The sequence below is a fragment of the Apis mellifera genome, linkage group LG1 (assembly GCF_003254395.2).
Source record: "Apis mellifera strain DH4 linkage group LG1, Amel_HAv3.1, whole genome shotgun sequence".
Lineage (NCBI taxonomy): Eukaryota > Metazoa > Arthropoda > Insecta > Hymenoptera > Apidae > Apis > Apis mellifera.
The window spans coordinates 7,465-584,180 of NC_037638.1; the positions used below are offsets into that span (position 1 = coordinate 7,465).

A 576,716-nucleotide genomic window follows, 5' to 3' on the forward strand; every position below is an offset into this window, starting at 1 on the left:
ATTCGTATAAATTGTGAATGAAATTGAAAAAGATTAAAATTTCGTTTAAAGATTAAAGATAAAAGAACCAAAATGATCTCCATACGTGTATTTTTGATACCGTGAGTGATGCGAAGTTTACATCGTTGAATATCGTCGCTTTGTCTTCGATGACGATAATCTTCTCTACGTAAAAGAATTTTTTATAAAATGGAATATTACGAGTTAAAATTCCCGATAAAATAATCGGCGCTTTAGATGTTAATTTGAGATGTTAAGTTTAATTCGAAATAATATTGAAAAAATATTGAAAAAATATTACTATGTTCGATTAAGCGTCGCGGATTGTGTACGCGTTATTGTAAAGAATTTTTTAATTATTTAACTATTTGCTTGCCCGCTTATTATTTGTTCGTTATTTGTTAAATGCGTTTGCTTTGTTCGTACTCTCTATATTCGTCTTATACGTCTTATCTTTAATATCCGAATGCGATTTGCGAAAGATTATTCGTTTATTGTGATTTGATTAAATTGATTTTGTCTTTTAATATATTAAAACTCGTGGTTGATGAAATTTTATTTAATTAATGTTACGTTAAACGTAAATGAAATATTGGCAAAATTTAACAAGGAGAAAATTTTTTCACATTCGACGAATTTATTATATTAATCTGTTTAAATAATAATTTTTTATCGAATAATTTAATCGAATATTTAATTCTTTTTTTTTTAACGCGATACGCGATTTTTATTAAATCTTCTTTGATAATGTGATAAACTCGAGGACAAGAAGTTATCGGGGAAAAAGGATAAAAAAAAACAAATATCAAAGACTTTTCGTACGTACATTCCTATCCTCGTGTACGAATGACATCTGAATCTGATATCGTCCTGATGCATCATCGACTGAGAAATATTTTCGAAGAAAAAAAAATTTTCGAAAAAACGATCGATATCTTTATAAATGCGTTTCGCGTTGATGAATGATTAAAGATAAAATGCGTCTCTTGACCAAATTTTTTTGCGGGACTCGCGACGGGAATAAAGAAGGAACGTGGAAGGGGAATTATAGTTTCGAGTTCGTTGGTTTTTTTTGTTAAAATCTTTTATTAATTAATTTTTTATAGATATTGATTAAAAAAAACTTTTGATACGCGATATCGAATTCTGTCTATATGTGCACGCTCTTGACAATGTATATGCGTATATGTTGCGGTATAACCGTTTATTTATATTGTTTCTACATCGCGATAAATAGTTTTCGAAATGTACGATCTGGTGAACGATCTGATACTTGCGGATTACGATAGGAATGAATTATGATATATTGTAACTACGTATTGAAGAATGATATCGATATTCGTTGTAATTTCATAATATCTTCGTAACTTTGCTCAAAAATTGTACTTTTTTTTTATTTTTACGAGTTTTGATCCGATGGTTCTTGCAATTCCAAACTTATCTTCCAATTTTTTTGCTTTGCTGCTCTGACCGTTCATTGTCGATCGTATCAAAATTATCACTTTTGAATCGGGTAAACTCGCGCGTTTTAATCGACGGAGAAAATTCTTCGTGAATTTCAATACGATTTGCGATATATTATATATCTGATCCATTTCGTGAAATGTTCTCTCGACGCCGGAATTATCCCTTAATTTTTAGTATCGTAAAGATATACGTATCCACGATTTGCGACTGTATTAGAAGAATATATTCGTGAGTAAAAGATCGATGTATCTGTTTGTATTAAAAACTAATAATTATGTAGATGATAAGGAAGAGGGAAGAGATAATTTAAATAAATGGCATAATATTATCGAATATGCATAATTGTACGAATAAACGTTTTATTTTTTTTTTTTTTTACGCTACGCGCGTATCCACGTATCTCACCATCGTACAAACATTCCGTGAAATTATGTTTTTCTGAAGAATTACGTTTTTCTCGGATTCCACTTATATTATGTTATGCGGTATTATCTTCGATCTTCTTTGCATCGACTTTTATCTTTTCTTTTTCCACTTTTATCTTTCTTATCCTCCGTGTAAAGTGGATATGAATAATATAGTATCGCCTGATTTTATTTTATAATCGCTTTCGCCCTAGAAATTTTTATAAAATAATTATTATCGATGTAATTTGAAAGAACAAAAGAAAAGCAAATAGTTGTATCAAACTGACTAAAATAAAATGACGAATGCATACTGTACGCGCGCACTGTACGCTTATATGCGATATAATGCACGCCGTACATAATATAAAATATATAATATAATACACAGTTACTTGTACAATTATTATTAGATGTTATGATATATATATTTTTATATTTACCAATAATTCCCAATCGATGTCATTTATAAGAACCAAGATTCCTGGACGCCTATAAATATAAAATAGTGAATAAGGTATAATGAACATTTATACATATATTATGTCTATTTAGATATTTATATCGATAATATAAAGAAATAATTTCTATTGATCTGTTGACTTGATCGAATACATTTTTATTATACTTGTACCTTTTAATATACTCTGTACTTTTTATTACATTTATACACGAATTATCTATTTATTTATCACGAATCTAATGAGAAAAAAAAAATCTTACAACATTGGCGCGTAGAATATATATGAAGATTGTTTTAATCATTTTTATTTTTTAAAAGAAACGATATAATTTTTAACGCTGATCCATGCAACTCGTTATTTCTTATGAAAAAATACTAAGTCGTTTGTATCGAAAAATCTTTAAGTTTAAAAGATATTTTAATTGATTGAAATTTGTAAAATTTATCGTACGAGAATGAAAGAACGATGATGTATCGTTTATATCTTTTATATGATATAAATTTAAATATTTTTCGACTTTTTAAATAGTTTGATATTTTTTTATAGGAAGCTACGTAGATCGAATAAAAATTATTATTATTTTGCTTAAAAAAAAATCAAAGTTGATACGATTTCTATGCTTCGTTTTATAGAAAAACTATTAATATTGCATAAATTATTAAATATTGTATTTTTTTTTTAACAAACTATTTTTATAAAAACATTTTTTCCTTACAAGATTTCACTATATTTAGATAAAACGGACATTTATATATGTATATATTATATATTATATATAAATGCATATATTGTTCATACATATATTGCGTTTATGAATGCGTATCAAGTCGTGTACCTTTTCCGTGTGTATGTACTCTTATTACCCGATTTATGCTGCCCTCTTTGAAAGCGCCACGGAATTCAAAAGTCGCCATCTTAATTTTTTACGATAAAATTGGCAAGTGAGAACTAACACATTGTTACGTTATCGTATGTTTATGGTGCGGTATATGTGTCGCTACGAGAAACTACACGTGCCAGGGGAATAATTTGTGTAAAATTTTTTAAATTATCGCTCGGAAAGTTTATAGCGATGATATAAAAAAAAAATTATGATACGATTTAGCAACTTACACGGTATCCCCTTGTATAAAAAGTTCCTGTCGTTCCTTTAACAGATTATCTGTTATCCAGAAAAGTAGCTTTTGTATGGTCCCTGTAAAGTTCGCGTGACAAATTATATTTACATCGATAAAAAAAATTTGTAAAACTTACATTCGTTTACTCCAGGTAAGTTTACTTCGTGCCTTTTTTTTTTATTGAAAAGTAATTCTGCCCCACCTCTGAAATTATTTAATGAATAACTCGATATATTGTAGTTTGAGGAAAAGTTAGGTTAGTTAATTTATTCGATCGTGTTACCCAAATTCAATGGTCACGGAAATTTCGCTATTTTCGATAGACATATTTTTTTAATTTTTCTTAAATTACACCACCGTTAAAATATTATTGGTTACGATTGCGAGAAAAAAATATATTCCTAAGTAAAACCACGTTTTACGAAATGCAACGAATATCGATCGATACGATCGACTCGTTTTGAAACGTGAATATAATTAAAATTTAAAAATATTTTTATAGGAAATTATTAATTATTAATCGAATATTTTATAATCTACTTTAAACATTTTTTTATATTAAAAGTTCGATTTAAATTCATAAGCGAATAGCATGTACGATATTATAATATTTAACGAAATGTATAATTTTTTTTCTTTACAATTTTTATGAATCGATTACCGTTAATCTTTCCGTGATATTAATGTTGGAAATTTTTTTTGATAATGTGTCGTTCTTCGTAATTGAATGTAAACGTATAGGTTAACTCCGCAAAATTTTAATCGTTCGACAAAAATTTAGATTTTCGTTAAATAATTTTTATATTTTCGTTTTTCAAATCGAATCATAATGAATTAACCGATAATATCGTTTGTCGTGATATTTCGTGAAAAGTAGTTTCGTTAGAAATGTACCCAAAAAGCTATCGTTCACTGCACATAGAAACAACGTGGCGATATTACGGTTTAATTCCAGTGTTCCTTCTATTCAACTCGATCAGTGGTGTATGCATACCGGACGATGAAACGTTAATTTCTAAAGTCAAGATTTATTTACAAAAGCATTTTTTTGTTATGTATCGTGATATGATATCTCTCTCTCTCTCTCTCTCTCTCTCTGTCTCCCCTAATTTTTCTAAAAAGTACATATGTCGAACGCTTTGTTATTGATCTTAAATTATCGATAATGTAAAATGAAAATAATTTATTTTGATTAATGAAAAAATCCTTGTTATTGATAAATTAATGATACAAACGTTAATAATAAATATTGATGGAAATAAAATCTACGTTTGATATAACGTGAAAGAACGAAATATAAAATAAACGTTCCTTGAAATAAAATACAGCCCTGTCTTTTTTTTTTTTTTTTTTTTTTTTGAGGGTCATTAGTCTCGCTATTATGAATTTAATTACGATGTGAAGATAGTATTACGTATGATTAATGATAATAGATAAAAAAAAATTAAGTTTGTTAATTACGAATAGTATCGAAAAAATGTAGATATTGTTGAACGAATATGTAATGAAAAGGAAGTAGCGGATAAAAATGTAGGATATACGAATGGACTGAAGTGCAGGTGCCATCGGCGGTAGCTGTAATGGCGGTTGTCGGAAAAGCGATCGTAGGTATTAAGTGTCGTAAAAAATAAATTATCGCGATAAAATAGTATACGTTTGTATTATTTTGAACTTTTTATGCTTGTGTAATTCCTCGTAATCGTAATACGCTTTTTATGTTTAGTATTAACTTCTACGATGTCGGAAGAAAATGAACATACTTCTGAAGAAACTGAGGCAGAAATGAATACGGAAAATCGCAATAAAGAACAATCGAAAAGTGAAACGTGCGTGTTGAACAATGAAACGGAACAACCTATGTTGGAAGACGAAGAAATGCCAACGTATATCAGTGTATCTACTCCATCGAAACGCGAAGATTCGGATATCGATAATGCTAAACAACAAAGCAGAGTTCCGCTAGAAGAAGATAATAGTCAAAGTCCTTATCGTAGTGATGATCAAGGAGGAGGTAGTATCTACGTATTATCTTCCGGTGAAGAGAGTAATCATCCGTATAATGACGAAGATGAAGATGAATATGCGGATAGCGAAGGTAAGAAAATGATGTGTAAATTTTACTTGTTAATGAATATTTGATACCCTAATTTTTGTCGTAATGTATAAATGTATGTGTATTATAATGTGATATAATATACGTTTATGTAGATACGAATGAAATGGAGCTTGAGAATGAACATGAGAATGCGATGTTGGAAGATGAAGAGGAAGAAGATGAGGATGAGGATGACGATGATGATGAGATAAATCCTTTGAGACTACATAACGATGATTACGAAGATATTGAATATGTACCGATGTGTTTTGATAGAGCGTCTGATGATTTTATATTGAATAATAGATTGAAACCACGGCATAAAGAAAAAAGTTTATCCTTGCAAGATTTAAGTATTTCGAAAAAAAATGCTCATTTACGTTATAACAAGAAGAGACATAGTTTAAATGCTTTTAGATATAACTATTTACGTATGCAACAAAATCCGATATTGTATCCTACTGTGCGGAAAAGGCAAATGGTACCGTCTAAGTATCAACACGTGGAAAGTAAAGTGAAACAATACATAAAGAATATGAAAGAACAGAATAGAAGATCGATGGAAAAGCGTATGAAAGAACAAGAATTTACGATGAATAAGAATTATGAAGAGAATGAGAGTAAGAAATATTTTTCTCAAATTATTCTTTTCACACTTGGAAGATATGTCTATTGTTTTATTTATTTATTATTGTTGTTGTAATTGTGAAGAGAAATATTATTTTTTGAATATTTGAATATGTGCGTATTTAATGTAATGAGTGTATATGTGTGTGTGTACACGTACGCATATATAATAAAATATTGTATTAGCGGTAAAAGAAACGATAAGATATTCTTCCATGTGATTGATTGATCGAGTTTTAAAATGATATAAGTGTGTATAAGTGATTAATAAAAATTACAATTTTTACTTTTTATTTGCCAGATTGTGACACCGAACGTTTAAAAAATACGAGAATAACGAATAAAACTATAAAAGATTATGTGGAAAAAGCTATTCAGGATTTGCAACAAGAAGAAATTGAAAGTAATAATTTGATGTACGATACGGCGCAATTATTAGAAAATGGAGAAAATGATAAAACTTCTGATAAAGCGATCGAAAACCGATATAAACATAATCGAAAAGATATCGAATACAATGACGTTCAAAATGAAAAACGTGTGCAAAATTCTGATGATAAATTGGAGAAACGAAACGGTTCTGTGGACGTTAATAAACATCGTGTTGAATATCAAGATACTTTAGAGACTAAAAATATAAAATTCGGTAACGTGAATCAATCTTCTCTGGTTAATAATCATCAGCCGACGCCTACGTTTATAAATTTGCGCACATTGAGCTACGAGGAATACATGCATGATGTTTCTAATACTGGTCGGAGGGAAGAATTGTCCGAGCAAAGACAAGAAAAAACGAACGAAACTCGAGTGTATAACGAAACGGAAATGATTGGTTCGCAAGAAATGGATAACGGTAATATTGATTGTCCTTTGAAAATTGCAAGCGTTAAAAGTATCTGCACGATGCAAGATGAATCGGAAAATTTAAATTTTACAAAGATGAATGCGACTGAAAAAATAAATATCGAGAATACCGAAGTGATTGAATTGAAGGCTCGGCTTAGTCAAAAAGACGCGCAATTTCATAATTTGCGAGATGCTTATCAAAAAGTATTGACTGAAAATATAAAAATGAAACAAGAATTGGATGTTTTAAAAAATTCTTTGGCAAAATATAAAAATGAAAATAGAACGTGTGAAACGAAAATTGCGTCTGTACAAACTGAAACGATTAAAGAATCTGTTTCTAATCGGGATACCGTAAATTCGGAAGAAACGAATAATAAAATATCTCGTAGCAGTGTTGCATCTACGGGAAGTTCTAACGATCAATGGATGGAAAGTGATTATAGTCCGGCTATATCTATTAAACCTCCTGATTTGACTCCCATTCTTAATTCGGATGATAGTATTGTACTCGCTGATGCTGGCGTTCCAAAAAAAATAATGCATCCGTTATCTCGAACGTTTATTACCTCGTCTAGAATTTTACAAACGCTTTCGAATATAACGCAAGGTAAGACAAAAGTTGAAAGTCCTTTGATAAGAAATAACAAGAAACGATTAAACGAAAAATCTTCGAATAAATCGTCAAATTTAGATTGCGATTCTCCGATTCATTCATCCTGTTCCAAGAAAAGAAAAGCAACGGAAATGCCTGGTTCTTCTACTTTTGTTAAACCTTTTAAAATACCTCACACAACCGTGGAATCTTTGGAAGGGAAAAACAATACTGATGGTGCGAATGATGTGGAGTATAAATATTCCATGGAGGAACATGTATCGTCGAAAATGGAAAAAGAAGAGGAAACTACGGAGGTTGATAAAAATATTAATGGTCCTATTTCTGTGGAAACTAAGATGGAAGGAACGGATGATTGTGAGGACAATGTGAAATGTTTCATATATAGAGAGGATGAAAATAGTAAAAACAAAAGTTTTCTGATTCAAGCGGGAGAATCGACGAAGAATGAATTGGATGATGAAAAAAATCGTATTCAAGAATGTGGTCCGTATTTGTTGGGTAATCTTGAGGTACGAATGTCCGAGATAAACGGAACGATAAGCGTATGGGGTAAAGAAATAAATAATGAATATACGAGTGATAATGAGGATGATATGGAGGAATCCGAAAAGAAATTGTCCGAAAAGAAAACGTGCCATTTTTGGCCAAATACATCGCAAACTAGATTTAATGGAAGCCCGCTTATGTGTTCTACTAATAAAAAACAGAAAGTTCCGTTAAAATTTAATAGGTCCAATGTTTCTCAATGTTGCCATTCTTTGTCGTTAAATTCGATAAAAATGCATCCTTTGGTAGATGATGTAGGTGATAAAAGACATACGAATAATACTTTCAGCCCGAATAGTAGTATCTCTTCTTGTAAAAACTGCAATTCTTCGATGTGTCGTAAAGAACGATCGATGTGTAAAGATATTTCCCAAGAAAAATTACATTCCTGTTGTGTGCATCATATTGAAATTATGGATAAGGAATGCAGTTGTGGTTCGTATCATGAGAAACAAAAACATGATGTTAATCTTAAGCATTGTAAAGATAAATTTCACAATAAGGGAATTCGGAGAAATTTATGCAAAAATATATTTACATCGGATTCGAAGAATCATTCGCATGAAAATTGTACCGCGAACATCGATAAAGGAATTTGCAAATACCATACGTGTCGATGTTCGCTTCAAAATATAACGGACAACAACGATTCACGTTCGCAATGTTGCAACGTTGCTAGAGATGTTTCTTGTACATATAAATTTTCGGACAATACGAATAACACGGAAATCCACAGAAATTCTGATAGGTGTAATCATAGTCCCTCAAAAGATGGCGAAGAAGATCCTTTAATTCCGCTTAAACGAACTAATGAAACGCTTGAAGTAAGATAAATTTATCAGTCTATACATATATATATATATATATATATATATTTACTCTACGTTATATCATGTACATTTTTTTTTATGTACAGGCGAGACAACGAAGATTAAGCGGTGGTAAAAGAGTGCGAGGAATTCTTATGGATTTTTTAAAAGGATGTGGAGATTGTCGTAATAATAGTAGTTTAAGTAAAAATAATTATCAGCGAAAAGAAACACCTTATACGGTAAATGATCCTTCGCAAATTAAAATTTCTCCTTCTTCTATACCCGAGCCTACGTGTTCTAGTTCTACGCAATGCAATGACAGGTAATTATGTTTTTTCTATTTTATGTTATCAAAATTAAAAACGTGATACGTAGAAATCATTGTTGCTTCTACTTATAGATGTTGCCATGCGTATGCGCGCAGGATCGAATCTCAACTCGAAGAATTTCGAATAGAAATGGAAAGAATACGATCGCGCTCGGACGCGATCCTAGATATGCTCGGTATACTTCATTCTGTGGACATGAACTAAGGAAACTGATACGATTCTAAATAAGTGCTTTTTCCTTGTACAAATTACTATGTTAATTTCTTTAAGACGATATTTGCACTATCATCAAAAGTTCTTATTTACTCACTTCTACTTCATTACACATTACAAAATACGTGATCAATTTATTAAAATGAAATACATGAATAAAAAATGCTACATTGTATCGGACGCATCATTCGTACTATAATGATTCAATTTTTGCGACATAGAAAAATGAGTATAACGACAAATGAGTTTATATCGTACAAATATTTACTATTTTTTAATAGATTTAATTTATCTATAGTTGGATGAATAAATTTACGTAAAGAAACTAGAAAATTTGTTACATTTTGAGATGACGAATATTTCACGTGTAATTTGAACGAGTTACCGAGAGTTTTTCGGGTAGTTAAAATTTGAATTATATATCGATAAAATATTAATTCTTATTAATAATTGCAGTCGCAGGAATCGAATCCTGTTCCAGCCTCTCCGGGTAAAACACCAGGTGGTATTTCTCCTTGTCCTTTGAAGATATTACTATAAGATGTTTTCAAGTAATTTACATGACCTTGTAATGATCTTATCCGTCCTTGCGCTTGTTCAAATGCCTCGTTTAAGTTATTTATCTGACCTTGCATTTTTTGTCTAATCTATAAGTAATAAAATAACGTATTCGAATAATTTAATTGACATCTAAATGGAATAGCTTATTTATATATATATATATATATATATATATATATATATATATAATGAATTACTTCGTCTCTATCTTTTTGCGCGGCTCTTGCGGTAGCTCTACATTGAGCCAATTGTCTTTCCATTTCTGCAATTTGACCTTGCATGGATCTTCTTATAGTTTCGCATCTCTCTTTCGTTCTTGCTACTTGTCTCGCAGAATCTTCTCGAACCTTTAATTATTCATTTTAATTATCGTATATTTTGGGATAAAACGTATACCTGTAATAACCTGATAATAAACCCGATAACGATATACCTGTTCGAGCATTGCCGTTAATTGTGTAACTTCGTGCATCTTTTCGTCGATTCGTTTTTGCAATTGCGCCTCGTGTTCCTCGAATCTTGCAAGCGTATTTTTCATACGTTCATTTTCGTGTCGTAGTTCTGTGTTTTTCCTTTCTAATTCCTCGAATCGTCCAGAACCGTGACCTCTTTCATCCTGCGTGTCGCGTGTCGGTTTATATTACTTGTGATTTTTTAATAGATTAGGATTCTTGCGCGAAAAAAATATATAAACATTAACCTGCATTGCTTGATGCTCGCTACGTAAAACGTCCAATTGATTTTGCAAAGTTTGAATTTTATCTTTACAGCCTATAACTTCCCGTGAAAGATCTTCGCAATTACGTTCTGCGACTAACCGCATTTGTTGAGCTTCTTGCAACTTTACTTGCGTTTGTTTCAGAATATCCGGCAAAGGTGCAAGTTCTGCGAGCTTCTCTTGAAATTGATTCTATTCGAGAAATGATGAAATATAAATATACGTATTAAAAATCGCATACGCGTTATATACGTACTTTAACTCTTCCTATTTCCAAGGTTACATTTTCGTTCATTCGTGCATTGTCCATCTCCATTAGATCAAGCTGTCGGCGTTGTTCTTCCACTTGTTGTTGCGCCTATTGTTCGCATTTATCAATGTTTTTTTATTAATATTTATTATACGAATCGAAGGATGAATGTTACGAATAAAACCTGTAAATATTTATTTCTGTAATCTTCTAATTGAGCGGCTTGATCTTGAATCAAGGATCGTAATTCTTCAAGTTCATCCTGCGCTTCTCGAAAACGTTGCTTAAAAACGATCAATGTTTGTTCTTGCTCGACCATTTGTTCCTTAAATCCTATTGCAAAAAAAAAATAATTCTAATTATACTTTTATGAAAGAAATTTGTTTGAATTGAAGTACGTTCCAAATAATCACCTTCAAATTTCTCTTTTTCAATCTCCATCGCTTTCAAACGTTCTTGAGCGTCTATCAATTTGATATCTAATTTTTCTTTTTCTTCGATTGCATCACGGGCTTGCTGTTTCAATTTGTCGGCATCTGTTCTTAAACACGAAACCTCGCATAATTTGTTTTTGTAATCATCTTGTAGACGTGCATATTGTTCGCGTAGGTCACGTAACTGTTGCTGAGGACATGTGCTAGCGCCCTTTTTTTAAATAGCTGCTTTAGTTCGTGTTGAATCTTTTTCGGAAATTCAGTCTTACCATAGGAGCACTTATGCAAGGACCAGTACAGGTTGCAGGAGCAGGTGGCATCTGCATACGACGAAAAACGATCTTATATGATATGCGGTATATCACACTTAATAAAAATAAAAAATCTGAAACTTATATAAAAATGTATATTTATTTGATGCAAAATTGTTTATGATATTTCAAGAATTTTACCGATATATATATATATATATATATATATATATATATATATATATATATATATATATATATACATTCGAATGAGTAGAACGATTTTCATATATAATTTAATCGAAATATTAAATAGATACCTTAGGAAGAGGTATAGAAGATGGTTGTATAACGGTAGGTTGTATAGCAGGTACAGGAGGTACGTATGGAGTTGTATTTGAAGGTTGAAGATTCAAAGGTGGAGGAGGACAACAACCACAAGGTGCACAAGGGCCGGTACATTTCAATAACTTGCGTTGTTGTTCCAATTGTTGACGTTCTCGTTGAACATTGGCAAGCTCTATTTGCATATTGCGTACTTCGCATTCCATACTGCCCAATTGTTGCTCCTATAAAAAAATTATAAATAAATAAACACAGAAATTAAATTAAAGCTTAACTATAATTTGAAGCTGTACTAGCTGTTTGGTACTATTCCCATAGGCGGCAAGTTTATTTTCTATTTCCGCTGGACATGTCCCCCTTGAAGGTGGTGGTCCTGTACATGGTGTTTTAACCGTGGCAGGACTTCGGCAACACATATCGGTTTGCGAAGAAGCACCACTTGTAACGCAAGGACCTGATGCGCCTCCCGCGAGTCTACGTGAATCTAAAAATGTTATAATATTAAAATTAATTTTCGAAAAAAAAAAAATTTTATTAAATTATAATGAAAATATAATTTACCTCCACTAGGTAAATATGTCTGACTCTCGGGTTTTACTGAAACGTATAATTTTATTTTTATCTACTTGATTAAAATTATTGAAAAAAAAAAAAAAAAAAAAAATAACTTTTGAAATACATGTGTGCGTGCGTGCGCGCGCGCGCGTGTATGTATATATATATATATATATATATATATGTTTATATACCGCATATGGTAGTTGCAATTGGTGAAGTATCGATAAATTGAGACTGAAGACAACACTTGCACCGACAATAATCGTCGTCTTGCTGTAATGTGGTAGTGTATGAAGTTGAACGTAGAGGAGATGGACTTGATACTTCGGACGAAATTCCACCTGGACAGGTGTAACAACATGGACTAGTGATTCGTTGATTCAAGCAAGCTAACTGACGTGTCAATTCCACATTTTCCTTCACGACTATTCTCATTTCAGCTTGTAGTCCGCATACCTTCCTTTGAAGACTTTCAACAGCGGTATCCTTTTCTAGTAATGCTTCTTCTAATTTATATCTAAGACGTCGATAAATTAATTTTCGTAATAAAAATAAGATCACATGATTTATGTCAACATATTTTCATTAAAGATAATCTATACGATCGTTGTTAAGGAGATTAATTAGTTTTCACATTTTTTTTGATCGATTTTCTATTTTTTTTCTTTTTTTTTTTTTTCTTTTCTTTAATATATATGTATAATATATGTAATGTAATATATACGATATATGATATCGGTAATTATGTAAAATGAAGTTATGTCTTGCAAAACTTACTTGCCACCTTCAAGCTGTGCATTTTCTAATACTAATTTTTCCTGCATTGTTAACGATTCTGTTAACTTTCCGGTCAAACTTTGAAGGCATCTATCTTTCCCTTTTTTTTTACTATCTGCCACAACTATTTTTGGTATTTCATCTTCTGTATGCCCACAAATGATTACTCTTGGAAGTCTAATTGAATAACCATTCGATTCTTAGAAATATATTCTTAAAAATTAAATAATGTTATATAACGTACTTGTCCTCTGGATATTCTATTTGAGGTAAATCGAAACGATGTTTAAGTTTTTCTAATTCCATATCCGTTATTTTATCAATTTTCTCCTTTATTTCGATTTCTTCTTCTTCGGTGATGACCTACGATTTATTTTTTTTTTTTTATATTTTTTTTTTTCTTATTTTTTTATATTCTTTTCATTAATCCCCCTTATTCGTTCTAATGATTGCTAGAAATACCTACTGCACTAGGTTTTAAAAAAGGTTGCATATCGAACATCTTTGCAAAAGTAGAACTCGAGATATCGGTCAATCCCAACAATCGTTGTAATTTTCGAGTTATCTGCTCGAATTCTGCCAATTTCTTCATTACTTCATCTTGTTTTTCATGAATTATTAATGTATCATCATCCGTTAAATCTTTTTTCTATAAATATAAATAAAAATTTAAATTACAAACATTAATTTTAAATAATTAAGTTGTGCTTTTCAAATCTTATTTTAAATTAAAATTATTTTAGTTTGTTAGTCGTAGAATTATTACATTTGAAAGCGCAGCTATTTCTTGTTTTAACTGTTCGATTTCTTTTGAAAGTACAACGCAACGTTCATCCGCTTTCTTCATTTCGACCATTACAGCGCTATCGGTCAAAGGAGATGAGCTTAATACCGATTCCTGTTTACCACCTTGTTTAATTGGCACACCTGAAAAAAATATATATTATGAACATTTACAAAGTAATTTTAAAATTTTTTGTATAATCTTACTTCTCTTTCTTTGATTTATAATATTATACCTTCACCGACACCAGAAGGAAGTGGATATGGTGGAGGTCGTTCTTCCTTCTTTTCCGATTCTTTATCTTCGCTTATCATTTTTGATTTTTTTTCTCTGCTTTCTTCGTCTTCTTTTTCTTCTTCTTCCTCTCCTTCTCCTCCTCCTCCTTCTTCTCCTTCTCCACCTCCTTCTTCTCCCCCTCCTCCTCCTTCTCCTTCTTCTTCTTCTTTTAAATTTTCTTCGATATTTTCATCGGGAACTTCATCTATTATTTCCTCGCCTTCTTCAGCCATGCTTCGTAATTAAATAAATAATTATTATTAAATAATTCGACGATAATAAAATGAGTTTAAAAATTAAGTATCTCGTACTTTGAAATAGATTCTTTCTTTTCTTGGTTCAACGTTTCAATTTCTTGTAATTTTAATGTTTCGAAATTTGATTCTTCTTTAATTTCCTTTAATTTGTCCTTGTAATCATTCACTTCATAAGTCTATTCAAATTATTTTGAATTAGCTTACAAAGATTTATTCATTCTTAAATATAATATATTAAATTTACTACGGAATTATTACGCTTATTAACTGTTGGATAATTTAAATACATATAATACCAAAATCACACCCGTTCAAGAATGTGTGGTTCGAGATCCACTTGTTGCAGAAATATCGATTCGACAAAATTTTTGGAATTCTTCGAATTTCTTGATATAAAAGGTGACAAATGTCCCTCTTGATGATATTCAATCGCTAACGAACATATGTCTGGTAAATTTAAAGGCTTTTTTAAATCGAACAAGGATTCTAACGAGCCAAACGCATCTCTTTTCAATGAAGATTCTCTGTATTCTGCACTTTTTTTTTGTAATTTTGGACTACACCTTTTCAAACGCTTTAAATCGTGAAAACTTTTAGTTTTAACAGGAACACCATCGAGTTCGCGAGCATGAAGAGATGTTGGTGAATTTCTTGGAGAACTAAATGTATTCCATGAACACGGCCTCCGCTTCTAAATTAATTAAATCGATTTTTCTTAAATATCCATTTATCATTTGTAAATAACTAAACCGTTATAAGAAATTTTTTTCAGAAAGTACCTACTTCATATAATGAAATGATTTTTCAAAATTGAAAGAAATATATTAAAAATTTAATCAATATTTTACCTTCATTATTTTACCTTCGATACAATACCGTTGCTTCACTTAATAATACAAGGTTTTTACAACACTTTTGCAAATTCTAGAACAATGATCCTCTTCTCTCGTTTATTCACTGAAGGAACGGTATCGCTATCAAATTGCGTCGAACGATTTCTCTATTTTTGTTTCGAAATTATCTTTTTTTTTTTGGGTTGTAATTTTTATAGGTCTAGAAACTGAAATGCACAATGGATTAAAACGATAATCAATTTATAAATTTTCTGAAATTTAAAAGAAATCGAAAAAAAAAAAACTTTTTTAAATTATGACACTTACTCGGGAGAACCTTCAATTTCTTCAAATATCAATATGAAGCATGCGTCTTTTATTTTTATTTTATACAGTTATATATTTAAACTTATCGATACAACAGTATCCAAGGTATATCCGTATTTATATAAAAGCGATAAAAAAATATAATGATCAAGTTAAAAATGTTTTTCTACTCGTCTATATTATTTAACATTAATAAATAATATAAAAAAGAAAGTATTTAGTTAATTTAGATTTAATATCAAAGTAATGTTAAAATGTTCTAACGAATAATATCAAGAATGTATCAACATCGTGCGTGCAAATTCTTTTACTTATTATACGTTTAATTATTTAATAACAAAGGTAATAAAAAATATGTGTAATAATTAAAATGTACGTAAGTAATTATTTTTTATTGCCATAATTATGATATATTAACGATGATATGCATATGTGAAAATTAAAATTATTTACTTCTGTCATATTTTAATAAATATGTTAGTGAAACGATAATGTCGAGTCGAGAGAAAAAAAAAATTTATTATTTAAAAAACTGTAAGTAATATTTCATTATATCAAATTCGTTCAAAATAAGTATCATCGGTATCATTTTTGTGACGATACTATGTTCCTTTGTGAAAAGGTCACGATATATCCGTTATGTTTATTGTTGTATTTGGTTTGTTATATTTGATTCGCGGAACGGATCTGAAGAACATAGATATAAAACGAAAATTTTTATTTATTTAAAATTCTAGTCGTTTAAAAGTACAACATGTATATTTATATATATATATATATATTCATAAATAACAATTAATAATTTGGATGTCTGTAAAATGGAGGTTATGGATTACGGTAAGTAATTTTTATAAAATAAAACGAATATTAACGGTATAAATATTCTTGCGAATAGGAATATATTATTTTTATATTTTTTATATATTATATTATAAGAAACGCTACAAATTACTTTTTAAATCTTAAATTAAAAGGTAAAAGAAATTATTTGTATATGTCAAATTTTATATAAGTAAGTAAAATGAATTTATAATTATTAATGATAATTAATGATAACTGTAACAATTTATCTCAATTTTGATGATATATTGTAGAAGAAGTGGTACAAATGGATGATGTGGCAAATTATTCGGAAGAATCTGATAATAATGATAATGCTAACAGCAATTTAGAAAGTGAAGTTCAAACGGAAGACATAAGTGAGTTTCAATTTATATAATATTATTATAATAAATATCCTTCGGATTTAAATGAATATAATATTGCGTATAACATTTTAGAAGCTAACGATGAAACTGAATCAAGATTAAAGAGGATAAAAGAAACGACTTTGGATGAATCTGAGGTTGATTCTGACCAATCTTGCCCGATATGCATGGATTTATGGACTAGTTCTGGGGATCATCGTTTATGTTGTTTACGATGTGGACATTTGTTTGGACATAGTTGCATTTTAAGATGGTTACAAAATTCTTGCACTAGTGCGAATCGTCGTTGTCCGCAATGTAATAGAAAAGCTGCTGTAAAAGATATCAGAATGTTGTATGCCAAAAAATTGACATCGATAGATACTACGGAATTAGATAAATTGAAAGAACAATTAAATAATATTACTACCGAGAAAAATCGTATAGAAATGGAACTTTCGAAATATAATCTAAGAGAAAAATTATTTGAACAACAAATTGCTAGTATGAGAAATCGGATTTCCGAGTTAGAAAATCAACAATCGGAAGTGACTGTTCATTCCTGTCAAAATATTTCTAAACATACGATCAAGAAGTTCCATTTAGATCGATCTATAGAGATATGTAAGGAAGGCGGTTGCCGTGTATTAGATTACAATTCATGGTTTGGATTCCTAGTTGTATCTCAGAAGTCGACAAATACATTATTTTCTGGTTATGGTATTAAAAAAATTGATTCTGATAAATTTCAACCACGTCAATTTATTTTTCTACATAATCAAGCTATAAGAGATGTTACGTTTAATGCAACCCAACAATCATTATTGCTCAGCGTTGGTTTTGATAAATGTGCAAAATTAATGGATATTCAGAATCATATTATCGTGCATGCTTATCAAACGGAATCACCACTGTGGAGTTGCTGTTGGTCAGGCGATAATTCAAACATATTTTTTGTGGGTGCACAAAATGGATCTATAACACAATTTGATATTAGACAAACTTCTGGTGCTATTGAAACTTTAGATAATCCAGGTGATAGATCACCGGTAGTTTCTCTAGCGACAGTATCTTCTAATCCTGGTAGCGGTATTAGCCGAGGTGGATTCATAGCGTGTCGTTTGAACACGTGTTATGCTTATGAACAAAAAGATTCAAAATATACACCTAAACAAATATTTCTTGAAGGTCCATTTGTATCTGTATGTTACGATAAAAAAAATAATCATGCTTTGATATCTTCCCGACCAAATGTTAGACAACCTCATGCGAGACATATAGTATGTACCATAGAAAAAGGCAATGATGAATCAACAATTTGTAATGTAATACACACATTTCATGCTGGTAATTCTCAACAATTATTGTCCCGACCATGTTTCATATATATTGAAAATGACACGTTAGTTGCTGCGCATCAAGAATCTACGAGTTGTGTATCGTTATGGAGTATATCTACTGGAAAACAAGTAAATAGTATTCCTGTTTCTGATCCTGTAGTAGATATGTGTACGGTTGATGTTAATAACCATTTATTTTTGACAACGCTTTCTTCGAAAAAAATTAGAATTTATAATCATGGATAATTATCATTAGTAATTCGATAGAAATAGAAAAAAAATGAAAGTAAATAGAAATAATTTTTTTCCATATATCATATATTTATAATGTAATAGATTATTATCAATGACATTATATATATATATATATATATATATATATATATATATATATATATATATATATATATATATGTATATATATATATTTTTTATTATTTTTTATGTTTGAACAATATTTGTTTGCATAAAATTATTCATGATAAAAATAAGTAAAAATATAAAACTTAATCTAGACTATTCTAAATGAAATAAACTTTCTTATTAATGACAATGCAAAAACTTTCCACTGATTTATACGACATGAATTATTTAAAAAAAAAAAAAAAAAATACTAAGAAGAAAATAAATTTTGATATTAACGTTACCCATCTAAAGATATATTTGTTTATTGCTATTGCATACATGCAATAAACGTTTTTTATGTAAATATATTTTTCTATCAATTTAATATTTGTAAGTTGTTTTGAACATTATTTCTGAACAATATTCTAATAGATTTGAATAGCAATATCATAAATACTATCATAAACTATGTTTATATTATATAATTAAATAATATAACAAATGATACAAAAAATTTATTAAACTTAAAATTATCGATATAATAAAATAAAAAATTTGTTTGTACTAGTAATTCCTATTGCTTTTTATTGAAAAATGTTATTTATTGTTAGTCTTAAAAATATTAAATTACATTTAAAGATATATAATGCTTTAATCGTAAATTAAATTAATGTATATTTATTTTCAAAGATTTGTCTTGAAATCAAATATAACAAATAGTATTCTAATCCACTGGTACATCTCTAATATATCCTATACAAAATTATTAGAAAATATAGAAAAGAATGTAAAAAAAAAATTAAAAATCTCTGTTTCAACGTGATGCATTAAGAAAAATATAAAATAATATATAAATTTTAAAGAAGATAACATGCTTCACGAGTAACCTTTTGAACAAGTTTCAAATGTATTCTATAATATGATTAGCTATTTTATCAGTGATTTGAGAATAATTATTTTCTCAAATTTTATAATTTATAAATTTTTTTAAGCAATTTTTCACAAACACAATTATAATCAATTTTATTAAATATTTTTAGTTAGATATAAATTACTTTAAATTTTTTTAAATTTCATAAGCTGGAAGTGTCGATTGAATCAATGCCATTTTTTGTATTGTTGATTTTTAAATGTTATTTAGAAACAAAATTTATTTTGTAACATTATTCTAATATATACGTAATATATGATAAATGTAATTTTTAACGTGGAATGTACATCTCCAGCTTCGAGTACAAAAAACTATGCATACATAAAAAAAAAATATTTATAAACGATATGATAAATATTATGAATCATTGAAAATATACCATATAACCCATCACCAAAAATGTACAGAATTTAAATATCAACGGTATAACATTTATGTTTATGATTCTTTTTACAAATTCCATTTAATATTAACAAGTTGATATCTATAATGTACAATCAGATACAATTAAGATAATATAGAAATAATAAGCCTCTTTATGGCTTAAAGAAATCTACAAAAATCTAATGACAAAAATATAAACTAATCATGGTTTTCATTTTAATATAAAAAACCATATACAAGATAGATATCGTTATATCATCAAAATGAAATAATGCTATTCTTTGCAAAAAATTTTTCAATAAAGAGCACAATATATATATACATACATACATATATATATATATATCATTTAAAGACAATTACATAAAGTGAAAGGAACATCTAAAAAAAAATTTAGAAGTATACAGTTATTTGTACAAAAAGATTTAATAATTGTTTATCATATAAAGCCATTTTTTAATGTTGAAACAAAAAAAAAGGATGATAAATGCTTTATGGCTTAAATAACAATTTTAAAATTTTAATAAACGTAAGATAAAAAATGATATATTTTTCATACAGCTTTTTAAAATTTGACTATTAAGTTGGACTTAACAGATTTTATTAATTACTGTTTTTTCATGCCTATTTTACACGTTAAATAAATGAGTATTATTTAGGGTTATTAAAATGAATTTTCTGTGAATCTTTTTGCCATTGAAATATTGTCGTTACAAGTGCTGAATTTGATTATGAAATTCCTATGGTATCGATAATTGAACATGGTGTTACAGAAGTTTTGTAATGACAAAATGAGCAGTGTTTTTATATGATGGATTAACTATACAGTTATCACTAACTGAAGAGCTGTTCAGTAGCGCGTTCCAAATCCCAATTATATGAAGATAAAGCAACTCTTGCGTTATGTTCTTCGATTCCCATATCTGTTAGTCGTCTTATTTTATCATCTAAATCAGGCATCTTTGCTGGTCCTATAATTATTTTATTTTTGCAATAATTAATAATTAATAATTTCAATATATAATAAGCAAAATCATAATGTTATGATTATAATTAGAAAATATATACTTACCACCTGCATACACATATGTCCAATGTTTGGCAGTTTGACGAAACATTTCTGGGTGCTCTTTATATTGCCTAGCCACTACTGCATCCTGTGGATCATCTGGTTCTGCTGCGGATAATAAAGCTTGTAATGATAGCAATACTGTGCGCAAAGTCATGGCAGCAGCCCTAAAATGCGATATTTAAAATATGAAATGTGACTTAAAATATTAAAATATTTTATTCTTATTAAATACATAATTACATACCATTGGTCTTTCAATATATCTAAACAAATAGCACCTGTTACTGAAGATATATTAGGATGCCATATTTTTGTTATGAATCGTACCTATAAAAGGAGAAAAAAAAATGTATATGATAAAATATAATAATTAAATGACGATAAATAATAAACATATTATATATATAAATATGTATATATTCTTTATATCTATAACTGATTCTTAATCATTTTTATAACATTTCATAACTAAATTTCTTAATTTATAAAATTGATATAATATATTTCTAATATTTTCAATATTTTCAATATTTTGCAATATTTTATATCAATTTAAATTATAATATTATGAAAAAAAAAGTTTCTATAAATATAAATACAAACAAGTTGGAAAGTGCTTTGTCATGCTTTAGGTTATATTGACTTTTCTTAACTTCGAATAAAAGAAAATTGATACTTTAATCATTAACATAATTTAATCGTATTGACTTACAAAGTGCTTACTTTAGGAGGATTGAAGGGATATGTCTCGGGAACTTTAATCTCGAGCACAAAATTACCTCCCTCGTATGGTGTATCTGGTGGACCCGCAATCTCACCTTTTAATTCGGTAAAACTGTCATTTACTAATTCAACTTTAATTGCACATTTTGCAACCTACAACAAAATTTAAATAAATTACAAAAAACAAATATATATATATATACATATATGATTTATAATCATTATATTACATTTATATTATCATTAAAATTTTTTCAAAATATATTTACTTACTTGAATGTGTCTACAATTTGCATGAAACAAAATTAATCTTACATTTTTTTTTTTAAATCTATAAACAAATGAATAATAAAAACACAAAAATCAATAACATGAAAGTATAATTGCAGGTAATTACATTGCAATTGCCTATTATGTATTAATATATAAAGAGTTATATAATTTTTTATATAAATTATAAAATATATAATGATTTTATTGAATAACAGATATAGAAATAGCATATAGAAAATAACATTGTAATGGCATATAAATGACTTTTTGAAAAGTGTATGTAAAATATAACCAATGACCTAATGACATTATCATCTGATATTGAAATGATGTAATATCGTATACTAATAATTTACCATATTGTTGCAATATAAAGATTGAGATATTCTGGTGTATTCTACTTCTCTATAAACATGTGGAAATAATGAAAACAGATATATTTGTGTGCATATAGAATGGATCTTTTAGAACAGAAGAACGAGCGAATATGTCAATGCTCACAGAAATTAATGACAAATGGTATGTATTATATTTCGATAAAATATTAATAAAAAAAATAATTTGTCAATGATTAGCGTCAAATACAAAACGGAAATGTATTATTCTATATAATTAAAATTGTATTTTAGTCCATTGAAATATCTGAAAAGTACAGAGAATTTATTTAGAATTATTTTTTTCTTAAGTAAAAATATTTAATAGAAATATTTTTACTGCGACAAAATATAAATGTTTAATTGGTGAATTTTAACGAGATTAAATGTTGATGACAGTCAAGAATACTATACAACAGGTGCCTATGCTTTGTTCGCGGTGATTTTATCAACCAATGAATTGCGGCATTTTTGTCACGCCACACATGAAATATTTTTGGAATAGTATAACATAACTGTTTGATATTGTTAAGCAATTTTAATATTTATATCTTGAATACAAAACAAATCATATTTTTTTAAAATTATACAAAATTATTATTCGCTTACCTCTTCGCTTCTTATAACCTCTTTAAATTCGCGTTGGATTCTCAGTGCCGCGATGTTCGCCATAGCTTCCGAATCGGTGAGAGTCAGTACACTGTCATCGTCATTCGAATAGTTTAACGAAGTTCGCTGAATGCGTCAACGTGCACAAATCTTTAAGGTAATAGTGATTGAGCTTACTCTCTCTTTCTATTTAAAAAAACGATCGTTCTAAATCGTGTTCTATACTAAAATCTCCGTTCACGGATACATCCAATTTATCATTTAATCACTGCCGGCGCCACATTGATGAGAAAAGTTGACTGTCACCTGCTCGTGTTCACCCTTTTGAATTTTGTCTACGTTCACGTCATTGCCCGTTATGGCGCCAATTTATAAATTGTTGGAAAAAATATGAATATAATGATTATAATTTAATTACTTTATGATTTATATCTGCCAACAAAGCATAATATTTAATATATCTTTGTATTCTCGATAAAACGTATTTAAAATCTAAATAAAAACGAACATCTATTGACAAGATATTTTGATTAAGGTTATAATTTAGAACATGATAAATATTAATTATATTTTAAATTTATTTTGAATGATATAAGAATAAGGAAAAATATAAATAAAAATATAAATCTTAAAATTAATTTTAAAACGTATAGCAATTTGAAATGTTATAAAATTAGCTGATTAAAATTTCTTTTAAATAAAGAATTAGATATAGAGGCGATCATATAATGATATAATATAATCAAAATATCGCCAATGATATTTCTAAATGCTATGTAATTTTTATATGTTTTTTATATTTGACTTTAATTTATTATTTTGTTAATAAAAAAAAAAATGTACGATAAGAAATACATTTACGCGGTTATAGGACTTAACACTGAATGGGCGGAGCATAATATTTACATCATATCCGGTTTTAAAAACGTTCTCTGATTGGATAATCTCTTTGTGGTTTCTGTTTTAGTGATGCCTGTGTCTCAGCCAGTGCGTGCCAAGAGTTTGTTACGCGCAAACTTGGAAAATTCTCGCGGGCGACTTTTGCAGAGCAGAATGCCAAACATTAAAGTCTTTAGTGGCACATCGCATCCAGATTTAGCTCAACGCATTGTTGATAGACTTGGTATTGACATTGGAAAAGTTGTCACGAAGAAATTTAGTAACCTCGAAACATGGTAATAATCGTATTCATCGCTATAACCACGTTATTGTCATTGCGTTAAACTAAAGTTCTGACCACGTGTCATCTAAAATTTCACATAATTCTTTCTATCGGATTTATCTTTCCATAAGGAAAAGAACATTTTTAATACGTTTATCTTAATCATTCCATATTTTCGTTGATTTATCAACCCTGCTAATGTACAAACAACCCTGTCGCGCAAGGCCGGTTCTCTCAAATATCATCAAACCGCGATATTTAAGTTGAAGGTCAACTAGTACAATTATTAATACACATTCTAATGAATTTTGACAATAACGTAACTATAAAAATATTACTATAAAGTAATTATAAAATATTATAACGTATAAGTATATGATAAGTATATGATTTTATTGCCATGTTATTGTTTATTCATATTTAGTGGTGTCATATTGTTGGTTCATACTATACTTTGCATTCATATTTATAAGTATTCTTTTAAATTCATTAATTTTTTATATAATGATATGTTTATGTATAATATATATTAATAAGATTATGATAATTATATTTCTTTCTTTTTTTCTTTTATTTTTTTTTTCCTTTTTTTTTTCTTTCTTTTTTTTTCTTTTTTTTTTTTTTTTTTTTTTTTTTTTTTTTTTATAATTTTATTAGTGTGGAAATAGGAGAATCTGTTCGTGGAGAAGATGTGTACATAGTACAAAGTGGAAGCGGAGAAGTAAATGACAACTTGATGGAACTGTTAATTATGATCAATGCTTGTAAAATTGCTTCTGCATCTCGAGTAACTGCTGTAATTCCGTGTTTCCCATATGCGAGACAAGATAAAAAGGATAAGGTAGGATATATTGATAAAATAATATTTATTTTATTTTTTTTAGCAATTGTAACATTATATACATAGAAATTATCAAATTAAAAAAAATAATGATGATTTTTAAAAAATCAATGAAATCAATTTATTTTATTTATATTATATTATATTAACATAAAAAAATATTTTATCTAGTTTTTCTTATTTTCTAATATTTTATTTCATTAAATAATGTATCTCTTATGATATATGTGTATATATATATATATATATACATACATATATATATATATAATTATCATATCTTATAAGCATATTTGTAAAGTTTATATCAAAATATTCCAATTTTTTAAAATTTTATATGATGATAAATATAATTTATATTGTATTTTGATTTTTGTTTTTATTTTATTTTTATTAATAATTAGATGGCTATTTCTGCTTATAATTATTTATTTATTATATTTATATATTTTCATTGTTTATTATTTTTGAAATTATAAGTTACTCGTATTATTAATATAAATTAATAGAATTAATTAATTAATATATTAATATGTACACATACATGCGCGCGCGCGTACACATATAGGACGCGCGCGCGCACACGCACACAAACAAATGAAGCATACAAAGTGTGGATATAAAATACTTATATAAAAAAAATAATTTAGAAAAACTATGCTTTGAATCTAATCTATTCTAAATATATAATATACATAATAATCATTTTATTGATGTATGCTGTCAATTAATATAATTAAATTGCTTTATATATGTAAATAAAGTAGATACTCCTGTAGGGAAGAAATGCTATATTTATAATTTCTATAAAATAATATAATATTCAAATTCCTAATTTAGCTTTGTATATATTTATCTTTTAATTAAATGTTTATTAAATGTTTATGTGCTTATTTCTCCCTATAAACAAGTTTGATATAATAATTATATTTTAAATAATTTATATAGTAAGTTATAATTTTAATCAAAATTATTTATTTTAAGTATTCTATACAACTAAAGTGCAAAGAAAAATGTGGTTGCCGCAATAAGGAAAGTATGGTTTGTTAAAGAAGAAGTTAAATTTTTTTTGTATCGTATCTTCACAGGGTGGTGATGGAGGTGACAAGACAAATTCTAAGAAACAAATTGTCATGAAGTCAAACGAGTGGAAATTCAGGGTAACTTGTAGCGGTCTTTTTTTTTTTATTCTATTTATTGTTTAATAGCTTTGTAACAGACCAAGGAAATAATATCATATCTGAAATGCAAAATGAATTTTCATCATCATACAAGATATGCTTATAAATTTTTGGCTTACATCATTGGGTTGTATCAAATGATATATTTGTTTTGTTTTTTGGAATTTATTATTTTATAGTTTCTTTAAAATCATAATTAATATAAATTGATATTAATTGTAAATTGATATATGAGACAAGAAAATGATTTAAAACTTTGGATATACGCTATAAATGTTTTAAATATTTAAATATTCACCATATAATAGATATATATAAAATATATATAATAAATATATAAGCAAAAATTTAATATATAAAATATAGAATATATAAAAAAATAATAATGTCTGAAAATTATATATATTTATTATTTAAAAAGTAATTTATATTTATAATAATATATATATATATATATGTATATATATATACATATATATATATATAATATAGCATGCATTTGAAAAATCTAAAATATATATTATATTTTAAAAGATCATTCATTTTATACATTTTATACATTTGGGATAACTTGAAAATACAAAATACATATTTCATGATATATATAGTATATACATTATTTAATAAAAATATTTATATTTCACACATAATTTGCATGAAATCATTTTACAAAAATACTAATTTTTATTTATATATATATATATATATATATATATATATATATATATATATATATGTATGTGTGTGTGTGTGTGTGTGTGTATGTATTTGCACACACACACACACATATATATGTGGTCTCGTTGCAAAATTATATTTCATGTAATATAAACGATATGAAAGTTCATATAATTTTGCAATAAATAATTAACAAAGCTGTAAACAACAAATATAACCGAAGTATTACGTTTAGTAATTATCAGAAGGTTATCAAAAGTTAGATAACCCGTATGAATGTTGCAAAATTAATATCAGAATTCATCGAGGGGGGCCTTTTATACATTCATATAATAATATTTACATCATTGTCTATTGAGAGAATGCAGCTTAATCTATTAAATCTTTTTTTGAAAAATTTATTAATATTTTTTTTAAATTTTTAATAATTGCCTATATCATAACATTTTAAAGAAATAAGCACAATAAAGGAATATTGATTTCATAAAAATTTAATCAATATTATAAGAAATATAATAAAAATTATTATTACGATTTAACTTTTAATAATCTTTATATATAGCATATTGTAGTATTCTATACCAATAATAAATTTAAATTATTGGTAATATAATTCTTGTTAAAAGATTGATATTTTACTCATTAAATTAAATTCTGAATAGTTGGGTATTTTCAGGATTTTGTGCTCGACCTCTCTACAGTGAGTATAAGAACAATAAAATTGTAATGTTTGTCGAGTGTAACGTTTGTATTTATAACTCGATAAACAAAATTCGATTTTTTAATATTATTCTTAATTTCTTAATTTCTTTTAAAATTATTTTTGTAGGACTAACAATACTTATAATTATTGCTATATATAGTACAAATAAATAATAATAATTGAATGAATGGAATTATCTGTGATCATAAAGCACATTGTTATTTGAATAAGAGGGCAAAATATTAATATAATAGTATTTTATATACATTCTTAATAATCTATATATACATAATGGGATATAAACTTATATGTTAAATGGGTACTAATTTAATTACTATTAATTTATAAAACTATTGTTGTTTAAATATACTAATCAAAAAGTGCCAATCTTATTAACGAAATAATGCTTTTGCAAGAAAAAATTGTGATTGTGTTGTTTTATCAATAGAATGTTATATCAAAGAATGACTTACAAAAAAAACAAATTTTTAAAATAATTAATGTTAAATTAGAGTTTTTAAAATTTATTAAGATAATCTAATTATAATTATCTTTTAGACCATAATGCATTTGTGTTTATTTAAAGAATATATTTATTAATAATATTTATACAATATCAAAATGTACATGATCATAATTCTAAAATTATAAAATTTATTTTGTCATTCTTTCAAATTTATTTAATTTATTATTATGCAAAATCAAGAAATCAAAATGCATTGTGTATTATAATTTAGTTTGAATTTTGCTTTACTTACATTTTCTTGTTGAGTCTAACTGGGGTGCATTTGCAACATATTGTTTTTGTTTTTATGTGTATATACACAAATACAATATATTTGTAACGAATATTTTAATATATACATAGCCATTGTATTCATATTTTGTCCCCTCTAAAGAATTAAATTTCTGTTGTGATATATATTTTTTACAAAAAAAATTTTACAAGTTAATATACTCCCCTATTTATTGACCTCGTATAGCTTTCTAAAATGTTTTCAAAATTTTAATGGCAATTTTTTTAAATTGCAGGATATTTCCAGTTGCAAATGGACTTGAGAGACTTGTGTAATTTTATAAAATTGAAATTAGTAATTTCTTTTTTTCAGAGTCGTGCACCTATTTCAGCAAAATTAGTAGCAAATATGCTATCGGTAGCAGGAGCTGATCATATTATTACAATGGATTTGCATGCTAGTCAAATACAGGGATTTTTTGATATTCCAGTTGACAATTTATTTGCTGAACCAGCTGTTTTAAAATGGATTAAAGAAAATATTATAGAATGGCGAAATAGCATTATTGTTTCGCCAGATGCTGGTGGTGCTAAAAGGTAATTCAAAATTAACATTAATATAAAATAAATATATGAATATATAGAATAAAATATGGAGATCATCTTAACAGGGTAACATCAATCGCTGATCGATTAAATGTTGAATTTGCTCTTATACATAAAGAAAGAAAAAAGGCGAATGAGGTTGCTAGTATGGTATTAGTTGGAGATGTAAAAGACAGAGTTGCTATTCTAGTAGATGATATGGCCGACACTTGTGGGACTATTTGTCATGCAGCAGAAAAACTTTTAGAAGCTGGAGCAACAAAAGTATATGCAATTTTAACACATGGCATTTTCAGTGGCCCAGCGATTAGTAGAATTAATAATGCCTGTTTTGAAGCTGTGGTAGTAACAAATACCATTCCTCAAGATGGTCATATGAAGGATTGTCCAAAAATACAGGTATAATAATAATTGTAACATATTATTTTATAATATATATAGTTACAAGATATATATTTATGCAATTAACATAAGCTATAATTTAAAAAAAAATGTTAAGATCATCCAATTAAAATTAAACTATACAATTTTGATACATATAATCTTTTTTTTAATTTATGATTTATTTTTTATTCTTTGTATAAAAAAAAAAAGATATTCAAAGTCAAAACATATTTTATTTATTTGCAAAATTTACCATATGAAAGATAAGAAAATGTAAATGTAAAAGGGAATTATTTTACATCTTTACTTATCTTTTATATATACTAAATTTTATGAAACTAAAATTAAAATATCTTTTACATGTTTTTGGATACAAGTTTTTTTATTATTTTAGAATTATATAGTTTGGTCCAGTCAATTTGAAATATAATATAATTTCAACGACATAACGATGTTTTTCAATATCAAATGGTATAAGTCAAATGTAAATAATAATAAAGATAAAGATGTATCTAAATAAAGAAAATGAGTTGAAAATATAAAGTGATATGTAGAAAGATTTATTTTTGAATGAATCGATATTAGAAAATTCATCGAGTATATGTATATGTATAATCTCATTTATTTTCAACTTGTGCGTGTATTAATTAAATAATATTAATTAGATAAAAAGATATAAACATTGAAATAAAATTAATTACATTTTTTTTATCATAAAATTTTTTTTTATCACTTTTATTTTATTCTATTATAATATATATATATATATATATATATATATATATATATATATATATATATATATAATAATAATAATAATATAATATAATATAATATAATTAAATATATACGTTTTCAACAATGATTTATTTAGGAATGAAACTCTATAAAAAAAAAAATTATATTTTCTTATGTATTTAGATTCTCTTCTGATTTTCATAAAAAATGATATTATTACTAGATTATGAATATGTTTATGCACTTAAATATTTTAAATGCATAATTTTATACATAAAATATTTTAATATAAAATCTATGGAATATAAATATAGATGTTTTGATTAAGATTATTACAAAAATGTGTAATAAAAAATATAAGATTCTATCTAAAAAAAAATTTAAATATAAGTTTTACAAATTTCTTTAAGATTATTTTAAAAATAATTATCATCAAGATATTTCGCTTTCAATATAATTTTATTTTTATTTTATTTCTAATATATCGTATCATTTAATAATCATATAGAAATAATCATATCATATATTTAAAAAAGATATTTATGTGAATATAATATTATATTTTTTTTGTTTTAGTGTATTGATGTATCAATGATGTTTGCTGAGGCTGTAAGGCGGACTCACAACGGTGAATCTGTATCGTACCTGTTTTCAAATGTACCGTATTAAATACAAATCTTCCTGATAATGTACTCGTTTAAATTATGTAAGAAGAATGTAATCTTTTTACATCCATTTACTGTTATTCTTAGTTTAGTTAAACTTATTTGTCTTAGGAGTAAATTTGGGATAAACACCAATATCCCGTTTTTAATTTGAAAACCATATGTATTTTTTTCTTTAATAGACGTGTGTAGGAGACATTAGATGCATACTATACTCTCCATTTTAAAAGAAAAGTAAGTTAATAAGTAATAGATGCAAACAGAAGCTTCGGAGTAAAATTTTTTAAAAATAATTAAATTTTCGTTAAATTGCCACTTCATATGCAGAATATATCCATATAGAATATATGATTATTCTATTCTTTTATAATTTAATTTGATTAATTATTACGGTATGAAATAACATTATATATGTGGCAATTATATGAGACTGGGGATAAAAAGTATTGTAATAAATGCAAACAGACATTCATACCATATGGCGATATAACTACGCCATAGAGGCATATTTCATTTTTTACCGTTATGTATAAAAATTTCCAATATGTAAGTACAATTTTTCAATTTATAATATTATGCGTTAAAGCAAATTAACTTTTTACTTTTTATCTGATATGATGTAGTATATCGTATATAAATTTACTACATTGTATACAACAGAAAAAAAGAAAAATCAAGAAGATATATTTTTTTCGATTATCTTTTACTACTACATTACAATTTTTAAAGAAAGGAAAAAAATATCGTCATTTATATGAACGTAATCCTATTATCGAAAATAATTATGCTCATTTCATAGAGGAAAGTGAATTTACAATTACTAAAGCTTTGGACCAATATTATATAATATTGAAAATATAAGTCAATATATAGATACAGCATTGTTTATATGCAAATTTTTCTCAATTTAAAAAAGTACTACTTGTTATAATAAATTGGATATTATAATAAATATTTTTAAAAAATGTAATTTGAATTTAAATGTTTTATTACTATGATAAAAATTATGTACATTTTACTATTAATATTATTTTATTATCGTACCATTAGTTCAAACGATTAAAGCATTTTTAGAAATATTTTATTTTCTTTAAAAATTATATCATTCGTAAAATGTAACTAAAATCTCAAATTATTCGATTGATTAAATATAAAGTTTTAATATATTGAATTTTCGTTACTAATTAGAACATATTGTTCTATTTCCTATATATTAAATTTTAATACTCAAATATTATTCTATATTGCACGTTATTATTAATGAATATTGTTTATTACATTAAAAATTACAAATAATCTATGAATTATGAATTAATTATTTACGATGTATATGTAATATACGATGTACACTGCGATATCAAATATTTTGCTGACAAAATAAATAATTAAAATTTTGTGTACACTCGACAAAAACATGACAAAGACGTATATAACTTAACTTATTATATTATATACAATAACTTAATAAAAATGAAATTATGTAATTTTCGTATAAAAAAATATACAGTATGCAGGAGTCTTGTAATATTTGAATACTTTGAAGTATTTTTAATTTCTTTAACATATTTGTAAAATAGTTTCTTAAAATAATATAACTAAAATTTCATAAGTACAAAAGTGTTCTATTTACATGTTATTTTATATGAATAAAATTAATGAATAATATTTTAAAAAATGATTATAATATTTTTACATTTGTAAAGATAAGTAAAGATAAACAAACTTGGTAATATTAAAAATTATTTTCAGCGTTTGTTAAGTATTTTAAAAAACTAGGCAATATTAATATCAATATCTGAGAATTATAATTTTTTTATATGTGATCTGCAATTTTCTAGAATAGTATTAAATATAAAAGATAATGTAATATGTAACAAAATTCATAAAAATATATACATAAATAAATTAATGTTTTTTTTATATATACTTGATTAATATGTTTGTATGTAAGAAATGTAATGAAATTTATTACTATATTTAATCTTTTTTATGATTTATAATGACCAGATGGTAATGTTATATCGAAGACTACTGGTGGATTACTTGGTAAATAATTTAAATCGCATGTTGATGCATTTACATATATTATTTTTCCATCGGTTGAGATACCATATCCTATAATATGATATACATATATAATTAATATGAAAGAAAAACGAACTAATTTAATGATATACCTTCGTGTATATGACCAAAAACATGGTACTTTGGTTTAACTCGATTTTGAACCGTAGAAAGTAATTCGACGCATCCAGCTCTTACACCGCTACAACACAAATCTCCATGTCCTACAGGTGGTGTATGTGTTACAAGAATATCTGTATCTGATGGTATCATTTCCCATTTTGAAAGACATGCTTCTCCACGAGGTACATTAAATGCCCATTTACAAAATTCTGGTTGCCTAAAATATAAAAAATTTTTAAAGAAATATGATATATAAAATATTTCTATAATGCAAAATATTCACCATGGAGTGCCATATATCTTTATTCCGTGTATTATAATTTCTGAATCTTCTAAATAAATACAATTTGTCAAATAATCTTTAATATTAGTAGTCTGTATTGCTTCTGCGAGAGTATCTTTGGACATTCCTAATGTAGGTATGTTATCAAGAATGCTGGTCCCTGTATGTTTTTGACGATTACCACTGGTTTGTAAAGAAAAGGGATGAGTAAATGTAGGATCAAAGCTAAGTTCATGATTACCAGCTATAACAATTTTATTTCTGTGTGGTAAATTACCTATAACAAAATAATTATTATTATATGCTAGATATAAATCTATAAAAAAAACATATCAAATTACCAATCCAATCATTAAAGTCTATAACTTCTTGTAAACTACCACATTTTGTAAAATCTCCAGCATGTATAAAGACATCTCCCATAGGTATATCAAATTTTATAAATGGTGTTAATGAATGAGTATCGCTCATACAAACAACACGAAGCTAAAATATTTAAACATTAATAAATTACAATAAATTATTTTTTCGTAAAATATAAATTCAATAAATTATTTATAAATTACAATAAATATCTAATATTGATTCTATAAAACAATTTTAGGTTAAATTCAACAAATATTTTTAATAAAAAAAAGCTAACAAATAATTTAAATGTTTTACCTTATCATTCGGCGCATCAGTTGTTGGAAGTTTAGTATTTATTTTAATAACTTTTTGCTGTTGTGATAATTCATGCCAAGCTGCCGTAGGATTGTTTGTCAATGGATGAATTTCTATCATCATGCTAAAAAGATTATGACAATTTCTTGTCAAATAATTTAAAAAAATAAAAAAAAAGATCTATTTTTTTAACTTCATTGTATCTTTCATAAAACAATATTAACTGGATTCAAAGAAAACTCTATACATCGAAGACTATAGATTTACACATGTATTACATATTTTGCTTGTTCTCGTTTACAAATTAAACATTTACATTTTATTATATACTTATAATGTTAATATTTTGTATAATTTTCTGCTTGTCAATTTGTGGAATTATATTTTAAATATATACAAATATAAATAATTAATTTAAATTCGATCAAATTTAAAATTTTCTTTAAGATATTTAAATAATGTAAATAATAATATGTAAATAATTAAAATTTATTTATACATATATATATATATATTTTATTAAGATTATTAAGATTCTATTATTATTATTATTATTTTTTCAATTATTATTATTTTTTCAATATCGATTACAATATTGATAAATATACGTGATGAAAATTATAATTTGTGCATTTCCGCATAAATAGATATTGGTAAATGATATTGATTTTGTAGATTAAAAAGATTTTGACGCAAACAGCGTATAAAATAAAAAATTGATTGAAAAAAGTTGAAAAAGAACTGTCTTTAATAATCGAATCATATTAAGAATTGTAATTTTATATCTTATATTATACATTGTGACAGAACAAATAAATAATTATAAATAATAATATCGTGCATATTTTATTTATTCGCAAAATTATTTAAAAGAATAATATTTAAATATTTTCATTTTTAAATAATCGAAAAAGCTGAATTTTTATTTGGCACCATATAATATATGATATCGAAGATCTGTTTTTAGTTTTTTTTTATAAATTTGATGTCAAAATTTGGTTTGATATCAAAATAGATTTGATATTAAAATCAATCTACAATGATAATATGGATAAAATTTTCTAGTTAAACTAGAAAATTTGTAGATATTTAGTATTATATTATAATATAATACAAAAAAATATATATAAAATATATTATTTAAATAATATAAATAAAATATACTATTTACTAGATTAATTATAGTGGAAAATAATAATTACATGTATAATTATGAAAACTTTATTGTTTTAAATTAGTTAAATTGAATAATTGAATAAGTGAAAGTGGTAGGGGAATTGAATTTTAGTATAAAGAAATAACGTTTCGTTGTTTTCGTCATTAGTCTAAGGTTCAAAAAGATTAGGAACAGTGATGATAAGTAATATTCTATTTTCGGTGTAATTATTAGCAAATATTTCTTTTCGATATATTTAACGATAACTTTAACGAATAAAATAAATTTTAGTTTTGTTAATAATCCACAAATTTTTATTTTTAATAATACATTTTATATATGAATATTAATATAAAATTTTTGTAAGAATTCTTAATAAAATCAACGTTTCATATATATAAAGTTTATAAATTTCAATATATTAAAAATTAAAAACGAAGTTATAAAAGAACGATTTTAAAATTGTACATATTATAAAGACAAAAAACTATCAAAATGTTTTCACGTTTCAATGTTTCAACGATGGTAAGTACTGTGTATTATGAAATTTTATACAAAAATAAATTATTTAAATAATGCTATATAAAAAAAATATAAAATCTAAATAATAAATTTAAATCTAAAAATATATAATCTGTTTTATTTATTTTATTTAATTAAATTATAAAATGTATAAATTATATTATACAATATAAAATATTAATAAATATATATTATATGTTCTCCAGATATTGAAAAGAATATCATATTCAATAAGGAAATTTACATCAAAATCTGATTATGCTGTAGGATATAACTTTGGTTAGTATAAAAAAAAAAAAATAAAATCATTTATAAAAATGAAAAATATATTTTTATTTGATATTTTATTTGATATTTTTATTTTAGAATTAAATGATATGCAAAGAGAAATACAAGAATTAGCACGTAAATTTACAAAAGAAGAAATTATTCCAGTAGCTGCAGAATATGATAAAAATGGAAAATATCCGTGGGATATTATTAAAAAAGCATGGAGTTTAGGCTTAGTACATAAGCATATTCCTAAATATTGTGGTATAATTATAGATTTATATGTTTAAAAAAAAAGAAAAAAATTTTTAAATTTTAAAATTTAAAGAAAAAATTATAAATGTAATATGTAAATTTATTATTCATAGGAGGTATGGAATTTAATAACTTTGACGGTTGTTTAATCACAGAGGAATTAGCTTATGGTTGTACAGGAATATTAACTGCATTAGATGGAACAGAATTAGGCGTAAGTTTGTTTTTATAATATTTTTATATTTGTATAAAATAATATTATTTAAATATTTCTTTAAAGGAAGCTCCTGTAATTGCATTTGGAAATAAAGAACAACATAAGAAATATCTTGGTAGACTTCTTGAAGAGCCAATTGTTGCTGTAATATAATGAAATTCATATGTATTAAATTTATATTTATAATAATATAATTTTTTTATAATTATTTTGTTATAAAATTTATAGGCATATTGTGTTACCGAACCTGGAGCTGGATCAGATGTAGCAAATATTAAAACAAAAGCTGAAAAAAAAGGAAATGAATGGATCATTAATGGAACAAAAATGTGGATAACAAATGGAGGTGTTGCCAATTGGTATATTGAATTTATTATTAATTTAATTATTATTAAATTAATTTAATATATAGAATATAAAAAATTATTGTTGTATTGCATAGGTATTTTTTATTAGCGAGAACAAATCCTGATCCGAAAGCTCCTACTAATAAAGCTTTCACAGCTTTTATTGTTGAGCGTGAAAGTGAAGGTTTAACACCTGGTCGAAAAGTAAATTTTTATATTACTAAATTAAATTATTATCGAATTTTATATTAAATTATTTTATCCTATAAATTTTTTATTAACTATTATAAATTTTTTTTATATTAAAACAGGAAATAAATATGGGTCAAAGAGCTTCCGATACTCGAATGATAACGTTTGAAGACGTTCGTGTTCCAGAAGAAAATGTTTTGGGCAAAGAAGGAGAGGGATTTAAGATTGCTATGAAAACCTTTGATAAAACCAGACCATCGGTGAAAACACTTTTAAAAAGAGACTAAATTGAAATTGAAAATTGAGATATTATTTTTCATTTTTTTTTTTATAGGTAGCAGCTGGAGCAGTTGGTTTAGCCCAAAGAGCTTTAGATGAAGCTTTGAAATATGCAACGGAACGTAAAACATTTGATACGATAATAGCAGGACATCAAGCCATAGCATTTATGCTTGCAGACATGTCGATTGGTATCGAAACTGCTAGACTTGCATGGATGAAAGCAGCTTGGGCTTCCGATCATCAACTTCCAACAACTACATTTCTTGCCAGTATTGCAAAATGTTATGGTGGTGATATAGCTAATAAATGTGCAACAGATGCTGTCCAAGTACATAATTATTATTTAATATATATTTATTTTTCTTAAAAATATATATTTCCTTGAAATAATTATATATATATGAAATTTTTTACAGATTTTTGGTGGTGCTGGATTTAATACCGAATATCCTGTAGAAAAATTAATGCGGGATGCAAAGATTTATCAAATTTATGAAGGCACTGCGCAAATTCAGAGACTTATAATCTCACGTTATTTAATTAATCAAAAGAAAATATAGTTTTTCCAATGATATTTTAATTTTATTTTTATTTAAATTTCTACAAAAATATTTGAATTATGAATATTATGAATTATTTATATATATACATAATGATAGGAAGAAATTTTTTATACTGTGAATTTCCTTGTTGAAATAACTCTTTTTTATAAAATATATATATTTTATATAATGTTATAATGTTATAATATATTTTATTATTAAAAATTATAAAAAAAATTATTAAGCTTGGTATTTGTATTATTACTTTTGAACATATTTATTATATATATATCTCATCATAGTAAAACAAAGAGGAAAGAAAGAATAATTTTATGTTTCGTATTTCGCGCTAGTCGATTTTAGATAGCGCTGCAAACGCTACTCGAAAGCGTTAGTCAAGTGTATTGTACAATGAAAAGGGATTACATTGCATTATGTCCGTCAGGTCATAGTTTTTACACAGTTATATTTGGTGAAGTCGTGCGTGGCGAGTTATGCAACATTTGGTGTAAAAGCGCCCCATAATAAGACGTTCAGATATTGTGACATCTGACCTACTTAGACGGTATGGTTGTATTTATAAGACAGTGGTAAATTGACAACATTTATAACACGAAAAACGCATTTGACAGCTTTTCAATTTGTAGATTTTAACTACTTGCAAACATCAAAGAACTAGGAAATCTTTCGGAAATTGCGTCTTTCCGTGATACATTATTGGAACACAGTGCCGTGGCTAGTAATTTCTGGTACCCATATAAAACTTGGTTCAATACGTTTCTTCTTTCAAATTACTTTCCCTTTTATTATTATTCAATATGGTACAAATAAAAGTAAATGATCATAAAATTATTTTATTATTATTTAAGATTTGATATTTAACTTTATTAAAAAAATTTGGCCAAACTTTTCTTATATTATACAGTATTTACGAAATCGGAATAGTTAATATTTTCCCTTTCGTTATCCACTGCCGTGCCTATATATTATAAAATTGGGTAGAATGATTGATTCTTATGAAACTATGATATATCATAATATCATAATACGAACGAAATATTTTTTAAATATAATTTTAAAATAAATAATTTTTTTTTAATTTCTGGAATATAATAAATTTATATAAAATTATAAAATATTAAGTGTATTTTTTGAATTTTGTTAAAAATTATAATTATAAATTTTTAAAACATTTAATCGTTAATAATTCGATAAAATATATATAAAGATAAAATAGAATTAAAAAAAAATCAAAAATAATATTTTCGTTGTAATGTAAAGATATACAGTCTGTGTCATCCAAAATTGATCAAGATAGTTTAATATTAATTAATACGTAGAACAAGAAGAAAATATATAAAAAATTTATATTTTACAAGTTTAAATTTTATGCATATATGTATATATTTTATGTGTATGTGTATACATAGATATATATATATATATACACACATATATATATATATGTACATATATATACATACACACACACACACACACACACACACACACACACACACACACACACACACATATATATAAATAAAATTATATCGATAAAGTTATATCGATAACTTGAATTTATTGTTTACTTTGATTCAAATATTTAGAATTCATTTATGTTACATCAAAGTTCAAGAAAAAATTGTAAAAAAACATAATATTAATAAATGTCGTATAGCAATGGCAAAAATTGCAAGATGGATAGCGAAAAATATAATTTCGATGAACGATAATGCGGATAACGCGAACCGGCAACGGGTACCGGCATTGAACACACGGCCCTGGAACTCGTGCTGTCAGAGCGCAACGGTGCGCCGGACGCTCGCTTGACTAAGGGAGTGCCCGTCCCGATGCAAAGTGTAAGTGAAGTGGCCTACAGACCTACATTTGTCTAACGTTCGATTTTTTTCGAGTCGGCAGACAGGAGGTTAATAATCCGCGCGGGGCTTATTTTTCCGCGGGCGTGTGTGATGTCGCTGTTGTGTGATATACTGATGTTTGGTTGAAAGAGACGGTGTAGTTTCGGTACGCTCAGACGGCGCTGGCCGGCGCGGGGAGCGTAGTAGTAAAAAGAGAGGAGGATAGCAAGAGTGTGCGCACACAAAGAGGAAGAGAGAAAGACAGAGAAAGAAGATATCAGGCAAGAATAAAGGAAAGAGAGAGAAAGAAGAAATAAGAGCGAGTGCGCGTTCTCCTGTTGGCTAGATAGAGAGAAAAGAAGTGAGACAGACAGATAGATAGACGGGGGTTAGAAAGAGAGCGAGGGCACGTAAGAGAGTGTAAGTGTTTCGAAAGAAGTGCGTGCGCTCGAGGACGACGTGCAGGAGGAGGGACCCCCGTCTGTCTGTCTGCTGGAATGCACGAGGGCCGAATGGCTACGGGGACAGGGGAAGGTGGGGGCCATACGGCCCTCGAGAACACCACTGCGACGGCCCTTACGGAATCATCGTCATCCTCTTCCTCCTCTTCCTCCTCTTCCTCCTCTTCCTCCTCCTCCTCCTCTTCATCCTCGGTACCAACTATCCTGACAGAAAACAACACGGCGATTAATCTGCCTTTGACTGAATCTGAACAAGAAACCCTTCATCAAGTACAACAGCATCAGGCTCAACAACAGCAGCAACAAACACATTCGCAATCATCGGTCAATTTGGTCACCGATCTGCAAACAAACGATACATCAGGTAATCTCAACGATTCATTTCTATGTTCTTGAGTTCTTTGTTGGCGCACATACCGTTTGCCAAACTCTTTTCCTCTTTCTCTCGCTGCTTTGTCTTCTTTCCCATGCTTCACTCTTACTCTTTACTTTTTTCTCTTTCTTGCTTCCGCTTTCGCTTTCAATCGGCTTCCTCTCACTTTGTGCGTGCTGTCTTTTCTACCTTCTCTTTTCTGTTCATACAACGCAACACGTTTGCACGTTGCTTGGTTCTCTTGCTCTCTTTCATTGTTCGTTTTCTTATTCTTATCCTCTCTCCTATTTTTTTTCTTTCTCTTCCCCCCTCCCCCCCCCTCCACTTCTTAATCGACTGTTTGTACACGCTTTGCTCATTCGCTCGTTCGACTTGATCCATCTCTTAAGAAAGGTACTACAGGTACTACACGTAATATCATTCTTTTTCATTGTGCGATGCTATAATAGTCAAAATATTATATTTTTAAATTATTTCCTTATTTTTATATTTCATTTACATATTTAATAATATTTCTTTTACATATTATAAATATTCATATTATAAATAGCAATTTTATTACAAAAATTAGATTATACATTAATTGCTCGATTTTATTGAGATTTATTAACAATAACAATTAAAAATGAACAAAATTTATGATAATAAAATGAATCTGTTTTATCATTTTGTGTTTTACGAGTATAAGTACAAAGAATATATAGTGTATTTATTGTTAATTCTTATAAGTTATTAGGAAATTATTATTTATACATATGTATTTGAATAATGTCGATTGATCGGAATAATGTAAAATTTAATCGTAATGCAAAATTCAAAGTACCTGTCATATGCATAAAAGATCTTCTAAAAAATATTCCATGGATAAGCTCGACTGAAAAGTTTTTAGAATAGTTTCAACACACAAAAAAAAAAGAATAAAAAATTCTAGAAGAAGGAAATAAAAAGCAGCGAGAATACGAAACCTTGGCGATGATGATTTTATATTGATTCAATAAGATAAGACGATACAACACGAGTCGGAATCAGAGAGTTGTTAGATTCTATGGCGCATGATATTGAATTTAAATTCAACTGGTTATCATGGAATCGAGGGTCGTACAACTCGCATGATTTTCTAAATGACGCTTATGATTATCACGCGCAACAATATATTTTGCTAAATTCTGCAGCAAATGAACCGAATATTTAGTAACTATGTGTATTCTATTATCTTGAATTTAAATAGAGAAATAAATCATTCCGTGTCAAAATTGATTATTTTTTAATTTTGATTTTTTTAACAAATTTCATCAAGATTTTTTTCAAATTGCGATATAATATAGATTATATAAAATTGATGGGAAAATTAATTCATGCTAATTTTGAATTTGTTTGAAATTTATAATTAATTTGCTACTTTTAAAATGAATCGAAATTTATGTTTATATTTTGAAAATATTTTTATTTATTTTAAAATTCATTTATCAAATTAAAATTATCGAAATTATCGCATTTTTTTTTTATTTTGAATGTAAGAGATTTAATTATTTAATTAAATTTATTTATTAAATTAAATATTAGATTTAATTAAATATTCATACAATATTTATCATTATTTTAGATTTTGTAACTAATTTTACAAATTTGAAAATTATAAACAAATTTTTGATTTAAAAAAAATTGATGATGTAAAAATTAAAAAAAAAAATTTAACCATATTTTATGCATTTTTTATTTAATTAAGTTTAGTTAAGTTATATATATATGTATATAATATAATATATTTTATAATATTTTATAATTTTGAAAATTTAAATTTTTATAATTTTCATCTTTTTAAAAATAATGAATATTTATCAATAAATCGGTAAGATTTTTCTGATGAAAATTAATCCAAATATAATATGATATTATAATGAAAATTTGACATATTCATCTAGAATATTTAAATTAATCAGGTATTGAATAAAGACTCGTTTAGATTAATTTTTATGGAAAGAATCTCAGAAATATATTGATATCATTTTTAGAAAATTATTATATTATAAAAATTCAAGTTTAGGAAATTGCATGTTTTACATAACATGCATGGCATTTCTTCGAAAATAGGGTCTCTTATACTTTTTTATGGTTTACTTTCGTTATATCATCCACATTGTTTTATCAATAATAAATTTTAGGTAACGTGAAATTCGAAATATTGAATGATGAGATAATAATAGGTTTGGATTATTTTAATTTGAACGAGACATGGAATTTAAACGAATGTTATTGTACTCATTAAAGTACATGTAAGCCTATGTAAGTATATGTCAGTTTTATTCAAGGGCGAAAAAAAGAAAGTTTTTATTTTCTTTTTTCATCATCTTCTTTTGTTGATCGATTAATTATCATTTTTTCAAATCGATGATTATTACGAATCAAACAATTGAACAAGATTGGAGGTACAAAATTTAATTTTTTTTTTTCATCGTGACACAAATATCACAATTCAAGGATAAAGATGAGCGAGATGAAAAAAGAAGTCCGCGTATAACGATTCTAATTTTCCGCTGTTTGCCGATAAATATGTCAAGTATAAATATTCATGATTCTTGCCAGCATTAATACCGATAATTAGCTGCATTGCGCGATTACGCGGGCTCGTTACAAAGATACAAACTGTTTCTCATCCGCGTCAAGGGCAATTCGTACTCGATTTTCTCCATTTATAATCAACTGTTCTATTTCGTTTGTTTTTCTTTTTTGTTCTTTTTTCTTTCTATTTTTCATTATTTGTTCTTTGTGTATTGTTGTAATAATCACGTTTAAATTAAATAATCATATTTGAATCTTTATCGATATATAAGTACTTAAGCAGTGGATATTAAATCGTTTCGAGCATAACAATTTATTCGTAATACAGATATGAAAACAATGACAAAGGAATGTTTAAATTTGTGCTTTTAAAAAACTATAAATATTGCAATAAAAGAATATAAATTTTAATTTTCGTTTTAATTTATCCTATTTTATCGAATTTTAACGAGATGAATTTTAATATAATCCTATCTTTCTGATTTTCAAAAACGCGATTAATGATAGGAGATATATAGAACATATTGAAGAAATGATTAAAATTGTGTCCAAGAAACCAAAAATATCGAGAAAAGATTAGATCGAAATTTGTTCTTATTCGAAAAAAAAAATTACTTTTTCTAGAATTACTTTCGAAAATAACTCTTAAAAATATCTGAAAATATTTGAAATTCGGGATATAGTTGATTTGAATCGAATCGGCTTCCGAAAATACTTTATAGTTATTTTATATATATATATTTTTTAGAAAAACTTTTCGGGATTCTTTAGAATTTTAAGGAGGTAAATATTTTGGGATCATATTCTACAAAATTAAAAGAGAAATTCTGTCATTATTATTATGGAAAATTTTCAAGAATCCTAAATAATTTCGAAACATAATGATATTTTTGAGAACTCAATTAAATCCTGATCCAATATTTTCGCATATCTTTAAAAATGGTACGAAATTATTAGCCGGAATGTATCGTTTCGAGGATTTTTTTTTTTCATTTTCACATATTTTTTTTTTATCTCTATTTCATAAAATTGATTATTATTTTTAAGAATTTACGATTTAATTTATCACGGTACGTGTGTAATATGTATATATTTTGTATATATTACCAAAATATATACCATACATCATCGATAATTATAATTTATTAATAATCATATAAATGTACAAAATTTCTGATTATGATTGATCGAATTTTGAATTATTTGACATGTTATATTTTCGAATCTGCTTTCTTTATATTATTCTTTTTTGACTGATTAAATTGATTCGATGAATTAAAAAATAATTATTATAGTATTATGATCATAGTCATCATTATAGTTTAATCATTATAGTTTATTTAGAATTATGACGACATATTTTATATATATTTATTATATAAAATTTATTATATATATCTTATAAAAATTATTTATTATATTATTTATTTTATAAAAATACTGCAAACATATTTTTAAATGATTTTGCGTCGACACAAAATGTTATTATTATGTTATTAAAATTCTAAAAATATCGGAATTGAAATATTGATTTTCATTAAAATTTTTAATAAAAAAATAATCTAGAAATTATCTATAATTATCTATAATAATTTATCTATAAATTACAATCACTATGATAAAAAGTATTATATATTTAATCTAGTTCGAAAAATAAACTCATACAATCAAATTAGCGAATTTAAATTATTTTGTATCTTTCAAAAAATCTTTCTTATACAGCTTACATTTGGAAACTTGAATTTTGATAATTGTATAATCGCTACTTCGAATTTATATTACTTATAATAATCGAAATAATAATCTTCGGATTATGATTAAAAATGGATCTGGTATGAAAAGTGAAACTAATAATATATAATTATATAGTTTGAGATGTAGCTATGACAAGTGAAAGTATTTTGCAAATTTCAGAGCTTTAATTTATACGAGAGAAATTTATACAATTTTAAAGGTCGAAAAGATGCGTCTTGAATCAATTGCGTTCTCTTTGCAAACGATGCTCGCGTTTCATGCGGTCAAGTCATATATGAACGTATGTACATACACCGTCGCCACCGTCGTATCGATACTTTTACTTTTACTTTCATTTTTTCGGTACTTCAACGATACGATACTTTGTGAACAAATCAATCTGGAAGAAGGCTAAAAATCTCTTTCTATCTCTCAGGTAGAACGCGCGCGCGTTCCTTTCCTCTCTCCTTTTCTCCTTCTCTTTATAAACAGATTCATCTTGTTCCTCGAATCTTCTATTGAACAAAATTCTAAAATCGAGCAAATAGAATCTTACGATCTCTGAAGTCGATAAAAAAACAATCATTCTACGATTCGCTCTTTCTTCGTCGATTAAATGCGATCTTTATCATTTTCGTAGCGAATAAAGAAGAAAACATTGGTAATCATATTTTATTTTAAAAAGTATTTTTTCTGAGAAATATTACAAATGGCATCGCGTTTCTCCTCCTTTTCTCCTCCCTTTCTCTAGTAAAGATAAAATAGTTCTATGAATAAAAGTGTATCGGCTGCAACTTTTACTTTTATTATACCGTTTTGACTTGAATAACCAAGGAAAATGGATTGTCACAGTTTTCTCGAATTTCCGTAAGCGTAGCGACGCGTGGCCGGTACGAATCGCGATCCCTTGATCAATGGAGACTATTGGTTCTTTCGATACGTCTTTCTCGACAATGGGTCTCGAAAACATCTACCTGCTGCGTCAAAATTCACCTGTTTGTTTGTTGGAAGGTTGGGTCGTCTATTTACACGCACAATAAATCACGATTATCCGTTCGATCAAGGACACATATAAGAGATTCAAGAGGTGCCAACTTTCTTATCTTCTCAATTTCTTCTTATACTCTGATAAAGATCTCTTATCTTCTTTCGTATACATTTCGTATACAAAATGATTTTCGAAAAAAAATGACGCGTGCTCAGAGCAAAGTGCAAAATATATAAGTAAATGTTTGCAAATTGTTTGTAAATATAACGTAAAATGTGACATCTGAAGACTGAGCTGGAATTTAAATGTGATACCATTTCAAAAAATTTTTTCAATATTCAAGGTTGTGTTTTCGATACATCGTTTAATCTGTTTTACATACTCTTTACATACTCTACTATCTTATTTGCTTTTAAACTATTCTCGTACGTACATTTTGAATGATATGGAATCGATGTGTAAAATATCACTTTAGTAATCTCGTTTAATTTTTTCTCCTTTGTTCTTTTGATTGTATATCATTGATTTTAATTTAAAATACATTAAATATATTACACATTATTAAATATGATTATAGTCAAAATGGATAATGAAAAATATCCTCGACATAAAGATTCCAAGCTTTTAAGTGGCAAGATATACAGAGATATTTAATTTTCATTATAATATCGTCTAATTAATTTAATAATTAAGCAATTATTAAATTAATCAACTATATAGAAAACGATTTAGCTATCAGACTATCAGAAAATTAATAAATAATTCAATCCTTATACGTACGAATAACATTTTATTTGTTTTCTTTTTATTATGCGAAAAAAATTTCGTAATCTTAGTTTCATTTCTTAGATTCACTTTCTTTTTTCAATACTATTTTGTAAGTTTGAAGGTATGGTATAATCGTTCGACAATAGAGACACGCGACTCTTTTCACTTTCTTCGTTTTTCTTATTTCTGTTTCACTTCACGAGACGATATTCGGATTCGCTTTTTATTTACTTTCCGCTCACTCGTTTCTCCGTGACGTCTAATATTCTTGATTTATTTATTGCTTGCTCGACCGAGGGTACACACCAATTTCTTTTTATTTCTGTTGTTTGCATTGAAACAACCATTGACATTGTTGTCCCAACTCTCACCGGGAGCGAAGAAAATTCGCTTTCGTTGCTTTTCTACGGAAATTTATGGCCCGTCCATCCATCTTTCTATGTATCAATAATAGAAAACCATATAATTACTTCTTTTCGTAACAAAATGACAATAATTATATATGCATGCTATTATAATTATGTTTGAAAAGATATCGATTAACGTTGCAACATGATCATGACCGAATTTAGTCAGATTAATAATAAGATTACATGCTAATAAGCAAATAATAAAATAAATCTGATATAGCAAAGATATGAATCATTAATAATTTTTTTTGATCGAGAAGAAACTATGTACCGATCCGTGTATGTACCGATTCGATCTTCATATGAACTTTATGTTATTTTTTAATGTGTACCAATTCAGTAGCGTTTACTAATATGTTTCATCGCATGTACATTATTCTACTACTATATACGTATACATATACGTATTCACTCCCACGCCATGTTAAGGCGATGGGTCGTTTCTCCTTCACGGCGGTCGCTATTGAATCGCTTGACCCACTTTGATAAACTCGCATTGGAATAACTCAATAACACCAAGTCGAGCCAACAACAATAATTGTTAGGGGAGAGTGGTGGGGTCGAAAATAACACTTCGATTTTAAAATACGATAACTTAAAAATTATTATATTTACGATACAAATTTTTATTTGCTAATCTTACCTATCTTTTATTATATATCTTATTGATTTGTTAAGTATATTAAAATCATTACTTAAATATTAGATATATTTATCCGTTGGAAAATATCTTCCTTTACATTTCTAATGTATCAATAACATATATTTTTACCGTTTTATTGAGAGTAAATATAATTATGCGTAACGCATTTATATAATTACATAATGTTGTAAATATGATGTGATATGTGTTTGTAAATATGCGGTCATACTACATCTATCTATGCGTATCGACTTTGAAAAGTAGATCATACTTACATAGATGTGTAAGTATATCTCATATCGCCAAATTGTTTCTTCTAACTTGTGGCGCCCTCTCAATGATATCTAAAAGCTTGTCTAAAGGATATAAGTATTGCTAGCCATTCTACCAGACGCATGCGCCCAACGTTTAAAGGGGCCGAGGTATTAAAATGTTTAAAAACGTTCGATTTATTCAGCCATGCGCATTATTACAAACATAATCGTTTTAAAAGAATGAAATAAATTTTATTAATTTTTCGCTTATATATTATAGATATTGTTTCCTTAGATTTATGATCATTTTTCTTCTTTTGGACGCTTTTTTTGGATAATGATAATTTTTTTCCAAGTGACATTATTTTTACATCTTTATAAGAAAAGCATAAATTTAATGATTCTTATAAATAGAATATTTTATTTTATAAATATTATAATTAATCAGTAATTTTATAAGTATCAGGAAATCAAACCATATTTATTCGATTAAATGATTAACAAATTTTTTATTAATTAAATAAATTTGATCCTGATCTAATCAATTCGTTCTTTTGAATTTTCACAAGTATCTTTCTTGGTTTAATTCATTGGATTTTATTTATTTAGAGTGCGATATTTGATCATTTGATTAATTTTCAAATATAATTAAGAATCATTGAATCGAAGCACGCTTTGTAATGCTCGTGTTTGCCGTGTCATGGCGTTAGTCTCGTTTCGATTACTTGCTAAATTTAGCACCCAAGTAATATTTCTCTGGAACTTTTGTGTATGTATGTGTGCGCGCGCGCGCATATAATATAATAATGAAAAAATGTGTATCTATACTTTGTTTTTTTGCCTTTAATTTAAGAATAAAAAATAAAAAAAATAATTCTTATCGTTTCGCCATTGTGTTACACGAATTTTGTGATCGAAGCATCATTGAATTGGAAGTTTTATCGTAAGATCGTAAGATATTAGCTGTTTCTATCGATCATCACACTATAGAGTTAATTGCGTTTGATCGTTTCTTTCTTTTATATCCTAAATAATTTTTTCTTTTCCTTATATTTCTTCCAATTTTTCAATTTGTCTATAATTTTATACTTTTGATTGTTCGGTCAAATATTCGTATGTTTCTCGTACCAGTTATGATGAATTCGATTGAGTAATACTGACGCGCCGTGGCGAGGCATGAGAAGTGACGCCACGGGACATGGTCTGTGGTTTTTAATACGCGTCCTACTTTCTGCTATCTTTCCCGGCGTCCGTGCGAGCAAGCGAATAGGAAATGAACGAGTGAGATAGCACGATCGCGCGTGCATCATTCATTCCCGCGTCTCTTGTCTCGCGTACCACTATCACCGTATATCACTCTCTCTATCGTTCATCATTCCTTTCCATTAAACTATATGATGACATTTGCAATTAAAAAAGTATGTGATTGGCGCGTGTGAAGAAAACTTCCTCTCTCTTTTCGTCTTCCGCGTAATCTTTCCTTTTCTCGCATGGTTCTGCTGTTTATGATTTTGCCATCATATATATTTCCCTTCTGTCTTTCCCTTCTTTCTCTTCTTTTTTTTTTTTTTTTTTTTACTCACTTTATGTTTTCGAAAGAAACCATACGAGAGAAGCATTATATCATGATATTAAATAACGTATGCACGGTACAGAATCAGAAAAATAGAAGGATGCGAACATGGGGAAGGGAAAGAGGAGACAAACTTATCGAGGTCGTGGTGAAAAAAGGAGATGGAGAGCGAAAGCGCGAGATAATATACGACGCACGCGGCACAGCGAGTTGCACACAGTTAGAAGGACTGAAATTGAAAGTGGTCGTCCCACTAGCCCACTGACCTGATTACCCATTGACAATGACACGAATCCTTGTCTCCCACCGGGCTACTATCCCTCCTGTCCTCCTTCCCTACTCCCACCCTCTACGTCCTACTCCCTCGATTGCGTGTAAGTATACGTGGACGCAGCAGCACCTCTTCTGCGCGTACAGCGCAGGCGTCTTCTCACGTAATAGTGCGAATCTAACGAGGATGCGAAGTTTTTTATCTTTGAACTTACTATCTTCATTTCTGATATATTTATCGATGAAATTATATGTATCGATGAAATTATTATGTGGTGCATATAAATATTCAAAATACTGTCGGAAATAAAGATCTGGACGCATCATAGAAATTTTGATTTCATGAAGAGTCAGAATATTATATATAATATAATTAATTTGTTTTTTTTTCGATATTTTTTCTTTTTCTTCTTTTTCGTTTATTTTTTTTTTTTCTTATTTTTATTCATAAGATTATAAATATAACTATGCTCAAATGGCTCTTATTTAGATGTTTTTAGAAAGAGAAATGAAATATAATAAAAATAAAATAGGGAAGAAAAAAAAGAAAATTAAAATAAGATAAATTTTAGAAATATGATTAGGTAACATTCGATTGATATATTGATTAAAAATTATATATTATTTGTAGAAAAAAAGAGGAATATTTTAATGAGTCTATTTTTTTCACAAAAAAAGTTGAACATAATTAGATAAATCTGATAAGGAGATAATTAAAAAGTTGTAAAAATGTAGTCTGGTTTTTTTTTTAATATATCTGCGGATTTCTTAAACTTAATTGGATATATGTTTTGGTTTGTACAATTTTTTTCTTCGCGTTCATTTAGAAAAGAAACGAACAATATGTGTTACAATGATTATCGCTTGAATTTGCTTTCAATGTGTTCCAATAACTTTCTAATGATTTATACAAGCAAATCGCGATGTTTACGTGAAAAGATTTCTAACGGAATATATGGCTGTTCGTTTTGTCGCGAGCAGTTTCTGCATAATCCTTATATATATAAAATGGAGAGCAATTTAAATACAGTCTAGTCTCATTGAAATGCATGCCAGCTGATTCTCGAAGTCACTATCACTTGGTCATGGTCCATGACTAAATTGTATTATACATCCTCTTTAGTTTATGTTAATTTGTTTCTTTTTCTTGTGACCGATTTCAATTCATCTTTTTCTCGATTTTTTTTTTCTTTTTCTTTTCTCCCACGCGATTAGGATAAAAAACATCTTCCCTTAAAAACATCCTACGCTTAGCGAGCTCATATTAAGTCTCGTTCGTTTATGCTTTTTTTCTCGATTCGTTTCTTGCCAGACTTTTATCATTTCTTGCAAAAATATTCGCGTTAATAATAATTAAAAGTTACAAAAATTTTTCTTCAAAGCTGAAATGTTTACTTCAATACTTGTTCTTTACATCTATTGAAAAATCTTTATTCATCTATATTCATTATTCATTAATCTATATAATTACTACGTATTACAATTAATTTAATGCGTTAATCATCATTGAAATGACTAGCAAATGATATCAGATTTATCAAATTAATATCATCATGAAGAATTGGTTGAATCGTTTAAATTTTATAAATTGTTATTCGAATTACTTTTAACTTTTAATGTTGTGTATATATATATTATATATATATTATATATAATTATATATATATATATATATATATATATATATATATATATATATATATATATAACAATACAAGACTTATTTAAAAGTTTTTAATAATTTAAAATTAACTTTTATTTTTTAACAATGTTGAACAGCGATGAGTTAAGTTAACTTTTTGAATAATATAAACTATTCATTTTTTTTAACATTAACGAGAGATGAATTCGTTAATATTAAAAAAAGATAAGTATTTTATATTTTTTTAAAATTAATTATAAAAACATATTTCTAAATATTAATCTATATTTAATATATTGGAAAATATTTTAAAATACTTTATAATATAAATACAAAAATATAAAATATAATATAAAAATAATATAAATATTTAAAAAAAAACAATATAAATCTATATATAGGAAGAAATTTATTCTTGCATTAAAAAAGATCTAAAATGTATATATATTATGGAAAGATGAACAGAAAGAAAAGAAAGAACGAAATAGTAATAGAACAATGTCAAATCGATCGAATAAATGAAAAATTCCCGGACCTGGGAACATGCAACAATTATACGGTTCTGTTCGATTGCGAGCGTTATAAATAACTCACGTAGCCGGAGCACGTGTTAATTAAGGCCTGTTGAGAACAAGTAAGGGGGCCCAGATATGTCTCTGGCGACTTGTTTCGTGACTCGGCCCAGGCCTTCTCCTTTCGGCGCAGAGAAGGCGGTTTCAATAGGCTTTCGCAATCTTTTTCCCAACCAGACCGGCTCGAAAACGTATACACGCGCTCTCACGTATCTTTCGCCTTGGCGCTACGTGTGTAGCTGGCCATCTGACTGGCTGTGTGGCTAGCCTCACAGTTGTTGAACGTTTCTCGCACCCGCCTACTTTCGCTAGTTTACGTAAGAAATGTATACGTATTACTTGGTTAGCTAATGTACTTCGCGACATGGTATCTAAGAATTTTAGATCTTTTTTTTTTTATTCTCTCTCTCTCTCTCTCTCTCTCTCTCTCTCTCTCTCTCTCTCTCTCTCTCTCTCTCTCTCTCTCTCTCTCTCTCTCTCTCTTTCTGATCACGAAAAAATCAATCTTTTTCAAATATCAAAACGATTCGACTAAATAATACGAGATTAATAAAAAAAATGAACAGAGAATATTGCAATATAACTATCTATCTATATATTGCATGTGTACGTATATATCTATTTATCATTGATTTCAAATGTTTTCTTAACTCATTTTTACAATCTATTAAAAAATTTTTTCAATGTTTGAACATATTACCACTTTGAAATATATTATATTATCTTGAGCAATGTAACTTTCATCTTTGTTCGTTTTACTCGGAACTGGGTAAAAGCTTTCAGTATATTTGACAATACGTGACTTTCCAGACGAGATTACGTAAAGCAGTTAAATTCATCGTAGTATCCTCGGGCCTTCAAACAACGAAACTATCGGGACTTTCTCCATTCCAAAGAAGCCAAAACGAGCCGAGTAACTGGGTCTGGTCTAACCAATCAATTTTCGGGTTAAATGGATTTCACGTCAGCCAAAAGTGAAACTTTTTACTTCGCTCCCTCATTCCCAAAAAACTCTGAGAATAAAAGCTGCAATTTTTTCGAAGAGAAGATTCACGAAACGATGCGACGCTTTGAAACATAGACATACGATATAACGATTGCGTTATACGTATCGAAGGATACATGGAACATTTGCGAGAGAACTACGGTGGCGTGCAAGCCGTTTCCTCGAAGGCCCATTGCTGAGATCTGTGGCACACCGCGTCGCTCCGCTCCGCTCCGTGCCGTACAACTCAGCATTAATGGTCTTCCCGTTTGAAAATCGAAGGACATTGGCGCGTGGACGGCCTCGCGTCGGGACGTTTTCCGTGAATGTTGCGTATAACCACGCTTAAAATACATCACGCACTATCACCCCATCCATTCCATTTCGATGGAGGTCACCCGGTAGCTTAAGTGGGTCTCGACCACTTGGTTAGTGTGTCATGGCGTACTCGTTGCTGAATAAACTTAATCTCAATATCGGTGTTAATAAGTTAGCCGTTACAGACTCGCGCGAATCTTTTTCGTTTTTTTTTTCTTTCTTTTTTTTTTTTTCCCCTTTTTTTTCACCAATCTGTGTTACAGTTTGCTAAATTTTTTAATCGATTCATTAATATAATCATTAATTGCATTTTTAATTATTCGGATGGTATTCTTTTAAATAAATTTTTTATTTAGAAATCTTATTCAAAGAAAGAGAATAGATTTTTGAATTTCGACTATTTGACTTTTATAAAATTCCCTAATGTTTCATCTTAATGTATTTTATCATTTAAATCGAACCGATTTGATCATGTGTCTACGACAACTTTGTTCCGTAATCGATTCCACGATTTTTCAAATTCGAGTAAACAAATCGATTGACTATGGAACATATTGAGAATTCTATATTTAAATATGAACGCTCACAAATATTGCCACGTGAATTGATTCCCCAAAATCGAATGATTCGGTTGCATTTTTTATTATTTATAAAAGATTTATGATCTTTGAGTTTGCTCAATGAAACATAGTTTATTTTAAAATATACAATTCTTTATGTCGATATAATTTTATTTTCTCCCTTATTTATGTTTATTTTTGCGATGGCAATTAGCATGTTCAAAAACAGTGATAGATATTTCATTTAAATGAAATGGATCGATATGATCGACTCCAAATCGATCGAATCAAAACTATGACGAAGATTTAGAATTAAAATTATCTTAAAAAATCTATATTAAAAAATCTTAAAATTTCTTCCTGTTTTTAATCTCTAATCATTATCATAAAATCAAATTTTTTAAACTAGTCGAAAAAAAACTTCTGTTCTACCTTTGAGAACTATATACATATATATATATATATATATATATATATACACACATCATATAACCGGTATATATCATATAGATCGGTATATGTGCAACACAACATTTAATACACTAATAGTAATTTTTGCAAGCCACAGAATGGAAGTTATTGCTAATTTTTCATTCTTATCCTGGATTATGATTTGAACGAAATTCAGATTATCGTGATAATTGTTATCGTATAGTAGATGGATCGAAAACGTTATCGGGTTTCTACCGCATTTCGCGGAAAGTAATCTAAAACAGTTAATTATTAGTTTCCGCATTTGCTTTTTCTTTTGCATTTTTTTTCCATTCGTTGTCTGCTCGATAATAACATGACGATAATAACCTTCCGTTGTTAAGAACGGGAAAAAAATATTTATCAATAGTGTACGAATTATATTTATATAATTTTCTTTTTTTTAAAAAGATTTTTTGATTGAAAAGTAATTACGTGTTAATGTCTAATGTTTGTCCAATTTTTTTTATTAAATATACTATAATACTGTTTCGAAATGTATATACGATTCGTTCTTTATCGTTTATCATTTCTACGATAATAATTATAAAAAAAATACAATATTGTATCAATGTATATCTTCTCGATTATAAACTTTTAATCATTCGAGTCACAAAAATAACAAGCATTGCGCTATATAAATACAACGTTTACGGTTGCGTTATCACTTACTATAGTATTCGAATATCATGATGAATAACATTATATTGTCAACTAAATTAGATATTTTTATAATAGTGAAAGAATTAATTTTTACATAAAATATTTGGGATTTATATTTTGTATGAATCGCTCAAAAATACCTAAACCATTCGACTTTATTTTCCGCAATATTCTTGATTTTAACATTAAATAATTGATGTTTAACTTTTCGGAAAGCAAACTTTAGTTTTTATGTGGTTCATATATTCGTCGCGCTGTTAACACAGATTTTAAAATAGGTTTTTCGCAATTGATTATAAACGCTTTATTGCATATTGTATGTCATATGATTTTTCACTCATTTTTTTACTATTTGAAATGATATCAATATTTGTTTGTTTCGAGTTACATATAATTTATATTTATATATTTATTTATGAATCTGTTGTTTGATTATTAATAAGATACATTTATTTCAAATATATATTTCACATAATAATTTGAATCGATCGTATTAAACGATTTATCAATTTGTGATAATTAGAAATAACTTTCTAAGTTAGTTATACCATATGCTTAATAAAACTCGATAGTTTTAGAATGCGAGAAATTTAAAAATCCATTCCATTCTATTATTACAGGCATTCAGAATCGTTAAAATTGATTAATTATTTATTATTTAATTATATTTTATAAATTGATTATTAATAATTATTACGAATGGATTGAAGGAAAAAAAATTTTTAAAAAATATTTTTTTAATTTTCGATCGCACTTATTTTACTTTTATTATTAGAACTTTCAGAATTTTTGGAAACTCGTCTCAAATTATCTATTATTTCGTTGAGATTGGAATTTAATCTCAATGGAAATGAAATCTTGTTACGGCATTGGTTGAAACGACAAGAATCACGACGTAACGATAGACAAGTTGAGTTCGATCTACGAGAATGAAATCGATCGTGCTAGTGATGGTGGTAGTGGTGATGGTAGTGTGAGTCGATAGAGGCGGTTTTGCCATGGGTGGAAACAGCTCTCGACAAGCATATAGGCAAAACGAAGAAGGCTAGAAACGGTCAGGGAGAGACGGATTAGACGGAGAGACGGTGGATAAGAATGTGTGTCTAGTTTAGTGGGCAAGTAGGTCGCCAGGGAAACCAACGCTGCTGGGTTACGCAACGTAGTTCCAGTGTTATACAACTATTGACTCACCGGATTAACAAGTAGGTTGGGTGAAAACGAAAGCCGAGTGTCCGCCGTGCTGCCTTTTCTCTTGCCTCCTCCTCCTCTTCCTCCTTCTCCTTCTCTTCCTCCTCCTCCTCCTCCTCCTCCTCCTCCTCCTCCTCCTCCTCCTCCTCCTCCTCCTCCTCCTCTTTCTCTCCTCCCCCCTCCATCCTTCTCCCATTTCCCTTTTCGTCTCGTTCAAGCCCATACCGTGCAGCGTCTCGCTTTCGCTTCACGGCATGTTTCACGCAAGCGAAAAAATTCTCAACTTGAACAGTATTCTCATCATTTTCTTATATATATATATATTATTTCTCCCGAGAATACGAATGATCGAGTTCTCGTGATCATTTTTTCTTTTTTGGAATATTATCAATTATCAGATAGTAATAGGCGATAATATTATAATTAAAATATTAATCATATTTTATCGCATTTTTAAGATATGTATTATTAAGGCGAATATTGGGCGTTGTGTATTTATCCTTTTTTTTTTCTTTTTTCCGTTTTTTTCTTTTTTCTTCCCCCCCTCCCCCCTTTCTTTGACAGTCGAAAGAAAAGAATCAGGCCAGAAAATCTCGACGAGTGAATTTCTTTTTTGCGCGGAAACACGCTAGCGATGCTATGCAAATCGCGGCACAGAAATCACCGTTGCCGCTCAATTACCCGAACGTCCGACTTGAACGTCTGATCTAAAAATAACATCCACTTAATGCCATGCAGTTTTAACGAGACCACTTCACGAGACAATCGAGGTAGGCATATACAAATACCGTATATACGTATTTGTTTTAGCTATTAGAAAGGCAGAATTTCGTTAATGCTCATCTGACTACGAAAAATTTATTTCATTGAAATATATTTGATCGAACGGCGCGACGAAGACTTCTTTTTCTCAATGATCAAATAAAAAAATCTTAATCATTCTTTTTTCCTATATATGAGACATTATATTGAAAAGTATCGTAATTGTAATAATTCGTTTGAAAAATATTATTCTATTATGTGATAATTATTCTTAAATGTTTTTTCAATTATTCGAGAACAATATTTTTTTAACGAATATTTTCTTTTCTGAAAGAAAAAACAAGTTAAGGAAAATTAAGTCAATTGAGTGTAATGAGGCAATGATAAGTTTGCTATTAACTTCAAAATGATGATACGATAAAAAAAATATGTGCAAGAAATTCCTGGATAGTATTGTCGTTATATAGATTATTTATTTTTAATTGTATTTTTCAAATATAAAATAAATATAAAATAAAATAACTTTATTCAATAAATTAATCAAATACAAATTATTGTAAACATCGATAGTCCAATGATAATGAAAACGCGAAAAAATCATTGTATAATATAATACATTTTATTAGAGAAAATAATTTGGTAATGTAAATTCAATGATAATTGATAATTTTGAAAAATAATTGCAATAATAACGAAATAATGCGCCAATATTTTTTTTTTTATTAAATCTCGTGTTATTTCTTTTTTTTTTTTTCGCTTTGAATTCAGAATAGACAAGTTTCGATTTCTTTTCGATGATGCTAATCTTTTCTTGTTAACAAGCCATCGATTCATTGTCAATTGATCTCAGTTCTCGACTTTCGATTCTTGACGCCGTATATCGCGTGTTCGCGTCGAGATCGAAGGTAATGCAGCAAACTGTTTTCTTCGAGTGGTTGCTAACATTACCGACCTGTCTCAAACGCTTGCCACACGGCAAGGCGAATCTCGAGTTCGTTTGATGATGCGATATTTTAAATTGGAACGCATGGAAAACGGTATTCCTGCGTGGCTGACGCACATTACAAAAAATCACATCTAATATGTTATACTGGTAAGTCGAAAAAAATAAAAAAAACGGGATATTTTATCGATCTAGTTTCTTTAGAAATTGCATAAGTATAATATTATAAAGTGAAAAATTTTATTCTTCGTTTTCGTTATCTTTAGTCGTGTTAACGTTTCTTCGAGAACTCTGATCATTGGAAAAACATTCGCCTTACGTTAGAATGTTTTGTAGAGAAGTAATATTGACTGTAACTGACCGTAATGAATATCTTTGTACCAGTATAAAATCTTTCATTATATAAGTATCGTAAGCATATATACAAATATCATATACCGATTGATGATATATTCGATGAATGATTTTCAATCGAATGATTTTTAATCCGTTTTTCAGAAAAATTGAAAGAATAATGAAAAATTGAAAAATTTGAAAGAACTTTGAAACGAAAAAAGCTCGAGGCTTATACAATTAAGAAACTAAGTAAGAATTACAATTGGTATAGTAGTTGAATAGTCGAGAATGTATTTCAATAGTACAATAATGTTTCACGATGCATGTATTATCTTATTCCAACACTATTTTAAATTGGTTCTCAATTCGAAATCAAATCCCAATATCATTATGAAAATACGAATGAATACGAATATTACCAATAAATGGATGATATGTTACATAGATTCGTAAAAATTATTTCATGATGTTTTATTATCGATCTCATTTTTCGTTCTTTTATTATGAATTTAGTCATTTCCCAACTTAATCGATAAATCTTTCAAATTTTCGATTATTTGAATTATATAAAAATAGAATTCTCTTAATTTTCAAATACGAAATTCTATTTATTTTATAAATAGTAAATTTACAAAATTCTTGATTTGATCATTATCCGTTTTATCTTCGCTCTATTTTTTTTTAATAGTAGAATAAATAGAACAAATAGATTTTTTAACGCTTTAAGAAAATTCTTACAATATGTATAATTAAGAAAAAAGATATCGATTCCTTGATTTTTTTTTCTCATTTTCAAGAAACAAGAATGCGTGAATCATGTTTGTAAAATTCATATGTGTGAAAAAAATGATGCATAATAAAGATATAATAAAATTAAATTTGTCAAATTTGTGATAAAAGGAATAGATGATACATCGCATCGACCGCACGAAATGGACCGACATGAATAGACGATACAGGAAATATGGACAGAAAATGAAAATAAATTATCGCAACAGTTTGCTTTGCGAGAATACGCCACTATAATAAGTTATGTGCGGTGGAAGGTTGTGGATGGATGATAGATCAATAGCGGTGACATAGTTACCGAGTAAACCTGGCCCAGTTTTAATACGACCTCATTCTATCGTTTCTTCCTTGCTTCTTTGATTCGAGATCTCAGATTCTAATAAGGATTGTTACCTTTCGATTTCAATGAATTTTCATACAATTGTTGGATATTATACATGTATGTATATGTATAATAATCGTAATTGTAACTATATTCGTAGATAAAGAAAATATTATATATATAAATAAAATATAAAATGTAAAATTGGTTGTATATACTTATATGGAAAGATTTCGATGAATTTTTCAAGCATGCAATCATGTTTTGCGAGACAGGTTTCATTGTCATTGAGTTCTATTGTGGTTTGTAATTCGTTTTTGTTTTTGTATCGGTGTTAAACGAGCTCTCGAAAAAATAGATTGTTTCCTATTCATTATGTATTTGTATCTTTGTACAATCATATACTCAAGTAAATATGTAAGTATATATTTATATCGTTCAACTTTTCATCCTGTGTCAACTTTTTCCTATAATTTCTTAAAATACATAGTCTTCAATTATATCATATATGTATACGTTTATATATACATGGATATTCGTTATTGTAAAAGTAAGAGTCTTTTCTAAATAAATACCAATCGTAATTTTCTTTCGCAAAATATCTTTCGTCATCATTGGTTAGAGATGACGAACAAAGAATTAAAACATTACAAATAAATGGATTCGATTGCGCGTTAGCTCGCGTAAATAGAATGAAAGATATGATATAAAAATCATTGAACGAATCGTATTCCATTTTTATGCATAAGAAAACGCATAAGAGTTGATAATATTATGAATATTGTGAAACATCGTCAATTTGATCTCTTCTTTCTAATGAGATTCAACTCAAAATCGATGATCGTTCATAATTATCTATTCATTGTATATCGTAATAATCTCATTTTTCGTAACTTTGATCGCTTTATTATTAAATAACGATAGATTATCGATGCTTTTTGATATTTATAACAAAAATTTTTGTCATTACGTAGGTAGTTTATTCAAGATTGATTGAAGATTATTGAAGATTGAAAATTTTTTTCATTTTAAAAATTATATTAAATTACATATATATATATATAGAGAGAGAGTATATTAGAGAGTTCATTATTCTTGATCCTATACTTTGTAATTTTTTTTTGTAATTGAAAGACGACGTACATGATTCGATAAACACCAACCACTTAATTTTGCTTAAACCTGTTTGAATAAATAGATTGATTAGTTAATTAAAAATAAAAAAATAAAAATATTCAATTTTTTTATTAATAATTTCGTAAAATTAATAAAATTTGAATACGAATATTTTTTAAATTTGCAATTGCGATTTTACCGTAAAAAATCTGAGATGTGATGCATCGAAGATATTACTTTATTTTAAGATAAAGAAATAATGTCATATATCTATACAGTAATCGATTAATAACCTATATAAATAATCGATTAATAACCATCAGTATTTTAATAGTTACAGTTCCCTTCTTCCCGTAATCTTATTTTAATCTGCAGCAAATCTAAAAATTATCGAATCGTATAAATCGCAACAACATAGCATCTTGCATTCCTTATCATATATTTGATAAGTTTCGTTGCTTCGATTCTTGATTCTGTATGAAAAGTATCGCGTGTTCCTCGTGTTACGATATTTCTTCGTATGTATCGCGTGTTGATCGATTATTGACTTAAACGGTCAATAAAAAACGACCGTGCTCAGGGAAAGCGTGTAATATTGAAACGCGTATGTTGCACCGCGGTCGACCTTGAATGTACCGATTATCTACCGATGGGAAATACTGGTCACAGCATAACCATTACACGTTATTCTATCTGTCTTGAATAATTTCGCGACTCGTTGTTCCATACATTCCTCCACCATTGATTTCATGGATTTTCATCGTCTGAATTGCATCGCGTAAAGCGATCACCCGCATGAAATCCGATAAGAAAATTTTGAACTCGGAATATGAATCAATAATAAGTATATGAAATCGATTTAGCTGAATTTTAAAATTTATTAAAAATTTAGGAAAATAGGAAATTTTAAGAAATGTTTTATTTTTGAAAAGAAGGAAATCTTGAATATCTATAATATAATATTATAAGATGATATAATATGATTTTAAGTATAAGAGTTAATTTTCATAATGTATCTGTTCTATTTGTTTGAATATCATTGAATTAAGGATAAAATAATAAATGATTGAATCGATATACACATAATTGTATAATCATTTGTGTTTGTATTTGCATATATATATACACACACACACACATATATTCGCGAATCCATTCTTTTTTTTTCCGCTCAAGTATTGTCGCGTAAAGCGTATATATGCATATACACTCTGCTACTGTTATTTTACATACATTTGTTTTTTTCGTAAGAGACCACAAATAATCATTTTTCATTTTTTAATCGTTTTTTATCACGTGTCTATGCGATTCTAATCATTTATGCATCGCATTTTTATATCGATATTTGTTTTATATTTATTTTGGATATTCATTTTATCATAATTGTATTATACGAATATCGATATTCAATTGGATTGTTGTTATTGTTGTGAAATACAAATAAATTTATTTAATATAAAGTTTACGGATGGATCATTTTAATACTTTTATCAAATTTCACAAGAAAAATTAGAGAAAACGTTTATATTTTTCTCCTATCACTGTTGACTTTTATCCAATTAACGAGACAAATATATATCTGAATTCATTTTCTTCTAAGCCTTTTAATCTTGAAAATTTCTGTATCTATCTCTATGACTATGCATCAATTTAATGCTTGTTCGTAGAGATAAATATATAAAAAATACCTGTTTAAATGTGGTATTAAATTTGGATTAATTATATCTTTCTATATATTATTTAATTTATTTTCAATTAAAGAAACGAATCTCTTCGAACTTATTTCCTAATTTTCTTTTTATAGATAATCGATAATAATCAAAGAAGTGAAATTCTGTTTTTAATTCCATGAAATATTGTGCTGAAAAAGATCAGATCAAAGAAAGACAAATGATTTTTATTTGCAAAAAAACAAATATAGAAATACGTACATTATAAAATAAACAATAAAAAAAACATATACGATATATAGACTTAAATCGGATCTCACACATTTATTTATTATTTCTATTGATCAGAGCTATATACAAATTGCATTGCAATTGGAATATATGTATAAATATGTAAATACTTGCTTGAATTTGTCGCACGATCAACTGATTTCTGCATCCTGTCCAAATATTTGCATTTACAGAAATATTTCGTACAATTATTTTTTATTATTTTTTAATCGCGATCTCTTTTTATAATAATGGTCTATAATAGCCTTTTCAAATTTTTCTCCAGAGGAAGGGAGGGAGGAGGATTAGAAAATTAGATTCGAAATAAAAAACCAAATATTATTAAAAAATATTCGAGATATATAAATATAATAATTTGATATATAAAAATATTTAATATCTTTAATCAATATAGTTGATATCTATATGTCAAATTGAAGATTAACGAAAACATTTTTGAAGCGAAAGAATCATCTATCTTATTTCCTTTCTTTCTTTCATTTATAAAAAATCAGTATTATATCATTAATATAATATTGTGTTGCATTTAAAAGAACGTGTCTTTGAATCTGATATCTAAAAATGATATGACAGTTTTGATAGTTTTTAGCTCATTATTAAAATATATTTTTAATCGATCTGTTGATTAAAAAGATGACATGATTTTGTCGGAATGTTATATATACGCGTCGAATACTGAGAGACAGAAGTGCCCTTGGTCCATCGCATAAAGCAAAGTCGAGAGAGTCGTGAGTCGTAACGCGGTAAGAACGCTCCTCTCGCGGGGAGAACTATGTCAAGGGCAGAGAACTAGCAGAGCACCGGTCCGTGTCGAGCCGAAACGAAACGAGAGAGTCGACGAGTTTTACCTGACCGTACCTACCTACCTTCTGCACTTCGTCTTTCGTGACTGAATTTTACATCCAAATTATTTTACGCATTATATTTTCTTATCTTTTCTTTCTCTCTAATCATCTTCTTTCTTCTTTCTATCCTTCTTTCTCATCACTTTTTTTTTCTTCGATTTTTTTTAGTTCCCTCTTCCACCCCTCTTTCTCTTCTCTTTCTTCTCTCTTTCTCCTCCCTCCCCCTCTCTCTTTTTCTCTTTTACTATCATAGATCGCATCAAAATAACTATTGAAAAAAATATAATTAATATTTGTGGAAAAATGAAAAATATTGTAAGAAAATAAGATCATTTCGATCATTTTAAGGTATGATGTGGCAGATGAGAATTCATATCTATTATTTAATACAATTATTTAATAGTTTAAAGGGATACGAAAAGATACGAGATACGAGAACTATTACAAGTTTCATATCGAAACTTGATTCGATCCAAAGCGGTATGACGGCGTAACATTTTCTTCGAAATTTCACGTAACTTCGAGTGAGTACGTGAAATATTTTACCAAATGATTCGTGAGCGATGGTTGCAACATAACCTCTCCCTACTTTCTTTCTTTCGCTTCTTGTCTCCATTCTTATTCACTCTTCTCCCTCCCGCATTTTTCTTAGCAACAGACAATCGCATCTGTAAAAAAATTCGCTTTGTTAATCGATTCATGGAAAAAAAGAAGAAGAAAAAGAAAATAAATGAAAGATCGAAAAGAAGAAAGCGATTCACAGTTCAACGTGTTTAATCGAGTAGCAACAACAATTGGACAGAGTAACAGCATTGTCCAATGTGAACGCGTTAAAGTCAGATCGAATCGCTCAACCTCCAACCCCGGGTTGGAATTTGGATCAAGGAGGGCTCTGCTTACGGAGCGTGACGCCTTTATGAAGCTTACACACGGAACGACGTGACGTACGGCCGCGGTACACCTCGCGAGAAACTTGAGATACACCGCAAAGATTACATACAACGATGAGGAGAGAGTATTTCGTCGTTGTTTTCTATCTGTGTATAACTTTTGCCGATCGGTCACAAGCTAGTTGAACCTTTCGGATAATTCGTCGTGGTATAAATATGATTGAATCATCAATAAGCTATATAAGTTGGTAATATCCAATTTGTATTTTATATTGTATTTTATATCGAATGCGTATTTTATCTCTATTTTCTTATTCATTATTCTTGTAAAATTACATTTATTGTTAATTAAATATCTACTTGTCATTCATTAAAACATTCAGTATTATAGCCAATTATATGCTCAATTTATCCAAATCAATTGGGATACAAAAAAAAGTTTGCACAATTATTAAATATTATGTAATAAATAAAAATTCGATTAATCCATTAAGGACTACATTGCATTAACGGATTTCATATTGCAAATATCTATGTATTTTATTTTTCAAACAATTTATATTTATTGTTTTTTTAATATTAAGATCACAGGATTTTTTTTATATTTTTTCGTCATTACTTATTTATTTCTATCTTTAGCGATATACGTAAATTAGTCGAAGTCTGTATCTTTTTAAATACAATAGTTTAATACAATATTAAAAGAGCAGGAATATAACGGCGTAACGCGTAATTAAACAATCGTATAACGCATTAACGCAAGAATTAAACGGTTATGAGGCAATTGAGATAGGTGAGTAAAAGGCAATCAAGTAGACTAGAAAATTAGCTTATGCTTGAAATTAGAATATGCCTATACTTATATTTATACTTAGATATTGTACATTCGTCTAACACTATATACATATTCGCGCATCAATATATACTGTGTATTAACGCTTCATATAAAATGCAAAAGTATCGGAACGATAGCGACGATAGTATCGTAATAGTTATCGTATGATAAAGTAAAATCAAGTGACACAATACTCGGCCGGAATTGGGACAGAGCCAACGTATATACTATATCGATGGTAGGCTGACTTGCAGCGCTACCAGGGGTTTTATGCTGTCCGCCTTTTTCTCTCTCCCTGGCCTGATAGCGGGGGATCGAGGAAGAGAAAAATGACAAAAGTAGCTAAGTGCACCGAAGCAAAACGCGTTGTCTCACAGCCGCGTTGTGTACCGTGTTGTGCACGTGCAATACTTCGCCTATCATCGTGACAAACCGTCTCTCCCTCTGTCTCTCTCCCTCTGTCTCTCCCCTCTCCTTCCTCCTCCTCTCCCTCCCCCACTCCCTCCTCTTTCCCCCTCTCCCTCCTTTCCTCCCCCTCCCCTTTCCCTCTCTCTCCTTTTTCCTCTTTTCTCTCTCTTCTATCCTCTCTTCAACCTTCGATTCGAGACCATTTTTTTTTCGTTTTTTTTTTTATTTTATTTTTTTATTTTTTTTCATTTTCGTCAGTGTTTATGAAGATTTTTTTCTCGTAATCGTTAATCAAAAATCTCTTGCGTATCTATTTGGAAAAACGTTTTTACATTTAAATCGCAAACAATTTATGATTTTATATATATATATATAGTATAATTGTATGCAATGTTGTGTGACCATGATCGAATACTATTTACGCGCATACCATAATTTTCTCTTCCTTTCTTTTCATTCCTGTTCAAAAGGGAAACTCTTTGAGCACGGTAAAATTAGGACAATGCGGACCATACCAGCGGGAATTTTATGCCGACAGGCTTCTTTTTTCTCTTCTTCTTGCAACGCGTATATGCTACGGATGGATGTGCGCAACGAAGCGAAACATATTGCTCCGGCAAACTCTTTGTATGTGTATTCGTTGTGCGTGCATATAGAACAGAAGGAGGAAAAAAAAAGAAGGAAAAAAATCGAAGTTTGTATTGTATTCTTATTTTCGTATAAATCATGCGACTTGCATTTTTTATGCATTTTTTATTTATTATTATCTTTTACTAGATACATTCCGCTTTTTATTTTTTTATTTTAATTTCTTTAATTTTTATATGGTTATATTGGTTTAAATTGAATTTTAAATTTTCATTGATCGAGATTCAATTTTTTTCAGTATTTTATTTTATTTTTACAGTTTTCGCATGATTTAAAATTTATACATTTGCTCATTATCGTTTTGTAATTTGTAAATTGCATTTTATCGATATGCCACATTAGATAATCTTACTCGAAAGCTATGAAATCTGTGATTTCTTTTTTTTTTTAAATGAAATGAAACGAAGTGTAACATAATTATAGAAATTCAAATCAAAAAATCACGTTAGCACGGAGCAAGAATTGGGTTAATTTTTATCCATATTCCAAAGATATTTGATAATTCGGAAAAATGACCAAAGAGAGGAAGAACGAAGTTCTTGTATAGAGAGAGATTGCTCTTTCTCGAGTGCATCCGTGGTAGTAATGCGGCGTTTAAGGCTACCTGTTATTCCGTGGTGTGTCAGCCTATTTATATCGGCCTAGATTCCGCTTTTACATCGCAAGCCACAGGTACGCGCCCCGAAGAATACCGCGATTCTCACGATGGGAACGTGATAAATTTATAGTCGCGTTTAATTTTTGCGAAATTATTATCTTACCAGCTTATAGAGAAGTTGCTGTCATTACTTCTTTATAAAACGCGTTCATGCATTTTCTAACAGAGGATTCAACATCTTTCAACAAGAGAGGATCTGAGCTATACATTTCACCAAAGATAGATCTCTTGAGACCGAGAAATCCGGGAATAAGCTTTTTCCGATTTCGTTCGGTATTGGATTCGTGAGAATAGTGATTTCACAATCGAACAAAGCAGATTGATAATGCAGATAATTAGCCTAAGTGTATTCCGCGTGATAAGGGATAAGCATTAAGTGATACTATCTTAGGTATATTAACTTAGGTATTCGTTAAAGCTAAAGGAAGACATATGATAATATCTCGCGCATATCTCGCATTGTTGATCATTCATCAAATTTCACGTGTCGATGAAACTTTGTGTCATTAAGCTACATATATATGAAACTATATTGATATTTATGCGAATTATTGATCGATTCATTAGCCTTTTTGGTTTGAAGATTGACGAAAAAATAAATGATAATTATTTATCGACGAAAAAAATTATATTTCCAAGTTGGATCGCGTTAAATTATTTTTGAAATTATTTTTAAATCGTGAATATCTTTGGTAGAAGTAATTGCAAATTCTTTTTATAAGTATACCGTGATTTTCTAATATTGATTCGCACCGGATGGATGTATACGCAAAAACCGATATGCAAGCGATGTATGTATATTCAACGATGTTTGCATGTTCGTAAAATGTTATATTTTTCCACGCCGTCATCATCCTTCGCGCATGGCCTACTTGGCTTCGTGTAAAAAGGGCTCGGCTCTAAATCGGGAGCAAGTTTACATTGCCCATCTCTCACTCTAACTTTATCGACCATCCACCAATAATAATGGCTATACGCCCCCATTCCATGTTTCTTTGCCCAAAAAACGATTGTTCGAAATAAAAAATGCATTTTTCGCGCGAACACGAATAATAAATATAGACTCGTTTCTTTAGAAAATGTTATTGTATCATGCGATCAGAAATCATAATATATATTAATCTCTCGTTTGATTTGTCCAAATTTTCTATAATCTAATTTTATTTCAACAAAGTAAATATTTTTAAAAATATTTGTATATTTTTAGAAATATTCTATAAAATAAATTTTTTTACATTGATCGAAGTTAAGAGAAAAATTTGAAAAAATTGAAAGAAAAATTTGGAAAAAAATTGGAAAAAATATAATTTCTTTTCATTGATAATTGCCATTCTCGATTATTTATGAAATCATTTTATTATCGGACTGTAAATTAAAAATTTATCTTTAGATTTTATATAGCGAACGAGAGAGAGAGAGAGAGAGAGAGAGAGAGAGAGAGAGAGAGAGGGAGGGAGGGAGGGAGAGAGAGAGAGAAGAATAATAAAAAAGTATAATCCACATTAACTTTGTACAAATGAAATAAATAAACTTGGTCATTGATCGTGGTAAATAAAAATGTATGAATCGTGTCAAAATTTGCGGTGATGATCCGAGATGGATGAACCAAAAGCAAATTTACCGACAAACGTGGTGGGTAGACGCGGTTTTTTTCTGTTCAGCTTAGTCAGTCTGAGGTTTAAACGTGAAGTGCAACGTGCAGCCAGGCGTGCGGCGGGGGCTTTCGTGCGTGGAATAGGCTCAAGGCTGCACCAGTGCAACGTTGAGTAGTTAACTACTCGCGGTATATTCTAAGTACTATTGCTCACTGCCGGTTTACAGCTTGCTACCTGCTCTCTCGATCGGTGATCGATCAATCGAATCTGATAGAGGGATAGGAAGAAGTTGGCGTGGAGAGGTGGTGATGGATAAAATGATGAATATCCGTCACGCTGGAGGAAGATGCATCTTTTTGAAATCTTTTCGAGTCGTTTCGTGTCGTTTCGCGTCGTTTCGCGTCGTTTCGCGTCGAATCACTCTGGCATCTGGCAAAGATTTAAGTCGCTTTCTCAACTTATTAACATGTTAACTCATTATTAATCGAGAAAAATAGATTAGAAAAATATATATATGATATTAGTCGAACGATTAATCGACCACCAATGATCGATGATTAATTGAAATGAAATGAAATGTCGATGAGATAAGGGATAGCATCGGTGAAATAATACCAATATAATGATAAGCATAAAAAGTATATATTTTTGATGCTTAAAATTTTTGTTTCAAATTTATTATTTTAGATTTTAAATTATTTATAATTATTTTAAATTACTAAAGTTGATTTTTTTTCTCTAAAATAAAAAGTTTTAAAAATAAAATGCAAAAATTATTTAAAAAAAAAATGCTTTTTTGAAAAATAATTATTTAAATTTATACAATAATCGAATTGTATAAATAAATTCAGCGAAATGATCTTTATTTTTTTGATTTTTTTATTGAAAAAGAATTTTTTACATTTATTCTCATCATTTCTATAAATATTTTGCAGTAATTTCATTTTCCATTTGATTTATAATTTTTATAGATAATGCCATTATTCTTTTAAAATTATGAAATTATACTTAGAACTGATCTAATCGATTGATCGTTATTCATGTGAGAACATTTGACGATTGATATAATCCTTCGAATTATTGACGTTTAAGACACGTTTGAATAATTTTTTAGTTTCCGATAATTGTTAATTTTTGAATTTAATCATTGTTAATTCAATCGTCTAAGGATTGCTTTTATTTAGGATTGTGTTTAAATTACTGGCGGAAGAACTTAGGCATTTTCTCTAACTATAATGCATTAGTAACATTTTAAAAATTATTTACTTTTTTTGAGCAATATGATATAATATTCCTGTTTTTTACCAGAAAATCGAAAAGATTGGTATAAAAGATGAGGATTTTCCATTTAAAGAAATTTACAATTGATCTGTTATTGTATGGCCTTGATTTGATATCGAAATAAAATCGATATTAAATGTGTTCCTTTAAATTTTATAATTCTCGTCTAAAATATTTTTTTTCAATGAATAAAAGAATATAATTAAATTACTTTTGCGTGTTATATGTAATCCAGAAATTTGATTAACAATTTTAAACTTGAATATATACTTGCGCTAAGACGATAGAAATGTGTCGGATTATTATTTATCTTATCAAAACGTAATAGAATTTGCATTTTATTCTATTTCGAATCTTGTTTATTTATAATATAATTGGACATATGAATTATCATTTGTACTCATTTTTTACCATAAAGTTGATACTAAAACGTTATATAAATATAAATGCAAAAAATCGATATATTTTTAATTTGTTGTTTTATTGTCTTATCTTCTTCATTAAATTCCATTCAAATTATAAATTATAAATTCAAACAATTATGAATCAAAAATTGAGAACTTTTCAGTACTCCGAGAAAACAGAAGATTTTTTCTTTTCTTTTCTTTTTTTCTTTCTTTTTTTTTTTTTTTCACTATCGGATTTATATAGTTTTATAGCAGTGCAAGTACATTGAAACGCACTTTTTATCATTCAATATGCATTAATTAGATAGTAAGACCGAACCATGTTCCCCGCGTGAGCGGAATTCCAGTCTAGTAACCATACGTACAGTTGTCTGGTGTGAGCTTTAAAATATTTTCCCAGAGTGTAATACACGATCTACTTTTTAACGAGAATTCAAAATTTGAATCTCTAGAAAATGTGAATATATATATATATATTTCTCTTTTTTCTTTTTGTTTTGAAACTTATTCAAAAAAGTTTTATTCCATTCGAAAGAGATTGATGCTTAGTTGTTCTATTCAAGAATAAAATTCGTTGAATTAATTTGTTATTCCACTATAATTTATATTATATTTTATATTTCATTTTTTATCTCAAAGTCAAATTTGACTCATCGCGTTTAAACGATTATTATAGCAATCTCAAGAAATTTATTTGGAATGCTTGATAATTGACGTTTCATTATTCCAAATAATCGAATTTTCGTTAATGAAGAAATTAAATGAATTTGCCATTTATATGGAAGAATTTATTTTATCCCTATATATATATAAATTATAAAAAAAATTGTATATATATATATATATGTAATACATTTGTATGTTTAATACATTTTAGTATACATTGTTAGAATTGTCGTAAAAACGACACAATGGAAAAAATATATATATGTACATATTTGTATATGTAGGTACAAGAAATAAAGCGAGGGAAGGAAAGTGAAGAAAGAAAAAAGGGAGGTAACGAGTGAATCAGAGAAAGCACACTTGTGGCGCCGAAATGAACTGGCATCGGTACACCGATACGTTGAGCGGGGATAAGGGTGAACAGTGGTGGCATGACGACGACAACGACGACAACGACAACGACGACGACGACGACGACGACGACGACGACGCGCATAATGGTGACGGCGTCAGTGACGGTGTGACGGTGGACGGTAACTAAGCAGAGTGGGGTGGAGAGAGGTTCGGTTGCTGCGCGAGCAGAGACGGTGCGCCACTGCGAAGGGTAGGGAGTAGGGGAAGGGCGGCGGTGTGGAAGTTGGGTTGTAGTGTGGGGCGCAGGAGGGACGCGAAGAGTGCGGTCAAGTGTACTGGGTAACTAGGTCAATGAGAGAACCGAGAGAACGACGTTACTTATTACGGGAGCACAAGCGCGCCACTGCGAAAGTTCTCTTTCTTTTTCTCTTTCTATCTATTTTTTCTAATCTCCTCTCTCTTTCTTCTCCTTTGTACATATTTATTCACTCTCGCCGATATTCGACATTCCATGATGCAACAGAATGCGCTATGTTCGATCGACATATTTCTATGTTTTGTTTCTGTCCGTGTTATTGTTCATTAAATAGTTTGTTATTGTTGATTCGTTTAATTTCTTCCGTGTATATCTTTGTACTTAAACGCTTAAAATTGTCTACGATGGAGTGGTAAACATGCAATTAAGAAATTTCGTTTATCAATTTTCTCTACATGTTTTTTTCTTCTTGCGTTCTATATCGTTAACTGCAGACGACGAATTTAATATTCGCAAATGATTCTATAAATTTCATTCTAAAAATCATTATCGATCAACTGTTTTCTTTAAGGAAACAAGGGTATAAGTTGAAAAATCTTCTAGACGTATCGCTGCTTTTTATATCCTTACGCTTACATACTCGGGGAAGAGCATACTTACTATACGTGCACGATGCACTCGAGATTGCATTACATAACGCGTATAGCGTATTGTTCGCGATGCAGATTTTGATTGCAGTTAAATTAGGATGATTTTTGTTATTATGATAAAAGTATAAAATTAGCGATTATATATATTTATTGAATAATTTGTGTTAATAAAAATGTATAAATTTCACAATAAATATGATAATTTATACTTTTAATTTTAATTATGTTATACGTAACATTAACATTTAAAATATTTAGTTAAATGATAAACATAAACGAGAAAATGTATGCGCACGCGTACTACCTCATGGATACGCTTTTAACATACATCGATACCGGTAGAAGATGGTCCAAGTGCATCGTGTAAATGGGTCAAGCGAATTAATTCTTGTTGACGAGCTGCACTTTGTGTTTCGGTACATAATGAAAGTATCGTTTATATTCCATGCTTAGAAAGGATTGGGAAAAAAACACCGAGGTACGGATATAAATATCATTCATATTCCACAATCATATCTACGAAGATGCTCTGTTTAAAATATTTACATATAAGAATACATCTTCTTTTCCTTTTTTTTTTGAAAATTGATGTTAAATATTAAAAATGTTTAGAATATTATCTTTTAAAAAATATATTTATATTATTTTATTTAAGGATTTATTTTCTTTTTTTTTTTTTTTTGATAACATAAAATAAGAATTTCTAGAAAGAACAAAAAAAATCAGAATACATTATATTCTCTTATTATTGATGATAAATATCGTACTCGTGTAGCAATATTTATATTTCCACACGTACATAAATTCTGAAATTAGTTTCGTAACAATTAATTATCATAATATCGTGGATTCTGTTGAGTTGTGCTTAATTCCTGTAATAAATTTGCAATAGTTCGTCTTAACACTCCGATGTGATATGAATGCATAAATAACTCGAACGAAAAAAATTTTTTAATTTTTAAAAGAAAAAAGAATTGAAAAGATAAAAAAGAAAGAAAAGAAAAAAGTAGTATACTATGTAGTATACTATGTAATATATTATATACATATATTATATATTATATACATACATATATATATATATATATATAATTTCTAATCGATCGAATAATACATAAGATATATAAGACGTGAGATAATATTTAAATTTTGTTTAAAATACTTAATATTATACACGTGGATTTTCATTTCCATATCAATATTTTTAAATGAACCATCAGTCGGAGGGCATATTAACTAATTTATCTATATAGCGCGGTGCGAAACCGTGCATGTTAAATCAAATTGGTCAAATCGATGCTAAAATAACATTAACTACGAGAAATGTTTTATCGTTTAATGAAATTCTTTCGATCCATAAAAAGATTGAATCTCAAGATAAGAAGAAGAGCAAAAATTCGATAATATTATTCGATCGAAACATGAGAATGTCCAATAGAAATATTCGATTAACAGTAACTATTCTCATATTTATATATATATATAGTATACGTGCAATCAGATTCGATTTTTTAACCAAATGTTTTTTGACATACACGCGAGCGTATATGCCAAATTAGAGATGTGTATATGTTAAATTAGAGGTAAGCAAACGAGTAGACCATGCACGTGGATACGATGAAAGTTTAGAATTATACTTTGTAGTATAATTCTAAGTACAAATGTATAAAACTGTATTACGCCGGTAACACGCATGCGGATCTATGAACGTTTGTAACGTGGTGCCAACAAGGAATCAGGTCACTCATATCATACTGACCTACATACTGTTATCGGTTGTACTATCGCTTTTGATAAAGCGTTTATTAAATGTACAATAATGTCGAAGAAAGAATCAAGGCGTTTATTGCTCTTTCTTCTTCTTTTTCTTTTTCCTTTTTTTCATCTCTGTCTATTTATATATGTGATCATCGTTTTTCTTTATCTTTTTTTTCTATTTAGGTCACGTTTTAGGGATTACTTTTCGAAAACTGATCACAATTCAAGTGATTGATGATTTCGATTTGTCGTTATATCAATTTCTGTATCCTTCTCAGTAGCTTAATGATCACGTCGGTAATAATAACGTGGGTAAAAACGCCTCCCCAACATGCTAAAAATAACGAGCAACAACGACTCGGATGACCTCGCGCTGGCCACCGTCCTTCCTCGATCGTTCGAACTCTTCAACTTGACCTGGATAGAAAAAATCATTGCTACCGTTGATTTATCACAATTTTCTTTTCAATCTTAAATCTCGATCTATCGTTTGACAAAGTTTGATTTTATTTCTTTCAAATAAAATAATCCCGTTTGAAAATAATTTGAATTCTTTTTTTTCGTTTTTTTTTTCAATTTTTTTAAAAGTAAGTTTTAAAGTTTTTGATTGTAATGAACATATACTGAAAATCATATATCAATTGATATTTAAGAAAAAAAAATAACATAACAGGTTTTGTTATTTGTATCAATTTTTTCCTTCTCTTTCTTCTTTCAATTTACATTACTATACTCAATAATAAATCGTAATATATTTAAAACGTTACTGATAAATTTATGTTTATCTTTTATTATGAATTTTGATATATATATATCCATTCATATACATTCATTAATTAATTCGGTGCATCGAAGGAACAAAGTATATTCAACATTTGTAAATCTTATTTAATCTGTTTCGAAATTATATATATTAAAAAGGCGTATCTATGTGATTAAAGTTGTATAAGTATCGCGCAAAATAGTTTTTTTCCATCAAGTTTTGTCGCGATTATCTGATGAAAGAGGGAAGATGGTAGAAAAAAATTTATGAATTTTAACGAAAATACAATTTATCAAAGAAATAATATTTCTAATCAAACAATATTTTTTAATCGGAAGAGGAATATATAGACACAAACTTAGCATCATGTAGACAAGTATGTTAATAAAAGTGAGAGCGACGAAAGAGAGAGAGAGAGAGAGAGAGAGAGAGAGAGAGAGAGAGAGAGATAGTAGAAGTAAAAAAATAAGGAAAAAAGTATCGAAAATAGAGATGAATAAAAAAGCATTTAGCATACTTCTACGAATAACCGCGAATTAACCGAATGTGAAACGACTTCCCGCGTCTCTTTCACTCTCGTAATCGTTTAACGTAACAGCCGTAACTAGTACCATTGCCAACGAAAGTTATCGTAGAAAGTAAAAGCAGAGTCACTTTTCACTGAAGATCCGTGACTAGTGTTGGTTGTTGACTACTGTTAAAACTAATCAAACAAAGATAAAGAGTTAGCTATAAGTAGCGTATAATACTATTTATCCAATTTTGGAGAAAAAGAAAAAGAAAAAATATTTATCGATTGTTTATCGTTCATATTTCTTCACGATTCTTGAACTGACAGATTATTATCAATATTTTCGTTTTCTGTACATGATATAAAATGCAGATTAAATGCGAATTTTAGTGCCATCTTATTTATTTAGAGATGCCCATTAGCAGAATTGGTTCATAGGGATATGCATGTTTCACGGTGCACGCGCATTTCACACTCGCCATCATAGTTAAATATCTCTGCATGCTATTCTGTCCGGTATAAATATTTCCGGTGATAATATATTTTATTTATTTAATAAATTTTACAACTCATTTTTTTTCAAATTGGATATTAAATATATTTAAGATCTTCGATTTTATACATATATATATATATATATAGATTATCTTAATTTTTTAATTTAATATGATTACAAGATCCTGTTAAAAATGTAAACTTATCGAAGATTATAATAATATAACATCAAATTTTAAAAATTTAAAAGTCATTGGATTCCATTTGATTCGCACAATTATATTAATTTGAGATATTTAATATATCTTTAATCATGTAAATTTATCATATTGTAAATGATATTCTATATGTAAAAAAATCATGAATATATGATATAAAATGATAAACAATATATAAATATACATACATATCTATGTATATTTGTACAAGTTCTTATATATTTAACTAACTCTTCTAATCCCGTCCAGTTGGATTATTTTCCTCGAGAAATTATCAATTATTACATTTCGCTAATCATTATTATTGATTTTATCTCTCGTAAACCCGATCTTATGCACATATTCGATTCGTTTTTTAATCTTGAGCGTTATCCCTTTCCAATCAATATTCCTATGAGAATATAAGATTTACTCACGTGTACAATCAATTTTTGGATAAGACGAAAGATTACTTTCGTAATACACTCGTTCCACGTGAATCATGAATTTTTAATCGTATCGAACTATTTTTCGGTCAAGGTCGCTGATGTCCTTGGCTTTTCTTAATCGTGATCTCGGTGATAAAAAAAAAAAAAAACGCCGGGTTGCAGCTCAAGGTGCGCAATCAATGCCCGATATGGTGGACAGATACATAATTTGCGTGCATAGTAACTCACGGACCAAACTCGCAATGGACTAAATACATAAATATGATTTGCTTGTTAACGAAGCATAATAAACGGCAATGAATACCTTTATCGATCGCAAAGAACGCGAACTTTCACATTTCGTCGGGACGTTGTTCGAACAATCGTGTCTTTGTAAAGTTGTATATGTGCAAATTTACACGGGAGCAAAGATTTATACTGTTAATGCGATGATAAAATGCAAAAATTTCAAACGCTTAAATCGTTCGAAATGATCAGTGTGATTCGAGATACGATTACGATAAAGTGTTTATAATTTGATAAGATCGTAAAACAAACTATTTAAAACAAAATTCGAAACGGAGAACGAGAAGAAATCTCGTATTTGATTTAAATTTAAACTCTTCGTTAATGCGGATAAAAGTTTAGGATAGTTATTGGAGTGATAAAAATATAGGATAGATTTAAATTTATTAGAGTGATGAAAAAAACTATGAAACGAGCGTACGGAAATTTATTCGAATAATTAGAGAATAGTTATTTATTATTAGTATATTTAGCGTAACGACAATAACAAAGTAATAATAATTTTAATCTATTGTCGTCATTCGCAAACCATTTTCGCGATAACTCGACGGAACCATTTTAAAAGTAACAACCGAAGATAGATATTTACTTATCACCGCATACAATTTGATAAAATATTATAATATACTATATAAAAAAAGAAATAAAATTGAGATGGAAGAATGCGTTGTCAAAAATGTATATATAATGTATATGCAATGAAATAAATCGTTAAAATTATTTTATTATTATATTTTTGAGTTCGAAATCTAAATTTTTAAATATTTCGTCCAAAATATGAACATTGGTATTTATCTTTTGAAATTTTCTTCGACCTCTCAAGTTATTTAAGTTAATAACAAATCAAACGATAACAAATTTCAGGAATAAGCGGAAGTCTTTTTTTTTATGATAAATGTTTTTCATGAACAAGTTTGATTGAATTTTTGGAAACGCCAGAGAATAAAAATTTTAAGGTTGCCATTGTCCATTTTTCTTAAAATTTACAGATTCAAAGGGCAAACCTTTACAGGCGCCACCAAAAGTATACCTACGTGACAATTCTGCCAGTTTCTACCACTAAAAGAGAAACTGCAAACATCTCTTGCGCCGGTCCGATTGTCATCGGAGTACTGGGTCACTGGGAACTTTTGTTGTAAATTGCACGCAATAATTCTCACTAGTATTTCCAAATATTTACATTCTGTTTTAATTTATGATCTGGCGAGAAAGTGAAAGTACAACTCTTCAAGGGATACAAACTAGTTTGAGAAAAGATTTAGGACCAAGTTGTCAAAAAATCTGCAATTTTCTGCCTAGAAAGGCGTAACTGTGCTATCTTCTTTTTCATTAAAATTTTGAAATAAGAACATTAAAAAAAATTAAAAAATTAAAAAAATTAAAATAAAATTAATAAGAAAAAGAAACAGAAAAGAAGAATTAAATATTTCTTAAATATCTTTAAACTTTTCTAATATTTTTTGATTTTTTTTTCTTTCTTTCTATCATCATTTGCTTTTCGAAAAAAAAAAATACAATAAAAATACAATGATCTGGTGGAAAACTCGTTTTGATGTTCTTGCTCGAACGATGTATTTTTCTATGCCACTGATTCGCCAATAATTTACAGCTCGATATTCATTTCGAATTCCATCATATATTCCACAGTTGTAAGGTAATAAAAATGAGAAACGACAAACATCGAGAAGATCGTCTAAACCATATATTTATTATACATGATTATACATACGGATGCTTGCATACCACGTAAGAAGATACATTTTTATATATTACTTGCACACAAAAATTGATTTACATGTAGGTATATATTTACTTTGTTGTAAAACACGATGAATCTACGCGTTCACACGTGCATTCACAATTTCGTATTTTCGTTGTCGTGGTGTACATATGTTCGAATAAATATATTTGTATGTGGCCGTGTAATGCGACACAATACATATACAATATGCTCATACAAAACACAATACATATACAATATGCTAATACAAGAAAGATACTAATACAGAATCTAATACATGCACTTGTGTCATATGTACTCGCGCATGTACATTAATGCATACACAATCACACGTGGCCTCGTGATATTCCATGTGGGTAAATGTGTCAAGGACGTGCGAACTGGCCTGCAAAACACCAGTTCATGTTTCGTAGATGAAGCAATCTCTCTCTCTCTCTCTCCTCTCCTCTCCTCTCCTCTCCTCTCCTCTCCTCTCCTCTCCTCTCCTCTCTTCTCCTCTCTCCTCCTCCACCTCCATCTCCCTCTTCTCTTTCCATTTTTTTAAATCTTTTCTTATTCCCCTTCGTTCTTTTGATTCTTTTTTTATTTCCTGATGAAACAAGAGTATAGAGAAAGAATTACAATTTGTAAATCTTTATCAGCCGAAAGAAAATCTTCGATAAAGTAAAAAAAGACAATGTTTCGATTACGTATTTTCGCGAAATAAAAAATAAATATAATATGGAGAATATCTGATCAAAGGATATCGAAAATATCGCTATCTAATAAAATGATTTAAAATCACTTCGTATGTTTATTATAATATTTGTATCATTTTTGATAGTATCAAATATACATTTATAATATATTACAATTGCCTCTTTCTCTTTCATATATATTATATATATACATATATATATATATATATATATATATGTTATATATATATATAGAAGTAAATATACATACATATGTGTAACATAATACAATGAGTTAGATTTTACTTTTAGTTTCGAAAATGGGATTGCGGAGTGGGACGGTCCTTGGCACACTTCACACACCGAGACACGTTGCTCAGAATAAGAGAGAGCAAAAAGAAAGAGTGAGTGGCAAGCGAATAAGTGAGTGAGTGAATGAAGAGAGAGAGAAAGATTACACCAAGCTATTCTTTGTGACAAATATTACAAGTTATAGATACCATAACCTGCGTAACTAATACTAAAATAGTAATCGTATATCACAAAATAATGTACATACCTTTTCTTTTTTCTTCTCGACAGGGAAATAAGTGCATATTCTTATTAATATGATTTTCTAATCTGATACTATTTGATCTATAATAGAAAGATTAATTCTATCATTAATTAGTAGTAAACATTTGTAATTCAATGGAATTAAATTATATTTTATATATATATATATATATATATTTGTATAAAAATTAATTTATAATTTATAATTTATAAAATAATTTTGGAATAATAGGATACATACATATTACATATATTACAAATAATATGTTAATATTTTATGTATCTATCAATAAAATAAGCATTGCTGTCATGCTTATTTCGATGTTATGATTCATTGATGGAATTATGCTGTCTATTGTAATTAATAAAATGAAAGAGAATAATTGATAAGTCGAAATTATCATATGTCGAAATTAAATAGAATTAAATAGAACCTTTGTATAATGATTTATAATTCTGGAACGTATAGGCGCGCGCCATTTACGTTTCCCGAGTTTCTGGGTCATAGCTTTCACTTTCTTTCGTCGGTTCTTCCGCCCTTTAGACCGTTCGAAGCGCGACTGCGGCCCTTTTCTCTTTCGTTCGATTTTTTCTCTCACTTTCTCTTCTTCTCTGTTTCTCTTTTTTTCTCTTTTTTTCCCTCCCTTCGATTTTTATCATCACAGAATAATGATTATGATTTAACATGACATATAATGAAACACAGAGATGCTCGACCTCTTTATTCTTTCTCAATGCGCGGATAGAAATAAAATCACATATGTCATATGCGATGCCCACGTCACAATCTACAATTATTTCCGATTTAAATTCGAAAAAACAAAGCGAAAAAATCAGTGTTCATCTGCGTTCGATGCCGCGCAACATTTGATACACAATATCATTTCTTTTATAAAAAAAATTCCGTCAAATAGGTTTTTTTATCTTTTTCGTTATTATATCTGTTAATTTATTATTGTTATTATCTTGGTATATATAAATATATAAATATTTTTATTCAAACAGCCATCATTAGATAGATTTGATTTACTTAATTGCATAAAAAATTAAGAATCAAAGAATGGAAAAGAAATTCCAACAGACATCATTTCCGATAATTTTCGTGCCATCACTTTTCCAATGAGTGATTAACAGAACAAATTTTCCTGCAAAGCTTTGTAATTAACATTTAGCTTTAAACATCATTTCTTGCTATCTTTTGCTATATTTTTACTTTCATCTTTCTTATACTATCATTTCTTTACATGCAATATGTACGTAACTCGTTAATTTGATCGCAATTTGAATATACATGCTTCTTATTTGCTTTTAGTGTATCATATAATTAAGCATACGAATGTGAATATGGTTTATTTTTAAGCTGTTACGTAAGGTTCAATGATATATCTAACATTGTGCTCGAATCGAAAATCTACCATATTTCTGTTTCTATCTAAATAAATGTTATATATATATATATATACATATATATATATAAAATATATATATATATATTACATACTACATATTAAATTATATATATGTATATTGATATATATAATTGAAAATTATTATATAATAAATTCGTAAAAAAATTTTTTCGATTATGATTTGATCACAATAAATTATATGGTCATGAATTTTAATTTAAAACAATCAGGCCGAATTTGAAAAAACATTGAAACATTTTATACACAATGCACCTAACCTTTAAACTCGGTGCATTCGATACAACGATGCAACGACAACAACGATGACGACAATACGCTCGCAATAGTTGCGTTATGTGCATCCATCGATGATACGTCGTGTAACTATGCGCGTGCGCATATACATGCGTATGCTACACGATTGCATATGGATTCCGACACTCGTACATAAATGTATTACGTTATTACGGCAGGCGTGCACGGTTACTTGGACGAAAAAGAGCGCGACAATTACGTTTAAAATTGTGTATATAAGCAGACGTATTGAAATAAGGATTCGGATGGAAATAACGTTAGGGAAAGAAATGCGTATGGTTAACATTTGTAAGATAGAGGAAAAATATTTATTAAGCATGATCAAAAAAAAAAACGATAGATCAAGAGTAAAAACGGAAAAGAGTGAGATAGAAGAAGAGAAAGAATAAGAAATCTTAAAAAGAAGGAAGGAAGAACAGAAAAAAAGAAAAAGAAACGCGTACACGCGTTTAGGGTGACGGGCATAAGGACAGGGTCTGTAAGAGAGATAGAAGATAGGGTGGGATATGCGAAGTAAGTTAGTCGGTTCAGGGTGCGAGAAGGCAAGAGAGAAAGAGAGAGACAGATAGAGAGGCAGACAGACAGACAGAGATAGATATAATAAGAGGGAGTGAGTCGCGGCTGCGTCATGTTCTCAGCGAACTGGGTCAGTGGGTCTCCCCACTGCTTCGCGTCGTACATCTACTGCGACGTACACACAGAAAAGCACTGGCACTGTCGGGGAGTGCCAACGGCGTTATTGTTGACCCAGCCACGGCCTGTAGTGGCCTGTGCGCTTGCCCTGTGCCCGCTTACCATAGCTCTATGTGTTGGTCCTTTGGTGCTTTTTGAAAGCAAGAGTTGTTCGCGGGCTCATGGCATCCGTTCAATCTTTACGTAGTATCTAATACGTATATAAAAGCATTATAAAACAAATGATTTCTGCGATATTCTTATTTTCTTATCGATATATGATAAATTATTTGTGATTCCCAATAATTTTTTGACAATCACGCGCATTTAATCATTTCCTTACTTTGATCGTTAAACAAATTTTTCGATCATTGTTTTCGCAAAATATATCGCAATCATTCGTTTTTATTTCGTTTTTGTCTACGAACAAAATCAATAATAACATATCGATTCGTGATAGGAACTCGTGCGGATTTGTAGTACACGTGCGTAGAGTATTTGCCGGTAGCCTTAACGATAAATACGATCGACAAAACGCGGCGGCGGCAATAACGGGCGGCAGACCGGCGCGGGAGTGTACAGGGACAATACTTCTCCTGCCGACATAGACCTGGTTCCGTAAGTAGGTCATCCCCGCCATAGGCTTCACAACCTCCTTCTCCCCTCCCCCGTCAATCCCTTCGACCACGGCAATACCTCCCCCATCCTCCTGTTCCTCTCTCGTTCGTCCCTCTCCTCCCGAGCACCGCGTATTGCCTATCCCCCACCAGCAATCGAACACTCGGAGGCACCTCCACTACTCTCCGTCGGGCACCTGGCCGCGCGCGGTGGCATGCGCTGCTGAATCACTTTCACTTATGCTGTGTACTGTGGTTGGTTATACATACGCCGTACATCTCTCTCACTCTCGTGTTCTCACATTCGACCCGTGGCCGTCGGTAAAGGGACACGCGCGCGCTCTTTCTCTCCTCTCCTCTGTAGCCACCGAAACACCAAGGGAGCCTGACGGCAGTAGTGTGCGCACCTCTCGCCGTTCTCCCAGTTCTGCCAATTTTATTTTATTCCCGACGGTGTCACGGTGAAGCGCGTATCTCTCTATACTGGGGCGAACCCGCGCCGCACCGAACCGCACCGAGCGTCACCATGTATCGTGTTGTACCGTAGTCATTTCAATTGTGTGTGTATCCAGTACTGCCGCCTCGCGCAAAGCGCATGCTGTGTTCGCGATAACGTGTGTGTTATTTTTATCATCAAAAACATCAACAATACAATATATTCTATTTTATCGGACGGGAGGGGAGGTCAGTTGGGAATAAATTAAAAAATAAATTATACATATTTTTTCGAATACAGTACCCGTAATTACCGTTTTTGTTGCTGTGATATATGTGACGTATGTCGTGTCTCACGAAACAGACTTCTGATTCTACCTATTTCTCCATGTGTCGACGGTAGGGCGGTAAAAAAGAGGGGGTTGGGCCCTTCAGAAAAGCACCGAGACGAGAAGACAACTAGTCGTACGCAGATAGCCGAGTTGTCAAGTCGCATGGTCCGAGAAATGAAAGATTCTTTCTCTTTTCTATTCTCACTCTCCGTGTTTCTTTACTAGACTTGATGCATTCTTGTTTTTTTTAACGGATACAGTACGAATACTCTTGGATTACAGTGTGTGCGTGTTTACTCGTATTATTCAGTTATTTTGTGTTAAAACTTCGTGATCAAACTTTGATTCGCGTCCGCGCATGTGTGATCATTCGATAACGCTACCAGTGATTCGCGTACTCGATAGAACAACGATCCTATTGTTTTCTTCGCACTGTGATCCTAGTCAAAACGATTCTATACCTCGTGGCTTCAATACCAGTTCGAACCTCGTGTGTGTTTATCGTTGTTTCGTCTCACATTAAGTTGGATTTATCAGTGATCACAACTAGAAAAAGATAATAAAGAGAAATGTTATAGTGATTTTTTTGTTTCGAAAATAATATAAATGCCTCAGTGACAGTTGACAATTTCCTTTTTTTACGCAACATACGAAATCCACATTTTTACATATTACGATGATTCGGACGTAGTAACACGGTTGAAACAGAATTTATTTTCTGCGGTGGTGCGCGATGGTTTTCTTCATAAACGCGTGTCGTAGAAAAACGTGACTAGTGATCGATATTGTATGTGCCAAGAGAATACAGTGTATATTCTTTTTACGCTTATGCTTTTGATTACATCGTTTTCGTTGTCGTCGTCGTCGTCGTCGTCGTCGTCGTCGTCGCCGCCGCCGCCGCCGCCGCCGCCGTCGCCGCCGCCGCCGTCGTCGTCGTCGTCGTCGCCGTCGTCGTCGTCGTCGTCGTCGTCGTCGTCGTCGTCGTCGCCGTCGTCGCCGTCGTCGTCGTCGTCGTCGTCGTCGTCGTCGTCGTCGTCGTCGTCGTCGTCGTCGTCGTCGTCGTCATCGTTGTCGTCATTGTCGTCGTCGTCGTCGTCGTCGTTGTGGTTGTCGTCACATTCTCATCCTTATCGACAACGTACGCAGCCTGTGATACTATAATATATACAAGTATCACGACATTGCACGTCGTACATCATTACTGTTTCAAAATTAAAAAGAATAATCTATTAACCGTGGTTGTTCCGTCACATGACACGCCACTGGCAAATATAAAAAAGAAAAGAAACGGAAAACATTTATCATTTACCACAGTGGTTAAAATTAGAAGAATTTACAATCAATTCATATATGAGCCAATACGCCACAAGCACGTTCCTCCGTGCAGTATTCGCGCAAGGGTGATATGTTATTGGAGATGGAGCAGCATTCGGGTCTGATATCCCTGAATATGTCGCCGTTCCATTTAAGCCCTCAGGGTAGTCCCCAAGGTGCGGCCAGTGCTGGTCAGCAACAGCAACAAGCGCAACAACAACAACAACCACAATACGGTTCTTCGCCGTATGGGAATTGCGCTCAAAGTCCTCCTACAACAATGTGTCATCAATCACAGTCACAACAACAACCGCAACAACAGCAACAGTTGCCGGTACATAATCAGGCGCATTCGCAGGGTATATCGAATTTCGACGCCGCGTTTTTCGACTCCACCGCCCTTGAAGAACGGTGTCCCATGTGCGGGGACAAAATGTCTGGTTATCAGTATGGTCTGCTTACGTGCGAATCCTGTAAAGGTTTTTTCAAACGGAATAATTCGCCGTGTAGCAGTAAAAAAGTATATACGTGCCTATTCTCGCCAACGGGAGGTGGGGGAGGTGGGGGCAGCGGCGGAGGTGGTGGTGGCGGAGGTGGCGGTGGTGGAAATGGTAACAACGGTAACAACGGTGGAACCGGTAGCTGTGGCGGCGGCGCATCATCGGCACTCGAGATCGGATCTTGCGGCAACAAGAAGGTGTACACGTGTCTGTTCTCGCCAACAGGAGCCGGAAGCGGCACTGGTGGCAGTGGAGGCAGCAATGGCGCGGCAAACGGTGCTGGAGGTGGTGGTTGCGGCACATCGACAGCCCTCGAGAGTAGCGGCAGCAATTATACCGGTGGCGGTGGTGCCGGTACCGGTGGTGGAGGAGGAACGGGTGGCGGCGGTGGTGCGGGTGCCGCTGGCGGTAGTGGGCCCACCGCAGGGAATGCCTCTGCTGGTGGTGGCGGTAGCGGTAGTGGTGCGGCCAGCGGTGCAAGTGGCGGCGGATCCGCTACGGTAAGCGGCAATGTCGCGATACCAACTACCACCTACTCATTACCAACTGGTACCCTCTGTCATCCCGGATTGGGTCAGGTCGGGGTTGGTGTCGTGACCGGCTCGATACCGTGTCCGTCCGAATTCCCCGATACCAAGGACATCATCATAGAAGAACTCTGTCCGGTCTGCGGCGACAAAGTTTCCGGATACCATTACGGGCTACTCACTTGTGAATCCTGCAAAGGTTTCTTCAAACGCACCGTCCAAAACAAAAAGGTCTACACGTGCGTCGCCGAGAGGTCCTGTCACATTGACAAAACGCAAAGAAAGCGGTGTCCCTACTGCCGTTTTCAGAAGTGCCTCGAAGTCGGCATGAAGCTTGAGGGTGAGTTTTTGTTCAATTGTGACGTCATTCTAGCGCGGCTATCTATCTTTTCTTACGCCTTTCCGTTATGCTTTGCAAAAGAACGTATGCGCACATGTAATTTTTCGATAGCTGGCAACGGATCGACAAAATCTTTCTCTTTCTTCTCCTTTTTCTTTTTTCTTTTTTCTACTTTAAACAAAATTTTTTGCAAAAATTGCAAATTGAATAACGTGGAATGATCCGTAAAACAAAAATAACTATACAAAAAATTTCATATTGTAACGCAAATCAGTTTTATTTGACCAACAATATGAGTGCTCATTTTTTTGGATGTGAAAGCGTTGCATGCGGGTATCATCGCGATTTTTATGCACAAGGTAAAACATTGGAAATGTATATGCGACCAAATAGATTTCGATGTTCAATTATGCAACATAATCGTGGGACATGTGTATTATTGCGTTTGCACATGTAATAGGTTTTGGAATCAAAAGTATATTTGAATAGCTATATATATATATATATATATCTACTTGCGTTAATACGAATTGAAATCTTAATAAAAGAAATATTACTTATCTTTTTGATATTTTCAATGCCAAATGTTACATAGTAATTTTTTAGAAATATTTTTAATTTTTAAATATATTTATTATTATAAATCTGAATTATTATTTTCATAATATTTTACATTAATGTATTTGCTTTTATTGCTTCATTGAAAATATTCTTGATGTATATTCTTTCACAGTATTATTGATGCGTGAATATTATCGCATTGTTATCAATCTATATATTATCTCTTATTCAATATCTTTTTATAAATTCTGCGAAATATCAAAAATTTTTTATTATAGACGCAAAAGCGTGAGGTTTGTATTTCGGTATCGTACGGTTTCTTTCGGTAAACCTCGGTAAAATCCGTCTATGTTCGTGCATTTTCGCATTACTCTTAACGTTGAACTTAAACCATATCATACATATGTAAAATGTTCAAATAATATTGTTATCTTTCTTTATAAATTCTTTTTTCGCTTCAATATTTTAATTTTGGCAGGCACTTCTTTTATTTTTTCATTTTTACGTAAATATTATTCATGTAACTCGTTTCATTGCTAAATTTCAATTATACTAATATCATATGATCAAATTCATATTGATTCATATTGATCACAACGGATTAAATAAAATCTAACACTTATATATGCATAATAAAAAGATTTCTATATATAAATATAATAGATTTCTATAAATATAATAATTTTAATAAAATATACTTACCGTCAGTTTTTTAAACTAATGTATCGTCTTCTCAAGCTGCCTCTTTACGATTAGCTTTTGATCATCTATTATCCATACGTGAATTATATATATATATAAATTTTGCAATTACATGTATAGTTGGAAAAACTATAATCGCCGTTTTTGGTATTTCTAATTTTATAAAATCTTTTTCGTACTTTGATAATGGTTAAATTAAGATGATTCAAATGAAGCGTTTAATGCAACACGAATAACTGGGTCTAGGCCCTCAAGGCCCAGCAATTAAGCGAATCTCGAAACAGGCTGTTGCAATTGCCGCCTTTGCACGCTGTTTTCCACGGCGTTCCTACAACGGCAATGAGGATTGCTTAACGCGGAAAGTTTCCAGAGTGCTTGCGAATGTTTACGAAAGGAAACACTTTCTTACTTGCACGCTATTCAGAAATGTAAAAATGCCCGTTCAGAATGTAAATATTATATCAATTAGGCGGAATAGATCGTTTGATTTTTTTTTTGCTGCTCGAATCAATCTTCACTTTATTAAAAGTATATATATATATATATATATATATATATGTAATTTAACACATTATATTTTCTTATTTGGTATCAATATATATATATATCAATATATGTATATCAATTATTAACAGTCAATAGTGTATGTACTTGACCATTTTTTTTGTCGATTTGTAATAGTTGTTTTATATATATATATATGCACATACAATCGATAACAAAAATTTCTCGATTGTAATCACTGTTACATTATCATTATAACATTTCTTATCATCTATTTACATTTTATATTTCTCTTTAGTAAATGAAATATATAACTTATGTATTTATATTCGGACATATTATCTTTCGCTTCATACTTTCGATATTTAAAAAAAAAAAAAGTACGTTATATTGAAAAGCTAGAGCGTTGATATTTGATAAAAACACCGGTTAATATATTTGTGATAATCATATGATAAAACTTATTACAATTCTGGAACAAACTTGCTATTTGCTATTAGTTCATGAATACGAGAACAAGATTCATTCAAACGTAATGTAATTCAAACATTATCCGACTCTAAAAAGTTGAATTGAAAATCATTCCTTTCTAATTAAATTATGAAGTTATTAAAGAATGCATCTATCATATGATAAATCTTTGATGATGATTTTGTTCTATAAAAATTGCAAACACGTTTCAACTTATATATTTTTGAACTCTTCGAATTTTTTTAACATGGTGATTAAGAAAATTAACAAATATTACAACAAGAGGAAAGGTTTATAAACTTTTCGGATAAATAAAAAGTTTTTCGATATCTGATTCTTATTATTCTAGTTTTCAATAATAATTAAATTTATTTTATCTTTCGAAACAAAACTGTACTCACCATATACTATTTTTAAACAGACTATCGACAATCGCTAAAACGTTTGTTGAATTTTTAATTTTACTTTCGAATGTATCGCCATATGTGTTCAGACACAATCAAATATTGACACTACAGTTAGAATTTCACAGCTGCGAATAATTTGACTGCTTCTTTGGTTCGGTTCTTTAAATGTTATCCATTTTTACTCAAAATACTCTGAAACTTTCGTATTTCTGATTTCATCGAAAAAAAAAAAAAACGATGACGAAATTCATTCGTTCTTCGTCTGTTAAAAACACTAAATACGGATAATAAAAGAATAAAATAGAAGAAAATTTTTATTTCTAAACTTATAAGAATTTATAAGAAGAATTATTGAAAATTTATGATTCTTCGAAAATTATGATTCAGTTTTACGATTACATGACTGAATAATCAGTCAAATGACTGATACCGTTTAACGAAATATAACTGTAATGAAAAAAACGTAATAACTTATGCAACTAATTTTCTCTCTTTTTTTATTAAACATGTTTTTAATGAGCTCTAAGAGAATAATAGTGCTCTTTTTTCAAGATTCATATTGCTCGTTCCACGAAATATAATATTTTATTTCTTATTTTATTTTCGATCCAATTTTAAATTTGTAATTAACTATTTCTATGTACGATGTAATAATTATAATTTTTTTTCAATTATTTCTTTTGAATTTTTTAGATTTAATATAATTTTACAATATATAATATTAATTTATCAATTTTTTTATTTATACAAATTTAATAAATAAAAAATTCTTTTCTAGATTATTCTTTTATATAAAATAATCATTTCAAATGTAATTATGTTCTTTGGATGGCCATGTTAAAGAAATGGTAGAATCTTTTATATATATTTTATATATACGCTAATTTTAGGCATCTGGTGTAACTGATATAAAAAAATTCCTCTTCAATATATTTTTTAAAACATTAGCTTTTTCATGCACCTTTCTTTTTCTTATTAATATCATCATTCTTGATAAAAAGTTCCGTATATATCACCGATGCTAATAAGTTTTCTTTTTGAACAAAAATAGACTCGTCATTTGGAAGAACGGCAATGTGCACGCGTGTGACTAAAACCAAATCAGTATTATTTCGCAAGTGGTATCTAGAAATTTAAGATGGACGTTCCGCGTCCACGCGATATAATCAAGTGAAAGCCTTTCAACGTCCAGAACAAATTTCTATTAGATGGTCGAAATATATTTTCACTACCTAAGACAGTGAAATTAGAGTTGAAAAAAATTCATAATCGCTTTCAACGTTGAAAGTTCCAACGATTTCAACTGTTATGACACACGAAGTCTGTATCTGTGTGTATATATATATATTCATTAGCCATGAAAAAAGACTCGCCATTCGTGCCACTTATTAAATATTACTTAATATGGATGTTACTTAATATGAAAAAAAAAAAAAAAAAGAAAAAATGCTGATTCAATTGCCTTTTGGAACCAAGTTTCATTATTGTCGAATTTAATATCAAATTTCCAGTTAATTTACGTAACGTAAATTTCTTAACTATCCGATTGTTCGGAAGAAAGATTCGGCTTGTTACCATTTTAATACTCTTTAAAATCATATGGTTAATCCTATAAAATTCACTTATAATTCTTTTATAATTTTGCAATTGATAAGTAATGATTATTTGCATGAGTTGGAGCGATGCTTTCCTATTTTGACGAAACTTTATTTTCTCGATAAATTTCATTTGTAAAATAAAATTTATAATATTTTGAATTCGTCTCTATTATCATCTTTCTATGCATACGATTTCTTAAAAAAACAATTTTTCGATAGAATAAATATACTTCCATCTATGAAACTTACTTTACAAGTTATTTTTTAGATCTAATATAAGAGATATATATATATAATTATATAAGAGATATTAATCACTTTTCATCCATACAAGGAATAAATAATCATTGGGTATTTAGAACATAAGAAAAAGTAATTTATTAATTGGAAAATAAAAAATGAAAAAAAAAATATAGAAATATAATGAAAACAATTATAATAATATATCGAGAATTTTATATATCGAAGCTGTAGATAGCATTAAAAGTAACGAAAATATTCCTTTTACGACTTCAAATTCAAAAACCGCCGCCGTATCTTTTGCATCTGTCCGCCACGTGGATCAGGTTCGTGTTTAACGGTCCAATAGGGTATTTTAAACTTTTGAGTAGGTCCTGTCAATTCTTCAACAGATTGTGCCCTGCTGTAAAAGTGAGAGCAGTCATTGTTGATACTAAAGTCAAAAATCTACCAAAAATATTGCGAAAAGTATTGATGGAATGGTACGGTCTCTCTTAACATTTTAAAGATCTGGTGAAAGAAAATATACATTGTATGGAAGGTTTGGAAAATCAAGCGGGACAACGGAAATCGTGGCATGCGCCTCTGTTTAGAAACTCACGAATTTCATAATTATTATATTATGTTGCAAGAAGGTATACCTGGTCGGCTGCTTGCTTGCCTGCCTGTCTGCTTGCCTGCTTGCCTGCCTGTCTGCCTTGCCTGTTTGCTTTACCTGCCTTAACTTGCCTTACTCGCGTATTCGACTCCTACCTTCGTTGTTCACGCGCGCGCATAACAGAGGTGGGGAAGAAAGGTTAGGTTGAGGCGGGGATTGTGTAATCTTTGGTTGAGTGGAGCCTCATCTTTTCCCCGAACCTTCTATTTCTTTCTCGTGTTATTTTTCTTTTTTCTTTCTTCAGCACACGCCCGAATTCATATTTTGTACTTCTTACGTTGTGCGTGCGTGCGTGCGTGCGTGTGTGCGTGCGTATGTATGTGTGCACATATATTTACATATATTTATATTACACATATACATATATTTATCGATTACAGCATATGATCTATGTCATCATTGCCGCAATATTAATGATATTCGAATTTTTGAAAAGCTTAAGTTATAAAGCAGGACAATTATTGATAATAGAAGCAATTATTGAATTGTATGAATATTAATTTATTTCTACAAAGAAGATTCAATTAAATATTATCTAATATTAAAAGCTAATTTTTCAAAATCTATGAAAGAATTATTAAATATTATCGTAATTATCATGGTACAAAATATTTTTGAAGTTTAATGTGAAAATGAATTAATATCATCATTTGATAAAATAGAACGCATAGCTATATATATATATATATATATATCATATGTATATATCATAGATAATTATTTCAAGTTATTATTTCTTTATCTTTCCTTTTTCTGATTAGTTGGAAGATCATATTCTTTATTCAACTAGAGCTTTAGTATTATATAAAAATTTTTTAGTTAACGATTTTATTCATTTTCTTAATTTTTTTATTTTGCATTATTTCGCAATGCACGAATGATCGAATTCCCTAATGATCTCGTCTGCTGCGTCACGAGGGAAACTTGTCTTGTGCGATTGGATGACGGTGATCACGTGATCGCCTATTAATTTCTATGGGGAAGGAGGGGGGGGAGTTGACGTCATTGGACCCATAGACCAAATCCACTTCGTGAATTTTCTTTTCTTTTTGGTATAATATAATACGTGTACTATTATCGTCAGAATTTTACAAACCGGATATAGATTACATTCTTTCAATGATTTGTACGCGTCTTATTACACACGTAGATCTCAATTGTACGCATAGACCGTTTAGTATGATTAGTTTGTAATATAGCAGGAGATACGAAACAACCAATGGAAATATCAATTTCAAATATGAGTGTGTGTTTTTATTACAGATCTTCGTTATAAACTAGTGCCACTTGTACTGTACTACTATAATTGCTCGCAATTGTTCCGCTCAAGAGAAAAGGTCAACCCGCTAAGCATAGTTGAAGCTTTTTATCATAGATACGTGTCACTTACTGATATCATATTAGTAAACGGAAAAACATGTAATTACATTTATCTTGTTTAACGTTGACAACAAATATATTTTAGTTTATTTGAAATGATTGATCTAATAAAACCAAAATCTTCCTGTTTTGTTTTATTTTTATACGAAGTATGATTTTCCATTTTGAATATTCAAAATAAAATCCAAATTCGTACATTTTGTACATTTTTTATGTATTCTTCATGATTCGAATTTCGATTCTTTTAGTTATCAATAGACATGTCATGATATTTGACACATGTAAAATACGTCGATAAGTAGTTAATGATTTAACAAAAAAAAAAAAAAAAAAAAAAAAAAAAGGAAAAGAAAAAACGAAAAGTTACTATGTCATGTTGTTATCAAGTTTAATATTTTTCTTTTCTTTATCGATTCGTTTCTCTAAAAGCAGAGCTTTGAAAAAGGTATAACTGTTTCAAATTATTTCAATTATATATGATGATTTTGATTAAAATTATGAAGAATTTTTAAATTTGAATAACTATCATGAGGAATTAAAATTTCAAATGATTCTTTTATCATTATGTTTTAACATATATTTAAAAATTATTGATTTATAATAAATATTTTTTAAAGTAATCGATAAAGAAAATTTTTCCTATATTTAGATTTTAATCTATGTAATATCAAGAACTTTAAATTGATGTAAGATATCAAACAGAATATGATAAAATTACGATTGAAAAGTTTATAAATAAATATGAACAATTTACTTTCTTATAAATACTTACTATAATAAATAGTTATAGATATAAATTACTTATTATTAATTCATTTAAATATATAAAAATTTATCAAAAAGAAAAATAATTGAGAAATTATGACATTTATTTCCTATATTAATTATAATATAGTATAATATAATATAAAAGAATAAATATATAAAATAGAAGATCGATAATTTTATCTTCCAAGTTTTCTTATTTATTATTTATAACTGCATTAAAAAAACTTTAGTTTAGTGCTTTTTTATTGTCAATTTTAACAATTCGATTAAAACCGATAGAATTGGTGTAAGAATTAGAATTGAACGTGTAAAATAATTTCATTCCTCTTAATTCCTTGTTTATTTCAAAAATAAAGAGTTTTCAAGCTCTGTTTAAAAATGTTTTGTTTTTTCCACTTCAGCCAGAAGAAAAGATCAGGTGATTAATTGCACAAAAATGAAACTTTTCCGGTAGACGATGCGTTCGATGATTGCATAATCTATGAATTCACGAGAATTGTGGCGCGTACAGTTTCTCTAACTATTGGAACTATTCGATGGAAAATTGTCAATGTATTTACTTACACATTTATCATCTTGCCAAATTCCTACGCAATCGGAAAGAGAAGAGTTTTATAGAAATTTTCTCTTATAAATCGAATCAACTATATTTATTCGTATCATAAATCGCGATAATCTTTTTGTGAAATTTTAATAGGATAAAATTAGATAAAATTTCGAAAAACCTCAAATTTTGAAAAATTTTCATCATCGTTTAATAAAATTTTGATCCTGTGAAAATCCAATCTCCGATAATAAAATTAAAAATCGACTCGAAGCTTAATTTCATAATAATAGAATTTTCGTGCATTTTTGAATTTTCGATTGTTGTTGTTGTTTGACAGAGGCAATATTTCTTTACTTTAATCATTTTTCGCGATTTTCATTAGAACATGTCTGTCTATGATGGGTATATCGATATTAATGTACTATCCCAAATATGAGATATTGCTATCCGCTCGATTATATATATACACTTCGATTTTTGTATACACGCTTCGATTTAACAAAAATATAAAAAATTCATAATATGTTATTCAAATCGTTTAGAGAACGATACGTTTGCAATTGAAAATATATTAAAGATTTGTTATGCCATTTTAATATAGAAATTAATATTCGCTATATAATATCTATATGAAATTCCATGCTTTTCATTGCCACATTATAGTACGATTAATCATAAGAAATTAAAAAAAGGGATTTTTTTAAGCTGAATCCATTATTCACCAATTATCAATTGAGATACAGATATCATTTCATTAAAGATATTTATATCATTACACATTATTATATATTTATATATTATTATTATATATGTTATATATTATAGATATTTATATATTACGTATATACATGTATACGTATATATATGTAAATATATATATATATATAATTACATATATATGACATGATGATTTGCAAACTCTTGATGTATTTTAAATGAAGATGAATTAAATGAAAAGATATACGTATGATAACGCAAATGATTTATTATGCTTAGTAATATTATGAAAAGAATAATCATGGATGGAATGATTATAAACGTAGTAAGATGCCAATAAGGAAAAAAAAATCCCGCTGAACGAAAAATCAAATTTTGCCCTCTGTGTCTATCTTTGAACGTTTCTTCTTAGATTTGTTGTTTACAAATGGAAAAGAAATTGAACACGATCGTGTAAGATCATAATTCGATCTAAAATGTAGAAATGATTTTCCATATAAAGTATAAATAAAATAAAAAAAAAAAGAAAAGATAATTAAAAGAATAAGATGAAACTAATGTGAAGGATTAAAAAAAAAGATGTCGAAGTAGCTTAACACATGTTAAATAAATCTGCGAGATACCCGATGGCGACATTGCGTAGCATTAAGCGAGCAATCGAGAACAAGTGGCCGAAAGCAATAACCTGAAAGTCAAGTTTAGCAACTTTCGATATTGGCTTACTCTCTCGGCTATTGTCTGAATTATCATCGAATCGATCATTATGTAAATTGCAAAAAAAATAGAAAAGAAAGTGTCACCGGATAAAAAAAATGAAGAGTCATACGCACAAGCGCGAACATGTCGCATAATTCTTGATGGCAATCGCTTTGCATAATACAGATAATATTCAGATAATATTAAAATTAACAATATAAAAGTTCGGAAAACGATGACTCGATTCGGGTATGAAATTTAATATTCGAGTATGAAACGATTCATCGTGCATGACTGACATTTCAGCTCATAGACGTTTGCTATTTTTCTGATAAATATTTTATCGAGAATAATTGGATAATTAATCAAAACGAAATAAACGCATGTAATTAACGCATCAAATGAAAAAAAATGAATAAATCATAAAAAATATGAAACAAAGTGTTTATTGTACGACATGATTGCATTCGTATGCGATCGTAGATGATGCATTAGATAGTCGCATTATGCGGAGTTCACACAAAAGCGACAAGCATGGAGGAAAGATCAGGAACGGGATATAGGAATATATATTCGAAAAAGACAGGAAAAGAGAGAAAGAAAGGCATAAGAGTGCGAAAAGAGAGAAAAAAGAAGCGCAGCAGTGGAGTAGCGAAAAGCAGTTGGAAAAAAGAATCGACGAGTACGAAGAAAAATGAAAAAAAAGAAAGAAAAGAAAAAGAGAAGAGGCGTAAGCGTGTACAGAGAGTAGCGGAGGCGGTAATGTGGATCGACGGATGGCGCAGTGTTAGGAGGAGGCAGGAGCAGGGAGGCAGATTGGAGGGAAGGGAATAAGTATAAGTTAGGAGGTGGCGGGATGTCGGACGACGGTATTCGACATAAGTCGCGTCTATGTGTATGTGTGTCGAAAGGGGGCAGAGGGGAAGCCCTCCTCCCTAGGCAGGCTGGCTCAGAAGCAGAAGTGGACGGGCAAGCGATTCAACCTCCTTTCACTTTCAACGAGCGCGCACCGCGCTTGTTGCTCGCTCGCTCGCTCGCTTGTCGTGAACGCCGCTGTTTCATGCGACGATGGGATAGCAAACATTTCGTACGAAAATAGGCAACGTTGCCGATTTATCCGTGTGTCCGCCCTATAAATCGTTAAAGCTGTTCGAAATCTTTCCTCGATTGCACCCGTGACCCTGAGGATCATGGATATTCGTCATCGGGCACACGACCTCTTCTCGAAGAAACGTTGCCACACCGCGACACGACTAACTCTCCATTGCGATGCACATGGATGAACGAGCGCGGGCTCTCCTTTTATGGCGCGAGATTTTACTTCTTTAGTATTATTCTCATTGTTTCCCATTTTTTCCCTTTATTTCTTTTATCTTTTATGTTTCCTTTTTTAAATTCTTATTTTTTTTGTTTTTAATTTGCTCTATAAAAGTTCAAAGAGAAAAAATTGAATTTTATCCACATCAACTTTATTCCAATGATATTTTATTTCTTGTAATTATTTTAATATTATTTTTTCGTTTTCATTTTTTCTTCTTCTTTTCTTTTTTTCTTTATCTCGCCTATTCGCCATTTCATTAAATTCGTTTATCGGTTCAAACCGATTGATCGATTATGCTATGTCTCTCAATTATGCACATTTTAATTCTTCGCCTGGCAAGGGAGATCTATATCAAGAATTGCTCTGTTAGACAATTTCCGGTATCCTGGAATCACATATCTAGAAATTTATTGTTTACGATATGTAATTTTAATTCCATCTTAACTCGAAGATGCACTAATAATATATAGCTAGTTTCAATTGTAAATATCTAACCGTATCAATCTATATCGAAAGAATCAACTTTGCATTAAAATGTTTCAAAATTTTGATCGCGTATCGATATATTATAATTTTGAAATCATTTTTTATTAAATCAACATATCGACAAAGTAATATCTGAAAGAAGAATATTAACAAATTATCCGTTAAAAATAATTAAGATCAAAGAATAATTTATATTGACAAGTCTTAACATTCGCTTTTAATAATGATGCACGTTCAATATGCCAAATAACACCTGCGAGTTTCGTAGGTGGAGATCCATGTTTTGCAAGTAAAGACTCATTTGCATGAAACAGTAAGTAGACTTGTTTGAAAGACGTAATGCAATGACAGTTACAAGTCGTTCACGCTTTGTCCCATTTGGCTAAGATTAGATCTCATTTCCATTTTGCTTGAATGGCATTACCTTTAAAATTTGAACTCTGACGGTGACTTACTTCGTTTTATCATCAAATTATATCAAGTTTTACAGTTATCATTCTCGGATAATTAAGCATTTTTATAAATACATAATAACATTAAATTGAAATATTAAAATTAAAAATCAATTATTGAAGCGATGAAAAAAGAAAAAAGAAAAAAGAAAGTAAATAAAAATTAAGAAATAATGAATAAATATGAAAAGTGAACGAGCCTCATTCTATTTGGCTAATTAGCTAAAAAATTCGAATAATTAAAAAATTCATCTTTCAGATAAACTTGCGCCTCGAGACGAGGGATGAGATGTTGTTTCAATACGTTTTTGTACGTTTACTTTTGTTATAGCCGTACGAGCGGATCGGATGAGAGGCGGTAGGAATAAATTTGGACCTATGTACAAGAGAGACCGAGCGCGGAAGCTACAAATGATGAGACAACGGCAGCTGGCACTGCAAACGATACGCGGCAGCCTCGGTGACCCATCGAACTATCCCTCCGCCGTAACGCCTTTCCTGCATATTAAACAGGAAATACAAATACCTCAGGTCTCGAGTCTAACCTCTTCTCCAGATTCGAGTCCATCCCCCGCAGCCGTGGCCGCTGGTTTGGTCACGACACAAGCTGGTAGCGGAGCTGGTCAGCATCAACTGATCGCACCGTCTTCCCAGCCAAACATTTCTGCTGGTAATCACCTGCACAATCTCAACCCTGGCCTGGATAGTAAGCTCTGGGCTGCCAATTCCACCACCCCGAGTCCGAAGGCCTTCAACTTCGGCGAACAGTCCACACAATCTCATGGAGCCACTGGCTCCGCACCCTCTACCGCCACGTTGAAAACTAGTCCGATGATAAGAGACTTTGTGCAAACAGTCGACGATCGCGAGTGGCAGGCATCGCTTTTTGGATTATTACAAAATCAAACGTACAATCAGTGTGAAGTGGACTTGTTCGAATTAATGTGCAAAGTGCTCGATCAAAATTTGTTCTCTCAGGTGGACTGGGCAAGGAATTCTGTATTCTTCAAGGATCTCAAGGTTTGTGTCAATATTTTTTTTAAATATATTACATTTATTCCATACATTTATCATACCATATATATATATATATATATATATGGTATTGTATCATATAATATAGATCTTTATTTAATCATAAAAATCATTTTATAATAGAATGAAAATACATATATTATATTTAATCTTGTCATAAATTTTAAACAATATACTTTGTTTTCTTCAAATTTGTTATAGAAAAAATTATAAATGAAAACTATATATAATATAGCAATTGTATGAATCTGGGAATTATTAAAAATAACAAAGAAATTTGTTTATGAAACGTAATATAAAACGTATATTCAATTCTTAGAAGATTAAGTTGAATAATTTGATATATAGAATCATGAAAAATTGAAAAAAATTATATTTTGACGAAAGCAATTATTTAAATCTTTAAAAATCATTTGCGTGTCGTTATGACCATTGATCGGTTTTTTGTAAGTATCGTTTATAAATTTATATCAAAATTAAATTCTTGAATTTTTTTCTTCCATATTATATATTAATAAATTATAAATTAATCAGAGATTATAATGATTTTTATTTTTTGATTATGGAATTGAATTTTATGATACTTGTCAACTATGTATTTGGTTATCGAATTAAGTATCGACTATTTTTTAGATCAACCGATTTTTATGCCATACATAAATATATATTAAACATGTATATTATATAACTTATCAAAATTTTATTGATTTTAACCATCGATGAAAATATTTTTCAAGAGAAGTTAGTTCTTACCGATAAATAACTCCGCGCTGGCTTGTTGGTGGTATGAACGGGGATGTGAGGTAACCAACAGCATTGCACAATCACTGAATGATTTCAAGCATCGCCTCATATCTAGGTCATAGCAAGATACGTTTCTGGGTTATGGCGGTTATCCTAAAGCAGGCCCATGTTAATTATAAATCATTTATTTAACTCATTATATAGTTTTTATTATATTTATATTTATAAATTTTATAAAAGGTATTATCATAATTTCATCGATACTTTTTGCTTTTATAATTTACAAACAATATGGAGCAATATTATATATCGATATTTTATTTTTTATTAAATTGTATCTTATATAAATTAAAATGATTTTTCTTTCGTAATTAATTATGCTTTTTTCATTGTTATTTTTAACATTCAAATTTGTAATTTTTTTTTTTAATTTATTAATTTTATTAATTTGTTTTCAAAATGTTTTCATGCTATAAATGAAAAGCTATTTGATAATAATTGGATTTATTTGAAAAATATAATAAAATTCTTCCATTTTAATTTATTATATATGTTCTATATGTTTTTATAATTTATAATATTTTTTTGGACAGGTTGATGACCAAATGAAGTTGCTACAGCACTCCTGGTCAGATATGTTGGTGCTCGATCATCTTCATCAAAGGTTACACAATAATTTACCTGATGAGACTACGCTTCATAATGGTCAAAAGTTTGATCTCCTTTGTCTCGGCCTACTCGGGGTTCCTTCTTTGGCAGATCTTTTCAATGATTTATCGTCCAAACTTCAGGAACTCAAATTCGATCTTTCGGATTATATATGCATGAAATTCTTGATGCTGCTCAATCATGGTATGCTTTTTTTTTTCAATTTTCCTTACATTCAAATCTCTGTACATCGATTATCTTTATATATTTATGTGTCAAATTTTATTATTATTGATGTATAAAGTTGATTGATTATTTTTTAAATATATAGAAGTTCGTGGATTAGTTAACAAGAAACATGTACAAGAAGGTCACGAACAAGTTCAACAAGCTCTTTTGGATTATACTTTGACGTGTTATCCTTCTATACCGGTATGTTGACCTCATATATTAATTAGTATTCTTTTTTTTTTTAAATTTTTCGTAAAAATTTTGTACATTTTAACACGTATAAATTAAATTTTATACATTTTAACACGTATAAATTAAATTTTATATAATAGGATAAGTTTAACAAGCTGCTAGCAGTATTACCAGGAATCCACGTGGTGGCGAGCAGGGGAGAAGATCATCTTTATCAAAAACATTGTAGCGGTGGAGCACCAACTCAAACTCTTCTCATGGAAATGCTTCATGCTAAAAGAAAATGAAACGATAAATTCATTTGGCACTTTTGCCATGAATTAGTCTATTGTTATATCTCAAAAATCAAGATAGAGCTCCTTATTGTCAATGTGGACCTCAAGTACCTATTAAGAGCTAATATACTACTGCTTAGGTGTTGGACCAAGTTAAGGAGCTCTGGTTCAAAAAATACCTATGCAAACGAATCAAGTATAGACGTACATAATTTACATATATACATAATATATGTATTATAAAATGTATCTAAATATATAAATATAATGACATATATTTTCTATATTTGATGTTGAAGTTTTAGAGATGTATCCATGAAGAATTATTACCCCTGTTGGTGGGTAAAAGCGCAGGGAAACAGTAAGCAAGATGCCTTGAAAACAGTACAAAGGGTGGTTAACAAAATATTGGTTAAAGGGCAGGCAATTTTTGTCTAAATAAGTAAAGCTATTTTTCTAATAATAGATGCGATTATTTTTAAGCACATACCACTGAAGCCTTGCTCTCATTTTAACAAAAAAATAATCCTAATGGTAACGAATGAAAAAAATTGTCGACTCTCCAGTCAATCGTGCTTCTGCAAGGGATTCAATGGGCATACTTGAATGACAGTAAAATTTCATGTGATATACTTATATATAACATATATACATACATATATGTCGCACGGCCACCTGGGCATCCTTAGAACTTCTTATAAAAAAAAAAAAATCTGCATTTTGTCACACTTGCACACGGCAGGGCTACTATATTGTAAATACTAGTTAACACATTCCAATTATGTTGTAAAGTGAATCATGTTAAATATGTAATTATAATATTTTTGTGTATAGTTTAATGAAATAAATATATTTCTGTTGCTTACTGAGAAAAAAAATCATTAGCTACTTAATGTCTTCACTAATTTAGACTTTTATTCATGTATTTCTTTTTATTATTTTTCAAATAGGTGGCGGAAAAAAATAACCACAGATTGCGATATTTTATTATTGTATATTGTATCGTAATAAAGATTCTGTTTAAGAAATAAAAGAATCATTGGAGCAAGGTTTATGTGGTCCTACATTATCTAGCGATTAATATTAAGTACATAAGATCAATATTGTCTTATCGCAGTTGTTAAATAGATAAATATTTACTGAATGTTAAGATAGTGATCGAATGTAGTAATTTTTCACTAATAGATTATTATTGTTTAGTCAATAGTCAGAAACTTTTCAGTGCTGTGAAGGTTGTTTTTTCGATGCCTGTGGTATCTAAGCCATCGGTAATTACACGTGCTAGATTCGAGGCTCAAGTGTGACAACAGGAACAGAAATCTTTGCTCGTACTGGTAGGCTGGTAGTACCACCCTTTGCAACTCCTACTGTTTATATCCTCTATCAAAGAAGTACCTGGGAAAAATGCTATTTTACTACTTTCACTTTTCCACCGACTTCGATATAAGATATTAAGTATAGATTTAAATAATTTGTTGATGTATGTAAAAAAAAAAAACTCGATGCCACATTAGATTAAGAATCGAGTGTTGAATCAAATCAGGAGGAGTAGCTGCGAGTATTACTACCGTGAAATATATATATATATATATTTATATATATATATATATATTTTCGAAAGCTTGCATGTACTTATCGTGTGAGTAAAGATTTATGTCCATGGTAAAATTTTTGAAATCTTCGATATAAATACAAATCATATATTGACATGTTCCCAAATTTTCAAATCGTCTGGTTCTTTTAATTGATTGATCAATTGAAAAGATACTTTACACTATTATTAACTTTTTAATGAATTAATTTTATTTAACTCGCATATAAATGTCTACCTCTTTGTAACTGTATTAAGTCTTACACCTTTACATTTTTAGTAAACCACATACCTCAGAATAGACACCCAGATAGCAAATTAAATGAAATATATGAATGTTACCTATGTAGACTTAAACTCTACAATTTCTATAATATGCGTATGGACATAATATAAAGGTTCCATTCAAGTATTGTACCCATTATATTTCCATGTTAATTATTTTAATTATTATTGTGTTTATTCCAAATTAGATTATATTTCTATATGATATATGCGATCGAAATTTAATAACTCAATGAAGTCTTTAAAATTTCTATTTATATTGTGTTATTGTTGGGTAAAGTCAATTAATATTTTATCTATTACATTTTCATTCAAATCTTTACTCAAGACTTCTTGTAGAACGTGTCGGTCTGATAATTTTGGAACAACTTACAGAAATCATAAATAAAATATTTCAAAAAACGAAAATGAAAATTGTCTCTTCTAAATATATGTCTCTAAACGATGAACTTTGTATGTATCCATCCTATTTAATCGTCCGCTCGATTCTGTTATAAATTGTTTATTAATAATTGTAATTAGGAAATATACATAATAATAATGGTGTTATAAGAATTGTGTTAAATATGTACAGTTACCAATTATAATTGGCGAACAATCTAATTTAATATCGATGTGATTTTTGATCCAACAAATAATTGGAATTAACATTAAATGATGAACTATTATGCGTTGTTAACACTGCCATTAGGAGTTGGCAATTGTAAATTATGTAGAAAAGAAATGATTAATTGTAAATATATCTTTATTATTAACTGATAACTGTTCCTTTTTAGGATTGACAGCGCTATTTTTATATATTATACTAATTGAACTCCTATTAAATGAAAATATTTCCCTTATCGCACTCCTGTTTTTGGTATTATTATATAAAAATATGTGCAATGACCACAAGATGTACAATAGTTTTTGAAAGGAGGGTAAAGGATGGTACTATAAATTATTAAGCAGACAATTTTCAGAAATTTACAAATAGTATTTCAAAACATTCAATTATTTCTTTATACATACAAGTTATTATAATTTAAATGCGTTTATGTACAACACAAAGTTTATTATAATTTGTAACAATGGTGTCATTCGTATACCGAATAACATGTATATTAAAACATTTGTTTGCTTTGTACAAATATGATAACAACATAAGAAAATGCACAGTGGTTAATAAAGACATCAGCTAACTACTGCACACATCTTCATATTTTTAATTCATAATGTTTACATTTTTATATTAAATTTATTAATCATATTGCCTAATCTCATATATAAAATTGTGCCTTATTAAACAAAATTTAAAACAAATTATTTTTTTATATTTGAAGATACAAAATCAAAAGTACAATATATTCAATTCTTATAATAATATAATTTATAAAGGCACTATTTTTTTTTTTTTTTTACTTAGTTAAACAACTGTAAATTGTAATTTCACAATTGACTAATATAACGTTAAACTACTAAAACATCATGCATGATTATTATAAAATTTAAAATAAATAAAAATGTTCATACTTTTTTCATTAATGATAAACAATTGAAAATGATAAAAATTAAATCATTACTAATTATTTTCATGTACATATAGAAAATATATTATATTCATGATGGATCAGATTTTAAATATAGATTATATGCTTCCTCATTCATCAGACTTTTTAGTTCGTCAGGTTTACTTAATTCTACTTTAAATAACCATCCTTTTTCATAACAAGAAGTATTAATTAAACTAGGTGTTTTTTCAACTGCTTCATTCTTTTCTACTACCTTCCCACTTACAGGACTAAATAATTCAGAAGCAGCTTTCACTGATTCTAAAGCTCCACATTCAGCTGTAAATAAATTAATTTTTATTAGGCATTCGAATTTAATTTTCACTTTAAAAAATAGAATTTTAGAATTTTCTGACCTTCTTTTTTTATTTCAGATCCAATATCTGGAAGCTGAGCATAAACAACATCTCCCAATGCTTCTTGTGCATAATTGGATATTCCAATTATACCTACATTACCATTAATTGTTATCCATTCGTGTTTTTCCGTGTATAATCTTTCTACAAATTTTGTTTATAATAATTTAATATAAAATATTAATACTACTTTATTACAAACTAAAAATATTTTAATATGATTTTAAATTAATTATACATAATATTAATAAACATATTATTAAGATTTTGTTTGTAAATATTACAAATATAATATAATATAATAACCAATATTATAAAATATACTTTTTATCAAATATTTGAAAGAAATGTTTTAAACTTACTGATATTTAAACAACGGGTACTAGTGATGGAACGTGAAACATGTAACGATATTTTTATGGCAGAAATATTAAATAAGCTTTTTCTCGAAATATGTGGAAATGTTCTTACAGTGCATTTTGTCATTTGTGCTATTACTTTTGCCATATCGAGTTATATTTTTCAATTTTAAAACAATCGAAGAGCTTAACCTTAATAAATTTTTATCGTGCACTTGTTTCAATCTTGACTAAATAAATACGAAAAGTTTCCTGGTAGAGTTTCATATAAACGAAACGCGTGATTTAAATGAATTAAAATATTTCTATGAAATAACATATATTATTTTATCAATAATTCTTATCGTAGAATATACATTTCATCATCATACAATTCAAACTGTTACGAATTGAATATAGTGATATAAAAATATATAGATATATTTTATAAATATATTTTATAATTGTTAATTTTAATTTGATAATCAATTTAATAAGTAATATATCAATAAATAATATGTATAACAATAAATTTTGTATTTTAAATAATTGTATTATCTATATAAAATGAGATTAAGTAATTTAAATTAATCTAAATTTAGAAAAAATTTTTTAATAAATTTTAAAAATAAGTAAAAGTATAATTTTTAAAATATTGCATAATTTTTATTAAAAAATTTTTTAAAAATTACATAATATATATGAAAATAATTAGTTAATATAAATAATTTTATTTAAATAGAAAAATTCCGATTTATTAATTTTAATAATAAAAATAAGGTATTTTTATTCATATGAAAAAAATATATATAAAAAATGTTAAAGTTATAAATATGATCACGTGAGGTTAAAGATTAATAGAAACATATTCAACAGATAACATAATTTATATTATCAAGTTTGTGCAATAACAGTGACTTTCATGATAGCTATACCTAGACAATAAGACAACAAATTCAATTATAAAATGAATGAAATCACAAATAAAATATAGAATAGATTACAGTACAATATGAACATATTAATATTTTTTTTAAATTTTGCAGAATTGGACTTAACTAAATAAAGTAATTAAAGTTACTAGTTTTGCATTTGAATGTACTTAAAATTTTCTCTTTTAAATTCTAATATTTTATAATTTTTAATAATTTCGTTTTAAATTCTAATATCACGGAATATAATGGAACGCGAAATTATATATTTTAGATTATTAGTTAGAATATATTTTCTTATAAATTTCTTAAAGTTTCGGAATTTTTTTTTTACCATTTTAATATTATTTTCAACGTTATTAATATAATAGAAAATAAGATTACAATTATTAATACAATAAGAATTATTTTAATATGATTCTTTTACAATAAGAATGTTAAATATTGTTTTGAGAATATTTATTGTAATTTTTTTCTATATTTTTTTAAAAAAATTTTTTTTAATATATTTCGTGTTACAATAATATTATATATATTTGATTTCTAAAGAAGTAAATTCTCTAATATAATATTAATTTTTAGAGTTTTTAGAGTTAAAGAGTTTTTAAATAGGATTTACTATAATTATTTAAATTAAAAAAATATTACATTAACTTTTTAGCAAAAACAATATTTATTTAAAAATTTATTATCTGAATCTCTTTTATTAAAAAAAAGTGTAATAAAGAATATTTGTATTACAATTTTATCATGAATTATTAGAAAGATATTAGACTTTTTTTAAATATGTTAACTGTATAAATTAAAATTAAATCATAAACCTATAGTATAAGAACGGCCACCAGGATTATGTATAGGTCCTGGAATAGGTTCAGTAATGCACCATTCATACCAAACATTTTTAGAATTACATAAACGCCAGAAATGAACAATTATTTGGTCCCCGGCTTTTAATTGTATTGGTTCCTATAGCAATAAATTGTATTTTATATTTCTTTTTTAATGATACAATTATATAAATTTATCTTACCCTAATTGGAAAAAAAATAGGAAACCAACTGAACATTCCAGGACTATGTGTACTAGGTTCTATACTCAGAGTGATATTATTGAATAAAACAGTATCAAAATATCCAGAAAAGCCATGTAATACAGAATTTTGCTGTACTTTAAATATTTTTGTATCATATCTTGAATTATCGATAACACTTGCTGAAAATATAAAAATATTTTATTTATTAATTATGATTAATTAATAAAAATAATATTGGTTTACTAACCGTTATTTGGATGATTAAATGTAAATAATGGTTGTGGTTTTGCTATATCATATTTATTTTGAAGATGAACTACATATGAAGTCTCGAAATGAGCCAAAGAATGTTTATCTTTATCTCTGCATTGTCTTACTTCATTATATAATTTAGATGATTGTACTGGTGCAATATATGATGTGTATGAAGTTGGTATACATATTCCATCAACTAATGTAAGAGTAAACATAAAAATAAAAAATAACAATCATTAATAACAATTAATAATAATAACAACAACAACAACAATAATAATAATAATGTACCTTTCAAAAACCGTTGAATTCCATCTAAACATTCTGGAGAAAGTTCATTATCACCAAAAGAACCAAGTAATTCTGATACCATGATATCAGCATTTTCAGGAGGGTTCCATTCTCTCATATCACAAGATACAACTGTTACTTTATTTTCCCAAAGATCTTTTTTTAATGCTTGTAAACTATATATACAATAAATTTCAAATTATATTTTTTTGCATAATGTATAGAAAAATATATAATTATTAAATCTTACGTTAATACTGCATTAGGATTTTTTTCCACAGCATATATTTTAACCGGTTGTTTTGCTCTTTCTCCCGCATTTAAAGATGCACGAACAAGAGGTCCTCTTCCTGCTCCAACTACCATTATTATTCTAAACATTAAAATAGAATTTTATGTTTTTAATAATTCATTTTTATAATTAATTATAATTATAGAAATTTAGTTGTATTATTAACTATAATTAGCTATAATAATATATTTAATACATTTCTCTATGTTTGTCTTCTGTTTTGTCTACAATGGCAGAAATTGCTTGAAAAATAGCAGTTTGATATTTTGTATATTTAACAGGATCTTTTTCAAATACTTCATATGTTTGAGATTCAAGATTATCCATAAGTGGTTGCAAAGGACATTGTAAATAATCTTCATAGCCCCGAGTATATCTTTCAATTAGTCCATTTGACTCACAATCCTATAAAAAATTATTAAATTTAAATAGAAATATTTGTACCATCAGAAAATTAAAATTAAAAATATAAAAAATTTTACCTTCCATAAATATTCTAAATAATTATGATAATAAGTAATACTTTGATACCGATTCTGTCCTGTAAGTATAAATTGTACTTCCAACAAAGAAAATTTCTTGACTAATGCCTGATGTGCCTTACTTAATACAGGATATCCTTTCTTATTTGTAATAAATAATGTTGTTGGAAAAATTAAACACTTAACTGGTTCACCTAACCACCTATCAATCTTGCAATTATATCAACTTTGTTATATTTATATTTTAATTATTAATAACATATATACAAAAAAATAATTTTTACATACTTCTTCTTGATCAGGAAGATCATGACTTACAATTAATGCAACACCTAATTTTCTATTATAATCGCAAACTACTCTAAAGGCATTCCACCATTCCCATGGACTTTCTACCATACTACATTCTTTTTCTCTGTAAGAATAAGCTTGTTTAATTGGATTTTCCATAGGTATTTGTACCCAAACCTATAATAAAATGAATAGATGTTACAAACATATGATGGTTATAAATTATTAAATTAATATACCTGTAAACTACATGTGCTTGAAAGTTTATCACAGATAATTCTACTAAGATTTGCATTTTCTTTTATTCCTTTTGTTAATTTAAAAGTAACTCCTACAAGACCTAAATGACTTGCCAAAGTTAATTCTTGCTTTAAAGTTTCTTCACTGTTTTTTTTTAAGCTAGGATTTTTTGAATCAACTTTAATATATGGTGATAATTTACCAATGATTAAAGTATTCCAATCTATAAAATAAATAAAAATATTAATTTTATTAAAATTTTTTTTATTTTTTAACATGCTTACCAGAACTACATAAGACTATGTCTGGTCTGGTAAATGGACCAGTACGATTTTTTGCATTTCCAGAAACAAATTCTCTCTTAAATAATGGATGAACAAGTGGGACGCATATAAACTCATATCTGAAAATTAATAATAATAATATTAATAATAAATTGAAGAATATAATAATAAATAAAATATAAACTATAATTTATTATTTACTTGGATGAATTTGCCGTGAAAAGACAATTACTTAAATCTGGTGCTGCACAAAAGTCAAGACCACAAGAAACTGGTCTTTGACTTGACATTATGCTTTATCATTAAATGTAAAAGATGAATCCTAAAAATATATTATAAATATAATATTTAATAAAATGTATAGTACTGTTTTACAAACACCGGGTATTACCGGTATTGTTTAACAAAGAAAAATACGACATGACATATAATAATTTATAAATTATGCATTATTATACTAAAATATAAATAATTGAATAAAAGAATAATTGATTAATAATAATTAAAAATTTTAATTTATATTTATTCAGTTACTACACATAATCAGAAAATTAAAAATCGTTTACACACCAATTGCACGTGTAACACTGTTAGCTATAAGTACTAGCAAAAAATATCAGAAGTAGGTATTTTTATTAAATGCAAATAAATTTATATCGATTTTAAATAATAAAAATTTTGTAAAAAAATAGACATAATTGAAACTGAAATATATATTATAAAATTTATTTAAATTGTTTAATTATATTTGAATTTAAAAGAAAAAAAAATACTTGAAATACTTAAAGTTATTAGTTCTTATGTGTATATATTTATATATAATTTATTAATTTAATGTCAATATAATATGTAATGTATTTTTTTCTATTATGAGATTATAATTTCTTTTTTATTTTATATATCATATTACGTAAATGAAAAAAAATAATTTTTTATACAATTTATTAAAATATGACATTAACCAATCAGAAATAGTAGTTACTTTTGACATCGACCATTTTAAACGCCACTTTTAATGCTCTAGTCCATGCTAGACGCTTCATGACTCCATTTCCTTGAGCTTTCCATTTTGCCTCCTTTTCTTGTGCTGTGATCAAAGTTGTTAGTTTTGTGGTATGTAAATGTTTATTTTTCTAATCAATTTGTAATAGAAATTATATATTAAAAATTTTAAATACAATTTAAATTATTCAAGTCTAAAATTAGCAAGAATTTATACAATAATAAATATTTTTTTTAAAAAATTAACAAATAGTCACATTGTGGGAATGCGTCCTTTGATATGTAAAATATCAGTCAAATAAATTTTAAATAATTTTTGTCTTATGTATAATATTTATTTTTGTTTTTAGCTAAAACATTATATATGTAATTATAAATTTTTATTTTTTATATGAAAAATCGAATACTTAATTCATTACAAATTATTTAACTTCTTATTTCTGGAATAGATATCTTTTCAGAAATATTCTGATTTTTTATTTAAAAATAAATAATTCAAAAATACAAAATTTTATAATAAAATAATAAAATATTTTTTAAATATATTATTATATTTATATATTTTTATATTTAAAAAACAATTGTTATAATTTCTATTATGAATAAATAAATAAATAAATAAGTAATATATACATTTTATATATATATATATATATATATATATTATAAAATATATATATATATATATATATATATATATATATTATAAAATATATAAAATATAAAATATATTCTTATATGTAATATATTATTATTTGGTTTTAGATACAATGTCTTTCAACCGAGGAATAAAACGTGATTCTTTTGGGAATCGAAATTTTAATAATCGAGGAGGTGGTGGTGGAGGACGGGTTGGTAACATGGGAAGTGGTGGTGGAGGAGGTATGGGTGGTAATATGGGTGGTGGAATGGGTGGTGGTGGTGGAGGAGGAGGTGGTGGAGGTGGTGGTGGAAGTGGTGGAATGAATCCCTGGGAAGGAGGAATGATGCCTGGGAGAGGAATTTTACCAACACCTAATAATAATTTATCTTTAGCATCACCGCAAGCACAATTAGCAATAGCAAGCAATCTCCTTACAAATTTACTTCGCAGCCAACAAGAAGTACAGCCTCAGGTAATTAGATTTTATTCATCTTATTTTTATGATTTTTATTATGCTAGTGTGTATATGTGTGTGTGTGTGTGTGCGTGTGTGCATGTATATATACACATATTTATTTTATAAAAATTTATAGCAGGTACCATCACTTCTTAGCCTTGGAAATAATTTTTCTGGACCAGGACCTAACTTTCCAAATCAACAGAATTTTTCTTCAGGGCGTTTTAATGATCGTCCTGTTAGACATCCTATGAAGAATCAACGACCACAACCATACAATAAGGTATGAATATATAATCTTTATTTGATATGCTGATCATTTTGAATGAAAAGAAAAATGTAAGGGCAATTTTTAGTCCACACTACTTTTTTTTTTTTTTATAACAACGTCAACAACACCAATCCTTAGTTTGAAAGTTTGAAATTTTCCTTTTTATATTCATTGATCGATTCATTAATGAGGCTTTCAGTTAGTGGATGACATGCTACGTGGCTACCCTGTGCAGTTAATAAGTATAAGCAATTCTTACTACTAGTTATGCCAAAATTAATTTTCATAGGAGAAAATTACCATCTTAATGTTATTCATTAAAAAAAACACAATAACAAGATGTGTGATTTCAAAATAGAATTTCTCATTTTTAGTGGAAGTTAACCGTGATTTTGGGTAACAAATTTCAGTATAGATATATTTCTCCTCTAACTTGGTTCATTTATAATCCACTCAAGTCTTCTATTCGTCATTGTAGCTAAAATTGATGGAAGAACAATATTCGAAAATATTGATTACAAGCTACATTGTTCACTGACTTAACTTCTTCTTCTTGTTGATTATTTTTCATTGAGCTTTATTGAGCTACATTCAAAGGATAAAAATGTGTTTTATAAATATCATATCTTATGATCAATAAGATCATTGCCTGTACAAAAGATGCAACGATTGTATGCATCTTCAACTATTTGCTACTATTTTCCTTTTCCCTTCCACTAGATTGTGGAAATACTGACCTTTGATGTTCATTGGAACACTAAATACGTCCTGCTTCCGAATTGAGTAGTATATTTTTCTCCCTCAAATATCCCAATGGTTGCTAAAACCAAATTTGAGAAGAATCGCTATTATATCAGATACTTCTCATGACGGTTTGGTCATTTGACCTACATGACTAGATGGGCAATCGCCCCCGTGATGGCCCTGGTGGGCGACGTGGTCCATCTGCACAACAATCTCGTGCACCCCAGTCTGGCAATCAGCGTATGAATGGAAACCAAACTCAACATCACAACGATAAATCTTCTAAACCAATTCCTGCCTCTAAACAAAATCAGACTGCCAAAAAGGAACAGCAGGACGTTAAGACCTCTGATAATGAAAAAACAGAAGCACCTGCTGTAACAAGGTAAGCTCCTGGTGATTGTGAATAGTTTCTTCAAACTTCAGTAAGTCTCATTCTGTCACCTATTTCTGTATGTACGATGTTTGTTATGTACATATGGTATAATTGCTAAAGAATTAGCATTGTGTCCTTTCTCTTGTTTTTTAAAGAAATATATACATACGTATATATACATACGTACATATATATATATACATATATATATACATATGTCTACATATTATATGTTCACTCCTCATTGTTGATTAAACTCAACTCACATTTCAACTTTAAATTTAGATTATCTATAATAGTTTCATGATATTAGAATTTCATAATCATGTAAAATATTCCCCATATATTCCTCTTTCAATACACATTATCCAAATATTTGTTCATAATAATAGGTTAATTAAATATTTTTACAGTTGTTAGAAGTGTGAGTTATCTTCTTTTAACTTAATATCATGTCCAATTTCTTTCTAGTTATTGATATTGATAATTTTGTATATGCGTGTTTTTAATAAAGCACAATATATTAAAGAAATATGAAATTAATATCATTAAAAAAAGTATACTAAATTTAATTATCATTTATTATTATAATAAAAATTTTGTTTGTTTATATAATAGTGAAGAGAATGAAGAATCAGAAGACAAGAAGGTTGATTGGAAGGATATAAAAAAGGAAACTGAGGATGTTCAAATTGTTGAAACTGAAGAAGCAAGAGAAAAATCTCAGGATGATGGACAACAAAAATCAGATAAGCCTGCAACAGAAGAAATAGCGGCAAGGGAAACAAATACAATTGATAAGGATTCAAAAATGACAGGAAAGAAATCAGAAGCTAGACATGCTGAAAGTCGTTATGCGGAAGTTCCAATGAGTCACATGTTCTGTCACATATGTAACAAACACATGTGGGATGGATATGTATGTACTTAGTATTTATTATATGTTAAGCTTAAGCTTTATTAATATTTTTTTTTTTTTTAGTCTTTTGAAAATCATTTACGAGGACGAGCACATCAGTTGATGATGGAAAAATTAGATGAATCATATAAATTAAAAGTTGATTTGATGCGACATGAATTAAGAGTAGCAGAAGAACAACGTGAACTGAGTTTGACTAATTCGAAACGTCGTGGTAAAAAGGTAAATATACATATAAGTATAATAAATTGATATTATTGTTTTTATTTTTATTTTTTTTTTGTTTAGGTTTCTGTGGATCTTAATGTACGCGAATATTGTACAATGTGTGATTTAAATTTCTATGGAACATTATCTACTCATAGAAAGAGTGAAAAACATCAACAATTAAAAACATTTTTACATCCAAGATGTTTCCCATGTTTAAAAGAATTCCCATCGCGTATTGAATATGATGAGCATTGTTTAACTCCTGGACACATGAAGAAAGCTGTACAATGTGAAGAACAGCGGAAAAATAAAAAGAAAGGTATATTAAAAAATCATTTAAAAGTATATAGTTTCAAAAAAAAAATTATCTTATCCTTATTTTTTTTATTGTTTTCATTCGTATAGAAAAACTTGCAAAAGGAGAATCTGAAATACGTACTGCTGAAGATGAAGAAAAAGATATTGGTCCTGATAATAAAAATGAAAAAGAAGAAGATATTACAGGAGAACAAGAATATATTACAGATATTGTTGAGAATTTGGCCGAAAAAAAATTGAAAATTCCATCTTATAAATATTGTCGACAAAATCAAATTTCAATTGGTAATTAAAAACATATATCAATTGTCTTGTTTTATTTTTTATTAAATTTTAATTTACAATATTTATTTTTTCTTAGGAAAATCTATGGTGAAAGAAGTTCAAGGATTTTACTGTGAAAAGTGTAGGAGATTTATGCTTTTAGCTGAAGATATGAATGCTCATTTACGTAGTATTACTCATTATCGAAATTTCGTACAAGAAATAAAAACCTTAACTTCGAATATAGAAACTACAGAACAAAAATCAACAGAGAAATCTGAGGTATAATTAAATAAATAAAAAAATTTATAAATATAAATTTAAAAAAAAAATGTAAGAGATAATTTTTTTTTCAGACTATTGAAAATGCTCAAGAAAATGATAAAGAATATGATGGAAACTGGAAACGTCGTAAAATAGCTAATCCTGAAGATGAGAATAATATCGAAATGAAAGAAGTGCAAGAAAACAATACTGAGAATGCAAATCCTCAAAAAAAGGCTGATGGAGATGAAAAATATGATCCGCTTGAAGCTGATGCAGAATCTGAAGAAGAAGAAGTTCATGAAGCTGAAAACAACGAACAGTCTTCAGAAAACGTTATTAATACTCAAGAAAAGAAAACGCCAGTTGATAAAATGTGGGCTGATATAGATAATGATAACGAAGCGGAAATAGGTAATTTGATTGACGACGGAGATGAAAAAGAACATATTGACCATGAAAAATCAGTTCAAAAGTTAGATAGAGAAAGTCCACAAATAAAGTCAACGCGTGGTCGAGGTTTTACACGTGGACGTGGTACTCCACGAGCACGAAGAGCTCGACGATAAAATGATCTCTATTTTAAAATTAAAGTAAGCTTGGGTATATTCTATAATAATTATATTTCTTAGTCCTGTATCTACTCTTAGATTTCATTAGTTTATTTAGTATTTTAAGCGGTCAATGTTTGCATGATTTAAAATATTAAATTTTCTGAAAAAAATTAAAGAAAATTTACCATAATTGAATGATTATGGCTAACTTTTTATATGTACAAATCGGATGTAATAGCATTATTCATACATATATCATTTATGCTATAAACATTTAACGCTATTAAAAAAATATATAACTGATTTACCCAAGCTTGTTCGAAGTTTCTTAATTATACATTATCATATTAAACTTGAGTATACACAGATTGTTAAACAATATGATAGATTTCAGAACTAAAGAAAAGAAATAAAAAGATATGCTTTTTGTACTGACATTGGTTATCTTGTAACTATTCTGTATGGAAAAATATTATTAATATTTAGCGATTAATTTCTTGCGCTGGAATTTAATTCATCAATGAGCATGTCTAAACAATCTGTTATATTTCTATCAAATCTTAAAGATGTGACTATAGTAAATATATTTTCTGACACATTAATGAATTCGTCAGAATAATCAAATAAATAGATTCTTACAAGAATAGATACAATGATGTGTTCTATTTTTTTAGATATTACAAATTTATCCTACAAATATTTCAGATTTATTTGTCAAAAAACACATCAGTTGTAATCTCAATCTATATTTATTTAAAAAAGTTTTGCACAAGATGTTATTTCTATATAAATTTTATAGATTTGTATAACAAGTTATTATAATATTATTTTCATTATCTTTATTGATCATTCATGCCAGGTCTATATTTTTTTTTTTTTCGAAATGGCAAAACAATATTATTATATTCGCTATTTTTTTGCTCAGATTTATCTATAATTTATCACTTTTTATTTCATTATTTTCTATTTTGAAGCAAATAATAGGTGCAAATATTCTTTATTTAAATTCTTTATTTAAAAATTAATAAAATTATTTTATTAATAATAATTTTATAATTAATTAATTATATATATTGAGGTTATAATTAATTATACATATTGAGAAAACTAAATAATTTTTGTGATAAATGCAATATATGCATATATATATACACAGATGTATTGTATCGTTCATTATAGAATAGTAGCTTCAACAGAAATAGTGATATACAATTTCTGCTCTTTTAGAATATATAATTATAAATAATAAATGTGCGGAGCACGTTATCCCAGCGCAAGTAGTTAAAACATCTTTATCATTTTTTAAGTGATCAATCAATAACAATTACGTAATAATCAAATGGAGATTTAAGATTCATTCCTAGTGATATGCTGGCAAATCCCAAAATATCTTATTATAAATAAAATTAAGATAATATAAATTTTATTTAGTTTATGCCTAAATAATAATGTAATAATAATAATAATAAAATATTTGACAATTAAGATTTATAATAATCGATATGAAAAACCAATAATTTTATTTGCTTTACAATTATATAATAAGTAAGAATTTTATTACAGATCTATATCCTTTTTGACATATAATATATAAAATATTAAAAATTTCAATTCCATCATTATAACAAATCATAATCGTTATAAATTAATTTAATTTTGTAATAAAATTTACGTCCATGAAAAATATTAGCTTTATCAGCCATATATGTAATATATTAATAACAAATGATATGTAACGTTTATAATTTCTTTATATTAATTATTCTTATTATTAAGTAAGAATTGTGCAAAATAATAATCTATTAAAGCACCTAAATAATAAAAAGTAATACTACTTTTGTATTATTTAAATAATTTTTCATTCTAACATCGAACTTTATTGTGTGTATAGAAAGTATGAAATAAAACAAAATAAATAAATAATAAATATAAAATAATTTAAAAAAAAATTAGTTTACATTATTTTATATAACATAACATAATAATATTTATATAAAATTATTTTGTTTTATATTGTAGAATCAAAAAAGTCTTAAAATAAGAAAGAATATAATTAATATAAATAAAAAGCTTATTTTTAGAATTATATATAATTATAATTATGATTATTACATTTTATTTAAAATTTATAATAAAATATTTAATATATTATATGATTAAATACATTGATGTTAATCCATAGAGAGATGAGTTGCTAAGAACTCATCAACAGAATCAGTATCCCATTTATGTATATCCAGAATATCTTCAACTTTATTGTCTGCATCAAATAATTTAATTATCGGATCTAAACCTCTAACGTATTTTATTTGTAAATTTTTATATTTATTAGGTCTATTACTCTTTATGAAAGCTATAAAAAAAATAACAAAGAATAAATGTATGTAATAAGTATTTCTTTATTATTAAATAATATGAAATAAATTTACCTTGAATTTGAGGATATGCACCAAATTTGCATGTACATACTTCGAGAACAGCACGTGGATATCGTTTTAATCCAGACGCATCATAATCATCATCTTTTAAACAACATTCTTTGCAATTATTTCTATAATTTTTATTCTTTTTTTATCATTTTTATTCTTTTAATATAAAATATAAAATTAATATAATAAGTATATTTATATATACTTACAGTATTTCTGTTAAACTATGTTTATTAAATTCCTCACAAGTTGAACAAAGTAAATTAGCTTTGTTAAAGCCTAAACTTTTACAATCATCAGCTGAAAATTCCGTTGATACAATATTTACCTAAAAAAAATATTATATGTTATTTCTTAATTTATAATACAATATTAATTTTTTTTTAAATTTCTTATATCATATATATTATATATTACAATTTATAATAATTTGTATTTAATAGGTTAAGTAATGATATTTTTATTTATTACCATTAAAATAAATGAAAATATACGTGTTAATTCTAAGAGCTTCATTATATTATTTTTTATATATGAAATATATAAAATGAATCATATGTAATTGTAAAAAGAGAATATTTAACATTAACAATTATAAATTCTATACATATCGTATGGACACATACCAGAAGCATAGACGAAATATAAAATAGATTGATTTAACATTCCGTAGAATTTTTCCGTAAAATATTGTAGATTTATAATATTTATAAAGTAAGATACATTGTAATTTTGAAAAAAGAAATGATGAAAATTCAAAAAACATCCGATTATCTTCATTATCTTTTTTGCCTAATCTATTTATTAAAAATCTTAAATCAAAAATTTATTCGATCCAATTTTTATTTGCTGTAATATACGTATTTTATATTATATATTTATAATCTTATATATTATATTAGGGAATATAAATATTTTATGTGTACAAACTTATCATTTTCATTATAATGTTTCCCTATCATCCATTGTTGTTTTATATTGAATACCAAGTAATCATCAAGTAACATTATATTTCACTTGTTTTTGGAAATATTAAAAAAATGACAAAAATTGAATAGTTTTTTTGAGTAGAATGTAATGCGTTATAATTATTTTTTTATGGATTGACACATAGAGATTATATGAGAACATCAACTTAATATTTTTATAGAATCATATATGTTTGAATACATAAATAGATGCAACATATTATTTTCAGTTATTTTCATATATATTATAATATTGCGAATAAGATATTTATAATTACAAATTATTAATTTAGAATATGTTTATTTATATTTAGTTATCTTTTAAATTAATAATATTTCGATAAATTATATTTTTCTATTGAGAATATCGAAATACATTTACATTAACTCATGTGTTAAAAACTACATAATTTCATTTAAGAAAATTAATAAATATAGAAAATATAGCAAACTGAACCACCAAATCTTTTTCTATTATTTTTTATTTTATGATTTTATTTTAATTTAAACAATTTAATTATATTTAATTATTATTTAATTATATTTTTCATGGATAAAAATTTTTTTATTATAAAAAAAATAACATTTTCATTTTAGCTTTAAAATTATAAAGTTGTATAAGCACGATTTTTTTTTCTTATATGTTTCATTATACGTTTTGACAGATTTAATTTTCCGTAAATAGTTACATGGTTGTTAGATGGCGCAAGAAACATGTGATCTTTCTCGAGGTCGGTATTTCAGAATATGAGACACGAAATCCCTTAAAATATCTATTCTATATTTTCTCCTTGCTAGGAAATTTAATTTAAAAACTCTTTTTTTGTTTATATTTGTTAATACTGAATCAATTAATGAAATTAACGAAGATATTGTTTTTTATTTTATTGAATGTTAATCGAATTTCAAATGTGTTTAAAATATGCATATAATATAGAGCGTATGATATAAATTATTTAAAAAAAAAAACATGATATTTGAAAAGAAAAGAAAAAACTTAATTTGATATTTATAACGAAACAAATTTCCAAAATATAAATATTCAAAATATTCAATAATAAAATTATATCGTTTAATATTTAAGTCTCGATCCATCGAAATACAATCGATGCTAAATCGCAAATGTAAGAAAATTTGAAGTAACCAAAAACTTGGAGTAACAACTATTTTAACAAGTCTTGATGAACAATAATTTATAAAATAATAAAATAGTAGAAATGGATTCTTAATGAACGGTATAACATAAATAGTTTGAAATAACATATGTAATGCTGAAATTTTCAACTTACACAGGGATTTGGATTCTTACCATCCTTCTTTTAATTGCTCCTATCATCAAAACCGAAAAATATAATATTGTTGATACTGAATTTTCCACATGTCATTACCATAATTATTATTATTCCCAAAATTGCGGATCATTAAAAAATTCTAATTACTTTTTTCTAAGTTTCACGCATGTTGTGCAAGACTTTATAAGCGTTTTATTAAATGGTACGTATATATATGATCCATTATTAATTACGAATCGATTTGATGGTAATAATAATTCGAAAAGTACAATTAACGATATAAAAAAATTGCAAAAATTATTGAAAAATAAATTAAAAAATATTCCAATTTATTCTAAGAGGTTATTAATGCCAAGTGCTTCGAAAGATACGATTAATCATTACACAAATGATACATTATTATCGTTCAATAATGCATTGTCAAAGTCCACGAAAGGGAATAACAAGTATCCGAAGTATCAGATTGGTTACAGATGGAAACGAAGAACATTATGCGCAATTTTTAATAGGGAAAAATATTCTACGGAAAAATTGAAAAATAAAGAAGAAAAGGGTAAAAGGAAGACGTTATTAGATTACGATGAACCGCGTATTTTCACGAATGATATCGACGATTCCGATTCTTTAAAAACACACGTACGAGTGAAAAGAAGCAAATCAGAGTCGGAACCAATTATATATCGACAAGATTATTTGAAAGATTTGGCTAACTCTTTTCCTCATGATCAAGATATTCATGAATCAATTGGAAAAAATTCTTACAACGATGACGCAACATTGCTCGATACGAAACGAGAAATTAATTATATTGGAATTGATGAACATCGAAAAGAGAATGAAGATCGTTCGAAATATCTTAACGCTGTGATTTCTGTGTATGAAGATAAATTCAAGAATAATAATATTATCGATTCGTCATCATTCGACGTAACTAAAGTAAACGCGTTAGAAAAGAGAAATATAAAATTCGTAGATGAGACACCAGATAAAGAAATTAAAACGTTGCAAAAATTATCCTTGAATAATATGCTTAATACGAATCGGCAGTCGGAAGAAAATTCAGAAGTTGAAAATTTATCAGATCCTATGTTAGCGGTTGAATTAGTTAGGAAAAAACGAAACGATTATAAGGCAAACGATGATGAGGATGATAAGGACAATAAAGAGTACTTAAGAGGGAAAAATTCTCTCTCGTTTGATTCTCAAAATATTGAGATTAATGAAAAAGAAAAATCTAAGGAAAAGAAACGATCGATACTCGAAACAAGTATACTCGATAAGAATTTAAATCCATCGGATTTGATTAACGATATGAATACAAATTTACCACGGAAAAAAAAAAGAAAAGAGAAGGACAATTATGATGGAACGAAAACAAAGTTAAAACGGAAAAAGAAAAAACATATGGGAAAGAAACATGATGGATCGAACAATTTTCTACGACCGATAAAAGATGTTCATCCGAAAGATATAAGCCGATCGAAAGTGTCTCGCAAGAAAAAAACGAATAAAGGGAAGAACAAGGATAAATTGAAAAAAGAAAGAAATATTAATGCGATAGATAAGAAAAGTAATGAAAATAATTTTCATCATAGATTCGTAAAATCGAAAAATTTGGTCGATAGGAGGGATATCTTTAAAAATATTGAGTTACTACCAGTGCACGAAAAATTAAAAACATCTGATAAGAATAAAATAAATGACGATATGTTGAGATATGTTTCATCAATTTCTTCTGTTGCGCCAAAAAGACCAATAGAGGAGACAAAAAACAGCGATGACAATTCAAATACCGGAATAGATGAAAATACGAATGCGAAGCGAATGATGCAGAAGCGAAACGAGGAGCGGAAAAGTTTTGTGGAAAATGAAGAAAATTTGCCGCCGCAAGATACAAAATTACGTATAAAAAGAGATAAAAATACCGAATCGAATCATGGTTTTTTAAATAAAGAAGAGGAATTAAAATATTACGAGAACATTCGGGAACCTAGCTCTGAAATAAATCGATGTTCCAATCGAGACAAAAATCAACTTTCAATGGTTAATGAAATGAATAATAATAATAATAATAATAATAATCGAGCTGTACGATCGATTCAAGAAGTTAAAGAACTCGCGAAGAAATTAGTAACGAAAGTAGATATAAATATATATCATATCATATATATCAACGTGTTCTTTTTCTCTTTCTTAATTATTCTTTAATACAAATAAGTTTTATTCTTTTTAGGTAAGTGAGCTTCAAAATTATTTAAACACCGAAGGAAACATAAAAATTGATTCGGAAAAGAGTAAAATTAAAACACGCGCGATAGACGATTTATGTTCCAATGTTAGCACTGCTTGTGACGTTTTTAAAGAATCGCCTAAAATTGTTCAAAAATGTGTGTCGACAAGTCATGAAGTTGGATCTACAAAAACGTCAAAAATTCTCGACGAGAGAAAAGTGAATCCAACTCAAATTACCAATGAGCACGATAAACTCGTTAAGATTCCGGATAAAAATGCTATGGAAAAAAAAAGATCGGTGAGTAGACGTATCGTTAAAAATACGTCTACGAATATTCCAAGGATAAGCCGTGAAAATGAAAATGAATCAAAATCTAATAATAAATGGGGCAAATGGACAGATTGGAGTAGTTGTAGCGTTACTTGTGGTAAAGGCCGTCAAATAAGATGGCGGTACTGTTTACGCGATTGTAGCACAGCAGAGACCGAGATGGAGGAAAAAGCTTGCCAATTGCCCGCTTGTCCACCAGGAAAATTTCTTGGTATATTTTGATGATTGGTTATAATTGTTAACGATAATATTTTCCTACGAACGAAGCGAAATACAGCTTCTCGATTGTCTGCGTTAATCTTAATTGTCGATGTCAATGTCAATGTAAGATTTATGCGATATGTTTTAAAAAAAATAAGTACATATAAAATGTATGTTATAAAAAAAGAAAAAGAAAAACGAGGAGAGGAATATCATGAATAAAGAAAGAATTAGAAGTAGACAAATTAAAATCGTTGATTTTACTTCTGAGTTATTATTTTAGCAATTAACAGTTAAGAAATTATTATTGAAACGAATAACCTCAACACTGTTTTGTAACAAATCGCATGATGTATATTTTTTTTTTCTTTTCTTTCTTTTTTTTTTGTTTTATTAGCAAATACACAATATATATTATATAGAATATCTTAAACACAACTTTTCTTTCTTCATTCGTATTCATATGTAACGAGATTTCGTTGCTTACAGAACAGTCTAATCATTATGTTTCAATTACAATGCTACAGTTTACTTTTTTTTTCTCTTACCTCTCCCTCCCCCTCCCTCTTCCCTCTTCGCCTTTGTTTAATTTAAAATATCGCAAAATATTAGCGATTGTAAAGAATTGGGGTAATTAACAAATATTTTGATGATATTATTTCATAATATTTTGTTTTCACAAATAATGTAATATAATTTTATTTATTTTAACGACCCATGTTTTTTTTTTTTTTTTTACATTAGATCTCTTAAGATCTCATTTACTTAACAACTTGTATTTCTCTCATTTATATTTTGTTGCTTATAAACTAATTTTATCGTATAAATTGTACAAACGTGATCTTCTTTTCGTGCCATTTAATAATATACAAATTTCGTAATATACAAAATCGTCGAAAAATTTCTAAATGGACATATAAGGCTTTCGAAACGACCTCGTGTAAATTGCAATTGTTTAATTTAAAACGGAGAAGAAAGGGTTAAGATAAACCGTGCTTACATCGTATCAAAGTATATATATCTACGATGAAATAGAATTGTTCGCATAAAATCACGTGTAGACAAAGATCACAGTAATTGTCACCCATCCCAGTTGCATCGAATTATGAAGAGAGAAAATCAGAATCGATGGGATCGATGCAACATACGAGACGATAGTAAGCACAATTTCTCCTCACGTTTAATCTAGTACCGTTAGAACGTCAAAAGACGCTATTATATTTTTGCATATTAAAACTCGACTTTAATTATTGTTCATAACAATCTCGTACAATCGTACTTTATCTTTATCCTTAATCGTAATCACGAACCTGCGAATATTCCGATCTTATCTATAAAATAATAATTTGTAAATGGTCTTAATCCTCGATTTCGCTTTGAGAAAATTCAAAGATCACCTTTCACGAGGCAAATCAAATTTTAATCTTTTCGGGAAGATATCTCGAAAAATACGAGATATATGATAATGAAAATATTTTAAAGGAAATCAGATTGTACTGCCATTTATTTGATCTTGCAAAAGATCGATTTTTGATTTTTAAATTAAAACCTATTACTATTTTTTATTACTATATTACTATATTATTACTATATTATTGCTGGTATCAAAACGTTTTCGAAACATTATCTAAAAATTTAATTTTTGTATAAGCAATTCTCAAAATATAACGAGGTATTAATATTATCCGACGGGTACAAAGACAAATTGTTTATGATTTTTTCATTAGCATGTTTTGAGCGTTCATATTTCAGGAATCGATTATGTAAAAATTAGATAAAATTAGGTAGCGCTTCGAAAATATTTTTCGATGGCAACGATAATAATATGCAATAAAAAATATAAGTCCTTAACTTAAAAATTAAACTTGTAAACTTTTAGAAGATTCATGGCGTTCAAAGTTAAATAAATGCAAAAGTAGAAAAAACAAACGCTGACCGCTAAATCCATTCTTTTAATTTTTATTTTAAGAAATTGAAATTGCTCCTTTTTCTCAAGCGTGTATAATTTTTAATCAATAATTAAGTTAAAGGAGAATGCAGATAAAAAGTCAAATTAAAAAATTATTTTAACGAGAAATAATATTCCTAATAAATATTCCCTATCCAAGTTTGTAAAGAGAAATTTAATGATTAAAATTTTGAATCAAAATTCCATGAGATCAAAATAATTTTTATAGCGAAATTCTAAATTCTAAAGAAATTCATCATCATCATTGATAAAATAAAAGTATATTTAATACAAGTGTGAATTAAAGAGAAATAAATCAAAAAATAAATAAGATTTTTACAAATAATTTGTAATAATCACTTAGATTCTTTTGTAAGATTTCATATATCATTTACTGATGTGGGAAAGTTTTTGAAACGTTCCATTATAGCATATTTCATATTGCTTTCGCAACGAACGAGAAACAATTGTAAAGTAATAATGTGAGATCTGTTTCCATACGTATAATAGAATTTTATAATTTTGTTTGATTAAAAAATAAATATTTCACATGCGATGAAAAATGATTTCATCTGATTAAAAAAATTAAAAAAATATATATATATATATTCGGAAACTATGATAAATTATTAATAATAGTTGACGAATATTCCAATAAACAGATATCTAGGGATAAAGAACTAGGGGAAATTTAGAATTTTTTTCTCTAAGGAACGTAATGTTTTCGACGTGTCGTCTCAGAAACATATGCGCCATCTAATGATTAAGAGATAATTCAATACGTTCGTTGCTCGATATTTCAGTTTTTATATAAGGACTATATATATATTGATTTTTATTACTAAAATCTAGAATCTAAATATCGAGGAAAAAATGATTAAAAAATGATTGAACATTTCTCTTTAAATCGTTCGATAATATATATATATATATACTTTATATTTCAATCTCGATACCGATATCGAATCTTTATATTCGCATCCAGCAACAATATTGACTATTACGATAATTACACAATGTAATGCAAGTTTCTTTTGTTCTTTTTTACTTTCATCAACAATAAGATTCGCGCGTTACCTTTGTTAAATATATTAATAACGTATTTATCAACAAAGATTATAAATCATAGTACGGAAAAAAAAAATGAGTCAATAAACATGCAGAACAAAATTAATAAGTAAAATGAATTCTCTTGATTGCGCAAGTTTTGTTTTAAAATAATTTTAATAAGATAAGAAAGATTCAAATTAATGCGTTAAAGAGAAATAAAGATAACATATTATGACACTATAGAAAATATGTTATAATCACGTGATGAAGAATCCAAGATCTCGGTGACGTAATATCTCTAATTAGTAATATCCGACTTATCTTATGGGACTTAAAAAAAAAACAAATACAAATTGATCACAATAGTAAACAGCAACGTAAGTATACGTATATAGTCATGAATATTAAACAACGCATATATTGCCGATCAAGAGTATTAGGACGTTTGCTATTTTTGATAAATTTAAAGCGTATGAAGTATACACTTCAAAAAAAAGAAATTCGAGAGAGAGAAAAAAATTGAATCAAATTGAATTGAATAATTTTAAATTTTTATAAAATCTCAAAATAAATAATTGTAATAATTTATAATATATATTCTAATACACTGAATTATATTGCATACGAATAATTTTTGAATCTGTTTTCAATTTATACAATGAATGTGTTTCACGCATAAAATTATACACATAAATATTTAAGAAAAAGAAAATTTAATAAACACAAGTTTCGAATCAAATTTGTTCTTCTATCGTAATCAATTTTCTTTGAAGTATGATAGTTGGATAAGAAAAGAAGTATCGAGTATCAAAAAATTCATTTCTAATCAAGTTAACATTGTATTAATAAAAATATATTCTACATAAGAGAAATTGTGATAAAAACAAAAAAAATGTGTTCGATAACTGTATAAAAAGATTCATAATAATTTAAATTTTTTTCATTTATAAAAATTAAAGATAAATGTGAAAAATAAAGAAATCTGAATATCCCAGAAAGATAAGTTAGAAAATAAGCTAGAAAATGAGATTAGAACATTGCTTGGTTTCTTAACGCAAGAGATGATATGTTGAAAAGATATAAGAGAAATAAAAGAGACGAATTACTCCTCCGATACAATTACACAAATAAATGAAATCAAGCGAATGAAATAATTTCAATAATAAGAACATATATGAAATACTCGGAATCAATATTGATCAATATTGACAGTTGAAAAATAATCATTGAAAATCATTAAAATAAGAGAGTTAATAAAATCGAATTCGTTTTTTTTCCGATTTTTTCGATATCTCTTTGAGGATATCGATCGGATTGATAAAATGGAGCAAAATCATCGGTTGCTTTGCGTATTGATATTGATATTAACCAATATCGAAATCAGATTATTAATCTCGATAAGTATTCATTATGATACTTAAACATCTTGTGATCATTTCTAAATTTATAAGATCCTCGTTTTTTTTTTTTTTATTTTCAAAATATCTTCAACGCCATGACAAAGAACAAGTATGTTATGTTACTCACACTGAATATTGACAAAATTGGAAAAAATATTATGTATATGATGAATCTAAGCTTAAAACAAAATCGTTCAAATGGACTTGACAAAAATATCCGCTTACGAAGGACATATTGTGACGAGAATAAAATAAACATAAGATATCGGAGGAAGACAAAAACCAAGGAAGGTAGAAGAGAAGAGAAAAAGGGAGAGAAAGATCCTGAATATGATGGGAAGACATTATTTACACGTAATACACAAAAAAGTTTTGATATTAAAATTATGAAATAGCAATCTTATTCGTTTCCTCTTAATTTGAAACAGCGTAAAAAATTATGAACCTATTGAGAAGGATAAATTAAAAAAAAAGTATTGCAAATCGAAGAAAAATCGTAAATTTCTAGAAATAAAATTAATCCCGAGAAGATTAAGAGACGAGAGAGAGAGAAAAAAGAAATCATATTATTATGATTATTTACTAGATTTGTGGACGCAATTATAAGAATACGCAGTTGATATACCGATATATGAGACGATAATATAATTATTTATTATTATTGGCGAGAAATATTTAAGGAATTATCGGTAAAATATATTCTCTCTAATACGGTACAAAATAGAGTACATAAAATTTAGTGAAATTTTCAGTATTCGATGATTTCATAACTTTTTACAAGTATTTATTACAATTGAATGTCCTAATACTTTTGAGTGGCAGTGTATGTTCACTTCTTTTTAAACACGCACACACACTCTTATATAACTGTGCAATGTCTTTTAACCATTGATATTTATAATCTGTCTTATAATCTAAAAGGGCATCGGTCCCTTGGTTGCAACAACAACGCTAAGTTGCACTTTTTCTATCTTAACTGCACTAAATGGTATTATATTTTGTTTGTTCGCTTCTGTAAAACTTGAGCTCATATTTTTTTCCCTTTCTTTTTTTTTTTTTTTTTTTTTTTTTTTTTTTTATACATCACAAATACACCAGCTTATCCTTCGAAGAAACTTTTTCATTCGTTTTCTTGATATAACAAAATTGTTATTTCTTCCATCCAATTAATTTTCCTCTTACAAACTTTACAAAGATAATTCACACGTGGAAGAACTTTCATACGACATCCTTTCTTCTTCATTCTTTCACTTGGCAGAGTTCGATATAAAATTGTTTCACGTGGCAGGAAATAATTAGAACTTGATTCTCGTTCGAGTTCGTTAAAACATTATGTTCTTGTTCGATTGTTCGGTTTTCGTTTGCGACAATATATCTAATACAGAATTCTCCTCGCCACCTGCTAGCATTCGAACGTCTCTATCCGGATCTGATCTCATCTCTCTGAGCCTTTTCTCTACTTCTTCCGCCTGTTCGACTCCCAACCATTCTGCTAAATATCAAAATACAACATACAATTGGTCAATTAAAGTTTAAAGCGTGATTTATATCGCGAATATATCAAAAAATAAATACTTACATCCCATAGGAATAACGTTCTTCGATAATGTTCTCGCTACAACTAATCTCACGTTTGGTACTTTGTCGGTGGATAATTTTAACAAATTGGGTAACATTTCCTGGGAAAATCTATCCCCACTGATGGCGTTGCTGGATATTAATTTGGCGCATACAAAAGCGAACGTTTGCCTTCTGATCCATTTTTTTGCATATACAAGAGAAAATCTAAGCTCTTGAAACAGCGCCGTTACGTGACGTTCGTTGTCAGACAGATGAGCTACTATTTGCGTAACCTGTGTACAAAAGTAAAGTAAATATATCGAGCATAACGCAATTATTGCAAAATGAATCCAAGCGTCTTCGCTGTTTCGTGAAAGCAGTAAAATACAGAAGAGAAATATAGAGATATAAATCGTACCAAAGAAAGCGCAACGTATCTCACAGCAGCAACTTTGTCGCGCAATAATTCAAGAGACAATGATACTATGTGCCGTTCTACGTCCGCGGGATTGAACAGATTCACAACTTCCAACAACTGAGTAGCCAACTCTTCTCGAAATCTCCAATTCCACTCGGTATCGGTGGAAAGGAATTCCTTCAGTCTTGGCAAATATTGGCGACGATCGGTCGGCTTGAGTATTTTCAAAAATGTCGCTAGATGCTTGAGCACACCTATTCTGACCTCGTCCAGATCTTTGATAAACCCGTCGTAGATCGGAACGAGATCAGTGACGGTAAGTTCCTCTCCGAGAATAATAGCGATTTCATGGATACTGGAGGCTAATGTGCGTCTCACTTTCCATTGATTGGCGCTTGCCAAAGATTGGTAAGCCTGCTTCAAATACGGCCAATTTTCTTTCCCCAACGTGAGCACAACCGCGGGAAAGCTAAAAGCGCAGTGATGAGGGATATCCGTGCCCATGTCTGAACATTGTTCCGGCTCTGCCATCGACAAGAACGAATCGATCAAGTGTTGAGGAACGATCTCTTGATCGTTGAAATTGATCACATCGAATTTGTCCGTCGAATATTTGTCTTCTTTTAGCATGTTATCCAATAACGATGCTTTACTAGAAGCTGTAACGCCGATCAACGGCTGTTTCCGATTTACGTTATTTTGCGCAGCAGATTTTTTCGCAGCCTCGACAAGTTCGTCGTCCAGTGGAAGATCCGGTGCTATGTAATAGTACAGGAATGGATTAAAATTTTCCGTGTCGTCCAACGTGTTTTGATCATCTTTGTCATTTTTCAGATGCTTTCTCTGTATCTGAAATAAATTATTTACCAAATAATTGTCGAGTCTCGTGGGAAATAAATTCGTTGATCGAACGAACGAAAGAATCGATCTTCTGCTTCTCAACTCGAGAGAAATGATTATTTTCGAATGGGAGGAAATGGGGGAGGGGAGGAGGACGAACTAATCTCGCGTCGGTTCGTTACTTACGGACACGTCGTACCTTCGATTTATAAGCTCTCATTCTGGAAATATGATCTTCCTGAGACTCGTCCTCGTCATCGTCTTCTTCGAAAATTGGTTTTTGTATTATCACAGATAAATTGAAGTTATCCTTAGAATTATTATCCTCCGCGTCGAGTGTATGACTCCGTATCGCGCACTTAGTGGGGAATATTCCTTCGTACAAATACCTTATACTGTAATAAAATGATATATTTTTTCTTTTCTTTTCGATTAAAAAGAAGAAGAAGAAGAAGAAGAAAACATTAAGAGATCATAACATAACATGGAATGAAAAATGAATCGGATAAGATTGGAAAAAGAAATAAAGCGGAATAATTAAAACAATGCGGGAGCAGAAATAGATGAAACAGAGATTAATAAAAAAAGAAAAACGTTTTTCATACCTGAAACGAGTATCTTGTTGGCTGGTAAATACTAATTCACCGTGTTGATTATAAGTCACTTCGGTAAACTGTTTCGCGAACGTAGATATAAATGGTCCTAAAATTTGAAAGGCAGACATTCGCACCCATTTCGAGTCGTCGTTAAGATGCGTGGCAAGAAGATCTGCCAAGAGTAATCGACGATGTTGAAGGGTCATGCAGCACGAAACCGGCATCATAACGTCCACGCACGCTTTTCGGACGCCCCACACTGTATCGCAACACAGATCGACAAATACCGGGAACTGTGAGAGAGTTAAAAGAGATGTTAGAATCCGTTTGAAAATAATACAATCAATTCGAGATATGAATTTTTACAAAAATGAAAAAAAAAAAGAAAAGAGAGAGAGACGTATACCTACCAATTTTCGGAAAAGCGTCTTCCTCCCAACAGCGGAGCAAAGTTTGCCAAAGTGCGACGCGCAGATTTTTCTCGTATAAAATTCTTTGTCTTTGCAGAGAGCGATGTATCTATCCAGAAAAATCTTTTCCGTCATCTCTTTGCCAATGAGGGGCGCCATTTTGCACATGAGCTGTGAATCGACATAACATATACGATATATCTTTTAGGAAATCGTGGAAACGGATATTTTGTATATACGTATATACATAAATGTATGTATATATATACATATATATTTAAGGAAACGTGATTTAACAAAGAAAAGAAAAATTGGTCAAATGAAGGGAAACGAAAGGAGGGAACAAAGTAGAGATATCGTAAGATAATATGGATAAATTCATACACTCGCACATTTTCTGAAGTCGTATTTTCTCCATACGCGTAATTTTTAATTTAAAAGAGAGAAAACATATCGGCCGTTGCCGTTTGAATCTCGACAGAAGATACAAATCGCACCGTTCCGCTCATCAAAGCTGGCTGTGATACGAGTCCAAGTTACCACATCACAACCACTCTGATGGGAGGAACAGTCGAATTTTCGGTGAAAAAAGAAAAACCTGGAAAAGAAGCGGCAAACGGATAAAAAGATGGATTGAGTCGAACGAGTTACAATTGCGAAAGATCGATCGTTTCGCGACGATTCTCGAATACTTTCCTTCGTATACCCGCATCCGTACGAATCAGAAGGTCATTGTTCGACGACCACACGAATTGGACTCGGAGAGGTGAATCATTCTATCGTTATTCGACAACATGGCGTATTCGTCGTATTTTATTCTACTCATAAATTAGAACGATCGAATATTAACTCCCTTGTTTAAAAATCTTGAAACAACGAGCTTTTAAATACCATATTCTTCACATGTATCGATATCTTCAAATTCTGACGAATTAATTAATTATTTCAAGCGCAACTTCGTTTGACGATTTGAGGAGAAGAAACGAAAAAAAAAAATGAAAGAAGATATAATCTATAGGAAATGACGCATAAGGAAGTGACGTCGAGATCGGTGTTCAATAAACGCGATCACGTCCTTCACGGATCCTGCGAATCCATGAGAGGAAGTGGACTGTGAAAGAGGAGTCTTTCCCGAAATTGGAAACTGTGCGTGAAGACTCGCTCTCCGTATCGGGACGGGACTCGATCCGGGAAATGTTTTTCTTTAAAATGGCTCGCGATGGAACGATGTATTTCGCGGGAAAACGATCTCACGCCGCCTATAGGAGAACGAGCGAAAAAACGATCGGAGAATGGATTTACGAGCGTAAAAAGGGGAGCAACGTTACGATTGGTTTTACCGGAAAACCGAGCCTATAATCTTACAAGTATTTACCCAACGATGACGAAACTGGATGGAAACTGGACGAGAATCGATGACGAGAATCGTTGGTTCGACGCGACGCCACGCTCATCAAAGCTGGCTGTGATATGAACGCTCGTATCAGCATATCACAACCACTTTGTGAGCGGTGCACACGCGCCAATCTTTCCCAGCCACAAGTTTCCTCGCAAAAAACTATCGGGATTTCAGCGATATCCCGATAACGGAATGGACCGAATTGGCCTATTTCCATACAGGGATAGAGGAGACACGGATTCGTTGCAAAAAACGGCGATCCAAATCGTCAAAAATGGCTGTGATATGAAATCTAGAAAAGCAACACGCCACAACCAATTTGACGATTGGATCGCGTTGCGCTCTCGTTTTCTCCATCGTGCCCTCCATCTTCTGCCTCCTTCACCTCTACTACCATCATCTCCTCCTCTTCCGATGATGCGAAAAACACTCGAGCGAACGAAGAAAAATGAAAAAAAAAAGCGCGATTAAGAACAGAAGATTACGCTATTATTATTATCCGGTGTTCATCGAGCATACACGGTTGATTATTAATTAAACGGGCATTAAGCGTATTCGAACGAAGCGATACGCGAACACACACGGTCCTTGACGATCGATTCTGCGGGCCAAGCTCATCAAAATGGCTGTGATATGACTCGAAACATTCCACAACCAATTTGATGTATCGGACCGCAAAAGGTATTTTCATTTCGGTGCTGTATACTCGATACAACGTTCGTCTCTCTCTCTCTCCCTCTCTCTCACTCGCTCTCGCTCCCCCCAATCTGTACAATCTCTCCCTTTTCGCGTGGTTCCTCCGTTTTCCATTCTTCCAAAGATCATCCTTCTCTCTGCTAATTATTTCCACGTCTCTCTTTTCGTTTTCTCTCGCGCCGTAGACGGACACAATTTTGCTCATCAAAGCTGGCTGTGATAGTCGATCTCTATGACAAACCAACTTTGATGGTAAAAGCATGTCCTTGTCCGGGGATATTTTGCCCCCGTTTCTTGTTCTTCGTCCTCTTCTCTCTCTCTTTTTCTATATATATATATACATATTTTTTCCCCCTCTTTTTCTCACGACAAAATTTTACTTCTACTTTTTCGGTACAATAATAACAATAATAATAATTCGATCCAACGAATTTAACCAGAGATTCAAGATGCGCGGTTCTCTCTAATACTCCGTTCACACGTATATGCGTGTATATATATATATATACATACATACATATATATATATACACACATAGTATTTTCTGTTTCCATATCGATGAACGTTGCGGCAGAACGAACGCCGGATGAAAGACAAGATAGTGAGACGCGATAGCGTGAGAACATCTCACTACCCATGTCTTTCAGACGGAATCCGCCCGAAGGAGGACGCGTCTGAAGATTCAACGACCATAAACAGAGGAACAAACCTCTCGATCGGAGATAGATCACCTTACTACTCTCCCGATCGTTGCGTTACATTTCTTTGCATAGTAGCCTCGAAGCCGAGTCCGAATGGATCAAGAATGCTAGGCGCGAGGGACGCGTCTCGCCTTGTTTTCTCCCCACGCTCCTTTCCCCTACTTTCAATACATGCATACACGTTTAACCGTGAGTAATTCTTTACATACGTATTCTTTGATTAAACAACGTCGACGATCGGGTTACGCTTCGTTTGAACGCGTTTAAAATGAGAAAACTCGTTAAACCACGCTAGCCCCTAGGTGGAATTTTAAATAGTAGAAAAAGTGGAGAGGCGAGAAGAAAAGAGAAAAGGATCGATTCCGTAATGTTAAGTTTTTGTTCGATGAACGTATGCCTATTTTTTCTAAAAAAAAAGAAAGAAAGAAAAAAAAACATATGCGACAAATACAAAAATCCGCGAAATGGGAACAAAATTTGAACGATGTTAGAATTCGTTTGAAGTTCCTTCCTTTTTTCTTTCATTCTCTGCTTCTTCTTCTCCTTCTTTTTCCTCTTCCTCTTTCTCTTCCTCTTCTTCTTTTTCTTCTTCTTCTTCCTCTTTTTCTTTGATCCAGAAACGACGTCGATGAATTAAAGTCTATATAGTGGATTATTATGGGCAAAAGAACATAACGATAACGGAAAATAAAAAAAAAAAAAAAAAGAATGAGGCAAATTTATGGTGAAAAAAAAAAGAAAAAGTCGGGAAAAACGAAAGAAACGCAAAATGGAAAAAAAAAAAAATATGGAAACTTACGGAGATGCCAGAGCTAAGGAAATCGACGGACCTACAGAGGGTTTCTATTACGGGACACAGTTTGACCTCGATCGTGATGTTGTCGAGAACTCCCTTCTTCGTTAACGTTAACACCGCTGTCTGGGCTGTCATTCGTACCTAGGCCAACAACCAGAAAGAAAAAAAAAAAGGAATTCTTCAATGGATTTTATAATTCGTGTATAATGCCGCGTTACTTGGCGAAAAAGGAGAGAAAAACACGATTCTCGAAGGAGAGGGGTGGTAATATATCCGAGGAATGTCGAAGGGGATTTTCATAAGAGTGAAAAGATACTTATCGAAAAAAATGCAATTATTCGATAATAAAAGGTGTAAGAGGAACACGGATCATGGAAATATTCACCTGGTTATCTTGATCCTGTAGATATTTGATAATGATACCGAGCAAATGATCGTGAACGACATTGTCGAATAGATGAGGAGATTCTTGGCAGATCGTCGCCACATGAGGTATATGCTCCACCAGGTCCAACCGAACTTGCGTGTCTGAAATTAGAAAGAATGGATTTTTGAATCGTTCAAATTCCTTAAAAAAAAAAAAAAAATAATTTCTTATCTTTTTTTTCTTTCTTTCGTTTTTTCATTCAAATCGTTCCGACAAAGATCCCTTCCTTATTATTAAATGAACAGTTATAGATGATTAAAGATCGTTAATTTCGTTCGCGAAAGAGCAAACTTTTTTTGATCCTTTTCCTTCTTTCATCATCCTAACGAAGAAAAAACATTCAAGAATTCACGAGTTACGGTACCCAGGCTACCGTGAATGTAAATTTATTTTAATCGGCACCGATACGATCGGATAGGCGAGATTACCGCCAAAAATTTCCCTCGAATATAATTAATTAATCGTGGAATATTCACGGATCGCGGAACGGAAGAATTTCTTCCCGCGAATCTAACGTTATTCCTAATTGATAAAAATTGTAAAAAAAAAAAGAAAAAAGAAAAAAGAAAAGAAGAAAAGAAAAAAGAGAAAAAAAAGAAGAAGAAGAAGAATAAGAAGGGCCAGTTTGATCGATTGTTTCCGAGTCAAGAGGGGAAAGAACTTGGGGCATTTTAAGAAGGAATCCGATCGTTTCTTTGCAACTCACGATCGGCCGTTAACCGGCGATCATTCGTGCGTCGAAAGCGAAAAAAACAGTAGGGAAAGGCGAGGGGCCATTGTTGAACGTTTCCTCGACCTTGGACATTTTTATTTCCCCGACGGAGGCGTTTTCGTGGAAATATCTGAACGAGGAAGAAAGGCGACGCCGCGAGAGGGCACTACCCCCGTTGATTAAAAGTTGCACCTTTGCAACTACGAAATGCTCGTAAAGAGAAGGAAGAATCTCTCGACTGGTCATTAGGGGAATGACCACGCGAGTTCTCCTTCCGCTTAACACACTACTGGACAGGTGTAATGTGGTGGGAATTACGTCGCTCCTTAATTTGCTCTTGAGAATCTTGGTCGAGATCGCGTTTCACAATGGAATGAAATTTCGGGAAAACCTTTCCTATATATTTATATGTATTACAATTTTAACGCGTTAAAACCGATAAGATTAAATTCAATAATAAGAATATAGAAGAGAAAATTCACATACCATCGTAGCACTTTTCCCCTAAATATCAATCTTCATCATCGAACGTTTGGAAAAAAACTTTTTTAAACTTTTAATACTCCAACACGAGTCGTAACGTTTCTTCCGATTAGATAAATCACGCAAACGAGATACTTGAATTGAACAGAATTAGATCGAGGAATTTTTGTAAAAGTTCTATGAACACATCAAAAGAGAAATATATATACACGTATATACATATTTATACAAAAAGAAGGAAAAAAGAAAAAATAAACGAATCGAACCTTCACTTTCCGGTTAAAGTGATCGGTTAAAGTACAGCGGTTGATCGAAGTGCACGAAAAAAAACGCGGGAAAAACGTTGCTTTCCGAAGGAGAATACGAACGAAGTCGGAAGAAAAGACGTTACAAAGCGACGAGCGTGGGTGCAACTGAGGGTCGTTCGTCGCGGGAAACGCACCTTCCCGATTTGTCCAACTTTTCCACCTAGAAGTGGGGGGGGACGTGAAGGGTAGCTGTTGCCCCACCAGTCGGCGGCAAGGCCCAACTAGGGAACGAGAAAGAGAGAGGGGTAGGGGGATTCGTTCGTTTTCGGTCGTTTTCGTTCGTGGGGCCCACGATCCGAGCACGTGCTCGTTTTTTCCCTGCTCCCCCCCTCCCCCCCCCCCGTTTCCCGTTTCCCACCGATTTCTACGATCGTTCGTGTCGGCCGACGAAACGCGAACAACACCCTCCATTTCCCCTCCCCTTTCCGCACGCTAAGCAACCAACCCTAGTCCATTAATCACGCGCTGGGTCTTATCTACTGTTCCCCGCCTACTCCATCCTCCAGCCTTCTGTCCGGGACACGAGATCCCGCCAAAAATATCCCGCTGCGTTCCTACAGGATTAGGCGTCCACCGATTATTTACCCTCCGCCATCTCCAACCCGTCGTCTTTCCCTTCTTCGCGCGTCTTCCTTCCATGCTTCCTACTCTCGCCCTCTCCTATACCTGTCTACGTGTCTTCTTCTTTCGCGTGCTCCGTCGTATTTTTTTCTCTTTTTTTTAGTTTAGAAAAAAGGAGAAGGATAATCGATTCGCGATTCGAACAATTATCGATAATGAAATTTTACGGTGCTTCTTTATCCACGCGATTGATGAAAAAAAAGAAAAATAGTCAGTTTCCCTTCCCGTAGTTGCACGAAGATTAATCTAGTTTGTACGATCGATCGGTGATATATATCGGACGAAAAGACATTGATTGAATTCTTTTTATTTTTGAGGAAGAGTTTTTTTCCTCGAAACGGATAAATTATAATTTCCAATTATAAAATTTATCCTCGAATCATGAATGTTTTCGCGTTATACAACTTGTGTTAGAAACGAAGAGAGAAGCGAATCGGAAGGGAAATGAAAGAAAAGGAAAAGAAAAGGAAATATTGGTAAAGCTTGTATTTCCATTCTATATGCGGCGGAGAATTGGGAGAAACTCCGTCTAAGGTTGATCGAAAGAAAAAAAAAAAGAGGGGCGCGCGTGTTCGCGATCCCCTTCGATACTTCCGTGCCGCTCTAGGAAGCGGACTCGTCCAAAAATACGTGAACGCGTGTGTCGCGTGCCCCTGAATCCTGAAATCTTGCTTCCTCGAGGCCAACCCTCATCTACTTTTCCTCTTTCGCCGCGCGTCGCCCCTTCCTCCCTCTTTCCACGCTTCGATCGGTTCACGGAAAAACACCGGCACGTGTTACGGCCAACATGTTCCTCCGCTCCCTAAAAATAGTCCGCTCGGTATGTAACACTCGACGGATCATGCGTCACAATGCATCTTTTTTCGACAGTTGCACCTCTCTTCGGGAATTACGTTCGATCCTCGCGTAAGACAAATGCGCGCGCATCGTATATCCGATCGAATCTTGGTAAAAACTTGGAAAATTTCTTCTCCACGATCTATACTTTCGAATTACGCCGATAATCGATTAAGACGAATGTCACGAAAGAAGGGATTCCGATTCCGAAGTATCGGAAATTTTAGATTCAGTGAGAGAATATAGATAAGTTGAATCGATTCAATAATTAGTATTTGACTTTTCGTAATCCAAATGGTTAATCTGTAATGATTTTAAGAATAAATATTAAGAGGAAGATTTTTATTCATTCTCTAGTTATATATATAACCTATTTTACTTTACTCTAAAGCATCTCATTTTGCATAGCGATTTTGACTTAATAATTAGAGATAAAAAATTGAAGCACAATGTAAGAACTATTAATATTGAATTTAATTATTCGTATATCGAAACTTGTTACTTTTATTTTTCGCGCCTTTCTTGATGTTGAAACTTTGAATCTTTCACAGAACCATGATCACTCTCAAAATATTTCGAACATTGTCTACATTTTTTGTTTAACATTAACGTTCGATTTTATTCTCTACTTTGTTAAGATAAATTGATATATAATAATTTTCCTTTTCGCCATTAAAACTATTATTGTATTTTCTTCAAATTATATAGAACATTGATACGATTGATTCGATTGAATTAGATACAAAGCAATGGGTTAATTTTTGGCAAAAACACTTATTACACGAATATCCACCATTCGTACGCGTTCCGTTCCAATTCTGGATTCGTTAACGATCCAAATAGGATCGATGGATTTCGCAATCGATTCGTATTTTGTAGAAGAGAGCACTGTCACGCGACGAAGATACAAAAGTAGAGGCGTGCGTTTGTTTCGCGCGATGGTGGAGTCCCGCAGAGATCGACGCGGCGGTCTTAAAGTGTTTTCGAAGGATGGAGAAAAGAAAGGAGCCATCACTGGGATGAAAACGCAGTGGCGCGTTATTTTCCACGTTTCCCCGAACCGGTCCAGGTAAAAAGAAAACGCTTTTCGCAGAAGGATCGTTGTCGACCCATACTGGTGGGTAGCTGTTGCTTTTTCAAAGGTGCCTCCTTCCTTTCTCTCTCTCTCTCACTCTCTTCCTCTTCTTTCTATATTTCGGGTTTCGTTAGGGTGACGTTTCACAAGTAGATACTCATCGACGGAATGTCACGGATGACCTTTGAACATGCTTCTTCTTCGGTTCTACGAAACCTCGGCCAAAAATATTTCCGATCGTTTTCCGATCTTCGAAGAAACGGAATAGAAGGGCGCTATTGACGCGTTGCATCGCATTGTTTCTCCAACTACCTGACCAACCGCGTCATTTGTTCCTTTCGTTAAAATAATTTTAACGATATAGATGTAAGTACATCCAAGATAAAATCGCTTTGGAAGCCAAGCGTATCCGATACTTAACGAAATAAAATAATGCGATAAAAAAAAGAAGCGTCGAGGAATAATAAATTTTATACATTTTCATATTTCATCGAAAAGAAAAAAATATATCGTTGTAATATTGAAGCGTGTGTATATATTTTTACATTCACGTTTGCGGAACGTTTATGATAATTCGAAAGAAGAAAAGTTTCGAAAATGAACCGTAGCAAAAAAAAAAAAAAAAGAAAAAAGAAAACTATATCAAACTATACCTCGTACAAATACGTCGCATCGCAGGGAAATCAAAGAAACGAGAAACTTCCGGCAAGGCGCGTGCTACGCCGGAAGCGGAGACAATCTTGTCGTCACCTAATACGGAGCAACAGCCTCGTCGTCTGCAACCCCAACTGGCTTCTTCGTCATCTACCCCACTGGAAACGCGGAACACGTTTCTGTCTTCTCTCAAAAACGGGTCCCGGCCCTTCTATTTTTAAACTTCTCCCAATATCCCACCCACGATTTTCGTTCCATGTTTTTCGTTCGAGGAAACGGAGCCGAGCAACCGGAAAAACAAATGGCGAACCGCCTAAAAAGGAATTTTCTGGAGGGAAAAAAAACGTAGCGCCTATCCCTGCGCACGTATTTCAATTTTTCTTCCACGACGAGGACCCCTCGTTCACGATTCGGTATTTCTGTGAGAAGCGAAGACTCGGAACTCGACGCAGAAGATGCCGTTAAAAATTATTTACTCGTGTAATAGATAAGTATTTCAAGTTGTAATTCGATTCACGAGAATTTAATTTCGATTTTTCCTTTACGCGAAACGAGATTATTATTGCCAGATCAAATTATTATTAATTCGAATGATTTTTGTACAAACGTTTCGAGGATTGAATGAAAATAAAGTGCGATAAACGTGACGATAAACTGTCTCTTAAGCATCATGGCAACGTGCACATCTGTCTTCCCTCGTTGCCTGAATTAGTTAGTTTAGTTAGCGGAGAAAATTTTTTACTCGGCATAACATCTCTGTGACGCAGTGAGATTTTTGCAAAATATTCATCTCATATGATTAAAATTATTATAAAGCAAAGCAAACAGATTGAAACAAACAAAAATTGAAAGCCAAAAATTAAAGAACAGGAAAAAAAAAAAACAGAAAAAAACACAGCATCTCGGCAAGAATGCAAGATTGCATCGACAAATTTCGTCGTGTGCAAGCAATCAAGGATTTGGCTCAGAATTATTTCCAATCCTTTTGTCTGATAAGGTGCAATTCGCAAAACGTGTATATATATATATATGATGCAATAAACGTACAAAAGTGCAAACAAACATTCGATAAATTACCTTCGATATTTTTTTTTAAATTTAATTTCATAAATTATAAAATTTTATCGGTTGGTTGAAAATATTATGTACACTGACTATCAAAGAGAGATTAAAAAGTTTGTGAAAGATCGTCTTTCACGTTTTTCTTTGAAATTTTTTTAATAAAGGATAAAACGTTAAAGCAGTAAAAAGGTTGTTTCGTTCAGTTTTCTCATTTTATACAGATGTATTTCAGTAATTAAAAAAAAAAAAAGAAAAGAAAAGAAAAGAAAAAATAAATTTTAAACTTACCAGGATCTTCGACAATCTGTTGCACCGATTGCATCACTTCATTCACGTTAAGTTTCGTTCCATTGTTTGCAGCAGTGCGAAATACCTCGACCAACATCCTTCCGATTCTTTGTCTGTAAAAAAGAAGGACAAAACCTAGGTTAGTTGGTAATTTTGATCGAAAGAAAGAAAGAAAGAAATTTTCATTCGAATAAATGATCGATGAGAGATGGATGAAGAATCGATAAGAATACGAGAATTATGTTCTAAATGTAAGAATCTATATAAGTCTTGGAGTTTGAATATTTAAATAAATATCCATTTTTAAATTTATCTTACAAATAAAATATTATATTTGTATAATTTATATAAGGAGTAGATATAACAAATTAACTTTGTTTTCTCTTCCATTTTTCTACTTTTTATCGATACAATTTGAAATTTAAAATGTACAATCATCGTTTCAATTAATTATAATCGAATATTTAAACTAAAATTTCTTTCAGTTTTACACAAGGGTAGTTTTTCGTCACAAAAATTAAAAATATAAGTGGTTATTAATATTTAATATTTCTTCAAATTAATTCGTTGTCTTTAAAATTTAATTCTTCTCTTATCTTAAATTTAAATACTTTTATTCGCGTTTTCTATACGTTTCTTAATATTAATATTTTCTATAATAAAAAAAATATTATAACGAATACAAATTTTTTATTAGATTTAGAATGCGTTTCAAAGGTCTGTATAAAATATTATATATATATATTCGATTATCGATATAAAGAATCTTGAAATCTTGAATTTCACAAGATACAATAATAATTAAGATTCGAAGAACGACGCATAGAAAATATGATATTATTTGCTCATCGACACTCGTCTTATTCATCTTATTCATTTTTAAGACATTTTTGAAATTTAATTAACAAGATTCGTCGCATTTTTTGTCAAGTGCAAATTTACCAGCAATATGTCACGTGTATACGTATAAAAAAAAAGACGATCTCGCGGTGAATATAAATTTTGATTCAGTTATTACTAAGGTAAGATTGAAAAGGGAGTGAAAGGGAGGAAAGAAAAAGAGCGAAGAAAAAAAAAGGTCGGGAGAAAAGGAAGGTTTACCCAAGGAAAATTACATTTTCTTCACGGAATTGCGGATGAATGCAAATATCAGCGATGGGGACGATAATTAACGGGGAACAGAGGAAAGAAGTTGCGGGGAGAAAGAGAGGGAGAAGAAAAAAAAAAAGTTTTAACAAGGAAACGGATAGGCCCACGCGGCCATCGAGGTGACGAGACTCGAATCGTTGCCGCGTCTCTGAAATTCCCGAGATCGGCCAACTTTCCAAGCCTTCCTCCCCAACCCCAATTTCGTTCAAACTTGAAAGAAGTTTCAGAGAGCGAGGCGTATACTTTACTTTGTCGAATTTTAACGATCGCGGGTGTGGATATTCGAACGGACGGAAGATCGAAAGGGAACGGACAAATGGTCGGTGATCGTTAGTCGGCCATCGTGACGGCATCGGAAATAGGAGGCAACGTCCTTCTTTAAACGAAAAATTGAACGTAGCTGCCTACTAGCTGGCTACGTGACGAAAGAAAAAAAAAAAGAAGTAGAAGTAGAAGATGAGACTCGAGATGTATCGACGTTGTTCTCTCGCGGAGAGAAGGGAAGAAAAGTGACGAGAGACAGAGAGAGACGGAGAGAGAGGGGAGGAAGAGAGAGAGAGAGAGATGATAAGATGGAAAGAAAAAAGTAGGAAGAAGGCGAGAAGATACGGCAAATTCGATCCTTCAGTTTGGCGTCCTCGCAAGACTTCCCCCCACTGTGCGTTAGGCTCGTCGCGATGGAGAGGAATTCTATCCCCTCTCCTCCGCACAACGTATGAACCGATGGACGCGGGAGAGAAGTGGTGGGGGGAAGTTGGAAGAGAGCGCGGTGCTGACAGCCGCGAGACGAAGAAAGGTGACAGTGGCACGAGACTTTTAGAGCGATAAAGACCGAGCGTGGTAGGTCGACGAAGCGGAGGGGGAGGAGAGGCAGCGGCATGGTGGGGGGTAGAACCGGCACCAACGAAAGATCGTTTGCGGTGCCCCACCAGAAATTTATCAGACGAGCGGAGGTGGGGGTGGCCGTTCTCCAAAGTCGTTGGAGAACGGGTAGAGGGATGGTACCGCCCGTGAACGCCTACCGTGCCGGCGCAAACATGGCCGCCACCAGCGTCGTCGTCGACGACGACACCGACCACGAGGATGCGACGACTACTAACTCCGCTCATGTACCCCTGAACTTCTTCTTCCTCTTCTACTTCCTTTTCTTTTCCTTTTTCTTTCTCATTTTCTTTCTCTTCTCGTCGGTCAACGTGTGGCGAACGTACATAAACGCGAGAGCACGTGGACAGATCGAGCGAAACGAAACCATTTTCTTTTACATTCCGTTCGTTTTACTCGTAATCGTAACGTGACAGTTTCGACCGATTACGAAGGATGTGGCGATATTCGCGGACCCCAGCCTGGCCCAAAATTAAAGTATAAAGTGAGTGACTCTCGGTTGGTGCGCATGTTCGTGTTTCAGGATGGTTCGTAAGATCGATAGGGAAGACGGTGGTTTCGTGACCGACCGGCTTCAGGGGCTGGTTTCGATTTTAGGGTAAAGTCGATTTACCACGGCTATTGTTCCCAACAAATATAACACCATAGTTCCAAGTTTTACGCTTCCTTCTAACACGTATGATTTCCCACTGATTCGATCGATATATTTATCGTAAATTACAGGCCAGGTACTCGTGTTACTGTTTACTCGTCTATTTAGAGTAAATGGAGATCGTTTAAATTATAATTATAGTAAAATATAGGATAAGAATTATTAATTTTCTACTTCGTTACGAACTTTAACGAAAAAGAAAATAATCCGTTCGAAATTTATTTATTTATTGATATTAAATTATAAAGATAATTAGATCGTCTTTGGATAAATATCGGCCATATTGCGAACAATAGAGATTCGATTATCGTTGAATGATCAATAGAATTGAACATTGAACGATCAAATTCCAAAAAACAATTTATATACAATATATAATATATAAACAAAAAGAGCTGCATATTTTGAACATGTTTCGTAATTATTTTCGTATTTATCTAGGATATTAGATATATTTTTTTATAATGTTTTTTTTTATAATTTTCAATCAAATTACACGGATCTTTGATATTTTTCTGATCATCGTGCACGATAGAAACGATAGAATTTGAAATATGAGATACATCTTGCTGAAAAAATGATTATAGCTAAAATCATCGTTCATATATACGTTTAAAGAGTTGCATTAAACGAAGAATTGATGATAATTGAACGCGAAAATTTCTCGATGTCGACGTACGAGTTGTTGGTTCTCATTATCGATCACATTAAAATCGCCATAGCTCTTCTCCCGTTAACGGGGACACATGGCCGTTATTTCGACGATTAAACGTTCTACGCTCCTCTATCGTGACAGTGATTCTATACACGAGTAATTAGCGATTCTTTTGAAACGAGAAGAAAGAGAAGACGAGAGAGAGAAGATTCGGGAGGCTATTTTTCCCGGACGTGGAAAATAATACGATCGCATGTAGCAATTTCTGCTCGACGTGAAAAAGGAAAACGAATTTGTCTCGTCGTTTCGAACACTCGAGGAAATAGATATAACGCCGTGTCAAGAAGACGTAGAAATGATAAAGATAAACATACCTGGGTATCGGTAACTTAAGTATCGTTCATTGATAAGCCTCGAGAACTTATCGTTTCAAAATATTTCTCCTATTTCTATGAATCGGAAATTAAATTTACGATTAACTTTTGAAAAAATAACTTCATTTGGATAAAATGGACATCTATCGAAACAAAATTGACGTACAGTTTAAATCAAATGATGTTAAAAATAGAAATTTATCGATAATAATATCCGTTTATTACGATTTTAGGAATAAAATACTGTTTTAAAATATCGTTTTAATGTAATTTCATTTCTTCTCGATCTTTTTTAAAATTCCTTCAATCGTCGGAAATATTCGAAAAATAATCAATAATACGAATTTTTGCGATATAAGAAGAATTTTCGCATACGTTTCGAGCAGAATTTAAATCGGGGAATGATAGAAAAATGGAAATCTCGGTGTTAATTCGCGGCGATAGATGACTCGAAACAAAGACAATGTCGTTCGGTTCGTTAAACAAACGCATCCGCGAGACACGCCGCTCGACCAACTATGGGACAAGTTGACTGCGCTTTCTAGCTACCGGAAGTCAGCTGTTATCTCAAGAAGTAAGCCGGCACCGAACGACAAAAACTCGTCGTCGTCGTCGTCGTCCTCGTCGTCCTCGTCGTCGTTGTCGTCTCGTCTTTGACGCGAGGCGACCCACATTTGGCTACCGCACCGTTTCATTGTAATACGCGATTCGTAATCGTAATTTTATATTTTGTACGACATATATCGATAAACACCAAAATTCAAACAGTCTCTGATTCGTAGGTTGAAAAATCGAAACGTTTTCGTTCTTAAATTAAAGTGAAAACAAACGACATCGACATTTCAATGAATTTTGATAGACTATTTATACGAAATTTATTTATTTTTTTTTCTTATGAGATATTCAAGAGTTTATACGTATTTTTATTTATAAAAAAAACTAATATACCTAATCATAGTTATACATAAATTTCTCCATGTTTTAATTTCGTTTCATCGTTGTATTCTTATATTTCTGTAAATTGAGAAATCGATCTTTCACACATCCTATATAATTTTACTTTGCAATTTATCCGATATTTGAATAAATTAAACGAATAGAGGACTCTTGCAACCTCTCTTTCGTAATTGAACATAATACCTGAAATACACATTGTACACCGATGAATCTTATATCGATCAAAATATACGAATATTTTGGAATGTAAGTAAATATTTCGATCCTTTTTTTTTTGCATTCCATTGCAGAGTCGTTGAGTCGAATTTATATCTTCCCAGTTTTTTTCTCAAGGCGAGCAAAGGGTAGGAGAACGGAGCGAGACAAGATAAATTCCCATGGGCCCGAAGGCTACCCCTCTCCCTATGACCCTTGATCAGGGTCCATTCGTAGCGAAGGGATCATCGTGGAGCGAGGGTCGAAAAAAAGAAGGTTAGGGTTCCGCGCCACCACTTGAAAACTCGCGTGTCTACGACTCGATATACCGGATTCCATGTACGGGACTTTTCATGTATTCGTCTTCACACGGTTCTTCTCTCTTTCCCTCTCTTTCTCTTCCTCTGTTCGTCAACTTTCGATCGTTGCCACAATTTTTCGCATCTTTTCGTGAATAGTTTCGAAAAGAGAGAAGGAACGAGTCGAATGGAAGGAAGAAAAATTTTGATAGACGCAATAACGAAAGACGACAACGCGAGTAAGCATAGGAGGCGCTCACTTTCTTTCGGGAAAAGTTCTCCCCAGGAAGCCGCAAAAGTAGATCGGCAACAGGCGGAAGCCATCCAACCTTTTAATTCCTCGAACCGTTTACTTAGGTAGTCGAAGGTGAACCGCGAATTTGTAACGAAAATAGGTATTATACGGAGGAGAAAAGCTTGCCGAGTTGTTTGCGAAATAAAATACAATGTTTTTCTTTTTCCCCCTTATATTTGTAAAAATATTTGAAAATTTATCAGAGACAGCGAAAATTGCGATAATTTTTCCAGATGCGCACATTGCCACGGGGGATGCGAAAATCTGGGTCCTCGGCCTGGGTTATAATTTAGGGGAACAACCAGGTGGTGCACGTATATCTCGTCGACTGCGCAAATTCAAAGAATAGAAGGAGAAAAATGAGGATGGAGGAAATAAGAGCGAAATGTTTGCGTAGATGCATCTGTCGTAACGTAACGTTTCGTCCAATTTGTGTCACGGATATAAGTAATTTATCGAATGATTTCGATAATTCGCTGATTCGTCTATCTACCATCGACATATCCAAAAAAAAAAAGGAAAAACAAAGATCGAGCGGCGATTTAAGAGAAAAGATAAACGACGAAGAAAAGAACGAAGAGAGAAGACCGCGATTTCCGCTCGATGGATTCCCGATGCATACGTAAATCGAGGGAGTGATGACATTCGAGAAAGTTTGTGTACGCTTTCGAGGGAGAGGGGGAGGAAGCTTTTATAAAATCCGATTAAGGGTGAAGAAGAAATCGAACAATCGCGATCGGCTCTGAAATTCAGCTAGGGAAAAAAAAGAGAAGGAGGAGGAGGGGTGAATCGAGGGAAAAGAGGGACAGAAAGGGTGATTTCAGCATCGGAGAGGATTAACGAGGCCCGTTCGTTCGTCCAATTGGTTTATGGTTTCACGCTGTTCGGTGACGATAAATAAACGTGGAATCGTAGGAGGAGTTCACGCGCGTTGGAGGACGCGAGAAAGGACAAATCTCTTGTTGGATTGGTCAATGAACGGCAAGGGTAAAAAAAAAGGAAGAGAAATTCTCGGTGGCGCTCGAGCCTCCTTAGCTACCTTTATTGCCAAGGCCGCCTTTTCCATACCCTCTCAATTCCTTTCCCTAGCCTTTCCCCTTCCGAATTCCTCTCCAGGAAGAGAGAAGAAGAAGAAGAAGAAGAAGAACGCATCTGTCCCCGCCGCAAACCGAGGCGAGAAAGGTCGCAGCACAGGTCTTTTAAGTCTCTAATTCTCTCTTTCCTATCTTAACGGACCGTGTTAAGTCGTGAACAGTTGTTTGGAAAAGCGTATTGTGTCCGAGAAGGTACATCGGCGAGGTATTGAAACTGCCTCCGCTTGAAATACGAGTTTCCGCCAATAACTCAAAAATCGTATTATTACCAAAGAAATTTTCCCTCCCATTATCTCGCACGACTCGCACAACCTCACGTCCCGATTGTTTATCCAACGAATTTCTCTATTTTCTTAACAGGTGTGTTTACGTTTATTATTATTTTTACCTGGACCTATACCTGCATAGTCCGATCACGATTATCCTGAATATCTCTGGGTAAAGATTCGTCGAAGAACGTTTAGACACGTACGATCGTCGCACGATGAGGCGTAATCGATGCGATTACCTGCCAACTAACTATCGATCGAGGGTGGCGTCGATATTCCCGATATTCCATATCTTGAGAGTAACGAGACAAAATTGTGGTGTAATTATTCGTCGATAAACGAGCGAATAACTGGAGGGGGGCGGTGATCGTTTTTCGAGCAAAAACTTGGGGGGAAGGGAAAAAGACGCGCGTGTATCGAACGGGACAAGTTGTCTATTCGCGACACCTGGTACCCGCTCCGATCGTTTTATGCGGATACGCCGATCGATCGCGATATTTTTTTTCATTCTCGAAATCTGGAAAACCAGTTTCTCGCCCAGTTGTTCTCGGCTTTTACGTAACGCGTCATCCGCGAATTCAAAATTAATCGGGTAAACGCCATTCACGCGTACGATGGAAATACGCAATAACACGCGTCGATCCCGCGTAATAACTCGACGTTCGATTCTGCCAGCGGTAGAATCGGTGTAATATATCGTATAGGCTAAAAGTGAAAATGGATGTAATTCGCGCCTCATCCTCTTCGCGATCCCTCCCCTCTCCTCGTCGAACAATCTCGCGATAATTTGTAAGAATCGAACGTTTTTGCGCCTCGACGACGCAGATTCCACGAATTGATCGAAAAAGGTAAGGTAAACTTTTCCCTCCCTATGGCTACGACCCGAATATAAAACGCCGAGATCCGCCGCGACAACGTTCGAGAAAAAAGATCCAATGGCGCTCTCTCTCTCCCTCTCCCTCCAGTCTCTTCTTTCCGACGAGCAGTCGATAAATCGATGAGAACACTTGGACGGATACGTACATACGCGTCGTATTCTGGATACACATCGACCGAAAACTTTACACTCACCAACGTTTTTCTCATTCGATTGGTCACGAGGCGCACGCGATTTGCGGACGACCAGTTTTCACCTGGGAAACGTAGTTACGCGAAACGGAAGAGGAGGGGAAGAAAAAAATGAAGTATCGCGATATACGCGTCGTACACGTTCCACCGTCTCTGTTCTACACCACGGTCGAACGTTTCGAGGGACCGGAGACGAGGAAAAAGAGAAAGACAAAGACGAAGAAGAAGTAGAAGAAGAAGAAGAAGAAGAGTCTGGTAGCAGGATCTCCGTGGTATGAAGGGACTCTAGAGAGAAGGAATGTTGTTGTTGTGCCGGGAGGCGGTTGCACGAGGGAAGCGGTGAAGTGCAACGGTGCGGCCGGCGGCTCGGATCAAGCGGTAGAAGCGCGAGAAAGAAAGAAACGGGGAACACGAGGGAGACAGAAAGAGAGAAAGAGAGAGAGAGAAGGAAGGGGGTAGGGAGAGCAAGAGGGGGGTTTGGTAGAGGAGGGGCGGCAAAGTCAATGCACCGCAGGGGAATGCAACGCGCCGCGCCAACCAACACACAGAGTGTGTCTACTACGTCAGAGCGCATTCTACCGCACTTTAAGACTACAGCGTCGTCGTCGAGCTGGTCACAGTTACTATACGCGACTATGTCTTTTTCTGCTGTTGCCTTTTCCACGAATTTCCCCCGCTGTGTATATCTTCGGCTAACGGCCGGGGATGAGGATTTTTACGGAGGGGGAGGAGAGAGTTGTCCGCAATTTATTTGCAATTAGGTAGATATTTCGATAGAATTTTTTTCTTCTTATTCCTGGCATGATCCCCTGGCAACGTTTATTATTGCGCGTAAACGAAACAATGGACAAATAAGAGAGATCGGAATTTTAATTTTTCCAGAGTATGTTTTCCCGTCAAATAATATTTTTTTCGAAGAAAGAAAGAAAGAAGAAAGAACGAAACATCGTGTAATTGGATTCGTTCGTGGATCGATTCGGGATCTCGTTTTCTATAGGCGAATTCGCTTTCCCACGGAGTGACGGGGAGGAGGGAGGGAGCAGAAGGTTGAAAGCGAGCGCGTCGCGGCTCGGCAGAACAGCGTAAAGCTGGAGCCGGTGGTATCGCTTCTCGGAAGCAATGCATCACGGGACGATGCATACCGAGGCGGCGCGTGTTACGAGTCGACTCGAATCGAGTTCTCTTACTAAACAGGACGGTGTAAAAAAAGTCGGAGGTAGAGGAGGAAGGGAAGGTCATCGCGGAGGTGGAAAGGAATGGGTGAGAATAAGGAGTATATACGCATGGTTAAATGCGGGTCCTGGTTGCGTGGCATGTAAACGATAAAGAAAACTCGGGCTACAACAGCGTTCCGTGCTTTTGTCGGGCCAAGCCATGGCTGTAAACAACCGGTAACCGTATCGATCTAACGTGACACACACACACACACATATACATCCACACATATATACGCGCGCGCGCGTTTTACGCTCCGGAAACCGAACGATTTTTGTGCATCGTTGAATTGTTACGCGCTCCTCTTCTTTACCGACTCTTTTTCTCCAAAGACGTTTTCCCCCCAGCACAGGAAATGACACGCGAGTCACGCGGCGGAAACGATCCGAAGCGCAAGAACTGGGAATGCAAGCGGGAGTAGTTTTCGAACGGTACATTCGTCGTTTCGCTCGCGGAAATCGAAGAAATCGCAACGATTTGAAGGGGAAAAAAAAAAAAAAAAAAGAAAAAAAGGAATGTTTCTATTCGCTGCTCTCGAAAGGGAAAAATATTCACGGGGGAGTGACGGATAACAATCGGCCTCGAAAGAAGGCGTTTTACCGCGTCCCACGTCCGAACGCCTGCGCGAAATTCGCAAAATTACACAACAACGGGGGAAAAGAGCAAAAGAAAGGAGATCGCGCGTTACCATGTCTTTTCGATCTATTATACGTATCGATCGATCGTAATTATCGCGTTCCACGACCACGTAAGAAATCCGAACGGAGAGGAAAATTAATGCGGAGAATCTAAGAAAAAAAAAAAAATCGCGTATTCGAAAGCTTGGCGGCGTGTGGTCGGTCGATCGTTTGTGAAGTTCAGTCACTCACGGCAGTTCGCACCATACTCTCCCCCTTTCTGGGTCCCACGTAAGTACTTGCGTGTTCCATTCCCCTCCCTACAGTCGATTCCCCTAGCGCAGATATATACATATATATATATGTGTTTTCTTTCTCTGGCGAACATCGTTGATCGAGATCGGCGCGAACGGTGTGCGTGATCGCACACGGTTGCGTAGAACACAGCGAGTCGTTGTGCCGGATAGCACAGCGCGAGAAAGAGATCGCTTCGAGTACAAAGTCCGTATACGTGGTTGCAATGGTGTGCGCGTGCGTGACGCGTAAGTGCGAGGGAACGGTGGAGTGGAAAGGAAGGCACGGCGTGAGTAACGTGTGTACGCGCGGCCGGCTGCGCATGCGCGCCCAAGTTCCCGAGAGGCGCAGTGAATGAAGACCCCCACCACCATCGGCTACGCACACATGGTACGCGATCATACACCACGTCACCGCCAATGTTACACGATGCAGTTCCCGCGACGTTCAACTTTCGTCAAATTCGACTGGTGCCTGGGATGGCCTCGTTTGATAACGATACAACTACACCGATATTTCTTACGTTACTTTTTACTCGCGGTATCGCCATCTCTTTTTCTTTTTTTTTAAATCGGATACGATCGAAGGACGAAAGATACGAGAAACGACATCGAGGTCATTAACGCGCGAGAAATCGAGTAAATCGCGTATATATATAATTTTTTAAAGGACGATAAATTGTTCGAAGGAGAAATCCTCGTACGATTTCTAATCTCGATCCTTGGGGGATCGAATTCCATTGGCCCGCATCCGCAGAGGCGAATGGCCCTCTCGCTGGACCAGAATCGTCGACGGTGCCTGTATATACACGACGTATACCACTTTTCTCCTTTGCCGCGCTACGAGAGGAAATTAGAAATTTGCTCGGCGGAGATGGTCGTAGAATTGTTATTTGATTCGTTGCTACCGAGAGTAATCCGCGTCTGCAGGAGACAACGTAGCGTAGAAACGAAGACTCGTCGAAAATAAGAAAAGAAATATTTTCGGCCGGAAATATCCGTTCGAACCGCGAGCGATGACGTATCCCTCGAGGATCCACGAACGAAAAGAAGAAGAAGAAGAAGAAGAGGAGCGATACGACGAATTTGGTGTCGGGCATCGGCCGACATATGCCGGTTACCGTGCATGCATGCGTGCGTGCGTGCGTGCGTGCGTGCAGCTGCTATATCATCCTTCGGGTTTGGGTCGGTGGGTGACACGTTTCGCTCGTTGTGCACGGCCGGTATACACGCGGCAACCAATGGGTATTGATTTGTGGAGTGAACGCACCGCACCCCCTTCCCTCCTTTCAACCCCTCTTCTCTCTTTTACCATACCTCTGCAACGCGGCTTCGGCCCGACCGCGTATGTACGCTCCTCCACGGACACGAGATACACGCGCTAATTTCGCATACACGCGGCCAGACGGCCGCATACAATTACGGCTTAGCCTGTACGCCCTTTCACCGAGCCCCGTTGCGCGACCCCATCCGCCCGGTTCAGAGGCCGCTCCCCACCCCTCCGCCTCCCTCCCCCTTAGGGAGGGGGCTTGGACTGCATCCTTTGGGTGGGTCAGGGCCAGAGAGGCGCGGAGAATCATGGCTGGATTCGGGGTAGGTCGAGGGTCGAGGACGAGATCGAAAGTTCGTCGCGTCTCTGGAGAGACATTTTTCGAGTGGATGAAACAAACGTCCCTCGTTCAAATTTTCGGGAAACGAGAAAAGAGATTTTCGATCGAATTCGATTTCGGTCGTAATTCGATTCGATATTTATCGATCCGAATAAAAATGAAAATGAAAAAGTAATTATCATCGAGGAAAGAGAAGAAGAAGAAGAAGAAAAAAAGGAGGAGGCTGGTCATACGGAGAAGAAAGGGATTGACCGGTAAAGAGTGGGGGAGCGAAATTCCGATCACATTACGGCGAAGAGAGAAGAGATACGAGGGTTGTCGAGAGCGCAAGAACACGGTCGGTCGAGACGCAGAGGGGGGGAGCGAAAGAGAGAGAGAGAGCGAAGGGGTGAACGGTCGCACGGGGGTGGAGTAATGAAAGAAACGGGTGGGGAGGAAGGTCAACGACGGCGACGATGGGAACGCAGATGGGAAGAGAAGACGGGGGGATAAAGGATACGAGGAGAGCAGGAGAAGTAGTAGCGAAGCACTACTCTTTCTCCGTTCGAGTCCGAGTGAACCGTGGAGGAAGAAGCGCGCGGCAAGGCAAGGTGGAAGGGGGTGGAGAAGAGGAACGCCAGGGGACGGGAGAGGAACACGCGTGCGCGCGCGACCGGGTCCGAAGTAAACAAGTGGAAGCCGGTGGAACGGGACGGACACCGGTCAGTGCGATGCATTTGGTGCATTCCTGCAGTCTGCGCCGCTGCGCCCCGACGGTGAGAGCAGGAGAGGCAGCAAGCCGGACCACGCTCGAGAGAGAGAGAGAGAGAGCGAGCGAGGCAAAGAAGGAGAAAGAAGAAGCGAGCTCTGCAACGCGGCACACCACTTTGGACCGACGGACGCAAACCGCATTCCCGGCCGTGACCTTCGCTAGGACATCGCCACTGCCCCCACCCCCACCCCTTTTTCTCATCCTCTCTCCCGCTCGCGGATGGCAATCGTCCTTCCTTCCTTCTCTTTCCTCCCTTCTCCGCCTCTCTCTCTCTCTTTTATCATACGTCTCGCTTCCACCGAGATCGCGAAATCGCCAACGGGAGGAACGTGGAATCGCGCAGCATCCCACGAACGCCTCTCTGTCTCTCTTTCCCACCCTGTAGCGCGATGCGATAGTCGACGAACTCTCCATTTGGTCACGAGTTTTCCTCCGAGTAACCGCCACTGGGAGGGGGTTATGCTACTCGGGCTGGCCTTTCGCGGCCGATCCTCGAGGTGCGAGACTTTTTCCCTCTCCTTCCATCTCTCTCCCTCCCTCCCTCCCTCGCCACGATTGCCCTCGCTTTCTCGCTCGCGCGTCGAAAATACGAAAGCCTCGCTATGCTTCGACTCTAAATCCGTTGGTGACGAGAACCGCGCGAATCGTATGATTCACGAGCTATAAATAATCCGAGGAGGAGGACGGGAGATTAAAGGCGAAACCGTTAGAAAACGCGGGAATACGTTATAGGGAGCGTGGGATGGATTCCGAATCCTCGGCGTCGAGAAGAAATTTCGCTTTTCGTTCAATCGCGGCGCGGATTGAGCAACGTGGAACAATTACGAGGTTGCAATTACGCGGTTGGAATTCTTACGATGATTCACTCGCTCGCGAGTCCCGAGAACGGAGCAAAACAAAGGGAATCTCGAGGGGGAGGGATTGGAACGCGTTCCTTCTGGTGGAACCGCGAAGGAACGAGATTAAAGGATCCAGCGGCGGAACGGAGCGACGACGCGTCGAGGATTTGGAGGAAAAGTGGCCGCGGCGGAGGCCACCTCACACAGGGACCCCGTTTTAATTTCCTGCCGTGGCGAGGAGCCAAAGACCCCGGAACAACGCGAAACGCTCTCTGACCGGAGTTTGCCACCGGGGAAAAGAGAACGCGTGGAGAAGCATAGAGAGAAGAGAGGAGCAAAAGCACGGTAGGTACGAGGAAGAGGGAGAGAACGTGGTTCAAAGGGAGGGAGTGGAAGCAGCAAACGCGGCCCTAAAGAATTTCAGAATCCTCTCTCGCGCTCTTTCTCTAATTTACGAGCGGTCGTCCCGAATTCGAGCAAATATTTGTTCATCGCGTTCGACTAACGGGTGTATATGAAGGAAATGGGAGGGAGGAGGGGGAGGAAAGAGAGACGCGCAGTTGAAACGAGAGAGGAAAGTAACGAGAGGGAACAGGAGTAAGAATAGATGGGAGAAAGGAAGGAGAAAGCGAGGCATCGTTCGTAATTTTTTCGAAAACCGCTCCATCGATATTTTCCTCCCCCTTCTCTCCTCGCGTTGTACGCCCCTCTCGTCTTCCTCCCTCCCCTTCTACTTTTGCTTCTGAGACGCGAGATCCATCCATCGACCTTGCATCTCCAACTCCGAAAGACTCTTTGAAGCGGACCGCCCAGAATCTAGCCGGAAGCACTATTGAAGAGTATTCGTTCGAGAGAGAAGAAGAAGGCGAGAAACCCAGTACCTGGAAGTCGTGTTAACACGCGCTGCTGGACGCTACAAGCCGCTCCAATTAGCATCTTCTTTTTCTCCTTCGACTTCTTTCGCCTTCTCCTCGCGCCTGCCTGCCTTCTCCTCCTCCTCCTCCTCCTCCTTCTCGGCTTCCTTTTCACTCGACTCTCACACACGACCGACGACGAGCACCTGTTGAACCAACCCGACACTCTCCCTCTCCCTCTCTATCTCTTCCAAGACATCGTGAATATCTCTTCGTCGAGTGTGCGGATTCTAATCGTGTTCTATTCGTTGTCGGATCGAGGAACGAAACGGATGTATTTCATTGCGATGACCAACGATAAATCTCGAGTTATCGGTGAATCAACATGGTTGTCGCGTGGAAAGATTCTACCGATATCCATCCGTTGCGACAAAATAGCTTCCATTTTGCGATATCTCGTATCTTTCGTGCGCTTTTGAGTCGAAGCTGGCTCAAAAGTAAATTTAGCATGTATTTAAAATTCCATTACCACGGATTAATCCACCCGATTTGCATGTTCCTCACGAGAGAAATTCGAAAAATTCGATTCGATTAAATGCTATCTTTAAATTTCAATACCGAAAGAATTATTCCATTGATTTCTTTTTATTCCTTTGATTATAAATATTTCGACGTTTCAATTATTAAAACTAAAAATAAAACGTAACACGAAAAGAAAAAATCCAAATTTTTTGGAAATCGAAAGCAACGACTAATCGTTCCGTTGAAGTATTTCTTCATAGTTGGATCTAGGAAGAACAAGAAAAAAAAAATTAAAAATAAAAAAAAAAAAAAAGAAAGAGCAACCGACGCGGAGACGGACGGACGATCCCCCCTCGTTGCACGTCCGACTCGCTCCTGTTGGACGAAATACGTCGGCATCCAAATAATTCGGGATACGCTCGTGTGAGATATGAATGAGAGGAGTGGGTACGGCGTGGCGTTGTTTACTGTCTGGCAGGATCGGAGTAGAAGCATCCGCGTGCACCGACGAAAAACGAGGAGACGAGTGGAATCGTAAAGAGGAAGGAAGAGGATGAAAGAGGATGAAAGAAATGGTGAAAGAGAAGAGAGAGGAGGAAGAGTAGTGCGAGAGCAAGGAAAATAGGTAGACGGAGAGAGATTCAGCAGAATGGAGAGAGAGAGAGGGAGAGAGAGAGAGAGAGAGAGAGAGAATGTGAAAGGTAGAGGAAGATGGACGAAGAGAAGAGGGAAACCTGGTGCGAGGACGGGGACCGGGCCCAGGATTCGAAGAAAGAAGAAACGGGGAGTCAACGACCCAACGAGAGATGCCGTCTCTCTGGCGTTAAGGCGCGCTCGAAACCTTCTACCTTCTCCTCTTCTCCTGCCCCCCTCCCCTCCCTCACCATGTCTTGAATCCGCGCAAACCTCCGCTATTGCGAATTGATACGGGATCAAGGCCGTTTGCCTTGCGGAATTCCAACCTGAACGGCTTATACAGGTGGTAGAGAAGAACCTGATAAACGCGAACGACGTCTACGAAGAAGAGATTCTTCTTCGGTAAATCGATTCTTTCCACGTTTCTAAAGAAAAGAAACGACTTTTGTTGTCGACAAAAGTCGCGTTATTTCGAGATATATTATTTCCCCGGTTAAGAGATAAGTGACGACGATTGTGATCGAAAAAAAAAAAAATCGATACGTCGGAATTATAATGAATCACCATAGATTTCCACCGATGTAACAAGGCCGAAGAGTTACGTCAGTGTCGCCGTTAGAAAGGAAATTATCGCGACTGTACACGGAGACTTGCGGAGAGCCATCGAACACTTTTGAACACTTTCCTGTGAATGAATTCGACGAGGAATTCTACTATTTATATAATTTTTTATTCGACGAATAATATAAACGGATATACACGAATCGTGTTGTAATAAAACGTTGAATCGATCACGAATTCCATTTTGAAAATAATCAATATTCATATATTCTAATGTCGAATAGAAATAATGTTTCGGAATTCAATCGATTTCGATTCTCGATCACGGAATAATTTCGGCATTTTACCACGGGTAAAGAATTTCCTTTTTATTATTCGACTCTGTGTACGACCGTATACTTAGAACGGCGTAACGCTCGATCGAATACGTGGAAAACTTCCTTGACGACGTTTTCGATCGAAGCGCGCATGCGCGAGTAAACCTACGCTTCCTTCGAACAGTAGGTATGAATGATTGTCGTTGTCGCGGTGTGGTCGTCAATCTCTTGACGTCATGGAGACGGTGACGGTCGTATTACGACCGTGCGACCGTTATGTGACCGATTGGCACACGACTGCCACACCACCACCTGTCTCTACGTGCTTCTCCTGCTTTCCCATGCTGCCCGAATTCGTTAAAAGTGACCAATGTCTCGCGCGCTCGTTACGTGAACGCCATTTCAAAATTAATATTCGAGGTTAGATTCGGCCCGAATCACAACATTCCTTCGATCGATCTTTCTCAATCGTTTCGATTTTCAATTTTTTCAACAATTTCGACTAAAAAATTCGATTTGATTTTCGATCATTGACATCGGGGCAAGGATTCCACGATGCTCGATCGAGCGAGGTACGGCGGCGTCACGGCATCGGCGAAAAAATTCCAAATCGGCGCGCTTAAAGACACGCCAGTTTCGGCGAGTGGGATTGATATGGAGATTAAAGGGAGGAGTGGAGTCTGTGAGCGAGAGATCGGGTCGGGGAACGAACAAGCGAGATAGAACGGGACGAATGTGCGAGCGAGAGAAGCGTTTCGAAAGAGGAACGGAGACATCGTGAGAGAAGGGAGAGAAGGAAAGAACCAACACACGCGTACGGGTGGAGGGGAGGGGGAGCGAGGAGAGAGCGGGGGGAGGGGGAGCGAGGAGGACAAGAGGGTCAGTAGCTCTGCGTTCTCATGCATTCCGCTCTGTCATGGCGGCCAGCGACTCAGACACGCTTCGTCTGTCCTCGTTGTGCATTCACTCCGGGGGCAACGTGCAGTTCGTCTTCGTTACACCCGGCTAGAGGAAAGAGACTGAGGAAGAAGGGGTGCAGAGGAAGAGATGGCAAAAGGCGGTAGGCACGGGGGTGGGGTAGGGAAAGACAGAGGGGAGCGCCCACTGCGTTAAATGCTCCACAGCGAAGGCGCGCGCATTCTCTCGCCATGCTTCGGGCCCTCTTCTCTCTCTCTCTCTCTCTCTCTCTCGCTCTCGAGCCCTTTTGCGTTGCGACGTAAACAAGCCAGGGCCACACTTCGACCGATACACAACATTCGCGTTACAAGATATAGGAAGAGGTTAAGGAATTCGTCATTGTAATCATACTTACCAGGTCACCGAGAAATCGACACAAATACAATATATTGAAATTTGAAAATTTAAATCGTACGTTAATTTCAAGCAAAGTTAATCTCTAACGTCGTTTATATAAATATTTATACACGAATTTAATATAATTTTGCCATTTACGAGAAAATTCGGATTAAATTTTATACATCTTTACGCAAATATTTCAATTACACACGTTGTACTTGTACGACAAGAATCATAAATAACACGTTGAAAAAATAGTATAATAACGAATATTATAGGATGCGAATGTACGCATCGGCATCGCGTTAAAGACACGAAGAAGCTCGTCGTATCTTTCGCGTATGACGACAGATGCATGGAACGTGATTGTTCCGCTAAAGTCCGTGCTCGAGAGCCTCGAGGATCGAACGAAACGGGGCATCTCGTTCCGACGACGATTATAATTAATACGCGACCTTATATCGTACTTTATATCGTATAAAATATGAAATTGCGATTTTCGAAGAGCATCGAGAGTACGAAAGACAAAGACGGAAATTAGAGCGGTAAGAAAGGGGGTTGGAAGGAGGAGCGCGAAATAATTTAGCGATCAAACGCAGCCGCGAAACCATTACGCGAGGAGCGAGAGTTGGATTTGTCCGGGACGGGTAGCAGCCGTAAACACGACGTGGCGAGACGCTTTTATTGCCGACACGCTAACCACGATCGCGTATTTAATCAGCCCGGGCTTTGTTAAATCGAAATAACTGTGCGGAATCATTTTTGAGCGACGTTTTTCTTGGAAACGGTGCCACGAGAAAATCTTCGTAAATCGCGACCAATGTCTCGTTAAAATTGTTTCGTATAAAAGATAAACTTTTTCAAAGGGATCTTTTATTTTTCCATTCGAAAAAATGGTCGAATTTTTTTTTCCACAGAAAGATTCTTGCATTCGATATACGTTCCAATTATCGATCTATTGATTTTCTAAATGTTTTAACCAAATGACGATTTATCGACAGGTTCATAAAATTTTTAAAACATTCGTAAGCGTAACAAAAGTAACGAACATGATTATTACATTCTTCACGAATATGTAAAATTACTATCTTTCTTATGCGTTAATATGTGATCAACGCGTTATATTTTGTCCCCAAATTTACGTGATGTTTTGTATCCAAGAATTTAAAAAATATCCTAATCGATATTTCATAAATATATTAATTATAAATTATATGTAATCATGATTTTACAGGATTTATTATTGTATATATATATAATCCTCTTTATATTCGTAATTATTATTATTTTCTTTCCTTGTTTTTCTCTGATACAAAAAAGAGATATCGTAAAATGGAATTAAACGGGGAAACTATATCGAATATATCGAAACGAGTAGAAAAGACGAAGAAATATATATATATATCTCAACGAAAAATGTTGCTACAAAGCGAGAAGAAATCGAAAGGAAAGAGAACGAGCGGGGAAGCCGAATGGATATTCTCGCTCGGTAACGTGGGTACTATCGTATATCTTCCCACAGGAGGGCGGGAACGTCGTCTCGTAAGGGGAGACGGCAGAAGGGCGAGAAGGGTCCTACTAACGCGCGACCGCCGACAATAATGCGGAGAAAGGGCACATGAATGCTTGGTGTTTGCACATGCGCGGGAGCGATGAACTTGAGAACAAGAAGGTTTTGCCTTTGCTTCGTCTCCCCGCTGCCTTTCCAGGACACACGATTCCACTCTCTTGTTTTCGATGTCATCGTGTTCTTCCCATTAGATCAAATGAAGAGAGAGAGAGAAAAATGGAGGAGAGGGAAAAAAAAAAAAATCGGAAAGTTCATTCTCCGATTTTATCACTCGTGCGAACCAAGCCACAAAAGTGCTTTCATCGCTCTCGTTCCGAGAGAGCATGGAACGGCACACGGAGGTCGAGACTGAAACGGTCAATTTCGAAGGCGACATTCCACCGGTACCTGTCCTTAACTCAACCTCCTACATTTCGCATTCGTGGCGATCGACCCACCTAACCAACGATACAACAAGTTCGCGAGTACATGCTTGCCAAACACGGAGATCGAGATCGGATGAGAAACGGAAAGCAACGTATTTCGATCCATTTCCATTCTTTTCCTCTTCTTTTTTTCCCTCTCTCTCTTTTTCGATTTCATTTCATAATTTAACAACTTGGAGGGGATATATATATATGTATATATACGTGTGTACTTTTACGGTAAATGGAAACAAACACGAGGTTCATACGATGATGAAATAAGAAAAAGCAGGTATCAGGTATTCAGGAATGCGATAAACACGATGATGCAGAGACTGCACTCGGATGTGCGCGCGCGCGCTTGCGCGCAGTTACCATTGAAAGCAACCGTCCGAGACGCGATTATTCATATGTTACGCAAGCAGTTATATTTGTCGCGTTGGAATGACGGTTTCTCGTTTCGTTCGATTATAACTTGACGAGCGATCGATCTCGGAACAGTGTGTTCTTCTTTATCGGTAAAGACGGTAAGAGGATGAGGAGAGAGAGAGAGAGAGAGAGAGAGAGAGAGAGAGAGAGAGAGAGAGAGAGAGAAAGAGAGAGAGAGAAAAATGGAATAGAAAAATGGCGAGGCGCCACTATATCGGTGAAATGAGAACCTCTGCGCGTGCCGCCGTGCCGCCGCCTCCGTCGCCGCCTATGCGGGCGTACGCTGGCACAGGAAATATGAATGTAACGCCGAAAATTCATTCATAATAAGATCTGGCTACTCGAACACACCGGGGGCGTGTTGTTTGAATTTCGGATTACGGATCCGGTCGTTAGTTGGTCACGGAGAGGGGCCAAAGGGCCAGGGGAGGGGGAAAGGTTAATAAGATCTTTCGATAAATAACACGTTCGATAACGCGTTTCACGATTCCTAAATCGTGAAACTAGGTAGGTATCGGTTAGAAGAGGGTGGGACGTGTTCGTTACACGCACGATTCGAAATATATCGAGGAAAGCGAATAAAAGAAAAAGCGTTGGTTCTTTGTTCGAGAATTTATAGATTACAATATCGTCGTATTTCGAAAAAGATCAAATAAGTAAATAGACGAATAAATGAGAATATGTGGCAAAGAGATAAAAAGGAAACGGAGTTGAAATATATATATATATATGTATATATGTGAAAAATAGATATAAACGTTAATTTGTTCGCGTTTACGTCGTTGATAAGGATAAGGTAAATATTTATTTATAAATATATATATATATAAAAATATATGCGTGTGAATACGTACATTTCGACGTTACTCTTTCGATATCAAAAAGTATCGTGATACGTAATATCGTTCGACGTCGTTGTGACGTTTTTTTGTTCACTTTTTTTCATTCCCTCGATGGTTCACGTTTCCTCGAACGAACGGTAGTATATCCGTGGCGTGCTGCTTGCTTCCCGTATGGGCCATCGAACTTGGAACGCACTGTAGAGGAGGAGCCGGGGCCCGTATTATGGGAACACACACGCCTGAACACGTGTGTCTCACTTCCTGCGGCGGACCGGAAGTCTCTATAGTACTATGGCGCACCGTAGTGTAGCGTGACCACGCTACAAGGGCCATTACTACTTCAATGGCAAAAAGAATGGTCCAATTACCGGTTAAAGCCACCGTTGCTCGTCGTTACTCCTTTAATGCGTTTTTCGAAGGCGTACACACACCTCCTCCACTTTCTTTCCGATTCTCTTCTCTTTTTCCTTTTTTTTTCTTTTCTTTTTTCTTTTCTCTTTTGGCCCCCCTCTCTTTGGCTCCTCCTCCTCGTCGGATCGCGTTTATTCTTCATCGATCTTTTCTTTTTTTTATTTATCAAAATACTCGTCGTACGTTATATTTCGTTCAACGTTTTCGTTTCGCGTTCAGAGATACGGACGCGTCGATATTCCCCGCATTCTTGTTTCAACACATATATTTTACGACGATATTCCGTAAACGGGACACACCAATTGTTAACTGTTCTACGTCGTAAGTGTGAAAAAAGTGTTCGTTCCCTTTTAGTAGTTCTTCGAGGGAATGCGACGAGTTCTAAATAAGAAGCGAAAAAGAAAGCGGTAGAGCAATTTCCGGTCAAAGATTCCGCCATTGCCCGTAATTCATTTTCGATACTCGAAATGAATCGCTCGATAACTTTTCCGATCTCACTCTATTCGAAGAAACTGTTTCGTTCCAGCCACGTGGTGACGCACGCGTCTCTTCTTCAACGCGTTCGATCGAAACACTATTAACGCACTGATATAATATAACCGTATATCCTTTTCCTTGCTCTTGTACAAAAGACTCACGGGCCAAGCCTTTTTTTCTTTTTTTTTTTTTGTATACAAACAACACGCGAATCGTATATTATATACATGTGGCCCGAATTTACTCGTCGAGTCCGCCCTTGACACGAACGGCACGGGATGTTTATAACCGAGTGGTCCGCGCAGCAGACACTCGCGCACACGCGTAACATAGCGTTCCATCACGGCCGTGGTGCGAAAGAAAGATAGACGAGAAAGTGGATCGGCGAGAGCGACACGATCGCACGAGGGACAACCGTACCACGGCACGGTTCGTACTAAACTGAGAGTGATCGGTGGCGCGTCACGCTCACGGTGATGCGCAGACGCGAGCTGCGCACAAGCGGTTGCGCACGACGCGGCGGCAACAAGCCGCGATGCGCGATCACACTCGCCAACACGCACTCACGCAGGCGCATTGCACGCACCCACACGAGGTTGATTCCCTGTATAACTACACTCTACGTATACGCGATGCGTTGCCGCGGGTGGTAAAGGGCCGCATGTGACCAAGAACGGAGAGAGGAAAAAGGAGAGAAGAAATATGAAGGGAGGGGACGAAACAGACCCGTTAGTTCTCAGAAGTGGACCGCCACCGCTCGCCGCCAAACAGACCTGTACCGACCGTGGTGGTTCTCTCTCGCCTGCCACCACCAACTTGGTACTTGCTTCGGACGGAGTACTACTACTACTACTATCGCTACTATTATTACTACTACCACTATTATTTTGTTACAATTATTACTACTACTACTATTACCACTACTTTTCCACCTACTTTTACGTGTCTCGATACGACACGCGAGTAACGCGGATGGAATTTCGTTTCGATCGTTGGTCACTTTCGAAATCGATCTTTTTAATTCCCCCTAGATTTTTTCGTCTTGTTCTTTCTATCTCTTCTTTCTATCATCGTTTTCCATGAACGGGAAATAAATGCGTTCGATATATTCATGCGTAGAGCGATAAACGAATGGGTGCGCGCGTTCTGTCGCAAGTTGGTCGACAGACCGATTGGCCATTGATTAGATACAAGTGTTTACTCGAGTGACGAATACATACCGATGTCATGTGTTTTTCATAGAAGCTCGATGGAACGACGGAGAGAAACGAGATCCGTAAATATTTCTATGTCGGCGAAATTGAGAGAAAAACCGGTTATCGACTGTTTACAAAAAAAAAAAAGAAGGAAAAAGGAAAAAAAAGGAAAAAAAAGGAAAAAAAAAAGATTACACAGAAAATAGAGAAAAGTGTGGGAAAGTAAAGATCGTAGGGGCAGAGATGTTTCGCCGAAACGCGACCTCGGCTTTCGTCTAGTTTTTCTTACCGAGTAAAAGCGACAAGTGGCGACCGGTCGAAGGCCCATCGGGGATCAACATTTCCTTTCTTTCACGGAACGGGGGCAACGTCGTGGGTGGTAGGTACGCCACGTATAGGCGTGCGGCACCAGCGAAATGAGAAAGTCGATTCGTACGATCTACGATTACGACGACGTTTCGACTCTCGTTACAACCGACCAATATTCCCCGATATATACACGTAGAGAGAACAAAAATCTCTCTCGTTTTTGAAATACAAATTTCCAGAGAATCCATTCGAAGATACCGAAGAACAAGAGGACGACGACAGATACGTCGAAGGAAAACGACGTTCCAAGCGTCGAATTTCTTTCGTCCGAATTCCGAATCGAGGGGGGAGAGAGAGAGAGAGAGGAAAAAAAAAAAGGAGAAATACGATTCTCGTACACGTCTGATACTGTTTTTCCGTTGGTTCTCTCTCACGGTGAGACGCGCACGGGCGGTCTAAGAACTGCAAGATTCATTAACGGTTCCTCGGCACGGAGGCGGGCACGCGTGTGTGTATACCGATGTGCATTCCATCGGTCGCGCTCGTGTGAACGACCGTAAGGTGTACTTGTACACACAGAGACACGGAGGAAGGGGAGGGGGGGACAGAGATCCCGGAGATAGATGTCGAGTATGTGAAGAGGAATGAGACACGAGAGATAGAGAGAAGTATTATATACGAAGAATGGAAGAGAGAGGAAAGAAGATGGGAGAAGAAGAAAAACCGAATATATATATATATATATGTATGTACATTTGATGGGCTCGATTCATCTGCTAGACGGTTGTCTATCGTCATCATCGAAGTACGCAAGGAACGTACGAGGAAAGTTATTAAGGTCAGTGGTGTAGCGACGATGTACAACCCGGAGATACATCGGTTATTTCGTTGTATTTCGTACAACGAGATACATTGGATCTGATTAAAATCTGGTTAAAATCGTTTCGCGCGATCGAACGCAGCAGTAATTCGAATTTATGGGAATAATAATGATTACAAATAAATTCTTTGTTCGTGCACACTGCTTCATAGCGGAAGAATAGAACGCCGAGCGCAAAATAACGATCGAGAAAAAACGATTTCGATCCTTAATCGCGATGATTAATTTGTTTCTACGAGATCTCGTCGTTTTCGTTGTAATTCCAGACTTCCTCTCGATTATTTTCCAATCAATCGCGATTCTAACTACTTTGCCACTTATTTTTCTCGCCACGTTCGTTTCGGATAAACTGGATAAACCGAGGCGGAACTAAAATTTGCGATCGAGTCTAATATCGAAAGGATAATATATTGACGATCGAACGATCGACGCTTTAATGATCGTTTATATTCCGCGTTTAAATCGCGCAATATGCATCTTGGTCAAGAATGATTGCGTCGTGAAGGCGACCAACGCAATCCTGCCACTGGCTCGCGCGATCGTTCGAGTTGCGACGCCAATGCGAGGAGATCGCGGAGGCGCACCTAACCTATAAAGAGACACGGAAACGTGATGGAATGCGCGCGAAACGAACGCCTGCGTCACTCCGCAACACCGTTCCATCATCACCTGGATATACCTCCACTTTCCATCCTTCTATTTTTAATCGATTTTAAGAAGAGAAATTGACGAGATCGAGAATATCGATATCTACTTGAATTTGTCTCGATTCAATTTCTCGAGAGAGGCTATTCGATATAAGTTATCTATTGTATCAAAATTTCGTTTGTAATAAAACATTTTTTTGGTTTCGACCTATTTCGATCCTCCTTGAAATTATAATCTAATAATCCAAGGATTATTGTAAGAAGAAAGAGAGAGAAAGAATTTCGGTCTCTTCTTGTTCGATCAAAAAAGAAAGTAGAAATTTACGAAAGAAAAGAACGCGACGACAGATTCAGAATCCTTTTTCTTCTCTTTTTCCTTTCCAGGATACCAGAATGCTTCCACCTGATGCATCGAGGCACTTGAGGCAACGACACTTATTCAAAAGGAAAGACACGAATGGCCGCTATTTCGTAACGAACGACACGCTACGCGATACCTATTTTTCGAGCGTTTGTCGCTTGGCTCGCTCGCCGCTATGCACACAGGTGACACCGTCGCCATCTCTGGGCCGCGTAAATTGCGAGAACGGCACCACTGTTTTTGGCTCGACGCACGGATATCTTTATTTACGGAAAAGGACAAAGTACTTAACTTCGTAGGCGGAGATCCAAATTGAATTGGACATCGAGGACGTCGAATTTCACGTTTATGTGTACTCGAGAGAAGATTGCTGCGTACGTTTCGAAACGTTACACGCACTCCGTTCGAAATTCCTTTTTTTGTTCGAGAAAGGATTCGAATCATCGTCGCGAATACGCATTGAGCGTAATCCTCCACTGTGTGGATAAAACTATTTCATCTATCGCGATAATATAATTGGTTTGTTTTATATTCATTGGTAGTTGTGCACGGGGGATAACACGTCTGGAATAGTTTATCCGATACGGTAAAATGGAAGTGATGCGGGGCAGATTTGCGGGGTCACGATCGGCGTTGGGGAGGAGATAGCCGAAGGACGGGGGATAGAGGAAAACGGAGAAAGAAAGGGATGCGAGGGGGCCAATCACGACGACTCGTGGCGCCTTAATTGGTGCTGGCGCGCGTGGCTCGGACTTGAGAAGCGAAGAGCGCAGCAACAGATGCATCCCAACGCTCGTTCGCAACAGGAAATTCCTCCTCTCTCGCCGCTCCTCTTCCGACATTCCAGCTTCTACACGCATATTTATGCGAAACGTCCTTCCTCCCATCTTCCTCGTTTTTCCCATCCGTTGCATATATCCTTCGCCGTAACATCGGCACGCACGGTGGACGAGGGCGGGGATTCGATGAATGGACATTGACGGCCGAGGTGTTGGCGCGTTGGAGGAGAGGAGCGTCGATGAATCGAGCGCGATTATCGTTCGCGGCACGAGCGATCGATGCCGAATCAGGTGGAAAAAGATTGCGCGTATACATCGTCACGCGATCGAACGAAACTGAGTAAAAAGACCTCGAAGATGGAAAAATGGAAATACAATACGCGCATAGGCTGCTGAAAATTCACGTCGTATCTCTGCGGTTATTGTTACGTCGATATTCGTGGGCGTGGATATGGTGGAAATCTTGGATGCTCGAGTTTCGGAGAAATTATCGATATTTTTTCGTTAATGTTTAATAATTGGAACGGAAGTAGGGAATCACGCGTGTCACTCGAAATGGAAAGGGCAAAAATTTGCGAAGCAAAAAAGTAAAAGAGAGAGGAGAATCGGTAGGACCGTTCTCACGGCGAAACGTCGATAAACGGAAGCGGCATTGGGTCGGCGAGTGGCCGGCGTCGTTTTAACGATTCGCGCGTCACAACGACGCTCCACAAGTAAATCTCCGTGGGGGCTGGGAGGACGGAGAGGCGCGCGAAGGCAAGAGACGTCGGTCGCGAGTGTGGTCGAGCGCTTACTACGCGGCGACTACGCGCTCACGGCCCGTATGAATGTACGGTCGCCGCGCGTACGTACGTACGTACGTGGGACGGTGGTGTGGTGGCGTTCGCGGCCGTGCATTCATAAAGTGGCGGACACGTAGCGTGCGCGTGCGCAGTGCCCGTCGCCTTCTTCGTCGCCACTCCTTCCTCCTTTCTTCCTCTTCGCTCGCCACCCTTCCTGCGACTAATACGCATCCCCCTCGCGGCCACTCGTATCCTGTACACACTTTTTACATCCGCTAACTAACAGAGCCGCCTCCGTTGCGGCTTGCATCCACGATTCATTCAATCCTTCTCCTCTCCCTCCCTCCATTCTTATCCTCGCTTTTCATTTTCGCCTCGCGTACCCATGTAACTTTTTTTCTCCTTTCCTTTCTTTTTCCCCCTTTTCCTTCTTTCCTCTCTCGCTCCCGTGAAATGTGGGATAAGGGAAGGGAGGAGGAGAAGAAGCGTGCGTTTCGTTTCTCTTCTCGTCGTTTCGGAAAAGGGAAAAGCGTTCGTTCGTTCGTTCGTTCGTTCATTCGAAAGAGACGGAGAAGGTTGGGTGCGCGTGAATAGTCGTTCGTTTGTTCGAGCGTTGGTAGCGAGCGACTCGGTACGGGGTCAACGGAACCACCGGAAGCCGTCGGTGGCCAGGGTCGTCGCCGATTCTCAAATTGGTGGCCGTTTGCTCTCTCCTGCCCCTCTCGCGTCCCCCTTCTGCTCTCCTTCCATCCTCTTTCCTCGCGCTCCCTCTTTCCTTCTCCTCTCTCTCTCTTCGCTCGCCCAGCCCCTCTTTTCCGCGTGACGCGAGCCGTTCCTACTTCGCCACGGCTCTTTGTAAACAGGCCACGTAATCCCCTACACCCACTTTTTCCTCCCGTCTAAATCTGTCTCATCGAAATGCGTCCGACGACGAACGGAAACCTTCTTCTCTCCCCCCTCCGCCCTTAATTTGTCTCCTAGACTCCTCTCCTCCTCCCCCTCCATTTTCCTCCTTTTCCCTTTTTTTCGCTCCTTCTCGCGACAGGAAGCGAGCATCCGAACGACTTTTCGAACGACGCGTCACGTATTCTCGTCCGTTCGCCTCGTAATAAATCGAAATAAACGGATGGAAAGATGGTCGGAATGAATGACTGGGCGCGTGCGTGCGATGCGTAGGCCTATATCGGTGACGTCACGAGCAGAGAGAGAGAGAGAGAGAAGGTACGTCGCGAGCACGCTCGATACTACACGTGTGCGTAGGGAAACGCGGACGGGATAAGTCGCGCGTAACGATCTCGCTTTGTGTAACAGAGCGCGCGGCGAGAAGGAAAGGGGAGCACGTTGGTGTCGTATCGTTGCATCGTACGTCGGTGTCGCGTCTAGAAAGAAGAAAGGAGAGGCGAGAAAAACGAGAAGAAGAGGATCGAGGAGGATGCGATAGAGCGAGAGAAGGCCAGGCGTACGCTTCGCCATGTGTAAGGGACCGGAAGTACGAGTATCCGGCCAGACTCGTGTGGGCTTCTCTACGAGCGTCGTTATTCCCTCTCTCTCTCTCTCTCTGGGTCTCGTGACAGGAAAACGTTACTCGGGTTGTTCGCGTGCGGGCGCCGTTCCTACACTTGGCCGAGTGTACGTACGCGGCGCACCGTCAATGACGGTGGAGGTGGAGCGGGATCGAGACGAGTGAACTAGAAATCGTACGTGTATCGCGGCGTTCGTACAGGATGAATCGATCGACGGAGGGCCGCGTGCGTAGGCGACGCCAGCTTTTCTTCCAGGAACAACGACTGGCGATCGGTGCGGTGGAAACGTAGCCGAGAATTCGCTGGGGCGCAACGACCGGTTAATCGGCGCTCGAACGCGATCTTTAGATCGAGGGAAAAAATCGATGACGCGACTCGATCGAAATTCCACGGGGGGATAGAAAAAGATCATGGAGGAAGAGTTATCGGCATTCGTGACGATAAGCGGATAAATATTTCGATCGTAACGCGGTCGTTCGTCCAGATCCGTGCGTAGCCTCGGATCTTAGAGGATCCCCCGTTCAAGGGTCTAATTTATATCGAGGAATTCCGAACAAGGTACGCAGAGGCGTCGATCTTTGAGGCGCCGCCGTTTAAGATGCATTATGCCAGAAGGCAGCCTATGGAAGAGGCGGCGAACGAAGCGAGAGAGGATAAATACATGGCGTGTATGAGGTTTCGAAAGCGAGGAGAGGGATAGGGAAGGAGGGAGAGAGAGAGACGCGGAGAAGGAACGGAGGAAAGAGAGGAGGAGGACACACAGGAAGAAGGGATGTTCTAGACGGTGAAGGAACGCAGCGTAGAAAATTGAACGGAGAAGAGAGAGAGAGAGAGAGCGTGGATGAACGAAATGGATAGGAGGAGTTGGCAGACGGAACTGGTCCCAGACCCAATATGATAATTGAGTATGGAGAACGATGTGAACATAGCACCTTGTAGGATTTCACGTGGCCATTGTGGCCTCCCACTCGAGGGGACCACCTCGAGAACGTATCGACTTTGTATGTACGTGAAAACATCAAAGACCCTGCCTTTTACCCTTCTCCTTTCGCTGCCGCTCCTCTTCTCCCTCCTCCTTGGCCCCCCTCGTTTGCTCTCGTTTCGTTACGCCTCGACCGTGGCACCGCGTCCACGGTCATCCACCACCACCACCGACCCACCTATATATCTCTCCTACGTGCGTGTATCTATACTTGACACACGTAACGCGTACGTGTTTCCCGTGCGAGAATCCCGCGTGCCCGCCCTTTATTTTTCCGCGCTTTCCTCTCTCTCCCTGCCCCTCCTATTCCCCACGGGGGAATCAATTCCCATTCGCGACACAGCCGATTTCCTCCCCGATCATCGTAACCACCTATCTCCACGCGGATATTTCTTCTTATGCTCGATTCGTGAGTCGGATTCGAGAGACGTCTCGCACGATCGATTCCACTCGATCGAACCGTGCTTCCGTTCCGCGTCCACTTCTCGCTATGGGAATCCGTTCCAATATTTATCGAAACTCGTTGGAAAGAGGGCTGCGTTGAGCAATCGCCATTATTTTACTCGCTGCTGCTACGCGAACCATCGATAATCGCGCTTGGTATTCCTCCTATTTCTATCCGTTACGTCCTCCTTTGTCTATTCTTGGTCGGTCCAACGATACCCTCCCTGTGCTACCTCGTTCTCCCAGTTATTTTCGAAAACTTAACCATCGATTCCGTCCACAATTTCCGTATTTAAAACGCTCCCTCGTCGTTAAACGCATCCGAATCGAGCTGACTCGAAATGGAAATCGATCGGTTCGTTCTTCTAATTTTCTATTCCGCGTATTCCCGCTCGGAGGACGACGCAAGGATCAAAGTTCGCGCGACTAATCTTCACCCCGAATCACCCAGGTCCGTATACGCTCGAAATACTCGTCGACGCGGCCAATCCCCTCTTCGTATCAACGACTCGCGCATCAATGGTCACCGCTGCGCCATCGACGCGGAATTTCGAATCTGTTGTGCATTCGGCATGTGCCGAATCTGATCTATTAACGACACGTCTTTGCCTCGAATAAAAATAGAAATGGAAAGATGCAACGGTTTCGAGCTTTCGTACTTTCTTCTTTTTTCTCCTCGTCGGTTGGACGAGAAAGAGAGAGGGAACGTTTCCGGCAACAAATCCCCTCCGAAAAATAATTATTCTTATCGCTGCGTTAACAAACGATTGCCTATCTACGGTAGATGTAAACACCCCTCTCCTTTTTTATTTCGTCAACGCGTAATTCGTTTATCGGTGAATCGACCGCGCGGTCGAGAATAAGGACGAGCGTGGAAAGTAACGTCGGACGACACACGGACCCTGGTAGAACCGATAGCGGCGTGTTTGCTCGAGAGGTTAGCGCCACCGCTTTATCATATCGTCTCGACACCATTCCTCTACCTGTGCCGGTGCTCTCTCGCCCCCCAACTCGGGCCCCGTCCCTTCTTCGGCGATCCATCACGATCGTCGTCGCTTAAAATCGTTCCAGCCTGCGATTCTCTATATCCACTTTTCCATATCTCGAATGAATCTTTGCTCGAGAGAAGAGGCAGAGATCCTTCCCTTTCACGGATACGAAAAAGAGGAAATGATTCGCGATCGGGGAAAAAAAAGAAATAAAGAAGAAAAGAAATTTGGAAGAGCGAACGCAACGAAAGTACGATCGAGTTTACGGATCCCGCGAGGTTAGGAGATGCAGAACAAGAATAAGAGAAAGAAGAGGAGGAAGAAAAAGAAGAAGAAATCCAAGTGGGGGAATGGAATGCGCGTTCGAGAATCCGTCTACGGTCTTTCTACCTACTCTTACGTATGCACCGGTGCGGACAAGGATCGGTGAGAAGCGAAGCGGGGCCGGAGGGGAAACGCGCCTCGCTCTCCTTGTCTCTCAGGACTACGCTCTCTCTCTCTCTCTCTCTCTCTCTCTCTCTCACTGTTTTCGACGCGTTCTCGGAGCACAACAAACAGACGCCGCCTCGTAATTTGTTTTCATACGTTCGCGGGCATTTGCCAGTCTACGCCTCTTTCTCCACCTTCAGCCTCGCGCGTTCCTTTTTCTTTTCTTTCTTTCCTTCTTTTTTTTCCTCCTCTCCTTTTCGGATTCCTTCACTTTCTCACCTTCGACAGTGGCCGGTTTACGAACCCGGCCGCGTCCGTTCGTTATCGTTGCGTCCCGATCGAACGGGAAACGTGCATCTTTCCTCGAGTTATATTCGAGGAACAGAAACCAACGGAGGGAAAAACTTTGGAAATTTCTTCCATCGACACGTTTTCGTCCAAGAATTAACGAACCACCTGTTGACGAATCCTCGACAAGGATGCGATCGCGCTTTTCAAAAAGAACGGAACTGGACCAACGTGTCGAGTGGAATCGTATAATGGGAGAATTCGAAGGCTTCGCTCCATCCCTCGACGGCGACCACCATTTAAGGGCCGTGCCATTTAAGGCGCGTTACGCATGCGTAATCGGCGAGAGGAGGGGAGGGCGTGCGTTTGGGGTTGCGTTCGAAGATCGCGGCTGCCCGACCTTGCCCCCCGCTCGTTCTTACGTCGAGACGCCCTTTGCCGCGCAATTTCGTTTCGTCGCTCCCCCTCTTCCCTCGGCAAATCGAATTAAGCGGGCCAGACTCGGCCCATTGGCAGCGACCACGATGGAAAATCAACGATGGAAGCGACGATCCTCGTACGTACGTCGAGGATAATTAGATAGAATCACCGATTTTTCCAAACGTATCGAGTCTTAGGAGGCGAGATCTCTCAGATCTTCATCAAGAACGAGGTCGGTCCTTTTTTCGTTTCGTTGGATTTCGTGGCGCGAAATCGCGTAACGAGAGAAACGGAAACGATAAGTGGCGATAGGAGACGATAAGAGAGAGAAAGAGAGAGAGAGGAAAAAAGACGTAAAGTTGGGAGGGACGGAAAGATCTTTGGTTAGAGAGAAGCGCTACAGCGGCGCCCCGGGGCCATCCATCATCCCAATAATTGCTTCCCTTCCCCCATCCTATAATTCCTATAGAACCCTCCTCTCTCCCCCCTCGCCCTCCGTGCCAACACCCGCCAATCCTATCTTCCCCCTCCCCTCCCTCGTTCCGTTCCTCTTTTCTCGCCCCTTCTTCTTCTCCAACTTCCACGAATTCACGCATCTCCCGAATTTCCCGCCCCGATCGGGAGAGGAGCTGCTCTCGAAAACGTAACGAAAGAAGAGGAGGAAAGAAGGAAGGTAGGAGGGGCGTAATCGTAATATCACGGAAATAGCAGCATGCCGTGGAAACTGTTCTTTCCGCGTAACCGCGCGTCGAGCTACGAAAGAAAATCACACGTTTTACGGGCGAACGAGCGTGTCGCGTGGGTGGAACAACGTAATTTCGCGGTATTTACGCGTTACCCTCTACGCGAATCCCGACCCCACCCATCACCGTCCATAAATTTCCGCTCTCCTTCACGAGGCAGAGATGGATTTCCCTCTCCTCCTTCCTTTCAAACATCCGAAATCGCGCTATTTTCTTCCGTTTCTTCATCGATGCGCGGGAACGTTTCTCTCTCTCTCTCTCTCTTCATCAGCGTTCCGCAACCACCGTTAATCATGTCGCTCTATGTCGAGGCAACGAAATATATTGGAGAAGAGATATCGAATCGCGCGAACCGCGTGAAATCTGGAATTGGAGTATGGAAGGAAAGAAGAGTGGGAAAAAATCCCGTCTCGAGGAAAGGAACGTTTCGAAATTCCGGTTCCCTCCTCCTCCTCCTCTACGTCTATGTCCACGTAGATATCGCGGTGCGTGTTAAATGGGACGACGACTCGAGGAGTTTCTCGAGTCGCAACCGCCGAAACTTCGAAAACGAGTTCTTCTTCTCCCCCCTCCCCCTCTCGGTACCCGACGCACACGAAGGCCTATCGGGAGGCAGGAGGGGAGGAAACGACAACGACGACGATTCGTGTCGAATTTCGTCACGGGAGTAGTAGGTTGGAATGCGCGCGAAGGTGGTCTCTCAGTCGGTCGGTCGTCATCGGTATATTCGTACGTACGTACGTACGTAGAGCAACGGAAGACGGCGTTACTCGGTCGTGAAGCGAGGAGAGAGCGCACGCGCTTGTTCCGCTTGTCGCGATGCGTGCGATCCGTGTGTTCGTGCATGCGCGCGCGCGCGCGCGAGTCGGTGAAACGGGGCTCGAAAGAATCCCATTCATAGACGTAGGAACGAGAAGAACGAGAAAGAGAAAAGGACGACGGTGTGGAACGGTGAAAGAGAGAGAGGAGGGGGAGGGGGAGGGGGGGAGGCGGCGAGACAAATGGGTAGGTAGAAGGAGGTAGGGAAAGGAGGTAGGGGAAGAGGCGAAGGTATTCGGATTAGGCGCAGGCGCCAGGTAAAGGAGAGAAAGGCTGTTAATGAAAAATTTTCCACGAGGGGGCCTGCGGCGGCGTCCAGGCGTTTTCTAGGTCGTGTCGGAGGGGGTCTGGAATTCATAGACGTGGAAGCGATCGATTCGAGAAACGTATCGCGCGCCCGAATGGACGACGACGACGACGACGACGACTACAAATTCGAAAATTCGATCGATCGGAGTAATATCGTCGCAACGACGATACGTCCTCGTAGCGAAGAGGGGGGGAGAGACGCAAAGAGGCGAAAAGAATCGTTAACGCAACACGAGCGGAACGCGTGCGAGTCGCTTCTAGCTTCTCTGGAACGTGAAAAACGCGTTGGCGCGTCTCTTTATCGGGCCTGGAAAATTATCTGGCGCGATAACGACCATTGATCACTCGGTTTGAATCGAGAAGAGGCGAGAATCGTCGTGTCGGTTTCAACGAGAGGGAGGAGGGGAGGGGGGCAGGGACGAAGAATGGCTCGTTTCCGTTGTGGCGTGCTCATGAATGAAAGCCGAGTATATTTCGAAACGAGCGTCGAGCGAGAAAGCAGAATGCGCGTCGCTTCTCCTCGTTCCCTCCGTTTCCTTTCTCGCTCTCTCTCTCTCTCTCTCTTTCTCGCGCGCTTATCGCCGGAGGAAAAGAAGCTTGCGTAGATAGAAGGAACGAACGAAGGGGAAAAGAGAAAGAGAGAGAGAGAGATCGAGCAAAGAAAGCGCATAGCACGCTCGCTCTACGCGAGCGAGAGAGAAAGAGAGAGCGAAACAGAAAGAGAGAGAGAAAGAGAAAAATCGAAATAACGAATCTCTGTGTACGTGTATATAGCTCGACTTATATGTCATCGGTTATCGGAAAGGCTCGGCGTGTCGATATTACATAGGCGTGGAAAAACGTGCGCGGAGATGAGAGGAGCTCGCGAGGAGACACGAAACCACGGTCGACACACGTGTCACAGATTATTCACCCTGACGATACCGAGCGAACTCTGCCTTCCCGCGACGCGTCGTTACATCACGGCCGACCGATCGATCGCCGTGTTACGTAACACGCGTCTCATCGTCCCTTCCTCCCCTCGCCTTTTCCCTCTTTTTTTCTCTTTCCTTTCTTCTTTTCTTCTTCTTCTTCTTCTTTCACACCCTAAACGTAACTACGACCGAAATCCACGACTCGATACCACGCCCGATACCACAATTCCTCCTCTATTATTTCTCCCTCCTTCGCCGCGAGTTAACGACCGTGCGATTATCAGTCGGTGACCCAGTGTCACCGATACCTTCTTCTCTTCTTCTCCTCCTCGCTCCCTCCTATCTATATACGATTTTTCGTTTCGTCGTATCTCGTAAAAACGGGTCTACGCCGTCGTTCGATCTCTCGCACTTACGAACATTTGTCGACGGGGCAACGGGCTATGTTGTTGTCGGCCCCCGTTCGAACGGAACGCGTAAAAGCAAAAGGGACGAAGAGGGAGAAGAACGGGTTAACCAGATCCGTGGAATTTGGGCGCGTAGTGTGCCACGCGCGTTTCGAGCCATACCCGTGGAAAAGGGGGGCGAAAAAACTCGTCCCGGTGCATTCTTCTTCTTCTTCTTCTTCGTCTTCGTCTTCTTCTTCTCCTCGGCGAGCCTCGAACCAGGAGGCTACCGCGGAAGAATCTGCTTGATTAAAGGAAGGAAACTCTCGTATACTCGCGCCTTTTATTCAAATCCCCTCCCCTCTCCTTCCCTCCTCTCTCCTCCCCCCCCCTTCTCTCTCTCTCTCGTCACGAGGATCGTCTCGTGGGATAGGGTTGGAATATAGCCGTTAATTATCGCGGTAACGTGGAATGCGCCTCGGCCCCCTCTCCCCTCCCCTCCCTCTCCCTTTCGCCTCTTCTCTTCACCATTCCACTCGGTGATCCGTTCGATACCCCTCCACCCCGGCCTCTCCCTCCTCGTCTCCTTTTCTTCTCTATCTCGCGGCATCCTCTCCCTGGTTCCTGGACCCCCCCGACGAACGAGAAGGAGAGGAGGGAGGAGAAAAGAGGTCGAAGGAGAGGGGAGGAGTGTGCATCGGTCGGCTACAGCGGTGGCACGGACCACCTCATTCATCCTATCTGCATTCCTTCGATGCTACCTGGGCTCCGTGGAATGTCCACCGACCCCGCGGCCTACGCGAACAACTTGCACGAACGCGATCCTCCTTTCGCCAAATTACCGTATTTCCGTATATCTCTTTCTTTTCTTTCTTTTCCTTCTTCTTTTTTTTTTTTTCTTTTCGGCGTATATCGGTGATTGGCTGCTCGAAATTATGTTAATACGCGTCGAGTCGAGGTTAGACTCGAGGCAGACTAGGTGTCGCCTGTCTTCTCTCTCTCTTTTTCTTCGTACGTTTATTAAGAACGACGCGGAATCGTCGATTATCACGGACGATCGAGGAAAAAGAAGAACTCGTTTACCTTGTACTCGGGTCGAATCTACGACGCAATTTGGCGAAAAGAGAGAGAGAGAAAGAGAGAGCGGATAATCGCGAAGATGGAATGGATATGAAAATTTTTCGCGATTATATATATATATATATATATATATATATATATATATATATATATATATATATAGATAGGAATGCGATGTTCGGATGATCGTCGATGTCGTGACAGGATGATCGCGTTGTTTTAGAGAGAGGAAGAGAGAGCATAAAACCGCCTCTCATGATCGGCATCTCACGGTCGTTAGAAGCGTATCATAACACGGTGTATAACTAGGGGTAGATTCGACGGAACGAAGCCTCGTGTTTCACCTTCGGGGCTCCCGAGGCGATACAACACAATAAGGCCCCGAAGCTCGCCGATTCCGACCGAGATACCAACAGGGCCAGACCGCTTAGTTCCATCCCTCTCGCTCCCTCCTTCGCGTTTCTGCCTGCATCCAGATCTCCTCCTCCTCCTTCTTCCCTTCATATTCCCTTCTTCTTCCTTTTTCATTTTATTTTTCCGTGTGCACGAGGTGCGCGCCTCTCCTTTCTCCCTCTCCCCCCCCCCTCTCTCTCCTCTTCTCTTCGTCGAAGAAGCAGCGGAGAACCTCTTACGGCTTCTACTCTTTAGTCGTGCCGCCGCCTCGTACCCCTTTATCTTCACCTTCCAATCGGCCTCGTCCTCTCTCTCTCTCCCTCTCTCGCTCTCTCCTCGTCTCAAGCCTCGGACCAACAACGCTCGTTTAGCCGTCGAAATGGTAACCCTTGTTCTCGTGCGTTGCCGCTTCGCTCGAACCGACGAGGAGAGGCGCGCACTCGCTGCCAAATTGCACGCGCGTGATATCTCGTTTTCTTCGTTCGAGAACGAGAACGGGACACGACGAGGATGTAATACATTTCGGTTGCACGGCCCTGGCTGGAATTTCAAAGGAGTTCCCTCCATGGCGGCCCGACACACGCGGTGAAAGCGAGAAAGTTCTTTCTCTCGTCCTCCATCGTTCGACGTCGGTGCGAGAGAGGGGCCTCTTAATCGATACTGTTTTCTTCGAAGGAGATTGCGCGTTCGCCGAAGGTTAGACGCCGGCCGGCGTAGGAGCGCCGCGACAACCGATGTCTTCTTCTCCTTCCCTCTCCCTCTCCCTCTCCCCTTCGATCCTCCTCTCCTCTAGCTGCCGTAGAGCTGCCGCGGCTCCTCCCTTGACGAAGGTCAAGACGCACGAAATCTCCATTTGCCCGAGGTCGTAACGCGCCACCTTCGAATTTCGTGGCGGACCTTCCGAGAATCGACGAGAGCGACGACGAGCTCCATCGTGGGAGTCCTCCCTCCGCCGATCGAACCGACCAGAGCCCCCGCCAACCTCTCCCATCCCGCTTTCTCACTTTTTTATGACCGACCTTCGCGTATATCGTTAACGAGGTGGTCCAGTGACAACTGTACGCGTAGGTGTAGGTGGTCGCGTCGCGCTCTTAGCGTCTATACCGCGATAACGGATCTCTTCCAACCGGATTCTTTCTTCTCAACGTTCTTCCATCGCGATTTTCCACCGATTTCGGGTAAAAAAGTCGAACGCGTTATCTCGTTCCAAGACGGAACGAAAAGGAGAAGATGCTATTTTTACTCTTCAGTTCGATCGATTCGGAATTCCCTCGCACACCGCGTATATACTTCCGTATATATTCCGCGTCGTGTGTATCGCGATTCGTATCGCGGATCGCGATAACGCGAGAACACGACGAGGAGCTCGCGGCTCGGTGTTTCGTGAGAAATCGTTGCATCTCACGACGAAAGTCCACTACTCTCACGTGGGTGAATAAATTGTTGGTATTCGAGTTTTTCTCACGTAGCGGGAGAAGCCACGTTTTACGTTATACGTATTGCTCGAAAACCCATGGCCGCCATGGAACCAGACGAATCGTCCGCATACATATGAGGAATCGACAATGAGTTTCCGAGAAACGAGACACTTTGACATAAATTTCCGAGAGACCCGTTCCATTTCGACGACTTTCTCCGTTCCCTTCTCTACGCGCCGTCCTTCTCTTCCCTCTCGCCCATTCATTCCTTCCCTCTCCTCTCCTCTCGGGGGTCTCGGTCGGTTATCGCGGGGCACAAAGTTGCGCGCATCGTTGGAAAAATGTCCCACCACACCACATCGTTTTCTTTTCCTTCTTTTCCCAGGACTCGCCGCCTCCTTTATACACGCATTTTTTCCCCTTCCCCCTCCCCCCAAAGGACCTACCCCAAGCTTCCTGGAATCGATGGGCCCCACGAGTATCCCCTCCTCTCCCTTTTCCTCTCCCTTCCTTCTATCTCTCGCCGTTCCATCGGCGAGAAAAGAACGCCAGACGCCCGACCGTTTGTATCTTTTTTCCACGTATCGTGGAAAAGTTGAAGTGGATGGGGAGAGGAAGAAAAAAAAAAAAAAAGAGAGAAAGAGAAAAAATATCCGCTCGATCGAGCACCGTGTTTCTACTTTCTTGGAAAAAAAGAAAGAAAGAAAGAAAGAAAGAAAGGAAAAAACCGAGTTTGGAAGAGGACCGTCCGAATTCGACGAATTCGAAAACCATCTTTCTTCGAAATCAATTTCGAACATCGCGATGGGATGGGACGCGATAAATATTTTTCTTCGCGATACGGCGTGGATTCGTTTCGACTCGTTTGACGTCGCGAGAGAAGGCGGAGATCCATTTTGAAGGGAAAGAGAGAAAAAGAAAGAAAGAGAGAAAAGAGTCGTCGGTTCGTGGGTACCCGATTAAATTTTCCCACGCGTCGTTCCGGTTGTGTGCCGTGGCAGGATAAGAGGGTAGTCGTAATATTTAAGATAATCCTAGACAGGAAGGTAAAGCCGTCTCCGAGTTTCTCAACGGTTGCCCCTCCCTCCCTCTCACTCCCCCCCCCCTCTCTCTCGAAGGAGAGAAACGGGGGAATTTATGGTTGGGGAATTAATGGCATCGCGCGAGAGAGCGCCGCCACGGACCGAGAAAAATTTCGTTGGGACGCGGTTCATCGGCTCGGTTAAATCGTCGGCGACGCAAATTGCGGCGTGGATTCGAACGAACCACGGTTTTACTATAAACTCGCCTCCGATTTCGAATCTGCTTTCCGCCCCCTCTCCTCCTCTCCTCCTCTTTTCCTCGTTGGACGTTCTCCACCGGGGAGAGTTTCGTCTCCTCGTTAAACTCGGTCTCCTCGAGACAAATAAAGGAGACGGGCAGAGATCTTTTTCTCCTCCCTTTTCGTCCGTCGAGCATACTTATACAAATGCACACGGACAAACATGGTCGGCGCCTGCATTTACATTTTCGAAAGGAGCATCCGCCTTTCCGAGAACCGGCACAGGTCACGCGCCGCTCCTATTCCATGCGCCTTCGATGTATCTTCTCTCCAAAAAAATCCTTCCTCCTCCTCCCCTTCCGATCTCTGGTTTAACCGGAGTCGACCAAAACTCGGAGTTCTCGCACCCTTTTCCCAAAAGAAAAAAAACTGTTTCTCGTTCCGTGCATCTCGACGATATTTTCGACGGAAAATAGAAAGGAAACGGATCGAAATGTCTCGTCCAGCGAAAGAGAGGAGAAGAGAATTACGTACGTTTCTTACGGAAGGAATCGAAAGCCCGGTTTTTGGGCCCGCAAAGCCGAAGAAAGAGAGCGCGCGCGCGCGCACTAACGCCCCCACGTTTCGAGCAACGCTCTACCCTCCTCTCTCTCCCTTTCCCTCCTGCTTCCCTCTTCCTCGTTGTCGCGCCTCCGCGCCTAAGACTTGTCTCTATCGGGCAGGCTGCGATTGGTCCGTGGGCCCAGTCATTCACAGAAAACGTAGAATGCAGACGGTCACGTGACTCGGCCACAGGGGCTCGAGAGAGAGAGAGAGAGAGAGAGAGAGAGAGAGAGAGAGAGAGAGAGAGGGCGAGGGGTACGAGCTCGCTATGGCGCCAAGCGGTGAACCGCCTCTACCATTCCTCTACCACTACAGAGGGATGCAAGTTTCCCCATCGATGTCGACGAACCTCGAGAACGAGAACACGATCGTTGAACGACGATAATTTCAATATAATTTTCCATCTTGTTTCGTGGAGAAACGAATAAAAAACATTTTCTTCCGTTCCTCGAGAAGAGGAATTTTTGGCAGAATCTCAAAATTGTAAACGAGAAAGAGAGAGAAGAAAGAAAAAAGAGACGAAAGACAATCGCGTAACGAGAAATGGAAGGGAGGGCGAAAGGGAAGGGAGAAACGGAAGCGAGAAAAAAATGTTGGTCGAGGAGAGAATAGACAAAGGAGAGAAGAAAAGAGGGGGAGGGGGATAAAGGGGCAAGGATGGTTCGTAGGCATCGCGTAACGGAGGACCAACCGGGGTGGTTCTCACCCCCTCGTGCGTTTCGGGCACTGTGTCGGTGGCCCGATTCTCGGAAGGACCTCATTTGTTGCTCGGTGCTATATATCTCATTCGGGATCCTCTCTTCCCCCTTCCTCTTCTTTTCTTTCCATCCTTCGCCGTTGAACCGCTGTTTCGGCCCAACGAGAGAGAAATCCTCTCGAGATGTTGGGAATAAGAGTGCATGCTTTTACGAAAACGGACTCGGCGTTTGCCACCGCCGATCTACGTATGTATACGTGTATATATATATTATATTATACACGTGTACGTGTGTGCGCGCGTGTGTGTGTGTGGGCTCCACGCCAATCGTCCCCCTCGTCCTTTCCTTCGATACTCGCGCCCGCCTTTTTTCCTTTTTACTCCTCTCAGAAAAATCTGACCGTGAGAACCGAGATAAAACACGGCGGATGAAGCGTTGTCGCTTCTTTTTTTTCCCTTTTTCACGTTTAAAAACTCGACGCAAATTCCGAACGATCGATGTTAAGATCTCTTCGCTTCGCTTTTTCGGGAACAAAAATCGGGAATTGCGAGTTTTCCCGGTTCGATTCATTTCGATTCGAGATACGATTGGATACGAAGAAAGAAAGAAGAATCGAATCGCGAAGACGGAGAAGATGGAAGATGGAAAACGGAGAAGAACGCGGCGCGGAATTCAAAGGATTAGGAGCGAGGTAAACAAAATATTGGCGCGAGTCGGTGTACGAGGCGCAAAATTGTGTGTGGCAAGGGTCTGGAAGCGCGCGTGTGCGTGCTTGTGCAGAGAGGAAAAAAGAAGGAGACGAAGGGGGAAGGGTGGGGCGAAGAAGCGTAAAAGAGGAGGAGGAGGAGGAGGAGGAAAGGTGTAGAGAGAAACGAGGGCCTTGGATAAGGGCGAGGAGTCGGGCGAGAAGAGAAGCAACTACGAAGGTATTCGGTGGCGCCGCGCGCGCGACCGTGCGAGCGAGCGAGGAAGCTGGCGGCGCGGAGGGCGAGGAGGAAGGCGCGCGCGTCTGTGTGCGTGCGCGCGAGAGAGCGAGAGAGAGATAAAGGGCCCCAAAGATGGGCCCTGGTGGCGCGATAGCGAGCAGGAGGAGGAGGAGGAGGAGGTTCGTAGTAGTGGTGACGGACGGCGCGCACAAGGGTAGAGGGAGGGCGGAGGCAGAGGTGAGAGGGAAAGGGCGGGGGTCGTGGAATGCGGCCGTGGTCCCGGTATATACGCGCCAGTCGACCCATGCCGGGGTATTTGTGTATTTATGTGGAACACCGGAGAACCTCGGGCATGGGAAAGACGGAGACGCGGCTACGTTGCTCGAGCGAAGGAGAGAAGAGGACGGAGGGGAGCCAATGGCCAGCCAAGGTGTGCTGCCCTTTCGGTACGAGGGAGTGAGCGTAGGTAGGTTCGCTCGAGCACCCGGCTATGCAGTAAGAACACTAGGAACCGAACGACGACGACGACGACGACGACGACGACGACGACGACGATAGCTACCATCTACTTCCATCCTTCTCTGCTCGTTCCTCTTTCTCTCGTTCCGAGGTTCCTCGAAATTCCATGGCGGAGTTGCACGTCCCGCGAGGAACGTCCGAGGAAAGGTGTTTCGGTTCCTGGAACAGCCGGTGGAGGGATCACCGCGCGCGATTCGATCGATCGTTAACCGCGTTTTCAACGTTTCGAAACGTGGTTGTTTCGCCCTCGAGGATCGTAGCTGGTGGCGGTACTCGAAATTTTCGAAACCTGTCATTCCAGTTTCGCCGGTTACGGTTACGGTTACGGTTTTACGGTGTTACGTTTAGACGGGCGAGGAGGAGAGCGATTTTCGTTCCACTCTAGCTGGAAACTGGTAGAAAGAGCGCACGCCGTGGAATTTTCCCGCCTTCCTCCCTGATCTTCCTCCTCCGTGTCTCGTTACCAGGAACGACGGACGCGACACGAGTGGCCGGCACGTGAGAGAATGTCGTCAATGCGATGTGGCGGCGTGGTTTCGGGGAGGGAGCGCGGAGGCCAAGGGCCGAGCGAGGAGGAGGTGGAACGAAGCGACGAACGCAGGGAGGGAAATGCCTTGGCTTGGAATCATCGTGGCCACATTGTACGCGCTCGAGTACGAATCTCGAATACCGACTGACCGGCCGCCCGCCCGATCACGAAGACTGCCAACACCCCGGTATTCGAACCACGTGGCCATCCAAGGGTCGATCACCAAGTTATCCGGAACGACTCGTCCTCGTCGTCGTCGTCGTCGTCCTCGTCGCGCTTTTTCTCCCGGGCCGACAAACGGATCGCGACGGGCCATCGAACGGCCCCCCCCCCTCTCCATTTGCATTCCGCACCGGTACGCGAAAAAGGAGTGTCTTCGTCATCCTCGTCATCCTCGTACAGAAGCCATTTCCTTATCTCGAAACGAAGCGTTTTCGTCGACGAGCGTATTCCTTCGAAATCGAACCCCGTCGCGAGAGGGGAAAGGGACACCATCTCGTGGCGAATGGCCGTATCAACGTTTCCTCGTATCGCGGCCCGGGAAGAGGAATTGGATCGACGGACGCACAGGTGTCGGAGCGATCTGCGTCGAGATTTTAGAATCTCCCAATTCTCGCGAATTCCAACATCTTTACCCGGTAAAAACGGGAACGGAAGAGAAGGGAGGAGAAGGAAGAGGAGAAAAGATCGGTGGTCGCGACGCGTGGATACGCACACGCACGCATCGCGGTACTCGAACGTCCTAAACGCGACGCGACGCGACGCACACCGCCCCCTCCTTGGCGGGTACGGGCGGGCAAGAGATCGCGGCATCACGGCCGGTCCAGTGGCGTCGCTGCCCTCCCCACCGTCCCCTCCCGCGAGAGCTACAGTTTTTCGGTGGTGGGACACCTCTCGCTTACTCGCTCGCCACACACGCTCGCCAACGATCGCCTCTCTCTCGCCATCCAGCTCCTATACGTGCGCGTTGCGTGTTAGGCGTAGGACGCGCGCGCGCACGAGTGGCTGTGCGCCCGACAGAGGGCAACGGAGCGAGAGAGAGGCGAGGGGCAGGGGGAGAGGCGTCGCGCCGTGGGAACCGAGGAAAACGTTTCCCGCATACCACCCCTCCGCCGCACCTCTCCCGCCCCCTCCACCTCGGGAGGAGAACACATCGACGCACGGTTTACGTACGCGGCCGAACACGCGCGAAAGCGTTCGAAGCGGGACCGCGGCTAAGGAGGTATGGTCGCGAGACGGACCACGTGACCGGCCCGTAACTTCGCAGCGTACCATCCTCTCTCTGCCTCCTTTCTTCTCCTTCTCCGTCCTTCCGCGCTATCTTTCTCTCCGCGCAACGCACCTTCCATCTCGCTCCATCCCCCCCTCTCTTTCTTCCTACCATCCTTATTCGAACGACGCAGTTGCGCGTATATACCTACCGCGGGAGCAACTGCGTCGTAGGCTTCTTCGCTTCCTTGTCCGGGCCGAACGCGCGCGACTACGAGAACCGCAACCGTCCCGAAATCTCCGTCCACGAATGTCGTCTCTTTTACGTATCCTCCTCTCTTCTCTCTCTCTCTCTCTTCATTTTTCTTCTTTCTCGTTCGTGGAAAAAACGCGTTCGGATCGAACGAGGCGAATGATGATCGGTAAGGGAAACACACTTACCGGAAACGATCGCTCGCAACAGTGGATGGATAGTAGCTCGATTCGACTTACCTGAAATCAAAGAGAATAGATTAACTCGCGTATGAGAATACGTGCGCGGAGCAATTTTTAATTCGAAATAACATTTGTGAAACGAGAGATGTCATTATACTACGATTTTGGATTACAAGAAAAAATTTGAAAGAGGAAACGAAATACCTTGTTTACATAAATATCTATAATTTCGTGTTTACACGCGTTGAAATTTTAATACCTCATAGACATTATACTATCGATATCGACGTTCGGTCTCGATCGTTTTATTAACGAGGACAACGAAGGAAACGATATATATACAAATTGGTGGTTTCATCCAACCAATCGTTAAAACTAAATCGCTAAAGTTGAATCGATGGCATCGATCGAACGCGCAAGATGAATAAGAAATCGGGAAAAGGGAGGAGGAGGCATCCATTTGGTACGGTTTAACGGGCATCGTCGAAGACGGATAGAGTGGAAAAGAAGAGGAGGAGGAGAACAGGCAGGTACGGAACAACGGCACGATCCAGGGGATGAGATAGGCACGAAAGTAGCAGGTATGCGTCGAACGTGGAAATTTGAGACTGACACGAGCAAATGAAACGCGGACCCGAAGGTCGGAAACCCGGGAGAGTACTCTCTTTCTTCCTCCCCTCCTCTCGTGAAACTCGATTATTTCGTACGAGGCAAAGACGAGGGAGTTCGCACTTCTTTCTTACAGATTTCTCGATTCATTCATATTCGCTTCGAAAGAGCAAACGAATTCGTTCGAATTCGTCTCGTTTGGAATCGTTTTCGATGCTTGCGCTTCTCTGAGCGAAGGTGTACGAGATTTCGAGAAAAGAAAGGAGAGAATAGCGGTCCAGATGAAAAGAGAGGTCGCCAACCTTCGTAAACTCGAACAGTCGACGATGATTCGCAGTTGGAAAACAACAACACCGAGCAACGCTCACGCTTGCGCCGTTGTCGTTTTCGTAGATCGTTAGATTTTTTCCACGATAAGTCCAAGTTTGGTCTCCGCGGGTGCGTGGGAAGCTACCCTGGGGCACATTCGCACATGCGTGGCAAACGAGCGAAGAAAATTTCGCGCTTTACCTTGGCCCATCGCGCGATTACACCGTTACGCTTCGAGAACGCCGGGAGAAAGGAACAACTCTTTTCGAGCTTACTCTTTTCGCTTCTTCCTCGAACCCTGCGTGCGATACTCGATCGGATGTCGAAGAAAACTCGCGTTTTAAAGCAATGCGAATACGAAACATCGCATATCTTTTCTTCCTCGTTCAACGAATCGTGCGTGCGATACTCGATCAGATGTCGAAGAAAATTCGCGTTTTAAAGCAATACGAACACGAATCGCATATTAATTAGCATCCAATCTTTTCTTCCTCATCCAAAGAATCGTGCGTGCCATATTCGATCGGATGTTGAAGAAAACTCACGTTTTAATTAGAATCCAATCTCTTCTTCCTCATCCAAAGAATCGTGCGTGCAATACTCGATTGGATGTTGAAGAAAATTTATGTTTTAAAACAATATGAATACCAAACATCGCGTATTAATTAGGATCCAATTTCTTCTTCTTCATCCAAAGAATCGTGCGTGCAATACTCGATCGGATGTTGAAGAAAACTCGCGTTTTAAAGTAATACGAATACGAAACATCGCGTATTAATACCCGCAGGATCCAATCTCTTCTTCCTCATCCAACGAATTGTGCGTGCGATACTCGATTGGATGTTGAAGAAAACTCGCGTTTTAATTAGAATCTTTTCTTCTTTATCCAAAGAATCGTACGTGCGATACTCGATCGGATGTTGAAGAAAACTCGCGTTTTAAAGTAATACGGATACGAAACATCGTGTATTAATTAGGATCCACAGATGAATCGAATCTCTTCTTTCTCGCCCAATGAATAGCGCATGCGATACTCGATCGGATGTTGAAGAAAACTCGCGCAACCGTTTTAAAATAATACAGAGCATCGCATATTAATTAATTAAGATAAATGAAGAGAGAGAGAGGAAGAAAGGAAAAAGGAAAAGACAAGGCGAGAGTCCCGCGAAAGAGAATTTAAATTACATCGCGTGACGATGACTCGGAGAAAAACTCGGAAACCGAAGGAAGGAATTACGAAGGACAGAAACGGTGGTGGAGAGAGAGGAGTGGAGATAACGAATTTTCGCGGAAGGATTCGAAATTAGGAGAGGCAAAAGTTGGCGGGAGAGCCGCGAGAGAAGACGCGTCTGGTGACGTTCCCTCCCCCCGCTGCGGCGTCGCTCGCCGCCCGGTTAAAGGCAACGAGGAGTAAAGTAATCACGGAGAAAATTGGTTGACGAGATAGTCAGATTGGCCGCTGGCCACTTGACTGCTCGATTGTCCAGACACGCCCTCGGCGAAATGAAATTTGATTTTGTCGGGCAATTTCGCGCCCAAATCAACCACCACCCCTCCGCCGAGACAGAGGAAAGAGCCGTGGCGTCTCTCGCGCGCGCGGACAGCACCGCTGCGATCGGAGGAGAGTCGCATTGGTGCAAAAGCGACTGGAGTTAGACGGGGAATGGAGTGGAGGGAGAAATTGGAAGGAGAGAGAGAGAGAGTAACCTCGTTAAGAGCCGCACCCTCGTGGTATTGGCCTCATTGAACGTTTAGAGTCATCTTTCCAAGCGTCGAGTGGTCTCTTAAAAGTTCAAAGGGTAGAAAAGATGGGGGTGTTCCGCGTTTCACGTCCGGGGAGGAAACGTTACGCGCGATCGTGTTTCGGTCTCGTCGTTTCGTCGAATTCACGGGGTTGAGAGAGAGAGAGCAGCAGCGCGAGGTGGTAGATCGGGAGGTAACCGCCTCCGTTTCTCTCCTCCTCGCTTCCGGCGAGAGAAAGAGCGAAAGGGTCGATAACCGCGTCGCCGATCGAAATGAAAAGTTCAGGAAGGAGAAGAGGAAGGAGGAAAAAATTTGCACGAGGACACGAATAGATATAAAAGTTGGGCGGCACGACCCGAACAATCTTGATTACGCGAAAATGTCGTACGATTCGATTACGAAAGCGAGCGTGAACGTACTTAAGCGAGCAGACGCGCGCTACCATAGTCCCTGTAATTCAATTTCTTTAAAGTAATTACTTGTTGCTTCTACTCTGTGCAAGTTAGTTTCCGGTTGAAAATCAATGGCGCATCCACGACGCCAGCTTTCTCATTATGCGCTGAAAGCGTCCTCCCCTGAACGCGATCGATTAAGGAGGGGGTAGGGAGAGGGAGGGAGGCAGCAGGAGGACGAGGACATCCGATTACGAATCGGAGACAAGGACGCATACGACGCGTGTATTTGTATCGCCGCGTTTCTTTCGATCGATCCTTAAAAATCTTCCTAATTTCTCCACGTCCTTCTTGTAGAATACTTTTATCCGTTCTGTTCCGTTTCGTGTCGATTCGGGGAAGAGAGAAGCTGATTCCTAGCTAAAGTCGAAAGAATCGTTAAAGAGAAGGAGGAGGAGGAGAGGAAGGAGAAACGGTCGGTAAGGTAAACGGTAAAATCAGAGCCGCCATTGATACGGAGACCTTACGCCGCAGCCTCGAAACCTCGAGTTTACGACCTCTTTGCCGAGTTTCTTTCGTAAATACGACATGGTTGTTTCGAGCGTGGAACGAAGAAGCGGAAACCGAGTGCGAATCGGTAGATAACCGTGCCAAGGACGAGCGATTTGTGTCGATTATTTGTGGAATATGACGAGAATTACGCGTTCTTTCTCGCCGCCATTTTGCCGCTTCGATCCCCTATTTTAATCCATCTTCCAAAATCTACGATCGGTATTTAAACTACGCGTTTATGCGTTATGAAAATCGATAAATAACGCGGTAAATAAAAGATTAATTTTTTCGAATTTGAAAATTTAATCTGTCCAGATAATTTGGAAGCAAAATTTCCGGCCAATTTTCCACGCGATCGAAACGTAAAAAAGAAAAAAAGAAAAAAGAAGAAGAAAGAAATCGCCAATTAGTCGGAGAGGAGGGACGAAGGCGCGAGATTTCGCGGTATCGTTTGGGATATTTTGGACCGGACTTCGGAGAAACGTCCAGTTTCTCGGCGAATTTACAGCGCCATCGTTCGTTCCATGGTTACTCGAGCGAGACTATTACCGAGTCGGTCGGTCGATCCGCTCGTGTTATTATTCGGCAAAGGGAAATGATCGGCCGGCCGAGAACCTCCGATTCTTCTTCCCTCGAACGAGACGACGATCGATCGACCGCGTGCATCCGCGTAATCTTCTTAAACAACTCCACGAGCGTTACCCGTGTTTTCCTTTCCCTTGTTTGTCTTTATCCGTGGACGCGGCTGGCGCGGTCACGTGAGCGTGCAAAATTCTGCGCTCTTAAAATAACTTGGCAGGTAAAAGGAGTCGTGGTAGACAGAACCCGGGAAAACGCATCGCCTCGTATTCGAAATCGAAGAAACGTATTCGCTTTCGTCTTCTCGATCGTCGAATCCATCCGACTCGACCGTGATTCATCCACGCTGCCACCATTTAAAAGCGCAGCTTTTTCGTCATCGACTCGAGTAAAAAAAAAAGTATCGATTTGGAATCTCCACACCAGCCCCGTTTTCCCTCCAGATCCGTCCAACATTTTCGCGAGCAAGGATCACGAACGAGTTCAACGAACCCTTGTTTCTGAATCGCGGCGCCATAGCGACCCCTAAATCACTGTCACGGCGAATCGTCGCTATCTAATACTCTATCTTCCGCGCAGCTTATAAAGGCGAGCTGCGTGCACGCACCGCATTTCGCATCGTGCCGTGTGTGCGCGCGGTTGCGTGCCTGGCACGGCAGCGGGCCACGCACCTCTTTTTCGCAGTCACGCACCAAAACAAACCCCCCTCCCCGCCTCGTCTTACGACCGAACCTTTGACTTTTCTTCGCTCGTCGACTCTCCATCCATTTTCTCCCATCGTCGCGGGACGACGTGGAAAATTCATCGAACGAAATCTTTTCGGAATCGCGAACGAATTGAACGGCTACCTTTCCGATATTCCCTCTTCCTCTTCCTCTTCTTCTTGTTCTTCCTCCTTTTAGAAGGCAACGCAGCTGTAAAGACGGTGGTTTTGCGACGCGGCGCACGCGAAATTTACGACACGCCGTTCAATATTACACGGAAGGTGAATATTTCACGGCGGGGCAAGTTCAAAGAAAACGTCGTCACCGGCGCTACGGAACACGCCGGCGTATCTTAAATCGGTCGTGAAGGGCCCGGGCCCCCACCGCTTCTGTATCTGCATTAAAATTTGCCCCTCGGGGCTCGAGCGTACCTGTGTATTTTACGACTCTTTGTAGATCGTTTCGTCGACGTCGAACGAAAACGACGAGGCGCGTCTACGACGACGACGACGACGACGGCTCTCGCCTAGACGGCGACAAACACGACAACGAGGACGGCTCGAGACCCGATAGACGACGTTAACCGAACAAGAGGGTTGAGAATCAATTAGACGGCGAGTCACCGGAAGTAAGACATGTACGCTTCCTGACGCGCGCGTCATACCCCATTGTTCCAACACGAGAGAGACTTCATCTTCTCGACGTACGAGCCACCTGCACCCTCGCTGCCTTTCCTTCCAACTTGTCGCTGCCTTTCTCTCCCGACATCGATCGCGGACGCGATCGCGATACTTATTATCCTCCCCACCAAAGAAAGAAAGAAAGAAAGAAACGATGATGAGGGGAACTCGTTATCGAGATACCATCGTTCGCTTTATTATAATTCCTTAAACGGTTCGATGATCGACCGATCGTATCGCTGTTTCCGACAAATTATATAAATCGTAGAGAACACGAGTGGGACGCGTTACACCGCGGAGAAACGCAAAGCCTCGTTAAGATCGAGACACGTGAGCCCATAAACGAGTGCGTTCCGTTTTACCTATGTAGGCGTTCTTTCTGCCGGTCACCGTTTCCAACCACCATTTTTCCGACCAGAGAACAGAGGGACGAATAATCTCTCGAATCCCAAAATTTTCCCTTCTTTCCCTCTTCTCTCTCTTTCTTTCTCTTTCGTTTTCGATTCGTCGCGAGACTCGACGAAATCGATCCGCCTTTGCAGTCGACGCGATCGACGATAATTCGTGGAAAAAATTCGATGGGAAGAAGGTGCCCACGCGGATGTGCAATACAATGGGACAATGTCAAAGTACAATTATGGTAGCAGCCGATTCGCCCACCTCGCCGCGTTCCGCACACCTCGTTCACTTTTCGCCTCTTTGTCGCTTTCCGTCTTATTACCATAGATATACCTATTAACGAGACGTTATCACCGACATTTATTCCCCATCTATTCAAACGCGAATCACTTTAATATCTTTGCCGCGTGACAAATGTACTCGAAGAAAGATCTTACGTTTTCTATTATTGCTTCCAATTGCTTTAAGAAAAGTTGGAACACCGAATCATCGAAATTTTCTAAACAATTGTAAACAATTTGATCACGAGTGTATACGCGTCTACTTACAAGAAACGAAAATTTGAACAAGTTTTTAATCGGTTAAACGCTTCTTCTTTTCGACCAATTATATCTCTCGATCGTTATTTCGTACAAACCATTCCTATTCGAATTGGAGCAGAGAGAGGAAAGAATAATAAGCCGACCGACGCGATTTCGAATATTTTCGGCTCGATCTAATTCTCACTAATTTACAATTCGCGAGAACCTTTCCACGGGGGGCAGCAGCCATCAATCTCCATTACAGCTTCCGACAAGCATCGCTTTCGGGCGCACCTTCTGCCTCGAAGCGCGTTAAATATCGTCCTACCTATTTCCCGTATCGATACGCCGCGCGTCTTTTCCTCGCGAGAAATTACCGAAATCTTCGAGGGGGGAAAAAACTGAGATAGAGAGAGAGAGAGAGAAACGAAGGAGGGTACGACCCTCCTCCTCTCCCCTCGTTGGAAAGTTGGCAGACTCGATCGCACGACCGGCTGTGTATCTTTAACTTTCCGTCGACGCGCTCTCTCTCTCTTCAATGTCTCCGACGACGAACAGCCCCGCGACGCATTGAAATGAAAATCAGCGCGAGCAGTTGCGCCGATCTTCCTCGGTCGATAAAGTAGTTGTACCAGTTTACTCGAAACCCTGGACTGGTCGCGACAGGTCGAAACGTGAATACCGGACGACACGTAACGAACGTTCGTAATTTCGTCTCGGATCGTTCGCCATGTGGAGAGAGCAGGGAGGGGGGTAAATGAAGGAATAAAAGAATTTGTAACGATCGAAGGATGGACGAAAGAAATAAAACGCGAAATATTTTACGAGGCAGGAAACACGCCTCTCTTATAGGAAGGAAACGCGGTGAACCGACATTCCTCTTCTAACCGATGAGAAATAATACGATATGGGAATGAGAAATTCTAATTACCGGAAAATGCAAATACTTGGAACGAAAGCGTAAAATGGTAATTAGCGCTGGTAACAGTTTCTTGGACGTATCTTGCGTATGGTAACGCGTTATTGCTTCGCAAATCACCGATATTCCTTTCCCTCCCTCCAAACAAATCGTCGTTCTAGGCAATTCGTGCAAAAATTTTTTCGTCAGAGTGAATTATCTTCTTTTTTTTTTAAGTGATCTATTTAAAAATATTCGTCTCGCACGTACATACAAATTTGAAACAAATTTGACCATCGAGATCATCCTGTTCCTTATATACGTATAAAACGTTTCTCGATTGTTTCATTAGGAAGAAAAGGGAAAAATTTTTAAACGGAGCGCGTTGACGAGATTATCGCGGATATCGCGAAATATAAAAAGATTGTGAGACGTGTGGATCGAGAGTTTCAAAGCGTCCGATTTTCGAGAGATTAGGAAAATGATTTCTCGCCGACGAGTCGGTGAATGGGTGTTTATTCGTTTAACGAGAAAGAAGCGAGGATACGAGTTGGGAAATCGATAAGATCGATCGAGCTTCGTGAGAGGCGGTCAGATCCGATTAATCGAGGATGATCGAGACGGATATACGTGGCGCGGATCGTTTCGGGAGGGAAAGAAATTTCTTCGATCGATTGGCTTACCTCGTGAGACGAAAGTAGGACGGGTTCGTTCCAAATCCTGAACAACGCACGGCAGACGCATCATTGGACGGTGCGAGAGTGTCGGTGTGAGGAAACGATTGGAGAAAACGCGGACGGTGCATCTTCGGTTGAAAACGGTCGGGCTGTATTCTCAGGTTGGTGATCGATCGCGGGGAATGCGAGACGTCGAGGTCGATAGATTGGCTGTCGGTCGAAAGGAAATTATCCATATCAATATCGATACAACACACGTGATAACATTTAAGAGGATTTTTTTTCGGGCATCGATGACGCGACAACGCGATTCTCACGTGTCCCTAACCCGGGCCGCCATCTTGCTCGTCCACCATGCGAAGTCAGATCTCCCCACCACCGATCGTCGCCCCTCTTCCAATCTTCGTAAAGCAAAGTTTTTGATACGCCAATTCCCGTCTCCTAACACCTACTTCTGCTTCTCACCGTTCCCGCGAGAAACAATTTTCAACCGATCCATTTCATCGATTTCATCGATCCATCCGAATCGTAATAACACGTAATATCGTACCATAACAGCGCATTTCTCTCTCTCTCTCTCTCTCTCTCTCTCTCTCTCGCCGAATTTTTTCCCCTCTTCTTCGACACGCGCACAACGTACGTAGTAACGCGAGGAAGAATACACGAGCGTACACACACACATTGGGAGGAGGAGGAGGAGGAGGAGAGTGGCGCGAATCTCCAATTCGGATAAAGAAACGATACGTTCGGGGACAAGATGGTGATCTCGAGATACATTTCGCCGAGAATCCGATGAAATTTCGACGATGGAAGATGATTTCCGTGAATCGAAACGCGTGAGAAGCGTGTCCCGAGGTAGAGAAGCAGGAATCGCAAACGTTGCCACGATTTTAATGTGGTGCGTTGCAGGGTGATTCAGTTTCGCACGAGCGTCGATTGGCGATGAGTCATGCGCCTCTTCTTCTCTCCGTTCGTTATCACGTTGCGAAGCTTTCGGCATCGTCATCTCGTGATTCGTGGCGGTTGCCAATTTGATCGTTCTTAACACGACCTTGACGAATATCGCGATACGTCGCATCCTTGGTATATAGAAACTGGTCGGAAGAGAGGAAAAGAACAACTGTCACTCGGCTCGAGTTTTACTTCGAAGTGAAGCATCGACGATCGATCGGACGGATGGAGGGACGAACGGACGGACGGACGGACGGTCCTCGGTAGGCGGTGCCACGCGCGTTTCTCAGACGCGTGAAAAGAATTTCGAACGTCGCACAAGTCTGGCCTTTCTTTCGTCGTCGCAAGCGCGAGCATCCATTCACAGCCTCGCGGTCGAATTCCTATTCGAGACGACGTGGCTTCGACCGAGCTAACCGAGTTTTATTCCCGGAGAAAAAACGAAACGCAGATTCGTAAATATATCCGCGACGTGTTTACGATGGGCCGCCGTTGCGTTGTAAACAAGGTCGACGCGCCGTTTCGAGTTCTTTCTTCGAATCGATCGAAAAGTAAATACGGAGAATGGAGAGATTTTCGAAAAGGACGCGCAACGTGGAAGAACGACGAGCAACCAGTGGACTCGCAGCGGCGTTCGAAAATAGAGGCGCCGCTTAGATGGCACGCTCGAAGCCGCCGCGGCGTTATCCGTCTTATCGCTCGGCCCATTACGTAAGCCGCACACCATGTCGCCCACGTCTTTCGCAAAAGGGGCTTCGTGCGCGGTCGAAAGTATAAAAGACGAGCGCGGAATAAGCCAATACCGGGAGCGAGAAGCGAGGGGAGGGGGGGACGAAAGCAACGAGAACGGAACAAACGGGATAAACAAAACGAAGGAACAAACAGCCGGTTATATTCGTGATACACGATCGAGTTTCAAAGCTTTCCACCTCCTCGTGACGAATGGCTGGTTGTTGGGCGCCACGGAATTTCGCGGCGCCTTCGGGCCGCGTTCACGTGAACGCGATTTACTGCGCAGATTCCGAGTCACGCGGTTCTTCATTCGTACCTACGTAGCCGCACACGATAACTTTTCTTTCTCTATGCGTCCCGCTGCTGCCCCTCGGACGTCGAACTTTCCTCATCCCCACTTTTTGCGCGTCTTTAACCTCTTTTCACACTACGTATGACTTACGTTTTCGCTTCTTTCCCTCTATCCTATCGTCCACCGTGCTTCGTCGTCGTTTAATCCTCCCATCCTTGTCTTTTCCTCGCTCCTCGTCTCACCACAGAATTTATTTACGACGATTCTTCGTCTCGTCGACACGGTACATATATATATATACGGTATATGTATATGTGTGTCGTGTATGTATATACATATATATATATACATATATATATACACACACAAAAACACATACACACATCTTCGTATTTCGTTTCTCGATACTGTTCGCGCACTTTTAATTATCCCATCGTTCGTTTCCAATTTCTTCTTCCGCACGGTTTATCATAGGATAACTCCGGTCGCTGTCAAGTTCGTTGTTACCGGCTGAACAAATTTCCTCGCTCTTCTATTTCGATTGATCGTTCGTTCCTTCCTTCCTTCGTTATCGTCCTCGTGCTCGTCGAATTTCACGAGGGGGGCGACGATTTCCTCGATCACGACCGTATACATTTTTCGCACTTCGCGTACAATTTGCCCGCCGTTATACGAGAGAACCAGCGGCGGTTATTCCTCGTTCTCGCCAGTTTGCCGATTGCCGCGTTTCGCGTCACGAAACGAGCAAACATACCGGTCGAGCGCACACGTTCCGTTGACCGTTCGTTCGTTCGTTGGTTCGTTCGCGTGTCGCTTCTCCCCGTTTTGTCACTGTATCGACGGTTCCGTACCGTACGCTCCTTTCCTCCCTCCCCTCCCTCTCTCTGCCCCGTCACTGTCAATTTTCTCCGACTCGGGTTCGAATCGTGACGAAACACGGTCCCGAACGCGAACAAACAACTCTGTCGAAAACGTGAAAGTGTGCGTGAAACGCACGAGCGTGATGAACGGTCGGTTGTGTGCGTGAGAAAACACGTAGCGACTCGCGTGCGCAGAAGCAAAGCGCACACGCGAGAGACGCAGTTTAAGCCTAAGGAGAGAGAGAGAGCGGCGGCGACGTTACGGAGGTTCTCCGACTCTCGTACTACACACTGGGTGGCCCGGGTTAGCGTACGACGCAGTTAAAATGGCCGCGAATGTGTTGTTTCCTCTCTCTCCTCTCTCGGCCATCCTCCTTTCTCCCGCCGTCCTTTTTTCGTTCCCTTTTCCGTTTCGTCGGCGCACACGCGACATTCGTCGTCGTCGTCGGGATTCACACGGCGTGGCCCGGCGAAATCGAGAACGAACGTTTTCGTTCGAGACGCGACACAACGCGAAACCCCGCGTGTCGTGCGTTTCCTCGTGCTCGTCGACGAACGAGGAAAGAAACGAGAGAAACGTCGCGAAATCGGACGAGAACGCGACAACACCGAACGACTCGCGATGACACTTTGAGCAGCGGACACGCGCGAACCTCCGCGTGGGACTGTGCGCGCTAACGTGAGTCTGACGCCGCCGTGCACGTCGACACGATACACACCGAACGAGATGCGACGCAAGAGCGCAGCGCCGCGCTCGGTCGTCGCCGAAACTGCCAGGGTAAATAGCGCCCTGTCGAGGAGGGGAGAGCCACGGGAGGGGTAGGGGTACTAGGGGAGAGCAGAGGGAGAGACTACTCGCGTACCGAGCAGTGTACGCCGCGGCGGGAGCGGGGAGGTGGGAGGGGAGGGAAGGAGGAGAAGCAGCGGGAGAAGGAGGGAGGAGAGGAGAGGTGGAGGGTGGGGGAAGGAGGAGGGGGGCGATGGGTAAGGGAGGAAGAAACCGAGGGAAAGAAATGTACGGAGGAAGAGAGAAATAGAGCAAGAGAAGAAGGGCGGCGGGGAGGGGGCATCTCAAGAGTGCGTCGGGCCAAGTGCGCGAGTGTCGTCACATCCGGTATTCGGGGTGGCGCTGTACAGCGATACGTTTGCGTGTGTGCGTGCGCGATAATAGGCGGACGTGTGCGTGCGCGTATGCGCGCATGTTCGTGAATACGGCGGACGCGTACAGGGTGAAGCGAGAGCGGCGTAAGCGTGACACAACGTTCCCGTCCATCGTGCATCGTGTGTACGCGGAAAATTATGTGGCACAGGTCGCCGGGATTCTACAGATATGGGCTGTCACGTGAGACGAGCATATGGCCGGTTTGGCCTGTTGAAAAATTCATAGCGCCTCGCTTCTGCCGCGCTATCGCGTCCCGGACTTTACGCGCTCTCTCGGTGTATCGAAAAGTATACACGGATTCCGATTGTCGCGCGTTCGCGGTGGTGAATCGGTCGAACCGGTAAACGAGCGCGCGCGCGCCACGGAACGAACACGGAGTGCAACGAATTCCAAGCTATGCGGAAAATCATATTTTCTATGCCGCCGGTACTGTTACGTTGTTATGCGTGGATCTCTCGTTTCCGCTACGAATTCTCGGCATACTTAACGTCGCGTACCACCGCGTTATCGTCGTTACAATCAACTTTGAAACGCGCTCTATATACCAAATTGTTATTACGAATATGTTGATCGACTCTCGATCGATAATAGGGAGATATAGAAATTTGCTAAATGTACGAGACGTAATGCGAAGAAATGAAAATAAAAAAAATCTTCTTTCGAACGTACGCGAGATATAAATTTTACGCGTTAGAAAGTAGCCTGGATATTGGCTCGATTAGAGACGATAATCGTAGTACGAAAGAAGAATAGCGCACAATCGTTCTAAAAGTAGCTCGCGAACATCGAGCAACGTCAAACGATATGCTCCCGATTAAATTGGGATTAAGCGCGAGAGATCTGCATGGTGAAGCGAGGATCGTTGCGAGACGGAGAAACGCCTTCGCTCGCTACGTCCCTGATTGTTACGGAATAGAGACGCGGCAGAAATAGCACCGTTCGTCGACATTCCTTATAATCCACCGTCTGAAAGCGGGGACACGCAAGGAGGAGATTGTGTGAAACAACGTTGCGCGGCGACTACGAACTACGACGACGACGACGACGACGACGACGACGACGACGACGACGACGACGACTACCAACGATATTCGGTTCCGCGTCACTACTACTTTCCCGTATCGTTGTACATCGTCACACACGCATCGCATCATGGTATATTCCGTTTTCCAGAATGTGCCGCACTAACACGCTCGTGCCAGCCAATTAGATTTGTTCGTAGCCTCTGGACTGGCAGTTGTGAGAACGCGCGACTCGTTGAAAGTTTTCTTCTTCCTCCTCGTGCACGAACGACAAAGAGCTCGCGCTCCCGCTCACGTTCCCGCATACCATCGATCGTATCGTTTTCGGCTGGTCTCTTTGTCTCCTCGTTGACACCGAATTGTCGACAGAGCGGAGAGGAGAGCCATCGATAATTTCGATCGCCATCGTCACGCTCGAATCCGTACATTCTCAACCAATTATTCTTCCACTCGTATCATTTTTCATATTTCTCGAATCTCGACGATCACGAATCCGCGTATTCGATCTTTTTTTTCTTTTCTTTTTTCTTTTTTTTTTTTTCCCCGTAATCGCAATCACGGCTCGTGGAAGAAACGAGGCGCCTTCGCATTCGAGACGAACGAGTTTCGCGGAATACTAATGACGCGTACTCCGAGTATTACCGAGTGACTGACGTAGAAAAACGAAAACTCGGGGAACGTTTTGTTGCGTTATCGTTCGACGCTGTCGAGGAACGACCTCGAACGGGCCGACATCCATCCGTGCACACGTACGCGTGTGCACGTACGTACGAGGTTTCGCGCGCGGACGGCCGTGCACGAGCACACGTTTAAAAGTCACGTGGCGCTTGACGTCGCGACGATGCAGCATTTCATTCACGACGATCGATTTCATTAGCGAAACGTCGACGTTCCGCCTCGACGAAACCTTTGAATCGACCGGCTACGCTCGCGTATCGCGAAATAATTTTTCACCGACATATCGATTTATCTGGCCGTCCGTGCACGCCCGTTCCTCCGACCGATCATCGGCTACCGATGACGTGTGCCGATAACGCGCCACTCACGTTTCGTTCACAAACGAAAATACGCGTATCGCCGCGGCCTATGCTTCTCTCTTCCTTTATTCTCTTCGTTCGTTCGTTCTCATCGTCGTCGTCGTCGTCGTCGCCTCTGCTTCTTGCTCGCTTCTACTGTAGATCACGTGATACGCGTGACGTCTACGTTTGCATTTTCCTCACGTGTTGGGCAAACGTCACGCGTGATCGATACCGATTGTCGGCCCGCCTATCTTTCCAACGCGAGTATCGTACGATGCGATATTTACGGGAGGGACGCAAGGATCGAAGTAGGGCAACCCGGAGAAGAAAACCGAGATTCGTATGAACACACGTGTGTGTGTGTATCAATGCTCCACGACGACAATGGGAAGGAATAATGAAACGTTCGAGCATCGTGTTAATTAATTCCACCGCGTTATCGCCCGTAGTATCGTAATTGTCGACTTTCGAGCGCGGAATACGACCGATTTTTACGAGCAATCGGAATCACGCTCTAGCTTCTTCCATCTTCTCACCGATTCGAACGTGCTCCGCTGCGCAAATATTTGCTTTATACGCTGCACACACTCGAGTTATATCCTCGTTATATCGCAGCTAGATCGCACCGTTGCATAAAGTGTTACGTTCCTTCCTTCCTTCCTTTTTTTCCTTTCCTCTCCTATTTTCGAATCATCTCTACGAAAATTCTCGCCTCGTTACGCGATTCAATCGCGTTCGAATCGGGATCGAGTCGGGAAGACGATCGAGTCCAGATACATACGTACGGACGCGTTATCGACGCGCCGATCGAAAACACGGTTTCTCTTCATACGGGTACTTTTAATTTTTCGACGCGTAACGACAAAAGAAAAGGAAAAAAAAGAAGGAAAAGAAAAAAAAAATGAGATCCAAAGAAACGTGCGCGTAACAAATACTTCGAAGCTGATTTTCCTGCGCGACCGATCGTCGAAAAAGATCGATTCGAAGGATCGACGAGACCAAGATCCGACGATCGCTCGTCCAAAGTTTCGCGTAAACATACTTGGAGATTACTTACTTCCCTCCAACACTATCGAGGGAATTATCAATTAGAATTAATTAGCAATTAAGGGAAGCGGCGGACCAAGTTTCCACGAGTTACCAGGACGACGACGCTCGCAAAGAGAAAGCGAAAGGAGGAGAGGGGAGGGAGTTTCGAGGAGTCGTCTTTTGTCGGCGCGAATCGATCCGGCAGCATCTCTCGTTCAACAGGATTTCACCCTTATCGAGATTCGTTTAACAACTCCTCGCGATAATCGGTGAGAAATATCGTTTGCCGATACACCTCTTCCTCCCTCTCTCTCGAATCGTTCTCGCGGAATCGATCGATAACGCGGCACATTTGAAATACGAAACGGAAACGTAAGATGATCGGTGAGAAATGGCGCGAGAGAACGGAAGGGAAACGAGGAGAGCGCAATCTTGCGCGACCTTTGACTACGCGATTTAATACACGTTCGATCGGTTCATCGCCGTTACTCGAGTTATTCTTTCGTTCCCGGATTATTATTCGGGACGGAGAGGGGAAACAAATTCGTACAAACGTTAATCGTTGTGCTCTCTCGGTTTGAAGAAGAAGAAGAAAAAAACGTGTAATCTACTATATAACAGTTTCAACCGAGATATCGATGTAACGCGAATAGCGATGACGAAAGCGTAGACTTTGCATCGAAATATATTTACAATGTAATTACAATATTCCGTTCGAACCGATAAAGCGTAGCCTCGTGGAAAAATTCACTTTGTTACGAGCCCTTCTTCGCTCCGCGTCACGGAGGGCGAAGAAAAGGGGAGGAAAAGAGGGAAGAAGGTTGTCCCCGCCGATCGATCGAATTCCCGTTTCGAGAGGCGATCAACGGCGGTCAGCCTCAAAGACGGTCGGGTATTCGTCGCACGAGTATTCGAGTCATAATTTCTCATAGCGCGAAGAACCGGTTTCTCCGTACCTAGTTCAGCTGACTCACGAATTTTCTCGACATTCCGCTCGCCCGACACGTTCCTAATAACAATATCTCGGATTCCGCGGAATCGTGATTCGGAAAATCGAAACTTGACGCGATTTCCGTATTTGCTGTCACGACGATGAAGGAACATCGATCGAAATCGTAAAAAACGATCGGACGTAGATCGATCTCCCTTCGCGAATCACTCGGTCAAAGGCGTTGTCGAACGATGGAAAATTGAAACTTGATGCGATCGCCGTATTTGCTGTCGCGACGAGGCGACGAACGAACATCGATCGAAATCGTAAAAAACGGGCGTGGACCGATCTCCCTTCGCGAATCACTCGGTCAAAGGCGTTGTCGAACGATGACGAAGGTACGACGAGGCGCCTGTGGAGCGCTACTTGCGCGCGAGTAGGCGGCTCGGAATTTTCATCCGCCAACTTTCGTATCGTAACGGCGAGAAAACGGTACGAGCGGCCGAGATAGCATTCGTCTCTTATCTCCTCCGTATAACTCTTTCCTATTGTCGCGCAAACATCGCGACGAGCGAAGGTGAGCGCGTGTGTACGTAAGTTCGGTTCGGGGAACGACATAATCGAGAGCTCGTCGTTGACCGTGTCGCGAGAGCGTAAGCGGTGGGTAAAGAACGCGGTAGAGTTTTCGATGAAAACGATAATACGAAGAAAACGTAAGCGGAATAAATAAAACGTTTCCGACGAATAGGGTCCGCGAGCGAGCGAGCGAGCGAACGAACGAACGAGCGAGCGAGCGAGAGAGAGAGAGAGAGAGAGGTCTTGAACTTGCCGCTAAGACTCGGGAGGAAACTATTACCGCGGGGCGGCAGTTATTCAAAGTGGCGTAGCGATGGTGGCAATGGACTCGAGTTCTCGGTGACACGAAGAGAAGAAACAAGGCGGGCGAAGAAAACTCATGAACGGGCAGAGTAGGATGGAGGACGGACACCCGGGAATCGGAGAGACGGAGAGAGAGAGAGAGAGAGAGAGGGAGAGAGAAAAAAGAGGAAAGAGAGAGGAGTATTTTTAGCGGTTACACATTGTTGTTGACTGCTTCTGACGACATTGAACCGCGGTCCCGCGCGCCGGAGAGAGGGAGAGAGAGAGAGAGAAAGAAAGAGGGAGCACCAGTCTCTAAAGTAAACCAGCGGTGGCCTGCGCGCACGCTCCGCACGCATATGCGTGCTGTTCGCGAAAACATCTCGTGAAATCGCGAAACGTATGTACCGAATTTCGTACACGCGATACATCGACCGTAATATCGTTTTTTCTTTCTTTTTTACCTACGAAGAATCACTTTTCACTCTCGTTGCAGCTGCAGAGAGAAAAGGATCGATTGTAAAAGGCGAGCGCGTATCGATTACCCTTATCAATTTCCAGGCGATTTTCGGCCCGATTCGGGCGCTCCTCCACCAGGCTGACCTTACGATACGTACGATACGATACGACTCGCGCGGCATGGCGAGTCGCGACCATTTCCTCAGATAACGAATTCATTCACAACGACGATTCATCCGGTTAACGAATCCGGCATACGCTCCGAGATTCGATCGAGAACTACGCTGTACGGTCGTAAGAACCAACGTTTTTAATCCTTAACCGTTTCTAGATATTTTTCTCATCTTTTTCTTCGACGACTTTAACAATTGACGAATTAAATTATCGAACGAAAATCGATGGATTTTTCGTTTTCGATAAAAATACGCGTACAATTATTTCGTTAAGGAAGATCGATCGCGAGAAAACGATTGATTCTTGTCACCACTCTCGCGATTAATAATAATCGAAATATTTGGAAAGAACGATTTATAAATTAAGGTTCCGTAGACGAAATGGAAAGAAAGATCGAAGATCTCGGGCGGCGTTATTGGAATTTTTCCAAACGATCGAGCAAACGTGGGATATTTCCCATCTGGATTCTTTCCTCGCGAATTAACGCGCGCGGCTCGTTCTTTCCGATTGGGAAAGTTTGCCGCGCCGCGGCGAGAATCTCCTTTGTCGAGCGCAAAGCTCGAATCGATCGCTAATCGAAAACTTACGATAAAGAAATCGAATCCGCGAATATCTCTTTAATCCGCGATGTTGGCGAACGCGTGTATACGGATAGGCGAAATACGTGTCCGTGCACGATTAAGGAGATAAGTATTTCGTGGAAAGAGAAGAGAGAAGGTAAGACGGGATGACATGGATCTACGTGAAATAAAATGACGCAAGCACGCCTACGCAGCGCAACGATTGCACACACGTTTATCGAGGACGATCGATCGAAAAAGGATTCGTTCTCAAATTTTAATCCCGAAGAAAAAAAAGCGTTACCTTGATCGAACGAATCGGTGGCTCGAGAAAGATGATGAAAAAGAGATAGATGGAAAAAAATGGAGGAACGGATTACATATAAAAGTTACATAGAAGAAACGCGTCATTCGTTCTACTAATAAAGTATTCCAAGAATGAAGGATACGTTGCTATAGCAATAGCACGTGTGAATGATTACTCACGTCACACGCACCGCTTCGATGTACGCACGATCCTCGTTCCTTGGATAAACTTACCTGCAACAGAACGAATAAAGTGATTTACTGGCGGTCGAAAAATACGCGAAGGAAAGAGACACACGATCGACACGGCGATAACGCCTACGGAGAATCGAATTTAACCGATGTTGGAGATGGGCGGATCACGTTTGTGACCAGAAATTCTCGCAACTTTGCTCCAATCATCCGATTATTCGACGAATCGTAACGGAATCGACCACGATCCGCATTCTTAAATCGGTCAATGATCTCGATAACGATCGGATCACGTATAAATATGGAAGCTTCCTTATCTCCTTTTCTTCTTCTTCTTCTTCTTTGAGAGAGAAGAAGAGAATTTAGAGAATCTGTTCAAAGAAAAGTTTGATTAACGAATCGGTCTACAATCGGTCGATTTGGCAAAGGGTTGGAACGCGCCAGATCGGGACAACGATCTCCGAATCTAACGCTCCAACATCTTTCCGACGATTCTACAAAAGCGTCACGAAACGCGCACGGTGGCACACACCACCTGGACCTCCAACTCATCTTGCCTCTCTCTTTCGCTTTCTTCTCTCGTTTCTTTCGCGTGCCCCGCCCGAAGGGTCCCCGCATCTGCCACCTTGTGCCAGCGCCGCGTGTTTCCTCGCCCGATAATCGCGCTCGCCCATCGTCGCGATCCTCTCTGCTCTTTTTCCTTCCCTTCCGTCCAACGAAGCCGCGATCCAAGTCCTCGTCGACCATTGTCGATACTCGCGCAATCGAGATCGTTCTCTCCAAGGACGAAGACGCGAGAATCTATTCGAAAACGAGTCTATCCTCTCGACGCGATTTGACGAGATCGAGGAGAAGGAAAGAAGGATATTTGGCGGGAAATCGGCGGGAATTAATTTAAAGGGTAAGGAGAAGGAAGAAAGGAGCGGCTTAGCTTAGTGGAGTGGCTCCTAGGTGGTTGAAGGTGGTGAAGCGAGCGAGCGAGCGAGCGTGGAAGGACGAGGGGTGGAGGAGGAGAAGAGAAAGATAAAGGGGAGAGGAGGATAGGATAAGACAGGATAAAAGGGAAAAAGAGAGGCGAAGGCAGGGAGGCTTAAGCAGGGGGCAGCAGGTGATGCACCAGGTGGAGGACGACGGCGCGTGCGCCGTTTTGCCCCCCGCCTTCCGGTCACGTGCCACAGCCTCAACCCCTCGCCCCCACTCATTCGCTCTTCCAACAACTCTCTTTCGTATCCTTCATCGCGCGGATACAATCTTTCACTCTTCGTCGTCCTTTCTTTTCTATATGTGTATGTGTATACATATTTCTTTCTTTCAAAAAATTTTCCAAAAATTACATCAATTGCACTCGGTTTATCGGTGTGGTTTCGTTTAGATCCGAGAACGCTTGTTTTGATGAGAAACGATCCCCTCTTTCTCTCTCTCTTTTTCGGGGAAGACGACAGATGTCGGATGGAAAGGAGAGAAAGGTGCAACATCGACGGTGTAGCATCGTTTTTTCCTTTACGATTCTACGACGATTATCTCTTGTACTTATTTCACCCAACTTTTATCGTTTCTTTTTATCCTCCTCCTCCTCCTCCTCCTGCATCACCCTGCTTTCTCGTTTGATCGCCAAGGCACGAAGAGCGAGCGAGCGAGCGAACGGACAGGAAGTCAGATAACCATCGACCCTAGTCGCCTGACGTTCTCTTCGAGAACCGAATGCTCCGCCGCTTCGGAGATCCCTTGGCCTTTAGGCCGATTCTCGCACACCACGCGTGTACTTGCCGATCCGCGAGAGGAGTAATATTTTAAAAAGCGAACGAATTGCGCGCATCGAGAACGCAAGGAGGAACGCGCAGAATCACGCGATCTTTTAAAAGATAGACAATATATAGAGGAAACGGGATCCTATCGCGTTCTATCCTTCTATATATGGACGTAACGCGGCCGAAAATTCGTGGAACGCTTAGACATCGCGCGACTCTGTATCTTTTTGCGCTTACCTCGTGTCTAGTCGAGAAAGAATATACCGTTTCGAGATTAGAGATGGATGGATCTCGTGTCTCCAGTCGTTTCGATTTTCGTAATCTTTAATTTTACCTTTTCTCTTCTTTCCCTCGAAACGATCGAAAATTGGCGAAGAGAATCGAGGATTTCTTCTTCTTCCCTCGTTCGAGGGTGTTCTTCTCGCAACGCATCTGTCCCGTTTCGTCAGAGAGACAGAGAGGAGGGGAAGGGTGTCCAGTGGCCACAGTCCAGTAGGTGGAAAGCAGTCCGAAAGAAGCCAACTCACCTTTTCGTGGCTTCTCGGTAAATATACTCCGCGAGCGGTTGTAGTATCCGTGTGCATCCGTGTGACCGGTGCACGGCCACGTGCCACGTGCGTGTCAGCTGCGATACGACCGGCAGAGTTTCGCTTCTAAAGGAAGCTCTCCTTTCCCGATTTTATCGACGGACCGAGACACCGGTGCATAGGCCGCGACCAATCCGAAAGAGAGAGAGAGAGAGAAGGGAAACCGCGATGAGCGAAGCAGACCAACGACCACGAACGAAAGATCGAAAGCAAAATTGGACGCTTCCTTCAAGCTCGATTTTTCCACCGAAGGGAAAAGAAGAGCAGATTTTCGTGGCGCGAAATCGAGAAAGCTCGGCACAGCAGATGCCGGCACGCGAGATGCGTGCAGAGAAAGGGAGCGGGTTCCCTATCTCTGCCTCCTTTTTTCCCTCCTTCTTTTTGCCTTGGCATAAACGCTTGCGGCTGGGAACCGAGGAGAGGGAGAAAAAAGAAATGCATTAATTTCCCCGCGCCGATAGAGGCAACAGATGCCCACCGGCGGAGAGAAACAACGATTCACCTTCCACGCGCGTTCCACTTTTCGTCCATACTTTGGATCTATTGTGTAGTTAGCACGGTCGTCGTCCTTGCGAAACGAATAGTTGAGAACGATCCATCGAACGCCGTTTTCGGAGCAAAGACGAGGTGATTGGCGGATCGTGACTACGCGGCAATAGTCCGATTGAAGTAGGAATGCGCGGAGCACGTGGCGATTCGCGTGACAAGGACGCATCGATGACCGAAATCGTCGTCCGCGATACGTGATTCGCGATTCGATGCCTCCCGTTTAAGAGCGCAGGAAACAATCGACCATTACTAACCCGCTCGATTATCATTTTATTCTCGTTTAACTAACGATTTCGGGCCAACAAATATCGGCTATAACGAACGATTAAACGGGAGGATTTTATTTGTTCACGAGTGTTTGAAAGAAAGACCGCGTTCGAAGATTCTTCGATAGCAATTCTGAAAGAAATTGCGAGTAATAATACGCAACGCGACGAGGAAAAGGATATCTTCCTCGCGTTTGCTGGTGATTCCGGTACAATTCCATATTTACAGCGAACGATCGAGGAAAGCCGATCCGCAGGTTGAACAAAGCCGACCCCTTCTCGTATACCGTCGTCCGTGCCAAATAATATCCCCCTCGCTGTGGAGAAAGAGTTTTGGGACCGCGACGTCTGTTCCGCTCGAATTATATATATATATACATATCTACATGTGCGTATCGAAGACCAAGACGAAGAAGAAGAAGAAGAAGAAGAGAAGGAGAACGCGCGAGAGAGAGGGTCGGAGCGGATTGCGGAGCAAGAGTGCAGGGTGGAAGGGCGTGGAAGGGGGGGCGAAGGGAGAGGCCTAAAGGAAACACATGCCAGGAAGGCTCGTGCCACGACGATCTAAGCCGCGTATCTCGTGAGGTTGCAGCTGCCCTGCACCATCGCCGCAAATTGCCTCTCCCTTCCCCAACCCCTCCCCTCCCCAAACCCCTGTATACACTCGGCCACCCTTGTCGCTGCTTCCACGCGAAAACCCGAATAAGCTCGGCTTCCTTAAAGCGAGCCGGGCCAAGACCTCGGAGGAGCATCTCGACGCCGCCGCCACCACCATCGTGGTGGAGGAAGGTGGAAGGAGGGAGGGAGGGGGACCCACGGGGTCCCGACGGCGTGCTTCGCACCTGGAGAGGAAGAAGACACGCGGCTCGGCAACCGTGAAATTTACAACCGGAGCGGCGGCGGGGTGGAGGAATATGGATTTTTTTCGGGGGCCTCCGTCCTCTTTCTCGAGACGTGACGTAAAGTTGAGGACGGAGAGGAGGGAGAGGATCTCGATCGAAGGATGGACGATAAGGACGAGATACAGGGACGGGGAAACGAAGAAACGGATCGATGGAATAATCGGTGCGCCCGAGTGGAAAATCGATCGAATCGGGGGGAAGGAGGGGGTAAGGAGGACTACTGCGGCCCTCGGTTGGGGAGGATGAGGAGAAAGAGATGGCCTCGCGGGAGGAAGGGCACGGGTGGATGGACAAATTCGATCGTTGTCGGCCGTTTGACGGCTATTGGCCAAGAGAGATATATGTATTCAGTTACCGGGTTTAACACGAGACGCGCGTCGTAACACGATAACGCGGTCGGTCGGTTTTTCGTTCGCTCCCCCTAAGAGGAGGCCGAACCACTCTTTCGTACGATCAAATTTTCGACTATCGAATATTCACGGTCGGAGGGGAGGAGAGGTGGACGGTTCCTTTTTGTACGAGGCAAGTCGAGCGACACAGCCAGGATGCACGCGACGACGAATCACGGACCGGACGTGGATCTAATATTTAACCCGCGCGTGTTAATTCCATTTTCAATAATTCTTCCACGAAAGAAGAACAAGAATCCTCGATGGACAAGTGGCGATGGTGAATTCAAGACTTCTTCTTCTTTTCATCGTATCCACTTTGAGCGTTCTCTCTTTATTCACGTGATGTTCTTCTTTCCTCTTCTGAGGGATCGGTGAGAATCGCGAACGGAAGGAGAGGAGGACCCGTTCCGTAGCGGGCCGACCAACTCCTCTTTCTCTCCTATCCCTCGCGTGGAAAGCGGCGTGGAAGCCGAGTAGTCGAGGGGGGGCCGGCCGATGTCATTTTCTCCGGTCGGTCAAAGAGTGGAGGAGAAAGAGGGAGAAGGGAGGTGGCAGGAAGAGGCGGTGAAGAGGACGAAGAAACGCTTAGTCGGTGGTGACGCGTTTAATGCGCGTCAAAGGGCTGTCGTTGTCGCGATCGGGCTTGCTTCTTCCAGCTACTCGCTCGCTATTTAACGTTGTCTCTGCCGCTCAAGATGCCCTGGACCAGATAACCGATGAAAAACGTCCACCTTGACACGAACTCTTCCACGACCTTACTTCTTCTTCTTCTTCTTCTTCGTTTTCTTCGAACACGGAAAAGTGTGGTGCGATTATCGAAAGGATCGGGGCAACTTTGAACGTTCCATCGACGAGGAGGAAAAAGAATATCCGTTGAAATTTATTCCGGATATTTCCGCGTACGGGAAGATATCTCGGCGGAAAATAAGGTCGGCCGCCATTTCGAACGGATCTGTCTAGTAGCCGGAATTTTGTCCGGATATTTCCGCCTTGACTATTTTACTTGCCGGATTACTCCAATTCCGGGAATACGTAGTTTCGTGCAACTTTATGCGCATTGCTCGGTTATATTTACGTCGTGATTCGCGCTTTGAATGTTCGCGGAGGCGGATGGAAATGGCGTACTCGCTCTCTTATATTAAACCGCTAACAAAGAAGGGCTTTATTAAGAACGCGAGCACGTTTCTTTCTTTCTTTCTTTCTTCCTTTCTTTTTAAAATCGCTTTCCCCTCCCTCCCATTTTCATCGTTAACGATTTTCATTCCCGCTTGAAACGATACCACGCGATATTTTCTCCTCCTTGTTCGAAAAATAAAAGAAAAAGATGATCCGTCGATGATTCTCGCGACGAACGGATAATTCTCGCTTTGTTCCTCGCGAGAAGGAGAGATCCACGGGAGGATAAGGGCGAGAGAAGGGAGAGGTTTCGCCCCGGAGGTGAGCAGAGAAAATCGGAAGCGTCGCCGCGAAATGGTCGTTACCGGGCCCTGCTGATTATCTAAGGGCGGACGTCATTTCCGCGTGGGCGTATGCCTCCGGGGATCGAAGGGAGAGGCGAACGACGCGGCCCCCCTTTCTGCTATTTCGGGATTAGACTCGTCGATTGCCAGACTCGACAGCTGGGGTAGATTTTTCAAATTCCAGCTGCTGCCTATTTCCTACCGTCTTCCGGTGGAATTTCATCGATCTGTTTCTCCACATTGTTGCGCCCGAGACGACGTTCGTCCACCGCGATCGATTCCTTCGACTTCGATTCGCTTCCTCCATCTTTCCTCTCCGTTTCTCGATCATCGACCGCCAAAACTCGGAACGATTGTCGAAAGACAAGAACGAAAACGTCTTTCTTTCTTCCGATTCGAAATTGTTCTCGTCTCGAAGAAATTTGTAAAATATAAGATACGACAGAAGAGAGAGAGGAAGAAGGTGGAGAGGCGATCGGTGGTCGTATATTTTTTCCCGCAGTCGGTAGATGGGCACCCCTGAAGCGGGACCCAGAGGGTGCATCGGAATCGTAGAGGTCCGAGGGTAACAAACGCGAGTAAAATGGATAAAGGCTACACCTGGCCTCCGGATGGTCGACGGCGGCACGCGCTGCCCTCTCCCTCTCTCTCTCTCTCTTCCACTCCGCGCAGATAGGTCTCGTTTTCCCCCCCGAATGTACACACCTGCCCCTCACCGACACACGCGTGCACACGTCGCTACACGACTGTGCGCGCAGCGAGGGTCGTAAATGCACACACGGATTACTCCCGGCGATGGCTGTGCCACAAAGGATAGAAACGGAAAGTGGACGAGGAACAGAGAGAGAGAGAGAGAGAGAGAGGGAGCGCGACTCTAGACGTAGTTAGCAGCCCGTTGCAATTCCGTCGCATTATTTCCTAGGACGGTGGACAGTGGAGCCTCCTCGACAAACTTTGCGCCAAGAAAAGGGCTCCGCGACGAGCCCTTACTTACGCATTAATGCGGACCAACCACCGCTTCGACTCGGGTGCCGCGAGATGCAACCGTAAATCTTTATCGATCCTTTCTCGTCTACTATTTCCTTCTTTCTAATCGATATAAGCGAATACGAAGAAGCAGAGTGGAAAATTCTTAAATTCTCGTTAAATCGAATCGAGGCTATTCGCGCGGCAATTCGAAGAAACCCTCTTTTGGACAACTTGTTAGAACAGTGTTTCGCGAAACACTCTCCCAAATTGTTCCCAAGAAAGTGGAGAGGAAGTGCACACGCGTGACGCGACTAGATTCGTGAAATGGAAGGAAAGCTTTGGACAGCGACGAAACGCGCGGCGACTAATTGGGCGCGTTATTAAAAGTTTCCACCGCGCGATGATCGCCTCTCTCTCGCGCCCCGAGTTAGTTTTCGACGTTAGGGGCGGCCGTTTATCGCGAGACCAGCTTCCTAATGAGGCGAGGGACGACTCTAACGATCATTTTCCGCGCCAGATGCCGCGATATCGCCGCGTAAATCGATCGCCGCGCATCGCTAACGAAAAATATCGGAGGACGCGCGGAAAAGCGAGCACGAGAGACGAGGTGGGCAGCAGGCAGATGGCGGCGAAGGGCGAAGGCCGCGTGTCCTAGACACCGGCTTTGCCCAAACGATTTCTTTCTCCTCTCTCTCTCTCTTTCTCTCTCTCTTCCGACCGTCGACCGAGATAATTAGAGATCCTCGTAGCCGATAAAGCGTCTCGCACACGCGTACGCCTCTCTTTTTTTCCCTCCGCCCCTCCTCCCCGTCCTCGCCAACGTTTATCACGATACACCGGTATCGATCTGACCCTACTGCGAGACCAACGTACGCACACGTATCGTCGCGCGATTCCCAATTTCCTTCTTCTTCTTCTTATTCTTCGATTCCATCGATTATTCGTGTTTTTTCCTCCGATAAGGATTCTAACGCCGAGTCCATTAAGAGTTTAACGATCGCCGCGTCTCTTTTCTTTTCATTGTGTCGTTATCGCGAATTTGTATATCGAAAATACGGGAGAAAGTTTGGTTCTCCGCTTCGAGTATTTTTCGAAATCCATCGATATTCTTCGATGATTTAAAGGAAGATGAGAGTTTTGATAAATTATAGGAGAAGAAGGATTACGCAGCGCAGTTTAAGAAATTAAACTGTTCGTTCGTTCGTTCTCTTCGAACGAGGTTTAAATACGCATCTCGAGTTTTGGAAAAACACACTATCGAGGACGAGGACGCGTACGAGGCGATATAGGGGTTTATCATCGAGCAACAATACAACGATTATTCCATAGGCAAGCGCCGTTCGTGCACGACTACGAATCGTGACCTAAGACAATAGATTCGTTTGCCATGCGTTGCTCTCGTATCGTACGTTTCGTGAAAACAAATTAATCTTCGATCTCAAGTTCGACGTATCGCCTTTTGGCAATCGACATATTTATTTCCACCGTTCGTATCGTCATCGATGAACCCGATGATATCGTGAATTCTATCCGCTATTTCCCGATCGAAGGTTTTCAACGATCGACGAGTACGAAGAAAAAAAACTAGATCAAAGTGCATACCTAGACGGACGTAATGTCGCGCAAGATGACGCAACCGTTTCGCAGCGATGGCGTTAAGCGTATATATTGCGAGTAAATTTTTCCTTCCTCGAACGAAAGAGGGAAAGAAAATTCTCGCAAATATTCTCCAAACTTTGATCGAATCGAGCAAATATAGTAGCTGAATCGAGAGTTATTCCTTATCGCGAACAACAATCCCTCGATAACATCGAGATCCGAAAACGAATTAATTCTCCGATCGATCTCGATCGATCCAGTTCTATAAATCGAATCTTTCGTATGAATCTTCGCCGATTCCTCGAGAGTGGATTCACTTACGCTTCGAAGAACGGTTTTCGGGGATGGTGGGCGTGTGGTGGTACGTGTCCCACTGACCGTAATACCCGATATACGGTCATTTTTCAAACGATCGAAACCGAATCACCAAATTATCCGAACGTAAATCGAAATCGCAAATACTCGTGGTAACACCCTAATCCCGCTATATTGCCCACTCTCTCCCTCTCCCTCTCCCTCTCTCTCTCTTCATTCTTCTATACCGTATGTATGTTTCCGTTTGTATACGTGTGTTGGCGCGTGTATGCACGTATTGAAAGCCGGAGCGAGCAGCGACGACGACGATGAAAAAGCGGAGGAGAACGACAATCGGAAAATTGTGCCATCTGGTCGAAGGCTGCGTTCACACCGAACAATGTCCGCATTATCTGTCCTCCGCAGCGGTGGAACACAGAGGCATGACGTGGCAAATGCTTGGACGAATCGACCGGTCATTCGATTATTACCGCTTCGATCCCCGCTTTTAACCAATCCGATATAAATGTCCCGAGAAAACGGCCATTCCTTTTTTCCCGTATATACGCGTGATAAACTCGATGGTAATCGATCCGATCGAAAGGAAGGAGAGAGAGAGAGAGAGAGAGAGAAAAGGAGAAGAGTCACGGTTTATCGCGCGATATTTCGACCGGTTTCGAGCCGCGTCGCGAACCAGCCGATCGTCTAGACTCGTTGCAGACGTGACCCAAGATCCGGATTAATTTTAGCGGTATTTTGTTTCGACCGCGTCTCGCGTTGTGCGGCACACGCCATACCCGATGAACCCGATTGGCCGGTCCGTCGCGTCTCTCTGTATTTCTGAATATTTCGCACGTGCACCGCTCGCGCCAGGAAATCGCATCATGGCGCCAGAAACATCTCCCCTGTTTTTCCTTTCCATCTTCTATCCCGGTGTAGCGAAACAACGGAGCAGGAGGAGGAAGGAAATAAAAGATTTTCCAACTTCAAACTTCTTTCAAAGTTCGAGCGTCGTAATTGTACGTAATTGTGCTATCATGAGCGGGATGTTAACGTTTCAACCCGGCCGTGCTATCTTTCCTCGCCGATCTTATTATAGAATAACAACGTGTTAAATTATGCTTACCGGCAAACTAGTTGCAAATTCCTCGAGTCGTTCGATATTCGAATATCGTGAAATAATTCCAAGACTATCCAGAGAAAATTCGTACTACTTGTGATCTTCTCTCGATCCCTGTTTCGACACGAACGTTACGATGCAACATTAGTTACGTATCGCATTTCTATAGAATTGCGCAAATTTCCTGTCCGATCGACGATAAACTCGCAAAGCGAATCGGAAGATACCATCTTTCCCCAGAAAAGAAGAAGAAGAAGAAGAGGAAGAAAACTTTCTAATCCCGCGAGCACGTTGTAATCGCAAAGCATGGAAAAGCGTTCGCGGTTACGAAACGCGTTTTTGACATCCGCTTGGCACCCGAAAACGGTCCACCAGGGAAATCTTTTCTCTCCTCTCCGTCTTTTTCGCTCGATTCGACCAGCTGCGAAGAGATCAAGATCGGGTTGAATCGGAGCGAGAAATACCGATACCCTCTCCGTTCCTTTGTTCCGTTCCGGCTCGTATCGCGCTCGCACGCGCCGCAACGCGTCCATAAATCACTCGTGTCAATTAAGCAGACTCGAAATCGCGGCAAAATCGCGACATTATACAATGTGTATGCGTGTGTATATATATATCAACGATTTTGACGATAATTAGAAATCGAAGATTTCCGATTTTTCTCTAATCCAAGGTTGAGGAATTATTATATAATGGGGGAGGGAAAGAAAGATCGACGTGAGATTTTACCGTACGATCTATTTCACTCATAGGTGAACCGAGCGCACGTTCCAAAGTTCACTCATCCGAAACGTTGGCGGGGGAAGGAGAGAGAGGGAGAGAGGGAGGGAGAGAGAAGAGAAACGCATGACGTTGACCTCAAACGAGGCGCCCGGCAGTTGGTCGGTGCAGGAAGGGAGGACGCGACGCCGCGCGCCGCGACGCTGACGCACCGTGTATATTTGGCTAGGGTCCGTCACGTCCGATCGTAGTAGTTCTTTCCACGCTAGGTAATCTCGAGTGACTGCTATCCTCCGTATCCTCTAGGTCGTCGTTACGCTCCGATTTTAAACCTTCGTTTTTAGCCACCGATCACCGCAATACACACAAATTTTCGCAATCTCCTATATCAAATTCCCGAAATTCATCGAGCGAAATTAGATATAGTACAAGGTATGAAACGACACGTACGACAGTTTTAAGGTATTCTTCCGCGGAGATGCGAATTCATTTAATCGATCGTAAACGAATTTAATTGAGAGACGAATTCGATCGTTTCTTTCGTTGCCCAAAGAAAACCTAGACTCTAAGGTGGAGGAGGTGGAAAAACGACGAGCGACCGTTTTCGAGTCGAAAGTTGAGAGGAAGCGGAGGAGAGGTTGGGAAGCGGCGCGAGATTCGTCGTACGAAGAAGAAACAGCGACCGTCGACTACCGGCGCTTCGAGAATTTATGGACGCGCCCTTCTCTCTTTCCCTCTCTTCCCCATTGGGTACGACGCATCCGGCCCAATGCTCGGAAAAAGCGAAACCTACACGAGAGGACTTGGGCGTTACATTGTATAGCGGTAGTCACCGATGCTTCGAAAGAGATTTCCTTTTTCTCTCTCTCTCTTCGCATGGAAACGAGCAGGCATTTCTTTCATCACGGTCTTATTCAATGTCTGCTTACGCGTACATCGCATTTTCCCCTTATACGCCGATATTTCGCGTGTACTCCAGCGTATAATTTTCCTTCGAATCTCTCTCTCCTTCCTTTAAACGTCGAGTGTTCTTCGAACGATCCGGCGCGTCGATGGAGATGCGTCTCGTTTCGCATTTCAATTTTCGCATTATATTCGGTGGTGGGTATAGAAAGGTCGAAGAAATTTTCGAAAAGCGTAAGTAGTACTTTTATATCTTATATACGTGTGTGTGTATATATATATATATATATATATATGTGTGCGCGAGTTGATGCGAGTCGGGGGTAAAAAAAATGTTAACAAACGTGCTCGTTCACCGTGCCAATCAATTTTCGCTCTTTCATGCAAACAAGACAAGGGGAGCAAGCTTCGTTTCGTATATACGCTCGTTTCGCTCTTGTCATACGGTCACACTCTTCAACTTGTCCGTATTGCACGCGTAGAAAAACACGGATAATATACGGATAAGCGGATGAATCGAATAAGATTTCGAGATGGATAATCGAGAGAAAAATATATTGGCATAAGCTAACTCGATTAACGATTTTACAACGCTGCATCGTTGTAATAAGAAAGAAAAAAAGAAAAAAAAAAGAAGATGAACAAAGGGTACACTCACCGTGTGAAGTTTGCGTCCGAGGTTACGTACTGTTGCAATTTCAGTAGCAGTTCGTCCTTTCCACCTTCGTCGCCACTTGCTCCAATATTGCAAATATCGTTTCCGGAAGCGTCGGGACTCAGATTATAATCAACATCATCGTCGTCGACTTCATCAATCTCCATTGCTGAGCAAACGAAAACGTCATTGTATTTAAATGGGAAAGGGATAAAATGCGAAATCTTGCCTCGTCGAGGGGGGAAAGAACGAAGAAAAAAAATGCGCTGTTGGACGAGTAAAAAGAGGAAAAAATATTCGCGCCAACATCTTCGAACGCTTCTCGACGATCGTTGTTTTCGTACGCGGACCGTTCGAAACGAGACCGAGATAAACGGATGGAGGGGATATTATTATCGTTGGATCGCCGATTCGCATCGATCGCAAATATTCGTCTCTGTTCCATCGCGCGCGCGCGCGCTTTCGGAGAGAAAGGTTGAACGAGTGTGACTAGCGTAATGACTTCGTGACAAGAGCGTGAGAGGGGGTCCTGATTTCAACTTTCCCTTCCTCCGTTCCTTCTTTTTTTCCAGTTTGTCAACCGTGTTATTTCGATCGTGGCGAATTCTTGAGACGATTAAATTTTCGAGAAGATTCCTTTTCTTTTTTTTTTTTTTCTCTCTTAAAATTTCCAATAGTTGCACGCATACACACACACACGATCAACGAAATTGTACGTCGCTCGATATCTTTCTCGTCGCGGTCCGATGCCTCCTCAAAGTCGTAAAGAATGGTTTTAATCCTCCGCCGGGTTCGATTCAATTTCGTTTCAACGAAGGAAAAAATTCATTTCGCCCCGACTTTTACGTTTTCGTTGGCCAATGGCATGAAAATTACCTCCGTTTCGACGGCGGTAAACGATAATTTATAGGAGATTCGCGGTACGACTCGCCATCTCCCCCTCCGGATATTTTTCTCGTCGGCTTCTCTTCTTTCGAGGGGAACGAAGAGTAAAGGATAGAGAAAAAACAGATAAGAAGCGAGAGGAATGGGGAGGAGGAGAAATAAAAGAAACGGGAAGAAGAAGATTCTCTTGGTGGCGCGCACGAGCCACGGAAGCGCGAGAAGATGCGAAAGGATACGCGTAAGAAAGACGAAGGAGAAAGCGTGGAAAGAGAGCGACTTCCGTCCGTCCGATTCTAACCTCCTCCTCCTCCTCCTCCTCCTCCTCCATCTCCCTTTTATCGTGACGCTCGATCGGATCGACCGGTCCGTCCACGAGCCCTTCTATCCGAAACAACCGCGCACAACCCTCTCTCTCTCTCTCTCTCGGTTCTCGAGACCACCCTTTCTCATCGTCTGGCCTACGGTACAGCCCCCTCTATCGGTCTTCTGGCATCACCGTGTGGGAGGAGGTAGGGGCTGGGCTCGAGAAACTCATTTGAATCACGTGCAACGACGAGTCAAGTGTAACCGTACTACGCGTTTACGTATATATACGCGCGCTACTACCTCAGTTACCAACCATCTCCTTTTTTCCACTTTCCTCTCCCCTCTTTTCTCCCCCCATCGATTTCGACGTCCCGTAATCGTGTCGCCGTTTCACGTCCATCTCTCGATCCCCTCTCTCTCTCTCTATTTTTCTCTCTACTTTTTCCCCAACGTACCTTAACCCCTTGCTGCTTCTCTTTCTTAACGGAATTAAGGCGTCGGTAGCTTTATGGGGACGAAGATGGTGGGACAAAAGGAGAGGAGGGTTAGAAATGGAAAGGAAACGGGAGAGGAAAGGTAGATAGATAAATAGAAAGAGAGAGAGAGAGAAAGAATGGGGAAAGAGAAGAAGGAAGATAGAGAGAGAGTGTGTGGAGAGAGCAGAGGGGCGTGGCAAGATGAATGATCGCAAGACGCGGGAGTATTGATCCCGGGGACTGTACTCTGACTGTTTCTCTCTTTCTCTCTCTCCACATCTCCCTCTCCCTCCCTCTTCTCTCTCTTCGACATATATACGCGCGTCCTCCCCTTTCCTGTCCTCTTCTCCATCGTGTTCCTCCGCGCTCGTTCCATCTCTCTTTCCTTCTCTTACTCTCGTTGTCGGAGTTTCGCACCCCTGTACCGGGTGGCGCGTCGGTTAGGTTCAGGGTCATGCGTGCACCCCTTTCGCTTCTGTGTCGGTTCCTTCCTTCCTTCCTTCCTTCCTTCCTTCCCTCCTTCCTTCCTTCCTTCCTTCCTTCCTTTCGTCCCTCACAAAGGGAGAGAACCTGTTCCTGGATCGAAGTCGAAGAATTCGAAGAGGAGAGGATCGTTTCCATTCTCTCAGCCCGATAGACACGGTCGGGAAACGGTCACAGTTCTACCATTGTGACGGAGATCAACGACGTTTTCGGCCCTCCCCCCTCCGAGTTACAATTCTTACACAATTAATAATACACGATTCGCGTTTCACGAGTATATCACGCATATATCGTTTATCTCGCTGTGTCGAAGCTAGAGAAACGAAAGGACTTGATCTCGGTATATAATGAAGAATTAAACGTACATTCGAGGAGGCAAATGTCGTAGAAATAAATGTTTAAAAGATTCGTATATACGTTATAAATTAATCGCATTAATTTGATCTGGGATATCTGGGCGGCCGCTCCGACTGTGGCCACGCGTACAGGATTTACAGGGATAGATGGCGAAATCGGCATCATCCGTCGCGAGTTATCTCGTTTACGAGAGGAATCGAAAGGGATAATCGGTAAATCGTCGATTAATCGGGGCAGCCCAAGATATTAATAACCGAGCGATGCACCGGAATCGAGAACCTCGACGGACGTGACAGCCCTGCGAAAAGTAATTACCGCTCTTTTGTTCCGCGCGCTTAACACGACGGAACGATCGGATATCGTTTGAAATAACGTTTCGCATGCCGGTCGACACTTTTTTTTTTTTTCCCCCTCCTCTCTTTTCTCTCCTTCCTTTTCCCCTCCGGAGCGGGATCGAAACGTTCTCTCGCGCCCAATCTTTGCACAATACTTTGTACAAACTTCTAATTATCCCGATGCGTCAAATCAACGGAGGGGAGGAAAAAACGCGCGTTCGCCTTTTCCCTTAATATTCGAGCCGATCGTCGAGCAGATCGGGAATTAATCGCGGTTGCGTAGAGGTAATATTCGGGTTACGTGCACGCGAGACACGGATGGAAAGGGCGCGCGTTGAGAAGGTCGAACGGCGTTTTACGTAATTAGCGGCAATTCCTGTGCGCGGCTGGCCACGAGGAGGCGTGGGTAATCGGCGAGTGTTCACCTTCCGTTATAAGCGGCGCGTGAAACGCGATGGAAGAGCGGTCGCGATGTATCGTAATAACAGGTGGCACCGCGATTCGCGTAATGATAGATCGCGAGCAGGGGGCGCGCATCGATCGATCGAAAAGCGAAAGTTTTTCCCCATCCTTTGAAATTTTCCGCGCCGATCTCTTCAACTTTTCTTCACGGATCATCGACGAACGTTGTTGTCGTTACGCCACTTACCTACCTACCTACCTACCTACCTTACCTATCTACCTACCTACCTACCCACCAGATCGATTCTCGACCAAGAAACGACGCGGTAATGGCCAACTTTTGCCGCTCGTGATTTATCATTTATGCAGAAGCGAACTTTGACGCTCAGACCCGCGTTAACGAGGACCGCGCGTGCTGTTACGCGCTTAGGGATGGAAGACTCGCGTAAGTAGGTCGGGCGGAGATAAGGAAATTATCGATATCGGCCGCGAGATGCCGGATGCATCTCGATCGAACACGCTCCTTATCCCAAATTACTCGAATTATAAAATTTATTGCATCGGGATGAGAGAGAGGGAGGGAGGGAAAGAAGCAAATAAGAAGATTCCTGTTAATCGAGACGAATCGATCTGTCGCTGCGCTCGATATCGAAACACGTTTGCGCGGTATCGTTTGGATGACGTCAAGCACGTCGGTGTCGGTAATCCACGACCACGCGCGATCAACCAAGGATATTCTATTCTCCTCGGATTCGATCGAAAACGCGGAATTTCCGTAGGAAAGGAAAGACGGCGATCAGATCGCTTTTCCACGGATGGTGGATAAAGGGGAAGGAGGAAGGGTTTCGTCGATGGGCACGCACGAATTTCGACGGATAATTTATACGGATCGGTTTTGGAGCGTGAGACGAGGACGGATTTAAAATAAGTCGGTCACAGATGCGATAACGATACAGCGTCACATCGATGCAATTGTATAACGCTCATTTTCCGACACTCGTTAAAATAACGTGACCATTAACGGTCACGTGGTATGGTGGAACAATAAGCTCGGATCAACGCCGTTCTCCAAGAACGAAAAGATTTATTGGAACGAAAATACATCGAATGACAATAGGAGAACTGTTACGCGTTACGCGATGCGTACATATACACGGTATCCTCCGCGAAATTTCTTAATTACTTTAACGAACAACGATGGTATTCTTATGCGAATGCGGAAGAAAGCCATTCGAAGGGTGCACGTTTCGACTAGCAGCATGTAACTATAACGTGCTATGTACAAGCGATACGCGAATAAACGCGTTCCCGTTTACGTCACCATTTTAATCCACGAAATTGCCGATTAGCTTGGACTTGTTTGGCGAAGCAATTCTTTTTTTTTTTTTTTTCTTTTTTTTCCCCTCATCATCGAGCCTTGTGACCACCAAAGATTTCACAGCGGCTCCTACTTTTACTTTTCTCTTTCTCAAATCTCTTTCTCAAATCGATTTCCCGAAAGTGGAAATCGGCAAAAAAAAAAAAAAAAAAAACAACTCGGCGTATTTCGTTTCGTTAATTTTTTTTTTGGATCAAAGAGGGGGCAGTGCATTTATCCCCTCTTTTTCTTCGAGATCTCGCCGCGAAAACGGGAAAACTCGGCACAAACGACTTCGAAAGAGATAGATCAATATAAGCGAAGCATTGACGGGCGTTATCCTTCCTCCAAAGTGCAGCCAAGTTGAATCGATCTTTTGCCAATTACCGTTGTCTCGCCACGAAGGAGGAAAAGAAGGAAGGAAGAACGGAAAGGAACGGTGGGACGAACAGGTGAGGCGAACGGATCGATGAGTCGAGGGTGAAAGAGTGCATCTTCTTCTCGGCGGGGCATCATATCCGGTTCAGAATCATCGCAAAAAAAGAATCGACAGGTTTTTCCCTTTCGCCACACCTAAAACACCGGCCACCGCGAAATAACCCATTTCGTACGGCCGGTGACCGATTGTTTAACCCCCTTTCCGTTACGTTTTACATCGATTTTTCTCCGTTTCGCCCTCCCGACCCTTTTTTCGCTCTCTTCTCTCGCGCCCCCTCCCACCGCCCTCCATCCCCACCCCCTCCTCCCCCGGGGCGTTTCATTAGCCGCCACGAGAACATTTGCTTTTGTCCATGTTTCGCAGCAGCTTGTCTCGCTTTTTTACTCTCCTCTTCCTTCTATCCGCCCTCCTTCCTTCTCCAACACGTATCCGTTCCAACTGACCGAGGGAAGAAAAAAAAAAAAAAAAAAAATACCGAATTTCGGCAATTCGATCGTTCGATCGCGAAAAGGACGAATGGACGAATTTTTGTTTCTTTTTTTTCTTCGACCATTTCCCTTCTCTTATCCCTAGTGTGAAATTCGCAAGGTTAGCTTAGAGTATTTTTCGCTTGCACGAGAGTGGGCAATGATTACGAAAAAAGAAAAAGAAAAAAAAAAAGGAAAAATTGGACGATCGATCCGGATGGAAGATGATGCATTTTTCGATGCGTACGCGTACGCGTTTCGATTCTCCACGCTACAAGGTTATATAATCTCATGGACAATCGTTTCGTCGTATAATACATCGTCGTGACGTTGCACGTTCGTTTACATCGAGGTGGGGAAGCTTTACTCGTTTAATATGCTCACCTTTTTAATCGCACAAAGTAACCCCAAGATTTCTTCGCGTATCCACGTGTCGTTCCAGCCGTTGTCACTACAAACATCATTCAACGTCAGTTTGAAGAGAGAGAGAGAGAGAGAGAGAGAGAGAGAGAGAGAGAGAGAGAAGGAAAGAGAGAGAAAGAAAGAAAAAGAAGGAAAGAGAGAGAGAGAAAGAAAAAGAGATATCACGCACTCGCGTCGAATCACACGTCCGTTCCTCGTAAACCGTAACACAATCGAATTATCACAAGAATGAATCGAACAACGGCACCGATGCCGTTGACGTTCTCGTTGTCGTTGTCGTTGTAGTCGTCGCACCAATACCGCGATCCCTCTCGCAAGGAAATTTCTTTCTTTATCACGGTCGTTTCCCCAACTTTTCCCTCACGACGTTCTATCGCGTCCACGACCGATGGAAAATGGTTACTGGCCGGCGAGATGGATCCTTACGCCGGCATTTTACGACATCCTTCGGGCGAAACGGCCATGCGTGGCCGGCGAGATCCTCGCCACCTTTTCCGCGTTTAAGGCTGCATTACAATCCCATTTTCCACCACGTCGAAGAAAGAATAAAACGAACGATACTTTTACACTCCTCCATCGTCTCCTCCTCCTCTTCCTCCTCCTCCTCTTCTCGACGCCCGTCATTTTTCATCGGATTACGCGTAGGATTATCCAAATTGCGTAATACTCCCGTCACCATTCTTCCAAACATTTTCTCTCCTCTCCTCTCCCCCTCCACCCCATTTTTTCCACCGAAAGAAAACTACAGGATTCCCATCACGATCGTGGACCGAATTTCCTTCTCCTCGACAAACATTCGCGCACGGAATGGCAACGAAATTGCCTCGGGAAAATCCACGCGAGTCTCAACATGGTCGATCATCACACCACCGATCGCAACGCAAGTCCAGGCATGCGTCCACTTTTTTTCTTTCACTTTTTATCCATCCCTGATCGTTCGAGCAGCACCGGTCGGTACATCGGTATTCCTGGTTCCTGCCATCTGTTCGCGTGGAATAACACTCGGTCCAATAATCTCGGCGACACGCCATCGTCCCGTCCGAGCCAGCATCCATCTCCAACGTCGAGCGGAACACCCGTTTCCCGAAGGATGCGGCATCCTCCTCGCACGCGTTCTCCAACGCCCCCCGCGGGATGAGAAAAAAGGGGCGCCGCACCGAAAACACCTTGGAATCGTTCCGTGATGGATCCTCTCTCCGGGATCGGGGGAGGGGGGCGCGACACCCGGTCGATCGCGATCGCGGAAAAAACGAAGAGAAGTGTTCGGGGCGGGGGTGGGCGAGGAGGAGGGGTGACGGAGAGAGGAACGAGATGAAAAGTTTTACGGGAAGAACGCGACTCGACGACTGATAAATCCGCATTTAGCGTAGCGGGTTCACGTACACGCCGGGCTCTTGCCGGCTCCACCAAAGGCATGATTGGTCTGCGTGTCGGTGCCCCCACCGCCCCCTCCACCGCCCCCCAGGGGCGGACAACCGAAGCAGAGCGCCGTCGCCGTCCTTCTCCGACGATGGGAGCGCCATCGAGCGGCACCGACGCCGACGCCCGCCACCGATCGATAGTCACCCACCGTCCACGACGACGACGACGACGACGACGACGACGAGGACCACGACGACGACCACGATCGCGACGACGACGACGATCACCACGCCATCGTCGACCACACCACTTTGCCATTATTCCATTCCTGTTAGTCGTACACCACGTACTACGCGCGCACTTTCGCGTACACTCCGTTCTCGAGGATTCGAGGTCCTCCTTCGATCCGATTGCTCTCGTCACGCGTCATTGTCGAGTTTCTCGTTACGTATCACGAGTTTCGAAAACAAGTTGCATCAAAGATCACGCGTGTATCTCTCCCGTTACATCGATTCGTTTCCCATTTTCGCCAATTTATTCGCCGATGTAAGAGGAGTACGCTTTACGAATCGTCGACGATCGAAATACATCCTCCGTAGGAAATCGATATTCCTAGACCTGCTTTATGCGAAATCATGACTTTGTTCGATTCGAGGAACAAGAACGAGAAGAAGAAGAAGAAGGAGAAAGAGAAGGAGACAGTATCCTTTAGCTACAGATATAAACAAACCGCGTAATTTTTTATTCGATCATCTCGATGACCACGCCTTCCCTACTCTCCCCTCCTCCCCCCGATCAATCGACCGCGTTTCGGCCCCGATTCAGGGGCGAAAAATTCAGGGAATTCACCAAGTCCAACAACACCGTCGTTAGGAGGAACGTTTTTAGACGCGCCTCGAGCGTGCATCGATAAGGGTGGAGGCGCTCGCTTCCTTCTTCTCGTACGCACGGTGCGTAATGCGAACCGGATGAAGGGGTCAGGAAGAGAGTGGACGAGAGCGGAAAAAAAAAAAAAAGAAAAGAAGGGAATCGGAGTAAGAAAGAGGGGAGTTGGAAGCGAGCTGGAAACGATTGGGAAAGGAGAGAGAGAGAGGAGAAACGCACGTAGAGAGCGTACGAAGGAGGTTCGAAGGGAGAGAGCGATAGATAAGAAAAGTCATCACGGTCAGTGCGCGCGCCGCGCCACACCGTCATTCATTGATTGCATCGTGGCGTGCGGTCTGCCGTGGCGAACCTACGTTTCACGTCGCTAATGTGCACCGGATGAAACGAGAAGGAGAGAAGAAACGGACGAATATAGAAGCGAGAAGAAGAACCCGTGCTTTCTCTCTCTCTCTCTCTCGCTCGTTTTCTCGACCGTTCGCGGTGAAACCAGACTCGGTTAAACGATTCGCGCAAAGAATTCGTGGCACGAGAATTTGTTTCCCCGCGGAAATTGGCCCCCTTTTTCGAACAAATAAATATCCCTCCCCTTCCCTTTTCTTCTTTTTGCAAGATACTTTTCACACTTTCTCGCAACCATTTCCGTTTTTCCTCGATTCGATCGGGATCGATCCGACTCGATGGACGACGAGTAATTTCTCGTAAAAGTAAAAATGTTTCAAGTCGGTCGGAGCGACACGCGCGCGTGTACGAGAAGCAAAAGGGAAAGAGCTCGAGATAAGTCATCACGGTCACCAGCGCAGCCACGTCACGTCACGGCACGCAGTCAGTCATTCATTGATTGTATCATAGAACAGTGAGCGTACGCTGCGCAGTGCCGTAATACGACGTACACGTAAACTCGCGTTGCGTTGCGAGCGGAACGGTGAAAGAGACGGACGGACGAAGGGAGAGGAGAGAGGAAAAAAGCGAGGAGAAAACAAAATGCGTATAAATATCGGGAATGATTTTTCACAGCGCTCGAACCAGCGTGTCCACGATTATTTTAAGTTTGAAAACGAGAAATTATCATTCGTTCGTTCCGTTATGAACCTCTCTTTCTCTCTCTAAATATATATTACACGTATATTATTTATATTGGGAAGGGAAAATTGTAGGAAGTAGAACAATCCGAAGGACGTACGTTTCGTATCGTATTATACGACGGTTAAAACGGTTACGGCGTATCGATCAATTTTTCTCGGTGTAGTGAAGTAAAAGCCTAATCTAATCTCGCTCGTCTATCTACCGGTATCTTTGAAATATAAAAATCGTCGATCTCTCGCGCACAAGGATAAAGATAAAATTCGTAAGAGCGAGAGAATCGTGTAAAAGAAAATGGAGATACGATCGATGGAGTCGAAGACTTTTCGAGCGCGAAAGAGAGGCACGATCGAACAGGCTCGATGGTCAACCATTCTCAACGGTCGGACGTAGACGCGAAGAACGAGAAGGAGAGAAAGAAAGAGAAAGAGAGAGAGAGAGAGAGAAAGGATGATAGAGGAGGAGAGAAGTAGGTCTAATTAAGAGACGTAAGTTTATTAAACTCCGGGCTTAAAATAGCGGGCGACACACTGCCCAGGAATGTAAGGACAGTCCGGTTTTATTGTCGGTCGAGCTCCAAGATTAATTCGTACGGACTTTTCTAGCGCGCTCGCCACGGAAAACGAACGTGCCCGATCCAAAAATCGATTCGACTCGCCAAGAAAAAATTCATCGGGGTTCGAGTTTCTTCGAGGAGAGGAAACCCGTCCCCTCCGCGGAAGGATCGAAAAATCGAAATATACCGAGACGAGAACGAAATTTTCTCTCTTCTCGACGCGGCGTGGAGAAACTCGCGTGACTAACTGCGCGAACGAACGAACGCGAGAAAGAAAGGGAAAAGGAAGAAAAGGAGGAGGAGGAAAAAAAGAGGGAGAGAAACGATCGTAACACCGATCGATCGGCAGTCGCGTCTGAATTTAGGTTAACCGAAGAACAGCGAGAAACGGAGTGGAGAAAAGGCGAAGAGAGAGAGAGGCGAGGATAGAGGGTAACGACGATAAAAACAGGTCTCGAGCGAAACGTCGGATGGATGGATATTCGCGCGAACCTTTTCCATTATTCAGAAACGCGTTCTAGTTCGAACGGATGATATTTCGGGGGAGGAGCGAATCGGGTCAGAAATCGGGTGGAAAGGTCACGGGTGGAGAGAGACGGTCGCCCGTATCCCGATTTTGCGCCTTCGACCGAATAAAATGGTGGAAATTAGCTACTTGGGTGATTTTCCGAAATCGGGGAACGCGTGGCTCCGAATAGGAGAGGCGGCAAAGAGACGTATCAACGTGGAAACGACGACCACGAGGGTCAGGATTAAATATAACCGTGGCTCGAGCTATTTATAAAGATTAACTTGTTGGCGAGATAACGAAGGAGGAGATGGAGACAACGGCGTTAAATTGTCGCAACAATTGCGCGGGAACCGGCGCATTCCAGGGACCAAATTTCTCGTACCGCTTCGAGCTTTGACCTCGATCCCATGGTCCGTCCGGCCTCTCTTTCGTCACTCGCCACCCGCCGTTTCGATCGTGCGGGGGGGGGGGGGGGGCAAAGCTTTAAAAATACACGAAATGACGTTCGGTCCCGATCGATTTTCCCTCTTTCTCTCGCTCCCTCTCCCAACATCGACGCGCGAGACGAGCGCGATGACGTAATTACTTCGTACCGTTCGTGACGAAACACCATCCAACGGACCGTGCTATTTTGTTTCGCGACTTCGCGAATCGATCCTCCGCCTCGCCTCGTTTCCGAATAACTTCGTCCCAACGGGTCGTATCCTGTATTAATTCCGTCATATACCACGGATGGAAAAACGGATGGAGCGCGACGAATTTTCGTGGAAGGGTAGAGTGGTAATAATAGTAATAATAATAGTAATAGTAGTAGTAGTGGTAGTAGTGGCAGAGGCTTCGATACATCATCATCGTCCGCCGGCTGGAATTTTATTTACGGTTTACGCGCATCCCACACGTGGAATGCATATACGCGCGACACACTAACGACACGTGGCTGAAAAAGAGGCGAAGAATGCCAGGCTCGTCCATTGAGAAGCTAGTTTCCACGTTTACACGCGCTGCCTAATCGGCCGACCGGCTCCACTCCGAAACAAGAAAAAGAGAACGAAGACAAAAGGCGTGTTTGTCTCTGTATACGGGAGACGAGGCTGAACACGCTGCCTATTTTCGTATTTGAGGAACAGAGAGGAGGAATCGAGGGTGACGAGGAGGAGGAGAAGATGTTACGACATCCTTGCTCGTTATCTGCTCTTCCCCCTCTCCTCCCCGCTCTCTCTTTTTCTCTCTCTCTCTTCCTGTCAACGTACCTGATAACGCAGCAACCAGTTATATACGTTTCTATACACCGTTTCTTTTCTTATGCCTCGTATCCCGGTCACCCGATCGTCGTTCTTACTCCTTTAGGATTCAATTAACGGGACATCTCTTTCTTCGAAACAGGCTCGTACGATATATTTATCGATACGCGCGTTTATCGTGGCTATTATTCGAGCTCTCGAGCTTTCGTCCCTTCGAGCCGATTTTATTTCTTCGGCACGCTCGTTCGATAGCGAAATCGGATGTACGAGCGTGAGCTACGTGAGCGCAACGTTCACCTCCAGTCCTCGAAAGTCACGTATACGGTAATAATTACGCGATCACGTATCGGTAACTAGATATTCCACCGGCGTAAAATGTAACCAAGATGGATAAAAGTGGAATGCGGAGGATGCGAGCGTACGGGATATTGCCTAACCCTCTCGTTACAGGGAGAGGGAGAGAGAGAGAAGCCCCCTCGTATTTTCGTAGGGAGACTAACGAGACTTATCTTGCCCCGAACGTAATCGAACGAAATGGATGAATCGCGAAGAAGGGAAGGAAATGATCCTTGGTGGAGGAAACGTTTTGTTTGTAAACGTAGATAGAGCGGGAAGAAGATTGGAGGAAGATCGAAGCAACGGGAACGAGGCAAGTTTGGCCAACGATTTCAGAGAGATAATGGTTGGACGCGTACGCTACCTTTGATCCCTTTAAAAGGCGAGTGAATGGGCGAAAGGTGGGGTGGCGCTTTAGCACTGGTTGTGTCCCACTGCCCTTGTACGCGGTAGAAAAAATTAGCTAGATCGTTCTTTTTTTTTTTTTTTCTCCCCTCTCTCGCCCTCTGTTTTTCCCTTTCCTCGCCCCTTACCGCCCCTCCGCCCCTCCCCCTCCCGCGCGATGGCCGAAAGCGAAGGGCTGTTGGTTTTGATCGAACGTTGGGCCAAGGCCGAACGCAGGCGAAGGGGGTGGGAGGCGAGTTTACATGGAGCTTTTCCGCTTCCGAGGTATCCATCGATCCCTTCGCGAACGAGTTTTCTCAACCCAATCAAAACTTTCCCCGTCGGTGTCGGTAATAAAGTTCCTCTCCAACGGTTATCTCGATATTTCCCGGTCCAGATAACCAGCGCAGCGCACGTTTTCGCGCCCTCCGTTTCAAGGGTTAACAATTTCGGTTAAATTCGAGAACGAAAGTGAATTATTACGAAAAAGAAAGAAAAAAGAAAGGAATGGAAAATGGAAGGAAATATCGAGGAAGGGAAAAGACGCTTTTACCATCTGCGTTTTAGACCGCGACAAGATTCTGCGCTCCGCTTTTCGAGAGGAGAACTGTTTCCGATCCGTTACCGATAGGGTTGGGGAACAATGGCATCGACGAGCAGTGGCAAGAGTGGTCCTCCTTCGAGAATCGGGGAACGAAAGACGGGGGAAAAAAAAAGAGAGCAACGGCGATCGTGATCGTGATCGATGATGAAACGTCGCGTCCTTCCCGGAGGTCGATCCACGTGATGGAACGCGGAAGCGGATCCGTAGATGCTGGAAACACATCTCTGATGTTGTTCCTGTTGCGTGCCTGCGTCTTCACGGTTTCTTGCGGAATCACCTCGCAAAAAGCGCGGCCGAACGGGAGGAGGAGGGGAAGGGAAATCAAATTGGAATCGAATAATCTATTCCGATCGATGAATCGAACGAGAGAGGGGTTTATTTTTTTTTTTACTCCCAGCGATCGATTCGCCGTATCCGTGGCTCGTTTATCAATTTCGTCGCGGGAAAGCGTTTTTAATTAACCATCGGCGTGAAATCACGCGGAGGCGCGAGAGGGGTCAAGTACTCTCTCCCTCCTTCGCCCTCACCCCCACTCCACCCCTGTTTCGTTTCGCAGCGCGAGAGCGAGGAGGAAAAATAAAGGAAAAATTTGACTCGTTACCGAGTGCGATAACACCAGGAGGAAAGAACCCGATGGAGAAAGGAAATCGATACGAGAGAGAGAGAGGGGAAGATGAAAGTAAAGAAGAGGGGATAAAGAGAGAGAGAGAGAGAGAAAGAAAGAGAGCGAGAGAGGCAAACTCGCGCTCGTTTCTCCTTACTCGTTAGTCACGGCCCCGTCTTTATGAATGGGTTCGCTCGTGGCTTACGAGAAATCGTACTATCTCTACTACCGCTGCTTTCTCGCTCTCTCTCTCTCTCTCTCCCTCCCTCTCTCCCGCTGTCTTTTCCCTTTCTCCTAGGGGGATGTCAGCCACCGTCCTTCTCCGGGAGGGTTACTGCAAACCCTTACACACAGAGGCAGCGACAATAGAAGGCGGCCACGAATCGATCGCATAGCTCGCAACCACCGCCACGTCCCCCGACGTCGTCCTCTTGTCTATTTGCGCTAACGTGCCTTTCGTTTTCTACGACCGATCTATACGAGAGTCCCGACGATTCGTCTGAATTTTTCCCCGATTTTAACGAACAACGTCTATTTTACTTTTTTCCCTTTTCTTCCTTCGAGATAAATCCTTTCGAAAATCGGGTTCGCGATGAATAGAAAGTTTTTTTTCGAGAAAATTAAAGAAAGAAAGGAGAAACAAAATTTATTCGTGATAAATAAAAGACAGAGAGAGAATAAGAAACCAAGTAACTAACTAACCCTATGATGGAAAAATTGGTGAGGAGCAAACTCGATTATTACGATTTTAATCCTGGTGGCGAAAATATGGGACGGATATCACGGTTCGGGCTCTCGTGTGTTTCTCTCTCGACAGGGCGCGGCTGATTCTCGATCGTGCTTCCTCCGCGACGGCAGGATGCAAAGGAAGCGAAGACGACTCGAAGGGAGAGAGAGAGAGAGAAGGAGAGGGAGGGGAGGATCGAGGGGAAGAAGCGGCGTGGGTGGAGGCAATGGCCTGTGGAGGAAGGCAGAAGGGGATGCTTTTATCATTCGTATCGCGGGCCTATTTTGGAGCCCCGAGCCTTTTCGCCTCTTCGAGATCTGTTCCGTAGAGGGCGAGAAAGAGAGGGGAGGGATCGGATCGTACGAGGACGTGAAAGACGGAGAAAGAAATTCGGAGGGGAAACGGAGGAGAAGGAGCTTACGCTTGGCGAAGGAGACGAGGGAGGTCTGGATGGTATTCGAGGAATGTCATGTAATAATCGGGCCGCCATTCGAGCGTCCGTTCCAACGAGAGGCGGCGCCACCGCTCGGCTCGGCTCGGCTCGGCTCGGCTCGGCTCGGCTCGGCTCGCTTCCGCCGTTCCGTTCCTCTGGGTCGTCGCGTTTCCCTCAACTAGGGTTCAATTTGCGCAACCTTACGATCAATGGACGATCAATTTTCTCTCTCTCGTTAGAACGTTGTTTCTCAAAAATTGCGACTTTCATCGCTCCTCTTCATATCTCTATTTCAAGTCGTTCAAATTTTTTAACTAATCTTCGACGATAACCGATTCACATCGAGGTTACATCGAGAATCGTTACGATACGTTAAGTATCTCGAGGTAAAAAAGGACGAAAATTTATATCCGTGACCTTTGACTACCCTTCTCGGTGAAGAGGAGGGAAGCCTGTTCCGTATACGATCCGAGCACAGACAAGTCGCCGCCACCGAAAGAGACAGCGACATCGTTGGCCTGTATCCGGTCTCGAGATTCGATTCACGCGAGCCGAGAATGCGCTCTCGTAGCCTCGAATGCGAATTTAATAAAGAGAATAAATCATTTTAATGTAACGCGGCGGCACGTCGCTACGAAACGAAGGGGTGACGAGGCCAAGGGGGTAGAGAGAGAGAGATTCAACGTTGGCGAAATAGGGAGAGAAGGAGTAGAGCGGAGAAAGAGAGAGAAACGTAACGGGAGAAAAAAAACCGGTATTTTTGCGTCGAGCACGGAGGGGTGCATTTCGTTGCGATTATAAAAGCCGGGCAACCCCCGGTGTGTCTAGACGACGTGGCCTCCTATCAAAAACAGACCACCGAACTGAAAAGGCTGAAAGGGCAAGGAACTCCTCACAATGCCAAGAAATTAAAGTTTCTCTATATTCGTCCTATGGCTCTTCCTCTCCCGTTTTATTCTTTTTTCTTTACTCGTCTCTTATCCTCTTCGCCCGTTGTCGACATCGTACCATGGTAAAGGGAAGAAAGAAGAAAAGAAAAGAAAAGAAAAGAAAGGAAAGAGAGAAAGAGATCACTTTGCCGATAAACGCAAACACAGAACAGGGAGCAACGTACGCACCAGTTAAATAGACTGCTCTTTTTCTTTTCTCGCGGCAAATGTTTCGCAAGGATTCGCTCAACTTTCGTACCTGTTGGAGTTCGATCGATCCCGTCGAGTCCGCGTTTGTAATCGGCCCCCCATCATCCTTTTTACATCTACGCCTCCTAACGTGTATCCGATCTATAAATCCTACCTTTGCGAATCGAGAACCAAGTTGACATCGATTTATCGCGTACCAGATAAATTTCAGAGTTTGTTATATATATGTGTATCGCTTCGATTTCAATTTCGCATCTAAACTAAAACATGTAACGATTCTCGCGTATAGTTGCAATAAAAATTTTATCGTATTTCAAATACTCGATAAAAAAAAAAGATAGATAAAAAAAAGATAGATATTTTATTAGCTTCTATATCTATGTTAGTCCATCGTGAGTATATTCATGAATCGGATCGCAAATTTGAAAATATTTCGTAACTAGATAAAAATCACGAAGCAAGCCGTAAACGATGACAATGTATAGTAGCACGAATGAAAAAAAGGATTCATTGATACCCAAGAAACGTCGGGCCCGCTAGCTGTCACAGCCAGTCACCGAATCATTTGCATAATCGCGACTGATTACTATCGCTGGTCGTGTGGCCCCCGTGTAGTCATCGCCATATGTCAGAGTTCGAAAAATTCAGCAAACGTGTCCGATCGTGTGTCGTAACATGGATGGACGTGAAACGATGAGGACCATTGTTATCGATGTTTGGAAATACAAGTCGGAGCTAATCCGTCGAGTTACTCGTCGTTCGTGGAAAACGATTTTCGAGGAAACGTGACTTTGACGAGATCCGAAACGAAATTGGCCACGCACGAAAGTCGTAAAAAAAAATTCCATGTGCGCCTAGTCGATGATCGAGGGAATGGTAGAGTCGGAAGTATGAATCAGGAAGCAGTGCGTCATGTGCTACTGTTGCACGTCACCAAACAGAATATACGAGTCATGAATCGCAAATGATTATTCGCGTAAAAAGGAGAAAAAAAAAAAAAAAAAAAAACCTGTACGAGTGTAATTCGATTTAACGATTTCTAAGAATCTAGATGAATCGTTACGTGATTACGAATCATTATAAATCGTGTATTATTCGATGTATTACTAAGATTATTCGATAAAAAGATGAAAGGAATTTTATGAATCGTTTCAATTATCATCGATAAGAATTCGTGTGATTATCTTGTGATCGATGCGATCTAGATCGGGTTATTGCCTCGAGGATCGAAGGGCACCACAGACTTAAATATTTTTCTATCTAGTCGCGTTTGGAAATATAAGTAAGCCAAGCTGATAAACGACCTCTGGAATGTTTGATAAAGTCGATTAGAACCAACTATGGGTTAGTTAAAAGCAACAGTTGGTGAGATTGCTAGTACATGTATATAAGAACGTATATATAAGAAAAGAAAGAAAAAGAAATAAAGAAAGATAATTATCCTATATAGGTAGAACACAATCTTCATCGAAAGTCCGAATATCAATTAGCATTTATTTGTCTTACACTTTGCGAAATAAATTTAAAATTCATGTATGAATGAAATAACGAGAAAAAGTGTTCGTATCAAATAATAATCATTAAACGAGGAAAAAAAGTTTTGATAAACACGAATCGAAAAATTAATATTTTCAAAATTAAGAACATTCTCATATTCAATGATTTAAAGCAAACGATTTTCTCGTTTTGGAAATTAACTTTATTGTTAATAAAGACAATAGATTATCTTATCGTTTCTTCTTTTCCTGGTTACAGAAGAAGTTTTCTACATATCCTTCTTTCATTTCCATACACGCTTGATATCTTACCTGCAGTAGATAGCTCTTTAAGCGAGAAAGAAAACGTTCGATTTAACGAAAACAAAAAATTATTTGAAAATATTCATTTTCCGTAACTAATGTTTGATAGAATTTCTTTTTTTATTTAATAAAAATAAATTATTCTATCCTAATAATTAAAAAATATCTTTTTTTTATCACTCTGCATAAACATATGATAAATCATCAAATACCGATCGAGTATACGAAGAACTATAAATATTTTGATATCTCGTTACATGTTTCGATTATGTGCCAAGAAACTTTAAAATTATACGTAAAAAATTGTATTGAAAGTTAATAATATAGTTTAGTTTTATATACGACAGATGGCACTAGTAAATACATGAAAGTCGAAAGATCAGTAACCCCGATAGGCGAATAACCGCGCATTAACTAATCTGTTTACTTCAGTCCTTCAGGATACTTTTCTTTTGTTTGATTTAATCCGTTTTAAAAAATTACGTGCATTGATATTACAAGTATAAAGCTGATCTTATAAAAAATTATATTTTAATTGTAATATCTATATGAATAAAACATTTTTATTGTAATATATTACGTGTATTACGTAAATTAGTGATATAAATAATTAAAATATTTCATTTATTTTTATAATATAAATGGAAGAAGAAACTCGATAAAAAAAATCCTACCAGGAAAGACATTGTGTGTATCTATTAAATGTCGCATCATATCGTCAATTATAAATCAAGAATAATGATCGAAATATATACGAAAAATATATCGTGTTTCGTATGCGAAAAAGAGGTGGAAAGAGATAGGAACAATACATGAGGATGCAAAGCGACCGCGTGCCCTTTTTTCTGTTTTCTTCTTTTTTCAGCCTGCGGTCGAGGTAAACACAGCGCGGCACGTTTTGTGGCGCCCCCTAACCGATAAAACGCCATCGAGACACTCTCGTGTCCTGGTCGCGCATGTGAGAATCACGGCGTGACATACGGTTTATAGCCAAACTGTAATGTGACACCCGTTCAAAAGTGTCTCAATTGCATTGTAATGGATGACAATAAAATTACTAAGCCCGTCCAACATGAAAATTATACGAGATAAAATGTATTTAGACGGGCATGAGTTTACGACCACGCCACCGCCATGCACGCTAGACACTGGCATGCTTCGATGGTGGGGCCACCGTGCCGAATACTCAACCCCTTCTTTCACGCACGTTTACAATCATGAAAGATGTATTTCCGTGTCAGTACTCACCTTCGTCAGAATCGTCCAGTTCTTCTTTCTGGATGTAGGATATATCTGAAACCCACAAACACCACGGGTTAGCTGAAAATCCCTCGTGTTTTTGGGCAGCTTCGTTCGATCCACAGGCACTCACTCACCCGCCATGTTGTAACAAACTGCAACGCACTCTCGTGGTCACGCGATTAACTTTTCAAATCGAGAGATCGTTTCTCATTATTTGCAGATATATCGATATATTGCCAATTTTAATTCTCGTTTCAACGGTTCTTATTTTTTTTTTAGTTCAAAAGTAATTGTAATACTCGTTGTTTCCTAATTTCTAATATGATAAAAAAATTTAATCAAAGATATTAGTTTAATCAAAAAAATCAGATCAAGAATTAAACCATCGAAAGACTCAGCAGAATTATCAAGTAAGTTAATTTTATGCCTATTACGATTTACTTATAATTGCTAAATAAAATACAGAGTATGCAAGTTATATATACAATATATAAATTTTTATTCACCAAATTTTTAATTTTTTATTACGTTTATTGAAAATATAGAAATCAAATTTTATATTATAAATGGATCGTATATGATTAATAATTAAATTATTGTAAAGCGATACCTGTTTAATATAAATAAATTAAAAAATATATATAGAAGATGGAACAATTTGTATAAACTTTAACATATAATTAACAATAATCTAATAACGTAAATAATAGGAAAGGTGAATATGAATGAAAATCAGCAGAATTTATAGAAAAATTTTGCAAAGTTATACATATGATAACATTTTATATCTTCATAAGAATATAATATGATTATATATATATACTTATATATATATACATACACATATATATATATATATATTTATATATATATTTTTTTTCATATACTACAAGATATTAATATTTTACAGTTTTCTAAAATCAATCTTACATTACAGCACAAATTCAGTTATTTGTTTGTCGATATTGACATGTGATACAGATTTTCATAATTTAACAGAAAAGAATTTCACGTTCATAGACAAAATAGTGTCCACTACATATGTATTTGTGAACCAGTCACAAATACTAAATTGGAAATGTATATTCGTAGCAATTCAGATGTAAATTGCAAATTCTTTGTTTCTAATCTGTATAGCGTAAAAAAAATATTTAAATTTTATCTCACTATTTTACTTTAAATATTTAATTAGATGTAAGGCATACTTAGGTAAAACCTAGGGAAAATAATTTGCACAGCCGATAAATAGTAGAAGGTGATATTCTTCTGTAATTTGAATTTGCAATGTGATAATTTATATATAATTATATCTACGTATATGAATGCAACATTCAAAATGATATATCTCAGAGATGTGATATTTAAATGCAACTTTGCTTTCTGTGATTTGTAGTCCTTCTCTTGATTTAAAATACTGTATTGTAAGAAAAGAAATGTATAAAATATTATAACTATATTTAATATGTGATACACGCGATGTGTTGCAATAGTGATTACCTCGCGACAATTCCTGAGAATTATATAATATGAGAAAGGTAATGGAAGAGTATTAAATATTGATACGCTTATGTGATGTCATGTGTTATCGGTTGCTACTTCTTCGATTGTAGCTCTACACATTGGACACTCTATCAATTGATTCGAACACGTTTGGCAAAATCCTCTGAAATAAAATTTATTCTTATTTTAACAAGATAATTGATATAATGTGTAAAAAAAAAAAAAAAAAAATAATGTATATATAATACCTATGATTGCAAGGTAGCAATCTTACTGAAGCTCTTTGGTCAAAACACAATGTACATGAATCTTCTCTAACGCTAAGTTTCCTCAATTGATCTAGATATATGTGTCTAGGAAGCACAACTTTATCTTCAGGCTTCAAACTAGCATAATCGTTAAATTTTTTATATTCGCGATCGGTAGGAGGATACTTAAATGGTACATTTCCAAAATTAAAAAGACATTGTTGGAATGACATAAAACTAGCTGCTGCAAAAAATCCAGACCTAAAATATTTAAAACATTCATTATATATTTGAAAAGATTTCACAATTTTTTTTTTTTTTTTTTTAATTTATACATACCGTACTGTTTTGAAAACTTGAACACATGGTTTCAATGGTACACCATTTATGGAAAATATTATTTCCAATTTGTTCAAATCTAATAAACAACCCAAAATATCACCAGCTTTCCAACAAGGTCTATCATGATTTCTTTCACTCTTTGCATTATACCAAATTAATCGACGACAACCATCATAGGCCAAAGAATATTCATCATCCCCTATGCCATATCCTTCCTATAATAATAAAATATAATATATAATAATTTATATAATATAACCATTTGCATTATATTAAGGACGCAAATGCTTACGTGATTTAAAAATGTGCTATTTTTAGTAGCCCATCCAATTTGCATTACACCTGTAGTTATAACAAGTGTTTCATAATACCAAATTCCCGAATCTACTTGAAATGTACATCTTACACTTTCAAATGAATATGCATCACACCGAGCCTAAAAATATGACGAAAAATATGAATAATAGAAATATTCTATAATATAATATATATTTTACGAAACTTACTTCTAAGCCATTAGGTGATATTTTCAGGTACTCGCTTACATCTTTTGTATTTAACATTACATTAATACCAGACATATCAACTGAATCATGAGAATATTTTCTACCTTCCATTATAACTATAATAATAAAAATAATATTTATTAATTTAACAATTTTCCATTATAAAACATTTTTATTTTATATATCATACAATATACATATCTACTTACGCAAATTATCTAAACACCATCGCGCACAAAAACCTACTTGACGACGTACATAATGAGTTTCTGTTGCCCATTTTTCCAATTCTAATAATGGATTTGGTTTTTCTGCCATTAAACGTTTTTTTATAGTTATTTTATTCTCACCTAAAATAAATACAATTTATTTTCTTAAAATATAAATTATTAAAATTATTATTATTTGTATAAAATATTGCACGGTATAATATTCAATATTTATTTTGTTTAATATTTTATATTAATTTATATTTATATGTTATATTTATATTTATTATTTATTTTTAATACTTACTTGTTTGTGCAAATTTTTCCAAAGCTATTAATGAATACAGTACCACATAAGGATCAATATTTTCCTTCTAAAATAACATATGAATTATAAATGAAATTGTCTTAATAGATTTTATACTTTATAAATGATATTCATTCACTTACAAGATTTGAAATAAGATAGTCCAAAGTTTCATCGGATAATATAGCAATACTACTGGGGCCAGTTAATTTTTCTGCTATACAACCCAATACAACACAGATGTTACGTTGCTGAGTTGCACTGGTTTGTATATTTCCAAGTTTTTGAGATAATTGAAACATGTGTGACAATCGTAAAACTAATTCCTAAAAAGTTAAAATATTTATGACAAAAGTTTTAAATATAATTAGTAATATAATAAGTAATAATAAAAAGAAATAATAATTATACCTTTGATGGTAATGGACAATCATCTAATAAAAGAGTGATAACCGAAGGACCTAGTGGATTATGCATAGGAATAATATTAACCATTGAACTCACAACTTGTATCCATCCATCTTCTTTATCAGCAATAGCATGTAATTTTAACAGTGCAGGTGGTGGTTCTTGCTCACTGAATATAATATCAATATAATCAATTAATATATTCAATAAATGATATATAATTTATTTTAATTTATATTTATATTAACATAGTAATAATAAATATATAATTATTATATATAAAATAATTTATAATTATTATAAAACTCACTTATCAACAAGAGAACCAATTACTCCAAGAGTTTCAAGTACTAATTTGTCAATGTTAGCTGAAGTTGGAAATTTAAAAGTTGTAATGTTCATATCATTAGAGGCAACTGTGCCTACATTTGATTCTGGTAATATAGTATTTTCAGTATTTGCATGATTATGTCCATGATGTACTTCAAGTTCTTCAGGAATATCTTTGCACAAGCAATTGCCCATTCCCACACGTTTATAAAGATACTTTTAAAGATATTCTATCACATATATTCATTAAGTAATATTTACACAATCATGTAACATGTGTATTATTAATTGATGTATCCAATGTAACTGAAAACAATGTGTTTTTTTTTAAAATAATAATATTTATTAAATATAAATTTACACATATAAATAGAAGATTAAACCTTGAAGATTAAACTTCCTTATAATTACAAGTTTTGTTACAATACATACTAAAAATATAGAATCATAAGAATAATATTCCATTACAAAAATTTAAAATTTTTATTCATATTCTTGTTTCTTTTTTTTAAATATATAGATAAATGCAATTTTGATCGAAATATTTACCGAATAAAAATCAGCTTACAATTATAATTTTAAATAAGTCAAGATAGCCTATCTGAAAATGAAACAAATTTAATAATAATCGTTTAAATAATTTATAATATAATATATTATAATATATGTTTAAATATTACATACGTGTTTGAAAGCTGTCATTTGGTTATGTTTTTATCAAATTAGAAACAAAATTACTTAATTTCTAAGCAACTTTTCTTGATTATCTATTTCACATAATAATTTCAAAAATCATATCCATCTTGTACTTTTTGCAATAAAATAAAAATTTAAACTTATATTATATTTTAAATCATATTCCTTAGGTTATGTTCTCGATAATCTTCAAAATAGTAATCTTAACATAAGAGAATACACGAACTATACTATATTTTACGTGAGGTGATCAATTCTAAATCATATATGAGATAAGCCTTCTACGTCAATATGTCTTTTTAATGTTTTATTTAATTAATATTTTATAAACTGATAATAAAATATTTATCAATATATCACTTAGATAATGGCGTTGAAAATATTTTGACAGATTTCTCATATAATTTTGTATACGAATTTTAATTGTGTAACTTGTAATTAATTCTTCAATTGAACAATATATGCATATATATATACATAATACATAAATACATAATATTTAATAATATGCCAATAAGAATAGTTTATATATAATTTTATACGCATATAAGAAATCTTATTTTATCATAAAAACAAATTGAGAAATTAATATATATATGCAAAATTAAGAATTACATTATTTCATGAAATATTAGTAAGTAAGAAAGAAGTTTTTTTTAAACAACTGTTATTACTTCATTTTTATTTCATATCAATATTAATAATAATCATAAATGTATAAAAAGATATATTTTAGAATCTTTACGAATAAAATTTATCTCAAATATTACTTTATGTTTGTACATAATGAAGTTGTAAAAGTTTAGTTTTATTATTCCTACGTATAATATTCGAAAGATAAAATTAATTGATAGAGATATAAAAATGAAAGAAAATTTATTTAAAAAATAGCCGCCATATCGAATGATAATCTGCTTTAAAACGATAATGTATATCGAAGAATCGAAATCGCAAAGTAGTCGCGGTACGTCTGGTACTTTCAAGACGAATTTCTTAACATACATCAAAAACGAATTTTTGATCATTTTCAAATATTATATAAAAAAAAAAACCGTTATTATTTGATATATATGAATTTAGAATTATTGATCGAATAAATAATTATTTTGATAGAAATTGTCGAATAACACTTTTTAATAAACCGTGCGATGCAATCACATGGGGAAGGCGAAAGAATGTCAACGATCAATAGTATTACGAAAATGAATTGGTGATTCGTATGTTGAAAATTTTGTGCACAACATGGTGTCTGGAGATCACGAAAGATTGCTGCCGGAACCGGAAAATTATGTGAAATGTTTTTATGACCTTTTCAAAAGTATCGCAGAAGCACAGAGGTGCGAAATGTGTATAACCTCCTTCCAGCTTTGTTTACTTGACGCTTTTGGCGGTGACTTCATCTATCGTTTATTAAACTTAATAATTGCGATACAAATTTTGATAATTTTATCATTATTTTTGTTGAATATATCATTTAATATCACCGATTTTTTAAATTATACTATAATTTTTTTAGATGTTTAAAGTAACCTAAAATTGTTTGTTTATTAAAGTTGGTGTATACTGAATTGTCATTTTGACAATTCTCATATGAAATATATAAAAAATATTTATGATTTATGAATTAATTTATGATTTATATTTTATATAATTTATTTAATGTCAATTATTTATCTAATATAATCTAATGAAAATCTCTGTGAAAAGATATGATTATAGGTATTTATCAAAAACAATAAAGATTTAATATTTTTTCTTAAAATGTTTATTTTTACAACACTTTCCTTTTTATAATTGCTAAATATATAGATTATTATAGAAAATTATTAGTATAAATATTAAAATTAAAATATATTCGCTATGTTATATATTTTATATTCTAGAAATAAAGAAGAATGGAGAAAATGTAAGAAAAATAAATCTATTCGAAAGAGGGATAAGAGAAAGGTATTGTTAATTTTTATTTATGTTTTATATAATTTTTTTTATGCTTGTTTAATTACTTTATAAATTACAATTATATTTATAACTTATAGATTGATTTGAGTGGAGATTTAAATTATAATAATCCACCAGAGATAGAATTATCTTGCAATGCTTCTGCATTTGCTGTATTTGCTAGTGTTAGGAGTGCTATTTTGGAGAGGCATACTAGAACATCAAATGAAGTTTATAGAGTATCAAATTGTAATTCTCCACCATCACCGGAACATAGTGAAACTATCGATACTGAAAGTGATGATGAAGATAGAATATCAACTATACAGAGCTTACCAAAGGTAATTAAATGAATTATAAATTATATATATTAAAAGAATTATATATTAGTTTGAATATTTTTAGATTGTAGGTATTGGTTTACGAAGCGTTTTCACATTGATGAGAGAAAGTAGAACAATTGAACCTGCTTTGTGTACAAAAGCGTTATCAGCTTTATTGGATGTATTACAAGGACAACTTCCTGAAGGCCTGAAATCTGAACCAGATGATGTTATTGGTAATATATATAAATTAATATATACATATAAATTTATTGCTTTATAATAGATATTTTTAATTTTTCTTTCTTTTTTTTTTTATAGATCCACTTTTTGATCTATTATTGGATCTTGCAACTTCACATGGGCCAGAATCAGCAGCTGCTAATGATGGAAGTCATTTAACTGCAGTTGCTTGTGCATGTTTATTAAGTCTTGTGGTTGTTAGAGGTGATACTGGTCGTTTGTTAGCAGCAATAGCAGCTTTACTTATGTGTCCAAGAGTATTAGCAATTCAAAATATTCAGGTAAATTTTTTCATCCAAATTCATTATAGCATATAACACATATTTCTAAAAATTTATTTATTTTAAATTATATGTAACATACATACATATTTTATAGATGCCATGTGTATTGACATCTTTGCAAAGAAGTGTACAAGCTGTTTTACTTGGAAAACTTGCACGGCCAGACTGGATTACATATGGAGTTCCTAAATGTGCTAAGATTTATACGCTTAAGTTACCAAATGAGATAAATAATATAATACTAAATGGGCGAAGTTTTGTGAGTGATGGAAAGTACCTGTATCTACATACAAGTAGAGGATTATTGAAAATTGGCAGTGGTCATGGTGGAACTATTTGGGGTCATATGTATATTCAGAAGGCGGACTTTTATCCAACGGAAACGGGTTGGCTTGGTTATGCAAATGTTAGTATAATTAATTATTAGTATAATTATTTTCTATGCAATTATATAAGGATTTTTCTAACATTATTTTCTTTTTTTTTTTTTTTTTTTTTTTTACAGAACACGCTGTATTTTAAATATACACCTAGAAAACAGAGCGAGTTATTAATTATAGATGCGGAAACTCTTACAGTTACGGAAATTGCTGTTTTAGAAGGTCGTGATTGGTCATCCTCCGTTATGTTTTCTGATGGTGAATGTTTAGGAATGATAACTGCAGGAAAAGATGTTAGTTTTTTTTTTATTTTTGAATCATCGATAAAATTTATGAATATCGATAAAATTTATGTTGGTTGAAAAAAATATACACAAATTTCATTAATTTCAATAGGATGGTTTTGTAGTCAGAACAATAAATACGTTAAGTAATCCAGTAACAGTTGCATCAGAATTACCATTAAAATTAGCAAGAAAATGTGTAGATGTTTTCGGGTATGCTACTTTCGATGAAGAACAAAGCACTCATACATTAAATCCAGGCTGTGATGATGAAATTGCTACAGTTATTGCAGGAAAAGAATTTGCGTTGTTAAAAACCGTATCGGGAAAAGTAAGCAGCACAATTTTTTAATATATTAAAGTAGAAATGAAATATATACGATTGTATCGTTTTTTAAAGGTTCTATATAGCGGAAAAGGAACTTCTCTTGGTATGAAAAATAACACAAGGCCTAATAGATGGATGGAATTAACGCTTGGAAAAGGTCCAAGACTTATAAATTTTGCAGCTGGTCATGATGGTCAACATGTTGTAATGGTAATGGATGATGGTTCGGTTTTATTTGCTGGTACTGCTAGACGTGGAGAAGATGGTGATAATAGTAAGTATATTATTATAATTTTTATGACAATGAAATTCACAACATGCTTTGATGTTTTCATCTATTTTTTTTATTTTTAGATAAAGTTAGGCGACAACCTAAACCAGTCAAACCAAAAAAAATAGCAAAAGTAGAAGGGCAATATATTGTGGATGCTGCTTGTAATAATGGATCAACAGCATTAGTTACAAAAGAAGGTTCTTTGCTGATGTTCGGCAAAGATACGTTGCATAGCGATCCGGTTTCGGGGATAATTAACGATCTTAGAGATGTTTGCGTTGTTCATGTTTCATTAGGTAAAGCTCACGCTGCAGCATTAACTAATAAAGGACATTTGTACACATTTGGAATTAATAATAAAGGACAATGTGGAAGAGATTTTACTACAGTTCATAGCACTATAAATAAAGATACCTCCTCTGTTGCTGTAGAAATGGGTACAGCAGAAGATGAACTTTTAGTAACTGAAGAAGGTAATTGTACATACATATATATATACAATTTTAATATTTTTTCATATTATTAAAAAAAAAAAAATAATACTTTCATATATACTTAGATGGTATGGAATCCACCGAAGATTGGGAAGAAACAAAAGGTATGTGTCCGCCTGGATTACATCAATGGAGGCATCGTGTTTGTATGGTTTGCACAGTATGCCGAGAATGTACTGGATATAGCATATCATGTTTAAGTAGTATACGCCCAGATCGAAATCCAGGCCAGTATGTATATTAATTATATATGTATATATGTAAAATAAGAAATTAAAAGACGTATTTTCAGGGAATGTGGATGTGGTGAAGGTGATAGTGGATGCGCAGAATGTGGATGTTGTCGTACTTGTGCAAGAAAAAGTTGCACTAATGGTAAAAATTCATTCTGAAATTAAAATGATTCAGCATTTTTGTAGGTTTTTTTTATGTTATATCATATGTATTATATTTTAGGTAGATCAAGTTCAAATTTTCGAGAATATTTACAAAGATGCTTGGGAGAAATAAAACAAAAGCAGAGAACGAAGGCAGGTCCGAGTACTGCAAAATATGGAATGAAGTTGAAAGGTCCGAATAATCAAAGATTGGGTAGTTATCTTACATAAAATAGATGTATTGTATAGATATATATTATAAAATTAAATTAAATTATAATAATTAATATAACGATAAATTTTACGCAAAATAGCTGGTCCAAGTGTGATCCAAAAAATTGCTGGAAAAATGGCATTAGGATTAGGTACTAATTTAATGAACGAGGAAGGTATTGGCGGGAGTGATATTGAACGAGGTGATGCTGCAAGAATTGCTAGTATACCACCAGCTAGAGTTCCTATACCTAATGAAAGTCCCGTGGTTCAAGTATCATGTGGTTTACATCATACAGGTAATTAATAAAAATTTACTTTTATATATTTTTATAATAAATTTAAAATGAAAATTGTATAATGTATATGTTATATTTAGTGGTACTCTTACAAAATGGAGAAGTTTATACATTTGGAAGCAATATATATGGTCAGTTAGGTGTAGGAGATTTGATAGCACATGTTGGACCAGTACATGTTAAATTACCAGGAATTGCAACGCAAGTTGCTGCTGGAAGTAATCATACGGTTGTACTTACATCAAAGGGGGAAGTGGTTACATTTGGAGCTTATCAAGTTTGTACTAGTATTAAAAAAAAATCCATTATCTCATAATGATGATGATAATTAAATAAAATAGTTAATATTTTTTATATTTTTTTCATCCTCGTTAGAAAGGGCAATTGGGGATAAATTGGTGGAATGGACAAAATGAACTTTCAAATTCTTCCTCTCAAATTAATCGTCGTTCCGATAGAACACAGCCACGCCATTGTTTCCCAACTGTAGTTCCAAATATTGGTCCACAATGGGGCAGACGAGCAACATGGGTTGGTGCAAGCGGAGATCAAACTTATGTCAAAATTGATGAAATAAATTCTATTAGTTTAACACGGAGTACTGTTATGGCAAATAAAAATTGCATAAGTATGTCTTTTTTTTTTTTTTAAATCATAGTTTCACCATTATATATTATCAAGTGCATCTAATTATAAAAATAAAACTTGTTTCAGTTTTAATTCCGCATCAAACTGATCATGCAAATTCCTTCAAATGTTTAGTTATAAGCAAAAGAGATGGTACATGTAATAGTTATAGCGGAACTGATCAAGTTGATTTCAATAATTGCGCTACATGTTTAGATCCTTTATATAACGTGATTTGGACTTTTAATCCTATAAATAGCGAAATAAGTTTATACAATATTATATCAACGGAAGTTAGAACAATTCCTGGACTGGAAGTTTCCATTTTGAGTCCAGGTTTAGCTTTACCTGTAGTATCGAATTGTTTCGTAACACGTTCTCAGGCTGCAATGCATTTATTGGGTTGTTTAGACACCCTTACACAAGCACAAGATGAAAATTTCTCTATAATAGAAGAAAATGAATGTAACCAATCAACACACGGAAAAGTTTATAGTCGTGAAGATTTTGTTACCGTCAATAGATTTGAAAGTGCGTATAAAAAAAAAATCAAAAAAAGTAAAATTGTTTCTTATGTTTTTTTTTCTTTTTTTTTAGAAGTTTGAAAAAAAATTAATTTGTATTTTTAGGCCATGGTGGTGGTTGGGGATATTCTGCACATTCAATCGAAGCTATTAGATTTATGCCTGATACTGATATTTTACTGGGTGGATATGGATTGTTTGGAGGTCGAGGAGAATATACGGCAAAAATAAAAGTGAATAATAATATATAATTATATATTATATATTTTTAATAAGTTATGCAAAATTATGATGAGATTTATATCAAATATTATTCCAGCTCTTTGATATTGGAATGGATGGAGGGGATCAAGAAAATGATGGCGAGCTTTTGGCAGAATCTGAAGAAATACCGTACGAGTGTGGACCGCGGCAAAAATATTCAATTTTATTTTACGAACCAATTCCTTTGCAAGCAAACAGATGGTACGTTGCATGGGCTAAAGTCAGTGGTCCATCTAGTGATTGTGGATCTGGCGGTCAAGGAATGGTCACAGCGGAAGATCAGTTAGTAAATCGTAACTTTTCTATTTGAAGTAATGTAAATTCTTTTCTTATGATGCGTTTGTAATTTTCATTTGTTGCTTGTTTTATCAGAGTTATGTTTTATTTTAAATCTTCGAAAAGATCTAATAATGGAACCGATGTAAATGCTGGACAAATTCCACAATTATTGTATCGTATCGTAACACCCGAAAATCAAACTCCTAATAGGCAAAGGGATCGCATCGAGCCAGTTTATGTGTTAAAAAGAGATTTCAGCAGAACGGTTACTAAAGTACGTATAGTTGAGATATCACATAAAAAAGAATAAGATGAATAAAAATAATACGAATAATATTTTTTTTTTTTTTTTTTTTTTTTTAGGAATGTTTTCAATCATTAATATCTCTCCTTCAATGGAGTTGGAATACATTAAAAGCAGCGTTAAGTGATATCATGGTTCATAGCACTTCTTCTCACGCGCTTGAAGTGGAGCGTTTAGTTTACATTAGTAAAGCTAGTTTACGATTACTTAGAATCTACACCAATGAAATTTATCCAAATCAAGGTGCATAATAATTTTTGCGTACGTACATTTGGTTCTATTTTTATTAATTCGATATCGGTAATTTGCAGCGGGGAAGAAAACTCCAGCTGAATCGGTTCGATTAGCAGAGTGCATAGGGGAGGTACGCGCATTATTACATCAAATTTTGTCCGATACTGTACCATTAAATGCGAAAAGCAAAGGAAAAACGCGATTAAACAAAAGTAAGTTTTTATGATATAATATACAATTTTTCATTTTATATATTTCTTTTTTATCATAAAATGTGAATAATAATAATCGTATTGTATTTTAGCTCCTAGTGCCATAAATAATAATAAAATGACAAATAGCATATTAGAGGAATGCCACAGAACATTTGTAGCTTGTTATCATGTATTTTATCCAACAGCGTATTTGAAATGGGTGTGTTTATGCGAGCTGCTATCAGAAATCGACAGAGTATGCGTTTTGATTGAATTTACGAGTCAAAAATTTTCTAATTAAATCATGTAGAATTCATGTAGAATTAACGGATACATTTTTTTTTTACAGGAACAAGGACGATCTACGAAGGATCGATTGTTATCTGCCATTTTAGCCGCTCTATGCAATCCTATTATTCGTCTTCGATGTATATTTCCAATTTTAAATAATGTGATGGATAGTAGCGATAGTATAAAACGGCAACTCAGTCCATCCGACAATACCGGCTTGTTAATGATAAATTCAACGGAAAGTCATCAATATCCAATCTTAGTCGAGCAAATTAGTTATAAATCTCAAATAGAAAGTTCCGGGAAAGAGACTTTAAACTGGTCATTTCGCGATGTCCTCGATAGACTGTTAGATTTGATTCTAGTCCCTGTAAAGAAAAGTCTTTGTAGAAAGAAGACTCAATCACTGCCAGAGTTGGTACTTCATTGTTGTTATTTATTAGCGCGAGTGATCGCCGAATTGGCGGCACAGTCTAGCGGGAACGAGGACGAACTTCAAGCCGCGTGCGGCAGAATTATGTACACCACACCTTCGAGATTTACTCGTGTAAATCAAACAAGGTCGTGGAATACCGGTAACGGGTCTCCAGATGCGATTTGTTTTTCGGTCGACAGACCTGGTATCGCCATCGCGGGTGTGGGTATTTACGGAGGTGTTGGAATGTATGACTACGAGTTGGAATTACTCGACGATGTGAGTATTGTTACGAATTACTTTGAAACGACAAAAATAATTGTTTTTTAACATTATACAATTTCTAGCAAAATAATACGGGTAATGATCCATCCCATACTCAACGTTGGAGTAGTTTGGATTTTACGCGTGGCACTTTCGGGCCGGATGATTGCGTTAACGATATAGTAGAATTAAAATTTGATAAACCTGTGCCTATTAAGGAAAATATGAAGTACGCTATTAGACTGAGAAATCGAGGAGGACGTACAAGTAACGGCGATGTTGGTTTGAGTGTCGTTAAAGGACCCGATGGAACCACGTTCACCTTTACAGCTTGCTCTTTAAGCTTTAACGGTATTGTTCCTCGTGAACAGAATATCATTTCATTTAACCGAGAATGTGTAATACGAGTGATGGATTTTTGTAGGTACAACACAGACCAGAGGACAAATACCTCATATCCTTTATTACTCGAATCCTCAAGACTCGGACGGTCAACAAACGAGCAAAGCAATGGCTGAAGTACAGGCAAGAAAATGTGCCCTTGCCATGACAGCTACGATTATTCAAAGATCGAACGAAATTTTCGCATTGGCGAGGGAAAGAGCGGAAGAGGTAGTAGCGACGGAAGTTCTTGGCAACGCGACATTCGTGACAACACTTTTACCATTGGTTATGGCACACATTAGCCCTTTGGCTACGTCGGATCCGAGAGTAAGAAATCATTGCTTTTCCATCATATTTTTTTTTTTTTATACGCATTATTGATAAATTATCTTCATCTTTTCCCAGAGCGGTGTTCAAATTCTTACTTTGATACAAGAAATGTTACCTCACGTCGCGGCACTTAATTTATTATCCACAATGGGATCGTCTGAAATATCTCAGGACAACGAGGTCCAGCCCCACATACCTACGCCAATAACCACCAGTCACCACTACACTTGGTTGGAAAGCGATCATCCTTATAAACCTGCTACAGTGTCTCATTACAGAGTCACGTTTCCAGAAACCGTAAAATGGTTAACCATAGAATTTACGCCAGAATGTGGCACGGCTCAACCAGAAGATTATTTACAATTGTACATACCAAATATAATTTCTCTTACCGGGTAAATATAATTAATTCAATTCACGTTGAAAAGTTTCAAAGTAATATCGTAATATCTATATCTACATCTTTGTTTTATAGTGCAATAACAGAAGATATACCCTTACATTGGCCCGTGTTGCATAAATTGAGCAATATACCGAATCAATGGCCTCAAAATGCGATCGTATTACCAGGTAGATCGTTATTTTATATAGAAATAATTTCTTTTCGTTACTTAAATTTATATATCGACCGATCACTTTAGGAAACGAAGTCATGTTTTCCTTGGAAACTGCTTCCGATTATATGAGAAACGATAGAGCGATTACGTATGGGTTTAAATGTCTAGTTATCGGATACGATTGGATAACATCTGGAAACGGCTTAAAAAACCTAGAAATTGAATTATCGTTTCTCGGAGGTGCCTGCGCTGCAAGCCTCATGAAGAGAAATCTTGCGCTACCACCTGTGTCTAGTACGTATCTTTTAATTTGTTTAATTCTAATAGTAAGTTTTTTATATCACAATTATTCCTTCGATTATTTGATAGTTGGAATCGTGTTTCAATTTCGACTGTATCATTTCAGACGAGGAAGTGGAAGAGGATTTGGAGCTGATGCAAGAAACTGCAAAGAGGATTTTTTCCGTACATTCGACCTTACTTGGACGAGGATTCGCTCTAGCTTCACCCCCTACAGTTTCCCAGGCCCTCGATGGCGTTCTTCCGTTCAGGTGAGTGCAAAGTGTTTCCTTTTTTTCACACGCACACTTGAGAGCTCGAGCTCGTCGCGAGAACTGAAGGTTGAAATGGAGTGGTCGATCTTCATCGACGATACGAATATTATCCGCGATTAAATAGAATACTTGGTCAATCAGCCAAGTATTGGTTAATACGACGGATAAAAATTTTTCCGTTATTTCCTCTCCAACGTTTCAATTCCGTCGAAACGTTCGATTAGATCCGATTAAACGGCAAATCGACGAACAGATTCATTAAAAATGAATCATACCCGGTTATAATCGCGTTATTGAAACCGTTTATGAATCGGTACATTATGCTCCGCAAGAATTAATAGACCCGGTAGCTTTCACGTTTCCACGTTTCTACGCGCGAGCGACTGCGAATAACCGCAATGATCGATCGCGCGACGATATATCGCAAATTTTTTTTTCCTTTTTCACGCGTGTATTCATATTCATTAAGTAAAGGAAAGGGGGGGAGAAAAAAGAGGCGGTTTATTCAAGGAGGTTGAAAAGGTATGAAAGGTGGTATTTTGGGAATATCGATCGGGAATATCTAGTGGTCGTCAGTTGTGTACTGTATGCATCAATTTGCTTCTTTATTATCTTTTTTTTTTTTATTATCTCGACGGTACGAAGTCTCTTTCGATGTAAAATAAATTATACAATCGGCTGTCGTTATATCACAGTCTGACGATAATTACAACTAAAACGTCCTTAGAAATGCTTAATTTTCCGACGCACGATAATCGTAGACGCGTCTCGCGCGAACACGCGAGATTCCGTTAGACGAAATATCGCAGCCACTTCCCACTTCCGCCACTTTTTTTCACGCTCGATCTCTAATCGGGCGTGCCTCGGATGAAATGTTCGGAGGGAAGATCGTTGAACAATCTCGAACGAACTCGGGAGGATCGATCTCCGCTGTTCGCCGCTCTTGGGGGGATAAAACGAAACGATGCCGCGCGGGACTCGTTGCGTGGAGAGGAAATGGCGGGTGTATCAATAATGCATGGGTAACACGTGCGCGAGATAGGTCGACACGCGAGAGTACGAGGCGGTCGGTATTTCTCTTCGTTGTACTTTAAAAAATAAAAAAAGAAACAGCTTCGAATCTATCGTCATACTCGTTGTTGCTCAACGTTTCCTCGTTTCTCGAATTCCTTTCAGCTTCCCTTTCACTGGGATCGTCGTCGGTTCGTTCGACGGGTAAAATATCTCGATGGCTTACCTTGATGAAACGGAGAGGAGGACGAATTATATCGGGTCTATTAATCACCGTAAGCAGCTCGAAAGCGCGGAACGATACTCGAGTGGCGGCAGTCGGTTGCGGTTTTACGCTAAACGCTATTGCGCGTATTACTCCCCGAAAGATAGACAGAGAAAGAGAGAGAGAGAGAGAGAAGCCTCTCCCCGTCCCCCGTTTTCGAGATTACCGGCCGAATTCGTAAACGCGAACGAGGTTTCCCCCGTGGCGAATCGATTACCCTCGTCGAGGGGAAAATCCCCCGTTTGCGCATTTGTCAAAATTAGATACCGATCGGAATGATAACAGTAACAACAATTTATTATAGGCAATAGTCCAGAGCTCATAAATAAACATGAAATAATCGTGGTGAAATAATACAATAAATTAAAGGAGAAAAGAGTTTTGTGAACACTCGAGAAGGGTGTCGCGAGTTGTTGTCACGCTCACGAACGGGTTCGGGAACGGAATACAAATTTTGCGTGTAACGTGGATACGTTTCATTTCGTATGGATTCGTGTACAAGAAGTCTTCTCTACGTTATCGTTCATCATCCTTCTCCACTCGCTCGGTAATAATAATTTCGCAGATATATTCTTCGTTATTCCTCTTATCTCGTATTGTCAAGGGGTGTCAGGTAATATGTCTGTTTTTTTTTTTATTGTGTTTACAAGCACGATTAGAAACGCGATCAGAAGGAGGGATATATAATACAGGGATTCTCGGTGTAGGGAGTGAACAATTTTCGCTTCGAACAATTTTCTTCGACGAGTAATTCGGCGCTTCGTCTTTCGCTCGCCCCCATTTTTCCAAACGGAAGCGAATGGCTACACTGAGGAAGAATGGCACGCTGGTTTCCGATCGAACGTGCGATCATCGCATTTTCCCGACGCTTGTTCGACGGATCATCGCCGATAAGAAAATCTCGAACGCGACGTCAACCGAGTCCGTTATCAGTTTCGATCACTCCCCTTTGTACTCGCCTCTTCTTTCGTCGCCTCTCTCGTATCGCTTCGATCTCCGATCTTCGCGAAACGACACTGGCCCTCTTTCCTCTTCTTTTTTTTTCCCCTCTTGGAAGCTACTTAACTAACGCTTAACTTAAACTTAACTAACAACGCGCATCGATTATCCATCCACGCGACCTGCTCGAAGAGAAACGAAAAGGAAACTCTTCGATTACATACAAGTGTACGTGACCACGCGGAGAGAAGACGAAAAGAAAAGAGGAGGAAAGGGGGATTGGATGGATAATCGATGCTCGTTCTTGATATGTAAATGGAAGCTTACGAACTGCCTTGTACTAGGAGAATTAAATTGAAAACAAGAGAGAGAGAGAGAGATCTCGAGATGCTCCGAGATCTCCTCCCGTTCCGTTTCTTCGTCAACGCGAGTTGATAATCGTTGGGTGAGAAATTTTCTCGAGTTCTTTCGAGAGAGAGAGTAGTCCGCTCTTAGTCGAATGTTACATCGATTCGTTCACAGCTCGTAGACGCGAAAACGGCTCGAAGCGTTGCACCGCTCGTATCGTTGCTCGCCGACTCGAGGCATCGGCGAGCGGGCAGCCTGCCTGCTGGTCGAGCCGTTCCACGCTTCTCGTTACAATTCCGTGGTCAACGGTTCGGCCTTCTCCACGATCACGTGAAACTCCGTCTCCCTGTACAGTCTCCCGTCCGGCACGACCATCGTTATCCGGCTGTCGACCGGCGTGGCCGAGGCGGCCGCCTCCCTGCCGATCACCCCGTTCTTTTTCGACACGACGTCGGGCGCGTTCATCGGCACGCTGATCCACTTTTTCCTGCTGTTTCTGCGTCGCCTCCTGCAGCACCACACGATCAGGCAGGCGATCAGGATCGATAGGAGGAGGAGGACCGCGATGACGAGGACGAACACCAGCACGGAACCGCCGAGGGAGCAATGTCGCGTCTCGTACTCGACGAAACTGATCGCCACGCCGTTCGACGTCTCGCCGTCGTAGCAGAGGAACGTCTCCGGGGTTTCGTTGATCGGGGTGTCTTGGCTCGATACGAGGACTGGTAGCAAAAGGGAGGAGGAGGAAGAAAAAGAGGAGGAGGAGGAGGAGGCGGTGTTTTGTTTGTAAAACCTGGCGTAGAGATTGGTGTAGTTGAGGATATTGTTCTTCCATACGGGTAACATTCGACAGTCGCACGATCGGCCGACCAACAGGTTGTCGAGCTCGAGGCGAAAGCTATTTCGGTCGAACATGATCGAGCCCTCCTCGAAGTTGACCACGCTGTTATTCTTAAAGATAAGGTCGTGGAGAGAGGGCTGCGTCCTCGCTTCGGCGTCCGCCCGTACGCCGAGGAAGGCGCCTACGGAGAGGCTGCCGAAAGTGTTGTTCTTCACGATCACCGGCCCCCTCGCGGTCACGTCGAACGCCTCGCTCTCCAAACTCTCCACCACGCAATTCTGTATCGCCACTGTCCGCGGGCTTCTCACGATGAACGCCTCGCTCCTCACCGTGCCCATCCTCACACCGTCCAACATGAACGTGTGGTAAACCTCGACGTCGTTCATCGTCCTGCTCGGCACCTGATCCCCGAACCTAGTACCGATCACTCGCAAGTGGCCCACGTCGAACTTCTTGAACGCTTGCGCCTCGATGCTCTCGATGCGGCAATTCTCCAGCCTAAGTTTCTCCGTGTGCACGAGATTGGCGAACGAGAACGCGCTCAACTGGCCGATCCTCACGTTCTCCAGGATGATCGCCTCCACGTCCCCCCGGAACACGAAACTTGGCATGGTGTCGATGCTGCAGTTCCTCACCGATATCCACGTGCGCGTGCTTTGGGGGGAGAGCTCGAAACTCTGCCTGACCAGGGTCAGGTTGGCCACGTTGATCAGGTCGATCGCGCGGAGCCCGACCATCGAGGCGAGGCTCGAGTTGGCCAGGATCACGGACGAGCAATTGCTCACCACTATCCGGCTCGTGTGCGGGCTCAACCTTTTGTCCCCGTCCGTGGTTAACACCAGCTCCTGAAATCAGACGAGAATCAGCCGGTTCCCTCGGAGATGGGACGCGTCGTTGAAAAGGACGGAGGGGGATAGAGAGGGAGGGAAGCGCGCAGCTCGGCGCGATTCGATCCACCAGACGCGGCTCGTTAACGAAAGGTCGAATAACCGTAATTGCGCGTCTAATCGCCTTATTCGCGTTGAAAACACGCGCGTCCTCTTACCAGCTATTAACCGGCCCGATTATCGCCATTTTTCTTTCTTCCTCTTCTTCTTTTTCTTTCGAAAGTTTTCGAAAGGGCCTTTCTCGTCCAAGGTGAAAGGGTCGTCTCTTTCTCCGACGTTTCGATAAACCGAGAAGAAATTGTTTGTCGCAACAGCTCGTTAATCGAAAAGAGAAAAGGGAGGAAAAGTTGGGGAAGGCTCGCTCCGTTTTTTATTAATAGACTCGAGCGAAGAAGGAAGAGCGAAAGGAGAGGAGGAGGAGGGACGCGCGCGATGCCACTCGGCGGCTCCTTGTTTGTTAAACAATCGATGGCGAAATGCCAACCGCATACCTGCCTCCTACCAACCATAGACACGATCGAGATATCGTCCGCGCAAATACGAGGTTTCGCGAGGTTATCGCGTTTTCTTTCTCTCTCCCTCTCTCTCTCTTAACGAACACCCGATAACGAGAGTGATACGTGGAAAATGCGACGTTGCTCCGCGCCTTATTCCATGCGTCGAGTCGTTCTCGATACAGATCTACGCGTAGAATAAACGAACGAACGAACGAGTGCACGCGTTGAAATAATTTCGAGCAGAAATTTTTTTTTCTCGACGTTATATAAAGAATAGAGAGGCGGGATGAGAATCGTGAAGGAGTTTGGACGCGAGATTAGCCGTGAAGGAAGGGCGTGCGTGGTGAATGCGGGGGGAGGAATAAAGAAGGGACCGTGTGGCCCACGTGTAGTGCGTGGCCGATAAAAGCGAAACCTTTGTGCCCCTTTTTCTTCTCGGGTACCAGCTCGCGCGTTTCACCGTCGTCTCGCCCCCGAACCGATCTCTCCTCCTCGCGTCCCTTCCTGTCTGTCCCGACCTTTGTTCCCGTCTCATTGTTCTTGGTCAATTCCCGACGCACAATCTCTCTCTCTCTCTCTCTCCCCGCCCATAGAAAAGATTACCACACCCGAAATGCTTGTCTCCTCGCGTCTACGCGCCTCGTTCCGCCAATGATTATCGAGCCAACGTTTTCGTTTCCTTCCGATGCTCTCTCTATCTCCTTTCCTCTTCATTCTCTCTCTCGTTTTTGCTCTCGTCGAACGTGTTTTTAGTCCGAGTCACTCGACTCGGATCGCGTAATCGTGAATATTCCTCTTCCGAAAATCATCGAGCAAAGAGGAGGGAATCCGAGTTTTATTTCTTCGAACTTTATATATTCTCTCTCTCGAGATAGGACGCCGTTTTCAAGTACGGAAAAAAACGAGAGGCGAGCGTGCTACGTCACTTGGGACTTTGAATCGTGATTCTCGAACGGAGGTGATGAAAGTTTTCTTCCAATTGATTCGTAGTATGGAACGACGGATGGATTCGCGTTGATACGACGCGTTATACTCTTTTAATATTCCTCGATATAGCGTAATTTTAATCAGAATGCGCATCGATCAGAGACGAGTATTGGTGAACGTAAGAAGAGGAATTTTATCCGTCGTTTACTCTCCCAATCCCTCTTTTTAACGCGTGGAAATACACGTCGATGGAAAAGAGACTCGTTCCACGTGCATTTTTCCATATATAAAGAAAAGTACTCGAGCGTGGAAAGCGATCGGTGAAACGAACGAAATAAGATGCGAACGAGTCGATTAACGTATTTATCCGTAACTAATTTTCTAGGCGTGGCGATATCGCCGTTGCACTTTGGCAGGGTCCAAACCGCGTTCCCTATTCCGTATTTTTTTCTTCCCCTTTTGCCTTCCTTCCTGCGTCTCTCGTTACGGGAAACTGAGCCGGGTTTAAGGCTGTATCCGCTAAAAGGTTTGCTCAATTATTCAAGGGTGACGTCAATTATTCAAGGGATGCCGGCGCGCTTGACAACTTTGCTCTCTGCGTTGACTGTTCGGCATCGAAACGTTTGCCTCGGAGAATAGGGTGGTGGAAAACGCAGCTGTTTCGAAACGGGGAGGAGAAATAAATATTCGCGCGTATCGGGATAAGAGGGAAGAAGAAAAAGTAGATAGAAATTTTCTTTCCTTTCTTTCTCTCCCTTTTTTTTATTTTTCTCTTCCGTAAATAAGCGCGCAGACGTAATGATTTTTACGTATTGCCAAGCGGCGTCGTCTCGTTGCCACGAAGCGGATAATAGATCGGAATAAGAAACTTGGATGAAATCCTCGTCGAGAATGGAAAAGAGGGATAAGGGGGGGGAAGGGAGAGCGTAGGGTTCGAACTTTGCTGGGGAACGGAGAAGGAGGGAAAGACGTCCAGTCTCTCTCGATATATTCGTAGTCACGAGTTGACGGCGCGACAAATTGGCTGAGCGTGTTCGTGAAATGCCGGCTGTATTATGCGAAATCCACGGCAGAACTCGCTATACGTTATAGAACTTTCAGCCTCTTTTTCTCCTCGTTTTTTTTCCCCTTTCTTCTTCTTCGCCTCCTTTGCCACCTTCCTCTCCTCCTTCTCCTCCCCCTTTGTCCTCGTTGTTAGCTAAGGTTTTCCCTCGAGAACGAGTTCTCCTCAAAATATACGTCCGCGAATATCTTTTCCACCTGTTTGACAGACGGCGCGCGAAAAAGCAACGGTTACGATTCGAATTCTGTCGGAATTCGGCCGTGGTAATTGGTCTCTGGTAACCATATATATATATATGTATACGTATATCGTGCGACGAGACGATGGAAAATGGATCGCGATCCGGTAGCGATCCTCCTCCTCCTCCTCCTCCTCCTCCGTCCAGACCACGCGATCTTCGATCACGTCGATGATATTCGATCCGTAATTTATCCGACCGACGATCGACCACTTCCTTTATCCGCGCACGCGACACGAGGCGCCTACGCGAGTCGCGGTCGACGCGATATCGCCGCATCGAAGGATTTTCCATCTTTCGACGTCGCTTTAAATATAGTTGGCTCCAAGTTGGATCAATTTCGATCGAAATTCCAATTTTCGCGACGAAAATTCGAATAACGAGCCCCGCGTTTTACCAAGTAACTCTGCTCGGAGAAACGGCGGCGGCCCGTCCTCGGGGACAAAGAACGCTTTATCTCGACACCGACGATGCCTCGAACGGCTCGCGATAAACGAAACGAATTCGTAGGTGTAATAATAGGTGGATGGGGCCTCGAGACGGCTCTCGATCCGAACTCTCCTTTATTCTCTCTTCCTCTTCATTTTTTCCCATTTATCCGGATCGAAGAGAATGGAGAAGGAGGAAGGGTTGAAAGGGAGGGTGAATAAAGATTCATCCGCAAGTAAAGATCCGTCGAAAGTGGCTGCGTATTTTTCTCCTAGCGTGGCGGTTTTTAACCTCGACTTTTACGTGATCTGGGATAAGAAATATCGGAGAGAAAGGAAGATCAGCCTCTCTTTCTTGCCCGTTTTTGTTTTTCGACGAGCCTCGCTTCTTCTCGCGGTGAGTCGTCGATGATACGACGATCGGATAACGCGTTATCGTTAAGAAGCGAGATAGGAGCGCACGCAAACGCGAAGATATCGTTGGCAATTTTTCGTCGGATGGGTGTAACGCTCGGCCGCCGCCATTCGCTCCCGTCGATTCGTGGGAAAGAAAAGGGGAGCGAAACAAGAGATTCGGGGGGGAGAGAAGCAGGAGGAGGAAGAGGAGGAGGAGGGCGGGTCTCCTGAGGAGCCGAGGGGAGCGAGAAACGAAACGAAAGAATTTCGACAAGTTAAAGGCTATTCGTCTGGGCTATTTCGCGCCGGGAGGATCGAAACGGGAGGAGGAGAAGGGTTTCGAAAGGGGTTTTGGGAAGCGAGTATTCGAGAATGGGCAAACTTTTCTCGCCCCTTTCCTTTATTTATTTTCTCTCCTCGATCTCTACGTTTCTCTCGCGAGATAATAATAATAATAATAATCGATTGAATCCGATTGAACGCAAAGTTTGACGGCTACGTCTACATAGGAACATACCTCTCCTTCCTCTTTACAGTCGCAGGTCAGCCTGCCGTGAGAATCGCAGGAGCAGGGAGGATAGTCGCATCTGTTCATCGAATTGGTCAGGGCACCCTTGAACAATCCGCTCCAAAAAAGTCCGAGGATAGCGCTTCCCAACACGAATCTCCTTGCTTCCATCTTTCTCGATCTATCCCCCCCTCCCTCTCTCTCTCTCCCTCTCTTCTCGTCTTCTCTTCTTCTCGAACACGTCGGCTCGCCTCACGCCGAGTCGATGTCAGCTGATTCCACGTCGAGTCGACGACCCGAATTCCCGCGTCTCGACATGCCTGCGATATATGTCCCGCGACCGATAATGCTATCTCCTCGATATATCCAGCTTCCGAAAGCAACGAAATCGAAGAGGACGCACTTGGAAGTCCCGTGTCAGTTGGTCTGACACGCCACGCGCCACTACGTAATCCTGTCGGTCATATTTGCACCGGGGATCAACCACTTATCTCCGACCGAGCCGTTTTTTCACCGCTCGTCATTCGACGATCATTCGCGATTTCCCCCGATATTCGACTACGTCCAAGTCGTCCTCGTCGTTATTTTCCTTCGTTCGACCGGAAACGTCCAATTACATCCATGACGACGTGCGGCATCGTTGACCATCACGACCCGTTTCCACGGATTTTCCCACCTTGCTCCAATCCCCTGCCGCTGCAAAACGATACAAAAATCGGTCAAACACTTTCCTCGCGCTCTTTTCCCTCCTTCCACTTCCACGATATTTCTTTCTTTCGCGAGGACAAATTAGATCGCGCGAGCGTTTTTTTCTCTCGTTTCACTTCTCTTTTTCCGGCGATAGAACGACGCTAACGTTCACGACGAATGAATCACGGATAGAGGCGTACCGCGCGATAAAAGACACTCGTGATCCCCCCCCCTCTCTCTCTCTCTTTTCTTTCTTTTTTTATCGCTGCGTATTCTCGCATGATTAATTACGAGCAACATTATCGTAGACTTTGTCGCCAGCCGCGAATCGTCGAATTTTCGAGAAACGAGGAAGAAGAATGCGAAATTCTTTTTGGAAAAAGGAAAAAGAATCTTCGATCTGGTTTCGGTGGTTTACGGAGGAAACAAAAGAGGGGGAGAGAGGGAGAAAACGTCTGAGAGAATTTAGCGACCTTTTCGAAATTTAAATCCGTACCGTTGAAAAGGAACTTTTATCAAATTCACCGGGGGTGATTTACATATGAAAACGGTTTATACTTCGAGGCTATTCTTCCTCTTACGTGCGCTCGAAACGCGCAGCTGCGACGCAAGTTGGCCGCTGGCGGGTTTTCTTGTTGTAAAAGCACGCGACACGCGTACACCGAGCTGACACACGCTCGATACACATGCCGTTCCAAGTTAAACACTTTGCCCCTCGGGAACGGGGAACGCGATTACACAGTCACCGTGTACTTCTCTCTCTCTCTCTCTCTCTCTCCCTTTCGATCGCTCGAGCGAGCGCACCTCGACGCGGAGACTAAATCTCGATTCGAGAACCTTTCGTCCCGAGATATTTCGTTTAACGATAAAACGCGCGATCGAACGTCGCATCGCGTAATTGCTATCGTTCGAACGTTGCGCAATCGAGGATGGATGAGAGACAGGGAATATCTAGGAATATCGGCTTGTTTATCAACCTACGTATCACGCGGAATCCACTTTCGAGAGGGGGAGGGAGGTGGGGGGAGTCGTTTAAGTATTCTCACTCGTTATCGCGGTGAAACTTTTTTTCTTCGCTCGATGTAACCTGAATTCCATTTACTCGACCGAGAAACGGAGAGAGAGAGAGAGAGAGAGGAGATGGTGATACATTACGGCTTTTTAGTTTCGTTCGAAAGAAATTACGTTATTATCCGAAACGAAAGTTTTTAAGATAATAACGCGTAATTTTACGGAGGGAATATTGGAGGGAATTGGATACTCTCCCGTGAAACGTAATCCCACCCGATGATAATCGGATATTTGTTTAACGTTTTAACACGAATTATTCGTCGATTTAAGAAAAATCTTAATCGAACGTATGAACGCGTCGCTCTTCAAAGAAACGTTTATTAATAATTTCGATAACGTCGTTTAATCGCTGTTCCTCTTAAATTTACTTTCAATCGTAAACCTTGGAAGCGATAGGAATCGGTATTTAAACGATTTTCCGCTGGTGAAACGAGATTATAGTGTTGGCTCGTGTTTCCTTCCCGTCACCACTCCGTTAAAAAACCGTGTAATCTCGCGCCACGTGTCTTCTCCACGCGTTTCGACGAAAAGAGAAATCGTTTGCGGAGGGTGGCGTTGATTTGCCGCGAAAGAAAATCGGTTCTACGGCGGAGACGTAACCGGCGATTTTAATGAATTAACTTTCCATTGGGCTGGCTGGAGTACAAAGCGGAGCACGAGAGGGGGGAAAAAAGAGCGCATCAATGGCCGTGAAAAGAGTGGCGCGAATGAAAAGGCGAGGTGGGTGGTGGTCCGATTCGAAAGGAAGGAGAATTTTTCCGCGAGCTCTCTTAATCTCTTCCGCTCTCCTCTCTGCCTTCCATACCGATACGAGAAAAAAGAAAAACGACCGGTCGACTTGTTGATTAATTTAACGAGCACGGCTCGCGAATCAAAAGGGTTTTAACGCGTCATTACGCGATCTTTGTTAATCTCGCCCTGCGATACCGCTGCAATAAACGCAATTATGTTTACGGGAAGGGATAAGGGCGTTCAAAGGCCCCTTTGGAGGAAACGATTCTTTTTTACCGATTCACGAATTTTCCGAACGAGATTGTCTCAAAAAAGGAGCTAATTATCGCAGATTCGGAGAAGAGGAGGAATTGGATAATCCACGCTTCGCACGCACCGATCGGCTACTTCCCGGCCGTTCCAAGGTTTACCGCTCGGGTAAAAACGCGGAACGATCGCGTACAACCGGTAACGAGCGGCGGCGCAACCGGTTTTCCCTTCGAATCGATACGCTTCTTTGTGCATCGTATTTCCGCTCGGAATTCCGATTTTTCCCGAGTAGGCGAACGCGATCGAGCGTGAGCGATTAATTGTCCACCGGCACACGCGCGCACACACAACATTGGACACAATCGGAATAACGAGTGTACGAACGACATGGAGAGAGAGAGAGCGACGCGGAAAATGTAGCGAGAGGAGGAGGGGATGTTCGTAACGAGAAAAGCGAGAGGAAGGAAGGAGAGGAAATGGACGGACGAATCGATGCGACGATGGCCCAGCGTGGAGAAGAGAAAATTGGCACGCGGAAGAAGATGTTGACCGATTTTAACGATCGTAACGATTAAACGCAACGCTCGCGTTACTTCTATGTTCTTCTCGTTTCCAGGTTATTTCAAACTAGTATCCTAGATCTCCACGCGACAGACGCACGAGTAAATATCGCTTCCTGTTACGTGACTGACTTTCCGTTCGAGCCGCGCGACGACCGCCCACGCGACCCTTCCTTCCTTCGTCTGCCCGGAAAATTTGGAATACGCCACGGCGAGGTGGTGGCGATCTCGTTATCCGTCTCTTGTTGGGGGGCGTCGATAACCGGGAGAAAAAGAAGAAACGAGAAGCTCGTTGGTTGGCGGAGGGTTCGAGGTCTTCCTTAAAGGGATTAAGATCGGATATCTGGAAGGTCAAACTGTGCCCGTTACCCGAGCGAGACAACGGGTAATCCCGCAATCACGGCCGAGCTTCTCTCGTTCCTTCGAGATACACGATCGATTCGATTAATCGTTCGCGTCGCCCTTACTCGGGGATAACGGAGGGGTTGCGATTTCGTCGTTTCCATCGGACGGAGGAAATTGTCCACCGATTGATTCGTATTCGTTATCCCGATTTCGATATCATCCGTGATTCGTTGCTCTTCTTCTATATATCCGACAAGTAGCGTAGATTGTTATCCTCTCCTCTCCTATCGTTTATTTTCGATCATATTTTTCGCGAACGCGTTGCCTCGCGAAGAACATTTACCAAGAGAGAGATAAAGGAGGAATAAAAGGGAGGAGGGGGAACGATCGTTATTTTTATCCACGCGTTGCGACCGAACCCGAAGAGAAATTATGCGCTTACGCGAATCGTTACGCGCGATAAAGCGCGTTGCATCGGGCTAAGTCAATTTGCCGCGCGAATACGCCCCGCTCGGTCAACCGAGATGCGCGCCACCAGTTTTTTCGAAAAGTGGGAAAAGAAAAAGAGAAGAGAGAAAAATTTCCTTTTTCGGTAAACATCTCGTGGAAAAATCGATACGTACGCGTGTAAAGTCGTATGCGTTCGATAAACGTAAACCGAGTGCATCGCGCACGGTATGCACGGTCGCAGCTGCGAGGAGGAAAAAAGAATATCTCCGAATCGACAGCTGTGCGCCGCTCCGCGCGAACAATTACGATACGTCGTAATTATCTCTATTTGGAGCTGCCAATGTCATCGAGTCGTTCCTCGTTCCGAGCGTGTAGATTTGAAACGACGATCGAAGATCGCGAAAAATCGCGACGAGAAGATGATCCGAGCGAAATCGAATCGAGTCGAATTTCCCCCTTACGAAGCGGACGGACGCTTCGTCGAAGACGACACGCGTACAACTGACACGCGCGCGCCCACACACGCAAGTACGTGCCACGTGGGAAACGATGCGTTACCATTCGATCCGCGCGATCGGAATATATTTTCGCCGCCTCTCGTCTTTGCACGAGATAACGCGACGACTCGCTTTGACCGAGTTCGCTTCTATACCGGACAGTCACACCCACTGTTTGCATCAGCCGCGGAAAAATCCATCGACGCGATGGATTTCGCGACGCGATCTTTTCCAACATCGTCATCGTCGTTTGCACGATCGCTGTCAGTCACGGGGCATAGTTATGCAATCATCTTTCGAGGATGTTCCGCGCCGCGGCCTGTGTGCACGCTTTGTCGCCGATGGAACGTCGTTCCACTCCTCGAGGATCGAGAGAAGAGGAGGAAACGAGTTGCGCGCGATCCACGCCTCCGTAACCTTTTACATCGCGCGATCTTCGCTCCAGTGAACTTTTCACTGGAACCACCGACCGAGTGTATTCTCGCGTTAGAGTATCGCACTTTCTCGAAGATTTTTTCCTTCCTCCTTTATTTTTCTCTCTTCGCGTTTCTCCTTTCTTTTTTTTTTTTATCCTCGATCGAAGAAACACGAAGGAAGTAACACACTTTGTTCTCTCGCGATTAATCGCGTAGAACGATTGAAGAGTGGGGGGGGAAGAGCGGGAGATGGGAAGAAAGAGCGAGACGTCGAGATACTACGTAATAAAGATGATGCGCGTACGCGTCTTTACCTCGGTATCTCGAGACACGATACACCCGTGACGCGACGCATACGACGCGCGAACAGCAACTGGCCGCCTTTCGAATTCGCGGCTGGTTTGCACCTCGACGACGGTTATCGCGCGACACGAGTCCTCCCCTCCCTCTTCCCTCGCATCTCCCCACCACCGCTCGTGCTTCAACCTTCCCCTTCCCCTTCCCTCTCCCCTCCATTCCTCCTCACCCTGTGCACGCTTCTTCTCTCCGGCTTGTCTTGCGGTGCCGCATGGGAAATGCCGTATCCCCACCAAAACGAGCAAGCTGCCCTCCCTCGCGTGCTTCTCAGTCGGTCTTTTGCCACCTTGAGGTGTGCGTTGTTACTCGTTCCCGTCTTCGCTCTCTGTGTTTCCCCTTCGGGAGTAAAACGGGAGGAAAGAGAAAAAGAGAAGAAGAGAGGATAAAAAGTTTGGTCGAGCAACAAACTTATATTTGTCCGGTACACCGTTATCCGGTAACCCGTTCTTGCTCCGTTCTTTCTTCCCCCTTCCCCCCGTTCGACTTCATTTTTCGCGTGTATCGAATCGATTCGCCCTTGCACCTTTGAGTTATTGAAGAGAACCACTCGAGGCGTTCGGTCCGTTCCTCCCTTCCCTTCCCTTCCCTCCCTTCTCTTCCCTCTCTTTTCCATCGTGTCGCGTGTTCGCACGAAATATTTGCACGTGAACGTAGGTCACGTATCACGAGCCATACCGACCATGTTTCGCGGCAACCTGGACGGATACGTCGCGCGAACGTATACAGAGATCCGTGATTGAAAACGGTACACGCGAAACCGAGCCAGGTCCCGCGTTGTTACGTTTCGTTCGTTCGTTCGTACGTTCGAGTCGATCGAATTTACGAGCCGGACCGCGTCTTAACGGTCGAGTCGAATTCGCGTGCGAAACGAATCGGTATTTTATTCAAACGGCCTGCTCGCTCCCCGTTATCTTATCCCCGTATCGATCGAATCTTCGTCGTTTACTTCCTTTCTCCGTGTCTCCCCTTTTTCCGTGTCGCGCACCGAATTCCTTATCGGTTGCGCGCGATAAACCGCCACGGACAACACCGTGCGAATCATTCGCAGTCACGAGCGTTATTTCCACCGATTATTTCAATCTCGAGTCTCGGTTTTTTTTTCTTCTTCTCCCATTTCGTTTCCATTTAAGAATATCGAACGTCGGACAAATTGGTTAAACTCATCGGGCTTGTAAAAGGTTGTATCGGGCTTGGCTCGACACACGTGTCCTTGAATAATAATAAAACGCGTATATCGGAATTTACGATTTTCGATGTGGTATTACGATACGTTTAGAAATCTCGCGTTTAATAAGTTTTATATCTGAGAAAGAAAGAAACTGTGCAGCTGTGGAGAAATATCTCTCAAGAGGTTACAATCGTCGTAATCTCTGTATACGTTTTAAATATACATCCCGATTCGAACGAGTTTCTTGCGAGTTGCGAGAGACAGAGACACGTTGTTTCGTTTTAATTAGTAAGAAACGAAGCGATTGAATTAGAATCTTCATCACGAGGGATCTAAATAGTCGGAGCGATCATCTGTCGAGGCTAATCGAATTGACACTCGGTCCACGATTATTCCGTAATTTATTTTCCGCGTATGGAATCTTTTAAGGATAATCTTCCTCTTAAAAAAGTTACGTCAACATTTTTCTCCACGCGTTATAATTTTATTCGCAGAGAAATCTCGGCAAAACGTTGAAAAATCGTTCTCTCCGTATTCGAATCCGCTTTTCCATCAAGTCAAGATCGCTGTTGTTTGTCGTTTCGGAATTGCTTCTGATCTTTCGTTTTAAATCGGTCTTGTGCGACATTCTCTCGAGAAGAGAGAAAAAAAAAATCGAAAAATCTAGTGAAAAAAATAATCCCCTCGAAGGATTTTTTTCTTCGAATTTGCTATTACGCGTTCGTTTCGTTCGATTACTCGACAGATTTCGATCTTCTCCTCGTTAATTAGCCGGTGATTAATCGCGATGAGTGGCCAGGATAAAAAAAAAAAAAAAAAAAAAGAAAAGAAAAAACTTCTCCACCGTGTGAAATCGCCAAAGATGATCGTTCATCCTTCCTTCCGTTTTTCAATCTTTTCAATTCGAGCGATCATTTTTTCCTCTCCGCTCGTTTCTCCACTCGCCGCGATGATTTATCGTCCCATTATTGCAGCCAGCGTGTTACTACGCGTCTTTATTTTCATAGAGGAGTTTCGAAACTACGATTAATCTCTCTCGGGGAATATGGGGAGGAAAGGGAAGGGTGTTTTTGCGCGGCGAGGATCATCCGAGAATTCGATTCTAATTAAACCGCATTTCGGCGCGCACAGCTGCCCGATTCGAGTTTCGTCCCGTCTCCTCGAACGTGGAGAGTGGATGGGGAAGGGAGGAGGGAGGGAGGAGGGAACACATCCGTCGCGAATTGGGCGCGTGCACGTCGCGCGTCACTCTTGCTCGAAAAATCTCGCCAACAATTTCCACGATATTTCCCGTCCCGAGCTTTCCATCCGTTTGATCTGCCGCCGCCTCCGCCCTCTAACGCGTATAAACTCGCGCCTTTTATCATCACTGTCGGGACGTCAGGGATGATATGCGGCCCTTACGCAACTCCAACGCCGGAATCCAGACAGCCGTACAATTCTTCTTCGCCGCGGAATCATTTATGCGACGATTTATAAACGTTATACGATCCCCTGCCTTACGACCAACGGAATCACGAGTCGCGAAAATGCAAATTTAACATCGATTCCCGGCCGATTTCCACGATAGAGATATATATGTGTGTCTTCGTCACTTTCAATCTCCTCCTTCTTTCCTCTATCGCGCTCTCTCCTTTACCTCCATTATCCCCCATCATCATCGTCGTCCTTTTCTCGCACGTTCTTCTTCTTCTCGAAAACGCGTCGCATACCAGCGGGGTCCTGGTCAACGATCGCGGCTCAAATCTCACGCGAATGATCGCGCCGTAATTTTTCACCTCCGACGACGACTCTCGGTTCCGCCGATAAGACCGCTGCCTTTCGATGATCGATTCGTCGAGACGCGATTCTCCTCCGTTTGTCCGACACGACACGTTCCCTTTCCTTCCTCCACGATCCCCCCTCGGGTTTCCTCGGCTAAAATATCGGAAGGGGGCGAAAATTAATCGCGTGTCCATGGCCATTTTCGATTTCCGAGCCCAACGATCGATCCACGCCCGTGAGAAATTGAACTGATTCCATCGGTAATTATTTCCATCCTCCCCTCCCCGTCGGGAGCCCCTTGAATCCTGCTGCCGGACTCGGCCACCGTCCACGCGAAATTGTTAATTACGGTGATTAATTAGACGGTGGCGGATAAAAGTAGCCGGCGTATCGATCGATCCATTTCCATCGTAATTCGAACGACGAATTATCCGTGCATCTATATATATATTGTTGTTCCTTGTCGTTGGAACAATGTATGGACGGTAAAGAACGAAACGTGTTTGCAACGTTTTCCAGTTTCACGTTATTCTACGTTATTCGCGTCTCGATCTCGAGTAAATTATCTCGTACGCGTACGCGTTACGCAATGTCCGCGTCGTTTCCTCGCGATCGAACCAACTACTCGGCCTAGTTCCGCCACTTTGAGAACGAGCTCTCGCGTTTTCCACGATAACTCGGTGATTAATTCCGCGTCACGTTCGCTCGTTAAATCATAGTCCGCGGCGGTCCGATCAACAAGTGTTACTTCTCGGCGGGGAAAAAACCCGCTCTCTCTCTCTCCCTCGCGCTTGCCAGACATTCGACGAATGCCGCGAGATCGCCAACGCTCCTAGGAACGCGAATCGTCCCATCTATCGCTATTTTTTTCCACCATATATATATATATATATGAGGAGAATGGAACTTTGATTTCTTCTCCTTCTTTTTCCTCTTTTTTCAACGCGATATCGGCGAGTTTGGCGGAACGACGGTGGTCCGCGTCGATCCGAAAGGGCGCCAGCCGACTGGCGGCGTCTCGGCTACTTCCCACCACTTCGCTCCGCCCGAGTACGATAACCCCATCGGCAGATGTTCCTCGAGATATCGCTCCTGTCGTCCTCCGCGGCTCTCTTATTTTTCCCACCTTTTCTCCGATCATCCATTTCTTTCATTTCTCCCGTTTCTCTTCTCCCTTCGAGTGAAAGAGAAACGCGAAACTGCTATCCTCGATAATAATTGCGTTTGGTTTCCAAACGTCGATCGTTCCCTACGTGTTGTTATTGTTATTAATATCGGGAGAAAATCGTTACGCGTCTCGAAAAATTTTTAATCGCGCTTTTCTGGGTCACGATCCACTTGTTCAGCGTTATTCCCGCGATTTTTAATGATTCGCTCTGACTTCAAAGCGACTTGTTGGAAAAGGGGAAAAAAAAGAAACGGGAGGGGAAAAATTGTAGCGCTCCCTTTGTTTTGGGGAAAGGGAACAGAGCAGAGGGCGAGGGAAGGGTGAAAATATGATGGGTTCGATAAACGTTGGAGGTGTTGGTGGCGCGATTTCAAAAGATATACTCGGCGCGCGCACGTGGAAGGGAACAGCTCGGATCCTTTCCTCCGTTAAACACTCTGTTCGTGAACGGAATACCCGACCCACTGCCCGGGGACGTATTTCGCCGCTTGTTTCCTCCGCCATAAATTTGCCCGCTAAATAGGAAAACACGGCCATCCTACGAAACCTTCGAAACCAGTCGAAACGAAAACACCAGCTTCGATACGTCTCCTTCCACATATCTCTCGAAATCGATTCGAAAATGTCTGAAAAAATCCTTCATCTCGATTATGCATCTTGGACACGTTGAAACATGCTACAAGGGCGGCCTTGAACGAGCGGCTTTGGACAGACAACTAAGGTTATGTACCAACTATCCTCCGTGGTATCCGCAAATACATCTTGCACCGCTCCTACCAGAGTTTCGCATCGGTGTCGTCGCTTCATCCTAGTTACGAATTCATCGCGAGTCGACGTGCCTCCTCCTCCACTATTTCACGTTGCAACACGCTATTATCGCGCCGAGTATTTCTCTCCCGACAAATCTCGTTCGATCGAGTTTTTCCTTTTCCTTTCCTCTCCCTTCTTTTTTTGTCCCGTGCGCGAGCGTAGGATCATTTAATCGGAAACGAAGGTCGGTAAAATAAATAAACGGGTCGGTGGATCCATCCTGGACAAAGATAAATTAGACGAGATTGCGGGAGATGAAGATTCCGAGGTATAGACGCGGGGAGAAAGGGGGGTGAAGGGATCGGAAGCGGACAACCGCAACGGCGAAACCTGAAATTCCGAAAACAGAAATTCATGGGTCGGGCAATGGCAACGGGGCCATAAACGTAACGTTTCGAAACGATGCGCGCCACCAGCTCCACCGTATTATATACTCCATGTTTCTCTCGCCAGAAGTTATAATTGTTTCCGAGTTTCCCCGCGATTCCCTCGAGGAGAGGCAGCCTCCCGCCAACACCTTGTTTTCCACCTACTTCGATACCGCCGACGTTTTTTCCTTGTCTCGCATTTTTCGTTGTCGCACCCACACGATTTTAGAATCGTCGTCGAAACCACGAGAAATTCTGTGTTTGTGCAATGTTTAATTCGTGGCGAATTAAAATTTGAATCGAATTATTTTTTCCATTGCGCGATCAAATATTCTAAAATTCGAAGATTACGTTTTTACGATCGAGTCGAGTGCGCCAAGTTTTTCAGTTTCGTCCGAAAAAGAGAAACGCAGCTGACCGAAATTTGCGTACGAAAGCTCAGCTGTACGAAATTCCACGGTTCTCGAGCGTGGCCTGGTTTTGCTCTCCGCCCTCCCACCATATCTCGCGATTCTTGCGCAAGTTTCGCCACTTCGGAGTCTACGAAGTTCTTCGAAGCTGTCCGATGTCGCCGCTACGAGATCTCAGTAAACAATCTCTCTCTCCTCTCGCTCGATGCAACGTCTTGCCAAAACGGTCCTACTTTTCGCTATTATTAAACTACGTTCCAAAACTGTGCTTTGGCTTTGAGACACTCGCCGGTTCATTGGGTTGGAATCACGTACAAAGCTCGGAACGAACCTTGTTTCTTTTCGACGAAGTAAAAGTTTTCGCACGGAGGCGTTACATCTGCTCGAATTCATCGGGGATCACGCGTATTATAGCGTATCGATCGATCGTTTCAACTCGCGAGTATACAAGCGTCGGACGAGGAAATTGGCGAATCGAACGATAGCTATTCCACGTTTTTCCACCGATATAATTGTCTCTCTCTTTCCCACGCATTTAAACTTTTCTCCGCGCTAATTAAATCACGTTTTCGCTCGAGTATTTCTATAATTCGCGTTTAAACGCAACCGACGGCTCCCTCTGTCCGATCATTATTTTCAACTTTGATGTTCCCCGATGCACGGGGAGAGGATGAAACGCGCTCCAACTTTGCTCGGGATCGGGCGCAACGCTTTTCAAAGTGTGGATCAATTTAACGTTGCCTGTTAATCGACCGTTAAAAATGGCCATTCGCTTAAAAGCGAAAAAAGAAGAGAAGCGAGAGAGAGAGAGAGAGAGAGAAAGAACAAAGAACGCGGAGAAACGTTCTCGTATTCGGATATAAATGTTTTTCATCGATATCGGAACATGTGACGTGCGTTCATAACCGTGCGTTCATTGCAACGTTGCCGTTTACATTTTTTCTTTTTTTCTACCTCGCGCCCCGAAAGCGTTATTTTTTTTTTCTCCCCCCTCCCGTTTCCTTTCGAATTTATCGCCACGATCCCGCGAGGTATGCGGCGGTGTTACGCGAGCACGGCACGTTCGCGCTGCGAGGATACGCTGTAAGTGCCTCCACGACCCCTCTCTTCCTTTTCTAATGGGCCATGTTACCGGGGAAATAACGGAAGGTGGTGGGGGAGAACGTGACCCGTAAAAAATGTGTGCCGCGTATTAGTTGTTTAACGAGCCGCGCGCATGTCGGGTTTTGCACGCGGTCGAAGAATAGCGAGCGAAACGAGGAATAGGAAGGCGACGAACAATGGAAACGTGAAGCGTCCCCGACGAAACGGAAACGCGGGCTGGGAAATTCGGACTCGCGTCGAATCCCCTCTCTCTCGATCTCCGTTTCGAGATCGCGGTCGACCGAACGAAAACTGCGCCGGTTGGTAAAAGTGGCGTGGCGGGCGGTTGAACGGATGGGTAGAAGGACGTCGAGCCTTTCGGACTGTTGCCGCTGGGTCGAAACGGTCGGACGGTGGCGAGGGTGGGGTGGAGGCGGCTCTCGCACGGAGTAATTAAAACTCGGAAAGTCGCCTCAGACCAGCCGCTCCTTTCGCCTTTCGCGGAAAATGGACGAAGCGACGGGGATTCTCTCTAATGATCTACGGGATATACTCTCCTTCCTTCTATTCCCTTCCAAAGTTTCAAACGCGTTCAAACTCGTGCAGAAAGTTGTTGTTCCCGTCTCTTTCGCTTCGATTTTTCTCGCTTCGAGCACGAATCTTTGTGGACCCCGTGGACCGGACCAACGTTTGATGTTTCCACGCGATGTCCGCGGACGCGAAAGCGGCCGATAGACCGTGCGATGCGATATATAGCGCGCATCCCGCTCGATTTATGCCGGTGCTGGGAGGGGGAGAAAGAGGAAAAAGGAAGAGGGAGGGGAAAAAACGGAAAAGATGAAATAAAAGAGGAGAAAGAGGGGAAAAATGGGCGAGGGAAAGAGAGAGAGGTGGTAAGGCAGAGAGGAGAAAGTATGGGGATGGGGTGCGAGAGCGAGTGTCGGGCCGGAGCTTTTAAAAAAACCGAACACGCCGGCAGTGTCGAGCGCTGAAAGGATGGATACGGCTCTTTGAAGCTCGATATCCGCGCTCACACCCGCGCGACATTTCCAACGCCCCCCTCCTACCTACTCGAAAACTATCCGACAAACTGGCGGATCGTCGATGAAGTTGCAACTCGCGAGTCGCGATTCCACGGGTTACGCGCTCTCCCGTCCAATTTTCCCAAGTTGCACGTTCGAAAAAGGGAAGGGGGATTTAGAGTTGATCGCCGATTGCGTCTCTTTCTTTTTTTCTTTTCTTTTTTTCAATTAAAAAAGCCTCGTTAGCACAGGAGAACGAAAATTCGTTTGAATTCGAGAAAATCTCTCTCCGTTTCTTAGATAGATACTTTATAATTTTTCGATTCTCCGCGATCAATCGTAGCGCTTTCGACCCGTCCCTGGTGAATCTGGCATTCGGGCCCCGCGAAAATACATCCGGCGGAAATATTCCGCTTCGACGCGACTTACCGCGAAATGGCGGGGAATAGGGGTTGAGAATGGGGGGGTGGAAGAGGTGTAAAAATCGAGTGGCTCGGCGCCACTCCCCTAGGGAGCGAGAACTCGCGTAAAAAGGAGAGGATTTCCAATATCGCGTCGCTCAGCCATCTTTTGGATCGGCGTTAATGGTCTCTTCCGTTCCCTTCCCGTCATCCTTCCGCCATCCCTCAACCATCCCGTTGGATGGTTCCCAGATTTTTCCCCCCCCCCTTTTTTTTTTTATTACTTTTTTTTCTCTTTTTCATTACATCCCCTCCGCTGCTTTCTCTTTTATCCTTGCGGAACGCGATTCGTTTCCCGTCAATCCGAGCAACGAAAGCAAGTCGGGACAAAATTATAATAGCGTCGTCTCTACGACGTCGATAACGACATCGAAGCGGGGGGAGGAGGAGGGGTATCGGCCGAGAATATAGAAATTCCGTTGACGAGTAACGCGGGACGATTGTGCCGCGACCGTTACCCTCTCGCCTCCCACGAGTTTCATCGAAGCCGCTACTTTCAGCCCTCGGCGAGAAGAAAAAAAAGAACGTTTTTTTTTACGATCCACCGAGAGAGAATCCTTTTCTCTTTTCTCCTACCTTTTCTCTTTCTACCCTTATCCTTTCCCCTTAATTTCGTATTTCGCCATCCACCTTCCGCTTATCTCCCTCGTCTTATTTTCGGCGAGAAAACATCGGGTTTCCCCGCGACACGATTATATCTCGTCCTTCTCTTTTCGTTTCTTTTTTTTTCTATCCTTTTCTTTTTCGAGAAACATATTCACGGATTTATCCGTGTAAATAATGCGTTTAAATAACGCGAGGCAAACAAAACACGGCCGCGATAATTAAATGCCGGCGCCCGTTCGCGCGTTACGAGACAACGTTTTAATCGGCTTTAAAATTGTCGATGAATCTCGCTTCTTTTCTTCTACGTTCTGCGCACACGAATTTCAGTAGCTGCGGCGCGTAGCTGTCCAATTTACGAGCGACACGGGGGAGTTTGGATTTCGATTCGGATAAAAACTTAATCATGCGCGCGCGACGAGTATCGATCGAAACTCGGGGGTTAATAAATCGAGGCGCCGATTATTCCGCGCGTTACAACTCGCCATCGTAATTCAACCGCGGCCGAGACTTTGGCCACGAATTTTTCCCTTTCTTTTTTTTTTTTCTCCCCCCCATCCCCTGTTTTCTCTTCCCTGATACCCGACACGCGAATGCGAATGCGAATAATTATTTTACGACCGTTGCTCGCTTTATCCGGGAAACGAGACCGGGTGTCGTTTAAATTCCGCCGTAAGACGTTGGGAACGAAGAATTATATCCGTCCACCGTTCGCTCCTCTAAACGGAATTTATTCGCGTAACGACGCTGAAACGTGTCCGTGTCGCGCGTTAATACGACGTATCTTTAACGTATCTCTACCCACGCTTTTCATTTCTCCCTTTTCTACCTTCGTATTTACACCGCCGAAATCCGGGAATTTAACGGAATGGACGATGCGATTCCTCGATACTTCGTTCTCTCGAGACGGGAATGTACGCAAACGGACGATAACGCGGCTTCCGTTTTACAATTAAGCTCGGCCAATTTCGGCGCAGTATACTTTGTCCAAGTATGCGAGTAGATCGGTATCTAGGATATATCGTACGTTGGATAGCGATAATTTTGACAAGGGCTATCATTTCGCGATCGTTCGCGCAGAGTCGGACTGGTTTCCTCAGCGGCGATGGGGGGTTTCGAGGTAACAATTGAAGCGGCGTTCGCGTAGTTTATAGCCGTGCGTGATACTCGGACGACGTTCCGTGAAGGATGAATCGAAGACCGGATGAAAGGGGGTGAAATATTCGAAAGTCGTTTAAACAACTTGCTTCCTAAAAATTTGTAGAACGATCAACGTTGAAACATTTATATTTACTATGCTATGTAGAATATCAACGAATTAACGATTCATTTTGGTAGCGAAAACACATCGAAGATTCTTTCGCCTCTCTTTCCAATAGAGATTTTGAAATACGTAGCTCGTCGAACGAGCTCGGTTTCATTTGCGACTGTCGCTACTTTTTCTTTTTCTTGCTATTAGCGAGACTAACGTCCACTGCTCGACCCCGTCTTTTTATCTGGAGATCGGCGCACGGAAAAATCCTGGTAACCGTTTCCATCCGAGATCGGCGTACGCGAGACGATAAATATTAGCGGAACATCTATTATTCTCTCGGTGGTGAAAAGAAAGGATTTATCGATGGCTTCGTTCCGGCCACCCCCATCTTTCGTCGCCGCCAGACACGCACTCACTCGTTTCCTCAATCCTTCCATCTTTCGAATCTTTGATTTTTCGCCGCGTTTCGAAATCTGAATCTTTGGCTCGCGTCGATTTTAAGCGTATTCTCATGATCCAGGATATGACAATAAACAGTGTACATTATTGTGCATCAGCATTAATGGAAGATTTGATTTTTCGCCGCGGCCAGCGTTTCAAAATATCGAAATTAAGCGGAATCGTATTCTCACGATCCAGGATACGACAATAAACGATATACATCGTTAATGAAAGATGCTATTATAATTCTTGCACCCTTGAAAAGGTTAGCGAAAAAATTCTATAAAAATTGCAAAAAAATTCCCTCGATGATTCGCTCGAAACATTATCGATTACGAAGAGAGAAGGTGGACATCGATCGAGTCGCATGGAAAACAGGGAATTATGCACCGCGGATGCCCTCCACCCGTTCCAATACACGGGATCGCATTCTCCTTGATCCTTGTTCGTACACGCATCAAAGTGGCTAGCGGAAAGTGGCGACGAGTTAACGTCCCGCGAGACGACGACGACGACGAGGAGCCACTCCCCTTTTTGTCTCTATTATTCAAACGACGCTCGTCGCAACGAGATCGGACCAAGAACATTCTCTTCTCGCAAACGAAATTCATCCACGCACACGTCTTTTCCCCTGCTTTCCTCGAATCCCTTAAACGCGATGCTCGTCTCCTTTTCTCCCGAATTCTCCGTTTCTCCTCCTCCTCCGCGTCAAGATTTCGTTGGAAATTCGTTGGCGGGCCGATAACGTATCGCTTGGGCGGAGGATCGAGATGGCTGGCGGACGATAAATCGCGGAGGGAAGAATTTGTAAACGCAACGCGAGTTTAGTCGTTTCGTTTCGTAAACGCGGACGGAAGAGAAGGGTTTGGCCGAGCTGTGGAAATTACGGCCAGAATTACGTATCCCCTCCTTACGTACGAGATTAATCGGTGATCATCTCCTATCCGCGTTGCCGTGTTTTCGTCCGAGCAGCTCGGTTGATTACACGCGAGCCTCGATAATAGATCACCTGCTGCCTGCGTTCACGCTAACGCTCGGATAATATCCTCCTCGATGCCGCCACCGTCGACAAACACCCCCCGTTTCCCCCATGTGTGCCCCGATTCCTTCTCCTAATTCATCCACTCTCAATTTTCCTCTTTCCTTACGGAATTAATCTTATTTCGCTCTTCCTTCTTTCTTTTCCTCTACGTAAGGAGAGAGTAAGGAGAAAAATTGGAAAAAGTTGCGAGGAATAAGGACAAAGGGATCGTGAAACGCTCGATAAGCGAAGAAATTATATTTTTCTTGGTAGAGAAAAAAGTGAAACGTCTCGTCTCGAGCGTTGATAGATCGGTGGAGAGATACGAACCGGTATCGTTGCAGGTACAAGAGTATAGCCTCGAGTAGCGGGAGGTAGAAGATACGAGGCGATTCGGTCGAGTTGACTCTCTCCGTGAACACGCGATGCGATCCGCACGATGCGTATCGTAATTATACGGGGACAGCTTTGTCCTTGCCCTGTTCGATCCTACACATCCTTCTCCCTTCGACGGGTGAATCCTTTCAGCGGGCGTGTAGTCATCGAGGCGGCGCTCGGCAACGTTTGCACAGGCGAAATCGTTGGACGATCGATGGTCGTGCTCTACCCAGTGGACTAACTAGTTGAACGAGAGGTTGATCCGTTGCGCGATCGAACGTCGTTTTCGAAGGTCGTCGAAATTAACCGCTTGAACTCGAAAAGGTACTTTTCTTTCTTTTTTTAAATTCTTTTAGAAAACGCACGAACATTAAAATTCGACGTTTCTCTCGTTATGAATCGGAGCAAAGGGAAGCGGTTTCGAAAGAGTCTGATTGGCAAACGTATAGAAAAATAAAATGCGATAACAAGCGTTCTTCTTGCATACGAAAAGAGACGTCGAGCGGTAATTAATGAAACGATTGGTTGAAAACGATGGCGATCATTGCCCGATTCGAAGCGAATGATTCGAATAACGCGTTTGTCGCCTATTACTGCTTTACTATTATATATATCGACAGAGAACGTGAAACGTATAAAATTTACAGGCGAAAAGTGAATGGAAACGGTCGAAAAGCGAATTGGAATTGGAAGAATTTGGGGAAACGGTCGAAACGGAATGGAATTTCGGGTTGGACGGATCGGAGGCGCGTTAAATTATGGGAGCAGAGATCGAGGGAACCGCAACTCGTCCACGCTCGTTTCTTCCCCCTTTAACTCTACTTCCGTTTCGTAACCTTGTTGAAACCGCGCGCCGCCCACGCCGATTCATCCGCCCGTCCCCCTTGTCGTTCGCCGACGTAACTAGTTCATTATCCGACGCGAGGTTGGATTCGCGAGCAGGAAAACGAGGGGGCGTTTTGTATCCGCGCATTTATTCGGCCGAGGTTGGAAAATGTTTCTCGAGTATCGAACGAAAGGAAGAGATGGAAGACGAGAAATCCCTTTTCGTTATTCTTTCGTAAACTTTGTCCGTTAAACTGAGCCTAATAAAATTCCCTATTCTCGTTTCAAAGCGGTTTTCGAAAAGGTTCCCTTCGGTTTCTTTCGAAACGAAGCGATATCAACGCTGCGAAACGCGACCAGATTCCAGAGTGGCGCGACGAGTCCTCTGGAATTAAAAGTAATAAACCCGTGCGTTCAATTTCGTTTCATCGTCTTCCCTCCCTCCTTCTCCTCCCCGCCCGGATATTAACGTTAACGAGAAAATTATTGTTAACGGTATTACGCTACGTTAACGCCACGATAGTTTTGTCCCTTTTTTTTTTTTACGTTCAAACTTCATCCGGCCTGCGGATAAATTTCATTATAATAATTAAATGCTCTTTTTAAAGGTAACGATGAGATAAAATTAGTAAGAAAAGAAAAAAAAAGTTGTTCGAAAGGAATTCGAAACTATAACGCTCGATAATAATGATTTTTCGAAACGACGTGTCTACTCGAGAACGCGAATTACGAATTTCGAATAAAAAAAAAGTACGCATAGAATTTCTGCTCGAACGAAGGAAGGGAGAAACCTTTCCACAGATTTTTCAAAACCGCGTGATTCGGGAAAGCCGAAACTCTCCTCTTTTTATCTTTTTTCCTCCTCCCCCCTCTTTACCCTCGCGCCACGCGCGACGCGCCTGTAGAATTAGTTAGGAAGCTAATTGCACCACCACCTCGTTTTAATTCCATTATACAAGCTGCGTCGTGTAGATGCAAATTTCACCCTCCTCCTCCCCTCTCACCTTCTTCACCCCGACCCCGAAACGTTCACCTGACCTCCTCCCTCTCCCTCCCCCTCTCCCCTTCCTGGCACCGGTCGCACTTAACCCGTCCTGAACGCATCCGGCACGGCCCGTCTTCCGTCCCCGCCGCCACAACAACTTTCCGAATTATCTTGTAACGAGAGACGACACCAACGTTCCCAATTACGGGACGGGCACGAGACGGGTAAGACGGGCCTCTGTAACGCGCTATCGGTGTATTAACGGATACATCCCCCCCCCTTCCCTTCCCGTATTTCCGCAAGTTTAAGCGCTCGCTCGACGCTTAAGCGACGACGCCCCCGAAATCGAGAGTTTCCTCCAGCTTTGCGAAACGCTCTCTCCGCGTTCGGCTCGGATATCCCGGTTGTCGCGATACACCGACGTTGTAATTAACTTGCATCTCTCTCTTCCTTCCTCTCTCTCTGGAGAGAGAGAGAGATTTTTCTCGAAACGTAAAGTAGATAACGATCGAGACTAAGTACAATTTCATGAATATATATATATATTTAATAATAAATTGTTGGAATACGACGGGAGAATTGTAAAAATTTTTTAATCGATCCGAGAATCCGGGATACGATCGTCTGCTGTGGTTAATCAGCGACAGGAAACGAAGGCGTAGCCGCAGCCGAGGTTATTAATTATAAATGTCCAAGTTTGGCGAGAAGTTTGGCCGAAGCGTTCCGGGCTGGAATCAATTTGTTATCGAGGCGTGGCCACGTTCGAAATTCTCGAAAAGAAGTGGCCAAGAAGGGGTTGTGTATATCTATATATGTATATATAAAGAGAGAGAGAGGGAGAGAGAAAAACGTGGTCTGGGGGGATCGATCGAGCTTTCTCCTGGTATAATCGCGAGGCCGCGAAAACTTGTCGAAACTTGGTGTTGACACGGAATCGACGATTCGTCAGGGACGTTTGCCTAATTGTTTGCCGATGCGAGCACGGCCAGAACCCTCCTCCCCCGATGTTTGACTTGACCGAACCCGGAAATCGTAAGTTAATTATCGGCTGTCGCTCGTTTCGTCCCGGCGTATCTCGTTTCCGATGCGGCAACCGAGCAAATAAAACACGTGCAACGTCGCTTCCCTGAAAATTCATCGTCAACCGGATCGACAACCTTTCTTCCGAAGCTTTTAAAATATATATATACCTTTGCGATTATCTTTTAATTCGAATAAACGTAAAGCGTGGGAGGAGCTCGATCGCAATTTCTTCTTTCTCGTCCGTGGAATCGAATAATCGTTCTTTCCTAAAATCGATTTTATAGATCTCGCGAGAGAGCGGAAAGAAGGAAGAGAGAGAAGAGAGATCGGAGTTAACGTCATAATCCTTTCCGACCGGTTAATTGCGCTTTGACTGGCGATAATCCTATCTGGAAGACCGTAGGAATTCGAGTATCACGCGAGCGGGCCATTAGTCGATTAATATCGCCGGTGAATTTTGTTATCCGGAGCGTGCATTATCGCGACTGGTTCCGGAGCGACGGCCGTCAGCGTAGTTTACTTTTACTCCTCTCCCTTTAAAACTCGCGCCTCGCTGTCTAGCTTTTGCTTAATTGCACGGAATTCCCTCTCTCTCTCTCTCTCCCTCTGGAAGCCCCTTTGTCGGTCCCGGAGCAACGCGACGGGAAAGCAAGGAAAATGGGCGGAGTACGGCTCGCTCGCCGTGGAAATCTAACGACTACGCTATCTATGTGCATATTTCTTACATAATTACCCCGGGCAAAGTACACTCCTCGAAACTCCCCCGGCCGTGCTCCAACAGCTTGCGTTTATACCTTGCGTCGGAGTGAGATATTTATGCGCATTAATCTTGCCTTTTCATCGGATTTCATTAACGCGGTTGGTGATAACGCGCCACCGATACCCGATTAACCTGCGCCCCTACGAGGGAAACGCCGATTTTCCGCGCCGCGATAATTATCCAGGTCGGATGGAAAAATGCGTAGGCAACGATTTCTCGTTAAAATTGGAACACGGAATAATTGATTAGGTACGAAAAACGTTCCTTCTAATTATCCGCCCAAGGCGTCCACTTGATGACGCGCTGTCCGCGCGAAATTTCGATCGAAATTCGTGGACGCGATCTCCTCCGCGATGGACGAGGAGAAACTCGTCCCCCAGTTTGGCGCAATTATTAAGAGAATACGAGGAGAAAAATGGAACGGATGAGAGTAATTTGAATTCGTGCGCAGATATTCGATTTGACGCGAAACGCGTATTAACGAGTCTGCCAACTATTCTCGCACTTATTTCTTAGTCGAACTTTGGTTAACGGAGTGATTCATCGAATAATTAGCGCTCGCTCGAAGGGCAATGCTCGGATCCCTTTCTTCTCTTCGCTTCGCACCTCTTCCATCCGCTTTCGATTCTCGAGATCGATACGAGTCTCTGATGAACGGGATCGCACCTCGCCGCGCCACTCTTTGACGAGAAGAGTTGGGTGATTTAACGACACGTGGGAGGGCAACGCATTCCCCTCCCCCTCGGTCGGGAGGAATCTAATTTATTTCCTCCTTTGTGGTAACGTCTGTGGGACAGAGGAGGGAAGGAGAGAGAGAGAGAGAGAGAGAGAGTCGCGGTTTTCAAAGCGAAAAAGCTTTCCAATCTCTGGAGGCAAAGGAGGTCGGGCAAACAAGGGATTTGCCGCGATGGACGTGGATGGAAACGCGGATGGAATCGGGCGGGGGACAGGGATGACCGTCCATACCTATATACTTGTTTTCCACTCGTACCCTACCCGTCTGGGGAATCTCTTTGACCGGGGATCGCCGTGTTTCGTTCGATACGCTCCGTTTGATACGCGCGCGGCCGCCTGAATCGCGGCGCTACGCCCGCAGGCGCTACCACCGACACACGCCGACTAAATAATGGTGCCCACATCCGCCGCGCGATCCCCCTCCCCCTTCGACGACCAGAGACGAGACTGCGACCATCCGAGGAAGGAAAGAAGGAAAGGGGAGGAAAAAAAAAGAATGGGTCTCTCTCGTTCTTTCTCCCTCCTTGGCGCTTCTAAATTGGGAAAAGGGCCTTCCTTTCCCTCCTTATCTTCTTCCTTTCCTCTCTCGTCGAGACCGAGTTAGTTCCACCGGTTCCAAGTTGGGTTACTCGGTTCCTCGCCGACCAACCGGTTCCTTCAACTCCACTTATCGCAGGAATTATTATTATGCCTGCGAAAAAGTTGATATCGAGTTGGCATGCTCGCTACTTAATTTTCTTCGGATTAGCGGTTATCGTTATCGCCGTGTTTTTCATCCTGCTCGCGCCCTATTCCCAACTTCACGCGTCTATTAATTCGATAAATTTCAAGTATCGTTTTACGTTGTATATGTATATATTGCGCGTTGTACTCGGTCACGTTTCTTCCCCTCGAATTACTCAATTTTCCTTTTACTTTTAACCACGATCGTTATCTATCCACGGAAATCTTTGATCGAGCAACACCTCGTTGACGACCATTTTTATCTATCCTCGAAAACTTTCTAAACGTTCTATCGCGCACGCAGATACGTATCCCAGATATGTATCAATTATCCTTTCCATCTCGAAGAAATCAAAGATGGAGGAGACGATTGGATATGCTCGACGGGAGAAGAAACACGGAGGAAGGAGTAAAAATTGTGATCGGTGGCCAAATTTTTCCCCGTCGAGCTCGTCAACTCCCTCCAATTCTCCGTTCCTCCCTCACGAATTTCACGAGGGTTGTCCCGCGTGTCCATTACGAGATCCCAGCCGGATATTATGCACTTCGATCGCAACCCCTTGGACGCGATATCAGGCGTCTAATTTGCAATTCGTGCTACCTCGAAGCCACTTTTGATCCTCTCCCACCTCAAAGTGGTGTCCCGCGTGGGGCCACCGTTTCCAAGTCCCGGGGGGATGGATATTCGTCGAGGCGAAAGGCGAAAGGGGTGCGTTGGATGGTTTAACTTTGACCGCGAACCGTGGTGGAAGGAAGGATGCGGAGGGATGCGACACGCAGACAGAGAGAGAGAGAGGAGATTTATGGTGATCAGAAATTATAGGCTGGCTCCGCGGTTGGTCGCTTCGCTACGTAACCTCTTCGCGCCGCATTAACCCCCTTTCCCTCGGCTCGAAAAGCGCTCCCCCATTCTCGTCTCGACTTTATTCGAACCGAGATCCCACCCGGTTAATGTTCCGAAAACCCATATTTTCGCGATTATAATTTACGACGCGACGCGAAACCCTTGTGTCCCGGCCACCACGTGGCACGGACGTGGCGGATATCGGGGCTCGAGGACAAGAAGAGGAGGAGGGGGAGGAGGAGTCGTTATCCCTCCTCGGTGAGCGAAGATGGTTCGCGAACCGGTTTCGGATGTTCCGCGATATCGATATCGCGTTGACACGCGGTTATACGAGATTAACGAGCTGTTTCTTCCACAACGGTTCGTTCCAAAAGGCTCTCTCGCGATCTTGCCTCTAGGAAGCTGTATTCGCGAATACCTCTTCTCTCGCTCGTTCTCTCACCCAACCACCTATCTACTCTCCACGTACATCGTATCCATCGAGATATAATTCGGAAAGGGAGAGAAAGAGAGAGAGAGAGAGCGTGATTTATCATCGCACGATTGTCGGAGCGAATCGTGGAAGCGGTTGAAATTCCTCGCGGCACGCCGACTCGATGAACGTCGTCGATCGATAACCGCGTCGTTTATTAGTTTTACGGCGTCGTTCCTTTTTCTGCGGGACGCCGCCTCTGAAAAGTCGGTCGATCGTCATTCAGATTTATTCCCCCCCGCTCGATAAGAGTCATCGAAGATGACGAACCACTTATGCTCGTGAGAGAAAGAAAGAGAGAGAGAGGAAAAGAAGAAAGAAAAGAAAAAAAGCGGGTGGTAAAGCGACGTTGTCGTAAGCGTTGTCTAAACCATCGAATCGGATCGGTTTAACGCGTTTCTCGTTTCATACGGTAAAGTGGATTTGACTATTGAAAAGAGAGAAAAAGAGAGAAGAGAGGAATAGTCGCGCCTGTGCTGTTTGCACAACTGTCCGCGAGCACGCTTTACCGAGAGACGACGTATCGAGTATTTATTTTTGCCTCTGGCCAGCTTTTTCATTCGAATACCTCTCGATGTTTCGCTTTCTTCGAAGGACCTTGAAATAGGCGTTAACGAAATATCGAGTTACACAACCTTGGATCCGTTCCAACGATTGCGCAACGATTATTTTAACCAAAGATTTTTCCAAAGATTTCTAGAAATAAAAATCTCTATATTTCCATTCGGTCCCCTTCTGGATCTCGATCGTTTCGATCGTTCGAATAAAATTCGATTCGAGAAAGTGGCCACGTTCGATCAATGGTACAACGGTCCCCGACAACTGCTTTACGACCCGTTCCCCAAGAATGACGACGCGTTCCGAAAATAGAAGATCGCGATACAGCTGGTCCGACGTCCGCTGTTCATTGAGAAAACAGAGCGGCGCGACAGGGAGGGGAGAGGGGAGGGGAGAGAGAGCGCGTTCGTTGGGAAAAGAGGGGAGTAGGGGGGAGGGGGAGAACGGAATACGGCGCGAGCTATCGTCGTAAGCTCGTTCGGGACCAGTTCCCCTCCCCTCTATTCCCCCCGTTCGTTGGCGCGAGACGAGATTCCTCGATGACTCCACGCTTCGATCCCGTCGCGGGAGGGGAATTGAGCGCGCGTAATAATCGTTGCACGATGCGTCCCTTCGAAGAAGTACACTATCCATTCTTCGAAATTTATCATTGACTCTCTCTTTTTTTGCAATTGATTCTCCTTTAATTCGAGAGATTTTTTCGGAGAGAAAGTTTCAAGTTTGCATAGAAAGGTATCTTCTTTCCCTTTTTCTTTCCTTTCTTCTTTGGATAACGAGATAACGCGAAGGACGCGAGAGTCTCGTTCCGCTTATTTATCTTGTTTCGAAAACTTGGCCTAGCGACGAGTAATCATTGACTTTGGTTCCACGCGATACTCCCATCTCGGAAGGTGAAGTCGAAACGAGTAGGCCTAGCCTAGATCTCCGTTTAAACACGACATCGGCACAGAATATCTCAGTGGTTCGAGTTCCAATCGTTTCCCTCTCGTTTCTACTCGCGACTTGCCCACCCGTTGTTTCGTTCCCTGTACGCGCGCCATAGCGTTGCGCGGCAGATGGCAAAATGCTGCTTCTTGCCCGCGTATAATTTCGCATTTTGCTCCCGCGCGCGTATAGCGGAATGCTCGCCGCGAGGATCGTCGATAAATAGCAGCGGAAGAGGGGAGAGATAGGGAGAGAGAGAGAGAGAGATAGAGTCGCGCCATATGCGGATCCGGTTCGTGGAAGCTGGCTCGAGCGTCTCACCTCCGCGACTCCACAACTGTGGCTCGAAATCGACTTCCGACCCGGCTCTCATCGTCACTTTTACACTTTACACTTATCGCCTCGTGTGCGGTGGGAAAATCGTACGGTTGGGTAACACTTTACGACGCGAGGAGCACGCTGGATTCCTCCCGGCATCGCCGTTCCCCCCCCTCGATATTTTTCTTCGATTTCTCTCTCTCTCTTTTCCTAGATCGTATCGTTCCGACCGCTTAGAGAACGCTCGCTTAGTTTATCTTTGATTTATACTCCGAAAGTATAAGCGTAGCCTTTTTTTTTCCATCGTGTTCGAAGAGGAATCTCCGATTATTCCCCGTTGAAATTTTCTCCGTAGGAATATTTGTGGGCGCAGCGGTGAACCGTTAACGGTTTACGAAATGTTTAACAATGAGTATCGCGTTGCACGTATTTGTATTCCCCGTTTCTCTTCGAATAGATCGTGTCCCATTTCTATCGAAGATTTAAAAATTCGTTTCTTGAAACCGATTTCAACGATTCCATTGAATCGAAATATCCATATTTGAGGCAAAAGTTGGATGCATGTCTCTCTGTTTAAAATAATTTTCTCTGGTTGGAGGGAAAAGTTGGATGCGTGTCTCTATTTAAAATAATTTCCTCTGGTTGGATCGGCGATCGGCCGCTACGACTCGCATCTGTGCGAGCTGGTTCTGGAAGATATCCAGATTGCGACGGTTCTCGCGGTTTAATTCGTGGGAATTATCATTTGGCGCGTCGCGGAAAATGGGATGCTCGTATTTTAGAGGGAAAGGAAGAGAGAGAGGGCTGTCACCCTGGCCGCAACGGGACCATTACCGCGCGATGTGTGCTACGGCCCTGAGCTCTTTCCCTTGGCGGCGTAGCTACCTGTTACCCTATTACGTCGTATATGCTCTACCGTTTTATCTTCTTTTCCTCCCTCGACGTCGGTGGATTCGCAGCCAAATTCGCCAGGGTTATTAAATCGGTTGAAAAAGAAACGCGGGTAAAATTTGGCCGGGAACGTTCGAATTTCTCTCTTCCTTTGACGAAAGAACGTTACGATTATTTCTTCGATCCAACTTCCAATCCCTTCGTAAACGCCTTTTTTTTCACGAAATGTCCTCCTTCAACTCGACATCGTTTCGAATCGAACCTCTTTCGAACAATTCTTTGTCGCATTCGAAACGTTAAAAGAAAAGGAAAGGAAGGAAGGAGAAAAATACGCGAGCGTGGCATTCGTCTCATTTCCGGGCGCATCGATCGAAGATTCGAAAATCCGCGTTTTGGGCGTCCTCTTAATCTACGCTCCTCGGGGAAATTTCTCGAGATCATTGTCGCCGTTGCTTCGGAAAAATTCGGAGGATAGGCTTATCGGGGCGTGTATCAGCGGCACGAAGCTCGCCTCGAGGATGTTTCGGGTCCCTTGTAATTTCGTGGGATCGCGTCGACTGTCTCCTGTGGGATCGGATATAAAAATTCCCCGGCTGGGAAGGAAGGGTGGATTTTCGACCACCGCGCTCTCTCTTCTCGCGTCGTCCCTCTCTTTCTTATAGAATTTATATTTATACGAAGGTGCACGCACCCTCGCGCACAATGGACCCGGAGGATGGCGATAAACTCTATCCGAGATCAGGATGACGAGATAAACGACATCCGAGGTTGCTTCTCTCACCCCGTGAAAGGATTCCAATTCGCCGTTCTTTTCTCTTCTCCTCTCAGTTTCAAATCTTGCCAGAGATCGTAACAAGAATCCGAGAAAGTTGGATTATCGTTGGAAAAATCGTTGCACGATATTGGGCGGCGAGTCGATAGATACGCGAAAGAACCTCGGTGCCTCGTTACGAGGTTACCACATCGGATGTCAACGTCAGTCGCGTTCGATGTTGGACGAAACGGCGCCGGCCGATCGTCGCTTAATTGTAAACCATGTTAATACGTATATCGCCCCCTCCCCGATACGACTGTCGTCCGCCCGTGATCGATGAGCTTCGTGGACGAGATATCGGTGGACTCGTATATTTCAACTTTGTCGTTTCGTCGAAGCGATCGACGAGTCTCGTCGCGTTTCGTTTTCGAAATTTCGCACGAAGGGTGTTTCGTTTACCGAAATCATTTTTTAATCGCGCTTCCGTCCGTTAATATCGATGCAACGTGGACGGCGGGGTGAATTTGGGATTCGAAAATTCGAGTCTTAATCACGTCGATGTAAAAAGAGAGAAAAAATTCTACGGTGAATAACGGTGTTTTTTCTTTCTCCTCGTCGCGCGTTTAAAATTCATAATTCGATTCATTTCGACCTCACGCTGCTTCTCTTTCCTTCTTATTTTATTTCCCCCATAAATCATCCTCCGGTTCACCCGGTTCCCATTCTCTTTACACTTACGTGGGCGAGAAAGTTTCCCTGAATTACGAGATATTTCATCGGTTTCCCGTTCAACCGATCGAGAGAGAGAGAGAGAGAGAAAGAGAGAGAGAAAGGGAGAACGATTCAGGGATACCTTGGCGAGCAAGCCCGCTGGCATTAATTACGTCGGGAACGATTGGACCGATCGAAGTCACGATCTTCGCTCGAGCTACCCTCATATTGGCCCGAGTTTAATTTAACCCTGTTATCGAATTTACGAAAAACACAAGTAAATTCCGTTTTTTCCACGGGAATTTAATCTCGTTCTTTTCGAATATCGCAAAAGAAAAGACTGATTTTTCTTCGTAACGATGGATGGACGTATCCATCATTCGAACTTACTGACCATACCAATCTTCCAAATTTTCCGTTTATACCGATCTATTCCAATTCCGTTCTTATTTCTTTTCTTTTTCTTTGCGACGATGAGCGGATAAGAGGAGAGATTACTAAATATTCGACGATCTTTGTAACAATAGGGGAAGCCAAGGATATTGCTTTCTAGCTTCCTACTCGAACGTGTTCCTAATTCACGCAAAATTATAAGAGATTGCTATTATTACACTTGCTATTAATCGTAATCCAAAATCAATCGTAAAACGCGTATTCGTCTTTCTTCTTTCCCCTCCAAGGCGTTCCATTCCGTCGCAGTTCCTCCCTTTAAGCAACGTCTATCCTCGTCAGGCTGGCTCGGATGCGCGAAATTGGCCCACGCGGGATGATCCGTTTCATCCAACCAGCCAGCGGAACATCCGAGATTCTCTTGGGGCTGTGCAGACGACTCGTTGCGCTTAGAGTCGCGGCACAGGCTTCCGTTATAGGGTAGAGTGCCGCTTACCAGGGAACCAGGAATGCAATATTAAGGCATCCCAAGTCCGTCGATATTCCGAATATTCGAGGCGACGCCTACCTCCTCGCGCAAAATTAACGAGTCGTGGCTGTCTTAAGCATACGTAAACACGTGGGTAGGTGACGGTGATTGGAACGATCTTGGCTTCTTCTCGCGTAAAAACTCGAACCGCCTCGTCTCTTTCGCGGGGGATGAAATTTTCCGATAATCCAAGATTTCCTCGAAGAAGAAGATTATCTCGTTTCTCTCTTTTGTTCCTCTTGTTACTAAAAAACGCGAATAAGATAGGATGTATATACAGTTTCGAGGAGAAGGTTATGCTAAATTTCGTCACGGAATACTATTCGAAACGAAAGCTGTTTCATATTTTCCTTCCCATCGAGCGCGCCATCTTCGAGTGTGCCGGCAAACACCTCGAAACAGTATTTGCGTTTGTTACCCAACGTCTGCATCCGATCTTTTCCTTCGTTTTCTCTCTCTCCGGTTCAAGTTCGAGCGAGCATTATAGTCGAAACGAAAGATCTTTCGAGATTCCTTCGATTCGTGTTTTTCTCGCGTTCGATCAAAGAATTTCAATATTATCGTGATCGTTTAATTATTACAGATTTCGAACTTACGCTTGGACTTGTTTACATTCGATATGCGAGGACACCGATCATACGCAGAATAACGTAGAGGCTTCGTGTGTACGGCGAGCTGTTTGAGCGGAACATTTGATCCTGTAGCGAGGATCGAATGGCAAATGCGTACACGCAACTTTCCCTTCGGCCGAGCGGAATTTCGCGGAATTTCGTTCAATCCTCTCGACATCCTCTCGATACCCGACAGATACGTTTGTTCTTCTCCGTTGGACGCGATACGATTCGCCGGAGGTTAGAATTGCCGGAATCGGGGAAACACGAGCAGATGCGCGCGACACGAGTCGATATTGTTGCAGCGTGGCCGGTGAATACGCGTTTAATTTCGCGATTGTTCGTGTACACAATAACGGCGATAACAAGAAGCGCGCGTTCTATCGGCGACCCGGAACACCCAGGAAACACGGCGGGAAATTGGGTCGATCTTTGATCGCCCCGAGTAAGGCCAAGCCTCGTTTCCAAATTTCGGATCAGCGATCGATCGATGAAATAATCCTTTCCCCTTCTTTCTCGATAGAATTCGTTTCGATTCTCGATCGGAGGAAAGCTCGTTTCGCACCGATTTCATTTACTTTTTATATATATATATATCATCTGGATGTACGAGCCAGCTTACAAATCGATTCTACATAGGAGAGGGAGATTTCGTGAGAGCGGTTCCTCGTTTAAGATACGAAGAAGAAGAAGAAGAAGGAGAAGGATGGAAGAGAGAGAGAAGGAAGGAAAACGTTTTAATCGTTAGAACCACCAGCGCCATCAGCATCGCCACTGGGATCGGCCGCGAGAGGATAAAAAAAGTGGAAAGAATCGACTGGTTGCGCGAGGATTACCACCGGGGATTATTTAAACTAATTGTCCGAGTTTTTCGAGCGGACAAGTTTCCCTCTGTATACATAATTGTGGCGGTGGAGGGGTCGCAAAAGGAGACCCCTTCCGCATGGAGGAGAGGGGAAGCCTGTAGGAAGTCCGGGAAATCAGGCAATTTAAATTCACCGTAAAAAGGCTCTTTAATTAAAAGACTTTAATTCCTCACGGTCGCAAGGGGACGCTTACTTATTCATACTAATGACTAGGAGGCAGCCTCGAGTAATTAGAACGCTTTGACCGGTCTAGGCGTGTGTTCGATTTACAAGAATGTCGCGCAAGAACGTTTGGGATTTTGATTGAAAAACCCTCCTCTCGTCTTCACCTTTCTTTTCCAAGTTTGAGTTTTTTTTTAATCACTTTCCATTCTTCGGTTCGATGTCGTTCATCGATCGTCGTCGATGGTATCAGTGACGACTTTTAAAAGAACGCTCGTTGCTCGTCTCGTTCCGCGAATAAATACGAATGATACTCGTTTCGAAGATGAAATAGGATAATCCCAGGCAGGGAAGGGGGACGGAAAAAAAGGGGCGCGTTCCGAGCCGGGCGGATTCCCGATACGAACGGTATGCGCTCGGGGGCGCAAAGAATTTGTAATTCGGTTAACTACGGCCAAGTCTCTGGAGAACACCTTGCTTCGACGCAACCTCGCTAATTGGATCAGAGCACCGCGATAATTAGTTTAAATCCTCCAATTAATATTCCGTGTTTTACTTTCGCGTTACGAACACCCGTTTGGGATATTCAGCGCGCTAGTTTTCTCGCTTCGAAGATCACGTTTTCGCGAGTAACGCTTCCAATTTCTCTCCTTTCTCTTCCTCTCCCCCTCCTCTTTCTCCTCCTCCTCGGAACACAGAGACCCGGTTAAAATTCTCTCCAATTATCGAGCCGAATTATCGAATCAGATTTCGCTGATAATTTCCGAAATATCGCGGAATCGATTGATTCTCGGAATCTTTCTTCCTTTCTTTCTTTCGTTCAACCGAACCCTCGTATCGAATATCCCCGTCGATCGTTTTTTCAATTTTTTTCACGTTTCCAACATTTTTCGAATTCCATCTCCCTCTCTTTATTCCACCTATCTTTCACGAACCCTGCTCGCGACCGTTATATACCTGTGCGTCTCACGTTCCATTCGTTCGGCCGGCTCCGACGTTCGAAAAATATTTTATTCAATCGAGAACGGAATTTTGATACATGCTCGTCCAACGCTCCTCCCTCCGATTGTTTCCATCCTCCGAGTTGGAAGGAGGAAGCTTCGTATTTCAACGCGACGTCCTTCGCGTTACTCGACTTTACTTCGCGAGCAAGTTGGACGAAGAAAACGAGCAGCTGCGTACGGTTGGATCGATGGTTCGGAAGAGGGTTGCACGCGCATAAATACCGAAACGTGGTCGTTAGAACTGATTCCGGAACCGAGCAAAGTCCATTTAGAAACACCTGCCGCCTCGCTTCCCCCCCATCCCTCTTTCTTCTAAATCAAATATCTCCTACATGCTTTTTCGCGCGTCGTTTTTCAACCGATCGTCATAAATCTCTCCCCTCCCTTGTTCTTTCACTTCGATTCGAATCGATCTTCCAGATTATTCCAGTTATACCGTGGAAATTTTCCAATTAAATTGTGCATACCTCCTTTCTTCTTCCCACTAATTTCAGCGGGAACTAAATTTTCGAAAAATCTTCGTTCCATCCATTCTCCTCCTTCGTTTCCTTTTTTCTTTCTTTTCCCTCCCCGTTCACTCGTCGTTCAAAGCGTCGTCGTTCTTGCTTCTTATTTTTGCCCGATCATCTTCCCATCGTAATTGTATTTTGGATTTAATCTCTGGAGACGGTTCTTGCGAACGACGAACAGCGGGAAAGAACGGCCCCGCTCGCCGGATCTCGCCACCGATTCATCCATCAATCTTGGCTGGCCGCGTCCTTCCACTCGCCGTTTCGCTTTTTACCCACCGGATCGCAAGAATGGTCGGGTAAAATCTTTTCCCCGTCCGAGGAAACGCGGTGTTGGACGACGAGTGGGAAAAATTCAAAGGATTCGAACCGCTTCCCAACACGGGCTGATCGAATTTCCGATCACCGATATCCTCCTTTATACCATTATTCCAAATCTTTGGAATTACTCTTCCCTCCTCTCTCCCTTTTCCACGTGTGTGTGTTCTTTCTTCTCTTCTCTTTTTCTCTCTTCTCGTCCGTTCCTTCTTTCTCTTCCGCTCGGGAAGAGAAGAAATCGGTATCGAAATGGTTGGAAATCGGTGGAAATCACGGCACGTCGCTGCTCGCCAACGGACTGGAGGGTGGAGTTTTCGGCACGATTTTCCCATCCAGCCAAGGAAGGAGGAACGAGAGGAAGAAAGATACGGTCCATCGAAAAACGGTAAAAAGGCCGCGCCACGGTGTCATAAAAGTTAAATGGATCCTGCCGTTCCTTCTTCTCCTTCTTCTTTCTCTTCCTCTTCTTCTTCTTCCTTCTCCTCCTCTTCTTCTTCTTTCTCCTTTGAGACGATAGTATCCAGCCGTTTTACTTTTCAAATAGTTTTAAAACTCTCGCACAGACCGAGAAATCTTCCCACCGAGGGAAGATTTAGCAATTCCACCGCACCACTTTTATTACGACTCTTCTCGAGACGAGAAGAAAAACGGCGCGAACGTGGAGCGTTCGCCATTGTCATCCTCGTCTCCGATTATTCCCGCGAAACCGGGTCGCGTCTCTCCTCGATCCGCCTAATTTTTCACCCTCGTTCCGACCTTATCTCGAACCCCTTTACGTAACCATCCGATATCTATATCGGTAATTGGTGGAGAGTTGCAATGCACGGGTTGGAAAGGTTAGAGTTGATCGATCGCGCGATAACGTGGTCGGACTAATTTCCAAACTATTCGCCATAGGGATTACTCGAATGGATATTGTTTAGCCGCGCCAACTTGCTGCTCCCCCGAGTGCGGCCCGCTTCCTTTAACCTCTTGGCACCGACAACTTCCTCCTCCTATTTTGGCGCTTCTTCCCGTTTTCGCTCACCTTCATCGTCTTACGAAAATTCCAGCGTACGGATTTATTTTGGAAAATTTCGAACGTGCGTATATATTGGATTGGCAACTAAGTAATTGCGGATTTCAGTTGAAGTTGATGACGATTTAATCAAAGCAATAATCGATTCGGATCGTCACAGTACAACTCGTGAAATTGCAGAGAAGCTGCATACATGCGTTGAAAACCACTTAAAACAACTTGGCTATGTTCAAAAACTCGATACATGGGTTCCTCGCGAACTGAAAGAAAAGCATTTAACGCGACGCGTTAACAGCTGCGATTTGCTAAAGAAACGTAATGAAAATGATCCATTTTTAAAACGACCGATAACTGGCGATGAAAAATGGGTTGTTTACAACAATATCGAGCGGAAAAGATGGTGGAGCAGGCCACGTGAACCAGCTCGAACAACATCAAAAGCTGGTATTCGTCGAAAGAAGGTTTTGTTATCAGTTTGGTGGGATTACAAAGGAATTGTCTATTTTGAACTCTTACCACCCAACCGAACGAGCAATTCTGTCGTCTACATCGAACAACTAACGAAATTAAACGATGCGGTTGAAGAAAAGCGGCCCGAATTGACAAATCGAAAAGGTGTTGTATTCCATCGTGACGATACAAGGCCACACGCATCTTTGGTCACTCGGCAAATTGGAGCTTGGTTGGGATGCTTGCACCATCTGATTACTTTTTGTTTCGATCTTTACAAAACTCCTTGAATGATAAAAATTTCAATAATGATGATGATATCAAATCGTACCTGATTCAGTTTTTCGCTAATAAAAACCACAAGTTTTATGAACGTGGGATTATGATGCTGTCTGAAAGATGGCAAAAGATCATTGATCAAAATAGGCAACACATTACAGAATAAATTGTCTTTGATTTTCTAAAAAAAATCCGCAATTACTTAGTTGCCAACCCAATAATTTCGAAGTTGATCACTCGAATCTCAATCGGATTATCCGAACGAAAGAATTTACAACACGGATTCGTTCGTTTATTTTCTTATATCTCGATATGAAATGAAAGGAAAGAACAAAGGAACAAATCTTATTTACATTCGCGTCAGGAATATCTTGGTTCATCCCGGCGAAAAATCTCTCGAAACTGGGATTTTTCCACGACTCGGCGGCGGAATCGAGTCGCGAGAACGTAAGAACTCCAGCGCTAACACCGAAGAAGATTCGCACCCAATAAAGCAACTCTGTTTGCCAAGTTTACGAACACGAGGAGGGGGAGAAGTTGAAGTTGCAAGCGGGTTTACGACGCGCGGGTAAACGCGCAGTATCCGGATTTAATCCGACGAAGAGGCGAGTGGATCGCTTGGTGGGATTCTTCCCTTCCCCGCCGTTTAGGGAATATTCTTGATCTCATCGGTGTCTCCGCTGAAAATTAAACGTCGAGAAATCCTCTTTTCATCCCCCCTCCCTGCTCCAGGACCCGGTAGAATCGCGCGGCAAAGTTTCGCGACAGATGAAATTACGTATGTAAATAAGCGTGTCGTATCTAATTAGAGATGGCGCGCGGTTCAATGACGCGAATTACGCGGCTCGTCGGGCAAACTATCTTTTCACAGCTTTTCTCGATCATTAAAATATACACGCGTTACGTACATGCGTTTCAATTAGCCGCAATAATTTGTGGCTCGAAATAAACGTTCATATATAATAAATATGTATATATATTTATCGTTGAAACTTTTGAACGCGAGACGTCTTAACGATTCGTAATACGAGGTACTTTACATGGGTACGAATGCTTTACGCTAATTAAACGATTCGTATTAATATGCTTTGCGAATGAATCTATGATTCGTGACAGCATTTCCCCAAAATACCCAAATATTCGAATAATATCGAAAGAGGATTGCATTTAAAAATAAAACGAGAGAATCGTTCACTTCATTCTCGTGATGTTGTTGTTTTTTAAGGGATTGGATTCTTGAAAGTATTCTTAAAAACGCGCGAGAGCAGCAACGCTTCCGGTATTAAGTTGTTACACCTGTTTTAATGCTCTGCGAGCATTCGCGGAGAGAGAGAGAGAGAGAGAGGTAATATCTTTAATACCTGGAAAGGAAGGCTGTAAACAAAGAAAGGGGAAGAGGGATAAAGGAAGAATGCGAAAGTTTGGCATCCGCCTTTAACCAAAATTGAGTTTTCCGCGGAGAGCATCGGTTGTAACGAGCTTTGACGTCCTATTAGAGCGCATCGCGTAGAAATATCGAGCGAGCGCGTCCGAACGTAAAAACGGAATTTCGTGAAGGAAATGGAATTTGACCGTGCGTTCCAGAATTCCAACCCTGTTTTCACACCCTTCTTGTTTATTATCCTTTTTTTCCCATTTACAAACTTTACATTTCGGCAATATTGTTATTAATTATCGTCATTTCCTCTTTCTTATCCCCGTCCAGAAAACGAATACAGCTTTGGATTCGAAAAAATCGAATATTTTTAATCTCTCGAGTAAACGGAATATATACTTTTATAAACCGTGGCTCGCGTGTTTCGAGAACATCCGGTGGATTAATGGCGTTGGTGGAACGTAAACCTTCTCGACCTTCCCTCCTGGGTTTGATGAAAAGAGGAAAAAGTTGGTACTCTTTGCCACGATAGTTCTCGAAAAAGGAGATTCAAATTCTCAGCGTGTAGAACGGTTGAACATTGCGGTTGTGAAACATTGAAAACCGGATATCCAAAGGGATTACCACTCCTCCTCGGTTCAAAGGGATCCTCCTAATTCGCAAAACGAAAAAAAGGAAAAAAAAAGGAAAAAGAAAGAAAGAAAGAAAAACCTAATCTTTACGTATATATATACACATATACATACATGTGTGTGTGGCGGATCGGAAAGAGGAAATTATCGCGCATGAAGGGACGCTTGGTTTTCTTCGAGGCGACGGTTAAAATCCCCGGTTGTTTGGAAAAATAGTGCGGGAACAAGGAGCGCAGTGTCGTTTGTTCCGGCGACGTTCGAGCCTCGTTTCTCTCCCTTTGACGCGATACGACTCCATTCCCTCTGCCTCGTAAAAGTTCGCGCGGCTACATTCAACCCCGTGGCAACCGCTTTCGTAAGGCGATCCTTTGCTTTGACTACTCGCGGAACCACGCGTCTCACGCTGTGTCGCGCTTTAATATTTACGTCGCGTTACGTTACGCCGCATTAACCGGTGTCGCGGCTTTAACCCGAAAGAACACCGGACCCCGACGTTCCGCGCTCTTTCCAGACTTCTTTTTAATCAGGCATCCTTGGACGGATCTCGAAAAGGCCCTTTCTCTCTTTCTTTCTTTTTTTTTATATACTATTAACTGCGTTCAATCGAGTTCCGTATATCTTATCGTTTCGAGTAACTTTGCTTCCCTTCCAAACTTGTTCAGAAAGAAAGGGAAACGTTTCAGCATCGATCCACCGACAAATCTCGAATATATATATAGATAGACAGATTTCGATTATTCAGAAAAATTGGAGAAGCTGAGAGAGTAATGAATAAACGATAGAGATTCGAATCGTGCGAGTTTTTTTTTCAAACCGACCGTGAAAAATGGCGCTAATTTGTTTATACCTTCTCCATTTTGGGAAGTTTAGGAAGTGACGGCACAGCGATAAGGGTTAGAGAGCGGCGGTACAAATGATTGCGAGGAAACGGCGGGCGCATCTGCTCGGGCGTAAAATTGGTATGATATAGAGGGTGCTCCCAGAGACAGACTTCTCTGGCGGCCCGTCCAATAGCCGTAGCGGAAATCTCTAAGAACCACGCTTTCCCACCAACTTTCGATCGAGCCTCGCGAAGATTGAATTATTCTTGGAGAAGTTGCAGTGGGGGAGGAGGGATGAGGCGTGTGCCGTTGGCAGGCCGCGATAAATTATTCGTTTTGTCACGGGCCCGTGATACGGAAATTCATCGGGAATCGGGCACAATGAGTCCGTCGGCCGCTCGCCGAATTTATATCCCGCGGCGAATTTCGCGTCTCTCGATGCCTTTTATTTTTCAACCGAAAATCAACGAGCGCGAGCTTTTATTATTTCGCAAGGAAATTATAGGAAAGATAATAATCGAAATAGAAAAAGCGAAAAGAAAAAGGACGTGTACGTGTTTTCCAGCATCCGATCGAGATATTTCGAAATATAAACGAATTAATCGTTCGATATATGAACGACGTTCGAGCCGTGATGAAACGAGCAAAAAAAAAAAGAAAAAACGCGTTCATCGACGCGTTTCAAAACGAGGAGGAAAAGGCAGGGGAAACGTTCGACAGTTATACCGATCTGAAAAATTTCCAACAATTCTCCCGTCTCTAAATGTTCCGCCTCTATGCTCGTCCAAGTCAACAAGTAAGTTAACTCGTTTCTCCTTTGAACGAGCGTCTCTGTCTGCCAATAGCGTAGCCGGCGTTTACGCAACCACCGACACCGATTCTCGCTTCGTTAGGGACTTCGTAGTGCGCGCTCGTATAATTGGTTACCTCTTTTAGCCTTCGAATAGATTTTTCCACCCTATTCTCTTTGCGCTTTCTCTCTTCCGTTTTCTCTATTGTAAAGGGTAAAAGAAAGAAAAAAAACTGGACGTTAAGATTTTCCAGCGAAACAACGTCTTCCTCCTCCTATTTCGTTATCGTTGAAACGAAGCTAGGTAACTCGCTTTCCGTATGGATAAAATTCTAAATGTCTCTGAGAAAAAAGACGGATATACTCCTTAATGACGTTAATAAACGATCCATAGAAAATCGATGCGAATTCTTCTACCCCCAAAAATTAACTGAATGAAGACTTATTCTTCGTTTCTTTCGAACGGAGACAATAACGAAAAAAGAAACTGGAAACGAACAGGGAGTTTACATATCCTCGGGAGGAAATTGCATGCTCGAAACACGGGTGTAAATTCGCGTGGAAAGTTGATGGGACACGGAAACACGGAAGAACGAGTCCGATGGTCTCTCCCTTATTCTCGAATATGAGACTCTTCTAGCTATGGTCAACGAAAGAAGATACTCTCGAATACAGATGTAGGCGCGTATGTACGCTGGGCCGTAATTTCTCGTTCGTTCTGGAGGAGGGGGGAAATCGGTAGGAAAAAAGGGAATGGGGGGGAGGAGCGGGCGAGGCAGCGTGTTCTCGAGGCAGGGCGGGCTGGATTGGTGTAGGTCAGTCGAGCGGAAGCGGTCGATTTACGAGCGACCGACTCATAACGAACTTGTGCGGTGGTAGAATTGGGCGGTACCTCTGCCACTGTAATTTCTGCCACTGTCGGTTACGACGCGCTCCAAATTAGCTGTAAGGATTTAACCATCTTCTCGTCGGGATACGATATCCCTCGTCTTCCTCGTCCCTCCCTCCATGCAAATTTCCTCCAATCTCCTCCTCCGCCGTGACCATCCTACCGATCGTTATCCCGGAACGAGCACGATTGTCCGCTTCCAATTTCATTTTCGAGTATCGGATTATTCCATAAATATATATTTCGTCGAGTAAATATCAAGTTTATCAAAAGTTTTGATAAACGATACAAACGGCTTATCTCGAACGACGTTCCAATTATCTCGATATATTTCTCTCTCTCTTTCTTTCTCTTTTCCGGATAGAAGAGTTTTTAGTTTCGTCGGATCAACGATGGCGTATAATATTTTTCAGATACGAGCGAAGCTTTCGTCCGTTGCGAAAATTTTCGTGTCGGTCGAATCGGTATCGGCTATTAATTTCGCGATAGAGAGGAGATATGCAAATGGTGGAAACGAGATAAATGGATTTCGATAAAGCTGTTCCTGCTCGCGGTTCGAAGAATAGGTCCGATCGGACGTATACGAAATTTTAACAGGGCGCGGAAGGAAAGTATTCGTATTGCTTACAATTTCGATATTCGCCGATATCCCCGCGTGTTTCGTCCCCGACCTCGACGCTCGAATCAACACAAACAACTTTTGTTTTGCAACTTCAGTGCCGTTTTGCTTACCGTCGAGTTAACACGGTCGTTTCAATCGTGCTTCGAGCCGAGAGTAACGTAAAGTAAGTCCGTAACGATTATATAATTATAACGTTCGTTGTATTTTTTCGATCGAACTCGTTGGAAGATTCGAAAAATCGGTTGTATTTTTTTTATCCGACTTTTTATTTTTTACCTTTCTCCAATTATTCATCGAATCCCGAATATCGTACTACGAAAATACATTGGCCGCATTGTTGCTTCGAATAAATATACATTCGATGCACATTTCTAAATGTACATCGTAAATTTAATTTTACAAATAGCCATTGAATAGCCCGACTTTTCTCTCGAACGAAGAACGCGTAATTTCCAATTGAAATTGGAATTGTCCTCCTCAAGCAAGGCCTATCCTTTTTCGGAAAATAATTTCGAAAGATTTTACACGTTTCCTCCTCGCGTTCCTCGACGCGAATGGTAAAATTTTGGTTGTGCCAGATCCTCATTATCCCCGTACCCGTGTTCCGCGGATTTTCCGAGTTATGGAACGTGGACAGAGCAAAACCGCGAGTCTACAAAACCGTGCCTCCCCTTCCCTCGATGAATCGCGGCCGCGAAGATACAAAAAGAATTTCAACTTCCACTCTTTATTCTCGCTTTGTCCCCGCCACTTCGTATTCCATTCACCGGCGAAATTCGAATTTCTATCACTGAACCTGGTCTCAGACCGCGTCTTTAGAACCGAATTTTACCGCGTTTGTCCCGTAAATGTCTCTCTAACGAATATAAATTAATCTGTGTTTTCGAAAAGATTGCCGATATATGTGAGATTCGTTGCAACGTATTATTTATTATCCTTCTCGCGTGCTGTCTCGAAAAATATTACGAGGCTCTCGTATATTTATCTCCGTTTCTCTCTCTCTCTCGCGAGACAGTTGGCAAGTAACTTAAAAATGTTGCGCGCCTTTCCTCGCGTTGCTTACGATTTTAACGATAAAATATACGGCCGGCCAGCCTCGCATTCACGGATATACCTCGCATTCAGAGAGCGAGCAACGCGTCCATTTTATTTCCGCTTGCCGCTTGCGATTCATTTTTTAATGTACGCGCCGGACGAAAGGGAGGGAGGGAGGGAGGGTGAAGCCGTGGAAAGGGGTTGATGCGACAGAGGGACTGTTTGAAAAAAAGGCGGAGAGTACGTTACTTTTCGGATGTGATTTTTATTTCACCCGTGATTCCTTTTTTTTTTTTCCAACCTACTCGCTACGTGCGCGCACGTCGCGCTTGATACCGTGGCATCCGAATAAACAGTTTACACGGAATTAAAGCGCACTTGTGACGCAGATGTCCGGCCGCCAAGTTACCGTCACCGGCGGGATAAAAATTTCCAGACGGCCGGTTTTCAATTAGACCGCGTTCTCTCGAACGTGTCGCTCGATATCCTCTCCGCAGTTATTTGCCCGTTTAAAAATTCCTTGAGCGTGGAGCGAAAACGGGAAAACGGTTTGTCGTCGATGCCCACCTGCCTCTCCATTTCCTCCCATTTAATCGAACCAGGTAGTTCGAAAACGAAACAAAGCGCGTGCAACGTTCAAAGTTTGCTCCAAAGTTTCGAGATGATCGATCGTTGCCAGATTCGATCGTGAAAACGGAGTCTCTCTCTCTCTCTCTGTCCTTGATCCTGTTCTTTTCTCGCGTTTTCGCCGACTCGTCACGTTTCATCGGAGAATGTAATTTCCGTTTGGTCGAGGAATCCGGCCAACGGAGCGGGAGGCCATCCGATACACAATTTATCCGATAAAATTGGTCGAGTTCCTTCCACGACGATCCTTAACCTTTTCCTTCGCGCTTCCCTTTCCTTCCTTTTCCTCTCGAGTTTCGTTTCACCTCCGTTCTTTCATCGCGTTCGAATAAATCTTACCGATACCATCCCACGAGTTGTTCCAGTTGTTCCAACAGTTGTTCGGGTCGCGTCAACAAAAGTTTTTCGTATCGTTTCGCTCACCGTTTCGCTCGCCTCTTTCGATGTAATTCTTGGAACGTGTATGTACGGAGAGTACGTACAGTAAAATTGTTAAAGTTTGGAAATTCGGTTTGTATCGAATCGTTTGGAACGATATCAATATATATATATTTTATATTCGAACCGGTGGTGAAATTTATCAACGAAACTTGTAAATTTCGTTACACGAAGGAACAATCTCACTCTCGATTCGACGACGATCGCGGGGGATTCTCTTCCCCTTCCCCTCCCATCCTGGAATATCGTATACGTCATTTTACAAACATGGAATCTTGGAGCGAGTTTCTCGATTTGCGGTAAATTGAGATTCATCGATTTTCCTCCGCCTTTTATTTTCCCCTCCCTCCCAGGCCTTCCTTCTTTTCCACCCAGTTCCTTTTCTCGCGTTCACCCGGAGAATTCGACTCTCGACCACGGTTACTCCACGGTTGCCAGTTTTCTTTCCACGGCACACTCCGCTAAATCTCGACTCTCGGTTCTCTTCGGGAGAAGAGTAATGCTCGTGATTTTACGAATTGACCGATTTTCTTCCCATGACCGAGTCGAATTCGCAATAAGGAACGTTCCTTTCTTTCTTCCTCCTCCTCTTCTTCTTCTCTCTCTCTCGCTCTCGTTGTTGGCGAACCGTTGGAAGCGAAATAGATTATGCGGCAAAGAGAAATTACATTACCAGTGATGAATTCGAGGGAGCTCGAAAAAACGCTATTCGCTATTATTTTCGTAAATTTTCGACGAGACGATTTTTGTATTCGTGGTTAGGCGCGATTTAAAAGAAAGATTTTAAAATCCCCGGAATGAGCGACGCGCAATTTCCATGGTTTTATAGGAGGAGGGAATCGCCGCTACTGCCAACTACTCCTCCCGCTTCTATTCTCTCCAAAGGATCTCCCGTAAAAGAATCTCTCTCCTGTACTTGACCAATCGAGATCCCTTGTTTCCTTCCCTCCCTTCCGCGCCCCACCTCCTCCGGTGTACGCGCGTACACTGTAAAATCGACTCGGGAGTTGAATTTCAAAAGCGAGCACGTCGATCCGCTATCGTTGCCTCGCTTCTGCTACTCCTCGACCAACTTCCACGAATCGTGTAACGTTTTAGAGAAATCCGATACGGAAAGCCGGACTGGGATGCATCAACTTGTCAACCCGTAATACCTGACCTTTCCCTCTGCCGATTGTCTTATCCTCCTTTTTTTTTTTGTTCTCTCTTTAGATTTTCAGCCTTTTCGAACGATTGTTTTCGATCGAAGATGAGGAAGAATTTCGAGCGAATTTTTTTTAAGAAAAGAATCGATTTTTTCTCGAAAGAGGAGGGAAGATCGCGCTCCAGTTTCTTTGATTCGGTTTGACTCCTTTGCTCGCGGAATATGAAAAACGGCTTTTCGTCTGGTCGCGGTTTTCTCCGTCCGTTTCCTCAGAAATCTCTCCTTCTCGCGATTCGGCCGCCTTCTCGACCGACCAACCGCAACGCCTCCTCGCTCGATTCGCCTCTTGCGTACGTGCAAACGAAGCGACCGATGCGCCTACGCGTTGCATTCACCTTTTCCACTCGATTTTTCCACCCGTTTTCCTCTTCCCTTTTCCTCTCGAAACGCGCACGCTGCTTGCAAATCTTTCTCTTCAACCATCCGTATCTCCCTCTCGTACTTATTTATCTCTTTAATATTTATTTTCAATCGACATCCTCGATGGTCGCTTTTGCTCGTATCGATCCATCTTCCTCGTACGGATGGAGTGTTCTTGCTGTAGTTCCACTGGTGGGAAGAAGTCTCGCGGGACGGCAGAGAAAAGATCCTTCCGTAGGATCATATCCTATATCCACTTGACACGCTTTGTCGACGATCTTGACACCACATACCAGTAGAAATTGCAACTTGAAAATGGTAATTTATTTTCATTTATTACTTGATGTGACATTAACTACGAAATTACGTTCATAAATGAATCGTTGCAAATCATACGTAGCTTTCGTATATTGTGAGAAATAAAAAATATGTTTGCATCACATCGATACAATTAAAATTCTTTAAATTATTCTATATTTACGCTGATGCAATAAGAAGTTTAGATCGTTTTGGATCGACAAACGTCACGGTAGAAGGAAAAATGAAAACGTGAAAACAGACTTCTTTCCACAGTGAATGGTACGCTCGTATTCCGACTCGTTGCACGATGGATGATATAGATGGGTAACTCGTGCGACAGCGCCACCTATTCTCGCAAGTCCCTCGGCGACGTTTCGAACGAGCGTCTTGGCTCGAGTTTGAATTTCTCTTTGTTCCCCTTTTTCTCCCTTTTTCTTGCCCTCCTCCCTCCACTCGACGACTTTTTCGTTGCAGCATCTCCCCGATACCGATACCGAGAGAGGTTAGAATTACAACCAGCCTCGAGCTTTATCGTAGCTCCCGATAAACCGAGGTATCGGTGGATGAGCCGATATAATGACCGTCTTAGCGCGAATCGATAAGAGATCTTGGAATCGAGTGGCCTCGAAACGAATATCGGTCGCACGAAACGTCGTGGACTCGGTTAACGAAGCCGTGGTATTTCCTCGAGAAACGAGGAAAGAAGGAAAGATGTATTCGTAAAGATCGATATTCTGGAAAGTCTATCGTTAGCGACGCCTCGCAAATTTTGGTAATTACGGTTATTATATATCGGTGTCACTTTCGAGGAGGATATTTTCTATCCTGTTTCTTTGTTCGAATCGCTTTAAACGCGTTTGAGAGTCGAGAGTTGTTAGTCGAAAAGCGGGATTCATTCCCCGGTTGGGTGGTCGGTCCCGCCGCGTAGACTGAAAAACGATCCGTTTAATTACCTAATAAATACATTTAATTGCCAGGTTGTTGGCGACGAAATAAAAGAAGCAGAAGGCGGCGGTTGATAGCGGGGCAGCCGCGCGATAACTCGACGGGGACGATGATAATTTAATTGCAGAACGCTTGTCGCGTCTTCCCATTCCGAAAACCGAGACGCGGCTGGCTGTGACGTGTATTTACCCGGTTACCTGCAACTCTATCCGTTCTGTAGCGGCGTCTCTCTCCCTCCACTTGTCTTCCGTCCTCTGTTTGTTTTTATTGCCGAGTCGAAGTGCGAGTTTCAAGAGACCGCGGCAATTGTTTTGTCACCCGGCTGAAAGAAACTCGGCTGAAAGAAGACGGCGCGCGACGTCTTCCTACGTAAACAAATAACAAGAAACAGTTTCCGCCAATTTCGTTTCGTTGCGCCACGCGTTTTATGTTTTATTTTGTTTCACGATTTCTACGCAAAGGTTGGCGAATCTTCCAATATTGATATTTCTATTTCTTTTCTTCTTCTCTTTGTTTTCTCAATAAAAAAAATAGGAAAAAAGGAAGACACTTTTTTATATACAATTCGGCAAAACGCAAATTAAAAAATAGAATCGTTTCTTTTTTCGATTTATCCGATCTAAAAGGTTTTTCCAGCGCGTGGGAAAATTGTCGGAGCGTGCAACGAGAGCTTGCAGCTGAACTTTTGTCGCGCAGCCGAGAAATTTCGCGCGCGTGGATTCGATCTTTCCAAGTAGCGTTTCCTTCGACGTCATTTTTCACCTACTAGCGGAAAACAAATGCCGGAAACGTGGAACGATCGGAGGATTGGATTCGACGTGGATTTAAAATGTTGGGAGTGAAAAGCGCGCGAAAACATGGGATCGTTAACAAGCCATCAATTTCTGCCGGGACAAAATTTTTCCAGACTCTCTCTCGTCGAAAAGGGTGAATAAACGGTGGCCGTAAATCGTGGATCGATCTGTTCCCGCGAGAGCAACCGAGCAAGTAACGCGATTCGTCGTGCGCGATATCTCGATCGGAGAATTATTCGATTTCGCCAAGTTGCCGTCTGAAAAACTATAGCGCAATTATAATTTATAACGGGGGAGACGAATGGCACGTATTACGTTGTTCGTTTGGAAAAATCCTCGGCTGGGGAGGGGGACGGAAAATCGATGCCGGCTTGATTTGTCGTTGCCGATTCTCTTCCGCTTCGTTTAATTCGTCGTAATCGCGATCAAAACGAGTCGCGAAAAGAAACATCGTTCCTAATGGCGGGATCGAGATGAAAATCGTTATCGAAGGAAAATTAATCGTATTGCTCTACGTTTAAAAATTAAAGAAACGATCAAAGTTTTCAATTATTTTTCAGAGAGAGAGAAAGAGAGAGAGATTTTTATTAAAACTTCTTATATTATCTTCATCTTTAACGGGCGATTCTTGGTAACGTTTGTATGCGCGGACATCGTCACCCGGTTTATTTTCAAACATGATTCAGAGCGAAACATTCGTTGCAAGACTATCTTTCCGCAGAACACGATACACGACAAAGAAATTTTTCTACATCTATTTTTGCGAACCCGTGTATTTTTCTTTTTAGAAAGAAGAAAAACTAATATTTTTTTTTTATATAAAATTTTTCCGCAAAAATAACAGTGGCGAAAAACTCTTGCAAAAATATTCAAACTCGAAAGAAACCGGAGCCAGAAGCATCGAATTATCTTTTCCATCGGAACGATCCCGTAGAGAGATAAACAGATTCCTGGTTGGGAAAAACACTGGTGGAGAGAAAGAATCGCGTTGAAGTATCTTTGCGACGCGATAGTTTTTGTCGCATCGAGACACCGAGTCCACCGAGTTTCGCGTCAACTTTCAGCCGGTTCTTCGCTTCTTTTCGCTTTATTCCCCTGGCGGGGCTCGGTCGATTGACCGGTAGTCGGAAAACGTATATCCGTGGCCAGTGGAGCGAACAATCGCAGGGAAACGGGTGGCTAATATTTGATCTAGTTTGCTCGATTGTTTAAGGGAGAAGAGTGGATGTAGGTTTACGCAGCCAAAAGAACAGGAGCACGCGGCCGGGTCGAGTCGAAGGAGCGACGCGAGATTAAAGGGGACTTTTCTGGATTACGACTGGGAATACCGGTTGAAATATTTGTCCGGTGCAAACAGAAAATTCTCGCGCGATGCCCCGTTCTTTTCGTTCCGTCCTCTCTGCGACTCGTTCTCGCGATCATTCCCAACGAACATCTCGACCAATCTCGCCATTTCTCTTCGAGCCTTCTTAACTTTATCGTTACCGTTGTGCCCCGCCATCTTTCTCACGTTCGTTTGATCTCGCGCAATAACGAGATACGTTTGGAAATCGTCGTAACGATTTTTTGATTCGCGATGCACAAGGATCGAGAAACATCGTTTTACACGCAAGAAATCCTTTATCCCGAGCCTGGATTTCCTATTAGGTTTTATTACGATCGCTCGTCGATCGAACACGCGCTGAAATATAACCTCGTCGGACTCGAATGCGAACGACAGCTATGGCAACACAATCGATGATCTCGCTTCCGACCTATTCATAGATCGAGAATTCTCACACTCGAGGTTTTGCTCGCTTCTTCTTACCGTACCAGTTTCTCGTCTTTTTCGCGTTGCACCGGTTCTTCCGTAAAAGTCACGGTCGCACTGGATGGAACGAACGGATGGCGCCAGTGTCGCGTATTCGCGTCGGTGCGATGCTGTCGCGGCGAGCGGCGAAACTCGAAGCTCGCGTCGAAAACTCGAGGCCGGGGCCCTCGTGAGGGGAGCTGGAAGAAAAACACGACGAACACGAGGCGAAGAATACTGCATACTGCTGGGTGGATTGTGTTTCCGTGGGGAGAGAAAGAGCGCGTACGAGTAAACGGAGCAAGATATTTGCGGGCCGGGATCGATTCTCTCCGTGAGTCGTTTCGCTGGTGCACCGTGACTGCCAGTTAATGTTTCGTTCTGGCTACTTGAACGCGTTGTTTGGCGAAACGAAGCTTGAATTTCGAACGATATTACTCGATGGAGTGTCGCATTGCCCTAGGCTATGCGTTGCTGCAAGTTTATCCTTATTAATTTTGGTTTGTTACCAACAATGGTTTTACGACTCGTACGTGGGAAATACACGTGGGATACACGTATATAGTAGGTACGTATTAGTCGGATCGATGGATGCGTAACTCGAAACTGGCATTGTTCGTCGATCGAGCGGTCGAGGTATCCGGGTCGACAGATCCCTTATCTTTTCGCTATCCTTGAATCTAATATTCGAAAGTAACTGTTATTACGGGGGCTCCGAACTGTTATTACATGGCTCGAACGTATACGACGAGATAGCCTCGCGTAAGTCTCCGCGTGGAGGCTTACGTACGAATCATAAATCGGAGGTACGGAATCGTCGAATCGAATTCTATCGATAGTGTCAAGTTGGACTGATTGTATTTGGTCTGGTTCGCGTTGGCCATTGTTTTTTTTCTCGCGCTAGAGAAATGAATCATTCGTTTCATGCGATATACCCTCTTCGAACGATACGCTTGTAGCGACGCTAGTAGCGAAAGAGTCTCTCGAATTTCACGAACTAATCGCGCGTATATCAGTTTCGCGTTTACGGTAACCAATCGTTAATATCGTAATCTATCTATATCGTAATCATTTTTTTTCCCCCTTTTGCGTAATAAAAACCGTGATTTTTCGCTTTTAAAATGTTTCCAATTCTAATTAATTCTATTATTTCGACGTGATAAAATTTATACGATTTCCCGCGATTACATGCGATTACGCACGAATAAACGCTAGTACGCGATATTCGTACGCAATGCGCATGAATCAATCATTGGCCATGTTCGTACGGATACGTTTCGCATTTCTACCTTCCTGAGACTGACAGATAGGAAGGGGGTGGGGGAAAAAAAAAGAAAAATAAATAAATAAAATTTATTTTCGCTCTCGAAAAAAAAATAATAACAATAAACGAGAGTACGATAATAAATAATCGTTCGTGTTGCGCTTTAAAGAGTCGGCAGATAGATTCGACGATTATAGTCTTTATTTCGATCGTCTGTCTAGACGTCTATCGCGCGAAGGAAGAAAAAAAAAAAAAAGAAAGAAATCCCTGTAAAAATGAAGCAACGTCCAGTTTGCGAAATCGGAAACGAGGGAAGGGCGAAAGGAAGAAAAAAAGTGAAAAAAAAAAAAAGAAAAAAAAGGGGAAAAAAAATCGGAACCAGATGACAATCGGCTGGTAAAAGCTGGATGAAATGTCTATCAATCTGTCGATCTATCCATGCGCGTTGTACCACAGAAAAATATGGAGATCTATTTTCCTCCCGCTTTTCGATATATACGCGAAAATGGGAAACGACACGGGGTTTGCCGAACATTCGTCACTCGGCTATTTTTTTATCTTTGTTTTTTCGATGCATGAATCTATCGGGGGAGGGGAGGGGGGGGGAGGAGTCCTTTACCGGAGCCGGTTATTTGAGATGCATCCGCCGGGCCTCCACCTTTGTCGATATGATTTTTCTTCCTATCCTCCGCGCGGATGCGGATCCGTTTATAAAAATATATTTTATTTTTACTCATGATGCTGGATCGTGCAATAAGATTCGGATTTTGCAAATGAATAATTGATATTACGGGATCGGGCAAATCAACGATGCAAATGAAATTGGCGATGGAAATTAATAATTTTTAATTTATGCACGCGTGTTTCATTTAATTTATTTATTTTTCTTTTCTCAGTAGCGTGACATTGACATTTTTGACGGAAAAAGAGGCGCGAAAGAAAAATATTTGAGGGAGAGAGAAATTTTCTCAACGAAACGTTAAAGAACGATCGATAAATCGCAGGACAAAAAAGTGGACGCCGATAGGAAGAATTTTAAGGGGAGGAGGGGGGAGGATTTTAATCGGTGGAAGCGAAATGAATTTCCACACTTTCCGCACACCGCGTATTTATTCTCGGCCCAAGGCTGGAGTGGAGCTATTGGGGCGCAATTACATTTCGGGCATGATGTTCTTCCGCGAGATGGAAAGGGAGAAGGCGGGCGTGGGCGCAATTTCCTCGCATAAGCGTTTCAACGTTAAACGCGACGCGTGCATTATAGGAAATGTAATCATGTTTTTAGCGGGCGCGAAAGGTGGTGCGGGGAACGGCCTCTCGCCTCCACTGGAACGCAATTAAACTAATTTGATCGGCGAATCGATCGACCGATTCGTACGATCCCTTTCTCCGAAACCGATGATCGCGAATTTTCACGCCCACGATCAAACGCGTTTTTTCCCGTATTCCACGCGCTCCCGTATTTCCACGGTCAAAAGGAAAGCTATTTTAACGCGGCGTATTTGGAACGCGGGGAGACGCTTGACCGAATCTTTCCAAGATAAATCCAGCGGCAGGTTTTTCAATATATCGATCGATATTTCTTTTCATCGAAAAGAAGAAAAAAAATGATACGTATACAGGATCCTTGGAAATTAAATGAAAAGTATCTCTGGTCGATGGACGTATCGGATTTTAAAACGATTCCCCTATATATAAAACACGGGGGAAACGCGAGTTATCGCGTTTTATCCCGTGCTCTTGGCCCTATTACGATATACTTTTCGTTTCGATCCGTTCCTCGACCGAGAGGAGATATTTAAACGAATGAAAATTGATATCGGTTACTCGAGAAGCGATAAAAGAGAATCGTTCACCGGTAAAAATTCATAATTCGTCCGATATGTGTGTATATATATATATATAAAACGATCAGATGGAATCGACGTTAAACGATGACAGATCGCCGCTCGACGACAGCTCTTTGAACTCTAACACAATCGCACGATTTATGAAATTCTAACGTGGGATCGGCGAATAGCTCGCGGCTCGCCGAAATTTAATCGCGTTCCAACCCCTCCCTCTCCCCATCTCTTTTTCACCCGCTCGAAATCGATACCGACAACCGGCAACCGATTTCAATTTACTTTTAATTTCCTTCGACTGGTTTAGCTCTCGGCCAAGCAGCGACTCGGCAACCGGTTCGCGAATATTTGATCGTTCACGACGATTAGCGTGCCGAGTAAACACCGCGCGCTACCGTGCATCGATTAAAACAGAATAGCCGATTTCTCCTTCCTCCGCTCCATGAAATCTTTGATCGGAGTGGACCGTCCACTAGTCTCTCGATCGAAACTAACGATACTTTATGCGCTTTGTCCGATCGAACATCGTTCGTTTCACTCGTGTCAAAAGGAACTCGATTTCGACCTGTTTTGAATCGAGTAATACCGGTCTTCGCATAGTAAATACTTCGAATAAAAAGGAACGTTCGAGATCATTTTTCGAAATACACGGTCTACCGAATCTTTTCTATCCTGGAAGCCAGAAAATTGCAACTTTGTTCCATATCTGTCAAAGTTAATGCGTCATTAGATACACCGACGTATGCGATACACGTTTTGTTTATCCGTTAATCAATGATAAACCATCGACGCAGACGTGGTTGCCGGCCGCGATCGATACATATATATATATATATATATATATATACACGTGTACGTAACGACTTCCCTTTATCGACGTCTGCCTTTAATTAACGTTAACGAACCGAGATAGCGGACAACCCCTCTCTGTCAAGTAACTCCCGCGTTCTGCTTAGTTTGTATTCGTAGATGCTGCGGAATTTCGCATCGGGGGCCAAACTCCCCTTCCCCCTCCCCCGTTTGTCCACCTCGTTACCGCGTTGAATTTTCTCGCTTCCCGGTTAATCGCACACGCCGTCGTTTATCTCGATCGCCGTCTCGACCAATCACCTTCGAATCCCCCCTCTCTCTCTCTCGAGAACTGTAAACGATCCCGATTCCGATTTCCCGAAGATGGAGATTGATGGGATAATTTGGAGGAAGGGATTTGGGGATTCGGAGGGGCGACGAGGGGCACAATTGGCGCGAGTTCTTTTTGTTCGAGGGGGGAGCCCATCGTTGCACTCGCTAACAAGGAGGATGAGGAGAAAAGGGTGGTCCGGCGGAAGTTTGGAGCGCTCTTTCGACGAGGGCTGTTGGCGGTAAACGTCCCTCGACCCTCTTGATCGTCCCTCGTCGTTGTTTCATCGGTATGCCGGTCGCCGCGCGACGAGTGCCTTTGCCGTTCTGAATAAGGAAATTAAACCATTTATACGAGGCAACCAACCGCCCGCTCGTCGCGTGCCGTGAAACAGATTCTCGCCGTTCTCTCATTCTTTCGATAGGAATTCTTCTCCCTCCTGTTTTACGCCTTCGCGCGGGATTTCACTCCTTTCATCTCTTTCTTCGCTAATTTTCGATTCGTTGTTCCACGGTCAATCCCTCCTTTCGAACAATTTTTCCACGTTTCCCGTGCAACTTTTAGCTCGGCGCCCGATCTGTCGGCACAACGCGACACGGCGAGTTTTACACGTTCGTCGCATCGCGTTTCATCAACGCGTGGCCCGCGGAGTAAAAAAAAAAAAAAAAAGGAAGGGAAAAAATGGGATTTGGTCGCGCGAAATTGACAAACCCGACAACTTCGTCCTATGTTCCGTGTCTCGAATTCCCTCTTTTTTTCTTTCTTTTTTTGTTTTTTTGTTAGCTTCCTTTCTCTTCCTCTTCTTTTCTTCTTTTTCCCCCTCTCCCCTTCGAAACGACTACTACCGAATGAATGGTTCATTTCCATTCTCTCCAGCCAGTGGCAGAGTTGACCCGCTTCTCTTTCGGGTCAAACGATCCTCTCTCGAGCCACCACCACTCCGCGAGGCAAACTCGTTTCCACGCGGGCTACGCCGTCGACCTCGTTGTCGCGCGAATAGTTTTCACACGCGGCCGCGACCAAACTTACCGAAAACGAGCTGTTGTCCCGTTATTCGATCCTTCGGTATAAACGTTTTCCTTTCACCTTCACCTTGCTTTCTTCCGCTATTTTTTCTCTCTCTCTCTCCAACCTCGACCTCTTTCAGGTTCTTTTGCTTTTACGCGGAAGAGAAACGTTTCGATTCATCGTTGACTCGAACGTTGGAGGGTAATAAAATTGAGGATTGAAGATATTTTTCGAGAGTATTTTTTTTTTCTTTTAGATCAATAATATCATATCCGTTCGGAATCCACCATGTCTCCTCGATTGTTTTCCATTAAATTTGAACGTTAACAACTATTCAGCCAATGTAATTTCGCAACAATTATCGCGAAAGTTTAACGCAACCACGAGGCGGAAGTTCGCCTCGCTCATCGTCGTCGTTCGGGAGGGCTTAATTATTCAAAGTTCTTCCCCAGCATTTAATCAGAACGAAAGTACAACGCTCTTTTACTTCTCTCTCCCTCCTTTCTCTCGTCCAAACTTTGATCGATGCCTTTTCTTTCACTCTTTCTCTCTCTCGTTTTTCACTCGATCAAAAATTTCCCTCTCATCTCTCGGATCTTTTCCTCAAAGTTATCGCGACCGCATCTCGTGGAGAGTTCGACTCGTTTCGAAAAACGGGGCCACGAGCAAGAAACGGAGAAACAAAAGGAACGCGCCCGTTTAACTTTAACCCGTTCGATCTTGGACGCGATATGGTAATCGCGAATCCACTCCATGATGTTAAAACCTTGGAAAGATTCGTTTTTCATCTCTTTGGAAACGAACTATCCATGCCCTCCCACGAATTTCCACGGACGAGTTACCGATCTCAATTTTTCGCCATTTTTTTTCTCCAATCGACAAGACGGAATGGAATAAAAATGAAGGAGAAAGAGAAGCGAAGGCGGGACATTTCCTTGTGAAAGTTAGATGTAACGGCGCGTAATGAAACGGAATTGTATTAAATTGCGGTGTTTATCTCTCACGAGATCGCTCGTTCAACTTTTTCGCGCGTGCCGCCTTTCCTTCCTTTCTTACTCCCCTCCCCCTCGATATCGGACCGTGGCAACAGCCGGGCGACGAATTAAAATTCGCCTCCACTCCGGCTGAAAAGAAAATGGAAGAAAAATTGAGGGAAAATTACCTCCTTCTCCCTCTCGTCGAGTCACGCTCGCGCGTTGTCGCCCCGTGAGATTTACACAACTCGCCGATTAATTCTTTCGATCGAAAGTTTCGGGGTCGGAAGTTTCGGCCGTGTTCCGTTTCGATAATTGCCACGCCAGCTACGTGTTAAATCTCCTTCCCCTCGAGTTTTCTTCCCGCAGCTACGAGAGATATATATATATAGGGAAGGAGAGGGAGAATCTCTCGACAAAACGATCCGATGTCCTCCGACGGACGGCCGATGCATTTATGAGATTTGAATCATGGACCCAAGCGGTCCATTTCCTCGGCTATGCATTATTCACCCAAATGTTTTATATCCTCCTTTCTAAACCAACTTTTCGAGCTAGCGCCCACTTGGAGAGGCTTTTCATCCCGTCTATTGTAGCTTCTTCTCTCAGCCAGGTGCGAATAACGTGTCCGATGTTTGCATCCTCTTCGAAAGAAGAAAGAACGAATCGTTCCTCGATTCGTTCCTTTATTCCGTGGAATACTCTGGCCGATTTCGAGAGAAAGTTTCAAGTTTACGAACAGCTCCCTTCTCGTTAGGGGAGGAAGATCCTCCTTGTCTTGTCCTCCAAGGAGAACCTCTTCTTCTCCTTCTTTCCTTAGCTAAACCGAGCTGCGGAGGGTTTCATCGGGTTTCGATTTTTCCGATCGCTGCGCTCTCCAGCAAATGTAAATTCGGTTGGCAAGGCTGGGCGAGCACGTGCGATCGCGTGCCGCGCCTCTCTTTCGCCCGCCGCTTTTTCGTATTCCGTCCGCTTCGATCCGCGCGCATCCGGAATTTTTCCGGATCCGGTGCAAAGACCGGTGTGGCCGGTGTCCAGTTTCCATCCCCTCCTCCTCTTTAATTATCCCTCTTTTCGTCCGTCTATACTTTTCCACGCGACGTGACCCGATTCCGTGGATCTTGGAAAGAGATGAAGAAGGATCGGATCATCATCCGATTTTATCATCGTTGTGCTTCCCTTTCTCCTCCAACCTTGGATCGCATCGAAACATCGTTGGAGAAAATTGGACGCGAGTGATTGGATGGCAGAAATTAAAAATTGAGGTAAACATTGAGAGAGAAAATAATTAGAATTTATTCGCGACATATTATTGGTACTAATTTATACGAGATGGGAAATATTTCGCGCGCGGTAGATTGGATATCGATATCGGTTCCGAATGGACGAGCATCAACTATTCCAATTAATTTTAATTGAGACTTAACGAAATAAAGTTCGGATCGATCGATCTAGGAACTGCGACTAACGACTCACCCCCTCCCTTTTCCTGTTTAGTTTTCTTCCGCGAGAAAGGAAAGGAAAGGGAGGCATTCTTCTCGAGTCGAATTCGTCGAGAATCGAGTCGGAGTCGTCCCCACTTGTCCCAGTTCGAGAAAAAGGTCTCGCGTCGGATTAACGAGCGTATTTCTCGTTACGGCGGATCGTATCCGCGAAATCGAAAACGTTCCCTCTTATCCTCGAGGAAAAGGTGAGACGATCGTGAAAACGGACCTTCGAACACGCACGGTTGGAGATATACATGTATATTATATACGCGTGTAACGTCGACTTTCAATATTTTATCGTCAAACAGATGCAGCGATATTAAACGGACGTCCCCTGGGGCTGGCTACATCCTAGGATAATGTGGCCCTGTTTGACGATAAATTTCCAACGATATCCACCGCCCACTTTCTCTTCTCTTTTTTCACGTCTCCCTTGGACCAGACGCCACCTTGAATTTTTCGATTTATTTCGTCGGATGTTGAGTTAACGTCGCAAACAAAAATGCACGAGAGAATTTCGGATAATGGAGTAGCATAGAGTAATCCTCTATTTATTCGTTTTAATTTTAGCGGCCGAATACGAGATGTACGGTTTAATACACACAGGTGATGGGTGGATCGGTTCGTAACGAGCGATATTAACGAAGCTATATTACGAGGTAATCGGAGTGTACGGTCAATAAAAGCGGGGCCGAGTGCTTGCTCGATCGGGGATATCTATTATTCTTAACTTATTTGCCAAGCTAGCGAGACATTGTGTCTCTCCACTTGCCTCTCCGCGTTTCCGTTCTTTTTCCCTTTTTTCTCTTTCTCTCTCCCGCGAGCGATTCGAAGGAAACGGAACGATAAAACGTCGGAGGAAAACGGCGAAGATATCGAACGATTAGCTCTCTCTCCAGTAAAAATTCAACGATCCCTTCGATTTCACGAGAATGCGTGTTTGATCGTTGCGACGAAGCTCAAGGAATCTTATCTCCAACTGTCGTTACGTTAAATGTATAAATGCGTTCGTTTGCATTATTTTAGAAAACTGGGTAAAAGTTGGATGGAAAAGAGAGGGAATGGCTCGGTTAATTTTTATCCTCCCTGGACGACGAGTACGCCGCTCGTTCGCGGATAACCAATCGTCCGTATCGACTTCTCGGAGATGGAATGCCCGGCCATCGCGATTTTACGGCGCGCGTGATGGGAAGAGCGATAAAAATCGGTCGTGAAAAATAAGAGACGTGTCACCGTTCGCCGTCGTTTACATCCTCACTCCGATTTCCCTTTACGATCGCATCTCGCGCCATCGCGCGTGTATCAAGCGTACGTAACGATGCATCGTAAACCGCGATTTTCGTTATTAATTCGCCCGAATTAGTCTCCGTATTTGGTTCCAATTTTCTGATTTCTGATCGGAAATGGGAAATGATGTTGGAATTCGAATAATAATAATAATACACGAGATAATTATTATATAAAATTATTTCAGAGATCGTGTATATAAATCTACATTTCGAGTATCGAGCGTGATATTTTATTTTTAGGTAAGAAAAAGAAGAAGAAGAAAGGAAAAAAGAAAAGAATTTCAATTTTTCTCCGCGATATCTTTCGATTGTCAGAGGTTTTCAGTTGGCGATCGCGACGGTAGAAATGAAAAAGAGAAGATTCGCGAGCTAGGGGGAAATTTCAGGCACGTTTTCAGCGCGAAGGATGGCGGCTGGTTCGCCGGACGACGTGGATAAACTTGGAAACGACTCGTCCTTAGCGGTCATAAATTCTTCCCCGGTGCTCGGTTATCGGAAATAAACGAATTCGCCCGTGCGAGATCCCTTAATCCGTCTTCGCTCGCTTCGTCGAATGAGAAAAACTGGAAAGAGAGAGAGAAAGAGAGAGAGAGAGAGAGAACGAGGAAGGCGAACCGACGATTAACCAGAGTTTCTCCGTCGTCTAATCGAATTGGCCGCTTTCTTATCTCGTCGAACGATATCGATCGCCATCAACGAGAATTTGCCAATTGTTCTTCACCTTGAGAATATCTATTTCCGCTACATCTCGATTAAGGAGAAGAACTTGCCGTCCATAGGCATCCAAGTTGAGAGAAAAAAATGTTAATTCTTATACACGTGTATATATATATATATGTATCTCAAGGTGCATTGAATAATTCCAGTCACGCGAGTTTGTAGGTGACTCTTCATTCTCGAGAGCCGCATGCAACGACTGTTGATTTTATCAACGTCCTCGAGTTCTCTGTTTTTTTTTTTTTTTTAAATCGAGACCGACGTTTTCCTCCATCTCTTGTTTCGAATGCTTGAATTTATAATAAGTTTAAGTAAGTAATTTGTTCGAGTAACTTTTCCCTCCAACTTCCTAGTCCAGAGTAGTACAAATCCCGCCACGATTCGTGAATCCATTTCGCGTTTTTCCACATCCGACGTTCGATCGAGTTAATAAGCTCGAGGAACAATGGTGCCGTGACTCGTTCTCTCTCTCTTCGAGAGATTCGACGACGAGATTAATTAACGACGATCAACTGGCGAACGAGAGAGAGGAAAAAATAAAAAGCGGGGAGAATTTGCACGGTCTCCTAAGCCTGTTTGGAAAGACTACGACTACGACTACGACTTGGACGATCGAACTTTGTTCGAGCGTGAAACAAAGGTGTCGGTGGAACGATCTCCGATCCACGAATCGAACACGAGCTCCACGATCGCGAACACCGCATCGCGTTCGAATCGAACCGCAATTTCAACGTATAATTGGAACGGGTCGGGGACAATGGGGGCCGCGCAGACACGTTTTGCGCCACGTTTCTCCCCTTTCAACCCTCTTCTAAACCATCGCCCCGATTGCTAATTAGATCCATCGGCACGCGACCTCCTCCACACGCTGCTCGCTTCGAAACTCGATCCGGAAGACGCGGAGTCGAACGCGAAGGAATTTCCAGACCGGCCGTCTGCCAAACTTGCCGACCACTCCCTCCCTCGTTTTCCTTAAATAATCGAAATTTTCCTTCACAATCAATCCATAAATCTCGATTACAATTGTAATGAAAATTGTGCAAAGCAATCGTTTTACATTATTTCTCCCATTTGTGACGAAACGTATCCGAAGCGAATCGTTGCGGATCGAAATCGAGTGAGGATCCCCTCCTCCTCCGATTAATTATCGTTCGATTGAAGTAGCGGATCTATAAAGTTTCGAGATGAGTTTCGACCGATTATTTCCTTTTATCATTCCATCGATTCGTTAACCACCGTTTCACGGCGAGGATTTTCCCCTCGTTCGCCTTCTTTCGGATCTCGCCAATTTTTTCGCGGGTGTTTTCCAGCGCAACGACCCAATTACGAGCCAAGACTTCGCGTGGGTTGGCTCGATAACTGTACATGGAGGAAGGAAGCTGCGCTTCGGGGTTGGCTCGCTTTTTGCCCGCCCGAGCCTGGCCACGAGGGGTTTAATGCCACCCGCGGTGGTTTTATGCGATATTCCATTAAGAGGGTGGCCCGGCATCGTTCTATTAAGTCGTCCCCCGGCGAGCCGATAGGCTCGGACGGGAAATATCGGCGGTTACGTCGGCCGCGACGTTTATTCCGGTCTGGGCTGGGGCCGACATCGGGACTGGCAGCCGCGTCGATTCCACTTTAAATACGAGCCACGATCGCCTCCTCTCTCTCGTCTCGCTGGATTCGATCCGCTTCTCCGTCGACCATCTCTTTCTTCCTTTCATGATCATCGACGGATTTTTATGTATACACGGTTACAAAATACTCGTGGCGTAGGAGTTTTTAAAGAAGTTTCGTTGTCGGGAAATTTGAACGAGTTGGAAGATAAGTTAAGTTGGTCATTCGCGATCAAAGGACCTTCTACTTTCCACTTTAACTCTTGGAGAACACAGTTTCTTTTCATTCCTTCCTTCTATTTTAATAACTACGAGTGTTCGGGAATTCTTTCTCGACGAGGGAAAAAAGTTTCCTTTATTACAGGGAAATTTCACAAAGTTTCGATCGAACGTTGCCGAAAACGCGCGTTATAAATTTTAATAGCTTCGATCTCAATTTTTCGACGCTAATCTCTAATTCCCTTTCCTAATTTTCAACCGAGTTTGAACGAAGATTGGCGCGATTATACGTGGATTCAATTCGGTCCGCGATTAGTGAGTGAATGGAGCGGTTGTTCGCGTTAATAAGCGGGACGAAAATATGCCTTTCCTCGTGAAATCGAAAGAATTTGCAGAGAGGAGAACAGTCCATATTTCGCAACTGTTCCTCGTATTTCCATTCTTCGATGATCTCGGCGAAACTTTTGAAAATCGTTCGATTCGTTTCTGCGGAGCCTTTCTCGATATATTCTCGCGGATTAAAAATCGTTCGAATCTCGATTAAAACGGATAGAGGTCGCGAAAGGAAAAAGGAAGAGGAAGGAAACGGATGGGGAAAAAAGTAGTAGCTGATAGTTATTGGTTAAGGTTGGTTAACTTGGAGGAGGACGTAGGATCGATCGATCATAGATTTTTATCGAGTGTGCACAGGTGATGGTTGTTATATTTGCATTGTTTTAAATCGAGATTTCGAAGGGGAAAAATTAATCAAAGTTAATCGCGATTTAAAACGATTTTTTTAAACCGAGGGAAAATGAAGAGGAAAGAGGATAATAACGATGGTAGAACAAAGTTTCTTGCGAACGAAGATTGTAATGGATGTGGGCGAGAAGTGGATGTGAATTTGATAAAAAAGATGAATTATCGGGACGCTTTGCGACGAAACGGATATTCTCCCGCCGATATAAACGATTAGGTGGAAAAGTACACCATTACCCTAATTACGATATCGTTGTACCGATTCGAGCAATTCAAAGATGGTTGACATTATGAAAATCCGTATTTCCCTCACTTGGAAAATTTGATTCCTCGAAGAACGATCAGAGCGTTTCTCAATATTTCTTCGGATCACGGCGCGTAAACGTGGATCATGGAAAAAATTCACTGCATTTGACACGCGAATATTTGTTCGGTTCGCGGCCAAATCGTGAAACGTATAGGAAAAGAATACGTTTCGTCGGTTTTTATGGATCGATGGATGGGTTCGTTAAGGGTGACGCGAGTTCTCTTCGAACCGCCTCGAAAAGATCACGGTGGTCCCGGCTTTCTATTAATAGACGCACGTGTGCACGCATGACGGGGCGCACCCCGATAAATCAGCACCGCGATAAAAGACCGGGCGACACAGCTCGTTGGAGAGAAGTGGCGGGGCCCACGCACGAGCTGATACGGGGAAAATCGACTGCCGATCTATGGAAATCGTGTCCCCGGCAAATGGTCGATAACGGGAGGTTTGCTTTTCATTTTTTTTTCTTCCTTAGAAACGATTCGATCCATCCAGACCTGCTCCTCTCCTTCTTCCCCCGCTTTTAGAATCGTAATATTGTATCGATCGTTTCGTTTGTCGGATTTATCGTTGTCGGATATTATTCGAGTAATTGGGGTAGGGAATTATGGAGCGAAACACGTGTCGCCGAAATAACGCATGGCACAGTGTACGATATTTCGCAAAGAGGATACGTCGTTTCTCCGACGTATTGAATATCGAATTTTAAAAAAAAAAAGGGAAAAATATGTAAATAAATAAAATGTAGTGTAACAAATGCAAACAAAGTTTTAAATAAAATATAGGCGAATAAATAACATAAATAAACAGTGTTCGCTTTTCATCAAATTTATACGTAATAAAACGGGGGATATTCAATTTAAACGAGCGAAAGCTGTCATTGCGTAAAAAATTTTTTTTGATTTTGAATTTCCATACTATGCTCTTGGAAACGGTCAATTTTAGATCGAAAAAACAAAAAATTCTTTCATCTTCAATTTTTTACGCTATCGCGAATCGAAAAGTTTAATGGTGTTTTTTTTTTTCCCTTTTTTTCTATTTTTATTTTTAAAACGCGAGCACACACTCGAACGCGCGTTGAAAATTTTCCGTTTTCCGTGAATTTATGCGATTGCTCGCTTCGCGATGGTTTCGAAACGATATAGATATTAGCGGCGATTCGATCTATCGAGATATCGACGAAACGTCGGGAGAAATGCGTATAAATGTCTCTTTTGGGGAATCGTCGCGAAGATGTAGTACAATTCGAGACGAACGAATTTCGAATGTAATCGCGTGGACGAGATACGAAAATACCGTGAAACTCTTAAGTCGTCGCTTCTGAAAACTCTCTCGTATAAATCCTCCCGCAACTCTGCTGAGAAGAAGGACGGGAAAATCCTACGATTCATTCTAATAACCCGTGGAAGCTGGGGATCGTCGCCGTTTTACCGAAATAGCCGGTTCTACTCGTAAAATAAACGCGGTTTCATACAGCGTCCCCTAATCATCTCCTCGAGAAACAAGGATGTCGACCATCCGCACTGTCTTCCCGTATTTCGCGAAAGGACGGATTCTCTTTTCTCCCGAGGATTGCTCGAGATGGAGCTGAAATCGAGTTTTCGATCCGGTCGATGGCGTCGTTTGGCGAATGATTATAGGCGGCCGTTAGGATCACCGATCGGAAAGAAACCACTCACCGCTCCGATTGATGCTCCATGAAATCCTCACCCGTGGAAAAACGCTTCTCTGCGAAACTCGGCACACCTCGAATCGACCACGCAACAATGAGTTTTCACTCTTTTCTCCTTTCGTAAATTAGAAAAGAAAAAGAGAAGAAAAAGGAAAGAACACTCGATTTATCGGTTCGAAATTTCGAAATTCGCGGATGCGTTTCGATGGCGTGGATAAAATAATCGGATCGGGACGATGCGCAGAAGCAGACGCCGCAAACGCATCGCCGCCACTGGCAAACCTGGACTCTCCTAGGTTGGAGAACCGGACGAGGGCCATCCCCGCCATGATTTCGCTGCGAGGAACGGGCCTTAAGGCTTGCTCACAATCGCGAGCTCATCCTCCTTCGAATACGCGTTCGTTCCAAAGTGTCTCTGGTGTTTCTCTTTTCCCGCAGAAGAGAAGAGGGAGAGGATATTTTCTCCTCCAAATTTATTAATTCGAATAATAATAACGGTAATAATACTTTTTAACAAATCTTTTTCTCTTTAATGAATTATTGAAAGTGTTGAAATTATTGTTTGCAAAGATATTGAGAACTTTGCGCTATGAACGGGATAAAATTTTTGCACCGTTTGGATTTTAACAGAATCGGAAGAAAATAGCGGAACCGCTTAGATAAGAAATTTTCTCCGAGAGAGGTTTTTGCCAACAGGCGTGTCTGCATATATGCTCGTAACTACCTCTTAAAATACCTCTTAAATATGATCCCAGCCCTTTGATTAACGGCCGTATTTTTAACCCACTATTATTTTAATGGAATCACATCGCGTATACTATTCGTGAAAAGCCTGGCTCGAGATAAGGGCGCATACGTCGCTCGTTCTCCGGGATAAATTAAATTATCGCCGATAACATCTTTCGGAAGTCGGAAGACGAGATTTACGAAGACGAGAGGATGCGTGGCGATAACAAAAACGGTATAATGCGAGATACGTATCAATTTTCCGCCCTCCGTTCAAATTCAACGAATGTTTCTGTCCGAGAGAAGCCATGGAACGACGTTCGACGTAAAGTAAAGGATCTCGTGGAAAGGGTCCGAGAATGGATTCTTATTAGACTTTCAAGATCCGTTCGATCGATCGATCGATGGAGATAGCGAACGGTGAGGAAAATATGGCGAGGATTCGAAAGGAAGGAAGGGAGGAAGGGAGGAAGGCGATTGGAAATTGAAGCGACGTTTAGGTGGACGACCCCGCGCGCGGGACGTCGGGCGTCGACCCGGCGTCGAGAAGAGTTTGAGAAGGAGCGGCCGGCCGGCCGGTATGAAATCGACACCGTGTATTAGCGCGGGAGAAAGCTGATTCTCGAGGCGTTTTCTTAAGGTGGCGGAGCCACGCGTTACCGGATTTCAGAGCTCGCGAGGAGGATGAAATTCATCCGGAGCGGAAACGCGAGGGCGAGTAATCTTGGCGAGAGGTGTAGAATTCGCCGAGAAAAGGTTTTTTACGCTCGTCGAACAACGACGAATCTCGGTTTAAAAAGGACACGCGATACGATATTTTATTATTCGAAGAGGGTTCAACAAATTTGAATCGTAATTTTTTAACATCGATAACGACATTGGATTCTTCGATTCTGAATCGTGGAGGAACGGAATAAAATCGATATTTCTGAACGTTAAAATATTATCTTCTAGTCGGAATGCGAATGCGGGTGGGTTGGGGATCGTTCCAGAATCCGACTTGTTGTATAACACTGTGTCACTTATCATACTTGTCTCCGACAATTAGACTAAATTGTTCTTGTCTCTGCCAGCTCGCTTTAGAATTTTAATCGCGACCCGGTTTCCGTAGTTGATCGGGAAAGACGGAACGAAAGGCGGGAGACGTGGAAGCACGCGAAACGAAGTAACCGCATTTTTCCACCGAATCGTCGATCTTTCCTTCAAAGCCTCTCCCTGTAATTTGTCAAACCGAAACGTACAAAGATAAAACCAGTTATATCGGAAACTTTAATATTTCTAAAATAGACGAGCATTTATCATTGAATTATCTTTTCGTATCTTTTCACTCGACGTGGAATGGAAAGGAAAATGGACGAAAGGTTAACCGCATTTTCACGAGGAAACATCCTCTTCTCTCTCTTGGCGAACGTCAGAATCAAAACATTGGAAACGGACGCGACGATGGGATGCAAATCGAGGAGAGAGCTACGTTTCGACGACTTTCATCGAGAATTAGCCCGAACCGATCTCGAGCTAAATTTTCGAGGATGAATCCGGATGGATAACCGATCGATCGATGAAAGCGACGAGAACGGCTGTCGAGAATTCGTCTTAATCTCGTTGTCGGTTGTTCCGGTCGAGCGGCTGTCTGTCGGCTTGTGGATGTGTATACCCAGAGAAAGAGAAAAATCGAGGATATCTGGAGAGGGCGAAGGAGCATCGGAGAAGAAATTGAGAGGATAAAGAGCGTTCGTGGGAGACGAATACGCATTGCCATCCTCTTTTACGAGCAACCATTGCTCGTAAACCATGAAATATCGACAGAATTCGAGAATCCGATTTGCTTTGAAGTCGAATCGAAATTATGATTTTATTGAAAGGAATATATATATATATGTATATACATATTCGATTTAATTGGACAGAAAAAAGAAAAAAGAGCCGCGTTTATTTATTCGGTACCGAAAAGAGTCGTCCGAGAGCCATTCGGAGGGAGAATCTTTTTCTTCGTGATTAATCGAACGATTGTACGAGTCTCGTTGGCACGCGAGACGTAAAAAATGCTTGGCGTATTTATACCACCAGATATTTATCCGTCCGATGATAATAAGCGCGTTTGGTCGATGAACGTCCTTGTTATTCCACGTTATTCCGACGTCTTTCATCTTGCGGCCAAGTCGAACGTGAAACGAGGCATTGTTCGAGACGCGGCCCGCCGCCATGTATTATTCTTTTCATTACGAATTTTTCTTTTCAAACGTGCATTCCCTGCACTCGTCAATGAACTCGCGTCATCGGTCGTTTTAGCTTCGCCGTAATTATTCCGATTACCTTTATTACTATTATTGTTATTGTTATTATTATTATTATTGTTATTATTATCGGAGTAACGAGAATTCCTCTCTCGTTTTTGTTCGTTGTCAGCGATAAATAGCGTTTCGCGAGCAACGGGCTCGCTTTTACAACCTATTTACGTACAATACCGCCACGCGAATGATACGAATTACGTATCCGTTGAATACGACGAATGGACGAGTCGCAGGATTCGAATTTAAAAATACACGAGAACGAATATACACGATGCATGCAACGAAAGGAACGAAAACGTTTCTTTCTCTTTTTCTCTCGTTCGATTCGCCAACTTAATTGTGCAAAGCATCGCTGAACTATTGATACCGCGTTCCAGCGTGAGATACGAGTTTGTATACTCGGCGCCTCTCGAATCCAATTACTTCGATTCCCTTAATCGAAGATGGATACAAAGTGATACAGTTCCGATTTCGAGCCGAGTTATCAGACACGTCGATTGATCAGACACGAGCTCCGTCACTGCTTGTTTTTGCGCGTCGATCGGCGGCGCCTCCCCGTCGCTTTTCCTCCATCTTGCTTCAACGTTGGCGGAATCGAGGCCTCGATTCGAGCGGTGCACTGATCCGGAGGGGAGCGGAATAATAGGAGGATAATTTCGTCGATGATCAAGATCGATTGCGGACGAAAAAAAGTGTGGGAGTAGAACGGTTTATTCGGGTCGAGTCGCTTCGGCCGAGGTCAGAATCCGCGATTACGACGAGCACGTGATTGATAGCAATTCCCGGGGAAGGCGATATTGAAATGTTACATTCCTCCAATTTTCTCTCTCGATGAATAATCGCGAAACGGAAATAAAAACCCTCGTGGAAGAGTCGCGCGAGGAGATAACACTTTTACAATCGAAAGCCGTGAAAACGATAGAGAAAAAAAAAGAAAAAGAAAAGTTCGTTCGAAAGGTATTCGAGTCCTTGTTTCGAAGAGAAACAAACTCTTTTCTTTGGTGGAGCGCGAAAATATGAGGGAAAAAAGTGTCGCGGATCCGGTGCATTTACGCGGCGAAACGGAAAATTTGATCCCATTCTCCGCGCGTATTATCAAAGCCGCGAATATGTTATTCCCGTTTCCTTGCCGCTCGCCGTCCTCCCTTCCGTTTTCACCGTTTTCCCTTCCCCCTTCGCCGCGCCTGCCCGCATCTCCCGTCCCAATGCAATCAAATTACTCGCTGCTCGACGCGCCAACGGGGAAATGTCGTTAACCATGGTGGTTATCGCCGGTGCGTGTCGCGTGTCGCGCTTTAAATCGAGTTTCTACCTTCTGCACGATCGGCTAAACCCGATTTTTGTTTTCATCCGGACCAGATTCCCCGGTGATCGCTCCATCCCTTCGCTTCCACTCCTCTCTCTCTCTTCCTTGCTCGCCGAAATTCTTCGAAATTCGTCGATTCGGAAGGTCGATGCAGTCGACGAAGCGGACGATTTCTTTTTTATCCACTTCGCTTCGTTTCCTTTTTTTTCTCTCTCTCTCTGGCGCTTCGTTTCTTCGATCGGCGTATTTTCGCGAATATTTCCGGGAGATATCGAGGCGCAAAAAAGAAGGCGAGGCGGATATTTAGGATTTTATTTCCGTCGAAAGAGGAAATTGGCGTGGAGAACGAAATATTTCGGAATCAGCGATTCGACCTGCGGAGGCGAATATCGGTGGAACGAGGTTAACGCGTGCTACGTAACCCCGTAGTCGTTCGCGGGACGATCGTGAAACGGAGGCGGATCCGTGACACGGAAACGCGGGCGGCCAGGTTTGATCGAGAATAACGACGCGACGCTCCCGAGGGAGCGACAAATCTTAATTCCCGGGCACCGATTGCCCCCGTTTCCGCCTCGAAACTGGTTCATCGATAACGCCACTTCCGCCCTTCCGGGGATTCTCATCTCGCGATTATTTTTTCCACCGGCCGTGCATTCGAATTGCGCCTCTCCCCGACAAACAATACGAATGCGTGTGTATATATATACGTGTAATATCTAGCCTAGGTGTACCTTTTTTTCTTTTTTTTTTCTTTTTTTATCATAGTCGAATAAAATTTTCGTCGAAAACGACGATTATCGTTTCACTCGTTGACTCGTTAATTAGATTTCGCGCGACTGCGAAAATCTAATTTCGATTTTTTCCACGAAAAAAAAAAAGAGTACGCCGCGTTTCATCGGTTGGATTAATCAGATTTCCCATTCCTTTCTTTCTTTTTTTTTTTATGCACATTTTTATGGAAATGTTCCGAATGAATGGCGCGAATGAACGCGGATCGACGATTGACGTCGCGAGAGACAAATCGTCGCGCGCGGATCGTGACTGCGAGAGATACGCGATTCGCAAAATCCAGTATAATGTATCGCTTTGCTCGTTTTTTTTTCCGACCTTTCATTCGCGTTCAAAAGAACGCGCATTTATCGTTAACGATATTCGATCTTCCGGTTCGTAATCGCGGAATAAGTTAGAAGCGAATCGAGAGGAATTTGGGAATATCGCGCGCGATTGAGGATTCTAAACGCGGTTGACTTTTCAATGAAATTTCGAAATTCCATCGGACCGCCGCGCGGATTCCAATTGGGTCGTAATGAATGTTGGATACGATGCCGCGTATCTGTATTAAAGTGGCTTCATTTACGTTTAATCGGTTCTCCCGTGTAAATTGAATGGCGTACGAACATCCGGTTTACATTAATACGATTGATTTCTTCATTTATACATCGGAATTAAAATCCTGTTTAAACGTTATATATATATACCATCTCCATATCCAGAATATTTTGATCGGGAATATGGATCGAGCATAGGCACGTTTTAGGCATTATTAGCGTGCATAATTCGACTTCGGTTCTCCACCTCGTTTCGAAAACTCAAAATTACCAATACTGTCCACTATTTGCCTTCCTCGAATATCGAATAATCACCCAACTTTGAAAATCACCGTTTCCAACACGATAACCAAGAGCTGAAAGAAACTAATCGATTTTTATATATATTCCTGGATCAATTTATCGCGATGCGGGACAAGGAGGACAGAAGAGAAGTTTTCACAGATTTCGATCGACACAACGGTCTTTCCTTCGGTCGAGGTAATTCGAAGAGAAAATATATAGGGTGAAGTTATTCGGATAGATGCGGTTCCCCGGCAATATTAGCGGCGGTATAGCCGGCCTTGGTTCGTTCAATCTCGCGGGAATTCGGGAACCTCGGCGGAAGTAAGGCTCCCCTTTCGCTGGCCGTTTCTCAACGGGGAGAAAAGAAGAGAGAGAGGGGGGGGCGGACTTTATGCCTGTAAGCCGTCGTTATTGCTGCGGCGCGACGGTTTGCACGCCGCGGTATGCGTTTCATGAAAGATGGATCGCGTGCCACCGTTCCCTTATAGAGACCTCTCTTCCAGGGGTCATGCATTGGCCATGAAAAAGGCTTTAGACGTAAGAAGCGACTTTAACGTAATACTCGTGGTTGGAGAACACGCCACTTTCCCTCGCCCAATTCCTTTTCTTCCGGACAGGGAAACGTTCGCTTCAAATTACGGTGTCATTTCCTTCTTTTTTTTTTTTTCCTTCTTTTCTTTCCGCATTTTAACATTTTTCGATACGAATATCGAAACAGCTAAACAGCGTTCGCTAAAGTGTGTACCACCACTCAAGAGCGAAGGATTAATCGTTAATGTCGGACAGGTTGGATTAAATTTACCCCTGTTTATTAATGACTATGGGTGAGTACAGATTGTAGCGTGTGTACATCCGAACGTCAAATATTTGGTGTCCTGGCAGAGATAATCCTGGCGCAAATGTTTGGTAGAAATTTGCCTGGAAACTTGGATTGATACGTTTCTAAACCGTAAAATCGAAAATTAATAATATTTTCGAGAAGACTCGGACAAGAATCGCGGTATAAATTGAATATTCGATGTCTCGCCTCGACCATCGATCGATTCGATCGATCGGCACCGAGTTAGAAAGCCGAAAGTTGCGAAAGTTGCGCGGATACCTCGCAAACTTTTCACCCGTTGTTGCCCCGTGATCCGTGGTGGTTGCCGTGATGATGGTGGTGGTGGTGGTGGCTCGTCGTCGAGGCTTAGCCGCACGCGGCGCTTTATCAACGTTGTAACGAGCTGTCGCCGTTATTGCCGAGGTGTCTCCGTTACCACGGAAGCTGACGTGGCGTTTCTAATAAAACGATCGCGCCGCCAAGGTAGCCTGCATTGTGTCAGGATCGTGGGAGGAGATGTTGGTAAAGGGCTCGTGTTAACGACCCGCCCAGCTTCCCTATATAATCCTGCGGTGGATCAATTCCAGTCGACCACCACCACCGCCATCTGGAGAGAGAGAGAGAGAAAATCGTCGACCGCATGCCTCTTCTCGAGGCAAACGATCGAATTTTCGTTGCCTCGATCGCGCCCCTTCCCCCTGTTTTCCTCCACGACGGCCACTCTCGCGGATGGTAGACGGGATGATCGATTTCTCTTATAGTCGAGCTTCCTTCTTTTTTTTTCAACGGCTCGAGTACGCTGGTCGAGGAAACTCTTGGGACGAGTTTCGGGGAAAACGATGTGCACGACGAGCATTATCGAAAAGCGATACAATTTGATTTCATCCGATTCGAATCGTTCTCTTTCGCTTCTTCCATACGATATTTCTCGATCTTTTGCGGGACGTTATCGATCGTTGTTCGCGCGAGACGTAAGACGCCTGGTGAATGCAGCGGGGCGAGTAACAACGTACGGTACGCGAATCTGATTAATTTTAATTGGCCTTTTCAAGGGGAAGGTAGAGAGGCAGGGAAATTTTGAGCATTGTTGACGGTACAAATTTACGGTGCGGATTGTCGAGTATGTAAGCCGGTGTGCACACACAGAACGTAATTACCGTTGCTAATCAAGCAAATAGCGGTGATTATGACAACGGGATTCGCAAGAGGACTTACCGCCGGTGAGTCCGGTAAACACAGTGCGCCTCCATTAACCGGAGGGATAGTCGTGTTTCTCTTGCTTGTTTGTCTACGTTTGAGCAAAAGCTTCTTGCTCCGCTCTGCCTTACGGCCAGCCAAACCGCCGCTCTCCCTTTGCCCCAACACCCGTCCTTACAATTTTCGTGCGTAAACTTTAACCGGTAATCCTCTCTCTTGTTCTTTCTTTCTTTCTTTCTTTCTTTTTACGCATTCTCTTTCCGCTCTTCGTCTTTCCGCGTAACTCGAGCCGATTTCTTCTATCCACTTCTCGACATCGAATCTCGTCTATTAGCCGTTTCACTGTTTCAAAGATCATTCGAAAATACGCGCACGCACGTATTTATTTTCATCGATATTTCTTATCCTGTAAATCCCTTGTTCAGCGAGGAAGGCGTGAAATAACGTGAACATCCTTTCGACCAACGTGAACCAGCATGGACTTGCGTGTTTTCAACGTCGATTGCCGTGTTTCGATTATCGATAAAGAAAAATCGAATATACACCCTCGTCGTTTAATTGTTTTCAGATATTCGACTGTTGGAGGTAAAAAGGTATCGTTTTCGAGGAGAAACGAGCGGTGCATTAGGAACGAGAAGGGGTCCTTATCGGGGAGGGGGCGTATTTTAAGAAAAATGTCGAAAAATAACGCGGTAATATTCTATGCTATCTCAAATGCTGCGCCTCAGGGATGTTCTTTACGAGTCCGTGGAGAGAACATTTCCCGACTCTCTATCTAATTTTTCCTTCTTTATCCGCGAAAAAATTTCACCGTGTATACGGCCAGAAATATCCACCATTTTCGCGTTCTTATATTTCTTTTTTACAAGAATCAGTTTTCGATTCCAGATAAACGCTAGTCGAAAACGCGTCTTTTTGATCAAATTAACCGAGATTATAAATATATATCGAACAAAATCGCTATTTATTCGCTGTAAATGTACGGAATTATAATAATGGAACTCTCGATTGATCAAAGGGAAGTTGTTTTTTCGCGAGGAGGAAGAAGCAAAAAGCGAAGAATCGGGGAAGAATGAACGGCGCGGGGGTGGTTGGCGCGGAGTAATGCATCAAGCTACGTCAAATGTAACGCGGTGGAGTATAAGTGGTGAGGAAAATTACGTGGGGAGGACGGATATAGGAGTCGCAAGAAAGGCCCGAAGGATTTTGGCAAGCGGCGCGGAGAGATTTGGAAGGACAGCATTGTCGGGACCCGACTCATTGTTCGCCTCATTGTTTCTCGTCACGTGCCACCCTGAATCGAGAGAACCCTTTCCCCTCCTCCCCCCGTAAGAGAAACACACCCGCCCGAAAGTTTTCCGGGAGATGTGAAGTTGGCGAGGGAAACGGGGGAAGTTTGGCGTTTTCGATGATAAATGATTGGACGGTGATAAATTAAGTCTCTTTCCGCGAGACGCTGTCGCAAAGTCCATATTCGCGATATTATCGTCGCGGTGATGTTCTTCCACCGAATAAATTCGACGGAGGAGGAGTCGATACAGAAGAAATTTCGATGCCTAAGATAGGCTCAAGATTTTTATATTTCTTTTTCCTTTCGACGTTTCTTTTCGAAACGATCATTCCTCTCTGGATGACGATACTTGGAAAAATCGAAACGAGCGTTAATCGGTCGGACGTTGATCGAATACGGCGAGATTGGAATCGAAAGTGCGTGGAGCAGCGGCAGAAACGTTTAAGAAACGTCGACAACGGGATAGGCGAAATGTTTCTTTTTCGAGGAGCGAATATCTGTTTGGGCGGCGCGTTGGCAGGTGATTCGTCCCGCGCGACGGATGGATCGATCCTCGTGGCCCCCTTTCTCGGGACGCGATACGAGAGTGAAAGAAAACGGTGGGAAACGGTGGCAGAGAATACGTTTTTCCATCCGGTCGCGACGAATGATAAATCGTCGCCGTTCTCGAGCGCCCATACTCCTCCTATGGACGAGTATATTTAATGTCTCGCCAACTCCTTTTCCCGCGAAGATCAACTTTATGTCAAGACAACGATCCACTTGGGAATGGGTGGGAGGGAGGGAAAAAATTGGTAGAAAAGGAGGAAAACGTCGAGACTTTATAACCGGCATCGAGTCGCGACAGTCTGGATCGGTTTATTTTTCTTAAAAGAATTCGTTCATCCTTCAAAATGCTCGACATTTTTTTCTTTTAATACGCTTATAATATTTGTATAACATTTTTTATTTATTTTTGCATTCGAGTTCGAGTATCGCATCTCGGCAATTTTGACGAATAAGTTCTTGTAAAAGTGTTTCGAGTGGGGCACGGATTTCGACAGGAGGGGGGTTGCGGTAAATAATAATTTCCGCTTACGTTTACAGATATGATATACGGCCGCGTAAACGTGTACAAACTTTTTCTTCTACACTCGCAAGTTTTTTAATATCACGCAATCGATGCGAAGATAGGAACAAAGTCGTAACTAAATCTCGTTTCATTCCTCAATTTTCAAAATATTCGACCAATGTAATATCACGCGATAAATTTATTACGTCGCAACGATAAATTGTTAGCGTTCGATCGGAAGCGAGATCTCTTCTACTTTCGAGAAAACCGAATGCCATCCGAGTCGCTTTTCGATTCATCCTCGAATTAACCGAGACACAATGTGTCCGCGGTGTATGCTTCGTAGAGATTATGAAATGACCGAGTGACCTACATTTTCTTTTTTCCCTTTCCCGCGTCTAACGCTCGTCTGCACATTGGAGATAACGAACGATTAAAAATTCCCATCCTCTCCTTTCCTTTTTATATCTCGAGAATTAAAACTCGTATCGAGACGAAAAAGCATTTTAAACGGCAAGATTGATCACGAACTATCGATTCGCTCCTTAAAAATCGAAAATTTTCCGAGCGATTCGAATTTTTCTTTCTTTTAATTCTAATGAGCTCTTTCGATCGAATTTCCGTTTCGTTCGCTATTGGGAATAAATCGTCGAGGGGAGATGAATAATCGGGACAGATAAGCCGATAAGCTCGGACTTGAAATCACGGGTACGGATTCTATCCTGTAATCGTATTTCCCGCGACGAAATCACCGCGGCGATCGCTGCGGTTCGCGCCGAAATCGATCGTATATTAGAAAATACACGGCGCGATGCGCGTGGTGGTTGGCGCACTGCAATCAAACCGCGTCTCGATCATTCTATTTTCCCTGGCCTGATTTTCGATCGATTGTTCTAACGCCTTGACGCACGAGCTAGGCGTGGAAATGAGCGAGGAAAGCGCACGATTTCCAACCTCTCTCGAGCCGCGATCATTTCCATTCGTTGATTGGCCTATCGAATCGTCGGCTCGAAATGACACGGAAATCAGCGAGGCAACGGATTTAAGCGCCACGAAACTACCTCGATCTCGTTTACAGTTCGTTTTAAATAGCCTCGTTTCCCAATCATCGAAACTTTTCTCCAGCCTGTAATTTTAATTTCCTTTTCTTTCCCCCGCTTGTAAAATTCAACCCTCCCCAAACAAACTTCAATTTCCCCGTGAAATATTGCCGATTTATCGCCACGTGTATCGAAACAAGCGTAGGAATTAATCCCACTCGAGCATAAACCGTCGTAGGTATAAATTGAAGGCCGGGATGGAAGTTGGAATCGAATCGAAACTTCTTCTCCCGATCCAGGTTTACGCGCATAGGGAACGTGCTCATCAATAATACGAATGGCGGTGAATGGGTGGTTTGGATCCGCTGGAAGGGCGGTGTGTTGTGTAGGCCGGAGGCGGGTAAACGTGACCTCAAAATCAGCATGCAAATTCGCCGGAATAATTATTCCGTGTGACCGTCTCGCCCGACGGGGCAGCCGCGGATCCGTCTGATTTAGGGCCGCACCCTCCCTCCAAGATGCACAGGAGGGTGAAACGTGGACAGGATTTGTGCCCCCGCTTATCCACGGGTACACGTTTATTCGGATTAATGGTGGATTAACGCTTGCTCGACGAACAAACGCTCGGCTTTTGATCGCGCCGATTTCTCGCGATATTTTTCCTTGCAAAATTTCCCCCCGATTTATAATAATTTCACGATACTTGCACGATACTTGACGAACCCTTGGAGGATAAAATTTAAACGGAAGGAGGCAAAGAATATGTATATAGAGAGAGGAAGAAAATTACCGATTGGCAGAAAGTAAATCGTAGGGGTTAAAGTTTTTTCGTTTCACGATGTTGAAGGTGTTGAAACGACGCGTTCCGGATTTATCGGCGCGCGCGGTTCGCGATACACGCGGCATAATAGGGAGGGGGTGCAAAACAGGGGATTTGCCGTGGGGGGATCGGTTGGCACGGTAAACAAGGATGAACGCTTGGAGGCTCACCAGACCGTGTTTAATTAATCGGCAGTCCATTAGCGGCTAAAGTGGTCGCTGTGTTTTCCTTTTGTCCGAGGCGAGGATAAAATCCCCCGTTTCATAGGAGACATCCGCCGAGTCGTTCGATCTCCCTTTCTCTCTCTATCCGTACAACAAAGCGTGCCAATGATTCGGATACTCGTAGTCGCCTCGATTCGCTACTTCTGCTCTCGCTAATGGCGGCGTTTCAAAGCGGCGGGAAGAAAGGAGGCAATGAGTGGGTGAAGGGGAGAGTATGAAAGAAAGGAAGAAGAAGAAGAAGATTCTTCTTCATTCTCAAGCCTCTAAAAGCGAATATATATCTACGCATGTATATATAGAAATAGAAGAGTGAATCCCTCGTTTACGAGGGGGTCGTCGTTAGAGAGATCGCAAAGAAGAGGATTCCAGTTTTCTGATTATTATTCGAAGCTGGTCGAACAATTACGCTCGTCAAAGACGTTAAAAGTGACGAGTTTGCTTCGTGGCTTGATTCCTCTTTTCTTCAGGGTAAATAATTCAACGTTTCAACGACGTTTCCTTCGTAATTTGCTCGGGTTGAATTTCTTTCTTAATCTTTCCGGACCGACCGACCGGCCACCGTTCCATGGCCCCGGTTGACAAACGACGATCGTATCTTTTTCCACCCTCTTATTCCGAGGGTGTTTCGGGGGCGAGGAGAAGCCGAGATGGAGCGCGAGCCTCGTGGACGTGCACAGAGCTTAGCTGTAAATTTATTTTCCAGCGGGCAACCGGAAGTCCCGGCGCTGCTTCTCGAGAAGCCCCTCTAGGCTAGCCGGACACTTGAGCTTTCATTGTTTACGGCGGCAGAGAGGGTTGGGGTAGAGGGGGATTGCAGTTTTCCCAAGAAGAGGTTAGTCTGACCGCTTCCATTTCTCTGCACGGTCGAAGCTCGACCCCGTTTCGTACTTTTCACCTCGTCCTTCGAAACCTGCTTGCTTCTCTCTCTCTTTCTATCTATTTCGTTGTCCATTCGAGGAAAGGAGAAAGTATAAACGAAGAAAGAGGAAGACTGTTTGAGAACGAGCGATATAAATGACTTTCATCCTGGTCGAAATGAATTTTCTCCAATTTTCTCTTTGCGTCGATAAATTGATACGTTGCGAGAGGATGTTTATTAAAAAAAAGGAAGAGGAAAAAAAAGAGAGGGAACATTTAGAGGCATTATTTTGTCGCTTCTCGCATATTGAAAGGCTAGCCTCGTTCGTCGCGCCACGAAAATTCTTGTTTCCTTTATATATATATATATATATACATATACATATTCGCTCGTGAATATTTAACCGAGGCCGAAACTGAGGCGGTTCAATCTGCTTATTCTTCAAATATTCAACAGTTTTTTTATTAGAAGGGACAATTTTATTTAATGTTTTTCTATGCACGTGCCACCGCGCAAAGGATCTCGTAATTCCGTCAGGCTTAAAAGGAAAATATCGGTCTCCGTGTTTCTCTTTCTCGACGGCGACGACGACGATGACGACGATGGCGACGACGATAGCCCAGGGCGGTGCCACTGCACAGAATTTCATACGTCCACTTTATATCGCGAGAGTATCTCGTTATTTTGTCTCAATTTCATCCTTTTTCCGCGGCGCAAGAAAAATATACCGCCGATCTTTACCATTTACCCTCCCCCTCCTCGTCCGACATTGTCCCTGAAAATCGTGAGAAACGTTCGATCCTCTTTTATATATATAAAAAGAAATTTCGCTTCGTTTTTCATCGTTCGAACAACTTTATCTCGATTCTATTATCATAAATTACGTGTCTTGGATCGAGAGACATCGACGAAGCGAAAGTCTGGGGATTAAAACGGAGCCAAACGCGGTGTACTTTACCGGAAGGGTTAAAACCTCTCTCTCTCTCTTTGGCTGTGCATAAACGAGGGTTGCGCGATGGCTTTGGTTGCGCGCATAAAAGAGGTAATGAGGGGTCGGAGGGGCCGGTGGCTGGCGACACGGAGGAATAATCCGTGGATCCGGGGACACGGTTGTCGGAATAATCGAATTGTTTAGCGGCGGGATTCGGTAATACTCGGCGCGACTCGCAATGGCGGGGCTCGCGAGGAGGCACACGCGTGGCGGAAAGCCTCGGCCCGTTCCTATTGGAACGTGCTCGCTTTGTTCGCGTGCCAATTGCAGCCGTTAATTGGCTATAGCCAATAAAGCGTTGATTAGCAGCCGGTCAGATATATCTGGGGGATCCGCTATCCGTGTCGCCGGCTGCGTTTGTAGCTGCGTGTTTGGCTTAACGCTTCATCAAAATGGCGTCAAGTTTATCGATTGCTCGCCCGCGTTGTCCCGTTCGCGTTCACCACACGCGTTTCATTTCTCCCCGAATAAAGAAAATAGAGGGAACAGAGAATTAAACTATCTACGCCGCGATGTTGAGAATTTATTTGGAAACGAGACGTAGAAGAAATCGAGAGGATCCCTTTCCTATAGGAAAATTGTACGAGTTTGCCATGTCCATCGTTCGACTTTTATCAATTGTCCGTGAATTCTCGACGAGAAGAAATTACGTAAAAGTCGAGTGACGGATACACGCGCGAAAAATCAAACTGCCCCTTTTTCCTGGCGATTGCTTTTAAATCGATTTGTAATTGGAGACGTTTTCGTCGTGTCGAAAGGAAAGTTGAGAATTACAATACTCGAGGAGTAGCGGCGCATCGAAGTTGGATCGGTGCCATTTAACCGGCAACCGTATTTCCACGTACGGTCGATGCGACGTTTGTTCCGCGAACTTGCTCCTCGTTATAATCATTCTGAATCTTATGGGCCCTCGAAAGGAATTCCAACGCGTGCAATTCGATGATTCGCATGCGGATACGTGACGGGCATCTGCGCCACGATATCGCGTATGTTCACCTGGCTGTTCGGCCGTTTGCCAGTTATAATCGATAGGCGCGACCGCCATAGGTAGTTAGTTAACAATGTGACGATGAATGGATTGGCGGTTGATTGATCCGAAGCGCGAGTCGTTCCAAGTCAAAGAGCGAAGGGAAGTTGGCCAAGAGTCGATCAGTCCTTCCTCAGAGAGGAAGTTCTCATATTTTCGAGACTCGTCGAATTTTCCTTCCCTTTCCTCTTTCTGTTAAATTCCATTGATATCTCCAGTCTTTTATTCATCGAAAAGATACGATTCAAATTTATACGATAGAGAAGGAAACACAGCCGCGTATAAAGCCCGGTTCCTTGGATATTCGCGAGATATTCAAACAAGTCGTCTAACTATTCAGATGGTGTAGCGTGTACGTACGTATCGTTGCTCGACGTTGTTCGAATGCTCGACTCGAACCGACGAGGCCAACCTCCTCCTTCCACATCCACGAGGTTCGAGGTGGAAAATATTTTCCCTCTGCCATTTTCCACTCCGCGGCGGGAGTCGGCCGCTCACCCATAAAAGCGGTCGCCACTTCGCCTCTCTTCGCTTTCCTTTTTTTTCTTCCTTTTCTCTTCACCTCGCGCGCGGCGACACGAGAAACGGCTTATGCCCCGTTCGCACGCCACCTTCCCCCTTAAAGAATCTTAATTCCTTCTCCTCGAATCGAGCCTTCGAAAACGAAGATTTATACAAATACGCGTTGTTTCTTTTCTTCCTCCCGCCGTGTCGAAGGAAATTGTTCGTCGTGGAACGAGGAAAAGATTTCTTTCGAAAAACCACTCGGTATTTTGCGTTCCAAGTGATTATTTCCCCCGCTAAGAGTAATATTTTTCTTCGAGGGAAAACGCGCACGATTAGATTTGGAACGGGGATAAGGAAACGGATACTTGTTCCCGCAATCTCCATTCTACTGCTTTAATTGTTTTTCTTTGTACATCCGAATTTACGGCGCAATTTTCGCGCAGCTGACTCGGATAATACAATTTTGCCGACTTAAATCGGCAACCCGTTTCGTCGGCACGACGATACCTTTTAGTCGCGCGAAAAAGGGAGAGCAACGAGTCCGGGGCACGGGCAGTTTTCTTTCTCGAGATGAAAATGAGATCGGCCGAGAAACGAGATCCGTTTGGACGACGCGTTTAATGGTTTCATTAACGAAACAGAGAAATGAAAAAAGGAAGGGAGAGAAAGAGAGAGAAAAGAAAAGGGGAGAAGGAAAAGTAAACAGGGGAAAGAACATCTTTTCTTTCTTTCCTCGTTTTCTCTCCCCTTCGACCGATCTTTCCACAGTTATATTGCTTCGTACGGAAGAGTAGGCGATATCTGTTTTCGTTGTTGCGTAATTCGCGCGAGAGATCGAAGAAAATTTCACGACACATTTCTCAAACGAGACGATTATATATTCAGATTTCTTGTGCAAAAGTTTAATGGATTTTACGAAAACCTTTCATTTTCATTCCGAAAAAAAATCCGCCGATATTTGGTTTGGAGTGGAAATAAGATGACACGATTTCGAATAGCGTGGAATATCCACGAAATAGATTGCGTTTCGAATATTCGTGTTTATCGAATATCGGCCCAGTGTCATTGCACAAAACGTGTCAGGTATAACGTGTCATTTCCATATAACGTAACCACGGAGGGGCATATTTTTCCGGATAAATCCGACCGATACACGGAGTGGATACGAGGATGCTCGTTAAATTAAACGGTTACAATAGCCTTTTAATTTTCCCCGCCGACCTGTTCGACCCGATATCTCCAGACGCTGCTCATTGTCTCGGATTGACGTTTCGTGAATCGCTCGCTCGTACATCACTCGGACAATATGCGTATTGTGCGCCGCACAACGGGGAGACGTCGTATTGTCGCCTATCCCCCAACTGGAAAAAACGTTTCCGCGTCATCGATCGATCGAAACCTCGAAGGAGAGTTAATCGAACGATAAGTTGAGGGAAATAAGACGTTCCTTCCTCCCTTTCTTTATTTCTATCTCGTTCTTTCGAATGCTTTCGCGTAACGCTATCAACGCTTCGATCTTCGAAATGAAACTTCGTTCAACGAGATTCGACACCATTCGTAATCTTAATCCATAATCGTAAACGTGGTGGAAGTAAATTAATTGCGTTTCGTTTTAATCGTCGTTGATGAGTTTGGAAAGAAGCCACTCCCCCTCCTCGGCAACTCTTAAACACGGTTATCGCCGGAAAGAAAGAAGAAATTGCAACGATGCTATTTGGAACGGTTTTAAACCCTTTCGCAGACGTCGCAACGAGTTTTCGCGGCGATTAAGAGGGAAGTTTCCGGCCGGAGGGCAATTCCGCGCCGAGGAGGGAGAAAAGAAAAAAAATAGGAGAGGAGGATAATTTAGAACGAAACGATTAAACTCCGGGCTGGGCCCTCCAACTTTTCGGCCACCGGTCGAAAGGGATAGGCTGATACTCGAGATACTTCCGCTTAAATGATCCAACCCTCTTTCTTTTTCTCTGTTCCAGGTAAGAGACGTGTTCGCCAAGTTGCAACGATGCGATATTACCGGGAGGCGAGCGGTGAGAAATTTGTAAAGTTTTGGCATCGTGGTTTATTTTATTCTCGCGTGGGAATAAAGATCATCTTTGTCGATCAAACGAGAGGGGATTAGAAGTTGTATTTCGGGGATTATTTCTAATTTTCCTCGTTCCCTCGAAAAAGTCGATCGTTCGAAGAGAAAGGTAGCTGCGAAACGAAGAAAAATGAAGCTGGAGAACGAAACCGTACCGTCATCGATTAATCGTCGGGGAAATTAATTGAAATCTGTTTTCGAGAGGCCTTTTCTTTTTCAACATCTCTCCATTCTTACGTGTCTGTTAAACGAGAGAGTGACACGTGATATCGATGATGAAATTTTCACATCGATTTTTTTATTCTTCTCTTTTACCAGCTTGTTTTCAGAAAGTGAAAACTCAGAGTCGCCGCAAAATCTGAGACGAAGGATGGAGATACGATAGATGGGAAAGATCGGCAATCTATTTAATCTCGTTTTGTCTCATCTCGAGTCGAGTCGTGGCGTTTTATCGTTCGCGAGGGAAGCGACAAAACGCGCTTCCGCGATGTTTTAATCAGAAATTCGTGGAGCGTGGTGGAAGGGGGACGAACGGTGAATATTTTTCTCTCCGGGGCGTTCTCGATGGCTTCATCAAGGGCGAATCATCCCCTCCACCCCCCGTTTTTCGTCGCATCGCGAAATATTCCCAAGGATCTTTTTCCACGAGCTTCTTTCCGCTTATTTCGCGTCGTCATTACGGCGAAATACTTCCGAAAATCCACCCTCCCCTCGTATTATTTCTCTAAGAAAGGCTTTACTTGTATACATATATATATATATATATATATATATACAGGTATATATTTATATTTGTATATTGACGTCGGTGAGCGCGGCTGTGTACGCGTGCACAAAAGGAAAAGTAGTCGAGCAATTTCCGCAATTACTTCCGCTTCCGCACAAACGCTTCCTTTCTTCCGTCGACATTGACGTTCGTCGCTTTGCCTCGTCTCCTCTTCCGTCTCCGATATTTTTTTCCCCCCTCCCCCTATTTTTTCTTCTTCTTTCTTTTCTTTTTTTTTTCTTTATCATCCTCATTTTTATTCCTCGTTTCAACAGCGACAAGATAACTGCGCCGCGACAATTCTCGTTGCGAAAATACCCTAATGACTCCGCATTAATGATATTAATAATCGATAAATATCTGTACGATATTCACTTGTGGATACATAGAATGATGTTCAAAGTTATTTAATTTTTCTTTATCGCGGCGATATCGTATCTTCTTCGTTGTAACTTTGATGAAAAAAAAAAGAAGGTAAAAATCTGGCCCCGAAAAGGTTAAAACTCGTCAACTCGATCGAAACATCGGTGGGAAGCTAAATGATAGGGCATTCGGCAAAGTAGAACGCGCAAACAACAAATTTGGAAACTGGGATCGGGAAACGTATTAGCGCGATAAATAAATTGGCCGGTTCTGACAATTTCTATCGTTTTTCACGTTGTCCGCGTTAACAGTCGTAAACCGTGGTCCTAAACGGGCCGTTCTCATCGCGTTACACCGAACGCAAATCTCATCGATACGTCGGTTTAATGACCGTTCCGTTTTCACGTTTTTACGCTCTCGTTCTCGAATGGAGGGAGGCAGCGTTCAATTTGGATGATCGCGCTCGTAAAAATCCCTATCGAATTTCTTATTACGTCCGCTGGTGAAAAAAAAAAATTGTACGCGTCGATCGATCTCGATTACCATAGTAAAATACGGATTACAATTCGAGGATACGACGAACGTTATTATCGAGAGGGAAAAAACAAAACAGAGAAAAAAAAAACAAAAAAATATTGGATGTTTACGCAAGAGTTTACTCCATTAACGATTTACGTAACAAATTATTCCTCGACGCGATTTGCATATTCAAATGATTCGTTTTAAAATAACAGGGAGGGTGAAATTATTCGAAAGAGGAGCAAGAGTTACTCGATGAATTATCTCCTACCCTTCCCTTCTTTTTTTCTTTTCCTTTCTTTCTTTTTTTTTTTTTTTTCTCTCGTAAATTCGATTATCCGCGAATTTAATTTTGCCTCGCGAATAATTTGATGCGCGCATCAATCTGGAATGTTGGAAGTTTCGGGGGGATCAAGATATTCGAAAATTCAAACGCGCAAAGCACATTTGATTTTCAAGGATCCGTGCCTCCATCAGCGGCCCTTTGTGTCAGTCGTTTGTGTTCCGGCCTAATAACCCATAAATTGTTCAACGTTTAACCTATAATCCGTCGAATGATCTATAAAGCCCTCTCGGCCCAAACCTCCCCCGTAACGATCCCCGGCAAATTGCTTCTCGTTTCGCGCTCGTATTTCCAGAACAAATAGAAAGAGAACGATCTTTGTGCGATCGAAGAAATCTCCTTGTTATTACGGCGACGATGATTTTTAACGTTCCTTTCTCCCACGAAGTGAAAAAGATAAGAATAAAAAGAATGAATTCGGATTTTTGGAAGCTTGGAGAAGGGATTTCGTTTGAAAAACTCGAGAGGAGAGAATGAAAGAGGGATCGAGAAGTTGTTCGCGACAAGTATTTGGAAAATACTGCGACAATGTTGGGGATTACGATCGGGGGACGTTCTCAATTAAGAAGCTGCTGCGCGACGCGGTTGTCTCTCGTAGATTAAATTTCGAAAGGTGTTTCGCCACCGATTTAAATTTAATTCGAACGAAAATTCCGGGGCTGGGTGGCGCGCTCAAAGGACCCTGTTTACATGAAATTAGCACGCTCCATACTCCTTTGAGCCCGGTCGAAGCCGCGACAGTGGCGGCATGTGTATGCGCGTAGAAACTCGCGTTATTTATACACGGTTGAACGTGTATATGTGTGTGCGTGTATATAGTCATTTCAATATCGTCTTGTATTCTTTGTCACGGGAGTAGACGATTTCCATTTGAAAAGCTGATAAAAGTGACTTTGAAATGTCGAACGTTGCCGCGTATAAAGGGATTTGAATAATGCTCCATTACCATCCCGAATATATGTATCATCCCTCCCTATTTTCGTTGCAAAACTACGCGACATCCGTTTATTAAATTAAACGTTTTGATGCTCCCTTCTTTTCGCTTAATCCGTTTCCAAGCCTGCGGCCACCGCCTTTGACGGAAATTGTTTCATCGTTATATTGTTTCCAAACAATTCCCCACCTTTTCAACGTTTCTCCCCCATAAGTTGAAACTTATAAGAGGAAAAATTCGCTCGAATTTTCGCTCGATAAATTCCAATCGAAATCTTTGATCTCTATCTCGCTGAAAAATTGCTCTCTCGAGTAGATCCTTAGAACCAATCAAAATTCATTCAACGATCATATCGCTCCACTCGAAACGCGGAAGATAAATTTCACCAGGTATCGCACCTCCCCATTGACACGGCCCTCGTTCCTTCACAGACACGAATACTCGATTCTTTTTCTACCCACCAACTTTTCAACTTTTTCCCTCCTCTCCACCTAGGAGAGCACGAGAGAAAAGAATATACGAATCTTGTCATTTTTCAATCGAGTGTATGAATTAATTCGACTTAACTTGCGAGATGAATTGATGAAATTTTATCTGTCGATCTTGAACGATTGAAAAAAATTTACTCTCTTAATAGGATCGTTGATGGAACGAATCGAAATTCATCCAACGATCGTATCACCATGGAACCACCATCGAGGATAAATTTCACGGTATCGGGGTTTCCATTGACGCGCGCTCCTCGTTCTTTCGGATACAAATACCGGACCACCACGATTCTCGGATCCGTTCTTATCCTTTGCCGAGCCGCGATCGTGCTTATCGGGCATCGTATCTTTGGCGCGAGGGGTGGGCGAGAAGGAAGTGCGGTGGGCAAAGGGGCGTGTTCGCAATATGTTATTCGCGTTATTTATACGTCCCAGGAGCATCGGCCGGTTTATAATGGAGCGCGGTTGCTCGACAGCCGTGATTACGCGTCGTTATCGTAGTTTAGCTTAGAGGAAATGACGGGGCTCGAAACAGCTGGCGAGCGCTCGATAGAATCAGGAAACACGGTCCGGCAAGAATTTCCGGATACAACTGCTCGCCTTCCATTTCCATCGCTCCTTTCCTCCTCTTTTGTCTCCGATTAAAAAGAAATGGATGGAATCGATTCTCCATTTTAAAGCGAAGAAAGTTTAAGGTATCTAAAGTTAATCTAAAGAAATATCCGTTTTCTCGTTGAATATGAAGAGATACGGATTTTTACATCTTCATTTTCGCTCCTCTTTTTTTCCTTTCTTTCTTTTTTTTTCTGTTTTACGTCGAGACTCTATATCAATCCAAGAACGAAACTGTTCTCATTTTTTATCCCATTTCCCGTCCCTCCTCCCCCATTCTCGTAATCTCTTTTTATTGTGTCCCCGGTGACTCGTTTCCACGAGTGGCGCCGATAGTTTCCCGGATTGAAGTCCGTCCCTCTCCGTTCCCTTCCAACTTAAACACACGCCTCGCTTCGTCGGAATTTAATTATACTCCGGGACATTCGTTCGGGAGAAAGCGTGGAATCGATGCTCGTATCGTGATACGGATGGTTAGTGGAATCGATATTAATTACAAAACGTTATACTTCCCCTCGAAAAATATGCTTCTCGACAATTTTCCTTTTTTCCTTCTTCTTCTTCTTCTTCTTCTTTTTTTTCCTTTCGTTAATTGCTCCGAAGTTTTCGTAGAAAAATAGAATTGATCGTAATTTTAAATGCAATTGCAAATTCGTTATCTCTTCATCGGTGCGATTAATTTTCATTACAAATCCCAGACAAAATACCGATCGATTTACTCAAACTATGCGAACAACAAGCGAGAAATTCCATAGATCCTCGACTCTATCCTTCTCGATCGCGAGAGAAAAAAAGGAAACAAATTAATGTCGTAAAATAACAGAGGGAAAGAAACGAGAGAGAGAGAGAGAAAGAGAGGAAGGAAAAATTGGAGAATTCTCGTTTTATCATAGCCGTAGTCATTTGTCAACCCAGGACTCCCAGCTCTAAACTTTTTCCCGCCATGGTTTTGCCACCGTTTCCACGATCCAGGCGGCTTGGCTCGAATCCGCGGCCGCCTAACGATAAATCCACGCGATAAATCGCCGCGGCCAGTTTTAAATATCGCCGCCGCTCGCCCGCTATTTAACTCGTCGGTTAATCGCCCTAATTAATATTCGCCGGAAGGTGGCACGCGCCACACGTTTCTCCGCGCAATTTCTCCGTGCGCCGATGAACGATGAGGGGAAGGGCGACTCGAATCTGACGTCGAAACGTCGAGATTCGCTAATTTGACGTGTTCGCGATTCGTGAAACGCGACACCTTGCTAACGAAGCTGCAAATTGAACGGGATTTTCTCCTCGCAGTGTTTGCTCGTCCGATTCGCGGATCCGCGCGCCCGGAACGATGTTTGCCCGCCGCTTTGGATCCCCGCTGCGTCGAGCAGGTTGCAATTGTTGCCGCTTCAAATTCTTCGCTGTCGTTCCGCCTCCTCCGTCGAGGGGCACCTCGTATATTTTCCGCTTCAAGCTTGTTTAGGATGATTTCAACCCCTTCTCGCTGAGATACCCGCTATCTTTTCGCCGGTGTTATCTTTTTGCTCGTTGTTTGCTCTCGCGCTGATTCGCGCGTGATCGCGAGAATTGTTTGCGGATCGTGGGAATTTTGAAATTTCGCTGCTGGCGGAAGAGCGAAAAAGGGGATTTATCACGAGGGCCTACAGTGCGTACGCGAAAATATTGCGCTTGCTCCACCAAATTTTTCTCCCCGAATATATCGCGGCGTATTTTTATTTATTTAATTATTTCGATGATCTCTGTCTTCGACGATTCTCTTTGCTTGCTCCACCAAATTTTTCTCCCCGAATATATCGCGGCATATTTTTATTTATTTGGAAATTTAATTGTTTGGACGATGATCTCTGTCTTTAACGATTCCCTTTGCTTGCTCCACTAAATTTTTCTTCCCGAATATATTGCGGCGTATTTTTATTTATTTGGAAATTTAATTGTTCGGACGATGATCTTTGTCTTCGACGATTCGTTTCCCTTTGCTTGCTCCATCAAATTTTTCTTCCCGAATATATCGCATATTTTTATTTATTTGGAAATTTAATTATTTCGACGATGATCTCTGTCTTCAATGATTCGTTTCCTTTTGTTTGCTCTACCAAATTTTTCTTCCCGAATATATCGCGGTGTATTTTTATTTATTTAATTATTTCGACGATGATCTCTGTCTTCGGCGATTCGTTTCCCTTTGCTTGCTCCACCAAATTTTTCTCTCCGAATAAATCGCGGCGTATTTTTATTTATTTAATTATTTCGACGATGATCTCTGTCTTCGGCGATTCTCTTTGCTTGCTCCACCAAATTTTTCTCCTCGAATATATCGCGGCGTATTTTTATTTATTTAATTATTTCGATGATCTTTATCTTCGGCGATTCCCTTTGCTTGCTCCACCAAATTTTTCTCCCCGAATATATCGCCGCGTATTTTTATTTATTTAATTATTTTGATGATCTCTGTCTTCGACGATTCCCTTTGCTTGCTCCATCAAATTTTTCTTCCCGAATATATCGTATTTTTATTTATTTGGAAATTTAATTATTTCGATGATCTCTGTCTTCGGCGATTCGTTTCCCTTTGCTCGCTCGATTTTTAAGGAATTTTTCGAGCCTCCATTTAAAAGCGAAATGTTCCTTGCTGGTTGAAATTTGTTGGAGCGTGTCGAAGCCAGATACTTTTCCGGTTTACCAACCTCCGGTTTCTTTGCCCCATCGGTGAATCACGCGCATATTCGTGCATATTGGCTCCGATAGCGGAACACGCACCGCGATCGATATATCAGTGCATTCCTTTCGTGCACTGCCAAAGTGCATCGGGAATTTCTCGATTGGAATGCCTAAAGTTCCACAAGTAGAACCATCAGTCGCGTTATTCATCCATCGTTCGCTTCTCGATGCCCGATGCAGTATTCCTGGTAAATCGATCGCGATTAATCCATCCTCCTTTCGATATTTCAACCATTGTTTACGTAACCGCTGCCCATATATTTAATCCTGGCTAATTTGAACAGCGAAATTTAACAGCCAAAGTAAACTTACTTCCATAATTTATTCGAGACGAATAAATATAAATAAATAGAACGAATAAATATGTCGTCGTAACGAGCAACTTTATTCGAAATTTTTAACCACTTGTCACTTTTTCGATCCAAATTCCAATCAAAAATCCCCGAATCTTTGCATCTCATCACGGATGTCGTGTAACGAGGCTATTTTCGATCGATTATTATTCGCCTAAATTTCATGGCGTTATAATATTTCACGTTGTAAATTGAAGGGATTTTCCAAAGCGCAGCCGTAAATCGCAGTCACTTTACACTTATTTTCCCCGTTTCTGGTTAACCATGAGTCATTACCCATTGCATGTATAATGTCCGTTGTGCGCAGTAGATTAGGTCGACTCCTCGTCAGACACGCTATTCTCGCAAAATCTACATACAGAACGGGTCGTTAACTAATATTTCAAACTCCCGTATTGCTCCCGCTATAATCTCGCGTAATTCCAACGAATCGTTATTATTTCGTCGCCCGTGTTAAATAGTTTTCCGTGAAAATTACGCGGGAAAGATTCTTCCCGATATTGTTTTCGATCGGCCGAGAGCCTCGATATCTCTTCCGCTGAAAATTACCTCGCGACTTTTCCAAACATCTTTCCCTTCTCTTCCGTACTCGATCACGCGTGTCCTGATATTTCTCACCGATCCATCATCTATAGGAATCTATTTTGCGAAAAATAAAAATAAAAAGGCACATCCCGCCAAAAATTCTTTCCATTATCTTTATCGATCCCGAGATGAAAAATAAAGGATGCACGAAACAAGAAGTATAAAATATGAAGAAAAAGTTGGTCAGTCCGGCACGGAGTGAATTCGAATTCCAGCCGAAAGAGATCCCGTTAAACGGCAGACGTAGAGCACCGATTGAATTTCGCTAGCACGCCAATCAACAAGTGTCTACTTAATTAAGGCCGATGTATTTCCACTGTCGCCTGGTTTCCAGCCGATTCGAATTAATGGCGGATGGCATGCATGCGTGCAAGTTTCAATTTCCAACCTGTGCTCAGATTCGGTTTAAAACGAGGAATACAAGGGTTTCGTATTGGGAACAAGTATGATGTATATAATATAATATATATATTGGAACGAGTTAATTGGTTTAAATGGCGCGTTTAATCAGCGCGCGAATCTTTCTATCGAGACGAGAGTTTCAGAGACATCCTTGTGACACACCCGTTCCATTTTGCAATTACGCTTTGCTGCCAGCGATCAAGTGGTCGCCCCGTGAAAAGTCGTGAAAATGGTTTCGATTAATTGCGTCCCGTCCCCCCTCCCCGATAAGAGTTTTCGAAATAACAGTTTCATTCGATCGTTTCTTTTAATATCGTTTATTAATATTTCGTTCTAGTAACGATGCATTTCTTTTTTTCTCTTTCCGAAAATTACAATTTTCAACGATCGTTCGATTAATTCAACTAACGCTAGATTTGATTTTGGGACGATAAGATGGGAACGATAAGATGACGCGTTTGATCGACGTGAAATTATTTCGAATGGATGGAACCGGTTTCCACGGTTTCGAATTATTCGAAATTTCTATTCCACGGAAAATTAAAACTAGAGGTAGCGCGTGTAAAGCATATCCCTTTGACAACAACCGAACACTTTTGGATCTCTTTTCCTCTCTGTCGTTGCGTTTCGTGATCTGTCAGAGTCACGTGACCTTTGTCGGATACAGCGAACCAATTTTCCATCCGTTCGCATTTTACCCTCTGCCCCGCATTGTTACGCAATTAGCAGGCTCGAGGCTAGGAAGCGGCTCGAGAGTTTCCTCCTCCGCTTTCGTATCTTTGCCTAACCTCGTGAACGAGCAACGCGAGGGAGGGAAGGAAAGGCGGAGGAGGAGGAGCCTGGTTTTCGTTGAACATCCATCTGCTCCGTCCCGCTAATGTCCTTTGAATCGATATCGTTACCGGAATTCTCCAGGTGACTAGGATTTAATGAGATCGTGAGGTCGTAATACGAAGGTAATTATTACCGTCGATTCGGTTTAAAGCCGTTGAGACGACTAGTTGGGATGATGATATTCGAAAATTGGCAAATTTGGGAGATTGAATATTATTATTGTGGGGGAAGGAGTTAATTCGTCGAACGGAGAAGGATAAAATTGTTGAATTTTTGAACCGCGAATAATCATCTTTCGGCGAGAGAAATAAAAATACAAAGCTTGTCGCGCATTCGATTTTTAACCCATCAGTGAAAAGTGAAAAATATATTTTCCCTGAAAATGTAGGTTATTCGGTTTAAGGGGGAAAAAAAAAAAGAAAAAAAAAGGGAAAGAAAGAAATCGATGTACGCTATTCGAAGAAAATTTGCAAGCCAAATCGTAGCGGTGTATCTCCGTGTTTAAAAATTCAACATCCCCCTCGGTCGGAGTTTGGCTCCCTCTTGGAAAATTGCATCGTCTAGCCGATCGTCCATCGCCTGGACGAGGAATCTAGGGCAATCTTGCCGGCTCTCCAAGAGCCATACATCGTGGTTCCGGGGCCAGGACCGACAGCTTTTCTTACCTCCTTCGCCCTTAAATAACTCGATGCGCGTTCTCATCAACGCGTATAACAGCATTTTTCGTTCGAGGATCTTGCACGGGCGCCGATCGTGTCGCATCGACTTTCTTCTTGGCGAGAGAAGGAGAGAGAGGAAGAGAGGAGCGAGAAAAAGAAAGAAAGGGAAAAAAGAGAAGGAAAAAAGATGGAAGAAATTCCCGTTTCCTGGAGGAAAGCTGCAGTAGCGGTGGCATCATCGTCCTTTTCCCGACATCCAACGTTTCTAGTGGAAATAAGAATAAAAAGGCGGACGAGTCGAGATGCGGAGGAATAGATTGCTGAAAGTACGGAAGGGAAAAGAAAAGGGGTGGAGTGGAGAAAGGGGGGATCTACTTTCGATGGTTGGACGACGGGCGAATCGAAATAAGAAGCGGCGACGGCCGGTGAATACCGTATATACGCATAAAAATGGCTGCAATAAAATTGCTAATCCTGCGATAAACACGTCCGATACTGTAAGCCTACGAGGATGCATCGGCCGCTTTTTACGCCGTCCCCTTCCCCATTCAGATTCTCCGCGTATTTCCGTTTGATAAATCGATCGTATTATTCGGTGGAAAATATGCGACCCTCGGCCGGTATGGGAAGAAGTTGTACGCAAATTGCTGGAAATACGTATAAAAGGATCGGTTGGAAATTCATGGGAAACCCGTAGTTTACCTTAACTCGTAATGCGATATTCGTCGAAAGTTATCGCGGTGTAATTTATCTCGGGGTTAAAAATAACAGTAGAATTTACCGTTTCGCGAGTTAATTTATAATTGTCGGCACAGAGATTATTATTAATAATATTCCGATTTTATCGAGCACCGTTGCGCTATCAACTTCGTTTCTATTAACGATAATTCATTGTGCGAAAGTTAACAAGAAGGAAAAAAAAAAAGTATCGAGATCGTATCTTGAGATATTTGTACGTATCTTTATCGATTTTTTCGAAACCGCCATGTATTCCACATCCATTTTCCAAATCCTTCCATTCACGAACGAGTGGGAATGGATACGATTTTTATTGTTACGCGCGAAAGATTATAAATACACGTATACCATATAAATTTAGCTCTCAGTTTACGGAAGGAAACGATCCTATCTAACGTAGCTAACTAACGTAACGTCGATCGATATCGTCTCGCGCTTCCTACAAAGGAAGCGAGGAGCAATAAGGAGCATTTGGGATCGTAAACGTTAGGCTGAACGACCTCGTTTCCACGATCTTAGAGGCCAGTAACGCGTTCGCAACGGGAAAGTTTTAAGTTGGAACCTCAAATCCTTCGAGGGGGATCCCTCGAAAACACTTGGAATCCGGGAGGGAGAAGTTTGGAAAACGCCCCTGCGAGCGACAATTCTCAATCCGGTTGGCCATACAAGTTTGAGAAGGCCCGGGGCACTCGACGACCCATCGCCTTCGCTCACCCGCCGGGGAATCATCCGATAAGGATTTCATTTCGCGCAGCGTTTTCATTAAACGGTAATTAAGTGGCGCGGTCTGCCCCCTCTCGAGCGCCGGTGTATCATTACAGGATCCTCCTTGATCCTCCTCTTCTTTCCAATCTCTCTCTTCCTCTCTCCATCATCACTTTCATCCCTCCTTATTATTACCACGGATTAGATTAACTTTTCGAGCAACGTGTTGTTTATCCCCCTGCATCTTTGACGTGTCGAGAGGGATGATCTCTGCCGGTAATTGGCTTAAAGGGCGCGCCCCGTCATCGTTCCTGTCCCCGAGCGAGCGCACCAACCCGTATCGCGCAGTCAGATTCGATTTCGTCGCCCACTTTGAAGTCCGACTCCTTGCTTGCCTCGGGCAGGATTTTTCATCCAAGCCTTTCGACCCTTCGCCAAAGATAATTAATCGTGGAACCCGGTGCGGCTTGTTTGGATGAAGGGAAGGACTCGTACCGGGCGATTCGCTTTTGCCGGGGACGAACGCTTGTTAAACAAAGATCACGGTTATCCGGGAGGGGTTGATCGTATTAAGTCGAATATAATTATGTTTGACGACGATTTTTGCGAACGATTCTCCTCCCTCTTTTTTTTTCTTTTCAAATCCTGAAAAATTATTCCTCAAAAAAGTCATCGAGTCGATCTTTTCGGATCGTCGAAATCAATCCAATTTTTTCACGAAATAATTTTTTTTCTTTTCAAATCTCGAAAAATCGTTCGCTAGAAAATTAATCGTCATCGAGTTGATTCTTTCGATGGATCATCGAAATTGACCCAATTTTTTCAAGAGATAATGTTTTTCTCTTTTCAAATTCTGAAAAATCGTTCGCCAGAAAAGTAAATCGTCATCCTTTCGATAGATCGTCGAAATCGACCCAATTTTTTCACAAGATTATTTTTTTTCTTTTCAGATTCTGAAAAATCGTTCGCTAGAAAACTAAATCGTCATCGAGTCGATTCTTTCGATGGATCGTCGAAATCGAAAATTTTTTCGCGAGATAATTTTTTTTTCTTTTCAAATTCTGAAAAATCGTTCGCCAGAAAAGTAAATCGTCATTCTTTCGATCTTTTCGGCGGATCATCGAAACGAAATCGACTCAATTTTTTCACGAGATCATTTTTTTTCTTTTCAAATTCTGAAAAATCGTTCGCCAGAAAAGTAAATCGATCCTTTCGATGGATCGTCGAAATTGACTCAATTTTTTCGCGAGATAATTTTTTTCTCTTTTCAAATCCTGAAAAATTGTTCGCCAAAAAAGTAAATCGTCATTCTTTCGATAGATCGTCAAAATCAACCCAATTTTTTCACGAGATAATTTTTTTTCTTTTCAAATTCTGAAAAATCATTCGCCAGAAAAGTAAATCGATTCTTTCGATGGATTGTCGAAATCGACACAATTTTTTCGTGTGAGATCATTTTTTTTTCTTTTCAGATCCTGAAAAATCGTTCGCCAGAAAAGTAAATCGTCATCCTTTCGATTCTTTCGATGAATCATCGAAACGAAATCGACTCAATTTTTTCATGAGATAATTTTTTTTCTTTTCAAATTCTGAAAAATCGTTCGCCAAAAAAGTAAATCGTCATTCTTTCGATGGATCGTCGAAATCGACCCAATTTTTTCGCGAGATAATTTTTAATCGAAATAACACATTCGATGGATCCGAATCGTGAATCGACCCGTTACGCAGAGGTAACAAATCGCGCGGGGAATTGGAAAATTACGCGTGCCGCGATCTCGGTTGGTTTTCGTTTCGCGTATCGGCGTGGTCGCGACGCGAGGAAAATAGTAAATTCGTACTCGAGGCTCGTTGAACGAACTCGGTTGCGCGGAGGATGCCGCGAAGAACAGGTTTTTGGTTTCAGAAAGTCGGTTACGGCTTATGCCATACCATGGGTCCATGGTTTCTTGCCTTCAACGCGATAAATACTATTTCTACCATCCCCCTACTCGCTTTCTCGCTACTCTCCGTCCTCAGAAATTGAGCGCAGCTTCGAGTTAAGCTCGAAACCAGTTTATTACCCTCCCCGTCGCGCCGTGTATTTCAATAACGAGAAGTGATCCCGGATAATTAATTGGAAGCGTGAACGAATTAAGCTCGAGTACGAAAGAAATGTTTTATTATTACGCGAGGGGAAGAGCTCGATGTTCGGTCCGTTACAATTCATGCAGGATTTAATTCGTAAAAAGTATCCAAATTTCGGGCGTTGCTACGATCGAAAAATCGTTGAAATATAAACGAATATAAATTTAGGAAGATTCTCATGATTTTATTTATCTTCTCCTTTATTCACGACGATCGATTTTTTAAAGAGAGAAAAGTAGCATATTTCGGAGCACGACGGCCGATTGAACTGTCGCTCGAAAATCAATTTTTCACGTTCAATAGCGGATAATTCAATAGGATAATTTAAAATTTATCCTTTCCTAAAAAAATTTCGAGCTACTTTCGTTCCTCGAACCAATTAACTTGTGAAAACGTCCGAATTAAAACGATTACTATTTATATCGTATACAAATCCACAGGAAATGCACGTCCAAGAATATATCCGAGAATCATCATCTCCGGATCGAAAGGCAAGATTTAATAAACCGGTAGAAGGGGAAGAATTATCATCGAGCCAGTTTGAAACTCGAAACTCTCCTTGTCCATTTTTCCATCCCCCTCTTTCCTCCTCTTTCTCGAACAACCGCGTTTCTTCTCCTCTCCTCTCCTTTTTTTCACCAATGTCTGGGAACGGTTCATAAGTCGGCCATTCTCCTCTCCGTTCCTCCTCGCTGTTTCACCCCTTTCGCCTCCACCTCGGTCTAGCTTTTTACGCGAGTACTCGCGCCGGTATTCTTATCCGGGAGCCTCCTTTATATCGTAATTACCATTTTTATCCTTCCCCCTCCTCTCACCCCTCCTCTCCATTCCTCCCATCGGAATTCATTAAAGTCTCGGGAGTATTCTCGCGTAACTAGGGGGACTTTTCTTCCTCCGCGAACACTCCTCTCCTCCCTCATCCCCTTCGTCGGAAGGGGGAGGGAAAAATTCTGGGAAGAAAAAAGGAGAGGAAGAAGGAAGCGGGTAAGAGAAGAAGGAGAAGAGAGATCGGGTCACGTTCTCGTCGGAAAAAATCTCTTCCGCAGCATGGTCGAGTCGACAAAGTAATCTCCTCCTTGCCAGTTATCTTGGTTCACGATGTAACGCTCGATCCCAATTGCTTTTAATCGCGTAAAGAATGGAGCTCTCGAGTGAAAAAACGCTCCTCCGCTTTATCCCTCCTTTCCTCGTGTATCCAAATTTCCATCCTCCAACTCGTGGAAACACCAGCATTACTTTTTTATATTTATTGAAAAGAGAGAAAACACCTTATACCACGTCTAATAATATATATATATATATATATATATATATATATATATATATATATATATATATATATATATATATATAATTCATAGACTCGTAAAAATTCCATCCACTGGAGACGTTGGATCGTTTCGAGATGGCAGGAAATGGAGACGTCCCCGACAATAAATCGCGGTCGATGGATCGGTATGCGTAACGGGGCCTTGGCCAGGCGAAGCCGGAACGAAAAAGGTGTTTTTAATGGGGGGAGGGGCGGAAGATAAACGCTGACAAGCGGAGAATCGAGCGCGGGTCCCCGCTAATCGGTCGACCGATTGGCCAGACTCGCGCGTCCATCGATCTCCGAAAGGAGGGGGACGCGGATCACGGAGAAGGCGAACGGGCGCAAGATTCATGGGCCGGTAGTCCTCCGATCGATCGATCTCGCCACGAAGAACAGACGCGAGATAGACGCGCCACCGGCTCGTTCCCAGTGTAATGGAATCAAAGGGTAACGAGGGGCTGGTTAAAGGCAGCGATAAGCGACGGCGTTGTTGCGCCGGCTCAATCGTATCGATGAATTTTGTAACGAGCATCCTTCTTCCCGATACAGGATTTAGCGCTCGGGCTAGTCCTATATTTCACTTAGATGGCATCGATCGACCGTGCTATGGAATACGTTGGATACGTTGGATACGTGTTGTTGTTGTTGTTGGTGTTTCGCTCCCATAGATTCGACTCTGGAAAGAGATTCGAATGGAGAAGAATGGGAAAAAACGGGGGAAACGAGATACCGGACGCTGGGTAACTAGATAGATCGTAAAATACAAAAATTTCTCTATCCGTGCAACACCTGTTATTTTTTCCCTTTTTTTTTTTTTTATAAACCGAAGCGAATATTTTGTATCTCGTCCACCGTGTGGATGGATGGAATAGGACCGTTGCTTATTTCGATCACCGCCCGCGTTCCACGACGAGTTTTATAAATATTCGATGAAAAATGAAATTGCACGGGCGCGTTTTACGATCTATATATAATAACGTCGAGAAACGTATTGAAAATTTTACTTCGATATAATTGTTTTATTTTAATATTGTAATTATCCGCTCTCAATTCGTATCGATTATGAATAACTTTTGTACTCTCTCTCTTCTCTCTCTCGCGCGCGCTCTTGTTTGCGCAACGAGACGATCGGGGATTGGACGCGAATGGACGATATTTGTCGATATTTGTTTAAAATCCGCCCAATTTCCTCGCGATCGTCCCTTCACACGCGCTCGTTCGCCCACGCGCGAGGTTTATAGAAGGCCGCGAAACGAGCCGGTATAAACGGGACGGAATTTTATCAAGGCATTTCCCGCCCCCCGACGCGATTAAATTTATCGAAGTCACGTATGAAAAATATTGTTTTCCGCCCGATCGACCCCGCTCCCCCCCTTTTTAATCGATATTTTTTTGGTCCAAGGATTAACGGGCGGAATTTCGATTACCGCTTTTCGTTCGCTCCGACCTCTTCTCGCGACTCCTGTCCCGCTTTTTATGGGAAATTGATGATGAGCACCGCTCGTATCGGGGGTAATCGTTTTAGCGTCGGCCCTCGCCCGATTAATCGATAGGTCGCGTGGAATTCGATTTCGAGAGGCCCTTCTGTTCCAAAATTTCCAAATCTTCTCCCCTTCTCGATTTCGATAAATTGATCGTACATCGAGGGATCTCGAAACTGTCAAACCAATCAATGAAATAAGCATTCTCTCCAGTTTGCACCATCTTTCGATCATCGAAATTTGGAAAGATCGCTGTTCGTAAATTTATGTTTATTTAAGATATTACGAATCGTCGAATTGGAACAAAATGTTGGAAGCGAAATACACCTCGAACCCTTTGGGTTATTCCTGCGATTTGCGATTAAAGTTTGAGTGGAAACGGGAGGAGGAGGGCTTTGCCCGGTACTCCATCTTTAATACGACTAATGTGTACCGTGTGCATAAATGATTATCATATAAGTTAATCCGTCGAGATATTAAAACGATCGTAGAGATTAATGAATTAACGCGTATTATATAGGTTCAAGTTGGAAAAACGTTGCTTTGGCGTACGGTATGAAATAATTAATCTCGAGCCCCGATGGTCACATACGTCTACGTTATTTTCCTCGCAATTTTCCTGGGAAAAAATTAATTATCTTTTCCCAACAACTTCACTTCTCCAGATGATAAAGCGTAAATGAAAATAAATAGACGCGATCTTCGATCTCTATCGTGTTTCTCGAGCGAAACCACATTTTATCGTAATAATTGCGAAAATCTTTCCAGCCAAAACCAATGCGTTTCGTTAATTTGTCACGTAAGAGATGTTAAAGGAGTACGAAAAGGAACTCTTGATCCTTGGCACGAATCAAGACCTAGATATCTCGGCTATCACGATTATGATCGCAGAATCGTTGTTTTCTCGATTGAATGCCTGGTGGAGCTCGAAAACGAAATCAAGATCGGAACGAAACTACCCGACAGATCCACGTCGCTTCCGTGGAAGAAAAGCTCCACCTTGGTCGTCGTCTTTCTTTTTTACTTTTAAGTAGCCCCTTTCCTGCATCCTCGAGGACTAACCTCCTCGTGGTAACGAATCGCGATGAAGCGAGAAGTCAGAGTCTGAAACTCAACGTGGAATCAATCCTGATGGATCGTGGAAAAATGTGATTTTTCCTCTCCATAGCAGGAGAGCGGAAGCACGCTCGAGGATATTCATCGTTAAACGCGGAGGAACGAAACTTTTCCTAACGTGGATTCGCACGATCGAACGGAAAGATTCGTGAGTGGAATAATCCTGGCTCGTAGAGCTGGAGAATGGATCGCGTGTTTGCAATCAGCCGGCCATTTTGTGCCGCGGGATTCGCCTTCTTGAACGGCGAATCGGAAAACGCTTCGTTTCGGGTTGTATATATATATAAAATTTTAAGGTTAAATAATAATATCTCGAGATAATCGTTATCAAGTTGTGGGACGAAATTGCGGATTGAAGAGCCCACTGGAAAATGAGAGAATCGAGGGCAGGGATAAGATTAGTTTCGTAATAGGTTTCATCGTTGATTTCATTTTCACGGAGCGCTATTAACGTTCACCCTGGAATGGACGAATTATCGGCGATTTTTATTTTATTTTATAACGGACGCACACGGGCGATAAAGAAGATTAAATGATCGCCGGTTGAATTAAATAGAAACGGGGGGAACGAGAGTGATTTTTAATAAAATTAATTGTTCTCATTGATTTTTAGTAAATTGGAATCGGAGAGGAAATGCTCGTTGAAAACGTGCGCCGAGTTGCAATCGGGATTTACATCGACGATTCAAAAAATATACGTGTACAAATGCAAAATATTAAAACACGAGTAGTATCCGCTGATAGATGAGGAAAAAATTGCTCGATCAATCCGTAAAATCGATCCCTTCGAAACGAGACCTATTTTCCACCTACGATATTTTTCCTTACAATAAGAGAAGAAATCGATTCGAATCGAAATATATTACGAGAAATGATTTTTACTTCCGATCTTATCTTCCCGATAAGAGATAATCGATGGCGCATTTATTTTATTTTATCTTTAATCACGGGTGTTTCGCGTTCATTTAAACACAATGAGATACGTGTTCATTTTCAAATATTTTCTTTAACTTTAATTCACATTATCCATATATATACATATAGTTTTCACTCATTGTTATAATTCATTATTATCATTACTAACGAGTACTTAGTTGTGCTCGTTAAATATATCTCGTTAATCGTACATTTTGCTTTAAAAATATTAATTTTCAAATTCACGCGGAATAATGTATTACTCTTTAATCAGACTTGAGAATCTCGAATATCTAAATGCACTCGTTTGATTTTTGTACCATTTCATTTATCGCTGAAATAACTTTAAGATGATAATTAATAATTTAACTCTCTCTCTCTTAATCTCTTTCTCTCTATTTTTTATTCAAACGATTAATTTTTTATACACAAACAAGTCGTTTTAATAAAGCAAGAATTGAAAAGTATTTACGGGAATGGTGGAAGGATCGAAAATGGAAGCACGATGGAAACGTGTCACGAGGTTAGCGTCAGGATCCTAGACTCAGGAAACGCGGTTGGAGTCAATCGAGTCTCGAGGGATCTCGGCTGGAACCGACCTAAATTCGGGGAACCCGGTCAGAGTCCAAATCTAATCCAAACCTGAGCTCCCACGGGCTTTCACCCGTTGGATCCTCAAATCCAGGATAGCATACCTCCAGAGTCTGAACTAATTTTAATTCGGGTTTCTCCCCCGATTCCTAGATAACTTTCGATCGAACCACCCGAAATTTCACACTGCCTCCGTTTCCTTTATTGAATAAAACAATTGTTGTTAATTATTCCCGATCTCGTTTTCCTGATATTTTCGCCCAAAACTTCTTCTCGGCTATTCGAGTTCCCAAATTTCACACTTGTCTCTATTTCTATTATTGAATAAAACTTTATCAACGATTGTTAGTAATTATTGTTAATATATATTATTCCAAAAAAAATTTTCCTCCAAAATTTCTTCTTCTTCTGTATTCACTTCGAGTTTCAACATTTCACACTTCTTCTGTTTTGTTTATTTATACAGTTATTGAATAAAATTGTTGACAATTATTGTCGTATTATTCCAAAAAGAATTTCCTGATATTTTCCCAAAATTTTCAAATTTCCTTCTCTGGTATTCACTTTGAGTTCTGTTTCCTTTATTCAATAATATTCGTATCAACGATTGTTAGTAATTATTGTTAATATATATATATATATATATTATTCCAAAAAGAATTTTCCTCTAAAATTTCTTCTTCTTCTGTATTCATCTCGAATTTTAAAATTTCACACTTCCTCTGTTTCGTTTATTGAATAAAACGATTGTTGCCGTATTATTCCAAAAAGAATTTTCTGATATTTTTCCCTCAGCTATTCAGTTCAATTTCTAAATTACCTCTGTTTTCTTTATTGAATAAAACTATATCAATGATTATTAGTAATTATTATTATTAATATATATTATTCCAAAAAGAATTTTCTTTCAAAATTTCTTCTTCTTTTGTATCCACTTCGAATTTCAAAATTTCATATTGCCTCTGTTTCGTTTATTGAATAACATTGTTGACAATTATTGCCGTATTATTCCAAAAAGAATTTCCTTCCCAATATTTTCCCAAAATTTTCAAATTTCCTTCTCAGATATTCACTTCGATCTCTGTTTTCTTTATTAAATAAAACTGTATCAACGATTGTTAATAATTATTGTTAATATATATATTATTCCAAAAAGAATTTTCCTCCAAAATTTCTTCTTTTTTTGTATTCACTTTGAGTTTCAACATTTCATATTGTCTCTGTTTCGTTTATTGAATAAAACGATTGTTGACAATTAATCGCCGATATTATTCCAAAAAGAATTTTGGTTTTCAATTTTTGACCGATCTTTGACCTTTTTCCTGATATTTTCCCTAAATTTCCTTCGAATTCCGAAATTTTACACTGCCGCTGTTTCTTTTATCGAATAAAATTATATCAACGATTGTTGACAATTAATCGCCGATACGTATTATTCCAAAAAGAATTTTAGTTTTCAATTTTTGACCGATTTTTGACCTTTTTCCTGATATTTTCCCCTAAATTTCCTTCGAGTTCTGAAATTTTACACTGTTTCTTTTATTGAATAAAATTGTATCAACGATTATTGATAATTAATCATCGATATACGTATTATTCCAAAAAGAATTTTGGTTTTCAATTTTTGGCCGATCTCTTTTTCCAGATATTTCTCCCCAAAATTTCTTCTCGTGTATTCAGCTTCTCAGCCAAGGCGGATATAAGTCGCTTCCCGATTCCGTAGCAGATTCAAGAGACGAGTCAAGAGCGGAATGCAAAAAGATTTTGCTTGTACGCGTGTCTTGCTCGATTCGATCGTCCCTCTTCTTCGATCTCCTGCAGAGTCACTTGTCGTTTCGTTTGTTCGTCGCGCAATATCTCTCTCTCTCTCTCTCTCTCTCTTTCTCTAAATCATGTGCGCGAGCGGGATCGATGTCTGTCCCCGAATTCACTCCAAGTTTGTCGAATCGCCAGCCACGCTTCAACCTCGAGGAAACGTGGGAGAGGAAGAACGGTTTCGTTGAGGAGGAACGAATAAGAAGAATTACTTCTCCCGTCTCGTTCGCGACCCATATCGTGGCGGTTAACGTGGAGAGAAAGAGAGAAAGCGTCCCGCGCTTCTTGTTTCTGTCACATTTACGATTCCACGACTGTATCATTCCTCGCTATCGTATTCACGGGAGACGCCTTAAAGCGCCTAGTTAATTCATCTCGAGAAATTGGGGATTCTACTTGTTTGGATCGTTGGTCGAGGGATCCTTGTAACCGCTCCCTTTTATCTCGTGAAAAAGTAAAAGGGGCCGAGACGGGGAGATAAGGGTAGAATTTAAAGGGTTAAAAGTTGGAAAGCGACGATCGTTCGAAACGATCTCCAACTTTCGGTCGGATCGAATTTCGTTGAAAAATATTGGTTCGAAACGTTGGATGAACGGCGAGAATATTTGCGCGGGTTAATATACCAGCCGTGTGTCGGTTTAACAATACACTCGGTGGGATTTATCGTTTTAATCAACCTCGAATTAACCCCGCCTTGTTAACCCTTCGTAATAAATACTCCTCTCCCACTCTTGCCAATTTTCGTCTTGCTCGTCGAAAAACCGCATTCGACATTTTTCAAATACCAACATTCTTAACGATCCCGATAATACACCTTTGTTTCATTTTCTAAACCTGCATTTCCATTCAATTTATACTCGAAATTGTCACACTCGATCGAATAATCGGATAATCTAAACGCGTCCTTTTCGAATCGTTTTATCGACGCGTTAACTAATTCGTTTCAACACGAGTGAACGGCATTAATTAAATTAATAATAAAGCCGTATTTTGTACAGAACAAGCACAGCACAGTTATCGCACGCGTTGCAATTCTTTGTCGAAAGACAAATCGTTATTCGATCCGTCCTCGTATATTCGATGCATTATCTAATAACTGCTTGAGATCTCAAATTGGTTGAATTTAATAGTCTCGAATATCCGGAGCGAAACTGGAAAAGTGAGAGATGAATAAAGTCACGAGCGATCTTTGGCTTTTTTTTTTTTAATAACGACGATTCGTCGGAAGCGATTCCGGATCACGCGCAAATTTAAAAGGATTAAGGGCGACGGGTTAAAGGAAATTGTGGAGCACCCTCCTTTGTTCTCGAGGCTTGGGATCGAGATTCGATTCGAAACGCGTGGAAACTGCGCTACTCTCCTCCCGTGAATCGTTGAGGTAGGTGGGTTTCCCAGGGGAGAGGCGCGATCTTCGAAAACGGGTTAAAATTGAAAAGAAAGTTCCTCGGGAGCGGCGAATCTCGGTTTACCATCGGCGAGATTCGATAAAGATGCCGAAATCCACCGGAAATTCGATATTTTCTGCAACGGATTTTCGGATAGAAAGGATGGAGAGAACTGGGCGGGCAGTTAAATATGGAAACGATCGGCCATCTTCTCGGAAAGGATCGGAATAAACGAAGGGGATGTTTCGATCTCAGCTGGAAGACATTCCTCCATGTTGAAAAGTAACATAATTGGATTTGAGAAAAGCGATTTCTTTTGTGAAATTCTTCTCGATCCGTTTAATCGATGGACGAGAGGAGAGATTGATTGGAAAAATATTACGAACTTGCGTCGAACCATTCAAGAAATTCGTAATACGATAGAGATTCGAAAAGTTTTCGAAATCAGCGATGCGACGACGTGACGTGAAAATGAAAATTCGTCGCGGAGTAAGGGGATTTTAAGCTTATTCGTAACGGAGTAACAAGTATAGTGGTTAATGATCTCGAAAAAAAAAAAAAAGGAAAGAAAAAGAAGGAAAGACTGGTTGAAAGAAGCTTCTTATTTACGATGCAGTGCGCGCACAGGGGGGTAGCATCAACATCTTGGTCCATTACACGGTTGCATAACACGGAAACCAAAGGAACTATTCCCCCATGGCGCGGTGCTTTCATTAGCCCGAATAACACGAAAAGAAAGAGGCTTTCATAAAAAACGATGCATACAGCTTTGGACGGAAGGTTGGCCGAGGATCCGGGGGAAAATTAATAAAAATCCGTCGAGGGGGGAAGTAGAATGAGAGGAAATGAGAAAGCGGCCGATAAATAATTTGAAGGCGAGCGACGTTAAAAAAATTTGGTCCAACGACAAAGATACGATCGATCGATTTTCCACCGAAATATTACCGCTCGGCCAATAAAAAACATCCTCCGTCGAGATTTTCATTCGCAGCGAAAAAATAAACTGGGACGAGCAGCTACCCCATTTTCCTCTCGCTCCATCTCCGTTCTACGAGATCGCATAATCGCGAAAAACAGGCCTCGCTTCGAGTCTCACTTTTTCCTCCGAAATGAAACTATCTCGAATTACGATCGTGGAATATCCTATCCTATCTAATTGATAGAACGCCATCGATTTCGGAAATTGGTCGTCTCGTCGTTTGGCAAAAGAAAACGGCGAGCCAAGCATCTCTCGATTTCGAGCACAGCCGAGAGAATTATGAGAATTATTTGTGGTTGCAACGAGTTTTAACGGGAATTCTAATTCCGTTGTCGGTTGGTCGAAGGTAATTAGAAGAAAGTAGAGCGGGCGCGAGGAATCGACGAGGCCGCCGTTAATCCTGATTGGCGGTTAAGTTACGCGCGGGTTTTCTCGCCGTCGACTTCGCTCCTCGGCAGGTTTTCGCATCCGCCTACGCGAGGCGACGAGTTGGACGCCTCGCCTCGGCCGGATGCGCGACTTCCATCGAAACTTGCGAGACAACGAAGAATGAAACTTGCGAGAAACTTCCCGTCGCCGGTTTCTGTCAGAGGTGTGTGACAATGCTGCAAGCCGATTTCCAATAAAAATTATCTTCCTCCCGTCAATCTCGACGTTTAAACGCGCAGCACACTTTGAAAATATCGACTGGTCGAACGCGTGCTTGTGTGCACGCGCCGCTGTGTGGAAACGGTCGAACGAATTTCGGTTTCACGAGAAACTTTGAATCGGGTAATACGCGGAATACAATATTTGCGCATGCAATAAGGAAATATCGTGGGATAATTTAGAGAAGCTATTCGAAGCGATGTGAACAGATTCCAAAATTGAAATTAATTCAACTCGATTCGATAAACGTTCGCGGTTAGTTCTCCCGCCATTTGTTAACCGATTTATTTTTACGCAACATTTTTAAGAGGAAAATTCTTGGAAACTAGAATTTCTCGACGCATGGAACGTAAACGGTCCTCGTTTGCCTTTGGCCGCTTCTCCTTCGAACCCGATATATCGATAATCGATCGTTCCAAGGATTCGCAATTTCTTTTCGTGTACTTTAGCCTCTGCCCGTAGTGACGCCGCGTAAATATTTCATCATCGATCTTAATGGACAAGCGTCTGTCTGCTTTAAAGGGGCGCGCCTCCTCCCTTTCGTATCCCGGACACTCGGCTCCGTATTTAATGGAATTTCCACGAGTCGGTCTTAGCCTGTAAATTAATTCGAGCCATCCCACCGCGCCCTATGATCCAGACGATTCTTTTCTTCTCTCGTCGTACCTCGTTTTCGAGATAGCCCTCCCTTTGCCCGGATATCGTTTGTCCTAGTCAAATTAAGTTTTTACTTCGCTCATCGATCGCGCCTCTCCTTCTCTATCATCGTTGATATTCGCGTTCCTTTTTCCCCCCCTTTTTCAAATATTCGCGTGCAAATATGACAAAGATATTTCTTGCGTTACGCTCCGTTGGGATACTTTTTACTCGAGAACGAATTTTCTTATTTTCACGGTTTATTTATTCCTGACGGTATAAATAATATTTATCCCAAGCATGAATCCCCCATAAAATTGGAAAAGCAAATATTCGACAAAAAGTGATATCTCGAACTAATATCGCGTCAATCCAGCAACAACGAATGGTTCCGAACGATTTTTGGACGAAAAATAAACCGGCCAAGGTTTTTAATTACCGTAAATATTTAAACGATTCCGATTGTTGTTGTTCCCGACAACGATTCTCTTTCCCTCTCTTTCTTTCTGTTCTTTTTTAAAAAATATTTTTCGTTCCATTTAAATAGCAAGATAACTTGAATTAAAATCGATGATGAGGGAAGAGCGAAGACGAAGAAGGATGCTGCGGTAACTGCGAGGCGTCATTATCGTTCCGCGTCTCTCCCTCCCCTTCTCCCCCTCTCCCCCGTGTCACGGAAGCGTTCAGGATGCAAAGTAGCATTTGTACGTATCCTGCGGTGGGACATCGTCAGCTGTTAACTTTTCGAGTTAGCGGAGCAGATAAGGGCCCATGGGCGGTGGCGGAATAGCACTTTGCCTCCGAGTTACACCGCGATAGGCGTAGCGTCAAACTTTCGCTGTGAAACCTGTGAAACCGAATTAGAATCGAAGAGGTTTCCAAGAGCGTTCGATAAAAGTCGATCAGGAGGAGACTCGAATCGTTCTATCTATTCAGTCACTTTCTGGCTCTTTCACAGTGAATACCTACAAGAAAAATGAAAACCATCCTTACGATTATCTTTAGTATTATACTGATTTCGGAGGCCAAAGTTGCTCCGACTAGCACTACCAATTCTCAAGGAACTCCTGATGTTCAACTAAGCGAACTTATAAGCCAGACTCAAGCAAACATCAACAATTTAGCAAAACAAATTCAGGAACAATGGAATATCCCTGATCAAGACACTATTGTAAAAACTGTCAAAGATCAAAGCGCCAATTTCGTTAACAATATTCAAGATTACATAAAGAATGTTACTGAAGAGGTCAAAACCAAAACTCCCGAATTGGAAAGATCATGGAATGATGTTAAAACCATGCTCTCCATGGTCCAACTCTTCCTTCCAGAAACGTTCGTTTTTTCGAATAAGGAGGAAAGAAAGGAAGGGAAGAATAATGGAAAAAAATTTTCCTAAAAAAGAGTATTTTATTCTTATAGACGAGGGTAAATGAATTAATATATGCAGAATACGACCAGGACAAATGTTTGCCGCGTGCATGTTCGATTAATAATTCACTATCGCTGGACCGCATCGGTTGATCCTATAATTATTCTCTAAATAGTGAAACATAAACAGAACGATTACCCGGCTCATCGGGAGAGTGTTTCGTAGCAGTCGAATAACGTGCAATTATTCGGTTAACTGGCCGGATAAATTATTCAGTATTTCGCGTGCAAATCAATGCCTCGCCGCGACTCGACACGATTTATGGGTACGGTATGCTACGCTGTTTCCCTACTTTCACAGAAATTCTCTCGCCTCTATTCGCTCGGTCCCTGGCCGAGTTTCACTTTTATTTTATTCCGCTTTGAAGCGTTACGTTACGTTACGTTGCGTTAAACTTTGACAAAAATAATTACTTACCTTCGAAACGAGAGCTAATAATATTATAATAAGATGTGGAATGAACGCGAGGGGGGAGCTGTGTCACAAATCGTATTCAACGGATTCATCCAAATATTAATATCGTATCCGGATAAAAGTTAAAAACGAGTATTTTTATATTAAAACAAAAAAAAAAAAAAAGAGAAATAAAAATTGAATTATCGCCACGCAATAGTTGTTTCGTTTAATCCAAAATCTGTAACGGAACAATGGAGAGGAAATAATATTTGCTCGAATTATTATTATTATTATTTTTTTTTTAATATCTATTTTATACCGAATCGATCCGATTTTTAACATTCCCACGCGCTTTTCACATTTTCATATTTATCCACGATATTTTACATTTCAAAAACCTACAACCTTGTTTTCGCAAAAAAAAAAAAAAAAAAAAAAAAAAAGGAAAAGAGGAATTGCGCATTGTTACATTCGCCCGATCGAAAATTCTTTTGTCGAGAATGGCGCGTAAATTTCAATTTTTTAAACGTGCAAATGATTCGACTCGACTTTCTCCTCTCCACGCCACCATCCACGTCACCGTTAACGCGCTTGTCCGCCGTCTCGGATCTGCGCAAATATTTCAAACGCGCGTTCCATTCGTGAAAAAAAAAGAAAAGAAAAGATGATCCAATCCCACCAAGTATTCCTCTTCGATCATCCCTCCCTTCCCTTTCGAACAATCTGAATTTCTTCTTCCGAGAATTCCCGACGACGTGGAATAACGAGGGGAGGAAAGCGAATGTATAAAAAGAATCGATATCACTCGCGGAGAGCGTAGGTTATCGAAGGCATCTCGGTTTCCATTAAGGGGGGGGTTGTTTCGCAAGCCTCTTTGACCAGCAATCGCGTCAAGTGCGTTGCTTGCAGCCGCCTCTTTGTGCCAACCCCCTCCAGCGAGTGAATAATCACGGCCATCACGCGTCGTGATCGCTCGTCGATTTTCGCCGATCGAACGGGCTCCAAATTTTCGGCCGTACAAACGCGATCCCTCGTAATTGGTTTTGTTACGGCGTGGAACCGGGTCAATCAGATTCGTGACTCGATTAATTTCGATCCAACGACCACCTCGTTGATTAAGTTATATACTTTTGTTTACTTTGCATTCGTCCGGAATATATTAATCCGTGTGAATTTTATTAACCAACATCACCGACGAATATTTAGTTTCCCTGTTTACAATAAGAACAGTGTGTACACTGTTTTATCGTATCGAAACACCAAATTTTTCTTCGACCGTGGACCAAGATGTTGTTTCTTTTTCTTCTTCTTGTTTCTTTCGCTCGTCATTTTTACACGCGAATCGAAAGAGAAAATCTGGTTTTTTATCGGGGAAAGGTGATCAAGATATATGAAAGGGAGAATTTCTATTTTTCCTAGGATAGATATAAATTGATACGACGAGGACCATACTTGGGATACCATCCGGGGGATAGAAATCGATGAACGAGAAAATGAACTTTTCGAGCGTGAACGCGAGCGAACCCGTACTCGGAAAACGAAACGCAATCAAACGTGAATTATTCAAACGGATACGTGGCCCGTAACGCGATATCACTCGGAGTGATTACTATCCGTCAGCCGTTTCCCAATCCCTGTCGCGAGTTGTCTCTAATTTCCTTCAAAATATTTTCAACAATTGTTGTTCCAACGAGACACTGCCTTACTAATTATATAAAAAAAAAGAAAAACCAACTATTTATAACGAAGCAACGATCTCCTTGAAATCTCACCATCGATCTCTCTCCCTTCTAATTATATCTCATCGGTGATTAAAACGCGTGTAAAAAAAAAACTACAATTACGTCGCAGTAGAACGCAATCTCTATCGATTGCATGAATGATAAAAAAAAAAGCTCGATTAATAATTTTTCGACAACTCGGTTAATAACTCGATCGTGTCGAGTTGAAATCCCGACTCAAGTTAAGGTAATTTCTAATCGAAAACTGGCGAAATATAAGAAGGTGAAAATGGAAAGGGAAGGGAAAACTAGTCGAAGAGAGAGAGAGGAAACGATGGCGAAATTACGCGTTACTCCCGTTAATTAGCTCGCATAAATAAATCGTACGATTAAGGAGGGGAGCGACTAAGAAGCATAGCCCCCCCGGCTGTTTGCCCCGCGAAACGAAGATTGCAATTTGCTAACTGGGCGCGGCTCGGTCGTAGGCGGATCCGGGAAAATTCATTCCGGCCTCGCGATACACCCGGCAATTAGAACCGGCTTTATAATGAATTTATTGTCAGGGGAATGCCTCCCTCGAATGCCAGCCACGGCCACCTGCAATTACTCCGATTTCCGAGTGGCCTGTAATTTCGCGCAAACCCCGCGTGAAGACTTCATCGCTCCTCCTCGCTCGCCTTCTTTTCTTCAAAAGAAACCTTTTCGATGATCCATGTTTACGTATCCTCCGCGAGGAAAGAAAAGAGAAAGGGGAAAAATCACGCAATTATAGGCGAATCCTAAAACGACATTGCCTCGAATTATCGCGGAACAAAAAGCAATCGAGAGAAAGAACGATCGACGCGTCTAATTTGCCGCCTTTCGCCACGTCGCAATCAATCGAGCGAAATTAGGAAATCAGACAGACGCAATGCCTCACGGAACGGTCGTAGAGATTGGATGCAAACGGCGATGGAAGAAAAGCCGCGATCGAGTGCAACTTTGTTAAACGAATTAGCCTGTTGGAATAAGGGAATTTCAGATGGACGATTAAAGTTTCGAAGCCTTCTTTTTTCGATAAATTGATCGAAGATGGAAACGGAAAGGAGGAGAATATTCGAAAACGATACGTCGAACAAACGTTCGTTAATTTGAATGATAATGGGCGGTGACGACGGTTGGAACAATTTCGATTAATCCCGCCATTTAATCGAGCAATCGAGCTTGCAACGAATTCGAATGTTCACGAATCATTTGCGATGGGACGCCTCAATGGACCAGGAAGATTTCGAATTTTCGCCCCATTCTACGATAAAAATTGGAATGGTATGATAATAAATTGGGGGGAAATATTCGTAACGTGTCGTTCGACGCGAACAAACGTTCGTTAATTTTGATGGATGAGGGACGATTACGATGTTTGGAACATTCTCGATTAATTATCCATTTAATATCGAATCGAGCAATCGAATTCTGAATGTTCACGAATCATTCGCGATGGAAACGGAATGGCTTTTCGAATTTTCCATTTCCAAGTATTTAAAATACGAACGATTTGATTCATCGAATATGAAATTGTATAATCATAAAATGAAATTTGATAATCATTTTTCCATATACTCGTATTAAAAATTATCATCGATTTTCGACGACTTTTCCCTTTCAGCCGTGGCTTTTTTAATTTAATCGTAATGGAGAAAGATTTTTAAGCGACGTTAAAAATATTTCCCGAAGAGAGATATAAAATGGGATACGGATTAGACAAGTTACACGGTGTTATCGAATTTCCAATTAGATAGATGGTTGGCAATATTAGAATCGAGAAACAGATTTGAAACAGATTTGATTTCAATATGATTAGCGGTTGCCAGACGCCAATCTTTATCGAAAAAGATTCCACGGAACATCGGTACAGTAACCCCAACGATTCTTCTCTCTTCTGGGGATCATAAATATGTAGCGTGGCACGCAACGGCAAAGAATTTGCATCTCTCGGAATGCCGACAATCGTTGACGAGCACGCGCCTTTGTATTCGGCCGCCATTTCCTACTCCATCCTCGCTCGGATTATCAATTTCTCTCGTTTCCCTTTCTCCCGTTTCTCGCGAGATACAAAACTGTTCGTACCGATAAATTTGTCGGATTATTCGTCGAGATAAATCGTATCTCGAATATAACGACGAGTAATACTCGCGATAAATATAAATATAAATCATAGTATCGAACGATCAACCTTTCGATCGACGTATTCTCTAATTACGATGTAAAAACAGAAGGGAGGAAGGAAATCGACCAAAGAAGCGGCCGCGATTTCTCGGCCAGCGGACTAATTAGAAAATTAATCGACGAGCGGTGATTTACGAGGGAGGGAACGATAATACGGAAAATTATTCGATTTTCGAGTTAAACGCGCGGCTGGGTTGAAAAGCGCGGTGAAATACGCCGCCAATAATTAAGGCGGTGGTTAATACGGCTTTCAACGTGTTACGTCGACGTCGAACCGAGGGAAATGGAATGAAAAAGCGCGGTCGAGGAGGAGAGAGGAGGGGAAAAGCGAGGGCGGTTCGATAAAAAAAAGAAAGAAACGTAAAGGGAAAGTGTACAATGGCGCGAGTGGGGTTGAACGAGGGTTAAACGAGGAGGAATGCATCCTTGCGCTCGGCATAATTGTATTTGTTAATGTTCAGACGCGATAGAGGATTGAATTACGACGGCGTTCGACGGAGGGAGAGGTGAATTTTTGAAGCGTATTTTCAAGTACGGGCCTGAAACGAGAATGCGAAATCGTGTTTAATCTCGGATTGAATGGATATCTTTATTCCCGGGGTCCAGCCTCGGCCTGTTTTCATCCACCGTCCTTAATTAGAGCTCGAAGATATAATGGAATATATCCCGCGGATGGCGGATCGCGAAAGAATTTTCGCGGATAGCGGAAGGAAACGCCTTTTCCTCGTGGATGAATTTCGCGTACAATAATCCCGCGGGAAAAGCGCGGGATTTAACATAGTTTGATGGATCGCCGGTTGCGCAATTTTCACCCGTTATCCGCGACTCGAAAACGTTGAAAAACGTTAAAAACCGTTGCCCGTAATTTTGCGCGCAAGATAAACGCTTCGAAGAGATGGATTCAACGCGTGATAAAAGAAGAAGGGGGGGAAAAAAAAAAAAAAGGAAAAAGTTTGTCGACCCAGTTTTCAAACCTACCACATCCCCCATATCACGAATCTTCTTCCTTTACGAACGGTTTCTCCTCGGTCAAAAATGTTCGAATCCAATTTTTCGCATATTTCGCCTGCGAAATACGACGAAAGCGAAGGAACCGCGATTATTCGTTGGAAAAACGAACGTTTTTCGAAGCGGGATCCAACGAATGGCGGAAAGGTTCGAAAGGCATTCGAATAATCTTGCTCGAGCGGCAAGGATCTAATCCCCCGTCCATCCACCGCGCTTTCCTCCCCTCCTCAGGAGAGGAGGGGAAAAAAAGGTAAATGGCATGAAAAGCACCGGTAGCTATCTTGGGGCTGCAAAAAGCCGATTCCGTGCCCTTTCCCTCTCCCCGTCTCCTGTCACCTGTTGTTTTCGCGCGATCGAGATCTCGCGGGGTGAGCATCGATGAGGAACGCAGATAGGGAATGGACTCTCGTTCGACAATCTACCGCGGGGCAAAAATTCACCGCTAAAAGAGGATAAATCTCGCAAATCCCCGAGCAATCGCCATTTTTTTTTATCCTCCGCGCGATTTTATTTCCTCGTGACGAATCCTTGCCTCGAATCGAAACATCGCCTTCTCGATATTTTCATTCGGAGCGGGGTGGTTCGACGGTGGTAAAACTGTGATCGAAAGTCGAAAAAGAGGATGTAGAATTATAAAGGGAAATGTAACGAGTTTACTTCTTTTTTCTTTTCTTTTGTTCCCCATCGCATTTATCGGTTTCTTGTTCTCCCGTTGTCGTCGGTTCTCCCTCCTTTTTTCTCTCGTTACGCGGACTGCGCTTTATGCCTCGCTGGTGATTCATGTTACGTTCGTGTTACCGCCAGCGGCGACTGTTCTCGTTCCGATAAATAAATTGCCGCGAATCCATGGCACCGGAGGAAGGGATTCGCATTTCCGAGGCGTCCGCCATGGAAATTAGACGAGATATTCGGTCACAACCACCCCCTCCCCGGACTTTGTTAATCGTTAGTCCCCTCCCTCTTCTCTTCCATAACCGATTTTCACCAGTTTTCGAAAAATTTACAATACGCTTCCACGCGTTAATCGTTTCTTTTCCTCGAGCTGTAACGCGTTCTATCGAGATTTCATCTTCGAATCTTCGTTTCACGACGATTCTAATGATACGAATGAATCTCGATTTCCAAAAATATCTATACGATGCGCAGTCCACTCGATTATCCGTAATAAATATTGATCGTGTTCAACTACGATAATTCCAAATAACGCAAAATATGACACAACGGTGTGCGGATAAATAAACGGCGATGTAAAACGATGCGCTCGTTTACGAAAGCTTCGTTCGTTAAAGCTTGGAAAATATATCATCCGCTCGAAAACGGAATAAATCCTTCCGCTTCTTAAAAATCGTTTTCGACGCCTTTCGGCCCTTTGTTAATTTAACGCCGTTGGTGAACGCCGGCCCGTGATTAGCCCCGGTTGAAACCGTCACTCGCAGATGGTTCCTCGATCGCGTAATTTTCTATTCGACCGGTCACGCCTGTTAATTAGAGGACGTTGAACAAATGTAGCGGCGCGGCCGTTCTAGCCTCGATTTATCGCCCGGCCAAAGTTCGATGCTCGTGACGGGATGTGACGTGGATTCGGTAATTCCCTGGCCCCCCGCTATCCGATCATTTTTCCACCCGCTCGGAAATCCAACGAGAACCCGGACAAAGGATCGACCGATTCAATATTAACGCCCCTCCGTATTCCGCTTCAACCCGAATTCTATCAAATTCTACCCAAATTATTAACATTCGCGGCTGACGCGAAATTCAAACCGATCGTTTTTCCCCTTCCCTCTTTCTTCGAAACAAGCTTCTCTCTCTCCCTTCCTCTCTCTCTTTCTCCTTACTTAAGGACCAATTACTTTCTCTACGATTATCCTTCCGTAATTGCAACGCGAATACGACCTTATAAAACGCGGGATTAACGTTAAAATCCTCGCGTTCGATTTCCAGAATCGCGATTTCACGAATTCTAACAACCACGAACAATAACGCTAATTTTCCCCGTTGTAATTTATCCCCCGTTGGCCCGGGGCTGGTGTCCCATCATCCCCTATCCCCGAACGGTGGCTGCGGCCGAGGGTCGCGCTACGATTGTTTCGGTCCCGCGAAAAATTGGCGCACGGATGGAGGAGGAGGGGGGGTCGGTCGATTCGACGACCCCTTTTGAACGGATAATTAGCGGGATGATGACCGGTGATGTGGATGGCGGATGGGCGCGATATAATGAAACGAAAACACGGGTGGGGGGATAGAAGGCCGCGAAATTACACTCGGCCACCCGATATAATATTCCCTCTTTCGGCCACGGTGGGATTGATTATGTTTATCTTTCATTAGGAACACCGGGGAAACGGGGCTAAAGTCGTGAATAATGAATCTCGCGATTCTCTTGCGAACGAACCGCGGACGCAAGAAGTCGCCCGTTTATATTCCCTCCCTCGAGCTAACCTTTGTTTCTTTCTCGCGAAAACAGAGGTCGCCTCCTCTCTCTCTCTCACTCGTTCTCTCTGAGCGACCGAATAATTTTTCTTTTCTCCATCTTTTCCTCTTTCTTCGTTTTTTAACGTTTTCGAACAGGTCGCGGGATGTTGGCGCGTAGATGAATTCTGCGCGTAGATTCGAACAGTGGCTATTGGTCGAGATGAGGTCTGGGGGAGGGGTGGGGGGACAGGGCAATCGCAACTGGTTAAAAGGGCCGTGGAATTGAATTGATCTTTTTTGTAGCGCGATTACGTTAATTGAACGGCCAACTCCGGCTCTCTCTCCAAATGGATCCGGCTGCTGCTTTCCAAGATTTGATTTCGATCTATCCGTGAGAATCCACGGCCTTCTAATGAAAGTGCAACGCCTTCTTGCTTTCTCTCCTGGTTTCGCTGTTCTCCTCTTCTTTCTTTCTTTCTTTTTTTTATTATTATTTGTCCATATTATAATAAGTCGACGTTTTTTTAGAGTGGACGATAGCTTGAAATATATTTTATATACATATATATATATAAAATTTTCGATCAATTTACAAAATTATTATTAACCGATTAAGCGATTCTCTTTTGTCTCTCAGTCGAAATTTCGTTTCCTTTATTCCGGATTAGATAAAGACTTTGAATTTTTCCACGCTTTAATACTTTAAAAATACATACGCCGCGCGTATGGTACAAGACCGGTGGCTCTATTCTCCTCTGATATCGTTGTTATTTTTAATAACAAGGGTGAAACCGTCTCTTTTCCAAGCTGTTCCGAAGAAATAATTTTTCATACCCGGAAAGAATCCTTATTTTTTCAAAAGAGCGAGAAAATATGCGATATATAACGAATAACCCTCCATCGAGATGACTGAAAGAAACTTTGTCGCCGGGATTAACAAACGAAATCGACCGATCGTTTCGTCCGATGAAGTGTACAATATATAGCCGTGTGAATGTTTCAATATATCCGGAAATTTCGTTCGTACGGAAACGAGACGGTTTTCGAAAATTTTTAAATAATAGGCAAACTTGTTTCCGTTTCCCAGCGTTTCTACGATTAGCGGAAACGTAATTTCCAGAATCGATACGCGCATTATGCATTCATTTTCCATTGTACGGAAAACAGGTAGTTGGCCGGTCGTTCATTATTCACCGTCCCTCATAGCTCGTCATAATCGTCGGGATTAAATAATGAATCGGACGACGTATTCGATGCATTATTCCCTCTTACGAGAGCCGAGCTCTGGATTGATTCTATTTGTCCCTCCCCCCCTCGATAAAAAATCCCGCGCAAACGAACACGTCGGCCTCGTCGGTAAATAAATAACGAGTCAACGGCCAGTTTCCACTCTATAAACCGTCTCTTTGATCATTTTCCACAGAGTTATGCAAAATATGAAGATCCTATCCAGGTTTATCTATCTTTGATCAGGATTCGCGTATATATATCTTTTCATACCGCGATGCGAAAGGAAATTTATTTATAATCCGAGCGACAGATGAAGTTGTTTTTCTTTATTTCTTTTTTTTTTCTCTTCTCGTAAATCGATTTTACTGGTTCGATCAAAATCAATTTACTCTCGTTCGACGTAACGAGATAACGAGTTTTGCAAATTTATTGCGTAAAATGCGCATAATTATAACCGACGCAAAATACATTCGCATATAGCGTTTGCGCAGCTATCGCTCGAGGACAAGAAAAATGTATTATTTATCGAATTGTTTCGCAATTCTTTCTCGTTGAAAATAAAAAATTATGCTATTTTTCCACACTTAAAATTAATTTTCGAGTTTATATTTACATTTCATAAGTCTCCTCCTTCTTCTTCTTCTTAGTGTCGCAAGAAACGTGAGAGATTTTATTTTAGAAAATAGCGCGCGAGAAATAAAGCGCGATCGATAAACGCGCAAAATTAGAAATAACGCGAAACGTAAATTTAAATGTCGAAGAAGTATCTTGTGCGACCCGATACCAAAGGTTGTTTCCACGTGGATAAATCGGCGCACGACTCCGCTTCGATACTATTTTGCGAGGAGAAAACAGAAACGTGTTTTTCTTTCTTTTTTTTTTTTTTTTTTTACATATTGTATTTCATATGAATTTTTCAATATGACAAAAGCGGGGCAAAGGTGCATGGTGTTGCCTCTTCCGAAAACCATCGATTCGCCTATTGTCACTTTTTTTTTCTTTTTTTTTTTTTTTTAATTAAAATTCAAATAATTGAAATTCCATGGAAACGCGTTCTCTCTCGTTCGGTATCAATAGAAACATTTCCGGGGCGACAAGCTCGTGACAGCGCGTATGTATATTAGATTTTCATTTTTCACGCGTGCGGTGGCCGTCGACCGTCTCTCGTATCCGCATTCAGAAGTAATCCGCAGCTTTGGAACGGAAATAAACAATAATAATCAGTTTATCACGAATTCGATAAAGATCGTTAATATTTATAAATACCAGGTCTTATTTGATATTGGATCGGCGTCGCTTTTAGAGTTAAACAACGAACGGGATATCGAGAAACTTTTCAATCGTTACGTTTCTATCGAGTTTTCTTTTCTTCAAAGCAGCGATATATAAATTTATACAAGATTTCTTTGCCCGAGAAGTTTAAAGAGAAATTATTATCGAGTGCATAAGGAAAAGAGAAAATTTATCGCAGAATAATCTAAAACTTGGATTTTTCAATAACTTTCCACGAAGAAGATTTTCGACGTTGATTTCAATATAGCTACGTCCTTTTAATTTTAACAATAACGCGATTTTTTCAAAAGAAACAAGGGAATTTATTCTGTAAACTGTCAGAAGGAATAACAAAAGGAAGGAAATTTTTTTAAACGATCGATAATAATCGAAACGATTGATCGAAATCCTATCTATACGAATCTATATAGCGGAAAAATCGAAGAAAAATTATGTTCGTTCCGATTATTCCAATCATTATGCGGTCATATTTTGTTAAAAAAAAAAAAAAAAAAAAAGAAGAAAAACTCGCGAGTATGGCAAATGGTCGAGTATTTATCTTTGGTTCGTTTTGGCCGACTGTTCAAAAGTTCATGAAAACAGAGTTTTGGGAGGACGAGGCGGGGGACGCGGTAAACGAATATAATCGTTGGCCACGGTGCGGCCTATTTTGCGAGCCGCGAAAACGAGCGAAGACGCGGGGGGGAGGAGGGATGCATCAATATGCGCGGGCAGGGAATTCGTCGAATCGCGATGGAAATCGGTCGAAATATCCCCGCGAAAAAAAAAGGAAAAATTGGCGACCAGCCGCAATTTTTCGCCCGCTGCTGCCGCCTCCATTATGCATCCGTGATAAAAAGTATTAATATTTGACGTTTCGGTCTCCGTCTTTTTTCGCTTCTGATATTTTTTTCCTTTTTTTTCTTTCACCTCGATACACGCTTTAATTATCGTTTTAGATATAAAAAGATATATATATATATATTTTTTTAAATTACCTAATATAAAAAAATATGATGAAAAATGTAAATTGACCGATTAAGTTTATTCAATGATTTTCCGTTTATTTATTTATTTATTTTTTTTTTTTACGACAAATGCACATTTGAAATTGTTTTATATTAATAACGAAATTAACCGAGCATGATGGAAAAAAATTTGACGGGAATTTAGTTACGAGTTTAATTATATTGGATGATCGATGAAATCTCGATTTATAGAACTACGTTGGAAACGTTCGAATTATTCCCAATTGCGCGTGATTATTTTCTGATATGGTCAAAAGAATATTTATTCATTTAACTCTTTTTTTGTCACTTTTATATTCCGAGAATATAATTATGATTTCATTGTTTCAGTATTATTCCGTTTTCACAAACGTTCGTTTATTTTAAGAATGTTCATATACGATCCGGAAAGATAATCTCTGTCTAATCAGCATATTAATTTATTTCATCGTGTTATTCGATTAATCTTACACCGCCCGCGATTTGCACGATTATTTATCCTTTAATTCGTCTCCTAGCCTTCGTAACCGGCCTATTAGCATTTTTCAAACACAAATGTCTCAAATGGCATTCATCGCCGACCGCCCTTTGACCTGCCATTTCCTCTCACGATTCTTATTCCAAGAATCGGTCGCCGCTACCGGCTGCATCGTGTTGCCATCTAGCCAGCCGGCATTAAACTCTCCGTCACGAACTTTTCTTTATTCCCCCGCTCCATCGATACTCCTCGTAACCACGAAACGAACGCGTACGTACTGCGACCAGTCGATCTCGAGATTGTAGGTGGAAAATGTTTTTCACGTTTCTTTCGCCTCGATCCAAATGATATATTGCAATAAATGATATTGCGAACATAGCTCTTCGTAGCTACTGTATCTTTTATAAACTCGGATACAATACTCGTTTCTCGCTTCAAGGATTTTATAAAGATTTTTCTCCACAACTGTTTAAAGAGGAGAAGCGCGAAAGATTAAGACGCAAGTGTCGCGACGTTGAGAAAGAAAACTCTCCCAAGATTTTTCTCTCTTTTCTTTCTAGCCCAGTTTTCGCGAAATTCTTGAAAAGTTTCGAGTAGATGCGAGTAGAGGTAGTGGTAGTCATAATTTCGATATTACGACAATTTATTTCGATCCACTGAATTACGTTCGATTATACGATATATAAAACGATCGTTTCTTCGGGTGGCTTTATTCGTCAAAATACGAGCCTGTGATTGCGCCCCGGTTAACAATTCGGGACGAAGGCTTTATCGAACGCCTTATTGATGCAATCTGGACTGACCTTTGGACTCGTTTTTGCGGCTCGTTCTCGTTTCGAGCACGACAATTTCGGTGATCGACCCTCGCGTATACGTTCATCCAACGATATTTCTCCAATTTATTACATTATCGACGTTGCGTTTCTCCTTTCCTTTCACCTCTCCTATTCCATTATATTGAATTTATTACATCTCGCACAATTTATTCGCGAGAAATATTGAAAAAAAAAAGGAAAGAATAATACAGATGAAAGTCACTTCTCTCTCTCTTTCTTTTTCTTTACTGAATAAAACGCGAATAAAGTGGAAATGGAAATCGATGATTTGGAGGCGACGAAAGAATAAGAAGAGACAAAAAGGCGAGCAGTGACGGGAACGGGACGAATTAAGTTCTCAGCTCAACTCGATTCAGAGATCGCTTCCGCCACGATGATCTCATCCCTCCTCCTACAATTTGATCGGGATGCGCATGCCGCTATTAGGGGGAATTACTCCTCTTTCCGCCTTGGAAAGTCTATTAAAGACACAATAGTCGTCGCATCGCGGTCTTCGCAGACCGTTCCTTTCCATTTTATCGCCCTTGTCCTATCCAATTCTGTCCATCGTTCGTTCGTTCTCTGGTTGACGATCGTTTCGAAATTCTTTAATCTTTATATCTTCAACATTGCGCGGATAAATGTTAAATAAAATTCTTACAACGATTTTCTTTGTACAAGAATTCTTCTATTCGTCTTCTTCTAATCCTAATTGCCGCGTCAATGGTAAACTCGACGATCATTTCTTGAATCATTCCTTTAACGAGTCTCGTCCCAATTAATATCACGTATTTCACGCCATTCGAGACAATTTCTGACACTACATTCTGTGCGCGTAAAACGTCGATTCCTACGCGCGCGTTGAATTTCTCAACATCGGTCGAAAACGAATCCATTGCTCCTCGAAATTCTTCGTACGAAGAGCGCGTCTTATTTACCGTGATTGGTGGCTCTCCCCTCCTCTCCTCCCCCTCGAAATTTGTGAAGCGTCGAGCAAAGTGGATCGACTCGACCGCGATCTTTTTCCAACCTCGAAGGCGTTTCATTAAAGTCGATTTTATCGGTGTAATCGGCGACATTACGTAAGGAATGGGTCGGCGCTTGGTGGAAGGCTATTAAGATCGTTCCTGGTGGAAATCGAGTGGCTCGATAACTCTTTCGAGCCCCTCTCGACGGAACGGCCGATAACTCTTTGCGACCATCGGCCCGATCAATCTCTCCATCGTTGTCGAAATCGTGCCCGAAGGATGTTGCAACGCTGGTGCAACGTCTTCATCAAAAATCGCTTCGTTCTGTCCCTTATTTTTTTTTGTATGGAATTCTTCGTCTTTAAATTCTCCCCTCCCTATTTTTTCGTTCTTCGTTCTTTTGAAGACGAGAAAAAAAAGAAAAATTGGATCATCGACATTAGAAGATCGATTTTTACGAGTCTACTTCGACTCGTATCTGAGATTCTTCTACGAACATTTATGATTATGAAATTGTAATCTTATTCAGATTACGCTCGTCCGTATTATGACAAATTGGTCTGATTTTAATATCAAATGTGACCCAGCGAATAAAAGAGGAAAAATATGATATATACGGAATTTTAACAGTCCTGTAAAAACCTGACGAGATTTAAAGTATAAGGTAAGAGAAGGAGGGGGAGGAAAAGTAAAAAGTTTTAACCAATGAATTATTTTCGAGAAATATTTCCACCAATTTTTATCTCTATCCTTGTATTTCGTTAATTCCCGTTAAACATCGTTCGTATCTTTCATCTCTTAACGTTGAAAACGTTTAACGAGTTGAAAATGCTTCTCTCTTTCTCTCTCTCTCTTTTCGCATTCTTTTCTTTTCGCTTTGGATTCCTCGCGTAACTCTTTCAATTCCCACGAAGTCTATCGAAGAAACGAAGAAAGATTTAAAATAGCTTCCTCCTCCTTCGAGTTAATCCTTAATTCCAGATTTTAACGAGCTGATCACGTATTCGGAATTTGTAGACAACCGCTTGGATAGGGGGGATAGATTTCCTCCACTTTTTCATTATTTATAAATTACGTGAAAATGGATGGAGAGAGATAAAATTGAAATAAAAATCGTGCAAACATTTTTTGGAATTCTTCGACCTGGATTTTTACGTTTTAGAAAAAAGAAAATTTCTTCACGAAGAAATAGCTGAAAGGCAAATCCCCTCCTAAAATTTCTTTACGCTTGTTTACAGCGGCGAGTCTCGACCGAGAGAAATCTCCGTTTCCTGCTAACGCTTCCAAGAGGATGATAGTTGTCCCCTTCTTCTTCACTCGTGGTATTCGGTTGGTGTTCGTTTTAACGAAGTAATATAATCGCGTTGAAAGAACGCGATGCCACGCGAGCCTGAAAATTGCATTTTCACGCGAGTATGCGGTTCCCACCGGCTCCCTCCACAACGAAGAATTTCCCGCCCGAAAACAAAACCGAAACGTAATTGGAGCTCATTAACGCGTTTACTCGTAACCGCAATTTCTTTTCCCTCCTTGGAAATAACCGATTCTTTTTCTAAATCGAGTATCGAGCGAAATAAGTGTCAAGAGTGCGAGCAAGAAGATTTAATAACTATGGTGAAACCGCAAGATCGCACTTTTTTGATATATATATATATATGTACAGGATAAAGTATAGGCGAAATTACCGTCTTGATTTACATCGATATTATCCGAGAGAAAAATGGGGCGAATAAAAGTTGGTTGAAAATGATGGTAGCTTGAGATCTAAATCTTTCCATCTTTCTTTATCTTTAAATTACGATGAGCTTCGAATCGAATTTTCGCTGTATATAAAAGAAAAATGGAATTTATTTATTTATTCGAGGATAACGGATCGATTTTTTCTTCCTTTGAAAAAATCGAGCGTGGAAATCTGAAGGAATCTCGAGAACCCGCATCGGATATTTCGAATGGCGGTTTCTTTCACACGGCCGATGAGAAACTTTGGACACGCTGGTTTTTCAAACCCGCCCGCGCCTCCCTTTGATCCTCGAAATGACCCCGAACCGACCGATGCTTCAGATTTTCCTCGAGCCTTCCCGCCCTCGAGCCACACCCTCCCCCCTAATCTTCCGGTTTACGATAATCCCCGCAACATGGTTTGAATTATGGAATACGGATTAAAACTCGTTACGATTTAACGCGTTTCGAACGAGTAACGTTGATGAAAATTAAGAGAAATATTGGACGATTAACGATCGTTTGTCGCGGCGGCGAGGCCCTTGTCCTTTGCCGGGCGGAAGTTTTAAGAGAATTAATTATCGAGGAAAAGACGGGGATAGATAATAGACGGGGAGATTGAATCGCGGGGTGTCGGATCGGGATGAAGAGCGGAATGAAAAAGCGAAATTCTATTCTCGTTTAAGGGGGGTTAAACGAATTACACGGGCTGGCCAACAATAAGATTTCCTTCGCGGGTTTCGTTTTTATCGGGCCGTTAAACGACGTAACGAGCTTTCTTCTTTCCAACGATCCTCAACTCCCGTTCCAATTCGATCAGCTTATTAAACAGCGACGGGGGGGCAAGTCGATATTTAAGGAATTTCAATATACACGAAATTCCATCCCCCCTCGATAAACTTCGTTTTAATGGAAAAATTTGAATTGGGTCACGGTGGATTGAAATATTCGTCGGATTATATGTAAAGTAATTAACCATCTCTTATATTTCTCTTAGTTAGATCGAGAATCGAGAACAAATTTTTCTTTCTCTCTCTCTCTCTCTCTCTCTTTTTTTTACTTATAAATACGAGATACGACTTCGAAAGTGTTCGACATCGATACGACGACGTTTGATTTTTTTTTTTTCTTTCTTTTTCAACAGGGTGTATCACGCGCGCGAGAGAGAAGAAAGAAAGCTCGGTGAATAGAATTGGCGGATCGTTAAGTGTCCGTTGGAAACAGGAGGGTGAGAGAGTGCAGTTTTCTGCATTCGTCCGAAAGGCGACGTGCAACGCGGGCGTATGAAACGGCCCTTCTGCCACCGCCATACACCATACGCTATTAATATCATAGGGTATATTTAGATTTCATTGGGGAAGAGAGAGCGAGATCACGAGAGTTAGTTGCTCGGCCGATACGCCGTCTGTAAACCGCGCGAGAGAGACCCCGCCAATGAATCGCAATAAAGGAATTCGCTTCTTTGTCGATACGATACAACCTCGAGATTCTTCTTCCTTTTTTTTTTTTTTTTTTTTTTAATTGGAAAGAAAAAAGGAAACAAACAAAGAGGCTGCAGAAATCTTTACCCTCGTATATTTATCCACTCGTTCGTTTTCTTTTCGTGCAAGTTATATCGTTTCGATCGCGAGTAAGTATGCCAATGGAAATATAACAAGAAAATACATATATGGAAAAATTTGACGAGCGAATAAAACAATTCTATCGCATAATTGTAATTGTAGAAAACTTGTTATCGGGCCCTAGATTTCGCGTGCAAAGCCGTAATCGTTGTCTCTGTCGATGAACCTCGACGAATGGAACGGGTCGAGGATCGGGACGCGTTATTTTTAGATTTCCGAACCGTACCTAACGAACATCTTTTTCTGCTTCATATTTATAATTATCGCAAAGTTTTCATCTGCGACATCCTGTTTCTCGAATCTCGCCTCCTTTCCCTCCTTTCCCTCGTGAAATCGTCACGTGAAACGTTTCGTCACTTCTACCTTCTTCCGTGAACGGTGGCGAATCTTCACCGCCAACCCTTTCTTTCAATTAACTCGCGTTTCTTCGAGTGGAATTTTAAAGGAAACTCGAGATACAATAAAAGGTTAATAAAAGGTTCGAAATACGAGAGTTGGCAATTTTTCCACGAAGTTTCAAGCGATTGAGATCGATTCTCTTCGAGAGAAAAAGTTTTCTTATCGTCGAAAACTAAAGAATCGTAAAGCTGTATAAAGATATTTGGCTTAAAGGCTCCATTAGGACGGCTAAGTCTAATATCCTGGCAACACGTGACACGCTACTACCTCGTATGGAACACTCGGTGGATATTAAGAACCAGCTATTCGATATAGGACCGTGACGAAATAGGAACACGAACGAACGGAAAGTTCGGTTCGTCGATCGGGGGCCGGCGTGTCATTCGATCGCCTACATTTCCGATACACGTTTTCCCATAAAATTTGAAACGACTTCATAAATTACGCGTGAAATCTCGTAAAAAGGCGATATTTTCCGAGAAGAAGAAAAAGAAAAGATTAGAGTTAACGACTGCGCGTACTTTTAATTCATTAGTAAGAAAATTATCCTAATTGAACGATCAATAATATAATGCACCGACACTTTCCACGCCGCTAATTGCATAATATCATTTCCAATTATCCTTACTCTCTAACGATAGCAATCCTCCATTGTTATAAATTTCTAAAAAAAAAGAAAAAGAAAGAAAATATCCGATTTAAATGATACTAAACAATCGAGTGAAATTTCGAATTCGCGTAATAAAATTTACTTATCGAAAAATCCAGCGCAATTTTCGAAATTCATTTCGAATGCTTCCTCGCACCGAGCCCATCCTTTTTAATCGGCCAACGCGATCATTTCCACACACATCGTGGACGATGCGTTTAAACGAACAGCCGCAGGAGCCGTTCGCGCCTCCATCACCGGGCCGGGCCGCTACGAAACTAATCTCGGAGTCGGTGGTCGGCATCGGAAGGCGGAAGGGATCCAGGTGGTCGAGAAACAATATCGCGCGATATTACTAGCTGACGCGTCGCAGAATATATTAGATCCGGTCCAATTACAATGTCCCGATACCTTCTATCCCTACGTAAGCTGTTTTCGCACTCTCTCTCTCTCTCTCTCTCTTTCTCTCTCTCTCTCTCTCTCTCTCTGTCTCTCTCTCTCTCTCTCTCTTTCCCCTCGAAATGGAAAACGCGTTTACGTTCTAAGCCGGGGCTTAATATAAGCCGTTGACCGGCTCCGCCAGTGATTTCGATGTTACGATAGCCTGGCCTGCCTGCCAAGTGATCCTCGATCGATTTCACCCTCCCCTCTCTCTCTCGATCTCCGACTCGCGGAGATTAGGTCAGGGACCAGAGAAACGGGTTAGGCCGTGGTAAGTACACAACCTACTACACGAGCGTATCCCAGTGATGAGATGATTGGCCCGCTAATGAAACCTGATAGAGAACCCACCGCTGGCTGCCTCGTTGCGGATTATTCCGCCGATGTAACGCGATGGATCGTGGCCGGTGATCCCGTGTGCTACACTTCCGGCTAGACCCTCCCTCCTCTCCGTCCTCTCATCCTCCTTGTCTGCGAGAGATCGAAACGTCGTTTGTAAGGGGTTTTACTCTTCTTCTCTTCTCTTCTCTTCTCTTCTCTTCTCTTTTCTTTGATTTCAGAGGAAAAGATTTTGACGAGCGGCAGAAGCACTTTGATGTAGAAGTAGAAAGTGCGCAGAGGATCAGAGTTTCTTTCTCTTCTTTACAATAAGTAAAACCATATTTTGATAATTTGACGTTAAAAAATTGCGGGATGGGAAAGGGGCGAAGCAGGTCGATCCTGTAAGCCCGCGATTTTTCCGTTTTCCGGAGAGGAGAGGGGGGGAGAAAGAGTCCTTGGAGAAAAATCCAAGTGCCTTATCTGAGAAATGGGGGCTCGTAAAGAATCGGGAGGAGCGAGATAGGATGATCGGCCGGTATATAAATCGACTCGGTATCGCGACGTCGGCCCGTCGACAAAGTGGCGAGTGATAAAACGAGATTCCTCCGACCTTTCGAACGGAGCGTTTCGAGATCGGTCGTGGAAGAAATTTCGCGTTTATTTTCCTTACGTTACGGCACGGAGGATCTCTGGCGATCGTTCGATAAAACGTTTTCACGCTACATTGTCCCTAATAGCAGGGAGGAGGAGGTGGTGATTCTGGTGGATTCTGGTTCAATTTCGAGGGTGGCCGACTTTCCGCGATTTCCGCGCCAATTTCGCTCCGTCTAATTTCTCGAGTCGGGTTATCGTTGTCGTTGAAAACTTCGATAATCGTCAATCGAATAATTCGATCGTTTCGTCCGAGTTTAACGGACAACAAGTTTATAACGGAAGTTTAACGTTCTTTTTTCTTCTTCTTCTTCTTTTGCATCGTACAATCAAAAAAGTGGTGTACAACAATTTTCCAGAGAGGAGATTTCTAGATATAAAATTAATTTTCCCAGCGTACACGTGGCTCGAGGTTTCGTTGCTCGATATTTCTCTCGGTTATACTCGCGAAACAGAATTTTCCCCGATGTTACTCCCTCCTTGCTGTTCCTTTTCGTTGAAACTTTTCTGCTTTTCACCGGCGATCGGAACGGAAAGAAAGAAGAGAGGGAAAGAGAGAGGAAAAGGGAAGGAAACACAGGATGAAAGAGACAAGGAGAGAGGCAACAGCCGTTTGAACATCAACAGCTGCATCGCAGCCCGCCCCAGCTAGCCGCCTCCTCTATTTGCTCCTCTTGCATTCTTCGTGGAATAGTTTGGTCTCGCCGCGGATATACACCGACTACGCCCAGAGAGAACGAAAGAGATTAAGAATATCTTTTTCGGGGTGTTCGGTAGCCGTCGAAACGAAACTGTTCTCTTCTTTCGTTCCTTCCTTCCTTTCCCTCCACGATGAAAAACGGGAGCCGAGCGTCGGATCGAGCACCACTGCGTTGCCTAGAACGAGGGAAAAAAATATCCGTGTCGACCCCTGAACCCGAACCTCGCGTTCGAGAGGAACGCGAGAATCTCGAACGGATGTAAAAATTTCTTCGAAATTTTGGAAAACTTTGGATTGCGAAGATGCGAAAAGTTCGAAAAAGTGTGAAAGAAGGGAAAAGGAGAGAGAGAGAGAGAAAACGAAGCGGAAAATAAATATAGTATCGCGAGATTTGCGAATGTTCCGTGCCACGTGTGGAAAGAAGGGAAAAGTGGATTTCTGGGTCATGCGAGCGTGCGAAGCGATTACGAGAGTCGTTGAAGAAGCTGGTTATTGGAGTTTGCGCGATACTCGCGACAAAACTGGCGAAGGAAGGAAAAAGTAGCGAAAACTCGTGGTCGTGGAATTAGCCCAAAGGGAAAACGCGGAGAGAGAGAGAGAGAGAGAGAAACTTTACGGATGTAAGATATTTACGAGGTTTGTAATTGCGACTTATAAACTCGGTGGATGTAAGACAACTGTACGAGCTTCTCCCTCGTGGGAAAGATAAAATTGCGAATGCGACCAGGTTTTCGCGGTTTCATCGTGGCGAAATGAATTTTTCTATTTTTTCCTCGATATAGTAACGATGGTAATAATAATTGTTTCTGTTCTTTCGACGTTCTTTTTTACGACCGAGATTCAAGGAGAGGAAAAAAAAAATATAGATCTAAAGGAAATTGGGAATATTATCGGGATATACGCAAGATAATAATATAATTCCCTCGAGTCACGGAACAGGTGGACTAGGGAATAAAAGAAATAGACGAGAAAAATATGAATTATTCCTTTAATGATACCTGACGAAGCAAATATATATATAAATTTATGATACATCTCGGGCCAGTCGTTGAGATAAAAACTCGTCTTTCGTTGTTCCGTAATAAAAAAGGAAAAAAAAGAAAAAGAAAAAAAAAGATACAACGAAACAAGATTCATCCTTCCTGAAAAATTTCCCTGTTCTTTTCTTTTTCCACTTGTTTTTTTTCTTTCTTTTTTTTTTTTTTTTTTTACAAAAGCATATTAAACTAATACCGTTAAAAAATTAATCGATCGATTGCCGATCGTATCTGGCACTGTTCGACCTTGTTTCTTCCCGACTAAAAACTCGACGATACTCGCGCTCGGGCACCGCGAATTCATCGTATCGCTCGACGAACGAATTATTAGGAAAAGAAACGAGAGATAGAAAGAGAAAGAGAGAAATAAAGAGAAAGAGCACGATTTACGCGAACAATAGCGAACAATAGTCTCTCGCAGCTCTACTTTATATTATCACAGACAATCGACGAAGGGCGTCCGTTATGCCCTCGCCACGTTCACGGAATCTTGGTCGGGTTTGGTGGGTAATGGCCTGTTCGCCATCTTGCTCGTTGGAGCGGAGGTTTGCGGCTCGGGTAATTCGGAGTACAAGTGGGCAGTGGCGTCGGACGGTTCGGCGTACTCGCACAGCAACGAGTTGGGCCTTTTGTTATTATTGTTGTTGTTGTTGTTAGTGCTAGTAGTGTTGTTGCTGCTGCTGTTTCCGTTGCAACTGCTGGTCGACTTGGACCCGACTTGGAGGATACTCTCGCCGAGAGCCTTCAGGAAGCTCATGGGTCTGCCCTGATTTCTCGACGGGGGTTCGAACTTTGGACCACCACCGTTGTCCGGTGGTGGTTGTTTTTGACGAGTCTCGGTCTTGGCCGAGCGACGATGATCGAGAAGGTGATCGTTGACGACGTCCGGTGGCAACGGTTGAGGCGCTCTCCCTGCCAACGTGGCGAGGATCGGTTGAGACAGTCGACTGGTGCTTGGAACGGTTTCGTCACCCGGCAGCTCGGCGTACAGATGATTCTGCTCGTGATTGGCCCTTCGATCCCGGGGCTCGGTGTACTCGGTTAGAGGCGGCCTAGCCTGTATCCCGCTCGGCAACAGCTTCTCCAACGAGGGAGCTTTCGTGCCCACGCTGACGACGGACGGCCTCGCAGCTCCCCTCGACCTCCTCCGCCTCGGCTCGATCACGTCGTACGCGTTCTCCTCCCCTCGCCCCCGATTCCTCTCCTCCTCCTCCTCGTCCTCGTTGTTGTTGTTGTTGTTGCAACTCTCCTCCACCTTGATCAGATCGTACAGATGCTCTATCATGTCCCTCGCCTGGTTGTAATTGTCGGGATCGTTCAACCTCTCCCTCAGATCCCTCAGGTACTCCTCCGTCAACTCCTCGGGCAACGTTTGCGTCGCCTTGTTCTCCGTGTAAGGGTACAATCCTTCTGCGCCTCCTCCCTCCTCCTCCTCCTCGTCCTCCTCCTCATCCTCCTCCTCCTCCTCCGTTCCCTCCTCCGCCTGGGACGTTTCCACGTCGAGAATCCGCGTCTCCGGTTGAAGGCCCGCGTACTCGTGCACGCTCAGCCTCGATATCGACCTGGCGGAAGTGGCTGCCGTGATTCCACCGCTGGCCGACAACCAGCCGGTTAGATTGGCGAAGTGGCCGGACGTCAACTTGGGGCAGACGCCGCTTCGCCGCATGTACAATATTCCGGAGGCGAGGATGACCACCAACACGACGAACACTGCCAGCACGCAGATCACGACGATGATCCTCTTCTCGCGTTGCAGTTGCTCGGAATCGCTCATCTCAACGTCGAAGTAACCCTTGTGCCTGGGATAGACGTGGGGGCCGACGCTTGGCGGGCTGACGGTTGGCTCGGGCTTCGCGGACGGTTTCTCGCAAACGATGTGATCCCCGGGCGCGCAAATGATCCTCGTGAAGTTTCTCATCGACATGTAGCCCTGGGGTAGATTGAAACACTTGTCGAGAAGTTGATCGACCACGCAGAAACTCGAGTCCATCATCCACGAAACGGAGCTGTTCTTCCCCGTCACGTCCCGTATCCAATTGTCCAGGCCGCACCTGCACTGCTCCTTGAAGTAATTGTTCCCCACCCTGGCCGTGTTCACCCGTTGGGAGATCGCGGCGAATTTCAACGAGCCGGCCCTCGCCTTCTCCACGTGGTTCCCCGTGAATGAGAACTCGAAGTTGGGGGCCGAGGTCGCGTCCACCTCTGCCGTGATCGCGTCCGTCTCCAGCTCGACGAACAGATTGTAATCGATGGCTATGTGGTTCCACTGGTGGAGAACGATCGCGCCTTGGTGCAGGCTCAGGAACTCGTTGTTGTTGAAGCTCACCGTAGCCGCGGATATGTCGATGGCGCCGGTATCCACCTCGGACAGCCTGCGAACGCGAGAGCGAACGTTCGTGCTTTCAATTCTTGTTGCGCGTGGAAGAGAAGAAAAAAAGGAGCTCGTCTCGCTTAGTCATCGATATCGAACGCGCTGTAATTTTTCTTCATAAAGATTGAAGGAAATGGTGGGGGATTTTCGTTCCTTACGATTTTCGAGGTTGGAAACGCAGGTCGGAGCGACGAGGAACGCAAACATGGGAGATGTCTCTGATCAAACAGCGAGCGAGACAAAGGGAAACGAGGGTCTCTACCTTGAATATTGTATGGTGAGGTTGTCGTGGCCAGCCCGGAAGGCTCCTCTCTCTATACTCTTCAATCTGACGTCGACGAACTCGAGGCTGTGGATTAACGCTCTGTCGCTAAACGCCCCAGTCTCGATCTCCAGGATCGTCGCGTTGCTTATGGTCACGCTGAAGATCGTCATGGCGCAGAAAGCGTTCTTGCGGACCACCTTTGTCCAGATATCGTCCATGCGGACCTCTGCAACCGCCGATGGGAACACCGCTGTCGGCAACTCCGTGATTCTCACGCTTTGGAACATAATCTGCAACGCAAAGGGAATTCGAGAAATGGAGATTATCGTTCGAAACCGGTGCTGCGCTATATTCGGCCAATCGCCGAATTTTCCCAAGCCAACAGGAATAGGAAACAAATAAATCTCTCTTTGTCTTAAACGACTTATAAACGCGCGCTTATAGACATTTAAGAAAAAATAATCGGATAGATGGATGACCTTGGTCGCTGGTCCATGCCTCCCGTGTTGAGAAGCTTCGAGTTTGAACGCATTGCTAGACAGCTCGAGGGTCGGCACCTCCCTGACGGTGATCCAGAGCAGCCTGGAGAAGGCGTTCGGCTTGATCCCCACGTTCCTGCATCTGGATATCGAAACGCTCAATGTCCCCCGCGAGTTCCTGAACGCGTGACTTTCCAGGATCACGCTGTTGCACTCGGACACCTCGAGATGCGTGTTAGGGGCGCTCAAGTTCTGAAACGCCTGCCTCTTCGCAACCAGGCTGTAGATCCCGGACACGTGGACGCGTTTCAAAGGTGCCCCATCCGCGAAAGCGCCCGATTGGATCCTCAACTCCCTGCAATGAGAGACCTCGACTTCCATCGCCTCCGACGGAATCGTTCCCTCAAGTAATTCCACGTCCTGACGACCATAAAAAAAAAAAAAGAAAATAAAATTACAACGTTCGTATATCGATGAGAGATACTTCTTTGCGCTAAGAAAATTTGGGGAGAGGATGTAAAAATATATGTTGTTAGGAGATGTTATTCTAGATTTTGAATGGGAGGTCACGACGAAGAATGCGAGTTAAGACAGGATGGATATAAATTACACGTATTTTGTACGGAATCGAGAGATGACGCGATAAATATACAAACGCGGTATGAATAGACATGGCAGCAGCCGTGATCGTTTGATGCGTGTTTCGAAGGCGATTAAAATGCAAGGGAAAAAAAATGTAGAGTTTATCGATCGGACGAAGCGACGGTTCGTGCATATTTGCCAAGAACCGAATAAAAAAAAAAAAAAGAAAGGAAAGGAAAAAACAAAAAGAGCGAAATCGGGACGACCTGTAATTGGGTGCGCGTCAAACAGAGGATAGTTGAGAATATTTCCATTTTTATTGGTACGCTACAGATGACGATGGCGGTCTCCCGCGGCGGCGGAGGAGAGGAGAGTTCAATTTCAACCGTCATAAAATTTATGTAATTGCAAATATCATCCCTCTCGATGGGATAATGCTATACCTTTCGCCCGTAATTCCGCAACGGTGAAAAGAGAGGAAAGAATGGGAGGGAAGGGAATGGAAGAGGGATTTTAATAGACTCCCTAGAATAATTTCTCGGAATAATTTGCGTATTACGACTCGGGCGGCGATGAATAATAATTAGATAGTTAAAAATCTCCATAATGAAACGGAAGTCCTTTGCCCTGTGTCGCGTTTGAAAATCAACAAGTGAATTTCTATTAGGTTGAATCGCGGAGAGGCAACTGGAACGGCAACTGGATGGAAAAAACGAGTGGTAAAAAAAAAAAAAAGAGAGACGATCATAAATACCTAGAAGTACGAACTTTGCGATTATATATAATAACCCTCGTCGTCTCCTTTCTTCTAAATTTTCCATACAACAGATTTTGAAATTCAATTACCTACCATCAATCCTCTTATTTAATTTCTCTTATTTTTAACCGATATCGCGTCCTTTAAACTTTTCTTTAAACGAATGATAATTCCTCTTCGAAATCCGCATTACGGATCTTCGTGAGTCGAAGCACACAGCGTGTATTTTTCTCTCTCTCTCTTGAAAGAGAGCAAGGTGGATCGATAATGAGACGGAAATATTTTTTTCGCGCTCGAATCCACGCGAGAAGTGAATCACGCGATTGAAATACACGGGAAATATCATCGTTACGACTGCTGCTCATCCAAGGTTATGCTCGTCTCTTTGTACTCGTCTCTCTCCTTCTCTCTCCTCGTGCACGGTTTTTTTTTTTTCATTACGTAACAACGGAACGATCGATATCGATATCGCGTCTCGGATGCGTCTTCGGATTCTCGGGTGAAATGGAACGGCAAACGACGTTCCCAACAACGAATGCGAAACGAAACGCGAAGAATTGGGCGCATTTCGAAATGCGTGCACGCGTACGAAATCGAATCTTATCCTCTCTCTCGTTCCCTGGAATCGATCGTCTTCGAAGAGCGATTCGTTTTCGGATTTCTTCGAATTTCGTTCGTTCGTTTCTCTTCGAATCGTTGGAAAATATAAAGGAAAACGGAATGGAAGAGGAATGGCGATTGAATTAACCCGTCCGTCATTAGCACACACACATATACACAGAGACATTCTCACGCGTTTTCCGTGACATACTAATCACGTTGCCGTGAAAGAGAAAGAGAGAGATAAAGAGAGAGGGAGCGAAATTGTTGGCCCACGACGAGTTACCTTTAAAAGTACTTCCGCTGACGTCGGCTTCCTGCCTGTTCCCCGCTATCCCGCACGTTTGTCAGCGCGCCAGTTTAATGAAATGTTCGAACGCCATGCCAAGCAATAATTCCGCTGTTTCTCGGCCTTCCCTTTAAACCACAACTCGTTGCAAACGAGTCGCGTGTACGAGCAATTACCGGAGGGAGCGATTTGGGAGGGGAAATCAATTTTCCACGGAAATGCGAACGCGGAAAAATTGAAGAGAATTCGTCGATTCGATTCGATTCGATTCGTTTCGATTCGATTCGATTCGCTGGGGAAAAATTCACCGCGTGAAATGGACCGGTGGAAAATAGGTGGAAAAACAGGCTTTCCGAAAAATTTTCAAATCGCCGCGATATAAAAATGGAGTACGCCACGTCTCTCGGATCGGCCGTATCTCATTTTTCCCCGAACGCGTACCGACAACGCTCGTTTATATTCATGCCGTTGCCGAGTTTATCTTTGCGAAAAAGACGACCGAGTTTAACAGAGAGAAGAGAAGAGGAGCTATAGTTTGGAAAAGCTTGGAAAGACCGTTACGACGAACCCGCCCGTTTTTGTAAAAATCCGTGGCGAAACGACGTTCGACGCCACGCCTATGTAAGCCGGAACGAGTCGAAATTTACATGAGAAAACAACTCGTTGCAACGAAAACAACGTCGCTGAATGGAACGCTGAACATATATATATATATATATATAGCAGGTCTGGATCCCATTTTTTCGAAAGAAAGGCGGAACACAGATATCGAGAAGATGAAAATCTCTCGCGAACCCTACGACGTATCCTCGCGTTCGTCCATCGGAAAGCGAGAGCCCTGTTTTCGAGCAGCGGTTCGAGTCGGTATTTAGTTAAGGCTCGAACGACAAAATCGAGGTGTCGCGTCGGTTCTCGGGCTAAGCCTCCGCCAGACGATGCTGTAATCCCTTAATACCCTTCGTATCCCCCGAGCTCTTTCCATGCCGCGTATAATGCGGGGGAAGATTGTAACGATCCGTGGTCGGTCGCCGAGAAAAATGCGCGTAACTGCGTCAACGGTCGCGATAAATGATCGATATTTTGTATCGACAAATGTTCACCTTGCGCCACAACGGGCGTCTCGACGAGAAGAATGGATTTTCGGGAAAATTATTCGACGAAAATTGATAGCGGTCGGGAGAGAATTGGAAACCGGTTTCTAACGACTTCGAGCCGAGTGGAAGCTTCCTCTTCTCGGGAGCGGAATTCTCGACGATTTGTTTATCTTTCTGGTCGCGCTATTCTCGGTTTCTCGGCGCGTTTCGTTCCCGAACGAACGTTTTCGAGAAGGAAAGGCTGCTTCTGCCCCCCTTCCCCTCTTTTACCTTCGGCGCGGCTAAATTCGTTATCTCGGAAGATAATTTTGGCCCGCGAGATATCGCAGCATTTCGATTCGACGAGAACGAAAGCCGACCGATCCGACCTCTCCTTAAGGGAGACGACACGGTTCATTGTGATGCGTTCCGTTCGCTCGCCGGAAAGAAACACGATACTCTTTCGAGGAAAGTGTACGACCAGGATAATTAAACAATTGTCCACGTTCCATCCTCGTAAATTGTGCCGTCACGCGGCTGCGTTTAAAATTCTTCCCCAGTCTCTTTTGATTTATTTCGAAAGGAAATCAGGAACCCAACCGTCCCTCGTCCGTGTTGTTTTTAAAAAAGTAATTGTAAACAATAATACATCCTTTCGCGCTGATATCGAATAATAATAATAATAATAATAATTCGTTAAAAGCATACGTCCTCGTAAAATCATTCTCCATTTTCATTTGTATGTTTATATCGTGTTTCCGATATATCCATTTCCATTAACGGAAAACTCGCAACTTTTAATTTCGAGAGAGAGAGAGAGAATACTTCGTAACGAAGTAAACTTTCCGTCTTCGATTTAACAACACCGTTCGACCAACTTTCGAATTCCTTCCATTCCCCGAGCATAATTGAAAAATTATTACAGAAACGTTTGTCTTTCGTCCCGATCTCGAGGAATCAAACGCTCGAATTCTCAGCTCAGGTGGAAAAGGATCGCGACGACTTTGACGCGCTGGTTGCGCGGATTAACGCCCACGCGAGCGTTAATTGGAGCGAGGGAGGGGGGGGGGGATGGAAACGATGTCGGAGAATCTGTCGCGAGAACAATGGGGCCAGCGTGGCTGGAAGTCGGTTGAAATTACTACGCGAGGCTTGTTTCTCCCGATTGTGTTGCCCGATTAGGAGAGTGGCGCGCGTACGTTACCGCGAACGAGTAGCGTTCCGCCGCGTCGGCTTCGTGGAAAACGAAGCAAGGTGCCGCTACTATTTTCGAGGAGGAAACGTTTCGAAAAGGGGCGGAGCCAGTTTTGCCGATGGATCGAGCTGTGCCGATCGATTATTTACGGGGAATTAATCTTTTCTGCTTCTCCGTCCGCGTCGAAAATTCACGCTATTTCGTTCGCTGTTTTATCCGAAAAATTTAGAAAATTTTAGGATTATAGGAAGAGAAAAAGAATACAACGCACGATCGAAGGCAAAGTCGTGTTTTTCGCGATGGAACGATTGTGAAAATTTCCTCGAAACGAAGTTACTGTTTTTTTCTATTCGTGAAGGAATCTCGCGATCAACGGAATGCATTTACTTTTTTCCTCCTGCTTGGCAGCAAGTAAGGATCAAAGCTTGGAATGCAGAGACGAGTTGAACGAAGTAGCAGCGTTGAAATTACGTTTTATGCGAAAGATGTAGCTAGATGTCGCGTGACGAGGAGCGATCGAGGACAGGGCGCGGCGATACGATTACTTCCTGCTAACCACTCCTCGCTCCCGTCGCACCATTAACGAATGAACTCGAAACGGAACCGTCGAATTACATTCCGTTTACCACCGCAATTTTTGCATTACAAGACTTTGCTACTCGCTGTAAACCGAATTTCATCGTGTTCCGTTTTTTCGTCTCGCCGAAGATTCTTCAAATTTTCTCCAAAATAACACGACGTAATTGAAAACCCAAGACTTTGTGTAAATAATTCGCAAGAAATTGCACGCCGTTGATTCTAAAAAATATCGTGAAAATTTCATCGGATTTCAAAAGAGGAGAAGAAGAAGAGGAGGAGGAGAAAGAAGAGGAGCGTTTATAAACACGATTCCCCGTAACGTATGACTTGGATAACTTGGAAACGTTTTCACGGGGTGCATCGGTGACGTCAGATTATCCGGCGGAGAACAGCTGGGACGTTATTTCTTCGAAATAAAGTCGAAGAACGGGAAAAGAACTTTTCCCTCCTTCGCGTGAAGTGGATGCATGGAGAGGACACCGTGTCCACCGTGTTCCCTATGCTCGATCGATGACTAAGGCCTCTCTTAAAATTCCGTTTCCATTTCGCGCGCTGACTCAAAGGAACGGGGATAACGCCGGCTATTTTCTGCATCTAGTCGCAGTTGTCACAAAGGGGGAGCAGCCGAATTATGAACGGTGCTTAAACGCTCTCCGTAATTGCTTCTACGTCTCGATTCGATTAATTGTGACATTTAGATATAGATCGTTAAATCCCTCCGCGAGACAGTAATGATATATCTTCCTTGCTAAGACAATAACGAATCTTTCGAGAAAATTAAAGGAGGTGGAAAGTGTAAAAGTATCAGCTTTGACAGAAACCTCGTGTCTCCCTATGGAGAGAGGGGAGAAGAAAAAATTCTTAAAGGGATGAACGTATACGCGTTTCGAGGGGAAATAAGGAGGCAGTGGCGAGGAAAATGTTGGGGTAATAATCGAGTTTAGAGGTCGGATCGTAAACGAGGAGAGACAGAGAGAGAGAGCTTACCCTTAACCCCGAAGGGCTCTCGCGTTTCGAAGGTTTCTTCCGCGAAACGTTTCTCTTTCTTGGAGCCGCCACAAGCGATTCACCGCCCGAGGTGAGGGAAGGAGAAGGAAAACAAACGGGAAGAAGAGGAGGAATGCGGAGAGTCCCCCTGGGAACTCCGGTGGGAGGGGGTGGCTCGGTGCCCGGAGGGTAAATAAACGATTTGAGACGGATGCGGCGGTCGCCGAAAATCGAGATCGACGGTGGAAACAAACGAGGGACGAATTAAATCCGCGATTAACCAGACGGCGGAATCTCGTAACCGGGCGTGGAAAAATAGGCCAGCCGCGGAGAAATGGACGATAGGAGCGTAACGTAAGTGGCGTCGAAACGGAGGCCTCCCCTCTTCCGTAAATTGCGGGGATAAATTAAAGCGGAAGTGAATTAAAGTTGCATGGTTGGAAGACTGCTAGGACAAACCAGGCTTTTGATCCTGGCTGTGAATAGAGAAAGAAAGAGAGCTCTTTTCTTGTTGAAAGAATTTGCATTAAAGCAGGTGTGTGGTTGGATGCGAAGGGAGAGCTTCCTTCGAAAATTACACGGTCGAAGAAATACTCGATCGAGAGGATAAATAATTAAGGAGTATCGGCGGGAGGGAGAGGACGCGTGTCGCGAATGGCCGAGGGCAAAAAGCGGCGGGGCTACTGGCCAGGATTTTAAGGCGTCCGGTCACGAACTATCGGCGATCCGCCACCTGAATCGAAATTGACGAACGGCCGACAATGGCGTTCCCATTGCGGATTATAACGCGCGCTTCCAGCCGAGAGAAGCCCTCTGAGGAGGGCTTGATTTTATGTACAGCGCGAATCAATTTTTTCTCGTTCGCGGAAACAAAAGGTTGCTCCCTTCCTTCCCTTTCCGATCCAATCGTTCGATTTTTCCTCCATTTGTGCGCAGCTATTTCCATTATTTCGGATCGATAGTTTGTAAGAAAATATCGTACGCCTCGATCGTGGAAAAGAAAGGTTCGAGAATGATAAGATAAAGGTATAAGAGCACGCGTTTCCTCTCACAATAGTCGAATCAGACGTGACTCTTATCGAAAACTATTTCGGTGATAAAACGATGATAATAAATGCGTGTTTTCTTTTGTTTTTCTTTACACTGGAATAACAAGAATTTGTTCCTCTTCTCGTCGAAAGAATTTCCGCAGTTTCTTCCTAGTGGATGGAAATTAAAGGGATCGAGGGCGGGTTCGATAATTTTCGCGCTGATTCGTGATGACGCGACAGAAACGGAGAAGTCGGGCCGGTTTAAGAACAATGAAACTTTGGAAAGTTTGCGCCGGTGACGAAGTTGGCCGCGAGTACAGAGGCTAATTGAAGAGAGCTAGGAGAGACAAACCTAGTAACAGATCTTCTCTCGAAGGATAGTCGGTGTTTGTAGTTATAATTCAGACAACTGTAATCGAATTATTCGTGATTCGGTTAACTTCTCTCCACGCCTCTCTTGGTAAATGTCGTCTTCTTGGGAAATTGACAACGGTTATCCATTATACGTTTAATTCCCGATAATTGCGCCTTCTTGCTTCGTCTCTTTACATTCTCAAAAAATTATTCTCTTCGATGATTCGAACATAGACGAGTCAGAAATTGAACGAGAAGAAGAAATATATATATGTATATACTTTCTTTGCTATCTTTTTTTTTCCTTTTCGAAAGAATCAAAGTCTAAATGTATGTCAAAGTACATGTTACGAAGCGTTTAAAGATAACGATTTATTATCTATGCGTGATTCACGAGCGAGAAAAGGTGAATAACGTTATCAAAACGTTCCTTTGTCTCGTTATCAATTTTACGAACGTTTACTTTTTACGAAAGAAAAAGAGTGGAATCCAAAATTTCTAATTCTTTTCGTAGATCTCGACATCGCGAAAGTATAGTGTATCGATAGAATATCCGTTGGAAACACAGCGTTGTTCAAAGGGAATTAGGTCTGTTTGGAGGAAGGAACGAAGATAAAGAAAACAAAGGGGAAAGAAAGAATGGCGGGAAAGTGATAGAATTGGAGTTACTAGACGCAAAGGGGGAGGCAAACACGGGGAGGGAAGATAGGCAGAGCGAGAAAGCGGAAATAAATAGGAGAAAGAGGCGGATCTTGAGGGAATCGCACGGTGAAGAAGTCAGAGGTTCGAGAGTTCCAACTCCCCGGTAAATCCTTCCGTGCCGAGATGTCGAAAGTTTCTCTTTGTCAGAGAGTCGTTCGAGGATCGCGTCGTTACTTGACACAGTTGCAACCGAGCGAACGAAACCGCAAAAGGGGTCTGGTTACCGTTCCCGGAAGCTGCGTCGAATTTAAAATTCCAGCGGAGAAAAAAGGAGGGGGGGTCGTCACGACCAATCGAGCGTATTCAAAGAACGAAACGCACGAAAGTTATCCCACGCTCCAAACTGGGTTGTTCTTTTCGTAACAAGTTTCAACATTTTAATCATCGTTTTTAATCTCGTCGAATTCGGTAAACGAATTCGATAAACGCTTTCACCGATCGATCATTAAACGTTTGAATGAAGATATAAAATGGAAGAAAATATATATATATATATATAACGTTTGTGTGTAAACAGAAAGGGGGGAAAAAAAGAGGTTAAAGATCGTTGAAGCGAGAATCGAACAATTTTCACGTCTCGATGAGATCGAATTGGTTAGTATCGTTGGTAAAATTGTTACAGCCGATGATTTTCCGATTCATTAAGCTTTAACCTCGATTACAAGTAATATTCGTTGGTGCGGATTGTTTCACGCGCGTAAAATATTATCTTTGTAAAGTCGAAATGTGATTTTTTTACAATTTCGATTTTAGAAAATCTCGTTTTTGTCGCGCGAGTTTTTTGCGACGAAATTAAACGAAAAGAGAAAAGGGAAAGAAAGAAGAAAGAAAAAGGTTCGACGATAAATTTAATTTAAACACCGAACAACGAGGCTTGCGCATCGAAGACGAAATAAAAAGAAGATATTGAGAGATAAAGAGATTGATAAGACGAAGCAAACAAACTCGCGAACTCTAGGTGGAGAAGATTTTTATTATTTTTTTCGACGCACATTCTTTTTTTCCAGTTTACTTCCAATAAAATTAAATGGAAAAAAATTTAATCAAAAAGTAATAGTAACGCAGTGCAGCGAAACGAAATTAAAAAAAGAAGAAAAGAAAAAAGAAAAAAGATGGAAAGGTGGATAATGCAGCGGAAATAATACTACAGATGAAGAAAGATTTTATTACTTCGTCCATGCGTATTACGGCGGTGCAAACTTCCGTAGAAGAAAATGGAACGAAAAGGAGAGAGAGAGAGAGGAAAAAAAAAGAAAAACGAACGATGCATTTAATTAAATGGAACAGCGTCGATACCGAAACGAAAAAAAAAAAAAAAAATCGAAAGAATCGAGGGGCAAATGGATAAGGTAGCGCGAACGACAAATGGAAAAAAGATTGCACCGCAAAGCGACTTCCGTTTTAAACTTGACACGTCCACGCCTGTCCCACCGAGCCAAACCGCGATAACATTGCGTAAGATTTGAATTACATGGAAATACGAGACGATGTTTTCGAAAATGCTTCCAATTTCTAGCTATTGTTTACCTCGAATCATATTGCGAATCGATACGAAACGAGAGACGCCACGAAGGTTCAATGTCCGATCGATGGATCATCTTGCGAGCATCGGTCAAAGTCGCGTCCCGTCATCCGTGAAATTCCGTGAAACGTATTCTCGCTCGTCGATTTTCTCTCGATTTCTTAAAAATCTTACTGTTAGTTATCCCCTCCCCTCCTTAAAACAACCGTTAGATTTATCTTGGAAATTCGATCCAGCCGCATTAAGAAAGAAGATAAACACGGTTGCAGCAGAAGTATGTAAGTTAATCAGATTCGAGAAAATTTAAAATCGGCGGTATCACGAACAGGTAAGATCGGGAGGAGCAGACCGCAAAACCACTACGCATCACGCGCTTGCACGAGAGCGTGCGAATTTCGAAGCGGGCCGCTTGTCACGGGAATGCCGGAAGTTAATTCGTGGAATGACCGGTGCAGGCCTTCTGGCTCTCGCGTCAAATTACTTTTCCTGCGTACGTTCGGAGAGGTTCAGCGTACGAAAGCCGGTAGATAGCGCCAGTGGGTATTCGTTACACGCCACCTCTTCTCTCGTCCACGTGTAACGTAATGATTCGATCGATCGTCCCAATCCAACTTTTCCTCCTCCGCTCGCTTTCTGACGCTCGTTCCTTCGAGAAGATTTACAGTATTTTTGTAAAAAATTAATCGGATATGATAAACGTGTCGTTGCTAACGCTATTTCAGACAGGTATTTTGTTGTATCGAGCAGCAACGAAAACTCGTCGAGCATCGTTTCAAAGTTTGAATCTGGTTGGATAATAGCGAGCGTCAGCAGGTGGCTTTAAATGCTCGAGTCGTTAACTGCACAGCGAGATTTGAAAATTTCAATTACATCTTAAAGACGAGATCTTAGAAAACGTGTTTCCTACGTACGAATTTCGATCAACCATGGAAACGTTGAAAAGCCGCTCGTCTGAGACGGAAATAGCGGTTGGAAAGAAGTTGGGATCAGCTGCCAAGGGTCATCGCGAGGCAAGGTCATCTCGGCTCGAGAATTCAAGAAACAATGAGCCCCTTATTAGCTCCTACGAGAAACACGAAACGCGGATAATATCGAGTGAAATAGAGGAGGAGAGGAGGAACGCGTAACGGCGCTCTCTCCTCGGCGTTGCTCAACTTTGCCCCGCGAATATATATATATATATATATATATATCTCTTCCACGATCGCGTGCCACCATAGCGATGTCGAGAAAGATGTCTCTAAGACGCGAGATACGTTTAAAACGCGAACCAGTTACCGGACGAGCACACGTCGTGAACGTAAGAGAGAGAAGGTTATAGTTGACATTATTTTGTGACACCTGCTACGATACCTGCGTTCTTATTTGAATTACGAAGAAAGTTTACGAATATAAAGGTGATGATATATTTTGCAATAGCATGATATATATATATATATATATAAGGTGTTTCAAAACTCAACGTAGTTGAGAAATGTTGGGAATTGTCGATATTATCGGTAATATCGACGCGAGGTTGCATTGCACGGGAGAAGCATTTACGAAATCTTGCATAAACTGTTACGATTCGACACGATGGTTGCGTACGAGGGGAATTTTGAGAGATTTAGTCACGAGGGTTGGCATATATACGGCACGGCTTATATACGTGGCTGCATAAAGCATACGGTTTCGATTGCGACACTTCCTCTCGCGTCCTCTCACTTTTAGAATCTCGCGTTCTAAGGATGGACGTGTAGTAACTGTTGCGATATATTCCTGAAAATATACGACCCACGAAAATATACTCTACTTTTGAAAAAGAAGAAAACGTAAAATTGAAACGTAAATCTCGAGGAGAAAGACTAGCTGTAACTTAATTAAATTAAAATTCCTATCGACACGTGCAACAATAAGCTGTATAAAACGAAAACCAATTGAATCAACTGGTGCATTGAAAATCGCATATCCCTTTGTCTCGACTTTACAATCCAACGTGTAATTTCGTTCGCGTCGGGGGGAAAGAGTGGAAAATCGGCGTGGCATTATCGATAAAGTCAGAGGGGGAAAATTTTGCCTTATCGCAAGCCCGTTCTTTCTCGCGATCCAAAACTCTGGCAAAGAACCGGTGAGTAATCCGGTACGATTTCGCAAGCGCGTACGGTAAATTGGACGCGTACGAGAGAGAGAGAGAGTGGAATGGCTGGATGGGCCACTTCGCACGTGTGGCCAATCGCGATAACTCGAGTGTGCTCGCGGGGTGTTACAGAGAATTATCGTCGGGAATGAACGAAGCAGGATGTCGGCTATATCTACGCCCCCGAGCGAATTCTCCAGACAAAGCCGGGCAAACCGCAATCGGGCCAGATGCGCGTGCACGTATTGTGCGCCGTGCCCTGTCCTAAAATAATATATCTGCCCTGCGGGGATACACTGCGGCTCATAACACGCTGCGTGCCGCAATCTCTATCCGGCCCGTTTATTAGGTTATCGAAGTTGGTCCTCGGCTGCCGGTAACCGGCTTAGTTATCGTCGATTCCCTTCGATTTCGAAGGATCGTCGCGTCGAGTGAAAGATCATTTCTTTCGACGAATCGGAGAAGGAAGAAAAGGTTGGATTGGAAAACGGTCGATCGAAAAGGTGGGGCGCCGGATCCGGACGATAAACGACACCCGTAATTCTTCTCCCCCTCGCATCCCGTGGTGGCGCGACACAACGCGCCCGCATGATTACCGCGTGTCGACTGGGTCGGTAACACCCAGAGAGAGATTCGTCGTGGACCGAAGTGTAATTCGTTGAAAGAGCCTATTGTGAATAAATTGAGGCGGAGCAAGGATTGGGTAGCGGTCACAGAGTTCTCTCGCGGTGTGCTCTCTCGTGTTCATCGCGTGGTCCGTTTTGTACGGATGAAATTCCCACCGCGGCCCCTCCCTCCCCCTCCGACGCCCCGTCAATTTATTAATCCAACCGACGACCGCGTTCGACGACCGACGCCGCGGTATATATATATATATATATATATATGTATATAAAAGGCGGAGAGGTGTTGGTCGTATCAATTATTCTTCTCATTGTTGTTGTTGTTGTCGCACGGATCCACGCAAATCGGGGTCACGAACTTCCCATTTTCAGGAATGGATCAACGATCGACCGACTTTATCCACGTAATCGATACATTGTTTTTTCTACACCGTTTCGAATTACGAGGTTTGGATGGAGATGAATCGGCTCCCTCCTCCCTCCAGCGTTTATTATTAATCGAGCGTGATTCGGCGATATCCGGCGAGCGATTGAATTCGAAACGTTCTCTCCAAGGAGAACGTTTATCGCCAAGGAGAAGGGAGAAGGAGGAGGAGGCAAGGTCCGCGTGCGCGCCTATATAACTCCATAACTGGAATCGTTGCGCCGCGCCAATTTACGGTCAACGTCCCGGCCGCCACCGTTCTTGTACACCAGCGTTCTACGCGATAAGGTTAATCGGCGATTTTTCAAATCCGTAACTAGAGGGGGGAGGGGGGGAGAGGGGAGGGCGGCTTTATAAAGGCTGATGAGAGAAGAATGAGGAACGTGCGCGGCGAGGCGCGGAGAGGAAATGCGCGCGATCGACTTGGACAGAGCTCGGTCAACCCTTCGGCCGGAAGTCGCGCACGCCGGAAGTCGACTAGGTTTAGGCGAACGATTTCGTGGCGGGACCTATCGCGACCATCTACGAAGGGGGCTCGCCCCGATACCTCACCACGAATGTATAAACGAGAGATAAAGATAGATAGAGAGAGAGAGAGGGAGAGGGAGAGGTATTCGTGCCACGAGTTTCCTCTCCGCTCGCGTTCAACGTGTCCGAATCCATCGTTGTCGTCTCGTCCAGAAGATATTCCCGATACCTTGTCCCGTTATCCGTTTCCGGAATCGGGAGATTTGGTATTCGGGACGTAGTAGGGAGCTTGTTGGAATAGATCGGATCTAGAAGAAAAGGAAAGGAAGGGATAGATTTAAGAGAGGTTAAGAGAAGCGAAACTTGGATCGAATAATTCGAGTGACGCAACTGCAATTGCAAACAACGCCTATTGCAAGCCTAAGTGCAAACGCAATTATGACGTAATGAATCGAATGGGATTGGAATTTCATTCATTCATCCTCGAATCGATCATCCGTTCGTCCCGCTATTAAAGAAAGCTTAACGCGATCGTTTAACGCGAATAATCGGAGGAGCCCTGTAAATAGAATTAACGACGTTGGAACGATAAGTGACGTCGTGGCTGGATCTGATTCGATTAGGAAGAATATATTTCGTGGACGAACTCGTGGTAGAGGAACGGTGTCGTTGAACCGGGGATGGAATATCGTATACGGCCTCTCTCTCTCTCTCTTCCCCCCTCTCCTCATCCTCTTCCTCCTCTTTCCCTTCCCCCGAACGCGATGAATACAAAGGGAAAAAGATCGACGATTCGTTTCTTTATTCGTTCACGATTAAAGACAACACCCGGTATACATTGCAATGCGTGTCACGCCTACGCGTGTCGCGTCAGGCGTTTGTCGGATCGACAGAAATTACTTTCAATGATACGAAACGTAGTCGGCTTGATAGCCGGTTCACAGAGCCCGTTGAACAAAAAAAAAAAAGAAAGGAAAAGGGAAGATAACGAGGCGATACGTTAAATTAAATCCAACAATAACAACGATAATGATATAAAAGAATTTCGAGAAATTTTTCGCGTCGTTTAATAGGGGATTCGTTCAACGGATATTCTAGAAATTGTTAACGAAGCGTGAAAAATATTTTTGCCAAGCCAAACGTTACGTAAAACTGGTTATCCTTGCGTTTTCCACACGCAGCTCTGAGATCGACGGGAAGATATGGAATAAACGGGGGCCCAGTTCGAAGTCGAGAGGCGTAACGTTGCATCGATACTTAACCCGACCTATCGACTCTACGAATCTAGACCGTCGTTAATTCCGGGACGGGTTATTACCGTCCTTTTTTTTCTTTTTTTTCTCGAGTCATCGACGATTCGTTTCGCGAATAAAATTCCCGAGAAATTCTTAGACATCGCGTTCGAATACCAATTCGATTCGAAAATTTTCACGAGCCGTTCACGAGCCGATCTTTGACCCGTGATTCTCTGAATGTTTTGATCGCCGGTGGAAAACGTGGCGTATCGAAACGCTGCCCGACGACAATAACAATCCGTTGCCCGGTGTTCCAACTCGATTCCCGAGTTTCTCGCGGAAGTTTCTCGATCGAAGGCGAGAGGGAACCGGTTGGTTGGCGGAAAGGTGCGCCGCGATACGACGTACGGTTAATACGATCGGCCGGTGGATCGGTTGGATCGCGTCCAACCGAGACGGGAACGACCGAGTGGAAATAATAAGGCAAAAGGACGCGCGTAACGAACAGGCCGCGTTTAATTCCCACCGCCATGTTCACACGGATCGAACGATTTGTCACGCCGGGTTTCCAATCTCTCTCTTTCTCTCTTGCCGTGGCTAAAACTTTCACTGTTCGAGGAACGTTCACTCTTCGACGAGATTCTCCTCGAAAAGATCGAATTCGTAGAATCGCTCGTTCGAAACCGATCGTTCGTAATTCTCGGAGAAAAGGCTTTGTTCCCTCCTTGTGGTGAAAGAAGAAGAAGAAGAAGAAGCGGGTGCGCGCTATTTGGCTAGAGCGTGGCACCGCTAAGAGCCTCCATTTTTAGATCGCGCGAGAAAGATCGTAACGGGAGATGCTAAGTTATAAGACGCGAAGAGAAGGCGAGGAGGAGAGAGAGAGTTAGTCATCGGGCGCGCATTTGCGTCGCACGTTTCCAGCGTTCGTTATCATGGCGGTCGCGAATCGGAACGGCAAACGTTGCACCGTCTCGCGAGAATATTGGTCGAGGCGGAACGGAAGGTTGGATTTTGTTCGATTCACCTGGTCGTTGGAGAAGACGCATTTGACGTTAATCCAACGGTGTGCCTTGACGGTGCAGTTGCAGCCGTCCATCGCGCATATCCCGGGCGGTGCACTCTCCACCTTGCCAACCAGAAATACTAAACAGCACAGGGACACCGACCATACCACCATCGCACGATCACGCTTCAGCCCGTTCGGCCGCACTCTCCTCCCTCCGCCCATGTTATCGGCGATCCACCGCCACCCTCGATCTTCCAGCGGCAAACAAAAGGCCGCCTTGTTCCACCCGGATCGATCGCCTTCGATTCCTCCTCCACGCGGTGATCTTTCCTCACATCTTTCGTTCACGGCACACCGTTATGCCCCACTTTCATCTGGATCTCGATCTTCCTTCGATCGATCCTTCCTCTTCGATCTTCCTCCAGCCGCTCACATTTGTCCCGAAATTCCAATATCCCCGTAGGATCCGACGTAGTATATTCGTGTATATTCGGAACAAAGGCCGAACCCTCGCGATTCTGTTCCCTCGGGATCCTCGTTTTTCCTCAGCGAAGACCAGCCACGGCCCGGCTTTTCAACGGCATGCTCGGCCGGATGGGACGGATGGACGCGGAGACGAGAAAATGTGGGACGGAAAACTGGTCGAGTGGATGTATCCACCGCGGGATATATAGCGTGTAGAAAGACGCGCGCGGACGGCTCGGCTTTCCGAAGAGGTGGGGCGACTAGAGGCAGGCTGACGCGATCATGACGAAGGTTGCTTTCAAACTGTGGTCGGTGGCATGCACGATCAGTGTCTCTCCTCCCCACCAACAACCGTGCTCCTTACTTTGCCTCGCTCTCGCGTTTATTCTCCCTCTTCGACCTTTTAAAAAGATAAAAGCGCGTCGCGAGGGGCGAGCCGACATTCGACTCGACCGCACTCGTTCCACCAGATTCCGTCCTCTTCACGGACCGAACGGAGGAGCGGATCCTCTTCCTCCTCTCGAGAGGAGGATGCACCGGTTTTCGCGCGGGTCGTAGGGTCGCCGCGCTTGGTCGTCGCTTGCCTTCCAAGGGCCGACCTTGACCAACTTTTGCCAACCTCCTCGTCCATCGCGGATCACCTCGTCGTCGCCGCGTTTGCGTAACAACGCGTTTGTGTTGTGTGCGGTTTTTCCGAGCCACGGGTTACGGTAGAGAAAGAGAGAGAGAGAGAGAGAGAGATCGTGCGTACCTGTTCACGAAGCATCGATACGATATTCTTCATCCGTATCCTCTGTGGTTTTCTCCCCGCGTTATTGTGATCGATTTGACTCGGAAGGACAAATCGATCGCCGTTTGTTATCTCCGTCGGCCATGAATCGCATCGTGCCAGTAATTGGTGAATTTGTTACGAATCGTCGCGTAACGATCGATGTAAGAAATTAGAATTTAGTCGAAAAATGATATTCCTTTCGTGACGAAAAGAGAGAAGGCATTAATGTTAATAATTATAAACGATATCGATGATCATTATTACGAGAAAGGAATTGTATCGTTCCAAGTTCAAAATATTACTCGTTTTCTGACGAAACGTCGAAATAATTTTTCTATTATTCTGTATACGCTTGAAAGTTTAAAAATTTCGAGCGTTTCTCCTTCCCATGAAATTTTCGAGACATTCGCATTCGTTCCATCTCTAATTTAAAAACTTGGCAAATTTTATAATATCCTCTGAAAAAAATCCAGGGAAGGGAAAAAAGATGGAAAAAGGCGCGACGTAAGCCGTGAAAGAGCGAAACGCGCGTATTTTACGAGTTGTTTGCAGGAAACTGGAGATCTAACGCGAAAGACGCGGCAGGCAGGCTAGCGTAAAAACGAGACGAGCCACTTTTCACGGCCGCTTTTCACGATGGACAGCGTTTCCCTAAAATGGCACGGCAGGCATCCGTGGCTGCGTCCGCTTTATGAGCCGAAGGGCCGCCCATTTAATTTCCCATGAGAAATTGCACGTGTCCGCGCAACTTTGCCCTCGTTGCCTTCGTCCCGTCCCGTCGCGTCCACGTCACGCACACGACGCGAAACGTCCATTCATTCATAACGCTCTCTTCTCGAACCAGGAACCACCTGACGCCATCCGAAGTGGCCATTTCCGAAATGACCACGCGCTCCCCATACGTCACATCGGTGCCAACCTTAAAGCCGCCCGATCCTCCATCCCTCTCTCTCTCTCTCTCTCTCTCTCCCGTTCCGTTTCACGTTCCTTCCATCGATCTCCTTCCTCGTGTCTCGTGTTACTCGACGTGGATCTCGTAAAACGAGACTTCGCGTCAAGGATATTTCACGATCCGTGTGTGTCGGCGGACACTCGCATCGACAACCATGACGAATCAATCCTCTCCTCGATCTTGCCTGCTTCCTATTTAATTCCATCCATCCCTGATGTAGTTCTACGAAAATTCCGATTCTCAGGGACGATTTGTCGACCAAGGATTTGGGAATCTATATCTAGAACTTTTCCAATTTCATCCATGCAATTCTAGAGAAATTTTGATTTTTATAGACGATATCAAAGAAGAATTTAGGAATCTATATCTAGAATTTTCCCAATTTCATCGCTGCAATGCTAGTAAAATTCCAATTTTTTAGGGACGATATCAACGATTTAGGAATCTAGAATTTTTCCAATTTCATCGATGCAATTCTAGAGAAATTTTGATTTTTATAGACGATATCAAAGAAGAATTTGGGAATCTATATCTATAATTTTCCCAATTTCATCGATGGACACTATAATTCTAGAAAAATTCCGATTTTTAAAAACGATGTGGATTTAGAAATCTATATCCAGAATTTTCCCAATTTTATCGATGCAATTCTAGTGAAATTTCGACTTTTATAGACGATATCAACGAAGAATTTGAGAATCTATATCTAGAATTTTCCCAATTTCATCGCTGCAATGCTAGTAAAATTCCAATTTTTTAGGGACGATATCAACGATTTAGAAATCTAGAATTTTTCCAATTTTATTGATGTAATTCTAATGAAATTTCGATTTTTATAGACGATATCAACGAAGGATTTGGGAATCTATATCTAGAATTTTCCCAATTTCATTGATAGATACTGTAAATCTAGGAAAATTCCAATTTTTAAGAACGATGTCGATTTGGAAATCTATATCCAGAATTTTTCCAATTTCATCGATGCAATGCTAGGAAAATTCCGATTTTCAGGAACGATATCAACGAAGAATTTAGGAATCTATATCCAGAATTTTTCCAAACTTTTAGGGACGATGAAGGATTTAAAAATTTGCTTCGAATCGACGAACAAGTTACTTGCTCGTAAAGCGTCCAAGATAACTCGTTGTCGGAGAATTAAAGAAAGTTGTCCGGTGAACGAGTTAGGGACGCGAACAAGTACTCGTACGAGGCGAATATAATTTCTTTGGCGAGGCGAGTTTCGATCAAATCCGCGGCGAGCGTGTAGCCCGATACCGGTTTGGTTACATTGGCTTCTTTGAAAGTGACCGAGCGTATGAACCCAGGCTTTCGAAGAAGCGGTTGGGAACGAAATCGGTGAAGTAACGTATAGGTAGTACACGTTTGCGAGAGGCGGGTCATCGGTGGACGGAATTGCGACGTGATTGCTCCTTATTAGGAATGAGTCCGGCGATGACTAGCCGGGGGAAAACGGCGATTGTCTGGCCGGCGGAGGAGCATCGTCCTCTGCCTCGTCGCGTATCCAGCCGAGATCCGTGAAACGGATCACCAATTAGGGCCACAGCAATTTCGAAACTCGTTCTAACAGCGATCCGACCGAACGTATTTATCCTTATCTCTCTCTTTTTTCTCTTTCGTTTTCCGCACCTTCTCGTCTTTCCAACAACAAAAACAATCGCGAAATTTGATTACACGAGATCTTTTCTTTCGAACGAAGAATAGATTAGACATCGAATTACAATTTTCGAGTGAATTTTTCTTTTTTCCTTTTTCTTCTTGTTCGCAGTGGTCACTCGAACGAACGGCTGTTTCTCCGAGACTTCGTATCTTGCACGGCTGGCAGCAGCGGGGGTCGTTTGGCAAGATGGTTACAGCCGGACAGTTTCGTAGATCCCTCGAAATGCGAGGCGCTTTACTCGAAGGACGACATGAAGTGCGGATGCCCGGCCATCGTCACTGTACACACCAGAGATCAGTACGGGGATATCGTTCATGTACCTAATTTAAAGGTACGTATACACATGTATGTATGATCGATTCGATAAATATCATCGAACGTTGTCCTGTATTCAATGTTCAACTTTTCAGGTGGAAGTGAAGGCAGTTCCTATAGAGAAAAAAGACTTGGGAGATTCGGAACGAGTTTCTCAACCGGACCCGTTGACGTTCGGCGGCCATCCCCAGCCGCCGTTGGACGTGCCGTACGAGGTCACGATCAACAACAAGACGTGCTTCTACGCGATTACGATCATGAAGGCTTATCAAAACTATTCGTTCGAGGAGTTGAGGTTTATGTCACCGGCTATAAAAAGAACGAGCGAGAGCATGCTGGTCAGGCCGAACGACGATGGAAGCTACAGCGCTGCCTGGACACCGTCATCCGTCGGATGGTATTCACTCGTCATCACCATAGACGGATACGACATGGAAGATGTAAATATTTATCCATAGCTCACCATCTTCTCTCTTTTGAACCCGTTCATCAATCTCGATCAATTTTCGCATAGAAATACAAGGTCGAGGTGAAGGAATCGCCGCAAGGTATGCAACCGCCCACCCAAAACGTTGTGAAGAAACCGCAACATCAGCCGAGCAGGCTTAGAAAGTTCGTGGCGAAGAACAGCGCTGGGCTGAGGATAAGGGCGCACCCGTCCCTTCAAAGCGAGCAAATCGGCATCGTTTTGGTCAACGATACCATAGCGTTCATAGACGAGGTGCGTTTAAATCTGTCTAATGAGAGAAAGATCTATCTTTCACATCCCGTCTTTCTTCTTCAGATTCACAACGACGACGGCGTTTGGCTACGACTGAACGCGGAAACGATCAAGGAGTATTGCAGCAGCAGCCACCTGGAAGCCTGGTGTTTGCAGTACAATCAACATTTGGGGAAAACGTTGCTCCTCCCCGTGGAGGAACCCAAGTCGATCTTGGATCAAGTGATCAAGGAGACGATATTACGGAAGAGGCCGGAGATAGTTGACGAGTATGGGGAAAAATTGGAAAGATTGCGTTTTGAAACTCGTTTTCGCGCTCAATTCGTGATTTCGTTTCAGTAAAAGGAAGACGGTCACGTTCGACGGTGGTAGAAACATGGTGGTCGTGAAGTGCGGCGCTTCCGGCCACAATATTAGAAGTAGGCCGGGATTGAATGCGGCACCGGTTGGCAAATTAGCGCTCGGAAACACGGTCACCATTCAAGAATACGTGAGTATCCTCGAATATCGTGTTATAAAAGACGAAGATACATCCCCGTTTATGTTACACAGTTCGTGAACGGCGAGGGGACGTGGGTACGCATGGACGACGAATCGATGGCCAAGTACTGTTTCCGGAAAGGCCGGGTGGCCGAGGGCGAGGCTTGGTCCCTGGCCGTGAGCAAGCACGGGGTCACCTACATGAAGATCGAGCAAGACTTGGAGAACGAGCCGATGGAAAGGAAAACGGCCGCCCCGGATCCGTCCCTCTCCTCGCCCAATCACCACCACAAAGGTTTCGATTTTTCCGCGCCTTCCGTGAGTCACGAGGGCTTCAATTTCACCGCTCAAAATTTAACACCAGGTACAGCAGACTGTGGAGAGGGTAGTAATACAAATCCATACGTTTTCGGTTCGTACAACCAACACGATTCACCATCAGGTATCATTGCGTGAAAGCATGATGTCGGATCTCTCGACCCTCCCGCCCTGCCTATTATATATACATAGTCGTTCATTTTTTTCTCTTTTCCATCGTCCACGCGCCAGGAAGCGACAGATTCACCCCGGAGAAGGCCGACGTCTCGCCCAAGTTCTCCAAGGCCTACTCGAAAGAGAGGGTGGTGAAGGAGAGGGAGAGAGAGGGGGGCGGCGGGAAATTGAGCGTTCTGCAAAAGTGGTTGAGAGGCGACGACAAGTGTCACGGGGAGAAAAGAAGTTCGCCCGGCAAGTGAGTGGGGGAGGGACGAGGCGGGGGGACGAGTCGCGCAGTGGGATTAGTTTCGTTATATAGTTTTGCCATTTGCAGAGATTTCTCGGAATTCGTCGGCGTGTCCGTGAAGGAATTGGTGAAGGCGATCGGGGAGAGCCGGGCAAACGGTAACGGGCCCACGCCACCGGAGACACCGAGAAGATTGTCGAGAAGTTCGTCGCCGAAGAATCCCCAAGGTGGGTCACCAAGATTTCACAGCCCGTCCTCTAGCCCGGTTCCGATACCCGGTACGTATACTTTCCAACTCGAAAATCGCTGCAATACTCTCCGCGACAGACTCTTTAGACGTCTATCGTCTCTTTTCTTTTCCTTTTTTTTTCTAACTTGTGATCTCATTCTTAATCTCTCTCTCGTTCATTCACGCGTGTGTCTTACTTCACACTTTTGGCACCGTAACTTTGGTCCGAGGAGGGAATCGTTTCAGAAGCTGAGAGACCCGATAACTCGATGCTCGTAAGATGTATAGCAGATCCAACGGATATATCGTTGGAACGAAAACCATTAAGTTTGAATGAAGTCACACACACACACTTTCCAATTTAATTAATTACCTTAGTCGAGCAAACGAACTTTAGGATGATATTATTATATAAGATATATTTGTCGGATTAGTTATAACAGAATAGTAATGTTGCTCTTAGCTGGGTCCAGTCGGCAGCCAGTTGGTTCTGGTAATTGCCTCTTCCCTCCTGCTGCTCATGCACCAGGTACTCGTTCCTTTCCTACTCGACATAACCCTCATTCTGTACCGTTAACGATACATATATATAGTGTATATATAGTGTTTAATTGTTGTTACTTTCCTTTACTACACTTTACACTGATGTTTTTTCAAGAAACGTACAATTAGCACCTTATCCCCTTGTTGATGTGTGCGACTATCACTAAGATTCAACTGCATGCGGATGATACTACATACGTATATCATTTAAACACAATTACAACGAATAATCAGTTGCACGTACAAGTACAACCTTTTTTTCCCCATTCGAGATAGAAAGTGGCATATATAGTGCACATGAGTATATGCAGAGTGAGCCTAGAGTTTAGTTTATATAAATCGTAACACGTTTACATATAAATTCTACAAATTGATCCAAAAATTATCAGGTGGGAGAAGTTTGATAGGAGGGGGAGATAGTATCAGCAGCAGCCCTGTGCTCTGTGGCTCCCCCCGAAGTGTCGGCCTCTCCCCATTAGGTAAGGATAAACAACACACGTAATATATAATTTTTACACCAGATCGTATCGTATTACTTTTCGAATCGTACCACAAATCCATTGCAACTTGGGCCAATTTCATTCCATTTTCGCGCGGCACGAAATTAACATAATTGCACGAAGTTTATGCGAATGTTACATCCTCTTTCTTTATATTTATACATACATATACATACGAGCAATGTTCGTGAAAAGCAAGGCGAAACGTAACAAAAATTTGAGATCGTCGCGCTAGAGAGAACGAGACTGGAAAGTTTTAAACGGCTCATCTAGATCTGATCTTTCTCTTTCAAGTCTCCGGTGGGATGATAGACAGCGAGAGGTCGCAGCGACGGGGATCGACGCAAAGCGACACAAGTGCCTTGGTCAGTAGTCTAACTAGGGACCCTTCGCAATCTCCAAGTGCCGTCAGCACGACTGCCAATACCCGCGACCTCTCTCCAAGCCCAAGCTGCAGCTCTTTGCACATGAGATCCGAGGGCAGTATAGCCAGTCCACCCGATACGCCGAAGCAAGAAGTCGTCGGGGTAAGGGATCCGTCTCTTTTCGTATCAAAAATCTATCAGAATATAGTAAAATAAATTGGTTCGTTTTTCGCGGAAGGATTCGCAAGAGAGTCCGAAGAGGGTTTCGCAGGCGCAAACGCAAACGAGTCCGGACAGCGCGACCACGGCGATGAAGGGACACTTCAACATCGGCTCGACGGGGCCGAAAGACGGGGCCAAGTTGGGCAGAAGGGATCACGCGAAAATAGCGAAGACTAGAACGAAACGCACCATGTCCCCGACCAACAGCCAGCAAACGACGAACACGAATCGAGCGTTGAATCTGAACAAGGACAAGGTGAAGGAAGCAATCAGCCCGTCGGTGGCCGAGTGCTTGAGAGCCGTGTTCGCGGCATTCCTCTGGCACGAAGGAATCGTGCACGACGCGATGGCTTGCGCCAGCTTCCTCAAGTTTCATCCCAGCTTGCCGAAGCAGGGCGCGCTCGTGGTCACGAGGCAGGCGGTGATACAGACGGCGGACAAACAGAGGCAGCAGGAGCAGAAAGCGCGGCAGAGGCACTCGGTCGAGGTGATCAACGCCGGCAATTACTTGTACATACAGCCGAGCACGGTCGAGGCTCTGACGCGGTCCGCGGCGAACGCCAACGCGAACAGGAACAGGAAGAAGCAAAAAACAGTGATAAAGGAGGAGGTGCAGGAGAACGCGAAATTGGACTCTCTGCCGGAATTTCAAACGGTCGCCGTACTACCGCCGGCCCTCAAGAGTCTCGTATTCTTGTGGGAGGAACTGAGCAGCAACTGTCTTCAAACGATAGAGCAGCGATCCGTGTTGCCCAGCCCGATCTCCCAGATACAGACGATGAAGTTGGGGAAACGGCCGGAGAAGCGGCCGCGGGAGGACAAAGCGAAGGAGCGCGAGAAGAAGAACAGTAGAAAGAAGAAGGAGTGGAAACCGGTCGGTAGAGGGAACGGGAGCGAGGTGTTGGGAGGGATAGAGCGTGAGACGATCTGCGAGTTGTGCGGTATGATGTTTCCGCATCCAGTGACATATCATATGAAAATGATGCATCCTGGCTGCGGATGGCACGCAGGTGGGAAAGGGTATAACAGCGGGGGGAATTATTGCATTGGTTGGGCGGGGAATTGCGGGGATGGCGGTATCGGTGGAAGTTCGTGGTACCTTATCTGCGACACGTGTCGCGATAAGTATTTGCGGGCGCGGAAATTGAAGCTCGCGAAAAAGTTCTTGACAGGAATGACGAAGAAGAAGAATAACGCCTCTGCCAAAGTTGTGTCACCAGTTAGTAGCCCCAGCGGGAACGAAACGCACATAATTATGAAGAACAATGCTATGTTTCTCTTAGACTTGGCTAGCGCGTCCGGATTGAATATCCCGAAACAGCAGAGGCGACCCTCCCAAACATTGTCGTCCGTGGCAGAAAATTACAGTCCGCCGGAAGCAGCTGGACCGTTTCCACCGACTGGCCCGTTCCAGTGTTTGCAAGCATTGGGAGTCCATCATTCGCAAAGCCACGACGAGAGATATTACGAGGAGACGTTAAGGCGTCAAAACGGACATCAAAATGCGTACGAGGGCAATGTGATGGCCAACACTACGAACGGAAGGGTAAGTTATAATATTATATCCTTCGTAGCGAGGATTATTTGTAACTTTTTTTCCTTTGTTCGTCCAGCCTTTGTCGGAATGCCCTATGAGCGATAGCGACGGGGAAGGTGGTAAAGGTCGTGGGATATTTCATAGATCGGTATCGATGTCCACTGGCGCCCCATGGACCAGGAATTCGAACGATGGTAGAGTCGTCATGATGAGAAAACGAAACAATAGTAGCAGCGAAATGAACACTGGTTCGTAAACAATTGAATATCAATTACAAAGACTTGGTACGGAATAGCAATATTTTTATTATATTTTTTTATTATAGATGCTGGATCTTCTCTTCTGTGTTACCCTTCCGCAGCTCTACAAAAATTAGTGCCATCGATGAATCAGTCGGCAATTGTCTCGACGAATCAAGAAGAAGAAGTCACGACTAACGATAGAATAGAAATTCTTATGAGGCCTGTGATGCTTTTTGTCCTCCAACAACATAATCTGCAACATCTCCAACTTGCAATGAAGCAAGCGTTGAGACGCGCTGCTTGTAGAGTTTATGCGATGCAAGCGTTAAACTGGTTGCTAAGAAGTGTGACGCAACCTATTTGCCTTCACGATTTGCTGTGGTGGTTCATTGCATCTCTAACACCTACTATACCACCTGATATTCCAGACACAAATGACGAAGACAATAAAACTGATAAAAAGGATGATCACGTAAGTTTATATATATTTTACATTGAAAGATTCAATTTCTTTAATTCATTTCACGATTACAAATGAATTTTCTTATTATGAATTCATTTTTCACTGTATAGAGTGTATTGTTAACAAAATATTATACTTTTTAGGAGATGATTGGCGTGTGTGAACATCCTCTAAGCGATCTTGTCATAGCAGGTGAATCTGTTAATCCATTACCAACGGTTTTTCATACTTTATTGCAAACTATAGCAGACTTGATGCTTTTACCACCCCCTGGTATGTTTCTTAAAATATAATATTATTTTACACGGACAAAAATGGCAAAACTTTAATTTTTTATTAGGTTCTCCTTTGCAACAAGCTGCCATTCGATGTTGGGGCATTAAATTTACACCTGCGGATCATATGTTCCTCCACAGAAGTCATGTTTTCAGTAACATCAGTAAAATACTCTCAAGATCGGAAGAGGAGGAGGATATTACAATGAGCATGCATGAAAGTCATCAATCGATTCATTCCCAACAAGTTAACAGTTGCGTGGAAGTCTTGAAGGATTTAACGTGCGGTGTTGAAATTAAAGCATCGAGTAGGCAAGCTATGATAGGCAGTTTGACTGATAATTCAACGGAAACTTTTTGGGAATCCGGTGACGAGGATCGAAATAAAACAAAGACGATAACTATCATTTGTGGCGCTCATTCTCTTCCTCGAATGGTGTACATTCATATTGATAACTGTCGTGATCTAACGGTAAGCTTTATATAGAATCTTAATTCATTTACGATTATTTACATTTTTATACTCGTTTTATTTATTTTACAGCACAAAGTATCTAGTGTTACATTTCAGTCGGGTAATAATGTGGATGAAATGATCAAATTGAGAACTGTAGAGGTTGAAAGCCGTTCCGCTGGATGGATTAACTGTCCAGTCACTGGTAAAATCGTATAATATATTTTTGATTATATTATGAAACTATTATGAACGTCATTCTTACATTTCTTCTAGATCCACGTCATGTTATTGTCGGTCTAAAATTGAAAGGTCCGGATAATTCTTTGCGTGTACGACAGATACGAATTTTAGGTGAAATTGAAGGAGAATCTTTGAAAATTGAGAAACAATTGAATGCCCAAACGATTCAACAAAGAAATTGTGAAACGGAAACATTAAAAGTATTTCGTTTAATTACTTCTCAGGTACAATTAATTACATATATTCCTCGACGTAATTTATATATTTACAACTATTACAAATATTTATATAATCTTTTATTTGTCAGGTATTTGGCAAACTTATACAAGGTGAGCAACAACAACAACAAATGGACACTACGGAAGGAACTAACGAAGACTTGGAAGACAGTAATGATCTTCGCGAGCACATGGTTGGAATTTTATTCAGTAGAAACAATTTAACCCATTTACAAAAACAAGTTTGTACACACATTGTCCAAGCTATTCAAAAAGAAACGATTCGTCTGAGAGAGGAATGGGAGGCACTATTATGTTCTCCGACTCCTGCTAATAGCCTGTTAAGTGATAATAGCGATTTGCCTAAAGCAGCGGATGCATATTGCTTTGAAATGTTATCCATGGTACTAGCCTTGAGTGGTAGTTCAGTAGGACAGTATTATCTATCGCATCAATATGGATTGTTGAAAGATTTGTTGAGTTTGTTACATACTGGATCGGCAAGAGTGCAACGTCAAGTATGCATTTCATTTTTTCTAAATTTTATATTCCTAAATTTTAAATCACGAGTTTTATAATATAATAATATTTTCAATTATTTATTAGGTGACATCTTTGTTGAAGAGAATTTTACCAGAAATTAAACCAGAAGTATTAGCTAATGTTATTAGTGTCAAACGATTACCACCAACAGATTTTAGTATTATATCCGCAAATAATGGCCTTTCTCATAATACTGAATTTGATGAACATTCCGCGGGAATTCTTGACGTTTTCTTAAGTTGTATTGCTAAGGCACTCACTGTTCAAGTTAAAGTAAAAGGAAAAGAAAACAATGGGAAAGCCTTGCAAAGTGTATCATTAGCTACTAGTATTCATCCAAAAAGTCAAGTTGGAACAAGATGGTGGTTGAGAGGATGTATGACTCGAAAATTAGCTGAAGTGATAATACAACTTTTGAAAGATATGGCATCGGTATGTACAATTTAAATTAAAATTATTAAATTAAATAAATAATTTGAGATTGAAATATTTAATCCATCTTATATTATTTATACTTTTGTAGGGAATAATTTGAGATTGAAATATTTAATCCATCTTATATTATTTATACTTTTGTAGGGAAAATTGTCAGAAGCATGGGCATCGGTGACTAAAGCAGCTATTGCGGAAAATATCTTAAATCTTACCAGATTGGATGAAAGAAGCCGTGATCCAACTGAATGTCTTAAAACTCCAACTTTATGGCTTGCCCTTTCTTCCTTGTGCGTTTTAGATTCTGATCATGTTGAGAGGTTGTCTTCGGGTCAATGGAGCGGTACTGAAGGACAACCGCCACCTCCTAGAGTAAGAATATTAATCGTTTTAAAATAACAATTTTGTTATTATGTACACATTCAATATATTTCCTACATTTTGTATATTTAGCCAACGTGTAGTAATCATGACGATGGCGAAACAACAGCAATTATTCAATGTAATGTTTGTGGAAATTTATGCTCAGAATGCGATAGAATTTTGCATTTACATAGAAGAACACGTATGCATATAAGACAAGTTTGCAAGGAGGAGGAGGAAGCGATACGCGTAGATCTTCATGAAGGATGTGGCCGAACAAAATTGTTTTGGATTTTGGCGCTTGCCGACAGTAGAACGTTAAAAGCTTTAGTGGAATTTCGTGATGGTTCGCCAAGAAAACCCGTTGGTGCTACATCTGGAATTTGCAGATTTTGCGGTACTACTGGAAATACAGGTTTGCTAGCTGTAGGAAATATCTGCGCAGATCAGGATTGTCAAGAGCATAGTAAAAACGCGTGCAGCAAAGTACACGTATGTGGACATATTTGTGGAGGAGTGCGAAACGAAAAGAATTGTCTACCTTGTCTACATAGATGTTTACCAGGCAGTGATTTGAAACAAGATGCTGATGATATGTGCATGATTTGCTTTACGGAAGCTCTATCTGCTGCGCCTGCGATTCAACTACAATGTGGACACGTTTTCCACTTGCATTGCTGTAGGCACGTTTTAATGAAAAGATGGGTGGGACCTAGAATAACATTTGGATTTTCTCTTTGCCCAATTTGTAAAGTTCCAATGGAACATCCTACTTTGACTGATCTATTGGCTAATATAAAGGAACTTTACGAAGATGTCAGAAGAAAGGCCTTAATGCGGTTGGAATACGAAGGATTGCACAAGTAAATATCCAATACTGGATATTAAGAAACGTAATTAAAATTACATTTTTACATGATCATTAATTTTTACAGAGCGGAATCAACATTTGGACCGGGAGGAAGATATCATGAAGATCCTGCTGCGTACGCAATGGAACGTTATGCGTATTATGTTTGCTACAAATGTCAGAAAGCCTATTATGGTGGTGAAGCACGATGCGACGCACAAGTAGGTGGAGAAACGTTCGATCCTACAGAATTAGTTTGTGGAGGTTGTAGCGACGTGGCAAGGGCTCAAATGTGTCCGAAGCATGGAGCAGACTTCCTAGAGTATAAGTGTCGTTATTGTTGCTCGGTGGCAGTCTTCTTTTGCTTTGGAACTACACATTTCTGTAACCCCTGCCACGACGACTTCCAACGAGTCACCACCATTCCAAAGGGTGAATTACCTTCGTGTCCTGCAGGTATTCTTTTCTTATCTTTTTTTATTTTAACAAATATTATGATTCTACATCTATATAAATATATTACAATTCTATATTTATACTTATATTTAACTATGATTTTTTAAATAGGACCTAAAGCAAAACAACTCGAAGGGGACGAATGTCCTTTACACGTTAAACATCCACCAACTGGCGAAGAATTTGCGCTTGGTTGTGGTATTTGCCGTAATGCGCATACTTTTTAAGATTCTAAAACAACCTGATTTGACTATGGGACGAAACTCTTTCATAATTTATACTTCATAATTTGGCACGATAGAAGTTGCTCTTAAAACTATTGAATCTTACAAATGCAGTATATAAACGAATATAGTTCGATATAAGTATTCTCATAATTAAAAATACGTGTGTCTAAGTGCTATGTGTATATCGATTTTTAAGAATTCTTATAGTGATCGCAAAAGTGGAATTGATGCAATATACTTACAAAAAGGAAACATATAGACACAACTGAATAGCTGCAATTATAAGTGAGAATTTGATGATGCGTGAAACTATAATATTTGTTAAGTATTACATAAGTCGTTTTTATTGGTAATTTTAGAAATTACTAAAACACATAGAGAAAACAAAAGAATCTTGTGCATATATTAAACTTCCATACAAGACAAAAAAAGAAGCTTGTACGTGCATAAATCATACACATTGTAGTGATTCTTTGATAAAATATCTTAGATATAAATTAGTATTTAATCTTTAAAATATATATATATACATATATATGTATATATGTATGTGTGTTTATGTGTATACGTATATATATATATATATATGATATAATTATATATGGCATAGAAAATATTTAATTATTATTGGCAATGATCCTAATTATATATATAAATTATATATATAAGAAGATTATGTATGTGAAAGAAGTGTGTTATTTAAAAAAATATGAATTAAATTGTGGTGAATATAAATTTAAAAGTAAAAATTGATATGTGTATGAAAAATTATGATTGATAATATATGAATTATTATTAGTATTGTTGCTCGACATACTCATAAACTTTGCATTTATTATCTTATCAACCTCTTATGTTTTTATACTTTTCCAAAGGAATAGAGCGTACTATTACATTTTTAATGTTATTTATTTATCAGCATAATGCATTGTATTATGTGCGCTGCTTGCGAAATGATAGAATCATTGTGTATATTCATAAATGAATGCAATGTATGAACGATAACTGCGAATCGAGCGTCGATTGTTATTATTTGTGTTTCAACTTATCTAGTGCAGATTAAATGAAAATAATGATCGCAACGGAAAATGTTATTCTGTTATTTACCTCTGATTTTATAACGAACATCACATCTGTCATTCGAATATGACAAGAATTCGAGAATCAAAATCAGCGCACTTTTCGACTGCTACTGCCGACTGATCGATCCAAGATGGCGATGTGCATCAGCGCCACGACACGGCAGTTTGTCTTAAGCAGTGCGAAGTGTAACGTGTGTGTGTGCGCGCGGTCCTGACGTTTTTCGCCTTGATCAGCGGTAAGTAGCCTTTATTTACGACTCGTGCAACAATAGTTATATAATTCCAGAGCCGCGTGAGTTATGTATACTCGTTCGTTGAGTGGCCTTTGGCGGGAAATATGGCTTTTCTAGAAGGAAACGATCGTGCAACCGCTTGGTTGGAGATGATCTCCTACGCACGTTCGTGCCACCCTGCTAACACTGCTGTCAACTCGCTCTGTTTATTTTTACCACAAATTGAAGCCAATTACAAGCCGGGAAATAGCTTAATTGAACAAAATTAGACAATTTCTTCTATTAAAGGAGAATCTTCCAGTGAAGATTTACAATTTACGTGTACCGATCGATTCTTTACCAATAGAAAGCATTATAAAAAGCAATAGACGGATGAACTATATTCTTATGCGCGTAGATTTCTTCTTTGACTCATGTTCCCCGAATATTTCTTCAAAGTTAGGTCGTCAAGGTGTAGAATTCTTGCCAAGTTGTCGTCTGCTGTATCGATACTTAACCTCACTTTGCTCACTTAACTCGAAGTACTGTCAAGTTACAGACGCTTTCGAGGCTAAGTGGTCCTTGAATAGTCATATAGTCGATATCGTCTATAGAGATACAATGTCTTTCCATTTCGTTGTCCAGCAATGAAAACAATATCAAAACTTTATCCGAAAATTTATATTTAACGAATATTTTTTAAATTATCCAAAAAAATATTCAAGTTTCCATAACGATATCAAGAAACTTATAGAATCAATCGGTATGCATAAAATTTTAATATTAACAACTGCGTTCCGTGAATTATGATGAAAATCGATGCTGTGCGCAACTGATTATTCTTGTACTAAATTATTGTTTCGTGAGGTGAGTAACGAGAGAGTCGCCGCAGAGCACGTTTTATTTCGCATGCAACCCAACTGTCGATAAAAGTATTTGCAAAAATTCGACATATTACTTTTCGCAATTTGAATACATGTTTATTTATACGATCTAACATATTCGTAACAAAACAGGACATCGTAACGATTGATTGAGACTAGTTGCGATCGGTGACATACCAATGGGAAATATGCTTCGCGGGAGCCATTAGATTCACGTGAAACTGGTTTTAAACACGTGCGTACCACGCGGTCTAATGCATTTCACGCATCTCACGCATTCGACCATCGAGCACGCGCTTGTCGTTCACAGTGAGTCGTTTTACGCACATTATCATCCGACAAACTATACTTCGTTGACGACAATGAATAAGTCGTTTTTGTCTGCTTCCGTTTTCTCTGGATATGGTATTATTCGTTGAGTATCAGAAATAACCTTAGCAAATTATTTTATCTCATTTAACGTATATATTCCTTTAATTTTTTCTTTAGCATAATTTTTCATTTATTTCTCATGGATAATTAGAAATTTTTATTATCGAGTGAAAACATTGTTCGAAAATATTGCGTTTATTTACGTTCAATTAATCCAATGATTGTGTTTCGTAAAATTCGAATAGAAGTGCTCAATGTTTAACGTGACAGTAATCTCTATGATTACTGCACAGTTTGGAACTCCATCGTTGAAGTTAACATTACCGGTACCCCGGAAAACCAGTTTCTGTGAGAGATCATCTTGTCCCGTTATTTTTATGGAATCGTATGCATTGCACCAGTACTATATGTCGCGGTTGATACTTTCACATACTGTGTTAAAGACTTATATGAAACTTTCTTCGTTTTCGATTGAAACCAATTACGATCAATGTTAAATTCAAATGTGTTATTAAACGCTACGTATATAGGTTCCTTTGACGTATACGATGAATAGGCGATTGTTATTAATATTCATTGAACATTTCCTTTCTTTTGATTTTATTTGCAATAAAATATTTACAAATACGAAAAAAATATTAAGATTTTATATTTTAAAATTTTTTTAATTTAAGAATATTTAAATACTTCCATAATATTTAAAAAAAAAAAGAATAAGAATTTTTAATTATTCGTTAATTTATATCAGCAAACTTATATATACTACATATGTTGTTTTCTTAAATTGAATCCTAGATTCTAAAATTAGTCTGCTTCTACGAGAATATTCTCTTCGCATGTAACGTATTTCACATATATCGTTTCTACCTTCAAGATTAAAGTACAACATAATTAAACACTTCCTATACTTTTTCAAATCTTTAACAATTTAGATCTATGAGCCTGTTTAACCCTACATATTTAACTATGTCATGCATACATACGGAGTTTGTCAGTTGAACAACGTAGAGGTTAGGTACATCAACTACGTTAATCGAAAATTCGCTTATAAGTTTTGAATAAATTTTTGATTAAAAATTTTAATTTATTAGAATTAAAAGTTAAATTACACTTTTGTCAATATAATTTTTTCTAAAATATTTTTTCATTATAAATTACTCTTTATAATATTTATAAACACAAGTCTATTATTAATATCACTCAATTTAGGATTAATTTACTGGTAATAGCAAATACGTTAAAAATTGTCGTAAAATAAATAATCTTATTTACGTTTTTTTTTTCGATAACGATTACAATTTTTGATTTATGAATATCATGTAGTTTTTTGTTGTTTCTTTCTTCGAAATAAATTTATTTCTTGTCCCAAAATATGTTTCAAGAAAAATATCCGCATATAACTAAATTTATATTGTTTATATAGTAACTGTACTATATTTTATTTATTTATTTATTTTATTCGAATAAATAAACATTCTCTCTCTCTCTCTCATGCACACATATACACATACATCATACATTTTCAATCAGAATTTTCCACGATCTGGATTTCTCATAATTCGATAATCTTTGTCTTAAATTTGTTCTCAAATCATCTCAAAGTTCTAATTGTCTACTTCGATTTGTAATTATCGAATTCATCAATAGAGGAATGTATTTAGAAATATCGTCGATTTTTTTCTGAATTTTCACCAAAAATACGTAACTTATCCTTTATTGCATCGCGTTAAAAAGTTGAGAAGGCGTCATTAACGCATCGGTGACCACTTTAAATGCATTAATTGGACGTATGTCGTCCACAGCGATAAATGACTCGAGATAAATGATTTTGTCGCGACGTCTGGTATGTTCGTAAAGGAGAATATTTTTATTCTGGTGTAGAAAAAAAAGAAAGAAAGAAAAAAAAAAAAAGAAAAAATTTGGAACAAAAGAAACGAAAACTGAATTTCAATGAGAAACAAGTTCGGTGAAATGACTTTCGATGTCGACTCAATCCCATTTTCGCTTCATCAAAGAGAAATTCAAACTTTGACTACTTACATTAGACACGGATTGAAGACATATCCAGCCCGAGATGTGTATTTAAATCTCAAGTTTCATGGTATTCAGACTGTGACACCGCACGGTATATTGTAATTGCATTAAAGCTCCGTCAACGCGTACGCTCTCATTACAGAGATTAACGGCGTTTTAATTGCGTTTGGAGTTATTTAAAGTTGCGTCCGTCGGTTTAGTCTTCTCCCGATGAGCTTAATTATCCTTTTCTGCACGCGCTCTCTCCTTTTCTCCTATTCAAATGGTGTTGCGTGCGTGCAAGATTTCTACGTTCCGAGATCTTCGTGATGTATAGTTGTGGGAAATCGTTGAAATTTTAATCATAAGCACGCGTGATTTTCAGTAATTTAAAACGAATATTATTAACGATAAAACTATTCCTCGCCATTTCTCAATACCACTTTTTTCTCGATAAAGAACTCGAAAGCCTTGATCTGTCATTTGCACCAATGATGATTTATTTATCATTAAATTATCCAAACGAGCACACAATAAAATTTTTAGAACGATGTTTAGAATATTAACCCCGTCGTAAATAAAATATTTTATTATATTTGAAATACATAAAAAATTTAGATTAAATTGAGGTGATTCTCTTAGAAAAAAATATATATCATAGGTGCGTAAATACGTAATATCGTTAAATACGCGAGATAACAAGTGGCGCCGATTCTAATAAATACTTTTTCATCGTATTATTTTTAGATTGTGCGGATTTTTGAAATTATCGTTATCAAGATGATATCAAATAACTAATATTTCGAAAAATAACTATATTTCGAGGAAATCTTATCTCATTTTACCCATTCGTAAATTACTCTTAATTATTATATATCTCCTTGAAAAATGTCCTCTTTTAAAAATTCTCAGTCTCTCCAAAGCGTGAAGAAATGAAAGATCCAATCACTTACGATTCTTCGAATGTTAAAAATTCCCGAGTTTCGAATATCAGCGGGGGCAACGTGAATGCATTTTTACGTTTTCTGCAACTTGGAACCGGTTGCAGGAGGGACATCTCGAATCGCAATCGTGACCCGCGAAGATCAAGGTCGTGGATTCCGTTCGCGATGAAACTCGCGGTGGTCATTTCTCGAGATAAGCGTAAAATTTGCATGGGCACGAATCGGAATGGTTGCGAGCGTCTGAACGCGTCATGGACGTAGGCAGAGAGAGAGAGAGAGAGAGGAGAGAGAGAGAGGGAGAAAGATTCGCTCACGCGTGTACACAGGTGCGTGGAAGCAAGGTGAATGCGCTTTCAACATCGCGGAGCACCTTCAGTCGTATCTTCTTCCTCTTCCTATCAACACTGTAGACGGTGCATCGCCGCACTCGCGTGCCTTATTCTCGGCAACGTTGGCCGCTTCACGGATAATCCATTTCTGATCGAATTGCTCCCATTTGCCGTGCCGTGATCTGGTCGAAGGTACGATCGAGGATGGGAAAGGGACGACACGTGGTGAAGCGATCCGTGAACGGTTCCGTGATTCGATCGTTTTATATTTAGAACAGTCGAAGTGTTTGCTTGCGCGCGATTCGAAAAAATGCTGTGTGCATGCGGAAGGTTATAAAGCGCGAATTTTCATGTTGTGTAGAATGACTTTATAGAAAACATTCGACCTCGTATAAATCTAATAGCGAGCGGGAAGGTAAATTTGTTGTCTCGTGTCGTCAACGTGAGAAGCGTGGAACGAAGTGTCTCTGAATAGTTGAAAGTTTCGTAGTGATAATATTTGGTAACTGATCTGAGGAGAGAATCACTCGATGAATATCGCGTATGTCGACTCTCGACTCGCTCGTATTGGCACTTGACCAGTGTCTCTCGCTCGCTGTTAATTAATGCCAACGTTAACCCTTTGAACATTGACGAGTACTTGAACTCCTGCGTAAACGTGTCTTGAGAATGATTGATAACGCTTTCGAACGTTGATATCCTCAGTGTTGTTTGCGTAATAAATTATAGGGAATTGAAAAGTGGACAGACACTTCGTATTCCTTTTCCTTCCAAGATGTTTCTTATTAACCGAAGTAGAGTCTTACTCGAGTGATAGTGAGTATATACGTATACACTGTTTCTCGGTGTTCGTCAATTTTTGAGACGAGCAATATTTTCGAAATAGAAATACCCGATTACCGTGGCAAGATATGGGAGAGGAGCTTTACCATGGTCGTCGTGGCTTCATCGGCGATTACCGTGATTGAGGATTTTTCGAAAGACACTTTGGGAAGGTAGGAAGATTTAAATCGTATTATCGTATTTTTTTCGTTCAATGTTTGAAAAATTGCAAGAAACTGTTACGAACGTAACAGCGTAGCCAACATAATCGTTCGCGTTACCATAGAACCGTAACGCACGAATGTTTTCAGTTAAGGGTTAAAGTCTCGCTCGAGTTATGCGAAATTACAGAATAACATCTCTTGCACTCGAGCTGCGCCAAGCAGCTAACGGGCACGACGATCGGAATGAACGCATAAAAACGCCGCGCTTAACGTTGCAACGGGGATGCTGGATTATCTAGAGACGCGCTACAAGAAACGACATTATTTCACGGTATTGTTACCGTGTCGCGGCAACAATTTCTTTCCAACTCGCCTCGCTCTACAACCAAGTCTAAACCTTATCCAAGGTTGAAATGGAAAAACGAAGTTCAATCGCACGATTGGAATTTCGTTTCACGCGAAATCGTTTCGTTTTAAATCGTCGAAAAAAAGAAAAAGAAGAAAAAAAAAGGAAGCTACACGCACACGCACACACGGTTGTTTTTTTAGGTCGGTGAAATTTATCGAGCCGTTTCTCCTGCTTTGGTGGATAAACCACCGCGTGCCGTTCAACGATCGAAAGTACATTATATTCGATCGCGATTCGTAGTCACGATCTCACCTGAAATCTCACGAACTTGACCTCTTTCCTCCGTTCCTTTCCTTTCCTCGTACCTTTGTTTCCCCTTCCGTTTTGCAAAACTTTGTCTCTCTTCGAACGAAGAAGCTTTTCGTAATCGATACCTCAACTTTCCAAACGCGACGTTTCGTCTAACCGTTTCGAAGTAACGGTGGATACGAGAGAATAATCCGTCGAGTATTTCTTTGTCGAGCTCGATTACTCGGCGAGAGTTTATTAAATGCGTCATTTGGGAAGCTCGATTCGGAACGCGGGAATTTCTCAGTATTGCTTATCTCGATTGGGTCGTGTAGCGAGGTGTCTGCGGTTGCTAACTGCGAGAGAAAGAGGGAGACGTTAAAATATTCGTCCGATATGGATGTGACGGAACTCGGGAGATCATGAATCATTGATAAAACGCAGCCTTATTCGACGATTACGTTCGCGCCAGGAGTCCACGGTTAATGGGACAATTGCGATTCGATAATTTCTCGGCTGCCAACGTTTTACATCATAATTTCCTTCGCTCTGCTTTGGGATAGATTTAAATGACATCAATCGCGAAAGTAAGAAATTCTTCTCTCGATGAAAAGTCATTTACGAATAGAGAGCTTCGCCTTCTTATTTATTAGTCTCGTTCAGAACCGGATGATTTAACTGTTGATTCACGATGACTTATATCTCAGGAAAGGAAGGAAGAAGAAGTTTCAGACGCTTCGTTGTTACGAGGCTTTGTCGGAGAAGTTTGACATTAAGCGAAGTTCTAATAATAAGCTTTGAAGATGCGAAGTTGCGGGAGGCTTAAGCTTCGCGAACTTCTTACGAAGAACGAAACTTTCTTAAATCGCGAGATCTTTCATTTTCTCCCCTCTTTCCCTCTTCTTCTCTCATATCAAGTTGTAATGCAAACAAGAAATTGACGAGAGCGCAAACGTTTTTTATATTTAGTCGAATTTGGGAAAAAATTACGTTTCACGTTTGACGTATCGAGGTTTGGAAACGTTGATTTATAAACGCGACGCGTGCTATTTAGGTTGATGCATGCGATGTCCGTTCGGAATTTTATATCGTTAAACTCGCGTTGTCCATTAAATCTCCTCGTCGATCGTTATTAATCATATTAAAGAAGAAGAAATTTGTAATCAAAAAGCGACTTGCCTCGCTTGCGCTGCTTGCCTCAACGCTTGAAAGAGGAAAACATCGTGGAGGGGGAGGAGGGAGCGTGATGGTTGGAGGGAGATAGGAAAAGCACACGGTCAATTAAAGAAAACACGCAGTCCGGAACGGACGTTGCTCCACGAGGTATCGTTGTTCGCGGATATAATCGCGTATAAATATACGCGGTAGTCTTTTTTTTTCGCTTTAATCTCGTTTAATTTATCAAATAATAATGAAAAATTGGTCGAGATTAAAGGCGAAATGTTTCAAAGTTAAAATTATTTACACGCATAATTATTCAATAAGAGTTTTAAAAAAAGCATTGTTTCGATCCCGATAATTAGTTTTAATTTCTCGTTCCCGGATTTGAATCAACACCATCGAAACCATCCATCTTATTTCTCCGTTTTCATTGTTCATCGCGCTCGAGATTCAATTTCTCCGCAGATCCGATTGTAAATGAATTCTCTCTTCTCGTTGATTAATATTTCCAATCGAGTTTCCCTCATTGTACGATGCAAATATTTCGGAACCAGCCATTTTTTTTCTTTATCCGGAAATTCTCTTTCATGTATTTCATGTAAAATCATTGTTAAATCTTGCGCGCCTTTTTTTTCTCTTTCTCGTTTCAAATTTATCGAAGTAACCGTTTGTCGCTTACTCTTTTATTAATTGGTTTTCTTACACGTCTTACTTTCACATCGTAAACCTGTCATCGATAGCTGCCCGTAAATAATTCCACGTATTACCCCGTCTATAAACGGAATGTCGTATATTAAAGACTTCGATTTAAAAAAGAGATCGTAATAAGTAATTCTTGTATAATTCGTGTCCACTGCTCGTTTATTTTACTTTATAAACTCGTTCGAGAGAATCGTTTCGTTGGAATGTTGGGATAAAAATATTTAAGCCCGCAAGTCAATAATACGTTTCTTACATATATATATATATATATATATATATATATATATATATATATATATATATATATGGAACTTCGTTTCGAGTACAAGTGTTTTGTAACGCGTAAGCCAAAGTCAAGGAAAGGTCACGTGAACCGGTACACAACATGAGAAATGTCCCATGCTTCACCGTGCCGGCTCTCTAATGAATTATAGGAAAACCACAGACCATAAGTTATATTAATTATGTAAGAGATGGCCTCGTGAAGAGGTATAGTGCATAATTTCACGAGGTGAAATGAACGTTACGTATTCCGTTTATTCGTTAATTTTGCAACACGATTAATAACACGATGAAAATTACGTACGCGAATTAGATGTAATTTTGGCAAATTTGTTCGAATCTGTCTGATCTTTCGCAGGATGAGAGGGATTTGAGACGAAGAGGAGATTGAAACGGTAAATTTGTTTTTGATAACTTTGCTTTTCCGAATTCTAGCACTCAATGTGGAAGACAATTAAGGTTAAAAATTCAACAAACTGAAAGTTGTTTTTATCGTTTCGAGCAAGAAAAACCGTATAATATCCTAAATTACCCGAGTAGATGGAAGCCTCTCACTACGAAGAATATTATTTGATCGAATAGAGACAATTTTTTAAAAAGAAGCGAAATGAGAAATCGTGTTTTCAATTTATTAAGTATCATCGCTACGCCAAGAATTTTTTTTTATTTTCGTCCTAGATTTGTCAAAAAAAAAAAAAAAAAAAGTTTCGCTGTTCGTGAATTATTTAAATCGATACCGTTACATCGAATAAATAAGAAAGTTACCATCATTTCTTGGACTTGGACTTTGCATTTCAGATTTCGATTTCGTTTTCACTCGATGAAATTTCTGCTCTTACGTAATTATTAACGATATCTGTTTCCATCTCCGTTTTTCTCGCGACAAGAAACGAAAAATTAAAATCCGTGTCAAAACGGACGATAGTAAATTTTTTCTTTCTTTTTTTTTTTTCTCTCGACGTTCCACCATAAATGGCAAACATGAATAAAACATGCTCGTCACTTGGAAACAGAGTGAGGAACGGTTCGAGAGGAAGTCGATACGTTTTTCGGGGCACGTATTTTATACACGTATTTTATACAGAAGTAATCTGATTTTCTAAACCAGACGTGGAACTTCTTGGCAACACGAACGTGCGCCTACCGCGTGTCTTCATTTATGCGAGATTATCCGGCTTCTTCCCGCTTCTTCTTCTTCTTCTTTAACCTTGGAAAGCCTTGATTGTAATAATCGGACTTTCTTCTCATCCGTTTCTATCGTATCGGATTAGAATAACACAACGGACGGGTAAATCGATGACAATTCGTTATTAAAATTTGTTATTTCCTGTCATTTCATTCATCACCGATGAATGAAATAGCGAACGGCGGTCATCGATCGTGAATTCGTGTAACATGTTTGGATTATTCTTCATTTCTATATGGCCTATAATTCTCCCCTGACAGTGTAATTTTGCACTCGTGGAATTTCGATATTCTCTCCTCCCGAGAGACCGACATTTATATCGGATGAGGATGCAATTCCTTCGCAGTGGGTCGCGCGTCGATCGCAGGAATGCGAGATCGTAAGCAGGGACGCGAGATGATAATAGACGGCGATCCGATTTTAATCCTGTTTTACAGCGAAAACTTGCGGGGCCTCGATTATGTACACGAATTAGCATACGGCGTTATCTCGTCGTACGTCACACCGCGTAATTCCATTGTTCACGGTAAAACGTTGAAACGATCAAAGAAATTGATTCATAACTCGCTACGGAATTCCAGTTTAACGCGTTACGATTAATGCTCGATCAAACGATTATTTCGCTCTCTCGAAGCGTATATTTTACACGAAACGAGATATATTCTGACTTGCTTAATTTTTTTTTATTATTTTTTTTTTTCTCTCTCTTTCACGAGATGGTTATCTCACTTTGTTTCGCATTTAGACTTTCTATTTATGATGGGTGAGTCGTGAAAACGGCAAGAAAAGGAAAAAATTGTCGGATGAAATTATTTTACCGATCGTTGAAAGAACGGAAGGATGTAATATCTGCTTATTGCAATAACTGTATGCTAATCGAAGTGTTAAAGAACTGTGCGTGTCGAGCGCTTCCGGCCGACAAGTAGTCGGCGTGGTTGACTGGATGGAATGGGGGTAATCATTTAATCTCTTTTCTTTGAGGGGTAAATTTCGATAATTCTTCGGGACAATAGAATCGAGTTTTCTTTATCGCGAGACGAACACAATGGGAGGGAAAAGTTTCCTTTCGAAGATATTTCGAGGCTCCGATATAATATAAATTTTACGACGATGATAGTAACAAGTAACTACTTTCTTGCAGTATTAATTGGAGCTAGAATTTAATAGAAGAAAAAGAAAATGTTAAATTAATTTTTTCTTTCCGGAAGAATTGCGAGATAATAAATGATTACGAGTTTATTATACGATTTGCCTCGGATATAATTTTCCGATCCGAATCAAAACGTACGGATGTATATTTTTTTTATATGCTCAAAGTTGTAAAAATTTAATTTACAAGATAAACTTGGCAATAATTAAAATTAAGAGATGGAAGAATAATAACGTGTCTGGAAAGTATATATATATATATATAATTGTTAAAAGATGTATAAAAGGTGTATAATCATTACAGCTTATTTATGAGTCATTTATTTCAGATGTTTTGAAATAATTTTAATTAAATTTTAATTTATATCAAGCAGGAATAAATTTTTAATTATTATTAAACTATATTCAACATATAAATTCATCTTTCATCAAATTACTTTCCAGCATTAATTACACATTTTTTTTTTCTTCTTTTTTTTTCCAACGTGGATTCGTATTTCAAGAATTCTCCAGTGACGTAATCGAGATATTTTTTTTATCCTTCACCCACACCAATAACCAGACTCCCTCGAGATCGATTCCCTTCCGTTCTACCATCTTTCACATAACGTATGTATATATATATACATATATTTGTACCACGTTGCGTGGGCTCCATCTATTTTTATTTAAAATTTAACGCAAAAATGTCGTCTGCGTTTATTCCTCGATAAAATTTAGATTTAATCGAGGAATCGTGATTTTCACGATGGAAAAAATTCTTGCAAAATCGTATCGATAACGTTACAAATTAAGAACGATTTAAAGAATTAAAACGAAAATTAAAAGAAATAAAAATTACTTGTAAATTTTTCTACGCCCTTTCAAAGTCCAGATCAAAGACTAGACGTTAAAATATTTTTACAAGCTCGTGTATCGTTTTCGAAAGCGTAAAGTAAATACGAGCCGAGGTAGGAACGGTTGGAAACATTGTGTCGAGGCGTTCGAACAGTACACAAAGCGTCGGTAGGCGATTCAGCAGTTTCGAGATAGCATTCATCTTCGGCTGGCATTTGGACGCGTGCGACGGTCTGCGTGGAGACGGGCGCCGTCGCAGAAGAGATTCGACTCTAGGCGTCCAGTCAGTGTATCGTGCGACGTCGCTCGTACAGTTCGGCCACGTGCTTCCGGTACTGCGCTTCCGTTCGCCCCAAGATCCACTTTGTACGCGCGACCGCGCGCGTGTGTGTGATGCCTGTTCCAGTGAATCGTCCGACCTCTTTACGTGTTACGTGAATGTCCACGGCGTGCAAGCAGACGATCAAGAGGAAGTAAATAAGTATCTTCTTTAATCGTAGTTTGATTGGTCTTCGAGTAGATTGCTTCGATCGAAATTCAATTTTACGTAGAATTTATATCAATTAGAATAGAATCGAAATATAATCTCTCTCTAATATTAAAATTTAGAAACGATGACTCGTCAATCTCGATAGAGAAATATTTATAATATATCTATTACCATATTTAAATATTAATCGACTAGGAATGGAACGATTAATCACACGGATATACGGTCTGATCGTAATCACGGTTGCAAATAACGACGGTAGTCATACGGTATCACAGCCCAATACGTTTCTATTTCGGTTCAGCCAGGAGCCGTTGTGTATATACGACTTCCGTACGCGAAACTACGAAGTATCACGAGACCTTCCATTCCATTGTATATACAACACGATGCAAGGTTAATTTGTTTTAATGAAGACCGGCTTGCTTGCACACCGCGTGAATCGTTCTACTCTACATAACAAGTATTTTATACGTTAATTCGTCTCTTTTTTTTTCTCCCCCTCCACGAGTTTCCCTAACGATTCTTTCTCGTTCTAATCCGTACGAGCGATTCACACGAATGAAATCTGTTTTTTATCAATCCGCTTATATAATCACGTGTTTTGCGCGTACGAGCAACTGTTTTCGACGTCGCCTCTATTATCGACCGTATTAGGGGACGATTCACCCGTGAAACGACGGAAAGATTGCACGGGGGATGCGGACCGACAGATTTGCAAGCGTCGCGGTTTCCGCGTACCTGATACACGCTCGTGTCGCTCCCCAGCGCGCAATAACGTTCCAACCATTGTCCCCTGCAAATTTCCCTTTTTCTGCCCGATTTTTCTCGCTCCAGAGATCCGGTGTCAATGTCATAACTTGGTAGAATTAAATTAGCTCGTATCGACCAGTTGTTACGTGATTAGTCGTGTGAAAATATGACGCTCGTACAACAGCGTTCATATTATAACAAAGTTCGTTTCTTTTGATCGAGGATGAGTCAAAATACGGTCCCCTTTTAACGGTGCTTTTTCAAGATTGTGATTAACTTACGGAGGATCTAGTTCCTTCGAGTTCAACTTCATCCAACTTCGTTCAATTTCTTTCGTCTGGCTGTACGGTTTGATAAATCGCGGCGAGCTACTTTCGCGCTTTATCGACCACGTCGGCGGGGCTGATTCGGGTGAGCGAGACAATGGACGAGGGCGACGAGGACTCGTTAGAAAGTAGGGGCGCTGCACGCATTCGAGTGGGCCTCGATCTACCCCAAGAGCAAGGCCACGTTTAAAACCCCTCTTTTCCGTCCAAGAAAACTAAATCGCCGTCTATGAAGTAGAAAATTAAATGGAATAACTTGGACGGAAAAAAGAAAGGATGATTTTTAAAATAATAATATACTTAGGAAGATTAGGAAAATTTAAGAAGGTTCGTTGAAAATGTTCGTAAAGTATAAAAATTGAGACTGTATTACGAGTGAACGATTATGGATTAATCCGTGGGTTCTTTCGGGATAATTCGCTTGCGATGAAAAATTTCGATCCCCACTGAGAGCAGCTTGGTAAACAAAAGAGCATCGTCGATTGCACTGGAGTGGATGCTTCATGTACGCCATTATGCTGACGAATTACATTGTCGTTCTTCTTTCTGTGCACGCGGAAGAAGGATGATGGTTAATCTTGGCTTGATTTCGTCCAAGTGAATAATAATTCTTTTATTATTCTCTTTCTTTTTTTGTCCATTAGGACAGATTTTGTACATAACCACTTTGTGAAATTGGTCGAAAAAACGACGAGTATTTTTGCAGAGTTTCTTGTCAGTTTTCCATTTTACCGTCCGAACGATTAAGAAACGACTACTCGACAATGCGCTTGCCATTTTTCTGCTTCTCACGATCGAACGCTTCCCACACGTTCGACCCTGCCTCTGCAACTATCAGCCTCTCATCGTTTCATCACAACTTCGACGATTCTATACGAATATCGTCGCCACGATTTTCATTCACTTTCGAAGAATCGTATTCCTCTAAATCGTCCTCGTCGACGATCATTCTAGTTTGAAGACTTGCCAAATTAAAAAACTTGTCCAAGGATACCATCGGAAATACCATCGAATCACGAGTTTTCGGAAAAGCAATTTTTTCCCATAGTTAAAAAGATATCGATTTGGCTCGTTCTCTCGTCTTTCCAAAGTGATTAACCTATTTTGCATCCAGCTCGAGACCGTTCCAAGAGAATCTCGCATCGATTTTCTTGAAAATCTTTCCCGTCTCCCGTCGAACATCGAAGAGATTAAAATCCTCCACGGAACGAACGAGGAATTAATCACACCACAGAAAGTTTCAACAATTTCTACGCGTTTATTCGAGTTAATCGTTATCGCGATTTCCAAGACAAGACAGTTCACCTCGTGATAAAGATATTTTAATTAACGTAACTAACGTTTCTTTTCAATCGTTATTCTCTCTTGATTACTACCTAAATTACATAAAAAAACTGCTATCAAAATTATTAATTGAACGATGCGCACAAACAAGCTGACTGAAACGAGAGTTGAATGTGCACGCTCGCTTAAAAGAAGAAGGAGGAGGAGGAGGAGGAGGAGGAAGGAATTCGTGTCGCTTGAAAAAGAAGGAAAAAAGTCGTGACCGGTGGCTATCTCGTTGAGTAAACGCGTACCGGTACCGCGAGCTTTCGGGTCAAAGGTGAGCCGGTTGAATACCTCCATTACAGGCCGGGTAATGGCTCGTTTGCTCGGTGCAGAGGAAAACCACCGCCGCGGTTTTTTGAATTGGCGACGGGACGGATTCATACCCTTCTATGAATCGTTACACTCTCAAAACACACGTGACCGAGTAAACGCGGCGAATAAATCGGGCCGGCGCCGGATGTCGGAGGACGATGGCCTCCTCCCCGCGTTTCGTATCGCGAGATATTCTCCAGTGAAAACGGTGCCTAACGTATTCCGCGACACGCAACCGAGGAGAAGGCTAAATTATTTCAACCGAGTTTTACGGATGTCTCGTTTCGGATACACCTCGCTTTACGGGAAACCTCCAGACTTCCGGGTGTAAATCGTGGCTGTAGATAAGCCTCGGCCACTATGCATACGTATACAGGCGTTTCCTTTGCGAATCTGTGGCGAACAATGACGAATATTTTTCGGGGTTCTTTCTCGAGAGGAGATTTTAAACAATGTGAGAATTTTTTTCATTTTGTTACAACGATACATTGGATCGTGGAAATTCACCATTTAGAAGAAACATTCGAATATATGTATACATATAGTTGGTTATAAAGTTTAACAAAAACCTCTCTCTCTGTCTCTGGAAATCTGCGCTAGACAGTTGTTTCTTTTGTTTCGCAGACCCTCGAGTATTAACGCCGGAACATTCGTTTTTTGCGGATTCACGCGAGCAGGATTCTTCTGTTGAAGAGTTTAAGGGGTCGCGTTAGAAATGAAAATGATTGTCAAATACGCGTTCGCATTCGGATAATAATTACGTTACGAGGTGAAACGGAGTCTATTTTCGATCGAGGACAACTTCTCACGTTGTCGATGTACGAATAAGTAGAGGAAAAAGCAAAACGTCTCTCATCGTTCTCTGATTTATTATTAATAGAAGGAGAATAAACGGTATTGATATTGATTCCGCATGGTGGATTATCGAATGAATTAACCGGCCGTTTGAATCGCGATGACCGGTTGGCGGACGCCTGAAAGCCGGCAGAATCGCGAATCGGGAAGCCGAGAAACACCGATAGTAAAGGATCTGACGTTAAACCAGCAGCCGGCCAGTTTCGAAAAGAAACTGCTTTGAAAGCCGACGGGAGATTTTTCCAACTTTGTGTGGTTGGACCAACGCGATGTTTCGTGGAATCGACCCTCCTTTTTTTAACTTGCGTTCACAAAATACCTCGAAAATAAACGTCAAGTTTCCTCTCCTTTCTTATCTTATGTTTTCGAAACATTGAAAAAATTCGGAAAGAGAGAAGAAATTCGTGACGCTTTTTTCTTGAAACTAGTCGTTCGAACATAAAATTTTTCGTTTCTCGAGAAACGAGTGCATAATAATAATAATAATAATAATAATTGAAGACGGTAAAAGTTTACGGTTCTCTCATTGTTTCTTTCGTGCGCAATAAGTTGCAAGCGGTAACAAAATATCGATCGATAGTTTGTTTGGCAAATATCTATCCCCTCCTCCTTAACTAGCATCTAATTATAGTCGTTCGGAGCCACTTGTTACGGAGAATAACGGTGAGCTTGTATCGGCTATGTTGTTGGATGGTAAATGTGGTGGAACAATTTGCGGATGATTCGCAATTTCCGCTCAATAAAAGCCGCTTCCCCCATCGATTTCGTATCAATTAGCCATTTTTTTTTTTTTTTTTTTCCCTTAATAAGTAGTCGAGAATCGCGTTTATGAATAACTGTCGGCCGTTTAATTTGCATAGCGAAATTGTTACGCGCGTTGAAAAAGTTATAAAAAAAAAAAAAAGAAAAAAACTTTCATCGGTGAAACTTTCGTTCCATTTACCCATTATTGATAATGGCGTCTGGCCATTCAGTCCAGAACAACGTTATATTTCAATAGATTCGCCGTTTTGTTCGTTGCTACATTTTTTTTTTTTGCCCGACGATTCTCCTCAATTATATTTTCTCTCGTTGTGCAATTTAACCAATTTTCTCTCTTTATCCCTCCTGTTAAAACAAAGAAAAAGAAGGAAAAGAAAAAAGAAACCAATTGTATTCCAATTCCAAAAGCTTCGATCGTTTATACGATATAAATATATAGAGGCGCTTTTTTGTGAACAAACTCGGTAAATAAAAATTCGAGCTTTTGTAGAAACCATCGAAAAAAATAGCAGTTACCGCAAAAAAGGAAAGAAACATTGACGTTTGAGTTTTTTCGAAAAAAAAAAAAGAACCGCATCGTTTGAAAAGCAAAACCTAACCTATCGAATCGGCAGTCTCGTTTCAGATCGAAATACAAGGATCTCGCGGTGAAATTAAAATCTCGCGCGATTGTTGTGGCGGGCGAATGAAAGTCGAGTAAACGAACGCGTCAACGCGAACAAAACGGGAAACTTGGTTGCTTTCGTTCCGTTTCGCTCGCCGCGAAATTTAGTTTTCGATTATACAGCAGGAAGTGTCGATAATTACTCGCAACAGCTTCGTATTATCTTTTACGGTTCGTTTTACAACTTTTACAACGTATTCCAAACGTCTCGACACTTTTCTCTCTTTTTTTTTATCGCTACCATATATACCGACACGAGAGTTTACGACTCTCGTTAAAGGTAAATATAAGAGTCGATCGTTATTACTCGATCGTTATTAATTAAGTAATTCCATCGCTTATCTCTAATATCTTTCTTCCGAGCCGTCATTAATACTTTTTTACTCCCTTGTTATCTTTTTATCACGCTCTGCAACGAACGATAAACCCGCTTTATTATATCCGATTTAAAAAGGAAATTAAAAAGTAAACTATTCGATTCGAGCAAAAAGAATAATCGAAGCGATTTAACTCTTCCAACTATTACTCACAAATGTAGATATTCAAAGTTATATACTGCTACTTGTCCAAAATATTTTCCTTTTTATTCTCATTGAAATTCTTGGAACATTCTTTCGAAGACGAAGATTCTCGACTTCGTGAAAATATTTGTTGTTTTCAAGGATTATCGATATATCTCTATATCCTCTTTATTCAACATTGAAATATCGAAATCCAACTGTTAAATCACTGGGAATCGCACGGAGCATAAAACATAAAACGATTCCCTTCGAATCGTTTATCTCTTATCGCTCTTCGTACCCAATTTTCCTCATCTTCCTTTCGAAAGGAAATTAAATTCGGCCGAAAAAGTAAGTAGACGCGTATCCCTCTCTGCGAAAATTAATCTCCCTGGAATTTCCACGTTTCAGCTCCCCTCCTTCTTCGCAACGTGAAAGCGCGTCGGTGAACGCGGACTTTATACCCCGTCCTCTCTCACCCCATATACGGATCTCGTGTAATCGCATGTGCGCATCTCTCAGGACCCGTGCTCTTCCGCACATAACAAATTTCTCCAATTCGTTCCTCTCGTTTCGCTACGATTAAATTTCCGATACATCGAAACTTCGCTACCCAAAAACGCTATATCCAACTTTGTTACATCTAAGAGCTAATTCCCTTATCCTTGTTTGCACTTTCGACATCGAATAGCGGATGTAAGGCTCCCCTCGAATTTCGAAGAAATTGCATTCGATTCGAAAGGAAGGGGACAGACGGGATGAAAGAGAGAAGAAGTCGTTGGGGGTCGAGGAATCAGAAATTGCTCGATCGGTGTTTGCCCTCCTTTTCCGGTTGCAAGCATTCGATTCTCCTCTCTCCGTCCGGGTCAATTAACGCCCCCGGCAAAATTGTCTGGAATTGAATTTTCGTTCAGTCGCGTTTCGTTGCCACCGCGACTCGCTTTCTCCGCGAAACTTTGTCGCCTTTGGCGTTAATGTACTAATTAACGAGGGAGGTCGAGTTAATGGGAGGGAAATCTGTCCGCGATCCCGGCAGAAAATTCGCTCGCCAGACGTGTTTGCGAAAAGTAAACGAAAAGTTTTTTTTTTTTCAAATTCAATTTTCTGTGACCGAACTATGTTATGAAATTCGATTTGCACGATTTATAAACGATTACGTTGGAACGAGATAGGGTGTATATTTTTTATCGGTGTAACAAACGAGGTTTTTATTAAATAATATCGATCCAATTGTTCAATCTTTACAGATATTGATATTCGTAGAAAAATACAAAATACTATCTTATATTAGAATACTACTATTACCGTCGACGAAAAGTTCGTTTTTGTTCGTTTTTCAAGAACGAAACGATTTCTTCGAAAGACCAATTAAAAAATCGTAAGAAACAAACTTTTCGTCCACATTAATAGACACTAAAACAATGATTATTCGATTTGCAAAATCAAACGCTTTAAACCAACTGATACGCGATAGGCTGCAGGTTGTCGGGACTTTCGAAGCAAATTTTGTACGAGGAGTAGAGAGGCGCGTACGGATACACGGTCGATGCGTAATTGTCGACGTAGTTACCGACGTAGTTGACGGGATAAGTTTGGGGAAGAAGGATGTATTGAGAATTTTGCGCATAGTTTGCTGCTCCCAACTCGTCCGAAAGTTGATAAACTTGCACGAGTTGCTCCGCATCGGTTTTCAATGCCGCAGCGGGTTGCTGCTCACCTTGCACCGTCGCTATATTCTTATTAATTCCCCCCTTATCGTTGCCCGGATTAACGAAATTCACACTGACGCCCTCCTTCTCCGTCGTTCTTCCCCGCCCGTGTTGATGCAGATTCTGTATCACTTTTATCTTGTAGATGTCACCCAATTTTGTGCCCACTATCTCCTCGTTATTACCTCCGGACGGTATCTGAAAAACGAGGGTGTCGAAAAAATCCTTGTCATCGAATTTAATAAATCACTTTTTCCCGCGGAAAAATTGATACTCACCATGGAGGTCGTTCGAGCGGCCAGGTGGTCGTCCGATTTCGCCACGATTGGCGACGATTGACCGGCGGAAAGGGGTCTCAGCTCGGGATACTTTCTCTGCTCGAGCCTAAATTGTTGCGGCTGCAGGTGATCTTGCAAAAATATCGACCGTTGAACGTTCTCTGCATCCGATGGATTCGAGGATTGCGAAGAAGGGGTAGCTGCAGCTTGTTGTTGTTGTTGCTGTTGCTGCTGCGGCGTTTCTTGCGGGTTCACTTGGGTCAAGGCTTGTTGACTCCCCGTCATTTGTTGGGGTATGTCGTAGGTGCGATACTGTTGGTGCACGGGGCGCATGTTGGACGGTTTCAATCCCAACAGAGTCACGCTGTGACGAGCTTTCACGCGCTTCTCTGCTTCGAAAATTATTAATTAATCGCTCGATATATGTAAAAGTTAGATGTTATTAATACCTTACCGTCTTGATTTTGCAAATCGACCACCGACATCGCGTCCTCGGTCAGGGACGGCTTCGCGGCCACATCATTTTCATCATGTTTATTCCCCTGTCCTGCACCATCGAGCTTCTCGCCGTTGGACCTTTTGCGTCTACTGTGTACTGCCTGAGAAAAATATCGTCGATTATCTCGAAGTAAGAGCGGAAATCATCGATCGAAGCGGAAGCGATCGGCTCACCGGAGGAAAGTATTGGTAATATTGCGCTGGAACGATGGCGGGCACTTCGGTAATCTCGCCCAACGAGGAAAGTAATCGTTTGTACGTAGCTTTCGACATCGGCGGGAACGTCCCCGTCTGGGATATCGGCAACACCGCGTAGCTAGGAACGTGATACGAATTTCTGTACACTGGGTGAAGTTCCAAGTGATAGCCCGGATCCACGTATCGCTCTTGTTGACGGTCTTGTTGTTGTTGATTGTCCTGTTGCCGAACAGTCTCGGGAGGTTGCGTGACTACGCGTTGTTGCGCCGTATGCTCGTAGCCAGGCTGCACTATGATGTCGGCCAGAACTTGGCTGCTTAAGAAAACAGCTATTACGAACTGGAATAAAAATAATACTCTATTATAATTTCTCTGGTGCGAATCATTATGCTTGAATGAAATTGTAAATGTAATTGAGAGGAATCGAAATTTTACCATCGCCAACTGCGCCATTATTATTGTTGTTGTTGTTACTATTCTCCTTGGTGTTGATCGTTTAAAGGCTCGATCGAAACTGCGCTGCGCTCTGTTACGAACACGTAAATTAACGCGCGAACTTGCTGATGCCACACATGCATATTCGCGTGGCACGCACTTTTGCCAAGCCAAATTTGCGTTTACTTGGACGAATTTGCCAAATTCGTGGAAGCTTTTTTATGGGTCATTCGTTTGTGAAATTCCCCATCTGGCAAAAAAAAAGAAAGAAAGAAACTCGTCAATCATTCAACGTGTTGCGAAACGGGAGGGGTTCGTAATTCACGAACTCTTTGATCGAAAATTTCGTTTCGAAGACTTTTGACGCCATGTGCAACGAGCAATCGATAATCTTCCTCTTCCCTCCTCCCCCATCCTTCGACATTCGTAGGAAATTGGAGAGAAACAGATTTCCAGGGGAATGTAAAGTAGCGGATTTTACACGATTCTTGTTTCGTCGACTTTCGAAACATTGGAGATCAAGCGCGAATCGAAATATCGACGGTTTAATAGGTGATCAGCGTCCGAATCTATCCACCCAGTTCGTACGACAATCAGGGCATGTCAGCAGGGCCGGTGGCCTCGAAGTGCAACGAACTTGTAAAAGGAAGGATTTCGCACATTCCTCGCGAGCGCGGCATTTATTTCAGTTTTGCAATACCACGCATCGTTCGAACAGCAATTCCGGTGAATCAGATCGTGATGCGTCCAACCTTACGATTATTACTTATTATCGACCGGTATCAAATTACGAATCGAACGATCGCAATTTCGACATCGGCCTACTAAAACATCGCCTCTTACTAATACAATCCGTAAATATGTAGGTCTCGTTTCGAAATATAATTTTCCATAATTTTCTAAAAGAAGGAAAAAAGTGATGAACGACGTAGATAGATAATTTTAAACAGGATACATTTGCATAATTTCTCGCATGATAATTATTATTAAACCGTATGATTCACGGAAGCTGTAATCCTCTTACGTTTTGGAATTGTCCAGGTTGCGTATTCGGTACGTGATGCCGGCGGCGCACCTGACGCTGCGCGAGGAGGATGTGGTACGACTAACGTTGGAGTTCCTCCACAGCCGAGACCTTCACATCTCGCAGCTCTCGTTGGAGCGAGAGACGGGGGTGATAAACGGCCAATACAGCGACGATGTCCTGTTTCTTCGCCAGCTGATCCTCGACGGTCAATGGGACGACGTGCTCGAGTTCATCCAGCCGTTGGAGGCGCTCCCGGACTTCGACATGAGAAAGTTCACCTACTCGATCCTCAGGCACAAGTACGTGGAGCTGCTCTGCATCAAGTCCGAGGCGAACTTCATCGCCGCTGGGACGAACGGCAGCGTGGACAACGCGGTCGAGGAGGTGGTCAAGGTTCTGAGCGATCTCGAGAAGGTCGCCCCGTCCAAGGAGGAGTACAGCAGCTTGTGCCTGCTGTTGACCCTTCCTCGGCTCACCGACCACCTCCAGTACAAGGATTGGAATCCGAGCAACGCCAGGGTTCAGTGCTTCAGGGAGGTGCACCCGTTGGTGGAGAAGTTTCTGCCCGGGGACAGGAAGAGCACCGATCCGGCTCACCCGGTCACCTCCGCGAAAAACGATCGGCTGATACAGCTGATAATCAAGGGGATTTTGTACGAGTCGTGCGTCAATTACTGCCAGGCCAAAGCTACCGGCTCCAAGGAGAGCGAACAAGTATTTTAATCTTTTCTCTCTCCGTTTAAGAATTATTTTAAAAGAAAAGAAAAAGTATCTTTGCAAATGTTACGCGTCGAATTAATTTTTCCCTACTAATTTTGATCGACAGGTGGAAATGAATTTCTCCAGGCTGTTGGACGGCTCGGTCGGTTTCAGCGATTCCGACTTGAGCCTACTCTCTTGGCTGCAAAGCATACCGCCCGAGACGTTCGCGGTGCCTTTCGCGCAGCGCACGTTGAACGTGGACGTGGAACGGTTGGAGAGACCGTCGTTGGAGACCTCCTGGACCGAGCACATGTTGATCACCCCCATAAAGCCCAAGACTTTCCCGCACAGCGCGATGCCGTTCACGAGGCCGCGGTCCGCCGCCGACATGATGTCCCGCAGTTTAGTGCCGGCATTGGAAGCTGGACTCGGACCAAGGAGTCCCGGGCCTAAAAACACCACGATACCATCCGCGGCGCTAATGGCTCTGTCCACCGGCGATATAAACCCGATGTCGAGATCCTCCTTCGCCAGCTTCCATTTGACCGGTTTCAAGAACAACAAACTGATGAACACGAGCGTGGACAGACTGTTCGAGAACGAGGGCGACGTCTTCCTCAGCTCGAGCTACGCCGAGTTCCAACAACTGCCTTCCATACAGGAGACCACGGCCAACAATCAGCCGAAGGCTCCTCCCAGAACGAGGGGACACTCCAAGAGTCCCGAGAGTAAGCGAAAGTCCTTCCTTTTGTTTCCTCTGAAAAAAACAGAGACAACGCAACAGTTCTTCTTTGCCTCGTTACAGCTATCAAAGCCGATCCGTCTGCGGCCTCCACGCCGGAGCGTAGAGTCGCCGGCAGAGAATCGCCGGCCCCGTCGACCGCCAGAAGCTCGAGAAGGGATTCCTTGGCGGAGAAGCCAACCGGTGTCGCGGCAAAGATCACGGAGCCAACCCCGATCCCTGTCCGAGCCTCGCTGGGTGGAGATCATCTGGAGCAGAGTTACAACGGTGACCTGTTCAAAGAATATCAAAAGCAGAAGCAAAGGCTGCAGGAAAAGGTTCAGCAGAAGGAAAGGGAGTGGGACGATTTGCTGAGGCAATTGTCCGCTCCGTTACCTGCACAAGTGGTCGATAACAGACTTCAGGGAGACGGGTGAGCTTTTCTTTTCTTTTTCTTTATTCCTAACTTATTCGTCGAAGGGACTCGAGCGATTTTCATCGATGCAACTCGATAGTTTTATTTTTATACGGAGAAGCATATCGGTAAACGATCAGGAAACGGTGAAACAAAAGCGTATTGTTGGTCGCGTTTCGGTGAGTCGTCTATTCAACGGGTGGAATGATTATCAGCAGCGAGCAATCGAGGAAAAGAGGGGGGGGGTAGGACGGTTCGAATGTTAACTCGTTGGCTCGTTTCCCAACGAGTTATTCGCGCGACGTAATTCGGGCGAATACCGTTGTTTCCCGTGCGATGGTCTCGCGGAGCACGGTCAATCAAACCGAGTAGTAGTTGGCTGCATTCTCCAACAGATGGCAGCAAAGGAATGTCTTTGTCGCGCTTATTACGGCACTAAAGCGTGAGCCGAGAATAACTCGTACGGTCTAGACACTAGCGTGTGGCGCCGATCGAAATAGCGATTCTCGGCAACGGAAACGTTCGAACGAAAGAGAGGATTATTTTGACGCCTTGACAATGACCCGTTGCTCTCTTTGCTCTCCCGCGGGAATCGAATTTCTCTCTTCTTTCATCGAATGAAAAAAAAAGTTAGAAAACATAAATAAACGCTTAAGAATTATCCATTTAAAATTCGAAAAAAATGTTTTAAAGAATGTTTGTTTTCTCTCTCTCTCTCTCGTACTTTTCACACTCGTGCTTCCATTAGAATAGGGGGACGATTTCTTTTAAAAGTTACCGACCGTGGCGCATCTCGCGCAGAGGGGATCGACGGTGAGACAAATCAGTGACGGCGGGAAGTCATCCCTCGTGAGTGTCATGCACGCATTCCTTTCCTCGAACGAGTAAACGGTCCCGGCTGTATCCTCGTAAATGTCTTGTAACGAGCTAAAATTACCCATCGTTCCAACATGTCAAGCGCAATGTATCTTTTCTCCCAAGGCATATCGCTTGCATCCGGTGATAACTGAAATGCGACTCGTTTAAACGCTCGTTTTTATCGACACACCTGTTCCGCGGACGCCGTTCCGTTTCTTATCTTCGCATCGATCTCTCTCTCGAAACGCTCCCCAAATATTTACTCGGTCGTCTCATCGTAACCTAAATAATCGTGCACGAGAAAGAGAATGGATGGAATTGCGAGGAAAGAAACGAAAGTGGAATCGAACGGCCGGTTCGTTGGCATCGATCGTTGACATTGTTCCGAATTCGGATACCGGATGTACGAGGATGCGTGCGTTGTCACAGGGAAATCGTAATCGTACAGCTTCGTCATTGGCCGGGCCCCGTCCTCTGCATATTTATAGTTTCATTGTCTCGCGTTGTGGTTCTCATAAAACGCGGATGAACGTGCAAATTTCTGGTATGCGGCGCATCGTCTAGACGCATCGCTTTCTTCTTCTTCTTCTTCCCCGAGTTTAATTTAAAAGGGTCGTCTTTAAATAAAACTCGAGCCGGGCAAAAATATTTTGACGTTTCGAATATTCTCGAAAATTTCCAAGCGAAATCAATCGTAACGGAGGAGAAGAGAGATTGCGAAAAATCCCAATTGTCGCGAAGAGAAAAAGGTCGACTTATTTCAAAAGCGACGATGTGTAACGGTTGCAACACGGCGAACTCGAGGTAGGTAATCAATCTCGAGATGTCGCGTACGTGTGCAAACGGTGTTGGATTACGGTGTTGCATGGACATCGAGTTATAAACACGAAAGATATTATGAATATCCATTTCGATCGATCAATTTGATAATAGTATTGCGAGAAAAATTTCACGAAACAGTTGGAAATTTTAAGGATAATTTTCTTTTCTTTAAATGGGATACGTTTATTGGATACAATTCTTTGTATTGTTCTCTTCTATGTCTGCTGTTGGCGAAGGTTATCGCGAGACTTGGTATCGTAATGCTGACAAAGCTCTTCTTATCTTCAGCTATCGCGTAATTGCCCGGTTAAAAAGGATTCACGATGGAACGATATACTTATTTTTCTTTTTTTTTTCACGAATGATTCAATCGTTGAGATGATCGATTACTTGAAAAAAATAACGAAATATCATCTTCCAATTAAGAAGATTATTTCAAATAACGCAAAGAGAGCATGTATTATAGATACACGTATGAAATACATCGAAAGATTCTGATTATACATTCGTACCAACGAGAGTAATTAACGATCACAATATATATCTGCAATATAAGATGGAAAAATTGGTATTGGGCGAAAGAAAAAGTATCGAATATTTGATACTTTGCTAACCGCGAAATATGAGTTTATTTAAGAGAGAGAAATTTCTCGGTCGTTGAAACAAGAAGCGAGAGTCCTTGATCCTTCAACCGATTCGACGAACGAGGCCATTCATAATGATTCACCGCGCTTCACTTGTTTCACTAAATCCCTTTAAACGGCCAATATCACAATTTAAAGTTAGAAGAAATCCCGGCTTACTCACGTTTCCCCGAAATTGTCTCGGCATCGATCGTACTCCTTAATTAAAACCGAGCAGAGATGTAGACGGCGAAAATTCACCACGACTCCAAGTTACGAGTAAAATTGCTGCTTCTAAATAAGCTTACTTTCAGTTAATTTAAAACATGCTGATAATAGCTATAAACGTTATTCACTTTTTCAATTAATACCCTGGATACAGAAATCCAATTCATTTTCGATCAGAGAGGACGATGAAACAATGTTTGAGCATTACTAAAATCAATCTCTGCGAAATCTTTTCAAAATTTCGAGAAATGACCCGTTAGTATTGTTTTACAGATATGGATCGTATTCGTAACGCAGTTTATTTATTAATTTCCCTCCGAAATTTGTACAAATCGTGCGAGACAAGTAGAAACGGGCAAGTTAAATGAGTGTGGCAGGCAGAGTCGGCGAATGAATGGCGCGGGATCGAGACGAAACGCGACGGATTTAGCGTGGAAAGACGAAATTCTCGAATATCTCGCGCGAATTCGTTCGTTCGTGCGATATTATCCTCCGCGAGGATCGAGGATGCCGGTCGTTTCGAACATTTTTCTTGGCTCGATACACCGGCGTCTTTCGATACACACACGCTAAGAGAGAGAGAGAGAGAGAGAGGTTTCCTTACAAAACGTCCACCTACTCGACGAGGTTGGAGCCGACGCTTCGAGACGTGACGCGTAATTGGTACGCGTGACTGGCCGAGATCGTGGTTACAAACGTGGCTTTGTTCGGGGACTGGATCGAACAGGGGGAGAAACGCGAAATAAGCGTCCATCTCGAGTCGAATGATCGGCTCGTTAGCATCGAAGAATAGCAGGTGTTGTAAACGTGGAAAAGTACATTGGGAGTAGGTTAGTTCAAGGTGAACCGATCGCAATAGTCGTTTCGCAATAGTTTGTTTTCAATTACGAAATTGTGTCCACGGACAATGGAATTTCATATTAATTTACATTAACATTAAGAAAAAAGAATAATGACGATCGTTTAATATCGAATACAATTTCGAGATGAGGAATATGTATCTCGGAAGGAAGAAAATTAGGATTTATAGAAAAGTATGAAAGGTTTGAAACGGAGAGTAATGTCGTCCAATTGCTACGTGTCTCGCGTCAGGTGCGCTTTCGAAGAATAATCATCTCGTCCCATTGCTTTGCCGCAATTTTTCGTTCTTTCACCTCTTTCGTATCGGTTGTAATCTCGATAATAAAGACACCTCTTATCTCCGGCAACATTGTAAATTTCATCCAAAAGATAATACGTACAAGATAATTAAACAATTAAGAATTAAGAACGAAATCCTTTCGAATATTTCTCTACTGCGTCGAATCAACGATTTTCTTTTCTCTCTACACGTATATATTTCGTATGTATTATTACAAGGAATTATTATACAATATTATATTATTATTATATATAATATATTATTAATATATACATTATACAATATACGTTTATATATTATTATAATTTATATATACAAGGAATTATGTTTCTCGGAATGCTGGCTGGCGTGTTTGGATGTACGATCGTGTGTGTACAAAGTGTGGAGAGCACAACTGGGAAACAAAGTGAGCCTCTCCGATAGGTCGCGATACGGTTTGTTATTAGCGAGCGCGGCCCGTGGACGGGCAGTCGAGTCTAATGGCTGTGGCGGGCGAAATCGTAGCCACCGCTTGGCTCCCTCGATATTCCACGTCGGGCTTCCTCCGCAGCAGCATCGTTCCCCCCATCGTTGTTGTGCACGTACCGCTACTACCACTACTACTACTACTACTACTATACAGCCGGACAACTCGACAACGAACATTCCATTCGCTCCTTAATCACGCTCCCTAAATAAGACGCGAGCCACTCGGGATTCCGTGACTTCCGACGCGGTCAAATCGTTGCGAATCGATCGCGCCACGAGGGGCCCGGATCGTCGCGGCCGTGGCGGTGGTGCGCGGTGGTGTGCGGTGGTGTGCTGTGCTGGTGTGCGTGCAAGTTCCGCCAACAACGAGATTCGAGGCCAAGTTTTCACGGATTCGGAACGAAATGATCTACCACAAACCGACGATACCTCGATTCCGGATCGCCGAGCGTGTCAGCCTCGCCTCCCCGAGCAATCGGCCGATCTATTCGAAACAGAGCAGCCACAACAGCACGTGCAGCTTCAGAAGCGCCGCTTCCACTCCGCCTTGTATCAATCGGTACATGCTCGCCTCTTTTCTCGAATCTAACAATTGGCCAGGGTTTTTATATCGAGCGTAGTTTAGAACGATTTTGAAAAACGGAAGTTCCTTTTTTCGAGAGATTCGAGTGTCTATAGAGTGCCATCGTATGGTAATTCTAATCCTCGTCGTCTCTCGACGACACCAATGATCCTTTGCGAACAATGCCAAATAATAATTTATTACAATCGACGATGGTCGCGAGAAGGGATTGTTTTTTTTCTTTTTTTTAAGAAACAAAGCTAACCGCTGTTTTCTTGTGCGATTACAGTATGAAACAGCCTTTGGGAAGTAAAGGACCTTCACCTGTGCACACGAGTACGCCTGCTCGATCCGGTATCCAGTCACCGAAGCCTACGATCAATGGATCCGAGCCTGTGGTGTAAGTGTTTCGCTGTTAAGCAATTTGCAATTGAACGATACGAGATAGACAAACGTATAATTGTATTGAATAAGCAAAAAGAGGATTAACTGAGATTCTCTGACAAGAGAAGAATTTAACAAATTAGAATATTTATGGTGGATTTGATTGATGTGAAATGGTATCGAAAAATGTTCGCAGGAGACAGAACTCGGCGTTGGGTAACGCTTACGATCCCAGAATGCAAGAGAGTCATTACGACGTCGTGAAGCCGATAAAGGTAAAGTAAAAATAATACGATGTGTTATTCGGACTTAGGGTTTATTCGGGTGAAATCGGGGACGGGAAGGTAATCGAGATTCGTTTCGAATCGTGATGATACGATTAATCTATCTCGCGAAATATCGAGATAAAATCCTCGTTACGACGTAATTTAATAGGAGATTAACGAGCCGTGTTTAAATGTTCCTTTGTTCAAGAATTCAACCTTTTGTTGCCTCATCGTGTTTTAATCATTTCTTTATATACCGAACGCGTTGCGCGCTTATCAGTATTGGATTGCAAGGGAACGCATTGTTGATAAGAATGCGCGTACGGGATCAATAAAATTTGTTATAACCTCGTAAAATCGCGCGTTACGAATGGCACATTCGAAACATTCGCGTTATTTTTCACGTTTAAGTTTACAATTTCCAACAGCTACTTTTTAATTGATGGCAGAATTCTTGAGAAACGATTTCATAAAATAGAAAATATACATATTTACGATTTTGCGAAACAGGTGTTTCTTTGTGCATTTACACGCGGCGTATACATATGAAATTACGGTCTCGATAATAATCGGGAAAATTAATCGAATTAACGTCCAACTTTTTTTTTTTCTTCCATTTATCTTTTCTTATTGCCATAAACGCTCGGATATAAACCCGTGACCCGTTTAGACGTTAGAGTTAGTTCTACTCGTAATCGCACCGGAGAAACTGGATTAACTAGCAATTTCCACGTAAATCGTAAATCACTCTTATACTTAGGTTTCCCTCTAATTAAAAAAGAAAAAACAAATAACACGCATCGAAACACATTCTGTATAAATATATATTTCGACGATATAAAATCGGCTTCACGCTTTGAATATTTTGCTTCGTTTTATCAATGAATGTTATATACGTATAAAAAGTATATAACAAATCCCGGTCTATAATTAAACCCGGCTAATTGAATTACACCGGTGAAAGTGTTGGAGAAACAACAAAGTTGGAGGAATTGAATTCGGCGAATTAAATCCCTCGTTCCCGACGGAATTCGTTTCCAGGCCAGAAATCGGGGGCTTGTGGATCTCGTAATCGATCGATCCGTTCGAGCAATTGCCAATTAGAGGTTTTAATCGGCGCAATTAGCCGTTCGATCGCATAACTTGCCCCTTCCGCTCCGCCTCGATCCTCCTCGATCGTTTCAAACCGTACGTCGAATCCTTTTCCGAGGAAGGAAGGTTCGCCGAGGTGATGTAACGCCGAGTTATCGCGCTCGTGGAATAATTTCCACCATTATCCAGCCCGTTTCCGTTTGTTAAAAGATCCGTAAACGGATAACGCGTGTTTACATTTGAATGTGAACCGCTCCTCCGAGAATTGAAAAAAATAGAGACAATAGAGAGAAGAGTTCGTGCTCGTTAACCGACGAAATTCCACTCGATCATCGTAACAATAATAATTCGTAATTATTCGGCGCTCGAGTATCCTGTTCACGAGGCGTCTCTCGTTACGTCATCGCGTTTAGCGTAACAGGAAAGGACTCGCTTCCGCGACGTAAAATTTCTATTAACGTTTCCATTAATATTCGAGATAAGTTCGTACGATACGTTGCTCGGTACGTTGACCTTGGTTGAGAAGAGATAATTCGTTCACCATTTCTTCTATTCCCTGTGAATCTCTCGAAATTAAAACATTACTCGAGACGAGATTCAATTATGCACCGCTTACGTATCACGCTTACGATTCCAGGTGCTCGAACCAGGTGCGATTCCGAGAACGCGACGCGGTTCTGCGATTCGACTTTATGGTCGAATACGTGATCGCCTGGATCGCCAACAGCTGTTGGCAGCGGTGTCTCTCTCTCTTTGGCCGCGTTATAATGGGTCACGGCCCGTGTTTTATCTTTTCCAATACGAAACCGATTCATCGATAACACAGTTTATAGAAATCTTGCGACATCGGCGCAAACGTGTGTTGCGCACGCTTTTCAAAGAGGATAAATCGCGTGGGTAAAGGGAAACTCGATTTAACACGGCTACTGTTAAATTCTAACTTTTAAAACGCTTCGTTTTTCGTCTTCAGAAGGAAAAGCAAATAATCGCGTAAAAATATTTCTCTGCGTAGTAAAACTCGAAGTGGAAATAAAATCGAACGAAGCGTCGTATAACGCGGCTCTACCTGTCGCAAGGTCCAAGCACGCGCCTACACTCGAAATTCTAATCGGATCTCGAGCATCGATTTACGTTGCACGATGACGCAACGTTGGAGGACGCGAATCTAGGCGCAGTCCAGCGCATCTTTGTCAGCCGATACAATTGGAAGACGATCGCGGCGGGCGGAAACGAAACCCGCCGTGTGGGCGGCCGCGGTTTTTCCGCGAGATTTTTGCCGAGTCGCAAACGCGGCGATGACAAACTCCGCAATGACAATCTCCAATTTCGATGCGCGAGATTAACGCGTGACGTAACCGCCGCGAGGAAGGGGGGGAAAAAAAATGCAAGGAGGGGAAGCGGCGAGTTAATCAAACGTATCGCGGCCGTGATTCAATGTTTATGCGCCGTGACGTTTATGGCCCGTTTAAACCGTGATGGAATGGAATCGTTCGGGGGGAGAATTTGTGGATGTGCGATTTCTGGCTGTGTCCGCATTTCGAAAAAAAAAAAAAAAAAAAGGGTGGTTCGTTTCGAAGGTAATAAAACGCGATATCGTCGGTTGATAAAACGGCGGCGAAAACAATCGTCACGATCGTTGGCTAGCTCCGTGAAACTGGACACTTGCCAGCGTGTCACTTTTCCGAAAGGGTACACCTTTTCCTACTTGAATCAAAAGCGCGACACGTAGCTTCGACCGTCAAGGTGAACTGGAAACGACAGTCGTGTGGTGGGTGTGGAGAAGAAGTCTAGTAACTCAATAATGGCACGTGCTCGTTGCTATTAATGCGCGACATTTGTTTACGATAAGTTGAGGATAGAATTTTTCAATATTTGGACTCGGTATCGGTGATTACGAGAATTTTTCGTTTCGGAGAACAAAGGGGAAAAATAACTTGTTTGTCGTTTTAACGATATAACGTTTTTTGCGATTGGACATGCTTCGACGCAATTGCTTTTTTTTCATTTTATACCTACGATTAAAATTAATGTGTAAAACGAAAAAAAAAAAAATAATACGAGTATAGTTTCGGATTGAATTATTGGCGTTTACGATTCGACTCGTATTGTCGATCGATATATATATACGTCGAATTACGCGCATATACGGAGAGTACGTGGAATCTGGAATAGAATTGCAGCTCCATCTCGTTGCATACGTGAAAATCTGTTTCTAAATGTCAGTACTCTATTATTCGCTTTTCGTTGGTGATGCAGGAATTAATTTAAAAGTATCACCGCATGAATGAGTTTATCGACGTGCCAGTAGTCTCTTTTTCGTGAAAACTTTGATTTTTTTTTTTTTTTATTAACGAGCTCCTTCACTCGTTATCTTTCCAATTCTTATTTCGAGTATTCTGCTTCAGGATTTTTCGAATCTTTTACGAGTTTCTACTTTTATATAGATAATAATTCTTGCAACGATTAAATTATCTTGCGTTTATCTCCGAGCGTTCGAGTAACGATAATTATACATTCGATATCGATATAAGCATTGCATACAAAAAATATATATATATATATACTCTTCTCACGTAATTTTTACAGTATTATGATTGCATGATTTACAAAATCATTGAGTTATTCCAAATTTTCTTAAAAAAAAAAAAAAAAACAGTAATATGTAATTACATAAAGTTATATTTATCACGGTTAAATCAGTAAATTATTATTTTTCCTTTCTTAGTTCCATCTACAAAAAATAAAACTTTCCTTACAAAAAAAAAAAAGTATATGCAAGACTTGGCTCTTACGATAATAGAATATTCACCAATTTTTAATTTCACTTTGAAAACGTTCTTTCATTCTGTCTCGATCAATTCAAAAAAATACGATAATCGATTATCAGTCGTCAAGGATGTCGAATGAACTTCGTAAAAACGCAGAATTCTTTTATTCTAAAAAAAAAAAAAAAAAAAAATTGAAAGACATCGCTTGGAGATAAACGAAGAGATAATCGAGTCGAGGAGGAACGAGATAAATAAATAAGAATAAGCTGTAAAGCGATTCGACGATTGTTGGAGAAAATCGGGGATCGTTTCCCCTCCCAGACTCGAGGGACGAAACGTGGACACGTGGAGGGTGAGGAAGAGGGCGCGTGATAAAGAGAAGAAAGTAAAGCTCGGAACGTGAAATTGGCACTCGACCCGATTACTAAACCCGGCGACCAGGGTCGTGGCCGCTGGTCTCGTTGTTCGGTCTTCTCCCTCAGTTTCGCGCGACAAACCCATAAGGTTTGACCTAATATGGAGAGTCGGAGTTTACGAATGCTATATCGGCCTGGTGGGGATCCGTATGGAGAGCTCCTGTCAGGCCTTCGGGTCTCTCTCTCCTCAACGGAGTTCCCCAGTACCTCATCGGACGTGTGTTACGCCGCACACGCGTTTCCATGTAACGTAACCATCGCATTTCCGAGTGGAACGACAGTTAATAGCTCGGGCACAGTGTGCGCGGTTTCGTGCCCAAGGGGAAATGAGCGAGAACGTTTGCACCTCGATTCGTAGATATATCCTTCGTGTCGAGAGTTGAAGGAAGATAGAGTCAACTCGACGATTGATTCGAGTCGAGTTTCGAGATTCTCTCTGTTTCGCGGAAAAATTAAGAGTTCTTCTTTTCGACGAATTCTTCTCTCCCTTTTCGGAGAACGACGACCTAGCAACGAGTAAGGAAAAATCGGGTTGGATCTCGAGAGACAGAGAGCAGCTATGCGGCTGAGCGTGGTCGAAGCTCGGCATACGTGGCGCGGCCAACAGGATTAGTGGGAAACGCGGAGATCTTTGGAGTGGTTTAATCGTTGAATTAATTGCGAACATGTCGACGTCCGCGCATCAACAAGCCGCGATACGTCGTTTGGAGGCGTTGTTCAGGGATGTGAAGTTGGAGCAGCATCACCCGGACATGGTGAAGGTGGAGATAGACTCGAGTTGTTGCGACATCCACGGGAAACACGCGAAGGAGAATTGTTGGAATCGCAGGGGGTCGATCGGCGCCTCGTATCAATACGGAAGAGGAGAGACGAATCTGGGCCGTCGAGACGGTTATCAGGGATCTTCCCCGGGCAGGAGGGGCTCCCTTGGGCTGCCAATGTCGCCACCGAAGAAAGAGCTTCACCCCTCGAGTTTCCCCAACACGTTGAGGAAGAGTCCGCTTGGCTCGTCCATGGGCGCTATCAATCACACGAGGAAAGATTTTTACGCGCCCACGTTGACCGGTTCGCCGCTGCGACGAGATGCCATTGGTAGGTCGATGGGGTGCCTGAAGAAGGACACCGCGTCGAGCTACAATTCTCCGCTGAGGCGCGATTACGTGGCGAAATCGATGACCAGCCTGCAGAGGACGATGCCTCCGCGGCGAGACGCTAATAATTTGTCCAGCCTGTTCCCGACGTCGCACAACGATTCCTCGAGACCCGTCGGCCTCGTCTCCTCCTCGCCCTCGAACAACGATCCGAAGACGAGAGGCCCGGCGAACTTGAAAAGCTGTCTGGCCGGGTCGAGCGGAAATTTAAGAAACAACTTGAACGTGACGCTGAGCACCGATCTTTCGAACGGGAATCTGAAAAAGGATGGGAAATCGATAGCGCCGCTTTCTAACCGAAGAGGCTCCTACGACAGGAGAAGGCTCTCCACGGATTCTTTGGATAATACGAAGAGAAACTCGTGGGATCCGGGTCGCAGGGGCTCTTCCGGATCGTCCGGAGGATGGGACGATCCTATTTGGGAGGAGGGAACGTTCGACGCCGACCAGGTAAAATATTCGAACGGCTGGAGGCGAGATCGTGGGAGGAAACGCGTACGATTTTGTTCTTAGAAAATCCGAATCGGACCGATGAAACGTGCGAAAAGTTTGTGCGGAATAACTCTCGAGGCATTGCTCAAAAATTCTGTCCGATATTATTAACAACGGATGAAGAAAGTCGAGCGACAACGCGTTCTCTCATTGTCTCCGCTGCTTTCCCGCGAGGGACAAGAGAAATCATCTTTCCAAGTACATACACACACGCGCGCGCGCGCGCGCGCGATGGTGAAATGTAAGAAAATGCGCGGCTCGATCGTCGTTGCACGCGCGGACAGAATTTATCGTTGCCTGTTGGATTGCGCACAACCGGCCGTGGGAAATTGCCATTCGCGCCGGCGTACGAAGCGCCCCGTTCATCGTTCCGTTTCGAACGAATTTTATTCCGATCGAAATTTATTCCGATCCGACAAAATTTCCGCTTCTCGGACGCGATTTTCTCCTTTCCTCGAAATCGATTCGCGCGAAACATCCATCATCGTCGTATCCCCCTCGTCACACTTTACGAAACTTTCATCCGTCGTTAGAAACGTCCGTTCGAATGAATTTCGCGAAAGCGTTGATTTACGAGCAACCGTGCCAGCGGTGTTGAGGTATTTTTCATGTGGCGCCGTCACATGCTAAGTGTTTGTACTTACGTCATCGGCGTGTCTCGCACGGTATGGATACGCTGTTAGTCATCGACCATGATATTATGAAAGCGTCCACCTCATCGGGATCACGCGGTTCCATCTTCTCTCGTTGCAAATTCGTCGCATTTTCGATCTGTTCGAAGCGATCGAAGAATTAATAAGCTTACGATAAAGATATCCTCGATTCTTATTATCGCTTTCGAAGCGATAAATTTCGGTCGGATGTGTTTTCGAGAAAAGACGTCAAGGTTATTTACAAGCCACGGCGTCGATTAACAAATATTTGTATTCCTGCTTCGTAACAGGCGACTCTCGAATGCATTTCACCTGTTGAATACCGGTTAAATTCATCGACTGTGTAGTTTTTCTTTATTCCTCGTTCGCACGGATAAAATCGTCATTCGTAACCCGAGACTTTTGTTCTAAACGTCGAGTATACTCAATACTCAATATATATATATATACACACGAACGTTGGGACTGTGTAATGCTTATTTAAGAATCTCTAAGAGAGAAGTTTAGAATCATTATTATTCACCGCGTGTCTCGTACATACAGGCATTCCTCGCATCGCGTAATATAGGCGATACACGGACAATAATCGTTATTCTTCCACATCGTCCATTAAATGGAAACAAATCGTTTCTCGAAGCTATTGTGAGCTGGAATTTCAGATACAACTCGCGTTAATTCACCTGTCGAAACGTTTAAAAAACCATTCGTCTTTCATACTCGTTGTTCGCGCTAGGAATTCGCAAACAGTATTTTTATAAGAAGCTTCGTTAAATCGTTTCTTGGATTATTAAATTGGATATTCGTTGTTCCAAATCCTGGATACGTTGTACACGTTATTTAAACGATTTTCATCGAATTTCCGTGGACTTGCACTTGATGGTGCAACGCGATACGGCGCATTTCCTGAAACGAGATTGTCGCAGGTGAGGCCTACGCGTGGTTTGGCCATGAGCTGCCCACTCATCCGCGCACCTCTTGTTTCTTTTCATATATCCTTCTCGCTTTCTCTCTCCCTCTGCTGCCGTTCGTCCGCCGTGTATCCTTTATGTAAACGGTGACGACCTACGCCGCTGGCCCTCGATATGGCCACACCGGCGGAATGATTTAAAAGTAGCGTCCGCGTCATTAAGAGGAGAGCCGGGCCGATCGTTTTGCGCGCGATGTCGCGATCCTTCGTCTTTTATGGAGATTTACGACTTGGATCTTTTGCAAAATCTGCGAAAACGTTCGCGTTACGAAATACGCTTATGAATTTGAATGAGTCGTTCGTGATAGTTTTCTGCCTTTCGATATTGATATGAAATCGTGTCGTATCGGCGAGTACGCTTCGAGAAAGTGGTAGCTGAAAACCTAAGTTATGAATATCATTTGCAATGTATTTTATCATTCATGTTTCGATAAATAATTTGTTGTTCAAGATAAGAGAGACAGTTGTGGGGCGCGAAAGAGGAACTAGAAAATAGAAATTGAAGAAATTAATCGGCGTCGGTTTTCACGTAACGTTTTTTATTCGGAGGGAAATATCGGAGGAAGTTTGTTTTATATAACTCGAGCGATTGATTTGATTTATGATCAAAAAGAAAGTTTTCTTTTTTTTTATGTAACGTAGCGCATCAAAAATTGAAAGGATATATAAATATATATACTCGAGAACTAGATTTTAGTAAACATATTGCAAAAAAATAGAGATTGATCGAATGTAAAATGCGGCTTTAATTAACACCGAATTCGTATCCAATTAAAGTCACTATCGAACCGTGGTGATGGAACAAATTGCACAACTCCAAAGCGCTTCCTGACGCCTTAATGACACGAAATCTCCCATGTTTTTGTTCGTTCATTCGAGTACAAAGAAACGGAAAACAAAAAAAAACAAAAAAAAAAAGGAATAATTTCACGACGAAACGCGCCACAACAAATTAATTGATTCCAAAAATTTGCTCGCATTTCTCTTTCCATTTCCACACAACAGCTTGAATCAATTACGACATTTCCTCGAAGGTATCTCGTAGATAAGATAATTAAAAATAAATAATAAACAATGCTTTATATATATATCATTTCTTCGTTCATTTATTGAAATTTCTTCATTCAACGACTATTATCTACCCTAAATTATTTAATACACCTTGCCATATTTTATTTATATATCGGTAATTAGTATTACAATACGGTGGTAATTACTACGAAAACTAAACCAGCTAAGTTCGTTCGTTCCTCGCCAAGCGTTAATCATTGCCGTAATCTCTAATTAGATCCAATCCCTAATTAGATGCTTGTTAAAAATTGCTCCATGGACGGATATATTCGTATATTTATATATCCGACGTTGTAACACTGCAAGCAAACCGAATCGAAGGAGAGGAGAAATTAACGTCGATTCCTTTCAATCTCGGCCATCGACCCTGCCGAGTCCAGCCGATTTCCAAACGGTCGCGGCTGATGGATGAATCGACAAGTTGCACGACAAGTCATTTTCCGCCGGTCGATCCGCAAATCGGCTCTAATTCCTGAAATCGCGATTTACGTTTTGAAACGGCACGTGACGCTCGCTTTACTTCCGGGACACGCGTGCGCGCACGCGATTTCGTGTCGTTCGTGCTTTCTCGTTTCGTATCACGGAAACCGTGCTGCGTCCAAGAGATGATTGACCGAAACAGATCGGCGGTACCGTTGCGACTAAAATACTTTACGTGAACGATTTGTCTGGCCAAATGAGAAAGAGAGACGTATATTATATATACAGATGAGAATTTGTTTATAATCGTTGTACAAGTAATGTAGGAAATAAAAAATGAGGCGTGGCTTGTTAATTCTGCTTATTGTATTCGCAATATCTATATTCTTCGTTTTACACGTTGAAAAAAAAGGAAGAGAATAACTCTATCGACGCGGAACTTTCGAAGACTTTTGAGACTTGATACCCCGTTTTCTTGCTTCGCTTCGATAACGAGTTGGCTGCATGCAACTCGAGGGGAAGGGGAGAATAAATGGTGGGATTCGCTACGAGAAATAAGAATTGAAAGATCGGGGAGGGTAAATACGGAAAATAAGGTCAAGTTCGAAGTGGCTTCGTGCAAGGAAATCGGTGATTCACGCGGCGTATATCTAGAAACGAGGGCTAGTGAACCTTGACATTTCTCGCCAAAGAATTCTTTTCTACTTTTACTATTGACGAGCTAATTAAATCTTGGATTACGAAATGCTTTTAAAAAACTTGGAAAGAAAATTTTTCCAGGTCGTCGATCGATTTCAAATGAAATTTTGCAAAAATTCGATCGCATTTCTTTTTTTTTTTTTTTTTTTTTTTTTCTATATATCCGTTTGATATCGATTCACGTAATATCGTCTGTAATTACTTTACCCTATTGAATTTCGATATATTGAACGCCGTTTCTGTTTAGAATTTTAAACGTCATGAATTATACGAATGGCTCGTTACCGCGGAATAAGTAAGTACCACCATGAGAAGTGAATATTGATTAAACGATACCATTTAATATAATCGAAGCATCGTGAACATGATAGATTCATCAAGTTGAGTGAAACGTGTCTGACGATTACCAAGTATATATACGTATCGATTTATTTTAAGAGGGCAGTTTAATACTCGAATTAAGAGAAATGGAAATTGTACCTATCTTCATGGCTTGTTAATTAGGTGAAAGTCTTGCGCTTGAACAGCATTGAATGTTTATAATTCAGTGAAATCATATCTTTTCTTTATTGCATGATTCATCCACCGATTTGCTATAATTCTATTCTTTTTATCGACGATAAGCTTCATTGACGTCGATTGTGGTCAAATCTCTAATCGAACGGAACGAGTAACGTAGCGTAGAGATCTTTATACGAAGATTTAACGCAGCGACATAAAGATAAAATTTAAAACATGCGTTCAATATGTTGTGCCGTGGAAAGAAACGTAAAAGTATCGAGTTTTCTTTAATCTAAAAAGTTTTTAAAAAGATCCTTTAATTATGATATAAATATTAATTAAAAAAATAGAGAAATTGAAAGAAATTTGACTTGCACTAATAATTATACCAAATCTTATTAAGATAAAGTGAAATAGGTAAAATAATTTATATAGTAATTAACGTAATGAAATAGAGCGATATTTCATTTAAAGTTGTGCAAAATGCGTAATTAGAGATAGAAATGTTATAAATGATTTTCTAGATTTATTAACGATTATAATTGTTGCGTAAAATAATTGTGAAAATATTGTTTTTCAAAAAAAAAAAAAAAATAAAACAAGGATACTTTGAATTTCAAAGGACAAAAAATTCGCTATTTGTAAACGTCGGTATTTCAGTTTCCACGATTCGTCCGAGAGTGCTGTTTTACCGACTACGAGCAAAATCGTTTAAAATCTACTCTGCGTTACCCGCCAAGCATAGCACCGCGACTTTCGATTTCGTTGGGAAACAAGATCGCGCTTTCTTGTGATTCACTCGATTCCGCTCGGATATCATTCTTATTCTCTATATCAATATAAAATAAATGTATATTGTCGGAATAAGACAATATCATTTGAAGTTTTAACGAATCTCGAAAGGATATGTAGGACAAGTTCGTTGCACGAACGGATTCTCGAACCCGACCAGGCGGATCTAATAGTCATCAACTTTCTTATAAATTCTTTGTGATTTTCACGAGCACACTCTTTTCTCCCGATCATTCCGCTAACGTCTCGTATTTCTACAACAACCGTCAGCCTGTAAATATGTTACAGATCAGCGCGCATCCATGCTGCGATTCGAGGCTCCCGTATAATCGAGTTTACATCGTTCCGAATATCCATTGCATTCCACTCTGTATATATCACCATATATATGCTGACCAACTTCGTAAAGTAACGACATCTCGATATTCTATACGCCTCGAGCCATCCTCTCGACCAAACGATCCAGAAAATTTCGTTCTTTCGACTCTCTCTGGAATATCGATCCACATTTTCCTAGATTCGACACTCCAATACCACCAAACCGAGTGAAAAATTCCACGCAAACATCATTGGATGTACATCCAGATGAACACCGTCCATCCAAAACGTTGCGAAAAACGAACGATATCTTTCGGGTCCCAGAACGATCGCACGGTGAAAACGAGTTCACCGGAAACGCGTTCAAAACGATGACTCATCAACAACAGAATCGTGGCCGGGTTTCAATTACGCAACATTTCATCCATCCTTGGGCAGAAAATTCTCCTTACCTTAGAATTTCCAACCGGGATAACCGCGGGAGCGTGCGAAGGCCCGCACCTTCGAATTTCCACACGCAGCGTTGCCGCGTTAAGCCTTTTAAGTTTTTCGGCCAGAGTCATGGTTCGCGTATCGCGACCGGACGAAGAGAAAGATAATTGCGATAATGGCGTGCACTCGCAGACACACTACTACCCCGTTTATTAAGATTTTTCGCGAGAGCGAATCAATCAAGCAAATACCCAATCCCTCTACGTTTTTTCACCGGCTACCGGATGAAAGAGAGAGGAGAGAAAGAAACGAGAGAAGAAAACGGCGTGCAGGATGTTGTTGCGCAATATACATGTACATGTTCCGATTAGGAGGTCTCAATTTTGTCGCGAGCGGTTGAATTACGACACGATCGAATCGAATAGCCGACCGTTTAATCGGAACCGTCGCGGTTTCTTGGTTCCCCGAAGCGAAAAGATCGATATCTCGAAGCGGCGAGACACGGTGGACGCGCGCCACGCGGTGCACGATACACGGAGGGAAAAATAAAATATGAAATGGAGTTTGCTTTAATTTCCAAGATCGAACTTGCTGGCTCGACCTTCGATTCGACTCGAGGCAGTGACTAAGACTCGATATCATTGTTCGATTTAATTTTCAACGTGTCACGCCATCCAATTACGATCGATATATATAGGGAGAGAGAATGACAAGCCTGATACATGTGTTACATCTGTGTTTGCGTATATAGCTCTGGAGAATCTATTAAAATTATTCAGCGAAAATACATTATTATATAGCCACGAGCACGCGATCTCCGGAATATGAGATTCTCTTCGATCCTCCGATGTAAATATGAATTCGAATTTGAAGCGAATTTAAATTTAATAGAAAGCGACAAGATTACGGGTAAGGAGTAATAAATCGACACGGAAAGTTTAACATTGTAGAGAGAAAGATCGTCTGAATCCTCGTCCTCTCGATGATAAATATTCATCATATTGGCGATGATAAAATAAGTTATTGGTAAACAGGTAGAGAGAGATGTAGGTAGGCAGGAAATAGAATCGTCGGGACGTTGGTCGCAACGTTTTATTTTTAACCCAGATTTGAATACGGTATAAATAGAGTTTCGTTGCTGTATCTCGACTGCAGCTTGTTAAATTTTTAAACGGAAAGATAGGAGGGTTTTTAAGGTTATTGGGCAATTATAAAGAGATTGGAAAAAAAAACATTGGCGTCGTTGCTTCTTACTCTCGCGACGTGGAATAAAATTGCGTGGAACGTAATAAGGAAGAGGAACGAAAAGAAAGGAGAGAAGCGAAATACCGTACGAGTTTTCATTTTATTTCGTGACTTTTCGTCGTTTCAAACGGGTGAAACTTGGAACAATGGCGTAATTATTAACATTAGAAAGTCAACAGAAATTGTTCAGAGAGACGGTTCATCGCTTTATTTTTAGGAAGTAAACCTTATTATACTTTACAATCTCCAGAAAATTAGCAAAATTATCGAAACAAAATTTATATTCATGTATTCAACACAATGCTGTCGTAATTCATCAATTCATCTCGAGTCTCTGGCCTTTCACGATATATCTACGCTATAATTTCATTGTCCTGCATTTCCTTCTATCGTTCGTGTCTAAAAAAAAAAAAAAAAAAGAAAAACATCATATCCTCCACTTTCTCTGTTTAAAATCTCTCGAGAATGCCCACGCGCACAGTTTCCAAGATATACGAGAGACATATCGATGATAGAAGGAATAAGAAGAAATGTCGAATAAAAAAATTTTGTCGCCGAATAAATGCAAAGTAAGCGAACGGACGTAAAATAAATTTGAAATTTTTTTGCCATCCCGTTTTATCCGATTAATTGATCGTGGAAAGAACTCTGTAGAGACTCTGTGGAAGAAGGAGGAAGGAAGACGTTTATCATTCGCGCGTCGTCGAACGTTCATTCTCGTCGAAACGAACGAAGGGGCGGGGAAGAGACTCACAGTCGAGCGGATAACGCGAAAAAACGTTTTCCTCGTTTTGGCACGGTGCCAATCGGATATGATCGGCATAAAAGCGGACGGCCGGATCACGTCAATTTACTTTTCGTGTCGCAACTTTCTCTGAAATCCGCACGAGATACCCTTATCCCGATCGCTGCGTTTATTCCCTCGTTTTCTCCCGATTTTGACATCCATTTTCGGGGGAAAAAAGTCGATCGATATCGATATCGATACGAAATCAATCCGACAGTTTCTCACTTTTACTCGAACGAATCGATCGGATTCCTCTGACGATCGATCGATCGATCGATCGATTACGCGCCAGAGCGTGTAAAACTAGCAGAGGGACCGTTTAACTCGATCGGGAAAGTGACTCGATCGGAATAATTGGAGCCATCCAACCGATCGTTGCAACTTGTTCGATTATCGTTGATCGCGTTGACCAATGTATAAATCGGCGGCCAGTTTTCCGCGCAATTTCGCTCGAGTCAGAATTCATCGGCTCGCGGTTTTCTCCATCGGTTTGAATCGTTGGATCGTCCGTGCAAGCTCGATTTCGAGCGAAAGGAAATGTTGCGTGGGCCACGACACGCGATAGTTTCCCGCTAATAATAAAAGAAAGAGGAGAGGAGGATCGCCGCGAATTATTAACGGAGCGTATCGGAGAAAGCTGGGATGGAAAATTGATACCGTGATCGTCTTTTAGGATTCCCTTTTCTCGGATGAAGGAAAAACTATCCGTGGATGATTCGTTTCATCGCTCGGGAGAAAAACATGATTCGAAGCAAGATGATTTGTTGAATATCGATTCGACGCGCGACCGAGTTTAATCGGTTAATAAATTTCTTCAAAGATCGACAAAGAGTTTGAATAATCGATAAAAGTGGCGAAGAAGCAGCGAATGTTTACAGTTTATTCGCGTGAAGAAGGAGAGGGGGGAAGATGAAAAATCATGATCGAGCTCGCTTGCTCGTGGAAAGTTATTTCGCATTAAAAAACTTTTTAACAACTGTTGGCGGTTGAATCGGTTCTTTACACCCACTTGCTTCTTACTTCCTGCGTGTAATGGGCGATGATTTCCCTGAGTGAATTAAAACGAGCTTGAAAGGATGGCCGTAGTGAAAGCGAGGGAGACCGTAGAAAAGGAATTTGGTACCTTTTTAATCCTCTTGTTATCCGCGATTCTCTCGCGCGTAGCCTCGAGGACGATTTTCTACCGATTATTCTTCAGATCGTTTCATCGAAATTCCATTATCCATAACGATAACGAGATTTAAAAGTTTCTCGTGTAAATTATTCCTATAACTTGACACATTGACATCGCGATCGATAATTTTATCGTGATTTCTACCAAGTTCAATGGAGAGGATTTGAAACAGTTCGAATCTCGCATAAATTGAAAGAACAAATTTTTACCGATTATGGAAAAGATTTTTCAAAAATATTTTCGAAGTTATTCTCTAAGATTGAAATAATTCCATAGCAAATATTAAAAGTTGGAAGATTGCAAGTTTAATCGACAGGACAGGAATTTGAAACAGTTCGAATCTCGTGTAAATTGAAAAAACAAATTTTTACCGATTACAGAAAAAATTCTTCAAGAATATTTTCAATCTTCAAGAAGTTATCTCGATTGAAATAATTACACAGCAAATTCGCTGATAAATTATCGATTATTAAAAGTTTCTACGTTTTATCCTAATCTTGAAATAGAGAATTATCAAATTTGGAGAAGACAAAAATTTAAAACAATTCGAATCTCTAAATTGAAAAAGCTAATTTTTACCGATTACAGAGATTCTTCAAAAATATTTTCAATATTAGCTTGGTTAAAATAATCGCACAAAATTGGTAAATTATAGATTATTAAAAGTTTCTATGTTTTATGCTGATCTTGAAATAGAGAATTATTAAGTTCAATGGAGAGGATAAGAAACAGTTCGAATCTCTAAATCGAAAAAACAAATATTTTCAAAGTTACCTCGATTGAAATAATTGTACAACAAATTCGCTAGTAAATTATCGATTATTAAAAATTTCTCGGGTTTTATCCCGATCTTGAAATAAAGAATTATCAAGATGACTATGAAGAAGACAAGAATTTAAAATAATTCGAATCTCTAAATCGAAAAACCAAATATTTTCAAAATTACCTCGATTGAAATAATTGTTCGCGGAAAATTGTTCGCAAATGATGGATTATTGCGCGAATACGATCTCAATAATTAATCATGGCCCACCCATGGTCGCGATATCATCGTCCACGAGCGAAACCTGCGCCCGTTCTCGGTTCGCGCCGCGGACGCCGAGACGTATATACGTCGGGGATGAGTCGTAGAGGAGGCGAGTGGTAGGGAGATGAAGTTTCAATCCCGCGAGTAGAAGTGGGTCGTTTCTCAACGAGAGGCGAAGTCGCTCGACGAGAACGCGTCGAGTACGCACTCGTTCGCTGTACTCAGTTGAGCACAGTCGTCTCCGATCCGCGATCCACGATCCACGGATCTCTCTCCCCTCTCTGTTTCTTAAAACAAAAGAAAAGAAAAAACCCGCGAAACCATCCACGTTTGTTTCGAGCAGCGCGAATTTCAACGAAAAAGAAAAAAACCGAACGAGTCGTCGCCTGGTTTCGAGCAACTCTCTTCCCAACAAGAGGACGAAGAAGAAGAAGAAGAAGAAGTGAAAAGTGTCGAGCGGGAGGGAAGGCGAGAGGAAAGCGAGGAGGGGAAATCCGTCCGCTGCCGATAAATACGCGTGGAAAGTGGTGAAAATCTCGATCCTTTGTTCTCCTCGCTTCCTTTTTCGGACGTTGAAATGAAGGCTCGTCGAGGGCAAAAGTAACGTAGCCATGGTAAGATGAAGGCGATCCGGGCGAGCGCGGTTCATTGACTCTCAACCTCGAGGAATCGTGAAAACGTCCGGCTGGAGGGACTCGATATGGGCGACATCCGAGTGCTGGATCCGAGGATGGATCCCCGTTTCGACGTTTCGAAGCAATCCCGACCCTGGCCCCCGATGTACCGCAGCCACCCGGCTGCGGGGACCGGCAGGGGGCCGTCGTTTTGCTACCGTCCCGTGCCCCTGGACGCGATGGCCCCCCAGTGGATCCCGCCCCACGTGGCCGACTACAACTACGTCCCCGCGAGGATGAGCGCAGCGAGCTCGAACAAGGGCCGCGACTACTACTACCTGGCGCCGTTGTACAGGAACGCGATACCGCCCCCCCAGCCCATGTCTCCGCTGCAGCTGTCCTCGGTCGCCGTCTCGCCGAGGATGTTGATGATGGACGCGAGGGGCAGAACGAGGAGCTCGGCCGCGTTGTGCAGAGGCAACGCGCCCGCCTGCACCTGCTCCTCCGTGGGCAGGACGAGGTCGTTGGAGGATGTGAGGAGCGAGGCGAGCGAGTGGGAGGATTATCAGGACGAGAACGGGAATCATCTGCAGAGGAAGAGCTCCAAGAACGGGGGGAATATGTGCAGGCAGGGGAGGCGGTCGATGGAGAACCTTCTGGACGTGGAGACGACGGGGGAGCGGGTGCACGAGTTGAACACGTTCGACAGGGTTGCAGGGGGACGCGGTTGCAGGAAACAGGAGGACGAGAGGAGGAACGAGAGGCCGGGAAGAAGACGCGGCAGTTACATGGTTTGTTGGATGGATTTTCCTGTTGGAGGGGATAGATTGAATTGATCGGGCCAGATATTTTCTTTGATTGTTATTAGATAGAATTAAGCGAGAGTTAATTCCGTTCTTGTAACTTTATTGAATTAACTTAATTTTCTAGATCCGTTTTCTCTCTTCGACGCCCGCTCGTCAAAGTGGCTTTCGTTCGTGAATGGTTCCGGTAAAACTACTTTTACTGGGAACTTCGATTTGCTCCACGAATCGGTCGCGCTTATCGCCTTCTCTCCGTGCGCGGATAAACGGGTGTTTTAAGATTTAATGGAAAGTGTTCCACGAGTTTATCGCTCCAGTTTCTAATGGTTCCAACGCCTGGTTCCGGAAGTCCACGTACGCTCGCCATAAATAAATTACTCTCGGCAACTAAATCGTAACGGAATGATATCACTTTATATATATATATATCAATCCAGCGTTCTCCGACGCTAGGCCACCTGCTCCTGCATCGATCAGAAAAACGGAATAATTCTATCGATTTATCTTCGATCTCGCTCGCAATGTACTTTTCAACGTAATCTCTGTTATCACTTCGATTACCGATCGGAACACAGTTGCAACGTAACGTAATAGGCAAATAGGAGATATTGGAAAACTTATTCCCAGGATCTTCTCTCTTTAAGATATCGTTGTGGTAATTTTCCAAAGAAAATTTTGTTTAATCGGGTAGATCGATCGCTCCTTGTTAATAACGAACCGTTGTTAATGAACCGTAATTTTACTTGACCGTGGGTAGAAAGTGTTCCCGATCGGTGACCTCGAGTTAATGCACCGTTACTCGTTCATTAAAGAGAAGAAGAGAGAGAGAGAGAAAGAAAAGAAATCGATTCCATCATCGGGAACAATGTTCATAGATCGCTTCCGTTCGATCTTCGATCGTTTTCAGGAATCGAAATTCGTCCGCTTAATTTCTCGCATTTCAGGCATCGCTGACCTGATCCTCCTTTTAGAAATTTAATCAACTCGAGGGACCAAGTCATAAACCGAGTTTTTAAATTGTTGACTAGTTAAATAGACCGTTCGAATTCGGGGAGGCAACCGCGCTTGAAATAATACGAATAACGAAATCGATGGATCGGAGAGAGATCCGTGACGATTTGATTCCGTGATTTTTCGATCGGTCGAGCAAGATCACTCGAGGACAATTAAAACACGGAACATACTTTCGAAAAAGCATTTTTCTGGTGAAAGTGAATCCGCCAGTTGTGCAATCCGAAGGCGTGAACGAGGACGAGCCGAACGACGCCGGCTTCCGTTTAGAACACGGCTCTCTCGATATTTTTGTTTACGGCCTATGAGATTATGTATGGAAAGTGGAAGTAGCTTATGGAAAAGTAGTCGTTTCGAGTTTAATTATCGTTGCGTTCGTGCCACGATTGCGAAAGGCTACGATTGTACCGATGTAATTATTATCTTTGCTTTTCTTTTTTTTTTTTTCAAACTATCGTTCCTATCAATCATATCGGATATCGAAATGATTTTAGAACGATCGCGTAAAAATTTTCGCATTTAAACTTTAGCTTGTAATAATTTTATTTAGCAAAATGTTTCTTGTCAATTTTTGGTTATCGGAACCAATTTACCTATCATTCCATACTTTATCAATCACAAATATTTTATTTCCACCATTTCAAACAAACTTGTCAAGTTTTTTCTTGCCTGCGTAATGCCTCTTTCAGCGAGAAAATGACCGCTTAGATATTGCTATTAACTCTGCATCAATGTGTTTTTGCAACGATGTACGATAAATGTTAAAAATTTAACGCATCCTGGGTGATTTTTATTGCTGGACAGGCGGCAAGGACTTTCAAATTTGTCCACGAGTAGGAGAACGGTTGAACCGTGACCAATCCGCGCGCGAGTTGCATGGCAAACTTCTTAACGCCCGAGGGGGAGCATCGTTTGAACTATTACGTGATCTATCGGTGGAAAGGCCTCCGGTTTGGAAAAAGTATTCCTCGATACCGGTTGTGCCGGCGGTTCGATAACGACTCGAGTAACTTATTAAATTGCTCTTTCTGCGTTCCAGTTTCGTTTCTTTTTTTCCCCCCTTCGCGATTTATGGGCAAACTAGTTCCTCGAATCCTCCATACATACGTTATCTGTTTGCGAGTAATTGTTTTTCCGAGTTGAATGTTTTCCTCACCGAATGTATTCTCTTGTGCGATAACAGATTTGTCTCTTGGTCTGCAAAATATTCTTCCCTAATCTACGTTTCTGCGATGCAAACTTGTGGATCCCAAATATTTGTTCTATAATTCTTTGGGATATTCCACGCGTACAAATTAAGAGCGTTGATCTTGAAGGATGGTTCCTTTCGCCTTCGAAAGGTTTTTTCTTAAAATTTTCCGCTCGTCCTTTTCTCGCCTCTTAAGCTTGTTAAAGCAAAATAAGCGAACGACAGCGTGATTTTCGAGCGGTGAAATTCGGTTACACGTGTTTCGAAAGTTCCATTCCTGCGAAAGAAACCCCGCGAGACTGTCCACGATACTATTAAGCCTCGTCTCGTATCTTCGATATCCTGAAACAGCCTCGCCGTATGAAAAAGTATGTCGCAACCCAGATCCGCGACGCTGGGGACTGGTTTCACCGGAATTCGCCGCATATCCCCTGCATTTCTGACGCTCTTAACAATGATTATATCCTCGACGATCCATCTGCCCGTCCCAGAGAAAGGACACGGCTTTTTTCATCGGTCTCGACCGGTTCCTCGTCAAGAGTGAAAACATTTTTGTTCCGCCATTTATTCGCCGAGACTGTTGTGGAAAAATGTAGGAAGCTCGATATCTCGCCAATGTTATCGCAAAGGAATTGATTTTTTCCAATATCGTTTCCAACGATTGTTCCACAACTGCTTGCACGTTTCTAATCGCGCCATGACACGGCTCGTTGGATAGTCCTCGAGGATGATCGAAGACCTTCGCCGTTTCCTTCGCGTTTTTTTCTTTTTTTTCTTTACTGTTGGTTGTACAGCATCCTTTTGAGATTTCATCGATTATGAATCTCGTAGCATTTAATAGGATCGTTCAAAGTGATGGAATCGAAAGTTGCAAATGGGGAAAGAAAAGCTTCGTTCATTGATTGACAGTTTGCAGGATTATTCGTGAAAATTTGAATCGAATTTGATGGAAATTCGATGGGATCTTCGTTGGCTGAAAAGCTAAACGTTGGGTGAAACTTCTGAAGTTAGCAATTAATTTCTGCTGAAATTTGTGGCACAATTTCTCGATTTTCGTCCGCAGTGTCGTCTCGCAATAATTAAAAGAGACGAACGAGGAGATAATTGACGGGTTGAGTGACCCGCCGGCTAGAAACTAGGCTTCGGATCCATTGAAATTGGTTTCTCGGATGGTTTGCTCGCGTTTCGTTTCCGGATCATTAAACACAAGCCCGAAAGAAATTGTGGATGAAATTTTTCGTTGGTGGAAACGAGACGGACAACCCTTTTCGAAACGTCCTCGACGCCACGTTTCCATTAAAATTATTTTCCGCGAAAATTCTCATCCATTTTATTCCGTGCCCGGGCGTCCGTCGAAAACGACGGAACGGAATAAATCTACCGCAAAACGGAAATTGCTTGGTATAATAAGAGTTTATTGGCGATCATAAGCGTTCGACAATAGCTCGTAAAAGGGGACTTAAAGATTAGATCATAATTGTACGTATTCGATTATTTTTCGTATTAATTTCTTTTTCGCTTAACGCACTGTTACATACCGTATTAGCGGTTCGCTTATATTACTATATCCCCTCGACCAGCGCAACACAATACGGTGAACATTGATGGAGAAACGGTGTTCGTGACTAAGCAGCAGCAAGCGTTACTGATGTTCCTCGAAACCGTTCTCCACCTGTCTCGTCCTAGATCTTTCTTCGATTTTTTTTCACCTCCAGCAGGCCCTCCATTTCGCAAACATCGAAACTTGCTACCGTTCCAACAAAGTAGCAATCTCGATTTTCTCATCGAGACGAAGAACGGCGCCGAGTAAAAGAAAAAGAAAGGAGAGGGGGAGAGGAGAAAGAACAGAGAAGGAATATTCTCAAATAAAAATCGACGCGAATTCTCAAACTTTGACAACTTTGGAGGATGATTTTTAGAAATCGGTTGGAACGACGGGGGGGGATGTTTAGAAAGGTTGTTTCGAAGGTGGCGTAAATCGAACGGAACGAATCGAATCATTGGGGAGGGGAGGGGTTATCGCGGGAAATCAAACGTCCATCTCGTTGTGCAACAAAATTATTAGCTGCGTGTAAAGTTAATGGATACAACGCTCGGGAATAATAATCGTCGTTGCATCAATCATATCGTGTCGTCCCGATCCGCTGATTCTCGCCGGGGAATCAAAATTTCCCTTTCCTTTGCTTCATTGTTTACTTTCACAACGTTATCCGTTCGCGATAAATCTTTTCTTTTCTTTCCTTTCTTTTCTCGCGTTTCGAATCATCCATGTTCCGTCGTAATCGTAATCGAAGGCTAACTCGTTTCGATATCGATTTTCGATCCAGCATATGATATTTCGCAAAATAATTAACATATTTCTCTATTTATTAATCCTTTCACCACGAAAAGCGAATATATATACGCACACACAAGTATACGAATATCGAGTAATAAATTATACAAAAGCGTGTTTTCATCGCTATCGCGATTAATTGTACAAAGTATTTAAACGAACTTATTTATTTTCTAACAACCATTTTCTAAGAAATATTACTTTCGAGCGGTTTCCACATCGAGGAAAAAAAAAAAGAATAAACGTGAAAAGAGATCGGCGAAACGGAAGATAAGAGAGATACGGAGTAGTCGGCTACTCGTTCGTTTTAATTGCCCTTATCCGGAGATAATCGCGGGACGAAGACCTCGCGGTCGAAAGTAAAAGGATAGGGGGGGAGGCATGCAAATCGTTGTGCAAGAAAGAGCCGCAAAACCATCCGGATTGTTCACGAACGAAACGCGCGAGAAAAATTGAAAATTTATCACGGATATATTTTCTCTCCTCTCGAACGTTCGCGTTGCTGCCAACAATTTTCGCAATTGCTACGTCAACCGCGACTATAATCGGCTCGTATGACGTTGTAGGAAATCGAAGGAACGATCTGTCGAGAAGGAACAGAAGGAACATTTAACGAGCCGCCCTGCGAAGGAACGGATATGCAAAACTGGGTTACGACGCGATCGCTTGGAAGATTGTTTCGTTGCCCCGGTTGCGGATATCGAATCGTTTCATTCGATTCATTATTTCCCTTTTTTTTTTTTTTCCTTTTCATCATTATATTTTTCTCGAGAGTTGGCTGCTAATTCATCGAGCCGTTAAATAAACTCAACAGATCTATCTTCTCTTGAAATGTCAACTCATACCTCGACTCTTCTATTACCAATCTTCGAATGATAATAATAATAATAATAATAATAATAGTAATTATCGACGAGAGAGAATTTGCGATTAAACCCATCACGGATGATAAATCCGCCTCGAGTAGGAAACCTCGCGAGGGGAATTAGCATACAAGTAAACATACGAGTGATTGTGTGTGGAAAAGAGAGGCGTTAGAAATCCTTTCAAGGTCTGACTTTCTAATTCTCCCCGAGTTTTCGTTCCCCGTATCCCAAGCTACTCGTTCGTTCGTTCTTTCGTTCGCGAACGAGCCGTTTCAGAAAAAAACTGGTTCAAAACGTAAAGAAAAGTGTATCGAGTCACTTTTCTGACGTCAATTTATATACATATACATATAATCAAAATGCTTTTCAACGTTTAATTAAAAGTTTCGACTGGTTTTCCACGAATAGTAATCGCAACGAACCGTCCGATAAAATTTTTTATTTTTCCACGTACGACATCTTTGGCCAACTTTTGAAGTAGCAGAACCAAGTAATACCAGAAATATGTACTTAAAATTCTTTTTAATGGAAGCAAGGAGAAGTTATTTTAGAAAAGTCTCGAAATATGTAATTTCGAAGTACGAGTACGACAAGTGTTATTTAAAGTATGTTATGTAGATCGTGTGCAATTTCACGTGAACCGGTTGAAATTTTCAAAGTCGAAATGTTACCATGTTTAAAATGTCGAGCGTAGATATCTATAATTATATTTTTTTTTTAAATCTCTTTAAATCGCATCTTGATTTCTTTCTCTTGCTGACAATTATACGAATTGATTTCGATTTCGATCTCGTTCGCAGCAAGAACCGAGGCCGGAACTCGATGCCAGCAACGGAAGCAGCAACGGCGGAAGGCCAAGATTCGTCCCCGTGACGGCGCTCGAGGACGTCCAAGCCGTACGATGCGCGGAATTCCACCCCCATGGGAAATTGTACGCTGTGGGATCTAACTCGAAGACGCTGAGAATATGCTCGTATCCAAAGCTTCACGATGTCAGGTGAGAAGAAGAGATTTTTTTTTTTTACTCGCCTTCTGCAATGCCTTTCTTTAATCTGATCGATTCATCTTTCTCGTCCCACGAGTTTCACCGTTGAACTTAATCTCTTTTTAAATATACCCTTGCCTCTCTCTTCGATTCTCTTTCCGTTTATCCCCGATTTATTTATTACGGTATTTCGACGAATCGACGGATCTATAAAATATATCCGTTCGTCTCTAACAAGCAATTTATAATTCAGTAGGCAATTTTGAGAAAATTGTAAATGCATGGAACTTTTTTTTTTCCATCTTTTTTTCTGAAATTTAATCAAATTGGATTCGCGTGGATCGAAAACGAGGCGAGGAGAAATCTTTCGAAATTTATATCGATGATTTACAAGATTAAAAGTTTGTATTACAGATGATTTATTTTATATTTGTATCGTATGTGTATAAATTTATTTATTCTTTATTACCGAGTAGCAGGCATTTACGACGTTAGACTCATTCCGCTTTACCATTTTGCTAATAGTAATTCGAATTATATTTCTTTGCATGACTGAATACTTGCAGTGACGTATATATACATACATTTTACGTACGGATAGAAGAGATATACGGGATTCCGTTGCAAAGGAAGAAAATAGAAATCGACGTGGTATCATTCGCGTGCTATTTACAACCGTGTAGTTTCGATCGTAAATACGCGGACCGTCGTCATCTTCGAGATGCGCGTTTAAATTCGCGCCGAGCGGGCTAATTTTACGCAAGCGTGCTGGCTTAACGAACGAAGAAGGCCTTCATACCAAACGGAGCATTCCTCGATTCCTTGGCGCGAGATTCTCTTATTGTCCGCAATCGCTGATTCGATCTCTCTTTCTCTTATTCTTCCCTCCCTCCCTCCCCTCTCTCTACTTCCATCCATTCCGTTCTCTTCGGTTGAACCTCTGAACGAATTTCATTTAAGATTCTTTAACCAGAACCGTGAAATCATCATTACCCGTTGTAAATAATAATCATCATCTCGGATTCTTAATTCTTCTCTGTAATTGATACAATTATATTTAATTGAAATTATTTTTCTTTTTCTCTCTTTTTTTTTTTTTTTTTATGAAAAAGTTCTAGAAACAGGATTCCCCAACACTTGTTTCTCTCTCTTATTTCAATATTCCATTCACCACGTGATCGTGATACCGATATTTCGCAATTTGAAGAAAGAAAAAAAAAAAAATTAGAAAACATCTTTTATCTTGATTCTCCTCAAATATATAGATTAAGAGTAATGGAAATGACGAAATAAATTAGTTTTCTCGAACGAATCGTTAAAAAAGACGTTCTATTTATTTTATTCGTATAATAAACGTATAACGGCAGATTGGATTAGAGATAATAAAAGCGGTTGCTCGCTATATTAGTTTTACTTAACTCGTCAAATTTTCTATTCCAGTTGAAATGAAAGTTTTTTAGAATTAGTTCTGTTTTTTTTCCCCTCCCCTCCTTCCCTTTTTTGGTTTTCAAATCTTCGTTCCATTTCTACTCTTTTCAATATCAAAATTCATTTCAAAATCAACAACTTTCCGTGCAATTCGTTACGATTCTTCGATCAGTTGAAATGAAAGTTTTTTAAAATTAGTTTTGTTTTTTTTTCCCCTCCTTCCCTTTTTTGGTTTTCAAATCTTCGTTCCATTTCTACTCTTTTCAATATCAAAATTCATTTCAAAATCAACAACTTTCCGTGCAATTCGTTACGATTCTTCGATCAGTTGAAATGAAAGTTCTTTAGAATTAGTTCTGTTTTTTTTCCCCTCCCCTCCTTCCCTTTTTTGGTTTTCAAATCTTCGTTCCATTTCTACTCTATTCAATATCAAAATTCATTTCAAAATCAACAACTTTCCGCGCAATTCGTTACGATTTTTCGATCCCATAGATGAACAATCTTATATTGCGTCTGGCTTTATAAATTTATACACATATATCAGTCTACTGTGTTAATAACTTCCATATATTCATAAAACTATTCTCAAACGAAGGATTCTCAAACGAGGATGAAAGTGAAATACCTTGGGTCCGGAGTATATTTCAACACGGGGTCGTAAAGAATCGTGACTCTTCAGATCTCGTCTCTGGAGAGATGTTAGTCGTCGTTAGGGTAATTCTCACAAAGTTTACACCCGCTAAAAAATGACAGCGACGAGCCCAGGTGTGTTACGTTACGCGTTAAGATTAATATTTACAACGAGGTGAAAGTACAAAGCGAGGTAAAGGGAACCTCTTGGATGAACGGAACGTTATAATGTAAATTAAGAAAATTTTCGTCAGGAGAGATAATTCTTGTTCCCAGTTCTACGCAATACTTGTAATAAAACTCTTGCAACGAATGGAGCAACACGCGTTGTCTCGTTTAAGATTAAAAAAAATTTTTTTTTCTTTCCCCGTAACTCTACGTTCCTCGAGTAATCCAGAGTGATGGTTATTCAGCGACAGTTTAATTTCAAACTCGTAATAAAATTGGAAAGAAAATCATTTTTTTTTACGATGTAATGCTAGATTACGAGTATCGAAGGCGAGGAAAAAATTGATTCGTTAGAAAGTCGTCTGATCGGTCAATTATCATCTATCCAATAATTTAGATTATCGATTTTAATTTTAATAGCGTAATATACGATGCGAATATGTGTGTTCTTAATTGAAATAAGTTTTCCGTTAATGAGATAGAAAATACAGTGTGGCGACATTTGAAATATTATAAAATTTCTTATAATTTCTTATTATCCGGGGAAAGAAAAAAAGAAATACCTTTAAATAAATGTCAAGTGTTAAATACTCGGACAAAGCCTTTCTCAACTACTCTTTTCCTTCGACTTTTCAGTCGGCTGTCGAACCATTTCGATCTACCCCGGAACTTTCCTCGAAACACAAATTCCTCAATTACTCAGCCGCTTTCTTCCATCTCTCATAATCGCAGTATGTCCACTAGAAATTTTTCCATCCGTGCAAATTATAATGAGAAAAAAGAAGAAGAGGAAGAAAAAATAAAAGAAAAAGTGTCGGTGAGAAATCTATCGTTTCATTCGTCAAGGTATTCGTCTGTGTTTTTCCGCGCGCCGTTCATCAACTCGACGCTTATCCGTTTCACACACTGTGTTTCCCCCTCGGTGTAAATTGGAACGTGATAAACTCGAGGTGTCGTGACAGCTCGGTTGATCGATAAGGGAAGAGGATATATCTCTTCGTTTTTCGCAAAAAACGGTACAATTTGATGCGGTTTCTTCTCGCCATCGATCCCATTTTTTTGAAATAAATATAGGAAAAAAGCAAAGAGAACTGGAATTCTTCTGGTTCTGGTAAAAATAAACCAATCTCTTCTTTTATTGTTTTATTTTTTCTTTCGAGATCAGATGAATTTAAATTCAAATTTTTCCATCTAAATTTCACTTATGTATGAAGAGATATAGTTTGAAAATTTACAACAATTAGAAAAAGATTATTAACCGTCATTATTTTCTCTTATTTATTAAAGAAGCAATTGAAACTGTTAATTAACTTTCATTAGAAATTTTACTCCTCGCAATTTGTCGTCTTTTCCCTTTCGTAAGTTTTTGCTTTTGTTTAAAAAATGTTGTTGTTAAAAAGTGGATCATGCTTTCCTCTTTCGGATGGAGGCTTAAAAATACGAAAACACTTTCTGGAAAGAGAGTCGAAAAAAGGAAAAAAAAAAAAAAAAATCCTCCATCCTCCTCGAACAACAAGTTGCAAAACATCCACCCAGCAATTCCAGTTTATCATAATTGCAGTTTCACCGGAGATAGGCCGCAATTTTGCATGTTGCTCCATCACTGCGGATTCACCGTGAACGCCTTCGACCGAGCCAACCAAGTTTCCTCCTCGACTTGGCTCTCCAATCTTTGGAGAAAGTAACAGTAGCGTTACGATTCTAATGGACCAATTGAAAATCCCCCTCGAATCCTCTCGAAGCCGAGATCGTTGTTGGCCCGCCGAACAATTTCGAACACGCGATCTTCTTCTTCTTCTTCGCGTGTTCTTTCTTCCACGGAAGAAGAAAGTGAAAAGATCTGCGGCGGGAGGGAGGAGACGAGGGGATCGAGATCGATTTTGAACGGGCCAACAACCTCGAATACGCGAAAATAATACGCGATATCGCGTCGAGAGAAAACTTGCAACGAGTTAATTAAAAGGTTGGCTGGTGTGAAAGCTGTTGCTCCTCTGTTTCGACAATCGTATCGACGATCGACGATCTTCCTTCCTCTCTCTCGTTTCCACCAAACGAAGCGATCTCCGTGGATGGATTTGTTTGCTCGTTCAATTAAGGACGATGCGCAATCGGATGGGAACGAAGAAAGAAAACGAGGTTGAAGGAAAGTGACGCATGAGAACTAGGGAGGGTTCGCCGCTCTTTTCTCGCGATCTTGGATCTTTGTCGATCGTTCGAGTTTCTTCTTCTTTTAATCGTTTGTGGGTCGAGATAAATAAACGATACGCGGGAAATAGAATGAAATTTTCTCCGAGTAATTGGCGACAAAATAATTTAAATATTATATATATTTTCTACGAAACGTCTCTTCGTTTATCTTTTTTTCTCTCAATTTATAACGATCGATATCTCTGATCGACGCTTTAAATTAATTTCTAGCGTCGAAATGGAAAGCTGCTGGATGAACAAGAGTGAAACGCAATTCGCAATCGGCGTGATTTATTTATTAGTTGTTTTGCCGGTGATACTTGAGCGGTGAAATGGAACAGGCGTGTTTCTCGATCGCTCGAAACGAACGAATGGAAGAAATATTAGCGGAGGGGAAAAAAAAAAAAAATGGATAATCGGACGATTTCGTTTCAGGGAGGATCACCAGACGTATCAGCCCACAGTTCTCTTCAAGAGAACGAAGCACCACAAGGGCTCGATATATTGCCTCGCGTGGACACCGGATGGCCAATTGATGGCGACTGGAAGCAACGACAAAACTGTCAAATTGATGCGCTTCAACGCCGATACATCAAATCTCGAAGGTAATCCCGTCTTCATCGTCCGGAGAGATTAAAACCACCGACGGTTAAAAGATTTCACATCCTTCTTTTCTCTTCCAACATTTTTCACCCACTGTCCCACTAACAACGATCGCTATATTTCATCGTATCTACTTGCTCTCGAAACGGCCTCTCATTTACTTTCGACTTGTCGTCTCTTCTATATAATTCTTGCGTGACATAACTCTTTAAAGAAAAAAAAAATAGAAACCTTTATTCTTCTTCCGATTCCGTTCTTTTCAGGTCAAGAAGTGGAGCTTACGATGCACGACGGCACGGTTCGCGATCTGTGCTTTCTGGAAGATACCTCGAACAAGTCGAGTTTGTTGATCAGCGGCGGTGCCGGTGATTGCAAGATCTACGTCACCGATTGCGCCACAGGCACCCCCTTCCAAGCGCTGAGCGGTCACAGCGGACACGTGCTCACCCTGTACAATTGGGGAGGCGCGATGTTCGTGAGCGGGTCGCAGGACAAAACGGTCAGATTTTGGGATCTTAGAACGAGGGGGTGCGTGAACATGGTGACGCCTGCGACGGTACCTGGGAGCAGGGTTAGTTGAGTGTTCCATTTCGAAGGAATGCCACGTGTTTCTTACTTTAGAATCCCAAGGATTCGAAGAGCGCAGCAATTCGAGAAGCTTTTGATTGAAATATTCTAACATCTATTTGTCGATCGCTCTTCGTTCCTTCAAATCCATCGACTAGTGTTTCTTCAGATTCTCAATTAGCGTTTCTGTCCCGTCATCCGATTGGAGGAATTCTTTCCAATCCAATGTGTATATATATAAAAAAATATATATATAATATAAAGTAAATAAGATCGATAAATAAATCGATGCGGAAAGGGTTTCTGTAATTCATAACCAGTGTCCAAGCATGCATCGTCGACGACATCGACTTTTTTAAGTTGTTTAAGTTTCGTTTTTCAGTTCTACGTCCGATAAAATTTTCGACCCACGTTTTTCGAATCGCACCGATCATCTCTCTTCCCTCACACGAACGTCACGTTTCCACACGTTTCTTTCTAGTTCGCATCTACTCTCTGTCTCATCCAAGGATCGAATTTTTATCGGACGTACACGGAAAGAGGGTGGAACGGAATCAGTATCGCGCGTCTGATCAGCATTTGATCCCGTTGCAGGTGGGAAGCCCGGTAGCGGCGCTCTGCGTCGATCCGTCGGGGCGTCTTCTGGTGTCCGGCCACGAGGACAGCAGCTGCGTCCTCTTCGACATCCGAGGCGGTAGAACCGTGCAATGCTTCAAGCCCCACGCCGCTGACATCCGAAGCATACGTTTTTCCCCTTCGGCTTACTACTTGCTCACGGGCGGTTACGATAACAAGCTCGTTCTGACCGATCTGCAAGGTAAATTTTTTTTTTTTCCGTTATTCAACTTTACTCGTATTCCCAAATAATTATTTCTTATCTGTTTTCAATTAAGGAAAATTATGATCTGGTCGAAGTACAATTTGTTAAAATATTTTCGCAGGTGATTTGACGATGCCGTTACCCAGCGTGGTCGTAGCGCAACATCAGGACAAAGTAATATCGGGGCGATGGCACCCGACGGAATTCTCGTTCCTCAGTACTTCCGCTGACAAGACAGCAACGCTGTGGGCTCTGCCGCCCGTTTAGACGGGCAAACGTCGATGCAAACGCGCGATTTGTTTCTCACAGGAATTATTTTCAGGAACAATCGCATACTTGTTGCACACACCGTATCGATCACGATCGTTCGCCCTTTCTCTCCCTCGATGTTAACAATCGATCGTAATTTTTTTACTCGACGGAACGAAGCGAATTTGCGAATCTTTCCTTCTTTCTTTCTTTCTTTTCTTTCGATCCTTTTATAATTCGAGAGAGAGAAATCCGGACGAGGAAAATCGTTTTAAACCGGATAGCGTGGGAGGGGGGGAACGAACGATCGTGAAATCGTATCGAGCGAAGCGTTATTAAATCAGGAAGAAAAGTTTTTTTTTTTCTCTCTCTCTCTCTCTCTCCACGTGTTCACGCATAATTCAACCATGACCAATTAAAGTTTCCTGAAAACGCGTTGAATCAAAATGGCGCGCGTGTGAGAAAGAAATTAAAACCGCGCAGAAGGAAACATTGTTAACGGTGTTATATCAAGTATGAAACGTTACAACGCTTCGAGAGCCTCGGACGAGAAGGAGTGAAAGTGGATTTTCGCGTAGAGACGATGCAGCGTTCAGAGGCGTTAACCATTTATTGACGGCGAGTCATCGTCTTGAGTAGGAATCATAAGACTGCGGAAGAACCGACAAGGAAAACTTCGTCATCGCGAGTATTTACGAGTCACGATGGTATTCGCATGTTATATGCATCGTATACGAGGGACATCCCAGTTTTTTATTTTTTTGGAAAAACTATTTTCGTAAAAAACTATCGTGAGCGTATTTCTTTATCGATGATTACCGCGTATTACCATTTGTCTTCTCTGTTCTTTTTTTTTTTTTTTTTTTCTTTTTTTGTATAGAATTTCATTTCGCGATCATTTCGTGTTTTGTCCCCGGTGTAGTAGTACCTTCAGTAAGTATGAAAAGTATTCACACACATTGACTAATTACAATTAAAACAGGATTATACAGTTATATCCTTTTTTAAAGTATTAGACGAAAAGATATGTGTAAAGATATTTCTTCCTTAAATCGATATTTGTTTCTTTTTTTTTTCTCGTTTACAAAATTATCGATAAATTGGACGTAATAATACTTAAAGATACTTATTCAATATATTTCTTTTGCGATATCAAAATATATATATATAAGAAGCATTTTTTTTTTTCTACAAATATCGATATCGATCAATATGATTGTATAATGTTTTAATTGTAGTCGCTGTGAACAACTTTTTCTTACTCGCTGTACATTTAGCATAGAGTTTAAAACACGATAATCACGGGAAAGAAAAGCAAAAAAAAAAAAAAAAAAAAAAAAAAAGAAAAATATTCCCGATAATAACCGTAATCACCCTTTGTAATTTTTAGATTCTGAATGCTCTCTTCCTTTTACTCGATACTTTATTACTTTACGTTGCAAATATTTCTTTTATAGAATTACTCGTGAAGAAAAAAAAAATACTTGTAAATTTTACTTATCCATTTTGATCGGTGAGTTTCCATCCGCTTGTGTGCGTCTGTCTGTGTGTATGCGTGCGTGTATGTGTACGTTTTTTTTCTTTTCTTTTTTTTCTATTTCATCTTCCCTCATTTGCGTATTATAGCCGTATATAATTATAATCGATTGTCGTTTTTCTTTTTTTCTCTTATTTAAGGATTTTTCCTCTTTTTTCTTAATTTTTTTCTTTACCTTTTAATTTAAATCGTTTTCGAAGCGTTTCTTCCCACCAAATCGTCGTCCCTGTCTTATCGATCCCCCGAAGTTACGCCAAATATTCGCATATTACGCATATTATAATAATAATATAAATACCTATCTCATATTAAGAGGAACACAACATATACGTACGCTCATTATTAATCGCTATTTTTTACCAAGAGGATAAGACGAGATTCTCTCCGTATGAGCGTCGAAGAAATATAAGGGAAGGAGGAAAGGAAGGAAGGAAGGAAGGAAGGAAAGCTCCCGTTCACGTTTCGAAGACGTCGCGAGAGCGAAGCAAACGCGTGACAAGCCACGTTCACACCGCGGTGTGTTACATAGTTTACGTTGTCGCTTGTATCGCAATCGCCAAAGCCGTGTGAAAAATCCCTGAAAAAATAAAGGGGGAAAGGGGGAGAAAGTGTCGCGCTGCTCGATAGATAGGCGAGCGAACGAATCGCATTTTTCCCTTGTAAATACGTAAACGCACGATTTCCTCGAGCTATTCGCACGATCGGAGCGAGCGTTAATAATCGCGGGTCTCTCTCTCTCTCTCCTTTTGTCCTCGAAATACGACGAGTATATATATTTCTATATCGCTCCGTCATCCGTTCATTCGAATCTAAGCACCAAGTCTTAAAAGCCTCTTTCTATGCACACACACACACACACACACACATGTACCCCGATGATATACGAAGAGAGATGCGGAAGAGAAACAGGAATCGAATTGCGAGAAACGGCGATAATAAAAGACGGAGAGACGTGTTTGATCGATCTGATCGCGCGAACGGCGGAAGGGAAGAAAGTGCGATCGAATGATTTGAGCGATGGCAGAAGTGGTTTCGTTCCCGCATATGCATGATGCTGCCTTCAGATCGAATCGTTTCGTTTCGTCCGAAATGAGTTGGGAACGTGTTATTCCTCGCGATCGATCGTGATCGAGATGATGGATAAAAGGAAAACGAAAACGAAAATGTCCGCGAGCATCTGCTTTCGTGTAGCAATTTGTCGTGCCTTCTGTCGTGACTGCTTTCGGCGATTCGCACACACTTATTTTTATATTTTTCGCATCCTCCTTCTCCTCCTCCTCCTCTTCCTCCGTTTCTATCAATCCTCTCTCTCTATCTCTCTCTCTTTCTGCCCTTACCGGTTTCAGATATTAAGAATCAACACAATTCGACGATTCTAAATATAATCCTTCACCCCCGTCGAATTCTCGTAAACAAACGCTACTAAAGTAAAAAAAGAAAAAAAATCTCTTCGCTATCTCGTACGATAATTATACCGTATTATAATATAAATATATATACATATTATATACATATAGCATAACTTATAACTTTGTACTTTTCCTGTAGATACGACATAATACTGTCACGTCTAATTTAAACAATAAAATTTACGTTATTAAACCGTGTTATTTTTCCACCATTTCTATTGCGAAAATCACAAATGCTTACGACGTTAAACGATTTGATGCATCGTTTAAGAATACATATCCGTTGGCGAATTAATTCTTCGATCGAAGCGAGCGATCGAGCAGGGTTAATAGATCCATCGATTTTTTAAAATCCATATAGACGGAGAATTAACCTCCTCCTCTCTCGAGAGAGGATACCTACCTGGATTTTTCGAAAATTTCCCATAATAACCGGGCAATCATGCAATCTTCCACCCGCGCGCTTTTTTACGCGTTGTGGGTCAAGTCCAACAATGGAGTTTGCCGTAATTATGCCACCGAAATTCCATGGAACCGCTCCAGTTTACGAAATTTCGAATAGAGGACAGAGGATTCCGTTTCTCGACCGTTCGTTCTTGTATCCTTAGGGAAAATTGGGAAGAATTTTTACAACGATTCCACTCTAAGATCTCTTGTTTGTCCCGGCGACAAACGTGATCCGGGATAAGTGTTGGAAAATGGCCGGTCGGGGATAAAACGTTCCAAAAAACTTCTTTCTCCCCTCGGAGGGAGAACCATGAAACTCTTCGAGAGAGATTCGTCGAACTGGGTCTCTCTGTCGGTTCGCAAATATCCTTGGAAATCGTGACCGCGGGCTAAGGATAACCCTAATTGATGGGGCGCCAATGGATCCGTTTCCCTTCTGTTGTTCCACCACCTACGATTCCCCTATCCTTTGGCCGGAGGATCCGCGCATCCGCCGCGTTGCACAGACTGAGAGGAATGCCCCCCGAGCTTGCTTCGTAATGTTACGTTTTTTGGACGTAAGAGACGAGGAGAGACACTGCCACCCCGGGCTGTGCGATTCGAAATCACAATCTTGGCCATCGAGGAAGCCAAGAGAAGAAAAAAGAATGAAAGAAAGAAAGAAAGGAAGAAAAAATGCGAAACCAAGTTTTTCAAACTCGTCCTTTATCCTATTTTATCCTTATTTCTCGCCAGGATTTTTATCTCTATAATTTTTTTCGAACCCTCCAGAGAGGCCGCACCTTTTCTCCTAGCCCACAAATTTCGATAATCACGTCGTACGGGAATAAGATATAAAGATGAGGATGATAGAGAGAAAGTGAAAAAGGTATTATAACAACTGGTGGCTACCTTTAATGTGCCTCGAAACGAGGAATTTAAGAATTTAAGAATCGTCGCCCATAAATTATCTTATTAAAGGGACAAGAGAGAGAATAAGATCGAAAACAAGGAAATTCCACGAGAGAGAGAGAGAGAAGATAATAGAGGTGAGTAATTGGCGCGTGCCGGCAAACGGCCGCGTGGGGAATTTTGAGAGGGAAAAATTGCGTTTCGATATGTAATAATAATAATCGAGCCGTCACGGTTCCGGGAAGATGATTCGTTGCGCGTTTCGTTCCGCTGATAGAGGACTCGCAATTAAAAGAGGCGAAGGAGGGAGGAGGAGGAGGAGGAGGGAAGCGAAGGATACCGTGACCGAACGCGGATGATGATTCCTCGGTCGAGCACGAGCACACATCGTTTCGCCGTGTTTTAATGGAAGAGGAGTCGCGATGCATTAGGCTAATCGCACCGTTAAATAATTCATCGGGTATTCAAATTAATAACGTATCACGGGAACGGCTGCTCCGACTGCAGGGATTGCTTTGTGCGTATACTCTATCATTTCTTCAGTGGTTCTCCATTCTCGAGTTTTTTTCGACAAGAAAAGCTTTTCAAGAATTTATATAATTCTTCGATTGTTCGATCGAGACAATTTCTCCTCTCCTCCGTTTTCATTTTCAATTTCTTCGTAATTTTTAATTGTCGATAAGAATGAAAGAACAAGAGGAATGTCAAAGTGGAGACAAATCTATCGCGATTATTTCGATAGAGATATTTCTTGCTGCGAGAAAGGAGAAAGGAGTGGCGTGCGCACCTCTGTGGGGGAAGATCGCATTCAAATGAGGAAAGGAAAACGGAGAAGGGAGGGACGTGGAAAAAAACAGCGAAAGAAACGAAAGGAAAGAAGCGTGTGCGATCATTCTCGGAAGAGCGAGTCCTTTGGGGCCGGGGCATCATGACGATAATAATAATTTGAATCGTGCCCACTTAGCATACGTGTAATTTGCCGCTTAAGATGATTCCGTCATCCTTTCCCTCTCTCGGCCGGTAAACGGCCGCCTAAACGACGAAACCAGAAATTCGTAATGATCGGGGGTCGAGGCCAGGGGCAATTGTCCAGAGACAACGGTCATCTGGCGAGAATGAAACGCGTAGATGGAGAGATTTCAATGAGCGCAACGGCGCATTTCGCGTCTCCTTTTTGTTTCGCCTCTTCTTTCGATTATAAATAACGAAAAGTCGATATAGTCGCTAACGAAGATATTTATTGGATGATTTTTTGATAAATATATCGATAAAGAGACGACAAAAGAACGTTTGTTTAATGTGAACTAGTTAGTATCGAAAAAAAGTGAGGCCGACTAATGAGACGTAGATTGTCATGATTTAAAGTAATCTTGCAATTTAAGAGGGGTATATTTCTTTTTTTTTTCGCTTCTCTGGTGCATTAGAAATTCAACTTTCTTTCTTAAACGAATTATTACGTTATTAACGGAGGAGGACCGGGGGAAAAAGACGAAATCACCGGTGAAAGAGTGTAATTATCGGGATTAAAATACGGGGAAACACGTATAATTTCGCGTGATGGCTCGTTGGTCGCACCTACTCGAATCACCACGCGCCAACGTTTCCGCGAAACACGAATTTCTTTGTCTTTAAACACGGTGATTAAGAGCGCGAGAGTAAAAACATCGCGTGACAAAGGACGATGAAAAGAAAGGCGAGCAGCCGAAAGACGGAACGCGCAGATTTAATGGATAAGAAGGGGAGAAAAATGAAAAAAAAAAAAAAAAGAAAAGAGGAGGGGTGATTATGGGTCGAGATTATTATTATAGGTATTTTTGCAAAAGTATTTGCATGAATTTACGACGAATGGCTATCTCGGCTGTTAATTTAACCTCCGCTCCTCGCATCGTCACGAATGAGAGGATCGGCGAAAAAAAGAAAGAGAGAAAGAAAGGAAAAAAAGGCTGGTTGAAACAGTAACAGCTGTGAATGATGATTACGAACGTGTAAGAATTAATTGCATCACGTGCTTGTGAAAGAAAAGAAAAATATGATAATTAGAGATAAACTAAAGATTACTATTCAATTAAGAAAAAACATATTCTTTGAATAAATAATTAAATAACGTGTAACGAGCACGTATAGTTGGATAGAAAGATAACTCGTAGGAGGGGAAATTTTTAAATTAAAAAAACTTTACACACGCTTCATCCTAAATTTTATTCCAAAGCGTAACGTCGTTCGAAGGATTCGAAAGATCTGGAAGACTCGTCGCTCGCGATCTTTGCGATTAATCAAGGTCGATCACGGTGATTCCCGGGGCCATAGCCACGGGGCGAGGGGTGGGGCCGCGCCATAAGTCTCGGCAATAGCTAATATCTCACGGGAGTCGTACGGAACGCGAATCGGTTACCATAGTTACTGCTTGCAAGGATTGCTCGCGTGATTTATCGCCGCGGGTTGTCGAGGCGAGGGAGGCGGCGAGAGAAGGATGGACCGACTGCAGGGAACCGACGAAGAGAGGAGGAGGTGGGCCATCGCGGTGGACCGACCCCCAGAGGGATGAAGGAGAGTGGTGCGCGCGAGTGTGAATCCTGCGCGGTCTATCGTGGCCAATTAAGGGTCGGTTTTAATCGTTCCCCGTCTAATTGCCGGCCCATTACCCTGTCTCTCGAGGGTAAATACGCCCGTTGGACTAAATACCCCCGTCAGGGAGAGGGGAAGAAGAATTCGTGCCCTCGGAAATCATCAGCGTGTAAACACCGGCTGCGAGAGCCGCCTCCTCCTCCTCCCTGTCGGGGATTAGCGAGTCGTTACCTGGCCTTGTCAAACCTGTTGCGATGTTATTAGCGAAATTTATTATATCGCGTGTATCGCCAACTCTATTTCGATAATTAATTCAATTTCGATCGGATTTGATTTCTCGAACTTGAAGCTTGAAAATTCGACACAAAGGAAAAGAGGAAAAGGATAATAATGGCGAAGAAGTGTAGCATAACCATTCCGGCTACAATCTAGCCGGTATGCAACAGAGTGTGGGCCCCGTCTCTCTAAGCCTAAGGAGGGACGGGTCATTGGTGTTGGAACCGGTCGATGTTAATAACCACCCTCGCAGATGGCCTAAGGATCTCCGCCGCGACCTACAATCACGCCATAGACAACTCGAAGCGACTCGATCATTATCACGGCCAATAATCACCGGGACGTATTCCCCGGTTAAGCGTTCTTCTCTCCCTCCCGTTCCGCAGAGTAGAATCCCTTTCTCTCCTTTCTTTTTTTACACGCTCCTTTTCCATTTCCATCCCGTCCTCCTCCTCCACCGCTTTATCTTATCCGTTATTATTTGGCCGGACGATCAAAAAAACGGATAATCAAGGGGGATGGACGGAGATGGACGGCTAATTCCCTCCTCCCCAATTAAACGATTAAAAAGATTTAATTGTCGACGCGATCCGCCTGCGGCGATTGTCCTCGAACGATCTAATTCTCGACTCTATTTCCAGAAAAGATATTTTCAGAGAAGAAAGAAGAAAAATTAAACATCTTCGATATCGGGAGAAATTAGACTCGTGTTGGTTTGTAGAAATCCGGGAGCTATCCCCCTTCTGATCACAGGATCAGATATGACGCGAGGAAGGGAGGGGGTCCCCGCCGGAATCTCGTCCGAGGACGTTCCCTCGCGGCGGGGCACCGCGATGGGGACTTACTCGTTTATAATCAGGATCGGTCGGTCGGCTCGTCCTTTTTCGCGTCTGTTCCCGCGGCTTGGGAACCTTCTCAACCCCCCGCTGCTCTCTCTCTCTCCCTCCCTCCCTCGCGCGTATCTCTCACCGTGGACCGGTGTAGTAACCTCTAATTAAAATTAACGATAATAAGGACTAGGTAGTAGCGAGCGTGTACCCCCCTTGAACGCGGCTACTGTCAATTAAACCCGTCGTGAACACGTCGCGTCTCGGATCCATTTCGTTACTCGTGCGAGCGGTGGTGATGAGGGAGGGGAGATCGGCTCGAATGGGAATGGTTAAGAGGAAGGCGCGGCGAGCTTCGATGGGAGATGGATAAAAACTTATTTCTTTTTCTCTCGCATTGTGGGTGAGAGAGATCGGGATTGCTCGCTTGCACGAGGTATCCCGCTAAACGCGTTGGACGGTTTTAGAGGCAATGAAGAAGTTTGATATACGGTAAATGTCGGCCAAGATCTTATTTATCGGGTTGTAATCGAGTTGATAGGAGATTAGATATAATGTAACGATGTAATATGTATCACTTTCTCAAACGTTCGAAGAAAATTCTTTTTCCTTTCTTTTTTTTTTTTGTACCATCGACAAGGAGATCGAGATACGAATTTCGAATTTCTATGACAATTAGAAATCTTTTTTTACACAAGCTAGCTACGAATACGAATCCCACTCGTTGATTTAATAAATCTCGAGTCGTCGCGTGTGTAAAATTACGAATCGAACGATGGAGGAGGAACAAATCGTTGGAGCTTGGAACGGAATAAGGGGAAAAGTTGAAGAAAACGACGGGCGCGTGGACCGGTTGGTAATTAATGACAGGTGCCAGGCGCGCTTTAACCGAAGCGTCTCGCCTCGCCTCTTTTTTTCCATAACTCTCTCGCCCTCTCGCCCCGCGCCGAGCTCCATGAAACGTGTCGCAGCTGTGCGCGAGCGGGAAACGGGCCGTTTTGTTCCCGATAAAAATTCTAACCGCGACAGAGCGAAGGGGAGGTGGCGAGTCTCGCGTTATCGCCTCGTCTATAATAAACCTATAAATTCCACGGTGAACCACGTGAAACCACGAAGGAAAGGAAACGGCGTCTCGTCATAAAATGACGAGAGCCTCTCTTCTTTTCGCCATGGATATGTATATACACACGGGTATAAACGTATAAAATCGGGATGGCGCGTAATTAGGTGAAAGAGGCTGACCCAAGAATTTGCCTTGTTTTTTTCTTTCTTCTCCATTTGTATTCAGGAATGATTGGCATCTGGCGTTTCGTTGCATCGTTTAACGCGCGATGCAGATGAATCGTGCAAATGCAAAGCTACCGAACGGGAGACAATATTACTCGCTATTGCGAAATCGCAAAGATGTTGCGCTCCTCGTTTACATACGTCGCGGATATTTTATCCGATATTCTCTCGATCTCGATTTATTTTCCAGTAACCAAGTGTACCAAGGGATACAAATTGTACGGATATTCACGGGATTTTTGTGGACAATGGATCCTGGATCGAAACAACTTTCGACATTTCGTGCTCGAATTTCTTTTTTTCTTTAATATCGTTTAATCGGTCGATAAAAACTCGATAAACTCGACGAGTCGGAGATTAATACGAGATTAAAGATTCTTCATTTGTTAAATAAAAGAAGAAGAGGAAGAAGAAAACAGAAGATTCTGCGAGCATGTAACTTCTCTTAAAAGTACAAGATAATAGAACTGATAGGGAGTAATTTGTTTCTAAATGGTTGGAACGGTCCAATCTCGGATGAAATTCTTTCCTCGTTTCCATCAATATTTATGATAATTCGTTATCTAGGAAAGAATCTTTATTTATTCCATTTACATTTATTTCGAAACGTGTAAAACTCCCATACCCAACGTGTATAGTTGTTTCGAATCGTTGATCGGTGGTACCGCGTAGCGGCGGCGGCTCGAAAACGAGCGCAACAGGTGTCGTATAATCCAAGGAGAGATCGAGAGATCGAAGAGGAGGAAAGGAATAGAATAGAAGTAAACGGGAATTTTGAAAAAAGAAAAAGAAAAGGAAAGGAAAGAATATTTATCTTCTCGAAAGGAAGATTCGCAACATGCTAATTTCAATTTCAATAATTTCAACCATCTCCTATATAAATATATACATATATATTATTGTTCCGATCTCGCGTTTACGAGAATTGCTTTTTAATTGACAAAATACGTGGCCAAAAGGGAGGGGGAAAAAATTCGCCGAGGCGAAGAAAAAAAAAGAAAAAAAAATGCGAAGGAGAGAAGCATGGACGGGGAGCATGACAAAGTGAAATTTGTAACGTGAGATGGCAGAAAATTCAGAGCCGCGACGATGTATGGGTACCGAACGGCAAAATACGATGATAGGTAGAGACTCCCTCAGACTCATTGCCATCCGACCAATGTTTTAGCATAATTGCGGGATTATTTTCGTCCGGCGGCCTGTGTGTGGTCAGGCCGTGCAATTAATCGATCCCCCATAAAGAATCTTTAAGAAGGGGGGGAGCCCAGTTCCACCTTCTATTCCCTTAACTCATTGTCGATAATTAAAATTCAAATGCGTGCTCGCGGTTGCTAAGGTGTCTGAAAAAGCTTCGACGGGGTTTTCTTTTTTTTTTTTTTTTTTTCGAAAAAAACAATTTAACCGGTGTTAAAATCTATCAATTGTGTCAATCTCGAGGATGGAGAAAAATGAGCGGATAATTTATGAAAAGGATGACTCGCGTTATTAACGAGGATCGAAAAACTGGTCGTCCGAGATTTAGATTTCGTTTCCAGAGGAGCTCTGTTGTTGGAGATGTTCGATTGTGGAAAAACTTGTGGTGTGTTACCCGAAGAGAAAGAGAGAGAGGGGGGGAACAGCTCGTGGCAAGCAGTCACGTCTCTTCACGTACGGGTGAAATATCAAATTATCGAGGAAATCTTTTTTTTTTCCCTTCCATTTTCTGAATATGCCATTGGAAAACGCCACGCCTTCTCTCTCTCGTCGATCTACGTCTCTCGCTAAACAGCGTCTCTCAAATCGACATTCTATTCGATATTAATTTTTACGCGGATTGAAAATATATCGTAACCATTTAAAAAAAAAAATGAGAATAATTCGAGTCGATTAATTGTATTGCTTTCGATTTTTTTTCTTTTTTTCAATTTTCTGAAATATCATTGAATATTTATCGACACGATCCGATTCGCGACTCGGAAGGCGCCATCATGCGTGTCATCGATTAAACCCAACGAAGCGTTTCTCGAGTCGATTATCGCCGGTTATTAAGCCCGAGATATGTTGCAAGTGTCTGTATATGATTTTTAGAAAAATATCGATCTTTCATCGAAATTAAAGGTTTAACGATATCGTGTGATGCGATGCGTAGAAGGCGTCGAGCGTATCATCGATTAAATCTAATGCGACGCTTCTTAATAAAATTGATTGTCGATTAAATGTGTTTAAACTACTCATTTGCGTGCTCGTTTGAACATTAAAAATCGATCCATTAATTACGTTGAAATTTTACTTTCGTTTCCTTTTTCTTTTCTTTTTTCTTTTCCCTCTTTTTTTTTTACTTCCAAATTTTAAATATATATATAAAAAGAAAAAAAAGAAGAATAGAAAATAGAAACGGAAGAAGAGAAATTTGAGAAACGCTGGAAAGGAGTAATAAAGAATCGAGAGTTACAGCAGTAGCACGTATAAAGCATCCTGTCTCCAGTATAGGGTGCCTATTACGAATATCCTTATTTCCATCAGCGTTTTGAAAACCAGCTTGTCGACATATTCACTCCGTGATTATTTACAATCGTGTATTGATCGCATGCGAGTATTCCATGGACGTGTTTACATGGATTAAACGTGACGCCGTTTCGCATAAAAAGAAAAAAAGACGAAACCGTGACGAACAAAAGAACGCCACGAATGTTTCACCAAATTCATCAGGTATCATCCCGATCCATCATTCTTGGAATTGTGCAGGAATTTCGTAACGAGAGAAAATTTTCTCTAAAACTCGATTCCTATGGATTGGTATGCAAAGTAGTCATACTTTTCAACTGACTCGTGCCACTTGCTCACTTGTTACAGGTAGCCATAGTAGTCGGATTCTGGTTTCTCGAATACCTCGTTTTGTTCGATGACGATGATGCGGATTTATTCTTTTATCTTTTCAAAAAGAAGTTTTTGATTTTGATTCTAAATTCTAATTTCGGAAATCGATGTTTAAAATTAATTGGATAATGAAGAAATAGTTTGACAAAGAGTTGTGGAAGATTTTTGTTCGAGAATAATTTGCACGGACATGTAACATGTCTAATCGAACGAAATTTGCGTGCTTCGCTACCCGCACAGTGTTTGCTCTGTTTACGCAGAGTCACGCGGGCAGACCTCTTAAATTCAATTAAGCGACCCTCGAAACCAGTGGAACCCGATCTCGGATCACCAGTCATCTTCCAGCTGTTTCGCATTTGCATTCGCGATTATAAAGTGCGAATGAAGCTATTCCCTCGACTAAAGTTTTCTCGGTATACAAACTTCGTATAGTAATTAATCGAACTCTAAGAAAATTATACGATCTATCAAGATCCATTTAATAGCCAATTTCTTTCAACTCGAAACTTTCAGAATGTATCTCTTCTATTCTTCTATTACGATTCTTAAGAAATTTCTATTATATTTCTCTTACATACAATGTATTGTATATTAATATCGCGACAAATTACAAAAGAATTAATAATAATATTTCCTTTTGTACACATACACGCGGTGATAGGTGGTAAGTCAGGAGCAACAGGTTGTCGAACAGTCCCGTTTCAATTCGACTAGCAATAGTCCTAGCAAGGCCGACCAGCTACTCCGAGAAGCGTTTATTAGAAAGTGGCAACGCGCCACCGGTATGCGATTGTTCGCCATGATTGTGCCTCATTCAGCGCCTCTGTCGTCGCTCGACCGTACCACCACTTTTCGCAGCACGCGTTTTCGTGACATTGCTCCATGTCGGGGCCCCCCCACTTACATCTCTCGTATCTCTGCTCTTAATGCGATCGATCGGCGTATCGTGCGCGACCATGGAACACCTTTTCATTGTTCGCCGTTGCGCCTGGCCACGCGCGTGCCTCACGTTTCTCGACCAAGGACTCGTACTTTTGATCTGGTTTAAAATCTCGATCGGAGCCAGCGCTTGCTTCTGTTTACGGAACGTTGACTCTAACCGTACACGGTCCGCCGATACTTGCAGTAACAGATTAACGTTTTCGCTTTAGCTCAGCGGATAAGAAGTATATAACAATAGGAAGCGAGAAATCAGAGAAACTATCGAATCGCGAAAGAATCTTTTCCATTTAATTTCAATTTTCAAAGAAAGGAAATTCTATTGTATCTTCTGCCTATGATTAAAACTTTTTCAAATCCCCTTTCAAAATTCGACATCGTATATCTCATTGCTACAAGAAGAACGAGGGAGTAGCGTTCCAAAGCACACCCCTTTCTCCCTCGGCCTTATTACGTATACAGCGATGATGAAGTGGCAGCCGGGTTACCTAATGTTGGCACAATGGCGACAACGGCGCGTTCCATGTACGCCGTGCATAAATCTCCGAACAACGGGCGTATGTGTGCTGTGCGTACGTTATCGGACGATGTATCACGGCACCGCTCGCTAAATATGTTATAAATCGTCGCGCGAAACATTAGGGAATGCTTTGAATGCGTCTAATGCCGGACGTTGACTTTTCCTCGCAGCACCCCTTTCCCTCCCTCTCTCTCTCTCGTTTTGCTTTGGAAATCTGAACGTAAGATTTCGAATCGACGCTCGATGTATCTTCCGGGACGAAACATTCATGCATGCTATATCTTTTCAAAGGAAAAATAAAAAGAAGTATATTTCTTCTAAAAAATGTACTTATTTATCGATCGTTCGATTATTTACGAGTGTCGACAGGGAGTATTGCGAGCGATCTGAGTTTGGACTATGCGGCGAGAGTTTCTAGAATAAATAACGCCCACGGAACAAACTTACACTCGTGACACTCGTAAATTATCCGTTTAAAAAATTGTACGGTATTTTTTTTTTTCTAGAAAATTGGGACCACATGTTGATAATCGAGATTAACCGAGAGCTTAAGGATCCACCGGGGGAATCTATGAAGGGACTTTGCTCACCCTTCGTATCGTGAATATAATGGGTTGTAAATAATACGTTTTCTCAGCTTCGCTGCATACGAGGGAATATTGTTTGCGATGGTAATTGTAATGTTTCCCGGATCTCATTTGCTGGCTTTCAGCTGTTAATATACGGCGGCTTCGTAGCGAGGGGCCAGGACCGGCAATAATTCACTGAAACGCAACAACAAACACGGTTCATCTAGACCGGTGGCCGCGTGGGTGCCGTTCAACGTTTCACTTTGCCTCGCGTTCCACGCGTTTCGCTGCGAACAGATGTCTTAATGCGTGTTCGTATGGAAGATTTCGAAATAGGGGAAAAAGAAAAGAAATGATCGTCGAGATCTGCGATCGATTCGATCGTCTCGAGAGATGCAACAACGGGGAGAATCGAATTGTGCGTCTTCTTGATTCTTGTTTACTCGTTTATTGTATTATATACGTATAAATTTTAATAATAAATCATCGTCTCGTTACATTGGGGCTGTTGACCGAAGCGCGACATAATCAAGCTCGATCCTGCGCGCTTTTCAGTTATGAAACCGAGCCATCTCCACCGTGTTACGTGTATTTGCCGAAGGGCCCCTCGAGATTCTTTAAAGGATCGCGCAATTATTCGCGTCATTACCGACATGAATATTCATCGGGGACGCGGCGAGAAAGGCCTGAAGGAAAGTGATTACTAGCGATGGGATCAAGTTCAATGTACATTGGTCTTAAATAAAGAAAAAAAAAAAAAAAAGAAGGCACACGCTTGTATACCCACTGGTCGCACAATCGCTTTACCAACACGCGCGATACGTTCTTACGTCTTAAATTTTATACTTATTTTAAATTTAAATTTCGATTCAAATTTTTCTCTCGAATACATTATACGTATTTCTATTAAAATATGATTATACCGGGTGTCCCGGATGAGATATTAAACGACTTGAAATATATTCCCGATAAAAGTTGAGTGATTTCAAATCTATCTCTCGAAATTATAATTTTTTGAGTCATATGATCGATAATTTTTTTTTTATAGAGAATGCCAAGATGCATTCGTTCATTGAGAAATATGATTTTTTTTAAAGAAATTGAATTTGGCAATTACGAATCTATCAATGAAAAAATTATTAATTAACGAGGATATAGGCCTTTTGAAATCATTCAACTCTTTGAAATAATTTTCTCTATACATAAAAATAATAAGATAAAAATGAAATTTATATTACAGAAAACATTACTCTGTACATTGGCAATGTGGTAGTTCAAAAAGATATTATCGGATAAGTATAAAACAGGTAAGTATATAACAATAAAAACAACAAAATTCATATTTAGAAATAAGTAAAATGATGAAAAAATGTTTTGTTCCTGATAATATGACAGATTAAAAGGTAAGTAGATGAAAGGTAAGTATAAAAGGTAAGTAACGTTAAATTTTATAAAAATTTCAGGTGCCACTTCTTTTATGATCATGTTCTCCTGATACAAAATCAAAAATTCGATTAGAAAGTTTCTGCCAAAATTTCGACTTTGTATTAGGAGAACATAACGAATGAAGAGATAACTTTTTCCAAGAATTTCGGCAGTTCTTGGAAATGACGTCAAATTCTTGGAATTTTCTAAATTTTCGAATGACAAAAATTTTTGGCCAATTTTGCGATTTTGTATCAGGAGAACATAAGTTGGCAGGAGGTCGATCGAGAAATTTTTCTTGGAAATGACGTCGAATTCTTGGAATTTTTAAAATTCTTGGAAATGACGTCGAATTCCTGGAATTTTCGAAATTTTCAAATGAAAAAAATTTTTGGCCAATTTTGCGATTTTGTATCAGGAGAACATAAGTTGGCAGGAGGTCGATCGAGAAATTTTTCTTGGAAATGACGTCAAATTCTTGGAATTTTTAAAATTCTTGGAAACGACGTCGAATTCCTGGAATTTTCGAAATTCTCGAATGAAAAAAATTTTTGGCCAATTTTGCGATTTTGTATCAGGAGAACATAAGTTGACAGAAAGTCGCTCGAGAAATTTTTCTTAGAAATGACGTCAAATCCTTGGAATTTTTAAAATTCTTGGAAACGACGTCGAATTCCTGGAATTTTCGAAATTCTCAAATGACAAAAATTTTTGGCCAATTTTGCGATTTTGTATCAGGAGAACATAAGTTGGCAGGAGGTCGATCGAGAAATTTTTCTTGGAAATGACGTCAAATTCTTGGAATTGCTAAAATTTTTGTCACAATTTCAATTTTGTATTAGGAGAATATAATGAGAGAGGAGATGGAAATACTTACCTGTGAAATACTTACCATTTGCATACTTACCTTTTGCAGCTACTATTTCTTTTTTATCGTTTTTTCAACAGTTTTCTTAATTCTAAGTTGGTATACTTACCTTTTGCTATAAACTGCCATTTTTACAGTACTTTTTTTCGACAATTTTTATTTGTATATTGAATTCAGAAATGTATCCAGTATTTCACGTAACTTTTTACTCGGAATCTTTCGTTTATTTTTTACAACATTCGAATAAAAATTGAATCAACGAATTTAAAATAAGTAATCGCGCGTAGAATTTATGAAGCTTAATTTTATTCCTTTAAATAAAATCCTATATCTTTCAATGCATAAATCCATGTATCTTGGAATTCTCTTTGAAAAATATTAAACTACACGTATAAGTCGAAATTAAATTATTAGTTGAAAAGATAAATAATAACTAAATCTCCTAAAGCTAATAGCTTTTTATAGAGATTAATATACTGCATTCTATTTTCTATTCACTTATAAAAATACGATTCTATATATAACTTTTACATCTTCCGCATCTATATATATATAGAACGAAATTAATAATCTTCCTCGAAAACCATTCAATTTTCGAAATGATTTTAATATTTCCAATAACAAACGAGATATTCCAGATGATAAAGTTACGTGGGACGTCAGATACATTTTAATATCGGAATAACGGACGATTCATCGAAGCATGAATCCGGAAAATCAATTTAGATACAATCAAATCACAAATTTTTCCCTGTCCAGAGTCCACACCCCTAAGCAATCGCGTCTCTCTCGATGATATCTACGATTTAAGAATTGAATGGAATGTTAATTGAAGCAACGGATCGTGATACGCGCCCAACGAAACGTCACGCGCAATCAAAAGGATTTCGAGCGACGGTTCATAATACCACGGTATTTAGAACAGTTATCTATCGCCGTTCATTACGTACAATAATCGCTCGCGAACTTGCATCGGCAAATTGTTCTTCGATCCATCTATCATATCGTACAATTCTAATCGTGACAACAATTTCAACGATCCACTCTGCCGATAATAAATTTTTCCCCGAAATTAAAATATCTCGCGCAACAACAATCGTTTCGATCATATATATACATCCAAATAACTCGTTCCTATTTAAAATTTTCTTTTTTCCTTTCGGGACACCGTGTACATCGCTGGAACCTTTCGAAACAGCTCCAAGAAGCCTTAATACGTCCGTAATTACACTCCTCCCGGTTCACCCTCGGCCGAATATCTCCGAAGGCGATCGCTTTCAATCACTTTCCCTCCCGACCCCATCCTCCCGAAACCGCCCACACTCGCCGGCCCACCCCTCGCTCTCGTCGATAATAAACGCCGCGCCGCTTCCCTCCGCCGCGAATTTGCGTGCGTGCGTGCGTGCGTGCGTGCAAAGGGCCTCGCGCGGCCGTAAACAGATGTATCTGGCCGAAGCGTATCGGAGCGACAAGTGATTCGCCAACACTCATAAATATGCGCGGGGCGATAAACGATCGGGCCGCTGGCCTCGGTTGCTCGGAGACGTTAATTACAATTAGACCGATAATCGGCGGCCGCTCGTTTTCCACAGCACCGGGCCGTAAATTAACCATCTCCTGGCCCGCGACGTTTATAGGCGATGACCCTGCCCGCGAAATATCCGCTCGTCTCGATGAGGGAGAGAGAGAGGACGAAACGAGAATTAGAAAACGAAATGAACCGATCCTTGCTCTCTTTCTGTAACAATTAGAATCGTGGATTAGAGAGAATCTTTCTCGTTATATCAGAGTCTGTTTAGAATCCAAGAGATGCGTTGTTGGAAATTGATAGGAAAGAGAGAAATATATTCGATGTTGTTCGAATGCGAGTGAAATTATAAATCGTCATTTAATATGAAGAAGGATTCGATATTCACGTTTCGAACACATCTTCCAGTTACTCGCAATTGCAGAACGAATCCCGTAGTTTTTAGAGGGAGAGAGAGAGAGAGAGAAAGGAAGGAGGAGAAGCGAGGGAGGAGAGGGAGCAGCCGTGAATTGATTTATTCGAGCGTCGCATTCCCGGACACTATCTCACGACCTTAAAAGCGGCTAAACGATTCAATTTGTAGTAATTATAATGCAACCGGCTTGGGCCACGACTGGCTGGCGTTTTTTCATTGGGACCACTTAAGGACGCGACGGCGTTTCGCGTGTGGGCGTACGTGAATCGCCGCCTCGCTCGCCACCACAATTTCCAGCTAATCTAAACGATATTGGATCGAGAACGGCGTCGAGCTACGCCGATCCACCCCGCAGCAAATTTGCCTATACGTTATCGCCGCTCGTTTCAATCCACGATTAATTTAACTCTGTCTCCGTTTCCACTCGATATCTCCACGAAAATAACGAATTATATGAATTTTTTTATCGTTATCGCAATGATTAATCAGAAAGATTTTCCTCGTAGTACGCCCCCCTCCGCGACAATTCTTCCTCCGTCGTCCTCTGGCCAGGTGATGAAACGCGCGGCTTTTCAACGAACGAAAATAAAATCCCTTCCTTATTGCCTTGCGCGCGGCGCGCTCGCGTGAAAGCGGCCACGCAGGTGGTCCCGACGATAATAGTAACAATAATCCTTGCGCTCGTAACCCGTAAACCGTGAAATACTAAGCAACCGTGCTTGATTCACCGCACCGATCGGGTGCGTATCCGTTCCTTATTATCCGTCGTATCGTTCCAACCCCAACCTCCCACGCGGCTCCATCTTTCCAAAGAGTCGTTGGAAAATGAAGAGAAAGGGGAGGAGAGAGGAAAGATCGATAGGCGATTTACTTATCCCACGTGCTCGCTTATCGAGAATACACTAAGAGAGATCGTAATTGCGACACGATTCGCTCAATCGACGTCTCTTTTTATTTTCAATTATTGCACTGAATACTTTAAATAGGCGTCGTCCCCTTCGAATTTATTATTTATTCACAACTTTGGCTTGAAAAAAACAAATTCCAATTCTATCGTTTAACCCAGAAGTATTTTTTTTTCCTATCCAAATGGGAGGAGATCGACCTCGTTCCGTTTCGTCCAGTCGAAGTTTAATCAACCGCCGTGGTCGATCCCTCTCCGAGAGAGGCAAAAGCGAAGAGAGAGAGAGAGAGAGGGAAAGTGTGTCGGGCCGGTGAAAGAAGAGAATTTATATATCCGCGAACGTCATCATCCACCCTCCATTTCTTTGGACTTGGCGTGAATTGTCGTAGATACAACTGAAAATAGCCTTCCCGGAATAGCGAAGAATTTAGACCACCAACGCGCGGCTCTCGTCTCAATTAACGCTTAAAGACTCGTCCACACGAAACCACCACCCACTACGCCTCTCGACACGCCGTGTTTGTTCGTAACAAGAGTCGCGCTTGTTATCTTATAAGAGGCACCGCGACGATACCGATCTCGATTCATACCGCCGCTGAGGAATAATGCGCGTCCAGATAACCGCTCGATTCCAGATCGAGGATGGCTGTGTGCGTAAATCAACCTGCCAGCCCTTTCTCCTTCCCAAACAAAAATCAGTGCCTTTCTCAATTATCGAAATTTCCAGAATTCGACGTCGAGAGCGCTTTCACCTTTCCGATATAAAACTAAATCTAAATAGAGAATATCTTGCATCGATTCTAATTTATAAATCGAAACAGCTTCGTCTGTTCTAATTCAGGCTATTGCGTTCATCTGATTCTAATCGATCTTCCATTCCCATCTAGGCTGTGATCTCCTCGCATTGTCAATCTGTATTACTCCCTGGATTTAAGCACATATTTTTCTCGAACAGTGCCCGTCCTACTTGTTGACACATTCGCTCAGAGACGGATCCGAGGAGGCGTTTTCTTTTAGCCCGCAAACGGTGGAATTTATTATCCTCATTAGGTGATATTTTACGACGCGAAATAACCAGGAGAGTGGGAAACGAGCCAACGAGAGAAAATTCGAGGTGCAAACAGCGGCGGACGAGTTACGCATCCTTCTCTCTCTCTCTCTCTCTCGTTCAGAGCTCGCACCAGGTGGTTCACCTGAGCGCAATCTGCGAAAAATCTTAGCCACGGCAGGCCGTGTCCGAGGAGGAACAAATCTGCCCGCGGAGTCGTCCGAGTTTCGCGGCAAAGTGGGGTCAATTGGAGACGCGGACCCCGACCGCCTCGCTCCCACACTCCGCAGAAATTTATTCCGTCGCTCTAATCGAGGTCGACCGCTGTTCACCGTCGCGATGAGCTGCCAGAGATTCGCAGGAAACCTTCCTCCTCCTCCTCCTCTCTCCGCCTCTCTCGTTTATTCCTTCCAAATATGTATACGCGAGGATATCCCCCCCCGAGGGTATATCTCGATCTTGAAAATAGATTCGAAGCGCGAAAATCGACGCTTCGTCCTTCCCTCGCCAATTTCCTTCTTCTTTCTTATCCAACCGGCTGGCAGTGGCGTTCGCTCGTGCCGCGACCCCGATAATTATAAATAGAAGATATTACCATTCCAATAATCCGTTACGTTGACAACGTTGAACAAAGAGAAGCGTAGAAGCTAATTTCATCATCCCGGGCCCATAAAACGCGGTGGTTATATCCCCGCGAATGGTGGTACAATGATATATCCGATTATTCCCGGATAAATAAAGAATTGAACTTTACAACCGATTGTTGTTGTTGCGTTATCCGAACAACAATCGGCTGGCAAGAATTTCATTATGTAGAACTACCGCTGCACGGTTCCCATTATCTCACGTTGGCTGGAATTCGCGTGGCTGCTCCGCGCGCCGAACGTCACCGCTCGCGGAAAATGCACACGACACCCACATCGCAACGTAGGCAAAGTCGGCCGTCGCGGACCAATTGCGCGCGATGCGTGGTCAACTATTCGCCGCGAGGGACGCGCGAGAAACACATGGCCGAATCGAGCGTCGATCCGCCAACGCCGCCGTGCCTCGACCTGTTGCGCAATCGAGAATGTGATGAACGAGTAGCGGAAAATTATTGCAAGTATTGCAAGATTCTATCCGACGAATCTTTAATCTTGGGAGAAAGATTTCCAAAATATTTGCAGGTTTTCCTATTTGTATTCTTCCAAAATTCACGAGGCTAGGTTGAAACGCACGTTTTAATACTCGAAGGGAGAGAAGACTCCTCTCTACCTGTGTTCTCCTGCGGCTTCGCCGCGCGTATGACGCGCGTATGACGCGTAGCGTGTGGGAGAGCTGCCCACGCGCGCTATTCTTGGAGTTAATGCTCCTTATGCCCAAGCAAATGCGAAATATGCCTTTGTTGACCTGCTAGCGCGTTGCCTCCTATCTTCAAGTTCCGTTCACACCGAATATGTACAAGATGGGTAAATCGCGGTAAATCGAAAAAAAAAAAGAAGAAACGCTAATTTCGAGATTAATTATTCGATTCGAGAATGGAAATATACGTGGAGTTCGACGAAACGCTAATTTCGAGATTAATTATTCGATTCGAGAATGGAAATATACGTGGAGTTCGACGAAACGTATATTAAAAATTCTACAAAAATGGTGTTACGATCATAGGTAGCAAGAGAAATTTAAGAGTTATTTCCCACGTGTTTTATACACCATCGCTTCGATCGAGGAGGGGGAGAGGAGGGCATTAAATCCTTTCCCCCGATATATCGGTCGCCTTAATCACGAATGTAAATGTCCCTCCCCCTCCCCCTCGAACGGTCTCGATAAAAGGGAGATATTACTACGAAATCGGTCGCGAGAAATCTTCATCATTACATCGATCCTTTTCCCCGAAAACATTTAACAGTATATCAGAAAAAAAGGAAAAGAAGAAAGGAAAGGAGCATGGATCAACCGAGCGGTAACGTAAAATAAATTTATTACCCTTCGTATCGGGTATTCCGTTCTGATTTATCTGAAAATAAAACGAGCGGACGATACATATATATATACATATCCTCTTTTTTACTTTCTCCTTGCCACCATGATATCCACGCAGCCGCGATTTCGCGGCTCGAACCAAGTTTCTTCGAATGATCGATACCGTGTGCACGCATTTCCCAAAAATCATCATACTTTCCTTGTACAGATAATTCCGTGAAAACGATTGATCCAAATTACGTGTATAATATAAACAATGTATTCGCTATTTGTATTCAAATTTTGGAAGAATTTGCATCTTATTGGATCCAATGAATACTATATTTAATTTTCAGATTACCTTTTTTAGATTGATAGAATAAGTTTAAAGTAAAGGGACAAAATTTTTCTCTGACTGATTCTCGAATCAAGGGAATTGAAAAGATAAAAAAAAAGGAAGAGTTTAACAATAATCGATCGATCGTTGCGGTCGATTAGGAACGAATAAATATCTGGAAGACGCGCGGTTGACGGGGAATCTTTTATCGCGCGAAAGCGCAAAGATACGAAGGAGCCGGAGTTCTTTCCACCTTGGGCTTCGGCCAAGGAACGAAACGCACGGGCAGCAGGATAGAAGGGGAGGGGAAAAAACTGTTAACGGCCGAGTTATAAATTATTAATGTAGGTATTATCCGAGTAGTAGAGGTTGGAAAGCTTTTATGGGCAGCGCGCAAGACATCCTCTTTGGATAAGGTTTAACTGCTCGGTTGTATAGGGCGGTCCGTACGGTGGAGTACATTCGGCATTCGACGACGCTAGATTCTTCACGATCCCTTCTCCTCCATTCGTTAAATTCGATCGTCCGTTCGTTCCGCGAAAATCTCCGTTCCCAAACTTTTAAGGAAAATTCGCTTAAGCGAATAAGGAAAGGAAGAACGAGATGGAAAGAAGGAAAAATCGGTATGATAATATAAATATTATTCGATCGAATTATCTAATGCTCGCTGCACTGATTGACCGTCGTCCGTTCGTTCCACGAAAATTTATTCGAAAATCTCTCTCGTTTAAACGAACAAGAAAAGAAAGAACGAGATGGAAAGAAGGAAAAATCGATATGACATAAATATAATCCGATCGAATTATCTAATGCTCGCTGCACCGATCGACCGTCATCCAATCGTTCCGCGGAAATTTATTCGCGAAAATCTCTCTCGTTTAAACAAGAAAAAAAAGAACGAGATGGAAAGAAGGAAAAATCGATATGATATAAATACGTGGTGAGTAACGATCGAATTATCCGATGCTCCTTGCATCGATCGATCGTCGTCCGTTCATTCCGCGGAAATCTCCGTTTCTAAACTTTTAAGGAAAATTCGCTTAAGTGAACAAGGAAAGAACGAGAAGGAAAGAAGGAAAAATCGATATGATATAAATACGTGGTGGGCAACGATCGAATTATCCGATGTTCGCTGCACCGATCGACATTCGTTCGTTACGCGAAAATCTCCATTCCCAAACTTTTAAGGGAAAATTCGCTTAAGTGAACAAAGAAAGGAAGAACGAGATGGAAAGAAAGAAAAATCGGTATATGATATAAATATAATCCGATCGAATTATCCGATGCTCCCTGCACCGATCGATCGTCGTCCGCTCGATCCATGGAAATTTATACGCGAAAAACTCTGTTCCCAAACTTTTAAAGGAAAATTCGCTTAAGTGAACAAGAAAAGATGGAAAGTAGGAGGAAAGAAGGAAAAATCGGTACGATATAAATATAATCCGATCGAATTATCCGATGCTCCCTGCACCGATCGACTGTCGTCCATTCATTCTATGGAAATTTATTCACGAAAATCTCTCTCCGTTCCCAAACTTTTAAGAAAAATTCGCTTAAGTGAAAGGAAGATGGAAAATAGGAGGAAAGAAGAAAAAATCGGTATAATATAAATATAATTCGATCGAATTATCTAATGCTCGCTGCACCGATCGACCGTCGTCCAATCGTTCCACAGAAATTTATTCGCGAAAATCTCTCTCCGTTCTCAAACTTTTAAGGGGAAATTTGCTTAAGTGAACAAGAAAAGGAAGATGGAAAGTAGAAGGAAAGAAGGAAAAATCGGTATAATATAAATATAATTCGATCGAATTATCTAATGCTCGCTGCACCGATCGACCGTCGTCCGTTCGTTCCACGGAAATTTATTCGCGAAAATCTCTCTCGTTTAAGCGAACAAGGAAAGAAAGAACGAGATGGAAAGAAGGAAAAATCGGTATGATATAATATGGTGAGTAATGATCGAATTATCCGATGCTCCTTGCATCGATCGATCCACGGAAATTTATACGCGAAAATCTCCGTTTCTAAACTTTTAAGGAAAATTCGTTTAAGCGAACAAAGAAAGGAAGAACGAGATGGAAAGAAGGAAAAATCGGTATAATATAAATATTATTCGATCGAATTATCTAATGCTCGTTGCACCGATCAACCATCATCCGTTCGTTCCATGGAAATTTATACTTATATAAAATCTCCGTTCCCAAACTTTTAAAGGAAAATTCGCTTAAGTGAGCAAGAAAAGATGGAAAGTAGGAGGAAAGAAGGAAAAATCGGTATGATATAAATATAATCCGATCGAATTATCCGATGGTCCCTGCACCGATCGACCGTCGTCCATTCATTCTACGAAAATTTATACTTATACAAAATTTCCGTTCCCAAACTTTTAAAGGAAAATTCGTTTAAATGAACAAGGAAAGGAAGATGGAAAGTAGGAGGAAAGAAGAAAAAATCGGTATGATATAAATATAATCCGATCGAATTATCTAATGCTCGCTGCACCGATCGACCATCATCCGTTCATTCTACGGAAATTTATACTTATACAAAATCTCCGTTCCCAAACTTTTAAGGAAATTCACTTAAGTGAAAGGAAGATGGAAAATAGAAAGAAAGAAGGAAAAATCGATACGATATAAATAATAATCCGTGGTGGGGAACGAATGGAATTATCGGGTGCCCGGTTGGCCCCTTGAAAATGACACGGGCTGTACACGGGAGTGAACATTGTGCTCGCGGTACGGTACGCCGCGCCTGCCATTAACTCGCTTTTTGCTCGCGGCCGTGCGTGTGTCATTGACGCTGGTTTTACTGGCCGGGCGCACCACCAACTTCCTTTCGCGTCGCTCGTTTATGACCGAGTAATTGCACCGCGATTTCGGTGTGTACACCGAACGAGAGCTCTACTTAAGCGTGGCGGGGGAGGGCGGAAATGTGGAGCATCGATAATAGCCCGGACGGGGCATCACCCTCGGTTACCGTAATAACAGAGGAAAAAAGATTAGGTGGCGGGATCCGAATGCTCGTCCTCGAGCGCAATTGTCGTGCGCAACCGCCCCTGGCTCTCCGTTTCCAGCGAGGTTAATAAGCATTGCTCCTCTCGAACGGGTTCAGAAGTAATTTTATTCGTTCTTCGATAATTCGATCGAGAGCGTGCGCTAAATTCTCGAAAGAGAGAGGAAGAAAGGAAGGAAGGGATTCCGGAATCTCGAATGGGCGAATTCACGCGCGAGAACCCGAGTTTACTTATTTTCGGATCTCCGAGAATGTGACGCACCCCGTTGGGTGTCGTTATTTCGGACGTCGGGCACTCTAGACGAGAACAACTGTTCCCCGAGAGAAGACCATAACGCATCGACCTCGTTCGTCCCTGCTAATGACGTGCCGCGAGCCCTCGATTTATGGTGTTGGGGTTTTAAAGGCCGCGTGAATTTCTCGCCCCGATTCACTCGTACGCCGGGACGTAAATCGAGGCCTTCGAGGAAGAGATTTGAGAAAAATCCGTTGCCCCAAATTTTATCCGTTCATTACTGCACGGATTCGTAAATTCCGACAGATGTTTTTTTCCAATTTTATTTCAATTTTACTCCATGTTTATTCGTGGTTAATTGACCGATCGATAACCCCGTTTCCTTAATAATGGGAATGACGAGTATCGATCGACGAATCCAGCGCACGAGACCCTCTTTCTCGCATTCCTTTGAAAAAGTAAGTTGACAAGTTGTCGGAAGAGAAATTTTGTCGAAGAAAAGGGACGGTTTGGATTAAAGCTCGCTATCGGCGATGCTCGTTCACGCGCTGTAAACATCTTTCCCTCTTATCTTTTGCGGGAAACTGGAGTCCCGCACCGCTTTAATAAACGAGAGAGGATGAAAGGTGCGGAAGGAAGGTCGAGTGGATCTAAGGTTGCGGGAAAAGTGAAAGACACCGTTGGAAGGGATAAAGGAGCGGCCCTCTCTTTGCATCTTCCGCGCGTATTTTTCCTTTTCGAGCAACCATTTCCAACTTTTTTTTAGGCCAGCATTATTTGCACGGAAAAATCGGCCAGCGCTTTGAACTTGTCCCTTTTTTCTTTCAAAGAATATGAAATAAAATACATTCAAGGAGAAAAAGAGAAATGTTGACGATTAAATTTTAATATCTTTCGTTCGATTTTAACCAAAGCCAATATGAGAGAAATAGCTAACGTATTCGTACTATTTCCAAGTAAACGCAAGTTCGGTTCGAAATTATGTTTCGACGTAGCGAATCGAAAAAGGGGATAAAAAAGAGAGTTTTCTCAGCAATCCGCGATTAAATAAATGGCCAATCAAAGTAATATATGAGCGAAATAGCATTGCTAACGTATTGATACTATTTCCAAGCAATTTCAAAATTACGTTTCGACGTAAAGAATTTGATGTTTCGTGGAAATCGAAAGGCGGGATGAAAATAAATCAATGCACATCGTGGACACATTTTCAACGCTATGATTTTTCAATATCATCGGCGATCGAATAGATGGCCAATCAGATTAGTATATGAACATTGTTAATATATTGATACTATTTCCAAATAAACGCAAGTTCGGTTACTTTCAAAATTACGTTGAAAATTCGATGGTGAAAAGAGAGAATCGAAAGAAAGGATAAAAAGGAGGATTTTTCTCGGCGATCGAATAGATGGCTAATCAAACTAGTATATGAGCAAAATAGCATTGCTAAAGTGATACTATTTCCAACTAAACGCAAGTTCGGTTGGGTTCAAAATTACGTTTCAATGTAGAGAATTCAGTATCTGGTGGAAAAAGAGAATCAAAAGAGGAGATAAAGAGGAGGATTTTTCTCAGCGATCGAATAGATAGCCAACCAAACTAGTATACGACCAAAATAGCATTGCTAAAATGATACTATTTCAATATGATACTGTTTCCAAGTAAACGCAAGTTCGGTTACGTTCAAAATTACGTTTCGACGTGGAGAATTCGATGTCTGGTGGAAAAAGGGAATCGAAAAAGCAGGGTTTTTCTCGGCGATTGAACAAATGGCCAATCAAACTAGTACACAGCGTTGCCAACGTATTCGTACCGTTTCCGAGTAAACGCAAGTTCGGTTGCGTTCGATGCAAAATTACGTTCTTGACGTCTCGAGGGAATTCGATGGACATCGAAAGGGGGAATGAAAATAAATGGGTACACATCGTGGACACATTTTCGACACCACGGTTTTTCTCGGCGATCCGCGATCGAACAGATGGCCAATCAAACGAGCAAGATTCCAAGGTTCGAAAAACCAAGCGGAATACCAAGAAAGGACTGTCGATGGCCGGTTCTCGTTACCGTCATGTGCGCCCATTATCCCCGATGTCGCGCAAAATGAAGCGATTAGTCGACCACGAGCGATTGCCAGATTCTGGCTCAACTGCTCGACTCGCAAAAAAACGAGGGAGGAGGGAGGGAAGGTAGTAGCGTGTTCCATGGAAAGCGGAGAAACCTTGGGATCTCGAAGCGAAACGGGAATGGGACGGGGGAAGGGGAGGGGGACGTGGAGCGTCTACGATCAATTCCACGGAAAGACGGTCATTGATCGATTCCTAGACTTTCAGACGGACCAACAAACGACACTCGTATCTATCCTCCTTTCTTGCTTCCCTCCTCTCTCCTTCATACGAGATACGCTCAACGATGGGACAAGTCGTACGTACAATGATCGCCTCCCAACTTTCCAATCTTCCTCCACTTGCGACACTCTCCCCAAGAAATTCTCCTTCCACTATATTTCCCTCCCTTTCTTCCTCTTTTCTTTTATCCCTCCTTCGACAAATTCGGCCAAAATCTAAGAAGACCGCCACCACCGCGCATACCTAAGGGATCTCGTAGAAATTCTCTCGAGAGGGAGAAAAAAACGTCCCTTTCCGATCCCGAACTTGGAATGTTTAGTTTAGAGCAAGGAAAAAAAAAGGTAAGCAAGCTTCGGTGAGCTTCACCCACGCCGCCTCGTTGCATTCCAGCTCGCGTCCGCGATCGCTCGCGCCAATCTCTCGATGGAATTAACATTCCGAGAGGAAGAGACGACCCCTATACTCCCTCCACTCCCTATTTAACGTGACACGATACTAATATGTCCTCGGGCCGCGGTGTCGGCCGGTGTCTTTGAAGGCTTTCGCGTAATAAATTAATCTATTAGCGCCGCGCCCGTCCAACGCCGTACCAAAGGAGGGAAGAAGGGCCGATAAGGGGGCAGGGAGGAGAGGCCGAGGCGAGGATCGCTGTAATCTCCAATTAGGCCCAAATTGATTAGCCCGGATTACTCCTGCTCGGTTTCGGCCCGAACGAAAAACGCTCGTCGACCTGTGATGCCTCATCCTCTCCTCGGTATACTTTTTTTTTTTCTTTTCTTTCACTACTGAAATTATTTATGCCCCGTCGAAACTCGTACGATACGCGTATAAATATCGAGTAGGAGGAAAGAGTTAATTATCAACGATAGTTTCGATAGTACTTCAATATTCGAAGTAAAAAAAGAAGATAAAACATGACTCAACGAGTGGAGGTAAATTTGTATCGTTCGCAATAAAGTATCGCCATATCATATACGCTATGACTGATCACTCATTTGCGAAGGAGAAAGAAACGAAAAAAAAAGGAAGAAAATAAGAAAGAAAGAAAGAAAGAATAACGATTTATCTAGAAGCGAGCAATAATCGAGCGTTGAAGTAATATCGACAAACGCGTGGAACGGGACATACTTCAAAAGCGACAGCTTACAACGATCGACCATTAAACGAGGATCAACCGGTACGTGACAAGCCGCGACTCGATAAACAATAAAGAGGGAAAGGTGGTGGGCGTGTATTTTATATCCCGTGTAATAAAATAGACGGGAGTGGGAAAGGTGTATCGGCCGACAACTCTTGGCTCGATTCGATGGCTGTTTCTTCTGGATCTGAGCGTAGCCATTGTCTGAAAATCTTTTGAGGAACGAAAGATCGGTCGCCGATCAATTCGCATCGGGCGTAAATTCGCGCGTGTTATCGCCGATATTACATCAGCCGGGACAAAACGGGTTAATTAGTTATGGCCGAGCGAGTCTCGTCTACGGCGCGCGCGTGTCTCCCCCCCTCCCTCCCTCTCTCTCTCTCTCTGCTCTCTGTTCTGAGCTCGGGATCGGCGGTACCCGACCCGCCCACGCGGGTCGAGAAAAATCATTCCGAGTGATGGATTGCGCCGATACTCGAAATCTAGACTCGCGGAATTCAACAACGGGATATCGAAGTTCGATACGGCTCAACTTAAAAGATTTATCGGGTTTAACGGGGAATTAATCGTCCCACGCGGTTTGTTGAAATGTCGCGGATATTTCAATAACCGGGAAGATTCGCAATTTTATAACGAGGAGGAATTTTAAAAATCGAAAAATTTTATCTTTTAAGCGATTTCGCTGCTAAGAATTTCTTTTTCTTTTTTCGAGGCGACAAGTATTTCCTTTCCTCTTGTAAGATATTTGGGATAGAAAGGAGCGAGGAAGGGAGGGAGAAGATTAATACCAACAACTTCCTGTTTGTATCTCCCGAATCACGGCTAATTATCGCCGTGGTCGGTGAAAATTCATCCCTCAACTCCTTTAGCTCACCGTTTCATCCGATCCTAGAGCGGCTGCGCTTTTCTCCAGATCTCGCCCGATTCTGGCTCCTCCGACTTCTGGTCCCCGTTCCGATCTTAATTGCCCGAATTAGTCAGAAGCTTGACTAATGGCGCGGTTTATATCCATCGCGAGGATAGAGAGGGTGGTGGGCAAGGGGAAGGGGAGGAGGGGTGAGGACGGGGGAGAGGCGGGTGGATACAAGCAATTTGTCGTGGACAGAGGCGAAGCTTCTTGGAAACTGGTTGGAACACGTCGGAAGATCCGCAAGATCTCGGCGATGATTCACGTTGAATTAGTGGGTACACACCCACTGTACGCCTCGTAATTCTAACGTTAATTGTTCGAGATCGCGATGGCCGGGGATATCATTCTCGAGTGCGAAATTAGAAATAGGTCGATTCCAAACTACTTCTGGTTATTATATATATTTTCGAGCAACTTGATCTCTCTCTCTCGATCTTAAGATTATTCCTTTTCTAATATCTCTATCGTCGAGACGCGAATTTAAGCGATATTTTTTTTTTTTTACTTAAACCAAATATTATTCTATCTTTTTTAAACTTCAATTTATTTCCCCTTCCCTCTCAAATCATTAACAATACTTTCGTAGCAACTTGATCTCTCTCTCTCTTTCTCTCGATCTTAAGATTATTCCATTTCTAATATCTCTATCGTCGAGACGCGAATCTAAGCGATATTTTTTTTTTAAACCAAGTATTATTCTTTCTTTCTTAAACCTCAATTTATTTCTCCTTCCCTCTCAAATCATTAACAATACTTTCGTAGCAACTTGATCTCTCTCTCTCTTTCTCTCGATCTTAAGATTATTCCATTTCTAATATCTCTATCGTCGAGACGCGAATCTAAGCGATATTTTTTTTTTACTTAAACCAAGGACACGTGTTATTCCTTCTTTCTTAAACCTCAATTTATTTCCCCTTCCCTCTCAAATCATTAACAATACTTTCGAGGCAACTTGATCTCTCTTTCTCTCTCTCTCTCTCTCTCTCTCTCTCTCTCTCTCTCTCTCTCTCTCTCTCTCGATCTTAAGATTATTTTCTAATATCTCTATCGTCGAGACGCGAATTTAAGCGATATTTTTTTTTTTTACTTAAATCAAGTATTATTCTTTCTTTCTTAAACCTCAATTTATTTCCCCTTCCCTCTCAAATTATTAATACTTTCGTATACTATTCGAAACTATAGTAGTACTTTCGTATACTTTTCTCAAATATAAACACGTACCTCTTAACGCTCGAAGAATCCTTTCCTTTCTAATGAGTAAAAAAAAAAAAAATAATCCAATCGTGTCAAATAAAAATTCCGCGGGGAAGAAAAAAATCATGGAGTTTCCGGAAAGAGGCGCAAGAGTGAGAGGCGAAGAGAAGGTGGAGGAGAGAGGCCCCCGGTATTCGAGGGGGCTGGCCGGTCAGGTGAGCCGAGGCGCCCGGAGCGCCGCTGATCACTTTGACCCACGACCCCATCAATCATCGCCAAATCATACACCACTTATCTCGACGCGGCGCGGCACGAAAGCGGTGCACGTTCTCCACGTAATGCACGTAACAGCGCGTGCACACGCTCCTCTCTCTCTCTCTCTCTCTCCGTGGTTCGCGCGCCACCCTGCATCAGCGGCGTTTTCCTCTTACGCCCACTCCAACCCTCCCCTTATTATCCCCTCCCCGCCCCTCCATTTCGACACGCCGTTGATCACGCGTGCTCGTTATCGGGTTACGGGGCAAAGCCTCGTGACCGTGGCTCGAATCATCGGATTCGAGATCGATGTTTGGGAATATCGGTCGGATAATTGAAATTGTCGATCGTACTTTACGCCAACGATATTGATAGCTTCCAGCGTGGATCCGTTTTTTTTCTTTCTTCCTTTCTTCACGCAGACGTGGTTTACGAGCTGGCTTCGTCGAAAGGGAAAAAAGGAGAAGGGAAGGAGATTTTTTTCTTCGCTGTAGCTTCAATTTCGATTCTTATTTCGATTCGTCCCTTTTTACATGCGATTGCAAGTTTTTCTTAGGCTCTTTTAGCCAGAGATGCGCTAGGAATGTGTTATTACATTGATGAAATCTACTCTTCCCGTTACGTGTATATATATATGTGTGTGTGTGTATCTGATCGTATAATTTTTCTTTCTAATCGTTCCAGGTATATAACCTGGATACAATGTCGTAAGAGGCTCGGGAGATTTTCTGTAATTATACGTTCCCGATGAAGTAGAAGAAGTATTCACACTTGGTTGGGAAATCTTTTTAAATACAGGCGTCGCCGAATCGAAAGTAACGTTCGAAATCAAGCCTCCGCGCGTAAAAATCAACAAATAAATCGTTCGTAAACGAGGCGCGTGCATCTGAAATTATACACGCCTCTCGCCTTTTAATGCCCGTTTTTGCGGCGCCTACCGATAACGACATCGAGTTAATAAGAGAAAATATGAAATTGGCACTGTTCCCAGTTCTCTCCACACGCGTTTACGCAACCTAAATCTAAGTTACGATAAAAATCTTTTAACGCGTATATATATCTTCCATCTCCCTTCCTTCTCGAACACGATCTACACTCTTTCTACGTGCGCATCATAGATCGAAAATCGATCGGATCTAATCGAAAGGACGGTCGGTCGAAACGACCGGTCCGCAAAAATGCATTTGCGAATCGAGGCCGATCGGAGATCTGAGGGGAGGCAGAAGACTCGCCAATACCCACTGCCATCTCTCGCGAGCACTTCACTCCCCGAACTCGTTGATCAGATTCGAAAGCGAGGCGCGCTCTCGATGGCTGTCACTGTTCCCTTCTGAGGGGCCTGAGAAAAATCGTGGCGTGCATCGATTCGGCGGGTCGAGACGCATCTATGCGTCCATCACCGGACGGACACTTAACATCGTTTCCTTTCTTCCTTCTTCCTTCCCTCTTTTTTCTCCCCCCTCTTTCTTTTTTTCTTATTCGCTTTAAAATACATTTCTCCGGTCGGTGCGTTGATTTACATGCGAATACCGGGCGTTAACAGACGCTTCTTCGGTTACCATTTCTCTCTCTCTCTTTCTTTCCACCGTGTTCTTTCTATCGGAACTGTCACAGCAACTCTCTTCTTCGACCATCTTTCGCTAGACCATTAACCTTCGTCTACTCGAAAGGGTCTGACTTCTTCTTCCTCCTCCTCCTCCTCGCTTCGCTCCTTTTCCCCTTTTCCTCCCTTTTCCTGTCCCCTCCATTTCGTAATCGCGGACGTTGATGAACAAACCGAGTTAATCGCGCCCCCATTAATCGACGGACGAGATTCGAAATTAGACGCGCGACCACGGACAAAAGACGGGTTCCACGGAAGAGAGGAGGGAAAGAAGCGCGACCTCCCCTTTCCCTCCACTCTCGATGGAAAGGAATTTCTAATACCGATAAAAGCAGCAGTTCCTTTATGCAAATACACCTTAATACAAGGCTGAGTGATCGAGCACCCTAGTTAGCTTCGATTTCTGCTCAACAGCTTGACAGCACTAATGAGTCGTCGAGATCCTGGGTCCCGGTAACAGTCGAGTTTCAAGGGGGCCGAGATAAAGAAGGAAGGAAGGAAGGAAGGAAGCAAGCACACGATCCTCCTCTCTCTCTCTCTCTCTCTCTCACTCACTCTCATTTTTTCCTTCGACTACATTTATCCGAACGAAGGACAAGGAAATAATAACACATTGCTTACTCGGTAAAAGAGATAAGATGGAATTTCGTATCGCGTACAATTGTACAGAATGGGAGTATAGCATGTAATAAATATCTTTATGCAAACCTGCCTAATAAACATTGTCTCCTCATGATCGAGGATCTCGAGGATGTTGGGAGAAGAGTGGAAGCAGGCTGTGGCAGCCACTAATGAGTTCCCGAGGAGATCGACTTTCGGATCCCGGGAATGGGGAGGGAGGGAGGGAAAAAGAGTGGAATCGAGAAGAGGAGAGGGGACTCGGACCGATTTGTTAAGATATCCGAGGCCGGCTCGCGGCCGTTCCGTTGAGGAATGCTGAAAGTACGCGGCCACGGCAACGAGACGTATTACGTACACCGGCTCGGTCCCAATTAAAAGTTTATCGGGGGCCGGGGACTACCCGCCTACCGAGATCTACGGTTTCTAATTATCGGGTAAAACATTATTCCCCCTCCTTCGCGGCCGATAAAAGCAGCCAGCGATCCGTTGGGCCCGCGCCAAAAACGTATATTTAGTCGCGGGACACCTAACGCTCGATATTAATAACTCGATATCGCTTAAAATATCGCGCAACAAGACTCCGTCTGTCGTCTCCCTATTATTTTTCCTCCGCCCGCCCATTTCTCCATTTCTTTTTCTTTTTTCTCTATATTTTTTATATCGATAAACGGAGATTCCCTCTTTCGATCTCGGAAGGAAGGGATCTAACGTTCGTCATCTTCCTTGATCAATTTTCAGAGACGCTTCTCCTAGCGAGAAAGCGATTTGAAGGAGGGGAAGAAAAATCGTCGAGTCGATCATCGTACGTAATATTTGTAATAGCAATTTGGTCTGGCTGAGTGAGAGCCGCGGGTACGAGATGGGGGCAGAGAGGAGGGAGGAAAGGAAGAGGCGGTGAGAGGGGGACGAGGTCCAGGCTGAAATTTCCGCATTGCATTCCCATGAGATTCGCCGCCCATCCTCCACCTTCGTCGTCCTCTCCTCCCTGGACCTCGCTCGAGGTCCGCGTCAGGGTGGAGCGAGCAACGATTCGTAAAGTGGCACGCTGTGTAACCAGACACGCACTTCGTATCTTTCCATTGCTCTCTTCTTCACTCTCCTTTCTTCCTCGGCAAGATCGGCCAAAACTAACCGGGTAACGAGGTAACCAGGTTGCCATTTTTTTTCTTTTTCAATCATCTTCCCCCGTCAATTTAAGATTTTTAGAGATTCTTCCGAGGAATGGAGAAAGTGTTTCGAATCTCTATCTCTTTCTCTCTTTCCATTTCTGGTTCCGACAGCCACTTCAGGGTGTCAGGAATGCTCGACTCGGGGCATGGCATCCCGCGGAGTTGGCAGGGTCCCCCGTGTAAAGGTGTATTCATAACGCTCGCTATTTTCTAATGCATATACCTTGTTTTCATTCGAGGTAAATGGGAGGACTCTGTTCCAATTCGGATCGATCCATGATCCACGTTCATCTCTCGTTATCTTCTTAACGACATTGAACGCGAGGTAATTAGAAATCTTGGCGTAGCTTTGTATTTTTGGATAGAATCCTGAATCTTTACCTTAGATTTTCGTAAATCTCATCCCAGGAGCAAATGTTTCTCCGCTGGAAGAAGCGAAAACATGTTATCTGTCGTGATCGAGAAGTGTGTCGAGGGGAGGCCATTTGAAAATGGATCGATTTAAGAGTTTTGAATGCGACTTAAGTAGCGAAGACGGGGGGTCGAACGAGGTGGCACTCGTGTGCGGTGGAGAACAAATTGGAGCACTCGAAGACAGCCGGGTGCCGTTCAGATAGACATCGACACGAATCCGCGCTTCCAGCGGCGAGGATGACGGCGGAAACGTAGCCAAACGGCATCGCGCTAAACGCCCTCGTTATCTCGCCCCGATAAACGATCGATGCGCGGGATCAAGATCGATACGGGTGTATCGTGTGCAAACAGCCCCGGGCCTAGATAACATCGCTCCAACCATTTCTTTTCCTTCCTTTCTTTTAAACCGCGTCGATCCAGAAGTCATAAGATTTTGATTTTTTTCGAATAACGAAAACGATCGACGTGCACGATAGTACGAATGATCGATCGCTCGCATCCTGAACAACACGGATCTCAATCTATCTCAAACAAATCCGGGGAAATTGAGAAGAAATTTATTCTTTTCAATCGAATAATAAAAGTCTTGGAAAGTACTCGAAATACTTGGTAGGAAAGTTTACATATGCGAATCATTCCCTTGCGCAACAGGTACTCCATATTACCAATTATCGCCCCGTATATATATATATATATATATAAATCGAGTGACGAAAGAAGAAAGCACACTACGCATGATTGATTTAGCACTCGATCGAGTAAACGTTCGAGCCCGTCGATATATCATAACGGTGCAATAAATAATAATAGCCGTACCGTGACGCGGGCTCGGCGAAGGCGATCCAACCACGATCATCGAGTGCTTTTCACCAGACCGATAAAAAATAAACGGCTGCCAGCGTATTATATCCACGGTGGTTCGTGGAGTGTAAGATAATCGGTGTGCGCACAGAGAGAGAGAGAGAGAGAGAGAAAAAGTCTTGGAAACGATCCCCCGATTATTGGCCGACGTTTATGGAAAATCGAGCAGACGATTCCTTCGTTGGCCTCGAATTAAGAAACGCACTGATTCGAATCGAGGTTCGTTAAGAAGATTCGCTCGTCGAATTAATTAAGAATATCTTGCGAGAGGAAAAATGTATATTCCTCCTTCTCCTCGTTTTTCTCGGTGGGAAAAAATCGTCACCTGGGGTTTCTCGCATGCGTGGCCGGAATGCCGGAAAAGGGATCCATGGATCATTGTTTTTGCGGCGGGACGGATGGACGGGAGAGGGCATAAATCCCTCGAGAGAGATTTCATTGAACGTAATTGGATCGCGGCCAATCGGCGTGGTCGCTTCCAAACTTCCCCCCCCTCGTCAAAAATTGAATGGCGGCCAGAAATCTCGGCTATCCTATACACCCTCTCGTGATATTTTCATCTATACATAGAGGCCGGATATTTAACCGATCCAGAATTTTCATTCTTCTTTTTTCATCTCCCTTCTCGCGTTATCGATTATCGATAGCAAAGGAGAAAGGTGGTTTCCGGGGGACCAAGCATCGCGTGGAAAGGGCGAGAGAGAGAGAGAGGCGAATTCTATCTTCTCGGCGGCGATTCGATCTCGGTTCGGTAACGAGCTTCCGGTCGATTCTCGGCAGGTTCCTTGTAATTACAAACTGGTACCGTTTTCCCGTGGAACGGGCACGGTAAGCATCGGGAGCCGGTTATCACGGAGCTGTCTTGTTAGAACCGTATACATTTCCGATGATAACGATTCCGATTAAACCGGTGGAATTAATGGGCAACGGGCTGCCGGCCAGAGATAATCGCGGCGGAAAAACGCCTCTCCCTTGTTCTCGCGCCGCGTCCACATTCCTTCCGTTTCCGTCCGCCGACTTAATTCGCGCCTCGATTCGATCGTAGCCCCAAATTCCGATCGTCATCTCACGCGATCGATTATTTATCGACTACGCTAGGAGGAATAAATTTTGGGGGAAGAAAGGAAGACGATATTTCGAAAGATGTAGGAGAGGGATGGGAGAGCGTTTGATAAGGTAAGGTCGGGTGGGCGTGGGCGCGAGGTAAGCGGCGCCTAATCCGGACGGGGAAAAATTTATTCGTCGGGAGCGGCGAAGAATTATGGCTCGCATCGCGGGGAAGAAGATAAATTCATCGGTGCACGAAACGGCTCATGGCGTGGCCGATTGTCCATGCCAATTAGGTTAGGATCCGAATAGCGTAACGGAGCTGGCGCCGCGCCTAATAATCGCGTTATTAATGAGCGCTACGTGCGCTTGCCGTATACTGGCGCGCTCCAACGCTCCTCTCTCCTCGCCGCCACCTTTCAATTTCGAACGCGTTCGAAAAATATTGAAAGATCGAAGATGTAGAGAGAGAGAGACGTCCCGATCTCGACCGATAAATATTCAAATTGTTCAAATCGTTGTTATTACGCGTCGTTTCGCGAATACGACAATCCTTTTCGTAAATTCGATCGGTATCGAGTAAATCGTCCCCTTATCTTCGAAATCGCTTTCCAATTCTCCTTAGCTTATCTCCTGGATCGGCCTTCCCCTTATATCATATCCGTTAACATTCACTATCCATCCAACAAACTTATCTCTACGACTCTCTACGTAATCGTCGAGAAAGCGTTATGGGTCGATTTTCCTCGACTCTCTTCGAGTCGATCCGATAAAAACGTAATCCTTCCATCCTCGAGCAACAATTGGAATTCGAATGACAAACGGGATTCTCCTTCCTCCTTTATTATTTTTACGTTTGTTTAGCTACACACGACCAGCCACCGTTGGAGCAGAAGGACGGATCGGTTCGCAAACGCTTGTTCGGCCCTCGCGCAACTCTCCTTTCGACGGAGTTGGGAGTGGAAATTAAATTCTCCGGTTACCGATGCATCGATACCGGAATTATGAAACGATCGTATAAATTGGATATTCTTATCGTGGTCGCGTTTTCGAGATAGCCGCGCCGCGTGTAATGAACGCGGCGCAGGTGCACCGCCGCGAGTGTACATAGTCGACGGAATGATAATTTTCGCCGTAACTCCGCAGTCATCGGCCGCGCCAATCGCTCACCGGAATTGCTCCCACTGTCAGAATTATGTCCCGGGGCCGGCGTAATTGACCAGCTGCTTTGACTACTGAATTTTATTAACCTGGGCCGCCGTTACATAGGGGGAGGAAGCGCGAGCTTCGAGGAATCGCCTCTCGTGATTCAACCGGCCGCGATGGGATTGGGCATCGATAAATCAATTCGGAACGGCCGCGAGTTTCAGACGCCACATTCGCGGCATATAATATAACAATCTCCTCTCTCTCCTCCGGTTAGAAGCTTCGGATCATCGTTATTATATATATGGTAATTTATCGTTTCCTCGATAAACCAAAGGAGCGTGTACACTTTGATAGTTGAAGATGATCGGGTACGATGCATTTCCATCCCTTTTTCCCTTTTTCCCCCCGCAAGGATCTATCGTACGTATCGATTATCGTCGCGTGTCGTAAGCTACCTCCTTCGTCTCGACGCAACAACTTTGGACGTCTCTATCGATAGGATGATTAAAAATTCGCTCGAGAGATCGAAAGAGACGATAGAAAGGAGCGCTCGTGACCTCTCGCCACGGTTAATCCACGCCAGCTCGAGGCGCGAGCGCGCGGCATTAAGGTTAAACGACGCGTGATTACAGGTGTACGCGATGTCCATTCCTTCTCGCCTCTGCTCGCGGCCAATTACATATATATATAAAATAAAAACGATTGTGCTGCGCTCTAGGAGAACTAACTCTCCCTCTCCTGTCTCTCTAGGTCGGCAATATTTTAATTGGACGAAATTACAAGGCGCCAAGGTATCCTTTTTCCCGTATATTTACGTATTTACCGTTAACTCGAGGAGATGGTTAATTATCCCTGGTTCAAAGGCGGAGGTGAAAAGTTTTGGTCACCTTTCTCTCGCGCGTGTATACAACGCAGGAAAGAGAGAGAGAGATATATAACGGAAGCGGCGAGGCGTTACCTCGGGTTAGTACTTGGCGGAGCTGCAATTCCCCTCTCGCGAAATTGCGCTCGTAAAAGCGCACATTTTTTCGAAAAACGGGGCTGCGATCCTGGAGGCGATCGCGTGATCGACACCCCGCGTCCCCCTTCTTCGCCGTGCAGCCGTGCAGCACACGACTGTATCGCCGGCACAACACGACGCGACGTTTCGTTTCGTTTCGTTTCGTTTCGTTTCCTTTCGTTTCGTTTCGTTTCGTTTCGTTCGACCGAAGCGGTGCTGCTTCGAGGAGAGGGAGAGGGGAGGAGGAGGAGCGTTTTCTACCGCGTCTACGTGTTTTCGGTGTAATAAATAAGATTGTTACAAGAAGACAGGAAACTAATTTCACGGATAGAGACGGCGAGAGTTGGCGAAGGGTCGTCCAGTTGGCCACTTTTACTCCGTCTTTCCTATTGGTAAATATAATTGTACGAGTTAGTTGATTTGTTGCCGATTGTTAAAGAATTTTAACGACGGAAACGTTGTTTTTCAACGCGTTTTCAATTTTCACCGCGTTTGACCGCGTCCCTTGGTCGAAGGTTCTCTCTCGCGAAATTCATGGCAAATAATACTATTATAAGCTTCATTACGCGTGCATTTCTTCCTTCTCTCTCTTTCTCTCTCTCTTTCTTTCTTTTTCAATTTCAATTTTCAATTTATGTATACATACACCGATCGAAACGCGGAGGCTCCTTCTCGAAAGGAGAAATTTTAACCTCGATCGAACTCGACGAGATTTTCCGACTATTCAACTTTTCTATCGCGCGGGGTCATCGTGATAGATCGCTCGCGCCCGGACGAGAAACGCTAAACGTAACGCGGCGTGACTGACGTTTCTCTCGATTTGGAAATTTCTCGCTTTCCTCCCGATTCCTTAAACAGTCATCGTGTCCATTATCCTCCGTGCCGTTATCACGCATCGCGGACGGCTCGCGCCAATCGCAATCGGCGAGAGTACGGAACCCGAACGGATGGATCCACCGTCCATCGATTCGAAATGTTGCCAGAGTCGCGTTACTTTGCCTACTTCGCTCCAACCATACACCTGCGCGCCCACGATCCGAGTAGAGGAGGAATTTTTGAAAAAGAGGAAGCGGAAACTATTGGAAAAGGAATATATATTCCCAGGAATTTTTAACCAATTTATCGTATTTATCGGGATTGCTGAACAAACACAGATACAATATCCGGAACACAACAATATCGTTCTGATATATCCAGCAGGGCACAGCAGTGGGGAGAGAAGGAAGGCGGGCAGAGAAGAAGAGGAGGAATCGTGGCGACTCGGTGGCCGCCGGAAAAAAATCCCCCTTATTTGCACCTTTCTGCTTGCACGTGGATTAACCCGTCTATCGGCTCTTTCATTCACCCGTCGATTATCGAGACGGGCACAATAGCCCCTGTATAGCCATCACCTACTGGGGCTCGATTCAATCCCGCTTATCTTCAACCTTTACCTTCCCACGCGTATCAATCCGCGATACCGTTTCGAGCGCGAGATCTGGGAACCTGAAAATCCGTATCGCGCGGATCCATTATTAGCGGTTTCTTAGCCTCCTCCTCTGAGAAGACATATTTTTCTTTCAATGAAAAAAAATTTCCAATAATTCAATTTCATGATTACTTCTTAATCGCAATCTCCGAGTTTTTCTATGTAAAAGGAAAAGCTTCGTGGGGAAGAGTCAAATAACTCTCTGAAAGTAATAATTTAAGAAAAGATGGAATACAATTTGCCAAAAATTAAACTCGTTGTATAAATCTTAATACGAGCTTAACACGAGCAAAAATTCATGGAGAGGCGGGGCGAAGTCAAAAGAAGAAAAATCTTGTGAGCAATCGGTTGTATAAATTCGAAGCGACGAGTGCACACGAAAAATGCCAAAAAGTTGTCGCGCGTATCATCTTTCCGGATCGGGAACCGAATCTAAGCCGGGGATCGTTTTCGATTCGGTCCACGTTTAACGAGGGAACGAGGAGAGGGTGGCGAACGCGAAGGGTGGTCCGATTCGCGGGATCGGGGATTTGCAGAGAGACGTGAAATACGCGAATAAGCGGGGCACAAAAAAGTGAAACCACCACCACCACTCGCGTTCATTCGTACGTCGGATTAAGACGTTTCAATTTCGCGGGAGGGAAACGTCTATGGCGTAGAAAGAAGTGGCATAAAGTGTAAAAGAAGGTATAAAGTATGTGTAAGAAGAAACAGGGGACGGGAAGAGGAGAAAGGTAGAAAGAGAGAAGAACGAAGAGGAGGAGAGCGATCGTGATCGTATGGCAATCGACCGACTGCCAGATTAGTATCAGAACCGAAAAGCTTGATGGGAATTAAGACGACGGCGGCCGTGGCAAGGCGGTAATGCATCGAACCGATTCCCTCTTGCATCCGTGTGAGCGAGAAGGAAGAATAAAGAAAAAAAAGAAAAGAAGCGTCTCCTTTTATCCTTGTAGATACGTGTATTGGCTCGTCTCAAAAATTCTCGATTTTTATTCATCCCGAGAAACGCACCTTTTCTTCCTCGAATAATCCTATCTTTTAAAAAAATTTGGAAGAAACACGTCGGAGCAGTTGCTGCAGGAAATCTGCCGATTTTTCCCATCGGCTCCCGAAACCGTGGCCGCATTAACCGGGATCGCGAGGCAAGAAGAGAACTTACGTACTTTATGCTCTGTAATTATTATCATCACGCGCCACCCTAATAACACGATGCTCTCGGTGTGTGTACTTTAACAACACCCCCCCCCTTACCAGAAAACCGCCAGAAATTGCCCCACTCTCTCCCCTCCTCGCTGCCGACCAGTTATCGTGCCCCGTATCTCTCGAAAGGAGACGTACATCCGACCGCATCTTTGGCCACACGTGCCGAAATTCGACGAGCATTCGTCGATCGTTCGAATCGCGTAGGAGTCGAATCTCGAGGACCGTCATCGTCGTCGTCGTCGAAACGCGTGCCACTACGCTGGATCTCGTGGCGCCGACAACACGCGGAAATTACGCGCGCGACGGGACACGAGTTTGCGAAGGAGTTTATGACGAAACGAGTGCCCCGTATCTCCCGAAAGGAGACGCACATCCGACCGCATCTTTGGCCACACGTGCCGAAATTCGACGAGCATTCGTCGATCGTTCGAATCGCGTAGGAGTCGAATCTCGAGGACCGTCGTCGTCGTCGTCGTCGAAACGCGTGCCACTTCGCTGTGGATCTCGTGCAGCCGACAACGCGCGGAAATTACGCGCGCGACGGGACACGAAGAGTTTGCGAAGGAGTTTATGACGAAACGAGTCGCGCCGCGCCTTCCATCCGATTCCGATAAGTGGCGGCTACCGCCATTTTATTCCAACGAGTGCGTATCGCGTATCGAGGGAGGAAGGGGGCGTCGCCCGCCCCGAGAGCGCGTAAATCAAGCGCCTGTAAATCGGCGTCGCGGATCGGCGACGCGCGTGGTGGCGTGCTACCTACCCTTTCGTGTAGGAGAAACAGCGGCGGCGGAGTGCCGTGCCTATATTCCCCGCGTTTTTTGCCGCGAGCTATCTAGGCGCAAAAAAGGGACGCAGGCCAGACAATCGGCTTACTCGCCCACGCGAGGCCGCAACACCTACAAGCGCGCACCGACGAGCGAAGGACCCCGCTTCGTGTCACCGGCGTCGTGTATTTATCCGGTCCCCGGTGGCGCGCCGGCTACGATTTTGATAATTGGACGTTTATCCGGGATCACGTCGCTCCGCGCAACTTACGAGGGTGTAGTATCGATTTAGCGGACGGTTTCCAGGAAGCAGGTTTGAATATCGTGACCGGGCTGCTACCGGGATATGATAGCCCCGTTCGCCAGCTGGATTTATTTTCGCACGTTCGAGTTTTCCATTTCCATCGATTCTGTCTTTCGAATAATTGGAAAATCGCTTATCATGAAAGGAAAGAATCTCTTAAATTCACGCGTTTCTTTTAAATCTCGTTTCTTTTAAAGATATGCAAGATTACGTATCTTTGCTTTGGTCGCTCGTTTCGGTCGTTCAATTCGTATTGAAAGAAAATGGAAGAAACAGAAATATTAATAATAATTTATAATAGAAAATGATATGATAGAAACGCGTTTAGTTTTGTTCAATTCATATTGAAAAAAGTAAAAGAAACAGTAATATTAATAATAATTTATAGTAGAAAATGATATAATAGAAACGCGTTTAGTTTTGTAACTCTTGATCTCTGCTCGTTTCCAAAATTAAGTATAGTAGAATGTTTGATTTGGAAATCATGGTACGGAATTTTGACGATCCTTTTTCGTATGGAAGAGGATATGGAAGAGGAGAGAATTGTAGACGCGTGTAGATAATTTGCGATCACGGTCGCGGTGGCGTGTTGGCGAAAACGACGGAGAAGGAAGGCCTCGACTGTCGAAAGTCGGGCCGTAATGTACCGCGAAACACGTGTTTACCGGCATTTTATTGTTGTAACGCGGCGAGCGGTGAATATGCAAATGAAGAGGCACGACGATCCTCCTCGGTTCACCCGTCGAGCAACCGCGATCTTTGATTTTATTTTCGCCGCCTTCTCCGCTCCTCTCCCTCCTTCTCTCTTCGATCCCTTCGGTGATCGGTTATATTCGTTCCTATCTTCCCTCGCCATTTTCTCTCGCATTTTCCATTTTATCCTACATGTGCATGCGTACGCACACGCGCGCGCTTAACGGTCCGCGCTTAGCGGCGACCTTAATGAACCGACCCCGTTAAACGTGTTTTTTCTCCACGCGCCAACGATCGTTTCTTTTTTCTCCTTTCCTTTTTCTCCCCTCCCCGCGCATGTTTTTTCGCGCGTTAACGGCCCTCGTTTGCGGCGATAATTCATTCACGAAACGATCGAGACGAGGTTGCTCAACGAGATCGTTGGGACAACGCGGTCGAACGACCGCGTCCGATCCGGGTGTTATTAAGCGGTTTCTCTCGCGAAATCGATCGATCCAGCCGAGATATTATATTTTACGTATAGTTGGTTTATGTCGGATAATTGCTTATGATTGTGAAAATTGTCCATGGAGTTGTTTATGCCACACTTTCTTCCAATTTACGTCGCGCTTGTCCATCCGTTGCAAAAATCCTCCGCAAATTGCCTCCGCCGATCATTACTACTTATTTATCCTCGCGCACGACACAGCTAACTGGAGCAGGATTATAAATCTCGCGCGGAGAGAGGAAAAAATTTAAAAATTGTAAATCGTCGTGGAAAATTCTTTTTCGAACTTCCATCTTTCCGATCTATCGAGCAAATGATCGAGGAAAAGGAAGAAAAAGAATCGAAAGATCACAGAGAGGAGTTTCGGCAGTTTCTTCGAAAGAGACGCGTACATATATATATATAAGAGGGATCGTAGCGTATCATCAAGGGACGAAAGTGCAGGCGATGCAACCCCGATCGAAATTTCAGGTTTCTCGGATAATTTTCGTCGTTCGCATTAAAAAGTACACGTTGACGTATGGCCACCGTGCAATCTTCGCGTTGAAATTAGGTGAAGCAGATTATAAACAATTAGCTCGATTTCTACGTGCCGTTGGATCCGAACGAGGATAAAAGCACCGGATAAAATTTGGCTACCGGTCGTCGTTGCTTGATTTTTACCCGAGCCGGTGGTCGTCCGAGGCTACCGATCCACCAATGATAGATGCGCATCGATTTTGCACGACGTATCATTACCAAACCCTGCACGCGTGTACTTACGATCCTCTCCCCCATCCCCGTTATTTGAATAAAATTATTTCGAGGATCGAACGTGTAATGAATTACATTGGTTAATCACAGTGATTCCCCCGTGTAATTTCACGTTGCTACGAAACGGGTAGCCCGCTTTGTCGGTTAATTCCCCAGTTTTTCGCCAGTTTCGCTCCTCCATCAAACGATTCCTCCTCTTTTCCCGTGCTGTCCTGCGAGCGCACGCGCGACTCGATCCTGATTGCAATCTGTCTGACCACGCGTTTAGATTAAACTCCTTTTCTATCTTTTCATCGTCAAAAAATTCAACGGATTGGAAAGAAATTCAATATCTTTGCTCTATTTTTTTTCTCGATGCAAAACAAGTAATACGAGATGTCTTGTCATTCGTGCGAAAGGACGGATCCTCGATGAATTGTTTTTAAGAGAAAGAAAGAATTCCTAGTTTTCTGTCGCACTTCCCTATCTATCACATTTATCTCGATTGCGATTGATATCGGTGGTGATCGAAAAGCTTTATCGTCAGAAACTATTCCTATCGTAAACGCGTTTGAATTCATCAGAGACTCAGAAGCATCGAAAATTCTATCGAAGTAAGATTCATCGAGCAGAGTAAGTATCATACCCTAAAATAATGTATTTTTCCTAAGAAAGATGGAAGAACGCGAGAAAACTTTATGACCGGTTCGAAGGATATTGGATTACATTATATCCCACGTACGAAATCTTTCGCTCATTATTATTTTCAGCGAGCGTCGAAAGCGTCGAGCGTATTGGACGTGTAAACCGTCGTCGCGTACGGGTGCAAATTCGATGTCGCGGGTTCAAGGGACAATTTTCGAGAGATGAAGATTCGATAAAGGAGAGAAGAAGGAGGAGGGAAGGAGGACGTTAGCCGAAAAAACAGGCGGCTGGACCGAGGCGGTTTTGCGCGGAGAGCGAATTTGGCAGGGAGCGAGGGAGACGGGGGGGAGAGGCGGGAGAAAGAAGGGACTTACGCTGATAAACACGTGTAGCTTTTAGCGAGGCATCCCGAAGATCGTATCTCCGGTAAAATATGCCCTCCGAGGACAATATTAACTGCTTGCTGCTTCTGCGCCCTATCCTTGGCCCCGCGCGACATCGACAACCGCGCCCCGTGCGCGTTGCACGCGTCAACCCTCCCGGATTCTTCGGACGGAAGTGAATTATCGCCTCCTCCGTATCCTTCCAACGTGCCGGTAATTAAGCGGCTTTAATTATTATTATACGCCGCACGCGGGTGGCGGCGCCGCGCGCGCTTTACGACCCTCGCGCGCCGCGTGCTTTCCACCTTCCCCCCCTCTGCGCTATTATTTTTAACACGGGTGAAAAACTACCGGGGGGAAGAGAGTGGACGCTGGGGAGGGGGAGGAATTTCCACTTCTTCTAGGCGGATCGGAATTTTCGGCAGGGTGAACGAACGTTGTCATCCCCACCAGGGATGTCGCAATCGGGCGAGCTCGGCGAATTAATCGTTTCCGAGGAAGCGGGCAACGCTTCTGCCGAACGTGACGAGATGGAAGATAGGGGAGCCGGGAGCCGGAAGGGAATAAAAAGCGCAAAGAGGGCAACGAGAGGCAGCAGGTTGAGACAACGAGGAGGGGGAGAGGGGACGAGGGTGTCGAGATAAGCTCGCCCCCGCGCCCCAAAGTAAGAAGTAACAGCGACAACCGGCTTGATCCTGCCCACCGATTGCGAAGCGAGGTGAAACTTTATCGACGCCTCGCCACCTCGACGAGAGAAGAGAAGAAGTCATCCAACCCGACCTCTCTCTCTCTCTCTCTCTCTCTCTCTCTGCTTGTACGTTTCTTTTTTCTTTCTCTTTCTCTCTCGCCCACCATCTCGGATCCACGGCGTTGCATTAATAAGCGCGTATCGAGCGTTCATCTATGGAATTTCGCGTACGCGACGATGACGTACGGACCCGTTCCAGCTTACTGATGTCATTGCGCGGCGCCGCCATAAGTTGCGGCCCGTACGCTCGTTTCTTTGGCCGGTGTACGCCGGGAATGCCAACCGATTATGCCCGCTGATATCGGGCCGGTAGCGCGGGGCCGAAAAGCTGGAGACCCTTCGAGAGAATCGAGAGAATTCGCGCGCGGATAACGCGAGAAAAATAATCGTGTGCTCGCCACCTTCCTCTCCTCTTCTCCTGCATTTTCTGCTTCCCTCTTACTTTCGAGGACGCTCTCTCTCTCTCTCTTTCTATTTCAGTGACGGGAGCAAAATTTATCACAGTTTCGAATAATTTACCAAAGTCGGTGTGATAATCAAGCGGACGGATCGATAATAGCCACGAATAGACGTCGTTCCAGCATTTTAACGATTGGCGGGGAAAACGGGGTCGATGGCCGAAATAGCCCGCCGACCGAGAATTAAAACTATTAATAATAAAACCCGATTCGCTTCGAATAGCGTGAATCCGCTACCTTTTTGCCCGACGATTTTCACCGGTTGGATGTTGGGTGCGATTTTTACGAGGGAGACCGGAGCTTCTTTCCTTCGGGAAAGGAGAGAAGACGCGAAGGCTGAAAGTCGTTTCCCCCTCGCCGGGGTTTTATAGGCGGTTCATCGTCGAGTGGCAGGTGGAGGCGTATATGTACGTGTTCGCGCGTACCGCAGGGAAGAAAAAAGGGTAGGGGGAGGGGGAATGGAAAAAGCGGAGAAGCGGTTTATACCGCGCGCGCGCGCGCGCGCACGGATGTAGGGAGGCAATGGGATTGCGCTCTCACGACGAAGAGGAGGACGACGACGAAGACGATGATGATGACCGAGCACCGGCAGCATGAGTCTGCTTCTTTTATACGCGTTCATAATTGAGATAATCTTTATCGAGCGAGAGAAGGACCGCCGGTATGTGGATTTTTCCGATCGGCCACTTCCTCCGCCACTTCTCCGGCCCGTTATGCGACGACTCTAGGCCCATTTATTCCCCCAAAGAGAGTCTTCAGGGGGGGGCGTTTCCTGCTTAATTTCATTTCGCGCGGGATCAATTTTTGACTTCACAACCGGAACGATCTTATCGAAATATTTGAACTCGTTCGAGTTTCTTTATGTCGATTTAATTACGAAACGAACTTTGTTTCATCCTATTTCGAGTTGGTAATTATCACCGATGACGAGTTTATCGTTGAAACTCTTAAAAAAAAGTTGGAAAAACTATCCACCACGCACGTATCACGTACGTAATGGCGCGGTTTTACGATCAATTTTTACGTTTTCGTTGTCGTAAACAAGCTCGCGTCTCGGTCGTAAATAAAGAGGCATTGGCAGAGAGCGGAGATCGAGTATTTGAATTTTGCACGAGGATCGTTCCGATCCATCGCTGCGTCCAGTCTCGTAGGATAGATGCAGTTCGTATAGGCGAGGCAAAGGACTCGAAGGCAGCTGCCTCCGGAGATGCGACGTGGCTCCTGTACGCGCGGTCGAACCAGCAACTCTCATTCGACATCGACCACGCGTCCGAATCGAAACTCGTCGCCGATAAAAATTCCCTACGAGAAACGCTTACGTTTCGATCGAATCGAACTCAGAACGGAATTCGTTCGAGATATCTCTCGTCGATTTCGAATTCACTCGAAAACTAAACTCGACAAAACTCGTATTATACAGAGAGAGAGAAAAAAAACTCGTGGAATTTCAACGTCCTCCCTAAACACTCGGCCTCGATCTTCGATTCCGATTGCGATCGAAACGAATCGTGATGAGAACCACGATGATTGGACCCAATTACAGGTGGCGCGGGCGTGCTCAGGACGTTCTCGTGTCCCTGTCCTCCTCTCTCCCTCTCGGTCGCACTCGCGCTCCCTCCTCTCTCTCCTTTCCTCGAGGCCGTAAGGTCCGCCTATGCCGTGTACGAGGCCGCATGTTTCTCGGCAGGTGTATACACGCATTTCCCTTTCCTCGCCCCATCCCAACCGGCTCGCCCGACGACACACCCCACCCCACCATCCCCCGACCGGCTTCGCCTTCGCCACCTTCGCCCTTCTTCTCCACCGCCCGCGCCAAAGGAAATTAAACCCCACTTAAGCCCGCTGATTATCGTTGTCACGTACTCTCCTCGCGTCGTTTCTCCGCGAGCGGTCCGAGAAACGAGCTTGGCCCGCCGCAAAAACCCGGCCGGGGCAGAGTGGCGACGCGCAAAAAGCGAGAGGGAAGGAAGGGCGGAGAAGGAAGAAGGAAACGATGCGCGCCGATCGAATTTCTTCCACGAGTGATTTTCGAAGGGACGCCAAATTTTTCCCAGGTTTCGTCGAACGCGAGTTAAATTGGAAATTGAAGAAGAAAGGGAGGAAGAATCCTCTATTCTCTTTTCCTCCTTCGTCTCTTCTTTCTCGGTCGATTTACAGCCGCTTCCTCGGTTTGATTCGAGCATTCGACTCGACTAATTTTACCGCGGAGATTGCGCGTTCCACGCGCTCCGTCCACCGCTTTCGAATATTAGATTCCGTCTTTCTGGCGCGGGTTACCGATTCGACTCGCGTCTCCCCGCATTTCGAATCCGATTCAATCTCTATCGGACGCGTTCTCCTTCCCTTTTTTCTTTCCCCCCCCCCCTTCCCTTCCTCCACGAGTTTCCGTGAAATTGCGAATTAACGAAAGATTCCACGGTCCTGGAAAAACGGGAGAAGGAAACGAAGGGAATTATCGATTGCCGTCCAACGGGATCCCGGACACGTCCTTCGCGGAAACCAAACTTCGAAACACGATAGTCACGATCGCGTCACGTGATCGTGCATAGGTCAGCTTGGAACCGAGCAACGGATACGTCGTTAAGGAGGGAGGAGGATCGGATTCGTGGGAGGACGAAGCGCGATCAAACGGGGAATTCGAGTAACCGCTCCTCGCTTCCTCGTCGCTGTTTCACGTTCCTCGTATCGATAGAACGTGAGTGAAAAGTAATCGGCGATAAATAAACTACGACGAGATGAAAGGAGAGAGAGCGTGCGTACGTGGCCGATCGAACTCGCGCGGCAACGAGTTACAACGGTCTTAAATCACGGCCACGGTGAGATTAATTGGTCCGTTGGTTCGAAAGGGGGAGGGGGGCGAAAAAGCGCGAAAAAGAAGCACGAGGCTTACGAGTCGACGCGTAAAGAGCGAGAAAGAAAGCAAAAAGGAAGGAAAAAAAAAGAGGTCGGAAAACGACGAAGAAGGGGAGAAGAAACGGGACGAGGATGGAGAGGAAATTGGGGGCGGGGGCAGAGAGAGAGAGAGAGGAAGAAGCGTATCGAGGTGGATTTCGCTATAATGAATTCCACCCTCAATGGGTAATCACGGGTCTCGCTCTCGATTACCCGTCTCTCCCTCTCGGCCACGATGAGAGCGGAAGGCGGGAGGGAAGCAGGGCGGCTCCGGTTCGGGGCCCTGGAATAGCACTTAGGTCCCTATACGCGGCTCGGATGATACCCTACAAGGTAGCAGGAACGGCAGCCGACGCTGGCGGCGTGGTAATGTTTTAGCGCACGGAGGCGGAGGCGTGCTCTGGTAGTTAGCTTCGCCTTCCCTCGTCCCATATATATATATATATATATATACAAATATATATATATATATTCGTGGAGAGCGTTGTTGTTGTTGTTGTTGGCGTCGTAGCCGATGCAGTGGACGCGGTGCGCATCGGACGTGCACGCTATCATTAGGAGAGGCAAGAATGAGGGGACGGTAGGAGAATGGATGAGATGGACGTTCTTCCCCCCTTTTTGCCTCTCCTCTTTCCTCTTCGCGCAGCGGGTCCACTGCCGTTTCTGCTGCCGTTGTTGCACCACGCCACCGCAGAGAGGACGCCGAGTCGGTAGCCGAGTCGCGCCTCGGGCTACGGCTCTTTTATATGTGGAGCAACCACCATCTCCTCCTCCCCTCCCCGTCGTCGCGTTACTCTCCTCTTTTCTTTTCTCTTCTCTTCTCTTCTCTTCTCCGCTCCCTCGAGCCTCGAACGAAACAACGTTTCGAGAAACTGTATAGCCGAACTCTATAGTCAACCCGCATTTTCGAAAGACGCGTTTTCCTTCCCCTGGATATTTTTCCATGCGAGCGAAACTTTTTTCGATCGATTTTAAACGAGCAAGTGTTCGAGGGAGGGGCGCGATCTCGATTAAATGTAAATCCTAATCACCCGGTTACGTGCCGATTTCGTATCCGATCGAGCTGATTACAGATGGGATGATGCAGGGTTCGGGGATTTTTCTCCTCCTCTTCGTCTTTTTATCGAATAGGGGGCCCGGATGCGTGGGCTCGATCGAGGGAAACGGCGAGAGCCGCGGTTACCCGCAACAGCCGGATCGTCGGCCCTCTCGTGTGCGTGGAGAGGAGAGCGCGGCAAGCGCAAATATCCCGTTTTAAAGTCGTCGTTTGCATATTGCGCCTCGAGGCGGCGCGTTTTCGGCTCGGCCAATAACGGTGGCCTGCCACTTTCCACTTCGCTCTCTTCCTTCTCTCTCTGCGTCCTCTTCCACCGTTTCGTTTTCGCGGCGCACACGTGTGCTCGATCACGCGCATGCCTCCAGGAGCATTATTGCCGAGCGACGATTTCTCGAAGCGCGCGCGCGCGCGAAACCGGAGGGATCCAGCGATTCCCGGAGAGAGAGAGAGCCGGTCGATCATCCTCGATCACGCACGTCGGGCCTCGCCGCTCGTTCCCCGATCACCCAGGGCGTTCCCTCGGTCATTCACGCGATTTCCATTCATCTAGACACCGTGGCCAGACACCGCGCCCCCTTCCCCTCCTGTAGCTATGTACGCGAGGCTGCGTACGTTCGCCATCGAATACGTCTGTTTACGACGCACGCATACGAACGAATCGAGAGAGGCGTGCGAGTTTTCTTATCTCACGGAGGACGAACAAATATCCCGCGATGGAGATAAAAATATTTCCATCTCGGTGAAAAATTCGGCGATAAATAACGATTCGGTTATTATGCGCGATCCATCCGTTTAACGCGGCTTAACATTTTCTCCGCGCCTCCGATGCCTGCGATGCGCAACCGCCGCATATTTCAGGATTAACCCGCGATGAACTTTTCCCGCTACGGCGAACGGTGTTCGGCCATTCGTCCATAAATCCGTTTCTAAGACCGCCGTGTCCATATGGCGCGCGCTTTCCCTTCGCCGCCGCCAGTCGCGCGAACTCGATCCGTTTCGGATCATCACCCCCTCCTCCTAACTTGGAAAAGTTCGAGAAATTTTTCGTTTGCAACGCGATCGTGATTCGATTTACAAACCGAAAGGAAACGTTGCAGCGGGCATCCGTCACGCGAACTTGCATCCTTGACGAAACAAGGTCGCTCGAGTCGGAGCCGATTTGGCCGAGCCGCCATTCCTCGCAGCTCGTCTTCCAAGGGTTTTAGTTTTGAATAGGCGGGATAAAAACACGGACGGATCGAGGACACCGATTCACCGATCCGCGCGCAACGGATTCCATATTCTCGTTATAATTCACCTCGCGACGCGCGACGAGCAGGCTTTTAGCCGCGATAATAGATTTATCGGCGGATCTCGAGCCCCGAGTATAATGGACGTTAAGAATAGACGTTGGCATGGCCTTCCCGTTATTCCCCAACAATGTCACTTTTAGTTGACTTCAGTTCACTCGGACGAGTCGAATATTCGCGCTGTACTCCTTTATTCCTCCTCTTCTCGAATCGAAAACAAGGCCTACACGCTTAGTACAACTTTTCTCGATTTATGTCGTTTCTCGATTTCGTGCGAACAAACCCCGTTCGAAAACTGTAACATTAAGCCGTAAATTTCCATCCGGCTACCGGTAATCGACGGTCTCGCGCTGTCATTACGCTTACTCCGTCCCATAAATTACTCTGCTGCGGCGTGAAGACGGTTTTTCGGATACCCTGCGCAACATGATACGCGGGCAACACGCGATCGAATTTCTTCCTGCGAAATTTCGATCGCTTGATAATTATCCTCGAAAAGTGCGCAGCCGCTCCTTCGATTACGCGTAATCGACGCATCTTCTTTCTCGCCGCCCTTTTCCTGCCGAAAACGACAAACGCTCGATTGCGACGTAAGGTTAAGGAGCCTCTCTCCGACTGTTCGAACGTGATTGCGCGAAACGGTGAAGAGGGAGAGAGAGAAGTGCAAGGACGGAACAATTTGGCCGGACGATGCCACTAGTGGCACGGATCTCTCGAGGGGGAGGGGAGGGGATTAAAAGTCGAACGGGCGAGTGATTGGCTCGAGCGTTGCTTTTTAATGACCGTCAACCCTTCTCGATGTCGGGAACGTACGAGTGGGCGTGACTGGGGGCAATTTGGGAAAAACGTAATTTAGCGGGCGTGGCCCACCGCACGCAAGGTGCAACGAAAATGAGATTTTTTATCGTACGTCATCGCGGCGCGAGAAAGGCGCCCCCCTTTTCTAATCTTCCCTCTCGCGGCCATTTTGTTCCCCCTTCAACAACGATCCCAGGTTGCTCGCATTTTTCCAAGGTGAGAAAATTTCGCGGAAATTCCAACAGCAGAACGAACGTTTCGTTCGTAGAAATTATCGAGGAGTATTCGCTTCGTTACGTTTCTCTTTCGAGAAATTTGGAATTTTTTCTCGATCAACAAATTGCGGAGACGTTAATCCATGCAATTTGACATAACGTATTCTTTTCGCTCCAATTAGCGAACGTGTAATCGCGGCTTGGTGGTAGGTAATTTGTGCGTTTCGAATTTCTGTTCTGAAGCGCGATGATTGACGCGAAAGAGATCGCGCTTCAAGCGGCGTGAACTTTTTTACGTTTTCAAACTGGTTAACACGTGCTAATTGGCGTCCGCATTGACGGAAAGGCTTTCACTCCGTCATCGACCGACATCCATTCTGTCAGATTCGTGTAATTAAAACCTCGGCGTGAACTGGAAAGAAATCTTAGCAGAATATAAAAACTATATATACACACACACATATATATATACACGGTATATCGATTTATTACGTGTCAAACGATCGCATTAATCTTGATATCTGGATCATTGTACATACACCGTTCTCACTAATAAAAAATTGTTACACACTTTATATACACCGTTGTGTACACGCATCGATTCGGTCGTGAATTTATCTCCTTTTTCAAACTCCTTTTTATTTCGCTACTTGCAAACCATCTCGATCCATCATATTTTCCTTCCCATGCGAAGGAATACAAATTTCAGGATTGCCGGTGAAAAAAATTTCACGCTTAGATTAGAATCGAAGCGATGATTTCCAACGACCCTTTCTCTTTCCATCGTCGTTTTCGTCCAGGTAACGCGCGCAACAACACTTTCACAGGAATCGCACCTGTCCGAGAACGCCGTCCGACCGTCTTGAAACCTGTCGGCGGGATTCATACCGGCTCGGATTGATATATCTCTCCGTTGCCCGCGAATACTTTTCCTCCTCGAGCACACCGCCGCACTTTTTTTTCTCCCCTTTGTGCGTCCGTCCGAGTGGCGCGCCATGAGTCACGATCGAACGATCAGCGATGCCGAGGATAGGGAGATAAAGGGAGAAACGGAAGTGACGACGGTGATTCTATGGAAGCTCTATGGTAGTTTTTCAACCGAGAGACGTGATTTTGCTTCGCTCTATTCCCTATTTCCAACCTTCCAGAAATTCTTACGAAATATCATCTCTGCGAAAAGTCGAACGACTTTGATTTGATTTTTAGTCATTTTGATCTACGAATAAAAAGTTGACTCTCTCGACTCTCTGAATTCCTTCAGGACCGTTTAGATAGATTAAATTCTAGTATCGATAGATATTCTAGATATTCTAGATAGATTAGATTCGAGTATCGAAAATCGGTGATGGATAGGGAGATAAAGGGAGAAACGGAAGTGACGACGATGATTCTATGGAAGCTCTATGGTAGTTTTTCAACTGACAGCCGTGATTTTGCTTCGCTCTATTCCCTATTTCCAGCCTTCCAGAAATTCTTACGAAACATTTCTGCGAAAAATTGAAGGACTTTGATTTGATTTTTGGTCATTTTGATCTACGAATGAAAAGTTGACTCTCTCGACTCTCTGAATTCCTCCAGGACCGTTTAGATAGATTAAATTCTAGTATCGATAGATATTCTAAATATTCTAGATAGATTAGATTCGAGTATCGAAAATCGGTGATGGATAGGGAGATAAAGGGAGAAACGGAAGTGACGACGGTGATTCTATGGAAGCTATGGCAGTTTCTCAACCGAGAGCCGTGATTTTGCTTTACTCTATTCCCTATTTCCAGCCTTCCAGAAATTCTTACGAAATATCATTAATCTGCGAAAAATCGAACGACTTTGATTTTTGGTCATTTTGATCTAAGAATGAAAAGTTGACTTCGTAGTTTAATTTAACAGGTTTAAAAAAGAGAACAACTCTCGATATCTGAATTCCTCCAGGACCGTTTAGATAGATTAAATTCTGATTCGAGCGTTCGAAAATCGGTGATATTTTTCAGAAAGCTGACTCGTTTCGAAAAAATTCGACGGATTAAGTTCTCTTCGAACCGGTCGAGCAATAATGGACGATTATTAGGAGAGATCGAGCGCGTCGCGCCACCGCGAAAACCGCAGTCCACGGATCGTGTCCACGGGTGGGAAAAATGGTCGGTCGTTGGCGATTAGCGGCGCGCGTGTAAGCGGGCGTGCAAGCGTGCTGCTCGACCCGTCGACCAGCACCGCCACCGCCGCCCGATGACGTTGACGCTAATTAACGCCGAGTCGCTCGTTCGCATGCGTGAAAACGATTTTTCAAGTATTATCGCGTATTAGAGAGAGGGGAGCGCGAATAAGATATCCGCCGGTGATGGAACGCGGATCGAGTCGATGAGGAGGATGGATCGATCCTTGCGTCGTCCGGTGAACGTCGTCGGCCGAGCGTGAACCGAGATCGTTATCGGTGGATTCGCAGTGAGCGACACACACCTTGCGAACACGTTGCATCGCGTTGCATCGCCTGATCGCGTCGGCATGTAATTGCAAACGAGCGTATAAATTATATATATATATATGTGTGTGTGTGTGTGTGTGTGTGTGTGTGTGTGTAGAGAGAGAGAGAGCAATCGTCGAACAGCAATTGCGGACTATCCATCTACGTTTGAGGAGTGTTGAAAATATTAATAAACGTGGAAACGATAGTCTCGGATCGATGAATCCGATACGAGGGTGATTTCGTGAGATAGAATCGATATTCTCGTTTAATCGAACGAGAGGCTTGGCTACGGCTGTCGCGTCACGATCGCAGGCTGGGCGAAATTTGAAACAAGGTTGCGGGGGTGTTGCTATTTTAGCGAGCTCGTGTCACGTCCTAATAATATTCCCTTTGATGCGCTCAACGTGTCCAACGCGTTCGATCGATCCATACGCGGCCGCTCATCTTTCAAAAGGCCCGTTGTCGAAAAATGAGAATCCGGTTGGTTTGAAACGGATCCCCGTGAATCAAGATTCTATTCGCGGAATAGACCTGGTTTATTCCGGTTTATTGTTAATTTTCCTTCGAAGTATATGTAATTTCTCATTCGTGCATGAAAATATACTCTATTTAAAACATGCTATATTTTATCTTTGATCGAACAAAATTACTCCGAATAATAGAAACATTGTTGTTGTCGAGCGAAATGTTCGAGACGGAAAAAACGCGTTGTTGGGAAAAAATGTGTTATCCGTAAAACTAGTCGTTACACGGGAACACGCGTAATCTTATCATTAATTATATGTTTATCGCTGTATTTTACCGATTTATTGCGTGTTTCCCCCGTGTAACATAGCCCGATAATGCCTATTATTAAGTGTAGATAAATGCACGTCGTTATAACAGATATATAAATTTTTCTCCTTTTCATTTCACGATAATTCCAAACTTCGAAATTAATACCGTAATTTGTATGTATTACTTTTAATTGCTAATTTCGACGTTAAACTTGGCGCGTATCGGGGAAATTTGATCGGAAAAGTCGATCGCGAGGGGAGAGAATGGAAAATATCGAACGATATCTCTCGAAATCTCGATCAATGGCGGTATCAATCCCGCGATAATCGAAACAAGAAAATGTAAATAACGGTATTATTTATAAAGAAGACTCTAACCGCATCACGTTTATGCTTAGAAGGAAACAAAAAAGAAGAAGAAGAAAAAAAAAAACTCCTTCCACTTCCTTACGACAATCTAATCGTTTCTTCGCCTTCTTCTCTTCTCTATGGAATAACGCTGGCATATTCATGGTCATTTGCAAAGCTAATTTATCAAGACGACTTGGCGAGCAACTGAAATTAATATTCTCAGCTCGTAGATCACTTGGTCGCTGGATTTTAATGGAAACGTTTTTTCCCTTTTTTTTTGTTTTTCTCCCTCCCCCTTTCGTGAATACGTGAAATAATAACGAAGCTAAACTATCAGAATTTAATGCTCGTTCTAACGCGCGCCGTTACACAAATACGAGGACGTTCCAGTTTTCACCCGGTTATCTGGACGATGATCTCTAAACATCGATAATCGTATAACATCGATATACGATTTATTTCAAGCTCGATTAATTACTCGATGGAACTTGTTTATACATAGCCCCGATAAAAATATCCGTTTCGTTTAATTTCTGGCGGCGCACGCTTTCCCAATTCTTATTTATTATACATTCGCGAGATGGTATAAATCATTGGCGGAAAACTGCTCGCACGGACCGACGTTAAAATTGCGCAACGCGAATCGTACGTTGGGCTACAATTTCCACAGTCGAGTTTTTCTTCCTTTTTCAAGATTCATATTGATAAAAATTCCGATTTCATAATTCTTTTCTAAATTTAGAAAAAGAAAAAAGAACAGATACAAACGAATAATATATATACGAGAGAGTTTCGCGTAATAACGCGTCGCGTAATTAATAGATACATCGGATACATCGAAACGAAATCGGGGATAAAAAAAATCGGTATCGTTGGAACACGCGTAAATCGATTCACATCGAGATTACGTAACGTCCAGCAAGTATCAAGTATAAGTAATTTGTAGCCACCGATAAAATTAGCTGTAACAAATTTCAATCCCTGACAGAATCTTTTTCCAGAAACACGATACTACACCACTCGACTAAACTTATTTCTCGTGACACGATTAAAAAAAAGAAATAAAAATAAAAACGAGAGATATTTATCAATTTTCCAAGTGGAAAAAATTCACCGGACCGGAATTCGCGTAAATCAACTTACAACCGAAATTACGTAATAATATCTGACAATAAAAAAGAAGAGGAAGAAAAAGCTACGTAGATCCTCTTTCTCATTTTCCTAAATTAAACTTACCGAAATTACGTAATAATATCTGACAATAAAAAAAAAGAAAAAAAAGCTACGTAGACCCTCTTTCTCGGGATATTTTCCTAAATTAAACTTGTCGAAATTACGTAATAATATCTGACAATAAAAAAGAAGAAGAAAAAAGAAGAGGAAGAAGAAAAAGCTACGTAGACCCTCTTTCTCAGGATATTTTCCTAAATTAAACACTTAACGATCCCGATAACGAGATAAATAATTCCTTGTTCGCGGATGTAACGGCGCAATTAATAACGGCGAGGCGGCGTTGGCGGTGGTGAGCGGATAATAGGCGGACGCGTCGCGTCTCTGGAACCGGCATCGTAGTAAAATCTCTCAATTTGTTGCCGTGTCCGTCTATCGGGTTCGTTCTTTTTCCTTTTCTTCTTCTTTTTCCTTTTTTTCTTTTCTTTTTGGCCTTTCCTTTGGTCGCAATCTTACGAGCAACGCTCTCTCTCTCTCTCTCTCTCTCCCTCTCTCTTTCTCTCTCTCTATCTGCGACCGGTACCCGGCCTCGCGCCAATGAGATACGCCAAGCGAAGATTTTTTTCCCGAACAGGCAATTTACGGTAAAATTGCTCGGCGAGGCGTGAAGAATTTTGAGAGGCGTGCAACAAGTGGTTGGGTGCAACAAGTTATTGCCGGCGACGTCTGGCTTTCCGACGCGAGGCCCGTTCCTTCCTTCTTCCATCCGTGCTAAACTTTCCTTCTCCCCGCACGGGGAAAGGGACGATCTCGCTTTTCGTTCAGGCATCGATGAGGAAGGCGGGAAGGAAAGATCCGTGGATTAACGAAAAGGAGAAACGAATGCTTGTTCCCTAGCTTTCTATGCGTGTAATTTGACTGGCAAAACGTGGTTACTCGGCCTATGACGATTATTCTCGCCCATATTTTATTCGATCGAGAAAGGAGAGGAAAATCACGATTCTCGCGAAATTGTTTTCAAGGGAAATTTGAGTGGTCCTTGATTTTCTAATGAGAGAGAGAGAGAGGGAAGGAAGAATTGTCCGCGAAACTAAATTTACGTACAAATTTTTCGAAAGGGGTGGGATCGATCCGACGAGAAACGCCACGAACCGAGGCGCCGGGCGACGTTCCTCGAAAACGGGGCGAAACGAAAAACGAAAAACGCGTGTACGCCGTACACACATAATTTTCCAACCAATTTTATACCGCGGCCTCTCCGCCGCCTATTCTCAGATAACGGCCGGTCTCAGTCAGCGATCGCGTTAAGCGGCGGCGTGCAGGGTGGCAATAACGCCGTCATCGACGCCGCCTTAGCTCGTAGCACGCGTTACGGGGCACCGGGCCGCGGAATTACGCTTAACGTCTCTTGCCAGAGGAATGCAAGACCAAAGCGAGCACTGACGATTCTTAAGCCGAGAAGGGCGGAATGGCTTGGCAAGAAGAAGAAGAGGAGGACGTTGAAACGTCAACCCAGGGAGAAAAAATTGAAAATTTTAGGACGGAAGGAAGAAAAAAATGCGTCTTCTTCCAAGAAGGGGTCCAAAAAATCTCTCTCTCCCTCCGTTTCTTCTTCTTCTTCTTCTTATAACGTGAATCGGTATATATATATATATTTTCGAATCTTCAATAATAACGATTCCTCATACTACAATTGCAACGGATAGGAGAGACGAGGGAAAGAAAAAATGTTGAAGGGAAGATTCCAACGGCGAGGGAATCGGTCAGATGGAGCGCAAGATCGGATCGCAAGGAGCAAAGGGACGTCTGGTCGCGTTCCGTTGTTTCGTCTGAAACAGGCGCGACAGCCGCTGCATGACGGGTACACGTGTACTATTGTTGGTCGAATCCGTGGCCACCCACCTCAGACGCGGTTACACGCAGCACGCGGGCGGGAGGAGGGAGGGGGAAGATGGAGTAGATCTCGGGGAGAGAGAGAGAGAGAGAGAGAGATACGAAATAAAGGGAGACAAGCCGGGGCGTTGTTGGTTCGCGCGCGAGATTCAGCGGGCTCGTGTATTATCGTCGCTATTATTACGCCACCCTCCTCCCCCTCCTCCCCCTTGTACTTGCCTTGACGGACAGTACGACGGACAGGTTTCCGTCTCCCCCTTTCTCCTCACCTCGAAACCTTCCTTTTGGAAACCCCCCTTTTGCTCTTGCATCTCCCGTGTCATCTTTTTCTAGTAACTCGAAGATGGAAACTCAGCTCGCCTTCCCGTGACGTTCTACGATTATTAATAAGAGGGACGCTGGCCCGCTCTCAGGCCTCTCGGAGAGAGGAATCGAGAGTTTCAGCGATACGATGTAATAATTTTAACACCTCGCTGAGATTTACTCCGCTATTCTGAAAATTTATTGAAATATCGTTCGAAATTCGATCTCGCCTTTACGTTCCACGCCTTTCTTCTTCGAGAATCGCAAATCGATCGACGCGAGTCGAAAAATAAAGAAAAAAAAAAAAAGAAAAAACGTAGAATCTCTTCCAGCAATTCGAACCAGTTTCTCCGATTCCCCCGCTCCCCGGTAAACTTCTTCCGTCTAATCGTTTTTCTCTGCTCTATTTTCATTTCATCCCGCGACGGATATTGGAGTCTCTCGCCGCGATACCGATCGGAACTACGCGGAGTAGAAATGGACGGGACGCGGATCGGCGAAGCGTGGTGGTGGTCTGATAAGAGAGCGATGCTATCCGTTCGCGAAGCGAGGCTAATAGGACGATCGTTGGAAGGAGCTCGCCGGTAGAAACTGAAACGTTTCGTTCCTTCTCTCTCGACGTGTATCCGACGGAACGATCTACATCTGTCTCGCTACGCAACCCGTGGTGGACCACTGGTGGCGCTGTGCGTGCTTTCCTTTGCGCGGTGGATACGCGGGTGGGTGGGATGAACGAACAATAGTACACGTGTACCAATCATGCCAAACTGTCATGTCGTTTCTAGCTGAACAACGGAGTTTGGCCTGCGTTCCACCACGACTGTGCTGCCTCCTTCTTCCTTTCCCACCACCACCAGCCTCCTCGCTCCTCGCGCGCGCATGCGCGTCGCCTAGCCTTCTTCTTTCTCCCGCGTTTGATCTAATCTGACGAGCACGATGATGGATCGCGCTTTTTCACGGGTATAATGAACTCGTTTCGAGATAGGCCGGCGAGCAACCACGCTCCAAACTGTTTTCGAAAGCGTTTTATTTACCGCTACGGTTACCAATACGTATGGTGGCGAAAAACTGCGCGCGAGATAAGATCCGTGTTGCGGGTATATAATCGATGCCCGATAGAAAACGCGACGTGAGGTCCGAGGCTTGGTTCCATTCCATCTCGGAGCGATGGAAACAAGCCGGTTCGCGATTCTAATTTCTTCGATCCGAGGTGTATTACGTACAATGCGCCACCACGGTAGTCGTTCAACTATCGGTTTTAACGGGTTTGGCATTTTATTTAAGGAATTTTTCGATCGAGCAAATTGGCCGACGATTATCGTTTAGGCCGGAGCCGGAGGGCGCGGGAGAAAACTTTTTCTTTCACCTTCCTTTTTTTTCCCTTTCGCCTCCCTCTTCTTTATTTCGTTCGCAACGTCGATACGCCAACTGGTAATTGGACCGTAATCATCATCATTGACAATTTTACGAGCGACCATACGCCGATCACCGTTTCACGGCGTAAAAGATCGCTGCGGGCTAACGTCCTTCTCCTCCTTCTTCTTCTTCTTCTTCTTCTTCTTCTTCTTCTTCTTCTCCGCTAATTTACATGGAAACTATAACCCGTCCTACTCCTCTGCGGACCGGTGCCACTCTACCTTTCATCCTCCTCCTTCGATGAAAATCTCGCGTCTGTTTCTCGGAAATATATCAATTCCACGTCTCGCCACGCGTGGCGTGGGGAAGGAAATTTCGAAAAAGCGATCGAGACTACGAGATAGAAACGAGGTGGAAGGCAAAAGGTTTAGGAGGGACAAGGACGGGGGCGACGAACACGACAACAACGACTTTTCATCCGCGACGACGGGGCTGACGTGGGGTATGCGATGGCGAACAACTCTTCGCGGTTATGTAACCACGCATGAAACTAATATATCAGAGTTGTCCGGCTTTGTGGCAAACTTAGACCGCGCGTCTCGAGCCAAACTCCCTCCCTCGATCTAAAGAACGCGAAAGTAACAGATGAACCTCGTTATTCCGTATCCAACCAATGTTTTCCGTGACGCCAACCAATTCCTCTTCCTTTTCCTCTTTCTCTTCTCGAAAAATCTCTCTCTCGTTTCTCTTTCCCCGTGGAAAGAGTTAATAAATTTCGTTTCGACACACCGTGCTCTTTCACGCCATTGCCAACAATGTCACCCTCGATAAAGGAAGAAGATTATTCTCCCGCCCCGTAAGATTATTACGTAACCGGCGTTTGCTAGCCGGCCAACAATGCGTCACACGATATTCCAAATACCTACAAACAAGCCGTAGCCGCCGTCCTTTGTCCATCCATCCGACCGAACGTCGCTCCAACGTTTCCGTTTATCCGATCCTCTCTCTCTCCCTTCCTCCGTTGCGGCCCGATGACCGGCACGCGCTAAATATAAATCTACGGGGGACGGGTTCATTAAGGAGGAATTTTATTTTAACGAGGATACTATCGATATCTCTGGCGGAGGAGTGGTGGAAGGTCCCCTCCTCCTCGATAAATAAGAGCTACTCGTTCGATTTTGACAGCGTCGTGAGAGGAAGAATTTTTTGGCGTGGAGAAAAAGGGAGGAACATCTGTTGTCTCGGGGAGAATCCAGACAGACTCTTCTTCAATGCCCCAACCTTCCTTCCCTCCTCTTTCGTGCTCGTGATATTGTTCGCACGCATCGCGAAAATGCGGGTGACACACTCGCTCCGTTTTTGCCACCGAGCCCGGGATAAAGTGTTTAGTCTGAGCCTCGCTCGAGGAGGGGGCGGGGAATTTGGAGAAGAGAAAAAGAAGCGTGGTGTGTCCCGTATTTTTAATCCTCTCCCTCTCGCAGAGAGGCATTAATATTTCGCATTAAAAAATCGTCAACTCGAAATAAATCGATAATCCTTTCTTAAAAATTGTCTCGCAAATCGAGCGCGCTTTTCGAAAAAATTTCTCCCCTTTCGAAAAATACGAAAAATCCCGCGAGTACGAATACACGCGATTTAATTGTCCGCGAGGAGAAATTACATTGGACGCGAAGGCGAAGCTATAAAGCGTACAGGACGTTTGGGGTATCAAGACGGGAAGGCGAGAGAGTACAAAAGTACAAAGAGGCGACTCGTAAAACGTTGGCCGTGGCGCGAGAGACATCGGGTAACATTTGTCCAAGATTCTTTTCCACATCATCAAGGAGGTATTCTGCGGTTCGTACATTGTCAACGCTTGATATCCCGCCGGCGGGTGTCGTCGCGTTCCTCGATTTTAGGGTGTGCCTGTCGTTGGCCTCCGCGTTAACCTCGTCTTGCCACGCTCTTGTAACAGCCACGAGCTTGTTGTACCCACGCCTGCCGCCGCGCTGTCACTCCCATTCCGCGTACGTGTGTGGAACGCGCGTCACACAGGCATGCGAAGACGCGCGCGCGCGCGCGCCAGATTTACCGGCGACACCCACACGCGTATACCAGATGCGTTCGATCGCGCATTATCGCGTCCCCCTGTTCCCACGCAATTTTTCCAAACTCATTGCGTTTCTAAAACGCATCTGAAAACTAGACCATCGCATCGCATCGATGTACGTTCGATCATCGAGGTTTAAATTTCAGGTTATATAAATGGTTCTCGAAGAGAGGCGGGCAAAGGATCTCTCTCGTAATCGTTGATCTCCACTATGAATTATGGGTAACGCTTAAAAGAAGATTTAGCGAGACCGTTGGCGGTGATACAAAAAACTAGAAACGGCTCGGTTTTAAACGCCGCTTTAACTCGATTACGGTTCGACCATGGTCCGTGGCCGCAAATTGGCGAGCGCCAGCTCCTAAGACGCTAATAAAACTGTGCCAAAATGGCGCCCGCTTTGTCCTATCCCCGATTACGAGCTTACGACGGTTAGCAACGTCGGTTCCGTGAACGATTCCCAATAGCGATCGGTGGAAAATCTATCTTTCTCTCTCTGTCGATCGGCGAGATCGGTGGTCGGAGACGATTCGACATACCGTAATTAAGTCGTAGCGAGGGATCAACGCCGGTGTAATGGGATTATAATGACACAGCGTTAATTCCCGCGCCGGCGTCCACGCGTTATCGCGAGCAACGTTTTAATCGATAAACAGATTTCACGGTTCTCCGCTTTCCGCCTCTTGACGACGTAGCTGCTCGTAATTATCGAATTTCTCTTTCTTCTCTCCTCTCCTCCTTCTAAGATTTATCAATCGAAGATCGTTCTACGAATCGAAAGAAAGGGAAGAAATTTATCGAGAAGGAAGAGGAGGATCGATAATAATTCGAGCACGCGTCGACGACGTCGTAAGTTTTCGCACGAGAGAGAGAGAGAATTAACACCTCGTTTCGGGAGGAATGGGAAGCGAAAGCATCCGCTAAAGCATCGCTGCTCTCGTTGGTGGGCGAGCGCGGGTGCAAAGAAATATGCGCTCCCTGCCCCGTCCGTTTGAAATATGTTATTGTTATTACGTTATCCGCGTCATCTAATTTTCCCGGCTGGTCGCCCCTAATGAATGGAAACGGCCAACCGTATATTTCGCTTACCACGATGTACAACCGCGTCGATTAGCAGCCACCAGCGTTTCGTTCGAGAGAAAGCGGAAAGACCAAGCGCTTCTATTTTCTCGGCCAACCGATAAAATTAAATTTTCTATAAATTGTACGGATAAAATTTCCAGGCCGATCCTCTCTTCAGAATCGTAAGACACGCGACGATACTTTGACGAGACGCGTGTCGAGAAATTAACTCGGAATCATGACTTGTTTCGAAAAAAAAAAATAGGGGAGGGAATGGCGAGAGAGAGGCGCAAAAAGGGAATGGAGAGAAAGATCGATCGATCAACTTGTGTAACGACCTTTGGTGAAAAAGGGTGGAGGGAAGGAAGAAGGAAAGAGGGGCATTAATGGCACTCGCAACAGCTTCTTCATCGATGTAAACAACCGCTAAACTCACCGGGCGCGGTGCGCCGTGCCAAAGTGCGGTCGTATTTTTGGAACGCACTCAGCGTCATGGCGTCTCACGTCAGCACGCCCTCGCTCGAATCGCCGACGTGGTACAAGCACGTTGGCAGAAAGAGTCGCGTGAAATAACTTTCGGTGGTCTCGTTTGTCGATCGAGTTTCTCAACGACGTCCAACTTTTCCCCAAACCGAAACGGGACCAACAGGAAAAACCTGAGAGAGAGAAACGGATGATAAAAAAGAGATAAGAAAGAAGAGAAGAGCGAATATAATTTTGAGAGCATTATTCTCCCGGTTTTGGAGAAAAAATTTTTTCCAACGACATTCTCTCCCGTTCTTCGAAACTGCGTCCCACTCTTTTCCCTGGGAAGGGAAGCGGTGTCAGTTTTTATCGGTGCTGATGCGAAGTTAATTGGTTCTCCGTGTTGCGTCGCTACTGTGAAAGCCGATATACAGAGGTAAAAGATGGCCGTAAATCAAACCGTTCGACTCGGGGCTCGCTGCTCCGCGTCGAAAATTTCATACGTCGATATCTTCGTGTGGGAAAGGGAAAACGGGCGGGAGGAGGAAAGGAATGGAAAAAGAAAACTCAACGCGACTGTTCTCCTTCCGTCCTCCTGGGGAGGGGGAAATGCGGGCGGTAAATCATTTCGCGAAATCGCTCGGCTAACGAGGCATCGATTTCAATTTTCCTCTTTCTCAACTCGCACCACTATTAACGACGAGTGTACCGAAACTCTCCTCTTCTCTCCTCTCACTAACGAATTTACGAAAAAAACGAAAGAAATAAATTTGCAATTGAATTTCTACATTTTCGAGAATTTTCTGAATTTAATTAGCCCGAGTGTTGGAGGAGGAAAGAAAATTGGTAAATAATATACGTGTAGAAGAGAATCGTCGGAATCCGAGTTTGTCCCGTTTGCGCGAAGATTACGTCTAAATTGGTGCTATTTTTTAGGCTCAGCCTTCCAGAACGTAGGCCCGCTGAACCGCCTTCTGACGTTTACGACCATTAACGGAGCTATAAATTTCGCAAACGCTTTTTGCCACGTACTGTATATACATTTAAATAAACCTCTTCTCAAACGCGTTGTTCGTCCTATCTCTCCTCCTTTCGACCAATATCGTAATCCACTCGCCCATTAATTAATCACAAGTCCGCATTTTAAACCAAACTCCTAAAAAGAAACAAATAAAATATCCAATCTGCTGCCTCCAAAACATTCTCCAAATAACTATGAAAGATGGAAAATCGGGGAAAGAAAAGTTGCGACTTGGTTCGCAATTAGAGGCGATCCTCGTAACCGATCCGAACCGGTGGTCGGTTGGACGCGGTCGCACAGAGCACCGGTCCTGTCTATTATTGTCGTCCGGGTTGCAACAGGAGCGCGACGACGAGCTCTCTCCGCTACATTCATCCGCGTTCAAGAGACCGTCGGCAGACGGTGGCTCGTTCACTAACGGCTCGCCATCGCGATTCATAGTCACGCGGGTGTTCCATTAATGAGAGGCCCCTCGTTGCGGCCGCTGTTATTATAGCTGGTCATAACAGCGAAGCGTGGCGGCGGCTCGGCCTCGAACAAGTTGCGCGGCTATCGAGCCGTTCAACCGTCTATTTTCACGTCGCCGAAACGCCGGCCCCCTCTTTGTCCACCTCTCTGCTCTCGTCGCGGCAATTAAAGTCAAGTAAAGGAATCGCATCTTCCACGCGTTCCTCTCGATCCTAATATTATTAACGAATTATAATTATCGAGAAATCGATGAGCTTGTCGATAAAGTGCTATTCGAAATTCACAAAGGATATCGATCTCGATTATTGGCAGAAAGAGAGGAAATTACACAATATATATATGTATAGATCACTCATCAAAGCGAGCCTCAAGTTTGATGAATCTGTTCTAAGATTATTTATTCTTTAATTATCATTTCAAATCCTTTCCTCGTCTTTCAGTGTTTTAATTTAACAGTAGTCAGATTCTATCTCATTGTTACAGATTATAACGATAATTAACAAATAAAACTTCCAGGTTTAATTCGAATCGGGGGTAGATAATCGAATCACGTTAGAATCTCCATCGTTTCCTTCGCGTTCTTCGATATGGCGCTGTGTCAAAAACGTGTTTTTTCTGAATCGAGCGAGTTGAACGAAAGGAGGAACAAGACAAACTCTAATTTACCTCGGAGGGGAAGGAAACGCGTTCGCACGTAATAATATAACGTAGCGGCGAACAGAGGACGCAGAAAGGCGACGCAGAAGGAGAAAGCAAAGAGAGAAATCCGGCCCAGACAGTGGAGGGCGTGGGAGATACATTTATAAACACGCTCCTCTCCGAGCCTTGGAATCGGCTGATTTACAGGTCGGAATGGAAGAAAATCGTTGTCAGAAAACTGGATCGAATGACAGAGGAATTAATTCAATCGAATATCATCGAAGCAATTCGATGTAAAAATTCGTCTCGCCTCCCTCAATCCATTTGTTTTTAAATTGGCTGGCGGATTTTTCTTTCCGGAAGGAAGGAATCCGGAAGAGGCATCCTTTAATCGATAAGAGAGCGGATCCTTGCGCTGAAATCGTCATCCCTTTCCGTTTTCAACGACCGATCCCATTATTTTCGTCCTTATAGCGCACCCGTTGGATTCCATTAAGCTGACAAACGTGCGCATACATAATCTCGTGGAGAGGAATCCTCGGAGCGTCGGTGTCCATTCCTCGAGGGCATTTCTCACAGAAGGATCCTCCTCGATTGTTTCGTCTAACAGGCTGATTGTTGCGTCTGCCGTACATCAAGTTCAAACGCTTCTCTCTGTCTCTCTCCTTCTCTCTCGTATCGGTTGGGTGAACAGCCAGCAACGGGCAAAAGGGAAAAATTGAAGTAATTTCGTTACGGGAACGAGATAAAGCAGAAAATAGTCTACTTCTATCTATATTTGTATATCGCTATTATACACTCGAAACTTTTTCCCTCTTTTTATAAAGGGGAGAGAGAAAGAAAGAATACATGGAATGATTTAACCGGCGGTGTCGCACATTTAAAGAAGCACGAGAAACGAAAATGTCATGGTCGAGGAAGCAAGAGGCGGACGGAACGTCTTAATAATTTGATCGAGCACGAGTATTAAAATGTCGCGACGGATAAACTCGTGATGCGTGCAACGACACCGCTTTCACAACACTCGACGAGTCAAACTTTCGCGTACCCGTAACGGTTCAATGAAACCAACCGTTTCACGCGTCTCTCATTGTCGTTGTAAAATCTCCAGTCTCCTGTTTACGCGTTGTACCAGTCAAAAATCGTATCCGCTGCAACGGTGAAATTTATTTATCGAGAAATTATCGTTATAACATACCCGTAGTATATATGATCTTCTATCGATTTTATCGCGCGGTTTTCCACGCGAATCGATCGTGATACATTCAGAAATTCACGGGTAATAAATATTATTCCCTCTTCTTACGCTTTGTACCCCTTTCAACGGGATACATTTCAACGATAATAATCGTGGCACACAAATTCACCGAGAACATAGAGAAACATTTTTCCATCCGCTATTCATCAACCAAGTTCTCCGGGGTTGCTCCTTTGATCGTCTCAATCTGCATTCCCGTCAGGCAGGCCTCTTGATGTTTAATTACGTTGACTAATTTCACCGGTAACTCCGCCGGCTTCGTTCATTCGATTACCCGGCCAAGACGCCTCGACGATAAATTCGAGGGAGGAGGGGGAAGAGGGGGAGGAGGAGGAAAGGACAAGCCTCGGCCGCGATAACAATTTCGTCGTTTTATTGTTCCCTCGTTATACGAGGAATAGCGTGACATTAGCGCGGGAGAGATCGGCGGAGATGTGACATCTCGTAGATGACTCTCCGCAGAAATAGCTAAGCGCGAAAGCCACGGGTCCGTGAAATATGCCTCTACGTTGATAAAGTGTGGATCCCGCGCTAGGAAACTCGGAAAATTTCGACCGCCATTTGTTAAACGCGCCCCCATCCCCGTTTTCCGCGTGTCTCGCGTCCTCCACGAATTTTCGAAACGAATCCGATTTAATTGGGGATCGTGAAGTCGTATCGAAAAAAGAATTGGACGGAAAGAAAAGATGGAGGAATCTCGTGGATTGCGCGGATATATCGGATATAGCGGTGGAAAATTATACACGGCGGATTAACGTGAAAAATGGATTGTTTTCGGCGGACGTGGGGTAATTGTGACACGCGACAGGATTATTCATCGTCGCATGCGCGTTAACGTCTGGACTCGGTAAGCCACGGTTTCCGAGACGCATTTCGCTTGTCCGCCCGCGTGATGCCTGTCCTAAATTATGTTGCGAGAGACTGCGGTTTGAGGAAAGCCGGTGTTTCAATATCACCGACGTCCGCGTCATAAATTTCGTTACAAAGTACGTATATACTTGGAAGCCTATACTTGATGGAAGAGCGTTCGTTTGGAGAAAAGAATCGTTACAAAATATTACATTTAAAAGCCTGTACTCGATGAAACAGCGCGATTGATTTGGATGAAATCTAAATCGTTACGAAATATATAAATATGTTATTAGAAAGTTATAGAAAGAGATACCTAAACGAAACAAAGTATGTATACATTTAAAAGCCTGTACTCGAAACAGCGCGATTGGTTTGAATGAAGCAAATCTAAATCGCTACGAAATATGTATATAAATATATTAGAAACCTATAGAAGGAGAAGACGCCTAAACTAAACAATGTATGTATACATTTAAAAGCCTGTACTCGATGAAACAGCGCGATTGATTTGGAAGAAAAAAATCTAAATCGTTATAAACTATATATACATATATTAGAAGTTTATAGATGAAAGAACGATTGGTTTGAAGAAAAGAAATCCAAATCGTTACATATATTAAAAGCCTATAGAATAAATGGAAGAACGATTGGTTTGAAGGAAAGAAATCCAAATCGTTACATATATTAAAAGCCTATAGAATAAATGGAAGAACGATTGGTTTGGAAAAAAAAATTCTAAATTGTTACAAAGTACGTATATTAGTATACGTATATACGTATATTAGAAGCCTATAGATTAGATGAAAGAACAATTTTAGAGGAAAGAAATCTAAATCATTAGTACGTATATAAGTATATTAAAAGCCTATAGAATAGATGGAAGAACGATTGGTTTGGAAGAAAGAAATCTAAATCGTTACAAAGTACGTATATAAGTATATTAGGAGCCTATAGAATAGATAAAAGAACGATTGATTTAGAGGAAAGAAATCTAATTCCAAATAAATATAATATAAAATGTACATTTTTAGGAAATGGAACGATAGAAGGAGACGATGCTTAAACAAAGTACGTGTACATTTAAAAGCCTATACTTGATGAAAGAGCGCGATTGGTTTGAATGAAACAAATCTAAATCATTTCTGGAAATAGAACGTTTGAAGGAAAGAAATGTAAATCGTTAAAAAGTATCGGTTCTGTAAATGGAACGTTTGGAGGAAAGAAATTTAAATCGTTATCTGGAAATAAAATCGGTTTGGAAAATTTGGGGAAGAGAGGGACGGAGAGAGGAGAGAGAGGAAGGGCGAAATCTCGGACGGTGATCGGTAACGGGTAACTAGGCACGTGATGGGACACCCTCGTTATTATACATCGCGGAATTCCTTTCCGCGTTGGCGAGCCGCGTACGGCGGCCGCGATGCGCGTAAATCTTTCGCCACGGTTACAGCCGGCGGGCATTACGTTGATGCACTATTTATAAACACGCGACACCGGGACGAGTGGTTTGGCGCGGGTGGGCCGACAGAGTTTCGTGTTCTCGCCTCTTCTCGTCCACCTGCTCGCGACCAAATCCCTCTGCCTCTTACGTTATACCGCATTTCCCTCCTCTCTTTATCAATCTCCCTTTCCGCGGATCCAAATTACACCCTCCCTTCGCTTCCTTCCAAAATCTATCTCTCCCTTTTTTCTTCTTGCGAATCCTCGGTGCGTGTAATTTTTTTCTTTTTTCTTTTTCTTCTTTTTTTCGTAAAGGAAAAAAATATATATCCATTAGCGGACGCGTAAATTGTATCGGAGCCGAGTCGTTGCCGGGCCTCGATTAAGAGGAGGCGAAGGACTCGACTCGTGTTATTCTTGTTTCACGATGATGAGTTAAAACGTTTAAGGAAGCTAATGCCGTACGATAGTTTTCGCAAATTACGCAACGACGTGTCATTACGAGGAACGTGCTCCAAGACGTAATTACAAGATTGTCGTAAAAGACGGGAAGTAGAAGATAGAGTCATGAAAGTTGAAATGCCACCTCGACGCGTGACCGACACTTAGCTGCAGGATAGACGAGATTGTCCTTTCGTTACTTATTGCTGCCGCTCTACCCTGCCTTTCTCGCGTCTCTACGCGAGGTTATTATTTCTGGATATCGTCGTGCCAAGATATCATTGTCCGCGCGCGCGCGCCTAACCTCTCCGATTCCGAGACGAAACGTCGCGCCGTTGCAACAAAATCGATGAAAAGAAAAAAAGGGAAGGACGTAATTTCTCCATTCTGTTGGGGATCCTTTGCAGCACGCGGCGAATTTGATCGAAAACGAGAGCGAAAAGAAAAGGGAGAGAGGAAAGGGAGCACGTTAACACGACGCTTTTATCGGGCCCTTCGACGACGCCAAAGTTATCGCCGGTCGTGGCCGTAATTATCTCGAAGGCTACCGCGATACCGTGCCCATACCACACTGTGTAGATCATATTTCTTGTCGGCTTCTGCCTTTCTTCGTGTACACGTACATATATATACGTTATATACGAAGCCGCCAACGAGTGAGACGTTCCAGGCCCGAGTGCATTAATCTCCGGCGACGGATGCGTTAATGTAATCGTTTAATAAGTCCGCGTTTATTAACTGCGCCCGCTCTCATCGGCATTAATTCACCCTTTGCGCTCATCCCCGTCCACGCTCGAAAATCCTCCACGCTCCTTCTCTCGCTCCTTTTTGCCTCCGCGAGCACACGCCGCTCCGTGTACCGTTCGGATAAGGCCGAGCCGTGATCGAACGACAAAAGAGATTCGAGGAACCGTGGAACAGGTTTCTCGTCCCAACGAAACGGGAAGCGGCCGTTTTCGATTCGACTCGAGTCGAACGAACGCGCGAGAAAATTTTCCACCGCCGCTCTTCAAACGGTTATCTTAGCCGTCGATCCCTTTAAGGCGAGAGAAGGGAGAAGGAAGAAGAAGAAGAATAAACGGGAGCCTTATGGATCATCGATTCGTCGTGTTTAATAATAATTTCCACCGGCGGCCGTGTTCCACAACGAGTGCAAACACGCGGCGATTTATCTCGGCTGATCCGCGGAATATTAATTATTAATTGCGCCACGAATATTTATTATAAGCGGCGAGCTGATCGATAATTACTCGCGATAAATATACAAGCAAAATGGCGTGCCACGAGCAAAAACGTAATGGACAGGCAGGCGACACAGGCGCGGCCACGGCTAATGCAATCGAGTATGCAAAACGGACAATTACACCGTTACGAGTTTGCGCGCGCTCCCCGTTTCGGAACGCCGTTAATCAACCAATTGCGACGATCGCGCGACACGGCTGCACCGCCGCTCATTGGTCGACGGCCGCGCGTGTTGTTCCGCTTTTCCGAACAGCTAAGCCAAGCTCGCCTCGTGCTCCAACATATTTATAAGGCTAACACCGTCGTTCTGATCGAAAAACTTATCCGATCGATTTCTCGTTGCATATGTAATCTGCGATTCTTGTTGGATTCTCGCGTCCCGAAGAACGCGAAGGAAGAATTCCGTGGGAAAATTTGCACGGAAGAACGAAAAGCGTCGAGGCTATCGATTTTCCAAGAATTTAAATAATATCGATTTGAAGGTGTTTCTGTCGTGGAGGAGATCGGTAGCGAAAAATGGGAGAGGAGGGAGAGACGGCGTTGTCTAAGCGCGACGTTGATAAATAATGGTTGGCGCGTAGACGCGAGCATCTACATGGCGCGCAGGTGCGCAGGAGGATCGGGGGGGACGCGGCGCTGCGACACCTGGTGCTGATTAACGAATCGGGGAATCGCTTCTGCTCGGGTATAAGGCTAAATGGTCGGCTAAATTGCCGCGTTATTCTTGTAAACCGCGGCATCCCCGACTATCCAATTACCGGACGAGGTGGCAAGATGTCTCGAACGGGATACACGCGTCCCCCGTCCGACCAGCTCGGAATCGCGGCTTTTTTAACGCCGCCGACACCATTAAGGGCGGCTAATGAGCGCGCGCGCGCGCACGGGAGGGGAAAAAATTAATCGGTAAATTTGGCGTGGCACCGAGCCGGCTGCAAACTGCCTTCGTTACCGTCCAACATCGCCAAATTTATCGTATTATATCGCTCAACGATCGTTCCGCTTCCGAGTGGGGGATTCGAAAATCGATCGATCAGAATAATAACCCTGTCCAACTAGCGAAACGATAGTCGATATCCTAGCTTTTTCCTACGGATATACTCGCGTTCAGAGATTTCAGCCACTCTGGATAATTCGCCTAATCGAGACTGATAAACTTGAGATTATTACGAACGATTAGGAAGGACGATCAAAGAAGAATGAACTTGGACTACGAGCGAGTGAAAGCAGCTTTCTTCTCGTTCCTTCCTTCGTTTCCTATCTTTCTTTATCCTTCCTCCTTCCTTATTATCTCACCCATGTAATTCGGTTTAACAGCGATGCACTTGGAAAATCTTGATCTTGTCACGCTTCCGCGGACTCGATTTCCCTCCCCCTCCACGGCCCTGTTAAACGGATAAACCCGTCGTTCGCGGCAAGCTGCGTAATCCTCGGTACCCGTTCAACTGTGAACCTCGCTGTAACGAGTTTTTCTTTTCTCGAGAGAAAAAAAAAAAGAAGAGAGAGAGAGGGAGGGAAAGAAAAAAATCGACGTCGATATCGAGACATCGAAGCGATCGAAGGGATCATCGGTCCCGTTCCGGTGGCGTCCAAGCGTTTCAAGGCGAATCAGACAATTTCGTAGTGGAATGGTTTTCGAGTGGGGAGCTTGGCGTTGAATGGAAAAAAAAATCGAAACGCGGAAACCACGGTAAACAAAATCGTTTAGTTGGCACCCGGATCGTTCCCGAGACGCAAATCGATCACGATGATTTTGGCATAATAATTTCTTCAAATTTTCTCGTGATAATTCTAATCCAAGCGTATCGTTTACAAGGCGTTCGTCTAAATTACACGTAAAGCTCAAATGCACATTATCAACAAGTTGGAAGCTGAAAGCTTTCTCGGTTCACCGATTCCAAGATCGGATCGTGTAGAAACTTTCTTTGAAAAAAAAAGGAAAAAAAAAGCGGGAGACGTAATTGGAAAATGGGGAAGCAAACGCCCAAGATGTCGTCCAGGGTGGTGAACGCCATCAGGAATCTGAGGGAGGCTCACGGGTCCACGTCGAAGGAGATCATGAATTATATCATGTCGCAGTGCAACGTTCACGAGTCCACCGTGAACAGACAGGTAGCTTCCTCCTATCTTCCTTTTTTCTCCTTAAAAAAAAAACAGCATAGTGATAGAACAAAATTTGCAAAAGTACATTTTTCGAGGATCGATCTAGCTTCCGAATGGCTGGATCAAGGAACGATATATTTGTCCTAAAAAAATAAAAAGACTGTAAACGCGGCAAGAAAAATATATACACACATACACATATATATATATTGACGAATTCGAATCCCAGTTTCTCCCTTCCCCCAGATGCACGCGGCGTTGAAACGGGGTTTGGACTACGGTATCCTGAAGAAGGCGAACGGCCACTATTTTCTCAACACGGACCCGGATTCCCAGCTCACGTCGAACATGATGCCGACCGAGCAGGCGAGAAGAAGGGGGCGAAGAAGACGGAGCAGGGGTCGGCGGAGAAGAGGTCGTCGAAGGAGGCGCAGGAGAAGCAGAAGGAGAGGGCGCAGAAGACGCAGAAGCAGTCGCCGTCGGCGGCGCTCGACGAGGAGGAGGGGCCGCGGGACGAGAATGAGGCGGATGGCGTGCACGAGATGCAGGTGCACCAAGAGGACCAGGGACATAGTCGCCCTGAATAGTAATCCGGTGGAGCAACTGACGGCCGAGGACAACGGGATGTGCACGTGCGAGAAGGAGAGCAACATGGAGACGCGGTCGAGGCACAGCAAGAGCCGCGATCGGAGCATGAGTCGGAGCCGATCGTCGGCCAACAGCGATCGGGATGACGGGGCCAATAATCGGCGCGCGAACATCGAGGAGGATTAATCGATTCTCGAGGGAGAAGCGAGTCCGTTACCGTGTTCCAGCTTCCCGTCGTCAACGCGTTGCATAGACCGTTCCCCCCCTCTCCTCCTGTGGAACGATCGGTGCCGAGTGAAACCGTTCGCGTCTCCGAGTATCATCTGTCGTTCGTCACTTTTGTTTTTTCTTTTCCTTTCTTTCTTTCCTTCCTTTCTTTCTTTCTTTCTTTCCTTCTTTCTTTCTTTTCTTTTTTTAAATCGTATAGCTCCCTCTCTCTGTTCCTCTGTCGACATAAAATTCGTATATCATTTTTATCGAGTGATTTATCGAGTGATGAATGTGATTTTCAACGATCATGTAATAATTGCGATATATAATAAATTGGTAATGTCCAGTTTCTATTTTATAACCAAATTTTCTCTCAACTTTCCTCAAACTCGCGGGACAGTATAACTTTAATTAATAATATTCGTATCTTTCGGGGAGAAGACGATTTCACGACGATTCGAATGGACGGATGGATGGATGGATGGAGGAAGAAGGCCTTGGCCGAGGTGGTCTGAATGAAAGCAACGGCAATAACTCTTCGAGCGGTAGAGTCGAGGCGGGTTAGAAAGCATCGAGAAGCGATTAGTGGTATTTACCGGTCCCCACTGAGAGAGAGCCTGCCGATTCCCGGTACCGTTCCGACGTCCCGCAGGGATCCGCGTACGCGTCACAATACCCCGCCGTCCAACTGCTCCCCATTCTCCGCCAGGACTCTCTCGGATGTCACGCTTCCCATCGAGGCCCCCTATTAATAATCTTCTAACGGTGATCATTTCTGACCAATTTTTCCACCCGAAACGTTCATTTGAACTTCTTTCCTAAACTCGTTCGAATGGATCGACTATTTCCTATCCTATATCCGCGACTCGATTCGTTCGAAGTTGTCCTCGAGTGTTGTCCTCGTCCATTCCTATCGCGAACGAGTTTAATTCGGTAGTTTCGGTGCTCAGCGTGCGACCCATTGAGCGCATCACCGCTTCTCTCCTACGTGTCTCGGAACACGTAGCTCGTTATTTCGTAAGAGGTAGCGAAGAAACGGATTCTACACGCTCGAACGAGTCTACGAGAGGCACGGGCTCGATAACTCGAGCGTTTAATATAGTTGAAAATTGTATTGCGTCAATTTTCAATCGCGAGACGACCAAAGAAACAACGATTCTTAACATCGCTCGATGGAATAATATTCCGTCGTTTGGATTCGGTTCGTGATTTTTCGATCGCTTCGGAGGTCGAGCATCGGGTTACAGAGATAAGATAACAAAGGGGAGAGGGTTTTCGTTACGCCTTATTATTATTTAACGAAGCAGCGAGCGACGAGGGGAAGGGAACAAATTGGGGGAGGAGGGGAAAGGATAATTTGCAGGAGGAAGGCGGCCTAAAAATCCACGGGCGCAACCCGCCACCGACAAATTTACGAGTTCCCCGCTGAAAGCCCCGTTATCGTCCGGTGTCCCTCCCTCCCGCCCGTATCTCGCCCTTCCTCGATCTCGCAATTAGTTCGCGGGAACACCGTCTCCGGGAAGCGGCGTGGCCAGCCTCCAGTTTCGCTTTTTCCTTCCTTTTTTTCCCCCTTCCTTCCACGTTACACCTGCCACCGACGCCGCATTTTCGTCGCCCGGAATCTTTGTCCGAACCGATTCATATAAAAGTACATTCGATCAAACTTTGAAAGTCGACGAAATTCGCCGAGAAAGAGAAAAAGTTTCGTCAAAGATTATATCCACGAGCGAGAAGAGAGATCGGTGTGAAGAGGAAAGGAAGAAGAAAGAAGAAAGAAAACAGTTGGACGAAGTGACGCGGGTGACGCGAATAGGCAGCGACGAGTCTCGCGAAGCTATCTGAAGGCGAATCGCGGTAATCTGGCAAAAGAGTAAGGAGCGAAAAAAGGTCGGAAATTTCGTGGTCTCGGGTCATCGCGAGCTCTCTCTCTTCTAAACGACGAAACGAATGTTGGGTAGGGTCGCAGCAGAAAACCCGGCCGATACGATCTTTCGCCGCGCGGATCGAGGTGTCAGCCTTGTTCTTACCACGCGTACCCGCCGCTTGCCGAGATACCGTCACTCCGACATTGCTCGCGATATCATTAAGCTGGATTTATGTCGCGCGTAAACGGACGCAGCAACCCTCGCCCGTTATATTCTACGAATATACGCGTATTGGGCTAAATTGCCGGCGAGAGAAAGGACGGTTCGGGACAATTTAACGGCCACTCGAGGGAAATTGCGAGGATGCTCGAAGGAGGGGGTTATTTCTTCTCCAACTTGATATTCTCTCGAATCCAAAAAAAGCGAGGAGCCACGATTCGGTTGGACGAGACTGTAACGTGTCACTGGTTGCCGTAAACGTTGATTAAGAAAAAAAATATTTAACTTGAAAATAATCACTTACAAAGATTGGTGGCACTATTGGCAACTATTTTCAATCTCTCCCGAAATTGTTGGAACACGATCTTGTTCGGAAAAAACAACTCGAATAGACCATCATTGCTATCATTCCTCCTTGAATTACATTTATCTTCATGATGAAATGAAATGAAAAATAATATTAAAAACGATACATCAAATTATAAAAATTAATAGCTTGATTTAATTTTAATTTCGCAGAGGTTTGCGAACCGAATATGGCAATGAAAAAAAGTAGAAAGTTTCTATCATTATTAAAACTAATTTATACGTTTTAAAAATGAAATTAATAAACGCTTCTTGATAAATTTTTAACGTATGCTTGTTCAAAAATATGCGTATCCAAAATCATTTCGAGAAGGATTCTTAGGAAACCGAGGAGAAATTTAAAGCCCTCTATCCGTCACTTTGGATAGATTCGTATACGGGGTCAATTAACCCGTAAACGCGGCTCGTTTCGTGAAGAAAGGAATATATATATTGTCCGAGCCCAACCAATCCAATCCTCCGTCCTCGAAGGAATTTAATTAGCCGCCACCTTTACGGCTATTACTATTACCGGGACCACATGCGAGATTCTTTAATTCGAGCGATCCAACGCTCGCGATAACCCGTGAACTGCGCTGCCCTAGCTAGAATTAGACCGGATGACACGAAATCAGGTATCTCCTCGCTCTCCACGATATCCACACTCTCCTCTCTCTCTCTCTCTCTATCGAGGTACTTAACGTCTTAAGAAGAATCTCGCACACGACGCGCCACCTCGAGAAGTGACCGCGCTTAATTGCGGCGCAGATGCGTCCAACGATTACGATTCTCGGCCGTTTTTCTTCCCGTTCCGTTTCGTAACGAATTCTTCAAATACCTCCAGCCTTTTTACATCCTCCGCGCGAGCGTATCTGAAAAATCTGGATGGAAATCGAAACAACCATCGCCCACGCGTCCTCGACCCGAAAGGAAGAAGAGAAAAGGAGAGAGAGTGACGAGAGAGTTCGAGATTCCACCCCAGAGATAGATGCAGAGGAACGCTTGGTAGAGCGACGGTTCTCTCTCCTCGAGCGAACGGAAGAGGATTCAGCGAGGCTTTTTCGCCGACATTTCGCCGGATCCGACGTTCGTTACACGCCGTGAGGAGAGAGAGAGAGAGAGAGCGAGATCGCACAACCGCTTAACTGTTTTGTCCCGGCTGATGGATAGCGGCGTTATTACCGGACACACTCGCCGCACAGTTTTACGAGTCTAGATTGGGTACACGGGTTTCTCCTGTCCGGGCAGAGGTCTACGACGGAAGCGTTAATAGCGTGTTTACCGATAATGGTCTACCAAAGGGACTGTGATTGAGAAACTCGACGTTACGATTATTATCTTCTCTCTCTTTCTCGAGCTTTGCCATTACAGAGAGACGAGCAAAGTGACGGTCCATCGAGTGTTCCTCGTCTTCGAAAGTCATTCCTTCTCTCCGATCCGATTGAAGAAGTAATCGAGAGGAACGTAAGAGAAAGAAGACCTCGCCGTATGCTTCGAGAATCAAATATTTAACTAATTTTTCGAACGAAAATTATTCTTACTTGCAAGCATCCTCTGATCTCTTGTCTCCTTCTTTTTTCCAATCGATCCAGGTTGAACGGGTAAGGAAACGAAACACGATCGATCCGCTTAAACCGGTAATATATTCGTTGCGCGAGCAGCGAGCCGAGTTAATTTCGATCGGGAAGATTATCCGTTCCGTAGCCGATGATCATTCGAATCGTAATTTTCTATTAAGAAATGCCCGTTCGCGCGGCCAGATGATATCGGGGTGCACGATTTATGAAGAATTAGTAAATCGTTCAGATACGATCGAACATTTCGCGAAAGCTGGCGAATGGATGAGGAAGGGAGAAGAGAAGGGGCGCGCGTTACGAGCGTTTTCTATCAAAATGCAAACGAGAGAGGATGCGTAAAATGTCCTTATTATCACCACCATCGATATCGTTGTTGCTCGAGGACACGGTGAGAAAGCGCTCGAGACTCGCGCGCGTACGTGTACACGTGTGTGTGTGTGTGCCCCAGATCGGTGGCGATAAGACTCTCAAGGTCCGCTTTTAACTACCCGGCGAGCCACGTTTCGCGGCGAACAAGAAATTTCTCGCCTTCTCTCTCCAACTCGCCCGCCCAATCTTTCGAGAAATCGAACATCCACCCACCCGATCGATCGATTCCAAGATCGATTCCGAAGGGGGAGAGACGAGATAGTCGCGACAAGTTGGCCGGTTGTCTCCGTGGAGGCAGCTGGCACCACCCTCAGACGTCGTGCGTGCCGGAAGCCCTATCGATAATTATTTATCTGGGGGCCTAATTAACTCCGTTTTAACCGGAGTCCCAGGAGATAAAATTGCCGGCCGCGTTGGAACGCGATCGGCGGAAAGAATTGGCCGGAAGGGAGGAAGGCTACACCTGCGGCTAATATATACGGGTGTACACGGCGTATCTCTCCAAGTGTGGGCGTCTTTTCCTTTCTCTTCTCCTTTCTTTTTCTCTTCTCCTTCTCTTCTCGCCCTGTATTCGAGAATAGAGGAGATACGAAGATACGTACGTGCGTCGACCAAGAACGCGGCTGACCAATTCTACACTTTTCCTTTTTCCCTTCTTCGTCGATTCCGTGTAGGAGAAAAAGAGAGAAACGAAAAACGAAAACGCGTTCGACGATGATGTCGTTCCAATCTCGAGACGCTGGCTGTTTAGAGACACCGCTCGAGAAGAGAAACAACGCGGTATTTCCAATTCGCGCGGTAATTCGCCTCGAATTAATCCCGTCACGCGCTCGATAGAATATCCTCGTGATTACCGTGGCGTGATAACCGGCCGCGAGGAGTCGCGAGCCGGTTAATTGGACGTTTAATTAGACAGCGTAAGCAAGCGTGTCGGTGATGGAAAGAACAAAAAAAAAAAAAAAAAAAATGGAGAAGAAAAAAGAGCAAATGCGACGAGTTCGTTACTTACTACTACTACTATCAGATCTTCTAAGCTTCTTTCCCGGATTCGCGGTGTCGAACGGATCAACGTGTGCGCGATGTAAAAGGCAGGATAAAAGGAGCAGGGAGCTCTGGTTATAAGAGTGGCTGGGAGGAGGAGTGGATACGCGTCGTAACTCAATCCGAGAGGTTTCGCTTTTTCTCGTTTTGTTTCCTTTCTTGAAATGGAAAATCACATCGCAAGCACTTACCCTTCCGGTAATCAACGCGGGCGCAGGCGGAACCGCCAGCCTCGTATATTTATATAAAGTGTAAACCAACAACGGCGGGGACGCATAACGAGGGGCGGGAGAAGAATGGACGGAGAGGAGAAGGAAGAGAAGGTAAGCGATGTCGATTGGCCGAGTGGCCACAATGGATCCGTGAACAGACGGCTCTATTCACGGCTCCAAACAATGTAATCGCAACTCACCGCTTCCCGCGACGCTTTCTCTTATCGATCGATCCATCGATCGATCGTTGATCGACGGATCCCGGTTTAGTAGATTCACGCCCCGCGAATCCCTCCCCTCCCTCCCGTTAATTAATTAACCGGCTGTCCACCGCTTTTGTGAAATCCGGTCCGATCGGATCGTGGGAAAGCAATGGCGGAGGGAGAATAATGGCCCTCGACGATGATTGGCAACGTCGAGTCGAACATCCGTTCGAATTTCGTGAAAACGAAGGACGAGATGTGATGGAATTGGAAGAAAGGAAAGGGAAAAGGAGGGAGGAAGGAAGGAAGGAACGAACAGGCGAACGCGTGCCTTCGACCTCTTTCGAATTTGAAATTATCGCGAGGTGGCCGTTAATCGAGCCTCCGGGGAGTTGGTTGACCCGAGATTAGTCCATCTGGTAGCGATGATGCCGCGGCAACGATCGTTAATGGCCAATAATACTACCGATCGTTATCGCGAAACGGGATTCGAACGTGACGGAAGAAGGGGGAAGAACAAAACCAGAGATTCTTTGTTTTGTTGGCGACGACAGAGCCTGGTAATGTAGTAATTTATGGGCTTGTGTTTACGAGTCGCGGAACATTCGAAATTACGAGTTATGTACGTATCGTTTCCTATTGGATGACATCCGAGAATATAATTGCTTCTATCGGCCATTCGACGGGATTTTTTCCCGTCGTCAAATAGTCTTCGAAAGCCGTCGAATCGAATCTGTCGTTCCACAAATGGGCAATTTACCGTTCTTCGTCATAGATTCGCACGATGAGCAAGCGGGAATCGTCGAGTCGTCGGCCACTTTTACGAACACCTTTGCGAACGCATCATCGTCCCCGTCCTTCTCCTCTCGCTCGTTTCGAACTGTGCCCATCGCGTATCCAATCGCGTACACACATATATATTTATAAACCTGTCCCAAAATCCCAATTTAACGCGATCGATTCAGAGGAGGAAAGAGAGAGAGAGAAAATTACTTATCCCAAGATTCCTATTATAACGCGCTTCGATCGATGATGGAACAATTTGGAGACGTTGATCGGCCGCGTTATCCGGGAGCAGGAAAAGGAAAATTTACGATCGGCCGATTCTCTTTGATCGGAATCGATTACTCGTTAATCGGCCTCGTTCGCCGCGCCGCTGCCCCCGCGCCCGTAATTAACGGTGATTAATTGGATCGGATCCCGGCCGAGTATATTTTATCTCGTACGAAATTGGCCGCGGGCAGCCCGGTGTTTCTCGCTCGAGATCCAACGATATCGCCCCATCCTGGATCATCCCGTGATTCGAATAATCATCGATCGTACGATTTCCTTCCAAATTTATTTCGCTTGCGCCAACCTGCGAATACCAACCATATTATAGGAATGTAAACTTGCAAACTCGTTCCAATTCGTGGCAGGTAACAACGAGCGACGAAACGGTATCGAAACGAATAAGCGACGGTGTAATTACGCTTTTCCTGTTTACGTTCGCAGGAATCCGGAACATAACAGCGGCGGACGTTGTCGACGACTGCGACGACGAAGCAGATTGCGCGCAATTTTCTGTTCGAGCGCGTCCTTCCGACGTAAACACGCGATCGAGGAGAGATCCGTTCCTTCTATTGTCCTCGCCGTTCTCACGCCTTGTTCGATCGACAAGGATCTCGTCGTAAGAAGAGAGAAAAGAATTAAATCGAGGAGAAAGAATACAAATAATAGGCTCTCCTATTTTCTTCTTCCATCTACTTTTGGTCGAACGAAATGATAGAAGAAGAGAGGGAGAGAAATTTAAGGATTCGTTACTTTAGAGATAAGGAAGATGTTTGGGTACTCCGTATCGTGACACGGAGAAGATAATAGTGGACGAAATTGTAACGTGGGGAGAGCCTCGACTTTCTATGTTGGGATTATGGTGCGGACTGTATGGAAGCGAATGGGATACACCTGTCGTTGGCAATTTCGTGTTGAATGCCAGCCAACGAACCATTACTTATGCGCGTATAATTGGCGTTAATTAAAGTCGAAATGTTCGACGTTTGAAACGGCAATGTTGTAAATTGTAATTGTACATTGGATTTGAATAAAGAATGTCATATTTACAAGAAGCGTGTCTCGCCCCTCCTCGCGTCTTTCTTCACGCGGATATGCACGTGCACGTTAATTGATCGATCGGTTTAATAAGTTAATTAGCCAAGTATACGATAAGCCAAGGAGGGGAGAGAGCGTCGAACAGTCTCGATCGATTTAAATCGCCAAAAATCGCGCCCACGCGTCTCGCACGTGCGACGATGGAAAACCTTCGAAACGATAAAACCGAGCGACGACAATGGGGTATTATCGAGCCCCCCTTTAATGCCAACTTTCACCGATAGATACGATTCGATGAAACGATAATTTCCAATCCCAGATATATATATCGACCAATTTACGTTGCGTTGCTTTTGTTCATCGAACGACGCATTCCACTTGCGATTTCTCTCTTTTCTTTCTTCCCTCCCTCCTCTGACAGGGGACAATTTCGCAAACATGGTAGCGGCAGGTAGAGAAATTCCTATCTGTCGAGCAGCGACACAATCGAGTGACAATGTTACACGTGTCACGATCAACGGAATAATATTTTCGTTTTCCCCGTGGCTTCTCTGGAGAGAAGGAAAAGGTACGGAGGTGGACACGCGGGATAGGCCATCGCGGGTTCAGCCGCGACACATAATGGGTTACGGCCTCTCTTTTCGTGCGAGCACACGCTTCGAGGCGTGCGCGCGCGTAGGCGACACTAAACGCCCACGTAAGGCCGTACAAATATTGAACAAATATTAACATAATGTTTGTACGTTAGTCCCCCAACTATAAATATGAACGACCCACCTGTGAAGCCGATTCCGAGAAAGGAACGGGGATCGAAACGGGCCGGCGCGTTCGTCGTTTTTCCGATCGACAAACTTTTTGAGAAACTTTGCCAAATGTCGCGATGGAAAACTTGTCGCCTGTGACAGATTGCTATTAGACTAGATTTAATCGCGTAGAAAAATCGATAAATTGGGAATGGATTCGTTCGAGATGACGAAATTAATTGCAAATTAATTCTTGAATTATTGAATATAGAAAAAGGGAACGTTGTAACGCGATCATTTTTACGTGGATACAATCTATTATATAACTGGATGCATAAATCCAGTTGACAAGCTAGGAATAGCTAGTTTAACGATTTAAAATTATTTTACGATTAACAATAACTAGACAAATACAAGTGAAACGCGTTCGTAATTCGATCGCGTAAATTTCTGCAAATTAATTGAAAAGAAAGCACTGAGAAAACTGGATATTGTTATTATCGAATATAGAAAAAGAGAACGTTGTAACGCGATCATTTTTACGTGGATACAATCTATTATATAACTGGATGCATAAATCCAGTTGACAAGCTAGGAATAGCTAGTTTAACGATTTAAAATCGATTAACAATAACTAGACGAATACGAGTGAAATGCGTTCGTAATTCGATAAATTTCTGCAAATTAATTGAAAAGAAAGCACTGAGAAAACTGGATATTGTTATTATCGAGTAGAAAAAGGAAACGTTGTAACGCGATCATTTTTACGTGGATACAATCTATTATATAACTGGATGCATAAATCTAGTTGACAAGCTAGGAATAGTTAACGATTTAAAATCGATTAACAATAACTAGACAAATACGAGTGAAACGCGTTCGTAATTCGATCTTAAATTTCTGCAAATTAATTGAAAAGAAAGCACTGAGAAAATTGGATATTGTTATTATCGAATATAGAAAAAAGGAACGTTGTAACACGATCCAGTTGACAAGCTAGAAATAGCTAGTTTAACGATTTAAAATCGATTAACAATAACTAGACGAATACGAGTGAAACGCGTTCGTAATTCGATCGAGCAAATTTCAGCAATTCTTATTTATCTGAAAAGTTTGTTCCAAAAATATATTATTTATAAACGAGATAATCGAGTTTCTCGAAGAAATCTCGGCGAATATTGCTCGTGGTGTAAATCCACTTGTTCGTTTTAAAACGAAACGCGTAATTCGTTCTCCCCGCTGCAACGTAGGCACCTCTAACGACATCTAAATGATCCCTCCCGGTACACGCGCGCGTTCTATCAGAAACACACAGTTTTCGCGGAAATGACAATCATAGAAAGGCTTTGGCCGCGCAAAAAGCGATGGTCACGGTGGTGTTTTCTTTTCTTTTCTTTTTTTTTCCTTGGAAAATTGACCGTCGCGGACCGCCTCATCTGCGTTAAAGCGTCGTAAAAGTCGCGGGAAAAAAGGAGGGAAGAAGGGTAACGAAGGAGAGCGATAAGCGTGGTCCGTTTCTTCCAGTCGCTCGCCGCGACTAATGACGCGATATTACACGCGAGACAACGATCCTTCTCCCCCGTTATGAACGACCAAGATTAAGAGAAATTCCAAAGAATCGATCCTCGAAAAGAAAAATTTTCGTTTTACATTATCGTAACAATAATTGATATAAAATATTCGAGCCTAAAACTTGTAGCTTTAAACTGTCTTTTCGAAATAGAACAGGGAAGAGGAAAATGCATCGGTGCTTCAAGATCTCTTTCATTATCGTTCTAGCCACGAGGCTTCTTTCCTCTAACGGAGGCTTCCTTATTAAGATCGCGATTAATCGACGAACGAAATCAAAAAAAAGAACGTTCGAATCGGTGAAATAATCCCTTTGGAACGATCTCGTTTTATCGAAGCTGCTCCGCGTTAAATACAAATGTTTCTCGAGCAAACTATCGTTAACTCTCGAATCACCTGTGCTCTCGTCATTCCTCCTACTTTTGAACCGTTTCGCAACGAGGAACGTATGTATCAAACGTGGATCTTTTATCTATCGTACGAATCTGCAGGATTTGTTTCCTAGCGGTTCTTTTGAAGAAGAACGGACAGGAAAGTTTTCAAACAAGCGGAACGCAGGAGAGAGTGATCGATGGAGAGTACGTGCTCCTCCGACGTTGTCATCGTCAGCGTCTCGCTTATCGTCCACGAGTATCGTCCTCGTGAAACGATCCAGATCACATCCGGCCCCCTTAATAATAATCCGGCGAATAGGTTGAAACCGGGATAATAATATTCCCGCGTGCAATTATAATCGCGGAGGAGCATATCTCTCTCTTCTGGAGAGAATCAGCGTGAAGGATGATTTCCTTGATTCGCGATTTCGTCGAGGGTTTTTCACGGATGGAATCGGTTTTAGAATCTGTCCACTTGCTCGCAAATGAGATTTACCATCATCCATCACCCGTGATTCTATTAAACGGGAGGAATGTTTATCTTGGATGCTTGCTTCTTGTACTGCCTACTTCACCTACGGGGTATATTTGTCTTTTTGATCGAGGCAAATAACGTTCCTCCTTTACCCTTCTTCTCCAACTTTGGAAATTATCCGTTATCCGCGAGTAAGGAAAGGAAAAAAGCACGAAACCGTAACTTCTTCCTCAGTGACTATGCATATCTGATTATTAACACGCACGATGATATCTCGTTCCATATTAACAATCGCAGCAAGAAGGGAGGCAAAAGTATCATCACGATCCCCTTACGAGACAACTTTCCCTTTTTCCATACCTTTCGATTATTCTCGAGCGAAGAAACGGGAGAAAAAATACAATGGCGCGTATTTTCAATTAGAAGAGGCGTTTTTCGCATGGCCTGTATCGCGTATTCCGGACTCGGTCCTCCGGTCCGGGTCAGGAATGCAGCGGCGGCGTGGGGGATCCGAGGATCGCGGGTGTACGATACGGTGAGTTGTGGTGAGCAGGGTCGGGGGTCTCGTCGCTAGGCCTCTCATGAGAACGGGCTTAAGCCCGGTACCGTACTCTCTCTTGCACGCGGGGACTGGCTGATGACCATCGTCCACCTGACTCCCCGAGATTTATCGCGCTCACGATGCACGGGATACGGTATGAATGTACGAATGAACGTATGGATCTTGCGAGTCGTGTTATCGTTCGAGTCTAATCGAACGAGGGAGGGAGAGGATTCGAGTGGATTAATTAAACTCTTATTTCTTCTTTCTTCCTTTTATCTTTCTTTTCGTGATACCATTTGCTATTTAAGGATACTATAATATACGCGAAGCTTATACATATATATATATGTACGAGTAAATGGCCCCCACGAGTCGCGTTGTTGGCGTTGGAGCTTTGTCGTGTAATAAGCGGAATTATCCGCTTGAGGAAACCGCGTTCGACACGGTACGTGTTTTCCTTTCGCCGACAGCCGAACGCGGAAGAGGCTTTGAATTGTAAAATCCCTACGCGTCGATGACAAACGCCTACTCGCGTTCCCTATTGTTCGCTCTCGTGGCGGGGTATAAGGGGAATAATGAACCCAAGCGCTGGCGTGGAGGTGTGGACAAGCGGCGATATCGCGCGATACATATATATATATATATACGTAGATGGCGTTCGGGAGGTACGATAGAGACATCGGGACCGAATCCAACGTGAAACTGGGATAAAAGTATCTATATATACGAATTGGTTAATTGTCGAGCGAATAATCGATATCCTCGGTCGGTATCGAGGGGAATTACGATACCGATTATACGTTTATTGATCGAAGACGTTGGACGGGTAGGCAAGAATGGGCGGAAAAACGTTCCACATTTTCAAAGGGCCGGTGATCGATCGACGCTCGTATCGACGTGCCGGCCGTATATCTCGCGTGCGTAGGTACCAGGATGCGAGCGTGCGAGGTTTTACGTAACCTCCGCAGGTTTGACGACCTCGAACGCGCGGAGGGGAACCTCTCGTCTCGTCGCCTCTCGGCGCGGCAATCGATTTGTACACTCGTCAGGGAGAGACTTTGTTGGCGCGCACGGACCGTTTCTCCTGTCGCGCGGCAAACACCGATACCCCACCGTCCGCGGGGAGAAATAATTTATCGCGGAAGTAACGTTTTCTTCGCGACACGTCCTCCACCACCACTTCTCGCGTATCAGCTTGTATTTATATTGGAGACACGAGCGGAAGGGAAATTATTTTTTCCCGGGAATCGGGTCGATCGCGAAATTCCTCGAAGAGAGAGTAAAGAATAAAACTCTCGTGCGCGTAAAATTTTTAGAGTAGTTGGGCGAAATCGCCAAATGGCTTTGCGCATCCAAGATTTTCTTCTTTGTCGAGCAATGCAGAAATGATAGGATCGATCGGATATGGAATTGGTTCTCGTGTCTCGTTTAAAAGCGCGAACGAACGTAAATAATCCGCCCAGAGTTTTTCCTCCCTCGCGAGACACGGATGCAACAGTGATAATAATAGATTGAACGACGAATGTGTCGATGAATGCAAATCTCACGGCCTCCTCGTTCCAGGGAATTCCCGCTCGATTTGAAATTATTCTTGTCGATTCACTCCACGAATCCGTGGAATTTTTATCGCCGCCCTCGGCGAAAACTCGGCCAATCGTTCGCGAGTAATAAGCGGCCGCGTGCAAATCGTAATTTTCTCGGCTGTAAACGGGAAAAGAGAGAAAAGGAAAGAACGTATACGTATCAGTTTTCGATAGATTTTATTATGGGAGGACAATATCGATCGACGGGGTGATAATCGGGCAACGATTGAATACAAACGATTCATTCAGTGGAGGCGCGTCCATTTATAATTTATCGCTCCTCCTTAATTGAAAGCGAGATATCTCCATCTTCCTCCCCTATCATCTATTTCGATAAGATAATCTTATCTATAAACGGATAAACGGAATCTGCTTTTTCCTTTCTCTTTTTTTCTTCTTACTTCAAAAGAATTTCGTAAATCGTTCCAATCCTTGGATTCTCACCACAGTCGACGTCCAGAAAGCACGATAGACGTGATTTAGCGCGGCATCGAGAATCCTTTCGAATTCCGGATGCGCATCACCCACGATGGACACTTTCGATGGGGACGAAATTATTCGGCGCGTAATTCGTTGCACTGCGAACGTAGGGGGAGAAGGGGAACGGGAACGATACCGCTCGTTTCGCCTCGGAGGAACGGCGACTCGTTAATGGCGAGAGCGGAGGATTGGACGCGATGCGATGGTAATTTCGTTGGCAAATCGTCCGCCATTTTTCAACGTGCTAAAATGACCGATCGCATCCTTGATACGCGACGCTCGGATCTTGCCTCCGCTTGAATCTTCCTCGCTCAGGGTTAAAATGAAATTTACCGAAATTAATAACGTGAATTCGTCGGCGATGAGTCGACGCGCGGAATCGGCGAGATAAACTTCCGTTTATGCGTTTATTCGAGGAGAGAGAGAAGGAGGAAAGGAGAGGCAGGTAGTTTCTTCAGGTGGAAACGGCGTGAAATCGTTCTACGTGGCGTAATGTCGGTGACGATTAAGAAACGCGCGCGAGTGCAAACTAATCGGCAATTTCCCTTTCGTGGTTTCGAATCACGAATCACGCGGCGTGATTACACGCTACCACGCTACTCGGCCAGAAACATATGTATCCTGTAATAAAGGAGGAGGAGGAGGGGCCGATCGTTCCATCCGGCTCGCGCGGATGGATTCGTGATCGAGGTTAAAAAGCGGCGAGGAGAAGAGTTTCGGCGACTTTCCGCCGCCGCGCATTAAGAATCGTCCCGAAGGCGCGACAGCCTCTAACGAACGCTCTAACCGGTAATTACCGGGCATACGTTGGCGGGATTAACGCGTGGAATCGAGCGATAGCCGGGCCACACGGCCCGAGGCTCTCGTTTCCTTCGACCGCAACCGCGAGATCAGAGAGAGATTTCGTTCGTGAGATCGAATCGTATTGTGGAATTGAGGCAAGATCCGTCGATTCTTTTTTTAAATCGTTAAATTTCGGGATAGTTTTTAAAATTGGGATTACATAATTCGGATCCCTCTTTTCCGTATCGGTGATTTTTAAAAACGGTTCACGAAGGGAATAATTGATCTTTTCTTGCGTGCGATAAAGCGGAATTTCGTCATAAAAGTGTTTCAATCTTCTCTTTATACGCGATAAACCATATTTCACGAGGAGATAATCGTTTCGGCGCATGCTAATGAAGCAATCGTAAAGATTACCGCCGCCGTTTCGTCAAACTCTCCTCTCTTTCGTTTCCGATTAAATTCACCATTCCAAATTGTCCGATAATTTCGACCGTATATTATTGCAAATTATTCGGTTCGAAACTTTAAAGAAAAGAAAGAAAGAGAAGGGAAAAAAAAGAATTCGCTTAATGAACTTGCCAGTTTTGTCGATCGAACGAATAATTTTAATCAGTCTCCTCTCGATCGTCGCGATGAAATCGTGCACGACTCGTCGGTGGATAACGTTTTTAATTTACATTTCGGGATCACCGAGCAACAATCTATAACCTAATAATTATTCGCGTGTTATTAAATAATAAAATTGCTCGCGGAAATAATTCGTTCGAAAATGTTTACAATTCAACGTCACTGTTATTATTATATTCGTATATGTACGAATTTTTCATAAGGAGAAATCGATAGAAATTTAGATTGTCTTTGCAACGGGTCGTAAACCGGCAATAAAGTTCGATCTGCTCGACTCGCGGGTGCCATTGCTGTGATCGTCGCGTAATTCCGGGGATAAGTTAATAATCCAGAAGAGAGAGAAAGAGAGAAAGAGCAAGAGAGCGTCGAACCGCCCCGGCCACGCTCAATGGAGGATAAGATTTAAGGCGTTTCGTTGGCCGGCGGACAGCCGGAGAAATATGCGACGGCCGCGCCGCGCCGCTTGCTCAATCGCCGCGCGAAATAATCGTAGAACGATCTATGCGTTCTTTTTTTCGACAATGACGACAGCAGCGGCAGCCTGGAATGGCAATTGGATACGAATTCTTTTCGATTCTGTTGTTGCTGGTGCTGGGCTGATGCAATTGTCCGACGCGAAGTGTGCCGCCCGAGAAACAAGAAAAATGTTGCCAATTAGGAGAAAACGGGCCTTAACGCCCCTCCGCTCCAAATACGCACCTGTGCCCTACGAATGCACGCCGCTCATTGTCCGCCCGGCGGACAGCCTGAACCAACCAAGAGGAGAAGGAGAAAAAGAAGGTTCGAGAGATAGCGTGATTCGAAACAATGAAGCACTTTTACCCTTTTACCGAGCCGTTGGTACGCGACGGGACGTCGAGCTGTCCCTTTCGGGGAAAATTCTTTCGCCTTGCCCTCTCTTCCTCTCCTCCTCCTCGATGGAATCTCGACGGATGAAACAATCCTCTTCGATGCGAATCAATAGCACAAGGGAGCAAAGAGATTCGAGATCACTTTCTACAGATTCTCCATAGGATAAATAATACTCTGAGACGAGGAAAAAATCTCGGTGGTACACGTATACACATATACGCGCAGTAGCGGTGTTTCCGTTCTCCTTGTTCCCCTCGTTGCAACACGGAGAGAAGGAGAAAGAAGAAGAGGAAGAAGAAAAAGAAGAAGAAGAAGGAATAAAAGAGAGGGAGCTTGTTTATAGATCACGCCACGATACCGGGTGGCGAATAAATAACTGTATTACCGATCGAGGAGGACAGATAACATCCAAGGTAGCAGGAGAGAAGGATCGCAACCCCTTTTGGGGATTACCCGACAAAGCGGCACGCATCAACGCGCATATTTCTATAATTATTGCCGGCGCCCTTTGATGTACCTTAAACCGACTGTTACCGTCTCTTCCCTCCCCTCTCCTCTCTCTTTCTCTCCCCCCTCGCAACTTTCCATCGTGGCGCCTTGTCCCTGAATCTCGGCGTTTCTCGATGAAAAGGCGAGGCCGTATCAACCGCGAGCCTCCCGCTCGTCTCGCGATCGCCAACTCCCTGATAACGAGATTCCGAGCCGCGTTTCTGTAGCGTTATACGCTCCTCTGCCTTCACCTCGACCATCAAATATATATATATATGTATGTATGTGTGTATATAAATAAATGGACACGAAGCAACCGTGCGGATTCTCCGTCCGTCCGTCCGTGAATTTATATACTTTCGTTCGATCGCGTTCCTATTTATCACGTTGCCCCGGCCACGATCTGTAAGCCGTAATCTCACGCGGGTATCTCTTCCCTCGAAGCGCGAGAATCTCCGCGTGGAACGTAGGAAGAAGAAGGAGGGGGAGGTTAATCGTTCAGATAGATCGAGACCGTTTAATTGGGCGATATCGTGACGAAACTTTCAACTCGAGTAGAGATGGAGAGGAGAGGGAGGGGTATCGGGTCTACCCGCGATAAATAACGAATCGAGCCACCGCCAATTAAGCCGCGTATTTCGGCCGCCCTATCTTCTCGCCCGCGTGGCGTAGAAGGGGTTGCGCGTCATTAGGGGCGCGATCCCGATTAGGCTGTCGACTGTCGCCTCTACCGTTCCTCTCCTTACCGTCCGCGGAACAACGACGGTAGCAGGATTCACCTGCTCCCGTTTCGGGGAACATCTGCCATCTCCTTCCTCTCCTTCGCCCACCTTCCGTCCAACGTGAACGCACGCCTCTCCTTTACCTCTGCGCCTTCGATGTCGTAACATCGACTGCTGTTAAAATCGCCGCGGTCACGTAACTCGTACTCGCCGCGCGTTAACGGCGCGAGGGGCGAGGGGGGAGAGGGAGGAGATTCGGCCGCGAATTAATCGAGCTGTTTCACTTGTGAGTGAACCGCGGCTACGTACGTCGTAACGGTGCATTAAAACCGAAATTGCATCGTTCGCCGCTACGTCGACGATGGGAGGAGGGGGAGGGAGGTCGGTTTTAACGACCGGTCCAAAGTCGCTCAACAACATTCGGACGCCTCAATTAATCGAGCCGTAACGATGAATGATTATACGCTTACACTTGGCGCGTTCGGGTACACGGGACGGGGAAGCCTGCGGTATAATTAACGCGGAATTCGGTTTTTTCCCCCCTTCGCCTCCTCATTTCGCGGAAATAAAACGCGCCCCTCCGAATTTCTCATCCTCGATGCACCCATTCCTCTCCCTCTCCTTCTTCCTTCTTCCTTTCTTTATTCCAGTAAAAAAGGGGGTCTTCCTCGTCGAAGGGGAATATTTCACTGCTCGAGACTTTTCTCGAAAATGGATTAATGGAAAAAAAATTGTTCGTATTTCGAGGATACAAGTATATGGATACAAGTATATAGACGAGCTTCCCTCTTTCTTTATCCCAGAAGAAAAGGGGGTCTTCTTCGTCGAAGGCGAATATTTCACTGCTCGAGACTTTTCTCGAGAATGGATTAATGGAAAAGAAATTGTTCGTATTTCGAGGATACAAGTATATGGCGATAGACGAGCTTTTCTTTCTTGAAAATGCTTTCGAAAACGGGCTCGCGTGGAGAAAGCAACCATTCGGCCCGTCGCCTCGCGAATTATATATTAATATTATATGCACGCACGCGAGCATAATAATTAACGCGTCGTAGAGCGTCGCTATAAATATCGCTGCGCATATTCTCGAGTTCGATTCATCGTTGCACCTTCGAGTTTTATCGCCTCGAGGTAAGACGAAGTGGAGAGAGAATCGAGGAATATTGTTCTATACGTGTATATAAACGTTAATTTAAAATTTCTGCCCGATATAATACGTCCAATATCTACGAGGATGGAAGTAGAGTATACGGGTTCTCGCGAATCTGCTCGTGTCGATCGGGGGAGGGATAGGGGGAATTCCATCCGAGGATGTGTCTCGATGTCGGCACAATTGTATATTCCTTACGGTGTATGGGAGAGAACTGTTTAATTTTAATCGGGGAGAACATTGCGGTTGGACGGCGGGTATCGTGTGCACGGAATAAGAGATCGTTTGGTAGTTTATCTGATACTCGTAAATACATCGAGCGATACAAGCTGTGCAGGTTGGACAGATATTAGAAGAGCAGTGAATACGTATTCCGCGGGAATAACGTATGATAGTGTATCCACGGACGTCGGGGACATTAAGCCAGTCGGATATTAAAGCGGCGAACGATAGAGAGGAAAAATATTGCCGGGATAAATTTCCAACTCTCTCTCTCTCTCTCTCTCTCGAAACGATCCGTTAGTGGGTTATTCGTTTCGAAGAAAGTTTATGGGAGTAAAGGAACGCGAAAAGTCGTCGAAAGAAACGTGTCCACGCGATAATAAAAATGGAAGCGATGCCGATCCACGACAGATTTTACAGATTTCCAGTCACTGACGAGCTCGTGGAAGAGGAGGAAACAGAAAAGGGAGGAAAGAAAATTATTTTCCTTCCTTTGATCCAAGGTACGCACAGGATTCGTAAAAAAGAAAAAACGAGATTCTCAGCAGCGTATCGAACCCGTGACCCGAGATCGATTAATCATACCGGCAACGTTTTACGAATTCCTTGGATGCGCGCGTCGATTATCCACCTCGACAGAGGCTGGCATCTCTCCCCGCTAATTCCTCGATCGACTGGAATCGCCAACTGAAATATCATCCATTCCGACGACATTTTAAGCGCAAACGAATTCGATCGGTTCCCTCAGGAGAAAAAGGATATATCCTTCCTGCGTTTGAAGAAGAGTATCTATGCAACTTCCGTTCCAGTTTCCTTTGAAAATAAGATGGGGCGCACCTGTCACCTATTTTCCAAAGAGATCGCCCACGCATCCGGATCTAATCTCACCTGTCTCGTAGCAGGAACAAAGTAATGGTATCCTCATGATGACATTCCGTTGAAAGTTTCTCACGGTGAGGATTCGATAATCGATAAGATACGGTAACATGCAATTATTTTCCATAGGAGTTCATAAAACACGCGGGTGGATTAAACCCGATTAAACGCGAGGACGAGTCGGTCACGAGTGCGAATCGAGCCTGATAAATCGGCGAGGTTAAGAAGCGCAGGTGTGAAGGGCAGACGCCCCCCCGTCGACCGTGAATTCGTGAGTTTCAAAAATCACCATTAGTTCCGCCTTCCTCTTCCTCTCTCTCTTCCTTCCAATTTCTTTTTCTTCCCTGCTCGCCGCGATAATTCGCTCGAAAATACCTCTCTTTCCGCAATTTCTCGACCGCTTCTAAACAATTCGAACAAACGTCTCGAGAAAGAGACGAAACGAATGTACAAGATCCGAGTTACTCTCACTCGAGTAAGACTCGCGATTCCTACCGATTAGGCAGAGCAGAGCATTCGTATTTATCGGTTCGTGGATAGCGATAATTTAGCCGCGCGAGAAAAGAAAGGGTGGTGCGCGTTCACGCGTAATGGGCACACTTAATCGCAATCAAGCGGTGAAGGTTGGCGGGCCAAAGCGAGCGCTGAATAAAGTTATCCGAGCCGGGGAGGGAGAGTCGTTTTAAAGGAGGAAGGAGAGCAGTGGGTTTTCCGTGGACGACAGGGGCCATTAGTCCACTCGAACGGATGAAAATTGCCAAGCCCATAAAACGATTCCTAAGCGGAGATCGCTCGTATATATAGGGGGATATTATCGAGCGGCTAGCTCCGCCATACGTCACGATAATGAGCGACAATGCGTGTAAATATCCGTGGCCAAGCGTTCCAGATCGATCTCGCTATTCGATTATTACGACTCGTCGAAAATCGAATCGTTCAAATCGATCCTTCATTGTACATGCACACAGGAGGAGCGAAGGAAAAATATCCTCGAATATTTATCGAACACGGGCGAAATTACGCCACGCCTTAACCGGCATTCAGAATTCTACCGACTTTAATATCCTTTCCACGAGCGTTGCTTTACGAGCGAGGTTAATTCCGAGAGATTCGATATGAGAAAACGGACGGTTTACTACGCGGAACTAATCCAGCCGGTCGTTTACCTACGCAGCTCTATAACCGCCGCGCCGATTAATAAATAATCGGGGGGACCTCGAAGCGAATTCTCGACGAATTGACGCGATCGGGTTTAGTAATTCGGGGTGGTCCCAGAAGAGAGCAAAGTTTAAAAAAATCCGCGGCTTCGTGATCCATCGCGGGCACGCTTCTCTTCCTCGGGGCGCTGCGTCCGCCGGCGACCTCTCGACCCAGAGAGAGGTGGACGCAGCGGAACACCCGTGTGGATAATATATTCCGGGTGTATTCCAGGCAATTTTCGCGGGGCGGTGTTGCGTTGATTGCGGTCGTTCATCGCCTTCTCTTCCCCTCTCTCCCATCCTCCTCCACTGCCGCGCCTTTGTCCCCCCCCCCCCCCGACTCGGGAGATGCGAGGCTGCATCTCGCCGCGTCGTTGCTCCCTAAGGTCTAATTTGCGCGCAGCGGGAGCGACGCGAACTAATGCGCGCTGCGCGCGCCGGGAGGGAATCCGTACGATCTTTGTCTCGGCGCACTCCCGCGCTAACGCGCATCCATCATCGCGCGACCCTTCTTCCGCCCTCCAAAGGACGGAAGAACTTTCAACGCGCTACTTCCAAGCTTTTCTCTTCTCTCTTCTGCCAAACGTATCATCGATTCGACGATAAGATTAAGAGAGGAAAGATGGATTAAAGTAATCGTTTCGTTTGGTTATTCAGCGGAATTGAATCGTTTGGGAAACTCGAGGCACGAACGTGTACGGCTCGAGGGATGGAAGAAAGTCGGAGCGGTTTAATAACGAAATTGCTAGGGTTTTACACGGGGAATAATCGTGGAACAATCGCGGGAGGGGAGGGAGGAAGGAAGGATCGCCTACCGAATCCTACGGCCACTTTTGCGGAACGAAACACGAGTTTCGGAATTAGGCGGAGATGGCTGCGAGGCAACCCACCACTATGTCGTGGACTCGGAGTAACGCTTCATCTTGGGTCTTTGAATTCCGACTCCCCAAGGTCCGGAGTAGACAGCCACCTGACTCGGGCCCGGCTCGAGGGTGCAATCATGCGCACGCGAGCCACCACGAAACCCACCACTTCTTCTTCTTCTTCTTCTTCTTCTCCTCGCCAACGTGTTTTCGTCGGCTGCGCCCGAAAAAATTCCACCTTCCAACTGCGCGCTACTTTAAAGGGCCAGCATCGCCCAAGGATACCGCTGCGCGTCTCTCCAATGCTCTTTTCTATTACCAATATATATATATATATATATTCGTAAATGTAATTTCGAGCGTGTTAAATTTAATCCAGCGAAGTACTCGAAATATTCTTTCTTTGGATATGGAAGAACATTGGAGAGTATTCGCTCGGTGGTGAAGGAGAAGGGAAAAGGAACGGCAGCATCTCACTTTCCACGATTCCCATTGAAAGATTTTATCGAGCGAGGGGACAAAATGCTATTCTCTCTCTCTCTCCTTTTCTGCGACGCACGCGACTTTACCGCGTTTTACACCTGTGTGATACGTCGTCCACGTAATAAATATATCGAATTCACGCACGTTCGGCCCGATCGTTATCGTTACGATCTCACCGATGACTCTCGTCTTCGCAACGAGCATCGCGCACAGCTGCGACGATTATCGTACGCCCGTTCCAACGGAACTCCTCTCTCTTCTTCTTCTTCTTCTTCTCGGTTAATTGACCGACGTCCGTGTCGATGCGCATTACGAAACTGCGTGCTTCTTTGAAAAATTCTCCCGATCGAAATGTTTGCACGTGTCGCCGAAAAGGAGGGAAAAAGGAGGAGAAGGAGGAGGAGGAGGAGGAGGAAGACAAAATTAAACGAATCGCATTATCGGTGTATAATTTGCAAGCAAAAAGGTTAATTATGAAATTGATAAAACCGATTCGTTTCTCTCGCCTCTCGTTTCCTTTCGACTTTACTTGCCGGGCGGCGGGGACGATGATGAAGCAGCTGCTCTACCCGATCGAGAAACGAGAGCACGGGTTGATCGATCGATCCGTGGATCGCGCATCGGGGAACAATATTCGGCTGCACGCGTTACACGCGATAAAGGTATTACACGGGGTGCCCGGTTCGCGGTAATTAATTACATCGTCCGAAAAGAAAATTAATTGACGCTCGACTGCGGTTAACGCGCCACCAATTATTGATGATGCCGCAATAAATGCCGGTTGCCGGAACGGTGATTCATCCAAGATTAATAATCGATCCGCGGAGATCCGATTTCAATCTAAATGCCCCTCTAAACGGACCGCTTAATATCCGCGAGGACACTCGAACTACCTGCCATCCTCTCTCGAGTTTATCTCGATGATAAGCGACATCTTCCGCGGGTTTTCGATTCGTTGCCCACCTCGAAGGAGAAAAAAAAAGGAGAAGAATCGTGCGTACAGGTGTGCAGATAGGATGAACGCGAACATAAACGAATACTCCGCCCACGCCTCGCCGAGCATCGTCCAACGCGTATACTAATTAATACGCGAAAGTGACACAGCCCGTGGGCAGAGATCCCGATAAACGGATAAACCTCGTCGCGATTGAGACGCGACCTTTGGAAAAACCGCGGATCGGATCGGATCTAGCGTCGACTGCGTGGGAGATGTAGAGAGAGGGCCTTTCCCTCGAAAGCCTCTCCGATTACTTTGACGTTAATTCGTCAAGCAACGGTGGCTGGAACGATGCCGCCGCGTTTCACGAGGAGAGAGAGAGACGGTCGTTCGTTTAACCAGGAAATGGAGATGTTCGTAGTTAAATATGCTCACTTCATCACGCTCGGTCAAACACTGTTGGTTATTTTTCTCGGCCACATAGGTCAACTTTCGCTCCATTCTTTATTATTACGATCAATTTTGGTTCTAAACAATGTTTCTTCTTTTCTTCCATTTCGTTATTACATTTTTGAAAGATCCTTTCTGATTATTTTCGAAATGATAAGGAACCCGAGTTTTGGAAAGTTTCGGACGATTAAGAGAGCAGGATGAGATGCGCATACGAGGAGCATTATTCTCGAGGAGCGCTGTCGCGATCATGACGAGTTGATCGGTAATCCTCGGTGATGTACGAGCAAGGCACGCTTTCCTCGCAACGAGGTCAACTTTTACCGAGAAACTCAGATTTTGCCCCTATCCGAACAGGATCAGGCCGCTCGATCAAACGAACTTCCTCTTTCTTCACCGAGGATGAAAAGAAGAAGAAGAAGGAGAAGAAGAAACGAATCGGCTTTCCAGCCGATGGAATCCGTAAAAATCGTATCCTCGAATTCCTGAACGCGTGCCCCATCCATAAGATATTTATCGATCGAACAGCGATCGTGAAAAGAAAAAAAGAAATTAATCCTCGAGCGTTACGCGAAATATTCGAGTATACGGTGATAAGTGATAAAGCCTCGTTCTCGACGAGCGGAACGGAAAAAGGAAAGCAAAAAAATTATTGCCCATGGAGATGTCGATAAGGCAAGCAACGTTCCTATTTTCGACAACCTCGAGAATTCGTTCGGTTTTAGATTATCCTGATTTTTCGAAATCTCTTTCTCGATTCAATTTGCGACTTGGACTCTCTTTCTTTCCCTAGTCAGATTTGTTCGAAGAAAGATGGACGATCCGATTTTGACGCGAGTGCGTGCACGCTTGCCAGCCATCCTCCGCGTTTCTTCTTACCTTTTAGGTGTTGCGGGCTGAGGTATGAGCCAGGGCTGCGGTTCGCCGCAGTATCCAATAGTTAGGAGCGCGTCATTACGTCGAATCGATATCGAAAGTTTCGATCGGCACGGCAGCTGGGAAGATCGGGATGTGGGTTGATGGAGCGCGCGCTGGATGATCGAAAGCGTGTAAGCGAGCGAGCGAGCGAAAGGGGAAGAGAAAGGACGTACGATCGGGCCCCGTCCAGAGATGCTGCCTCTGGTTCGCGCGATTATCTGCCCACACCATCCCATTCCCTTATCCCCGCCGCCTAGGTTATTGGTTTTGGATCCGATAGCCGCCATTAAAACCGCTTTCCACCGCTCGCCCCCTCGCCTGCACCGCGTAATAGAATACGAGATAAGGCGGGAAACAACGAGCTCGCTGTCAGAAGCGACTCGATTACTCGTCCCGTCCATTGCTCCATGCGCCCCGATCAACGATCGTTAAGCGCCGCCGGATCGCAGCGATAAACGACAAATAACGCAAAAAAGAGAACCACGGGACGACGCGGGAATGTTAAAACTCGCCTCTCGATGAAGATACGATACAGTTGTTCCTCCTCCTCGGTTTCCAAGAGTCAGTCTAAGCCGATCGACGCGTGTTACGAAGCAAGGTGGCACCACCGTTTCTAAAAATATCCATCCTTCTTTCTCTCCCTTCTCACGATTTTTACCGATTCCAGCCATCTACCCTCCCTCGTGGAC

General features: G+C 41.0%; 25 protein-coding genes, 2 long non-coding RNA genes and 8 other non-coding genes across 87 annotated transcripts; 14 read left to right on the plus strand and 21 right to left on the minus strand.

Annotated features, from left to right (window-relative positions):
• Positions 1-1,808: 1,808 nt before the first annotated feature.
• On the minus strand, positions 1,809-4,710 carry LOC551580 (ubiquitin-related modifier 1). 3 transcript variants are annotated; one of them, XM_623972.6, is made up of 5 exons: positions 3,737-4,710; positions 3,590-3,657; positions 3,449-3,530; positions 2,315-2,363; positions 1,809-2,082 (listed from the first exon to the last, which is right to left on the minus strand). In XM_623972.6, the coding sequence occupies exons 1-5, from the start codon at positions 3,778-3,780 to the stop codon at positions 2,014-2,016; spliced, it is 312 nt and encodes a 103-aa protein (XP_623975.1). In that variant the 5' UTR covers positions 3,781-4,710; the 3' UTR covers positions 1,809-2,013. The 3 variants fall into 3 exon arrangements, 1 of the variants encoding a protein (XP_623975.1); XR_001705491.2 differs by having other exon boundaries at positions 1,810-2,082; positions 4,348-4,710; XR_001705490.2 differs by having other exon boundaries at positions 1,810-2,082; positions 4,115-4,710.
• LOC551555 (MATH and LRR domain-containing protein PFE0570w) lies at positions 3,328-9,716 on the plus strand. Of its 4 annotated transcripts, XM_006557406.3 has the most exons (7): positions 4,828-5,061; positions 5,177-5,548; positions 5,662-6,168; positions 6,477-7,631; positions 7,716-9,010; positions 9,103-9,320; positions 9,399-9,716. In XM_006557406.3, exons 1-7 carry the CDS (start codon positions 5,034-5,036, stop codon positions 9,529-9,531), a joined length of 3,708 nt encoding a protein of 1,235 aa, XP_006557469.1. In that variant the 5' UTR covers positions 4,828-5,033; the 3' UTR covers positions 9,532-9,716. The 4 variants fall into 4 exon arrangements, with proteins under 4 accessions (XP_006557468.1, XP_006557467.1, XP_006557469.1 ...); XM_006557405.3 differs by lacking the exon at positions 4,828-5,061 and adding an exon at positions 3,328-3,604 and having other exon boundaries at positions 6,477-9,010; positions 9,399-9,715; XM_006557404.3 differs by having other exon boundaries at positions 4,818-5,057; positions 6,477-9,010.
• LOC726347 lies at positions 9,626-15,993 on the minus strand. Its single transcript, XM_026446303.1, has 20 exons — positions 15,600-15,993; positions 15,059-15,442; positions 14,806-14,927; positions 14,454-14,728; positions 14,201-14,361; positions 13,901-14,083; positions 13,679-13,797; positions 13,435-13,611; positions 12,849-13,174; positions 12,661-12,696; positions 12,393-12,583; positions 12,075-12,323; positions 11,773-11,823; positions 11,483-11,714; positions 11,254-11,402; positions 11,076-11,177; positions 10,802-11,011; positions 10,535-10,717; positions 10,299-10,448; positions 9,626-10,187 (listed from the first exon to the last, which is right to left on the minus strand). The coding sequence occupies exons 1-20, from the start codon at positions 15,603-15,605 to the stop codon at positions 9,984-9,986; spliced, it is 3,510 nt and encodes a 1,169-aa protein (XP_026302088.1). The 5' UTR covers positions 15,606-15,993; the 3' UTR covers positions 9,626-9,983.
• A 155-nt stretch (positions 15,994-16,148) lies between these two features.
• On the plus strand, positions 16,149-18,744 carry Rfwd3 (ring finger and WD repeat domain 3). Of its 2 annotated transcripts, none has more exons than XM_026439913.1 (3): positions 16,149-16,253; positions 17,006-17,110; positions 17,192-18,726. In XM_026439913.1, the coding sequence occupies exons 2-3, from the start codon at positions 17,020-17,022 to the stop codon at positions 18,682-18,684; spliced, it is 1,584 nt and encodes a 527-aa protein (XP_026295698.1). In that variant the 5' UTR covers positions 16,149-16,253; positions 17,006-17,019; the 3' UTR covers positions 18,685-18,726. The 2 variants fall into 2 exon arrangements, with proteins under 2 accessions (XP_026295698.1, NP_001229483.1); NM_001242554.1 differs by lacking the exon at positions 16,149-16,253 and adding an exon at positions 16,559-16,748 and having other exon boundaries at positions 17,192-18,744.
• A 1,914-nt stretch (positions 18,745-20,658) lies between these two features.
• LOC726145 (ubiquitin-conjugating enzyme E2-22 kDa) lies at positions 20,659-23,494 on the minus strand. 2 transcript variants are annotated; one of them, XM_016917677.1, is made up of 5 exons: positions 23,150-23,494; positions 21,894-22,046; positions 21,415-21,497; positions 21,171-21,334; positions 20,659-21,069 (listed from the first exon to the last, which is right to left on the minus strand). In XM_016917677.1, exons 1-5 carry the CDS (start codon positions 23,210-23,212, stop codon positions 20,933-20,935), a joined length of 600 nt encoding a protein of 199 aa, XP_016773166.1. In that variant the 5' UTR covers positions 23,213-23,494; the 3' UTR covers positions 20,659-20,932. The 2 variants fall into 2 exon arrangements, with proteins under 2 accessions (XP_016773166.1, XP_016773168.1); XM_016917679.2 differs by lacking the exon at positions 23,150-23,494 and adding an exon at positions 22,167-22,190 and having other exon boundaries at positions 20,683-21,069.
• Positions 22,476-31,751, plus strand: LOC551448 (ribose-phosphate pyrophosphokinase 1). 5 transcript variants are annotated; one of them, XM_016917662.2, is made up of 8 exons: positions 22,476-22,685; positions 24,117-24,324; positions 24,969-25,152; positions 26,241-26,312; positions 28,824-29,047; positions 29,122-29,455; positions 30,755-30,884; positions 31,026-31,751. In XM_016917662.2, exons 1-7 carry the CDS (start codon positions 22,622-22,624, stop codon positions 30,845-30,847), a joined length of 1,179 nt encoding a protein of 392 aa, XP_016773151.1. In that variant the 5' UTR covers positions 22,476-22,621; the 3' UTR covers positions 30,848-30,884; positions 31,026-31,751. The 5 variants fall into 5 exon arrangements, with proteins under 5 accessions (XP_016773151.1, XP_026295856.1, XP_016773156.1 ...); XM_026440071.1 differs by having other exon boundaries at positions 22,477-22,685; positions 30,755-31,389; XM_016917667.2 differs by lacking the exon at positions 26,241-26,312 and adding an exon at positions 27,688-27,711 and having other exon boundaries at positions 22,478-22,685; positions 30,755-31,389.
• On the minus strand, positions 31,582-34,280 carry LOC410665 (metallophosphoesterase domain-containing protein 1). The gene is made up of 5 exons (XM_394142.7): positions 33,977-34,280; positions 33,655-33,799; positions 33,314-33,590; positions 33,021-33,247; positions 31,582-32,958 (listed from the first exon to the last, which is right to left on the minus strand). The coding sequence occupies exons 1-5, from the start codon at positions 34,097-34,099 to the stop codon at positions 32,831-32,833; spliced, it is 900 nt and encodes a 299-aa protein (XP_394142.4). The 5' UTR covers positions 34,100-34,280; the 3' UTR covers positions 31,582-32,830.
• Positions 34,281-35,300: 1,020 nt separating this feature from the next.
• Positions 35,301-37,791, plus strand: LOC408567 (probable medium-chain specific acyl-CoA dehydrogenase, mitochondrial). Its single transcript, XM_392111.7, has 10 exons — positions 35,301-35,657; positions 35,861-35,933; positions 36,021-36,188; positions 36,293-36,393; positions 36,460-36,540; positions 36,625-36,755; positions 36,839-36,947; positions 37,055-37,195; positions 37,270-37,545; positions 37,634-37,791. Exons 1-10 carry the CDS (start codon positions 35,628-35,630, stop codon positions 37,775-37,777), a joined length of 1,254 nt encoding a protein of 417 aa, XP_392111.2. The 5' UTR covers positions 35,301-35,627; the 3' UTR covers positions 37,778-37,791.
• Positions 37,792-38,063: 272 nt separating this feature from the next.
• Positions 38,064-71,929, plus strand: LOC107964061 (cell wall integrity and stress response component 1). Of its 2 annotated transcripts, none has more exons than XM_016910851.2 (3): positions 38,064-38,592; positions 39,370-40,446; positions 70,800-71,929. In XM_016910851.2, the coding sequence occupies exons 2-3, from the start codon at positions 40,119-40,121 to the stop codon at positions 70,829-70,831; spliced, it is 360 nt and encodes a 119-aa protein (XP_016766340.1). In that variant the 5' UTR covers positions 38,064-38,592; positions 39,370-40,118; the 3' UTR covers positions 70,832-71,929. The 2 variants fall into 2 exon arrangements, with proteins under 2 accessions (XP_016766340.1, XP_016766345.1); XM_016910856.2 differs by lacking the exon at positions 70,800-71,929 and adding an exon at positions 52,679-52,707.
• A 7,280-nt stretch (positions 71,930-79,209) lies between these two features.
• On the minus strand, positions 79,210-80,664 carry LOC107964068. The gene is made up of 2 exons (XR_001702207.2): positions 79,641-80,664; positions 79,210-79,287 (listed from the first exon to the last, which is right to left on the minus strand). It is a non-coding gene; the product is annotated as an uncharacterized LOC107964068 (long non-coding RNA).
• A 3,115-nt stretch (positions 80,665-83,779) lies between these two features.
• LOC113219112 (uncharacterized protein DDB_G0271670-like) lies at positions 83,780-84,149 on the plus strand. The gene has a single exon (XM_026443867.1). It carries the CDS (start codon positions 83,815-83,817, stop codon positions 84,145-84,147), a length of 333 nt encoding a protein of 110 aa, XP_026299652.1. The 5' UTR covers positions 83,780-83,814; the 3' UTR covers positions 84,148-84,149.
• A 68-nt stretch (positions 84,150-84,217) lies between these two features.
• On the plus strand, positions 84,218-102,935 carry LOC726450 (nuclear hormone receptor FTZ-F1). Its single transcript, XM_006557392.2, has 5 exons — positions 84,218-85,667; positions 97,507-98,195; positions 99,548-99,806; positions 99,934-100,034; positions 100,166-102,935. The coding sequence occupies exons 1-5, from the start codon at positions 84,392-84,394 to the stop codon at positions 100,310-100,312; spliced, it is 2,472 nt and encodes an 823-aa protein (XP_006557455.1). The 5' UTR covers positions 84,218-84,391; the 3' UTR covers positions 100,313-102,935.
• On the minus strand, positions 90,350-91,296 carry LOC107964063. The gene is made up of 2 exons (XR_001702201.2): positions 90,792-91,296; positions 90,350-90,553 (listed from the first exon to the last, which is right to left on the minus strand). It is a non-coding gene; the product is annotated as an uncharacterized LOC107964063 (long non-coding RNA).
• Positions 102,936-103,209: 274 nt separating the features above from the next.
• On the minus strand, positions 103,210-104,850 carry LOC113219111 (glycine cleavage system H protein, mitochondrial). Its single transcript, XM_026443863.1, has 3 exons — positions 104,445-104,850; positions 104,083-104,226; positions 103,210-104,005 (listed from the first exon to the last, which is right to left on the minus strand). Exons 1-3 carry the CDS (start codon positions 104,587-104,589, stop codon positions 103,776-103,778), a joined length of 519 nt encoding a protein of 172 aa, XP_026299648.1. The 5' UTR covers positions 104,590-104,850; the 3' UTR covers positions 103,210-103,775.
• Positions 104,851-106,006: 1,156 nt separating this feature from the next.
• LOC410664 (protein arginine N-methyltransferase 5) lies at positions 106,007-109,573 on the minus strand. Of its 4 annotated transcripts, none has more exons than XM_006557389.3 (12): positions 109,503-109,573; positions 108,722-108,842; positions 108,521-108,639; positions 108,236-108,459; positions 107,994-108,173; positions 107,706-107,915; positions 107,420-107,628; positions 107,182-107,304; positions 106,932-107,107; positions 106,633-106,836; positions 106,383-106,564; positions 106,007-106,318 (listed from the first exon to the last, which is right to left on the minus strand). In XM_006557389.3, exons 2-12 carry the CDS (start codon positions 108,808-108,810, stop codon positions 106,166-106,168), a joined length of 1,869 nt encoding a protein of 622 aa, XP_006557452.1. In that variant the 5' UTR covers positions 108,811-108,842; positions 109,503-109,573; the 3' UTR covers positions 106,007-106,165. The 4 variants fall into 4 exon arrangements, with proteins under 4 accessions (XP_006557452.1, XP_026299679.1, XP_394141.2 ...); XM_026443894.1 differs by lacking the exon at positions 109,503-109,573 and adding an exon at positions 109,483-109,502; XM_394141.4 differs by lacking the exon at positions 109,503-109,573 and adding an exon at positions 109,091-109,349.
• Positions 109,544-114,979, plus strand: LOC408565 (zinc finger protein on ecdysone puffs). Of its 3 annotated transcripts, none has more exons than XM_006557391.3 (10): positions 109,544-109,633; positions 110,288-110,637; positions 110,762-110,905; positions 111,793-112,022; positions 112,632-112,932; positions 112,996-113,154; positions 113,221-113,461; positions 113,548-113,745; positions 113,822-114,006; positions 114,081-114,979. In XM_006557391.3, exons 2-10 carry the CDS (start codon positions 110,293-110,295, stop codon positions 114,555-114,557), a joined length of 2,280 nt encoding a protein of 759 aa, XP_006557454.2. In that variant the 5' UTR covers positions 109,544-109,633; positions 110,288-110,292; the 3' UTR covers positions 114,558-114,979. The 3 variants fall into 3 exon arrangements, with proteins under 3 accessions (XP_006557454.2, XP_392109.4, XP_016766321.2); XM_392109.6 differs by having other exon boundaries at positions 110,759-110,905; positions 114,081-114,557; XM_016910832.2 differs by lacking the exon at positions 109,544-109,633 and having other exon boundaries at positions 110,293-110,637; positions 110,759-110,905.
• Positions 114,980-116,641: 1,662 nt separating this feature from the next.
• On the minus strand, positions 116,642-117,621 carry LOC410663 (selenoprotein F). Of its 2 annotated transcripts, none has more exons than XM_006557387.3 (4): positions 117,598-117,621; positions 117,181-117,299; positions 116,972-117,093; positions 116,642-116,895 (listed from the first exon to the last, which is right to left on the minus strand). In XM_006557387.3, exons 1-4 carry the CDS (start codon positions 117,604-117,606, stop codon positions 116,714-116,716), a joined length of 432 nt encoding a protein of 143 aa, XP_006557450.1. In that variant the 5' UTR covers positions 117,607-117,621; the 3' UTR covers positions 116,642-116,713. The 2 variants fall into 2 exon arrangements, with proteins under 2 accessions (XP_006557450.1, XP_394140.4); XM_394140.7 differs by having other exon boundaries at positions 117,443-117,617.
• Positions 117,622-119,012: 1,391 nt separating this feature from the next.
• On the plus strand, positions 119,013-126,649 carry LOC113219398 (MATH and LRR domain-containing protein PFE0570w-like). Its single transcript, XM_026446104.1, has 2 exons — positions 119,013-121,370; positions 121,465-126,649. The coding sequence occupies exons 1-2, from the start codon at positions 119,208-119,210 to the stop codon at positions 122,014-122,016; spliced, it is 2,715 nt and encodes a 904-aa protein (XP_026301889.1). The 5' UTR covers positions 119,013-119,207; the 3' UTR covers positions 122,017-126,649.
• Positions 126,650-127,425: 776 nt separating this feature from the next.
• Positions 127,426-233,844, minus strand: LOC726544 (serine/threonine-protein phosphatase 4 regulatory subunit 1). 13 transcript variants are annotated; one of them, XM_016910793.2, is made up of 13 exons: positions 233,695-233,844; positions 220,747-220,813; positions 214,859-215,024; positions 192,151-192,354; positions 140,278-140,390; positions 134,196-134,338; positions 133,814-133,951; positions 130,218-130,388; positions 129,817-130,100; positions 129,411-129,606; positions 128,372-129,220; positions 127,973-128,246; positions 127,426-127,882 (listed from the first exon to the last, which is right to left on the minus strand). In XM_016910793.2, coding segments are annotated over exons 3-13 (2,538 nt in total). In that variant the 5' UTR covers positions 215,023-215,024; positions 220,747-220,813; positions 233,695-233,844; the 3' UTR covers positions 127,426-127,880. The 13 variants fall into 13 exon arrangements, with proteins under 13 accessions (XP_016766282.1, XP_006557439.1, XP_006557443.1 ...); XM_006557376.3 differs by having other exon boundaries at positions 127,426-127,885; positions 233,695-233,843; XM_006557380.3 differs by lacking the exon at positions 192,151-192,354 and having other exon boundaries at positions 127,426-127,885; positions 233,695-233,842.
• Mir2-2 (microRNA 2-2) lies at positions 130,709-130,792 on the minus strand. Its single transcript, NR_031523.1, has one exon. It is a non-coding gene; the product is annotated as a microRNA 2-2 (primary transcript).
• On the minus strand, positions 131,653-131,741 carry Mir2-1 (microRNA 2-1). Its single transcript, NR_031522.1, has one exon. It is a non-coding gene; the product is annotated as a microRNA 2-1 (primary transcript).
• Mir2b (microRNA 2b) lies at positions 131,658-131,735 on the plus strand. The gene has a single exon (NR_127369.1). It is a non-coding gene; the product is annotated as a microRNA 2b (primary transcript).
• On the minus strand, positions 131,873-131,951 carry Mir13b (microRNA 13b). Its single transcript, NR_034307.1, has one exon. It is a non-coding gene; the product is annotated as a microRNA 13b (primary transcript).
• Positions 132,214-132,313, minus strand: Mir13a (microRNA 13a). Its single transcript, NR_034285.1, has one exon. It is a non-coding gene; the product is annotated as a microRNA 13a (primary transcript).
• On the minus strand, positions 132,495-132,594 carry Mir2-3 (microRNA 2-3). Its single transcript, NR_034287.1, has one exon. It is a non-coding gene; the product is annotated as a microRNA 2-3 (primary transcript).
• Positions 132,884-132,983, minus strand: Mir71 (microRNA 71). The gene has a single exon (NR_034296.1). It is a non-coding gene; the product is annotated as a microRNA 71 (primary transcript).
• A 617-nt stretch (positions 233,845-234,461) lies between the features above and the next one.
• On the minus strand, positions 234,462-238,535 carry LOC410772 (RING finger and SPRY domain-containing protein 1). 3 transcript variants are annotated; one of them, XR_003305810.1, is made up of 13 exons: positions 238,223-238,535; positions 238,088-238,139; positions 237,519-237,844; positions 237,212-237,377; positions 236,944-237,126; positions 236,801-236,867; positions 236,494-236,634; positions 236,285-236,400; positions 236,071-236,214; positions 235,776-235,993; positions 235,437-235,697; positions 235,186-235,351; positions 234,462-235,102 (listed from the first exon to the last, which is right to left on the minus strand). XR_003305810.1 is itself a non-coding variant. In XM_026444102.1 (12 exons), exons 3-12 carry the CDS (start codon positions 237,731-237,733, stop codon positions 235,264-235,266), a joined length of 1,599 nt encoding a protein of 532 aa, XP_026299887.1. In that variant the 5' UTR covers positions 237,734-237,844; positions 238,088-238,135; positions 238,223-238,535; the 3' UTR covers positions 235,127-235,263. The 3 variants fall into 3 exon arrangements, 2 of the variants coding, with proteins under 2 accessions (XP_026299887.1, XP_394248.2); XM_026444102.1 differs by lacking the exon at positions 234,462-235,102 and having other exon boundaries at positions 235,127-235,351; positions 238,088-238,135; XM_394248.6 differs by lacking the exon at positions 234,462-235,102 and having other exon boundaries at positions 235,127-235,351.
• Positions 238,536-239,139: 604 nt separating this feature from the next.
• Positions 239,140-415,489, plus strand: LOC551203 (E3 ubiquitin-protein ligase MYCBP2). 13 transcript variants are annotated; one of them, XM_026446225.1, is made up of 54 exons: positions 239,140-239,571; positions 240,118-240,181; positions 240,271-240,513; positions 240,578-240,731; positions 240,817-241,019; positions 241,117-241,428; positions 241,528-241,695; positions 241,799-242,017; positions 242,087-242,288; positions 242,369-242,761; positions 242,848-243,013; positions 243,075-243,157; positions 243,239-243,373; positions 243,474-243,671; positions 243,752-243,948; positions 244,047-244,299; positions 244,386-244,829; positions 244,928-245,055; positions 245,142-245,368; positions 245,459-245,639; positions 245,729-245,912; positions 245,981-246,115; positions 246,208-246,353; positions 246,447-247,082; positions 247,151-247,418; positions 247,492-247,778; positions 247,857-248,176; positions 248,257-248,351; positions 248,423-248,632; positions 248,745-248,889; positions 405,048-405,270; positions 405,350-405,694; positions 405,769-405,975; positions 406,039-406,244; positions 406,315-406,465; positions 406,528-406,897; positions 407,005-407,185; positions 407,249-407,454; positions 407,869-407,934; positions 408,338-408,427; positions 408,743-408,975; positions 409,052-410,581; positions 410,649-410,820; positions 410,898-411,286; positions 411,421-411,550; positions 411,618-412,024; positions 412,097-412,211; positions 412,283-412,473; positions 412,557-412,985; positions 413,074-413,442; positions 413,590-413,814; positions 413,896-414,668; positions 414,741-415,111; positions 415,223-415,489. In XM_026446225.1, the coding sequence occupies exons 1-54, from the start codon at positions 239,477-239,479 to the stop codon at positions 415,336-415,338; spliced, it is 13,986 nt and encodes a 4,661-aa protein (XP_026302010.1). In that variant the 5' UTR covers positions 239,140-239,476; the 3' UTR covers positions 415,339-415,489. The 13 variants fall into 13 exon arrangements, with proteins under 13 accessions (XP_026302010.1, XP_026302014.1, XP_026302013.1 ...); XM_026446229.1 differs by having other exon boundaries at positions 407,249-407,403; XM_026446228.1 differs by having other exon boundaries at positions 406,528-406,867.
• Positions 249,511-318,306, minus strand: LOC100578621. 5 transcript variants are annotated; one of them, XM_026446241.1, is made up of 3 exons: positions 318,081-318,306; positions 257,250-257,936; positions 249,511-253,141 (listed from the first exon to the last, which is right to left on the minus strand). In XM_026446241.1, exons 2-3 carry the CDS (start codon positions 257,409-257,411, stop codon positions 251,744-251,746), a joined length of 1,560 nt encoding a protein of 519 aa, XP_026302026.1. In that variant the 5' UTR covers positions 257,412-257,936; positions 318,081-318,306; the 3' UTR covers positions 249,511-251,743. The 5 variants fall into 5 exon arrangements, with proteins under 5 accessions (XP_026302026.1, XP_026302024.1, XP_016766166.1 ...); XM_026446239.1 differs by lacking the exon at positions 318,081-318,306 and adding an exon at positions 262,565-262,667; XM_016910677.2 differs by lacking the exon at positions 318,081-318,306 and adding an exon at positions 258,489-258,714.
• On the plus strand, positions 360,449-361,922 carry LOC726446. Its single transcript, XM_001120565.5, has one exon. It carries the CDS (start codon positions 360,911-360,913, stop codon positions 361,328-361,330), a length of 420 nt encoding a protein of 139 aa, XP_001120565.2. The 5' UTR covers positions 360,449-360,910; the 3' UTR covers positions 361,331-361,922.
• Positions 382,350-401,951, minus strand: LOC100578600. The gene is made up of 4 exons (XM_003249064.4): positions 401,091-401,951; positions 385,530-385,949; positions 385,048-385,340; positions 382,350-384,786 (listed from the first exon to the last, which is right to left on the minus strand). The coding sequence occupies exons 1-4, from the start codon at positions 401,292-401,294 to the stop codon at positions 382,878-382,880; spliced, it is 2,826 nt and encodes a 941-aa protein (XP_003249112.3). The 5' UTR covers positions 401,295-401,951; the 3' UTR covers positions 382,350-382,877.
• Positions 415,490-416,567: 1,078 nt separating the features above from the next.
• LOC410771 (WD repeat-containing protein 47) lies at positions 416,568-477,783 on the plus strand. 5 transcript variants are annotated; one of them, XM_016918148.2, is made up of 11 exons: positions 416,568-416,656; positions 438,265-438,964; positions 439,077-439,680; positions 439,758-440,106; positions 445,080-445,190; positions 445,371-445,449; positions 469,064-469,260; positions 474,097-474,266; positions 474,528-474,835; positions 475,408-475,648; positions 475,773-477,256. In XM_016918148.2, the coding sequence occupies exons 2-11, from the start codon at positions 438,284-438,286 to the stop codon at positions 475,916-475,918; spliced, it is 2,886 nt and encodes a 961-aa protein (XP_016773637.1). In that variant the 5' UTR covers positions 416,568-416,656; positions 438,265-438,283; the 3' UTR covers positions 475,919-477,256. The 5 variants fall into 5 exon arrangements, with proteins under 5 accessions (XP_016773637.1, XP_016773633.1, XP_006557432.1 ...); XM_016918144.2 differs by lacking the exon at positions 416,568-416,656 and adding an exon at positions 421,390-422,169 and having other exon boundaries at positions 475,773-477,783; XM_006557369.3 differs by lacking the exon at positions 416,568-416,656 and adding an exon at positions 421,392-422,169 and having other exon boundaries at positions 475,426-475,648; positions 475,773-477,783.
• LOC100578571 lies at positions 435,289-438,540 on the minus strand. The gene is made up of 6 exons (XM_016910683.2): positions 438,248-438,540; positions 437,224-437,473; positions 436,765-437,127; positions 436,547-436,691; positions 436,093-436,481; positions 435,289-436,012 (listed from the first exon to the last, which is right to left on the minus strand). The coding sequence occupies exons 2-6, from the start codon at positions 437,239-437,241 to the stop codon at positions 435,557-435,559; spliced, it is 1,371 nt and encodes a 456-aa protein (XP_016766172.1). The 5' UTR covers positions 437,242-437,473; positions 438,248-438,540; the 3' UTR covers positions 435,289-435,556.
• Mir3768 (microRNA 3768) lies at positions 439,219-439,306 on the minus strand. Its single transcript, NR_039462.1, has one exon. It is a non-coding gene; the product is annotated as a microRNA 3768 (primary transcript).
• A 72,827-nt stretch (positions 477,784-550,610) lies between the features above and the next one.
• Positions 550,611-552,638, plus strand: LOC102654047 (luc7-like protein 3). The gene is made up of 2 exons (XM_006557374.3): positions 550,611-550,977; positions 551,215-552,638. Exons 1-2 carry the CDS (start codon positions 550,834-550,836, stop codon positions 551,740-551,742), a joined length of 672 nt encoding a protein of 223 aa, XP_006557437.1. The 5' UTR covers positions 550,611-550,833; the 3' UTR covers positions 551,743-552,638.
• The last annotated feature ends 24,078 nt before the right edge of the window (positions 552,639-576,716 follow it).

Excerpts from the sequence above, each read along its gene's own strand:
- LOC113219112 (XM_026443867.1), top strand. The coding sequence starts at position 83,815 with ATGCTTTTGATTACATCGTTTTCGTTGTCGTCGTCGTCGTCGTCGTCG.
- LOC410772 (XM_026444102.1), bottom strand. The coding sequence starts at position 237,733 with ATGGGCAATTGCTTGTGCAAAGATATTCCTGAAGAACTTGAAGTACAT. Across the intron at positions 236,635-236,800 it reads GGAAAAATTTGCACAAACAA|GTGAGAATAAAATAACTATA; the intron begins GTAAGTATTAAA and ends TATTTATTTTAG. Across the intron at positions 235,994-236,070 it reads ATAGCACATTTTTAAATCAC|GAAGGATATGGCATAGGGGA; the intron begins GTAAGCATTTGC and ends TTATTATTATAG.
- LOC726446 (XM_001120565.5), top strand. The coding sequence starts at position 360,911 with ATGAAAACCATCCTTACGATTATCTTTAGTATTATACTGATTTCGGAG.
- LOC100578621 (XM_026446241.1), bottom strand. The coding sequence starts at position 257,411 with ATGGAAGCAAGGAGATTCGTGTTGGGAAGCGCTATCCTCGGACTTTTT. Across the intron at positions 253,142-257,249 it reads ACTGTAAAGAGGAAGGAGAG|GAGCTGGTGTTAACCACGGA; the intron begins GTATGTTCCTAT and ends GTCTGATTTCAG.
- LOC100578571 (XM_016910683.2), bottom strand. Across the intron at positions 436,692-436,764 it reads ATTACCAATACTTTCCTCCG|GCAGTACACAGTAGACGCAA; the intron begins GTGAGCCGATCG and ends TATTTTTCTCAG. Across the intron at positions 436,482-436,546 it reads CGATTTGCAAAATCAAGACG|AGAAGCGCGTGAAAGCTCGT; the intron begins GTAAGGTATTAA and ends TTTTCGAAGCAG.
- LOC410771 (XM_016918144.2), top strand. The coding sequence starts at position 422,105 with ATGGTCGTCGTGGCTTCATCGGCGATTACCGTGATTGAGGATTTTTCG. Across the intron at positions 439,681-439,757 it reads ACACTCCAAGAGTCCCGAGA|CTATCAAAGCCGATCCGTCT; the intron begins GTAAGCGAAAGT and ends GCCTCGTTACAG. Across the intron at positions 445,191-445,370 it reads AATGGATCCGAGCCTGTGGT|GAGACAGAACTCGGCGTTGG; the intron begins GTAAGTGTTTCG and ends AAATGTTCGCAG.
- LOC102654047 (XM_006557374.3), top strand. The coding sequence starts at position 550,834 with ATGGGGAAGCAAACGCCCAAGATGTCGTCCAGGGTGGTGAACGCCATC. Across the intron at positions 550,978-551,214 it reads AGTCCACCGTGAACAGACAG|ATGCACGCGGCGTTGAAACG; the intron begins GTAGCTTCCTCC and ends CCCTTCCCCCAG.
- LOC726544 (XM_006557376.3), bottom strand. The coding sequence starts at position 215,022 with ATGGAGATTGATGAAGTCGACGACGATGATGTTGATTATAATCTGAGT. Across the intron at positions 130,389-133,813 it reads TCCTTAGCTCTGGCATCTCC|CTCATGTGCAAAATGGCGCC; the intron begins GTAAGTTTCCAT and ends GTCGATTCACAG. Across the intron at positions 130,101-130,217 it reads AGACGCTTTTCCGAAAATTG|TTCCCGGTATTTGTCGATCT; the intron begins GTAGGTATACGT and ends ACTCTCTCACAG.
- LOC410664 (XM_006557389.3), bottom strand. The coding sequence starts at position 108,810 with ATGTCAAGTCAAAGACCAGTTTCTTGTGGTCTTGACTTTTGTGCAGCA. Across the intron at positions 107,629-107,705 it reads ATTTAGAATATTTATGGAAG|GATTGTGAGTCAAATGGACT; the intron begins GTAAAATTTTTT and ends AATTTTTTATAG. Across the intron at positions 106,837-106,931 it reads AATTCAACGGTTTTTGAAAG|TTGATGGAATATGTATACCA; the intron begins GTACATTATTAT and ends CTCTTACATTAG.
- LOC726145 (XM_016917677.1), bottom strand. The coding sequence starts at position 23,212 with ATGGCGAACATCGCGGCACTGAGAATCCAACGCGAATTTAAAGAGGTT. Across the intron at positions 22,047-23,149 it reads AGGTTATAAGAAGCGAAGAG|GTTGCAAAATGTGCAATTAA; the intron begins GTAAGCGAATAA and ends ATTTTGTTGTAG. Across the intron at positions 21,070-21,170 it reads GACATATGTGTATGCAGGTG|GACCAGCAAAGATGCCTGAT; the intron begins GTAAGTATATAT and ends AAATAATTATAG.
- LOC551580 (XM_623972.6), bottom strand. The coding sequence starts at position 3,780 with ATGTCTATCGAAAATAGCGAAATTTCCGTGACCATTGAATTTGG. Across the intron at positions 3,658-3,736 it reads TCCGTGACCATTGAATTTGG|AGGTGGGGCAGAATTACTTT; the intron begins GTAACACGATCG and ends AAATAATTTCAG. Across the intron at positions 2,083-2,314 it reads ACATCGATTGGGAATTATTG|GGCGAAAGCGATTATAAAAT; the intron begins GTAAATATAAAA and ends AAAAATTTCTAG.
- LOC410663 (XM_394140.7), bottom strand. The coding sequence starts at position 117,487 with ATGAAGCTCTTAGAATTAACACGTATATTTTCATTTATTTTAATG. Across the intron at positions 117,094-117,180 it reads CATAGTTTAACAGAAATACT|AAATAATTGCAAAGAATGTT; the intron begins GTAAGTATATAT and ends TAAAAATTATAG. Across the intron at positions 116,896-116,971 it reads TGCATATCCTCAAATTCAAG|CTTTCATAAAGAGTAATAGA; the intron begins GTAAATTTATTT and ends TTTTTTTTATAG.
- LOC100578600 (XM_003249064.4), bottom strand. The coding sequence starts at position 401,294 with ATGGGCGGAGGGAGGAGAGTGCGGCCGAACGGGCTGAAGCGTGATCGT. Across the intron at positions 385,950-401,090 it reads GCGTCTTCTCCAACGACCAG|GACGTGGAATTACTTGAGGG; the intron begins GTGAATCGAACA and ends TATGGTCGTCAG. Across the intron at positions 385,341-385,529 it reads GGCATGGACCAGCGACCAAG|ATTATGTTCCAAAGCGTGAG; the intron begins GTCATCCATCTA and ends TTTGCGTTGCAG.
- LOC410665 (XM_394142.7), bottom strand. The coding sequence starts at position 34,099 with ATGATGATAGAAATTCATCCATTGACAAACAATCCTACGGCAGCTTGG. Across the intron at positions 33,800-33,976 it reads CTGATGCGCCGAATGATAAG|CTTCGTGTTGTTTGTATGAG; the intron begins GTAAAACATTTA and ends TAAATATTTTAG. Across the intron at positions 33,248-33,313 it reads AAGATATATGGCACTCCATG|GCAACCAGAATTTTGTAAAT; the intron begins GTGAATATTTTG and ends TTTATATTTTAG.
- LOC408567 (XM_392111.7), top strand. The coding sequence starts at position 35,628 with ATGTTTTCACGTTTCAATGTTTCAACGATG. Across the intron at positions 36,541-36,624 it reads TTGAAGAGCCAATTGTTGCT|GCATATTGTGTTACCGAACC; the intron begins GTAATATAATGA and ends TAAAATTTATAG. Across the intron at positions 37,196-37,269 it reads TTGATAAAACCAGACCATCG|GTAGCAGCTGGAGCAGTTGG; the intron begins GTGAAAACACTT and ends TTTTTTTTATAG.
- LOC113219111 (XM_026443863.1), bottom strand. The coding sequence starts at position 104,589 with ATGGCAAAAGTAATAGCACAAATGACAAAATGCACTGTAAGAACATTT. Across the intron at positions 104,227-104,444 it reads TACCCGTTGTTTAAATATCA|AAAGATTATACACGGAAAAA; the intron begins GTAAGTTTAAAA and ends CAAAATTTGTAG. Across the intron at positions 104,006-104,082 it reads ATCTGAAATAAAAAAAGAAG|CTGAATGTGGAGCTTTAGAA; the intron begins GTCAGAAAATTC and ends ATTTATTTACAG.
- LOC107964061 (XM_016910851.2), top strand. The coding sequence starts at position 40,119 with ATGCACGAGGGCCGAATGGCTACGGGGACAGGGGAAGGTGGGGGCCAT. Across the intron at positions 40,447-70,799 it reads GCAAACAAACGATACATCAG|GTACAAGAAATAAAGCGAGG; the intron begins GTAATCTCAACG and ends TTGTATATGTAG.
- LOC113219398 (XM_026446104.1), top strand. The coding sequence starts at position 119,208 with ATGCTGAAATTTTCAACTTACACAGGGATTTGGATTCTTACCATCCTT. Across the intron at positions 121,371-121,464 it reads CGAAGAAATTAGTAACGAAA|GTAAGTGAGCTTCAAAATTA; the intron begins GTAGATATAAAT and ends TATTCTTTTTAG.
- LOC551448 (XM_016917662.2), top strand. The coding sequence starts at position 22,622 with ATGGATCTTTTAGAACAGAAGAACGAGCGAATATGTCAATGCTCACAG. Across the intron at positions 29,048-29,121 it reads GATGCTGGTGGTGCTAAAAG|GGTAACATCAATCGCTGATC; the intron begins GTAATTCAAAAT and ends TCATCTTAACAG. Across the intron at positions 29,456-30,754 it reads AGGATTGTCCAAAAATACAG|TGTATTGATGTATCAATGAT; the intron begins GTATAATAATAA and ends TTTTTGTTTTAG.
- LOC551203 (XM_026446225.1), top strand. The coding sequence starts at position 239,477 with ATGGTGTCTGGAGATCACGAAAGATTGCTGCCGGAACCGGAAAATTAT. Across the intron at positions 242,762-242,847 it reads ACTTTTAGTAACTGAAGAAG|ATGGTATGGAATCCACCGAA; the intron begins GTAATTGTACAT and ends ATATATACTTAG. Across the intron at positions 413,443-413,589 it reads TTTTGAAAGATATGGCATCG|GGAAAATTGTCAGAAGCATG; the intron begins GTATGTACAATT and ends ATACTTTTGTAG.
- LOC408565 (XM_392109.6), top strand. The coding sequence starts at position 110,293 with ATGTCTTTCAACCGAGGAATAAAACGTGATTCTTTTGGGAATCGAAAT. Across the intron at positions 112,933-112,995 it reads AACACATGTGGGATGGATAT|TCTTTTGAAAATCATTTACG; the intron begins GTATGTACTTAG and ends TTTTTTTTTTAG. Across the intron at positions 113,746-113,821 it reads ACAAAATCAAATTTCAATTG|GAAAATCTATGGTGAAAGAA; the intron begins GTAATTAAAAAC and ends ATTTTTTCTTAG.
- LOC726450 (XM_006557392.2), top strand. The coding sequence starts at position 84,392 with ATGTTATTGGAGATGGAGCAGCATTCGGGTCTGATATCCCTGAATATG. Across the intron at positions 85,668-97,506 it reads AGTCGGCATGAAGCTTGAGG|CCGTACGAGCGGATCGGATG; the intron begins GTGAGTTTTTGT and ends CTTTTGTTATAG. Across the intron at positions 99,807-99,933 it reads CTTGATGCTGCTCAATCATG|AAGTTCGTGGATTAGTTAAC; the intron begins GTATGCTTTTTT and ends TTAAATATATAG.
- LOC551555 (XM_623949.6), top strand. The coding sequence starts at position 5,034 with ATGGCGGTTGTCGGAAAAGCGATCGTAG. Across the intron at positions 5,549-5,661 it reads TGAATATGCGGATAGCGAAG|ATACGAATGAAATGGAGCTT; the intron begins GTAAGAAAATGA and ends ACGTTTATGTAG. Across the intron at positions 9,011-9,102 it reads GAACTAATGAAACGCTTGAA|GCGAGACAACGAAGATTAAG; the intron begins GTAAGATAAATT and ends TTTTATGTACAG.
- Rfwd3 (NM_001242554.1), top strand. Across the intron at positions 17,111-17,191 it reads AGTTCAAACGGAAGACATAA|AAGCTAACGATGAAACTGAA; the intron begins GTGAGTTTCAAT and ends ATAACATTTTAG.
- LOC726347 (XM_026446303.1), bottom strand. Across the intron at positions 10,718-10,801 it reads GCGAGCATCAAGCAATGCAG|GATGAAAGAGGTCACGGTTC; the intron begins GTTAATGTTTAT and ends CGCGACACGCAG. Across the intron at positions 10,449-10,534 it reads TAACGGCAATGCTCGAACAG|GTTCGAGAAGATTCTGCGAG; the intron begins GTATATCGTTAT and ends GAATAATTAAAG.